At 42.6% G+C, this 576,716-nt stretch overlaps 4 protein-coding genes and 1 long non-coding RNA gene across 26 annotated transcripts; 1 reads left to right on the top strand and 4 right to left on the bottom strand.

Moving 5' to 3' along the window:
- Positions 1-5,896: 5,896 nt before the first annotated feature.
- LOC138756816 (polysialoglycoprotein-like) lies at positions 5,897-35,238 on the top strand. The gene is made up of 10 exons (XM_069923205.1): positions 5,897-5,903; positions 8,112-8,252; positions 11,115-11,294; positions 16,264-16,482; positions 17,707-17,886; positions 22,856-23,074; positions 25,274-25,492; positions 26,717-26,896; positions 31,866-32,084; positions 35,114-35,238. Exons 1-10 carry the CDS (start codon positions 5,897-5,899, stop codon positions 35,236-35,238), a joined length of 1,689 nt encoding a protein of 562 aa, XP_069779306.1.
- A 466-nt stretch (positions 35,239-35,704) lies between these two features.
- LOC138758570 (sterile alpha motif domain-containing protein 1-like) lies at positions 35,705-114,215 on the bottom strand. Of its 2 annotated transcripts, none has more exons than XM_069927693.1 (7): positions 113,734-114,215; positions 104,196-104,658; positions 93,762-93,838; positions 93,029-93,089; positions 42,609-42,702; positions 41,051-41,165; positions 35,705-36,752 (listed from the first exon to the last, which is right to left on the bottom strand). In XM_069927693.1, the coding sequence occupies exons 1-7, from the start codon at positions 114,148-114,150 to the stop codon at positions 36,609-36,611; spliced, it is 1,371 nt and encodes a 456-aa protein (XP_069783794.1). In that variant the 5' UTR covers positions 114,151-114,215; the 3' UTR covers positions 35,705-36,608. The 2 variants fall into 2 exon arrangements, with proteins under 2 accessions (XP_069783794.1, XP_069783795.1); XM_069927694.1 differs by having other exon boundaries at positions 41,051-41,162.
- A 52,575-nt stretch (positions 114,216-166,790) lies between these two features.
- On the bottom strand, positions 166,791-528,133 carry LOC138758568 (cAMP-dependent protein kinase catalytic subunit alpha-like). 21 transcript variants are annotated; one of them, XM_069927679.1, is made up of 12 exons: positions 522,212-522,542; positions 517,403-517,425; positions 275,204-275,265; positions 220,680-220,784; positions 218,705-218,833; positions 216,983-217,081; positions 193,815-193,897; positions 185,381-185,507; positions 173,604-173,699; positions 171,336-171,458; positions 168,691-168,855; positions 166,791-167,287 (listed from the first exon to the last, which is right to left on the bottom strand). In XM_069927679.1, exons 1-12 carry the CDS (start codon positions 522,289-522,291, stop codon positions 167,162-167,164), a joined length of 1,218 nt encoding a protein of 405 aa, XP_069783780.1. In that variant the 5' UTR covers positions 522,292-522,542; the 3' UTR covers positions 166,791-167,161. The 21 variants fall into 21 exon arrangements, with proteins under 21 accessions (XP_069783780.1, XP_069783771.1, XP_069783775.1 ...); XM_069927670.1 differs by lacking the exons at positions 517,403-517,425; positions 522,212-522,542 and adding exons at positions 379,440-379,493; positions 427,111-427,647; XM_069927674.1 differs by lacking the exons at positions 517,403-517,425; positions 522,212-522,542 and adding exons at positions 348,123-348,362; positions 358,914-358,933.
- Positions 516,583-517,396, bottom strand: LOC138758569 (uncharacterized). The gene is made up of 2 exons (XR_011354350.1): positions 517,192-517,396; positions 516,583-516,890 (listed from the first exon to the last, which is right to left on the bottom strand). It is a non-coding gene; the product is annotated as an uncharacterized lncRNA (long non-coding RNA).
- A 3,512-nt stretch (positions 528,134-531,645) lies between the features above and the next one.
- LOC138756463 (histone chaperone asf1b) lies at positions 531,646-546,883 on the bottom strand. The gene is made up of 4 exons (XM_069922948.1): positions 546,601-546,883; positions 546,295-546,410; positions 534,477-534,653; positions 531,646-532,682 (listed from the first exon to the last, which is right to left on the bottom strand). The coding sequence occupies exons 1-4, from the start codon at positions 546,707-546,709 to the stop codon at positions 532,479-532,481; spliced, it is 606 nt and encodes a 201-aa protein (XP_069779049.1). The 5' UTR covers positions 546,710-546,883; the 3' UTR covers positions 531,646-532,478.
- Positions 546,884-576,716: the final 29,833 nt, after the last annotated feature.

Raw genomic sequence — 576,716 nt, 5'->3', positions numbered from 1 at the left:
AGGACATTGAAGGGGAAACTGGTGAAGATTTGACAGACAAGGACATTGAAGGGAACACTGCTGAAGATTTAACAGACCAAGACATTGAAGGGGTCACTGCTGAAGTTTTGACACACCAAGACCTTGAAGGGGACACTGCTGAAGATTTGACAAACCAAGACATTAAAGAGGACACTGCTGAAGATTGAATAGACCAGGACAATGAAGGGTAATCTGCTGAAGATTTGACAGATCAGGACAATAAAGGGGAAACTCGTGAAGATTTAACAGACTACGATATTGAAGGGTACACTACTGAAGATCTGACAGACCAAGATATTAAAGAGGACACTGCTGAAGATTGAATAGACCAGGATATTGAAGGGGAAACTGCTGAAGATTTCTCAAACTAGGACATTTAAGGGGAAACTGCTGAAGAATGAACAGACCAAGACATTGAAGGGGAAACTGCTGAACATTTTGAGAGACCAGGACATTGAAGGGGAAACTGCTGAACATTTTGAGAGACCTGGACATTGAAGGGGAAACTGCTGAAAATTTGATAGACCAGGTTATTGAAGTGGAAACTGCTGAAGATTAGACAGATCGGGACATTGAAGGGGAAACTGGTGAAGATTTGACAGACCAGGACATTGAAGGGGACACTGCTGAAGATTTGACAGACCAAGACATTAAAGAAGACAATACTGAAGATTGAATAGACCAGGAAATTGAAGGGGAAACTGCTGAACATTTGACAGATCAGGACAATAAAGGGGAAACTGCTGAAGATTTGACAGACCAAGATATTAAAGAGGACACTGCTGAAGATTGAATAGACCAGGATATTGAAGGGGAAACTGCTGAAGATTTGACAGATCAGGACATTAAAGGGGAAACTGGTGAATATTTAACAGACCAAGACATTGAAGGGGACATTGCTGAAGATTTGACAGACCAGTATATTGAAGGGGAAACTGGTGAAGATTTGACAGACCAGGACATTGAAGGGGAAACTGACGAAGATTTGACAGACCAGGACATTGAAGGGGAAACTGGTGAAGATTTGACAGACCAGGATATTGAAGGGGAAACTGGAGAAGATTTGACAGCCCAGGTGATCGAAGGGGAAACTGCTGAAGATTTGACAGAGCAGAACATTGAAGAGGAAATGGCTGAAGATTTGACAGACCAGGTTATAGAAGTGGAAACTGCTGAAGATTTGATTCATCAGGACATTGAAGGGGAAACTGCTGAAGATTTGACAGACCAGGACATTAAAGAGGACACTGCTATAGATTGAATAGACCAGAACATTGAAGGGGAAACTGCTGAAGATTTGACGGATCAGGACATTGAAGGGGAAACTGGTGAAGATTTGACAGACCAGGACATTGAAGGGGAAACCGGTGAAGATTTGGCAGACAAGGATATTGAAGGGGAAACAGCTGAAGATTTGGCAGACCAGGATATTGAAGGGGAAACTGGTGAAAATTTGACAGACTAGGACATTGAAGGGGAAACTACTGAAGATTTGACAGACAAGGACATTGAAGGGGACACTGCTGAAGATTTGACAGACCAAGACATTAAAGAGGACACTACTGAAGATTGAATAGACCAGGATATTGAATGGGAAACTGCTGAAGATTTGACAGAACAGGACATTGAAGCGGACACTGCTGAAGATTTGACTGACCAGGACATTGAAGGGGAAACTGGTGAAGACTTGACAGACCAAGACATTAAAGAGGACACTACTGAAGATTGAATATACCAGGACATTGAAGGGGAAACTGGTGAAGATATGACAGACCAGGACATTGAAGGGGAAACTGGTGAAGATTTGACAGACCAGTTCATTGAAGGGGAAACCGGTGAAGATCTGACAGATGAGGATATTGAAGGGGAAACTGCTGAAGATTTGGCAGACTAGGATATTGAAGGGGAAACTGGTGAAGATTTGACAGACTAGGACATTGAAGGGGAAACTGGTGAAGATTTGACAGACAAGGACATTGAAGGGGACACTGCTGAAGATTTAACAGACCAAGACATTGAAGGGGTCACTGCTGAAGTTTTGACAGACCAAGACATTGAAGGGGACACTGCTGAAGATTTGACAAACCAAGACATTAAAGAGGACACTGCTGAAGATTGAATAGACCAGGACAATGAAGGGTAATCTGCTGAAGATTTGACAGATCAGGACAATAAAGGGGAAACTCGTGAAGATTTAACAGACTACGATATTGAAGGGTACACTACTGAAGATCTGACAGACCAAGATATTAAAGAGGACACTGCTGAAGATTGAATAGACCAGGATATTGAAGGGGAAACTGCTGAAGATTTGTCAAACTAGGACATTGAAGGGGAAACTGCTGAAAATTTTGAGAGACCAGGACATTGAAGGGGAAACTGCTGAAAATTTGATAGACCAGGACATTGAAGGGGAAACTGGTGAAGATTTGACAGACCAGGACATTGAAGGGGAAACTGGTGAAGATTTGACAGACCAGGTAATTGAAGGGCAAACTGGAGTAGATTTGACAGCCCATGTGATCGAAGGGGAAACTGCTGAAGATTTGACAGAGCAGAACATTGAAGAGGAAACGGCTGAAGATTTGACAGACCAGGTTATTGAAGTGGAAACTGCTGTAGATTAGACAGATCGGGACATTGAAGGGGAAACTGGTGAAGATTTGACAGACCAGGACATTGAAGTGGAAACTGCTGAAGATTTGACAGACCAGGACATTGAAGGGCAAACTGGTGAAGATTTGACAGACCAGGACAATGAAGGGGACACTGCTGAAGATTTGAACGACCAGGACATTGAAGGGGAATCTGGTGAAGATTTGACAGACCAGGACATTGAAGGGGAATCTGGTGAAGATTTGACAGAGCAGGACAATGAAGAGGAAACTGGTGAAGATTTGACAGAACAGGACATTGAAGGGAACACGGGTGAAGATTGAACAGACCAACATTGAACGGGAAACTGCTGAAGATTTGACAGAACAGGACATTGAAGGGGACACTGCTGAAGATTTGACTGACCAGGACATTGAAGGGGAAACTGGTGAAGATTTGACAGACAAGGACATTGAAGGGGACACTGCTGAAGATTTGACAGACCGAGACATTAAAGAGGACACTACTGAATATTGAATAGACCAGGACATTGAAGGGGAAACTGCTGAAGATTTGACAGACCAGGTCATTGAAGGGGAAACTGGTGAATATTTAACAGAGCAGAAGATTGAAGAGGAAACTGCTGATGATTTGACAGATCAGGACATTAAAGGGGAAACTGGTGAAGATTTAACAGACCAGGAGATTGAAGGGGAAACTGCTGAAGTTTTGACAGACCAAGACATTGAAGGGGACACTGCTGAAAATTTGACAAACCAAGACATTAAAGAGGACACTGCTGAAGATTGAATAGACCAGGACATTGAAGGGTAATCTGCTGAAGATTTGACAGATCAGGACAATAAAGGGGAAACTCGTGAAGATTTAACAGACTACGATATTGAAGGGTACACTGCTGAAGATTGAACAGACCAGGACATTGAAGGGGAAACTGCTGAAGATTTGACAGACCAGGACATTGAAGTGGAAACTGGTGAAGATTTGACAGACGAGGATATTGAAGGGGAAACTGGTGAAGATTTGTCAGACTAGGACATTTAAGGGGAAACTGCTGAAGAATGAACAGACCAAGACATTGAAGGGGACACTGCTGAAGATTGAACAGACCAGGACATTGAAGGGGAAACTGCTGAAGATTTGAGAGACCAGGACATTGAAGGGGAAACTGCTGAAAATTTGATAGACCAGGACATTGAAGGGGAAACTGGTGAAGATTTGACAGACCAGGACATTGAAGGGGAAACTGGCGATGATTTGACAGACCAGGACATTGAAGGGGAAACTGGTGAAGATTTGACAGACCAGGATATTGAAGGGCAAACTGGAGAAGATTTGACAGCCCATGTGATCGAAGGGGAAACTGCTGAAGATTTGACAGAGCAGAACATTGAAGAGGAAACGGCTGAAGATTTGACAGACCAGGTTATTGAAGTGGAAACTGCTAAAGATTTGACAGATCAGGACATTAAAGGGGAAACTGGTGAAGATTTAACAGACCAAGACATTGAAAGGGACACTGCTGAAGATTTGACAGACCAGGACATTGAAGTGGAAACTGGTGAAGATTTGACAGACGAGGATATTGAAGGGGAAACTGGTGAAGATTTGTCAGACTAGGACATTTAAGGGGAAACTGCTGAAGAATGAACAGACCAAGACATTGAAGGGGACACTGCTGAAGATTGAACAGACCAGGACATTGAAGGGGAAACTGCTGAAGATTTGAGAGACCAGGACATTGAAGGGGAAACTGCTGAAAATTTGATAGACCAGGACATTGAAGGGGAAACTGGTGAAGATTTGACAGACCAGGACATTGAAGGGGAAACTGGCGATGATTTGACAGACCAGGACATTGAAGGGGAAACTGGTGAAGATTTGACAGACCAGGTAATTGAAGGGCAAACTGGAGTAGATTTGACAGCCCATGTGATCGAAGGGGAAACTGCTGAAGATTTGACAGAGCAGAACATTGAAGAGGAAACGGCTGAAGATTTGACAGACCAGGTTATTGAAGTGGAAACTGCTGTAGATTAGACAGATCGGGACATTGAAGGGGAAACTGGTGAAGATTTGACAGACCAGGACATTGAAGTGGAAACTGCTGAAGATTTGACAGACCAGGACATTGAAGGGGAAACTGGTGAAGATTTGACAGACCAGGACAATGAAGGGGACACTGCTGAAGATTTGAACGACCAGGACATTGAAGGGGAATCTGGTGAAGATTTGACAGACCAGGACATTGAAGGGGAATCTGGTGAAGATTTGACAGAGCAGGACATTGAAGAGGAAACTGGTGAAGATTTGACAGAACAGGACATTGAAGGGAACACGGGTGAAGATTGAACAGACCAAGACATTGAACGGGAAACTGCTGAAGATTTGACAGAACAGGACATTGAAGGGGACACTGCTGAAGATTTGACTGACCAGGACATTGAAGGGGAAACTGGTGAAGATTTGACAGACAAGGACATTGAAGGGGACACTGCTGAAGATTTGACAGACCGAGACATTAAAGAGGACACTACTGAATATTGAATAGACCAGGACATTGAAGGGGAAACTGCTGAAGATTTGACAGACCAGGTCATTGAAGGGGAAACTGGTGAATATTTAACAGAGCAGAAGATTGAAGAGGAAACTGCTGAAGATTTGACAGATCAGGACATTAAAGGGGAAACTGGTGAAGATTTAACAGACCAGGAGATTGAAGGGGAAACTGCTGAAGATTTGACAGACCAGGACATTGAAGGGGAAACTGGTGAAGATTTGACAGACCAAGACATTGAAGGGGACACTGCTGAAAATTTGACAAACCAAGACATTAAAGAGGACACTGCTGAAGATTGAATAGACCAGGACATTGAAGGGTAATCTGCTGAAGATTTGACAGATCAGGACAATAAAGGGGAAACTCGTGAAGATTTAACAGACTACGATATTGAAGGGTACACTGCTGAAGATTGAACAGACCAGGACATTGAAGGGGAAACTGCTGAAGATTTGGCAGACTAGGATATTGAAGGGGAAACTGGTGAAGATTTGACAGACTAGGACATTGAAGGGGAAACTGGTGAAGATTTGACAGACAAGGACATTGAAGGGGACACTGCTGAAGATTTAACAGACCAAGACATTGAAGGGGTCACTGCTGAAGTTTTGACAGACCAAGACATTGAAGGGGACACTGCTGAAGATTTGACAAACCAAGACATTAAAGAGGACACTGCTGAAGATTGAACAGACCAGGACAATGAAGGGTAATCTGCTGAAGATTTGACAGATCAGGACAATAAAGGGGAAACTCGTGAAGATTTAACAGACTACGATATTGAAGGGTACACTACTGAAGATCTGACAGACCAAGATATTAAAGAGGACACTGCTGAAGATTGAATAGACCAGGATATTGAAGGGGAAACTGCTGAAGATTTGTCAAACTAGGACATTTAAGGGGAAACTGCTGAAGATTGAACAGACCAAGACATTGAAGGGGAAACTGCTGAAAATTTTGAGAGACCAGGACATTGAAGGGGAAACTGCTGAAAATTTGATAGACCAGGACATTGAAGGGGAAACTGGTGAAGATTTGACAGAGCAGGACATTGAAGGGGAAACTGGCGAAGATTTGACAGACCAGGACATTGAAGGGGAAACTGGTGAAGATTTGACAGACCAGGTAATTGAAGGGCAAACTGGAGTAGATTTGACAGCCCATGTGATCGAAGGGGAAACTGCTGAAGATTTGACAGAGCAGAACATTGAAGAGGAAACGGCTGAAGATTTGACAGACCAGGTTATTGAAGTGGAAACTGCTGTAGATTAGACAGATCGGGACATTGAAGGGGAAACTGGTGAAGATTTGACAGACCAGGACATTGAAGGGGAAACTGGTGAAGATTTGACAGACCAGGACATTGAAGGGGAAACTGGTGAAGAATGAACAGACCAAGACTTTAAAGGGGACACTGCTGAAGATTGAACAGACCAGGATATTGAATGTGAAACTGCTGAAGATTTGACAGAACAGGACATTGAAGGGGACACTGCTGAAGATTTGACTGACCAGGACATTGAAGGGGAAACTGGTGAAGATTTGACTGACTAGGACATTGAAGGGGAAACTACTGAAGATTTGACAGACAACGACATTGAAGGGGAAACTGCTGAAGATTTGACAGAACAGGACATTGAAGGGGACACTGCTGAAGAATTGTCAGACTAGGACATTGAAGGGGAAACTGGTGAAGATTTGACAGACCAGGACATTGAAGGGGAAACCGGTGAAGATTTGACAGACGAGGATATTGAAGGGGAAACTGCTGAAGATTTGGCAGACTAGTACATTGAAGGGGAAACTGGTGAAGATTTGACAAACAAGGACATTGAAGGGGACACTGCTGAAGATTTAACAGACCAAGACATTGAAGGGGTCACTGCTGAAGTTTTGACTGACTAGGACATTGAAGGGGACACTGCTGAAGATTTGACAGACAACGACATTGAAGGGGAAACTGCTGAAGATTTGACAGAACAGGACATTGAAGGGGACACTGCTGAAGAATTGTCAGACTAGGACATTGAAGGGGAAACTGGTGAAGATTTGACAGACCAGGACATTGAAGGGGAAACCGGTGAAGATTTGGCAGACGAGGATATTGAAGGGGAAACTGCTGAAGATTTGGCAGACTAGGATATTGAAGGGGAAACTGGTGAAGATTTGACAGACAAGGACATTGAAGGGGACACTGCTGAAGATTTAACAGACCAAGACATTGAAGGGGTCACTGCTGAAGTTTTGACAGACCAAGATATTGAAGGGGACACTGCTGAAGATTTGACAAACCAAGACATTAAAGAGGACACTGCTGAAGATTGAATAGACCAGGACATTGAAGGGTAATCTGCTGAAGATTTGACTAATCAGGACAATAAAGGGGAAACTCGTGAAGATTTAACAGACTACGATATTGAAGGGTACACTACTGAAGATCTGACAGACCAAGATATTAAAGAGGACACTGCTGAAGATTGAATAGACCAGGATATTGAAGGGGAAACTGCTGAAGATTTCTCAAACTAGGACATTTAAGGGGAAACTGGTGAAGATTTGACAGACCAGGACATTGAAGGGGACACTGCTGAAGATTTGACAGACAACGACATTGAAGGGGAAACTGCTGAAGATTTGACAGAACAGGACATTGAAGGGGACACTGCTGAAGAATTGTCAGACTAGGACATTGAAGGGGAAACTGGTGAAGATTTGACAGACCAGGACATTGAAGGGGAAACCGGTGAAGATTTGACAGACGAGCATATTGAAGGGGAAACTGCTGAAGATTTGGCAGACTAGGATATTGAAGGGGAAACTGGTGAAGATTTGACAGACAAGGACATTGAAGGGGACACTGCTGAAGATTTAACAGACCAAGACATTGAAGGGTAATCTGCTGAAGATTTGACAGATCAGGACAATAAAGGGGAAATTGGTGAAGATTTAACAGACCAAGACATTGAAGGGGACACTGCTGAAGATTTAACAGACCAGGACATTGAAGTGGAAACTGGTGAAGATTTGACAGACGAGAATATTGAAGGGGAAACTGGTGAAGATTTGTCAAACTAGGACATTTAAGGGGAAACTGCTGAAGAATGAACAGACCAAGACATTGAAGGGGACACTGCTGAAGATTGAACAGACCAGGACATTGAAGGGGAAACTGCTGAAGATTTGAGAGACCAGGACATTGAAGGGGAAACTGCTGAAAATTTGATAGACCAGGACATTGAAGGGGAAACTGGTGAAGATTTGACAGAGCAGGACTTTGAAGGGGAAACTGGCAAAAATTTGACAGACCAGGACATTGAAGGGGAAACTGGTGAAGATTTGACAGACCAGGATATTGAAGGGCAAACTGGAGTAGATTTGACAGCCCATGTGATCGAAGGGGAAACTGCTGAAGATTTGACAGAGCAGAACATTGAAGAGGAAACGGCTGAAGATTTGACAGACCAGGTTATTGAAGTGGAAACTGCTGAAGATTAGACAGATCGGGACATTGAAGGGGAAACTGGTGAAGATTTGACAGACCAGGACATTGAAGTGGAAACTGCTGAAGATTTGACAGACCAGGACATTGAAGGGGACACTGCTGAAGATTTGACAGACCAAGACATTAAAGAGGACACTACTGAATATTGAATAGACCAGGACATTGAAGGGGAAACTGCTGAAGATTTGACAGACCAGGTCATTGAAGGGGAAACTGGTGAATATTTAACAGAGCAGAAGATTGAAGAGGAAACTGCTGAAGATTTGACAGATCAGGACATTAAAGGGGAAACTGGTGAAGATTTAACAGACCAGGAGATTGAAGGGGAAACTGCTGAAGATTTGACAGGCCAGGACATTGAAGGGGAAACTGGTGAAGATTTGACAGACCAGGACATTGAAGGGGAAACTGCTGAAGATTTAACAGACCAAGACATTGAAGGGGTCACTGCTGAAGTTTTGATAGACCAAGACATTGAAGGGGACACTGCGGAAAATTTGACAAACCAAGACATTAAAGAGGACACTGCTGAAGATTGAATAGACCAGGACATTGAAGGGTAATCTGCTGAAGATTTGACAGATCAGGACAATAAAGGGGAAACTCGTGAAGATTTAACAGACTACGATATTGAAGGGTACACTGCTGAAGATCTGACAGACCAAGATATTAAAGAGGACACTGCTGAAGATTGAATAGACCAGGATATTGAAGGGGAAACTGCTGAAGATTTGACAGATCAGGACATTAAAGGGGAAACTGGTGAAGATTTAACAGACCAAGACATTGAAGGGGACACTGCTGAAGATTTGACAGACCAGGACATTGAAGTGGAAACTGGTGAAGATTTGACAGACGAGGATATTGAAGGGGAAACTGGTGAAGATTTGACAGACAAGGACATTGAAGGGGACACTGCTGAAGATTTGACCGACCAAGACATTATAGAGGACACTACTGAAGATTGAATAGACCAGGACATTGAACGGGAAACTGCTGAAGATTTGACAGACTAGGACATTGAAGGGGAAACTGGTGAAGATTTGACAGACAAGGACATTGAAGGGAACACTGCTGAAGATTTAACAGACCAAGACATTGAAGGGGTCACTGCTGAAGTTTTGACAGACCAAGACCTTGAAGGGGACACTGCTGAAGATTTGACAAACCAAGACATTAAAGAGGACACTGCTGAAGATTGAATAGACCAGGACAATGAAGGGTAATCTGCTGAAGATTTGACAGATCAGGACAGTAAAGGGGAAACTCGTGAAGATTTAACAGACTACGATATTGAAGGGTACACTACTGAAGATCTGACAGACCAAGATATTAAAGAGGACACTGCTGAAGATTGAATAGACCAGGATATTGAAGGGGAAACTGCTGAAGATTTGTCAAACTAGGACATTTAAGGGGAAACTGCTGAAGAATGAACAGACCAAGACATTGAAGGGGAAACTGCTGAAAATTTGATAGACCAGGTTATTGAAGTGGAAACTGCTGAAGATTAGACAGATCGGGACATTGAAGGGGAAACTGGTGAAGATTTGACAGACCAGGACATTGAAGGGGACACTGCTGAAGATTTGACAGACCAAGACATTAAAGAAGACACTACTGAAGATTGAATAGACCAGGATATTGAAGGGGAAACTGCTGAAGATTTGACAGACCAGGTCATTGAATGGGAAACTGGTGAAGATTTAACAGACCAGGAGATTGAAGGGGAAACTGCTGAAGATTTGACTGACCAGGACATTGAAGGGGAAGCTGGTGAAGATTTGACAGACCAGGACATTGAAGGGGAAACTGCTGAAGATTTGACAGACCAGGACATTGAAGGGGAAACTGCTGAACATTTGACAGATCAGGACAATAAAGGGGAAACTGCTGAAGATTTGACAAACCAAGATATTAAAGAGGACACTGCTGAAGATTGAATAGACCAGGATATTGAAGGGGAAACTGCTGAAGATTTGACAGATCAGGACATTAAAGGGGAAACTGGTGAATATTTAACAGACCAAGACATTGAAGGGGACATTGCTGAAGATTTGACAGACCAGTATATTGAAGGGGAAACTGGTGAAGATTTGACAGACCAGGACATTGAAGGGGAAACTGACGAAGATTTGACAGACCAGGACATTGAAGGGGAAACTGGTGAAGATTTGACAGACCAGGATATTGAAGGGGAAACTGGAGAAGATTTGACAGCCCAGGTGATCGAAGGGGAAACTGCTGAAGATTTGACAGAGCAGAACATTGAAGAGGAAATGGCTGAAGATTTGACAGACCAGGTTATAGAAGTGGAAACTGCTGAAGATTTGATTCATCAGGACATTGAAGGGGAAACTGCTGAAGATTTGACAGACCAGGACATTAAAGAGGACACTGCTTTCGATTGAATAGACCAGAACATTGAAGGGGAAACTGCTGAAGATTTGACGGATCAGGACATTGAAGGGGAAACTGGTGAAGATTTGACAGACCAGGACATTGAAGGGGAAACCGGTGAAGATTTGACAGACAAGGATATTGAAGGGGAAATAGCTGAAGATTTGGCAGACCAGGATATTGAAGGGGAAACTGGTGAAAATTTGACAGACTAGGACATTGAAGGGGAAACTACTGAAGATTTGACAGACAAGGACATTGAAGGGGACACTGCTGAAGATTTGACAGACCAAGACATTAAAGAGGACACTACTGAAGATTGAATAGACCAGGATATTGAATGGGAAACTGCTGAAGATTTGACAGAACAGGACATTGAAGCGGACACTGCTGAAGATTTGACTGACCAGGACATTGAAGGGGAAACTGGTGAAGACTTGACAGACCAAGACATTAAAGAGGACACTACTGAAGATTGAATATACCAGGACATTGAAGGGGAAACTGGTGAAGATATGACAGACCAGGACATTGAAGGGGAAACTGGTGAAGATTTGACAGACCAGTTCATTGAAGGGGAAACCGGTGAAGATCTGACAGACGAGGATATTGAAGGGGAAACTGCTGAAGATTTGGCAGACTAGGATATTGAAGGGGAAACTGGTGAAGATTTGACAGACTAGGACATTGAAGGGGAAACTGGTGAAGATTTGACAGACAAGGACATTGAAGGGGACACTGCTGAAGATTTAACAGACCAAGACATTGAAGGGGTCACTGCTGAAGTTTTGACAGACCAAGACATTGAAGGGGACACTGCTGAAGATTTGACAAACCAAGACATTAAAGAGGACACTGCTGAAGATTGAATAGACCAGGACAATGAAGGGTAATCTGCTGAAGATTTGACAGATCAGGACAATAAAGGGGAAACTCGTGAAGATTTAACAGACTACGATATTGAAGGGTACACTACTGAAGATCTGACAGACCAAGATATTAAAGAGGACACTGCTGAAGATTGAATAGACCAGGATATTGAAGGGGAAACTGCTGAAGATTTGTCAAACTAGGACATTTAAGGGGAAACTGCTGAAGATTGAACAGACCAAGACATTGAAGGGGAAACTGCTGAAAATTTTGAGAGACCAGGACATTGAAGGGGAAACTGCTGAAAATTTGATAGACCAGGACATTGAAGGGGAAACTGGTGAAGATTTGACAGAGCAGGACATTGAAGGGGAAACTGGCGAAGATTTGACAGACCAGGACATTGAAGGGGAAACTGGTGAAGATTTGACAGACCAGGTAATTGAAGGGCAAACTGGAGTAGATTTGACAGCCCATGTGATCGAAGGGGAAACTGCTGAAGATTTGACAGAGCAGAACATTGAAGAGGAAACGGCTGAAGATTTGACAGACCAGGTTATTGAAGTGGAAACTGCTGTAGATTAGACAGATCGGGACATTGAAGGGGAAACTGGTGAAGATTTGACAGACCAGGACATTGAAGTGGAAACTGCTGAAGATTTGACAGACCAGGACATTGAAGGGGAAACTGGTGAAGATTTGACAGACCAGGACAATGAAGGGGACACTGCTGAAGATTTGAACGACCAGGACATTGAAGGGGAATCTGGTGAAGATTTGACAGACCAGGACATTGAAGGGGAATCTGGTGAAGATTTGACAGAGCAGGACATTGAAGAGGAAACTGGTGAAGATTTGACAGAACAGGACATTGAAGGGAACACGGGTGAAGATTGAACAGACCAAGACATTGAACGGGAAACTGCTGAAGATTTGACAGAACAGGACATTGAAGGGGACACTGCTGAAGATTTGACTGACCAGGACATTGAAGGGGAAACTGGTGAAGATTTGACAGACAAGGACATTGAAGGGGACACTGCTGAAGATTTGACAGACCGAGACATTAAAGAGGACACTACTGAATATTGAATAGACCAGGACATTGAAGGGGAAACTGCTGAAGATTTGACAGACCAGGTCATTGAAGGGGAAACTGGTGAATATTTAACAGAGCAGAAGATTGAAGAGGAAACTGCTGAAGATTTGACAGATCAGGACATTAAAGGGGAAACTGGTGAAGATTTAACAGACCAGGAGATTGAAGGGGAAACTGCTGAAGATTTGACAGACCAGGACATTGAAGGGGAAACTGGTGAAGATTTGACAGACCAGGACATTGAAGGGGAAACTGCTGAAGATTTAACAGACCAAGACATTGAAGGGGTCACTGCTGAAAATTTGACAAACCAAGACATTAAAGAGGACACTGCTGAAGATTGAATAGACCAGGACATTGAAGGGTAATCTGCTGAAGATTGAACAGACCAGGACATTGAAGGGGAAACTGCTGAAGATTTGAGAGACCAGGACATTGAAGGGGAAACTGCTGAAAATTTGATAGACCAGGACATTGAAGGGGAAACTGGTGAAGATTTGACAGACCAGGACATTGAAGGGGAAACTGGCGATGATTTGACAGACCAGGACATTGAAGGGGAAACTGGTGAAGATTTGACAGACCAGGATATTGAAGGGCAAACTGGAGAAGATTTGACAGCCCATGTGATCGAAGGGGAAACTGCTGAAGATTTGACAGAGCAGAACATTGAAGAGGAAACGGCTGAAGATTTGACAGACCAGGTTATTGAAGTGGAAACTGCTAAAGATTTGACAGATCAGGACATTAAAGGGGAAACTGGTGAAGATTTAACAGACCAAGACATTGAAAGGGACACTGCTGAAGATTTGACAGACCAGGACATTGAAGTGGAAACTGGTGAAGATTTGACAGACGAGGATATTGAAGGGGAAACTGGTGAAGATTTGTCAGACTAGGACATTTAAGGGGAAACTGCTGAAGAATGAACAGACCAAGACATTGAAGGGGACACTGCTGAAGATTGAACAGACCAGGACATTGAAGGGGAAACTGCTGAAGATTTGAGAGACCAGGACATTGAAGGGGAAACTGCTGAAAATTTGATAGACCAGGACATTGAAGGGGAAACTGGTGAAGATTTGACAGACCAGGACATTGAAGGGGAAACTGGCGATGATTTGACAGACCAGGACATTGAAGGGGAAACTGGTGAAGATTTGACAGACCAGGTAATTGAAGGGCAAACTGGAGTAGATTTGACAGCCCATGTGATCGAAGGGGAAACTGCTGAAGATTTGACAGAGCAGAACATTGAAGAGGAAACGGCTGAAGATTTGACAGACCAGGTTATTGAAGTGGAAACTGCTGTAGATTAGACAGATCGGGACATTGAAGGGGAAACTGGTGAAGATTTGACAGACCAGGACATTGAAGTGGAAACTGCTGAAGATTTGACAGACCAGGACATTGAAGGGGAAACTGGTGAAGATTTGACAGACCAGGACAATGAAGGGGACACTGCTGAAGATTTGAACGACCAGGACATTGAAGGGGAATCTGGTGAAGATTTGACAGACCAGGACATTGAAGGGGAATCTGGTGAAGATTTGACAGAGCAGGACATTGAAGAGGAAACTGGTGAAGATTTGACAGAACAGGACATTGAAGGGAACACGGGTGAAGATTGAACAGACCAAGACATTGAACGGGAAACTGCTGAAGATTTGACAGAACAGGACATTGAAGGGGACACTGCTGAAGATTTGACTGACCAGGACATTGAAGGGGAAACTGGTGAAGATTTGACAGACAAGGACATTGAAGGGGACACTGCTGAAGATTTGACAGACCGAGACATTAAAGAGGACACTACTGAATATTGAATAGACCAGGACATTGAAGGGGAAACTGCTGAAGATTTGACAGACCAGGTCATTGAAGGGGAAACTGGTGAATATTTAACAGAGCAGAAGATTGAAGAGGAAACTGCTGAAGATTTGACAGATCAGGACATTAAAGGGGAAACTGGTGAAGATTTAACAGACCAGGAGATTGAAGGGGAAACTGCTGAAGATTTGACAGACCAGGACATTGAAGGGGAAACTGGTGAAGATTTGACAGACCAGGACATTGAAGGGGAAACTGCTGAAGATTTAACAGACCAAGACATTGAAGGGGTCACTGCTGAAGTTTTGACAGACCAAGACATTGAAGGGGACACTGCTGAAGATTGAATAGACCAGGACATTGAAGGGTAATCTGCTGAAGATTTGACAGATCAGGACAATAAAGGGGAAACTCGTGAAGATTTAACAGACTACGATATTGAAGGGTACACTGCTGAAGATTGAACAGACCAGGACATTGAAGGGGAAACTGCTGAAGATTTGACAGACCAGGACATTGAAGTGGAAACTGGTGAAGATTTGACAGACGAGGATATTGAAGGGGAAACTGGTGAAGATTTGTCAGACTAGGACATTTAAGGGGAAACTGCTGAAGAATGAACAGACCAAGACATTGAAGGGGACACTGCTGAAGATTGAACAGACCAGGACATTGAAGGGGAAACTGCTGAAGATTTGAGAGACCAGGACATTGAAGGGGAAACTGCTGAAAATTTGATAGACCAGGACATTGAAGGGGAAACTGGTGAAGATTTGACAGACCAGGACATTGAAGGGGAAACTGGCGATGATTTGACAGACCAGGACATTGAAGGGGAAACTGGTGAAGATTTGACAGACCAGGATATTGAAGGGCAAACTGGAGAAGATTTGACAGCCCATGTGATCGAAGGGGAAACTGCTGAAGATTTGACAGAGCAGAACATTGAAGAGGAAACGGCTGAAGATTTGACAGACCAGGTTATTGAAGTGGAAACTGCTAAAGATTTGACAGATCAGGACATTAAAGGGGAAACTGGTGAAGATTTAACAGACCAAGACATTGAAAGGGACACTGCTGAAGATTTGACAGACCAGGACATTGAAGTGGAAACTGGTGAAGATTTGACAGACGAGGATATTGAAGGGGAAACTGGTGAAGATTTGTCAGACTAGGACATTTAAGGGGAAACTGCTGAAGAATGAACAGACCAAGACATTGAAGGGGACACTGCTGAAGATTGAACAGACCAGGACATTAAAGGGGAAACTGCTGAAAATTTGATAGACCAGGACATTGAAGGGGAAACTGGTGAAGATTTGACAGACCAGGACATTGAAGGGGAAACTGGCGATGATTTGACAGACCAGGACATTGAAGGGGAAACTGGTGAAGATTTGACAGACCAGGATATTGAAGGGCAAACTGGAGAAGATTTGACAGCCCATGTGATCGAAGGGGAAACTGCTGAAGATTTGACAGAGCAGAACATTGAAGAGGAAACGGCTGAAGATTTGACAGACCAGGTTATTGAAGTGGAAACTGCTAAAGATTTGACAGATCGGGACATTGAAGGGGAAACTGGTGAAGATTTGACAGACCAGGACATTGAAGTGGAAACTGCTGAAGATTTAACAGACCAGGACATTGAAGGGGAAAGTGGTGAAGATTTGACAGACCAGGACATTGAAGGGGACACTGCTGAAGATTTGAACGACCAGGACATTGAAGGGGAAACTGCTGAAGATTTGACAGACCAGGACATTGAAGGGGAAACTGCTGAACATTTGACAGATCAGGACAATAAAGGGGAAACTGCTGAAGATTTGACAAACCAAGATATTAAAGAGGACACTGCTGAAGATTGAATAGACCAGGATATTGAAGGGGAAACTGCTGAAGATTTGACAGATCAGGACATTAAAGGGGAAACTGGTGAATATTTAACAGACCAAGACATTGAAGGGGACACTGCTGAAGATTTGACAGACCAAGACATTAAAGAAGACACTACTGAAGATTGAATAGACCAGGATATTGAAGGGGAAACTGCTGAAGATTTGACAGACCAGGTCATTGAATGGGAAACTGGTGAAGATTTAACAGACCAGGAGATTGAAGGGGAAACTGCTGAAGATTTGACTGACCAGGACATTGAAGGGGAAGCTGGTGAAGATTTGACAGACCAGGACATTGAAGGGGAAACTGCTGAAGATTTGACAGACCAGGACATTGAAGGGGAAACTGCTGAACATTTGACAGATCAGGACAATAAAGGGGAAACTGCTGAAGATTTGACAAACCAAGATATTAAAGAGGACACTGCTGAAGATTGAATAGACCAGGATATTGAAGGGGAAACTGCTGAAGATTTGACAGATCAGGACATTAAAGGGGAAACTGGTGAATATTTAACAGACCAAGACATTGAAGGGGACATTGCTGAAGATTTGACAGACCAGTATATTGAAGGGGAAACTGGTGAAGATTTGACAGACCAGGACATTGAAGGGGAAACTGACGAAGATTTGACAGACCAGGACATTGAAGGGGAAACTGGTGAAGATTTGACAGACCAGGATATTGAAGGGGAAACTGGAGAAGATTTGACAGCCCAGGTGATCGAAGGGGAAACTGCTGAAGATTTGACAGAGCAGAACATTGAAGAGGAAATGGCTGAAGATTTGACAGACCAGGTTATAGAAGTGGAAACTGCTGAAGATTTGATTCATCAGGACATTGAAGGGGAAACTGCTGAAGATTTGACAGACCAGGACATTAAAGAGGACACTGCTTTCGATTGAATAGACCAGAACATTGAAGGGGAAACTGCTGAAGATTTGACGGATCAGGACATTGAAGGGGAAACTGGTGAAGATTTGACAGACCAGGACATTGAAGGGGAAACCGGTGAAGATTTGACAGACAAGGATATTGAAGGGGAAACAGCTGAAGATTTGGCAGACCAGGATATTGAAGGGGAAACTGGTGAAAATTTGACAGACTAGGACATTGAAGGGGAAACTACTGAAGATTTGACAGACAAGGACATTGAAGGGGACACTGCTGAAGATTTGACAGACCAAGACATTAAAGAGGACACTACTGAAGATTGAATAGACCAGGATATTGAATGGGAAACTGCTGAAGATTTGACAGAACAGGACATTGAAGCGGACACTGCTGAAGATTTGACTGACCAGGACATTGAAGGGGAAACTGGTGAAGACTTGACAGACCAAGACATTAAAGAGGACACTACTGAAGATTGAATATACCAGGACATTGAAGGGGAAACTGGTGAAGATATGACAGACCAGGACATTGAAGGGGAAACTGGTGAAGATTTGACAGACCAGTTCATTGAAGGGGAAACCGGTGAAGATCTGACAGACGAGGATATTGAAGGGGAAACTGCTGAAGATTTGGCAGACTAGGATATTGAAGGGGAAACTGGTGAAGATTTGACAGACTAGGACATTGAAGGGGAAACTGGTGAAGATTTGACAGACAAGGACATTGAAGGGGACACTGCTGAAGATTTAACAGACCAAGACATTGAAGGGGTCACTGCTGAAGTTTTGACAGACCAAGACATTGAAGGGGACACTGCTGAAGATTTGACAAACCAAGACATTAAAGAGGACACTGCTGAAGATTGAATAGACCAGGACAATGAAGGGTAATCTGCTGAAGATTTGACAGATCAGGACAATAAAGGGGAAACTCGTGAAGATTTAACAGACTACGATATTGAAGGGTACACTACTGAAGATCTGACAGACCAAGATATTAAAGAGGACACTGCTGAAGATTGAATAGACCAGGATATTGAAGGGGAAACTGCTGAAGATTTGTCAAACTAGGACATTTAAGGGGAAACTGCTGAAGATTGAACAGACCAAGACATTGAAGGGGAAACTGCTGAAAATTTTGAGAGACCAGGACATTGAAGGGGAAACTGCTGAAAATTTGATAGACCAGGACATTGAAGGGGAAACTGGTGAAGATTTGACAGAGCAGGACATTGAAGGGGAAACTGGCGAAGATTTGACAGACCAGGACATTGAAGGGGAAACTGGTGAAGATTTGACAGACCAGGTAATTGAAGGGCAAACTGGAGTAGATTTGACAGCCCATGTGATCGAAGGGGAAACTGCTGAAGATTTGACAGAGCAGAACATTGAAGAGGAAACGGCTGAAGATTTGACAGACCAGGTTATTGAAGTGGAAACTGCTGTAGATTAGACAGATCGGGACATTGAAGGGGAAACTGGTGAAGATTTGACAGACCAGGACATTGAAGTGGAAACTGCTGAAGATTTGACAGACCAGGACATTGAAGGGGAAACTGGTGAAGATTTGACAGACCAGGACAATGAAGGGGACACTGCTGAAGATTTGAACGACCAGGACATTGAAGGGGAATCTGGTGAAGATTTGACAGACCAGGACATTGAAGGGGAATCTGGTGAAGATTTGACAGAGCAGGACATTGAAGAGGAAACTGGTGAAGATTTGACAGAACAGGACATTGAAGGGAACACGGGTGAAGATTGAACAGACCAAGACATTGAACGGGAAACTGCTGAAGATTTGACAGAACAGGACATTGAAGGGGACACTGCTGAAGATTTGACTGACCAGGACATTGAAGGGGAAACTGGTGAAGATTTGACAGACAAGGACATTGAAGGGGACACTGCTGAAGATTTGACAGACCGAGACATTAAAGAGGACACTACTGAATATTGAATAGACCAGGACATTGAAGGGGAAACTGCTGAAGATTTGACAGACCAGGTCATTGAAGGGGAAACTGGTGAATATTTAACAGAGCAGAAGATTGAAGAGGAAACTGCTGAAGATTTGACAGATCAGGACATTAAAGGGGAAACTGGTGAAGATTTAACAGACCAGGAGATTGAAGGGGAAACTGCTGAAGATTTGACAGACCAGGACATTGAAGGGGAAACTGGTGAAGATTTGACAGACCAGGACATTGAAGGGGAAACTGCTGAAGATTTAACAGACCAAGACATTGAAGGGGTCACTGCTGAAAATTTGACAAACCAAGACATTAAAGAGGACACTGCTGAAGATTGAATAGACCAGGACATTGAAGGGTAATCTGCTGAAGATTGAACAGACCAGGACATTGAAGGGGAAACTGCTGAAGATTTGAGAGACCAGGACATTGAAGGGGAAACTGCTGAAAATTTGATAGACCAGGACATTGAAGGGGAAACTGGTGAAGATTTGACAGACCAGGACATTGAAGGGGAAACTGGCGATGATTTGACAGACCAGGACATTGAAGGGGAAACTGGTGAAGATTTGACAGACCAGGATATTGAAGGGCAAACTGGAGAAGATTTGACAGCCCATGTGATCGAAGGGGAAACTGCTGAAGATTTGACAGAGCAGAACATTGAAGAGGAAACGGCTGAAGATTTGACAGACCAGGTTATTGAAGTGGAAACTGCTAAAGATTTGACAGATCAGGACATTAAAGGGGAAACTGGTGAAGATTTAACAGACCAAGACATTGAAAGGGACACTGCTGAAGATTTGACAGACCAGGACATTGAAGTGGAAACTGGTGAAGATTTGACAGACGAGGATATTGAAGGGGAAACTGGTGAAGATTTGTCAGACTAGGACATTTAAGGGGAAACTGCTGAAGAATGAACAGACCAAGACATTGAAGGGGACACTGCTGAAGATTGAACAGACCAGGACATTGAAGGGGAAACTGCTGAAGATTTGAGAGACCAGGACATTGAAGGGGAAACTGCTGAAAATTTGATAGACCAGGACATTGAAGGGGAAACTGGTGAAGATTTGACAGACCAGGACATTGAAGGGGAAACTGGCGATGATTTGACAGACCAGGACATTGAAGGGGAAACTGGTGAAGATTTGACAGACCAGGTAATTGAAGGGCAAACTGGAGTAGATTTGACAGCCCATGTGATCGAAGGGGAAACTGCTGAAGATTTGACAGAGCAGAACATTGAAGAGGAAACGGCTGAAGATTTGACAGACCAGGTTATTGAAGTGGAAACTGCTGTAGATTAGACAGATCGGGACATTGAAGGGGAAACTGGTGAAGATTTGACAGACCAGGACATTGAAGTGGAAACTGCTGAAGATTTGACAGACCAGGACATTGAAGGGGAAACTGGTGAAGATTTGACAGACCAGGACAATGAAGGGGACACTGCTGAAGATTTGAACGACCAGGACATTGAAGGGGAATCTGGTGAAGATTTGACAGACCAGGACATTGAAGGGGAATCTGGTGAAGATTTGACAGAGCAGGACATTGAAGAGGAAACTGGTGAAGATTTGACAGAACAGGACATTGAAGGGAACACGGGTGAAGATTGAACAGACCAAGACATTGAACGGGAAACTGCTGAAGATTTGACAGAACAGGACATTGAAGGGGACACTGCTGAAGATTTGACTGACCAGGACATTGAAGGGGAAACTGGTGAAGATTTGACAGACAAGGACATTGAAGGGGACACTGCTGAAGATTTGACAGACCGAGACATTAAAGAGGACACTACTGAATATTGAATAGACCAGGACATTGAAGGGGAAACTGCTGAAGATTTGACAGACCAGGTCATTGAAGGGGAAACTGGTGAATATTTAACAGAGCAGAAGATTGAAGAGGAAACTGCTGAAGATTTGACAGATCAGGACATTAAAGGGGAAACTGGTGAAGATTTAACAGACCAGGAGATTGAAGGGGAAACTGCTGAAGATTTGACAGACCAGGACATTGAAGGGGAAACTGGTGAAGATTTGACAGACCAGGACATTGAAGGGGAAACTGCTGAAGATTTAACAGACCAAGACATTGAAGGGGTCACTGCTGAAGTTTTGACAGACCAAGACATTGAAGGGGACACTGCTGAAGATTGAATAGACCAGGACATTGAAGGGTAATCTGCTGAAGATTTGACAGATCAGGACAATAAAGGGGAAACTCGTGAAGATTTAACAGACTACGATATTGAAGGGTACACTGCTGAAGATTGAACAGACCAGGACATTGAAGGGGAAACTGCTGAAGATTTGACAGACCAGGACATTGAAGTGGAAACTGGTGAAGATTTGACAGACGAGGATATTGAAGGGGAAACTGGTGAAGATTTGTCAGACTAGGACATTTAAGGGGAAACTGCTGAAGAATGAACAGACCAAGACATTGAAGGGGACACTGCTGAAGATTGAACAGACCAGGACATTGAAGGGGAAACTGCTGAAGATTTGAGAGACCAGGACATTGAAGGGGAAACTGCTGAAAATTTGATAGACCAGGACATTGAAGGGGAAACTGGTGAAGATTTGACAGACCAGGACATTGAAGGGGAAACTGGCGATGATTTGACAGACCAGGACATTGAAGGGGAAACTGGTGAAGATTTGACAGACCAGGATATTGAAGGGCAAACTGGAGAAGATTTGACAGCCCATGTGATCGAAGGGGAAACTGCTGAAGATTTGACAGAGCAGAACATTGAAGAGGAAACGGCTGAAGATTTGACAGACCAGGTTATTGAAGTGGAAACTGCTAAAGATTTGACAGATCAGGACATTAAAGGGGAAACTGGTGAAGATTTAACAGACCAAGACATTGAAAGGGACACTGCTGAAGATTTGACAGACCAGGACATTGAAGTGGAAACTGGTGAAGATTTGACAGACGAGGATATTGAAGGGGAAACTGGTGAAGATTTGTCAGACTAGGACATTTAAGGGGAAACTGCTGAAGAATGAACAGACCAAGACATTGAAGGGGACACTGCTGAAGATTGAACAGACCAGGACATTGAAGGGGAAACTGCTGAAAATTTGATAGACCAGGACATTGAAGGGGAAACTGGTGAAGATTTGACAGACCAGGACATTGAAGGGGAAACTGGCGATGATTTGACAGACCAGGACATTGAAGGGGAAACTGGTGAAGATTTGACAGACCAGGATATTGAAGGGCAAACTGGAGAAGATTTGACAGCCCATGTGATCGAAGGGGAAACTGCTGAAGATTTGACAGAGCAGAACATTGAAGAGGAAACGGCTGAAGATTTGACAGACCAGGTTATTGAAGTGGAAACTGCTAAAGATTTGACAGATCGGGACATTGAAGGGGAAACTGGTGAAGATTTGACAGACCAGGACATTGAAGTGGAAACTGCTGAAGATTTAACAGACCAGGACATTGAAGGGGAAAGTGGTGAAGATTTGACAGACCAGGACATTGAAGGGGACACTGCTGAAGATTTGAACGACCAGGACATTGAAGGGGAAACTGCTGAAGATTTGACAGAACAGGACATTGAAGGGGACACTGCTGAAGATTTGACAGACCAGGACATTGAAGGGGAATCTGGTGAAGATTTGACAGAGCAGGACATTGAAGAGGAAACTAGTGAAGATTTGACAGAACAGGACATTGAAGGGAACACGGGTGAAGATTGAACAGTCCAAGACATTGAAGGGGAAACTGCTGAAGATTGAATAGACCAGGACGTTGAACGGAAAACTGCTGAAGATTTGACAGATCAGGACATTGAAGGGGAAACTGGTGAAGATTTGACAGACCAGGACATTGAAGGGGAAACTGCTGAAGATTTGACAGACCAGGACATTGAAGGGGAAACCGGTGAAGATTTGACAGACGAGGATATTGAAGGGGAAACTGGTGAAGATCTGTCAGACTAGGACATTGAAGGGGAAACTGGTGAAGATTTGACAGACAAGGACATTGAAGGGGAAACTGCTGAAGAATGAACAGACCAAGACATTGAAGGGGACACTGCTGAAGATTGAACAGACCAGGACATTGAAGGGGAAACTGCTGAAGATTTGAGAGACCAGGACATTGAAGGGGAAACTGCTGAAGATTTGACAAATCGGGACATTGAAGGGGAAACTGGTGAAGATTTGACAGACCAGGACATTGAAGTGGAAACTGCTGATGATTTAACAGACCAGGACATTGAAGGGGAAACTGGTGAAGATTTGACAGACCAGGACATTGAAGGGGACACTGCTGAAGATTTGAACGACCAGGACATTGAAGGGGAAACTGCTGAAGATTTGACAGAACAGGACATTGAAGGGGACACTGCTGAAGATTTGACAGACCAGGACATTGAAGGGGAATCTGCTGAAGATTTAACAGACCAGGACATTGAAGGGGAAACTGGTGAAGATTTGACAGACCAGGACATTGAAGGGGACACTGCTGAAGATTTGAACGACCAGGACATTGAAGGGGAAACTGCTGAAGATTTGACAGAACAGGACATTGAAGGGGACACTGCTGAAGATTTGACAGACCAGGACATTGAAGGGGAATCTGGTGAAGATTTGACAGAGCAGGACATTGAAGAGGAAACTGGTGAAGATTTGACAGAACAGGACATTGAAGGGAACACGGGTGAAGATTGAACAGACCAAGACATTGAACGGGAAACTGCTGAAGATTGAATAGACCAGGACGTTGAACGGAAAACTGCTGAAGATTTGACAGATGAGGACATTGAAGGGGAAACTGGTGAAGATTTGACAGACCAGGACATTGAAGGGGAAACTGGTGAAGATTTGACAGACCAGGACATTGAAGGGTAATCTGCTGAAGATTGAACAGACCAGGACATTGAAGGGGAAACTGCTGAAGATTTGAGAGACCAGGACATTGAAGGGGAAACTGCTGAAAATTTGATAGACCAGGACATTGAAGGGGAAACTGGTGAAGATTTGACAGACCAGGACATTGAAGGGGAAACTGGCGATGATTTGACAGACCAGGACATTGAAGGGGAAACTGGTGAAGATTTGACAGACCAGGATATTGAAGGGCAAACTGGAGAAGATTTGACAGCCCATGTGATCGAAGGGGAAACTGCTGAAGATTTGACAGAGCAGAACATTGAAGAGGAAACGGCTGAAGATTTGACAGACCAGGTTATTGAAGTGGAAACTGCTAAAGATTTGACAGATCAGGACATTAAAGGGGAAACTGGTGAAGATTTAACAGACCAAGACATTGAAAGGGACACTGCTGAAGATTTGACAGACCAGGACATTGAAGTGGAAACTGGTGAAGATTTGACAGACGAGGATATTGAAGGGGAAACTGGTGAAGATTTGTCAGACTAGGACATTTAAGGGGAAACTGCTGAAGAATGAACAGACCAAGACATTGAAGGGGACACTGCTGAAGATTGAACAGACCAGGACATTAAAGGGGAAACTGCTGAAAATTTGATAGACCAGGACATTGAAGGGGAAACTGGTGAAGATTTGACAGACCAGGACATTGAAGGGGAAACTGGCGATGATTTGACAGACCAGGACATTGAAGGGGAAACTGGTGAAGATTTGACAGACCAGGATATTGAAGGGCAAACTGGAGAAGATTTGACAGCCCATGTGATCGAAGGGGAAACTGCTGAAGATTTGACAGAGCAGAACATTGAAGAGGAAACGGCTGAAGATTTGACAGACCAGGTTATTGAAGTGGAAACTGCTAAAGATTTGACAGATCGGGACATTGAAGGGGAAACTGGTGAAGATTTGACAGACCAGGACATTGAAGTGGAAACTGCTGAAGATTTAACAGACCAGGACATTGAAGGGGAAAGTGGTGAAGATTTGACAGACCAGGACATTGAAGGGGACACTGCTGAAGATTTGAACGACCAGGACATTGAAGGGGAAACTGCTGAAGATTTGACAGACCAGGACATTGAAGGGGAAACTGCTGAACATTTGACAGATCAGGACAATAAAGGGGAAACTGCTGAAGATTTGACAAACCAAGATATTAAAGAGGACACTGCTGAAGATTGAATAGACCAGGATATTGAAGGGGAAACTGCTGAAGATTTGACAGATCAGGACATTAAAGGGGAAACTGGTGAATATTTAACAGACCAAGACATTGAAGGGGACACTGCTGAAGATTTGACAGACCAAGACATTAAAGAAGACACTACTGAAGATTGAATAGACCAGGATATTGAAGGGGAAACTGCTGAAGATTTGACAGACCAGGTCATTGAATGGGAAACTGGTGAAGATTTAACAGACCAGGAGATTGAAGGGGAAACTGCTGAAGATTTGACTGACCAGGACATTGAAGGGGAAGCTGGTGAAGATTTGACAGACCAGGACATTGAAGGGGAAACTGCTGAAGATTTGACAGACCAGGACATTGAAGGGGAAACTGCTGAACATTTGACAGATCAGGACAATAAAGGGGAAACTGCTGAAGATTTGACAAACCAAGATATTAAAGAGGACACTGCTGAAGATTGAATAGACCAGGATATTGAAGGGGAAACTGCTGAAGATTTGACAGATCAGGACATTAAAGGGGAAACTGGTGAATATTTAACAGACCAAGACATTGAAGGGGACATTGCTGAAGATTTGACAGACCAGTATATTGAAGGGGAAACTGGTGAAGATTTGACAGACCAGGACATTGAAGGGGAAACTGACGAAGATTTGACAGACCAGGACATTGAAGGGGAAACTGGTGAAGATTTGACAGACCAGGATATTGAAGGGGAAACTGGAGAAGATTTGACAGCCCAGGTGATCGAAGGGGAAACTGCTGAAGATTTGACAGAGCAGAACATTGAAGAGGAAATGGCTGAAGATTTGACAGACCAGGTTATAGAAGTGGAAACTGCTGAAGATTTGATTCATCAGGACATTGAAGGGGAAACTGCTGAAGATTTGACAGACCAGGACATTAAAGAGGACACTGCTTTCGATTGAATAGACCAGAACATTGAAGGGGAAACTGCTGAAGATTTGACGGATCAGGACATTGAAGGGGAAACTGGTGAAGATTTGACAGACCAGGACATTGAAGGGGAAACCGGTGAAGATTTGACAGACAAGGATATTGAAGGGGAAACAGCTGAAGATTTGGCAGACCAGGATATTGAAGGGGAAACTGGTGAAAATTTGACAGACTAGGACATTGAAGGGGAAACTACTGAAGATTTGACAGACAAGGACATTGAAGGGGACACTGCTGAAGATTTGACAGACCAAGACATTAAAGAGGACACTACTGAAGATTGAATAGACCAGGATATTGAATGGGAAACTGCTGAAGATTTGACAGAACAGGACATTGAAGCGGACACTGCTGAAGATTTGACTGACCAGGACATTGAAGGGGAAACTGGTGAAGACTTGACAGACCAAGACATTAAAGAGGACACTACTGAAGATTGAATATACCAGGACATTGAAGGGGAAACTGGTGAAGATATGACAGACCAGGACATTGAAGGGGAAACTGGTGAAGATTTGACAGACCAGTTCATTGAAGGGGAAACCGGTGAAGATCTGACAGACGAGGATATTGAAGGGGAAACTGCTGAAGATTTGGCAGACTAGGATATTGAAGGGGAAACTGGTGAAGATTTGACAGACTAGGACATTGAAGGGGAAACTGGTGAAGATTTGACAGACAAGGACATTGAAGGGGACACTGCTGAAGATTTAACAGACCAAGACATTGAAGGGGTCACTGCTGAAGTTTTGACAGACCAAGACATTGAAGGGGACACTGCTGAAGATTTGACAAACCAAGACATTAAAGAGGACACTGCTGAAGATTGAATAGACCAGGACAATGAAGGGTAATCTGCTGAAGATTTGACAGATCAGGACAATAAAGGGGAAACTCGTGAAGATTTAACAGACTACGATATTGAAGGGTACACTACTGAAGATCTGACAGACCAAGATATTAAAGAGGACACTGCTGAAGATTGAATAGACCAGGATATTGAAGGGGAAACTGCTGAAGATTTGTCAAACTAGGACATTTAAGGGGAAACTGCTGAAGATTGAACAGACCAAGACATTGAAGGGGAAACTGCTGAAAATTTTGAGAGACCAGGACATTGAAGGGGAAACTGCTGAAAATTTGATAGACCAGGACATTGAAGGGGAAACTGGTGAAGATTTGACAGAGCAGGACATTGAAGGGGAAACTGGCGAAGATTTGACAGACCAGGACATTGAAGGGGAAACTGGTGAAGATTTGACAGACCAGGTAATTGAAGGGCAAACTGGAGTAGATTTGACAGCCCATGTGATCGAAGGGGAAACTGCTGAAGATTTGACAGAGCAGAACATTGAAGAGGAAACGGCTGAAGATTTGACAGACCAGGTTATTGAAGTGGAAACTGCTGTAGATTAGACAGATCGGGACATTGAAGGGGAAACTGGTGAAGATTTGACAGACCAGGACATTGAAGTGGAAACTGCTGAAGATTTGACAGACCAGGACATTGAAGGGGAAACTGGTGAAGATTTGACAGACCAGGACAATGAAGGGGACACTGCTGAAGATTTGAACGACCAGGACATTGAAGGGGAATCTGGTGAAGATTTGACAGACCAGGACATTGAAGGGGAATCTGGTGAAGATTTGACAGAGCAGGACATTGAAGAGGAAACTGGTGAAGATTTGACAGAACAGGACATTGAAGGGAACACGGGTGAAGATTGAACAGACCAAGACATTGAACGGGAAACTGCTGAAGATTTGACAGAACAGGACATTGAAGGGGACACTGCTGAAGATTTGACTGACCAGGACATTGAAGGGGAAACTGGTGAAGATTTGACAGACAAGGACATTGAAGGGGACACTGCTGAAGATTTGACAGACCGAGACATTAAAGAGGACACTACTGAATATTGAATAGACCAGGACATTGAAGGGGAAACTGCTGAAGATTTGACAGACCAGGTCATTGAAGGGGAAACTGGTGAATATTTAACAGAGCAGAAGATTGAAGAGGAAACTGCTGAAGATTTGACAGATCAGGACATTAAAGGGGAAACTGGTGAAGATTTAACAGACCAGGAGATTGAAGGGGAAACTGCTGAAGATTTGACAGACCAGGACATTGAAGGGGAAACTGGTGAAGATTTGACAGACCAGGACATTGAAGGGGAAACTGCTGAAGATTTAACAGACCAAGACATTGAAGGGGTCACTGCTGAAAATTTGACAAACCAAGACATTAAAGAGGACACTGCTGAAGATTGAATAGACCAGGACATTGAAGGGTAATCTGCTGAAGATTGAACAGACCAGGACATTGAAGGGGAAACTGCTGAAGATTTGAGAGACCAGGACATTGAAGGGGAAACTGCTGAAAATTTGATAGACCAGGACATTGAAGGGGAAACTGGTGAAGATTTGACAGACCAGGACATTGAAGGGGAAACTGGCGATGATTTGACAGACCAGGACATTGAAGGGGAAACTGGTGAAGATTTGACAGACCAGGATATTGAAGGGCAAACTGGAGAAGATTTGACAGCCCATGTGATCGAAGGGGAAACTGCTGAAGATTTGACAGAGCAGAACATTGAAGAGGAAACGGCTGAAGATTTGACAGACCAGGTTATTGAAGTGGAAACTGCTAAAGATTTGACAGATCAGGACATTAAAGGGGAAACTGGTGAAGATTTAACAGACCAAGACATTGAAAGGGACACTGCTGAAGATTTGACAGACCAGGACATTGAAGTGGAAACTGGTGAAGATTTGACAGACGAGGATATTGAAGGGGAAACTGGTGAAGATTTGTCAGACTAGGACATTTAAGGGGAAACTGCTGAAGAATGAACAGACCAAGACATTGAAGGGGACACTGCTGAAGATTGAACAGACCAGGACATTGAAGGGGAAACTGCTGAAGATTTGAGAGACCAGGACATTGAAGGGGAAACTGCTGAAAATTTGATAGACCAGGACATTGAAGGGGAAACTGGTGAAGATTTGACAGACCAGGACATTGAAGGGGAAACTGGCGATGATTTGACAGACCAGGACATTGAAGGGGAAACTGGTGAAGATTTGACAGACCAGGTAATTGAAGGGCAAACTGGAGTAGATTTGACAGCCCATGTGATCGAAGGGGAAACTGCTGAAGATTTGACAGAGCAGAACATTGAAGAGGAAACGGCTGAAGATTTGACAGACCAGGTTATTGAAGTGGAAACTGCTGTAGATTAGACAGATCGGGACATTGAAGGGGAAACTGGTGAAGATTTGACAGACCAGGACATTGAAGTGGAAACTGCTGAAGATTTGACAGACCAGGACATTGAAGGGGAAACTGGTGAAGATTTGACAGACCAGGACAATGAAGGGGACACTGCTGAAGATTTGAACGACCAGGACATTGAAGGGGAATCTGGTGAAGATTTGACAGACCAGGACATTGAAGGGGAATCTGGTGAAGATTTGACAGAGCAGGACATTGAAGAGGAAACTGGTGAAGATTTGACAGAACAGGACATTGAAGGGAACACGGGTGAAGATTGAACAGACCAAGACATTGAACGGGAAACTGCTGAAGATTTGACAGAACAGGACATTGAAGGGGACACTGCTGAAGATTTGACTGACCAGGACATTGAAGGGGAAACTGGTGAAGATTTGACAGACAAGGACATTGAAGGGGACACTGCTGAAGATTTGACAGACCGAGACATTAAAGAGGACACTACTGAATATTGAATAGACCAGGACATTGAAGGGGAAACTGCTGAAGATTTGACAGACCAGGTCATTGAAGGGGAAACTGGTGAATATTTAACAGAGCAGAAGATTGAAGAGGAAACTGCTGAAGATTTGACAGATCAGGACATTAAAGGGGAAACTGGTGAAGATTTAACAGACCAGGAGATTGAAGGGGAAACTGCTGAAGATTTGACAGACCAGGACATTGAAGGGGAAACTGGTGAAGATTTGACAGACCAGGACATTGAAGGGGAAACTGCTGAAGATTTAACAGACCAAGACATTGAAGGGGTCACTGCTGAAGTTTTGACAGACCAAGACATTGAAGGGGACACTGCTGAAGATTGAATAGACCAGGACATTGAAGGGTAATCTGCTGAAGATTTGACAGATCAGGACAATAAAGGGGAAACTCGTGAAGATTTAACAGACTACGATATTGAAGGGTACACTGCTGAAGATTGAACAGACCAGGACATTGAAGGGGAAACTGCTGAAGATTTGACAGACCAGGACATTGAAGTGGAAACTGGTGAAGATTTGACAGACGAGGATATTGAAGGGGAAACTGGTGAAGATTTGTCAGACTAGGACATTTAAGGGGAAACTGCTGAAGAATGAACAGACCAAGACATTGAAGGGGACACTGCTGAAGATTGAACAGACCAGGACATTGAAGGGGAAACTGCTGAAGATTTGAGAGACCAGGACATTGAAGGGGAAACTGCTGAAAATTTGATAGACCAGGACATTGAAGGGGAAACTGGTGAAGATTTGACAGACCAGGACATTGAAGGGGAAACTGGCGATGATTTGACAGACCAGGACATTGAAGGGGAAACTGGTGAAGATTTGACAGACCAGGATATTGAAGGGCAAACTGGAGAAGATTTGACAGCCCATGTGATCGAAGGGGAAACTGCTGAAGATTTGACAGAGCAGAACATTGAAGAGGAAACGGCTGAAGATTTGACAGACCAGGTTATTGAAGTGGAAACTGCTAAAGATTTGACAGATCAGGACATTAAAGGGGAAACTGGTGAAGATTTAACAGACCAAGACATTGAAAGGGACACTGCTGAAGATTTGACAGACCAGGACATTGAAGTGGAAACTGGTGAAGATTTGACAGACGAGGATATTGAAGGGGAAACTGGTGAAGATTTGTCAGACTAGGACATTTAAGGGGAAACTGCTGAAGAATGAACAGACCAAGACATTGAAGGGGACACTGCTGAAGATTGAACAGACCAGGACATTGAAGGGGAAACTGCTGAAAATTTGATAGACCAGGACATTGAAGGGGAAACTGGTGAAGATTTGACAGACCAGGACATTGAAGGGGAAACTGGCGATGATTTGACAGACCAGGACATTGAAGGGGAAACTGGTGAAGATTTGACAGACCAGGATATTGAAGGGCAAACTGGAGAAGATTTGACAGCCCATGTGATCGAAGGGGAAACTGCTGAAGATTTGACAGAGCAGAACATTGAAGAGGAAACGGCTGAAGATTTGACAGACCAGGTTATTGAAGTGGAAACTGCTAAAGATTTGACAGATCGGGACATTGAAGGGGAAACTGGTGAAGATTTGACAGACCAGGACATTGAAGTGGAAACTGCTGAAGATTTAACAGACCAGGACATTGAAGGGGAAAGTGGTGAAGATTTGACAGACCAGGACATTGAAGGGGACACTGCTGAAGATTTGAACGACCAGGACATTGAAGGGGAAACTGCTGAAGATTTGACAGAACAGGACATTGAAGGGGACACTGCTGAAGATTTGACAGACCAGGACATTGAAGGGGAATCTGGTGAAGATTTGACAGAGCAGGACATTGAAGAGGAAACTAGTGAAGATTTGACAGAACAGGACATTGAAGGGAACACGGGTGAAGATTGAACAGTCCAAGACATTGAAGGGGAAACTGCTGAAGATTGAATAGACCAGGACGTTGAACGGAAAACTGCTGAAGATTTGACAGATCAGGACATTGAAGGGGAAACTGGTGAAGATTTGACAGACCAGGACATTGAAGGGGAAACTGCTGAAGATTTGACAGACCAGGACATTGAAGGGGAAACCGGTGAAGATTTGACAGACGAGGATATTGAAGGGGAAACTGGTGAAGATCTGTCAGACTAGGACATTGAAGGGGAAACTGGTGAAGATTTGACAGACAAGGACATTGAAGGGGAAACTGCTGAAGAATGAACAGACCAAGACATTGAAGGGGACACTGCTGAAGATTGAACAGACCAGGACATTGAAGGGGAAACTGCTGAAGATTTGAGAGACCAGGACATTGAAGGGGAAACTGCTGAAGATTTGACAAATCGGGACATTGAAGGGGAAACTGGTGAAGATTTGACAGACCAGGACATTGAAGTGGAAACTGCTGATGATTTAACAGACCAGGACATTGAAGGGGAAACTGGTGAAGATTTGACAGACCAGGACATTGAAGGGGACACTGCTGAAGATTTGAACGACCAGGACATTGAAGGGGAAACTGCTGAAGATTTGACAGAACAGGACATTGAAGGGGACACTGCTGAAGATTTGACAGACCAGGACATTGAAGGGGAATCTGCTGAAGATTTAACAGACCAGGACATTGAAGGGGAAACTGGTGAAGATTTGACAGACCAGGACATTGAAGGGGACACTGCTGAAGATTTGAACGACCAGGACATTGAAGGGGAAACTGCTGAAGATTTGACAGAACAGGACATTGAAGGGGACACTGCTGAAGATTTGACAGACCAGGACATTGAAGGGGAATCTGGTGAAGATTTGACAGAGCAGGACATTGAAGAGGAAACTGGTGAAGATTTGACAGAACAGGACATTGAAGGGAACACGGGTGAAGATTGAACAGACCAAGACATTGAACGGGAAACTGCTGAAGATTGAATAGACCAGGACGTTGAACGGAAAACTGCTGAAGATTTGACAGATGAGGACATTGAAGGGGAAACTGGTGAAGATTTGACAGACCAGGACATTGAAGGGGAAACTGGTGAAGATTTGACAGACCAGGACATTGAAGGGGAAACCGGTGAAGATTTGACAGACGAGGATATTGAAAGGGAAACTGGTGAAGATCTGTTAGACTAGGACATTGAAGGGGAAACTGGTGAAGATTTGACAGACCAGGACATTGAAGGGGACACTGCTGAAGATTTGAACGACAAGGACATTGAAGGGGAAACTGCTGAAGATTTGACAGAACAGGACATTGAAGGGGACACTGCTGAAGATTTGACAGACCAGGACATTGAAGGGGAATCTGCTGAAGATTTAACAGACCAGGACATTGAAGGGGAAACTGGTGAAGATTTGACAGACCAGGACATTGAAGGGGACACTGCTGAAGATTTGAACGACCAGGACATTGAAGGGGAAACTGCTGAAGATTTGACAGAACAGGACATTGAAGGGGACACTGCTGAAGATTTGACAGACCAGGACATTGAAGGGGAATCTGGTGAAGATTTGACAGAGCAGGACATTGAAGAGGAAACTGGTGAAGATTTGACAGAACAGGACATTGAAGGGGAAACCGGTGAAGATTTGACAGACGAGGATATTGAAAGGGAAACTGGTGAAGATCTGTTAGACTAGGACATTGAAAGGGAAACTGGTGAATATTTGACAGACAAGGACATTGAAGGGGAAACTGCTGAAGAATGAACAGACCAAGACATTGAAGGGGACACTGCTGAAGATTGAACAGACCAGGACATTGAAGGGGAAACTGCTGAAGATTTGAGAGACCAGGACATTGAAGGGGAAACTGCTGAAGATTTGACAGATCAGGACATTGAAGGGGAAACTGGTGAATATTTGACAGACCAGGCCATTGAAGGGGAAACTGCTGAAGATTTGACAGACCAGGACATTGAAGGGGAACTGCTGAAGATTGGACAGACCAGGACATTGAAGGGGAAACTGTTGAAGATTTGACAGACCAGGACATTGAAGGGGAAACTGCTGAAGATTTGACAGACCAAGACATTGAAGGGGAAACTGGTGAACATTTGACAGACCAGGACATTGAAGGGGAAACTGGTGAAGATTTCACAGACCAGGACATTGAAGGGGAAACTTTTAAGATTTGACAGACCTGCTCATTAAAGGGGAAACTGGTGAAGATTTGACAGACCAGGTCATTGAAGGGGAAACTGGTGAAGATTTAACAGACCAGGACATTGAAGGGGAAACTGCTGAAGATTTGACATACTAGGACATTGAAGAGGACAGTGCTGTAGATGCAGATCAGCTGTGATCAAATTAAATGCTGAAACAGACTCGAGACTAAATAGTTCTGCTCTGTTGCTCTTTGAGAACGGGACCACACCCACATTTCAGGGGGCACCGTGAACAAATGAATTTAAAAGTCTCCTAAAGTGACCTCACCAGTTGTGTGGATCTTCCAAACCCTTCCATTCTATTCTAGTTGAGCAATTAAATCTTTGCAACTGAACTGCAACCCGTTGGTTTCACAGAAGTGTATTATTTTCAAGTATGCCTTGCTGGGTTTGATGAAAAATAGTTAACCTGATGGTCATGTGGGGATGTACCCTGTTATTCAACTTCTCTCAGCTGTGATCAAAGGCATCTTTTGGTTTAGTCAATGTCAAACAAAATCTGACACACAAATACCTGTGACAGGTAAAAGAATCTATCAAATGGACGCTGCTGATCTGCAAATGAAAATGGAACTGTAGGCTTAGACATCGTAACATGGATGGGAGACCAGGGGTTGGGGGAGTCTCATTAAAAAAACCAAAAGCTCACAGAATTACATGTCGGAGTGAAAACACTGAGAAAGCTTTCACAAAAACAACCTTGTGATCACCCATTGTGAGGGCATATTCTAAATATTAAAATGCTCCAAAAATCATTAGGAAATGAACCTTGAACAAGAAATTGGTTGAATGAGTCACATCTATTAAGCAGTATATTCACACTTCACCAATTTGATAACCCAATAATTGTTTCGATATGTACAAATGAACATACTGCAGTACTGTGTATAATTTCAGACAAGGGAAAAGTCAGTACCCATTTTAAAAGTGTCCATTCCATTCGTTTTGCTATGTACTCATCCCCAGCCTTATCCCGAAACTGCCCATGTAAACAACATCTGCAATTATATTCCCCCTAACAGAGGTAGCACAGAAACATAGAAGGTTGTGGATATAATTAGGTTTACTCACACAGCATTCATTGAGGGTATAGATACAGAAATTTATAATAGAAAAAGAGCAAGCAGAAGCAAGATTTATAATATAAATATATTTTTAAAAAATTTTTTGCAGATTCATTCACAAACACACCAAGTTCTGCATGTGTGAACACACAGTCATAACCCCTGCTTTCAGGATTTCAATTTAAGGCTTTCATTATTTTGGAATATACACATATCTAATATAATAAAACCTTTAAAAATATACAAGAAACATTAGTAACAACATTTCAACCTGAAGTGAAACTTCAAAGTGACAAATTTAAGAGGGCATTAAGATCAGAAGACAAAGCACAGAGTTAATGTAACAATCCCATCATACTTCAACTTATGGGCTCAAATTAGACATTTTATATTCACCTTGAAGGCTACAATTGGGCTGTGAGCTGCCACCTGACTGTAGGAATATGCTTAATCTGTTAGATATTATATATTTAATATTTACCCATTTTCTTTGGGTTTTCTAGTTTATTTGCAGAATTCCTCTAAGTGCATATCACACTGCCTTTTGTGTACATGTCTAAAAGGATGAAGAACAGGTTTTCCAGAGCAGTTCTTCTGTGTTTGAACAGCATTTCACCTCGTTGTAGTACCCTGCGGGGATCTGCATCAGCCAGCAGGGCTGGTCAGAGCCAGTGGGTCAGAGAGTGTTAGAAAGGCTACAGCACTTCCTCGAACTCTGGAGAAACCCAATATTTTTCCCAAATGCATTTCTTATTCCTCCTTTCACTTTAAATAAAATCTAATTTGGGAACACCTTGAAGTGAGGCTGCAATAAAGTGAGTGCAGACAGTAGTTGGCTGAATAAGGCAGGAATTCTGCTACCGATGGCACACACACCGATCAGCCTCAAGGTGCCTCATTGTTGAAATGATGCAATTGCAGAACCTTGATATGATATTCATATATCTTTAATGCTGGGCCCAGTTTAATTGCCAGTCCTGTCAGAACATCGTTCCTCTTCATTAGAAGTAGGGACTTGCCATCGATTTCCTAGAGTAAAACAATATGTCCATTTCAGTATTTCATACCAATTACAGAAGCAGGAAGATGAAGTTCATTGTGTTTACACTGAATTTAAAAATGCTTCTTCAATGGCCCAGACAGTAACACATTCTGTTTCCGCTGGCAGCGTCAACCTTTGTAGACTCTGGGATGCCAAACTCTCGGAGTAGAAATCTAACATTCTCCTGAGGCATAGATAAGTTAGACAGCCAGTGTCTTTATCCCAGGGCAGGAATAGAAAACACCAGGGGACATCTCAACAAAGTGAAGGGAGGAAAGTTTAGGGAAGACAACAGGGGTCATTTTTTTTTTAGAGTTGTGAGTGCCTGGAATGCCTTGCCGGGGGTGGAGGCTGAAATCGGAGCGTTTAAGAGACTGTTAGACAGGCACATAGATGAAAGAAATATAGATGGTTACAAAGTAGGGAGGATTTAATCCTTTTACTTAGTAGGAATAAATGTGGATGCTGTGTATCTGGATCTTCAAAAGACCTTCGATAAAGTGCCACATAAGAGGCTGCTTAATGAGAGTCCATGGAATTACAGGAAAGATATTAGATTGGCTGACAGGCAGAAAGCAAAGTGTGGGAATAAAGAGATCTGTTCTGGCTCATTGCTTGGTTACTCGTGATGTTCCACAGGGGTTGGTGTTGGGGCTGTTTCTTTTTACAATGTATATTGATGATTTAGGTTATGGAGTGATGGTTTTGCGGCGAAGTTTGCAGATGACACCCAGATAGGCGGTAGAGTAGGAAGTGATGAAGAAACTGAAAGGTTGAAGAAAGACTTGGACAGTTTAGCAAAGTGGGCAAAGAGATAGCAGATGAGATATCATGTTGAGAAATGCACGGTTGTACATTTTGGAAGAGGAAATAAACAGGCAGATTATTATTTAGATGGGGAGAAAATTCAAAATTCAGAAGTGCAAGGGGACTTGGGGGTCCTCGTGCAGGATAACATAAAGGTTAACCACCAGGTTGGATCGACAGTAAAAAAAAGCAAATGCTATCTTGGCATTCATTTCAAGAGGAATAGTGTATAAGAGTAAAGAGGTGTTGATGAGACTCTATGGGGCACTGGTGAGACCTCATTTAGAGTAGTGTGAGAAGTTTTGGGTCCCTTATGTTGGAGAGAGTACAAAGAAGAGTTACCAGGATGATTCCTGGAATGCAGGGGCTAACATAGAGGAACATTTATCAGCTCTTGGACTGCATTCATTGGAGTTTAGAAGAATGTGGTGTGGGGGTGGGAGGAATCGCAGAGAAACATTTTGAGTGCTGAAAGGATTGGACAGAGTAGATGTGAATAAGATGTTTTCCTTGGTGGGTGAATCCAGGACAAGAGGGCATAGTCTTAGAATTAGAAGGTACCCATTTAAAACAGAGATGAAGAGAAATTTCTTTAGCCAGAGGGTCGTGGAAATGTGGAATTCATTCCACATACAGCTGTGGAGGCCTGACCATCGAGGAGATTGATAGCTATCTATTAGTCAGGGTATCAAGGGATATGGTGAAAAGGCTGGAATTGGGAACTAGATGTGAGAACAGTTTAGTTCAGGGTGGATATGCGGAGCAGACTTGATGGGCCAAATGGCCTACTTCTGTTCCTTTATCTTGTGATTTTATGAAATAACATTGAGGGCCAAAGGGCCTGCGCTGTAATGTTTTTTTGCTTAATCACAGTTGTGCAGCAGTTTGTTCTGCTGTTCCACAGCTGTGTAGACTTGGGATTCATGTGCACTTTGTACATTTTCCCAGTGGCTGTGTGAGTTCCCTCCCTGCCCCCAAAATAACTGCTGGTTGGTGAATTGCTCACTGAAAATTATTGAGAGATTAAGCTGCAGGAGTATAGGAAAATAAGGGGAGTGAAGTGACTGATGGGATTGTGCCCCTGGGAATCAGCATGCACCCAATGGGTTGAATGGTCTCATTTCTTGTCACTATTAGAATAATATACCATTGAACAGCCACTGGTAAATGCCCATCATTTTATCAAGCCCCCTCTGAAAGAAAAGTCTGGGTTTTACCCCTAGACAATTAACCACAGATTATGGACCACATAGGGGACAACCTTTGTGCTCTTGACTCTATCATCAGCTCAGAAAGAGTCTGCTGCTGAGGTAATAAATGACAGGGGAATTTGTAAAGGTCTGTGCAAAAAGAAAAATAGCTCGTGCCAGTGCTGCTGCGCGATCACTGGTGCAGACCCAGGGAGAGCAGGGAGCAAGGTCTCAGTGCTCCCCTGAGGGGACCAAACGCTCTGATTGACCGACCGCCATCAGCTCTGCATAAGCCTGTTAAGGGAGCTGTTGGTGGTTTATATGGCAGGGTTGGGCCCAAGATGGTGACGCCTATGATCGGCAGGGGCCACAAGAGGTTGCAGACTCCAGGGAAGCGGAGGGCACCAGAAAGCGGGGAGACCAACCCCCCCCCCACCGCCCCCACACGAGGAGAAGCAGTAAAGAAGACCCTATGGGACAGTGGCTTTGGCAGTGGTCCAGTGAGGAGCTCTGAGGCTGAAGAAAACATGGGTGACAGATTGTTGGTGATTTGAGGTGAGAAACCCACATAGGCTGTGGGCAACTATGGACAAGGGGCTCCTCATATCAGGCTGAGAACTGCTGGATTGGCTTGAAACTGGATGGAGTACCAGGATTCGAGAGGGTGCTGGAGGTTTCCTGATCGTGTCAAGAGGTATGCATCCGGATGGAGATTGCTGATGGTTTGGGCTGAAGGATATGTCACTGCAGAGACTCCAGAAGTGCTAGAGGCAAAGCCACGGACATTCAGTGACCCTGGGGGGACTCTCTTTTGCTTCTCTTTCTCTGGCTGTAAGGGGCACTGGGGAATTTCTGCTCATGGTAAATTTTTGTCAGCCTTGTGTGGACTCTAGGAAATTGTGTGTAATATTTTCTCTTTTATATGACAAAATAATCTTGAATTCTTTGCAGCAATTTACAAAAGCTCAACTGAAACCAACAGCTGCCATTTCAACAATGCCACTGGATATTTGATGTCCCCTTATTATGGGTACACTGTGTGTGCACGTTGATAAACAGCAGTGAAGCAGCACACCTTTACCTCAGCTGCACGTAGCTAGTACCATGTAGTGGGAAGAGCAGGATCAGCAACAGACAAACTGAACTTCAGCCTGTGCCCTGGAAAACTTTGGTTGTAATAGATGGCATTCTGCAACTGCTGGCTTCACTGCTTTTGAGCTCTTAATGTGGGGGTAATGGGCAGTTGCCCTTTTGGATACTTGGAAGGAAAACCATTGTAAAGTTTTATAAATAATTTTCAAGGGTATGGTTATGTTGAAATCTGTTCAGTTCACTTTCATATTTAAACATGCACTCATTTTAGTTCATTCTTTTACCCCCATGGTAAAAATTATTTTGTGGCAAATAGCATTCACTGGTTCCAACTAAAATAAGGTAGCGCACATGTGGAATTCATTTAGAAAGAGCAGTCAGTTGCAAATTAACTGGAGCTTCCTTGTGACAGAATTCCATTGCAACTATTGAGCACTCAGCATGTATGTTAATGTTATAAGTTCAGAGTTTATGTGTATTTTACAACATCTTGAAGATTTACCATATATACTCGTGTAATGGTGGAGTATTTTTGGACAAATAATTTTCAGGTCTAATTTGGGGGCGGGTTGAATTTTACACAGATACTACTTTTGACCGCAGTGAGTACCTGCCACGTTCAAGGTGTTGGGTGCTCAGATGGCCAGGACTGGGCCATGTTCGGGGTGTCAGAAGCTTGGATGGTGGGCAGCTAGGACCTAGGAGTCTGTGGCCGGGCGTCAGGCGGATGGGGTGAGGGTCCGCAGTCAAAGTGTCAGGAGCTCTGGTGGGTAGGCAGCTGGGGCAAGGGTCTACGTTCGGGAGCTTTGGAGGAAGGGTCCATAGTCGGGGCATTGGGAACTCAGGGGGACAGGGAGAGGATCCGCAGTTTGGGTATTGGGAGCTCGAATGGGTGGATGGCTGGAGCCTAGGAGTCTGTGTCTGGTGTGCCAGGAGCTCCGATGGGCGGGCCTGGGACGAGTGTCCGTGGTCAGGGCATTGGGAGCTTGAATGGGCTGCTGGTTAGGGCCAAAAATAGGGGAGTCAATTTTTACACGGGTCATTCAGTAAACACACGACTTTTGGACCAAAAAGGGGGCACTATTACATGGGAACGATTATTACACAAGAATATACGGTAGTTCAAAAAAAATAGAAATGTCTACAGCATTTCTAAATTCAGTACCACAATAAATGGGAAAGAGCTTCACACTTACCTGATCCTTGAAAGCAATAGCCTGTTCTGGGAATCCTGCCTCTTTAAAGTAATTCACTACATCAGCGATGCTCCATTCAGTTGGGTCTATGGACTTCCCATCCTCTTCCAAGCTGCTTTATCAAAGAAGCCAAGGTTAGCTTCCTTACTAATCCCTTCTAAGTTACACTCCCATCAGAGTCTGACAGCGTTTGCTTCTCAAATGCAGGAGGAAAAGAAATGTGTAGGGGTGGCAATTTTTAAAAGAAATATCAATGATCCTAACCCTACTGTGCACAGAGAAAGAACTCCTTTGGTTCAGGGTTACTTCCCAGTCAAGCATTCACAGTTTACATTTGGCTCACTGTCAAGCAGTCTGTCTTATTTAGGCGTCGCTTAAAAATGTTGGTTGGTGCGGATTCAAGCCCTGGTGACTGACTGGGATCTCCATCTGGCTAAGGATCAGGTTTCAGATTTTCAATCAGAGCCTTCCGTTTGGATTTGGGTCAAGCTCTAGATCAGCCAGTCCCAACCTTTCTTTGGCTATGGCCCCCTTAGGGCTCTGGTCAAAGTTTATGGGCCTCCTTCCCTGTGGAACAGTCAAGTTTAGTTAGTTTCTTCTGTACTTCTCTCCTTCTGACTACATAAAAAACAAAAAATATTTTATGATTTCAGTCCGTGGCCCCCTCCCCCCGCCCAAATATTCTGTGGCCCATTGAGAATGTCTGCTCTTAATATTTGGACACAATCTCTTTATCAACTTAGGGTCAAAGTCAAAAGATTCACTCACAATCTCTTTGTGGTTTAAATGATGGTTCTGCTGTTATCTGCGAACCTCTTGGGAGATAGATCAAACGCAGAAACCATACAAGTGAGAAACAAAGTATGTGCAAGGCAAAATTCAGTAGAAGTTGATTAGAAAGTATATATTTAGATTAAAATATGGACCTTTCAATTTGTTCATAGGTTAAGCCTGATGAATTATTGTACAAAAAGAGTGCTTTATTCAATGTAATTTACTGTGTAGTTAGGTTCAGCATGGTTTGTCTTTTCAAAACCAACCTTAGCAGCAAATTAGCATTAATGAAGGCTGTAAATTTCTTAAGACAAGAAATTGGTGATACTGGAAACGAACAAATGAATGGAAGTTGAAATTACTCTGCAAACCAGGCAGCATCCACAGAGAAGAATGGAGATTTTGGGTTGGACCTTCTTTTCAAGACTACCTTGAGAAATGGTGCCAAACTGAAATGGCGACTGTCCTTTCTTTCCACAGATGCTGCCTGACTTGCTGAGTCCCTCAACTTCTCTATGATGTAAATTTCTTCTTGCTTTCAATAAACCTTTGCCTGTCTAAAAGTACAGTGGACCCAGAAATTTGAGGTGGTTTACAACAACAGCACTGCTCTTTGGCAATCCAACGGTTTTCAACTCAATTCACTGTTGAATTTACACATACAGGCAAAACAAAATAGGAGATGTATGGACAAACGATATTGGATGATAAATGGGGTAGTGGTATCAGGGTATGTAGCAGCAAACGTACTAAGAATCCTGAACTCCCAGAGTGCGTTACTTACAGGTGTCTATCTGATGGGCCATTCTCTTCAGGGACCATCTCTACTGGAGAAGCTGATGGTGTAAGTAGACACGAGGCTCCACTAACCTCAGGAACTGCCCAACAAGAGGAAAATACAAATATTAGACACTATGCAGCGGGCATTTGAAGAACCTTTTTGGTAATAAAGCCCCAGGTAGTCGAAAGAGTGCAAACAGCCACAGATTTCTGTATTTATGCTGGGAAATCTATCCTCTGAACATGACAGCTTAGATCTGGCACAGGGCAGCAATCTAATTATTAAAAGGATTAAAAAGGACAAGGTTATGTATTTTCAAATTTTATTTCATTATATTGAGTTGATTTAACTGTCTTCAATTATTTTAAGTATCTTCTAAGTCTTTTCAGTTTTCAAATTCAAATCAAATTCAAATTATTGTCAGAGTACATACAGGATATTACATACAAGCCTGAGATTCTTTTCCTTGCGGGCCAGGCAGAATGACCACTTATTGGCAACTGTAAAACTGTAAAAGGAGTATACAGTTAGCACAACACTGTTACAACACCAGAGAGCCGGGTTTGAATCTAGTGCTGTCTGTAAGGAGTTTGTATGTTCTCCCTGTGTCTGCGTGTGTTTCCTCTGGGTGCTTTGGTTTCCTCCCACCTTTTAAAACATTCTGAGGATTGTAGGTCAATAGGGTGTAATATATATATAATAGGGTGTAATTGGGAGGCACTGGCTCGTGGGCTGGAAGGGCCTGTTACTGTACCTTATGTCTAAAATTTAAAATTAAAAAACTGTTCTCATGAAGAAAGATACATATACAGAAGAAAGAAATGTAAACAAACACTGTGCGATACAGAAAATATAAATATTCAGTAATAAATAATGTGCAAAGCAAATCCTTAAATGAGTCCCTGATTGAGTTTGTTAAAGAGTCTGATGGTGGAGGGGTAGGAGATGTTCCTGAACCTTGTGGTACGAGTCTTCTGGCACCTGTACCTCTTTCCTGACAACAGCAGTAAGAACAGAGCATGTGCTGGGTGTATGGATCCTTGATATAAGTATCTGGAGAGACAAGGTCTGATTGTGCGTGGAAGGACATGTTTGACCAATCTTGTTGAATTTTTTGAAGAGGTGACTAGAAATGTTGATGAAGGGAAAGCAGTGGATGTTGTCTATATGACTTCAGTAAGGCCTTCGATAAAGTTCTGCATGGAAGGTTAATCAGAAAGGTTCTAACGCTAGGTATTAATTTTCAGATAGTGAAATAGATTCAACAGTGGCTGGAAGGGAGATGCCAGAGGGTCGTAGTGGATAACTGTTTGTCAGGCTGGAGAGGCTGGTAACAAAGTGTGCCTCAGGGATCTGTATTGGGTCCACTGCTCTTTTTCATTTACATTAATGATCTGGATGATGGGGTGGTAAATTGGATTAGTAAATATGCGGATGATACTAAAATAGGTGGAATTGTGGACAATGAAGAAGGTTTTCAAAGATTGCAGAAGGATTTGGTCTGCTTAGAAGAGTGGGCTGAGAGATGGCGGATGGAGTTTAATGCTGAGAAGTGTAAAATACTTCATTTTGGGACGAATAATCAAAACAGGACACACGTAGTAAAGGGGAGGGGATTGGGGAATGCAGTGGAGCAGAAAGATCTAGGAATAACAGTTCATCCTTCCCCAGAGGTAGAATCTCATGTGGATAGGGTGGTGAAGAAGGCTTTTAGTATGCTGGCCTTTATAAATCAAAGCATAGAATACAGGAGCTGAGAGGTGATGTTGAGACTGTTCAAGTTTGACCAAATTTGGAATACTGTGTGCAGTTTTGGTCACCGAATTATAGGAAGGATATCAACAGGTAGAGAGAGTGCAAAAAAGATTTACAAAAATGTTACCTGGGTTTCAGAATCTAGATTACAAAGAAAGGTTGAGCAGATTAGGTCTTTATTCCTTGGAGTGTAGAAGATTAAGGGGGGGGATTTGATAGAGGTATTTAAGATTATGAGGGGAATAGATAGAGTTGATGTAGAAAGGCTTTTTCCCTTGAGAGTGGGAGAAATTAAAACAAGAAGTCATGAGTTAAGAGTGAGGGGGCAAAAGTTTAGAAGTAACATGAAGGGGAGCTTCTTCATTCAGAGACTGGTGGCTGCATGGAATGAGCTTCTGGGAGAAAAAGTGGTGGCAGGGTCCATTTTGTCATTAGGAAAAATTGGATTGGTATATGGATGGTAGGGGAATGGAGGGTTATGGGCAAGGTGCAAGTAGGTGGGACTAGAGAAGAGTATTGGGTTCGGTGTGGACTATAAGGGCTGAGTTGGCCTGTTTCCGTGCTGTAATTGTTCTATGGTTATATGTTTGCTGCTGCTTTCTGACGACAGCGTTCCCTGTAGATGTTACCAATATTGGGTAGAGTTTTGCCTGTGATGTTCTGGGCTGTGCCCACTACCTTTTGCAGGGTTTATGCTCAGTGGTAGTGGAGCCCTCATACCAGGCCATGAAGCAGCCAGTCAGCACACTTTCCACTACACATTTGTAGAAGTTTGCTAAGCTCTCCAATGTCATACCAGATCTTCACAAATTCTTGATGAAGAAGAGGCACTGACACTTTCTTGACATTGACATTAGTATATTGGATCCAGAAAGGGTCCTCCGAGAAATGACCCCCAGGAATTTAAATTTTCTCACCCTCTTCACTCTGGTCATTGCCTCTAGTTTCCCCTTCCTAATGTCTACAATCAGCTCCTTGATTTTGGTGACATTGAATAAGAGGTTGTCGTTAGTACACCATTCAGCCAAGTTTTCAATCTCCCTCCTACATGCTGACTCATCAGCCCTTTTCAAGCAACCCACAGCAAATTTGTAAATGGTCCTATTGTACCAAGCCACATAGTCATACAGCAAGTACAGCAGGGGGCTAAGAATGCAGCCCTATGGTGCTCGGTACTGATGGAGACTGTGGAAGAGTTGACAATCTGCACTGATTGTGATTTGGTGATGTGGAAATCAGTGATCCAATTACCCAGTGGGGTATTGAGGACCAGGTCTTGAAGTTTGCTGATCAGTTTTGAGGGGATGATGGTGTTAAATGTCGAATTATAGTCAATAAAGAGCATCCTGATATATGCATTTTTGTTGTCCAGGTGTTCCAGCCTTTGTGTGGAGGCATAGACCTGTTGCTACAGTAGGCAAATTGGAACAGATCTATGTGGCCACTCAGACAAGTGTTGATATGCTTCAACATCAGGCTCTCAAAACACTTCATCACTGTGGATTTGAGCACCATTCATTTAGGCAGGTTTCCACACTCTTCTTAGGCATTGGTACTATTGAGGCCAGTTTGAAACTGGTGGGTTCCACACCCTGTTGGAATGAAATGTTGAAATATCTGTGAATAAATTGGCCAGTTGGTAAGCACAAGTTTTCAGTACTTGGCTGGATACCCAATAAAGGAAGATCAAGATCAAGATTCAATTTATTGTAATTGTAATAAAACAGAATCATATTACATGAAATTGCTTTTGCCTGCTGTAAGGCAGACAGATTCGCCATTGGCAGAAATTGCTTGAAGCACCTCTTGAAGTCAGAGAAAGAGAAGCAAAAGAGAGTCCTCCCGAGTTACCAAGTGTCCGTAGATTCACCTCCAGTGCTTCTGCAGCCTCCGCAACCACAAAGTCCAGTCCAAACCATTTGCAACCCCGAGCTCCAGATTCAAACCTCCAACATGGTCAAGGACCCTTTAGTGCCTTCTCTCCTGAGACACCTTCAGACAGTCTAGAGCCAGTCTCCAACAGTCTGCAGCCCACTGCGTGTCTGCAGCCTTCGTGGGTCCCTCACCTCGAGTTGCCAGCAGCCCTCCGAATGCGTGGGTCTTTTAGCCTCAGAGCTCCCTCACTGGTCCACCGCCGTGGTCACCATCCCATGCGCCGTCTCCTCCACCTGCTTCTCCATCTCAGACGGGGATGATCTCCCCGTTTCCTGGTGCCCTGTGTCAACCCTCTGCTCCCCTGGACTCTGAAACCCCTCGTGGTGCTGCCAATCATAGGCACCGCCATCTTGAGCGCAGACCCCATGGTTGTGAAATTTTAAATGAAACTACCGTTGGCTCCTTTAATGGGCCGTTCAAAGCCTGTGTGGAGCTGACAGCAGTTGGCTGGGCGGTTGGACCCCACGGGAGCGCTGTATCTTTGCTCTTTGCTTCCCGTGGGTCTACCCCAGCAGCAGGACTGCTGTTACAGCAGCTCACCAATTTCAATCCCTCCCTCTACTACTAATGAGAGCCATGAGCAACCTCTTGAAGCACTTCATGATGGTGGATTTAAACAAGGAAGTTTGCAGATTGTGGCGTCAAGTGCAATACACAAATGTGGTGGAAAAACTCAGCAGACCAGGCAGCATCCAGAGGAAATAAAAGGTAACCAATGTTTCGGGCCTAGGCCCCTCCTGGTTCAGATGCTTTACACGTGCTCACTCTCTGGGGAGGCTGATCTGACTTCTGCATTGGTGATTGGGGGTTCGGATGTACTCCCTCACCATTATTAGAGGTCCCAAACAGTCCTCCTCTGTGAATTCAGTATGACCATGGCTGACCACCCCCTCCCCTCACACCGCCTTATCTCTGCCTATGCTAATTCCCTATAGTTCTTAATTTCCCTTCTTTTGAAAAATGTGTCTAATTCCAACACATACCCCAATTATATGCCTCCTCACCCTTTGAAGAATGCCAGAGATTTACTACCCTCTGCAGGAAGAAGCTTCCACGCATCTCAGATTTAAAGACTGTCCTCTAATCTTGTACCTCTGTCCCCTTGTTCAATATTTTCTGCCAAACCATGTTCCCTTAGGTTCTTATGTAATTCAATTAAGATTTCCCTTATTCTTCTAGCCTCTGAAGAATACAGATCTAATTTCTTTAGCTGCTTGTCAGTGGACCACCATCTAATCCCAGGAATTTCCTAGTGAATCTCTTTTGAACTGTCCCCAATGCTCATATGTATTTCCTTAAATAAGAGAACAAAAAAAAGAGTACAGCAGGTGCAGTCTCACTCATACCCTGTAAAATTACCTTCGAGCCACAGTTGAACAGCATAGATGTTTTTAATCAAGTCTACGAGATGTGACATTCAAACCATAAACTCTAATTTTGAGACAGGACTGCTCCCCCTTTCCTCAGGTTGTAACTGCAATATATGAGAGATGCCAGTCTCCAAACCCTGTGGTTAATTTCAACTATATCAAGGGGAGGTAGAATGCCATAGACATCAAAAAGAATGAAATCACGAATTGCGACTTTCATTTACAGACACTTCTACTTTGGAAGCAGCTAATTTCTAAATTACCTGGGAAATCCCTCAGGCAGAAAATGTGCTGCATTGGGAATGGTGAAAGGAACAAGATGCAGAGTAACCGTGCAAATGGATCAACTGGAATTTAAATTGCACCTCCACACAAATAATTCAGACAGCTTGAAATTTATTGTTCACATTATAAAAATCTTATAATTTCAGCCAAATATATCACCTCGTATCACATAATCATAGACTATTACAGCACAGAAACAGGCCCCTTCAACCTTTCTAGTCTGTGCCGAACTATCATTCTGCCTAGTCCCACTGACCTGCACCCAGTCAGTCCTTAGCCCTCCTTACCCCTCCATGTACCAGTCCATGTACATTTACTCTGCCTACATGCCTCATTTTTTTAAAACCTCTATCAAATCTCCCCTCATTCCTCTGCACTCCAGAGAACGAAGTCCTAACCTGTTTAAATGATCCCTGTAACTCAGTTCCTGGTCTTGGCAACATCCTAGTAAATCTTCTCTGCACTCTTTCTATCTTATTGATATCTTGCATATTAAGTCAATTGAACTGCATGCAATTTTTAAATTTGGGACATGTTGAAGGCTTATTTAAGGGGCCAGATAACTGGATGCATTAAAGAGATAAAAAGGGGATATATGAAGGAAATTAATAATTTGGAACAGGACATAGATCAATTGGAAAAATATAGTGATTTAGTGAATAAAAAGCTCAAATACAATATGTTGCAGACATAGAAGTTGATCTTAAGATTGAGGCAACAATATTATGAGCTGGGGGAAAGGGCCCGTAAAGTCTTGTCCTGGCAGGTGTGGGTGGAAGAGGTCCCGAGAGCAACTAATGCAATTCAAACAGGGGAAGGCAAGATTTCATATAAGCCCAAAGAAATAAATGATACATTTAGTAAGTTCTATACAGAACTGTATAAATCAGATTGGGGGGATGGGGTGGGGGAGACTCTACCAAAATAAATGATTTCTTGCTTTAATTGCAACTACCAAATTTGGATCACGATTGAGAGGAGTGAGATGCTCCCTTCTCTAGAGATCGAACATACTTTGAGCACTCTGCAGGTGGGTAAATTGCCAGGAAAGGATGGTTTCCCTGTTGAATTTTATAGAAAATTCAAAGACCTTTTAATGCCCTTCCTTATGAAGGTGATGGATCAGGCAGCGGAGAGACATATCCTCAAGGAGTCTTTTTCAACAGCAATCATTACGGTGATCTCGATAAAAGACAGGGATCCATTGAAACCCTCCTCCTAAAGGCCTATATCATTATTGAATGTAGATTATAAAATTATAGCAAAAACATTGGCCAATAGGTTGGTGAAACATCTGCCAAAATTAACAAACCCTGATCAGACTGGATTTGTTCAAAAGAGTCAATCAGCAGATTGCTCAATACAATACATCTGGCACAGTCGGGGGAGGACCTGGGTGTGGCTGTAACCTGGATATGGAGAAGGCCTTGGATAGATTGGAGTGGGATTTTCTGTTTAAGACACTGGAGAAATTTGGACTGGGTCAAACATTTATCAATTGGGTAAAACCCAAGCTAAAATTATCACACATGGGCAGATGTCTTCAGATTTTATGCTGAGTAGATTTAGTAGGCAGGGCAGCCCACTCTCCCTGTTCGTACTAGCTATTGAACCGCTGGCAGAAACCATTCAGTGGGATCCAGGGTGGGCCAGGTGGAACACAAAATCAACCTGTTTGCTGACAATGTGTTAATGTATTTGACGAAGCTGGAGGGTCGTTGGCCAGACTGTGGATCATACCGGAGGATTACTTGAAGGTCTCCAGGTACAAGGTTAATCTGGATAAAAGTGAAATCATGCCTTTGTCAAAAGGAGATTATAGTCCCTATCAATGGGAAAGTCAATTCACATGGCCACAGGAAGCCATTAAATACTTAGGGACAAGAGTGGATAAGGACCTATGCAATACACATAAATTATCTTTCTTTGCTCTGGAAGATTAAGGAGGATCTGGCTAGACATAAAACTTTGTCCATAATGCTGATGGGCAGAGTTAACTGTGTAAAAATGAAGGTGATGCCAAGACTACAATATCTTTTTCAAATGCTACCCATTTCGTTGCCCCAGTGCTTCTTTAAAATGGTCAATGGATGTGCCAGAAACGTTCTGTGGAATGGTAAGGTGTTTAGAGTCTCCATGGAAAAGTTGACATGCGAATATAAATTGTGGGCTTAAAACTGCCAGATTAAAAAAAATACTACTGGGTGTCCCAGGCGAGGTTTGTTCCCTGATTCTTTGAGGGAGGGGTCCCCCTTCTTAGGCAAAATTGGGTTACATGCGGTAGGAGAAAAGATAGCATGAGAATTTATATACAAATGGGACCTCAAATTAGTTTTAAAAAAAAAAGATAACCCCATAATAAAATGTGTGTACCAGACGTGGCAAAGAATAAATCGATGTATTGGATTGAAGGTGGGGTTATCTCCTAAAACGCCCTTGACCCAGAACAATTTAATACCCATGACTCTGGGCAATAAGATCCTGGACACCTGGTGCCGAAAGGGATCAGGTGTATTGGGGATTGTTACTATCAAGGCTAGCTCATGTCATTCCAGCAGTTGACGACTAAATATGAGTTATCGAATAAAACATTCTTCTGCTTTCTGCAATTAAGATCTTTCCTGAGGGATAAACTGGGACCAACAATGGCCCTGCATGACTGTAGTGACATGGAGACTCTAATTTGAAAGGGGATTGTATGTAAATTCATCTCAAGGATGTATTACATAATCCAAGTGAAGGCCCGAAGCTGGGCTTACATTGGTCAATGGAAAGATGGGAATCGGACTTGGGCTTGACAATTGATGAACAATAGTGTGAATATTTGTGTTTTAATAGCCTGACGGGAAATGTTAATGCCAGACACATGCTGCTGCAATATAATTTCTTGCATCAGTTATATCTCACACCAATAAAATTACACAAGTCAAAGCCAGAAATTTCAGAAATGTGCTTTAGGTGTGGTGTGGAAGTAGGAACCTTTGTCCACTCCACCTGGCTGTGTACATGGGTGAGATCCTTCTGGGAAGACCTGGGGAACACTCTGAAAAAAATTACAAAGGTGTATTTTCCACCAGATTCAAAGTTATACCTTCTAGGGGACATAGGGGAAGTACAGTTTAAACTGTCCAAGCACCAAATTCAGTTTGTGAAGGCTGCCTTATCAGTAGCCAGGAATTGTATAGCGGTTAAGTGGAAGTCTGACTCCCGACTAAATCTCACACAATCGAATATGGGATGCATTCCCCTGGAGAAAAATCACCTACAATTTATGGAAGAGATATGACACATTCGTTGAATAACCAGGTAATGGATTAAGAGTATGAAATGGAGAAAGTTGTGCAGATGTCATGTGTTTTTGCCCCAATCTGTTTTTATTTAACATCCGAGGTCCTCTAACCTCAAGTAGGGGATAGTTGTCTTTGTCGGTATTTAGGTGTTTTTTTTAATGTTTGTATTTTTATATTTTGGTATTTATATAATTTAAGGGATGGGGAGGGGAGGGTGTAAGGAGGGGGAAATAAGGACCCTGTAAATCATATTACATGGAAAGAGAATGTATTATTTTGTTTATTGGATCTTTGGAAAATCAAACATAAAATATTAAAAAATGTAACTGAATGCAAAAGCAGTTAATTACATAGTGGAGAGTAATGCCTATGACAAACAGAAGTTGTTACAGACACACAGCTTTATTTTACTTCGTTACAAAGCTGCTTTGGCAATCGGAAGATTAATCCTCTGCACCAACGTCTGTCAAAGCAGGAAGTGAAAGGAAAGATCACACAACTAAGAGTTCAGAAGCTTCAATAGCAGGTGATCCTCTATGCCTGAGGAATTACAGTGTGCAGCTGACTATATATCACATTAAAATACTATCAGAGAAGCAATGAGATCAAAAACTACAGACAGCTGCCAAGAGGCAGAATGTCCAAAAACATAGCACGTTTTACTGAATAAAACACTTCAATGTACATCAAAAGAGTAATCACAAGGTAAGAAATGGACTCTAAAAGGGTTCTTGAAAGGTAGGAGGAATGCAAAGGATTTCAATTTTTAGACTAAGATTGTAGCTATGATGGCACTACAACATCCAGGAGGCATCGAACTGGCCATGTGATATCAGTGCGTGATGACGTCAACGTGTGTCAAGCACATGATACTGGCTGTTAAAAGTTTAAGCGGGCGATGAAGAGTAAATACGTTTAACTCTTGAAACGCCTTGTGTGGTTATTTTGCCATGTCCACTGCGATTCCAGTGACCACAATTGATGACCCCGACAAGTCCAAAAATACATTTTTGGACAAACATGGATTCTGCAGCCGTTGCTGTGTAGCTACCACCTTTCTAGACAGCTGAGCCTGAACTGTGGCTCCAACAGGCTGAAGCACAATTTCACCTTTGCAAAGTCGACTTGGGCACCACTCGTTATTATCATCTCGTCAGTGTCCTGGACCAGGCTGTCGCTAAGAAGGTCGGCGACTTCCTACAGGATCCACCAGATACCATCATGTATGATGCTTTAAAAGCACTTTTATTGCGTGTATATGGAATATCCCGGGGTGTCTTGTTTTGGTTTACTGGAACAAGTTACTTTGGATAGAAGACCACAATTTACTTCCTTGCTGTGGACAGCCTTGTCTTGCTTGCTTGGTACAACAATTCATCAAATGATAGCCTATCATCCCCAGGCCAATGGAGTGGTGGAAAGATTTCATTGACATCTCAAGTCAGCCTTGATAGCTTGGTTAGAAGGCCCGAACTGGGCTGATGAGCTACCATTCCAACTCCAGCGATGATTCTAAGGAACTGTTGGATAGGCTAAGGGAAATTGTAAGGAAAATTGACCCCTATACCACCATCATCACATGGAGAACATTATTTTTTTATGCCTGAAGACCTCAAAAACTGCAAATATGTCCGTCCGAAGGAGAACACTTGGTTAACCTTTACAGATGCCCTATGAAGGACCTTATAGGATACTCAGGAACTAGGTCGGCTTGTATTTTGTACATTGGAGGAAAGCCACAGTCTTTCACTATTGACAGGCTTAAACCAGCTCAAATGGACATCTTCCCCACTGCAGAGGTCGACAACCTGAAAGACAGACAAACCTTTCTGCCAGTTCTGTGGGGCGGGGGGCATGTAGCAGCACTATGGTGGCACTACAACTCCCAGGAAGCAACAAACCAGTATGTGACATCAGCGCGTGATGACGTCAGTGCGTGTCGAACGCGTGAATCAGGCGCAGGTAATGATGAGTAAATCCATTTGATTCACTCTAGAAATGCCTTGTGTGGTTATTTTGTCGTGTCCACTGTGATTCCAATGGCCATGAGGTGGGTTAAAGGAAGTCCACAAAAGGTGGCACAATGCAATAATATGCAAGAGTCAGAATGAAGAAGGCAGTGACCTTGGGAGATTATAAAGAGAGGTTTATATCGATCTGAAAAAAAGGATAATAATTTTATTTTTAAATTTTTTTATAGATACAGCATGGTAACAGGCTTTTCCGGCCCATGCTGCCCAAATACATCAATCAATACACAAACCCCATACATTTTTGGAACACTGAAAGAAACCAGAGCACCCAGAGGAAACCCATTCAGTCACAGGGAGAATGTATCAACTCCTTATATATTCAGTACCAGTTTCGAACCAGGGTTGCGCTAACCGTTACTCTAACCCTGCCGCTCCACACTAACCCTTCAGAAGTGAACTTCCCCCTCAACCACTCACCAGAGTTAACAGCTGCAAGCTAAGTGGATTATCAAATGAACTGACAAGGAATCCACTGAACAAGAGGCTGAAATTAGGTCATGGAATCTTCTCTAACAGGCCATTAGTGTTCCGTGATATATGCAAATAATTTTGTAAATTTGAAGGCAAAAATAAAAACAATTCTCTCAAAAATGTCCTACTAAAACAAAATAAGAATCTCGTTCGTGTCTGGAAAGGGGTGTGTCCTCACCAGGAAGCCCCTACCTCAAATGGTCCGTGATTTTGTGATAGTTAGCCTGTGACATAAAGGAATGATTTTGGTCATCAGAGGGTGAAAAAAAGGTTTTGAACCTTGAAGAAGTTAAATCTCTTTGAGGGACGCTACCCTGAAGAAGTTCTCCTTTGCTCTCAGTAGGGAGTTCTGTGGGATTCTCTCTCACTGCTCTTCATCTATGATCCCTGCTGCTCTCAAGTTCTCAAGATCATAACCATTGTAATTGGTTACTTCGTCAGACTCATACTTGAGTTTATGAAATCATCGCGCGAATAGATACTGTAACTTCCATGCAAGAGAGGGAAATCATTCATATGATGAAACAATTCTCTGAAGACAATTACTTTTGAGCAATAATTTTAAAAAATCTGAGCTTGAAAACAAAAGTGACTGAACTTTAAAAATTGATTCTTTTTAATATCGTGCCTAAACTGTAATGGTTTTGGGACCTGCTCCCCCTCTCCCCCAACACACACATTTGCGCATAGTGTGGATGTTAGAGTCATGCAAGAAGTGTTATGTTATTAATAAAAATTATTGTCTTGGTGAATTTCTATTGCTGTTGGTCAAGTTCATAACACTGTGTGCCTCAGTACAACAAAACCATACACAAATTTGCTGACATAAAAAGGGGTGATTAGTCAGCATACAGGAGAGGGATTGAAAACTTAGCTCAATGGTGTGCCAACAATGTCACCAAAACCAGGGAGCTGATTAGGGGTAAACCAGGTGTACGATCAAGTGACCATTGTGGGATAAGAGGTAGAGAAGGTAAGTCAATTTAAATTTCTGGGAGTCACTAGCTCGGAGGATCTTTCCTGAACTCAACATACTCATATCATCTTGAAGAAAGCAGTAAATGTGTGAAAAAGAAAAAGTGTATATCATGGCTAATGTGATTTATGGTGTGAAAAATAAAAAATTTTAATAAAAAAAAAAGAAAAAGTTTGCGAAGATTTGGTATGATGTCAGAAACCATGGCAAACTTCAACAGAAAGTTTGCTGACCAGTTGGGTCACGACCTGGCACCAATACCTCAGAGCAGAAACCCCCAAAAATGGTAAGACACAGCCCAGAACATCACAGGCAAAACTCTCCCCACCATTAAGAAAATCTACAGGGAAGGCTGTTGTTAGAGAGCAACAGCGATCATCAGTGATCCATACCACCCAAGACATGTGCTGACAGCAGGAAAGTGGTATAGGTATCACAAGATTCTCACCACCAAGTTCAGGAACAATTGCTACCCCTCCCCCATCGGACTCCCAAACAACAGACTCCATCAGAGACCCATTTAAGGACTCTTATTTATACTGAATAATTTTTTTCTGTACTGCACAGATTGTTTACATTTCCAAACTAAACAAAGCAAACTAGGTCAGTTGCAGAGACATCAGAATGTAGCCTTTGGGGGGGAGGAGGGGGGGGGGGCGGGGCGGGACTACAGCAGTGCTACAAAACTGGAGCTGATTCAGGGAAGCAGCCACGTACAATGGTCTTGTAAACACAGAGGTGTACACAGGCTCAGCGACTGACTATATCAGCAAATGCCTCGAGGATGTCACCGAGATCAAATGTTTCACAAGTAAAACATGAAAATCTACAGATTTGTGTGTGAAGTAAAAACACAAAGCTGGAGAAACTCAGCAGATCAAGCAATGTCCATTATCTAGCAAAAGTAAAGATATATAACCAACGTTTTAGGCTTAAGCCCTTTCATTGATATACTGGAGGAAGAGTTGAGAGGCCTTGCCTGTGCAGGGTTGCAGTGTGATTTGCTCCACAAAACCTACAAAGAAGGAAGCGTAGCTGGGACCCATGTGGGTATCCATGGCTACTCCTTTGATTTGGAGGAAGTGAGACAAGTTGAAGGAGAAGTTGTTTAGGTGAGGACAAGATCTACCAGGCAGAGGAGGGTGGTGGTAGAGGGTGACTGGTCGGTTCTCTGGTCCAGAAAGAAACTAAATGCTTTAAGATCTTCTGTATGGGGGATGGAGGTATAAAGGGATTGACATCCATCGTGCAGATGAGGCAATAAGGGAATCTGAAGTCATTGAAGAGATGGAGGATGTGAGGTATCATGGATGTAGGTGGGGAGGGATTGGTCCAGGGGAGAAAAGATAGAGTCATGGTAAGATTAAACTAGTTTGATGGGACAAGATTAAGCAGAAACAACGGATGGTTGGGTTTGTGAATCTTGGGTAGAAGGTAGAAACAAGCAGTGTGGGGATAGGGAACAATGAGGTTGGTGGCTGTGGTGGGGGGGGGGGGGGGGGGGGAATGACCAGAGATGATGTAGTTGGAGATGGTGTTGGAGACAGTGGCTTGATGTATAGTGATGGAGTCCTGTGGGAGGTAGATAGGAGGAGGTGTCTGACAGCTGTCATCCAGCAAAGTAGAGTTCAGTAAGCCAGACAACACTGTCATCCAGCAAAGTAGAGTTCTCAACAACAACAGCACCACTTATCTGTGGGTTTGATGGTGAGATTGAGATTGTTGTAGAGAGTGGAGGCAGAGCATTCGGAGGAAATAAGGTTGGAATTCGAGAAGGGGGTGGTGAAGTTGAGACGGTTGATGTCTTGGTGGCAGTTGGAAATAAAAAGGTCCAGAGCAGGCAGCTGGTCAGGACGAGTTGTCCAGGAGGAGGAAGAAGGCTTATAGCAGGTGAAGGGGTCTAGGGTGGGGGTGGAGAGTCATGGTCATGAGCCCGGAGGCAATGGAAGAAGAGTTTGCCATCATGGCATTGAGGTGTGGACAGAGGGGGATCAAGGTGAGGCCTCTACTGAGGACCGAGTGCTCTATTTCAGAGAGAGGAAGGTCAGAAGGGATAGTAAAGACCAAGCGGGGTCAGCAGGAATTGGTGTTGTTGGGGGTTTTGGGTGGGATTTTGATGGTTGGGGAGGACTGAGAGTGGAGATGGAAGGTAAAGGAGGTTGGAGGGAGGAGGTGGAGGGCTGGGGGAGTTGGCAGAGGAGTGGAGGAAGGTGGTGGGGGTGGGAGAGTCTGAGGGGGGAGGTTCAGGGGAGGATGAGGGTGGGGAGGTGAGAAGGGAAGGCGAATAGGCAGAGAGAAGTGGGGATAATGTCTGAGGGTGAGGGATTTGGGGAGAAGAGGGGAGGGGGTGGAGTAGGGAGAGGTGTTGGGGGATGGGGAAGGGTCAGGCTTAGTGAGGGGGATGTGAGTGGATCCAGCAGCAAGATCAGATCTACAGCGGGAGTCTATGTTGGCAGACACATGGTTGGAGTCAGTGTGGGAAGCTCCAGTCCGAGGACAGCTAGGGCTCAGGTATGATTCGGAGACATCAGCGTCAGGATCTCCTGCAGGTTGACGGCTGTGGTGTTGGAAGCTCCATCGGGTCGGCGGCCAGGGCTAAATGCTTCACAATCAGGGCTAACCAGAAACAATTGTTGGATGCAGAAGTCCAGGCACTTATCAGAGCTCATGATGTTGCCTCCAGGACAGGAGACAAGATAGCACTAAGATCAGTCGGGGCAAACTCTCCCGTGCAATCCGGAAGACAAAACCTGGGCAAGCACTGAAAATCCATAGATAGCTGTGTGACACCAGCTACACATGGCACATGTGGCAAGAGATCAAGACTCTTAACAGACCACAAAGCAACCATGCGAGTCAAAGACAATGATAGAAAACTGAACAACTAATGCTTAGTTCGATGAGAACAGGCTGATGCCGAAGAAAGCTCCATGTCCCACTGATGAATGAGCTCCCTAGATAGTGGCAGCTGAGGTGAAGAGAATCCTACACAAGGCGGCGAGACCAGACAACATACCTGGTCGTGTATTGAAGGTCAGTGCAAACCACTGACAGAGGTCTTCACAGACATCTTCAACATCTCATTGCAGCAATTCATAATTCCCACAGGATTCAAGACAGCCTCCATCAACCCAAAAGGGTGATAATGATAGGCCTCAATGACTACTGCCCTGTGGTACTGAGAATAACATCTAGAGTCTCAATGTGGACAAGATGAAGGAGATGACTTCAAGAGGACCAGGATTGACCACCCTCCACTACACATTAGAACTCAGAAGTAGAGAGTGGAGAACATCAAGTTCCTTAGAGTTTACTAGTAATCTAACATGGACACACATCTCCTCACTTGTCAGGAAGGCGGAATAGCGACTGCACTTCCTGAGAAGGCTGAAGCGGGCAAGGCGACCGGCTACCATCCCGTCAACCTTCTACAGGAGGTCTATGAAGAGCGTCTGGCCGCCTGCATCAGTATAATATAGATGCTGTAGAGAAATGGATTGGAGGTCAAACCATAGGACCAATAGAGCGGTAGAGGATCACTGGAGTTTCCCTCCTCCATTGATGTGATCTACTGGGATCGTTGTCTGAATTGGGCAGTATGATTTGTGCAGTAGTAAGGGCAATGGCTTTACAGTGCCAGTAATTGGGATCAGGGTTCAAATCCCATCCTGTCTGTAAGGAATTTGTACGTTCTCCCCATGTCTGTGTGGGTTTTCCTGGGGGCTCCAGTTTCATCCCACCATTTGAAATGTACCTGGGGTGTAGGTTAATTGGGTGTAAATTTAAATCATTCAAGACCCCTCCCACCCCGTACACTGCATCTTTCAGCTGCTCCCATCAGGGAAGAGATACAGGAGGATCAGAGCCAGCACCACCAGACTGAGGAACAGCTTCTTCTCACGGGCAATGAGAACGCTGAACGACCAAAGGAACTGCTCACACTAACCATCTAATACTCTCATATTCATGAAACAGTATGTATTAATGCTTATGTATTGTTTGTCTGTATGTGAGTAATGTCTGGTTGTGTTTCTGTGTGTTTTTGGAGATCAGTTTTGTTGGGTTGAATTTGACTATTCTGTATTGCATTTCCCTCTTTTGTATACACAACTTTCTTCTTGTGTACAATTTACAGTTAGTTATGTATAAATTCTGCCTCACTCGCAGGAAAAGAGTCTCAGGATTGTATGTGATATCACGTATGTACTCTAACTGTAAATGTGAGCTTTGAACATAAGAATATAAGAAATAGGAGCAGAAGGCCACTCAGCCCATCGAGCCTGCTCTGTCATTCTGATGATAGGTTCATCTGCACCTACCTGCCTTTACCCAATATCCTTTAATTCCCCTGCCATGTAAAAATATCCAACTTTGTATTAAATATATTTACTGAGGTCACCTCCACTGCTTCAATGGGCAACAAATTCCATAGATTCAGCACCCTCTGGAAAAAACAGTTCCTCCTCATCTCCATCCTAAATCTACTACCCCTAATCTTGAGGCTTCGACCCCAAGTTCTCCCTACCAATGGAAACAACTTATATATCTCTATCTTATCTATGCTTTTCATCATTTTTAACTTTGGAAAGTTCCCCAATAAGATTCTATGGGGCACTTATTTCATACAAATAGTGGTGGATATGTGAAACAAGTTGCCAGACGTGGGTACAAACAAAGCATTTAAAAGACATTTTGGGAGGTAAATGGATAGAAAAGGTTTAGAGCAGTGGTTTTCAAACTTTTTCTTTCCACTTACAAACCACTTTAAGTAATCCCTATGCCATAGGTGCTCTGTGATTAGTAAGGGATTGCTTAAGGTGGTATTGGAGTGGGAAAAAAAGATTGAGAACCACTGCTCTGGATCCAATTGCTACTGAAATATTTTGCTTGAGAAAAATTGTCATTGGTCCATTTCCTTTGGAGTTATGAAACCGTGCACATAACGAGTCAATTAGGTACGATTAAAACAGAGGTTTTCAGTTTCCTCCCACCATTCAAAACGTACTGGGGGTGTAGGTTAAGAGGATGTAAATTGGGTGGCACAGACTCATGGGCTGAAATGGCCTGTTACCATGCTGTATGTCTAACAAAGAAAGGCAGCATAGATGTTGGGCTGAAGGGCCTGTTTTCCTGCTGCAAAACCATGATTCTATGAGTTCTCAACTTTATCCATTGCTTGAAAAATGAGAAGGCCAGTGAAGACTTTTGTTCGAATTGTCGAGCCTAAAGGTAACGCTCTGAGATACTCCAAAGGGCAATGAATTGTGTTCTACATGCCATGGTGGGAAAAGCTTGTTTTGTTCTTGCTGTTTGTTGTAGGAGATTTTGCCCTGGTTATAAATTACTCCATTGGCCAACACTAAAGAATATTTAGCACCTATCATTCAATGCTTCCTATGAAGTTCGGTACCTTCTTTCATAAAGGATGGGTTCTCTGACAATACACTGTCACAGTGGGAAAGTCAGAGAACACCGAAGATAGTGAAAAAGTAAATTTTCACTCAAGTCTGAAACTGATAAAGTAGTGCAAGAGGAAATAATCTGTCTGGCTAATGTTAATCATTCTAGATAATGCCCAATTTTGCAAAGATGAAGATTGGCATTGGTGTACTAAACGAAACAGGTAGTAGGATATTATGTATTAATGTTTATCTTTATGGAAATATTTACTTGGAATAAATTTGCATGCTTTGTTCCACAGAATGTTTTCTCTTCTTTAATGTTTGTGTCTTATCTGCATGAAAAATGGCAGACAGCACCTTGAGAAAACTCTCGAGAGAGAATCATTTTAGTCAGGTTCCCCCCTCAGTTTTATTCCCAAGGATAAGTTTTAATTCAGACCGTGTGAGTTTAATGGGTATAGAACCCTAGCCTGAACATTTTTTTATTTTTTTTTTAAACACACTAAAACTCTCGTTATCATGCAACCAGCAAAATAAAACTGAGGAAATAAATAAAAATTAAAATAGGTAAGAATAAAAAAAATAAATAAAAGTTTAAATTAGTAAATGTTCTCTGAAGTAATACATAACCTTTGAAGATGGGAGCAAATATTCAGACAACGGAGTACCTTGGCCGTGCTTTGCTTGTAGCAGACTTTTAAATAAAGTTGTGTTTGAATAAAATGGCATTGCCAAGGATGAAGAGCTTGCTGCTGAGGTAACTCTCCTAAAGTCTCCTCACCCCTGCTTCGTAAGAGTCTTTACTTTTATTAGTACAGTATATTTCTGATTATCCCAAAGCCACTTTTTCCAAAATTGTCACTGATACGCAAAAACATTTGGCAGCGACTTGACACAAGTTGGGGAAAAAAGTTGAATTTTCTTTTACTTGCTATGCTCAAATGGGACTCTGATACACTGTTAGTGCCATTTTGAATCCAACGGAGCTCTCGTGTACTCAAGGTACTTTATTTCATACTTGAAAACCTTCCCTTGGTCTTTGTGGTTGTTTTATGCTGATACTACTGGGCTGGGATTGGAGCGGAGAGCTCAGGCTCCCGGGCAGGTTTCGTGTTGGCGATGGGGAGGTGTCAGGGATCTGAGTGGGGACCTCGGGCACCTGGGCAGGATCAGCAACAGTGATGGGGAGGTGTTGGGGATCCAAGGGGAACCTCAGGCACCTGGGAGGTGTTGGGGAGCTGAGCGGGGAGCCTGGGCAGGTTAGGCAGTGGGGAGGTGTTGGGATTGGTGTCAGCAGATACAAGCATTCTGCTGCTTAAACTGGGCTGCTTAAAGGCATTTCTCAGATATCCAGAAAATGCAATTAATCGAATCACGTTTGGTCCCGAGCATTTTGGATAATCAGAAATAGACTGTACATTATTAAGTATGTTAATAAGGGTTTATCTATAAACTTGGGGAAGGGTGGGGTTAATTATGATGTTATTGTTCATCTTTTGGGCAGCTCCGATGAGGAAGAGGAACCTTATTAAGTATGTTAATAAGGGTTTATCTATAAACTTGGGGGAGGGTGGGGTTAATTATGATGTTATTGTTAATCTTTTGGGCAGCTCCGAGGAGGAGGAGGAACCTTCAGATGCAACGACGCTTAAATGTTTTCAAAGAATGTGACTGAAAATAAAGTTAAATGCTTTAAGGTTTATATATTCATGCAAGTGAAGTTTGTTCAGTGTAAGTACAGTCTACAATTTTTGTCTTTTAAACTGTTTACTCTTAATACAAGTGTATAAGTTAGCATTGTAAAAATAACCAGAAAACTTACTTATCAAGCATCTATCAATCTCCACAGGTGCCAAATTCTAGGGGTTTTCACTTATAGTGACATTAAATGCTGCCTCACATTACTGATCCATCGACATGTGCCAATGCCTTGAAAAGACAGCCAACATATTGAAGGATCCATCATATCTCGGTACACTCTCTCCTCCTATCAGAGAGGAGGCTCAAGAGGGAGCAATTGTCCACCAATAAGCTTAAAGACAGTTTCTTCCCCAGTCATCAGGCTTCTGGATGAACCCACAATAGTGGTCTTGTTTGATTTCTTTTTAAATTGTAACTCAACACTCTAATTGTGTTCTTGTTCTACTTTATACGGCTGCATGAATGTTAGAGCTAACCTGATAAAATTTCTCACAGAAGAATCCCTACAGTATAAGGTGACAAACTAAACAGAAAACAATGGAAAACAGCTGAAGGCTGAGCGGATCAATCTCTCCAATTTGTGTCAGCATGTTTGATGATAGCTTCCAACAATTCTGCACCATACCTGTTTCTTTCTGAAACAAACACTGAACCAACACATGAACACAGGACAGAAAGGGCCCAGCCATTGAAGTCATTTGAAATAGATTGAAATCTATATTGAATAATTTGTAATGAAAAGGATGAAAGATGTCTTTTGATGCAAATAGATCTTTTGGTTTGTTTTTAATTTATTGTGAATATAATAAAACTCCGATAATCCATTACCTGGCGAAACCCTGACAATTTGGCAGCCAGCTCACTTGGGGATATTTGCAATACTCACTTTAAATTCACCTGGTTGTTCCCCACACTCTCTTGATACTTATCGGTGTTCTGCTTAGAGAAATTAACAGTTCACTGCGTAACATTTTCAAGAAAAAGTGTCCGTTGAAGTATTAAGAGAATACCATCCAATAGTCTGTGAAATCTGTCTAGAATAAGCAAAGTCCCATTTATGACCAATTAATGGAATTTTGTTTATCTAGTTAAACATAATCTAGTTAAACATTATGCACTACAAAGAAGAGGTGGAAAATCTTGTGATTTGGTATGAGAATGACAAAGGGGATGACTGTGGACCTCAGGAAGACCAGAGATGACCACCCACCAATACGCATTAATAGCTCAGCAATGAAGAGAGGGGAGACCACCAAGTTCCTTGGAGTTCACTAAGTGACCTACTGTGAATAAGTGACCTACTGTGAATACACATCTCCTCTCCTGAGAAGACTGAAGTGGGCAAGGCTCTTTGGCTACCACTCTATCGAGGGGATTCTGACTGGCTACATCACAGAGAGGTACAGAAGAATGGATCAGTGGTCAAACCACAGGACCAGAAGAGTGGCAGAGAGGATCACTGGGGTCTCCCTCCCCCGCTGTGATCTACCAGGATTGTTGTTTGAAGAGGGCTCAGAAAATCATTGAGAACCCTTACCACTCCGAACAAAGCATTTTTTCAGCTCCTCCTGTGAGGATAGGGATACAGGAGTATCAGACCCAGAACCACAGCTTCTTCCCATCAGAAGTGAGACGGCTGAATGATTGAATGAACTACTCATAGAAACCTTCCAAGATGCTACTATTTATTCAACAATATTTTTTTATATATAAGTACTGTGTATGTATCATCAGTCTGCGTGCGTGTTATGTCTGGTTGTGTGTTTGCATGTTTTTGCACCGAGGACTGGAGAACACTGCTTTGTCAGGTTGAACTTGTACAATCGGATGATAATAAACTTGAACTTTATTATCTAAAAATGAAATAATTTTAAAATTCATACAAATAAGACAAAATAAATATTTCTGAAATTATCCTGGAATTCTTACTGTACTAGATCTGGTATAGGACAGAGACTCATTTTCAACTTGCTCTCCAGGTTCATTCTGGTCCACGCAAGTGTCTCACCACATGCTTAAATAAACACAGCAATGTCCACATGCATTAAGTCAGATGGGTGACCAATGGATCTGGGACTTTACGTGGCAGTGGTTGAGAGAGCTTGGGAAAAACTCTGATCTTCTTTGCAATTAGAAATGTTTACAATTCTCTGATGAAACATTAGCTTAACAACTCACAAATGATTAAAGTAAACAAACCGACAGATGCTGGAAAGGCAACTAAAAATACTGGCAACAGTCAGCAGAGGTTAGGCAGCATTTGTGGAAAGAAAAAGAGTTGAGATTTTGGGTTAAAGATCCTTCGTTCTGATTAAGTGTTTTCAACCCAAGTGCTGCCTGACCTGCTGAGAGTCCAACATTTTCTGACTTTAAGCAAAATATGACTTATTTGATCCATCACAATGCCGTTGCAAACAGTTGTAAAGATCAAATGACAAATGAAAATGCTTCCAACCTGATAGAATCCTGCAACCCACCAGAATCTCTGAGATCAGATCTCAACCCTGATACTGCATCTGACCGTGGTCTTCTGTACATCGGAGAGACTGATGCAGAATGGGAGATTGCTTAGCAGAACACCTTCATTCTGTCTGCATCAGTGACAGGAATCTTCCAGTGGCCAACCATTCAATTCTGTGCACACCACATCCAACATGTCTATCCGTGACCTCATGTACTGTCAATCCAAGACCATCCGTAAATTGGAGGAGCAACATCTAATTTTCTGTCTGGCCACTCTCCAACTGGGTGGCATTAACATCAAGTTCTCTGGTTTCTGCCAGCCCACTCCCTGTTCTCCCTCCCTTCACCAGTTCTCTGTCTTCTTTCCTCCAGCTCTCCACCCCTTTCCCTCTCCATTCACTTCCCCCTCCCTTACACTGCTGTTCTCCCCTCCCTCCCTCCCTTATCCACCTATTACCTCTGCCTGTGGGACTGGGCTCCTCCCGCTGCCCATAGCCCCTATCATTTTGTTCGGGCACCTGATTACATTTTGCTTTATGAAGTACACTATTTGACCTGTTGAGTTTCTCCAACTTGTTTTTACTTCAATCACTGTGACTACAAACATTCTTGTTTAATTGTTGCTCCAAACCACTTCATGATTTGGACATAGACTGGCTGAAGGGTGCTGGTCTGACCACAAAGTGTCTGAGGAGCTGCCTGGGTTTCTGAGATTGAAGTTTTTGGAAAGTGAGACTTCTACACAGATGAATACACCTCAAATCAGTCAACGTAATTCAGAATATTGAGAATGCACACGAATCAATCCTGATCCTCCTATACTGATCAGTGACCTACACAAACTGGTTCATGCAGGTTCATTGATGAGGTCAATAGGGACCAGTGATATTGACTCCCCAATGTAACTGGTGAGTCTGTTCCAGCCTGATTTAATCAGTGACCTCAGATCACTCACGATAATAAATAATTCTTACAAACTAACCAGTGACCATGACCCTCCCAGCATAATCCTTTGGAATCCATTACTCTGTTTTCAGGGTCTACCAGCAAGCACATATACTCCATGTGCCCGTTTTGTAGGATTGGTTTTATACCTAACCATGAGCTCCTTCGTACTGTAGTTTACCCATGGACTCAGTCTAGTACACACTTGTCAAACTCTGGCCCGCGGGCCAAATTTGGCCCGCGATATAATTATATTAGGCCCGCAAGATCATATTAAATATATATTAGAGTTGGCCCGCTGGCCGCCGCGCCAGTATAGCGCATGCACACTGAAGGTGAAAGTGAAGATGCCGGAGGTGTGGAGGGATCTCAGAGTCCCGAATCCCGGGGATCGGAGCGCCGCACTCAGCCCGCCCGGCTCCCGGACACACAGATGGGCTGGAGTTGGGGACCATCCTCGCTGGGTCTGCGCTTCAGCGGCGACGCCGGACCGAGCGTCTTGTTGGCGATGCCTTCCCCCTCGCTCCGTGCGCGGCGGACCCTGCCTCCCGCTCCTTTTGTTGGAGACGAGCCCGGCGCCCTGAGATCGCAGTTTAATCCCTCTCCAACCATGGGAGGGGGGTGGGAGCAACGCGTTCTTCTCAGCCAATTCCTCCACCGCCCCGGACGCCGGCGTTTCAGCGGGGGGGTTCAGGTGCCTTCGTCAGGCGACCGACCTGTTGGTCCAAGACAAGGGGAGAGCGTAAAAACTCCACACAGACAGCACCTGGACTCGGGTGAACGTGGAGCTGCAACCCCACATTCCACATCAGGACTGTGTGTAAGATTGGGAGCAGTGAGACGGAAGCTTATTTTGTTCCTGTGATTTAAGCCTTTCTTGGGGTGGGGGGGAGGGGTCCTTCTCTGACCACTTACCTAACAATTAACCTAATCAGATGTGGAGTTACCACAATACAACAGTTCTCAACCTTTTTCTTTCCACTCGCGACCCTGTGCCATTGGTGCTCTGTGATTAGTAAGGGATTGCTTAAGGTGGTCTGTAGGTGGGAAGAAAAAGTTTGAAGACCACTGCTTTAATCATCCCTCATTGACTCGTCACGGTTTCAGAACGCTAAAGGAAATGGGCCAATGACAATTTTTCTCAAGCAAAATATTTCAGTAACAATTGGGTCTAGAGCAGTGATTCTCACCCTTTCCTTCCCACTCACATCCCACCTTAAGCAATCCCTTACTAATTACAGAGTTCTGATGGCATAGGGCACACATGTCAAACTCTGGCCCGTGGGCCAATATAATTATATTTGGCCCGCAAGATCATTTAAAAAATGTATTAGAGGTGGCCCGCTGGCCGCCGCGCCAGTATAGCGCATGCACAGTAATACAACAAATCCCAGAATGCATTGGTGTCAGCCTGCTAATCGCCCCCACCTCCTCTGTTTACGTTGCAGGGTTTCACCGTGGACTCTGGTTTTGGGGCCTGGCCGGTGTCAGGGAAAGCCAAGGCCGCTTCCCAGCACCTGGAACCGGAGGCCTCGGGCCTGACCTCGCCAGGACCGTTGCCCACTCCCCCTCCCTGCCGCAGGCCGATCCGAGACTCACAGTGACGGGGCCACTGATCCGCCGAGATGCAGCCCTGCAGCGAGAGCCGATGTCCCCGCACTGTCGTTGTCCAACCCGATCGCCCGCAAACCCCGCCCTCCCGCACACAGGCCTGAGTAAGTATTATGAACTTTAATCTCAGGATAAAACGATCTTCCAATAGTTTCATGTCACAGTGATAAATATATTCCTGGTTAAAAATGGTCCTGCACCTGGATACAAGCTCATTAGGCATAAAACTTGAAAAGTGTGAAAATCAAAGGATATCTGTACCAATGGAAAAAGGGCATGGCAAATAACCCTGCTAGAGTTCATGCCCACAATCAGTCACCCATTGGATTGTTTCAGGAATCATGTTATTCTTCCACATTCTCAATAGCCCTCAGATTTTACTATTCGACAGCACACTAGCAACATTTGACAAATCCTCTATAGAGAAATATTATTTATTGAATATTTTATTTCTCATTTGTTAATGCTTTTGGAAAGAGTTTATCCAAAACTATTATTAAACATTTATTTTAATAAGAAAAAGTTTAACATTACATATGTTGAAAGAAGAGAAAACATGCAGATGTTGTTGAAAATTTTCAATAAATATTTAGTTCGGCCCTCGACTTAGTCCAAGTTTTTAATTTTGGCCCTCCGTGAATTTGAGTTTGACACCCCTGGTCTAGTATATTAAGAATGACTAGAGTCTAAAGGATTATAATGACCCTAGCCCACCAATGCAAATTGATGATGCCAAGTTAATCACTGACCAAACCTAACCTGTACTAACTGCTTAGTGAATGAAAATCCTCAAATTAGAATTTTTTTGAGTCAGTCATACACACAGGAAAGGCCCTTCAGCCCACCACATCCAACTTTTTGCCATCTACACATCCTATTTTCCTGAATTAGAACATATCCTTCTACACCTTGCTAATTGTGTCTGTCAAGATGTTGAAACACAGTAATTGCATCCAATTCCAGCATCTTCTCTGGAAGCATGTTCCAGATACCTGTGTGTGAATGGCTCAGTGTAGGAGTTGAGCTCTGAAGCTTTGGCTTGAGAGGCTTCGCAGAACAGAGGCTGAAAAAGATCTTGATCCCACAAAGGCAAGGCCAGTAAATTTATTTAATTAACTTTGGAGTGGGTAATGGAGGCAGCACAGCCCAGTGCTGTAGGATGTGGGAAGTCAGGGATAGCACATTTGTTCTTGATGACTACACCTCCAAAAGGTGCATCCAGCTGCAGCTCCTGAAAAACAGAGTTAGGAGCTGCAGCTGGATGAACTGTGGATCTTAAGGGAGGCAGAGTAGTGACAGACAGGAGTTTCAGAGAGGCAGTCACCCCTGGATGATTGTCAAGAGGGGGAAGAGGTAAGACAGTGCAGAACTCTCCCGTGGCTGCTCCCCTCAATGGGGGGGGGGGGAAGGGAACAACCTACCAGGGAAGGGGGGAGGGGAGGGAACAACCTACCAGGGAAGGGGGGGAGAGGGAACAACTTACCATCGTCAGCAGCGAGGAGTGAATACAAGCAGAGCTGTCAGTGCAATAAATCAGTTTTCAGCTTCGACTCCTCGTATGTGCGTCTTCTTTCCGCACTTTGTGCTAATGCACACACTACATTGGGGACCCCGATAGGTCCAACCAGCAGTTGCACCAGAAGATGACAGAACAAGTTTTTCTTCACGCGGTTTCGTTGAGCTGCTAACTTTCTGGGTGTCGCAGCCACGTGTGTGGTTTGAACAGGCCGAGGCCCAGTTCCACCTTCGACAGATCAACATTACTACTTCACACTTTACAACTACGTGGTGAGCTTGCTCGACCAGAAGACGGCAGCAAGGATCGTTGATTTTCTACGGCAGCCTCCAGGGCAAGGAAAATACAATGTCCTCAAGGAGCTAATAACCCACGCCTTCGGGCTCTCACAGCGTGAGCGTGCTGCCCGATTACTGCATTTGGATGGTTTGGTGGATCTTGTTCTGATGAATGAACCTTGTCAGGTGGCGGACCTCTCGATGGGGAAGCATTTTGGTGAGAGTGACCACAACTCCCTTAGTTTCAACCTAGTCATAGAAAAGGATATAAACAGTCAAACTGGGAAAGTGTTTAACTGGGGAAGGGCTAATTATGAAGGGATGAGGCAGGAACTAGCAAGAATAAATTGAAAACAGATGTTTAAAGGTGAAAGTACAGAAGTAATGTGGACGAAGTTTAGGGACCATTTGTGCTGGGTTCAAGATAGTTTTGTCCCACTGGAACAAGGAAAAAATGGTAGGAAAGGGAACTGTAGCTGTCAAAGCAGGTGATGCAACTGGTCAAGAGGAAGAAGGAAACGTACATTAGATATAGGAAACACGAAGGCTCATGAGAAGTATATGGTAGTCAGGAAGGAGTTTAAAAAAGGACTTAGGAGAGATCGAAAAGGGCACGAGAAGGCCTTGGTATGTAGAGTTAAGGAGAGCCCCAAGGCGTTCTATGCATATATGAACAGAAGGATGATGAGAATGAAGGTGGGGCCACTAAAGAATAAGGGAGGCCACATGTGCCTGGAGGCAGAAGAGGTTGGGGAGGTCCTAAATGAGAAAAGGACCTTGATCAGGGTGAGGTGAAAATTTAACAGGCCTGTGTATTGGACGATGTGAAGATTAAGAAAGTGGGAATGTTGGATCTTCTTAAAAACATTAAGATTGTCCCTGGGCCAGACGTTGCCGTGGGAAGAGAGGGAAGTGAAGGAAGAGATAGCTGGATCAGTGGCAACTCAACAAATCTTTGGTAAGACCACAAGAGTATTGTGTTCAGTTCTGGTCACCTCATTATAGGGAGGATGAGGAAGCTCTGGAGAGGGTACAAAGGAGATTTACCAGAATATTGCCTGGATTGGAAAATAAGACTTAAGATGCAAGGTTAACAGAGCTGGGCTTTTCACTTTGGAGTGTAGGAGGATGAGAGGAGACTTGACAGAGGTCAACAAGATAATGAGAAGCAGCTGTTTCCCAGGGCAGGAGACTTCACTAATGAATTGTTGTTCACAAAAAGGAAACAGATAAAAGAGCTTGTCGGAGCTGCATTCTGTCTGGAGGGGAACTTGCTGTTCTAAGAGGGTCATGTAGTTTTGCAGGCAGAGAGAGTCAAACAGGTTTTGGCACACAAGCCTGTGCCATCCAATTAACATACAACCCTGTTACGTTTTGAACAGGAAGAACATACAAACTCCTTGCGCTGGATTCGAATCTCTGACACTGGCACTGTAAGGTGTCTGAGTTTCCAATAAATAAGGCATGAAGTCTTTAGGGAGGCATGTGTCTACAATAACTCCAAAAGGCTGTTAAACACTGTTAAATGACTGATTAAACATAGAAACATAGAAGATAGGAGCAGGAGTAAGTCATTCGACCCTTTGAGCCTGCTCCGCCATTCAACGAGATCATGGCTGATCTTAAAGTTCAGTACCCCATCCCCGCCTTCTCTCCGTAACCTTTAATACCCTTATACTGAAGAAATAGATCTAATTCCCTCTTAAATAGATTTAATGAACCTGCCTCTACTGCCCTCTGTGGCAATGAATTCCACCGATTCACTACCCTCTGGGTCAAGAAATTCGTCCTCATCTCGGTCCTAAATGGTTCGCCTATTATCCTCAAACCATGGCCCCGGGTTCTGGATTTTCCCATCCTTGGAAACATCCCATCTGCATCCATTCTGTCCAGTCCTGCCAGAATTTTATATGTCTCTATGAGATCCCCTCTCAATCTTCTAAATTCCAGCGAGTACAATCCCAATTTGTGCAATCTTTCCTCATAAGTCATTCCTGCCATTCCAGGTATCAGCCTGGTGAATCGCCTCTGCACTCCCTCCATTGCAAGAACATCCTTCCTTAGATAAGGTGACCAAAACTGCACACAATACTCCAGGTGGGGTCTCACCAAGGCCCTGTACAGCTGCAGTAAGGTATCCTCGTTCCTATACTCAAACCCTCTTGATATGAAGGCCAACATACCATTTGCCTTTTTAACCGCCTGCTGTACCTGCATGCTCACCTTCAGAGACTGGTGTACAAGTACCCCTAGGTCTCTCTGCACATCCCCATCTCTTAATCTATTGCCATTCAAATAGTAATCTGCCCTCCGGTTTGTATTACCAAAGTGGATAACCTCACATTTATCCACATTGTAGTGCATTTGCCATGTATCTGCCCAGTCCCTCAATTTATCCAAATCACACTGGAGCTTCCTGACCCCCTCTTCCATGCACACAACCCCTCCTAGTTTAGTGTCATCTGCAAATTTGGAGATATTACATCCAATCCCCTCATCCAGATCATTAATGTAAATTGTGAACAGCTGGGGTCCCAGTACAGATCCCTGTGGAACCCCACTGGTCACCGCCTGCCACTCAGAAAATGAGCCATTTATCCCAACTCTGTCTTCTACCTGCCAGCCAGTTCTCAATCCACATCAATACCCATGAGCCTTGATTTTGGAAGCCAGTCGTTTATGCGGGACCTTATCGAAGGCCTTTTGGAAGTCCAGGTACACCACATCCACTGGCTTTCCCCCATCTATTTTACCTGTCACCATCTCAAAGAAATCCAATAGATTTGTCAAGCACGATTTACCTTTTGTAAATCCATGTTGACTCAGTCCGATCCCTTCTCTGCTAGTCATATGCTCCGCTATTACATCCTTAATAATGGATTCCATCATTTTGCCCACTACTGATGTAAGGCTCACCGGCCTATAATTCCCCGCTTTTTCTCTACCCCCCTTTTTAAATAGTGGGGTAACATTAGCTACCCTCCAATCCATGGGTATTGATCCTGAGTCTATCGAGTTCTGGAAAATAATTCTTAAAGCATCTTCTATCTGAATGGCCACTTCCTTAAGTACCCTAGGATGTAGATTATCAGGCCCTTGGGATTTATCTGCCTTCAATCCCATCAATTTCCCCAAGACCATGTCCTTAGAGATACTGATTTCTTTCAGTTCCTCCCTTGCATTAGTCTCTATGTTTCCCAACATCCTTGGGAGGTTATTTGTATCCTCTTGTAAAAACAGAACTAAAGTAAGAATTTAATTGGTCTGCCATTTCCTTATTCCCCATTATATTAATCCTGGGTCCTGATAAAACAGATTAAGCTAATCTTGTTAAAACATTCTTAAGTATGGTAAAACACAGATTGAATTAACACATTGTATAATTCATCAGACAACTCCTAATAAAAAATGTATAAAGACACTTAACGAGGAATGTGAAAACAATCAAGTCAGAATTTGTTTTCTTGGAGCAACTTCGAAGTCTTCGTCTTTTGAGTTAATTTCTGCAACAGGAGGTGCTCAAGAACTCAGTTGAACATGTGAATGATTAGACCAGGGCTGTTATATACAGCCTTTATCAAAATAGCTGTGGTCGAATGTGTCCCCAAGCAGAAGCCCTGGATGAACAATGAAATCTAGAACCTGCTGAGAGTCAAGATCACAGGCATTTAGGTCTAGAGATCCAGATCACTACACAAGGAGCAGGTACTACCTGCGAAAAGCAGGAGAGAGCAAAGCTTCACTCCCTTATGAAATTGATGCCTTCTACGCCTGCTTTGGCCACCAGAGGACGGAAGAACCACTGTACCCCCACGTCCCCTGATGATCTTCTACAGTCAGTATCCGAGGATAACACGCGGGTTGCCTTCAGACAACCATATCCACGACAACCATATTTAAACCCATGTTTAACTAATTAATCAATTGTAAAAAAAAAGATAAAAGAAAAATCCAAGGAAAGCCAGTCAGTATTGAGTATCTGGCCCAGTACTGAAAGCCTGTGCTGACCAACTTGAGAATGTCTTCATGGATATCTTCAACCTCTCACTCTGCCGAGGTGTGGTTCCTACCTGTTTCAAACAGATCTCCATTGTACCTGTGCCCAAAAAGAGTGTTGTAACCTCCCTAAATGACTACCAACCAGTGGCACTCACATTCACAATGATGGAAGTGTGTATCATCTCCTGCTCAGCGACAACATGGATCTGTTCCAATTTGCTTACCACAGCAACGTCTATGGCAGATGCCATCTCACTGGCTCTACACAAAGCCCAGGAATACCTGGGCAGCATAAATGCATACACCAGGATGCTCTTTATCAACTACAGTTTGGCATTTAACACCATCATCCCCTAAAAATTGATCAGCAAACTCCACAACCTGGACCTCAATATCCCTCTGGGTAATTGGATCCTAGATTTCCTCACCTCCAGAATACAGTGAGGATTGGTAAAAAATATCTCCAGCATAATCTCAATCATCACTACAACATCTGCATTCTTTGCTCCCTGCTTGACTTGCTGTAACCTTTGACTATGACCTTTCCTGAACCCAACACACTAATGGCACCATGAAGAAAGCATGTCAGTGACTCTATTTTCTCAGGAAGTATCGCACCAGCAGGATAAGGAACAGCTGTTACTACTCCACCATTAGGAAAGAGGTATCGGGGCCACAAGACTCGCACCATCAGGTTCAGGAACAGCTGCTCCCCCTTCAGCAACAGACTCAACGACAAACTCAATCAGGGACTCATTTAAAGACTCTTACTTCCCATATGATTGAATTTAAATGCTGGATAAGCCCAGAGCTATGCCAGTTATAATAAGGTCAGCCAAGTTACTAAATAGTGAAGCAGCTTCAAAGGACAAAGTGGGCTAATCCTGCTACTCTTCATACAAACAAGAGGATCTGCCTATATCCATATTTAGCAAGGGTTAGACAAGGTTTATATTGAGAACATGTGGAACCATACACTTGTTAGTCAGAATAAACAATTTCCAAGTCATTACCACTTTATTGAAGCAAAGGAACACAATGTAAAGTTTCTAAATTCATATGAATCACAGGGAGAAAAGAGCATGCCCTCAGCTCTGGATTCTGAACTTCCTAATGGAAAGGCCAGTTTGTCCGCATCAGTAGCAGAATATCGAGCACCATTATGCTGCACCTCAGGGCTATGCTATGCCCGCTCCTGTTCACACTACGGACCCATGACTACATCACCAGATCCAGCTCCAACAGTGTCATCGAGTTTGCAGCGGACGCAACAGTCGTTGGTCCCATCAGCAACAACGATGAGTCGCACTAGAGAAGGGGTGGAAAATCTTGTGAAATGGTATGAGAGTGTGAGAGATGGGAAAATTGACCTAAAATTATGAACATGGAAGAAACTAAAGTTCATCAGTAAAATGGCTGAAACCAGTTCAAACAGGATAAGTTTGGGGCTTAGGATGCAGGAAAGCAGAGTCAGCACGATTAACATAAGAATCTTCTATCCTTTGTGACAAGACCATAGGACTAAGACAAGGAATGGTAAGGTACAATAGAATGTAGGAAGTTGAGGTAGTCTGGATCAGATAAGGGTCTCCTAGCCCTGGACAGAAGTACCAAGTCATACATTTCTAATTAGCTAACCATACACAGATTTATACATATGAAATTAGCCAACCCTAGATAGAATGAGTCAACTCTGCATATTAAGAGACTGTAGCCCAGAGAATCAGGAAGGTGTGAATAAGGACAATGACATGATGGGGCACCCACAGGATACCCCCTGGTCCTCCAAGTGTACTGAAACTGCACGTAGGCAGGAAGGATTACCTATGCCAAACCCATCCAGGGGGGCAGAAGAATGTAAGGGGGAGGGCATTCTGATACTGAAATTGACTGTATAAAAGTTGGGTGAGCCCCAGTATATGTGTGTATTCCCAGGGTAAGGGGAAGCACCCAACTTTGCATTGTTGTAGTAATAAATGTTCTTTGTTCTCAATTTTTGTCTCGAGCAATTTCTTTAAAGGTACTTTAATTCCTAACAAATGGGGGCTCGACCGGGATCACACTCCCTCCACTGACAGAGTACCCCGACGACGAGAGTAGGTGCACCCCGGCTGATTCAGCTGGACTCACGGGCGACGGGTGGCTGGTCAGTGGAAGAAGCGAGTGATATCCGAGAAGAGGCATTGAGAACAAACGGCGGAAGGACGCGCGCTAGAGCAGTACTGCCAGAACTCGGTAAGAGTATTTTACTTGTTCCTAAGTATGGGAATAGCGGGCAGTAGAGATGAGAGTCCTGACACAGGACGTGACCACCAGATAGCTACGTACAGCCCGCTTGGGATGATGTTATCTGAGTGGGGCACAGGAAAGACCCGCGGTAAAGACAAACTGACGACGGTCAGGTATTGTTGTAATGAATGGGTGAGATACCCGGTTAAAGGGAGCTCCGTGTACTGGCCAAAATTCGGATCCGAGGATGAATGGATGTGTAAAGCTTTGAACCTATGGCTCTATCAAAACCAGAAAGACAATGTTGAGAGCAGGGAATGTGCAGCCTGCTGGCTCAAGGGATCCATTGAACAGCTGGTTTTGAATGAGAAAGAATCCAGGGATAAGAGAGAGGAGGAACCTCTTGTCCCTGAATCACAGGGTTGGGATGTGTTACATTCCCTCCCTCCACCCTATGTTCCTCCTATGCCGGCTCCTATCTTTCCTTCCCCTCCTATGACCTACACTTCTGCACCTTCCCCACCTCCCCCACCACTAGAGAAGAGAGAAGAGAGCAGGAGTGGTATGATAACTTGCTCACAAAGCACTCGATTACCACCTCTGTTGGCAGGAGAGAGAGGTAACTTTAATTCAGAACAGCGTGAGACTCTTCAGGAAGAAAGGGCAGAACCCTTTGATTCATTTCCCAGGGAGCAGGAACCCAGACCTAATAAGCCAGAAACCAATTGGATGAGACCACTGTGGGAAGTTCCCATGGGAGAGGGTCTCGGTTTCGTAAATGTGCCCCTGACCAGTACTGAAGTGTGTAACTTTAAGAAAGAACTGACCTCCCTGATAGAAGATCCCCAGGGATGTGCTGAACAGTTAGACCAATTTTTGGGACCATATATATATACAATATGGGGGTCTCGACATAGAATCCCCAACAGGGGAACAATTGGTACTAACAGGTTTTGTTACCAACTCAGCCCCAGACATTAAGAGAAAATTACAAAAGACAGAAAATTGGCATGAGCAGGGAATAACCCAGCTTCTACAGATCACACAAAAAGCATTTGTCCAGACATCTGAGGATAAGCAGAAAGCAAAGGCTAACATTTTGATGCAAGCAGTTAAAGGAATAGTAGATGAGTAACATGGAAAAAAAAAAGGCAGGGACTGTGTGCCAGCTCCTGAATGTTGGGAGAAGTGCAGGGAGTGGGAGAGTAGAGACCAGAGATAATTTCATAAATCACGACTTCCCACTTCAGTCACTGACCAATATTGATTAAAATTCATGCTAAAAATTAAATGTCATAAATGATCGTTTTTCAATACTGTAGAATTAGCGAATTTAACTACCAGTTAATTCCAATTTATGAAATAAATTGTATTTAAATGTGATTTTGCACAGGGAGTACCTGAGAGTTGAGTGATGTTATAACATTTGCAGGGAGAAATGTTTGCGCAAATAGGGTGAGTTCTATACATCTTAACTTTAAGTGTATGTGAGATAAAGAAAGGATCTGATGTGTAAAGTGGCTGGATCAGCCAGTTGAAGGGGGAGTGTGCATGTCCCTTTAAGTGCACTGTGGCACTTGAAATTGAGGCTTCAGGCTCTTGTCTTGCAGTTAGAGGTATGGAGCCCTATCAACACATTTAATACATTTCTTCTACACATTCAGCAGTCAAGGTCCGTGAGTTTAAAGATCACCCACCTCTGGAGAATAAAGATACCTCTGGGGATTCCTATGGGGATTCCTATAAGTTTAATCATTCATTTCTCTGGTGCATTTTCCTCCGGAGTGAAATTAATGCCTCAGCACAATTTCTCTGTATTGCCGCTGTTATTTAATTCATGATAACTTTCCCCCATTCATCAGGTTTATATTTAAATCCGGTAGTGCGGAAGTTACATTGCAAATAATCACGGAGGTAAATCCTGCGCAACTGGATTCAGCTTAATGGAGAAATAAACCTGCGAACTGGTCTATGGTGGTGTGTGAGTACTGCAATAGGTGGAATATGATTTAAATTGGTGGCATTGTTCAGAACAATTGGGTGCATAAGAATAATAATATCATTAAGAACTCACAGATCTTGTACCAGATGCTATTCAGTACATCTTGACTTAAGGACTGGAGAAATTGGCATGTTAGAATGAGATTGGCATGGTACCAATATTTCTTGATTCAATAATGACTCCACAAGCTCCAGGATTCATGCAGCAGAACTTTTAAGTGGAATATAATAGAAACTAGCCTGTACTTAAATTATTGTGTGTGCAATCTTCATAAGAACATCTTTTAACTTTTTTTGGTGCCTGTTTTACAGACTGTTTTAAATAAGGCCAGCTCCTGTGAGCTGTGGCACAAGGCATTTTACTTAAGGCAGAACTAAAGGTTGAATATGTTTCAAGTTCTCTTGCAGGGGCTCTTGTGCTGCAATGTCTGTTATGTACTCACTCTAACAAATTGGAGGGTTGTGCCCCATAGAGACAAGCAGCTCCAACTGCATTTTAATAAGGTCTAACATATTCAAAACCCATGCAAATATGGTTTGTGTTTCATTTTACAATTTTTACACTAACACAAAGGAAAGTCAGATTGTTATTCATTTTATTAAAATCTAGTGATTGGTTATATGTAAAAGCATGGCAAGAGGATCAACTAAAACCTGCCTGGGATGGTCCCTTCTGTGTACTTTTAATTACAGACACCGCAGTAAGAACAAGAGAGAAAGGCTGGACCCACATTCAAAGAATTAATGACAAAGTGCCATAATGTTACAATTTTATTCATTTTTTTAATGGTTTATTCAGTTTTGTGTATTTTATTGCTGTTTTCAATGAGCTTTACATTTATCGTGGTTTATTCAGTTTTGTGTATTTTATTGCTGTTTTCAATGAGCTTTACATTTATCGTGGTTTATTCAGTTTTTGTGTATTTTATTGCTGTTTTCAATGAGCTTTACATTTATTGTTGTTTATTCAGTTATTGTTATATTTTATTGCTGCTTTCAATGGGTTTTACTTTCATTGTTGTTTTACTCATTTTTTGGAATATTGTTCGTTAATGTTTTAAGTCCCCCTGGAATAGGGGCAGCAGAGGTTACAATTGTGCTCCTTTAGAATGTAGACAGGGCATAGATTTAATGTATAGTCATAGTGGGATATGGGTTAACAAGGGATTCCAATACGGACCAGGGGAACTGAACAGCTTTAGTGGAGTACATCTAATTTGTATCTTAGCCTACACAGGTATTAAAGACAGGAGTTTTGAAGCGATAGCACAAAGGACATGGTGGGACAAAGACAGACAGAATGGTAGTCAGCATTGTACATGTAACAGAGAGAGAGAGAGTTAATACATATGCTAATGTACACAGACAGGCTGCAACTCACAAGTTCAATGATATATATGCTAATGTTAGCAGACAAGCTGCAACACACAGTTAAATCACAAGAAACAATCCCCCCCCTGCTTGGTCACTTTTCATCACCCCATGAAGGGGAGCACCAGTTTCCAACAACGTGAGCTGCTTGACACTTTAATATCAGGCTCCAAACAGCCTTCGGAGATCGGTGGCCCTAGGGTTCGGGGCTGAAGAGGACATCAGATACGAGCCACAATTCAACGGAACCGCCTGACTACTGCTACTCGTTCGCTGCTGAAGGCAGCGCTTCTCATAGACTGCTACTCGTTCGCTGCTGAAGGCAGCGCTTCTCATAGACTGCTACTCGTTCGCTGCTGAAGGCAGCGCTTCTCATAGACTGCTACTCATTCGCTGCTGAAGGCAGCGCCTCTCACAGACTTCGTTGGGACAACACTTACAAAGGTCGTGTGCTTCAAAGACACTGCTTCAATATTTCAACGTATGGGATGGACTAGACTCTTTACTGAGAACTGGAGCCTGATACTCCAAACCCTAATAAGCAGCTGGACTCACTCCCCTGACCTTCATGGTGCTCCCCTACCTAAAGACTTTACACAGACATTACAATTCGGTTATTGACCAGCTGGGTAAAACTACACCTTACACTTGAAAGATCAGTGTTACTGATCTAAAAGAAAAGTGAGGAGAGGGGGGGGGTGGATCAGTCACACTGACACTAGTAACCAAAGATCAGTAACACTGATCATGGTGAAAGATCAGTATTACTGATCTAAAAGAAAAGTGAGGATTGTGAGAGATGGGAAAATTGACCTAAAATTATGAACATGGAAGAAACTAAAGTTCATCAGTAAAATGGCTGAAACCAGTTCAAACAGGATAAGTTTGGGGCTTAGGATGCAGGAAAGCAGAGTCAGCACGATTAACATAAGAATCTTCTATCCTTTGTGACAAGACCATAGGACTAAGACAAGGAATGGTAAGGTACAATAGAATGTAGGAAGTTGAGGTAGTCTGGATCAGATAAGGGTCTCCTAGCCCTGGACAGAAGTACCAAGTCATACATTTCTAATTAGCTAACCATACACAGATTTATACATATGAAATTAGCCAACCCTAGATAGAATGAGTCAACTCTGCATATTAAGAGACTGTAGCCCAGAGAATCAGGAAGGTGTGAATAAGGACAATGACATGATGGGGCACCCACAGGATACCCCCTGGTCCTCCAAGTGTACTGAAACTGCACGTAGGCAGGAAGGATTACCTATGCCAAACCCATCCAGGGGGGCAGAAGAATGTAAGGGGGAGGGCATTCTGATACTGAAATTGACTGTATAAAAGTTGGGTGAGCCCCAGTATATGTGTGTATTCCCAGGGTAAGGGGAAGCACCCAACTTTGCATTGTTGTAGTAATAAATGTTCTTTGTTCTCAATTTTTGTCTCGAGCAATTTCTTTAAAGGTACTTTAATTCCTAACAAGAGTAACAACACGAGTCTCAATGTGGACAAGGGTAATGATTGTGGACTTCAGAAAAACCAGAAATGACCACCTTCCACTACTCATTAATAACTCTTCAGGGGAGAGTGCAGAGCGCCAAGTTCCTTAAAGTTCACTTAACCTGTAACCTATCTAGTCAACCTTTAAATGGATGCCAGCATTGCGCTCCCCTCTCTCTATGATTGAGCCATTAGGTCCTCTCAAACTGCCGTGCAAAATGAGGTTGACGGGTGAAACAGTGACTGTACTTCCTGTGAAGACTGAATCAGGCAAGGCTACCGGCCACCATCACGTCAACCTTCTACAGGGGGTCTATCAAGAGCATACTGGCTAGCTGTATCACAGTGTAGTATGGTTGTAGATTAAGAGATCAAAGGTCAATCCACAGGACCATAAGAGTGGCAGAGAGGATCACTGGGGTCTCCCTCCCCACCATCGACATGATCTACTGGGATTGTTGTCTGAAGCACAATCACTGAGGACCTCTTCCACCCTGCACACAGCATTTTTCAGCTGCTCCCATCGGGAAAGAGATACAGGAGTATCAGAGCCAGCACCACCAGCTGAGAAACAACTTCTTCCCATGGGCAGTGAGAATGCTGAAACCCAAAGGAACTTTTCACACTAACTATCTGAGACTCTCATATTTACAAACAAAATCTATCTATCTATTTATTTATATGAATATGTGTTCTGCATAAAGTATGTATTGTTTGTTTGTACTTGTGTTATGTCTGGTTGTGTGTCTGCGTGTTTTGCACCGAGGACCAGAGAACGCTGTTTCACCGGGTTGTACTTGTGCAATTGACTGACAATAAACTTGTCTTAACTAAATTACTGTGATCCCCTTTAAGATACTATGAAGATTTCAAAGGCAGTGTGTGCAATGGAGATTTTTAAGACAATAAATTGCAATTTTGCAGCTTTAAAAAAGTATTGAATTGATTAGCTTGTCAATTGACCAGTGAAATGCAAGTTAATCCATGCTTAGGTACAGAAGGTGGTGCAATAATAGAACAAAAGTGCAGGGTGTAATATTCCAATAAGTCAAAAGTAAAGAGTATCGTGTTACAAAGTATAGATAAAAGAAGAGTAAAAACAGTGAAGGCATCATATTCTGTTCATGAGCAATCTGCTGGAGTCTGTCCAGGTTGGCAGCAAAACCTCCAGCTGCATCACACTGAGCTCTTGCGCACCTCAGGGCTACATGCTCTGTCTACTGCTGGTCACGCTGCTAGCTCATGACTGTACTGCCAGGTTCAGCTCCAGCAGAATCATCAGGAACAGTGATGCAAGAGCAACAACCTGAGTCACGACAAAGGAGATGATTGTGGACTTCAGGAGGATGAATGGCATCTCTCCACAACATATCAATGGCTCTTTCAAACTGCAGCACCTGGGGTAGCCTTCCTGGGATCCAGGTGCAATTACCGGAAGCACTTTTTAAACTGCAGAGGGATCAACCCATTAAATCACCAATCCTACTATTTAAGGGGGATCCCACCCATGCGATGATGCGGTGAGTGACGTGTCACACACTCATGGGAACCATCGGTAGTCAGTCACCACCCCCCCCCCATTAGTCACCACCCACCGTCAATCACCACGCCACCCAGTCAGTCACCCTCCCCCTGTCAGCTGCCATCCCCACCGTCAATCGACACCCATGTAGAATATTAGCTATACAATATCTAGTTATGGGAATTATGAAGAAACCATCACACAGACTTTGCCAGTAAGATTAGAGAGAGTGAGAGAGAATAACCAAGGAATCGATTCTCACCTCTTCCACTGAGCCACATCCTAATGCTTGCCTGATCTCTTTAACACAATAGTGTTAACTAACTACCTTGTGCTAACTGATGAGATCTAAAGGCTGCAATAAGCATCCAGCACCACTCAGTCCCTGAATGGCATTGTCTCAGTGCTGAAGTTTTGGTCACCACTGTCAATTTCAAGAATAGTCATTTACATGTGTAAATTGAAAACCAGAAATAGATACTGATGCGTATAGTGAGCAACCCTCCCAGACTTCTGTTGATTTTTTTGTATACCAGAAGGATGATCTTAATTATAACTGGTACATGAGATTAAATGACCAACAACAAATCATTTCCCAGAGGACATGCAAAATGCAAAACTTAAGCTGTAGCAATACTTTCAAAGAAATGTTATCCCATTTATATGCAGGAAAATACCTTAAATATTGTACCCTGTGACTGTGATCTTTGAATGAGACCAGTCTTAGTGAAGATGACCTTATCTACCCAACATTACAGACCACTCATTCCCGCTAGCATTATTCGAATAACGTCTGTTTGAATTGTACTGTGTGGCTTTGTTGTACTTTTTGTATCTTGGCAGGAGCTTGACTTTAGTACCCACCCCATGAATTGCCCCACCGCCTTAGCAATGTTCCACTGCCGCGAATGTTGAGTTGTCCCTGTGAACCGGAGTGGCGTTTGCAGCAGTGGCAGTGGCTGAAGCGACCTCTCCCACCGATTTTGGCACCAACACCCCGATTGTGGCCCCCCCAACTCCCAGCCCCATGGCAGCGACACCCCCTTCCCCCCCGATCGCAGCAGGCACTTCAGCTGACGTCACTGGAGTAATCGGGTCAGCCATTTTGCTGTTCAAGTTGCCGGTGGACGCGACCTAGGTAAGTTTAACTTGGTACCCCGACTTTCTCTGAGGTAGGTCAGGGGTTCAGTTGGATTAGGACCACGCCGACTGGGTTAGACCCTTTCTAACTGCCACGTGAGTGGGGCGCTAACTGGGCAAATTGCCCGGTCAACTTCATTTTACACGGCAGTTTGAAAGGATCTAATGGCTCAATCATAGAGAGGAGAGGGGAGCGCAATGCTGGCATCCATTTAAAGGATGACCTATATTAGGTCCACAATGCCTCCTCATTAGTCAGGAAGGCACAGCAGTGTCTACTCTTCCTCAGGAGTATAGGAGGGCCAAGCTTCCGGCCACCATCCCGACAACATTCTACAGGAGCACAATAGAGAGTGTCCTGGCTGCTGCAGCATAGTGTAGCTGTAAAGCATCCAATCGGATGAGATTACTGAGGTCACCCTCCTCTCTAGCCACGAGATCTACAGGGAGAGGGCTGAGAGGACCATTGAAGCTCCTTACCACCCAGCCCGCAGTATCTTGGAGACTCTACCCTCAAGGAAGCGGCATAGGAGCATTAAAAACTAGGATGTCAGACTGGGAAACAGCTTCTTCCCACAGGGTGTGAGACTGTTGAACAATTGTAAAAACTTGTAAATTATTTTTATAAACATTTGTTTTGGATCACTGTGTATATGTTGTTTGTGTGTAGGGTGCTCTGTGTATCTGCATATGTACACTATGGTCTGGAGATATGCTGTTTCATCGGGTGGTTCATGTATAATCAGGTAACAATAAACTTTGACTTGATGACAGCAGGAAATCTTCCACAAATCATCCACAAATCTTCTTTTGTTTACTTTCTTGCCTTTTTTCTCCCTCTCTCCCCCCTCCCACCCCCACCACCAACATCACCATCCAAATAACTAAATGCTTATACAGATAAGAGATAGTCAGACTAATACTCGGAAGAGACAAAATTGGAATTGTTTCTAAAAAAATGATGCTTTGAACAAACAATTCAAGACTGTCTGGACAAATTGGGACTCCTATCTCTAGAAAAGGATGAGGAGTAAGAGGACTTTACAATTATGAATTGATTGGGTTAATGTGGAAAGGGCCTTTCAATGCAGAAGGAATCACAACACAGGACTCACTATTAATAAGGAACTTGGAGACAGTTATTTACTGAAGGAGATAAATGTAGTATTTAGAATATAGAGTATTGAGGCAAACACTAGAGGATTTTAAAACCTAATAAAAATAAAATTAGACTCCACTCAAAGAAATTATCTTTCAGCTGTCTAACCACTATCCCCCACCCAACGTACCATACAGCACAGAAAGGCTGACAGATCATAGTTTAAAATGGTGATTTGGGTTTTAATTGGAATTAATTAACTAGTAACGGAAGATGACCAATTCTAACAAGATAGTCCAATTTTAAAAAATCAAAATAATCAAACAAAATGCAGTTGAGCCAAAGAAATTCAGCCGAGAGATGAGTGCAAAGGAACTTGGAGAGACAACCAGCTTTAAAATGCCAAGGTAAATTTACCTCACAGAGCAAGACTTTAACTTGAGATGTTCAAGATAAATGGCAGCATGTAGCAGACCTGCTTGGCTATTTATAAAAAATTCAAGATTTATTTTATTGTCATGTAATAAAACAGAAATAGCGCTATTACATGAAATTTCCATTAGTCTATCATAAAGCAGACAAAGATTTGGAATCAGCAGAAATTGCCCAGCACCCCTTACAGTAAGAGCAAAAGAGATTCCTCCCAGACCAGTGAGTGTCCATGGATTCACCTTGCAGCCACACTGCCTTCAATCCAAACCATCAACAACCCAAGCTCCAGATGCACACCTCTAACACCATCAGGAAGCTTCCAGAACCCTTGGCACCCTCTCGCATCCTGGTTCCAATACCAGGTACCCCTTCAGCCAGTCTCAAGCCAGTCTTCAGGAGTCCTTTTACCGCAGTCACCAGCACCCTGAGTGGGTTCCTTGCCTCGAGTCACTGGGCGATAGGATCCCACAGTTGTGGCTCCGCTCCACACCAGTGGCAACTGGATCCTACAATTCCAAGTTAAAACACTAAACCTCAACTATTCTTTGTAAGTAAAAATAATTATATTTTCTCACTCAATGAAGTAAATAATATTTTTCTTAATATTCACCACCCTAATATTAGGAATGAAGTCAAATGGTGCACAGCAAGATTCCACAAACAGCAATTTGACCCTAAACACAGACACATTTATATTGATGTGGGAATAAAGTTAGCATTTCCTCAGTTCTGCATGTATTCCCAGTGCAGTAATCTCACAGGCCAAGTGTCTGAAGTAGGATTCAAGTGCCACAACTTTTTGATGTAGAGATAAGTCCAAGTCCAACATGTGAAACAAAAACTTTGCACAAAACTCCTTTGATCTTTTACTCCAGTAGAGTGGAAGTATCAAAATTCAAACTCAACATTATGGAACTGTTTTTTCCACCTTTTTATTTATCAATTGCAATTACAGATCAGGAAATGTCAGTATTAGTCATCGAGCTGCACCCCACTCTGCAACTGGACCTTTGACTTCCTCATCGGAAAATCACAGTCAGTGTAAATTGGAAACATCTTCAACACAGGCAGCTCTAATCTCTCTACACCCAAGGCTAAGCACTATTGCTGATGACAGCAACATCGACGGCAGAATCACAGGCAATAATGAGGTAGCGTAACAGGAGGGAGATAGATCAGCTGGTTGAGTGGCATCATAACAACAACCTTGCACTCAACGCTAGCAAAACCAAGGAGATGATTGTGGGCTTCAGGAGGAAATCAGGGGAACATGAACCAGTCCTCAACGAGGGGTCAGCCGTGGAGAGGGTCCAGATGTTCAAATTCCTGGGTGTCAACATCTCTGAGGATCTGGCGTGGAGCTTTCATATTGATGCAATCATGAAAAAGGTTCAACAGTGCTATGTTTCGTGAAGAGGAGATTCATCATGTCACCAAAGACTCAAAAAATTCTACAGTAATACCATGGAGAGTCTTCTGACTGGTTGTATCACTGTCCGATAGGACAATACTACAGAGTTGTGAACTCGGTCTGCGACATCACAGGCACCAGTCTTTAGTCCATCGAGGACATCTACAAGAGGTTGCATCTTAGGAAAGCAGCCTCTATCCTCAAGGACCCTCACTATCCAGGCCCTGCTGCTACCTTTGGGAAGGAGGCACAGGAACCTGAAAATGAACTCCCTCCATCAGATTTCTGAATGCACTGTTATTTATTTTTAAAATGCAAATTGCTGCTGCTAAACACCAAATTTTGTGATATGTTAATGAAAATTCTGATTTAAAAAACTCTACTGTTTGATTTGGACAGCCTGAAACCAGGGAATAATTAATGTGCAAAACACTAATGTGTTGGAGAAACCCAGCAGGTAACACAGCATCTTATAGGAATGATAGGCAACTTTACTTCGTGTGGATGCTGCGTGACCTGCTGTCTTTCTCCTGCCTGTATGCGTATTACACTCGGCCCCTGCATCTGCAGGATTTCTTGTTTAACTCTAAGAAGAATGAATGCAAATGAAGGCTGTTTAATGATAATTGAATGGGACTGAAACCTCTTGCTGCTGGAGCTGTGATGGCAGTGCTGCCAGTGATGCAGACCCACAGAGAGCTGGGAGCGAAGTCTTTAAGCTCTCCTGCGGGATCCAACCGCCCAGTCCAACTGCTGTCAGCTCTGTACAGGCTGTAAACGGCCTCTTAAAGGAGCCAGTAGTGCTTAATTTTAAAATCTCACGACTGTAGGATCTGCCCAAGAGGGGTTGCAGACTTTGGGGAAGTAGAGGACTAGTGCAGGGCACCAGAAAATGGAGAGACCACCCCCCGTTTGAGAAGAAACAGCAGAAACAATCCACAGGATGGCAACGACAATGGCGGACCAGTGAGGGGCTCCGATGGGTGACTGAGGTCAAAGGACTCGCACCATGCTGCCGTCTGCTGGAGACTGGCTGCAGCAGTACCAAGTATCAGAACTGGGACATGAGAGGGTGCCGAGGGCGCATTAGGATTACAGATTGTGTCAGAGGTTCGGATCTGAAGATCGGGCTGCTGATTGTCTGGACTGGTCTTTGTGAGGCTGCGGCAGTGTTGGAAGGGAATGCGTGGACACCCGGTGACTCTCTTTTGCTCTCTTTCTCTTGACTGTAAGAGGCGCTTCAGGCAATTTCTGCCAATGGCAAATCGGTCTATCTTACAGCAGGCAAAAGCAAATTCTGTAAAAGATTGCACTATTTTTGTTACATGACAATAAATAAATCTTGAATCTATTGGGCCCAAGATGTAAGAGGGTGTTGAAGTTTCCTGATTGTGCATTTGGAAGACAATGGTTTGGACTGAAGGCTGAGAGCGCTGGAGCCAAAGCCACATATACTCAGTGACTCTAATCGAGAGGGACTTTCTTTTGCTTTTCTTTCTGTGACTCTTAGGGGTAGCAGGCAATTTCTGGTGATGCTGTAAACTAGAGGAAATTTTGTGAAATATCACATTTACTGCATGACAATGAAATAATTTTGCATATCATCATCTCCAGTGGAGTCGGTCAAGCACACAGGGAAGGAGGCTTAGCCACTGAAAGGGTGAAGTGCCTCAGCAGCAGTGTGCACGTGACAAGCACACCACCACCTTGACACCCCGCTCTTGAAAGGCCGTTCCCCATTGGTTCCTTCATCCGTCAATCATGCACGCCACCAAACCATAACACCGCTACCTGGCCAGGTGAGTGATTATTACCGATCAACCCCCACTCGCCGCCGCAAGGGCAAGACTGCAGCATGCCAGCGGATCTCCACTTCTCTTTTTACCTCATTCGGAGTCAACAGCCCTTTGCCGGACTCCACGGTGCCGCCCGCTCGCCCAAGGACCATCCGTCCTACTTCCCGGCGTGCGCCGCAGCACGGCGCCACTTGCGCATGCGTGGGAATATAAAGCCCTCGGGCTTTTCCAGACACTAGCGTGATGACGAAAGGGGCACACGCACAATGCGGAGATTCAGAGAGCAATTCTCCCGCCCCCCAGAGTAAAGGACCGGTATTGCAGCTTCATTTTTGATATTGAGCACAATTCATGAATTGAACCACATTTCTCCCAATGGTTAAGGTTCAGCAGCCCATGATCCCCAATCCTACCTTTTTCTCTCATTTACTTTTCTACAGCAGCCTCCACACATCTTTCAACGTTTTACAAGCATCACATTTGCAATGGAGGGCATGCAGCCCAACTCTGCAAATATGCATGAAAATTGGCAAACAAAGTTGTCTAAGTGTACAGAGGGACATAGATCAGCTAAAAATTTTGGCAGGACAGCGGGAGATGGAAATGAATCCAGCGCTAGTACATATAGATTATATGGAGTCTTTGGCTTGGCTTCGCGGACGAAGATTTATGGAGGGGGTAAAAAAAGTCCACGTCAGCTGCAGGCTCGTTTGTGGCTGACCAGTCCGATGCGGGACAGGCAGACACGATTGCAGCGGTTGCAAGGGAAAATTGGTTGGTTGGGGTTGGGTGTTGGGTTTTTCCTCCTTTGCCTTTTGTCAGTGAGGTGGGCTCTGCGGTCTTCTTCAAAGGAGGCTGCTGCCCGCCAAACTGTGAGGCGCCAAGATGCACGGTTTGAGGCGTTATCAGCCCACTGGCGGTGGTCAATGTGGCAGGCACCAAGAGATTTCTTTAGGCAGTCCTTGTACCTTTTCTTTGGTGCACCTCTGTCACGGTGGCCAGTGGAGAGCTCGCCATATAATACGATCTTGGGAAGGCGATGGTCCTCCATTCTGGAGACGTGACCCATCCAGCGCAGCTGGATCTTCAGCAGCGTGGACTCGATGCTGTCGACCTCTGCCATCTCGAGTACCTCGACGTTAGGGGTGTGAGCGCTCCAATGGATGTTGAGGATGGAGCGGAGACAACGCTGGTGGAAGCGTTCTAGGAGCCGTAGGTGGTGCCGGTAGAGGAGTACATATAGATTATATGGCAGGGACTTGAGAAATATTTATGCACAAAGAGACCTTGGGATACAAGTCCATAGTTTCCTGAAAGTGGTGAAACATGAAAGTTTGCAGATGCTGTGATTGTAATAAAAACGCACAGAAATACTGGAGGAACTCAGCCGCTCGCAGAATCTAGAAGAGGTTAAGATATACTATCGACATCTCGGGGCTGAGCCCTTCTTCAAGGTAGAAGTAAAAAAAACATGAAAGGATCAGAATAAAGATCGAAGACTGGCCGGGGAGGAGTCCAGACCAACAAAAGGTGTTTATTGTCGAGGAGGTGAGAATTGATTTTGGCTCTGTGAGACCATGAACACACGTCAGCAAGAGAATGGGATGGAAAATTGAAACGGGTGCCGCTGGGAGATCTATTGCGCTCAGTCTCTCCAATGGAGATGAGACCCTGAAAGTACTGACACCATGTTGAGAGGAAAATGAAGGCAGCACTGACTGTAGGTGTTGTTTAGAAGTTTTAATCTCCAATGTAAGGAGCAGGAAAAGATCTTCCAGTCCCACTCGGCGGGCAATGGAACACCTCTTCAGCATCATAGTCAGGTGATCAAACAGTGCATACACTTCCTCAAGGGTTGAGGAGGGCAATTCTATCAGCCCCCATCGTGACAACATTTTACAGGCGACAAAATTGAGTGTGTCCTGTCTGGCTGCATCATCGTGTGGGACATTGCTGCACAACATCGGACCAGAAGTCATTGCAGAGAATCATCAAAATGGCCGAGAAGATCAGTGGGACTAAGGGTTCAAGAATTATAGAAGACCTTTTCCATCCAACACACACACACAGTACCTTGAGCCACTATCATCAGGAAGGAGGTACAGGACTGCCAGGCTGGGAAATAGCTTCTTCCCACAGGTTGTGAGATTTATGAACAGTATTCTGTACCAGAAAACATTATGCCACAGTATTCCTATATGTATCTTGATTATGTGATGTTTGTGTGCTGAATGTGTGTGTATGAGCACCATTGTCCAGAGAAGTGTTTTTTCATCCAGTTGTAAATAGGTCAGATGATAGGTCATGTTCAAATCTAAAATGAATTATTGGGCCTTGATCACCAAGGGAAAAGTGTAGGTTTGAATGCTCCAGCCAACACCCTGATTTTTTTTTAATGGGGGGTGGCTACAGGGGCAGCAAAATCAACTGTGCCATGTATGATCTTTTAACACTCGCTGTCTCCAAAGGGATTTTGTTTCCTTTTCTTTTGCAAGTTAGAATCAGAGCCTGGCAACTCTTTGCCAGCCTTTGAATAGCACACAACAGAAACCCTGGCACACATGACAAGATCCAGGGTGGCACTGTTAGCGCAACACTGTTACAGCGCCAGCAACCCAGGTTCAAATCTGGCAGCGTTGACAGGTATGTTCTCCCTGTGTTTGTGTGGAGACTCTGGGTGCTCTGGTTTCCTCCCACCTCCGAAACATTCGGGGTTGCAGGTTAATTGGTGTGTTGGGTGGGGAATCTAACAACTCCATTCGTTTCTGGAAGAGTGGGAGGAAACTAGGGCACCGGCAGGAAACCCATGCCCATCACAGACAGAAAGTACAAATTCCTTGGACACTGCCAGATTTGAACCCTGGTCTCTGGTGCTGTTACAGTGTTGTGCTAACCAAGTTGTTTCCACTCATCATCACCCAGCCCCATGTCCCATCACTACTTCTCCCTTCCCCACCTGGCACCATCTGGCAATCGACCCCTCATTCCTCACTTCTTTACATGCTCAATTTTGATGCCTTTGCCTTCACAGATGCTGCCTGACCTGCTGAGCTCCCTCAGCAGCTTGTTTTCTTTTTAATTTAATTTAAATTTAGACATACAGCAGAGTAACAGGCCCTTTTGGTCCACAAGCCCACGCCGCCCAATTACACCCAATTGACCTACATTGTTTTGAACGGTGGGAAGAAACCGAAGTGCCCGGAGGAAACCCACACAGACATGGGGAGAACGTACAAACACCTTACAGACAGAGTGGGATTCAAACCCTGGTCGCTGGCGCTAAAACAGTTGCATTAATCACTACGCTAACCTTGCCTCCAGATTAGAGAATCATCACTCTTGTGTCTTCATGTTAGACTGAATGTTGTGTGTGTGTGATATTTCATGCCTCAACAAGGCTGCCAACACCTATCATCCCAGTTTCTTCTGAAAAACAGTACAGCTGGCACCTCTAGGTTCAAGAACAATCTCCAACGACTATCAGACTCTTGAACCTCCCCGTACCATCCGAACCAGAACACTACTCCAGGACCACAATCTATCTCCACTATTGTAACATTTATTTTGTATCATTGCTATTGTGAATACTTATCTGTCCTTTTATATTATCTTTTTCTTTTTGTGGCACATTGCGTGAAATTAATTGTTTGCTTGTTTTATTTATCTGAGCAGCTGCAACAAGTAAGAATTTCAGTGGAATAGGGAAGCGAAGAGAGCAACACCTTTTATTCCATCTGGGCCTTCTTCAACCAGTGTCAACATCAACTCCCAAGTTTTTCTCTTTCCCTGGTTCCCTTTACTCCAGCTTCCAACCCCTTCCCTTCCCATCAGAGAGCTCCCTTCTCCCCATCACAGCCTTGTTCTCTTCCACCCTCCCACCTGCATCCACCCATGAACTCTTCAGCCTGTGCTCCTCCCCCTGCCCCTTCCTTCTTCCTCTCCATACCTTCTGATTCAGATGCCTGACTGTTTTTCTTTATACCTGACGAAGGGCCCAGACCTGAAACGTTGCTCACCCTTTACTTCCTATGGATGCTGAGTTTCTCCAGCATATTTGTGTATGGCACAAGTATTACAGTGCATCTGTGCCTTGTCTGTTTTTGACAATAAACTCTCTAAATCACCGCACTGTTGTGTCGCCCGGAAACAGGCCCTTCAGCTCAAATTGTCCATGTCGACCAAGTTTATTTATCTGAGCAGCTACAACAAGCAAGAATTTCAGTGGAATAGAGAAGCAAATAGAGCAACACCTTCTATTCCATCTGGGCCTTCTTTAACTAGATGGTGTTAACATCAACCCTTGTCTTTCTCTTTCCAACCCCTTCCTTTCCCTGAATGAGCCTGGGACTGTCTGATCTCAGAAGCTAAGCAGGCTCAGGCCTGGTCAACACTTGGAGGGGAGACTGCCTAGGAACACCAGATGCAGTAGGCTTCTGTGAGAGGCACTGGACAAAGTTGAAAGTCTGCCTTACTGCAGACAAAAGTTAAAGAATTTTATGTATGTAACATTCTAAATGTAGTATTATGTAACAATAATGGAATCTTTACCTTAAGTGCCCATCTCATTTGCCTGCAACTTGGGCTATGTTTCTCTACACCTTCCCTATTCATGTACCTGATGGTCTGATGAAATCAACAGCACACAACTTCACGATGGACGGCGGGTCATTTGTCACCATTATAAACAGGCTCGACCACCCACTTTCAGATTAGCCAAAAGGAGAAATGTCGCAACTTAGATTCTCCCAGTTCACCAAAGGCTTGATTACAGGAACTGTAGCCTTAAACTAGTCCACAGTAACAATCACTACCACATCAAAAGTAGGTGAGAGGTGCATCAATATTTTGGGCCTGGAGAACTGTTGCACATCCTCCGTGAAAGGCCATGCCTACCACTTGTTTGCAAGTGCTTTGCATGTTTCTTTCATGGCTGCCTCTACCTAACACCCCATCACCACCTCAACTATGTTCTGTGCACCTTAAAATGTGTCAAAACATAATTTGAGTGCAGAGAGGATTTACAGGGAAACTGCTAGTATTTGAGGAACTGAGGTGCAGGGAAAGGTTAAACAGGAGCATAGAAGAATGAGGGGAGATTTGATAGGAGCATACAAAATTATGGGGAGAATATTCAGAGCAAATGCAAGTAGGCTTTTTACACTGTTTGGGTGAGACAAGAGCTTGAGGTAATGGGTGAAGCCTGAGCACAAGGATGAGGGGGAAATGTTTAAAGGGAACGATAGGAGGAACTTCACATAGTGGGAGTCTGGAACGAGCTGTCAGCTGGAGAGAATGAAGGCTCAATTTTGATATTTAAAAAAAATTAGTTTCAGTACAGATAGATGGGGTAAGAAAGGCTATGGTCCAGGTGCAAGTCAATGGGGCTGGGCAGAATAATAGTTTGGCCCAGACCAGATGGCCCTTTTCCAGTGCAGTAGTGTTTTATGATTTTAATTCAGCTGAAGAAAAAGAATAGCTGATGTTTCAGGTCAGAACCCTTCATCGGGACTAATAGTGCAGAGGGGAGAAAGCCAGTATAATGAGGACAGGTGATGACGAAGAGTCCCTGCTCAAGACGTTAACCTTCCGTGGATACTGCCTGACCCGCTGTGTTGCTCCAGCACTTTGCGTGCTGCGACCTCAATCAGAAGACGATATAAAATTGTTCTCCAACTCCGTCCGACATGGCCAATGATTTGGAACACACTCCTATGCAAACCCAGTGCTTGACATGAATTGAGGAGAACCATCGATATCCAATAGAGATATTCGCAAACTGAAAACAATGAGGACTTTGAGGAGGTTTGGGAGTTGGGGTTGAAATTTTCTCACTCAAGGGGGAGCAAATGATTCACCAGGGTCAAGAAATTTGACATCCCAAATATTTCCTACCTTCACTAGTTTGGGGATCAGGCTGGTGGCAAGTTGCTTGGTCATGTGCAGGTGGGGATCTCTGAAAAGGAGAAATATATCTGTGAAAACATACGACAAACCAATCCAAAACATCCTCTTTGTGAAGGGATCAGATGCTAGTGGACACACAGAGTCATAGAGAAATGCACAGACGCTGCAATCTGGAGCTGCTGAAGTATTAGACAGAACGTGGGAGAGGTGGAGAGACAGGTAGGAGGAGAGACCACTGGGAGGGGGCAGTAGTTTAGAGCAGGAGTGGGTAATAAAAAAATGGAAACAATGGAACCAGTTGGAAGTGGGGGTTACCGAACAATTATAGAAGTCCAGGAGGAATAAGATGCATGATTCCTCAAGGTTACATTTGGCTTCGCACCGACAATGGATGAGGCTGAGGACAGGCACATCACTGTAGGAGTGGTTGGGGGAAACTCGTCTAGACCCACAAACAGAAGGTAGGTGTTCAGCCAGTCTGTGTTTGGTCTCACATCAGGTCCACCGAATGAGTATATCAGACTGGGTGCTGTCTCACCTGGAGTTTTACAGCACAGAAAACAGGCCCCTCATGTCAACATCCTTGTCAGGCTCGTCCCATCCATATATGCTCACTGGACCTGCTAGCATTCTTATCTTTCCCACAGCTGGAGAATCACAGAACTACGAAAAGCACGTTGACAAGTGCTGTGAACTGTTAACATAGGCTCAATGTACTCACATCCTCCAAACCATGGGGCTGTCCTGCAGCATCACACGCCCCAAGCCCGTGATCATCGCCTGCCTCCAGCTCAGGTTCTGCAGGAAGAGAGCACAAACCACAACATGAACCTTGCGGGTAAACAGGAGAACCTACAGACACTGGGGTCCAGTGCAGGACACAAAACTGATGGAGAAACCTAGCATCCATTGACTGAAGTAAAAGAGCGTGGTTAGCATAATTCTATGAGCGCCAGGAACCTTGATTCGAATCCAGCACTGTTGTAAGGAGTTTGTACATTCTTCCTATCCTGAGTGGGTTTCCTCTGATGTTCCAAAGGTGTACGGGGTTAGTATAGTAATAGATTACACGGGTGTGTCTGGGTGATGGGGTTTGAGGGCCGGAAGGGCCTATTACCTTGCTACGTCTTTAATTAAATAGTGTACGATAAATATTCACAAATCATAGGCAGTCAACATTTCAGGGCCCCAGCCCTTCTTCAGGAATGTCGAAAATCAGGCAGATGTCTGACTAAAAAGGACTGGGGATGGAGGGGAAGAGCACAGGCCATCAACTAGGGATACAGGTGGGAGGGAGGAGAAAGAAGCTGAGAACTAATAGGGGAAGGGTAGAGGGCCAAAGGATAGCTCTCTGATTTGAGAAGGAAGAGAAAAGGTGGGGAGCTGGAGGAAAGGAGACATGGTAGGGAAAGAGAGAGAGACCAGAGGAGAGGGTTATCGGAAAATGGAGGTGCTGTTTGGTTGGAGACTGCCGAGATGGAAAATAAGGGGTTTTCAATTTGCAGGAGGTCTCGATTGGCAGTAATTGAGGCTGTGTCAGTATAGCAATGGTGTATGGAATTAAAATGGAAGGTCTTTGCTGTTGCAGCATATAGAGGTAAGGGGTTCAACAAAATGATCTCCCAGACTGCATCCAGTCTCCCAACGTATCTCCTCTTTGACAGATGAACTTAGCATCGCCATAGGCCTCACTCTAAAGGGATTCAATGATTGTGACCTCACAAAGATTCCCGACATTGGGTGTTAAAACAATCCAGCTCAGGGCCCTTGGGGATTAGGTTGATTGCATTCAAATTCAACAGCACCCTACTCAGTCAGAGTGGCATTGTGGGTTGAGTCACTGCCCCTCAGCTCCAGGGACCCGGGTTCAGTCCTCACCTCCAGCGCAGACTGTGTGGTATTTGTGCGCTCCCCCAATGATCGTGTGGGTTTCCTTCAGGTGCTCTGATTTCCTCCCACATCCCAAAGCCCATGCAGTTTGGTAAATTATTCACAGTGTTTCTTGGTGAGGGGTAGAATCTGGAGGGGTGAGGGGTGGGGGAATGGGGTGGGAAAGATTTGATGGGACAGCAGTGAGCATCAAATTGCATTGGAGATTGACCAGCATAAACAAGGGCTTGATGCTGAACACAGATTGGATGGGCTGAAGGACAAGTTTCTATTCTATTTTCATTCAAAGAAGTTGATTCTGCACATTCAGGAGTCTAAAATCAAGGATCAGAAATGTTAGATTTTACCCATTAAATGCCCCAGAATATGGAGTTATAAAGATGAATAACACAGATAAATTTAAGGGGAACCTTAAGGAAAAGGAACAGAAGGGTATGCGTTGGTGTACAAGATCTGTACATGCTGAATCCCCAACTTGCATCAGCAAAGACGCTGGGAATAGCACCATTCAGACCAGTTAAGGCCACCATTCCCTGTCCATCCCTAACTGGCCCTCGGGGTGGCAGCAGCTACCTTATTCAATTGCTGCCATCCCTTGGCAAGGTGAGGATTCAAGCACAGCAGGGAGGAAGGAATGGTAATGCATTTCCTTGCAGCATGGTGTGTGAATTGGATGTGAACCCCTGTAAAGATTTATGCACCTTTTCCAATCCTTGCAACACAGAAATCCATCTGTGCACAGCATCCTAAGCAAGTTCTAACCAAAACTGAGCACATGTTTAAAATAATTTCACCATCTCAGCTTGTATTTGCAAATTTATGGATTTATTCTAATTTATGATTTGTGAATATATTTTCTGTATGCTATTTGATGTAGAGATAGAGCATGGTCTTCTTGTCCACGAGCTCATGACTCATGTGACCCTGTACGTCTTTGAAATCTTTAGGAAACCCACATGGTCACTAGAACGTACAAACTTCTTACAGTGGGAAGGCTAGGCGAGACAAGAGCTAGAGGACATAGATTATGGCTGAAATATTTAAAGGGAACATTAGGGGGAACATATTTACGCAGCAAGTGGTGGATGTGTGGAAAGAGTTGCCCGCTGAACTGGTGAATGTGGGCTCAATTTTCACATTTAAGAAAGAAATTGGACAGGTTCATAGATGGAGGGCAGATCAATGGGAATGGGCAGAATAATAGTTCACAACAGACGAGATGGGCAGAAGGACCAGTTTCCATGGAAATCAGGTTGCTGGTTTGTAATAGCATTACACTAACTGTCCTCTTTTACTCCAGTTAGATCTACAACCGTGTTACAGTGCTAGCAACCTGGGTTCGAATCCCACACCATCTGTAAGGAGCTTGTGTGTGCTCCCCATGTCTGCGTGGGTTTCCTCCCACATTTCCAAAGACGTGGGGTTAGTAGGTTAATTGGTCACATGAGTGTACTTGGGCTGCATGGGCTTCTGGGCTGTTACCAAGCTGTGTGTCTAAATTAAAATTAAAATTAAAATTTAAGAGACTCTTAGACAGGCCCATGGATGGAAGAAAAATGGAGTGTTATGAGGTAGGGAGGTTTTATTTTTTTTATTGTTTGGAATATATAGGTTGGCACAACATCGAGGGCAGAAAGGGCTTACTGTGCTCTCTGTTCTGAATGTTTAAGAACTGTGTGACAGGGGTCAGCAAGGCCACAGCAGGGGTTTGAGGAAGAAGCAACTGGGGTCTGGACAGGTTATCCAGAGCCTGAAGAGACTGGAATAAGTCCAGGTGCAGGGTGTGGATGACTGAAATGGAATTTGGACGTCATCCTTAAATATTATATTTGAGAATGCAGATTTTGAAATGGTACCGCTTTTTTAAAAAAATCAAATGAACTCATCCAGGTGACAAAATCCAGTGTTTCAGTCAAAAGATCTTTGAAGTTCAGTGACTGGATGGAAAGGCAACCAGCACAATCCTAGTAACGTTCCAGAAGCTGTCTTGCTTGTTCTTGTGAGGTCAGCTGAGAAATAAATGTGGTCGAGACGCTATAACAAACCCTTGAACCAACCCTGCGATTTAATGTAAATCTCCTACCTCCCCAACCCACCCAGATTGCACAGGGCTTAGATTAATCCATGTTTAAGTTTGCATTTAACCAAAAATAAAGGCCCATTGGGATTTCTTTTGTTTAAAAAAATTAAAACCTGCCTAAAATTATTCTGACACACAGTAAAAGATGGGCAGCACAGTAAGCACAATGCCATAACACCACCAATGACCTGGTTCAAATCCGGCGCTGTAAGAAGTTTGTACATTGTCCCCATATCTGCGTAGGTTTCCACCGGGTGCTGTGGTTTCCTCTCACCCTCCAAAAAAGGGCTTGGTGCATTTGGGTGACACAGGCTCATGGGCTGGAAGGGCCTGTTACTGTGCTATATGTCTAAATTTAAAATTTTAAAAATTTAATTGGGCAGATGCATTGACCTGCCTTTGTTATCAACACAGTGGTGGGTCCAGGATGAATCACTGATTCACCCAAACTCCTGCCAATTCACTCATTCTGTGTGCCCAGAGTGTGTAGCTTAAATGGATTTTAGTAAAAGGCTTAGCAGATTGAAAGATAAACTGCCAGTTTTACAGTAGGTCTTATAAACAGGGAAGTCAAAAATTTAATATTTTTGGAAGACTTTTGGACCTGATCTGCCATTTCAGAATTTTCTCCCACAAACTGGGGTCTTTGCACTTGGCACGACTATTGAATAAGTCTCCTGTGAATCCCGTTAATGGCAGATCAGGTTCAAAACCCCGTAATCCTGGCTATAACTTCCAAACCTCTGCTTCGACCACACTTGGAATATTGTGTTCTGTTCTGGTCGCCTCATTACAGGAAGCACGTAGATGCTTAAGAGGGTACAGAGGAGATTTACCCGGATGTTGTCTGGATTGGAACATGTCAGATGAAGCAAGGTTGACAGAGCTGGGGCTTTTCTCTGAGTGATGAAAGATGAGGATGACTTAATCAAGGTATTGTGGCAGCACACATCACGACGCAGGCGAACCGGCTATGTATTTGTCACGGCCATGGCAGCAGAGCATTGCGTCAAGATGGTGCTGCTGGGTTTTGCTTCCCTCATGGGCAGAGGGGCCATGCACACGCACTCAGCTGCGTCCTTAAGTTACCACCAATGCAGAGGCAGAACTTGACGGCCACCTTATAAGGCGGAGCGTGGGCTTTTCAAATTAAACCAATGGCAGCGAAACTGACTCACAGTGTGTAGTCTCATCCTTTTGTTTCCTCCTTGTAGCTACCACTACAGTTGGTGACCCTGAAGTGCCTAGGCGATTCTGGACTCTACATCATGGACACTGCAGCAGTCAACGCAGTGGCTATGAAATTACGCACCTTCTAGACACTTCGCCCACACACTTGGTTTGGGCAACCAGAAGCGCAATTCCACCACCAGCAAATCACCTCCGACTCAAAAATGTTCTACCATGTCGTCAGCTCCCTCGACCAAGAGTCCGCAGCCAGGGTTGACGACCTGATACACAAACCCCCCCGCCGCCAGAGGAAGTTAAATACCCAGCTCTCAAGAAGCTCCTCTTAAGTACTTTCGGCCTGTCCAGATGACAGCGGGCCGCCAAACTCATGCACCTAGATGGCCTAGGAGTTAGAGCACCATCCACCCTCATGGATGAAATGATCATACTGGCAGAGGGCCACAAGCCACGCCTCAAGTTTGAGTAGGCTTTCATGGAGCAGATGACATACAGCTGCTGTTAGCAGATGAGGATTTCTTGGACCCATGCAAGGTCACGGCCAGAGCAGATTGCGCATAAATGTGAAAACGAGTCCGCCATGAACCAGGTGTCGTGCACCAACCCCAACCGGGCACAACCGCACCCCGGCAAGCTGGTGGAGGCACCAAACACTAACTGGTGCTTTTATCACCAATGCTGGGGGGCACAGGCATGAAAATGCAGGCAACCCTGCTCGTTTCTGGAAAACAGCCAGCTCTGCCGCCGCTAGCCTTCTGCACGTCACCAACAAGGTTAGTGGCCACGGTCAACATGGATGCCAAACATAACGTCATCCCAACCGCACTAGAGACATAAACACGACCACAAGGCCCCACGCTCTAGGTGGCAAACAATACCACTATCAAAACCTTCGGCATGCGCCACATGCAAATACAGCTCGTCAATGAAAAGTTCCGGTGGAATTTCACACTGGCTGCGGTGGATACATCGCTCCTCGATGCTGATTTCCTTCGGGCACACAACCTGCTGGTGGACATGAAAGCCAAGCGCCTAGTGCATGCCCAGACTTTCCAAACCGTCCAACTCAAAGCCACGGTGAGCACCCCTAAGGATGAGTATAGACGCATCCTGAATGAATTCCCGGCTATCCTCAGCCGCAATTCACTTCCACCATGCCACAGCACGGGGTGCTACACCGCATACCGACCTAAGGCCCCCTCCTCCACGCCAAAGCCAGGAGACGGCCCCAGACAAAGTGCAGTTGGCCAAAGAGGAAGTTTCCCGGATGCAAGAGTTGGGCATGGTCTGCAGGTCCGACAGTCCGTGGGCATCCCCACTACACATGGTCCCCAAGTCCTCAGGCGGTGGCGGCCCTGTGGGGATTACTGCCGCCTTAACAACTCCACCACACCCGACCACTGCCCAGTCCCACACATACAGGACTTCACTGTCAACCTTCATGGTACGAAGGTGTTCTCCAAAGTCGATTTGGTGCATGGCTATCATCAAATACCAGTCCACCCAGACGACATTGGCAAGATGGCCATCGCCACTCCATTTAGAGTTTGAATTCCTCTGCATGCTTTTTGGTCTCAAGAACATGGCGCAAACCTTCCAGTGCTTGATGGACACAGTGGACAGAGACTTGGACTTGACATACTCATCGCAAGCAACGAGGAGCACAAGGACCATCTCCGCAGACTCTTCACTCGCCTATCAGAGTTTGGACTCACAGTCAACGTGGCGGTTCCAATTCAGGAAGGACTCCGTGCAGTTCTTGGGCCACACTATCACCGCGAACGGGGCAGCACCATTGGCAGAGAAGGTCGCAGCCATACCCCAGTTCGCCCGCCCCAACACCCTCAAAGTCCTCCAGGAATTCATGTGGACGGACAACCAATTCATCTTGGGGGTAGCTCGCATCATGAGATCACTGTTTGCCATGATATTGGCCAAAAGCAAAACCCTAGCATAGACGGAAGAGGCCTACGCAGCTTTCACCACCTTGCTGGATCATCCCAGATTGGACATATCCATGGCACTCACTGGAAACGCATCAGCAACAGCCATCGGGGGCATCCTTGAGCTATCCTTTGAAGGTCAGTGTAGGCCGCTGGCATTTTTCAGCCGCCACCTGCGCCCCCCCCCCCCCCCCCGAACTTAAATACAGTGCCTTCGACAGGGAGCTTTACCTGGCTATCAGGCACTTTCGCTATTTTCTGGAGGGCAGGCAGTTCACGCTTTTCATGGACCACAAGCCCCTTACCCATGCCTTCGCCATGGCCAAGGACCCCTGGTTAGTGTGCCAACAACGCCACCTATCCTATATATCAGAGTTCACCACTGCCATCTGGCACCTCTCCAGCAAGGACAATGTCGTGGCCAACATGCTCTCCTGACCCGCCATCCAGGCCTTATCCCCTGGGCTGGACTACTCCAGGCTGGCACAGGCCCAAAAAGAGGATGAGGAAACACAGGCCTTCCGCACAGCCATCACCGACCTCCACTTCAAAGACTTCAGTCTGCCGGACAGCCCCGACACACTTCTGTGTGATGTCTCCACTGGCACACAGCATCCAGTAGTGCCATAGCAATGGAGGCACCAAGTTTTCAAGGCTGTTCATGACCTCGCACACCCGTCCATAAAAACCACAACCCGTATGGGAGCAGAGAGGTTTGCGTGGCACGGCCTGAGAAAACAAGTCGCTCAGATGGCTCGCAATTGAACCAATGCCAAGCATCCAAAGTCCACCGTCATGTCAAGACCCCGGTCCACCAGTTCGACCCTCCGAGGAGTCAATTCGAATGTACTGTGGCCCGATGCCCGTCTCCCGAGACGCCCAGTACCTCTTCACAGTAATAGACCACACTACAAGGTGGCTGGAAGCCACTCCTTTAAGACATCTCAACTGATTCCTGCGCCAAGGCACTATTCACGCATTGGATCATGAGGTTTGGGGTACCAGCCCACAAAAACACCGACAAAGGGGCCCAGTTTATGTCAGCACTGTGGACACAGCTCGCAACGCTCCTGGGCATCAAGCTGCACCACACCACCCCCTATTACGCACAGTCCAAAGGTCTCATCGAGCGTTTCTACCACCACATGAAATCAGACCTCATGGCCCATTTAAATGGCCCCAATTGGGCAGACGGGCTCCCCTGGGTCCTACTGGGCATCAGAGTGCACCTAAAGAGGATTTACAGGCATCCTCAGCGGAATTGGTTTACGGCGCCCCGTTAACCCTGCCAGGCGAACTCTTCCACCATCTCAAGACTCAGGCACCGAAGGGAAAGCATTGTTATAGGACCTACGGGACAGGTTAGCCTCGATTCTCCCCCCCCCCCCCCCCAACCCCCACCATGGACACCAGCCTGCGTCCATCCCCCAACAGCCCCACCACAGACTTTATATTCGTCCGCCGCGGTCCGCATTCCGCCCCCCTCCAACGAACTTATGAAGGCCTGTACAAGGTCCTGGCAAATCAAGCAAAACTTTCACACTGGACATTGGGGGGTAGGGAGGAGCTGTTCACAGCAGACAGGCTGAAACTGGCACATCTGGACCTCAGCCAGCAGATCGTACCAGCACAGCTCAAACATTGGGAGCATGGCCCAGCACTCAAGGGCAACAGGACACTACACTAGAGCCAGTTCTTTGGGGGGGGGGGGGGTGTTGTGTGGCGGCACACATCGGGACGCAGGCAAACCGGCTCCGTATTTGTCACGGCCACGGCAGCGGAGCAGCCACGTCAAGATGGCGCCGCTGGGTTTTGCTTCCCTCATGGGCAGAGGGGCCACGCACGCGCACTCGGCTGCATCCTTACGCCACTGCCAATGCAGAGGCGGAACTTGACAGTTGCCTTTTAAGGCGCAGCGCGGGGGTTTCGAATTAAACCGTTGGAAGCAAAACTGATTCACAGCATGTAATCTCATCCTTTTGTTTCCTCCTTGTAGCTACCGCTACAGTAGATAAGATTATGAGGGGCTAAGATAGAGTGGACAGCCAATATCTTTCCCCTGGGGTGAATACCAGAGGGCATCTCTTTAAAGTGAGTGGAGGATAGTTTAGGGAAGACATCAGAGGCAAGCTTTTTTTTTTACTCAGAGTGGTGGGTGCCTGGAGTACATTGCTGGGGGTGCTGGTGGAGGCTGGTTCAATTGTGACAGGCACGTGGATGCAAGTAAAATAGAGGGTTATGGGTGAGGTCGGGAAGGATTAGATTGTTGTGGAGTAAGCTTCCCCATTAGTCAGCAGAATATCATGGCTGAAGGGAGTTGGAATGCAGTGACCCAGTGTTAGAATGGGTCCTTGTTCCAAATTTGGCCTCGGTGAACTTTTTACATTGGTGTTAGAGTGAGCAGTGCTGAAGATTGAGTTAGGTTACAAGAGGTTAGAGATCATCTGGGAAAGGCAGATGGAATTCAACTCCAACACATATAGAGTGATGGATTTTGGGAAGTTAAACCAGGCTAGAGTGGCTGGGTTGAGGGGATTGTTTCCCAACAGAGAGACACCTTAGGATACATACGTCCCTGAAAGTGGAAACAAGCCAGAGTGGTGAGAGGGTATACGGCATTCTTGCCTTCATCATCGTTGGTTAGGCTGCACTCAATAAATCGTGTGCAGTTCTAGTCTCCGCACTACAGAAGGATATGGTTAAACTGCAGAAAAGATTCACGAAGATTGGATGGTTTAAATTATGAGAGACTGAATAGGCAGGAATTAGTGCCCACAAGATGCATGGAAATGAGGAACAAATCTAACATATTTTAAGTTTGCTGTTAACACTACATTTAGATAGGTTAAGCAGGAGGGAAAAGGTCAGGAAGATGGTGTAATGTTGGTACTTGTGAGGTCATTCCTCTTGGTAAGCAGGTTATTGTCACGTGATACTACATTTAGAACGTAACATACATGAAATTCTTTAACTGTTTGTCTACCCTAAGACCGACAGAGACGCCACTTTGTCCAGCGCCCCTCACAGAAACCTACAGCACCTGGTGTTCCTGGGCGGTCTCCCCTCCAAGTACTGACCAGTCCTGAGCCTGCTTAGCTTCCGAGATCACACAATGTCATGCATATTCAGGCTATTAGGCTTCAGAGTAGATCAGACTATTTAGACTGGCTGCATGGTAATAACTCCTTCCAGCCCTCGAGCCCGTGCTACCCAATTAAGCTATAATCCCCATACATTTTGGATGGGAGAAAACTGGAGCATCCAGGGGAAACCCACAAGGAGAATGTACAAACCCTTTACTAACAGTGGCTGATTCGAACATGGGTGACTGGTGCTGTAAGAGCGTTAGGTTAACTGTGGCGTCCAAATTTTAAATTGTGAAAAATTTCAGCAAGCTGTTCAGTGGAGAAACCTGAGAATGCTTGTACATGAATTATAAATAAGTTCGCAAATGCAGCAGGTAATCAAGAAAGCAAATGAGATGTAGGCCTCCATTGTTGGAAGGATTAAATTTAAGAGCAGGGAGGTTATGCCACAGCTGTACAGGGGACTGGCGAGGCCGCGTACGGAGTACAGCACACAGTTCTGGGGCCTCCTTACTTACAGAAGGATGTACTGGGTTTGGAATGGTGTGGAGGAGGTTCAGAGAGACGAATGGATCATCTCACGAGGAGAGATTGAGTAGCTTCATTGAAGTTTAGGAGGGAGAGGAGGAAATCTTATGGAGCCATCCAGAAATGAGAAATGAATAGAATATAGAAACAGAAATATTCAGATTCAAGGGAGACAGAGAGGAGGAACTGCTTCCCCAGAGAGGAGTGAATTAGTAGAATTCTCTGCCCAAGGAAGCAATCAAGGCTTGAATGTATTTAAGACACAGATGGATAATGTTTTTGAAGAAATGGGGGAATTAAGGATTAGGGGGAACAGACAGGTAAGTGGAGCAAAATCCAGGGCCAGATCAGCTGTAATCTTATTGAATGGCTAAACAGGCCCAACAGGGTAAATGCCAACTTCTGCTTTTATTTCTTCTATTGTCTCGAAAATCTGTTACCTGGGTGGATGCCAGGCTTTTGGGTGCATTCATCTTCGCAGCCCTCTTCCACCGGTACAGGTTCACCAGAAGAGCGAGCTTCCCCTGTGATATCCGGGCAGGTGCGCACTTGAATTCCCCCGTGCTCCATGGCCTCTCGTTTCAGCTCCGCCTCAGTGATGTCCTTGGGCTCGTCTCCTGGGCAAAGTCGAGGGCTCTGCTCCACTGCTGAAGATACTTCAAACTGCTCTTCAGTGGACAGGCCCTCACCAACATCTTCAACAGGGGGATCTTCAGAGGCAGGTGACATGGTGGGTCTCTCCTTGGCAGCCCCATCCTCGATCCTGCAATCAGTGACTGGTTCCACCTCATTCTTTACCCCACTGAGCATTTGCCCTATTGACTCCCGATCTTTCAGTGGGACCACCTTTTCTTCACTTTCCTCACTGTCGGACGCTTCCGCTTCTCTTGCTCTCCTGGTCTTCTGCAGGAAAAAGTGACAGTATTTAGGTCAGAGGGAATATGTAGTATCCCATTCCCAACTTCCTGCACAGCCACACGAACCCCAATGACAATGAGCAAAAAGCTCAACTGAAGTTTAAAGGATGATATGCTGGAGAATAAGATGGCTCTTGTACAAGAATTTCCACTTACAATATACGTTTTGAGCTATACTCGCTGTATAAGACTACCCCAAGTCTAGGAATACCGCTGAGCTGTGGAGTGATGCTATCACAATAGTACGAAAGCAAATTACCCAGTAAAGATTTAAATTATATTCACATATTTTAAAATAAACCACCGCTGGCTCCTTTAACAGGCCCCTAAAGCCTGTACAAAGCCAACAGCAGTTAGACTGGGCGAATGGAACCCGCAGGGGAGCACTGAAACTTCGTTGTAAAGTTTTGGATTTTATACTTTCCGCGGGGAGTGCTGAAACTTCGCTCTCAAGTTTTGGATTTTATTCTTGGCATACAAGGTTTTGGGATGACTTTAAATTTCAAGTCTCATCTTATATGCAGGCATATACGGTATTTGAGGGGAGCAAGGTGATTAGAGAATGATGAGAAGTTGCTTCTTTCAGTGAGTGAACCCAGAATGGGTGTCCTTGGGAGGAAGAACAATTGTAAAATTAAATCTAGGCATTCAAGAGCATACAGAATTTTGGGAACTCCAACTCTCAAAAAGTTGGTGAATGGTTAAGATTATTGGGGACTGAACTAAAACAGGTAGGAGGAGTTGAAATACAAGAGGGATGGGGGTGGGGGGTGGGGGGAGAAACAACTGCTGCCTCATAGCTCGTGTGGAGTTTGCATGATTTCCTCAAGGTGCTCCAGTTTCTTCCCATATGGGCTGGTCAGTTAACAGTCTGGTGTTGCCCATGGTAAACGCGAGTGGTAGGATCTCCACTTGTTTATACCCATCACTCTGCTCACAACCTCTGCTCACTGCTCCCTTCAGGCAGAAGGTTCAGAAGACTGAAGACCTGCACCTCTAGGTTCAAAAACAGCTTTTGTCCTACAGTTATCAGGCTCTTGAACCTCCCTGAACTCCTTAAACTAAGCCAGTTTCACCAGAAGATCAGTCTGCAATACTGAAATGCCACTTTTTTCTTGCCCTAACTGCAACTGTGAATATTTTTACATTTATCTGTCCTGGCATTATGATTGTAATTTCACTACTACAGAAAAAAACCATGGTATCTAGAATTCAGGCAACTGGCAGCCTCAAGCAACCAGCAAAAAAAAGCGCAGAAAATAAATAGGTTAAAAAATACGGGTTTATAATTGGCGTACCTCACCGTTTGTTCGTCAATCAAGCAACATGCATTTTGAAGCAACTTAAAAATTCACTTATCTGGCATCTACCAATCCCAATAGGTGCCGCACACCAGGGTTTTCACTCTATTTGTTGTTGATGGATCTGTGTGATTGTAACAAGGAAGCACGTTGGTCTACCTGTATGTAGTATGTATGGATATGACATTAAACTTTCATCGTTATCATTCGGGTGAGTTGATGGGAGGACGGGTTATAGAGTAAAACTAGTGGGAGAACAGGAATGCTGTGCAAGCTGGCATGGCCTCAGTGGTTAAATTCCCCACCCACCCCTCCAGCCCAACCTCCCTACCACGCTCAACACTTATGGTATGCTATTAGTCAAAAACACAGTCATGGCAATAAGGACCCACCAGTGAACACCAACAAAGAACTGTTGTACACATTTCACATAGATATTGTATATATTTCAGGAGGTCCGCCTCTCCTGTCATAGTTCTATTACCAAATCATTTGCACAATTCAATTGGACATTTTGCGAGTTTCATCTTTTCAAACAGAGGACATGAGTTAAGGGTGAAAGGGGAAAGGTTTGGGGGGGGGGGGGGAACTTCTTCATAGAGAGCAGGGGGAGTATGGAACGAGCCGCCAGCTGAGTCGTGAATTTTAAGAAAAATGTGGACAGATACATGGATGAGAGAGATATGAAGGGCTAAGGTCCGGGTACAGGTCAATTGGACTAGGCAGAATAATAGTTTGGCACAGATGAGAAGGGAATTTTTCTGTGCATAATGTTCCATGTTTCAGCATGAATTGTCGAATGTGCAGACAGTGGTCCTGATAGATCTGGACAACTGCTCACCTCTCTGGCTCACTGGTAACACACTTGGCTCCAAATCAAAGGGTTAATATCCAGCTGTGGGGGGGGTGGGGGGGGGGTAAGTGGCGTCACAGTTGCAGTCAGAACAGTCTGGTTCGGTCTCAGTCAGTATCGAGGGGCGTCTTGAGCTTGTGCTTCAAGGAAACCCATTTTGTGGTCATCCCAACTCTCAAACTGATACACTGTGTTAAACTAAAACCACAACACTGAAGAAACTCAGCAGGTCAAGCAATGTACTTGCAATAGCAAAGATAAAGATTACATAATCAACATTTCAGGCTTGAGCAAAATGTAGACAGGTGCCGGAACACAAAAATCACTCAAGCTCCAAGCGCTGGTTATGTATCTTTATCTTAGCTATATAAAGTACATGCACTTTATCTATGCCCCATGATTTTACATAGACTCCTATATTCCAGGGAATAAAGACCCAGCCTCTCCCTGTAACACAGGCCTTCCAGATCTGACAATATCCTGGTGAATTCCATCTGCACCCCTTCCAATTTGCTGACATCTTTCCCATGGCTGAGTCATGAGAAACAGCACATTATTCCGTGTGGTCTGACCAACACCTTGCACAGCTGTATCAAGTATCCTACTTAAGGTAGAGAGAGAGGATCTAAGGAGCAGGATGTTGAATGTATTTGGGTAATGATTGAGGAACGGGAAATAGGGACAAAAAAAAGTCTATAGGTCTCTAAATTATTACTTTATAGTGGCAGATTTCAGATTGATTGTCAGAGTACACACATGATGTCACATAAAACCCTGAGATTCTTTTCTGTGGATGAGGCAGAATTGCCATTTATTTGGTAATGCAAAGAGAACTGCACACAAACAAATAAAGAAATGTAAACAACTGACTGCAATACAGAGAGGAGAAAAAAAACAAAGTGCAAGAGCAAGAGTCCTTAAATGGGTCTCTGGCTGAGTTTGTTGTTGAAGAGTCTGATGGTGGAGGGTTGTTCAGCTGTTCCTGAACCTGGTGGTGGGAGTCTGGTGGCACCTTTCCAGATGGCAGCAGCGAGAACAGAGCGTGTGTTGGTTGGTGTGGATCCTTGATGATTGTCGCTGCCTTCCAACAGCAGTGTTCCCTGTGTAAATGCCTAAACAAGCGAAGCTACAACGAGATGAGGGAGGAGTTGGCTAGCGTAAACTGGGAGAATATATGGTGGGACAGTTGAAGAACAGAGGAAGACTTTCTGAGATTTTTCATAGTCCTCAACAAAAGCATATCCCAACTTAAACCAAGGTCAGTAAGGGTGGGGAGAGCCAGCCTTGGATAACTGAGGAAATAAAGGATGGCATCAAATTAAAAGCTCATGCATGCAGGGTTGTCAAGAAGAGTGGGAAACTGAAAAATTGGGAAAACTTCAAAAAGCAATCAATGAAGAAAGGAAAGAGATTGTAAACTAGCACAAAATTTAAAAGTAGATAAATATTTATAAATATAAAAAGCGGGTAAAGGTGGAAAAAGTGAACACATCCCTTGGAAGACGAGAAGGGCAGCCCAGTTAGCAGAGTGGTTAGAGCACCAGCGACCTTGTTTTTAAATCCGGCGCTGTCCGTAAAGAGTTTGTACGTTCTCCCCCGTTTCCGTGGATTTACTCCCACCATTCAAAACGTACTAGGAGTTGTAAGTTAATTGTGTGTAATTGGGCAGCATGGGTTCGTAGGCCGGAATGGTCTGCATTTTAAAAATGTTGAAATTTAAAATGGCAGAGGCTTTAAACAACCATTTTGCGTCAGTCTTCATAGGGGAAAACACACCCACACGCCTTAGAGTTAAACAAGAAAGTCTGCCGACATTATCATTGTACTTCAATACACAAAAGTACTGGAGAAACTCAGCATTCTTTATGTAGCAAAGGTGCAGAACCAATGTTTCGGGCTTGAGCCCTTCATCAAGGTATGAGCAAAAAGCAGGCAGGCACCAGAATAAAATGGTGAAGTGAGGGGCTGGGGGAGGAGCACAGTCCCACGGACAAGAGATCTTTGGTGGATCTGGGTGGAATGGCAGAAGGGAAAAAAGCTGGGAAGTGATAAGGGGAGGGGATAGCTCTCTGAATGGAGAGGGAAGGGGGTGCAGAGCACTGATGCCCCATGAAGTAGAAATTAACATATGGAGTTCTTCACAATAGCATCTGTTTCACAAAACACATTTGATTGGGAAACCTGTGACACCAATTGTCAACTAGACAAGGATCACGGTCAGTAAAGTTTGGAAAGAGAGCTCCACACTAATTATTCACCAATAAAGTGGGTCGAAAACAACACATGAACACGAGTAGCATCAATCGTTAACAAGACAAAATCGGTTAGAGATTTTCTAAAGGACCGCAGCCCAGGATAAATTATTAATCTCAGCCCAATGCTGATCATGTGGTCCAGTGGTAAACACATTGTGGCGGCTCTATGGCTGCACAACTCCCAGAAGGCATTGAGCTATGTGACGTGATGACGTCAGTGTGAGTCAAGCACGTGATTCCCCCTCCCTTCTGAGCCAGAGATGTAACCACCTTGACTTGTCCCTGGTAGGTCGTTTCTCCCCCCCAGCCCTCCCCAACAATGTCTAAAACAGTGGTATGAGTCATTGTGGGAGGCTCCAGCGTCTTCAACTGCAGGTCGGTGGACTGGTTCAGCACTGGAGTCGGCAGTCAAAGCATCAGGAGCTCCGGTGCATGGGGGGGCGTTGGGCCCTGTGATGGATTGGGAGGCCTGCAGCCAGGGTCCACATTGGAGTAGCCGGCCATGGCGTTGGGAGCTCTAGTAAGTTGGTGGCTGGGGTCAGGGTTCAGGGTCAGCGGCTGTAGCGTTGGGAGTTCCATCAGGTGAGTTCTCTCCCTTCCCTTCCTCCTTCATCCACCTAGTCAGCCTTCCTCCTGATCGCTGCTGTCCCCTCACTCCCTCCTCCACCTATCACCTCCTGCCTTTCCTGTCCACCCCCCATCCTCTTGTTCGGATGCCTGCCAACATTCTTTCAGACCTTGAAGGGCTCAAGCCCGAAATGTTGGTTATGTATTTTTACTTTTGCTACGTAAAGGACACTGTTTGACCAGCTGAGTTTCTGCAGCATTTTGTGTTTTTACTTCAATCACGGTGTTTACAGAGTTACATAATAGATGGGAACTGGTTGACAGAGTCTGACACCAACCATTCATTACAGTTAGCTCCACACCAATGAGACAGCATTCAGTAACAGTCATTCGCTACAGAGGACATTAATGATCAGAAAGAGAGTAACACTGGTTAGACAATCCAGTGATAACTGTAGGGAAGTCCCAAAACATTTCTGGGCAGAGATCAGCACAAACCATTGTTCAGACCCAATCAAGAATAATTAGTGGGCTCAGAGTCTGTCGCAAACAAACAGACCAACACCAGGTGCAGTCAGAATCACCCTGTCCACAGCTGTTCCTGCACTGCCATCTGTACCCTCCCCATGTGCCTTCCCCCAGGTGCCCGCACTGACACCCGCACCACTGTAAGGGTTAAAATGAATCGCAAGTTGCAAGCAGCTAGAAATGTTTTTGAATTCTAGGAGTATGCCTCCACAGTAAGTTTCTAGCCAAGGTCCTTTTTCTGCATGTTTAATATAAACAAGTTTAGTTTTGAATGTGCATTCGTACTGTTCATAACCAAGGAAAATAGTCCAGCTAATTTCTTTGACTGTTCTTTTGAATATATAAACATATTAATATTTTATTGTCAATTTTGTTAAGTTTTGAGTTTTAATAGTTCTCATCACATAAAGTTCAAATAAAAAGTGAAAACTTTAAAACGTACTTTTCATTTTAACGTTAGAGTCAAACGACAACATCTGCATGCTGTCCAAGTGATTACAAAGGAAAATAGTCACAACACGTATCCCAGATGCCCACGCTGCCGCCTGTACCCTCCCCAGGGGCCCACGCTGCCGCCTGTACCCTCCCCAGGGGCCCACACTGCCGCCTGTATCCTCCCCAGGGGCCCACACTGCCGCCTGTACCCTTCCCATGGGCCCCACGCTGCCGCCTGTACCCTCCCCAGGGGCCCACGCTGCCGTTTGTACCCTCCCCAGGGGCCCAAGCTGCCATCTGTACCCTCCCCAGGGGCCCACGCTGCCGTTTGTACCCTCCCCAGGGGCCCAAGCTGCCATATGTACCCTCCCCAGGGGCCCACGCTGCCACCTATACCCTGTCCAGGGGTCCACGCTGTCGTCTGTACCCATGCCCACTCCAAAGTCTCTTGCTCTATCTGCTCTCTCAAAATTGAAATATATTGTCAAACTACATACATGATCTCACATACAATCCTGAGATTCTTTTTCTTGCGGGCAAGACTGAATGTCTACTTATTGGTAGTGCAAATAAAAAACTCAAGATACTTGAACAAAAGCGAGAAGTGTAAACAAGAAGGAAGTGCAAACAAACTGGGCAATATATTCCGAACTTGTTCACAGCAGGCACACTCATCCTCACCCACGCCCCAGGATACTCACCCCTACGACTGACAGAAGGTCTCTGAACGACTTCCATCATTTAAATATGGAGACCAATACACAACGCTCTGCAAGTGAACTCCTCACCCTCTATAACAGAGGCATCACCTCCTTACCACTGTGATTAATTCCCCCATTAAGAAGCAGTAATTTATTGCCCCAGATTGGGAAGATACTGGGATATCTGTCCTCCACCTTCATTTTGGTGTGACTTTTTGCAAAATCATCTGACATCAGCAGGGAGGGTGCAAAACCCTCGTAGAGTATAACCCCGATTATCCGAAATCGGATTCTCCAAAATCCTCGGTTATCCCAAATGTTTTAAAAACCGGAAAAATGAGGATATCCAAAACAAATCAGAAATCCTCATTTATCCTGGAGGGACCTCGGGCTCCCGCGGGGACCCCGGGCAGCTGTGGGGACCTCAGTGGGGAGCTGTCGGTGATCGGCCATGGCCAGCATTTATTTTTGGTGAGAATTAAACATTATTTATTTAAATGTTTAAAAAGCCTTCCCTTGTTGTTGTTTAAACATTGTTACAAGTGATTTGCTGTTGATATTGGGCTGTTTTAAAAAAAAAAATGACCAGTTCCCCAAAAAAAACCATTTATCTGACATAGGCCCAGTCCCAACTATTTGGATAATCGGAATTGTACTGTAAAATATTCCAATACAGTACAGCCCTTCAGCCCATGATGTTGTGTCGACCAACATAAACCTTCTCAACTAACTAAACTTTCCTGATCTCAACTTTTTTTTTGCAGCCATGTGCCTAAGAGTTTCTGAAATGCCACTATTGTTTGAGCCTCCACCACCATCCCTGGCAATGCATTCCAGGCTCCCACAACTCTCTGTGTAAAACGTTTACCCCTGATGTCATCCCTAAACTTTCCTCCCCTCACCTTGTACAGATGTCCTCTGAAGTTTGCTACCCTCGTCCTGCCCCTCTTGCAATCTTGCAGACCTACTTTTTTAAAATTTTGCCTGCCAAAAGATTATCACTTCACTTTTCCGCACTTTATGCTCCATTTGGCAAATCTCTGCCCACTCTTTCCATCTCTTTGTTGTCCTCATCTAACTTATTTTCTTATGGTGAGTACAGGTAAAGTAAATGCAAGCAGGCTTTTTGCCCTGAGGTGCGGAGAAATTAAAAACATGGGTTAAGGGTGAAAGGAGAAAAGTTGAAGGGAATATTAGGAACTTCTCGCAGAGAGCAGTGGGAGTGTGGAACGACTGCCAGCTGAAGTGGTGAATGCAGGTTCAATTTTGACATTTGGGAAGAATTTGGACAGGTCCATGGATGGGAGATATGGTCTGGCTACAGGACAGCAACACTAGGCAGGTTAAGAGTTCAGCATAGAGTAAAGGGGACTGTTTTTGTGCTGTATGGTTCTATCCTTGCAAGTTTATCCCAGTTATCGATGTAGAGTTGTGGCCCCAGGATACTTGCCACAGGAAAGCTACTTATACCAACTCTTGTACCCGTTCGCCAATCCTCTAGCCTTGCCAATGGGCTCTTCCAGCTTTTATTTTCTGCATTAACCTTGAGCATGAGGCACAAGTTCTCTACAATGTCCTTGCCAGGTGATCCGGTGCCCAGATAGTCCCACCTGGCAGCCTGCCCCTTGTACATCCATGGCTATGCTGGGTGCATCTGCACCCCCACTCTTCATCTCCTCTGGGCACACCTGCTCCCATATGAGGGTGTTCCCTCATGTAATGCCACCCTCAGTGGGGGTACTCAGCACCCAGGCACATGGGTTGCATGCACCCACCCGCATTCCCAGGGACCCAGGCTGAGCCATTCACTTCTGAACAAGCCCTATCCTTTCACCCCTGCTTTGTTCATGCCTGGCACTCTAACACCTGTGTTGAGTAACAACCAACCAACCCCTCCCAACCTTAGTACCCAGTTCCCCTGAAACCCAGCTCAGGCACCCACATGCCCCAGACCTGTCACCCCAGCCCAAGGCTCCTGTAACAACCAAGACCTAACCTGTCTGTCACTCTCACCCGGGGGCCACTCCATTACCTCCCACTCCTGGGGAACCTTCCAATCCCAAGGCCCCCACCCCTCGCCCAGGTGCACCCAACACCCCGGGGAGGCCCCTAACTCCATCAAGGTCGCCCCTTCACCCTCTACCTCCCCAGGGGCACCCCTTCACCCTCTACCTCCCCAGGGGCACCCCTTCACCCCCTACCTCCCCAGGGGCACCCCTTCACCCCCTACCTCCCGAGGGGCACCCCTTCACCCCCTACCTCCCCAGGGGCACCCCTTCACTCCCTACCTCCCCAGGGGCACCCCAACCCTCGAGGGGCACCCCTTCACCCCCTCGAGGGGCACCCCTTCACCCCCTCGAGGGGCACCCCTTCACCCCCCCCCCCCACAAGGGACTCCCCCTTCACTCCCCCGGGACTCACCTTACTGTCGGGCCCGGTGTCAGCGCCCGGCAGCCGCCGCCTCCTGTCGGCCGCCTCCCCCTGGGCCGGGGCCGGCCTCCTGCTCCGGGCCCGTCCCTCTTGCTGCTCCTTGTGCCGGGCCCGGGTCACCACCACGCCGGGCTGCAGGCGGACCGGGGCGCGCTCCCGCGGCGGGGGACGCGCCGGCTCGGGCTCCCTCGGCCCCGCGTTGCGGTACGAGTGCGCGCCCTTGGTGCTGACGCGCAGCACGGCGCGGGCCCGCAGCAGCCGCTCGAGCTGGCGCCGGGTTCGGCTCGGGGATACGCCGTGGCGCCGCTGCAGCGCCTGGCAGATGCGCTCCTGGTCCGGCCGCGCCTTCCGCGCCCGCAGCCACTCGATGGTCTCGGCGATCCAGCGCCTGCACTCGGCCTCCGACATGGCGCCGCTGCGCCCGCCGGCCGGCCCTCCCGCTCCGGGTCCACCCCCGCCCGCTGCTCCCGGTTCCCTCCGCTCCGGGTCCACCCCCGCCCGCCCGCTGCTCCCGGTTCCTCCCGCTCCGGGTCCACCCCCGCCCGCCCGCTGCTCCCGGTTCCTCCCGCTCCGGGTCCACCCCCGCCCGCTGCTCCCGGTTCCTCCCGCTCCGGGTCCACCCCCGCCCGCTGCTCCCGCCTCCTCCACGCTCCGGGTCCACCCGCCCGCTGCTCCCGCCTCCTCCCTGCTCCGGGTCCACCCGCCCGCTGCTCCCGGTTCCTCCTGCTCCGGGTCCACCCGCCCGCTGCTCCAGGTTCCTCCTGCTCCGGGTCCACCCGCCCGCTGCTCCCGGTTCCTCCTGCTCCGGGTCCACCCGCCCGCTGCTCCCGGTTCCTCCTGCTCCGGGTCCACCCGCCCGCTGCTCCCGGTTCCTCCTGCTCCGTGTCCACCCGCCCTCTGTTCACGGCACCTCCCGTTGAGGGTCCACCCGCCAGCTTTCCCACCCGCCATCCGTTCCGGCTCCTCCCCCGGGGTCGACCCACCTACTTTTCAGAAATGGTTTCAGGCTCTGACCCTCCCCCCTCCTCCCTTCCTCTCTTACCCTTCACCTCCCTCCATCCCTCTTCCTCTCCCTCCCTCCCCCCTCCCTGGTTTCAACAGCCGCTCCTCTCAGGACCAACACCTTACATCTCATGGGCTTCAACAGCCCAATTCTGCCACCCGGGGTCCAACAGCCTACTCCTGACCCCTGGGGACCAACCGCCCACCCACGGCTGTTGCGCCGACTGCAGGCAGGGGAGAAGATGCTCTCTCTCCCTCCTCCCACCCCCACCAAGAAAGGTTGGAGGCAGAGCTACTCCAACACAGGGGTATGGAGGTGGGGCAGATTTCCCAGACCACTACCCCCAAACTGGGCAATACCCCAAACACCCTAAACTAAGACAATATCGTGGACCACCCAAACTGAGGTAATATTCCGGCACCCATCAAACTAGGATAATATCCCAGACCACCCAAACTGGGGCAATATCATGGGACCACCCAAACTGGGGCAGTATCCCAGGGCCCCCAAAACTGGGGCAATATCATGGGACCTCCCAAACTGGGATAGTATCCCAGGAGCCCCAAAATGCAGTGATATCCTGGGACCTCCCCCAAACTGGGTTAATATCCCGGGACCCATCAAACTAAGATGGACCCCCCAAACTGGACTGATATCCTGGGACCACCCCAAACTGGGCCGATATCCCTAGACCACCCCAAAACTGGGGTAAAATTCCTCCAAAACCCCCTCCCCACCCTGAATGCCTGTTTCTATGCTGTAGTATTCTCCGGTTCTATGTTGGAAAACTAGGGACCATACAGAGTGCTGGAGAAACCCAGCAGGTCAGGCAGCATCCATGGAAAGCAACAGTTGATGTTTGGGGCCGAAACCTTTCATCAGGAGTGCTTTTGGTCCAAATCATAGAACACTACAGCACAGTAAAGGGCCTTCAGCCATCGATGTTGTGCTGACCCATATATTCTTACAAAAAAACTAAACCCATCCATGTGTCTGAGTCTCTCAAGTGCTCCAAATGTTTCAGCCTCCACCTCTATCCCTGGCAAGGCATTCCAGGCACCCACAACTCTGTGTAAAAATCTTACCCCTGACAACTTCCCTAAACTTCTCACCTTGTATAGATTTCAACTGTCAACAATCTATTGTTTTCCATGGCTACTGTGGAACTAGAGGTTTGAACTAGTGCTTTCTACCCTATTATCATTATTTTGTATGCATCAACAGGTTCCCCCTCAGCCTCCTCTGCGACACTACTGGAAAGTACCATAATGAACTCATCCACAGAGCAATAAGACACGGGCAGGGACCAAGCAAGGTTAAAATAGTCTGTCAAACCTCTGTTGATGTATCAAAATTAAAAACAGTGGCAGTCTCTACCCCCAAAGGGCCCCCCACCACCCAGGGCATGCCCTCTTCACTCTGCTACCATTGGGATAAAGGTACAGGAACCTAAAGATGAGCACTCAGCGGCACGAGGACAGCTTCTTCCCCGCTGCCATCAGATTCCTGAATAATAAATGAACCACAGAAACTGCCTTTGTCTTTTTCCTTTTCTTGCACTATTTTTATTTGTTTGGTAAGAGGGTTTACATAAATGTTTGCACTATGATACTGTTGCAAAACAATGAGCTTTGTAACGTGTTCGTGACATTAAATTCTGAATCTGAACAATTGGTAAAGTTATCCATGTTCTGCATTGATATCAATTAGTTGGTCGGCTGGACGGGACAATAGCAGATGGAATTTAAACCTGATCAGTGTGAGATAATACACTTTGGGGTTGGGGGAGGTTTATAGGGGTTGGAGGTTGAAGAAAATCAGCATTCATTTTAAAATAATGTCCTAAAAATCAACTGGATTGAAAGGAATCTATGACCTACAACCCCCTCCATTCTTGGAGGTGCCTTGGGAGATCGAACATAGGATGTTACAGCACATTACAGGCCCTTTAGCTCATGATATTATACTGTCCTATGTAAACTAACCCTTCCCTACCTTACAATCATAACACTCTTTTTCTTGCATTCACAGGCCTGTCTAATGTTACGAGCTCAGAGGACCCCAAAACCCAGCAGCAATAGATATTCACCACGACAAATGGTTACTTAAACAAAAGTTGCTTTTAATTATCTTTAAACATGAAAACAGAATCACACTTTAACTTATCACTAACTTACTTAACCCCATTCTAATTCTAAGCGCACGTGTATGTAATGTGTGTGTAAGTTTAGAAAAGTTCTTTGGTTCACAGTCCAATCACTTCTCATTCTTCCAGGTTCACTGGTTGCAGGCAATTTTTATATATGCACAGAATTTAACATTTATAAAGAATTTAACATTTATAAAGTTCACCAGGATTTGGTGCTTGAAAGGTAAATGGTTACCACTCAGGAAGGTTCTTGTTGATTTTCAGAGAGAGATTTGTTGTTCCTTTATAATCAGCCACTTCAGTGTCTTGCTGATGAAACTTGCCCCTTCAGGTCACCACAGAGTTCCTTTCTGTTTCACTTATTCCAAATGAAACATTAGACAGCCAGTCCTCTCCTCTTGCATGAACCACAAGGGCTTTGACCAGGCCGTCTTACAACTGGGTTTTCCATAAGCTTGCCAGCTTGCCCTGTTCCAGTCCCAGCTGCTGTCTGCTGGCTGTAACACTGTACAAGTGATCTCTGTCACTGTCTCTCTGTCTCTCTCTCTCTCTCTCTCTCTCTCTCTCTCTCTCTCTCTCTTTCTCTCTCTCTGACTCTCTGAGAGAAAGCCTGTTTTTCTCTCTCTGCTTGCAAAACCACATGATCCTCTCAAAACAGCAAATTCTCTTCCAGACATAGTGGCTCTGACATGCTCTTTCCTTGCCTTTTGCAAACAACAATCCATTAGTAAAGTCTCTTGATTACTCTTCAAAAGCTCTTGCAAAAGCTCTGGAGCCGATACGTCTATCATGGGGCAGAGCTCCAGTATTGTAAATAAGATCTGTTTTAAAGTGTTTGTATGTGACCTACTCTAACAAACCTTTCCCAATTTATCTCCCAAAAACTTATCTATATAAATCTATATACTCTATCACACTAAGAACATGTCATTACAACACAGTACAGGTCCTTCAGCTCATGATGTTGTGCTGACCTATATATAAATAAAAAAACCTAAACCCTTCTTCCTCATAAATCTCTATTTTTCTTTCATCCATGTGCCTGTCACAAGAGATTCTTAAATGCCCCTGTCATTCCAGCCTCCACCACCACTCCTCGGCAATGCATTCCAGGCTCCCACAATTCTCTGTGTAAAAAAATTACCTTGATGTCCCTCCACTAAACCTTTCACCCTTCACTTTGTACAGATGTCCCCTTGTATTTGCTACTCCCTCCCTGGGAAAGGGTGCTGGATTTCCACCTTTTCTATGCCTCTTATAATCTTGTAGACTTCTATTAAGTCTCCTCTCATCCTTTTATACTCCAAAGAGAAAATCCTCAGCTCTGCTAACCTTGCCACATGAGACATATTTTCCATTCCAGGCAACATCCTGGTAAATCTCCTCTGCACTCTCTCTATAGCTTCCCCATCTGTCCTAATAATGAGGTGACCAGAACTGAACACATTAAGTGTGGTCTCACCAGAGATCTTTAGAGCTGCAACATTACCTCATAACTCTTGAACTCAATCCCCCCGACTAATGAAGCCCGGCATCCCATAAGCCTTCTTAATTATCGTATCAACCTGCTCAGCAACCTTGAAACATGCAAGGGTCCCTATGTTCCACCACACTGTTAATCATCCAACCCTAACCCTGCACTCTGTCTTCAAGTTTGATCTTGCAAAATGCATCACCTCACACATCCTGATTGAACTCCATCTGCCAGTTTTCTGCCCCAATCTGCATCCTGTTTACATCCTGTTGTAACCTACAACACTGTCCACAACACCTCCAACCATGGTATCATCTGCAAACTTACTGATCCATCCCTTGACTTCTTCATTCAGGTCATTTATAAAAGTCATAAAGATCAGGGGTCCCAGAACAGACCCCTTCAGCACTCCACTAGTCACCGACCTCCAGGCAGAGTACTTTCCTTCCACTACTACTCTCTGCTTTCTACAGGCAAGCCAACTCTGAATCTACACAGCCAAGGCCCCATGGATCGCATGCCTCATGACTCTCTGAACAAGTCTCCCATGTGAGACCATGCCTTACAAAAATCCATATACTCCACATATACTGCCCTACCTTCATCAATTTCTTTTGTTACCTGCTCAAAAAATTCAATTAGGCTCATGAGGCTCAATCTTCCCCTCACAACAACATGCTGACTATCCCCGAGAAGGCTCATAAATCCTGTCCTTGAGAATCCTCTCCATTAGTTTGCCCAGTAAAACTCACTGGTCTATAATTCTCAGGATTTTCCCTATATCTTTTTTTTAAACAAGGGGACCACATTTGCAATTTTCCTGCCCTGTGGCCAAGTCCTCAGAATACCAGCCACTACCATCACCCCTGGCAATGCATTCCAGTCACTACTCCCTGTGTAAAAAATACTTAGCTCTGACATCTCCCCTAAACTTTCCTCCCTTCATTTTGGGCAGATGCCTCTGGTATTCGCTGTTCCCACCCCAGGAGAAAGACATGCTGGATGTCCACCCTGTTGTAGCCCCTCATAATCTTATATAGCTTGATTGAGTCACCCTCACTCTCCATCACTCCAGAGAAAAGCCCCAGCTCTGTCAACCTTGCTTCATCTGTCGTCCTGCCTGATACTTTTTCCCAAGACCCTTGGATGAAAATAGTCCATACGAGGACGTGAAAGAAGTGCAGGTCTACTCTGCCATCATGCGTTAAGATGAAGGCATCAAGTGCTCCGTTAACTGCACACCAAAGATATCCTGAGTTGAATAAAACAATGGTGGGAGAACCTGCCACATAACCCTGTTCTGACAGGCCCATCCAATGACCCGGAGCTGCACCTTCACACCTCAGAAGAGAAATTCTTGGTTCATTATTGTTAAAAACTCTCCTTTACATAAAGTTGGAGACTTCCTTTCAACCAACTGTTTACACGGATTGGTGCCACTATTGATAGAAAATAACCCCATCAAAGGTCAGGTGGCAGCAAACGTTACTTCATGTGGCAAATGGCTTCATAGAGTTTGGCATTTGACAATTTGGGGAATTATTGAAAACAGTAGAAGTTGTAAATTTTCACCAGGTCAGGCAGAATCGGTGGGAAGAGAAGCAGGTCCATAATATTTCCACAGGAATCTGACTAGCTACAACTTCAGCTGCAACTTTTAGTAATTACTCTTGTGACAGAATATATAGGAGATAAATTGGGGAAAGTTAGAGTAGGTTACATACAAACACTTTAAAACAGATCTTATTTGAAATGCTAGAAATTTCATGTCCAGAGTGACTTTACAGAGAAACTTTGAAGAAGGCCTATGGAGACTTCACAAGTGTTAATTGCACTGATATTGTGGAATGGATGGACTATTGTCTTTAAAAGCAACAGCAAAGACATGGTGGCTTTTGACAAGAGTGCTCAGAGAGGTCACTGATAGGTTCTTGTTTACGTAAAAACAACAGATGAACCAAAAGACTGACACCTATTGTTTGATGAAGAAGGTCAGGTGGTTTTTGCAAGCAGAGGGAGAAAGCTGTCTCTGACTGAGGGTCAGAGTGTGTGTGAGAGAGAGAGAAAGCTGTGACAAGTAGCAGAAGCTTGTTTGAACTGAAACAGAAGCTCCAGTGTGGCGGATGGCTGAAAGTACTGGCTGTCTAATGTTTCACTTGGAATAAGTGAAACAGAAAGGAACTCTGTGGTGACCTGAAAGAAAGAGGTTATTACCTGGAGAACCCTGATGGGGCAAGTTTCATCATCATGACACTGAAGTGACTGAGGGAAGCACCTCAGTTATGGAAATCCTGGAACAACACATCTTTCTCTACAAAACCTACAAAAACCTTCCTGAGCGGTAAACATTTGCCTTTCGAGCACCAAAGCCTGGTGAACTTTATACATGTTAAATTCTGTGCACAGTATAAGAATGGCCTGCAACCAGTGAACTTGGAGGAATGAGAAGTGAGAATGGACTGTGAACCAAAGAACTTTTCTAAACTTACCACACACATTACACACACGTGCGCTTAGAATTAGAAGGGGGTTAGGTTAGGTTAAGTTAAGTAGGTTAATAATAATAATATATAAGTTAAAGTTTGTTTCTATTTTCATGTTTAAAGATAATTAAAAGCAACTTTTGTTTAAGTAACCATTTTGAAGTGCCAGTTGATGAAGTAGACAAAGACAATGTGGTCGAACAATAATCATGGCTTTTATTAGCAGAAACTTGTGGTACAATAATGAAAGACAATAGGGTGCATACACAGTTATACCCAAGGGTAGTGTCCTTAATAGTAGAGATAATGCACAGCCAATGTTAGTACTGCAAGGCTCGCCAGAGGGGAGACAGGCAGCTTGGCAGACATTCACCACACATTTATCTTGGTGAATATCCTTTGCTGCTGGGTTTTGGGGACCTTTGGGCTCATAACACTCTGTAGACATGATCTTTGGAGTCCATACACATATATTGCACACCTCTCCTTTAATCCTTTTTAAGATGCACTCTTGTATTTCCAATGACTATGATGAGGCTTACAAACCATTGTGGAATTCTCTGCTTTTCTTTGTTGCCTCTCACCCATCTCACCTTTGCAGGTATTCTATCACCATCCTGATGCAAGGGTTCGTAGCTCTGCTTGGAGGGGCGCTCATCTCACATGTGGCCCCATTCTGCCTGGCCAACAGCAGAAAACCCCCTTGGAAAAACAGGAGTGAGATCCAGCATCAGCGAGCTGGGCTCGAATCCACTGCTGTCCGTAAAGAGTTTATACATTCTTCCAGCATCTGCGTGTGTTTCCTCTTGAGTATTCTGGTTTCCTCCCACATTTCAAAAGCATGAAGGGTTCAGATTCAGTGGGGGTGTGGCAAGATGGCGTAGAAGACAGACGTGTATTCCACCTTACCCCAGCTGGATTACTAAATATCCGGTTTTAAAAAAACATAAAAGTGGTTAAAAATAATATTTACAGTTGTTTAAATAGCAGTGATTTATTATGGCATCTAACGTGAAAAAATTTAAACCTCAACTTCAGAAAAAACTACCATACAAAAATGGGGAAGAATTGAGGCCTACCTGCATAGCTGAATCCACGGAATCATCGTTGGGAGTCTCCAAGCCTCAGAGGACTTCAGCCCATTTGAGTTTGACCTCGGCGCCAATCCTGCCTCCCCAAGATGGCGCCGACACTTTGGTGAGTTCGGCCATTGCTGACCCACGTTCACGTGAAGCCATACGTGCGGGCGACACAGCTGACAAGGGGACCCGTGAACCCGTGACCTCCCTGGGCAGCCCGGGGGAGCACAGTGTAGCGCCGGAGGTTGCTCCTGTTCATCCGGCGTCTTTTCCTGGCTTGCGTGGGGCATCCAGGGTCCGAGAATTGCTGGACAAAGTATGGGCTGTGGGGGAGTCCGAACACCGACGTCCCAAAGAGGTCAGGATGCCAGCGTCGGGTGTCCAGACCAGCAACCGTTCAGCTAAAGGATCTATGATGACTGACGAAGAAGAGGAACTTACCTTATTGGAATTTGTCCAGGAGGAGGAGCCTGTTGTTAAAGGAGGCAGACCTTAAAAAGTGGAGGTGGAATCTGGAATGGATTCAGTGTTTACTATTTTGGAAGGGATTGCTTGTCAAATGCACAATATGTCAAAACAAATATCAACTCAGGTGAATCAAGGATTTATGGAGATGAAAATAAAAACGAATTCCCTGTGTGATGAAATGTCAACTATGAAACAGGAAATTACTGTAGTTAAGAGTGATATCAACAGCATCGAGTCCACGCTGCTGAAGATCCAGCTGCGCTGGATGGGTCACGTCTCCAGAATGGAGGACCATCGCCTTCCCAAGATCGTGTTATATGGCGTGCTCTCCACTGGCCACCGTGACAGAGGTGCACCAAAGAAAAGGTACAAGGACTGCCTAAAGAAATCTCTTGGTGCCTGCCACATTGACCACCGCCAGTGGGCTGATAACGCCTCAAACCGTGCATCTTGGCGCATCACAGTTTGGCGGGCAGCAACCTCCTTTGAAGAAGACCGCAGAGCCCACCTCACTGACAAAAGGCAAAGGAGTAAAAACCCAACACCCAACCCCAACCAACCAATTTTCCCCTGCAACCGCTGCAACCGTGTCTGCCTGTCCCGCATCGGACTTGTCAGCCACAAACGAGCCTGCAGCTGTCGTGGACTTTTTACCCCCTCCATAAATCTTCGTCCGCGAAGCCAAGCCAAAGAGAGAATAGATGTATAAAATCAGTTGATACTGTGCAAGATAATTTTAAGAAAATTGAAACAGCCTTTTCTGAATGTCAAAATCAGGTGGAATGTAATAGAGAAAAAATGCAAAAAGTGGAAGGTTCTTTTGTAGATTGGGGGATTCAAAAAGGAGATTTTTTGAAGAAGATTGATTCGTTGGAAAATCATTATTATGTGAAAATAGTTGGTCTTCCAGAGGACATTGAAGGTTCAGATCCTATAAAATTTTTTAAGGATTGGATCCCAGAAGTGCTGGGTAAAGAGCTTTTTCCTGAAGGCTTGGAACTGGATCGGGCTCATAAAGCTCTGAGAAGAAAACCACTTCCAGGACAAACACTGAGAGCAGTCTTGGTTTGTTGTTTAAAATGCCAAGACAGAGAAATGATTCTATGTAGGGCAGTGCAGAAAGCACAGCAGAATCTGTCTCCATTAATGGTTCAAAATAACAGAGTGTTTTTTTATACCGATTTGAGCCAAGAGGTTATTGGAAGATGATGAGAATTTAATACGGCCAAATATGTTTTGTGGCGAAAAGGCTATAAGTTTGCTTTTCATTATCCTGCAATTTTGAAGGTTTTTTTTGTGGAAATTTTCAATCTCAATTTTTTGAGAATGATCATGATGCTTTGGTTTTTGCTAATTCTTTGCCAGAACTGTGAAGAAATGGGTGTTCTCCTCCATTGTCTCCTAAGAGGAGGGTAAATGGAAATGGAAATGGACATTGGTATGGAAAGAATGGAAAATATGGAAAGAATGGAAAGAAAGAAGAGTTGACACAAAGTCTTCTTGATGTTTAAGATCCGGAGCAGTCGTTGGGCTTGGAATCATTGGGCTGAATATATGGACTATATTTGATTGTGTTTAATTAAATAATAAAAATGTATCTGGATGGGGGGGGGGGGTGGGTGGATGACACTGAAATCTTTGATAGTCATCTGCCGCTAGTGGGTTTACCCACCCAGACTTTAAGGGTACTACTACCTTTGGGTGGTTTTTTTCTGTGTTTTTGTGTTAATTTTAAAATTTATTTTGAGGGTTTTTTTTGAAGAATTATAGAGGGGAGCATTATTTTATAGTGTGTAAATATATTAGTAGTTAAAAAGATGTCTAAATTAAATTTTGCAACTTTTAATGTTCAGGGATTAAATAATCCAATTAAGAGAATATTGGCTTATATATATAAGATCAAACTGCGGTGGGTAGGTCACATCTCCAGAATGGAGGACCATCACCTTCCCAAGATTGTGTTATATGGCAAGCTCTCCACTGGCCACCGAGACAGAGGTGCACCAAAGAAGAGGTACAAGGATTGCTAAAGAAAGCTCTTGGTGCCTGCCACATTGACCACTGCCAGTGGGCTGATATCGCCTCAAACCGTGCCTTGGCATCTTAGCGCCTCACAGTTCGGTGGGCAGCAGCCTCCTTTGAAAAAGACCGCAGAGTCCACCTCCCTGTCAAAAGACAAAGGAGGAAAAACCCAACACCCAACCCCAACCAACCAATTTTCCCTTGCAACCGCTGCAATCGTGTCTGCCTGTCCCGCATCGGACTTGTCAGCCACAAACGAGCCTGCAGCTGACGTGGACTTTACCCCTCCATAAATCTTCGTCCGCGAAGCCAAGCCAAAGAAAAGAAAGAAATATATATGACTGAAAAAGAACACTTGAAATTGAAAAGAGATTGGGTTGGTCATGTTTCTTCTTCTTCTTTTAATTCTAAGGCAAGAGGAGTAGCGATTTTGATTCATAAAAATTTACCATTTGAATTGGAATCTTCAGAGGGGTATGCTGGCAGAGTATTAAGAGTGAACTGTAAAATTTTTGCTGAATCTTGGACCTTGTTGAATCTTTATGCCCCTAATATAGTTGATGAGTGGTTTATTTCAGAACCTTTTTTACTGTTAACTCAAGCTAATGAAAATGTCTTAGTTGATGGTGATTTTAATTGTGTTTTGGACCCTTTATTGGACAGAAATCAAAAAAGTATAAGGAAATCAAAGATGGTAACACAAATTAATGCGTTAATTAAAGATTTAAATTTGGTGGATATTTTGAGAAAAGTTAATCCTACAGAGAAAGATTTTTCTTATTACTCTTCATGACATGATTCGTTTTTTAGAATTGATTTATTTTTGGTAGCAGCACATTTACAAACTGAATATAAAAGTAGAGTTATATCAGATAATTCATTATTACTTTTTTTTGTGAAAGTTCGGAGGTAGTACATCTGTCATTTAGATGGAGGTTTAACGCAATGTTACTGAAAAAACCAGAGTTTGTTACTTTTGTTAAAGAGCATATCTCTTTATTTTTGACTGACTATGTTAATTCTGTGGATAGTCATTTTGTAATATGGGACAGTTTGAAAGCTTATTTGAGGGGGAAAATTATTAGTTATTCTACAAAAGTTAAGAAACAATATATGGCAAAAAGTTTACAGTTAGAAAATAAGATTGCTGAGTTAGAGAAAGATTTTCAGAAACGTGTGACAGATTAAAAAAAGGCCGCATTAATGAGGTTGAAATGATGTTATAATACTTTACAAACTTATCAGTTTGAGAGCTTAATTGATCGATCTAAACAGTGTTATTATGAGTTGAGGGAAAGAGCTCATAAGGTACTTGCTTGGCAACTGAAAGTCGAACAGACATCTCAGACTATTAATGCTGTTAAGAAGAATTCAAAAGTTACTTATAAACCTCAGGAAATTAATGACCAGTTTTATTCATGTTATCTAAAATTATATACTTCTGAGGGGAAATAGGATAATGGTTCTATTGACTCTTATTTACCTAAATTAAAGTTACCAGTATTAGATGGAAATGATGTTCAGGAATTGGAATCTCCATTTACAGATTTTGAAATTAAGGAAGCTATTCAGGAAATGCCTAATGGAAAGTCCCAGGGGATGATGGATTCCCTGTGGAATTTTATAAACTTTTTATGATGATTTTGCTAATGTATTTGGAGAAGTGTTGAATCAAGTTACTGAAGATCATAAGTTACCAGAATCATGTTCAAGTGCTTTAATAACTGTTATTCCAAAAAAAGATAGAGATCCAATAAAAGTATCTTCAAATAGACCTATTTCTTTATTAAATGTAGATTATAAAATTATAGCGAAAGTATTAGCTAATAGACTTGCTAATTATTTACCCAAATTGGTACATATTGATCAAACAGGTTGTATTAAGAATAGAAATGCATCAGGCAATATATTTTGATTAATTACTTTGGTCAACGCATATCAAAAGCAACCTAACCAACCTAATTAGATGCAGGAAAAGCTTTTGAGTGGGATATTTTATTTAAAATCTTAGAGAAATTTAAATTTGGCCCTTTTTTTACTGGTTGGGTCAAGGCTTTATACACGAACCCGATTGCTAGGGTGGTGACAAATGGACAGATTTTTTTTACCATTTAAATTGATTCGTTCAACTCGACAGGGATGCCCATTGTCACCAGCCTTATTTGCGTTGGTTATTGAACTGTTAGCTCAGGCCATTAGACAAAATGAAGAAATTAGAGGGATGAGGGTTAAGAATGAAGAATATAAAATTAACTTATTTGAGGACGATGTGTTGGTATACTTGATGGAACCAAAACGATAGTTGAAACAATTGCAACAGTGTTTGTTGAAATTTGGAGAATTATCGGGATATAAAGTTAATTGAGATAAGTGAAATTTTACCAGTTGGAGTGGGAGATTATTCTGAATTTAAAACTATTACAAAATTAAGGTAGACAAGTAAAATTAAATATTTAGGTGTTTTTATGGATACTAATTATCAATTATTATATCAATTAAATTATGTATCTATATTAAGATGGATTAAAGCAGATTTGATTAAGTGGAAAGATCTTCCATTAATTTTGATTGGTCGGGTTAATTGCATTAAAATTAATATTTTTCCTCGAATTCAATATTTATTTCATTCAATACCTTGTTTACTTTCTAAGGGCTTTTTTCAAGATTTAAATAAAGCAGTGTGAGAGTTTTTATGGAAAGGTAAATTTGCTCAAGTGGCATTGCTTAGACTTACATGGAAGTATGCATTGGGTGGACTACATTTACCAATTTTCAAAATTATTATGAAGCGGCCCAGTTGAAGTTTGTTAGTAGATTGATGGATTTAGATCAGCCTCCTAGCTGGGCTAAAATGGAGATGGGGTACATTTCTAGGGTTGTTATACATGAATTTATATTTCATTGGAATTTGATTTTATTACAGCAATATGATATGCTGATATTGAAACATTTGTTAAAGATCTGGATTTAAAAAACAGGGTGTTAGGGTCGAAAGATAAATTATCAATTTTAACTCCATTGTATAACAATCAGCTCATTCCTTTTTCAATGTTTAATAATCATTTAAAGATTTGCGATTCTAAAGGTATAAAGACAATACAAGATTGTTTTGAAGAGGGGCAATTCCTTTCTTTTAATCAATTGAGAGAAAGATTTGAGATACCTGTAAATTCTTTGTTTGCGTATTATCAACTTAGAGCTTTGATAAAAGATAATTATGGTAGAGAGATGATTTTACCTACTTTGTCGAGATTTGAATCTTTGATTTCCTCTATACTGATAAAGGGTTATATTTCAGTTATGTATAATTTGTTACAAGATAGTATGGATAAACCAGATTGGGAGAAATCTAAACTTAAATGGGAAAGTGATTTAATATTTATTTTTCCCGAAGATGATTGGGCGAATATGTATCAGGACAATGTAATTAAATTGACTAATGTACGATATGGAATGGTTAATTATAATTTTTTACATCCAGAATCCAGAAAAGTTAAAAAAATATGAGTTTAGTAATTCGGATTCTTGTTTTAGATGCGGCTCATGTATTGGAATTTTTCTACATGCTGTTTGGAATTGTGTTAAAGTTCAATTATTTTGGCAAGAAATTAAAGTAGTTTTGGAAAAATTATATAATTTTATATTACTGTTAGATCCAACAATTTTTTTTTGCTGGGAAATTTGTATTCATTAAGGGGAATGGGATTGGACAAAATACAAATTGCTTTTGTACGTTTGGTGTTATCAGTGGTGCATAAGTGTGTTGCCCGTACCTGGGAAGATGATACTGAGATTAATATATCATTCTGGCACAATGAATTGAAAGTATGTACTGTCATGGAAAAAATTACTTAGAATTTACATGATAATTCTTCTTCTTTTGTTAGTAAGTGGTCTCCATATTTGAAATATATGCATTTAGATATACTTTGAAATGTTATTAACATTTATAATTTTTTTATATATATAACTTTATTTTGCTCCCCTTAAGGGAGTTGGCTGAAGGGGTGGGTGTTAATATCTTTGTAAAATCTTTTATTGATTATTTCTATACTGCATGTTGTTTTCTATCTTTTAAATAAAGTTTGAAAAAAAAGGGTTCAGATTCAGGTTTATTGTCAGAGTATATAAAACCCTGAGATGTTTTTTTTTCCTGCCAGGCAGATTTACCACTCATTGAGAGTGTAAAAAGAAAACTGTACTCAACGTACACACATAAATAAAAAAAATAAATGTTAACAAACTGACTGAGAAATACAGAGAGAAAAAAAATCAATAAAGTGCAAGTAAGAGTCCTTAAATGGGTCCCTGATATTTTTGTTGAGGAGTCTGATGGTGGAGGGGTAGCAGCTTTCTCAACCTGGTGGTGCGAGTCTTGTGGCACCGATACCTCTTTCCTTATGGCAGCAGTGAGAACAGAGTGTGTGCTGGGTGGTGTGAATCCTTGATAATAGCTGCTGCTCTCTGACGGCAGCATTCCCTGTAGATGTTCTTGATGGTGGAGAGGGTTTTGCCTGGGCTGTGTCCACAATCTTTTGCAGGGCTTTTGCAGACTGTGGCGCAGCTGGTCAGCACAGTTTCCACCACACATCTGTAGAAATTTACCAGTGTTTCCAATGTCATACCAAACCTCCACAAACCTCCTCAAGAGGTAGAAACACTGACATCCTTTCTTCACGATGTCAATAGTGTGATGGGTCCAGGAAAAATCCTCTGATATAGTGACTCCCAAGAACTTAAATTTGATGGTAGGTTGGAAAGTTAATTGGTCACACGGGTGTATTTGAGCAGTGTGGGCTCTTGGCCCTGTTACCGTGCTGTACCTCTAAATGAAAAATTAAAGTGAAACTTTAACCAAATAACGATCCAGGTTATGTCAAAATCCCCGAATATATTTAGCCTTCATAGTTGACATGGAAGCAATACATTATATCCAAGGGACAGATCGCTGGAGCTAATGTCACTTGAAGTCCTACCCCTTGCCTCAACCTGATTACTGGGCATTTACACATTTGGAATATTCTCCCCTGCAGCTGGTAGGAAACACCTATAAACTAACAAGACGCCGTCTTTGTGAACATTCAGTCACAGCAGGTGAATGAGTTTCGGAAGAGGAAGAACGCAGCCTCTGGGTATCCCGCTCATTCCACTTGTGATGAGGTCTCCCAACGGTCCACATTTTCTAGTATTCACACTGTCAGAAATAAAACTTCTCACACATGAGTCTCTTTAAAACTGATGACACGACAAGCTTTATTTACAAGTCTGCAGAGTTGGACTCAACTGGTTTCTCACCAGTTAAGCCCCGATACATACAGTGCATTGATTTTTATACCTTTATTATTTGTCCTTCCCCTTCTTATTAATACTGTTTTAATTGGTTAGTATTACAAAAACATTCTAAGTATAACTGCATTATTAATTATCACGTTCGTTACGTACGCTGTGAACTCTACATTCACTGAATTCTGTTTCTCACACTTCTTATCAATCCTTTGTCTCCTGCATGTCTCTCACTATGACCATGAAAAGATAGGTTTAAAAAAACATATTCAGCAGCTCCTTCTGTCCTTGACTGCTAGTAAACTCCCTGTCCGTTCTGGCTTCCCTGTTTATGATTAATCATCACATTTTAACTTAAGTCTTTTTAACCTAAATTCTCTATATCACAATCCACCCCTTTCTCTCTTTAAAATGTGTTGAATATATGTATAGATATGAATGGGGATTCTAAGCTAGGGAAGAGAAATGTTTTATGATACATTAATCTCACGCTGAAATAAAAGTCTTACAGGGTCTCCCATCCCCCCTGGTTGCATAGCTTGTTCGACCATGGAAATCACCAGGCTGCGTAGACAGGGAATAATACAGGGCAAAATAAGTAGGAGGAATAAAATACCTCCGATGACCCACAAGAAGGTACGCCACCAGGTTCCTCCAAACCATTTGTCCATCCAATTAAATTGTGGGAAAGGATGCCAGGTTTGAATTGGTACATGGGACAATGTACGAATATTATCAGCGATTTTACGAATGGCTTTTCCATTATCATCAATCTGTAAGCAGCAGTTAGTCAAATTAAGTTTGCCACATACACCTCCTTCCGTGGCTAGGAGATAGTCTAGGGCTAGACGGTTCTGATATATAGCAGAGCGCATTTGACCTTGCTGGGATGCAAGTAATTGCAGGGCTATAGCTGTTTGATTTGTAACAATTTCAAGCACTGCTTGTAAGCGAATTATGCGATTTAACATATATATAGGAGTACGATAACCCCAAGATCCATCTTGAGCCCATGTAGCGGGACCATAATATTGAATTATGCGCTCTGGAGGCCAATCATCTCTCCATTCTCCCAAATGTACCGTGGTAGAGCGGGGTTCACGATGTAATGTATCAAAGACCTTCACGCCTAATTTATGACCGTGATCGTGGGGTAGAAGGAAAAATTCTGGGCGGATTATTCCTAGGAAACAAGTTCCACTCCACTGTGAGGGAAGACGAGTATAAGCTTTATTACCACATACCCAGAATAATCCATTTGGGGATACTCCATACCCCCTTTCCCAAACTCTTTTAAGAACAGGATTTGATTGGTATGGTCCTGTGATGGTGGAAGTGGTACAATTCCAAAACTGAATACTGCTATTAGATAGGGGTAGGCAATTAGTTTTAAAAACAGTGGATAAGAACCAAGTCTGAGGTTTAGGAAACCAAGTGAAAACACCAGGTGAAATGCGAATCCATACAGCCTTGCAGGGACTTTCTCCTACTGGGTATTTGCCGGCTCGTGAGAGACAATAAAAACCAGAGGGGACATTAGAGAGAGACCAGGTTTCTCTTGATCTCGTTCGGTTAGTTGTCCAAATGCGGGAAATCATGGTCATTGAATTGAGAGGTTCTCCCCACCAAGGCCATTGTTCTGACATCCGTGGACCCCCGCAGACCCAACAATTAGTTACATTAAAAGTTCCTGCAATTTTAGTTGCCAGATCTACAAAAAGGTTATCTCCCCCAATTGCATTACCGAAACTTACATGGTTATTTGGATGGACTCGAACTAAGTCCGGCTGTCTTAAAGGGACAGGCAATTTCAAGTGTGGAGTGTAACTTTTCATTGGAACAGTACGTTGGTGTATGCAAAACCAGAGTCCATCAGGGCATGGTGGGCTTGAGTCACCTTTCCAACCGTTAAGAGGGAAAGGAGTGGTATTAGGAATCTGTATATAATGACCCATATTATTTCCTTCTTTTTCCACACAAGGGGTATATGGATGTTGGGTGGTATTTTCTGCCCAACATTTCTCAGGAACTGAGGTATGGGAAATGAAATTACCTTCCTTTCTTCCCCAAATGTGGTCCTGAAACAGGACCACTGTATCTCTGCATTTCTTACATTTCACACCTGATAAAGACATAGGCAAACTAAGAAAAATCAAAGAACATAACAATAACATTGTGAATTAAGTCTTTTTGCGAAATCGTAAGGTAAGAGGTTTTTCTCCAGGAATACAAGTCCAATCTGAGTTCGTATCAGGGTCCTGTGGCGCCTCTACAGGTCCCTTAAATCTGGATGCGTGTGTCCACCCCTTCTCTCTTGTTCGTGCTGCAGCTTCTGTAGTTAAGAGAACTTGGTATGGACCTTCCCACTGGGGCTGGAGTTTTTCAGTCTTCCAGGTCTTGATAAGAATCCAGTCTCCTGGTTCCACTTTGTGTAAAGAAAAGTCTAGAGGCGGTGTTTGTGCCAATAGTCCTCTCTTTCGTAAATCTGTAAGAGAGCGTGACAGTGCCTGTAAATAGTTCCTAACAAATATATCCCCTTCCCCCAAGGTGGGACACCCCTCAACTGTACTCCAGAAGGGAAGCCCAAACATCATTTCATAAGGGGACAGCCCTACATCTTTTCGTGGGGCAGTACGAATTCTCAATAAGGCTAGGGGCAGACACTTTATCCAAGGCATTTTAGTTTCCACCATTAACTTTGTCAATTGGATTTTTAGTGTTCCATTCATACGTTTGACCTTCCCTGAGCTTTGTGGATGCCAAGGGGTATGTAATTTCCAAGAGACCTGTAATGCATCACAAATCAATTGCTGGATTTTTGAAGAAAAATGTGGACCCCTGTCTGAGTCTATAGAATCCATTATACCATATCTGGGGATTATCTGCTCTAGGAGGAGGCGAGCTACTGTAGAGGCTGTAGTATTTATTGTTGGGAAGGCTTCTACCCATCGGGTAAAGTGATCTATTATCACCAACAGATATTTCCATCTTTGAACTTGAGGTAACTCTGTGAAGTCAATCTGGATACGTTGAAAAGGGCGTATGGCTAATGGTTGACCTCCCATGGTCCCTGTCCTCATTATCTTCTTATTAATTTTTGTGCATAGGTAACAATTTTGCACCTCTTGTTGGGCCAAGGTGTAGATTCCCTTACACACATATTCTCGAAGCACTGTGTCACATAAGGCTTGAGTGCCCCAGTGGCTCTGTTGATGCAGGTGTTTTAAAATGTTGCGAGTTATTTCTTTATTTAGAACAGTTCTTCCATCTGGTGTTTTCCATGTTCCATCAGGTAATTGGCTTGCGCCCAGCTGATCCATGTTCTTTTCTTCCTTAGCAGTGAAAATGGGAGCTGTCTTTATGCCTTGCCTTATTGGGATTAAAGTCAGCAAACGGACTTCTTGTTGCATGGCTGCTCTTTTGGCTTCTTCATCAGCCAGTCTGTTTCCAATTGCTGTCGGGTTATCTCCCCTTTGATGGCTTGGTATGTAGACCACTGCTATTTCTTGGGGTAATGTTAAGGCTTCTAAAGTCAGAGTAATCATCTGTTCGTGTGCCAATTCCTTTCCTCTTGATGTAATTAGACCACGCTCCTTCCAGATCTTACCAAAGGTATGCACTACCCCGTATGCGTATTTGGAATCTGTGTAAATCGTTCCAATTTTCTTTGCCAGTATTCTGAGGGCTCTCTGCAAGGCATATAGTTCACAGGATTGTGCTGACCAGCTTCCGGGTAGTCTCGTGGATTCTACTACTTTCCAAGTATTTCCTTCTATTATAGCATACCCATTTCTTCTTATTCCGTCAACACATCTGGCGGAGCCGTCAATGTAGAATTCATATCCTTCTCCCAGCGGAGTATCGCAAAGGTCTTCTCGGGTCTTGGTCTGAAGATCTGTCAACTCGACACAGTCATGCTCCACCTCTTTCTCTGTTTCACTGCCGTATAAAAACTGAGCTGGGTTGCAGCTATTAATTTTTGCAAACTGTAAATCTTCTCCAACCATTAAAATGGTTTCATACTTTAATATACGAGAATCAGTCAGCCATCGATGGGCAGTTTGTGTTAATAAAACACTCACAGAATGGGAGGTGTACACAGTCATCTTTCCTCCAAAAGTAAGTTTACGTGCTTCCTCTACCAACAGAGCAGCAGCCGCTACTCCCTGGATACACGTCGGCCATCCGCGAGACACTGGGTCCATCATTTTGGAAAGGAAAGCCACTGGGTGTCGCTGACCACCTTTTTCCTGTGTTAAAACTCCCACAGCTGTTCCTTGGTTATGAGTGACAAATAGCTGGAAGGGCTGTTTTAAAGAGGGCAGAGTGAGCACTGGGGCTCGTGTTAGGCGATGTTTCAAGTCCTCGAACCATCCCTCCTCCTCCTGGGTCCATTTCAATGGATAGTCATTTTCATTTGTCAGTTTATCATACATAAACTTCACCAAAGCTGAGTAGTCCTCTATCCATAACCTACAGTATCCTAAGAGTCCCAGGAATTGTCTTATTTCCTTCTTATTACGGGGTAAAGGCATTCTAGTGATTCCCGCAATTCGTTCAGGGGTAATTCGTTTCTGTCCTTTACTTATCTGGTGTCCCAGATATATCACAGTTTTCTCAACAAACTGTAACTTGTTTCTGGACACTCGTAGACCCTTTTTCCCCAGATAATTCAAGAGTCTAATGGTCTCTCTCCTCATTTCTTGTTCCTTGGGTCCTGATAATAGTAAATCATCCACATACTGCATTAGTTGGGAATCATCAGATTGTGGATAGTCCATCAGGATTTGTTCTAGCATTTGTCCAAACAGGTTTGGAGATTCAGTGAACCCTTGGGGCAATACAGTCCATCGAAACTGTCTCCGTCTACCCATTCAAACGCAAACATATCTCTACTTTCCTCTTCTAACGGACAAGTCCAGAAGGCATCCTTCAAGTCGATAACACTAAACCACTCATGGTCTGGGGGAATCCGACTCATAATAGTATAGGGATTAGGCACCACTGGGTGGCGGGTCTGAACAATAGCATTCAAACTTCTTAGATCCTGAACTAGGCAATAGGATCCATCTGACTTTTTTACTGGGTGTATAGGGGTGTTATAAGGTGACATGCATTCTTCTAATAGTCCGTCTCGTATTAAAGTCTCAATTACCGGCTGTAGCCCTTTTCTCCCTTCCAAAGAAATAGGATACTGACGTTTCCTTACCGGCTGATGACCTGGTATTAATGTGACATGTAAAGGTGGGATGTCCAGACCTCCTCGATTTCCCTCCTTATACCAGACTCTCTCGTCAATCTGCCGTTCATCCTCTTCCTTTAAAGCGCAGAGGTGGACTCGCACTTCTCCGTCCACAGGGAGAGCACCCAAACCTAGGAGAGCCTGTAAGTCCCTTCCTAGGAGGTTAAATCCAGCCGAAGGTAATAACAAGAGGTCTTGTACCCCTTCTCTTTCTTCCAGTTTCACTGTTACTTGGGGAATTATTGATACCATTCTGGGAGCTCCTTCTATCCCAGAAATTGTCAAATTACTTTTTATAGGCTCAGTTCCGATTGGCACAGTTATTACACTACTTCGTTCCGCTCCTGTGTCCACCATAAACACCACCTCTTCTCCCTTGGGACCAATTTTTAGTTTTACCAGGGGTTCCCTCTTATATTTGGTCCCTAACATTTGGAACCCCTGACACCCCTAATCTTCTTCCATAAGTTCGAGGGCACGCAATTCCCTCTTGTATCGGGGGCATTCCCTCTTAAAGTGTCCTTCCTCATTGCAGTAATAGCATTTAACAAATCTCCGGGGTCTTCCCTCTCTTGGATATTTTGGATTGTTTAGAGGAAGGTTTTGTTTTCTTTCCCCTCTGGATTCAGCATTCATCTGTCGGATAGTCTGTACCATAACCTTTGTCGCCTTCTTTTGATCTTCTTCTTCTCTCTGCACATATACTTTTTGTGCCTTTTTTAACAGTTCACTTAGGGGTTTTTCACTCCAGTCCTCCTCCTTTTCTAGTTTCTTTCTAATGTCTTGCCATGATTTGGAAACAAATTCAATTCGAATAAGCTGTTCACCCATTGGTGTACTAGGGTCCACACCAGCATACTGTTGGACATTCTTTCTCACCCTCTCCAAAAAATCAGTAGGGGACTCGTCTTTCCCCTGGTGGTTCCCAAATGCCTTGGTAAAATTGTGACCCTTTGGCACAGCCTCCCGTATCCCTTTAATTGTCCACTCTCTATATTGTCTCATACTTGCCAATCCCTCGGGTGTTCGTTTGTCCCACCTGGGTTCATTTAAGGGATATTTTTGTTCATGGGGTCTAGGGTCCCCAGGTTGTTCATATTCCCACATGAGGAGGGCAGCCCGTCGAATCATCTGCCTCTCCTGGGGTGAAAATAATGTTCCCATTATTGCCTGCATCTCTTCCCACGTATATGTGTTTGGTCCCAAGAATTGGTCAAGCTGTTCAGCCAGTCCTATAGGATCTTCCAATAACTTTTTCATTTCTTTCTTAAATCCCCGCACCTCTGTACTAGTTAGGGGAACATTCACATATCCCGTTCCCCCTCCCGGTCCTCCCATAGGAACTTCTCTCAGGGGATTTAGGTTTATTGAAAACTTTGATGGTCCTGGACCAGTCTGGGATCTTGTCCAGGGTCGGTTTACCGGTGGAAGTTTAGGGTCCGACTCCCTTAATTCATCCTTTTTATCCCGGCCCCCTTCGGGGCAATCAGATTCATCACCTTTCCCCTCCGGTAATAAGCTTTCCTCGGGCGCAGTAGGCACCGGGGGAATATAAGGAGGGGGAAGGTTGTCCAGAGGTTCCCATTTCTTTTCTCCTGCCACTCTCAATTTAAAACATTCTGTTAAGGATCCTGGCCAGGGAACCCAACAAAATGCATATGCTGACTCTTCTTGATTCACCTTTGGTCTCGAATTTACATATATGTTTAATGCTTGTCTAACCCAATCCTCATCAGATCCAAATTTCGGCCACCAGATCGAGGAACCTTTAATAGGTTGTTTTGACCAAAGGAGACAATATTGGACCATCTTTTTCTTGTTTTTGTCCCGATATCTTTTACTATCCCAATTTTCAAACATTCTCCCCAAAGGGCTGTCAAGGGGTACTCCCAGGAATTGTCCTGAATTTTCAGACGAGCCCTTAGATTTTGATCCTCCCATTTTCCCACCTAGATCTGTTTATCGTTGCTGAGGACCCTCTCGCTCTGGACCCTACTCCCTTCCTCTCAGACGCCTCGTCGGAGGTGCTGTCCCTCCTTCGGTTACCGCTGAGGTTTTCCTGGGGTTGACCCCTCTCTTCTCGGCACTTCGTCGGAGGTGCTGTCCCTCCTTCGGTTACCGCCGAGGTTTCCCTGGGGTCTATCCTAGAGTCCCGCGACAGGGTTCTCACACAACGACAAAAGATCTATACTTAATCTATTCCGTTAGGTTTTATCCAAACAGGTGTATCCCGTTACACCTGTTACCCAATCCCCACACCACAATCGTAAGTCGTCACTTACCGGTGTCTTCCCGGGGATTGAACCGTCACCCTTCTCCTCTCCGTCTTGTCGTGTCACCCTGTCCGGATACCACTCGCTCAAGCCGCCCGAAGCGACGAGCAAGGGACTAGGAGCCGCTGAACTCAGCGGGGTGCACCGCCTCCGATGTCCCTCTTCTCGCCTCCCCTCACGGCCGGAGTGTAGATCCCGGACGAGCCCCCATTTGTCAGAAATAAAACTTCTCACACATGAGTCTCTTTAAAACTGATGACACGACAAGCTTTATTTACAAGTCTGCAGAGTTGGACTCAACTGGTTTCTCACCAGTTAAGCCCCGATACATACAGTGCATTGATTTTTATACCTTTATTATTTGTCCTTCCCCTTCTTATTAATACTGTTTTAATTGGTTAGTATTACAAAAACATTCTAAGTATAACTGCATTATTAATTATCACGTTCGTTACGTACGCTGTGAACTCTACATTCACTGAATTCTGTTTCTCACACTTCTTATCAATCCTTTGTCTCCTGCATGTCTCTCACTATGACCATGAAAAGATAGGTTTAAAAAAACATATTCAGCAGCTCCTTCTGTCCTTGACTGCTAGTAAACTCTCTGTCCATTCTGGCTTCCCTGTTTATGATTAATCATCACATTTTAACTTAAGTCTTTTTAACCTAAATTCTCTATATCACACACACGGTGAAAAAAACCCAACAATGTTTGAGTTGGAAAATCTCCTTTCAGCAGCTGCCGATCCAGGAAAAACACAGGTTGTGCTGTGGGTTTAATGGGGCGAAACACCAAAGTCTGCTGAGATTGTGGTAAAAACACACAAAATACTGGAAGAACTCACAGTGTCCAGAGGAGGTAACGATATATTACCAACGTTTCAGGCCTGAGCCCTTCCTCAAGTTATATCCAAAAAACAGACAGGAATTTGAATAAATACTGGGAGAGAAGTGGTGGGGGGGGGGGGGGGGTGGGGTGGGGAGGGAGGAGTCCAGACCAACAAAGAAAAGGGGTTAATTGGATATGATGAGAGGAAAGGTGACAATTGACATTGGCTCCATGAAAGGAGACAGAGAGAAAAGGAGAGAGAGAGAGAGAGAGAGTCAGAGACAGAGAACTAGAGGAAAGGCAGTAGGGGATGATGGTGGGGTTTAACAGAAACCAGAGAAGTCGATATAATGTCATCTGGATGGACGATGCCCACGCAGAAGATGAGGTGTTGTTCCTCTAATTTGCAGGTGGTCTCAGTCTGCCAGTGCATGAGATCATGGACAGACATGTCAGCAAGGGAATGGGCCAAGGAATTAAAAGGGGTGCCGACTGGAGATCCACACAATTGCAGCTGACAGAACTGAAGTGATTTCCCAGTCTGGGCCAGTACAATGGGTCAGATGACCCACATGGTTTTAAACCCAATTATCTGTCTGTAACACAACTGATTGCTCTCAGAGACAAGTGAGGAGTACAAACATGCTTTTAATAGGTTACAATCAATGGCCATAGACAAAATAGTCCTCAGGTGAATCTGAGGTAAGGTAGGAAAACCAGGGTTTGTAATGGGGTAGGTGAGGGTGGAGCCAAGGGGGGAACTGGCCATCAGAACAACACATAGACAGTGAATTCTAGTTCACTGCATTCACCCCTTCCTTCAGAATTGAGCCTGTGGGTGTAAAACAGAGACCATTCATTAATAAAAAACTAATAGTTTACAAATATTTACAAGTTAATTCTGTCAGGGTGGTGCAGAATTGGAAGACTTTGGGCTTCCTGAACCCCCTGTGCTACAGGGTCATTGGGTCTCGAGGGCTCCAGCTCTGGTCACAGAGGGGATGGACCCACTTCCCGAGGACTTCCCAAGTACCCCTGGGTGGGGTACTTGTTCCTGGCTTGTTTGAGGCATCTGATCCTCCGTTCCGGCGGGTGCCAGGTCTCTGATCGAGGCGATGTCCTCTCTGCCATCAGGGTTTGCCACGTAGACATACATTGGGTTGGTGTGCAGATCAGGGGGTCTGTCTTGCTCCTCCTCACGTGCTTTCTCAGCAGGACTGGCCCTGGTGCCATTAGCCAAGCTGGGAGAGCAGTCCCGGACATGAATTTCCTCGGGAAAGTGAACATGAGCTCATGAGGAGTTGCGTTGGTCGCAATGCAGAGGAGTGACCTTATGGAGTGGAGTGCTGTGGGTAGGACTTCTTACCAGTCTGGAAGGCCAATTTCACAGCCTTCCATACAGTCACATTCTCTTTTCAACTTCCCCAATCCCCCAGGGATTGTAGTTATTCATCCTGCTTGAGGCAGTGCCTGTTATGAGCAGGTACTGCATAGTTCTTCGCTCATAAATGATGAGCCCCGATCACTATGGATATAGCTGGGATACCCGAAAAGAGAGAAAATAGAGTGCAAGGCCCTGATGACCGTGGTGGTGGTCATGTCTGGGCAGGAGATGGCGAATGGAAAACGTGAGTACTTGTTGATGACGTTGAGAACGTACACATTTCCGTTGGTAGAAGAGAGGGGACCCTTGAAATCGACACTGAGTCATTTGAAGGGGCAGGATGCCTTTATCAGGTGTGTTTTGTCGGGGTGTGTTTTGTAGAAGTGCGGCTTCTACTCAGCACAGGCCTAGTCATTTCTCTGATATCCTCAGTGGTGTAGGGCAAGTTGTATGCCTTGGTGAAATGAGCCATGCGAGTAGTGCCCGGGAGGCAAAGCTCATTGTGCAGTGACCACAACTGGCTGGTGTGTGCAGAGGCACAGCTTCTCTTGACAGGGCATCTGGAGGTTCATTGAGAGTACCTGGCCTGTAATGATATGTCATAATTATAGGTGAGAGTTCGATCCTCCACCTAGCGATCTTATCATTCTTTATTTTACCCCCTTTTGCATTATTAAACATAAATGCCACCAATCGCTGTCGGAGAACAGTGTAAATTTTCCGCCAGCTAGGTAATGCCTTCTATTGATGGCTTGAGTCTCTTTCTCCACTGATGGGTTCTGAAGCTCGTGGCCTTGTAGGGTGTGTGAGAAAAGGCAACCGGCCTGCCCGCCTAGTTAAGAGCAGCAGCCAGAGCTGTGTTAGAGGCATCGCTCTCCACCTGGAAGGGTGCATTCTTGTCCACCGCATGCATGATGGCCTTTATGATGTAGCTCCGAATGTAGTCGAAACCCACCTGGGCTTCAGCTGATAATGGTGGATTTTAAGAGGGGATGGACGTAATAAGAAAAGAATCCCAGGTGCCTTCATAAGGCTTTCATGATCTTCGGGATCAGGAGATCTAACAGGGGGCACATTCAATTGGGATCAGAGCCAATGACGCCATTCTCCACCACATAGCCCATAATTGCCAGATGTTCAATCCGGAACATGCATTTATTGGAGTTGTACGCGAGATCCAGGGCATTGGCCATGTGGAGAAATTTCTGGAGGTTGGTGTTGTGGTCTTCTAGAGAATGTCCACAAATGATGGTGTTGCCAATATAAGGGAAGGTGGCATTCAACAGATATTTGTCAACCATTTTGTCCATCTGTCATTGGTGATACCTAAAGGGACCTTCTGGAACTGTTAGAGCCATCCATCTGCCTCAAATGCTGTGTAGGGGCTGTGAAAGGGATCAGTAACTGATTATATGTAGCTTTCAGGTCAATGGTCGAATAGACCCGGTACTGTGCAATTTCATTTACCATGTCCAAGATTCGAGCGAGGGGTTATGCATCCAAGAGTGTGAAGTGATTAATTGTTTGGCTGTAGTCAATCACTTGCCTGGACATTTTTTCCCCTTTTACGACTCCCACCTGGTCTCTCCATGAGCTGTTGCTGGGCTCAATTATATTTTCTTTGAGCAGCTGCTGTGTCTCGGCCATAATAATTTCCTGATTCCCCACACTGTATTGCCTTCTCTTTGTAGCTATTGATTTGCAAGCGGGAGTTAGGTTTGGAAACAGTGTGGGTGGGGGGAAATCAATATTTAGGGTGGAGAGACCACATGTGGATTCCGGCTATTGGGACCTTTCATTCCGCTCCGTGATTGGAGGAAGTGGAACAGAGGTCTCCATGGTAACACTTTTAAGATGACACAGGAAGTTCAGGCCCAGTAACATGGGAGCACATGGATCCTTCAGTATGTATACTTAGTACATACATTTTCCAAGTTCTAATATTTCCCAACTTCAAAATGTGTCAACTTCAAGGAAACGCCAGGACGATGTTCCGAATTACTATCTTATTAATCCAATAAACCACTGAGATTTTCATAATGATGAAAAAACAAAGCATTCTGTATAATGATGTAACAATATTCAACTTTAAACAGATATAAGAAGAAATAGACAAAATTAAAACAAAATAAAACAAATGAAGACAAATTCAAAGAAAAGTATCTTGAACTTATGTCCCCTTCATAATTCTTCGAAGAATGAGATGCAAGCTCTCGCTCCGTTTGGATATTACAACATATGAGGTCATAGTCACTATGGTAACACTACAAACAACAAATTTTATTAAAGGGATAGGCACAAAATTAACTATGAATCAAAAACACAAGGTTTTAACCTTTACATTCTGGCACCTAATTATTATAAGAGATATTAATGACTAATATATAATAATTACTATTATAAATACAAAAGTATGTATGGTAAGTATAAGATTAGAAATCAAAACTTTCTTCTTGTTGTAAAAATATTACGAGCCCAAAGGACCCTAAAACCCAGCAGCAGTAGATATTCACCACAACAAATGGTTAAACTAAAGTTGTTTTTTATTATCTTTAAACATGAAAACAGAATCAAACTTTAACTTATCACTATTAACTTAACCCCCTTCTAATTCTAAGCGCACGTGTATGTAATGTGTGTCTAAATTTAAGAAAAGTTCTTTGGCTCATAGTTCAATCTCACTTCTCATTCTTCCAAGTTCACTGGTTGCAGGCAATTCTTATACTGTGCATAGAATTTAACATGTATAAAGTTCACCAGGCTTTGGTGCTTGAAAGGTAAATGTTTACTGCTCAGGAAGGTTCTTGTAGGTTTGCAGAGAGAGATGTGTTGATCCACTACTGAGGTACCACCATTAGTCACCTCAATGACTGGCTGATGAAAATTGCCCCATCAGGATTCTCCAGATGATATCCTCTTTCTTTCAGGCTACTACAGAATTCCTTTCTGTTCCACTTATTTCAAGAGAAACATCAGACAGATAGCACTTCCAGCCATCCGCAACTCTGAAGCTTCTGTTTCATTTCCAACAAGCTTCTCCTGCATGTTTCAGCTATCTCTCTCTCTCTATCTGAGATTCCAACTGCCAGCCACATGTCCTTCTCTCTCTCACTTGCAAAAACCCCTCCTTCTCCAACAAACAATAGGAGTTAGTCTTCAGCTCCCTTCTGTTGTTTTTAGTAAACAAACCTCTCAATGACCTTTCTGTGAAGAGGTATTAGGAGACATCCTGTCTCTTGTTGTGACTTTAAAGACAATCCATTCATTTACTTCAATTAACGGGCACTTATGAAATGTGCATAGCATTCTCCATAACTTCTGTAAAGTCACTCAATATGAATTCTTCAGTATTTCAAATAAGATCTGTTTTAAAGTATATATATATATATGCCTGTAACCCTCTCTAATTTTACCAGTTTATCTCCCAAAAATATCTCCAAGTTTTCCATCACAAAAGACAGATTTTAGTAATATGTTGATTTAAGTAACCAGTCTTGGCTTTAATCTGCACTTGCCAAACAAAACCTTTTTTGTCCGGAAATGTATCCTTGATTTTCCCCAGCAACCAAGAATTTCTTAGTGCAGAATCATCCATGATAATTACAATGGCTCTGCATACAAAATTGCATTTAGCTTTCAACCATTTTTATCTTTCTTGTAATAATGAAAGATATTTTTTATCCATTTTTTCCAAAATAAATCTGCAGTAAATTGCACTTGTTTCCATCTGGGTCTCACAGAAATATCATCTTTCTGAAATTGACCCTGAGGCATTAAAGGTTTAGTATTTGCACATTGACAATTAACACATTTTGATATAAATCTTTTGATCAATGTTGAAGCTCCAAGTATCCAATATCTCTGGCGTAATCTGATAACGTGATTACAACCACCATGACCTGTTCTCTCATGCATATGTTGAAAAATCAATTCAGAAATATGAAATTCCTTCGCTAATATAATTGGATGTTTCACTTATTCTGGCATTATTGCTTTTTCCAATCTTCCTCCTACTCTCAATACTTCATTTCCGAGAATAGGATTTAGCTTGTAAACATGACTTGCTTTGGTAACATTCAGATTCTTCTTCAATTTTGATATGATGCAAAAACATAGTTTTTAATCTAACAATCCATGCTACTGCCCTTTTCAAATGAAACCATGAAGAATGATAGTAAATTAATTGAATAATCCAATCATTCTCATTAGATATTTGAATAGCATTCACATTAGTGTTTTAGATTTGATCTCCATTGAAACTTCTTTTAATTCTTCTGGATTTTGAGGCCATTCTTCTTGCGATTGAAAAGGAAATTGAGGACTGAACACCCAAGTGTTGGCTTATTTCAGAAACGATTGAACTTTTGATCCTCATGAACCCATGTTGGCTGGATTATCCACTGTTTTAACATATCTCCGATGATTAGCATGCAAAATCTTCTCGATCTCATTAATTCTGTTTGTCACAAAGGTACAAAAACTCATGGTTTGTTATTAATGTATTTAAGCACTGATTTACCAAAACATAGAATTTGTTAACTCCACCTGTAATTCATTTCTTAACACAGTGTTCATTTTGCTCGCCATAGTAGTGGCAGTCAGTTCCATTCGAAGTATGGTGACTGGCTTTAATGGAGCCACTCTGGCTTTTCCCATTACAAATCCACAATGTACTCGCTCTTGGTTATTTCGCAGTACTAAATAACTGACAGGACCAAAACCATCTTTGCTTGCGTCAACAAAATGGTGTAACTGAGCAAATGTGGCAATTCCAAAGTCTGTTAGTTTAAAACATCTGTTGACTTCAAAACTTTCTAACATTTCAAGACTCTCAATCCAATTCATCCAATCTTGTGCGATGGATTCTGGTATAGCTTCATCCCATCCAAATTTTCTTCTGCACAATTCTTGCAGAATTTTCTTGGCTATTAATACTACCAATGCCAATAATCCCAAAGGATCGTATATTGAGTTTACGATCGAAAGAATACCTCTTCTTATTAAAGGTCATTCTTTCAAAACAATTTGAATTTGAAAACGTCAGATTGAGCACACCAAGGCACCCCTAGAATTCTTTTGACAGGTAGAATGTCACAATCCAAGACAAGATGTTTTATCTCCTTTGCTCTTTCTGCCTCAGGAATAACAGCCAACACATCTCAACTGTTGCTAATCCATTTTGTAAGGAAGAAACCTCCTTTAACTCATGATAAAGATCTATTGCTTCTTTTTCTGAAACCACTGAAGTCAGACAATCATCAACATTATTCCTGATGATGTTTATAGCTGGAGACGAAATTGCTCTTCATTATCTTCAGCACATTTCCTGAGAGCAAAATTTGCATAACTTGGTGATGAAGTTGCTCCAAATAAATGAACTGTTATTCTGTATTGAATCATATCTTTACTGTAATCGCCATTAGGCCACCATAACAAATGTAGAAAATCACGATCTTCTGATGGTACTTTCACTTGATGAAACATTACTTCAATATCTGCAGCAGTTACAATAGGCTCTTTACAAAATCTTATCAGACACCCATTAAAGTACTGGTTAAGTCTGGACCTTGTAAAAGTTGAGAATTCAATGAAACTCCTTGAAGTGATGCTCCACAATGAAATATTATGTGTAGTTTATCCTTTTGTGGATGCATAATTCAATTTTCTACCATCTTTACTTTCCAAGATATCTTTAGATACCTTTTCAACATAACCCTTGGTTATCATGTCCAACATGACAGTGGTACATTCCAAATGAAGGAAGGATTTCTCTTGAATTTTCTCTGCAAATTCAGCATATGCTGCTCTGCAATTATTTTATTATCTGGCCTACAAATTTCTCTTTTCCTCAAAGGTAATGCTGTACAGTAATGATCATCAACATGTTTAACAGAATTTGAAACTAACTCCAGAAACTGTTTATCCTCCTTTGAAGGTTCTTGAAAATCTGTGAGACATTCAGGAAAATCAATTTTAAACTGTTGGTCCTATTGGTCATTAAGTTTGACAACTGAAATTCTGTTGACATTTACATTCAATGACTCCTAATCATTATTCATTTTTCCTCCTAATGGTTCGTTAATTGCCAACCAAGCAATGTTCTCACGGCATAGGTCATCATTTTGACTCTAGAGGTTTGAGAGCCTTTGGTACATCTAATCCAATTAATATCTCAATCTTAGCAACAATCTTGGGTAAGCAAACATCTTTTAGATGATCCCACTGGTTGATATCATTCTGATAGAGAAGATTCTCCATATTCACAGGCATAGTCTTCTGAGTATATACACTTGGAAGATCGCAAAATTCATTGCTATTCAATCTAGCAATCTGTAAACCTGAAACTATATTAGTTTCAATGTTCACCATTCATTGGCTTCAACAAGATCTGTGATCTTTTACCATGAAGATTAAGTTTATTCATTAATTCAACAGTACAAAATGATGCAGTACTTCCTGGATCAAGAAATGCGTAGGTTTTCAGTATGAAGCTTCCCTTTTTAGCTTTAACCTGTACAGGAACTATAGAGAGAGCTTTATGTCACTTCATTGAAAAAAATGGATAAATGTTTTGCATAACTTTGCATTGAGATTTGTATAGTGATAATAAACAAAGCATTCTGTATAATGATGTAACAATATTCAACTTTAAACCGATATTAAAAATAGACAAAATTAAAACAAAATAAGACAAATTATGTCCCATTCAAAATTCTTCGAAGAATGAGATGCAAGCTCTCACACCATTCAGATAATATGACATATGATGTCATAGTCACTATGGTAACACTACAAATAATAATTTTTCTTAAAGGGATAGGTACAAAATTAACTACGGATAAAAAACACAAGGTTTTAACCTTCACAGAGCCATCCATCTGCATCAAAAGCTGTGTTGGGGCAGTCCTTCGAGCGGATCGGTAACTGATGGTATGCAGCTTTCAGGTCAATGGTCGAATAGACCCGGTACTGCGCAATTTTGTTTACCATGTCCAAAATTTGAGGGGGACGGTATGTGTGAAATGATTGTTTGGCTATAATCAATCACGAGCCTAGACTTTTCTTCCCCTTTTATGACTCCCACCTGGGCTCTACATGGGCTGTTGCTGGGTTCAATTATCATTTCTTTGAGCAGCCGCTGCATCTCGGCTCTAATAAATTTCTGATCTCCCTGCACTCTATCGCCTGCTCTTTGTAGCTATTGGTTTGCAATTGGGAGTTAGGTTCGGAAATAGTGTGGGTGCGGGAAATCAATATTTAGGATGGAGAGACCACATTTGGCGTCCGGCTTTTGGGCCCTTCAGTTCCGCACCATGATTGGAGGAAGTGAGCTAGAGGTCTCCATGGTAACATGTTTAAGATGACACAGGAAGTCCAGGCCCATCAACACAGGAGCACACAAATCCTTTAGTACACAATTAGATAGTAAAATACGATAGTCCATCTGGTACATTCTTAAGTTGTACTGCAGAGCCATTGCAGAGTTTATAAACTCTCAGTGGAGCCAGTGTCTACCAATCAATCAGTCAATTGTCCGTTTACCCTCACTTCCTTCATCGAATTATTCAGTTGGTGAGGTATTGCCCGATCCAGAACAACTGATGCCAGTGCTCTAGAAAGCCCATCACTCTCCTCTTGGTACGCTCACCGATAAGATGGCGTCGGCCACGAGGCACGGCAATATGGCCACATCAAACTTGATCTGAAGAAGGACTAGGTGGTGTTGACCATGAGGCATGGTTTCCTGCGATGCTTTACTTCCAGTAGCGGGTCTCGCCACAAAGCATAGCAAGACGCTGGCAGTGAGCAGCACGGAGAGGCTGAGGCCTGCATTTCAGGATTTGGGCACAGGTCTAACACCTGTTCAGGGGTCACACACAAAGTCGCCCTCTTTGGGTTCCCTTTAGCCCAGCAGACATTCACCCAGTGGCCTCGCTTACCACATCCTGAGTACACGGAATCCTTCATGGGGCATCGGGCGCGGGGGTGCTGTGCCTGTCCACAGAAGTAGCATCCCTGGTTACAGCAGTCGATGCTGTGGCTGCGAGGGCCACCAGCGCCCTAATGACCTGGTCCTCCAAAAAGGCGCCACTTTGTCTGTGAGGTCATCAGCTCCCAGTTGGTCCTGTTCGAGGGCAGGATGCTGGCCAAGTCATTCTTCCCCAACTTTTGCAGTTGCTGCCTCACTCCAGCCACGAGGGTATCCCCTATTTGTTCCTCCTCTCTCACCTGGGCTGTGGCTGCTTTGAGGAGTCATTTTCTGGTTAGGGCCCAGAGTTCAAGAACATAACCATCCAGAGACTCATCCGGATGCTGCCGTTGTTGAGAGACTTGATGCCTTGACAGCACGTCGTTCTGGAGCCCCGTGTAGAGGGCCTTCTATGGCAGACTCGTATGTAGCACAGTCTCAGATGACACCGAGCGCCTTGGACCAGATTCGAGCGATGAGTGCAGATCTCCGGAGACTATCAGAGTTGAAGATGTCTTTTGTGGCTGTCAGGAAGGACTGGAAGCTCTCCAGACAGTAGGTGAATTCCTCCAAGGCCTCAAGGGACAGAGGGTCAACCTGGAGCATGCGTGGCTTCAACAGGGCTTCCATCCTACTTCAAAGTTGAGCTATTAAAATTGTAACACGTCTGATTGCTCTCAGAGACAAGTGAGGAGTACAAACACGCTTTTAAATAGCTTACAATCAGGCCGGTAGAGACAATAGTCCTCAGGTGAATCTGAAGTAAGGCAGGATATTTAGAGTTTATATTGGGGTAGGTGAGGGTGGAGCCAAGGGAGGAGTCAGCCATCTGAACAACACACAGACAGTGAATTCCAGTTCAATGTACTGTCCACTTGAGCAAGGCTGGTCAAAGAGTTATTGTCCATGGAAACAAAGCAGCAAAAACGTGTAGTGTAGATAAAAGGGAAAACTAATGCATTTATTAGCTTACAACACAGGTGGGGTTCATGAACAGGCTTCAGAGGGGTTCTGGGTTTAGGCGGGAAACCAGGGTTATATACAGGCCTCAGGGGGAGGGGTTTGGAGGCGGGACCAGTCATCAGTTCAGGACACTTCAAGTGAACCCCAGTTCACGACATTCACCCCTTCCTTCAGAATTAAGGGTCTGTGGATGAAGAGAACAAGGATCAGAAGCTGGTAATAGATGCAGAAGAGAAATATTTACAATACTATTTACAGATTCAGGTGATCTGGGGGTCTGCAGATCTTGGTGGAGCGCCTTAGCACTAGGGGCTTTGGACTCCTTGAGTCTCTTGGTCCACCTGTGATGGAAAGGTAGTGGGCTGGGGCACCGGCTTGACATTAGAGGGGGGTTCACTCTCCTCCTGAACTGAGTACCCTGAGGCCCTGAGTGGAGGTGAGGGGAAAACGTGGGGCACCTGAGGCAATAGGTCCTCCGTTCCGTTGGGTGCCAAGACCCTGATGGAGATGGTGTCCTCCTTGCCAACCAGGTACTCCACATAGGCATACATGGGGTTAGCATGGAGCAATTTCACCCTTTCCAACAGGGGTCGGTCTTACTTCTCCTCATGTGATTCATGAGAAGGACTGGACCAGGACGTGAGCCTGGGCGTGTAGTCCCCGATGCCGACCTTCTGTCAAATGTAAACACAACCTCATGAGGAGTAACATTGGTCGCAGTGCAGAGTAGCGACCGAATTGAGTGGAGCACGATGGTGAGGACATCCTGCCAGCACGAGACAGGAAGGTCTTTTTGCTTCTGGGTAAGTTTGACAGCATTCCAGATCTTGGCATTCTCTTTTTCAACCTGCCCATTCCCCCGGGGTTGTAGATGGTGGTCCTGCTGAACGCGATGCCCCTCACCAGCAGGTACTGACGCAGCTCGTCACTCATAAAGGCTGAGCCCTGGTCACTATGAACATAGCTGGGATACCCGAACAGGGTTAAAATGGAGTCTAGGGCCTTCATAATGAATGAGGTGGATGTGTCTGGGCACAGGATGGCAACTGGGAAGTGGGAGTACTCATCGATGACTGAGAGAAAGTAAAAGTTCCCATTCATTGAGGGGAGAGGTTCCATAAAATCGATGCTGGGCCATTAGAAGGGGCTGGATAATATAATCAGGTGTGCTTTCACGGGGAGAAAAATGTGTGGCTTGCCCTCAGCGCAGACCTGACATGACTTGGTCATTTCCCTGACGTCTTCTGTTGAGTAGGGCAAGTTGCAGGACTTGAAAAAATGAGCCATGCGGGTGACCCCTGGATGGCAGAGCTCATTGTGTATGGTCCGCAGTAGACCAGTGTGTGCGGAAACACAGTATCCCCTGGACAAGGCATCTGTAGGGGCACTAAGGTGCTCTGGCCGATAGGCGATGTCAAAATTGCTGGTAGAGAGTTCGATCCTCCACGTAGCAATTTTGTCATTTTTGATTTTTCCCCTCTTGGCGATGCTGAACATGAATGCGACAAAGCAATGATCCGAGAGGAGCGTAAATCTTCTACCAGCCAGGTAGAACTTCCAGTGCCTTACGGCTTCTACAATGGCCTGAGCCTCCTTTTCCACAGATAGGTTCTGAAGCTCGTGACCTTGAAGCATCCGTGAGAAAACGGCAGACTGATTGAGAGTAGCGGCCAGGGCTATGTCAGAAGTGTCACTTTCCACTTGGAAAAGTACATTCTCGTCCACCACATGCATGGCGGCTTTTGCAATGTAACTTTGGAGGTAATTAAATGTCATTTGGGCTTCAGCCGAAAGGGGGAAAGTGGTGGCCTTTAAGAGGGGACGAACCTTGTCAGTGTATTGAGGGACCCACTGGGCGTAATATGAGAAAAACCCCAGGCATCTCCTCAAAGGCTTTGTGGTCCCGGGGAGGGGAATCTCTAACAGGAGGTGCATCCAATCAGGGTCAGGGCCAATGATGCCATTCTCCTCCACATAGCTAAGAATAGCCAGTCATGTAGTCACGAATACACATTTGTCGAAATTGTGAGATTCAGGGCTCCCGCTGCGTGGAGAAGGCTCTGAAGATTGGCATCATGGTCTTCCCCGGTGTGACCACAGATGGTGACATTGTCGAGGTAGGGGAAGGTAGCCTTCAACCACACGTCCACCATCCTGTTCATCTGCTGCTGGAAAATAACACCACATTGGTAATACCAAAAGGGACCCTCCAGAACTGATAAGAGTCAATCGTTACCCTCAAATGCCATGTACAGGCGGTCCTCGGAATGGATTGGCAGCTTGTGATAGGCACCTTTCAGGTCGATGGTTGAATAGACTACGTAACTGTGTGATATCGTCCACCATGTCCGAAATACGAGCGAGGAAGGATGTGTCCTGGAGTGTGTATCTGTTAATTGTTTGGCTATAGTCAATCACTAACCTGGACTTGTTTTCCCCCTTTTCTATAACCACTTGCCCTCTCCACGGGCTGGTGCTGGGTTCGATGATCCCCCTCCTCCAGCAGGTGCTGGGTTTCCATCTTTATAAACTCCCTCTCTGCCGCACTGTACCTCCTGCTCTTGGTGACGATGGGCTTACAGTCGGGAGACAGGTTTGGGAACAGAGGCAGGGGTGGGGGGGGGGGTTGATGTTCAGCATGGAGAGGCTGCAAGTGGGTCCTGGTTTTGAGGGCCCACCATTCCAGGGGAAGGGGACCAGAAAACTAAGGTCACACTTTTAAGGTGACACGAAAAGTCCAGACCCAACAATACTGGAGTACACAATTCATCCAAAATGTACATGCAAAATTTACAAAATTTCCCCCCTTCAAATGACAGATGAACTATGTCACTTTCCCCCTTTCGGCTGAAGCCCATATGATTTTGAATTATCTCTGAGGTTATATTGTGAAAGCCACCATGCATGCGGTGGACGAGAATCTACTTTTTCAAGTGGAAAGTGACGCTTCGGACCTAGCCCTGGCAGCTACTCTCACTCAGTCTGCCGTTTTCTCACGGATGCTTCAAGGTCACGAGCTTCAGAACCTATCTGTGGAAAAGGAGGCTCAGGCCATTGTAGAAGCCGTAAGGCACTGGAGACTCTACCTGACTGGTAGAAGATTTACGCTCCTCACAGACCAGCGCTCATGTTCAGCAAAGCCAAGAGGGGCAAAATCAAAAATGACAAAATTGCTACGTGGAGGATCGAACTCTCCACCTATAATTTTGACATCACCTATCGGCCAGGGGCCCTTAATGCCCCTTCAGATGCCTTGTCCAGGGGATACTGTGTCTCCGCACACACCGGTTAACTGCAGACCACACACAATGTGCTCTGCCATCCAAGGGTCACCCGCATGGCTCATTTTGTCAAGTCCTGCAATTTTCCCTACTCAATAGATGTCAGGGAAATGATCAAGTCATGCCAGGTCTGCGCTGAGGGCAAGCCACATTTTTTCTCCACATGAAAGCACACCTGATTTAAGAGGAGGTTGGATGAGTGCATGAATGTGAGGGGGTTGGAGGGTTACGGGCAGGGAGCAGGTAGGTGGAACTGGTGGAGTTTCACTTAAATCAGTGGAAACTAGAAGGGCCAATATGGCCTGTTTCCGTTCTGTAATTCTTCAATGGTGATATGGTGATTCAGAAACAAGAGTAATCTTGCTTTGGGTCCGTTACAAGTGGGTATTTAAAATGCCATCACTCCATTGCTCTCTCTCTTGACCATGAGGAGCAGCAAAGTGACCATCCCCCTTGAGCCACTGTCAGTCTGTGTTACTCACAAAATGTTGCAGCATTTCAATCCTGTGTGATTTACAGGATGGTCAAACACCTTCTTCTGGTTTCAAATGTCTCTGTTTTCAGTCATATGTTCTCTGAAAATGTCTTTAATCATGAAACATGACATCACTGCTGTTTTTGAAATTGATCTCTTCCAATATTTTAAGAGCTAATGCCACCAATCTGTTGGCGGACCACAAGCAGAAGCCTATTTTTGTTTAAACGGATGCCACCTGAGTCTCCATTCGAACAATATAGGTGAACAAGCAAAGAGCCTTTTGTTTTCGAAGATGTCCTCGTTGAGCAACCCCATTGTTCTAGATATTTCAATGAACAAATATCTAGCTTTATTGGGGTTGCTTACCAGATTATGCAACTCTGAAAATGGCTTTTCTCTGAGTGTAATCGTGTGATCCTGTGTCCAAACCCACAAAATAACTTCATTAAAAATATATATCAGATTTTATATACCTAAAGAATAATATTACAATTCCATCACACTCGACACAGCATTACATTCTTCAACTCGCCAAACACCACTCAAAATTGTCTGCCCTTCTCATCGGTGATCCTGACACTCTCACTCTCCTCCTCCTGCATCTGAGATCCATCAGCCATATTTGCTTATGTCATCAACAGTGGCCACCACTGCTTACGGCGAAGGTAAGTGTGTGACTGTAACCAATTACAAGGACACCCAGGTTCCTCTTTCAACCCCTCTCATATGGATCAAAGGTCAATCCACAGGACCATAAGAGTGGCAGAGAGGATCAGGGAGACTCTCTTTGCCCTCCCCTCTCCTACCATCAATGTGATCTACCAGAATTGTTGTATGTAGAGGGCATGCAAAGTCATTGAGGACCCCTTCCATCCTGCACATGGCATCTTTCAGCTGTTCATGTTGGGAAAAAAATCCAGGAGGATCAGAGCCAGCACCACCAGACTGAGGAACAGTTTCTTCCCACGGTTCGTGAGAACACTGAATGACCAAAGGAACTGCTCACACTAACCATCTAATACTCTCATATACATGAAAAGATATTTATTTATTTGTGTATTGGAATACTTGTCCTGCAGATGTATTGTTTGCCTGTACGTGTGTTATGTCTGGTGTTTGGTACCAAGGACTGGGGAATGCTGTTTCGTCAGTTTGTATTTGGTAATAAACGACTTAAAAACATTGAGGTTTCTATGGTTTTTCTCCTTTTCCATTCACTTCCTCTGTGCATAACCTGATGCTTCTCACCAACCTCCTCTGAGCTCCCTGCAGCAGCCAGAACTTGGGTATATTACACTGGGCCCCTCATCCATCTCACTGAGAATAGCTGGGGACCCAGCACTGATCACCATCCTGATCCAAAAATGGTTAATCTTTCCCACTCTCTGCCAACCAATCCTCAAACCCCCCCCTCCCCCATGAAAATTAAAATAAATCAGAGACGCTGGAAATTTAAAATAAAACCGAGAATGCGGGAAATATTCAACAGGCGATGCTGCATCTGTAGGGGGACAAACAGTGTTGGTGCTTCATCAAGCACCTGTCACCAGAACTGGGAAATAGCTTTTCAAAGTGCAGAGAGGGTGGGGGACCTGCTAGGGTAAAAACTGGATAAATCATTGGATAAACACGTTTTCTGGACAATGAGTGAAGGTTTAGTGAATGAATGGGAGCAGTTAGAGTGAGAACACAGGCAAAACAAGGTAGGAGTTGTGAAATGCAGAAAGACTTACCCACATGCAGAGAAATCAAGTTACCTGAAGCTGTAGGATTCACCGTTAGTGAAACAGGGGAAGTCGGCAGACACTGTGATTGGAGTAAAACACACAGTAAATGTTGGAGGAACTCGGCCGGCCTCACAGCATCCACAGGAAGTAAAGATGTTTTGGGCCTGAGCCCTTCTTCAAGGTAGGCAGGCACCTGAATTAAAGACTAGGGAGAGAAAGGGGAAGGAGGGGAGGGGGAGTCCAGATCAACAGACAAAAGGTGTTAACTGGATATGATAAGAAGAAAGGTGAAAATTCATTTCGACTCTGTGAAGGTTGGCAGAGGGAAAAGGGGAGAGAGAAAGAGAGAGAGAGAGAGAGAGAGAGAGAGAGAAAACTAGAGGAAAGGAGACAGAGGGAAGGGTGAGGGGGAGGGGTGGTTAATGGAAACCACTGAAGTTGATGTTAATGTCATCTGGTTGGAGGGTGCCCAGATGGAAGATGAGGCATTGTGTCTCCAATGTGTGGGTGATTTCAGTCTGGCAGTGCATGGGATCATGGATAAATGTCAGCAAGGGAATGGGACAGGGAAATGGGTGGCCACTGGGAGATCCACGCTATTGCAGCGGACTGAAGGAGGCAAGTTGTATGTTGTCCTTTGTTGCAAGAGAATTTCAGTATAAAAGTGGAGGTGACTTGCTCCAATTATGCAAGAGCTGAGGTGCTTAACAAAGTGAACTCCCATTCTCTCTGATAGGGAGGAGACCACAATGGAAGCACCAGATTCAATGTTAGGTCCAGAAGACTGCAAAAGCAGTGCTATTGCTGAAGGGTGTGTCTGGCCTCACTGTAGCGAGACTCCACAGATCAATAGGACAGAGCTGCAGTGGGCTGGAGAATTAATGTGGCAGTAGTAGGAAACCTGGACTGAATGCAGGCTTCTGCAATCAGCCAATCTGCACTTGGATTCTCCAATACAGAGACCCCATAGTGAACAATGCATTGGGAAAAGTGCAGGAGAATCTCTGCTTCACTCACTCCCCGTGGTGTGGTAGGAAGGGAAGAGGCATTGCATCAACTGCAGTTGAGGATAAGTTCCATAAGACTTCAAAAAAGACTATTAGGTTAATTGATGTACAGTATTTTGGCGGCACAGGCTCGTGGGCCAAAAGGGCCTGCTGTATGTCCAAATGAAAAATTAAATGGGCTGGGGTGGGGTGGGTAGGTACAGAAGAGGGGGTGTGTGAAGATTTTTTATACTTGTCTCAGTGGTCTGTGTACTAATTGTTTCATAATTTCTTCTGCGGCACCTTATTGAAGGAAGTTTTGAATTCCAAGTGCAAAGAAACCAATTCTTTATTCTGCTCACAGCACACCTACCCCAAACACACTCTTGGTCTGGGTCTCAGGGGAGGGGTGGAGGGTTGTGGTCAGATCTAACAATGCCTTTTCCTTTCTACCTGTCAGCTCTTTCATTCCTTGGATTGCTTCACTGCTTGCTTTTTCCCCGCGGATAACCGAACATCCCGTTTGGTTTGACTGGTTTTTCGGATAACCGAACTTCCCGTTCTGTTTGATGGGTTTCTCCACACACTACCAAGCAACGTAAAGATGTAACAAACAGAAAACAGGTTTCAGCTGGACCCACCTTTCCCTCACATTTCTGAGGAACATCAGACAAACTCCTTTTAAGTGAGAGTGAAACACCAGCATCTGCAGATGCTGAGATTATAGCAAGCACACACAGGAATGTTGGAGGACCTCGGTTGGTCTCAGACCAGTCTGTAGGAGATAAAGATACATTGAAGAAGGGCTCAGGAGCGAAACGTCAGAAATATCTTTACTTCCCATGAATGCTGCGAGATCGGCTGAGTCCTCCAGCATTGCTGTGTGCTTTTCCTTTAAGTGAGACTCGCTGACCATGATTTCTCTCAGGGTGGTGACTAGAATCATACCGCGTGAATCAGGTCCTGTAGCCCAATTTGCTGGCTCCGACCAAAATGTTCAAGATTCCATTTATTGTCATGTAATAAAAACAGTGTCACACTGCATGAAATTGCTTTTACCTGCAATGTGACACTGGAAGGAGGGCAGATTTGCCATCAGCAGAAATTGCCTGAAGCGCCTCTTACAGTCAGAGAGAGAAGCAAAAGGGTGTCTCCCCAGAGTCTCCGAGCGTTCGTAGATTCACCTCCAGCTCTTCCGCAGACTCCGCAGCCACACAGAGTCCAGTCCAAACCATTGATGACCTGAACTTCTGATCTGAACTTCCGACATGGTCAGGGACCCTACTGCACCCACTCGCATCCCGGTTCCAATATCTGGTACCCCTTCAGCCCGTTTCGAGCCAGTCTCCAGCAGCCCGCAGCCTCCATGGGTTCTTCTCCTTGAGTCACCAGCAGCCACCACCTGTGTGATCCCTTCAGCTGCAGAACCCTGTTCTGCCGCTGTGGTCACTGCCACATGGGACATCTCCTCTGTCTCTCCTTCTCAGACGAGGGGTGTTCTCCACATTGTCTGGTGCCCTGCGCCAATCTCCTGCTTTCCCAGAGTCTGCAACTCCTCATGGCTGCTGTCGATCGTAGGCACTGCCATAATGGACCCAGACCCCAGTGTTGCAGGATTTTACACAAACCCACCATGGGCTCCTTTCATGGGCCATTCAAAACCTGTAGAGAGCTGTCGTTAGTTGGACTGGGTGGTTGGACCCTGCGGGAGCCCTGTGTCTCTGCTCCCTGCTCTCCATTGGTCAGTGGCAGTGCTGCTGTTACAACATCTCCAGCAGTGGTGCCATATTTTGTCCAACCCACACTAGTCCCACCTCCTTGCATTCAGTCTGTATCCCTTTAAACCCATCCTATCTGTGTATCTGTCCATGTTTCTTAAAACATTGCAGTAGCACCTGCCACAACCACCTCCTCTGGCAGCCCATTCTACATATCCACCAACCCCTCAGGTTCCTATTAAAACTTCCCCCCCCCCACCCCCACCTTAACAATGTCATCAAATTTGCAGGTGAAACAGTCGTTGGCCTCAACAGCGGCAATGATGAGTTGCTCTACAGAGGAGGTGGAAAATCTCGTGACACGGTGCAAAAGTAACCTGAGTCTCAATGTGGTCAAGACGAAGGTGATGATCATTGACTTAGGAGGACCAGGAACAATCACCCTCCACTACACATCAACAACACATTAGAGAGAGAGTGGAGAGCACCAGGTTCCTTGGAGTTCACCTATTATGGACACCTCCTCACTTGACAGGAAGGCACCACAGCAACTGCACTTCCTGAGAAGACTGAAGCAGGCAAGGCTGCCGGCCACCATCATGTTAACCTTCTACAGGAGCCCCATTGAGAATGTCCTGGCCGGCTGCATCACCTGGTGGTACAGTTGCTGCAGAGAAAGGGATCGGAGATCAATCCACAGGACCAAGAGTGGCAGAGAAGATTCCCTGCATTAACGTGATCTACCAGCATCGATGTCTGAAGAGGCTGTACAAAATCCTGAGGACCCCATCCATCCCGCGCACAGTATCTTTTAGCTGGTCCCGTGGGGGAAGAGATACAGGAGGATCAGAGCCAGCACCACCAGGCTGAGGAACAGCTTATTCCCAAAGGAACTGCTCACACACACGTCCGAGACTCTCTTATGAACAAAACAATAATTATTTATTTGTATAGAAGAAATACTCGTCCTGCAGATGTATAGGTGTACGTGTGTTATGTCTGGTTGTGCGTTTTGCACCAAGGACCGGAGAATGCTGTTTCGTCGGGTTGCACTCGTTCAATCAGATCATAATAAACTTGACCACTTGGCTTAAACACATATCATTTGGGCAAAAAAAAACTGCGTTCACCCTATCTATTCCTCTTTACTACAATAGTGAAAACTAAAATCTGTGCTACCAAGGGTAATGTGAGAGTGGCCGCTGCTTAATGGTGATGGAACCTGCAATGGGCTCTGTTGATGCAAAACGTAGGATTGGGAATGATGTTATCAAGATTTTAGGAAAGACATTTTCGACCTTGAATTCTCTCTGTACACAAATATCAGAGCAAGACACTGTCTCATGAAAGTGCTGTTGATACCTTTCTCCTCCAGACACATTTCAGATCTTCTTGCCAAGAAGCACTGGTGAGACTCACTTGGAGAAAAGACGAGCTGAAGATGGAGAATGATACCAGGAATGAAAGGGTTAGCAAATGAGGAATATTTATTGCATCTTGGACTGTACAAAAGGACGAGGGGGGGAACATCATAGAGGAAACTCAAATGTTGAAAGGCCTGGACAGAGTAGATGTGGCAAGGTGTTTCCCATGGTAGCGGATTCTAGGACAAGAGGGCACAACTTTAGGATAAAAGGACGTCAATTTAAAACAGTTGTGGAAACATTTCTTCAGTCAGAGGGTCGTGGGTCTTTGGAACTTGTTGCTGCGAAGTGAGGTCATTGGGAGTATTGACAGGTATGTGATTCATCAGGGAATCAAGGGTTATGGGGAGAAGGTGGGTTGTGGGGCTGAGTGAGTGATTAGAATGGCAGGGCAGACTCAATGGGTCAATGGAGCGATTTCTACTCCTAGATCATGTGAAGATAACCTTTTTTAAAATCCGCTGAAGGGGTCATCAATGTGAGGCATCAACTCTGTTTCTCTCTCCACAGGTGCTGCCTGATCAGCAGAGTATTTCCATCATCTTGGGTTTCCCGCAACTTTGACTTTTTTTTAACATTTAGCAATCACAACTGTTTCTCTGTTGGATCATCGGACAAGTCATCTCTTTGTCAGCAGGAAGGCAGGGGCAGCAAGTGTGAGTATACTTCTGCTGAAAGCAATGCAGGCAGGAAACATTTGGGGCCCATGTCGGCGTCCAATAAACACCCCATTCCACTCTCCTCATTCCCTTGCATCTAATCTCTTTCACACACCCTCAACTCTCCTTTGATTCTTCTCACTGTTAAACTATCCTGTCAATCACAGCATCGAATCACCAGCAGGCCTTTGCTTGTGGGGGTGGGGGGGTGGACTGCAGTGCCTTGGTCAGTGCATTCACCTGGTGATCTTGCCATCACTGATATTGGGATCACGTGATGCAACAGAGCTAGGAAGAAGTGGGCCTGAGGGCTCCCCAAGAGAATTCAAATTAAAGCCCTTAAAAACACCAAAACTTACCTTTAAATTAGATGGACAGCACAATATGAGCAGGAAATGAAAAAAAAAACAGCAATGTGATTTAGTCAACCATCCCAGGAACAGGCCATCAACACCTAAAAAAGGAGACTCACTTCTCCTCTAGGAAATGAGGACTGAATGCTAAAACCACAGAAATCAACCAATGTTATCTCAGGATGGTTGGATAATTGTGTGGCTGAGGTCTGGGGTGGCAGAGAAGAGATTGGCAGAGATGGACTTTTCCTTTAACACATTAAGAAAATGACATTTTAATTGGGAAATGACAGCTGATACAATAATATACTTATCATCAATCTTTAGAAGATTGTGAGGGAAAAGACCCTGTAAACATTTTTTAACCAGTTGCATTCCAGACAGCATAGGAGATTTTAATGAGCCCCTATAATAGAATGAATGCGTTGAGCTCTTACACCCTGTCCATCTGCCGACCAGAGACCGAGACACGTCCTGATAGTTTGCTAAGTATCAGGACTGGGAAAAAAATTTACGCATCACCTCACGGCAATCCGGATAACACAAGGGCCCCGTCACGTATAATAATCAACCTGTGCTATTTTTCCTGACTTGAGTGCCAACTTTGAAGCGCAGGGGGGAGTTTGATCAAATTAAGGAGAAACTTCGATCCATTTGCCTTACCTCATCCTGCAACACTGAGGATCACACTTCCAGACGGAGGGAGAAGATTCTTTCCAATTTCCGGAGAAATAGCGCTGCTCCTGTGTGACTCACCGACAGGAGAATAAAATAACAGACGAAAGCAGGGGGAGGAAAACTGGACAGGCAGTTGTGGTCTTTACGAGCTGCCGTGGACATACATCTTAAACTGTCATATTTTCGATTCACATGTGATAGACAAGTTCCAATGGAAACCAACGAATTTCTATAGTTGCTAATTTTATAGCAACTATTTTTGAATTGGGTGTTTTCAAAAGTGAATATTTTTATATAGTAATGTTTTCAGATAAGAGCCCTGGCCGGGCAAAATCTTTACAAACCAGTCAGACATATTGTGTCTAACGAGTGCAGAGTGAATATCCCAGTTTGACGGGGAAGGCTATCCGAATATTCAGAAGTCAGCATTGGGAGGGGAGGAGGGTTTTTTTTATTGACCTTGTTAGTGCCTTATCCTATTTTGTTTATAATTTTATCACAAGAGACACATCTTTGCTTGCACAGAGATTATACAAAGAGGTCATAAAACTTTGGTATAGGTATATGACTTTCATTGCTGAATAAGGAAGTAAAATTTGCCAGGTTTAATATGAATGGGATACACAAAAAGGTTAAAAGGAAAAGAGCCTTGGCATACTTGAAAAAAAATGCAAACTGGTATCACTTTTATACAAGAAACTCACCTTACTATAAGGAAATAAGGAGAGAATGGGTAGGACATGTAATATCATCATCCTTTAATTCCAAAGCCGGGGGGGGTGGATATCCATCTTGATAAACAAAAAACACACCGGCAATGATTGGAGAAACTATCATTGACCCGACAGGCCAATATGTATTAGTTAATCATGGGCTTTATTCAGAACCATGGACACTTTTAAATTTATACACACCTAATTATGATGGTGAATCCTTTAGTCAGGATATTTTTCTTAAGGTGTCATGGGACAAGAAAATATTCTTTAATTTCTGCTTGAATCCTGGCCTGGGCAAGCCAACCCTGACAGAATCCAAAATAAAATCAGCCAAAACTACCTTAGCTTTTATGAAAAATTTAAATTAGACAAATGTCTGGAGGCACATGCACCCTCGAACCAGGGACTGCTCCTTTTATTCTTTCCCCCATAACTCTCACACTAGGATTAACCTTTTTCTGTTGTCAACACAGCTATTTCGTAGAACACTGGAGTCGGAATACTTATCTAGAACCTTTTCGAATCATTCACCCCTGACCCTCTCTATTTTGATGCCAGAAAACCCAACTAACTCATATAGACGGAGTTTGAATCCCACCCTTCTTCAAAAACCCGAATTTTGTAAATTTATTAGAGACCAGATAAAGTTATTTTGTAAGATAAACTGTCCCTTTGTTTCCAATAATTTTATTTTATGGGACACATTAAAAGCCTACCTTAGGGGGCAGATAATCTCATATTCAAAAGGTATTAAGAAGAGATACACGGCAGATATAGAAGGACTGGAAACCAAAATTCTGAAATTGGAGAAGGAGTTCCAACAGTCTGGCTCCAAGGAAATATATAAAGTGCTTGTAAACAACAAGCTCAAGTACAATACATTACACACTTATAAGATAGAAAATAAAATTTCTAAGAACTAAATAAATACATTATGAATTGGGAGAGAAGGTACACAAAGTCATGTCCTGGTGACTGAAAACAGAGGAAAGTTTGAGGACAATTAATGCATTTCAGACTGAAGTGAATTCAGTCTCATGTAATCAAATAGAAATTAATGAATCATTTAAAGTTTTAGGCAAATTTATATACATCAGAATTGCCAGAAGACCTGAGCAAGATTGATGATTTTTTTGTCCACTTTTGAACTGACCAAACTTGACCAAGAAGATCAAATGAATTTGGATCTTCCCTTTACCCAAAAATAAATTGAAAAAGCCTTAGGTTCACTACAGTCCAATAAATCACCAGGGGAGGCTGGTTTCCAGCTAGAATTTTATAGAGAATTTAAGGATTTACTTCTGCCTCACACCATGGATGTAATGAACTTAGCATCTAAAACCCAAACTCTGCCTGAATCATTTTCTACTGTCATAATTATTGTGATTCATTAAAAAAACAGAGACCCATTAAAATGCTCTTCAATTCAGCCCATTTCATTGTTAAACAGGCTTGGCCAATGTTTGCCAAACCATCCAGACTAGGGTGGCTTTATTTCAAAATGTCAGTCAACTAACAATTTGTGTAGCCTCTCCAATATGATCCACTATGCAAAATCTAAGACTGAACCCAATACTGCTGTAGCTTTAGATGCTGAAAAAACCTTTGATAAGATTTAGAGTCTTGGCCAAGTTCAGGTTTGGACAGCTGTTTATAAACTAGATAAAAATTCCCTATCATACATCCAGGGCCAAGGTTGCCACTAATGGACAGATTTCAGCAACATTTCCCTTGAGCAGGTCAAATTGACGGGGCTGTCCCTTGTCTCCAGAATGTTTTGTTTTGGCTATTGAGCCCCTAGCTGAAGCAATAAGACAAGGCCCGGATATAGAGGGTTTCAAACTGGATCAGACAAACCATAAAATTAACCTTAACGCGGATGACATAACCCTGTATTTAACATACCCTGTTAACTCACCAAGTTACTTTATTAAAAGCCTATGGTGATGTTTCATGACATAAGTTAAACTGGGAAAAAGTTGAATTATTCCACTAACAAATTTTGACTACAGCGAACAAGCCTGTTGAAGTGGCCCTCAAATTGGAATAAAATATCTTGGAATAATGATAATGACCTCCAGGATCTGTACAAACTTAATGACCTCCCATTACTCTATAGAATTGAAGAGGATTTCAGTAAGTGAGCGAGTTTGCCCATTACTCTAATTGGCAGAGTCAACTGTGTGAAAATGAACATATTGCTGAGGTTATAGTAGCTTTTCCATTCCTTGCCCATTCCACTACTCCACCCTTAATAAACATATTGGACAATTATGTGGAACTGTAAAGTACCCAGAGTATCTATGGAAACATTAACATGGGAGTATAGATTAGGAGGCATTCGGTTACTCAGTTTTAAAAGATACTACTTAACAGCCCAAATGAGAATGATCTCATCCTTTTTTGAAGGTGTTCCCTCCTGGATACAAATTGGATTGCACTTGTAATGGATCAGTGTTAATATTAATATTTAGGATAATGTTAAGCTATATTTCCTATAAATATGTCTTAGGTAATGTAGTGGATTTAGAACAGTGAAGCCAGAGTTATGAAGGTCACATGGTTTCCAAGAAACTGGAGCTGGCAACTGTTAAAGATTCCAGTAAATGGTCACATAGTTTCCAGGAATTTAGACTGAACTCACTGATGATGTAATGTCACATAGCGGCAGAGAACTATATACTGAAGGCAGAGAGACATTTTCATCGACAGAGAGACATTTTCATCTGAAGAAGACTGAACACAGGACCGAAGACAGAGAAACACTTGACCTCCTGGAAAGACAGGACTTACATTATCCTTATTATAGGAGATACACAACTTAAGTGGCTGTTAAATAAGTAAGACCACTTCCGACTGCTCTTTCAAGAAAAGAGAGGCAGCCTCATGTGCCCAGAAGATGGTCCCTCCTGTTTAAGAAATAACTTATCATGAAAATCACAGTTCTGCAACCCAAACAACTTGTGAAAATAATTGTGAAGAATATCTCTTTGAAAGACAGCTCATCTAGAGACTTGTGAATTTAATGAGATCTGAAAATATAATGTTTAAAAGTGCCTCATAATTACTTCTGAACTGCGATTTCAAAGGATCTTGAAGTCAAGAAGATATTTGAAACTGGACTTTAAAATGGACTTTTTCAGAATCAAGCTTAAATTGTAATGGTTTTGGAGTTTAACATGCATAGTGGGGTTAAATTTAGAATTTAGTTTAGAGATAAGTAAGAAATGTTATGTTATTGATAGTTTAATAAAAACTATTATTTTGAATCTTCCATTGGTGTTCTTTTGTTAGTACTAATAAGATTTTATTAGTTTGTAACACACTCCCTAAAAGAGAAGGTATGCAGTGATTTTATTTATAAATGGAACTCCAGGATTATATCCATCAGGAGAGACAACCCTATTTTAAAGCACTTAATTAAAATATGGTATGAGACTCGTGGAAGTTTTGGATTGGAAAGGGGATTTCCACCAAAAACACCTTTGAGACAAAATGAACTCATACCCATGACAAAATTCTGGAAAATTGGGATCATAAAGGGACACAACATCTGGAAGACTGCTATGAAAAATGTCTTTTTATGTTGTTTGAACAGCTGAAGAGAAAATACGACCTGCCCAACAAGACCTTCTGTTATCTTCAGTTAAAATTCTTTTTTAGGGCCAGCTTGGGCCCTGAAATGACTTTACCGGGACTCATTGAAATGGAGAAACTGATGAAGGAGAGCCCAAAGCCAAGTTTGCATAAATCTAGAGTGAGATGGGAGTCAGAATTTAACATAACAATCGATGAATAACTCTGGTCAGATCTATGTCAAGGAGGTTTGTGGGCTACTATTAATGCCAGGACTAGACTGGTTCACTTTAATCAGCTGTACCTCACTCCACAGAAACTACATAAATATAACCCTGAGCTGTCAGGGATGTGCTTCAGATGTGGATTAGAGGTTGGCTCCTTTTTGCATTCTGTGCAAAGCTGAGTCCCTTCTGGTACGACTCGGTGACACCCTGGCTAAGATCGCAGGAGTCACCTTCCCAGTGGACCCAGACCTTTGCTTACTGGGGAATTTTACGAGTATCAGTAGATCGTTAACTCATTTCTAAATTAAATTTACATAAATTGCTTTATCTGTGGCCAGGAAATGTATAGCAGTGGCATGGGAATCTAACTCCCCTCTCCTCATTGATCGATGGTCTTCGGAAATGACCAGCTGCATTCCTCTTGAAAAGATCACATATACTGGTAATCTTTGAAAGGATATAACACCTTGCTGGAAATTTGACAACCTTATCTCGAATATATAGGCACTTCACTAATGCCACTCTAGGGATGTGATCATTTCTGGCTACCCCAGAGGCCTCTGTAAAGAATATGACACTGTGGTAGTATCGAAGTGTATGCACTGACGATGGGATTTTTCTTTTTCTTTGTTTACTTGGGTTTACACAGAAAAGGTAGGGAAGTGGGGTTTCCTAGATGTTGTGTGTTTTGTATAATTGATAAATATACCTAAAAATTAAAAATAAAATAGTATTTAAAAAAATCTTGCCATCACTATGAATGAACCAGATACTGAAAATACGCTGAACTAAGACCTAAAGCATTAACTCTGATTCACCGTCCACAGATGCTGCCTGCCTGACTGAATAAACATCGAACATTCCAGCACAGAACAGGCCCTTCGGCCCACAATGTTGTGCCATCCTATATAAACCTACTCAAAAAACGAAACCTTCTCTACTCTGGGGCAGCACGATTAGCATAGCAGTTACCCCCTAACACTGTTACAGCGCCAGTGACAGGGGTTCAAATCTGGTGCTGTCTGTAAGTAGTTTGAACCTTCTCCCCGTGTCTGCAAGGGTTTCCTCTGGGTCTTCCATTTTCCTCCCACCGTTCATTACCGTCCATTAGGGTGTGATTAGGCGGCACTGTCGCATCAGCCTGTATGTCTAAATTTTTAATTCACCTCACACCCATAAACTTCTATTTTTCTTGCATCTGAGTGCCCGTCTGAGTCTTTTAAAACTCCCTATTGTTCTAGCCTCACCCCCATTGTTGGCAATGATTCCAGGCACCCACAGCTCTGTGTTAAAAAAAAAACACCTCTGATGTCTCACCTAAACATTTGTCCCTTCATCTTGTACAGATGCCCCCTACTCTCACCACTGAAAGAAGGTTCTGGCTGCTGTCCCTATCTATGTCGTTCATAAGAAGTCACCTCTCATCTTTCTTTGCACCAAAGGAAAACACCTAGAAATCTTGGTTGTCTATCTTTATCTTTGCTTTATCCACTGTTTGACCTGCTGAGTTTCTCCATTGTATTTTGACTTCGACCACGGTGTTGGCAGACTTTTGTTTTTACCTAGTTCTGCTAATCTTGCCCTCATAAAATATGTTCTTCATGTTAACCAGTGTATTGTCATTAAAGATATGCAAAAAGAACAGAACAATGGAGAAACAGCACATTGCAGAGGGCCATCAGCGTGTTTGAACATTTAAAGGGGCTGGTGGCTCTCTTCCCCATTACAAATGTTATTGCGGCTGGAATTTCAGTCGTCAGCTTTAGGTGCAGCAGTTACTTTGAAGTATTCCCGAACACTGCCTGTTTCTCCTTTACGCCTCTGCTTCGTCAGTAGGCAGCACAGCGCAGACTGCAGCCACAACACAGAAGGTGAGACTGACCTGGGAGGGTGAGTGAGCCTTCTGAAAGCAGATCTCTGGCTTCGACCCTTAAACTGGAGCAAAGCTGTGACAGAGGGAGGTGAAAATCAGCAAAATGCCAAGGCAGTGGGCCAAGTATTTGCTTGGGACATCATGTTCTTCGATGAAGCAATCCATGAGAATTGTGTTCCTTTATGCTCATTTCAATCCCCTGAGAATGAAAGAGTTTGTATTTATATGATGCCTTCTTTGATCCCACGAAATTGCAGAGGAAATGTGGTTAAAAAGGCTGGCTGCTAATTCCCCCAAACCAAGGTCTCACAAAGTGACAATACACAAACAATGTTCAGTGAATGAAAATCATTTGTGAGAGCACAGAGGGCAACCTCATTCCTCTGTGCAACAGCCTCTTCCCTCCAGCAAGAAATTATAATCGTCCAAAGGATGTACTTGAACCATACTGTTAAATAAAAAAACAAATTCTACATTATAAGCAGTTTGCACTTTGAAAAATATGATTTAACCAATTGTAAGTAGTGAGTCGTAGAGAATTAAACAGGGTATCCTTCCTTTGCCATTCCTGAGTGAATATGCAGGAAAATCAACACTGCAGCCTCATCCTTCCATGTTATGTCAGCTCTGAAGGCGCCTGCAACAAGCGAATCCAGTCTGTCGGAAGTTCAAGTTCAGCAGTTTCAGCGCAGAAAATGGAAAAGTAGTCCCTTCACTCAAGAGATATATTATTGAAAAAAAAATTAAAGGGCTTTAATGTATAAGTAAAATATCTTTTAAAACACTGAACATATATAACATTCGGACACAGAGATATAAATGGAAGTTGGCAAAAAACAAGAGAGGAGTTTAGTGTGTCATCGGTAGTAGTGACAAACTGGAGAACGTCAGGGTTTGCAGGAGGAGTCTGTTAATGGGAAATAGGGCTCAGCCGTTCCACGTCACGGAGAGATAGTATTCCACCTGGTGGAATGTACAAACTTAACTTAACTTTCAGTAAATACAACAGTTTTAGGCTCAGATCCAAACAGTGCCTCCTTTCTCTTCCAGCTGACTATTTGTTTCACAGTCACTTCGTTGCTTCATCTCATTCCATTCTCTAGAAGTCTGCAAATTCTTTAGAATATTTCTTTGTCAGGGATATGTGAATCGGTTCCTCTTCGTATTCATCAAAGTTGCTGGTGTCACCAGGGCCTTTCATCTTGGGCTTAAAGGGGGGTTCCTCCTGAAGGAAACAGAAGCTGATTAGCTGCAACTTGGTATACTTTCCCTCAGATGCTCCGTCGAACAATACCATCAAATGGAATCAGAGAAAATAGGTGCCGAAGGCCACTCAGCCCTTTGAGGCTGCACCCGCCATTCAATATGATCATGGCTGATCATGTGACTTCAGTCCCCTACTCTGCATACCCTTTTATCCCTTGAGCCAGAAGGGCCACATCCAACACCCTCTTGAATATATTTAATGAACTGACCTCAACAATGTTTCTGTAGCAGCAAGTTCCACAACTCTCTGAGTGGAGATGTTTCTCCTCATCTCGATCCTAAATGTCTTCCCCCATATCCTCAGACTGTGACTCTTGTTCTGGACTTCCCAACTGGCACTCCTTCTTCCTGCATTCCTGAAAGAATTTTGTACTTCTCAATGAGTTCCCATCTCATTCTTCTGAATTCCAGTGAATATAACCCTAGTCTATCCAGTCTTTCTTCATTCATCAGTCTGACTATCCCAGGAATCTATCTGGTGAACCTTCACTGCACTCCCCTCAAGAGCAACAATGTCCTTCCTCTGATAATGAGTCCAGGACGTGCACAGTAGTCAAGGTGTGGCTTATCAAGGCCCTGAACCACTTCCTGCTTCTGCGTTCCAAACCTTTGGCAATAAAGGCCAACGTGCTTTCTTCACTGCTGGCTGTACCTGCTTTCCAACCTTCAATGACTGATGCACAATGACCCCAGGTCTCGCTGCAACACTCTCCACCCTTTTGCGACATTCTCACCATCCAGATAATGATCAGCAGCACTGTTACCCAATAAAACATTGGTTCTTCAGTCACAAGATGCCTGAGTAACAAAACAGACTGAAGGAATAATCAGACAGTGGGAAACTGTTCATGAAACTGGATTCTATTTTTAAAGGAGTTGACATTGGGGCAGGTTTCAGTGAAGCAAACTTGGGAAATGAACCTGTCCACATGGAAGAGTTTGGAAATAGAAAAATCCCTAACTGTCAGGGAAACTCTTAAACATGGAAGTAGGTTTGCTTAGGAATTAGATGCCAGTCTAACTAGAAGAAAATAAAGAGAAAGAAGATTGAAACCACACAATGTGGGAAAAGTCTGTGTGTGTCTGAGTGAGTGAGTGTGTTTATATGAGTGTGTGTGCGTGTGGGAGTGTGAGTTTGTATATTTGTCCGTGTATGTGTATGTGTGTGTCTGTGTCCCTGTCTGTGTGCATCTGTCTGTGTCCCTGTTTGTGTGTGTGTGTGTGTGTGTGTGTGTGTGTGTGTGTGTGTGTGTGTGTGTGTGTGTGTGTGTGTGTGTGTGTCCAAATGCATACATATGTATATGTGTGTTGGGGTGGGGGTCCTGTTCATGTGTATCACTGGATTGGTTGGAGTCATGTTACCGTTCTTTTGTAGATTGAGATCCAGTCTGTATTGATGAACCATTTGTGGCTTTTGATGTCATTGACCCCATTTCTGAGATTACCAAACCGCTTGGTCAAATCCACCTGCAGCAGGTTCCGGAGCAGATCCTTTAAGTCTGGACTGAAGTGAGATGGAAATCGCACCTGAAAAGAAACATTGGTTTTGTCACAGGGGGTCAGCTGAGAGGAGAAGGAATAAGGTTTCTAATTGGGCCAATGTATTGTGATAACATAAACGGAAGTTACTGCCACGTTCATTCCTCTCCATCGTAACACACGTTAAGAGGGCTACTCAGTGGTTTTCAACAAAATGCGGTGCATTCCCCTCACTGGTACTTACCTAATTCCCATTTTAAAGTTGTTTCTGAATTTCCCTTCATCACTTTTTCAGGCCATTCTAGCTCAATTTGAGCCCTTCAGCACTTCACCAAAAAGCAAATTCTTGGCCAATTAACACATGGAATGTTGGCCTTCATGATGAGAAGATTCGTGTATAGGAGCGGGGGAGTGGGGGGGGGGGGTTGGGGGGGGGGGCTGACTGCACTTTCTGAGGAAGGATTTTCTTGCTAGGGAGGGAGTTCACCAGACTGATCTCTGGGATGTAAGGACTGATGTTAGCCCCATCAACAGCAATGATCAGTGGCTCACGGAGAGGAAGTTGGGCAGCTTGTCACAACAACCTGAGTCTCAATGTGGACAAGACAAAGGAGATGATTGTGGACTTCAGGAGGTTGAAGTTTGACCATTCTCCAGTGCACATCAATGGTTCCTTGGACGACCTACCCTGGACCCAAACCTCTTCATTAATCAGGAAGGCACAGCAGCACCTACACTTCCCAAGGAGGTTGAGGGGCCAAGGCTACAGGCCTCCATCTTGACAACTTTTTACATGAGCACAACTGAGAGTGTCTTGTCTGTCTGCATCATTGTGTGGGCCAGTAGCTGCAAAGCATCAGATTGGAAGTCAATAAAGAGGAATGGTAAAATGGCCGAGAAGATCACGGAAGGGGGGGGGTCTCCCTTTACTCTAATGACCAACATTTACAGGGAGTGATGCTTAAGTAGGGCTCAAATAATTATAGGGGATTATTTCCATCCAGCACAATGTACCTTTGAACCTCTACCATCCAAGGAGGTGGTACAGGAACATCAAAATCAGGACTGCTAGGCTTCTTCCCACAGGCTGTGAGGTTGATGAATTATATCCTGTAATCGAGTAAATCATTCCAAAATATTTATTTAAAATTATATCTTTATGCATACAGTAAAAGCCCAAAACTCCAGATGCCGGAAGTCCAGACCTCCCAAGAATCTGAACTCTCAAATGTTTGAAATTTAGCGAGTTTTTGTGTGTGTGTGTGGAAGCACCACAGATGGACAGCGGCAACAAGTGACCACGCTTAATACAGGTCATCATTGCAAAGAAATTCCTTTCTATACTGTGTTTTTCTTATACAATGTTCATTTTAAAACATATTTTCAAGCATTGCACGCTCTTTTTTGTAGTGAAAACATCTTATGTTTGCATTTTTGTCAAGTGTTGACTCTTTCTTTAAAACTACTCGATTTGAGAAATGAAGCGCGCTGTATTTGCTAATGAATAAACAATCAACATTTACATGTTCATCTCTTCTTTATTCTTCCTTAAATTTGAATTTTAAAAGTACTGCCTGGGAGTCCAGAAAACCCGAACCGATCCAATAATCCCTGAGCAGTCCAGATTTTAGGACGTTTAGGATTACGTAGTGTGTATCTGTGTGCACTGTGGTGTGGAGAAATGCTGTTTCATCAGGTCGTATGTGTACAGTCAGATGATACAGTGCACCATCACCATCAACAATTTTGTAGAGGGCAGTGTGATGATTGCCAGAGGACAATCCTGGCTTCCCGAACCAAAAACCATGTTTGAACTGTGAAGTCCACACACTACTCAAGGCCAGGGATGAGGTGTTCAATCTAGGCACCCCAGTTGGATACAAGGGATCCAGATATGACTTCCACAAGTCCCTAACAGATGCCAAGAGGGAGGAGTAAACCAGACTCAAGCCCATGATGAACCTCAAGGACACCAGGCACGTGTGGCGGTGCACGCAATAAGGAAAATCCAGGTAGGATAGGAAGTAACAGAGCACTCCTCCCGATGTGCTGGATGCACTCCACCTCTCTTCAAGCAGGAGACCACACACCCCTCCATCCTCAGGCACATCTGCACCCAGAGTCACTGTGGCAGATATCAGATTTACGTCGTGGCGAGTGAAACTGGGTAAAGCCATGGGTCCCTGGATATGTCCTTGGAAGCTTGCGTAGACCAGCTGGTGGGAGTGTTCACAGTTGCCTTCAACCTCTCCCTGATGCAGGCTGAAGTAGCCACCTGTGTGTGGGGACCTGCCAACGTACAACCTCACCCTATCCTGGAACAGAAACCCTGTCAGCCACTTCTCTTTGTGGGATCTTTCTTTGCATCAAACAGTTGCCACCTATGTTTACATATACATGACTATACTTCAAACTAATTCATGGTTGGCATGTCTGTGATATTGAACCAGGGAATACTCTACAAATTCCAAACTCCTTATTTCCATTACACAGGTGTAGAACCAGTTGCCCTTGAACATGTTGCTTACCTTCCCTGAGACTATTTTCTCATAAATCTGTATAGGCTGGTCTGCAAAGAATGGAGGGTACCCAGCAGACATCTCGTAGATTAGGACTCCTAGTGCCCACCAATCCACAGCTTTGTTATAACCCTGGAAAAAGATGTGGATAAGTTACACACATTCAATTGGAATCACTATTGAATTAGCTCACTTCAACCAAAGCAATGGCTGGGCTCTACCCTTGACCTTGAAAGGCCAGTGTGGGATGAATGGAAAGGTATATGGAGTAAATGTTAGTCAAGGATTGGATAAACTCAGCCAATGACAACTTTATAGAGGATTATTACAAATTAATGACATGCAATGCCTACAGTATTTCCCAAGGTGTTAACAATTTTGGAAATGGATGTGGAAAATTCAGTCAAGAGTATATAACTGATTTGGATTATGGAATAGATGGCTTTGAGGCTAAATTTGTACAAGATACCAAAATAGGTGGTAGGGGTGGGTGGTAAAGGCTGCAGACAGATTTGGATAGATTTGGACAATGGGCAAAGAGGTGGCAGATGAAATAAAACATTGGAAAGTGTAGGTAGACGAAATGGACAAGCAGACTTTTATTCAGGGAGAAAGTTCAAAATTCCAAGGTGCAAAGGGACTTGGGAGTCCTCGTGCAGGATACCCTAAGGTTATCCTCCAAGTTGAGTCGGTGGTTAAGAGGGCGAATGCAATGTTGGCGTTCATTTCTAGCATTCAAGAGCAGGGATGTAATGTTGAGACTCTATTAACCACTGGTAAGACCTCATTGGAGAATTATGTAGAGTTTTTGTGCCGTATTTGAGAAAAGACATGCTGGTGTTGGAGAGAGTTCAGAGATTTGCTCAAATGATACTAGATGATTGTTGGCTCTTGGACTGTACTTATTGGAGTACAGAAGGATGAGGGGGGGGGGACTTCAAAAATATATTTTAAATGTTGAAAGGCTTGGACAGAGTAGATGTGACAATGTTGTTTGCCATGGTAGAGGAGTCCAGGACAAGAGGACTCAACTTCAGGATAAAAGGGCGCCAATTTAAAATAGATGTGGAAAAATTTCTTTAGTCAGAGGGTTGTTGAGGTCATCGGGTGTATTTATGGCAGAGATTGACAGGTATTTGATTAGTCAGGACATCAAGGGTTAGGGGGAGAAAGCTGAGGAGTGGAGCTGAATGGGAGAATGGATCAACTCATGATTAGAATGGTGGAGCAGACTCGATGGGTCAATGTGCTGACTTCTGCTCCCATGTCTTGTGATCTTGTGGAAATAATAATTCTCTTTACAAAAGCAACATTATGGTTGCGGAGATACAAATTCCCATAGAAAGTTTCATTTATAAGGGTATACATAAGATTTCTTAAATGAGTTAAGAATATGACTCCAAAATGAGCAATCAGCCCAAAGTTGCATGCTTTATCCCAGTCACCGCTCACTCCAGCTCTGTAGCATCTGAAATTGGTAACCAGATTCAACCCTGATGCGCAATTCCATGGAAAATGAACAAGCATGTCATTAAAATTTCCTGCATTAGTCACATGCCTTCTGCTGCCAAATGTAATTCCTGATGGCAGAAATTTTGATTATGTGTTTTTTTCAACACTATTTAATAAAAACCATGATGCGTTAGAAATGTTCAAATACCCATTGATTCACTAATGTCTCGGAGGGAAGGGAATCTGCTGTCCTCTCCCTCTCTCACCTATATGGAACTGCAGACCTGCCAATGTTTCCACCATTATGACTGAACAAACCAAACAGTTTAGGGGCAATAAATGATGGTCTGGCTGGTAATTTCTGCAACCCAAAAATGTTTTCAACAATGTCATTGTTTTCCATTCAACTTTTCTGTGTAATTATGAAGCAACAATTAATTAACTCTAAGCACCCAACCCGTATGATTCTCCTCAAATGTGCACAGATTCTCATCAGATTCAAATCACTAACATGTGCACCATGATATAGCTCGAATCCAGAAAGTCTAAAACTGCTTTATAAGTTTATATAGTTGTACGACTGTGTATATTCCTATCTGCAGTGAAACATCAAATGTAATAGCGTTGCGCCAACTGCTATAGTACATTAACTCCACTCATTTTTGGGACTGCAATGGTGCATTTATAGTACTGAATGGTACAGAAATAAATTTATCAGAAACATTTAAAAAATAATTTTGCAGAATAATTCAGGGGAAATTTTGGATGAGCTGGAAGGAATTCAAGGATGCTGCAATTTGTTGGGAGGTGCCAGCTACTCCTTACCTTACTGAGGATGATCTCAGGAGCTAGATACTCGGGAGTCCCACACAGTGTCCAAGTTCTGCCCTTTACCCTCTTAGCAAAGCCAAAGTCCGTTACCTGGAAGTGAAACCAACCTTTGAGATTTACTTAGACCAAATATTTTCAAGAAATCGCACGTCTCTTCACATTTTATTGAAAGACTTTAATCTATTTCAAAAACCTACCTCAGCACTATTGTTCAACTATATACCACTAGAGAAAAAGTCCTCAAATCTGGACTGCTTGGGGATTGAGTCAGTCTGGATTTTCCAGATTCTTGGTTTGTACTCTTAAAATTCAAATTTAAGGAGAAATGAAGAAGAGACAATGTTGATTGTTTATTCTTTAGTAAACAAATTTATCAAAATGAGCAGTTTTAAAGAAAAAATAAACCCAAAAAAAATGTAAACAAATTATTTTCACCCCAAAAAGAGAGTGTCATGCTTGAAATTATTTAAAAAATGAACAGTGTAAAAGAAAAACACAGTGTGCAAAGGAATTTCTTTGCGATGATGACCTGTATTAAGTATGGTCACTTTTGGCCGCTGTGCATCTGTGGCGCTTCCACATGCACACAAAATCCCACTAAATTTAAAACGTTTGAGAGTTTTTGAAAAGTCCGGATTCTCAGGTGGTCCAGATCTTTAGACCCACTGTATAAAACATTTGCTGCCTGGCAGCAGAATTTGGTTGGCTTATTTGACATAGGATTCACTTATTTTACATTGACGTTCCCCATTCAGTGTTTGCTCCTTTACTTACACCACATTAGAATCCCATCAGCTGGTTTTTAGAATTATTCAATTCATTCTGTGATGGAATTTCCTTGCCTTTGGCATTTGGGACCAATTTTACTGCAAGGAACACTAACTTTGATGAATTATACAATCATCCTAACCCATATTTCCCATCCCAATTCAGTTGATGAACGGAGTGAATATTATGGATTAACCAGTTCTTCCAGCTGCAAACATTGCAGGGTGCATAAAGGAATGCCAACTTGACCATCTTAAGGCCTGTCTTCACAGCTTTGCAATACTTTTGTCTAGAACAGTTCTTAACCTTTCTTTTTCCACTCACACACCACCTTATGTAATCCCTTACTAACCACAGAGCACCTATGGCATCCTATGGGCATCCCAACAAAAGGTTGAGAACCACTGCTCTCGAAGTTCCAGAAGGCACTGGATCAGAGATGCACTGTTGCATTGGCAGTCTTCATTTGCAAGAGAGAATAGAGACAGAGTGAGATGGAGAAGAGAGAGAGAGAGAGAGAGAGAGAAAGAGAGAGAGAGAGAGAGAGAGAGAGAGAGAGAGAGTGTGTGTGTGTGCGTGAGAGAGAGAGAGAGAGAGAGAGAGAGAGAGAGTGTGTGCATGTGTGTGTGTGTGTGTGTGTGTGTGGGTGTGTATGTTGATGAGCTTTCATTGGTGCTTGTGTGTGGCAAGGAAAGGATCATGTCTTTAACAATACGGTAGAAGTCCTAAAATCTAGATCACCCAAGAATCCAGATTTTTTGAAAATTTTCAAACTTTTAAAATTTAGTGGTCTTTTGTGTGCGTGTAAGCGACCATTACTTTTCTTTAAAACTACTTTATTTTTCTATAAGTATATTAAAAGGATAGTAAGGGACAAAATTGGACCCCGAGAGGATCAGAGTGGTCAACTATGTGTGGAGTTTCATGCAATGGGGGAGATCCTAAATGTTTTTTTCGCATCAGTATTTACTCAGGAAACTGGCACAGTGTATAAGGAAGGAAGGGAAACAAACATGAACATATGGAGATTAAGGAGGAGGAGGTGCTTGCTGCCTTACAGCGAATAAAGATAGATAAATCACCTAGGCCAAATATGATATTCCCTTGGACCTTGAGGGAGATGTGTGTAGAAATTTCAGGGGCCCTGGGCGATATATTCAAAATATCCTTGTCCATGGATGAGGTGCCAGTGGATTGGGGGATCATGTTGTCTCGTTGTTTAAAAAGGGCTCTAAAAGTAAACCAGGAAATTACAGGTTGGTGAGTTTGACTTCAGTGATGGGTAAATGTTGGAGGGTGTTCTAAGAGACAGGATATATTTGGATAGTCATGGGCTGATTAAGGATAGATAGCAAGGCTTTGTGTCTGGTAGGTCATGTTTAACAAATCGTAGAGTTTTTCGAGGAGGTTACTGTCATGCAAGCACTGTAAAGCATGGCTGGAAGAATTTGAATCCTACGCCGACAGTCGTGGCCTATTTCTTCATACCGGTACAGTTGAACAAAAAGCCCAGAGAAGGGCGTTACTTCTTTTCACTGCAGGACCCTCAGTTCGGGAAACATTTAAGACACTTTTGAATACTGGAAGAAAGGATGAGTACCGGAAAGCGGTAGATGCATTAAATGCACACTCTGTAGTGACACCGAATGCTACATTTCAGCACCATTTGTTTCGGAGAATGAGACAAGAAGATGGCCAGACAATTGCTCAGTACGTGACGAGACTACGCCAGCTAGCTCTTGGATGCAATTACATGCCAGCTGATTTGGACAACCAATTATTGGATCAAGTCGTACAGCACTGCAGATCAGATAAACTCAGAAGACGTCTACTGGAAAGAGGGAGTGAGTTGGAACTCACTGATGCTTTAACCATTGCTGCTGCATTAGAGGCTGTTGAAGGGCAATTTCATACCATGACCCTGAAAGACAACTCAAGCCAGCAAATTAAGAGGCTCTCACATCGCCATAATCAGCCAAGATATACGTCGACACAGGACGTGGAATGTTATCGATGTGGAAACCGAGGTCACTTTGGAAAAGACCCATATTGCCCGTCCAAAGGCAAAGTTTGCAGAAAGTGTGGAGGTAAGGACCACTTTGCAAAGAAGTGCAAAAGCAAGTCCAATGCAGACCAGAAGAGGAGGAGTACATCTTCCAAAGGCAAAGCCTGGGGGAAAGGAAAGTATCCTGGAAAGAAAGATACCATGCGCCAGATAGACGGTGACGATGATGATACCCAGGAGGAACAGAGTTGTTACCAATTTACGTTGAATGAGATACATCATGAGAAGGTCCCAGTGATCATTGGTGGAGTGACAGTGCAGGTCATTGTAGACTCAGGCAGTGACAGTAATGTGATTGATCGACATTTATGGGAGAAGTTGAAAAGGAAAAAGATCATCTGTACCTCAAAGAAGTGTTCCAAGAAACTGTATCCATACACAGCAACCAAGCCATTGCAGACCATTGGATGTTTTATTGCAACTGTTGAAGCTGGAGATAAGTACACCGAAGCAGAGTTTATGGTCATAGAAGAGAGGGGAGAACCATTGCTGAGTAGAAGCACAGCGCAAGACCTGGCAATACTTCATATTGGAGCTTGTGTCAATTCAATTCAGTCATACGAGGATATGAAGCAAGAATTCCCTGCAGTCTTCCAAGGAGTAGGAAAGCTGAAAGGTCGACAATTGAAGCTAGCGGTAGATGAAATGGTCAAACCCAAGGCACAACCAATGCGCCGAACTCCGTTTGGACTTCGTGGGAAAGTCGAAGCCAAAATTAAAGAATTGATCGAACAAGACATTATTGAACCGGTGGAACATTCGACACAATGGGTCAGTCCCGTAGTGATTGTGCCCAAACCAAAGGGTGACATAAGACTATGTGTTGACATGAGAATGGCCAATGAAGCTATAATTAGAGAACGACACCCTATACCAACAGTGGAGGAAATACTTCAAGAACTAACTACCAGCAAGGTATTCTCAAAAATTGATCTGAAATGGGGCTATCATCAATTAGAGCTGGATCCAGGTTCCCGAGATGTAACAACATTTGTGACTCACTGTGGATTGTATCGTTACAAGAGACTATCATTTGGAATTAATGCAGCTTCGGAGATCTACCAGTATGAAATCCATCGAGTGATTCAAGGCATTCCTGGAGTTGCCAACATTTCTGACGACATCATAGTCCATGCACCAATGAAGGAAGAGCATGACAAACGGTTGAGGTGTGTACTATCTAGACTACAGGAGACAGGCCTTACCGTGAATGGAAACAAGTGCCAGTTCGGTGTATCAGAAATGGACTTCATGGGACACAGACTTACACGGAAAGGACTAAACCCTGCAGAGGCCAAGGTGAAAGCTATTGCAGAGGCACGTGCACCTCAGAACGCAACAGAGGTGAGGAGTTTCCTGGGATTAGTCAATTTTTGTGCAAAGTTCATTCCTAATTTCGCTACAGTGGCAGAACCACTAAGGAAACTAACCAGGAAAGGTGTACCATTTCATTTTGGATCTGAGCAGAAGAAAGCGTTCACAGCGCTGAAGCAAATCCTGACAGATGCAAAAACTCTTGGATATTACGATCCGGCGGCATCAACCAAAGTCATAGCGGATGCCAGCCCGGTTGGTTTAGGAGCCGTGTTGGTCCAGATGCATGTTGGAGGACCAAGAATCATTGCCTATGCCAGCAGATCGTTATCAGATGTGGAAAGAAGATACTCTCAGACAGAGAAAGAAGCACTCGGACTTGTATGGGCCTGTGAGAGGTTCCATGCATATTTATACGGCATTGAATTTGAACTCATCACAGATCATAAGCCATTAGAGGTGATCTATGCACCTAGATCCAAACCATGTGCCAGAATAGAGAGATGGGTACTCAGACTACAACCCTACAAATATAAAGTAATCCACATTGCAGGGAAAGCAAACATTGCAGATCCACTGTCCAGATTGGTGAAGGATGGAGGTCCACAATCCAAGTCAGAATTGGGAACAGAAACAGAGAGCTTTGTACGCTTCGTAGCTATTCAGTCGACACCGAAAGCTGTGACTATGAAGGAGGTCGAGAGAGAATCCGAATGTGATCCAGAACTCAGGGAAGTAAGAGAATGCATATAGAGTGGACAATGGGGCAAGTGTACTCACAAGGCTTACATTCCCATTAGAGACGAACTTTGTTGCATCGGACAGTGTGTATTAAGAGGTTGCAGATTGGTGATACCGCAAAGATTGAGACCGAAGATCGTATCCTTAGCGCATGAAGGACACCTAGGCATTGTTGGTACCAAGCAAAACCTCAGGACCAAGGTATGGTGGCCAGGTTGTGATAAAGACGCAGAGAAATTTGTTAAAACTTGTCACAGATGTCAAATCACAAGTAAGAGTAATCCGCCAGAACCGATCCGGAGTACGCAACTCCCGACAGGACCATGGATCGACGTAGCTGTTGATTTTCTTGGACCTTTACCGACGGGTGAATCAATTATGGTAGTGATAGATTACTACAGCAGATACTATGAGTACGTGGTGTTGAAGTCCACAACCACTGAAAAAACAATACAAGCATTAGCAGAGATATTCGCAAGATATGGATTACCTGTTACATTATACTCTGACAATGGTCCACAATTCATTTCAGAGACATTTGCTGAATACATGAGGACCACAGGTATCTACCATCATAAAGTAACTCCGAAATGGCCGCAAGCCAACGGGGAAGTAGAGAGACAAAATCAGTCCATTGAAAAATGATTGAGGATTGCACACGCTGAAGGACAAAATTGGCGAGAAGCATTGCTATCTTATGTGGCTGTCTATCGAGCAACACCTCATGCAACCACTGGAAAAAGTCCTGCAGAAGCATTTTTTGGGAGAAAAATCCGCACAAAAATGCCAGAAATAAAGGAAATCCGAGACGACCAGGAGATGAGGAACCACGATGCTGAAAAGAAAGGTTCAGCAAAGCTGTACACAGATTCGAAACGTGGAGCCAAGTACTCAGACATCATGCCAGGAGATAATGTTCTAGTGAGGCATGAAACTGGTGGTAAGCTAGACACACCTTATTACCATCAACCCTATACTGTCGTATCCAGAAGTGGCAGTATGGTGACAGTCAAGTCTCCGACTGGAGTCCTGTATAAGAGAAATGTATCAGGTGTAAAAAGGTACCAGTCCAGAGATACATCGAGCGAAGAGGTTGAAAGGCCAATACGAGATGCTGAAACTGAGAGACCTGATGATGTTCCAGAGGTAGTTACCAGCAATCCTGATGAAGTGACTAGAGCGCCAGAAACACCCGAAGCCGTGGCGAGCAGTATTTCCGACGCCGAGAGTGAACAACCGAGAAGCGACGACAATATCGCAGGCAGGCCGAAACGAAACCGGAAAGTGCCCAAACGATACGAAGACTTTGTGCCATAATTTTAATAAGAACTTTGGGACAGTATTTTAATCTTATATCATAAAGTGCATGTATGAGTGCTGTAGGAAGTAAATTTTATGTAGTTGAGTTATAGTATTACCATTAGTTACGATGTTTGTAGGTTTCCGAGGGATATTGGTAAGTGAAGGTAAAGTTTATTTCTGATTAAAGGAGGGATGTCATGATAATGAATATGTATGAGATGTTCCAGAAGTCACGTGGTAAGAGAGAGATAAGAACTCAAGCAGGAGAACAAAGGAAACGGGAGAATAAAGCCACTGAGAAGTTTACCTGATAAAACTTGTGTTTAATGTTTTATTAACTTCACATTTCGGGCCACAAATGTGACAGTTACTACGCAGGTAGATGGGGGAAGGGCTGTGGATGTTGTCCATGTGAACTTTAGTAAAGCCTTTGACAAAGTCCCTCATGGAGATTAGTTGAGAAGGTTCAGACACTAGGTATTCAAGGAGAGGAGGTAAACTGGATTCAAAATTGGCTGTGTGGGAGAAGACAGAGGGTGTTAGTGGATGGTTGCTTCTCAGATTGGAGACCTGTAACTAGTGGTGTGCCTCAGGGATTGGTGCTGGGACCATTGTTGTTTGTTGTATATATCAAGGATCTGGATGATAATGTGGGAAATTGGATCAGTAAGTTTTCTGCTGACACTAAGATTGGAGGCGTTGTGGATAGTGAGGAAGATTTTCAAAGCTCGTAGAGGTGTGAGGTGATGCATTTTGGAAGGGTAAACCAAGGCAGAAGATATACAGTTAATGATAGGGCTCTGAGGAGTGGGGAGGAGCAGAGAGATCTGGGAATACAGATGCATTGTTCCCTGAAGGTGGAGTCGCAGGTAATAATGCATAATACAACGGGGTTGTATAGAAAGCTTTTGGCATCTTAGCCTTTATAAATCAAAATATTGAGTATAGGAGTTGGGATGTTATGTTGAAGCTGTTTAAGACATTGGTATAGCCAAATTTGGAATATTCTGTGCCTAATTACAGGGAGGATATGAATAAGATTGAAAGAGTGCAGAGAAGATTTACTAAGATATTGCTGATCTTCAGGAGTTGAGTTACAGGGAAAGATTAAACATGTTAGGTCTTTATTCCTTGGAGCAAAGAAGAATGAGGGGAGATTTGATAGAGGTTTACAAGATTACGAGAGGTATAGACAGAGTGGATGCAAATAGACTTTTTCCACAGATTGGGGGAGGTAAATATGAGAGATCATAGTTTTAAACTGAAAGGGGAAAGGTTTAGGGGGAACATTAGGGGGAAGTTCTTCACTCAGAGAGGGGTGGGAGTGTGGAATCAGCTGCCATTGTGTGCTTTAAGAATAAATTGGATAGGTACATGGATGGGAGAGGCCTGGAGGGTTATGGAATGGGAGCAGGTCAGCAGGGAGATGATGGCCTGCACAGACTAGATGAGCTGAATGGCCTGTTTTCTGTGCTGTAGCATTCTATGGTTCTAACTGCTTGTTTTGATAAATGAAGCATTCTGCATTTGCTAATGAATAAACTTTTAAAATGTATCTGTTCATCTCTTCTTTATTCCTTTTTTAAATTTGAATTTTAAAAATACTGCCCGAGAATCTGGAAACTACGAAAATCCAAACCGACCCAATCCCTGAACAGTCCAGATTTTCTGACTTCTGCTGTATGTGCACTGGTGGGGAAGGACAGGGTTGGGTTGGCTCTGGTGTTGGGATGGGGCACTGGGAGCCTTCATTGAGCTGTGTTTTGGAACTGAGCAGGCTTTTACCAAGGTGGTCAGATTTAGGAATAGTCTCCTTTACTTTCAGGTCAGCAATGCAGCAATAAAGTGTGGTTACGTGGGGAAACCCAGCAATCGACTCCTCCAGGACCCTGAAATGGAAATCATGTCGGAATTGCAAAGGTGACTCATGTAAGGGACTATCTTTATAAAATATTCCAAGAGTTGCAAACTGATCTGGAAATTGCAAAATGCTTAAAAATGTAAATCAGGAAAATCTGTCGACACTGTGGTTGAAGTAAAAACACCCAATGCTGGAGAAACTCAGCTGGTCCAACAGTGTCCTTTATATAGCAAAGGTAATAATGTATAACCGATGTTTTGGTTTTGGGCTTGAGCCCTTCATCAAGGTAAGTAAGGAACAATGTCGGGGGGGGGGGGGCGACTCAAAGGCAGGAGGTGATAGAAGGGAGGGGACAGCAGTGATCAAGAGGAGGAGTGGAGGACGGATGGCTGGGTGAGTGGAGGGAGAACTGGAAAAACCAGAAATGGGGAAGGGAAGAGGGGGTGGGTGGAAGAGGGAAGCAGGTTGGCAGAAACCAGAGAAGTTAATGTTAATGCCATCTGGTTGGTGAGTGTACACATAGAAAATCAGGTGTTGTTCGTCCAATTTACGGGTGGTCTTGGTGGGACAGTACATAAGGCCGTGAACAGACATGTGAGTATGGGAGTGTGACATAGAACTGAAATTTTTAGCTACTGAGAGATCTCTGTCATTGGTGCGGATGGACAGGAGGTGCTTAGTGAAGGGATCTCCCAATGTGCAACTGGTCTCTCTGATGTAGAGAAGGCCACAAAGGGAGTACTGGATGCAGTAAATCGGTTCTGTGGATATACAAGTGAAGTGTTGCTTCACTTGAAAGGCCTACTTGGGGCCCCAGACCATGGTGTTTTTTGATGTAGTCCACTTCAGGCCATGGCTAGTGTGGTCCGGAGCTGTGGCAGTGCAAGGGTGAGTTGCCACTTCTATCTCTGCATTGAGTTGGGGGTGGTGCATAGGAGTCACTGGGAAAAGTGGAGAGAGCACCACTCAATCCTTGTAGTTTTTGATGAAGGAGGGTTCCCATTTAGCGTATAGGAAGTATCAGAGCTTCCCACGCTGACTCCAACCACGTGGCTACTGACATAGACTGCTACTGGAATTCTGATCTTGTTGCTGGATCCCACTCACTTATCCCCCTTACTACTCCTTCCCTATCTTTCTACTCCTCTACCTACTCCATCACCCTCTTCCCCCCCCCTCTCTACCCCCCTCTTCTCCCCAAACCTAAAACCTTCAGACCTCATCTCCCTCACTCTATGGTTACTCCCTCCCTTTCTCCCCCACTTCTAACCTCCCCTACCTTCCTCCACCTCCCCCCTCTAACCTCTCCAACCTTCCCTATCAACCCTCCAACCCTCCACCTCCTCTCTCCAACCTCCCCCACCTTCCATCTCCACCAACACCGATTCCCACTCTGACCCCAGTTGGTCTTTACTAACACCTTCCTCTCTCGGAGATGGAGCGCTCGGTTCTTATCAGAGGCTTCAACTTCATCCCCCTCCACCTTATTGAGTTCCACACATGCCACGATACCAAACTCTTCTTCCTTTGCCTCCGCCTCCAGACTCATTTCCATGACTGTGACTCTCCACCCTCCCACTCAAAATCCCTTCTCCCGCTATAAGCCTTCCTCCTTTTGGACACCTCGTCCTGGCCAGCTTTGGACCTTTTATTTTCCAATTGCCCTGGAGACATCAACCATCTCAACTTCACCATCCCCTCTCGTGTTCTAATCTTACCTCCTGAACGCTCTGCCCTCCACTGTCTCTGCAATTTCCCAACCTCATCATCAAGATAAGTGTGGTACTGTTGTGGTCTGGCACACTGACCTATACCTTGCTGAGGACAGTCAACAGCTCTCAGACACCTCCTCCTATTGTCCCCTCCCCACCACCATACATCAAGCCTCCATCTCCAACCTCATCACCTCTGGTCACCTCCCCCTCACAGCTGGCAACCTCATTGTCTTTCAGCCCCACACTGCTTGTTTCTACCTTCTACCCAAGATACACAAACCCAACCATCTGGACAGACCCATTGATTCTGCCTGCTCCTGCCCCACCCAACTAGTTTCATCTTACCTTGACTCTATCTTTTCTCCCCTGAACCTATCCCTCCCCTCACATCTGTAACACCTCACATGCCCTCCATCTCTTCAGATTCCCCAAACTGGATCATCTCATCTTCACAATGGATATCCAATCCCTTTATACCTCCATCCCCCACAAAGAAGGTCTGAAAGCACTTCGCTTTTTCCTGGACCAAGACCCAGCCAGTCTACCTCTACCACCATCTCCCACCCCCACCCCGGCTGGCAGAATGCTTTCACTTTAAGTAACTTCTCCTTTAATTCATCCCACTTCCTCCAAATCAAAGAAGTAGCCATGTGTACCTGCATGGGTCCCGGCTACGCCTGCCTGTTTATAGGCTTTATGGAGCAATCCATGCTGGAAGTCTGCGCAGGCAAGACTCCTTGAGTCTACATGGGGGCTGTCTCATGAACCTGTGATGAACTCGTGATCTTCATCCATTTCACGGCCAACTTCTGTCCTGACCTCACCTGGCACCTATGTCAACAATCTCACCTTCCTGGATCTCTCTGTCTCCATCTTGGGAGACAAGCTTTCCACCAACATATATTGCAATCCCTCAAAACTATCTTGACTACACTTCCTCATACCTTGTACTCTACTGACAAGAGAGGCATCAGATGCTGAGTACAGACGAAAATCAGCGGCAAAGGATTTTTAGGTCAGTTGAACTAACACAATGTGTCAGCATCATTATGCGATTCAACATGCTTAATTTAATAAAGGTTAATTGAACGTTTGTCTAAATTCCTGCGTGATACAGCAAATCTGAAATTATCTTTGTGTTCACCTTGAGGTTGTCTATCATGATCCCCAATTTGTTTTCAGGAAGCAAACTTTTTGAGAAGATTTGATGTCCAATGTAATCTAACACACTCAGAACTTTGGAAGTACCAAATTATCAAATTTTGTCGATGACAGTTATTCATCCATGGTTTTGCATGTTACGTGTTATACATTTTCTTGTGAACCAGAGGCTGGGTCAGGCAGCATCCAAGGAGAAAAAAGGCCAGTCAGGGATCCAGATGGGACCCTTTGTTGAGTTTTTTTTCTCCAATGAGCCAGTTAAGTTTAAAGGGAGCATGGGAAATGGGATCCTGGTCAGTTAATTGGGAGAGTGGGAAGTGGGGGTCCCAGGAAGTTGAGAGGGTGTGTGGGAACCAGGATCCTGTTATTTGGAAGGAAGTTGCGGCAAGCATTACTAGGTGATCCAGATCCGAGCCATCAGCGCTTCTGAACAGCCCACGCCAAGTACGTGCAATTGACCTACAACCCCCGAACATTTTGAATGGTGGGAGGAAACTGGAGCAACCAGAGGAAACCCATGAAGACACCAAGAGAAGGTACAAATTGCTTACAGACAGCAGCGGATTCAAACCCCTGTCACTGGCATTGTAAGATGCTATCTGTGCTGCTCTTAAAATATGACACTCTGTTCCCGTTATTGCTTTGTGACACAGAGCTCCTCTGTGCAGTGTTATTTACACTGTTAATCAGAGGTTTTTCCTTCCTTGTTTATACACTTGGGAGCGGATTCCATATCTGGTCTAAGGCTGATAGAGTACTCCAGATATTCCATTCTCAAGGTGCTCTCTGTTCCTGGTACATGATACTACCACATGCAGGTCATACATGGGACACTCCACCATACCTGGATGTAGCCAGTGTGGTCAATCAATATGTTTTCAGGTTTCAGGTCTCTGTACAGAAGGTCTAGCGAGTGAAGGTATTCGAAGGCGAGGACAATCTGTGCTGCATAAAATCGTGAGTGAGGTTCACTGGAAATTAGAAAGAGGTAATTAAATTGAGTCTCAGCAGCAGAAGGGTGATAAACACCTTGTTCAATATGCAAGCTTCACACTGAGGTAGGAAACAGAATACACACTTGTCTGGAAGAAAATAGACTAGGAAGAAACAGTAATGGGTGAATTAAGAGCTCGTTGTTGTCCAGTGAAACTTGTTTAGAGTTGACCTATGTAATGATGCACGGATAATGACTGTCATGCTCTGCTGAATATTTCAACAAGGCCATATTATTCTCTTGTATTTTGTACTCTGGAGCATGACATCCGTCGAGCAACTCTTCATTAGCTCCACTGTGAATGGCAGCACTGTCTGGCTTTGCAGCTACAGATGATGGGACAATTTCCATTTCAAATGACACAAAAGCACACGCCTATTTTTATCCTATCAATTTCCTGTTCATTACTCACAAGCCCCCAGCTTGCTGCACATATTGGGGCTTATTATAATCACATTTAGAATATTTTAAAATTCGGCACATTTGGAAAGGAACAAGCACATGAGTTGTAAAGTCAATTCATTATCTCTCCATTCTCCAACTCCCTCACTCTTTAGATATCGTGGATTGATGTTACAGCTCTTGTGCTTGATCTTTTCTAAATGTCCCAAATTTTAAAATATTCTAAACGTGAGAGAAGAGATAGAGAGGAGAGAAAGAGGGGAGATAAATGAGAGATAGGGAGATGGAGGAGAGAAAGAGAGGAGAGGGTGGAGGAAGAGAGGGGAGAGGGGAGGGAGAGAAGAGGAAGGAGGGGAGAAAATGGGGAGGAGGGATGAAGATGGATAGCAGAAGGAGAGAAAGAGGGGAGCCAGCTGGAAAGGGAGAGAGAAATTAAACAATGATGAAAAAAATAATGTGGGAAAAAAAAGGAATGAATGGGGTCTCAATCAACACAGTGTGGAAAATGTGGGAGATCAGGGAATACAACAAAAATTAGAATGGGAAAGCAGCAGAGTAAAGAAAAAATGCACATCACTGAACCGTGCTGAACATTAACGTGCTCCACACGGTGAGTTTTTAAAGTTATTGGCATAGTTGTGGCAGTGAAGAAATTTGAATATAACAGTGGATCACCACTGCCCTGAGATGAGTTAAAACACAAAATGCTGGGCTTGAGCTTCCCCAGTATTTTGTGTTTTTACTTCAACCATAATGTCCTCAGAATTTTGTGATTCACTCCTTGTCCTGAGATGAGTGGTCTATTTGGTGGTTCCAATGTAACATCATAAGCTAAAACTTTCCTTTCCTCAGATTCTGCCTGACTTGCTGAGTGTTTTCCTCAATTTCTACAATTTGGCTCTTTTTTCTTTGAATATTGGCAGTTTTGGCCAATTCATCAGGTGCAGCTTCCACTCCTCTCGAAATAGCATTAACATCTCTCTGAGGCAACTGAACAAGAAACCAGAAGATCAATGCTTTATAGTCAGGCAAGGAACATGAAACCACAGGAGACAGCAACATAAATGTACCAGTGAGTCATCCAGGAGATAGTGAGTTATTTATTCATTTCAGATAAAAACTCAGTGAAAGCTGGAGGAAGCCAGCCAGTCTCGCAGTGTCCATAGGAAGTAAAGATATATTACCGACATTTCTGGTCTGAGCCCGTGGTGATATGGCTGTTTGTACTGGCTGGCACACCCTCCGGGGATCTCCCTACCTTAGCTCTTCCCTTGATCCTTCCCATGTGACCCCTGGCCATAAAGGTCGAGTCTCTTCTCCTTCCCGCTCATTTTCCTAGCCTAGACCCAGGCCAGCAGTCTCTTGCTTAATAAAGCCTATCGTTCCCCTCAGTCTTCTGTCTACCGATAGCGCCCAACAATTTATTAAGCAAGATTTTAGAACTCTCCAGTTATGGAGAAATTGCTGCGCCCCGAAAGGTTGGAAGTAGACCCCCAAGTTTCGGGTGCATCGGTACTCTTCGAGCAGTGGGTGAACTGTGTTCAAGTATTCCACTTGAAAAAAAATCACTTATAATTTACACAACAAATATCATTTCTTTTTGAAAATATGGAACCTGTATACAAAACGTGTTGGTTAAAAAATTTAAAGATCTCTCAATATCTGCTCTGATGAGTAAACCTGTACTCCACAATTCAAATCAATTAATATCAGATTTGTACTTTTAGATTGAAATTCTCCTGTATTATCCACACACACACACACACACACACACACACACACACATATTTTATATATATATTCCTTCTTTTATCTATATTTTTATTATTCTTATTAGATTAGAGAGGGGGAGGGTTAGGGAGGGATGTTGGGAGGGAGGGTTGAAAATATTCACATGTATTTGATATCAATACATTTATATATATGTACTTTTTGATGTGATTTAAAATGTTAAATAAAATATTTTTAAAAAGTCAAGGTGGTTATGTCTCCGCCATAGAGGCTAGCCCCCACCCCCGGCTCAGAAGGGAAAGTGGGAGAAGAGAGCTTTGGTAAATGGGGACATTGATTAGGAGGTTCTGTGAACAAGATTGTTGCTCCCAGATGGTATGTTGCCTCCCAGGAGCCAGGATCATGGACTTCTCTAATCGAGTTCAGTTCATAGCATTTTGGAGGGGGAGGATGTTGTAGTCCACGTGGGGACCAATGACATAGATAGGAGTAGGGATGAGGTCGTAAAGAGGGAATATAGGGAGTTAGGACAGAAGTTAAAAAGAAGGACCTCAAGGGGTGGTAATCTCAGGATTGCTGCCTGTGCCACACGCCAGAGAGGGTAGGAATAGGAAGTTTTGGCAGATTAACATGGCTGAAGAGTTGGTGCCAGGGGCAGGGATTCAGATTTCTTGATCATTGGGATCTCTTCTGGGGAAGGCCTGACCTGTACAAAAAGGACAGGATGCACATGAATTGGAAGGGGACCAATATCCTGGTGGGCAAGTTTGCTAGAGCTGTTGGGGAGGGTTTAAACTAGTTTGGCAGCGGAATGGGAATTAGAATGTGAGTGCAGAGATTAGGGTAGAAGGACAAAAGCATGATACTGTGTGCTCTGAATTGGTGAGTTAAGGACGGGCAGGGGACAAAATATAAAGGTAGAAGGGTTGAAATGTGTCTGTTTCAATGCTAGGAGTATTAGGAATAAAGGGGATTAGCTTAGAGCATGGATCAGTACGTGGAACTACGATGTTGTAGCCATTACTGAAACTTTGATGGAGGAAGGGCAAGATTGGACGATGCAGGAACTTGGAGTTCAGGTGTTTTAAAAAGAATAGGATGGGAGGTAGAAAAGTGAGGGGGAATAACATTACTGGTCAGGGATAGTATCACAGCTATAGAAAGGGAGGAGGCTGCAGTGGGAGTGTCAGAAATAGGAAGGGAGATATCATTGTGCTGGGAGTAGTCCTTAGGCCCCCAAATAGCCCTCGGGACACCGAGGTGCAGATAAGCAGGCAGATTTTGGAATAGTGCGGGAAATACAGGGTTGTGGTTATGGATCATTTCAACTTTCCTAATTTTTATGGTACCTACTGACTGCAAGAGTAATAGACAGGGCTGAATTTGTCAGGTGTGTTCAATAAGGATTCGTGACACAGTCTGTGGACAATGAGCAGAGAGGCCAGACTGGATCTAGTTCTGGGGAATGAACCTGGTCAGGTGGCTGACCTCTCGGTGGGGGAGTATTTTGTTGAGAGTGACTACTGTGACAGAATATGTTGTGTTTTATATTGTATATACATACGATTTGGGGGAATAAAGTGTGGCAGGTTTTTTTTTAGTGTAGGCCACATACAAGCACTTCAAAACAGATCTCATTTAAAATCCTGGAGCTCTGCTCAATCTAGACAGGTTAGCTCTGAATACCTTTGCAAAAGCTTTGGGGAGTGCCCAAAGGACTTCACTAATGGATTGTTGTTTTGAACTGCAACAAATGAAAGAACTCAGAGGATTAGGTTCAGAGCCACATTCTGTCTGAGTGGAAGTTGCTGTTCTAAGAGGGTCATGTGGTTTTGCAAGCAGAGAGAGAGGAAAAAGGTTTTTCTCTGAGAGAGTGTGAGAGAGAGAGAGTGAGAGAGAGAGAGAGAGAGAGAGAGAGAAAGGAACTGGAACAGGACAAGCTGGCAAGCTTGTGGAAAAACCCCATTTTGAAGATGGATTGTGAGTGCTTAGCTCAGCCTGGTCAAAGCCCTTGTGGTTCATGCAAGAGGAGAGGACTGGCTGCCTAATGTTTCATTTGAAATAAGAGAAACCAAATAGAACCCTGCGGTGACCTGAAAGAAAGAAGTAATCATCTGGAAAACCCTGATGGGGCAAGTTTTTTTTCAGCAAGACACTGAAGTGGCTGATTAGAAGGGATCAGTTTGCGTCCAGGAAAACTTGTCTCTGAAAACTGACAAGAACCTGCCTGAGCAGTAACCATTTACCTTTCAAACACCAAAGTCTGGTGAAATTCATAAATGTTAAATTCTGTGCACAGTATAAGAATTGCCTGCAACCAGTGAACTTGGAAGAATGAGAAGTGAGATTGGACTGTGAATTAAAGAACCTTTCTGATGTGTGCCTAGAATTAGAAGGGGGTTAAGTTAATAATAATAAGTTAAAGTGTGATTTTGTTTTCATATTTAAAGATAACTAAAAGCAACTCTTGTTTAAGTAACCATTTGTCTTGGTGAGTATATATTGCTACTGGGTTTTGAGGTCCTCTGGGCTCGAAATATTTTTTGGGGCTCATCCCCCTTGGCTTCAACACAGCTATGGAAAAGGATATAAACAATCAAACTGGGAAAGTTCTTAACTGGGAAGGACTAATTATGAAGGGATGAGGCAGGAAATATCGAGAATAATTTGGAAACAGATGTTTAAGAGTGAAAGCATAGAAATAATCTAGAGGAAGTTTAGGACATATGTGTGTCCCACTGGGACAAGGAAAAGATGGTTAGAACAGGAAATCATGGCTGGCGGATGAAATAGGTCAGGCAACTATTCAAGAGGAAGATGGAAGCATACATCAGATATAGGAAGCAGGAAACAGGAAGGGCTCATGAGGAGTATTATGGTAGCTAGGAAGGAGCTTAAGATAGGACTTGGGAGAGCTCGATGGGGGCATAAGAAGGCCTTGGCAAGTAGGATTAAAAACCTCAAGGCGTCCTTTACGAATTTGAAGAACAGAAGGAGGATGAGAATGAAGGTGGGCCGCTAAAGGATAAGGGAGGCAACATGTGTCTGGAGGTGGAGGAGGTTGGGGAGGTCCTAAATAAGTACTTTGCTTCAGTATTCACAAGAAAAAAGGACGTTAATCGATGTGAGGTGAAAGTGAACAGGCCTGTGTGCTGGACAATATGGAGATTAAGGAAGTGGAAATGTTGGATCTTCTTAAAAACATCAAGATTGATAAATCCCCGTGGCTGGACGTGATATTCCCTAGGCTCCTGTGGGAAGTGAGAGAAGAGATCGCTGGGGCAATAGCTATGATCTTTGAATCCTCTTTGGTCGTAGGGACATACCGGAGGATTGGAGAATAGCAAATGTAGTCCCCTTGTTTAAAAAAGGTAATAGGGAGAATTCTGGGAATTATAAAGCAGTGAGTCTTACATCAGGGATGTGTAAACTATTGGAGAGGATTCTTAAGGATAGGACCTATGAGCATTTGGAGACGTCCAGTTTACTCCAGGATAGTCAGCATGGCTTTGTGAAGGGAAGGTCATGTCTCACGAGTCTAACTGAGTTTTTTGAGGAGGTAACAAAAGAAATTGATGAGGGTAGATGTGGACTACATGGATTTTAACAAAGTATTTGACAAAGTCCTCTAGAAAGGCTCATCCAGAAAGTCATGAGGCATTGGATCAGTGGAACCATGGCTGTATGGATAAAAAATTGGCTTGTAGGAAGAAAGCAGAGAGTAGTAGTGGAAGGAAAGTATTCTGCCTGGAGGTTGGTGACTAGTGGAGTGCTGCAGGGATATGTTCTGGGACCCCTGCTCTTTGTGATTTTTAAAAATGATCTGGATGAAGAGATGGAAGGATGGGTCAGTAATTTTGTAGATGACATAAAGATTGGAGAAGTTGTGGATGGAGATGAAGAATGTTGAAGGTTACAAGAGGATATAGACAGGGTGTAGATTTGGGCAAAAAAGTGGCAGATGGAGTTTAATCTGGATAAGTGTGATGTGATACATTTTGGAAGGACTAACCAGAAGGCTGAATACAGGGTTAATGGTCAGTTACTTAAGAGTGTGATTGAACAGAGGGACCCTGGGGGTTCAAATGCATACATCCCTCAATGTCACAGCACAGGTTGATAGGATTCTGGGATTCATTAATAGGGGGATTGAATTCAGAAGTAGGGAGGCCACGACGCAACTCTACAAATCTTTGGTAAGATCTGGTCACCTCATTATAGGAAGGATGTGGAAGCTATTGATGTGGAAGCGATGGAGAGGGTGCAGAGGAGATTTATCAGGATGTTGCCTGGATTTGGAAACAAGTCTTATGAGGCAAGGTTAGCAGAGCTGGGACTTTTCTCTTTGGAGCGTAGAAGGATGAGGAGGCTTGAAAGAGGGTCTACGAGATTATGAGAGGCATAATAGAGTGGAGAGAGCTAACACCTGTTTCCCAGGGCAGGATCAACAAACACCAGTGGACATATGTACAAGGTGAAGGGAGAATGTTTATGGGAGGGGAGACATCAGGGGTAAGTTTTTTACACAGAGAGTTGTGGGTCCTGGAATGCCTTGCCAGGGATGGTGGTGGAGGATGAAATATTGGGGGCATTTAAGAGACTCTTAGATATGGATGAAAGAAAAATAGAAGGTTATGGGGTAGGGACGGTTTAGTACTTTTTTAAAAGGGTCAGCATAACATGTAAAACTCCATGCAAGCAGATTTGGAGATTCACTAGGATGCTGCTCAGGGTGGATAGGCTAGGTTTGATTTTGTTAGAGCAGAGGAGATTGAGGGAAGACGATCTATAAAAAAATTTGAGGGCTAATAGGAAACTTTCCTCTGTAGCAGGTCTCTAAAACCAAAGAGCACAGGTCTAGGATGTGAGGAAAGAGGATGAGAGAGGAACTGAGAAGGAATTTTACAACTTGAATCCTCAAGGTGTACAAGGCCAAGTGCTGGCAAAGTGGTTAGCATGGACATAGTGGTCAAAGAGGTTGTTTCTATGCCACCTGACTCCATAGCTCAGTGTCAAACATCATAACTCTCATGGAGACAAAGGATCTTGAACGAAAAGGCCGAGTGCCTCCCAAGATGCTGCCTGGCCGTCGAGTTCTTCCTGCAAATTGTTTTTATTTCCTCTCATGTTCTTTAGAACACCCAATAATAATTGATATAAAAATACTGAAGCATTTCTGAACAACATGTAGCTCCCAACTGCTTACAATGCAAGGAGTGAATGGTATGGCTAAAATAGGTGAAATAGACAACAGACTCGCCAAGGCAAATAGCGCCTTTGGAAGACTACACAAAAGAGTCTGGAAAAACAACCAACTGAAAAACCTCACAAAGATAAGTGTATACAGAGCCGTTGTCATACCCACACTCCTATTCGGCTCCAAATCATGGGTCCTCTACCGGCACCACCTACGGCTCCTAGAACGCTTCCACCAGCGTTGTCTCCGCTCCATCCTCAAAATTCATTGGAGCGACTTCATCCCTAACATCGAAGTACTCGAGATGGCAGAGGCTGACAGCATCGAGTCCACGCTGCTGAAGATCCAGCTGCACTGGGTGGGTCACGTCTCCAGAATGGAGGACCATCGCCTTCCCAAGATCGTGTTATATGGCGAGCTCTCCACTGGCCACCGTGACAGAGGTGCACCAAAGAAAAGGTACAAGGACTGCCTAAAGAAATCTCTTGGTGCCTGCCACATTGACCACCGCCAGTGGGCTGATAACGCCTCAAACCGTGCATCTTGGCGCCTCACAGTTCGGCGGGCAGCAACCTCCTTTGAAGAAGACCGCAGAGCCCACCTCACTGACAAAAGGCAAAGGAGGAAAAACCCAACACCCAACCCCAACCAACCAATTTTCCCTTGCAACCGCTGCAATCGTGTCTGCCTGTCCTGCATCGGACTTGTCAGCCACAAACGAGCCTGCAGCTGACGTGGACTTTTTACCCCCTCCATAAATCTTCGTCCGCGAAGCCAAGCCAAAGAAGAAAATTGGCAGCTATATCAGACACCTGACTCAGGGTAGAAGTTTGTGTGACCGTGCCTTTTGTCAAATGAAATGGATATGTTTAACAGTGACAAGTTGTGCAGTATTCAACTAATCAGAATTTTTCATGCTGAAGACATTGTACCTTACAGTTTCACAAGACTGACCTGAACCTCCCACTTCTCCTTAAATGTGAAAACATCTCGCCACCCTGAATATATTCCATCACCATGTACAAATTTGTGTTATCCTGCAAAGGAAAAGGATACAGGTCAAACAAGGCCCAACAAAGCATAACAATTGTGCATGAACTGGTTGCTCTGGTTTGCTAACAAGCAGAAGTTGGAAAAAACATTGAGATGGCTCAGGGAGTACAGGGATTCACTCCTGATCTCTGGTGCTGTCTGTGTGGAGTTTCCACCTTCTCCCTATGGGGTTCCTACCACAGAGGGGTAGAGTTTTACAAAAATGGACTCACGGTGACAAAGTTGTCCACCCTGTGATTGGCCTGCATCCGACTGAACCTTTCCTACCCATATCCCTGACTAAATATCTTTTAAACATTGCCTCTACCACTGGATCTGGTAGCTGGTTCTATACCTACCACCTGCTGTGTGAAGAAGGTACCCTGGATACATACCCTTTTCAAATCTTTCCCCTCTTGACAAATCGATTCCCTCTAGTTCTAGTCTTGCTTATCCTGGGAAAAAGAGTACGACTATTTACCTGATCACTACCATGATTTTAGACACCTCCATAAGGTGTTTCCCCTCCCACCTCCATAAGGTGTCATCCCCCCCACCTCCATAAGGTGTTGTCCCCCCACCTCCATAAGGTGTCATCCCCCCACCTCCATAAGGTGTCCCCCCACCTCCATAAGTTGTCGTCCCCCCCACCACCATAAGGTGTCCTCCCCCCCCACCCCACCCCAGCAGCACAAGGACAGCTTCTTCCCCGTCTCCGTCAGATTCCTGTATGAACAATGAACCACTGACGTGACCTTACTTTGACCTTTTCTTGAACTTTAAAAAAAATTATTTTGTAAGGTGGTTCAAATAATGTTCGCTCTGTGATGCTACTACACATTTTGTGACATGTTCATGACAAATAAAATTGTGACTTTGATTCTGAAGAAAATAAATGTATAAAATAAATTGAAAACATAAGGTGCTTTAGAAAAATTTAACGAAATAATATTTCAATAAAATGCTGTTGACTCCATTCAAATGAATGGGGCCAATGCTAGGTATGTCATATATGACCAAGGTAAACTCAAGGCAGCATAAGTGGTTAGCGCAACGTTGTTATAGTACCAACGATCGGAACCCGGGGTTCGAATCCCACGCTGTCTGTAAGGAACTTTATCCCCTGAATGGGATTTCCCTGAGGGCTCTGGTATCCTCCCACCTTTCAAAACGTAGTGGGAGTGTAGGTTAATTGGGTGCAATTGGGCAGCATGGGCTTGTGGGCTGAAATGGCCTGTTTGTGTGCTGTATGTCTAAATTTTAACATTTTTAATTTAAATTTGAAAAAATGTGCCAGATACAAAGTGCATCTTTTTTGTGCACCATCCAAATCAAGTCCAAATTCTTTGTTTTTTATGTTACTTAGGAGGAAGATCTCTGGGTTTTTTGGTATATTGTTTTCTGTAATTTTATTTAATATCTGGTTTAGATCTTCCCAAAATTTTTCCACTTTCTCAAATGTCCAGATTGCATGAATTGTTGTTCCCACTTCTTTTTTACAATGAAAATATCTGTCATATACTGTTGGGTCCCATTTATTTAACTTTTGAGGTGTAATGTATAGCCTGTGTATCCAGTTATATTGTATCATACGTAACCTCGTGCTTATTGTATTTCTCATAGTTCCAGAGTATAACTTCTCCCATGTTTCCTTCTTTATCTTTGTTTAAATCTTGTTCCCATTTTTGTTTAGTTTTACCATTTGTTTCCTCGTTCTCCTTTTCTTGCACCTTAATATACATATTTGTTGTAAATTTTTTGATTATCATTGTATCTGTAATCACATATTCAAAATTACTTCCCTCTGGTAACCTCAGACTGCTTCCCAATTTGTCCTTCAAGTAGGATCTCAGTTGGTAGTATGCCAACACTGTATCTTGAGTTACATTATATTTATCCTTCATTTGTTCAAAGGATAGTAATTTATTACCTGAAAAACAATTTTCTATTCTTTTGAGCCCTTTTTTCTCCCATTCTCTAAAGGAAAGGTTATCTATTGTAAAAGGGAATAACGGATTTTGCGTCAGTATTAGTTTTGGTAATTGGTCATTTGTTTTATTCCTTTCTACATGAATCTTCTTCCAAATATTGAGCAGATGATGTAATACTGGAGAACTCCTACGTTGTACCAATTTTTCATCCCATTTATATAATATATGTTCAGGTATCTTCTCCCCTATTTTATCTAGTTCTAATCTAGTCCAATCTGGCTTTTCCCTTGTTTGATAAAAATCTGATAGGTATCTTAATTGTGCGGCTCTATAATAATTTTTAAAGTTTGGCAGTTGTAAGTCTCCTTGTTTATACCATTCTGTTAATTTATCTAGTGCTATCCTCGGTTTCCCCCCCTTTCCATAAAAATTTCCTTATTATTTTCTTTAACTCCTTGAAGAAATTCTCTGTCAAGTGTATTGGCAATGCCTGAAATAGGTATTGTATCCTTGGGAAAATGTTCATTTTAATACAGTTTATCCTTCCTATTAGTGTTAGTGGTAAACCTTTCCAATGCTCTAAATCGTCCTGTAATTTTTTCATTAGTGGATAATAATTGAGTTTATATAGATGGCCGAGGTTTTTATTTATTTGTATACCTTGGTATCTTATTGCTTGCATTTGCCATCTGAATGGTGATTCCTTCTTAAATTTTGAGAAATCCGCATTATTCATTGGCATTGCTTCACTTTTATTTGCGTTAATCTTGTAACCCGACACTTCTCCATATTCCTTCAATTTCTTATGTAATTCTTTTATTGATAATTCTGGTTCTGTTAAGTATACTATAACATCATCTGCAAACAAACTGATTTTATATTCCTTGTCTTTTATTTTTAACCCTTTTATTTTATTTTCTGTTCTTATCAATTCTGCTAGTGGTTTTATAGCTAACGCGAACAATAAGGGTGGTAGTGGGCATCCCTGCCTTGTTGATCTACTTAAATTAAATTGCTTTGATATATATCCATTTACTGTCACTTTTGCCAATGGCCCCTTATATAATGCTTTAATCCAATTAATATAGTTCTCTGGTAAACTGAATTTTTGCAATACTTTGAATAAATAATTCCATTCTACTCTGTCAAAGGCCTTCTCTGCGTCTAAAGCAACTGCTACTGTTGGCGCTTTACTCCCTTCTACTGCATGAATTAAGTTAATAAATTTACAAATATTGTCTGTTGTCCGTCTTTTTTTAATAAATCCAGTTTGGTCTAGATTTACCATTTTCGGTACATAATCTGCTAATCTGTTTGTTAATAGTTTAGCTATTATCTTATAATCTGTGTTAAGTAATGATATTGGTCTATATGACGCTGGTGCGAATGGATCTTTCCCTGTCTTTGGAATTACTGTAATTATTGCTGTTTTGCATGAATCTGGGAAGCTTTGTGTTTTGTCAATCTAGTTGATGACTTCCAGGAGGGGAGGAATTAATAAATCTTTAAATGTTTTATAGAATTCTATTGGGAATCCATCCTCTCCTGGTGTTTTATTATTTGGTAGTTTTTTTATTATCTCTTGTATTTCTACTATTTCAAATGGTTCAGTTAATTTATTTTGTTCCTCTATTTGTAATTTTGGTAGTTCAATTTTAGTTAAAAATTCATCTATTTTGTCTTCTTTCCCTTCGTTTTCAGTTTGGTATAATTGTTCATAGAATTCTCTGAAGTTTTCATTAATCTCCATTGGATTATATGTGATTTGTTTGTCTTTTTTCCTTGATGCCAATACCATTTTCTTAGCTTGTTCTGTCTTAAGCTGCCATGCTAGAATTTTGTGCGTTTTTTCCCCTAGATCATAATATTTCTGTTTTGTCTTCATTATGTTCTTCTCCACCTTATATGTTTGTAGTGTTTCATATTTTATTTTTTTATCTGCCTATTCTCTTCTTTTAGTTGTGTCTTCCTTCATTGCTAATTCTTTTTCTATATTTACTATCTCCCTTTCCAACTGCTCTGTTTCCTGATTGTAGTCCTTCTTCATCTTGGTTACATAACTTATTATTTGCCCTCTGATGAATGCTTTCATTGCATCCCATGGTATAAACTTATCTTTCACTGATTCCATCTTTATTTCAAAGTACATTTTAATTTGTCGTTCAATTAATTCTCTAAAATCCTGCCTTTTAAGTAGCATGGAGTTTAATCTCCATCTATACATTCTTGGAGGGATGTCCTCTAACTCTATTGTCAATATCAAGGGTGAATGGTCTGATAATATTCTAGCTTTATATTCTGTTTTTCTTACTCTATCTTGCATATGAGCTGATAACAGAAATAGGTCTATTCTTGAGTATGTTTTATGTCTACCCGAATAATATGAATATTCCTTTTCCTTTGGGTGTTGTTTCCTCCATATATCCAAAAGTTGCATTTCTTGCATCGATTTAATTATAAATTTGGTTACTTTGTTCTTTCTGTTAATTTTTTTCCCAGTTTTATCCATATTTGAATCCAAATTAAGGTTGAAATCCTCTCCTATTAATATGTTCCCTTGTGTGTCTGCTATTTTCAAAAAAATATATGGCATAAGCTCTTCGTTAGGTGAATATACATTGAGTAGATTCCAAAACTCCGAATATATCTGACATTTTATCATTACATATCTCCCTGCTGGATCTATTATTTCCTCTTCTATTTTAATTGGTACATTTTTACTGATTAATATAGCTACTCCTCTAGCTTTTGAATTATATGACGCTGCTGTTACATGTCCTACCCAATCTCTCTTTAATTTCTTATGCTCCATTTCAGTTAAATGTGTTTCTTGCACGAATGCTATATCAATATTTTCTTTTTTCAGTAAATTTAGCAGTTTCTTCCTTTTGATTTGGTTATGTATTCCGTTAATATTTAAAGTCATATAGTTCAACGTAGCCATTTCATACTTTGTTTATCTTCCCTTTCCGTTTCCTGATCATCACCTTTCCTTCTTATATGCTTTCTTGTTTTGAACACTTTATAAGACAACATTTCTAAAACATCAAACATTTTCCTTATTCTCCTATCTAAAACTTCTTTAACCCCATTCTCCCCTCCCCCTCCTGAGTTGCCCTTTATCCCTTGTCGAGCAACCACATCTCCCCTCTCCATTTGGATTTGCGAATTCACTCGCAAGCGTCAACTGATTTTGCAGTGACCGTAACTCCTCCCCACCCAGCCCCCCCCGGAAAAGATTTCAATTTTCATATGTAACAAAGGTCACTCTTTTAATTCCCTCCTTACTTCCTCTATTCCCTTTTATTCCCTTATTAATTCTTATCTATACTCTATATATTTTCCTCTAAATACGGATACAGTCATGTACACACATATATCCATACACACCTATATATATATAAATATATATATATATATATATATATATATATATATATATACACCCATATACACACATACATATAGTTCGTGGTCATTTTTACTCTCATTACATGTCTTCATCTCTCTGCTTGTTTTGTAGTTGTTCTGCAAATATTCGTGCTTCCTCCGGATCCGAGAATAGTCTGTTTTGTTGTCCTGGAATAACTATTTTAACTACCGCTGGGTACTTTAACATAAATTTATATCCTTTTATCCATAGGATCGTTTTTGCTGTATGGAACTCCTTCCTCTTCTTCAGGAGTTCAAAACTTATGTCTGGGAAAAATTTTTTTTGACCTTTGTATTCCAGTGGCTTTTTGTCTTCTCTTATTTTCTTCATTGCTTTCTCCAATATATTTTCTTTTGTTGTATATCTTAAGACTTTTACTAAAATGGATCTTGGTTTTTGCTACGGTTGTGGTTTCGGGGCTAGTGTTCTATGTGCCCTCTCTATTTTCATTTCTTCCTGTAATTCTGGTCTTCCTAGGACCCTGGGGATCCAATCTTTTATAAATTCTCTCATATTCTTGCCTTCTTCATCTTCCTTAAGGCCCACTATCTTTATATTATTTCTTCTATTATAGTTTTCCATTATATCTACCTTCTGAGCTAACAGCTCATGTGCCTCTTTAACTTTTTTATTAGATTCTTCTAATTTCTCTTTTAAGTCCTCTACTTCCATTTCTATGATTATTTCTCGTTCTTCCACATTATCCACTCTTTTTCCTATCTCTGATATGACCATTTCTATTTTATTCATTTTTTCTTCTGCACTCTTAATTCTTCTTTTTATCTTATTAAATTCTTGTAATTGCCATTCTTTCACTGATTCCATATATTGTTTAAAAAAATATATATCCATTGTCCTGCCTTTCCCTTCTTCTTCCATTTCTCTATGTTCTTCTTCTTCTTCTTCTTCCTCTGGGTTGGCCATCTGTTGTTTCCTTATTTTCTTTTTGCTCTCTTCTTTCTTGTTTTTGTTGTTTTCTGTGTTCTCTTCCTGTTGCTGTGTTGCAGCTGTCACTCTCAGCTGTGGAGATCGACTCCTCAGCTGTTCCCCCCTCCCGTCAGTGTGTTTTTTTTCATGCGCATCGCGCATGCGCGGCTCCTCGCGCATGCGTGGTTGCGCACTTTTACTCGGCTCCGCGAGCTATTTTTGTAGTCCCGAGCTTGGGACTTCCACCGACCTTAGGGAGCAGGCTTCTCTCTCCGAGGCAGGCCTCCTCGGACAGGTAAGGCCTTCACCTTCTTCTTCCGACGTTCTTTCTTTTGCTCCTCTTCCGGTTGATTTCGACTTTTCTTTCTTCGCTGCCATTTTCTTCCCACATTTACTTTCACTTTGTTTTAATTTTTATTCTTGTGCCTTTGTGTTTAGTGTATTTTTTTAAAACTTTTCGGAGAGGGTTGGAGTTCCCTGACCGGCCACTACTCCATCACGTGACTCCCCATCCTCTCTAACCTATGCACTACGACCGAGCAACTCTTTGAAATAGTTATTTTGCGAATTCTCTGTAAACTCCCTACATTAACTACAAAACTTCAGCTGCTTGGTTTCCAAGACAGGTCTCTTTTAGCTTCTCTCCCTTAAGATACTAATGAAGATTAAATTCCTTCCCAATATTTTATGTGACGTTGAGCCTTCTGTGAAACTTACTGAAAAATGTTCAAGGCATGATATCAATGTGCATTTATTCTTTAAGCATTTCTAGTCACTGTCTTGCAACATGATTCTAACAGGTTACATTCTGGTTTCTTTTAGCTGACTAATCCCATCTATAATCATTACATCTCTTTTTTTAATTATTTATTTTTCACACTATAAACCATATTGACCAAGATAGATACAGACATTTTTTCTCTTGAATATATAGTGTCATTTTCTCCCCCTTTTCCCCCTCCCTTCCCTCCCACCCTCACCCCCCCTCCCATTCACCCGAAGTTCAATCTATAAGATACATTAAACCCGTTAAACAATGTTGTCACTTAATAAAAATAAACAAGAAATTTTACTGAGTCAGTTCTTTTCGTTATCTTCTCCTTCTGTCATTTTAGGTGGTGGAAGTCCATGGTAGGATTTCTCTATTGTGTTTCATGAATGGCTCCCATATTTGTTCGAATATTGTAATATTATTTCTTAAATTATATGTTATTTTTTCTAATGGAATACATTTATTCATTTCTATGTAACATTGTTGTATTCTCAAGTTGTCTTCTAATTTCCAGGTTGACATAATACATTTTTTGGCTACAGCTAGGGCTATCACAACAAATCTTTTTTGTACTCCATCCAAATTGAGTCCAAATTCTTTATTTCTTATATTACTTAGGAGAAAGATCACTGGGTTTTTTGGCATATTGCTTTTTGCGAATTTATTTAATATCTGGTTTAGATCTTCCCAAAATTTTTTCACTTTCTCACATGTCCAAATTGCATGAATTCTTGTTCCCGTTTCCTTTTTACAGCGAAATCATCTGTCTGATACTGTTGGGTCCCATTTATTTAACTTTTGAGGTGTAAAGTATAGCCTGTGTATCCAGTTATATTGTATCATACGTAACCTCGTGTTTATTGTATTTCTCATAGTTCCAGAGCACAGCTTTTCCAATGTTTCATTCTTTATCTTTATGTTTAGATCTTGTTCCTATTTTTGTTTAGGTTTACCGTTTGTTTCCTCGTTCTCCTTTTCTTGCAGTTTGATGTACATGTTTGTTACAAATTTTTTAATTATCATTGTGTCTGTAATCACATATTCAAAATTGCTTCCTTCTGGTAACCTCAGATTGTTTCCCAATTTGTCCTTCAAGTAGGTTTTCAGTTGGTGGTATGCAAACATTGTATCATGAGTTATATTATATTTATCCTTCATTTGTTCAAAGGATAATAATTAATTTCCCAAAAAACTATTTTCTATTCTTTTGATCCCTTTTCTCTCCCATTCTCTCAAGGAAAGGTTATCTATTGTGAAAGGGATTAGTTGATTTTGCATCAATATTAGTTTTGGTAGTTGGTAATTTGTTTTATTCCTTTCTACATGAATCTTCTTCCAAATGTTAAGCAGATGATGCAATACCGGTGAATTCCTACATTGCACCAATTTTTCATCCCATTTATATAGTATATGTTCAGGTATCTTCACCCCTATTTTATCTAGTTCTAATCTGGTCCAATCTGGTTTTCCCTTGTTTGATAAAAATCTGATAGGTATCTTAATTGTGTGGCTCTATAATAATTCTTAAAGTTTTGTAGTTGTAAGCCACCTTGTTTATACCATTCTGTTAATTTATCTAGTGCTATCCTCGGTTTCCCCCCTTTCCATAAGAATTTCCTTATTATTTTCTTTAGCTCCTTGAAGAATTTCTCTGTTAGGTGAATTGGTAATGACTGAAATAGGTATTGTATCCTTGGGAAAATGTTCATTTTAATACAGTTTATCCTTTCTATCAGTGTTTGTGGTAAGTCTTTCCAATGCTCTAAGTTGTCTTGTAATTTTTTCATTAATGGATGATAATTGAGTTTCTATAGATGGCCGAGATTTTTATTTAGTTGTATACCTAGGTATCGAATTGCTTGTGTTTGCCATCTAAATGGTGATTCTTTCTTAAACTTTGTGAAATCCGCATTATTCATTGGCATTGCTTCACTTTTATTTGCGTTGATCTTGTACCCCGATACTTCTCCATATTCCTTCAATTTCCTATGTAATTCTTTTATTGATATTTCTGGTTCTGTTAAGTATACTATAACGTCATTTGCAAATAGACTGATTTTATATTCCTTCTCTTTTATTTTTATCCCTCTTATTTTATTTTCTGTTCTTATCAGTTCTGCTAGTGGTTCTATAGCTAACGCGAACAGTGAGGGAGATAATGGACATCCCTGCCTTGTTGATCTGCTTAAGTTAAATTGTTTTGATATATATCCATTTACTGTCACTTTCGCCAATGGCCCCTTATATAATGCTTTAATCCAATTAATATAGTTCTCTGGTAAACTGAATTTTTGCAATACTTTGAATAAATAATTCCATTCTACTCTGTCAAAGGCCTTCTCTGCGTCTAAAACAACTGCTACTGTTGGCGCTTTACACCCTTCTACTGCATGAATTAAGTTAATAAATTTACAAATATTGTCTGTTGTCTGTCTTTTTTTAATAAATCCAGTTTGGTCTAGATTTACCATTTTAGGTACATAATCTGCTAATCTGTTTGCTAATAGTTTAGCTATTATCTTATAATCTGTGTTAAGTAGAGATATTGGTCTATATGACGCTGGTGCTAGTGGATCTTTCCCTGTCTTTGGTATTACTGTAATTAATGCTGTTTTGCATGAATCTGGTATGTTTTGTGTTTTATCAATCTGGTTGATTACTTCCAGGACGGGAGAAATTAATAAGTCTTTAAATGTTTTATAGAATTCTATTGGGAATCCTCTCCTGGTGTTTTATTGTTCAGTAGTTTTTTTTAATATCTCCTGTAATTCTTCTATTTCAAATGGTTTTATTAATTTATTTTGCTCCTCTTTTTGTAATTTCGGTAGTTCAATTTTAGTTAGAAATTCATCTATTTTGTCTTCTTTCCCTTCGTTTTCAGTTTGATATAGTTGCTCGTAGAATTCCATGAAATTTTCATTGATCTCCGTTGGATTATATGTAATTTGTTTGTCCTTTTTCCTTAATGCCAATACCATTCTTTTAGTTTGTTCTGTCTTAAGCTGCCACGCTAGAATTTTGTGCATTTTTTCTCCTAGCTCATAATATTTCTGTTTTGTCTTCATTATGTTCTTCTCCACCTTATATGTTTGTAGTGTTTAATATTTTATTTTTTTGTCTGCCAATTCTCTTCTTTTAGTTGTATCTTCCTTTATTGCTAATTCTTTTTCTATATTTGTTATTTTCCTTTCCAACTGTTCTGTTTCCCGATTGTAGTCCTTCTTCATCTTAGTTACATAACTTATTATTTGCCCTCTGATGAACGCTTTTATTGCGTCCCATAGTATAAACTTATCTTTCACTGATTCCGTCTTTATTTCAAAGTACATTTTAATTTGTCGATCAATTAATTCTCTAAAATCCTGTCTTTTAAGTAGCATGGAATTTAATCTCCATCTATACATTCTTGGTGGGATGTCCTCTAGTTCTATTGCCAATAACAGGGGTGAGTGATCCGATAATAGTCTAGCTTTATATTCTGAGAGTTTTCCTAACTCTCCCTTGAATGTGGGCTGATAACAGGAATAGGTCTATCCTTGAGTATGTTTTGTGTCTACCCGAATAATATGAATATTCCTTTTCCTTTGGGTGTTGTTTCCTCCATATATCCAAAAGTTGCATTTCTTGCATCAATTTAATCATAAATTTGGTTACTTTGGTCTTTCTGTTAGTTTTTTTTCCAGTTTTATCCATGTTTGAGTCCAAATTAAGGTTAAAATCCCCTCCTATTAGTATGTTCCCTTGCTTATCTGCTATCTTCAAAAAGATTTCTTGCATAAATTTTTGATCTTCTTCATTAGGTGAGTATACATTGAGTAAATTCCAAACTTCTGAATATATCTGACATTTTATCACTACATATCTCCCTGCTGGATCTATTATTTCCTCTTCTATTTTGATTGGTACATTTTTATTGATTAATATAGCTACTCCTCTGGCTTTTGAATTATACGATGCTGCTGTTACATGTCCTATCCAATCTCTCTTTAATTTCTTGTGTTCCACTTCAGTTAGATGTGTTTCTTGTACGAATGCTATATCAATTTTTTCTTTTTTCAGTAAATTTAACAGTTTCTTCCTTTTGATTTGGTTATGTATTCCATTAATATTTAAAGTCATATAGGTCAACATAGTCATTTCATACTTTGTTTATCTTTCCTTTCCATTTCCTCATCACCACCTTCACTCCTTATACATTTCTGCTTTCTTTTTTTGAACACATTATAAGACAACATTTCTAAAACATAAAATATTTCCACTATTCTCATATCTAAAATTCCTTTAACCCTAATAGTCCCTCCCCTTTCTGAGTTGCCCTTTGTCCCTTGTTGGGCAACCACATCTCCCCTCTCCATTTGGATTTACGAATCTGCTCGTAAGCATCAACTGATTTTGCAGTGACTGCTATTCTTCCTCACCCAGCCCCCCCAGAAAAGATTTTAATCTTCATATATCACAAAGGTCACTCTCTTAATTCCCTCCTTACTTCCTTTCTTCCCTTTCTTTCCCTTCTTAGTTCTTACTTATACTTTATTCTTCTTCTTTATATAGAGTTTGCTGTCATTTTTGTTCTGTTTTGTAGTTGTTCTGCAAATTTTCGTGCTTTTTCCGGATCCGAGAATAGTTTGCCTTGCTGCCACGGGATAACTATTTTAAGTACCGCTGGGTATTTTAACATAAATTTATAACCTTTTTTCCATAGGGTCGTTTTTGCTGCATTAAACTCCTTCCTCTTCTTCAGGAGTTCAAAACTTATATCTGGATAGAAAAAAATGTCTTGACCCTTGTATTTCAGTGGTTTTTTGTCTTCTCTTATTTTTTTCATTGCCTTCTCCAATATATTTTCTCTTGTTGTATATCTTAGGAATTTTACTAGAATGGATCTTGGTTTTTGTTGTGGTTGTGGTTTAGGGGCTAATGTTCTGTGTGCCCTTTCTATTTCCATTTCTTCCTGTAATTCTGGTCTTCCCAGGACCCTGGAGATCCATTCCTTTATAAATTCTTTCATATTCTTGCCTTCTTCATCTTTCTTAAGGCCCACTATCTTTATATTGTTTCTTCCATTATAATTTTCCATTATATCCATCTTCTGAGCTAACATCTCGTGTGTTTCTTTAACTTTTTTATCAGATTCTTCTAATTTCTTTTTTAAGTCATCTACTTCCATTTCTATGGCTGTTTCTCGTTCTTCCACCTTGTCCACTCTTTTTCCTATATCTGTCATGATCATCTCTAATCTGTTCACTTTTTCTTCTGTACTTTTTATTCTTTTTTTTATTTCACTGAATTCTTGTGTCTGCCATTCTTTTACTGTTTCCATATATTCTTTAAAAAAAATATCCATGTACTTGCCCTTCCCTTCATCTTCCATTTCTCTGTGTTCTTCCTCCTCCTCTTCTGAGTCCACTCCAGGATCTGTGTCCTTTACCTCTGTCTCTTCTGGTTTTCTTGTTTGGTTGTTTATTTTATTTTGTTGGGTATTCTTGTTCTTCTTATTTTTATTAACAGTGTCTTGGTGTTGGTCTTCTTCCTCTGAGTTGGTCATCTGTTGTTTCTTTAATTTCCTATTTTTATTCTCTTCCTTCTTGTTCTCGTTATTTTCTATATTTTCCTGTTGAGAGTCTTGCTGTTGTGTTGTAGTTGTCTGTTTCAGCTGTGGAGATTTACTCCTCAGCTGGTCCCCCCTCCCGTCGGTGTTGTTTTTGTCTTCTGCATCGTGCATGTGCTCGGTTGCGCACTTTTCTTTGGCTCCGTGAGCCATTTTTGTAGTCCTGAGTTCGAGGTTTACACTGACCTCAGGGAGCGGGCTTCTCTCTCCATGGCGGGCCTCCTCGTACCGGGAAGGCCTTCACCTTCCTCCTCCGACGTCCTTCCTTCTTCTTTTCTTCCCGTCTTTCTTTGCTGCCATTTTCTCCACACTTTCACTTTCACTTTGTTATGGTTTCTGTGTTAGTGACTTTGTTTTTTCTCTACCTTTTTTTTACTTTTCTGGAGAGGGCTGGAGTTCCCCTACCGGCCACTACTCCATCACGTGACTCCCCCCTCAATCATTACATCTCTGAGGTTAGATGGATACGAGTAGACGTAAGTCTGAAGGAGCCTTTGTCAAAACCGCTACCTTTTTTATTTCAGTCAAAATATATTGGAATATATATTTTGGTGTGTCTGTAGGATGCCTTAAGATTCATCTATGAATTTTTTTTTGTTGACTTCACACATACAACATTACTTATTCTCTGTATTTGAACTTGCAGTATTACAGCACAGGCGGCGTGGTTAGCATAGCGATTAGCACAACTCTGTAACAGCACCAGTAATGCTGTTACAGCACCAGTAATGCTGTTACAGTGCCAGTGACCAGGGTTCAAATCTGATGCTGTCTGTAAGGAGTTTGTACATTTTTCTCACATCTGCATGGGTTTCCTCTGGGTGCACTAGTTTCCTCCCACATTTCAAAATGTACCAGGGTTGTAGGTTAATGGGGTGCAAATGGGCAGCTCCGGCTTGTGGCTGGAAGGGCCTGTTACTGTGCTGTATGTCAAATTATTTTAAATTAAATTAAATTGCCTGGTCTTGCCTCAACATTGTCTAATTGTCTATCTATCTATCTTCCTTCGACTTTGCTTTATTATTTTCCTCTCTATAAGGTCTCCCCCATTCTCACACATAGAACAGAATGTTCCAGTACAGTGCATGCCCTTTATCTCACGATGTTGTGGCAACCTACATAAACCTCCTCAACAAACTAAATCTTCCCTACCTCATACCCATAACCCTCTATTTTTCTTTCATTTATGTGCCTGTCTAAGAGTCTTTTAAACATCGCTATTGCACCAGCCTCCACCACCACCCCTGGTGATGCATTTCAGTCTCTGTGTAAATAAAATAAAACCAAAAAAAAAAACGCCCCTGACATCTCTGCTAAACACTCCTCCCCTCTATTGTACAGATGTCCTTTGGTGTTTGCTACTCTCACTCTGGGAAAAAGGCACTGGCTGTCCACCCTATCCTTGCTTCTCATAATCTTGTATTCACCTCTCATCCTTCATTGCTCCAAAGAGAAAAGTCCTAGGTCTTGCTTAGCTTGGATATGTTCTCCATTTCCAGAAATTTCCTGGAAAATCTTCTTTGCACCCTTTCCATAGTTTCCACATCCTTCCTGTAATGAGGTGACCAGAACTGAACACAATATTCCAAGTGTGATCTCACCAGACTTGGATAGAATTGCAACATTACTTCTCGACTCTTGAACTCAATCCCCTGACTAATGAAGACCAGCATCCCATAAGCATTATTAACTACCTTATCAACCTGTGTGGCAACCTTGATAGATCTATGGACTTGAAACTAAGGCCCTCTGATCTCCCAGCATCCAACCATTAACCATGTACTCTGTGTTCATTTAGCCTTCACATTCAATCTGCTATTTTTCTGCCCAACTCTGCATCCTGCATGTAAATATCCTGTTGTAACCTACAACAACCTTCTACACTATCCAGAATATCTCAAACCTTCATGTCATCAAACACTCATCAACGTCAACAAAATAGAGAGGGGGAGGAGTCACGTGATGGAGTAGTGGCCGGACGGTGAACTCCAGCCCTCTCCAGAAAAGTCGGAAAAAACAAAGGAAAACACAAAGGCACAAAAATAAAAATTAAAGAAAAGTGAGTATAAAGGTGGAAAGAAGATGGCGACGAAAAAAGAAAAATCGAAATCAACGGTAAGAAGAGAGGAAGAGAAGACAACGGAAGAAGAAGGAGAAGGCCTTACCTGTTCGAAGAGGCCCGGGGTGGAGAGAGAAACCCACTCCCTCAGGTCGGTAGAGAGTGGACTACAAAAATGGCTCGCTGAGCCGAGTAAAAGTGCGCAACCGCGCATGCGCAACTCCTCGCGCATGCGTGATGCGCATGCAAAAAAACACACCGACGGGAGGGGTGACGAGCTGGGGAGTCGATCTCCACAGCCGGCAATGACAGCTGCAGAACACCTGCAGCAAGAGGAGAACATAGAAGACAACGAAAACAAGAAAGAAGAGAAGAAAAGGGCAACAAAGAAACAACAGATGGCCAACCCAGAGGAAGAAGAAGAGGAAGAGGAAGAGTACAGTGAAATAGAAGAAGAGAAAGACAAGATAAAGGATATACTTTCTTTTATTAAAGAATACATGGAGTCATTTAAAGAATGGCAAGCGCAAGAATTTAATGATTTAAGAAGAAGAATAAACAATACAGAAGATAAAATGAATAAAATAGATATGACCTTAACAGAAATGGGAAAGAGAATGAACAAGATGTAAGAGCGGGATGCAGCAGTAGAAATGGAGGAGGAGACTTAAAAAAGAAATTAGAGGAATCTAATAAAAAAGTTATAGAGACACAAGAACTGTTAGCTCAGAAAATAGATATAATGGAAAATTATAACAGAAGAAATAACATAAAGATAGTGGGCCTTAAGGAAGATGAAGAAGGCAAGAATATGAGAGAGTTTATAAAAGATTGGATCCCCAGGATCCTAGGATGTCCAGAACTACAGCAAGAAATGGAAATAGAAAGGGCACATAGAGCATTGGCCTTTAAACCACAACCACAACAAAGGCCAAGATCTATTTTAGTAAAATTCCTAAGATATACTACAAGAGAAAAGGTACTGGAGAAGACAATGGAAAAAGTAAGAGAGGGCAACAAGCCACTGGAGTACAAAGGGCAAAAAATCTTCATTTATCCAGATATAAGTTTTGAACTCCTGAAGAAGAGAAAGGAGTTCAATACAGCAAAGGCGATTTTATGGAAGAAAGGGTATAAATTTATACTAAAGCATCCAGCAGTATTGAAAATATTTATTCCAGGACAACAAAACAGACTATTCTCGGATCCAGAGGAAGCACGAAAATTTGCAGAACAATTACAAAATAGACTGAGGGATGAAGACGTGTGACAAGAGTACAAAAGACTGAGAACTAAAAAGACACATAAGTTTTGAACTCCTGAAGAAGAGAAAGGAGTTCAATACATCGAAAATGATCTTATGGAAAAAAAAACTATTCTCGGATCCAGAGGAAGCAAGGAAATTTGCAGAACAACTACAAAACAACCAGAGAGATGAAGATATGTAATAAGAGTAAAAATGACCACGATTTATATGTATGTGGGTAAAGAGGTATATGTGTGTATATGTATAAGGTGCATACATAAATGTATCCGTATTTAGAGGAAAATATAGATAGTATAGACAAGAATTAATAAGGGAAGGAAATGGAATAGAGGGAATAAAGAGGGAACTAAAAGAGTGACCTTTGTTACATATGAAAAGTGAAATCTTTTCTGGGGGGGCTGGGTGGGGAGGAGTTGCGGTCACTGCAAAATCAGCTGACGCTTGCGAGTGAATTCGCAAATCCAAATGGAGAGGGGAGATGTGGTTGTCCGACAAGGGATAAAGGACAACTCAGGAGGGGAAGGGGAGATTGGGGCTAAAGAAGTTTTAAATAGGAGAATAAGGAAAATGTTTGATGTTTTAGGAATGTTGTCTTATAAAGGGTTCAAAACAAGAAAACAGAAATGGATAAGAAGGAAAGGTAATGATGGAGAAACGGAAAGGGAAGATAAACAAAGTATAAAATGGCTACGTTGAACTATATGACTTTAAATATTAATGGAATACATAACCAAATTAAAAGGAAGAAACTGCTAAATTTACTGAAAAAAGAAAAAAATGATATAGCATTTGTGCAAGAAACACATTTAACTGAATTGGAGCACAAGAAATTAAAGAGAGATTGGGTAGGACACGTAACAGCAGCATCGTATAATTCAAAAGCAAGAGGAGTAGCTATATTAATTAGCAAAAATGTGCCATTTAAAATAGAAGAGGAAATAATAGATCCAGCAGGGAAATATGTAATGATAAAATGTCAGATATATTCGGAGTTTTGGAAACTACTCAATGTATATTCACCTAACGAAGAAGATCAAAAGTTTATGCAAGATATCTTTTTGAAGGTAGCAGATACGCAAGGGAACATATTAATAGGAGGGGATTTCAACCTGAATTTGGATTCAAATATGGACAAAACTGGGAAAAAAATTAACAGAAAGAACAAAGTAACCAAATTTATAATTAAATCTTTGGAAGAAATGCAACTTTTGGATATATGGAGGAAACAACACCCAAAGGAAAAGGAATATTCATATTACTCGGCTAGACATAAAACATACTCAAGAATAGACCTATTTTTGTTATCAGCTCGTATGCAAGATAGAGTAAGAAAAACAGAATATAAAGCTAGAATAACTATCGGACCATTCACCCTTAATATTGACAGTAAAGTTAGAGGACATCCCTCCAAGAATGTATAGATGGAGATTAAATCCCATGTTACTTAAAAGGCAGGATTTTAGAGAATTTATTGAAAAACAAATAAAAATGTATTTTGAAATAAATACGGAATCAGTGGAAGATAAGTTTATACTATGGGATGCAATGAAAGCATTCATTAGAGGGCAAATAATAAGTTATGTAACCAAGATGAAGAAGGACTATAATCAGGAAACAGAGCAGTTGGAAAGGGAGATAGTAAATATAGAAAAAGAATTAGCAATGAAGGAAGATACAACTAAAAGAAGAGAATTGGCAGATAAAAAAATAAAATATGAAACACTACAAACATATAAGGTGGAGAAGAATATAATGAAGACAAAACATAAATATTATGAACTAGGTGAAAAAACGCACAAAATCCTAGCATGGCAGCTTAAGACAGAACAAGCTAAGAAAATGGTATTACAAACAAATTACATATAATCCAAAAGAAATTAAGGAAAACTTTAGAGAATTCTATGAATAATTATACCGAACTGAAAACGAAGGGAAAGAAGGGAAAATAGATGAATTTCTGACTAAAATTGAACTACCAAAACTACAAATAGAGGAACAAAATAAATTAACAGAGCCATTTGGAATAGTAGAAATACAAGAGATAATAAAAAAATCACCAAATAATAAGACACCAGGAGAGGATGGATTCCCAATAGAATTCTACAAAACATTTAAAGACTTATTAATTCCGCCCCTCCTGGAAGTAATCAACCAGATTGATAAAACACAAAGCTTACCAGATTCATGTAAAACAGCAATAATTACAGTAATACTAAAGCAAGGGAAAGATCCACTCTCACCAGCGTCATATAGACCAATATCTTTACTTAACACAGATTATAAGATAATAGCTAAACTATTAGCAAACAGATTAGCAGAGTATGTACCGAAAATGGTAAATTTAGACCAAACTGGATTTATCAAAAAAAGACGCACAACAGACAATATTTGTAAATTTATTAACTTAATTCATGCAGTAGAAGGGAATAAAGCACCTACAGTAGCAGTTGCTTTAGACGCAGTGAAGGCCTTTGACAGAGTAGAATGGAATTATTTGTTCAAAGTATTGCAAAAATTCAGTTTACCGGAGAAGTATATTAATTGGATTAAAGCATTATATAAGGGACCGTTAGCGAAAGTGACAGTAAATGGACATGTATCAAAGCAATTTAACTTAAGCAAGTCAACACGGCAGGGATGCCCACTATCACCTTTATTGTTTGCGTTAGCTATAGAACCACTAGCAGAATTGATAAGAACAGAAAATAATATAAAAGGAATAAAAATAAAAGACAAGGAATATAAAATCAGTTTATTTGCAGATGATGTTTTAGTGTACTTAACAGAACCAGAACTATCAATAAAAGAATTATATAAGAAATTGAAGGAATATGGAGAAGTGTCGGGTTACAAGATAAACGTAAATAAAAGTGAAGCAATGCCTATGAATAATGCGGATTTCTCAAAATTTAAGAAGGAATCACCATTTAAATGCAAGCAATAAGATACCTAGGTGTACAAATAAAGAAAAATCTCGGCCAACTATATAAACTCAATTATTATCCACTAATGAAAAAATTACAGGACGATTTAGAGCATTGGAAAGATTTACCACTAACACTAATAGGAAGGATAAACTGTATTAAAATGAACATTTTTCCAAGGATATTATACTTATTTCAGGCATTGCCAATACAACTGACAGAGAAATTCTTCAAGTAGTTAAAGAAAATAATAAGGAAATTTTTATGGAGAGGAGGGAAACCGAGGATAGCACTAGATAAATTAACAGAATGGTATAAACAAGGAGGCTTACAACTGCCAAACTTTAAAAATTATTATAGAGCCGCACAATTAAGATACCTATCAGATTTTTATCAAACAAGGGAAAAGCCAGATTGGACGAGATTAGAATTAGATAAAATAGGGGAAAAGATACCTGAACACATATTATATAAATGGGATGAAAAATTGGTGCAACATAGAAGTTCTCCAGTATTACATCATCTCCTCAATATTTGGAAGAAGATTCATGTAGAAAGAAATAAAACAAATTATCAATTACCAAAACTAATATTGACGCAAAACAAGTTACTCCCTTTTACAATAGATAACCTTTCCTTTAGAGAATGGGAAAAAAAAGGGATTAAAAGAATAGAAAATTGTTTTTCAGGAAATAGATTCTTTTCCTTTGAACAAATGAAAGATAAGTACAATATAACTCAAGATACAGCGCTGGCATATTACCAATTGAGATCCTACTTGAAGGATAAATTAGGAAGCAGCTTGAGTTTGCCAGAGGGAAGTAACCTTGAATATTTGATTACAGATACAATGATAATCAAAAGATTTATAACAAATATGTATATTAAACTGCAAGAAAAGGAGAATGAGGAAACAAATGGTAAAACTAAACAAAAATGGGAACAAGATTTAAATATAAAGATAAAAAAGGAAACATGGGAGAAGTTATGCTCCGGAACGATAAGAAATACAATAAATACGAGGTTACGTATGATACAATATAACTGGATACACAGGCTATACATTACACCTCAAAAGTTAAATAAATGGGACCCAACAGTATCTGATAGATGTTTTCGATGTAAAAAAGAAATCGGAACAACAATTCATGCAATCTGGACATGTGAGAAAGTAAAAAAAATTTGGGAAGATCTAAATCAGATATTAAATAAAATAACAGAAAACAATATCCCAAAGAATCCAGAGATCTTCCTCCTAAGTAACATAAAAAACAAAGAATTTGGAATTGATTTGGAGGATGCACAAAAAAGATTTGTTAAGATAGCTCTAGCCGTAGCAAAAAAATGTATTATGTCAACCTGGAAATTGGAAGATAATTTGAAAATACAACAATGGTATATAGAAATGAATAAATGTATTCCATTAGAAAAAAATAACATATAGTTTAAGAAATAATATTGAAATATTCGAACAAATATGGGAGCCTTACATTAAATACAATAGCGAAAACCTACCGGGGACAATCATTACCTAAGTTAACGGAAGGAAAAGGAAATGAAAAGAATGGACTCAGTAGAATTTCTGGTGTATTTTTATTGAATGACAACATTGTCTGACTGCTTTAATGTATCCTAGATTGTATACCTTAAATGGACGGGAGGGGGGAGGTAGGGAGGGTGGGATGGGAGGAGGGGTGGGGGGATAAAATGGCACTGTATATGTGTGAAAAGGAAAAAGTGTGTACCATGGTTAATGTGATTTATGGTGTGAAAAATAAAAAAATTAAAAAAAAAGAAAGAGATTCTGGAAGAGTATGGGTCTCCATCGCCTGCTCCACAACCTCCATAAAGAGGGGGATCAAAAGATCCTTAAATTCCCTGTAGAATTCAGGGGGGAATCTGTCCTCCTCCAGAGACTTGTCAGGTTGCAGTAGACCTAATGCTTCCTCTATCTATTCTGTTGTAAAAGGAGCATTCAGCCCCTCTTGATTTGCTGGGCCTAAATTTGGTATTTCCAATTTTGATAGGAAATCATCTATTTTTCCTGGCTCCCCCATTGACTCTGTTCTATAGAACCTGTTCATTAAACTACAGAAAAGTATCACTAATTTCCTTCGGCTTTGTATGAAATCCTGTCATTCCCCTTTGTACCACATTAATTGTTCTCAAGGCGTGTTCTGCCCTCAGCTGTCAGGAGAGGACTTTATGTGCCCTTTCCCCTAGTTCATAATATTTCTGCCTCAATCTTAAAATGGTCTTCTCTATTCTATAGGTTTGAAATGTTTTATTACCTGAGCTTCTTATTTGATAATTCTGTATGTTTTTCCTCCAAGCCCATTCTTTGAAAATCCTTACTAGTCCAGTAATCTCCTGTTCAAATTGTTCCACCTCTCTCTCAAATATTCTTTCTTAATTATTTTATTATATCAAATATGCCATTACAGTGTTCAAAATATTCTTTGAAGTGTCCTAAATGAGAAATTTATCTGCAGTAGAAGTACAGTTAGTCTCGCAGAACATGTCTATTTGAATTCTAATAAAGCTACAAAACTCCGATTTCTTCAATAGCATTGGGTTAAGGCGCCATCTGTACAACCGTCTCCTGTTATACCTGGCTTTACAATCGTAAGTGTCGGGAGGGAGTGATCTGACAAAAATATTTATTTTTAAAATTTAAGAATGTATCTGCATTTATTACATCAGATGGCAGCTAGTTCCACATTCCCACCACTCTCCAAGTGAAAAGGTTCCCCCTAAATATTTCGCCTTTCACCTTAAGCCATGTCCTCTTATATTTATCTCTCCTAATCTAAATGTAAAGTGTCTACTCGGATTTACTCTGTCGATACCTCTCATAATTTTGTAAATGTCTATCAAACCTTACCTCCTTCACTCTAAGGAATAAAATCCTCACCTGTTTAATCTTTCCCTGTAACTAAACTCCTGAAGACCCGGCAACATCCTAGTAAATCTTCTCTGCACTTTTACTAATATCCTTTCTGTAGTTTGTTGACCTGAACATCCCAATTCCTGTACTCAATACTTAGATTTATTAAGGCCAAGATGCCAAAAGCTTTCTTCACAACCCTGTCTACCTGTGATGCTACCTTCAGGGAATTATGTACCTGAATTCCCAGATCCCTTTGTTCCTCCACACTCCTCAGTGCCCTACTATTTACTGTGTATGTCCTTCTAAAATATAGCATCTCAAATTCCATCTGCCATTTTCTGGCCATTTTTCCAGTTGGTCCAGATCCCTCTGCAAGCTTTGAAAGCCTTCCTTGCTGTCTACAATGCCTCCAATCTTAGTGTCATCAACCAACTTGATGATCCATTTTCCCACATTTTCATTGAACAAACAACAATGGTCTTAGCAGTAATCCCTGAGACACACCATAAATCACAGACATCCAGTCTAAGAAGCAATCATCCACTACCACTCTCTGTCTTCTCCCATTCAATCAATTTCGAATCCAGCTTATAACCTTTCCATGGATACCTAGTGTCTGAACCTTCTGAACTAGCCTTCCATGTGGGACCTTGTCAAAGGCCTTACTAAAGTCAACATCCACAGCCTTTCCTTCATCTACTTTCTTGGTAACTTCCTTGAAAACCTCTGAAAGATATGTTAAACACAACCTACCACGCACAAAGCCTTGCTGACTATCCTTTAATCAGCTCTTGTTTGTCGAAATACCTGTATATCCGATCTCTCAGAACACCTTCCAATAATTTACCTACGACTGACATCAGGCTCACAGGCCTGTAATTTTCTGATTTACTTTTGGAGCCTTTCTTCAACATCAGAGTTAATCCTCACCCTCTGGCCTCTGGCACCTCACCTTTGACCAAGGACATTCAAAATATTTCTGCCAGGGCTCCTGCAATTTCTACACATGTCTCCCTCAAGATCCGAGGGAATATCATGCCAGGACTGGGGGTGATTTATCTACCTTTATTTACTCTAAGGCAGCAAGCACCTCCTCCTCTTTAATCTTTTTATGTTTCCTGCCCCTACTGCTTGTTTCCCTTCCTTCCTTATACACTGTGCCAGTTTCCTGAGTAAATACTGATGCTCAAAAAAATCTGTTTAAGACCTGCTTATCAGAACTAGTGAGAATTAGAAAAGCATAGAGAAAAAAAAATCATGCGTGACACCTAACACTTACCTTGAACGAAAATACCAGCCTCACCAGAAAAGGGAATCTAACAGCCTGAAGAATCCGTTTTTCATTGAGTGTGTGCTCAATCTGTTTCAGCTTTACCACCTGGGTCGACAAAGAAATGCGATTACTGCATCAGCTAAAAGTAGAACCAATGTCATTGTGCTCTCATCTAATGAAGCAAGTTTGCAAAGGATAAAACACACTTTCACTTCAATGTCCAGATACGAAGATAAGGTGATGGAGGGGTGGGGAAGGGGGGTGGGGAGAGAGGTCAGAAGGAATCAAATTGGCACTGATATGGCAGATAACCTTTTGAGATTAGCCTATTCCCAATTTCATTCAAGAATCAACTGTGGTCTCGAAAAGCAAACAGAACGTGTTGAATTGATGGAGTCACAAGAACACAATTATCAACATCCTGGATTTTTCTAACTCTCTTATGGAGGCTGTTCTATTATTGGGGAAACTCATCTTCACCTTCCTGATGGGGTTGCTGCAAGCTACAAATGGGCAGAAACAAAACCTTGACCTGCTCATGGCTCTTTAGATACATATCTGTGTTCATTCAGTGTCCTTTCCAAACACCTCTGATCCTTGGGATTCAAAGGCTCCCTTTGCTGTCTGCTAAATAAAGCTTTGCCACGAGTATTGCCCGGCACCTCTAACCAAGAGAAAGAGAAGCAAAAGCCAGTCCCTTCACAGACACTGGGTGTTTAGTTTATACCTCTCTGCACCAATGGAGGCTTGGATTTGCTTGAGAGTGTACATGTTATGGTGCAGCACTTTGGAAGGACAAACATAGTTGATGAGAAGTGGCATAGAACAGAGGGATCTGGGAGTACAGATACATAAATCCCTGAAAGAGGTGTCACAGGTAGACAGGGCTGTAAAGAGAGCTTTTGGCACATTGGCCTTCATAAATCAAAGTATTGAGTATAAGAGTTGGGATGTTATGGTAAAGTTGTATAAGACATTAGGTAAGGCCAAATTTGGAGTATTGTGTGCAGCATTGGTCACCTAACTACAGGAAAGATATCAATAAGATACACAAAATTGCATGACAAACTCAATAGGCCACACAAATGTTCTTCATGACAAGGTTTCAGGCCTGAGCCTTTCATCAGGGTATTGTACAGTAAATGATGTTTGGTATTTTAAATTTAAATTTAGACATACAGCAGGGTAACGAGCCTTCTCGGCCCACAAGCCTGTGGGCCAATTACACCCAACTGACCTACAACCCCCGGCACATTTTGAACAGTGGGGGGGGGGGGGGGGGGGGGGAACCAGAACTGCCAGGGAAAACCCAAGCAGAATTGGAGAAATGTAGAAATTCCTCACAGACAGCGCCGGATTGGAATCCTGATCCCGAATGCTGACACTGTAGCAGTGTTGCACTTCCGCTATGCCAACTGTGCCACTCTGATGGGGTTAATTTGATTTTTATGCTAAGATTAAATGATTAGCTTGTGTTCATGCTACCAGTTGGTAGATTGATATGTCCATGAACCCAATTCAGAAAAGATTAACTATTCTACCATGACTCCACAGGTTAAATATTTGGTGTGAATTGTGCCTGTATTGTTAATGCTCTCACTGTAGCGTTTACATTTGTATGTCAGTGGAGGGACTAGATGACACAGTGACCATCCAAGATGGAACCTCCCTGGCTGTTGTGTTCAGATCTCTTTGAGATATGAAACAGGACAAATTCAATCTGTTCACCTTCTGTTTGTCCAGTATCTTCATTGCATAGTGTTCCTTTGTCACCTTATGTTTCACCAACATCACTCTGCCAAAGGACCCTGTACCAAGTGTTTTTGTTCTCTCGAAGTCATCCAAACATGCTGTGTTCTGCAACAGATGAAAAACCAGTCAGTGCTCACTTTTAATGATCATTGTTTCTTTTCAACATCCCATCCCTGCTCTGCACATGATCCCCTGTGAAGGGGTGTCAGTGACTGAGAAACAATGCAGACAATGTTAACAGAACTGAAATACATTACTGAAGCAGATAACACAGAAACAGCTGGGAAATCGTAATATTTACCAACTTTGAAAAATGCGATATCATTTCAGATTGAAAAAAAAACATGCTGTCCTTCCAAAGTAAATTTGAAAATGTACCTGTAGGGATTAGAAGGATTTTTTTTTCCCTTTCTCAGCACTGGATATAGAAAGGAAGTGTTGAGAAGGGGAAAGCATAAAAAGGAAATGATAAGAGATTGTCTCATGACGGTTAGTGTAGCAGTTAGTGCAACGCTATTACAGCACCAGCGACCCAGATTCGAATCCCCACGCGATCTCCCCGTGTCGACGTGAGTTTCCTCTGGGTGATCTGGGTTCCTCCCATGTTCAACAGACGCATGGGGTTAGTGGATAAATTGGTCAGCTGGGTTTACAAGGCAGCGTGGGCCTGTTACCGTCTGTACCTCTAAATTAAATTAAATCGATGGCTGGCAGCAAATATGGGTGTGAGTTCATATCTAGAGGGGAGGGGATGGAGTAAACTCAGGTCAGAGGTCAAATGGAGGCATCCTCACTAAGGATAAGAAATTGCCTAGAGCTGAGGGAGAAAAGCAGAGATATCAATGAGAATAATTAAAACAAATAATGAGAGTGAAAAGGAATTAATGATATAGGTTGCAGAAGCAAGCTGTCATATATTTCTTGCTTTACCATTGGATCTGTGGTTTGTTTCTCCCTCTATATCCTGTTCACTGATTGAATGGCTTGTTCTCCTGATAGACCAGCAGATGGCTGCTTTGCATCAACCCACTACCAGCTGCTGATAGCTTCTTTTCCTTTCTAATAATTTGTGAAATTTAAGAAAAGTGTTCAGAAGGAGAAAACATACGAGGTAGTCTCATGACAGGCGCAGCAATGTCACATGGGCAGCACGATTAGCGTAGCGGTTAGCGCAACGTTATTACAGTGCCAGCGACCCAGGTTTGAATCCATTCAATATGTATGGAGGTTGTAGGTCAATTGGGTGTAATTGGGCCAAAAGGGCCCGTTACTGTGCTGAATGTCTAAATTTAAATTTAAAATGTTTCTGTAAAAGCATTAAAGGAACCAATTTTCTTATATCTGCCTCAAGAAATATTCATTTCACTGGTATGAAGTGATGTGCACCAGGTCACAGAGCCATAGAGAAATGAGCCCTTCAATCTATCAGGTCCTTGCCCATTTTTTTTTGCCCATCAATTGCCTGCATTAGGACCATATCCTTTGGTCGCTCTAATTCCCATGTAGCAGCAACATAGAAAGCAGGTCCAGGCATCAAAGATGCACAGAAAAACACAAAAGCTGCAGATGCTGGAACCTTGAGCAAACGAAGAATTGCTGGATGAACTCAGCAGATCAGGCAGGCTCCATAGGTAGAAATGGTTAGTGAACGTTTCGGGTCTGGACCCTTTACCAAAACTAAGGTAGAATAGGTGGAATTACATGTACAAAAGGGTGAAGGAAGCAGGGGATGGGCCCAAAGGTGATAGGGTATAGGTCAGAAGGGGCGAGGCAGAGAAACTCTAATTTTTCTTTTGCCACCCTCCCCCCCACTCCTCCATCTTCACTTCTGTCCTAAACTCTTATTACCCCTCGGCCCTTCCCCCAGCTTCTTTTTCCCTTTATATATGTGATTTCATCAATTCTATCTCAGTCTTGATAAGGAGGGTTCGGATCCAAATTAGTGACTGACCTCTTCTACCCATGGATGCTGAGGTCCTCCACGAATTCTTTCTTTGTATTGAGGATGCACACATTTTCTACCACCCTTTACTCCCTCTCTTGGCCATTTTACCATCTGCCTTGAACAAAAAGCAGGCATTAACAGACATTCGAAAGACAAGGAACTCATAGAGTCTGGGAAGAGAGGGAAAATGTTGGATGAGCTGAGACCTTAATGAGTGACAGACAGACTTTATGGGATGGCAGACCTGCTTCTGCTCCTTACATTCCTATTGTGGCTTTTATCGAAAGTTGGCCAACCATGAAGTCACCCTGAATTCATTATATTGAACTGCCTGAGCTGAATCCTCAGTCTTAGTGACAATTTCCATCTCAAACCCCTTGCCCATTCTTGTCTGACTGTACTCATAAAAAACATCCTCTCGTAAAAAAACATCCTTATTCAACAACAATTATGCTGTCTTTTTTGTCTCCCTAAATCCATGGTTACAATCAATGAGAAAGTCGTTTCTAGACTGCTTCCTTAATCCCGTCATCCTCAAACTCTCCTACTGCCCCAAACTCACAATTTTTCCTCTACTGTGTGGGTTTAGGCCTCCCACTCAAATCAATTTACCCACAGAGTTCTAGCTGGCTACTCACTGGACCCCATTCATCTCAAATCTCCACAGAGGTCAATCTGCTCAACCACCTGATCCTGCTCCCCTGATTAATGCTCATGGCCTGAAGAAATCTCCCAAATAAGTATCTATGCTTCCAGCATCTCAGTGGGAGACATAGTTGGCGTAGCGGTTAGGCAACACCTTGACAGCGCCAGTGATCGGGACCGGGGTTCGAATCCTACGATGCTTGTAAGGAGTTTGTACGCTCTCTCCATTTCTGCGTGGATTTTCTCCGGGGGCTCCAGTTTCCTCCTACCCTTCAAAAATGTACTGGGGTGTAGGTTAATGGGGAAGGACTCTTAGGGCCAAATAGGCTTGTTACCGTGCTGCATGTCAAAATTTTAAAAAATATTAAATTTAGATTTAAATCTAGCTAAAACCCTGAACTAAGATTGAAAGGAGATTTATAAGAATGATACTGGGAGTTTAGGAACTGAATTACAGGAAAAGGTTAAACAGGTTAGGACTTTATTCCCTGGAGCATAGAAGGAGGGGAGATTTGATATTTAAAATTATGATGGGTATAGACAGAGTAAATGCAAGCAGGCATTTTCCATGAGGTTAGGTGAGTTAAGGGGGAAATGGGAAAAGTTTAAAGGGAATATTGGAGGGCTACTTCATGCAAAGAGTGGTGGAACGAGATGCCAGCTGAATTGGTAAATGCAGGCTCAACTTTGCATTTAAGAAAAAAAATGGACAGGTTCATGGACGGGAGGGGTACCGAGGGTGCAGGTCAGTGGGACTCGGCAGAATAAAAGGACAGTGGGACTGGGCACAATCGTAGGCCAGCACAGACTTGAAGGGCCAAAGAGCCTGTTTCGATGCTGTAATGTTCAATAGTTCTAACCACCTCAGCTGGTCAAAATATCATTACACGACCATACCCTGCTGCATTATCCTTCCTCATTTTAAGGACCACATCCTCTTCAATGGCTCACCTCCTTTCTGTTTTTAAAAAGTAGTTGTATGTCATCCCAATGCGATTTTAAAAAATATTGCAAAATTCCATAGCGTCATTTGAAAAGAGGGGTTATTAGCTCCACTTACGTCGATTGATGCTGTTTCAAAAACAGAGGGTGTGGCTGAAAAGCTCTCATTGAATCTTGCACAACCTTTAGCATCGAGAGAACCAGCTATGATATCATCAGGCTGCCTGCACAACTGCTGGTGCACAAGGTCACTAACCCTCTTCCAGCTGGTGAAAACTTCTGTTCCCATCAATATGGTTAGATAGCATCCAAAATGCACTTCCACATCGCCCACAAGATTTAATTATAATTTGATAGTTAGAATCACGTATAAGAGTATTTTTCAATGCCATATTGGCAGCAAACTGTCAGGGAGGTTAAAAAATATCACAACGTCTCGATTGATAAAAGTTGTTCCTTGTAACATCAGACTTCATCACACCTGCAGCTCGTCTTTCTCTCTATTCACAGTCTGCTAAAATCTTTGCAATATACCAGTGGTTCTCAACCTTTTTTATATATCACCTGAAGTAATCCCTTACTAACCACAGAGCACCTATGGTATCCTATGCCATAGATGTTCTGTGGTTAGTCAGGGAAATAAAAGGTTGCGAACCACGGCAATATACTCACTCTCTCATTCACACAAATTGTTGATATCACTATTCCTTCCTTCCCATCCCTCTCTCCATTGTCATGCCCCTGCAGTTCCGATTCACTCTCTCCCCTTCACTGTTTGATGCACCTGTTGCTCTGCCTTCCTCTGCCATTTAAACCATATTACCATATAACCACTTACAGCACAGAACAGGCCAGTTCGGCCCTACTAGTCCATGCCGTAGCAAATCCCCACCCTCCTAGTCCCACTGACCAGCACCCAGTCCATACCCCTCTAGTCCCCTCCTATCCATGTAACGATCCAGTCTTTACTTAAATATAACCAATGATCCTGCCTCGACCACGTCTGCCGGAAGCTCATTCCACATCCCCACCACCCTCTGCGTAAAGAAATTTCCCCTCATGTTCCCCTTATAATTTTCCCCCTTCAATCTTAAACCATGTCCTCTAGTTTGAATCTCCCCCTTTCTTAATTGAAAAAACCTATCCACATTTACTCTGTCTGTCCCTTTCAAAATCTTAAACACCTCTATCAAGTCCCCTCTCAATCTTCTACGCTCCAGAGAAAAAAGCCCCAGTCTGCATAACCTTTCCCTGTAACTCAGACCCTGAAATCCTGTCAACATTCTCGTGAACCTTCTCTGCACTCTCTCTATTTTGTTTATATCTTTCCTATAATTTGGTGACCAAAACTGTACACAGTACTCCAAATTTGGCCTTACCAATGCCTTGTACAATTTCATCATAACCTCCCTACTCTTGAATTCAATACTCCGATTTATGAAGGCCAACATTCCAAATGCTTCTATTGGAATAGTTGGAATGTGCTCCAGATGCAAAGGGGCTCCCCCTAGGGCACAGCAGCTTGCGTCCTTTGGAGAAGAAAGCATAGACCTGATGGATGGATGCCAGGGCAGGCAAGCTCCAGGAGACGTAGAGCTTGTCTAAGATCTGTTGAATATGATTTTAGCTCAACATTACTTATTGGTATAGGAGTCTACTTGTCACGAACCAGAGGATTCATTTCCAACTCAAAGTAACACCATCTACATACATCAGTAGGACATCAAGTTCAAACAATGGCCCATTGTGCAGACATCACTGAGGGGCAACCTGGACCAACAGACTCCCTAAACGGCAAATGTGCATACATTTCAGCATTACAATGTCCAGGAGCTATACCTGTTTCAGTATAGCAGTCCTGTTCAAAGGGACATTCCCACATGGTGCATCTGGATATAACACTGGATAATGAAGATTTTGCTTCCTGAACATTTTTTTAAAATTTAAACATACAGCACTGTAACAGGCCATTTCAGCACACGAGTCCATGCCATCCAATATACGCCCCAATAACCTATACCCCCGGTATTTTTTGAACGATAGGAGGAAACCAGAGTCCCCAGAAAAAATGCATGCAGACATGGGGAGAATGAGACAGCATGTAAAGGCGTTGGATGTATTTTATGGATTTTGGGCAGCTGATCTTGAAAATAATCTTAAAATTTCTTGTTACGTACCATTTTTGAGATATAACTTCCTCCCTACCCCCCCTTCCTGCAGTCCTGCCCACCCTCACCAAACTCCCCCTCTCTCCTTTTGTTCGGACATCTCATGTTCCCCCACACATTGATGAAGGGATTAAGCCCAAAACATTGGTGATTTATCTTCACCTTTGCTACAATAAAGGCATTGTTTGACCTGCTGAGTTTCTCCAGCATTTGTGTGCTTTTTAATTTATTTTTGTGATTTCCTGTCATATTTTAAGTCTCGCTGTTTTGGTCAGTCATGCACTCAGTGAAGGTGCTATGCAAATGTTGTCTTTGGATAAAATAGAATGAAAGACATTTAAAGATGCTGCTGAGAATTCTTTTGGCAACTACAGAGCACGAAACTAGATCCAGCTGATTGATAACATGCTTCAAGCATATAAAACCATGAAGTGCAAAATGTTATTGAAAATTCATTTTCTGCATTCACACTTGGACATTTTCGCTGTTGATCTTGATGCAGCCAGTGACAAGCATGGTAGAAGGTTTCACCAGGACATTGTGACCATGGAAAAAGCAGTACCATGTCAACTGGACTCTATCAATGCTGGCCGGCTATAGTTGGACACTGACATGAGAGGCATCAGATGCTGAGTACAAATGAAAATCAGCGACAAAACATTTTTAGGTCAGTTAAACTAACACAATATATCAGCATCATTATACAATTAAGCATGCTAAATTCAATTTAAAAATTAATGTAATGTTCCTTTAATTTCCTACATGTTACAGAAAATCTGAAATTATCTTTGTGTTCAGCTTGAAGTTGTCGATCATAATCCCCAATGTTTTTAAGGAAGCAAACGTTTTGAAGAAAAATGTTGTCCAGTGTAATCAGCATGTATGCTCTAAATAAACATAGAACCATAGAACACTACACCACAGAAAAAGGCCCTTCAGCCTTTTTAGTCTGTGCCAAAGTATTATTCTGCCTAGTCCCACTGACCTACACCCAAACCATCTCCCTCCCATCCATGTACCTGTTCAATTATTTCTTAAATAAATGTTTAACATAGACCTTACAGAAAGTGCTCAGATCTTATCTTCATACAAATGTCATAAGGAAGTAACAGTGGATGATGCTTTTGGCATGTCAGCAAGGCAAAAAGAACAAGGGGCACCACATAAATTTCTTCTATGGCTGCATCAATGCTTGTGAGCAGAGACACATGTATAATCAGAGGTAATTTCAGCCTGCCTTGAAATGTCTTGGGTCTTGCAAATAAGTTTGACAATGCCAGCTAATCCTGGGACATTACCTTCAGCATCAAGACATCGCTCTGACTTAAATTACTTCAAACATGTCCAGAAATCAACATTTGTGAAAAAGAAGAGAGCCTGCAGTGGAGTGGACAGTGGTTTTATTTAAAAAAATTCTGTGACCTCAGAGTCTGCACCCAAGATGGCAGCACCTAAGATTGGGGGGAGCCACGAGGGGTTACAGACACCAGGGAAGCAAAGGATGGTGCAAGGCACCAGAAAACAGGGAGACTATGCCCAGTTGGAGTAGGATAAGCAGTGGAGTCGACCCACGGGACAGTGACCATGGTGGTGGACCAGTGCGGGGTTCTGCAGTTGAAGAAACACACAGGTGGTGGGCTGCTGGCAACTATGGTTGAGGGATTGACACCGGGATGCAGACTGGCTCAAGATTGGCTAGAAGGATACCAGGTATTTGATCTGGGATGTGAGAGGGTGCCAAGGTCGCTGAAGGGTTCCCGATTTGGAGCTTGGGTTGCCGATGCTTTAGACTGGATTCTGTGTGGCTGCGGAAGTGCTGGAGATTAATCCTTGGGACACTTGGTGACTCTCTTTTGTTTCTCTTTCTCTGACTGTAGGAGGCACTCCCAACAATTTATGCCGATGTCAAATCTGTCTGCCTTACAGCAGATGAAAACAAATTCTCTGTAATATTGCACTGTCTTTATTTCAATGACAATAAATTGAATCTTGAATCTGGAGATTATTAAGTGCCCTTGTAGAGTAACTGAGCTGCTCTGGTACTATGTATTGTTTTACTCCTGCATATCCACTAGTGTATTTGGCTGGAAGTGTTCTTAAAGAGGAGAGTTACATAAAATATGTAAATGAGAACAGCTGTTTGCCATGAAAGAATTCAACCTTCATTTACAATACGGCAGCTGTTTAATGATGATTAAATGGACATTCAATTAAGACTAGTTTTCAGAGAGAAAACAAATCTTTTTGCAATTCCTGGCAAAGACTGAGAACTGACATCATGGCTTGAGCTATTAATGGGAGAGGAAATTGCATCCAATTGACACTAAGTAACTTTCTGGAAATCATTTCTGGTTGCAGTATGGCCGCAGAATGAGATGGCTGTAATTCATGAATACAATTCTTCAAATACTCGAGTGATTAAATGACCATGCATCTGCACGAATGATCAGAGAATATGTGTGGAGAAGGGGTGACGATTATGGGTTTTCTGAGATCCAGAGCATTTGTTCTTTTTGGGCTCTTGTTGAAGTTTGTTCCATTTATTCCAGCTCCTATGTTCGAGTCTTGGCTGTTGGTCCTCCGTTGTTCCAGCTTTGCAGCCAATGTCTGCTTGTCTGGCAGCCCGATTTACGCAACACAGCACCTCAAAATTACTACTAGCCACGGTCACCATGCAGTTGTGTGGTGTGTTTGCGAGTTCCTCAGTGAAGTGAGTAGCAACTTGAGCAGAAATAGGCCTTGTCCCCCTTTCCTTGCCCCACCACTGCCGAACCTGGCATTGTAGGCTTCCCCCAAATGTGGTCAGGTTCATCTTACTGTCATGTAATAATGCAAAAAATGCAATATACTGTAACAGTACGAAAATTTGGATGCCAGAAATCAGGATCACATGAGAATCCAGACTTCTCGAAAACTCTTGGCTTTCGTGTATATGTGTGCATGATGCAGATGTACTGCCTGAGAATCCAGAAAATCTGATCCAATCCCTGAACAGTCCAGCTTTTAGGGCTTTTACTGTACATAATATACACCAACTTCTGCCTGTGGCATAGGCAAGTAAAGAAATGCCATTAGCATTACCCGTTGCATCCTCAAGAATAAGAGGGAGAGAAGCTCTGAGCACTCCCACAACCTCTGCAATCAGTGTGGCTCCCGAAAGATGAATTTCAGTTTTGACAGGATGTGAGCTGCCAGGATACTTGGAACTGACATTTAGAAAGGTTCTTCATTATCTACCACTAGCTATATGTGGAAAGAACGGATGGGTATTTGTAGATTGATACTAGTTCTCTAATAGCAACGTGACTGCAGTAGCCTGGGCATCTGCAGAGGCTGCGGGAGATCTGGAGGTGAATCCATTGACATTCAGTGTCTCTTTTGCTTCTCTTTCTCTTATTATTTGGGGAGGTGGACGGGCAATGCTAACAGTAAAAACCTGTTGGGGAAGTCTACAATGCCAGTGTTGCCCACATCTGGTTTACTTGCTCCTGTCACTCCTTGGTTGCCAATAACTAACGCGGTGGTATTCAGCAAACTAATATGTAGTCTGGAATGACGGAGCTTGATAAAACAGTACATGTGCAGTGAACTGCAATTCACTGTCTATGAGTAGATTAGACTTCCGGCCCCTCCTCTTGGATCTGCCCCCATTGGTTCCAATATAAATCCTGTTTTCCTGCCTTACCTCCAATTTACCTGAAGACCATTGTAGATACCAGCCGTTAATTGTAAGCTAATAAAAACATGTTTGTGCTCCACACAAGTCTCTGAGTATCAGCAAACACATTCCAACATGAATTTGCACTTTTTTTTTAAATTTTTTATTTTCCACACCATAAATCACATTAACCATGGTACACACTTTTTCCTTTTCACACATATACAGTGCCATTTTATCCCCCCCTCCCTCCTCCCATCCCACCCTCCCTACCTCCCCCCTCCCGTCCATTTAAGGTATAAAATCTAGGATACATTAAACCAGTCAGACAATGTTGTCATTCAATAAAAATACACCAGAAATTCTACTGAGTCCATTCTTTTCATTTCCTTTTCCTTCCATTAACGTAGGTAATGATTGTCCCCGGTAGGTTTTCGCTATTGTATTTCATGTATGGCTCCCATATTTGTTCGAATATTTCAATATTATTTCTTAAACTATATGTTATTTTTTCTAATGGAATACATTTATTCATTTCTATATACCATTGTTGTATTTTCAAATTATCTTCCAATTTCCAGGTTGACATAATACATTTTTTTGCTACGGCTAGAGCTATCTTAACAAATCTTTTTTGTGCATCCTCCAAATCAATTCCAAATTCTTTGTTTTTTATGTTACTTAGGAGGAAGATCTCTGGATTCTTTGGGATATTGTTTTCTGTTATTTTATTTAATATCTGATTTAGATCTTCCCAAATTTTTTTTACTTTCTCACATGTCCAGATTGCATGAATTGTTGTTCCGATTTCTTTTTTACATCGAAAACATCTATCAGATACTGTTGGGTCCCATTTATTTAACTTTTGAGGTGTAATGTATAGCCTGTGTTACCAGTTATATTGTATCATACGTAACCTTGTATTTATTGTATTTCTCATCGTTCCGGAGCATAACTTCTCCCATGTTTCCTTTTTTATCTTTATATTTAAATCTTGTTCCCATTTTTGTTTAGTTTTACCATTTGTTTCCTCATTCTCCTTTTCTTGCAGTTTAATATACATATTTGTTATAAATCTTTTGATTATCATTGTATCTGTAATCACATATTCAAGGTTACTTGCCTCTGGCAAACTCAAACTGCATCCTAATTTATCCTTCAAGTAGGATCTCAATTGGTAATATGCCAGCGCTGTATCTCCAGTTATATTGTTCTTATCTTTCATTTGTTCAAAGGATAAGAATCTATTTCCTGAAAAACAATTTTCTATTCTTTTAATCCCTTTTTTTTCCCATTCTCTAAAGGAAAGGTTATCTATTGTAAAAGGGAGTAACTTGTTTTGCGTCAATATTAGTTTTGGTAATTGATAATTTGTTTTATTTCTTTCTACATGAATCTTCTTCCAAATATTGAGGAGATGATGTAATACTGGAGAACTTCTATGTTGCACCAATTTTTCATCCCATTTATATAATATGTGTTCAGGTATCTTTTCCCCTATTTTATCTAATTCTAATCTCGTCCAATCTGGCTTTTCCCTTGTTTGATAAAAATCTGATAGGTATCTTAATTGTGCGGCTCTATAATAATTTTTAAAGTTTGGCAGTTGTAAGCCTCCTTGTTTATACCATTCTGTTAATTTATCTAGTGCTATCCTCGGTTTCCCCACTTTCCATAAAAATTTCCTTATTATTTTCTTTAACTCCTTGAAGAATTTCTCTGTCAGTTGTATTGGCAATGCCTGAAATAAGTATAATATCCTTGGAAAAATGTTCATTTTAATACAGTTTATCCTTCCTATTAGTGTTAGTGGTAAATCTTTCCAATGCTCTAAATCAACCTGTAATTTTTTCATTAGTGGATAATAATTGAGTTTATATAGTTGGCCGAGATTTTTGTTTATTTGTACACCAAGGTATCTTATTGCTTGCATTTGCCATCTAAATGGTGATTCCTTCTTAAATTTTGAGAAATCCGCATTATTCATAGGCATTGCTTCACTTTTATTTACGTTTATCTTGTAACCCGACACTTCTCCATATTCCTTCAATTTCTTATATAATTCTTTTATTGATAGTTCTGGTTCTGTTAAGTACACTATAACATCATCTGCAAATAAACTGATTTTATATTCCTTGTCTTTTATTTTTATTCCTTTTATATTATTTTCTGTTCTTATCAATTCTGCTAGTGGTTCTATAGCTAACGCAAACAATAAAAGTGATAGTGGGCATCCCTGCCGCATTGACATGCTTAAGTTAAATTGCTTTGATACATGTCCATTTACTGTCACTTTCGCTAACGGTCCCTTATATAATGCTTTAATCCAATTAATATACTTCTCCGGTAAACTGAATTTTTGCAATACTTTGAACAAATAATTCCATTCTACTCTGTCAAAGGCCTTCTCTGCGTCTAAAGCAACTGCTACTGTAGGTGCTTTATTCCCTTCTACTGCATGAATTAAGTTAATAAATTTACAAATATTGTCTGTTGTGCATCTTTTTTTGATAAATCCAGTTTGGTCTAAATTTACAATTTTCGGTACATACTCTGCTAATCTGTTTGCTAATAGTTTAGCTATTATCTTATAATCTGTGTTAAGTAAAGATATTGTTCTATATGACGCTGGTGAGAGTGGATCTTTCCCTTGCTTTAGTATTACTGTAATTATTGCTGTTTTACATGAATCTGGTAAGCTTTGTGTTTTATCAGTCTGGTTGATTACTTCCAGGAGGGGCGGAATTAATAAGTCTTTAAATGTTTTGTAGAATTCTATTGGGAATCCATCCTCTCCTGGTGTCTTATTATTTGGTAATTTTTTTATTATCTCTTGTATTTCTACTATTCCAAATGGCTCTGTTAATTTATTTTGTTCCTCTATTTGTAGTTTTGGTAGTTCAATTTTAGTCAGAAATTCATCTATTTTCCCTTCTTTCCCTTCGTTTTCAGTTCGGTATAATTGTTCATAGAATTCTCTAAAGTTTTCCTTAATTTCTTTTGGATTATATGTAATTTGTTTGTCTTTTTTCCTTGATGCCAATACCATTTTCTTAGCTTGTTCTGTCGTAAGCTGCCATGCTAGGATTTTGTGCGTTTTTTCACCTAGTTCATAATATTTCTGTTTTGTCTTCATTATATTCTTCTCCACCTTATATGTTTGTAGTGTTTCATATTTTATTTTTTTATCTGCCAATTCTCTTCTTTTAGTTGTATCTTCCTTCATTGCTAATTCTTGTTCTATATTTACTATATCCCTTTCCAACTGCTCTGTTTCCTGATTATAGTCTTTCTTCATCTTGGTTACATAACTTATTATTTGCCCTCTAATGAATGCTTTCATTGCATCCCATAGTATAAACTTATCTTCCACTGATTCCGTATTTATTTCAAAATACATTTTTATTTGTTTTTCAATAAATTCTCTAAAATCCTGCCTTTTAAGTAACATGGGGTTTAATCTCCATCTATACATTCTTGGAGGGATGTCCTCTAACTTTACTGTCAATATTAAAGGTGAATGGTCCGATAGTATTCTAGCTTTATATTCTGTTTTTCTTACTCTATCTTGCATACGTGCTGATAACAAAAATAGGTCTATTCTTGAGTATGTTTTATGTCTAGCCGAGTAATATGAATATTCCTTTTCCTTTGGGTGTTGTTTCCTCCATATATCCAAAAGTTGCATTTCTTCCATCGATTTAATTATAAATTTGGTTACTTTGTTCTTTCTGTTAATTTTTTTCCCAGTTTTGTCCATATTTGAATCCAAATTCAGGCTGAAATCCCCTCCTATTAATATGTTCCCTTGCGTATCTGCTACCTTCAAAAAGATATCTTGCATAAACTTTTGATCTTCTTCGTTAGGTGAATATATATTGAGTAGATTCCCAAACTCCGAATATATCTGACATTTTATCATTACATATCTCCCTGCTGGATCTATTATTTCGTCTTCTATTTTAAATGGCACATTTTTACTAATTAATATAGCTACTCCTCTTGCTTTTGAATTATACGATGCTGCTGTTACGTGTCCTACCCAATCTCTCTTTAATTTCTTGTGCTCCAATTCAGTTAAATGTGTTTCTTGCACAAATGGTATATCAATTTTTTCTTTTTTCAGTAAATTTAGCAGTTTCTTCCTTTTAATTTGGTTATGTATTCCATTAATATTTAAAGTCATATAGTTCAACGTAGCCATTTTATACTTTGTTTATCTTCCCTTTCCGTTTCTCCATCATTACCTTTCCTTCTTATCCATTTCTATTTTCTTGTTTTGAACCCTTTATAAGACAACATTCCTAAAACATCAAGCATTTTCCTTATTCTCCTATTTAAAACTTCTTTAGCCCCAATCTCCCCTTCCCCTCCTGAGTTGTCCTTTATCCCATGTCGGACAACCACATCTCCCCTCTCCATTTGGATTTGCGAATTCACTCGCAAGCGTCAGCTGATTTTGCAGTGACTGCAACTCCTCCCCACCCAGCCCCCCCCAGAAAAGATTTCACTTTTCATATGTAACAAAGGTCACTCTTTTAGTTCCCTCCTTATTCCCTCTATTCCATTTCCTTTCCTTATTAATTCTTGTCTATACTATCTATATTTTCCTCTAAATACAGATACATTCATGTATGCACCTTATACATATACACACATATACCTCTTTACCCACATACATATAAATCGTGGTCATTTTTACTCTTATTACATATCTTCATCTCTCTGGTTGTTTTGTAGTTGTTCTGCAAATTTCCTTGCTTCCTCTGGATCCGAGAATAGTTTTTTTTCCATAAGATCGTTTTCGATGTATTGAACTCCTTTCTCTTCTTCAGGAGTTCAAAACTTATGTGTCTTTTTAGTTCGCAGTCTTTTGTACTCTCGTTACACGTCTTCATCCCTCAGTCTATTTTGTAATTGTTCTGCAAATTTTCGTGCTTCCTCTGGATCCGAGAATAGTCTGTTTTGTTGTCCTGGAATAAATATTTTCAATACCGCTGGATGCTTTAGTATAAATTTATACCCTTTCTTCCATGAAATCGCCTTTGCTGTATTGAACTCCTTTCTCTTCTTCAGGAGTTCAAAACTTATATCTGGATAAATGAAGATTTTTTGCCCTTTGTACTCCAGTGGCTTGTTGCCCTCTCTTACTTTTTCCATTGTCTTCTCCAGTACCTTTTCTCTTGTAGTATATCTTAGGAATTTTACTAAAATAGATCTTGGCTTTTGTTGTGGTTGTGGTTTAAAGGCCACTGCTCTATGTGCCCTTTCTATTTCCATTTCTTGCTGTAGTTCTGGACATCCTAGGATCCTGGGGATCCAATCTTTTATAAACTCTCTCATATTCTTGCCTTCTTCATCTTCCTTAAGGCCCACTATCTTTATGTTATAATTTTCCATTATATCTATTTTCTGAGCTAACAGTTCTTGTGTCTCTATTATTTTTTTATTATATTCCTCTAATTTCTTTTTTAAGTCCTCTACCTCGATTTCTACTGCTGCTTCCCGCTCTTCCATCTTGTCCATTCTCTATCCCATTTCTGTTAAGGTCATATCTATTTTATTCATTTTATCTTCTGTATTGTTTATTCTTCTTCTTAAATCATTAAATTCTTGCGCTTGCCATTCTTTAAATGACTCCATGTATTCTTTAATAAGAGAAAGTATATCCTTTATCTTGCCTTTCCCTTCTTCTTCTATTTCACTGTACTCTTCCTCTTCCTCTTCTTCTTCCTCTGGGTTGGCCATCTGTTGTTTCTTTGTTGCCCTTTTCTTCTCTTCTTTCTTGTTTTCGTTGTCTTCTATGTTCTCCTCTTGCTGCAGGTGTTCTGCAGCTGTCATTGCCGGCTGTGGAGATCGACTCCCAGCTGGTCACCCCTCCCGTCGGTGTGTTTTTTTGCATACACGGTTGCGCACTTTTACTCGGCTCAGCGAGCCATTTTTGTAGTCCACTTTCTACCGACCTGAGGGAGCGGGTTTCTCTCTCCACCACGGGCCTCTTTGAACAGGTAAGGCCTTCTCCTTCTTCTTCTGTTGTCTTCTCTTCCTCTCTTCTTAGCGTTGATTTCGATTTTTCTTTTTTCGTCGCCATCTTCTTTCCACCTTTATACTCACTTTTCTTTAATTTTTATTTTTGTGCCTTTGTGTTTTCCTTTGTTTTTTCTGACTTTTCTGGAGAGGGCTGGATTCACCGTCCGGCCACTACTCCATCACGTGACTCCACTCATGAATTTGCACTTGATGAATGAGCCTGTGTGGGCCCTCTCCAACCACATGGCATTAACATCAACTTCTTTGGTTTCTGCTGTTCTCCCTCTCTTCCCCATCCGTCTTTTTTCCTCCAGCTCTCCACCCCCTTCCCTCTCCACTCACCGAACCCTGTTTGCTGCTGTACCCTCCTTCCCTTATCCACCTATTACCTCCTGCCTCTGGGACTGAGCTCCTCCCCCTCCACCATTTTGCTTGGGTGCCTGGCTGAAACATTGGTGATGTATCTTTAACTTTGCTATATAGAATACATTGTTTGACCAGCTGAGTTTCTCCAGAATTGTGTTTTAAATTTTAGCCTTTGTAGATGTTAATTCTCTATGATGTGTAGGTATGGTTTCCTGTGAACCCTGAGTGGGCTTGCACTTGATGTGCTAGAGCAATGATTCTCAACCCTTTGTTTTTCACTCACTTTAAGTAAACCCCATGCCATTGGTGCTCTGTGATTATTATGTGATAGTTTAATGTGGTATGTGAGTGGGAAGGGAAGGTTGAGAACCACTGTTCTAGACCCAATTGTTACTGAAATATTTTGCTTGAGAAAAATTGTCATTGTCCCATTTCCTTTGGAGTTATGAAACTGTGCACATAACGAGTCCATTAGGTACAATTAAAACAGCGTTTTTCAACCTTTTTCTTTCCACCCACATATCAACTTCAGCAATCCCTTACTAATCACAGAGCACCGATGGCATGGGGATTACATGGTATGTGAATGGAAAGAAAAAGGTTAAGAAATACTGTGCTGGAGATTGAAACATTGTGCAACATGGTTATTAAGAGGATCTGTTTTGCATCTCTGAAGTGTTAGATGTGGACAAATAGACATGGTAAGGATTTTTTGGTTGCAGAACAATTTAAGCATGGATATGCAGAGTAAACTGTAAGCACATAGGTTGGATACACTAAAGTGCTGGAGAAACTTAGCAGGTCCATCATGGTGGAACCTCTGTATTATTGTTTGTACATGTACGTCTGGCCCGCCCCTTGTTGATTCTACCTGTGGTTCCTCCCTCTGAGTCTCCTAATAAAGGAGGCAACACTATAACCCCTCCCCCAGAACAAGCTCGGGTCTTGGGTCAGCAACATGAGATGTGCTGTCAGTTTGTGGTAATAAAAGCCCATCAGTCAGGTAACTTCTAGTCTTGGAAGTTATTGATAGCGCATCAGTACGTTGAACTGCAATCACTGCGTCTGCAGCTTATCTTGTTTAACACATAGATAATGGACTGATGTGAAATGTAATTGGCTTGGTAACTGTCCCCGAATCTCGAGCTTCAGGATAAGTTATTTCTGTGAGCAAACAGCAGCAGTCTCAAAGGCCTTCAGAGAAGGCTGGCTTGCTTCACCTGATAGGTTCACATTATGCTGAGCGCATGGTGTATTTTTTGCAAAGACGGACAGACTGCATCATGTGTTTGGGGTGACTGCAGCGTTATGTCCTGTGTCAGAGGGGAGGGAAATTCAAAGCCTTGTAAAACAAACTGCTGGAGGAACTCAGCAGGCTAGGCAGCACCTGAGGGTGAGGAAGAAATGCCGACGTCATTCACTGAGATCTTGGACCAGTCCTGCTGCAGGGCCTCAACTCAAAACATTGACGATTCCACCCCCGCTCCTCCATAGATGTTGTTCGATTTGCTGAGCCTCTCAAGCAGATGATTTTTTTCTCTTCTAGATTCCAGCAGGTGCAGTCTCATTTCTCAATGCATTAAATTTGCTGGATAAAAATGGCACTGGAATATGGCTCGCTGATCCTCTACTTGCATTCAGCATAATTTTTATTTCCATTCTTGCACTACCTGTGGTGCCAAATGTGGGTTGACTTGACTGCTTGGTACACAGAACAGTTTTTCCCACTATCTCAGTACACTAGACAACAAGCAATCTTCTGGACCAGAGCCCAGAGTTGATGGATGTGGAATGGGTCTCTAGTGCAGCCATTCTCAACCTTATTTTGCTAGGCCACAGCCCCCCTCACTCTGAGGACTCTGCACAAAGTTGATGGGCCCCCTTCCCTGGGAAACAGTCAAGTTTTGGTTTCTTCTGTACTACTACTGACTGCACAAAAAAAAACATAAAAATATTTATGTTACATGAGGTAAAAAGAAAACAAGGCTTTTACTTAAATGTGATGAGGCCCTCAGAGAGGCTGTAGGGTCCCTGTTAAGAATGGCTGGGCTACCTGTCTGGTTCCACTGCAATGATTGAGGTGGTTATTAATGGTCCAAATCAAGCAATCAGCCTTCACTCATTTGCCATTTCCCAAAAAATGGCAGCAGAGCTGCTGTGAAGGCAGCACAGCCGCTGGTGCAGACACGCGGAGAGTGGGTAGTGATGTCTCAGCACTCCAACTAAGGGATCCAACTACCCAGTCCGACTGCTGGCTGTTCTATACAGGCTTTAAACAGCCTGTTAAAAGAGCCAATGGTGGTTTATTTTAAAATCCCATGACTGCAGAGTCTGGGCCCAGGATGGCAGCACCTATGATCGCCACTGGACATTAGGGGGTTGCAGATGTCAAAGAAGCAAAGGACTGGTGCAGAGCACCAGAAAAGGGGAGACCACCCCCTTTTTGAGAAGGAGAAGCAGAGGAGACAACCCACAGGTTAGTGAGCATGGCGGCGGACCAGTGCGGGGCTCTGAGCTGAAGAACATAAAAGGTGAGGAACCCATGTAGGATATGTGTGACTGCAGTCAGGGTACTCACACTAGGTTGCAGACTGCTGGAGACTGTCTCGAGACTGGTTGAAAGGGTACCAGGTACTGGAAATGGGATGCGAGAGGGTGCTGGAAGCTTCCTGATTGTGTCAAAGGTGTGCATCTGGAACTTGCTTACAGATAGTTTGGGCTGAAGGCTGTGAGGCTGCATGAACATTGGAGGTGAAGCCATGGACACTGTGTAACTCTAGGGGACTCTCCTTTCCTTCCCTTTCCCTGATTTTAAGGGGTTCTGAGCAATTTTGGTGATACAGAAGTCAAACCTTTATTCTGGGATCGGAATTTTCGGAATCATTTTGATTTCCGACGCTGCCGTTTTCATTCCCCTCTCGCTTGCTTGAGTCGCGCTGCCTTCTCTCTCACCCTTGCCTGCCCGAGTCGCACTGTCTTCTCTCCCCCACTGCCCGCCCAAGTCGCGCTGCTGCATCTCTCCCCCCTGTCCACCTGAGTTGCACTGCTGTCTCTCTCTCTCTCCCCCCTCTCGCCTGCCCGAGTTGTGCTGCCATCTCTCTCCCCCCGCCCGCTCAAGACGCGTTGCTGTCTCTCCCCCACATCGGTCACCCGAGTCGTGCTGCCGTCTCTCTCACCCCACACCCGCCCAAGTCATGCTGCTGTCTCTCCCCATCACGTCCGCCCGAGTCACCCTGCATCTCTCTCTCTCTCTCTTTCTCTCCTCTCCCCCCCCCCCCCTGCTATACCAGCACAAGGAGAATGGCTCCCTTCTCAGTTCCCATATGCTTGTGCTGATACAGCGGTTTCAGCTGAGTGGAGATTATGGGTAGCAGTGATAGCCACTGAGCCACCACCACTGGGCTGACTGAAAGCGCTGTGATGCTGGTTGGGCATCAATATAGACGATTCGGAGGCACATAAAGTAGCGGAATGCAATGGAACACACGGGAGTTGAGCGAGGGTAGCATCAGGCCAAACTCCATCTTTGATGAGCAGATGTCATGGACTGAAAAAAGTGCTGGTTTTCGGAATTCTGGATAAAAGTGAAGCACCTATCTGCCTTATGGTTTGACTAAAGCAAATTTCATGTAACATCATATTTTCTGTTTTATTACATGACAATAACATAATCTTGAATCCTGAATTCCCCTTGCCAATAATGCAGAATTTTTTAGCAGTATACCTGGCTTGACTTGCTTTTTATCATCTGTGTTTCCTGTCCCCACAACTTCCCAGTGGCATATTAAGGTTTACGGATAGTGATGCGATGGCCAACAAATAACTTCCCATGTCTCCTGTGTTGCTCAACAGCCTACAGGCGCACCACTGAAAATATCGGGGGCATCATTGCATGGTTCGGGAAGTGCTCCACCGAAAACTGCAAGAAACCTCAGAGGATTGTGAACATGGCTCTGTCCATCACATCCCCTCTCCTCCATTGATTCCATTCACACTTCCCGCTGCTTTGGAAGGACTTCTCCCATGCTAGCCACGCTCTCTTCACCACCAATTCAAATTCCTTTCCTGCTGCTATCAGACTCCATGCAATAAACATTATGTTGGCTTTGCTCTGTACCAACTGATCTCTCTCAGTAACTTAGCCCTTTATACTGTGTCTTACTTGCTGTATTATGTATGGGATGTCAATATGGACTGCTTGTAAATCAACAGTGGGTGGCATGGTTAGTGTAGCAGTTAGCATAATGCTGTTACAGCACCAGTGATTAAGACTGGACTTTGAATCCCTCGCTGTCTGTAAGGAGTTTATACATTCTCCCCGTGCCTGTGTGGCTTCCACCGTGGGTCCGGTTTCCTCCCACAGTGCGAAACGTACTGGGGCTTGTAGGTCAATTGGGCGGCACAGCTTCGTGGACTGAAATGGTCTGTTACCGTGCTATATGAATTTTAAAACTTAAAGAAACAAACATTACTGCAGCACCTTGGTACATGTGAGAATAAACTTGAATTTCAAGACAAGCAACAGAACGCTTTGCTGAGGCTGTAGCACAAGCCTTTTTCATGAACTGTGTAATAAAGCATTCATGAAGCCCTATTGATAAATCACAGCTCTGAGAAAGAATGTCAGGTTACTTTTCAAATGGGAGGGTGATCTATGTAACATTCAAAGTGCTGTCTTGTCTATTAAGTTTTCTTTGATTTTCTTTATCATCTATCATTTCATGCATTCAGATTTGTATTCACCAATAACACTGGACAACTTTTTAGGCTAAAGGTTGCTTCCTGAAAAAAAATGAAAGGTTATGCAAGACAACTTCAAATTGAACACAAAGATAACTTCAGATTTGCCGTATCACATAAGAGGCTGGAGAAACATTACATTAACTTTGACTGAATTTAGCAGGTTTAATCGCATAATGATGTGGACACGTTGCGTTAGTTCAACTGACCCAAAAATGTTTTGCCGCTGATTTTCGTTTGCACTCAGCATCTGATGCCTCTCGTGTCAGTGTCCAACAATAGTTGGCCAGCATTGCTGGATTCCAGTTGTCTTGAAACCACTTTTCAACAGTCGCAATGTCCAGGCGAAACCTTTCATCATGTTCGTCACTGACTGCACCAAGATCAGCAGGGAAGTCAAAGTGCAAAGGCAGAAAATGAATTTTTCAAGAACATGTTGAACTTCTTGGTTTTGTACGCTTGAAGCATGTTAAAAATATGACAGGAAATCACAAAAATAAGTTATATCTAAAAAATGATGCAAGGTAGGAAAGTTGTATGGTGATTTTCATGATCAGCGCCTCAAATCCATAAAATATACCCAACAGGGTTTAGAAAGCAAAATTCTTGTTATCCAGTGTAATCTTTAATGATAAGTTATGGGACCTGACCACAAAAGCACTTTTCAGAAACTACCATTTCCAATGCTCTAATGACAATATTATAATCATTAATAATCTTCAAACAATATCTATACCAGATTTCAGATTTATTGTCAGTATATACATGACGTGACATACAACCCTGAGATTCTTTTTCCTGCGGGCCAGGCAGAATCACCACTTATTAAGAATGCAAAAAAAAACTTTACACAGTGTAAACATGTAAACAAATAAAGAACTGTAAACAGATAATGAATGTAAAAAAAACAACTGTGCAATACAGATAGAACAAAAGAAAATCAATAAAGTGCACAAGAGTCCTTAAATGAGTCCCTAATTGGGTTTGTCTTTGAGGAGTCTGAACCTGGTGGTGCGAGTCTGGTGGCACCCATACCTCTTTCCTGATGGTAGCAGTGAGTGAGTGGAGCAGTGAAGGAGTGAGACTTCCTGGCTTTGGCTCATCAGGCTTCGGCGAAAGCAGGCAAGGAGAAACGTTAAGCTGAGTTATTTGCCTTCGTATTCAGAGTCATGCCAATAGGGTTAGTGCTCTGTACTGGGTGTCAGATGGGTGACCTCCACCCTCCCAAAATGGCCACATCTGCACCAGGTGTACCGAGATGCAGTTACTAAGGGACCAAATTAGGGATATGGAGTTGCAGATTGAAGACCTACGGCTTGTAAGGGAGAGTGAGGAGTTAATCGACTCAACTTTCAGGGCGATAAATACTCCAGAACCCGTGTCAGGTAAGTGGGAAACAGTCAAGGGGGGGGAAAAGAAAAAAGTGAGAAAAACGGAGAGCACACCAGTGACTATCCTACTCAGCCACAGTTATGTTGTGTTGGATTCTGTTGAGGGAGATGACCGGACAGAAGATGGTCACGGGCACCAGATCAATGGCAATGAGCCTGGTAGAGTGGTGCAAAAGAAAAGGAAAAGGAGAAATGCAGTAGTTATTGGGGACTCCATTGTCAGGGGTACAGACAGGAGGTTCTGTGAGCCAGATAAGTATACCCGCATGGTGTGCTGCCTCCCTGGTGCAAGGGTACGAGATATCACAAATCGGGTCCAAAATATTCTGAGAGGAGAGGGAGAGCAGCCTGATGTCTTGGTACATGTGGGTACAAATGACATTGACAAGAAAAGGGAGGAGGTAATGAAAAGGGATTACAGTGAGCTGGGACAAAAGCTGAAAGACAGGAACGCTAGGGTGGTGGTTTTGGGATTACTACCTGTTCCAAATGCAAGTGATGAAAAGAATGTGAGTATAAGGAAAATGAACGTGTGGCTGAGGTGCTGGTGTACAAGGCAAGGATTTGGCTTCTTGGATCATTGGGATCTCTTTTGGGGAAGGCATGATCTTGACAAGAGGGAGGGGTTGAACCTAAATCCAAAAGGTGTCAACATTTTGGCAGGTTTAAACTAATTTGGCAGGGGTATGGGAACGTGAGTGATAGGGAAAAGGTTAGGGAAGATAAAGAAATGGCCAGGAAAAGTAAAATAGGAAAAGTAATGTTGGAAGGAGAAAGTAAAAAATCAGATGGAGCAGTGAGTTTTCGGGTCAATGATAGTGTTAAGAAAATTACAAAGTAAAATAGTGGGCAGAAAAATCAAAAGAAAAGGTTACAGAAGTCACTAGATATTAAAAGGACAAAGAGCATAAGGGCACTTTATCTGAATGCCCGCAGTATTAGAAATAAGGTTAGTGAACTTGAGGCGCAAATCGGTACCCATGCCTATGATTTGGTAGCCATCACGGAAACATGGCTACAAGGTGACCCTAAATGGGAATTAAACTTTCAAGGGTATCAGGTGCAAAGAGATAGACAGATGGTAAGGGAAGTGGAGTTGCACTCTTAATCAAAGATGAGCTCCAGGCAAGAGTGAGGGATGATATAAAATCTAAAGAGCATAATGTTGAGTCCATTTGGGTAGAGATAAAGAATAACAAAGGGAAAAAAATATTGGTGGGTGTTATCTATCGCTCACCAAATAACAATAGTTTAGTGGCACAGGAAATAAATAGAGAGATAAGTGAGGCATGTAATAATGATACAGCAGTAGTCATGGGGGACTTTAACTTGATTGGGAAAATCAAGTTGGTTATGGGAGTCTGGAAGAGGACTTCATAGAATGCATCCGTGATAGCTTTCTTGAGCAGCATGTTAAGGAACCCACAAGAGAAAAAGCTCTCCTGGATCTAGTGTTGTGCAATGAGATAGGTAGAGTAAATGATGTAATAGTCAGAGACCATCTGGGAAATAGCGATCATAGTATGATTGAATTTCTCATTCAGATGGAAGGGGAAATAGTTAGATCTAAAACTAATATATTATGCTTAAACAGGGGTGACTACCTTAGGATGAGGGAGGAATTGGGCGGAGTGGACTGGGAGCACAGGCTAATTGATGAAACAGTTGAGGAACAGTGGAAGATTTTCAAAGAAATATTTTATAATGCTCAACAAAAATATATTCCGGTCAGGAAAAAGGGCAGCAAGGGAGGGAAAAATCAACCGTGGTTAACAAAGGAAATAAAGGAGAGTATAAAATTGAAGGCACAGGTGTACAAAGCTGCAAAGAACAGTGGGAAACTGGAAGATTGGGATAACTTTAAGAGACAACAAGGGGTTTGTGATAGTACAGATCTATCACCAATGTATATAGTGTATATAGTTACAGTATCTAGACTGTCCTTACGCCTACTGTCTGGGCCTTAAAGGGTTGTGTCCCTAGCCAGGTCGGATCATTCCGGACTGGTCGGCCACCTGTGAAGAGCTCCTGTCTTTTGCTAATAAAAGCCTTGGTTTGGATCAACAAGTCTTTGATTCTTTCGACGAGCTCTACAGGGTTACAAAGCGGGTAATAAGAAATGGGAAAAAGGATTATGAAAGTAAATTGGCACAAAATATAAAAACAGAGAGCAAAAAATTTTATAAATATATAAAGCAGAAGAGGGTGGCCAGAGTTAACATAGGACCCTTGGAGGATGAGAAAGGAAAACTGGTAGCAAAAAATGAGGAAATGGCTGAGACACTGAACAAATGTTTTGTGTCAGTCTTCATGGTGGAAGACACGTCCAGCATGGCCAAGTGCGGAGTTAAGGATGTGAATGTGGGAGAAGGCCTTGATAAAATAGTTGTTACAAAGGAAGTAGTGATGGAGAAACTAATGGGACTAAAGCCAGATAAATCACCTGGTCCTGATGATATGCATCCAAGGGTTCTGAAGGAAATGGCAAAAGTTATAGTTGATGCATTGGTGGTCATATACCAAAATTCCTTGGATTCTGGGCAGGTCTCAGCAGACTGGAAAACAGCAAATGTCACGCCACTTTTTAAGAAGGGATGTAGGCAGAAGACTGGAAATTATCGGCCAATTAGCTTGACGTCTGTAGTTGGAAAAATGCTTGAAGCCGTCATTAAAGATGAAATAGTGAAACTTTTGGAACGTAAGGGTTCAATCAGGGAGACGCAGCATGGTTTTAGAAAGGGAAGATCTTGTTTAACAAACTTGTTAGGATTCTTTGAGGATATAATGGCTGCGGTGGATAGAGGGGAACAGGTTGATGTTGTATATTTGGATTTCCAGAAAGTGTTTGATAAGGTGCTGCACAAGAGACTTCTCAGTAAGTTACAGGAAAGTGGAGTCCGGGGAGGTATATTGGCATGGATCGAAAATTGGTTGTCTGACAGGAGGCAGAGAGTCGGGATAAGTGGGAAATTTTCAGGTTGGCAGGGAGTGGTAAGTGGGGTGCCGCAGGGGTCGGTGCTAGGCCCACAACTGTTCATCATTTACATTGATAACTTGGAGGAGGGGACAAAATTTGGTGTAGCCAATTTTGCGGATGACACCGAATTGAGTGGAAGAGCAAATTGTAATGAGGATGTGGAGAGTCTGCAGAGGGATATCGTTAAGCTGGATGAGTGGGCAAAGGTCTGGCAGATGGAGTACAATATTAGTAAGCGTGAGGTTATCCACTTTGGCAAGAAAAATAAAAGAGCTGAATATTATTTAAATGGTGAAAAACTACAGCATGCTGTTGTGCAGAGGGACTTGGGAGTGCTTGTGCATGAATCACAAAAAGTTAGGTTGCAGGTGCAGCAGGTTATTAAGAAGGCAAATGGAATGTTGGCCTTCATCGCTAGAGGAATTGAATTCAGAAGTAGGGAGGTAATGTTGCAACTATATAAGGTACTGGTGAGACCGCACCTGGAGTACTGTGTCCAGTTCTGGTCTCCATATTTGAGGAAGGATATCCTGGCTTTGGAGACGGTCCAGAGGAGGTTTACTAGGTTGATCCCTGGGATGAAGGGGTTGACTTATGATGAAAGATTAAATGGTCTAGAATTGTATTCGCTCGAGTTCAGAAGAATGAGAGGAGATCTTATAGAAACATATAGAATTATGAAGGATATGGATAGGACAGATGTAGGAAGGTTTTTTGAGCTGGCCAGGGAAACTGAAATGAGAGGACACAGTCTCAAGATTTGGGGGAGTAGATTTAGGACAGAGATGAGGAAAAATAGTTTTTCCCAGAGAGTAGTGAATGTTTGGAATTCTCTATCTAGGGAAGTGGTTGAGGCTGCTTCATTAAACATATTTAAAATTTGGTTATATAAATTTTTACATGATAGAGGAATTAGGGGATATGGGGAGAAGGCAGTTAGGTGGAGTTAGGTCATAAATTAGATCAGCCATGATCTTATTGAATGGCAGAGCAGGCTTGATGGGCCATTTTTGGCCTACTCCTGTTCCGACTTCTTATGTTCCAATGTTCCACTTCCTTTTGGAGGGCTCAGGGGGTTCTCATACCAGACCGTGATGCATTCAGTCAGCACCCTTTCCACAAGATCTTCCAAGATAGTGACATCCAAGAACCTAAATTGGCTCATCCTCTCCATCTCTGATCCCCCAATGATCACTGGATTGTAAACCTCTGGCTTTCCTTTCCTGAAATCAACAATCAGCTCCTTACTATTGGTGACATTGAGTGCAAGCCAAATTTTCGGTCTTCATCCTGTATACTGACTCATCCCCTTCCTTCATACAACCTACTACCATGGTATCGTCAGCAAATTTATGGATGGTGTTATTATCATACCAAGCCACACAGTCACAGGTGTAAAGTGAGGAGAGCAGGGGGATATAGCTCTGTGGTGCTCTGATACTGATGGAGATTGTGGAGGAGGAGTTTGAACCATAGAAAACTGCAGCACAAAAAACAGGCCATTTGACCCTTTTAGTCTGTGCTGAAACATCATTCCTCTAGTCCCTCTGACCTGCACCCATTCCATAACCTTCTAGACTTCTCTCATCCATGTATTTATTCAATTTATTCTTAAAACTTAAGAGTGAGCCAGCATTTACCATGTCAGATGGCAACTCATTCCAAACTCCCACTACACTCTGAGTGATGAAGTTCCCCCTAATGTCCCCCCTAAATCTTTCCCCTTTCACCCTAAAACCATGTCCTCTTGTATTGATCTCACCCAATGTGTGGAAAGAGTCTATTCGTATTTACTCTGTCTATTCCCCTCATAATTTTGTAAACCTCTATCAAATCTCCCCTCATTCTTCTATGCTCGAAGGAATAAAGTCCCAACCTGATTAATCTTTCCCTGTAACGCAAAACTCCTGAAGACCCAGCAAAGTCCTAGTAAATATTCTCTGCACCTCTTTCAATCTTACTGATATCCTTCCTTTAGTTTGCTGACCAGAACTGCAAACAATACTCCAAATTTGGCCTCACCAATGTCTTATACATCCTCACCAATTCTTATACTCAGTACTTTGATTTATAAAGGATACTCAGTACTTTGATTTCTAAAGGTCAAGTTGCTGAAAGCTTTTGTACAATCCTGTCTACCTGTGATGCCACTTTCAAGGAATTATCTATCCATATTCCCAGATCCCTTTGCTCCTCCGCACCCCTCAGAGCCCTATCATTTATTGTGCATGTCCTACCTTGGTTTGTCCTTCCAAAATGCAACACTTCACACTTGTCTGCATTAAAGTCCATCTGCCATTTTCTGGCCATTTTTCCTGTTGGTCCAGATCTCTCTGCAAGCTTTGAAAACCTTCCTCGCAGCCCACGACGCCTCCAATCTTAGTGTCATCAGCCAATGTACTGATCCAATTTACCACATTATCATCCAGATCATTGATCTAGACATTCGGCATTCAACACAATCAGACCACAGTACCTGATAGGGAAGTTGTGCCTGCAATCGGATTCTTGACTTTCTGTCGGGGAGACCTCAAGCAGTCTGGATCAGTATCGGCACTTCCAAGGCCATCACACTGAGCACAGGGCCCCCCAGGGCTGCATGCTTAGTCCACTGCTGTTCACTCTGCTGACCCATGACTATGCAGCTAAACACAGCTTGAACTACATCATCTAGTTCGCTGACAACACGACCAGGGTGGGCCTTATTAGTAAGAATGAAGTGTTACGTACAGTATGGTGCAGAGCCAACAATCTGTATCTGAACATTAATAAAACAAAAGAAATGATTGTCAACTTCAGGAGGGCCTGGGGGACCACATTCTGTTGGCCATTGATGGCTCGACAATTGAGGTCATCAAGAGTGCACTTGGTGGAGAATCTCACCTCGTCCCTTAACACCAACTCCATAGCCAAGAAAGTCTAGGAGCACCTCTACTTCCTGAGAAGGTTGAGGAAAATCCATTTCCCACCCTCCATCCTCACTACACTCTACAGAGGATGTATTGAGAGCATCCTGTGCAACTGCATCACTACCTGGTTTGGACGCTGTACCACCTCAGACTGCAAGACCCTGCAGAGGATAGTGAAGTCAGCGAAAAAGATCATCAGGGGCTCTCTTCCTACCATCTACAACACTTAATGCAGGTGAAGGCAATAAACGTTGTGAAGGACTCCACACACTCCTCATGTAAATTGTTCTCCCTTCTGCCATCTGGTGAAATGTACAGATTTGGCAACAGATTTTTCCCCCAAGTCGTCAGGCTCCTGAATTCCCAGAACATTTGTAGATAAATGTACCATGGGCTTTTACTGTATACGTCTTAATATTTTAATGTGTTTAACTTCTAGTCTAACTTATATTTACGTAAACATGTTCCGTGGTCTTGGAGAAACGCTATCTCTTTACCGTGCGATCATGTTATGAACAATAAATATTTTCTATACTCTTTTAGTATCTCATTTGCTTTTTGTTGCCTTTAGCTGCTATACCAGTCTTCACTGATTGTGGTCTGGAGGTGAGGAAATCCATGAATCAATTACACAGTGGGGTGTTAACTCCCAGGTCTTGGAATTTGCTGATCAGGTTTGAGGGGATGATGATGTTAAATGCCAAACTATAGTTGATAAAGATTATCCTGATGTATGTATCTTTGCTGTCCAAATGTTCGAGGGCTTTGTGTCGAGCTAGTGAGATGACATCCACTGTAGACCTGTTTCTACGAAAGGTGAACTGGAATAGATCCGTGTCACCAGTTCCTCTTACTGCCCAGTTCCTCTTGCTGATGTTTTTGGATATCTACTTTAATCACCTCATTAACTTTTTCTAAATTAACTCCTCTGGTTCATCTTTAAAACATTTCTGCTTGAGATATCTTCCAACCTGCTTATTAACTCGCCCATACTCAGCATCCTGCTGGCTTGCCCCCTCAAAATATACTATTCTTGTCCTGTGTTATCGGCTTAACCGTGTTATTTTCTATTTCCGTCTCATTTCCACATTTTTTCTTAATAGCTTTTTGTTCTTTGAGATTTGACAACATATTAAGTCAGAAATAATGTAATTGAACTGAGCCTTTTGCATTTTCAGGAAGTAGCAAAGCACTTTACAAGCAAAGTTCCGTACATTGGAGGTATAGGAACTTTTGTCAGAAAACAGGAAAGTTTTATGAAAGCAATTCAAATAATTCATGCATTTTCAGTATGTATATTAAGGATAAGGTGGGCATGGTACCAGCTATTTGAAATGCACCATGGAATCATTTTTGGACCTGCACAGTTGATTGAACCTGAAGCAACAAACAATCTGGTGGAGGTGTAAAACAACACTGCAGATGCCGTGATTGAAGTAACAACACAATGCTTGAGAATCTCAGCAGGTCATACAGCGTTCTTTACCTAGCAAAGATAAAGATACATAACTAATGTTTCGGGCATGAGCCAAAGCAAGGCTTGATGAAGGGCTCAGGCCTGAAACATTAATCTGCTGGAGGAACTCAAGCCCCTTTTCCATTGGCACCTTGTCCCTGGAATTAAGGGAATTTACTGGGACAGGGTCCAGTGGAAAAGGAATGCTGTCCAATCGCCAGGGTCAAATGACATCATTTCACGCTGGGCATTCACCACCTCTACCCCTACTCATATCCCTGGCGTTTGCTGATGCCGGCGTGCTGATGAAACCAGTGGAAAAGAGAGATAGTCACCCATTTCCTGTTGAAGGTAGAACACTCTGATCCCCAGGGATGAGTTGTGTTCAGTGGAAGAGCAATTGGTGTCCCAGTTAAGGATGGTCCAGTGGAAAAGGCACAAAAGGCTTCCTATCTCGGGACTGCACACCCAATTAACTGGGATGCCAGAGGAAAAGGGGCTTCAGAGGGTTGAGTAGCATGTGGGATAAGTACAATGGTCAATGTTTTGCACCAGAATCCTTCATCAAGACTTCATGGAATTATTTATATCTGCCTGATTTGCATGTACTTCTTCAGGACCCATTTCAAGGACCATATGCATGAAGAGTGGAATTTTTTTTGCATAATTTTCAAATCACAATCTGCTGAGTTAAAGATTAAGAGTGAGGCCAGGTGATTGGAGGCAAGTCATTCCAGCATGAAAAGCTACAATGTATGCTTCTAACTAATGCTGCAATGGATTACCAAACATAAAACCCAGCGCAAAGCCATGGTTTTTGGACCCTCTTGAACTCCTGTAATCCATCAAGTAAAATAAATTATAAATCTCCACATACAGCATGGTAATAGGGCCTTCCAACCCACGAACATGTGCCACCCAAATACCCCAATTAACCTACAACCCCCTTGTTTTGAAGGTATAGGAACCCCCTTATTTTGGAGGGTCGGAGGAAACCAGAGCACCTGGAGAAAACACCCAAACACAGAGAGAAGGGACAAACTCCTTACAGATTTGAACCTGGGTACTGTTGGTGTAATAATGTTGAGCTAACCATGATGTTATCAGCCCTTCCCTTTGGAGTCGCATTCAGCGACAATCCTTTTATGGAGGAGGTGGAGAGACTTCATTCCACCTCTGAGTCAACCCCCACCCCTCCCCAGGTAGATGGAAGATGGAGTGCGTTCGATCTGGCAATCCGCTTTCGAACCTTTTAAGGAGGTAAGTGAAGTGATTTAAAGACAGAGAATTTCTGTCTTTTTCACTTTAAAAAGGCCTGCATCTGTGGTCCTTAACCTTGGTGGTAACTACTGCAGCTTAACGAGATGTGGTTCAATAAATTGCTATACGATGCTTTGCACATGCACACATTACAACCATACATGGTGTATGGCAAATCAAATGAAAACATAAAATCTTAAAAAAAAGAGAACGTAAATTCAACTTTTTTTAAAACGCAGGGAATTATGCACCTTTTGTGTATAAAAACCCCTATAAAATCCCTCCTCACTCTCCACTATATCACCAAATTTGTGTCATCTGCAAACTTAGTAACCATGTAATCTACGTTATCATCCAAATAGAAGACAAACAATAGTGGACCCTGCACAGATCCCTTTGTCAACTCCTAGCAAAGGCAGTGTAGTTCATCTCACCTCAAGTCACAAGCAACAAAATACTGAACTTCTCTCCTATTAATGGACGGTTCAGTTATGTTTCTGATCAGTGGTATTCCCTCATAATATTGCCCATCTTTTACCATAATCAGGGATTATTTCATTATCTGAGTTGTAAATGTAAAGAGGGTGAGCAAATTTAAGTTCTTGGGAGTCACTATCTTGGAGGATCTTTCCTGGACCCAACACGCTAATGGCATTGTGAAGAAAGTGCGTCAAGGCATTTACTTCCTCAGGAGTTTTGGCATGTTAACAGAAACTCTGGAAAATTTCTACAGATGTGTGGTGGAAAGTGTGCTGTCCAGCTGCATCATGGTCTGGCATGGGGACACCAATACCCAAGAGCATTAATCTCTGCAAAAGATAGACCACAGGCAAACCCTTCCCACTGTTGAGTACATCGATAGGGAATGCTGCCGTTGGAGGCAGCAGCAATCATGAAAGATCCACACCACCCAGCACATGCTCTGTTTTCACTGCTACCATCAGGAAAGAGGTACAGGTGCCACCAGACTTGCACCGCCAGATTCAGGAACAGCTGCTACCCCTCCACCATCAGACTCCTCAACAACAAACTCAATCAGGGACTTATTTAAGGACTCTTAGTTTGCACTTTATTGATATTTTTCATCTCTGTATAGTGCACAGTTTGTTTACATTTCTTTATTTGCTTACATGTGTATGTTGAGTAGTTTTTTTTGCATTACCAATAAGTGGTAATTCTGCCTCACCTGCAGGAAAAAGAATCTCAGGATTGTATGTGATGCCATGTATGTACTCTGACAATAAATCTGAATAAGTAAAAACAAATGAAAGGTAAGTTTAGAACTAATGGAAGTTAAAAGGAGTCATGATTAGGCGATTGAAGAGGGACTAACTTTCTATTATTGACTTCATTATTATCGATTTGTTTTAATTTGGTCTTAATTAAAAAGCTTGGCCTAGAAATTCATTCAAACCCCTCTGCTCAGGGATTGGCTGGTAGTGAAAACCAGTCATGCAGAAATTGAACAGGCAAAGAATTGGTGGTGGAACTTAGTAGGCCACGCATCATCCATGGGTAGGAATGGTGAGGTAACATTTTGGTTCTGAACTGTTTATTAAAAATTTATTATAAATAGGTAAAATCACAGATATAAAGGGAGAAGGAGATGAAGGAGGGGTCAAGAGTATAGGAGAGAAGGTGTGGGAGATGGGAAGAGAGAGGTAGAGTGAGAAACCATTAGAAAGAGGTGAGAAGTGGAAGAAAGAGGGGTGGGGAGATGCAAGTACATGAATAGGTAGGGATGGAAATAATGGAACCAGTTGGAGGTGGGGTTATCTAAAATTAGAGAACCCAGTGTTCATGCTATTGGGTTTAACACTGTCCAGGAGGAATACAATGGGTTATTCTTCATGTTTACATTCAGCCTCACCCTGACAATGGATGAGGATAAGGCATTCAAGTATTCAAGTCACTGTTGGAATAGTTGGGGGGGGGGGGGAATTAAATGGTCGACTGCAGGAAACTCAGGTTTAGATTTACAAAGGGAGTGTAGGTGTTCAGCAAAGTGGTTACCACATCTTTGTTTAGTCTCACTGATGTACAGGAGCCTGTATGCATACATCAAATGAAGTCGATGAGGTTGGATTGTGCTTCTCATGCAGAAATGGGCTTAGTTCAGATTAGAGATTGTTTTTCCACACATTTCTAGATTTGTCATGACATTAGCCTCCATTTTTCCAATGGGATTGTCTAGCTTATTCTGTTTTGTGGGAGGCAGGTCACATCTTAAAAACTTGATTGAGATAACAGAGTTGGTTGGTGAGGGTAGGATGTTGATGACATGGATTTTAGTAAAGGAGTTGACATGTTCACTCATGGTGGGCTGATCCAGAAGATGCATGGGATTGCCCACAAATTGAGAATTGTAGTGGTGTAAGGTGATTATTCTGCCTAGGCATCAGACTGGCTGTTACCAGTAGTATTCTGCGGGGAATTATGCTGGGGCTGTCTATAATAATACAGTAGCCTTCATAATGTTTGGAATAAAGACATATTTTTATTATTTGTCCCTGTGCTCCACAGTTTTAAATTTGTAATCAAATAATTCACGTGACTAAAGTGCACATTCCAGATTGTATTAAAGGGTATTTGTATAATTTTGGTTTGACTATGTAGAAATTACAGCAATTTTTATATGTAGCCATAGAACATACAGCACAGTACAGACCCTTTGGCCCTCAATGTTGTGCTGACCCATATATTCCTTTAAAAAAATACTCAACTAAGACTCTCTTAAACGCCCCCAATGTTCCAGCCTCCACCACCATCCCCAGAAAGGCATTCCAGCCACCCACAACTCTCCATGTAAAAAAAATTACCTCTGATGTCTCCCCTAAACTTCCCTTCCTTCACTTTGTACACGTCATCTACTATTTGCTGATCCTGCCCTGGGAAACAGGTGCTGAGTGTTCATCCTATCTATGGCTCTCATAATCTTGTAAACCTCTATCAAGTCTCCTCTCAACCTTCTATGCTCCAAAGTGAAAAGTTCCAGCTCTGCTAACCTTGTCTCACAAGACTTGTTTCCCAATCCAGGCAACATCCTGGTAAATCTCCTCTGCACCCTCTCCATAGCTTCCACATATTCCTATCATGAGGTGACCAGAACTGAACACAATACTCTAAGTGTGGTCTCACCAAAGATTTGTAGAGTTGTAACATGACCTCTCTTCTCCTGAATTCAATCCCTCTATTAATAAATCCAGAATACCATAGGCCTTCTTAACTATCTTATGTGGCAACCTTGAGGGATGCATGGATTTGGACCTTCTGTTCATCTACACACTTAAGCAACCAACCAATAACCCTTTACTCAGCCTTCTGATTTGTCCTCCAAAATGCATCACCTCACACTTATCCGGATTGAAATCCATCTGCTACTTTTCAGCCCAACTCTGCATCCTGTCTATGTTCTCTTGTAACTGTCGACAACCTTCAGCTCCACCCACAACTCCTCCAACCTTTGTGTCATCCACAAACTTACTGACCCATCCTTGAGGAAGGGCTCAAGCCCAAAACGTTGGTGATGTATCTTTACCTTTGCTACATAAAGGTAGTGTTGACCTACTGAATTTCTCCAGAGCTTGTGTGTTTTTTTTCACTTAACCACAGTGTCAACAGAATCCTGTGTTTTATCCCCGATCCATCCTTCCATCTCTTCATCCAGGACATTTATAAAAATCACAAAGAGCAATGGTCCCAGCAGCACTCCACTAGTTACTTTCCTTCCACTACTACTCTCTGCTTTCTTCCTATAAGCCAATATTTTATCCACACAGCCAAGGTTCTACTGATCCCATGCCTCATGACTTTCTGGATGAGCATCTTGTGGGGGACCTTGTCAAATGCTTTGCTAAAATCCATGTAGACCACATCTACCACTCTACCCTCATCAATTTCTTTTGTTATCTCCTCAAAAAACTCAATTAGACTTGTGAGGCATGACCATCCCTTATAAAGCCATGCTGACTATTCTTGAGTAGACTGCACTTCTCCAAATACTCAGAGATCCTATCCTTAAGAATCCTTTCCATTAGTTTGCACACCACTGACACAAGACTCACTGCTCTATAATTCCCAGGATTCTCCCTATAACCATTTTTAAATAAGGGGACTACATTTGCCTTTCTCCAATCCTCTGGCACTTCCCCTGTGGCCAAAGAGGGTTCAAAGATCATAGCTATTGCCCCAGCTATCTCTTCTCTCACTTCCCACAGCTGCACCTGGCCCTGGGGACTTATCAATCTTAATGATTTTAAAGAAGATCCAACACTTCTGATCCTTAATCTCCACATTTGAAGACAAGAACTTACCTGGTAAGGCTGCTTCAACCAGCAGATGTGAAGAGGTTGGATCTGAGGCATTGGAGGGTGTTCCAGGTGTCAGGCTTGGAGGACTCCAGAAGTAGCATGGCCAGAGAGGATTTGGCAGGATGGCTTGGAGTCAGAAAGTGAGGTAGAGGAAGAGGAAGAATGAGGGAGTAAAAGAAGGACATTACAGGGAGGTGAAGGACAAATAAAGGGGGCAGAGGGCCTCATGCCCTTTGCTAGAGAGATACTGGATGCCATTGGCCAGATAAAACGAACTTGGAAGACCCTGGTGGCAGGGCAGGGGGCAATCAAAAAAATGCTGGAAAACCTGTCAGAAAGGGCATCTGAAACAGAAGAAAGAATTGAGAGAGTGGAAGAAAGATTGGATAAGAGAGAACAAAATAGTTGTGCAAGAAAGGGATAGGATAAAGATGTGGGAGAAGATAGATATCTTAGAAAACATCAGCAGGAGGAATACGGTTAAAATTGTGGGAGTGAAAGAGGGTAAGGAGAGGAGAGACATGGTGGAATTCCTAAAAAAGTGGATCCCACATAGGGGGGGGGGGGTGGGGTTCTGGTGGTATATGAGGGGGGAAGAATGTTTTATTCTATCTGGACATAAGCACGGTGCTATTGAAAGACAGGGAAGGAATTTGATCCGGTTAAAAAGAGCTTTAAAAAGGAATCAAGTTTACCCTCCTCTTTCAGTGGAGGGTAATCTTCTCCCACATCTTTACCCTATCCCTTTCTCGCACATCTCTACTGAAGAGAGTAAGGGTAGTCAGAATGAGAAAGAAAGATTTTTAAGGATCCAAGGGAGGCAGTGGACTTTGTAAGATCCCTGCAACCGCTTCGGGATTAAACGCAAATGTAAATCAGGGGGAAGATGGACTGTAAGCATTTTAATTATGAGATATACAAGGGGGATGTGTGTGTTTTTTACACAATATTGTAATGTAGATAGATATTGGGAGAAGTTGGCAAAATTAGAGTAGGTTACATACGTACACACATTTTAAAAGATCTTATTTTAAATACTGAAGAATTCATATTCAGTGACTTTACAGAAACTATGGAGAATGCTATGCACATTTCACAAGTAGGTGCTAATTGAAATGATGTCATCAAATGAATTGACTGGAGACAGGTCGTCTGTGTTGAACATTTTTACAAGGCTTCTGACCTTTCTGTAAAGTGCACAGAAAGGTCACTCTTAAGAAATTTGTTTACCTAAAACAACAGATGGGAGCAGAAGGCTAACTCCTATTGTTTTCTGGAGAAGGTCAGGGGTTTTTGGAAGTGAGAGAGTCACATGGGCTTTCTAGCAGTTGGAAGACGAAGAGAGAGAGAGAGAGTGACTGAACAGTCACAGCTGAAGCAAGCAGGAAAAGCCTGCTGGAGCTGAAACAGAAGCTCCAGAGCGGCGGATGGCTGGAAGTATGATCTGTCTGATGTCTCTCTTGGAATAAGTGAAACAGAAAGGAACTCTGTATTAGCCTGAAAGAAAGAGGTTCTCATCTGGAGAACCTTGATGGGGTAAGTTTCATCAGCAAGACATTGAGGTGACTAATGGTGGTACCTCAGTTGCGGAAATCCTGGAAAAACAAATCTCTCTCTGCAAACCCTACGAGAACCTTCCCATTGAGCACCAAAGCCTGGTGAACTTTATATATGTTAAATTCTGTGCACAGGATAAGAATTGCCTGCAACTAGATAACTTGGAAGAAGGAGAGATGAAATTGAACTATGAATGAAAGAACTTTTCTTACATTTACACACACATCATATAAACATGTGCTTAGAATTAGAAGGGGGTTAAGTTGGGTTTAGTTAAGTTAATAGAGATAAGTTAAAATTTGATTCTATTTTCACATTCAAATACAATTAAAAACAATTTTTGTTTAAGTAACTCTTGTCTTGGTGAATGTCTATTGCTGCTGGGATTTGGAGTCCTTTGGGCTCATAATGTTTAAAGATGAATGTTTATTAGAAGTAAGAATGAATATGGGGAGCTTAAGGAATGGGAGGTGATAGATGGGGGCATTAGGCACGTCTCAAAATGGTGGAGGGCTTGGTTATTGGTGCCCGGGGGGGGGGGGGGGGTGGGGGGTAAAGATAAACAGGGAGGGGGAAAAGAGCAGGGGAAATATATGGGTTGTTTTTTGATTTGCTCTTGAGATAATTTAATTCAGTTGTATGAGGCTGACAGACTCTGTATGTTACTTGAATGTTAAAAATGATTATAATGTTTGGTTAATGAATCTATGAAAATTAAAATAAAATATTCCAAAATAATGTATGGGGGTTGTAGATTGATTGGGTGTATTGGGCAGCATGGGCTCCCTGCCAGGATATTTGTTCCCCTCCAGTTCAGGTGCAACCTGACCCACTTCCCCAGACACGTTCCAATTAACTTGAAACCCTGCCCCCTGCACCATCACTTCAGCTACTCATTTGTCTGCACTACCTTCCTGTTCTAACCTTCCCTTGACCGGGAGTAATCCAGAGACTACCACCTTGGAGATCCTGCTCTTCAGCCTCTTTCCTAACTCTTTAAAATTGCTTTGCAGGACCTCGACCCCACTTCTGCCTACATCATTGGTAACCATATGTACCGTGACTTCTGGCTGCTCATCCTTCCTCTGAAGAATATTCTGCACCCGCTCGGAGATAACCTATCCTGATTTGCAACTGCAGAATCTCCTATCGAGTCCCTTATTGCTCTGTCTGACTTCACCCTTCCATCTGAGGCTCAGAACCAATCAGTCTTGCTGCCCCCTTGCCCAGATAGGTCATCCTCCCAGCAGTATTCAAAGGGGTATATAATAATCCAATCACAGTGTTATTGGTCTTGCTGCCCCCTTGCCCAGATAGGTCATCCTCCCAGCAGTATTCAAAGCAGTAATAAAATCCACATTATCTGGAAGTCAAGCCACTGGCAGCTTCAAGCAACCGGCAAAGAAATAATTGCGGAAAATAAATCGTTTAAAATTGGCGTCCCACCCAGCTGTCAGTTTGCCAGCACACTATCTCAAGCAACAAGCAAATTTACTTATTTGGCATCTCCTGATTCTCACAGGTGCCGGATATTGGGGGTTTTACTGAACTTGTTGTTGAGGGGAACAGTCACAGGGGTGTTCTGCACTGACTGCCTCTTCTCACAGATACAAGATGATAACAATGTTTAAACTACGTTTAAATTGACCCATGAATATGCCGGGAATGGAGTGGCATGGATTACATTCAGGCATAAGAGATTTAGCGTTGTGCTTGGCACAGACATTGTGGCCTGAAAGCCCTGTTCTCGTGCCTCTACTGTTTTACGTTCAATGTTCTCTTCAGCATTTTTAATTTTCTTTAGTGTGAAGCTCCCATAATTGACGTCAACAGTGCAACATGCGAACTTCTTGTATTGAGATTTCAAGCGCGTTGCTTTTACTGTCAAAACCACTTGCTTTTAAGAATGCTTGAATCGTCCCAGTCAAAGGGACAAACACAACTGCGTTCTGCAGCTTTGATTACCATTACTTGAGTGCTTTAACTGCTTTGGCTGTGGAGATCACGATAAGAGGCTGTCCCTGGAAGCACTCTCCTAACACCACAATGATGGCAGCCTCCATTCATTCAGTAGTAATATCCCCTGTGGTTTGAAGTGTGCTCCTTGTGGTGGGTGTCCACCTCCAAGATCTGTGTGACAATGCTGTAAACATTGTGAATTAAAACCCATCAATAAGGAACGCTGAGCTGAAACTGATAGCATTGCCTGATGTTACTTCCACAAACAGCATTTGCAACACCCCACAAACTGTTTTAACATTACAGGGACCAATTTCTAGGTCCTCCTATATTACCCCAGACATTGTTATGGCAATGGGCAGCACAGTTAACATAGTGGTTGGTACAATGCTGTCACAGTGCCAGCGACCTGGCGTTCAATTGGTGCTGTCCGTACATTCTCCCCTTGTCTGTGTAGGTTTCCTTCGGATGGATCGGTTTCCTCCCACCCTTCAAAAGCTTATGGATGTAGGTTAATTGGGTGGCACGGGCACATGAGCCGAAAGGGCATGTTACTGTGCTGTATGTCTAAATTTAAAAAAAAGTCTCAGGCATCCATATTTCTCCAATTACAATTACAAAGATCACAAGTACTTCAGAAATGATTTAGAAGAAATTGGCATGAAGAATTACAGGTTAGGACTGGTGGGGGACCAGAAGGGGTGGGATGGAAAAGCAGAGGCAGAATAAATATTTGATCAGTCTCAACTTTATAAATGGATAGAAAGAAAAGAAAGGACTAATTTTTCTTGGTGTGAAGAATAAAACTAGTATTACAGACTGAAAGAGGCATCTAAAACTCATGGGTTGAGACAGAAATGCTCAATGCATGAGGTTTTATGTGCTCTAACCTACAAAGTCAGAAGAGTCTCAAATGGCAGCCTCCTGGGTTAGAAATTTCAATAATTTTATGATTGTTCCCAGAACAGAACCAATAATGTAATTCATTCAGAGATGTTATCCTTCAATTGAGAAGCTATAACAGTGCAAATTTACCTACTTCCTTGATGGAACTGAACGGTAGAGACCCTGTAGCAACCTTTAACTTGGGAGTTAAACAACGGTCTGCAGATACTGAGGGTCAAGCTCGATGCACACACCCACTGGAGAAAAGCAGCATTCTTAGGAAGTAAAGGGTAACCAATGTTTCGGGCCTGAGCCAGATATGATAAGTCAGGTATGATATAACTTGGGTGTTCTGAAGAACACAAGCAATCATTTCTCTCTGAACCAACACCTTTAAGAAAACAAAGCAGGTGCATTGATGACTCATGCTATTCTGTTTATGAATGTCACAAATTACAGCAGCATTCTGCAGTCAAAGTATTTGCAATAGAATTATTAATAGACTTATTAATAGACTTTAAATACAATATGCACAAAGTGGAGACTTGCTACTTGGTCATGTGGACATTGTGGAAAACTGGGTGGGGTTAATAACCTTTTAGATTCAAATTTTCACAGCCTTATAGCAAAAGCAGGCTACATACAGAAAGAGGCACACGTTGTTTCTGGACACCTGTTTTTAATACCATTCAGGCTATTAACTACCTGTATAAAATATATGCCTGAGGCTGCTAAAGGATCCATTTCACTGAAGTATATTAAAAAATACTGATTACACTGGTCAACAGAGATTTTGCTTCCTGAACACTTTTGGGTGTATTTTATGGATTTTGGGCTACTGATAATGAAAATCACCTTAAATTTTCTTTTAGATGGAACCTATTTTGTGATTGTTGTGTGTGGAGGAAATGTGGCCTCCATGCCTGTATGGAATGTGTGTATTGTGGGTGGATACGTGTCCTCCCCATCTGAAATTTATTCCGAAGTCACATCACCTGTCAATCAAGGTTGGACTCCAGCCACCCATTAGAGCACACCTTGCCGTTGGCTCATTTAAATCGCCTAGGGACATTATTGGCTAGAAGCACAGATCAACACTGTATATAACACCAACGCACAGCACATTCTTTCTCTCTGCCTCATAGTCTAAGCCCCAGACCTCGTTCCATGCCAGGTTGCTACAGTGGACATCGCTGAAAGTGTTGCAATGTCGCATTACATTGAAGGTGAGCTATTAGTACTACGATAGGTCGGTACTAGAGTGTTTGCGGGTCAAGTATAGATTTACTATTGTCGGAGTCCAACTGAAGTCTGACATGAATGTCTATATTGTCACTTAAGTGAAAAAGTGAGCGAGTACTATTTAATATTCTTCCCTGCTTGTTTCCCATGTATTAATAAAAGTTACGTCTAATTGTAACACTGTGTCCAGACTCATCGCTTTTGGAGCCCACTGAACATGATATTCTTCTCAACACGACAATTGGCGCTGCGAGCAGGGTTCAAGGAGTTTCGGCTAGACACACATGGAGTCTTACCCATATGTGTGTGTGTGTGTGTGTGTGTGTGTGTGTGTGTGTGTGTGTGTGTGTGTGTGTGTGTGTGTGTGTGTGTGTGTGTGTGTGTGTGTGTGTGTGTGAGAGAGTGAGTGAGTGAGTGAGTGTGTGAGTGAGTGAGTGTGAGTGAGTGTGTGACTGAGTGTGTGTGTGAGTGTGTGTGTGTGTGAGTGAGTGTGTGAGTGAGTGTGTGAGTGAGTGTGTGAGTGAGTGTGTGTGTGAGTGTGTGTGTGAGTATGTGTGTGTGTGTGAGTGAGTGAGTGAGTGTGTGTGATTGTGTACCTGCTCACCAACCGGGACAACAGGAGGTGACCTACAGTTAGCGAAGGGGTCGGATTATAAAATCCCTGGATGGACCACACCATGCCAGTCGATTGGGTCTACAGGTTGGACCCCCATGGAGAGAAGATAGGGCACCACATGGTCTCCCACCTGGAGTTACTGGGGTTCCCTGAGATTGGGTAGAGTTCTGGTGAAGCCCTAATGGTTACTGATATCCCTGTTAAGGCACCAGTGGAATATCACATCCATATTAATCAGGGAACTCAGTAAGATCTGGAGATAAGAATCCCTGCCTCACTGTTGTGAACAGCAAGAGGCCTGCAGATTGCCCAAGGGCAAGTGACTAATTTAGAAATTAAAATCATGGAGGCAGCTTCCAAGCTGATTGAAACACAGCAGCTGCAAGCAACTCGCTGGTCTTGCTTGCAGCTGGTCTTGCTTGCAGCTCGACTCAGAAAAAGTCTGAGCCTTTGTCTAGTGGAGGAGGAGATTGAGTTTGGGGGATGGTGTGGATGGATGGTGATAACCCTGAGGAAACTGAGCCCCACAATACATTTCCTCCTCCCTGCGTGCCTGAGCCTTTGCAAGCTTGATCAGTGACCATGCGGTCCCAGGTCTGCCATGAGGGCACCCTGCCGACCCTCCAAAATGGGGAGGTAGCCAAAAATGGGGACCTCAGGTGGTCACTGTGAGATAATGGAGTCCTGGCACTACCCTGCTCAAGGGCCAAATGGACGAGGGGATTGATACCACCAGCAGCAAGGTGAACACCTAGCCATGCTACTGCTTCAGTTGGGAGACGAGGGGACCCCAATTCCCTTCTCGCTCATTGGGAAGCAAGTACACTGGGCGGTCTGTCTGACTAACAGACAATTTCCAGTGCCTTGCGGATGGCGCCAGAATGGGTTGATGATGGCACCACCCTGTGGGAATGGGTGGTGACTGTGGTTCACACCAGGTTCCTTCCCTTCCATGAATGGGGTCGACATGGCCGGCTGCAGTGGCACACTGCTAGGGTTGGGACATGGGTTGTTAGGGACTAGGCAGATCGTAGGTATCTACGGGGCACCCATGAGCACTACTTCCCAGCGAGCATGAAGGTGACTGATGTCTCGGTGAGATATTTAGTTGCTGCCCATATCAACCTAAGAGGGGTATCTTTCCTCTCATGGGGCTGGCAACAGGGATGGCGGTCCAGGAAGTCATTACCCTCCTGGAGGAATTGGATTATCCATGGAGCTGGGAGCATCCGCTCAAGTTTGCAGGGCTGAGGGGAAGTTCGATGACATCACCTTGCCGGTGACTCACAGACATGTATGCTCTCTGGAAGGAGCATTGCGGGAGGAAGCTCCATGGAAATGGAGTTTCCCATATGCTGCCCTCTCTGACCGGGAAAGCCTCGCCTCTGGTGCTCCCCCACTGGAGGTGGGCCCTGTCTAAACTATCTTTTGAGCTCTCCCAATGCCCCCTCCCCTCACTGCTGTGATCCCATCACTAATTTCAGTCACCACGCCAGTTGGTTTAATCAGCAAGGAGCTGTTGTCACTTATTATGCCAAGAGTTTTTGGGAGATACATTGGGGCAGGTTTTTTAGTGTTGGTCACATACAAACACTTCAAAACAGATCTCATTTAAAATACTGGAGCCCTGCTCATGGGGGCCTTTGCAAAAACTTTGAGAAGTGCCCAAGAGATTTCACTAATGAATTGTTGTTTTGAAAAGCAACAGATGAAAGAGATCCGAGGAGTAGTTCGGAATTGCAGGCTATCTGGAAGTGTTCTAAGAGGATCATGTGGTTTTTGCAAGCAGAAAGAGAGTTGGACAGCTATTTATCTGAGAGAGAGAGAGAGAGAGAGAGAGAGAGAGAGAGAGAGAGAGAGAGAATTCAGTTCTACAGTTCAGCAGCAGCAGCTGGGACTGGAACAGGACAAGCTGGAAAGCTTTTGAAAAAAACCCATTTGGAAGATGGGTTGTGAGTGCTTAGTTCAGCTTGATCAAAGACCTTATGGTTCATGCAAGAGGAGAGGACTGGCTGCCTAATGTTTCACTTGAAATAAGTTAACAGAAAGGAACTCTGTGGTGACATAAAAGAAAGGTTTCATTAGCAAGACACTGAAGTGGGTGGTTAAAAAGGAACAACAAATCACTCTCTGAAAACCGACAAGAACCTTCCTGAGTAGTAACCATTTAACTTTCAAGCACCAAAGCCTGGTGAATTTTATAAATGTTAAATTCTGTGCACAGTGTAAGAATTGCCTGCAACCAGTAAACTTGGAGGAATGAGAAGTGAGATTGGACTGTGAATTAAAGAACTTTTCTGAACTTACAAACACATCACATACATGTATGCCTAGAATTAGAAAGGGGTTAGGTTAGGTTAGTTTATTCAATAGTGATGTGATAAGTTACTGAGGTCCTCCATCAGCCAGCTCCCCACCATGACTACCAGCCTGCCACCATGACTACCAGCCTGCCACATTGACCACCGCCAGTGGGCTGATCTCGCCTCCAACTGTGCATCTTGGTGCCTCACAGTTCGGCGGTCAGCAACCTCCTTTGAAGAAGACCGCAGAGCCCACCTCACCGACAAAAGACAAAGGAGGAAAATCCCAACACCCAACCCCAACCCACCAATTTTCCCTTGCAAGCACTGTAACCGTGCCTGCCTGTCCCACATCGGACTTGTCAGTCACCAACGAGCCTGCAGCAGACGTGGACATATCCCTCCATAAATCTTCGTCCGCGAAGCCAAGCCAAAGAAAGAAAAAGAAGATAAGCTACAGGTGATTTGTTTTCATGTTTAAAGATAATTAAAAGCAACTTTTGTTTAAGTAACCATTTATCTTGGTGAGTATCTATTTCTGCTGGGTTTTGTGGTCCTTTGGGATTGTAACAATAGGGAACTCCTGTTGCCATGGAAACATTATCATTGCACATTCCAACTTAATAAGGGCACCTTCCAAGTACAGCCTTTGTAATGGACCTTTTATTCATGGCACCCTGAGCTGTGGTATCTACTCTGTATAATGTCTCTCAGGAAATTGTAGTTTCAGCTTTTAATTACAATGTTACAGATCATAGTCATTATGTAACAGATCAGAAAATATTGTATATATTTTGTTAACACTCAGCCATGACAGCGTTTCCCCCCCCACCCCACCACCCCCAGCTCACCCATTAACAGATACCTCATGGGGTGGGGGCTTCAGAAGCCTTTATTTAAAATAACTAATTGACTAACTTTCAGTCCTGACCCCTACTGGCCATCACTACAAGGATCCAATACAAACACTTGTGGCGCCTGTTTAAAGAAGCAACACCATCTTGGTGTTGGACGACAGCCCAGGAAAATGAGGGACTTCGGGTACACCCTGGATTTACATCTTCCAGCCTACCCCCTTGACTCACCATGGGATAGCACGGTGATGGCCATCTGGGTGCCGTGGTTAGGGAGTGCCCAAAAGTGAGGCCAAGGCATGGGGTGCGTCAGCCAAAAGAGGGCTCTGGCTCCTGTTGGAAGACTTTGAACTGCCTGCTTACAGAAGTTGGTGGGAAGGTTGCTCACATTTGCTAGTCAAGCCGGAGAAACCAGGCATGTGAGTCGGTGACCAGACCAATTTCTTTCTCTACCCTCTCATCTATTACTGGGGAGCAATTCCTTCAGCGCCCTGCTCCATCAGAAACACAGCTATCCTGTTTGGTTGCCGGGGTGGGGTGGGGGGGGGGGGGAGGTTGGGGGAGCTGGTGAGGTGCTGTTATTGAATTTGATTATGTGCCTTTTCCAGCATACAGTTGTGTCTATATTGATGAGCTTGATTGGTATATATTTTTAACATGTCTTTTTGTTCTTTTTTCTTTTCCTTTTTAAAAAATAATTATAACATGTACATACAGTTATTAATCATCTTCGTAGAGACTGCAGAATAAAGTGACTTCCGAGCAGTGTCCTCTCTAAGCTATTGCGTGCGCCCATGTACAAAACAGACAGGATGCAAGAGTGTGTGCGCACGAAGATTCCCTTTGTGCGTGAGCACACAGACCATTTGTGCATGCATGCACAGCTTAGTGGGACCACAGCTTCTTTATTTTGAAAATTTTATAAAATACAAACATAAAATACAAAAAAGTTAAAAAAAAAAAGAGGACCACAGCTTCTGAAGGATGGAATACTGTGTGCAGAAGAAACGACCTCCCTGCCTGTCTGGAATGTGTGTATTGTGGGTGGTCAAGTGTCCTCCTTGCCTGAAACTTATTCAGAAGTCACATCATGTGTCAATCAAGGTTGGACTCCAGCAACCTGTGAATGCACACCTTGCTCAAATCACTTTGGGTCATTATTGTCTAGAAGCACAGATTAGCACTGTACATAACACCAACACATTCTACTTCGCTGCTTTGTGGGCCAAGTCCCAGACATTGATCCATGCCAGGTCAGTATTGTGGACATCGCTGGAAGTGTTGTGGGTAAGGTGTGCACTACATTGAAGCTAAGCTGTTAGTATTGTGATAGGTTGGTACTAGATGTGAGCGGGTCGAGAATAGATCTACTGTTGTCGGAGTTCATACGAAGTCCGAGGTGAATGTCATCACTTAAGTGAAACTTATCTCCTGTGTGTTAATAAAAGTTGCATGTGATTGTAACACTTGCTTACAGATTTGCCTTTCTGTTGTGAAATATGGTTGAAGATGATTAAACTCACACTAAACTCACACCATTCTGTGAAAAGGGATGGAATGCAAAGAATGTAGATGAGAGCTTCAAACAGACAATTTTAGCTAGTAGGTCTCTTCTTATCAGGAGCCCCAAGGATGCAAGGATCTGGTTCAGGCTGGTACAGTGACCTAAGGTAGTCTATAGCTAGTACTGCACTTGCTCCAACTTCCTATGTAATACAACAAATCTGACATTATCTTTCTGTTTAGCTTGAAGTTGTCTATCATAATACCCATTTTTTTTAAGGAAGCAAACCTTTTGAAAATTTTTGTTGTCCAGTGTAATTCATGGGAAGTAAAGGGTAAGCAACGCTTCGGGCCTGGGGCCATTATCAAATATACACATAGTTTTTTGAGATAGAAGACAGAAGCCAGTTTGAGATGAAAATGAATGCTGATTGAAGTTGGAGTCAAGAAGATGAAAAGGATTTATGATGGTTTTTGAGATATTGGAAACAATAGGTGTTATTTCAGAAGGACCTGTATAAACACATGGCCATTTTAGATCTGAGGAAAGCAGACTTCTCAGAGACATAAATGGACAAATGCTTTTAGCACATTTGTGTCAAAAGACCTTATGAGCTTCGAAGACAGAAATTATGTCACATGAGAAATGGGAGAAATATATTATCAAAATGAGAGACAAAGAGTTCAGTTCAGTTTGAAGAGTACAGAAGTCAAAACCCTATTTGACTCAGGAATTGAAACCTTGTAAAAGAAAGAGTTGAGTTACAGTAACCAGAATTGGTGCTGTTGTGTGTTACTCCTGGGGAAAGGGGAACACAGAATCAGTGGCTTTTGAAATAAGGAGGACCACTCTGCTATGTCTTTGGAAAAGAAGACAGATTTCCATTGGGTCTATTTTTGTATGGCCACTTTGTCTTGGTTTGTGAATTCATTATGGAAAATTGTATTGTGAGTAAAGAGGCTTGAAGATATTATGTTTAAAAGTGCTTTATAATTTTTCTGAACTGAGTATTTAGGACCTTAAGCAAGACTAAAATGATGCTGAACTTTTAAAGATTGACGTTTCAGAGTGGGACTTTAATTACACACACACACACTTACATTTCTGTATAGTGGGGTTAAATTTAGAGTTAAGTTTAAAGATAATTAAGAAAGGATATGTTATTAATAGTTTAATAAAAACTATTATTTTGAATTCACCATTGTCTGGTGAATTTTCCATTGCTGTTCCTGTGTTAGTGTCAACAAAGCCCCTTTAGGATTGCTAGTTTGTAACATATGATTGAACTTTCAGCAAAAAATGTCCATTATGCCTAATATGATTTGTGCTTTTTCCCAATTAAATGCTATCAGAATCATTAGTCTCTCCTTTGTTCCCTCTGCGGCACAATTAACGTAGTAAACAGTGCAATGCTGTTAGATCACCGGTGACCAGTGTTCGAATCCAACGCTGTCTGTATATTCTCCCCGAGTCTGCATGGGTTTCCTCCAGGTGCTCCAGTTTCCTCCCACCATTTAAAATGTACGGGGGTTGTAGGTTAATTGGGTGTTATTGGGCAGTATGGGCTCGAGGGCTGAAAGGACCTGTTATGGGATGCACGACTAAATTAAAAAAAATTTAAATAGATGTGGAACATTTGCTTTCAATCCATTTGATCCGTTAGGAAGACCAAGCATCCTTGTATCACTGGATCATAGGATGTAGGATATCTGGAGAATAGTTCCCTTAATGTGTTCAGTAATTTCTCTTTGTTAATATTTATTATTTTTTGTTTTCTCATCCTCAGTAGACATCTGCCTTACCATATTTTCCAGTATATTCTTTGTATCTTTTACTGAGAAAATAGGTGCAAAGCATTCATTTACTATCTCATCCAGAATGGTTACTCCCATTGGTTAATGATTAGTAATGTTCCAATGATCTAACATTCTTAATGCATTAGGCTGAGAGTTTATAGTAATTACCAATTAATAATCTCCAGAGCTGGGAAGAATTTGATCTTTCTTTTACTAAAGAATTTTTTTGTTGCTTATGCACAGGGCAGTGCCCATGTATATCATATACATTCTGTAGAATTTTTCTGTTTGACATGTTGAGCAAGAACAATTAATTATCACCACTTGTACAAGTTTATACAATGTCCAGCGAAAAGCAGTTGCTAGGCCCATTAATTTGTTTTCTGTGAACTATAATTATTACATGTTCACATTAGAATCAACAAGTTTATGTATGGTAAAAACACAAAGCTGGAGAAACTCAGCAGGTCACAATGCAACCAACATTTTGGGCTTGGCCTTTCATCAAGGTATGAGCAAAATGTCGCCACAAAAATGTTATGTATAGGTCTGCCTGCACTTTTCATCAGCTTCCTTGTAGTACATTTCCTTTCAGTTGGAAACAGATCATAAATGTGAACAGAACGTCTGGTGTTTTCAATTTAAAATTTATTGTTAAAATATAAAAAGTTAAATTTTAAATTTAGACTTACAAGGTTACAAGCCCTTCTGGCTCAAAATATCCGAATTATCCTACAACCCCCATATAGTTTTGAAGGGTGGGAGGAAACTGGAGCACCTGGAGGAAACATATACAGACATGGAGAGAACATACAAACTCCTTACAGACAGCACCGGATTCAAACTCGGGTTGGTGTTGCTGCAACAAATATTGTGCTAACCACTAAGCTAAATGCGCTTTAAGTAGGGGTGAACTTTAGTCATTGCCCTATGTACTGAAATAAAGCAAGTGACCCATGATCGGGACCAGACCTCGAATCAAATCCTGTGCTGTCTATAAGGAGTTTGTATGTTCTTCCCATGTTTTTGTGGGGTTTTTCCGGGGGCTCCAGTTTCCCCCCACCCTTCAAAAACATATGCAGGTTAATGGGTGCAAAATGAGCGGGATGGACTTGTAGGGCTGAATCTGCCTGACTAAATTTTTTTAAATTAAATTTTTTTAAAAATCCTGCACATTGCCACTGATTATGCACTGTTAACCACAGTAGGATTTTTTGTACAACTATCCTATTATTTCTTCAGGCAATGTAACAGCCAAATGATGACTTTCAGCGCACTTCCAAAGCTAATGCACTCAAAATCTGTGGATGTTCGTAGTAATTATTGCATGGTCTCGGAAATGGAGTGTGGACTGTGATCCTTGGGGCAATCCTATTACAGGCTAAATGTACTGGTGATATGGCAAGTTAATTGAATAGTATGTCATTTTGCTGATTAGATAAATATTATCTCCATTACAAAAACTAAAAAGTGGATCAGGAAAATTAAATGAGAGAAACAAAAGCAATTAATGGCCAAAAAATTGGGCATGCTTCTTTCCACCAGACTGCTACTGCCTCTTTGCTGAACAAAGTCTGAAATTTAGCACATAATATTTGTAGCAGTGGGCACTACCGTATGTATGCATTTAATAGTCAACCTCCCTGGAACCCCCGAATGCCATCCCTCGCCCAGGCCCTGGCCGCCCGCCCACTGGAGACCCCAACTGCCAAACCTCACCCAGGCCCTGGCCACCCGGCCACTGGAGCCTCCGAATGGCACCCCTTGCTCAGGCCCCAGTTGCCCACCTATCTGAGTTCTCAACTGCCATCCCTCACCCAGGCCCTAGCTGCCTGCATATCTGAGCTCCCAACCCCCTAACTGCAGACTCTTGTCTAGGCCCTGGCTGCATGCCCATCCAAGCTCCCGATCCCCTAGCTGTTTGCCCAACTGAGCTTCTGACTCACCAACCACTGTCCTTCACCCATGTCCTTGCCATCCATCCACCAGAGCTCCCGATATCCCAACCAGCATCCCTCGGTAAGGCCCTGGCCACCCACCCACCCATCTGAGCTCCCGATGCCCCGACCATGCACCTACCACCTGGTCCCATCCACCCGCCCTCCCATCTGAGGTCCCCAATGCCCTGAACGATGTAGGTCCAAAAGAAGTATGCATACAATAATGGACCCCTTAATTTTTACCCTAAAAAAATAGGTTCACAAAATTTGACTATTACATGCATATGGTATATATGGTATTCTTTATGGATCTTACTTAAGACAAAAGCAATACTTGGCTCTTCCCATTTGATTCACTCCATTCTGATGGTTATTCCTATTAAAAAAATATTAGTAGCTCCTTAAGATTGCTCTTGGCTAATAAAAAGTTGGTATAGCTTACATTCAGTCATCAACCTGATTTGCATGCATTTTAAGACCATTGCATTTTGGCTCCCGATGGGTGATCAGGTTCTGGCAGAAACTTTCTTTGATATGTTCGTCTGATATGTAAATGTTTAAACCATGTCATATTTTTTAGTAAAATGTGATGTCTAAACTGTAATAATTGTCTGAACTGTATTGTCTAGATTGTAGGCAGCTGATGTCGACTGTGAACAGAGTCTTTGCACTGGGACAGCTCAGAGCTTTAAAAGAGCTTTTTCACAATGCTCAACAAAAGTATATTTCATTTTAAAACCAGGACAGTGAGGCTAGGGAGATCTAGCCATGTATAACTAAGAAAATAAAGGAAGGCATCAAATTAAAAGCACATCCATTCAGAGGAGCTATTAGTATCGGCAAACGAAAAAAAAAACTTTAAAAGTGACAAAAAACTTTAAAAAAAATCAATAGGCATACATACATCATTATTTATTTATATACACAGATAATATTAATTAATTTATTTGTATAGATATAATACTTGTCCTGCATCTGTATTGTTTGTCTGTGTGGGCGTTATGTCTGGTTGTGTGTCTGTGTGTTTTGCACCGAGGACCAGAGAACGCTATTTCGACGGGTTCTACAATCAGATGACAATAACCTTGACTTGACTAGATACAGACGTACAGCACGGTAACAGGCTCTTCCTGTGCACGAGCCCATGCCGCCCAATTACATCCAATTGACCTACATGCCCGGTACATTTTGAAGGGTGGGAGGAAACTGGAGCATCCGGGGAAAGCCCACACAGACATGGGGAGAACATTCAAACTTCTTATAGACAATGCTGGATTTGAACTCAGGTAGCTGGCACTGTAACAGTATTGCACTAACCGCTACAGTAATGATAGATTATGAAAATAAATTAGCACAAAATATAAATATATAAAGCAGAAAAGAGTGGTTCAAGTAAGCACAGGTCCCTGAGAAGTTGAGAAGGGGGAATTAATTAAGGATAAAGCAGAAATAACCAAGGCCTTGAACACAGTGCCACAAATTAATGTTAAGGAGGTGATGACCTGAAGAGGTAGCTAAGCAAATTAGTGGACTAAAGATAGTTAATTTCCCCGATGAAAGGCATTTCAGGAAATGGCAGAAGTTCAAGCAGATCTCGAAAAGCGAGAAGCTCTGCTTTCACTGCTTCCTCAAGAAAGAGGTATAGGTGCCACAAGACTCACACCACCAGGTTCAGGAACAGCTGCCACCCCTCGTCAACAACAAAACTCAATCAGGGACATGTTCAAGGATTCTTACTTTTGCACTTTATTAATTTTTTCTTCTTTGTGTTGCAATCAGTTTGTTTAGATTTCTTTATTTCTTTACACGTGTACATTGAGTACAGTTTTTTTTCTACTATTAAGGTAAAATTCTGTTTTGCCTGCATATTCTCTGACAATAAATCTGAACTTTGAGATACATTACTATGCTTCTCTGGACTCTGGGCAGGTCCTGGTGGATTAGAAGACAGGAAATCTAATGCTTAATGTCTGTAGATGGGAAAATGCTAGAAGCTATCATAAAAAATCAATATAGTGCAAAAGTAAAAATCCTTAAATATGCCCCTGATTGAATTTGTTGTTGAAGAGTCTGATGGTAGAGGGATAGCAGCTGTTCCTGAACCTGCGAGTCTTGTGGCATCTATATCTCTTTCCTGATGGTAGCAGTGAAAACAGAGCTTCTCGTTGTCTGCTTGAACTTCTGCCATTTCTTTCATCAGGTCCAGGTAAATTAACTACCTTTAGTCCACTCGTCTGGATAGAAATTGTCCCAACAGGTTGACACAGCATGGATTCAGGAGGGGCTGAAGTTTTTTGAGGATATAACATGTGCAGTGGATAGAGGGGAGCAGATGAACGTTGTACAGTTGAATTTCCAGGTATTCTGCATAATGCCTCACAAAAGATAAAAATGCATGTATTTAGAGGAAATGTAAAAGCTTGGATAGAGAAATGGTTAACTAAGAGAAGGCAGAGAGTTGGGATAACATTCTTCTTTCTTTGGCTTGGCTTCGCGGACGAAGATTTATGGAGGGGGTAAAAAGTCCACGTCAGCTGCAGGCTCGTTTGTGGCTGACAAGTCCGATGTGGGACAGGCAGACACGGTTGCAGCGGTTGCAGGGGAAAATTGGTTGGTTGGGGTTGGGTGTTGGGTTTTTCCTCCTTTGCCTTTTGTCAGTGAGGTGGGCTCTGCCTCCTTCAAAGGAGGTTGCTGCCCGCCAAACTGTGAGGCGCCAAGATGCACGGTTTGAGGCGTTATCAGCCCACTGGCGGTGGTCAATGTGACAGGCACCAAGAGATTTCTTTAGGCAGTCCTTGTACCTTTTCTTTGGTGCACCTCTGTCACGGTGGCCAGTGGAGAGCTCGCCATATAACACGATCTTGGGAAGGCGATGGTCCTCCATTCTGGAGACGTGACCCATCCAGCGCAGCTGGATCTTCAGCAGCGTGGACTCGATGCTGTCGACCTCTGCCATCTCGAGTACTTCGACGTTAGGGATGAAAGCGCTCCAATGGATGTTGAGGATGGAGCGGAGACAACGCTGGTGGAAGCGTTCTAGGAGCCGTAGGTGGTGCCGGTAGAGGACCCATGATTCGGAGCCGAACAGGAGTGTGGGTATGACAACGGCTCTGTATACGCTTATCTTTGTGAGGTTTTTCAGTTGGTTGTTTTTCCAGACTCTTTTGTGTAGTCTTCCAAAGGCGCTATTTGCCTTGGCGAGTCTGTTGTCTATCTCATTGTCGATCCTTGCATCTGATGAAATGGTGCAGCCGAGATAGGTAAACTGGTTGACCGTTTTGAGTTTTGTGTGCCCGATGGAGATGTGGGGGGGCTGGTAGTCATGGTGGGGAGCTGGCTGATGGAGGACCTCAGTTTTCTTCAGGCTGACTTCCAGGCCAAACATTTTGGCAGTTTCCGCAAAGCAGGACGTCAAGCGCTGAAGAGCTGGCTCTGAATGGGCAACTAAAGCGGCATCGTCTGCAAAGAGTAGTTCACGGACAAGTTTCTCTTGTGTCTTGGTGTGAGCTTGCAGGTGCCTCAGATTGAAGAGACTGCCATCCGTGCGTTACCGGATAACATTACTATTAACTTAACAACCCCCTTCTAATTCCAAGCACACGTGTGTGTAAGTTCAGAAAGTCTTGCAGGACAGGTAGCATCTGTGCATAAAAATCCCAATAGAACTGGTCGTAAATTGCACAGCAAAAAGCTGTAGATGCAGCCAAAAAAATTAGGAAATATTGGAAATTCTTTGTACCACTTTAGCCTGCTGAGAATGATGGACAGCTCTTAGAATATAGGACTGTTGGGATTTTAAAAAAATTTAGACATACAGCATGGTAAAAGGCCCTTCCAGGCCATGAGCCCATGCTGCCCAATTGACCTGCAAGCCATGTACGTTTTGAAGTGTGGGAGGAAACAGGAGCGCCCAGAGAAAACCCATGTAGACATGGGGAGAACATATTGTTATGAGCCCAGAGGACTCCAAAACCCAGCAGCAATAGAAATTCACCAAGACAAAAAGTTCTTCAATTCACAGTCCAATCTCACATCTCATTCCTCCAAGTTCACTGGTTGCAGGCAATTCTTATACTGTGCACAGAATTTAATATTTATGAATTTCACCAGGCTTTGGTGCTTGCAAGGTAAATGGTTACCATTCAGGAAGGTTCTTGTTGGTTTTCAGAAAGAGATTTGTTGTTCGTGGACACCTACACTGATTCCTTTCAATCAGCCACCTCAGTGTTTTGCTGAAGAAACTTGCCCCCTCAGGGTTTTCCAGATGATAACCTTTCTTTCCTTCAAAGCCAACAGGTGCTGGCTTCAATCAATCAAGGGAAACATTATGCAGCCACTCCTCTCCTTTTGTATGGACCACAAGGGCTTTGACCAGGCTGAACTAAGAACTCACAACCCATCTTCAAAATGGGGTTTTTCCACAAGCTTGCCAGCTTGTCATGTTCCAGTCCCAGCTGTTGTTGCTGAACTGTAGAACTGAATTTTCTTTCCCTCTCAGTGAAAAACTACATGACCCTACATTACTCTACAGCATGTTCAATTAACACCTACTTGTGAAGCCTTTAAAGGCATTCTTCAAAGTTTGTGCAAAGACACCCGGAGCCTGGAATGACTGGCTTGAGCAGAGCTCCGGTATTTTAAATGAGATCTGTTTTGAAGTGTTTGTTTGTGACCTAAACTAAAAAAAAGCTGCCACAATTTATTTCCTTTAAAACGTATCTCTATACAATATAAAATATAATCTGTCGCAGTACAAACTCCTTATAGACAGTGCTGGATTCAAAAGTGGGTTGCTGGCGCTCTAACAGCATTATGCTAACAATGCTGCCCTATGAACTTCCCAGGAAATCCTGTCTTCTCTGGTTGGTGTATAAGTAGTTGAGTGCAAAGAGGCATGCTATTGTAAAGCTGAATTCCTTACGATGACAGCCTTGAAATGGAAGCCTTCTTGCCTTTAAATCAGGAGGTGAGAGAATTCAAACCTCACTTGGGCTTACATAGTTTTATCAAGAGTGCTGCAGTGGCAGAGGTTCTTTGATGAAAATAAGCTTTTTCCTTATTCCTCTCTAGTATATATAAAAAAATCTAAACAGACTATTTGAAGACTGAGAGTTCTGAGCGGGTACTTCAGCTAATAATTCTGCATTCAAAATCACAAATAAAATTATCTGGTCAAGTATATCACTGCTGTACATAAATTTGCTGCTGGAGTGAAACTCACTTGGCTGCCAAATGTCTCCCTAATATAGAATGAGGCTGTTTGGTAGTCATGAAAATTCAACATAAATGCAAGGGTTTTTTCTTTTGCAGGGAACACAGACACAATTTCACACAAACTCAGTAAAATTTGAAAACCCCATCAATAATGAAGCACTCAATTCTTCCTCTTCAAAACTTAGATGAAATACATCAAATGGAACCCCCGAATTTTGGTGCCATGGAGGAGAGGTATCCTGGTAGCAAAATTCATGGGGTGATGCCTTCCCTTCTCCCCTCTTGTGTAAATGGATTTGTTCAAGGATGGTTTAGACATAGAACATTACAGCACAGTATAGGCCCATGATGCTGTTCTGACCTATACACAGTAAAAACCAGTTTTCTGGAATTCAACCAACAGCAACCTCAAACAACAGGTAAAAAAATAAATCGAGCAACATATAAACCTTTGGGGAAGATGGAGGTAAATCTACAGCCAACGGAGAGCTTTGGTCATGCTTTGCTCACAGCATCTGTTTGAATAAAATGGCCAGGCTGAAGAGCTAGTTGATGCCACTTGTCGTTGGGGTGACTCTTTATCCCTGCTTAGCAAGAGCGTTTATCTTTATTAGTATATTATCAAGTATATTAGTAAGGTTTAATCTGTAAACTTGGCTGGGGGTGGGGGGTGTTTAATTATCTATAATGTTATTGTTCATCTTTGAGGCGTCTCCGTGGAGGGGGAGGAACCTGCAGAGGCAGTGACAGTTAAATGTTTTCAAAGAATGTGATTGAAAATAAAGTAAAATGCTTTAAGGTTTATATATTCATGCAAGTGCAGTTTGTTCAGTGTAAGTACAGTATTTTTGTCTTTTAAACTGTTTATTCTTAATGCAGGTGTACTGGTTAGGCATTGTAAGTCTCAAGCAACTGGAAAAACACTTATCTGGCATCTATCAATCCCTATAGGTGCCAGATACCCTCCCACCCTACCTCATAATCCTGGATTTTTCTTTCATCCATGTACCTGTCCAAGAGTCTCTTAACTGCCCTTATTGTCCCAGCCTCCACCACCACAATGCATTCCAGGCACCCTCAATTCTCTATGTAAAATTCTTACCTCCGATGTCTCCCCTAAACTTTCCTCCCATGAACTGATCTGGGGTAGTTCAGTGAACATCAGAAATAGGAGCAGGAATAGGCCATTTGGCCCATCGAGCCTGCTCCGCCATTCAATAAGATAATAGCTGATCTGATCATTGACTCAACTCCATCCATCTGCCTTTTCCCCATATGCCTTAATTCCTTTTTTATATAAAAATCATCTAACTGAATTTTAAATAGGTTAAATGAAGTAGCCTCAACTGCTTCCCTGGGCAGAGAATTCCACAGATTCATGGCTCTCTGAGAAAAAACAGTTTTTCCTCATCTCCATCTTAAATCTATTCCCCTGAATCTTGAGGTTGTGTCCCCTAGTGAATGGAAGTCCTGCTCCAGTACACTCTTGGCTTTAGGAGACCAAGTACCTCTACAATATGACCACAAACTACATGGATACAGATTTCTTGAGGCAAGTGCCTTCTGAGGTTTGTCAGGAGGGAATAATGCCCAGATGATGACAACACTAGCCAATAAGCCACGAGAAAGTGAGAATTGGGTTTGGTATCAAGCATTACATACAAATATTGACTCTAATCTCTTCTTTCATTACTCATTACAACAGAAAATTGATTTCTTAAATTTAATTTGCTTTTTGTGTATCTGGATGATTGGAAAACACATGACCTACCTATGTTTAGCTCTCTGGAAATAGATCTGTGACTTACCTGTGCTGGGGATTCCCATTTCTGTAAGAACTCCTCTCTTGCTTTTTCTAAGTAATCTTTCACTGCAATAAAAGAACAAAAATATTTCACTTTGTTCAAATGTCATCATTTACACAGCTGCTGGCCTTCAGGATCAATAATTTCAATGCAGATTCCAATAAATCAGAATTTCTTAAATATTTATTTAAAAACCCACATCGAGTCTTTGTCCCAAATCTCATGCAATTGCTCTAGCTAGGAATGTCTTTAAACAACCAAATGTAGAACCACAAGTCATGTAGCAGACTATGGTGATCTTTTAAAGCATTGATGTGACAGATTCCCAAAGAATCTTGTACCAGTGAATTAAAGCAGCAGCTGTGAATATGAATACAGCTTGCTTGCCCATTGTGTCACTCTGCAACAGATCCAAATACAGATGAGTGTGAGATCCTGCAGAATTAAAGAGTATTTGATCAATTCCACTGGAAAACCATGAAGTGATGTTGGAGAGAGTTGAAGCCAATGCATCAAATTGTGCAATGCAGATCACAGCAACTCAGAGAAGACAAGAAAGATTAATCCAGTTCCAAAGGCAGGAGACATCAAGATTTTGTAAAATTACTGCAAATTATATTTACTTCCACGAAGAGAATTCCAAGAACTCTACACCTCAAAGTTAAACCACAAAATAAACTAAAATCCCTTGAATTTCACTGTAGCTACAAAATTGAGGATATGCACCAAATCAAATTCCATATATCAGCCATCCTTATTGGTCCATATCAGGAAGTGAGGGTCAAAAGATAGACAGACGCATACTAATCACAAGGTGAGGGAATCCATGCTGTGGAATCTCACAACTGTAATACCCTCTACCTCTGCAATAATTAACAGAAATCAGACCACCGTAATCCCATGATCTATTAAACACCAAAATGTCTTCACTCCCATTGCCCCATCAGTCTTTGCCTTGAATAATGGTCAGGCTCTTCAATGTTAGTGTCAGTAGTGTCCATACTCCCTTGATGTGCACAAGTTCAACTCCTCGCTTCCCTTGACTTGAATGATATTACTTTGCAACTGCCTTTCAGATACCTGCCTGCCAATTCCAGTTTTGAAGATAAAAGTCAATTGTTCAAAAGCTCACCTCTATATCTGAATTGGGCGCAAGTATTCTACAGCTGAAAAGATCAGCGTTTTCGCATCATGCTTCGGTATGGAAACTCAGATAACAGAGAGGACATTAAATTATATCTTATGCAGTTGATCATAGTTTTCAGAGCAGGTTAGTTTCAGAGCAGGTTAGTGTCAGAGACTCACAGCATAGAAACATGCCCTTCAGCCCATTGAGCCAGGTCTAACCATCAAGCACCCATTAATACTAGTCTGCATTAATTCAATAATAGTAAAACTCCTAGTATCAGGAGTTCAAGCAACCAGCAAAAAATTCAAGGAAAATAAATAAAACACATTAAAACAAATAAGAATAAAATAATAGGTAAAAAAATATGCAAGTTTTAAATTGTAAAAGTAAAAGTAAATCATTGGTGAAGAAAGGAGTAAATATTCAGCCAGCGGAGTGCCTTGGTCTTAGCGGCTGTTTGAATAAAGTTGTGTGAAACAGCAATGGCATCGCCCAGGATGAAGGGCTGGTTGATGCCACTCGCCATTAAAGTGTCTTCTTATCCCTGCTCAGTAAGGGTTGGTCTGGCAAGAGGCTTTATCTGTAGACTTGGGGCAGGGGGTTAATTATCTATAATGCTATTGTTTGTCTTTTGGGTGGCTCCGTGGAGGGGGACGAACCAACTGTTTATTCTTATTGCAGGTTTATTAGTTGGGCATTGTAAGAGAAAGTCTCAAGCAACCGGAAAATATACTTATCCAGCATCAACCAATCCCTATAGGTGCCGGATATCAGGGGTTTTTACTGTATTTTTATTTCCTCCATGTTCCCATCAACTGCCCCCAGATTCTACCACTTACCGAAACACAAGGGGTTGTTAACATTATCCAATCAACCTAGCGACCAGCACATTTTTGGGATGTGGGAGGATGTGGAGGGAGGCGTGGACCTAACCGGTCAAAGGGAAAATGTGCTAACTCCCCAGACACTACAAGAGGTCTGGATCCAACCCAGGCTGCTGGTGCTGTGAGCCTAGTTTCACTGTGCTGCCTGTTTAGTAGCACAGCTACTGTTCCTGTAGTCTGAAATAAAACATGAAACACCACAAATACTCAAGAAAGATCACTAAGAAAGGTACAGGGTTAATACTTCAGGAAATGATGCCATCAGTTTATAATAAAAAACAAATTATTAACGTCAAAACCGCTGTAATCCAGAATTCAAGCAACTGGCAAAAAAAAAATCAAGCAAATATTTAAAAGAAACAGGTTTAAAATTGATGCACTTGACAGTTAGTTCACCAATCCATGCAACACGCAATCTTATGTGACCAAAAAATCCAGATAGGTGCTGGATACCAGGGGTTTTACTTTTGTACTTCTGTTACTCCAGCTGCAGATGCTATCTGAACATATTTCTAGCATTCCTTTACTTATTTGCTCTCGGGGGATTACCCCATCAGGGGAACAATTAAATCAGTAGTTGGGTGCGACCAGGCTGATGTGGCTCTTCCCTGACTCATTAAGCAGTCAAACATTGGAGACTATAGAAATGGCAGAATATTGAGGCACAAAAATACGTACAAGCAGGAGATTCTTTTAGTAATATGGTTTGGATCAAGTCTGATGGAGATTCGGCACTGGGAAAAATATATCAAGGGAGAGGTCAAGAGCTCTTCTGTAATTTCTTCAGTGGCTGCCACTTGTGTGGTCACTTGGTGGAGAAGAGAAGAATTTGGCTGATTTTTTTTGGGATACACATGTCCAAAACTACTCATCAGTAACAGAAGTGTTTTGTTGCAGGAGCAGATGCCTTTGATTATGCAGGAAACAACAAGTTTTATTCATTTTTAAGAATGTGGTGTTGCTGTCAACATTTACTGCCCATCACCAAATGTCCTAGAGAACTGGTGGTGAGATCCATCTGCTGGAATCATCTTGCTAAAGTGACGCCCAAACTTTTGGTGGGTAGGGGAGGGTCAGGAACGAGACCCAACGACAATGATGGATCAGCAATATTTAGTGGCATGTCAAGATGGCGAGTGATTTGGAGAGGGAACTTCATCTCTCGTGGATGCACTTTGGAGATAGGGAAGGATTGTTAGGGTGGTGTTGATCAAGTAGGCAACTTTAGAACATTCCAGTACAGTACAAGCCCTTCAGCCCATGATGCCATGTCACCTATGTAAACCTACTCCACAACCAAACCCTTCCTTAACACACCCTCTATGTCACCTATGTAAACCTACTCCACAACCAAACCCTTCCTTAACACACCCTCTATGTCACCTATGTAAACCTACTACACAACCAAACCCTTCCTTAACACACTCTATTTTACTTACATTCATGTGCCTATGTAAGGGTCTTTTGAATGTCCTGATTATTACACCAGCAACCACAGCCATGCATTCCAGGCACCCACCACTCTCTTGAGTAAAAAGAAACTTACCTCTGACATCTCTCCTAAATAAGAGTGAAGGTACAACAAGCTGGTGTGGGTATAACCTTAACTTAAAGTACCTTAAACAAATGTCCTCTGATAATAGCTACTGTCGCCCCAGGAAAATTAAATAGATTGTCCACCCTATTTAAGCCCCTCATAATCTTATATAACCCCCTATTAAATCACCTCTCATCCTTCATCACTTAACTTTGACCTGGATGAGTCTCTGCTCCTTGTATGTGGCCATATCTGCTCTCATCCATGCAAACTGAGAGTACTCTATCATGTTCCTGATGTGTCTTCTGGATGGTTTTGGAGCTTCAGGAGGTGAGCTACTTGCCTCTGACCTGTGGTGGTAGAATTTTTATGTATGATCCAGTTTCAGTTTCTGGTTGTTGGTGACCTTCCGCCCAGGATACTTGGAAATTCTGGGATCATTCTGCCAATGGATGGCAATTGAGTTGGTTGAATGTTTTTTTAGGGATTTATCACCGACAGGCACATGTGATGCGAGTGGTACTTTTACCACTTTTCAGCCCATGTCATTCAGTCTCATTTTCTGAGTCAAAACTAGAATAATGAGTGAATGTCTATTTTTCTGAACCTCATGATGGAAAGAAAATCATTGATGATGCAGAAGAAGATGTTTGGGTCGATGACTCCAATCGGTGTCCTGAAGCTGAGTTGATTCACAAGCATCTCTCTTTGTCAGCAGAATGAGCATCACCATCGGAGCGTTTTCCTCTTTGATCTCATTCTAGAAAGAGGAAAAGCCAAGCTGGATGAACCACTCAATCACCCTGCATGAAAGTGGTTCCAAATTCTTCACCTATGACTTTAAAATGAAGGGCACCATTACCACAATACATGGAGACAACCTTGGAGCTGGCTTCTCCGTATAACTGATTACTTGCCCATCTCCACTCCAGATTTGAATTCTCAGTATTACTGAGCTTTGAGCTGATTTGTTAACTGTGGGAGCTAATATCTTTTGCAAGGCACATGCAATGCTTTGTTGCACCTTTATCAAGTTCTAGTTGAGATCTCACTTTGAGATGCGTCGGATGTTCATCCTGGTTGACCATTCTACATTCTTAACTGAGCTAGTGTCGAGGGTAAGGGATATACTGGATTACAAGGAGCAGATTGTGGTGGAATACAATTCTCCTGCTTCAGGTTTGTACTTAATCCATCCAATTAGAATGATGGTAGTCCCACGCAACGCCATGTCCATGGAGTGAATATGGCACTGTGGCCTTGCTACTTTCAGCTGATGCTCAATATGGAAGAGCACCGATCAACTGAGAGAGGAGGAGTGGTAGTCGAGATGAAGTGAAGCACTAAAATCTTCAGACGCTGTGATTGCAGTAAAAACACACAGAAATGCTGGAGGAACCCCTGCTGGCCTCTCAGTATCCATAGGAGGTAAAGATACATTACCGACATTGCAGGCCTGTAATTTTAAAATTTTAATTTTTAAATGTTTTAAAATGTAAATTCTAGCTTTAAAAATTTAGACATACAGCATGATAAATGGCCCTTTCAGCCCTTGAGTCTATGCTGCCCAATTACACCCAATTAACCTACAACCTGCAGTACGTTTTGAAGAGTGGGAAGAAACCATAGCGGCCAGGGAAAACCTACCCAGACATGGGGAAAACGTAAAAACTCCTTACAGACAGAGCTGGATTTGAACCCTGGTCCCAATCACTAGTGCTGTAACAGCAATGGAATAAAGACTGAAGAATGGCGAGGGAAGTGTCCAGACCAACAGTTAAAATGCATTAATTGGATACGCTAAGAGCAAACGTGAGAATTAATCTGGCTCTATGAAAGGAGATAGGGAAAAGGGAAAGTGGGGACAGGAAGAGCACTGGGGGAAAGTGGCAGGGGGAAGAAGAATGGGAGAGTTTAAGGGAAACTGGAGCAGTCAATGTTAACGCCATCCGGTTGGAGGTTGCCTTGCCTATGTTTGACCTGTTGCCACGAGGTTGAGTACTCTGTTTTTTTCCTTCTCACCTGTATACTTTCCTACATGTACCTGTGGTGAGTCTATGCTGCCAATCGGGCAAGGCATGCCAGGGGAATTGTGAAGGCGGGGTCTGTAACGTATGCTATTTTGGCTTTTGATTTACAAGCTTATGGGATAGTTCCCCCAATTTAAATACCAACCTCTAATTTTGCCTTTAATCCTGACGGGAACATACAAACTCTGTACTCTTAAAATTTCACCTTTGAAGGTCTTCCAGTTACCTCACACATCCTTTTAAAATATTCTCTTTTTGATTTTCAAAGTATCACACAAATCCAAAACAACAATAAAATCTCTCTCAACAATTTATATATTACATTCAGAGACCTATTATCTCACACCCACCCCACTCCCTTCCCACCTAATCACACAAGAAAAAGATTATGTAAATTAAACAAATATGAAGAACCAACAATCTATTGAGTCACCGACTCTTAAAGGAACCAAATATAAACCCAAAGTAACATAAAGGAAAATAAAAAAGATACGAAACAAGAGCATGACTTCTGCGCCACGACCCACTTCATTCATTGAACTGTTGGTACGGATTTTTACCTTTCTTCTATTTAGGAGGGGTTTAGCTATATCTGTTTACCTACATGTTTCAGATAAGGCTGTGTATATATCTGTGTACCTATATGTTTCAGATAAGGCTGTGTATATATCTGTGTACCTTAATGTTTCAGATAAGGCTGTGTATATATCTGTGTACCTACATGTTGCAGATAAAATTGTGTATTTATCTGTGTACCTATATGTTTCAGATAAGGCTGTGTATATATCTATCTACCTACATGTTTCAGATAAGACTGTGTATATATCTGTGTACCTATATGTTTCAGATAAGGCTGTGAATATATATCTGTGTACCTACATGTTGCAGATAAAGTTGTGTATTTATCTGTGTACCTACATGTTTCAGATAAGGCTGTGAATATATATCTGTGTACCTATATGTTTCAGATAAGGCTGTGTATATATCTGTGTACCTACATGTCTCAGGTAAGGCTGTGTATATATCTGTGTACCTATATGTTTCAGATAAGGCTGTGTATATATCTGTGTACCTACACGTTTCAGATAAGGCTGTAATATATATCTGTGTACCTACATGTTTCAGATAAGGCTGTGTATATGTCTGTGTACCTACATGTTTCAGATATGGCTGTGTATTTATCTGTGTACTTACATGTTTCAGATAAAGCTGTGTATATATCTGTGTACCTACATGTTTCAGATAAAGCTGTGTATATATCTGTGTACCTATATGTTTCAGATAAGGCTGTGTATATGTCTGTATACCTACATGTTTCGATATGGCTGTGTATTTATCTGTGTACTTACATGTTTCAGATAAAGCTGTGTATATATTAGTGTACCTACATGTTTCAGATAAAGCTGTGTATATATCTGTGTACCTACATGTTTCAGATAAGGGAGTGTATATATCTGTGTACCTACATGTTGCAGATAAAGTTGTGTATTTATCTGTGTACCTATATGTTTCAGATAAGGCTGTGTATATATCTGTGTACCTATATGTTTCAGATAAGGCTGTGTATATATCTGTGTACCTACATGTTTCATATTAGGCTGTGTATATATCTGTTAACCTACATGTTTCAGATAAGGCTGTGTATATATCTGTGTACCTACATGTTTCAGATAAGGCTGTGTATTTATCTGTGTACCTACATGTTTCAGATATGGCTGTGTATATATCTGTGTACGTAAGGCTGTGTATTTATCTGTGTACCTACATGTTTCAGATATGGCTGTGTATATATCTGTGTACCTACATATTTCAGATAAAGCTGTGTATATATTTGTGTACCTACATGTTTCAGATAAAGCTGTGTATATATCTGTGTACCTACATGTTTCAGATATGGCTGTGTATTTATATATGTACTTACATGTTTCAGATAAAGCTGTGTATATATCTGTGTACCTACATGTTTCAGATAAAGCTGTGTATATATCTGTGTACCTACATGTTGCAGATAAAGTTGTGTATTTATCTGTGTACCTAAATGTTGCAGATAAGGTTGTGTATTTATCTGTGTCCCATATGTTTCAGATAAGGCTGTGTATATATCTGTGTACCTACATGTTGCATATAAAGTTGTGTATCTATCTGAGTACCTATATGTTGCAGATAAGGCAGTGTATATATCTGTGTACCTAAATGTTGCAGATAAGGTTGTGTATTTATCTGTGTCCCTATATGTTTCAGATAAGGTTGTGTATTTATCCGTGTACCTACATGCTGCAGATAAGGCTGTGAATATATATCTGTGCACCTACATGTTTCAGATAAGGCTGTGTATATATCTGTGCACTATATGTTTCAGATAAGGCTGTGTATATATCTGTGTACCTACATGTTGCATATAAAGTTGTGTATTTATCTGTGTACCTATATGTTGCAGATAAGGCTGTGTATATATCTGTGTACCTACATGTTTCAGATAAGGCTGTGTATTTATCTGTGTACCTACATGTTTCAGATAAGGCTGTGTATATATCTGTGTACCTACATGTTTCAGACAAAGCCATCTTCAGCGCAAACTCCGGGAGATCCAAAATGAGTGGTGGACTAGCCTCGCCAAACGAACACAGCTCAGCGCGGACATTGGCGACTTCAGGGGTTTCTACGAGGCTCTAAAGGCTGTGTACGGCCCCTCACCCCAAGTCCAAAGCCCGCTGCGCAGCTCAGACGGCAAAGTCCTCCTCAGCGACAAGATCTCCATCCTCAACCGATGGTCAGAACACTTCCAATCTCTTTTCAGTACCAACCGCTCAGTCCAAGATTCCGCCCTGCTCCAGCTCCCTCAACAGCCCCTAAGGCTAGAGCTGGATGAGGTTCCCACCCTGGATGAGACATATAAGGCAATCGAACAACTGAAAAGTGGCAAAGCAGCAGGTATGGATGGAATCCCCCCAGAAGTCTGGAAGGCTGGCGGCAAAACTCTGCATGCCAAACTGCATGAGTTTTTCAAGCTTTGTTGGGACCAAGGTAAACTGCCTCAGGATCTTCGTGATGCCACCATCATCACCCTGTACAAAAACAAAGGCGAGAAATCAGACTGCTCAAACTACAGGGGAATCACGTTGCTCTCCATTGCAGGCAAAATCTTCGCTAGGATTCTACTAAATAGAATAATACCTAGTGTCGCTGAGAATATTCTCCCAGAATCACAGTGCGGCTTTCGCGCAAACAGAGGAACCACTGACATGGTCTTTGCCCTCAGACAGCTCCAAGAAAAGTGCAGAGAACAAAACAAAGGACTCTACATCACCTTTGTTGACCTCACCAAAGCCTTCGACACCGTGAGCAGGAAAGGGCTTTGGCAAATACTAGAGCGCATCGGATGTCCCCCAAAGTTCCTCAACATGATTATCCAACTGCACGAAAACCAACAAGGTCGGGTCAGATACAGCAATGAGCTCTCTGAACCCTTCTCCATTAACAATGGCGTGAAGCAAGGCTGTGTTCTCGCACCAACTCTCTTTTCAATCTTCTTCAGCATGATGCTGAACCAAGCCATGAAAGACCCCAACAATGAAGACGCTGTTTACATCCGGTACCGCACGGATGGCAGTCTCTTCAATCTGAGGCGCCTGCAAGCTCACACCAAGACACAAGAGAAACTTGTCCGTGAACTACTCTTTGCAGATGATGCCGCTTTAGTTGCCCATTCAGAGCCAGCTCTTCAGCACTTGACGTCCTGCTTTGCGGAAACTGCCAAAATGTTTGGCCTGGAAGTCAGCCTGAAGAAAACTGAGGTCCTCCATCAGCCAGCTCCCCACCATGACTACCAGCCCCCCCACATCTCCATCGGGCACACAAAACTCAAAACGGTCAACCAGTTTACCTATCTCGGCTGCACCATTTCATCAGATGCAAGGATCGACAATGAGATAGACAACAGACTCGCCAAGGCAAATAGCGCCTTTGGAAGACTACACAAAAGAGTCTGGAAAAACAACCAACTGAAAAACCTCACAAAGATAAGCGTATACAGAGCCGTTGTCATACCCACACTCCTGTTCGGCTCCGAATCATGGGTCCTCTACCGGCACCACCTACGGCTCCTAGAACGCTTCCACCAGCGTTGTCTCCGCTCCATCCTCAACATCCATTGGAGCGCTCACACCCCTAACGTCGAGGTACTCGAGATGGCAGAGGTCGACAGCATCGAGTCCACGCTGCTGAAGATCCAGCTGCGCTGGATGGGTCACGTCTCCAGAATGGAGGACTATCGCCTTCCCAAGATCGTATTATATGGCGAGCTCTCCACTGGCCACCGTGACAGAGGTGCACCAAAGAAAAGGTACAAGGACTGCCTAAAGAAATCTCTTGGTGCCTGCCACATTGACCACCGCCAGTGGGCTGATAACGCCTCAAACCGTGCATCTTGGCGCCTCACAGTTTGGCGGGCAGCAGCCTCCTTTGAAGAAGACCGCAGAGCCCACCTCACTGACAAAAGGCAAAGGAGGAAAAACCCAACACCCAACCCCAACCAACCAATTTTCCCTTGCAACCGCTGCAATCGTGTCTGCCTGTCCCGCATCGGACTGGTCAGCCACAAACGAGCCTGCAGCTGACGTGGACTTTTTTACCCCCTCCATAAATCTTCGTCCGCGAAGCCAAGCCAAAGAGACTAAGAAAAAGACATGTTTCAGACAAGGCTGTGTATATATCTGTGTACCTAAATGTTGCAGATAAGGTTGTGTATTTATCTGTGTCCCTATATGTTTCAGATAAGGTTGTGTATATGTCTGTGTACCTATATTTTTCAGATAAGGTTGTGTATTTATCTGTGTACCTACATGCTGCAGATAAGGCTGTGAATATATATCTGTGCACCTACATGTTTCAGATAAGGCTGTGTATATATCTGTGCACTATATGTTTCAGATAAGGCTGTTTATATATCTGTGTACCTACATGTTTCAGATATGGCTGTGTATATATCTGTGCACTATATGTTTCAGATAAGGCTGTGTATATATCCGTGTACCTACATGTTTCACATAAGGCTGTGTATATATTTGTGTACCTACATGTTTCAGATAAGGCTGTGAATATATATCTGTGTACCTACATGTTGCAGATAAGTTTGTGTGTATATCTGTGTACCCACATGTTTCAGACAAGGCTGTGTATATATCTGTGTACCTACATGTTTCAGATAAGGCCGTGTATTTATCTGTGTACCTATATGTTTCAGATAAGTCTGTGTATATATCTGTGTACCTACATGTTTCACATAAGGCTGTGTATTTATTTGTGTACCTACATGTTTCAGATAAGTCTGTGAATATATATCTGTGTACCTACATGTTGCAGATAAGTTTGTGTATATATCTGTGTACCCACATGTTTCAGACAAGGCTGTGTATATATCTGTGTACCTACATGTTTCAGATAAGGCTGTGTATTTATCTGTGTACCTATATGTTTCAGATAAGTCTGTGTATATATCTGTGTACCTACATGTTTCACATAAGGCTGTGTATATATTTGTGTACCTACATGTTTCAGATAAGGCTGTGAATATATATCTGTGTACCTCCATGTTGCAGATAAGGTTGTGTATATATCTGTGTACCCACATGTTTCAGATAAGGCTGTGTATATATCTGTGCACCTACATGTTTCAGATAAGGCTGTGTATATATCTGTGTACCTACATGTTTCAGATAAGGCTGTGTATATATCTGCATACCTATATGTTTCAGATAAGACTGAGTATATATCTGTGTCCCTATATGTTTCAGATAAGGTTGTGTATATATCTGTGTACCTATATTTTTCAGATAAGGTTGTGTATTTATCTGTGTACCTACATGCTGCAGATAAGGCTGTGAATATATATCTGTGTACCTACATGTTTCAGATAAGGCTGTGTATATATCTGTCTATGTACATGTTTCTGATAAGGCTGTGTACCTACATGCTGCAGATAAGGCTGCCAGACCTTGATATTTTCTCCCTAAATTGTATGTGATTTTTTTCCGTATTCCATCGTGTTGGGAATCAGACTTCCCATATGATCGCTATACATTTCCTGGCTACCGCCAAGGCGACCTTCTCAAACTGAATTTGGTTTCTGAACAGTTTAAAACACATGTCCATCATGTTTCCCAGAAGGTATGATTCTGGATCCTGTGAAAAATCCACCTTTGTAATTTTTTTCAGAATGTTCCCCAGGTCCTCCTAGAAGGAACTCACCTTTGTACATAGTCAGGTGGAATGGATAAAGGTTCCGATCTCCATTACACAACTTAAAGCACATTTCAAAAATTTCTGATTTGGATTTATGCAATTTTTGTGGTGTGAGGTACAGTTGATGCATCAACCTGTACCTGGCATTAATAACAGCTGTCATGCTGTCCTGACACAGGTCTGACCAGCACCACTCGTGGATTGTTGTGCGCAAGTCAGACTTATATTGCACATCCTTGCCCAAAAACAACATCCCAATCCACACATTCTAGATCTTTTAAATTTGATTTGGAGAGGGATGGGAACCAGAGTGCCAAAGCTGATAGAGGTGTGGAGGAGGCCATTAGCAAAATTTGGTTGCAGGAGGGGCAGGACTGGCAGCTCAATGTTCCAGGCTTCCATGGCTTCAGATGTGATAGAATGAGGGAGATGAAAGAGGGAGGAGTTGCATTGCTCGTCAGGGAAAATATCACAGCTGTGCTCAGAATAAAACAGACCAGAATGCTCATCTGTTGAGGCTATATGGGTGGAGCTGAGGAACGGGTATGACCACACTCGGGTTTATTATAGACTGTCCAATAGACAATGAGAATTGGAGAAGCAAATCTGTAGAGATAGCAGACAGCTGCAGGAAACAGGAGGTTGTTTTAGGAGGCAATTTTAACTTTCCACATATTGACTGGGCCTCCCATACTGTAAAGGGGCTGGATGAGGGTTTGTCAAATGTGTTCAGGAATGTTTTCTAAATCAAATACTTCACTTAACATCCATGATACATTCTATGAAATAGGGCGTCATGCGATGTGGACGTTGTGCGAACACTATATTACACACTTAGCAAAGCTATATGGGATATTGTAGTGTACCTGTAAACTTTTTATTTGTAATTTGGGATCAGTGTGCGGACTTACACAGGGCTGTGGGGAGAGAGCGAGGCAGTGGGATCAGTGTGGGCACCGACATGCTGTGGGGAGAGAGTGGGGCAGTGGGATTAGTTGGGACTGATACTGGAATGTGGGGAGAGCTGGGCAGTCAAACCAGTTTGGATATATAGTGTACAATTTCCTATAGCTAGAGATTGCTTTGTCTAAATTTCTGCAGACTTACTCGCAGTAACTGAATAATTATTGGACCACAGACATATATGCAGTCAGACATTGCCCAAATGGTCATTAAGCGGTGCATACCTGTGTACAGAGGAACCAACTAGAGAGTGCAATACTGAATCTCCTATTAAGGAACAAGACAGGATAGGTGATAGAAGTATGTATAGGGGACTATTTTGGGTCCAGTGATCATAATGCCATTAGTTTCAAGTTAATGATGGAGAAGAACAAGTCTGCACTTTGAATTGGGATTCTAAATTAGAGAAAGGCCAATTTTGAGGAACTGAGAAAGGATCTCGAATGCGTGGATTGGGATGTTGTTTTCGAGCAAGGATGTGCAAGGTAAGTACAAGACCTTCAAAAGTGAAATTTTTAGAGTACAGAGTTTCAAGTCAAGTTTATTGTCATCTGATTTTTCAAGTACAACTCGACAAAACAACGTTCTCCGGTCCTTGGTGCAAAACACGCAGACACACAACCAGGCATAACACACATGCAGAAAAATAATACATATGCATGATAAGTATTTTAGTAAATACATATTGATTTGTGCAAATAAGTGTCATGGATGGTTAGTGTGAACATTTCCTGCCAGGATTAAATGCAAAGTTAGCAGGCAGTGGGAACCTAGGTTTTCGAGGGATATTGGAGATCTGGTTCAGAAGATGTGATGTGTATAGCAGATATAGACATGATGAGTATAAAAAAATGCAAGAAAAATCTCAAGAAAGAAACCAGGAAGGATAAAAGAATGCGAGGCTCCTTCGGCAGACAATATAATGGAAAATCCTAAGAGTTTCTACAGGTATATTAAGAGCAAAAGGCTCGTAAAGGACAAAATTGGTCCTTTTGAAGATCAGATTGGTCGGCTTTGGAACTAAAAGAGATGGAGGAGATCTTAGTGTTTTTTTCTTCCATCAGTATTCACTCAGGAAACTGCCACAGAGTTGAGGAAAGTAAGGAAACCAAGCAGTGAGGTCGTGGAAACTATATAGATTAAAGAGGAGGAAGTGCTTGCTGCCTTAAAGCAAACGAGGATGGATAAATCTCCAGGGCCTGACAAGATATTCCCTCGGACCTTGCAGGAATTGCAGTAGAAATTGCAGGAGGACTGGCAAAAATATTTAAAATGTCCTTAACCATGGGTGTGGTTCTGGAGAATTGGAGGATAGCTGATGTTGTGTTGCTTAAAAAAGACTCCACAAGAAATCCTGGAAATTATAGCCTGGTGAACCTGATATAAATTTTAAAGCGTTCAGATATACAAGTATTTGGTTAGCCAGGGACTGATTATGGACAGTCAACGAGGTTTTGTGCATGATAGATGATGTTTAACTAATCTTATCGAGTTTTTCGAAGAGGTTACCAGGAAAGTTGATGATGGAAAGGCTGTGGATGTAGTCTACATCCTTGTGATGCCATTTTCAGAGAATTATTTATCTATATTCCCAGATCCCTTTGTTCTACCTCACTCCTCAATGCCCTATCATTTACCATGTATGTCCTTTCTTGGTTTGACCTTCCAAAAATGTACACCTCACATTTATCTGCATCAAATTCCATCTGCTATTTTTCAGACTACTTAGTCAGCTGGTCCAGATCCCTCTGCAAGCTTTGGAAACCTTCTTCGTAGTCCACAACACCTCCAATCTTAGTGTCATCTGCAAACTTACTAATCCAATTGACCACATTATCATCCAGATCTTTGATATAGATGACATACAACAATGGTCCCAGTACCGATCCCTGAGGCACACCACTCGACAAAGGCCTCCAGGTTAAAGAAGTTAGGACTTCATTCCATGAAGTGTAGAAGAATGAGGGGTAGATTTGATAGAGGGGGATAGACAGAGGAAATATAGGTAGGCTTTTTCCACTGAGGTTGGGTGAGATACAAACCAGAAGACAATTTAGGAGGGACACATTAGGGGAAACTTCTCACAGAGAGTGGTAGGAGTGTGGAATGAGCTTCCAGCTGAAGTGGTGAATGCAGGCTCAATTTATACATTTAAGAAGAATTTGGAAAGATACGTGGATGGGAGAGGTACGGAGGGCTATGGACTGGGTGCAGGTCAGTGGGACTCAGCAGAAAAATGGTTTGGGATAGACTAGAAGGGCTGAAGGGGCCTATTTCTATGCTGTAATGTTCTATGGTTTTAATCTCCAACAGAAGTTGACTTGGCTTAATTCAATACCTAAGGTGAAAACATTCCCTGTTTTCTTCTTTAATTTGCTTGAACATTGCACTATGATTGGGCCACCTCTCTTGGAAATTAATAGTTAACTACGTTGCTATTGCTCTGGTGTCACCCAAAGACCAGAATGGACATGGACAGCAGATTTCCTCTTTTTACATTGGACAATGAAGATTTTTCTTCCTGAACACATTTGGGTGCATTTTATGAATTTTGGGCTGTTGCTCACAAAGATCACCTTATGTCCATTTTTGTTAGAGATAATCTATTTTTGAGAATTCCTGCCATATTTTGTCTACTTCAAATATACAAAACCATGAAATGCAACATGTCATGGAAAATTCATTATCTGTATTAACACTTGGATGTCTTCCCTGCTGATCTTGGTGCAGTCAGTGATGAACATGGTAAAAGGTTTTACCACGACATTGCGACCATGGAAAAGTGATATCAGGGCAACTGGAATCCATCACTGCTGGCCAACTATTGTTGGACACGGATATGAGAGGCATCAGATGCTGAGTACAATTGAAAATCAGCGGCAAAATATTTTTATGTCAGTTGAACTAACGCAATGTTTCAGCATCATTATGCAATTAAACGGTTATTTCAATAAAAAATAGTTTAATTTTTCTCCATTTTCCTATGTGAAACAGTAAATCTGAAATTATCTTTGTGTTTAGCTTGAAGTTGTTTATCATGATCCCCAAGTTTTTTAAGAAGGCACTGTTAGTATAGCAGTTACAGCACCAGTGATCACGATCTGGGTTCGAATCCTGCGCTGTCTTTAAGAGTTTGTATGTTCTTCCTGTGTCTGCATGGGTTTTCCCCGGGGGCTCCAGTTTTCTTCCACCATTCAAAATGTACTGGGAGTTGTAGGTTAATTGGGTGCAATTGGGCAGCATGGGATGGGCCTGTCTAAATTTTAAAAAAATTAAAGCGTCATGAAAAGATGTCATCAGTGGACTGAATTAGTTTTTGGACAACCCAGCAATTTCATGGTCATCATACTGAGACTTTCCAGATTATTTAATAAAGTTAATTTAAATTGCATAACTGCAGGGATGAGATTACAATGTACACATATGGATTATTAAGACGATAACCATCTAGTCAATGCTGTGTATGTAATGAAAATCTGTTTATTAGACATGAAAAGCAAATCCAGATCCAGCCACTTCGTCATTTTATTTTTCCTCATGCACCTGATGTTGATGGCCATGTTGCTATCCTGTTCTGAATTCCTTGTTGTTCCTCCATGGGCAAGGGTTCAATTCACCAGTTTGTTAAATTGTGTATATGGTGTTGAAGTGGTAGACCTGAGTAGCCCAGTATTGGCTCTCATTAAACTCCTTGTGCTGCCTTGACTAGACAGTATTCAGGGTTGAGAAGCCAGACATGCAGAGGATACCCCTTATTCTGAATATCCTGGATGATTTACAGAGTCATCCATTGGAGCAATGTGGATCGTAAAAGCTGATCAGTTATTGTGACTTCCTTAGAATAATGGAATCCTGTGAACTCCTAGGTTACACTGCACTAATTGTGAATAAGTTCGTCAACAACAGCCACCGTTCTGTGAATCTGAATGCTAAAAGATGTGAGAAGGTCTTCAAATTCTTCAACTGAAGAATAAATGGCATCATGAAAGACTGGAATTGGTTTCTGTGTTACGTATGACAAACATTTTGAAAAAGCAAACCAATTTCGACATCCAAAGCTAAGATCTGGTGCAAGTTGGGACTTGACACTTTTAAGTGTCAGTTCAATGTGCCAGAAATCAGAATCAGGTTTTTTTCTCATGATCATGTGTCATGAATTTTTTTTTGTTGTAATATATTTATTTAACAATCAACAACCATACAAAATACAAATTGTCAGGAAAACCCATCCCTCCTGTAATTTATGTGGGGTGAGGTACAGCTGATAGAGAAAATTATAATAGACCAATCTTTACCTGGCATTAATGGTAGCCAACAAACTTCCCTGACCTAGATCTGACCAGGGTTGTTCATCAATTGTTATGTCTAAATCTGACTCCCATCTCACCCTAGATTTATGCAAACTTAGCTTTGGGCCCTCACTCATCAATAAAATGTACATTCTAGAAATAAACATATATATTTCCTTCATGGAGTATTTTCTCCATTTCAGTGAGTCCTGGTAAAGTCACTTCAGGGCCCAAATTGGCTCTAAATGTTCCATATTTTTTATTTTCATAGACTCACAAAATTCAAGCAAATAGTACAATCTTCCAACATTCATACAATTTACAGTCTGTATTTATCCCCTCCACCAGAATTACCTTACTGAAAAAAAGTAATTGAGCCCTACAGAAAAAAAAACAACAAAAGGAAAAAGTTAAAAGGAAAAAAACTTAAAATTAAACTATAAGAGCATGTTGCCTGCAGCATGTCTCATTTTCTTCGTCTACAGTGCCCCTATTTGTAAGGGAGGTGGGGTGTGATTTACATCACTGGCCTACTGCAGGGGTCAACCTCTGTACCTGCAGGAGTGTAAGGGAACAGGTAAACATCTGGCTGGCTGTCAATCAATCGGCCTGAATGGATCAAGCCCCACCGGTTGGGTGTCAATCACCCTCCGGGATATAAGCCTGTGCCGGCCTCCCAGGTTCTCACTAGAGTTGCTGCAGCCACAGCCAGCCTGGCTCTGTGGAAGTCTTTGTGGATTAAAGCCTGTTGTACAGTCTTTATTTTTGTGTGTGTCTGATTCTGTCTAACAGTCCACCACAATTTAATCCACAAATTTTCCCATGGCGGCTATGGAAATATTCCTGTGCACAGGGAGCCTCGAGGTCGACCCACACCACCCAGAAGCCCAGACACGCTTCGAGATCTGGCAGCACATGGTCGAGGCACACGAGGGCGACATCCTGGACTCTGATCGGAAGAGGTTGATCCTACTCCAGTCAAAGCTGGGTCCCCTGCACCTTCCAGGTAACCAAAGGCTGCTCCACATACAAGAGTGCAATGGACACTCTCGAGAACTTGTACAAGACCCCCATGAATGCGGTCTGTGCAAGGTACCTCCTCAACATCTGAGCCCAGCAACCCGGGAAGACGGCAGTCTTATCTGGGACCCTTGCGAGAGTTGGCCCGACCGTGTCTGGCTCAGGTGTAGAGGAGGTCGAGAGGCTGATCGGGGATGCCTTCATCTGAGGGCTATGCTTGAGGGCCATCCAGCAGAAGGTGCTGGAAGACAACATCTATGCCCTAACCAGGACTGTGGAAGTGGTCCAAACCCTGGAAGTAGCAGCTCTGCACATCAAAGCCTTCGATTCCAGGTTCCCCAGGCTCCCTCACGGCCCCCTCACACTGCAGCTGCAGTCCCAGGCCGAGCTGGGGAGGAGAATGTTACTGCGGCACGTGGCTGGCGCCTGGTGCCCCTGTAAGTACTATTGGTCAAATCGATGATCGCGCCAAAATTGCCTAGCTAGCAACCAGTATTGTTCCCGATGCGGCAAGAAAGGCCACTTTGCAAAAGTGTGCCTCTCTAAACCTGACGGCAGCTCAGCGGCCCTCTATGACCCCCACCACGTGCCGGGCAGTGCCATTGTCCCCGCAACGACTTCTGCCTTCCCCGCATGCCACACCCAGTGACCGACGGCAACGTGGTCAACACTGCCGATGACCATGCTGCCCTACTGACAGTCCCCACGCCTCCGGAGGCCATTGGCTACCGCATGCTGCACCTCACGACCGATGTTGACGTGGTCAACATGGGCAATGACCAGGCCACCCTATTGACGCTCTCCATCCCTCCGGATAGCGACGACTCCAACTCTGAGACGGTCCTGGCTGCCACCACGTTGACCAGGGACATCCCCCATGACCTTGGGCGCTTGATGATGGATGTACGCATCAACGGGCAGGTAACAAAGAGCCTGTTTGACAGTGGCAGCACCGAGAGTTTCATTCACCCGAGCGTGGCCCACTCCCTAAGGTAAAAGGTCCATCCCTCCACCTGCTTGATCACCCTTGCTGCCAAGGATAAGACTGTTGGTACCCTCGGGGGCTGCTCAGTTGATATAACAGTGGGAGGGGAACCTTACACAGGATTCAGGCTCCTGGTCATGCCCAAACTCTGTGCACCACTCATTCTGGGCCTGGATTTCCAGTGCCACCTGCAGAGTGTCACCCTTGCCTTATCCACACTGCGTATCACCCCACCGGTGCTCTTCCCACATCTTGCGCTAGGCTGCAAGCCGATCACTGCCAGAAGTAGGTGCTATTGTGCCGCAGACAGGGACTTCATCAAGGCAGAGGTGCGGCAACTCCTGGCGGAAGGCGTTATAGAGCCCAGTAACAGCCTTTGCAGAGCCCAAGTCCTGGTGGTCAAAGGGGGAAGTAAGCTGAGAATGGTCATGGATTACAGCCAGACCATTAATCAGGACACCCAGCTGGATGCCTACCCCCTGCCAAGGATTGCCAACATGGTCAATGAGATAGCCCGCTACCGGGTTTTTTCCACGATTGACCTGAAGTCAGTGTATCACCAAATCCCTATCCACCCAAAGGACAAGCCCTACACTGCCTTTGAGGTGGATGGGCACCTGTACCAGTTCCGCCGGGTTCCTTTTGGGGTCACGAACGGGGGGTCTCCATCTTCCAGCAGGAGATGGATCGCATTGTAGACAGGCACAAGCTGAAGGCAACGTTCCCTAATCTGGATAACGTCACTATCTGCGGCTGTGACCAGCAGGACCACAAGGCTAACCTGGAAAAATTCCTCCAGATAGCCGGGGAGCTGAACCTCACTTACAGCAAGGAGAAATGTGTGTTCAGCACCACCCCCCTCAGCATCCTGGGGTACATCATGGCCCATGGAGTCGTCGGTCCAGATCTGGAAAGGATGTGCCCATTAATGGAGTTACCCCTCCCCCACATGCTAAAGGCCTCTGCAGGTGCCTGGGCCCGTTCTCTTATTACTCCCAGTGGGTCCTTCATTTCTTGGACAAGGTCCGCCCACTGGCCCAAGCCACAACTTTTCCCCTCCCGCCTGAGGCACAGGCAGCCTTCACCCGCATCTGGCAAGACATTGTGGATGCCACGATGCAGGCTGTGGATGAGGACTCCCCCTTCCAGGTGGAGAGTGATGCCTCCGAGATGGCCCTAGCTGCTAACCTCAACCAAGGTGGGGGGGGGGGGGGGGGCGCCCGCCTTCTTCTCCAGGACCCTCCACGACTCTGAGCTAGGGCACTCTGCCATTGAAAAGGAGGCCCTGGCGATTGTGGAAGCGGTCCACCATTGGCGCCACTACCTGGCCGGCAGGAGATTCATGCTCCTCACGGACCAGAGGGTCATGGCGTTCATGTTTAACATTACCCACAAGAGCAAGATCAAGAATGACAAGATCCTGCGCTGGAGAGTCGAGCTGGCAACCTACAGCTACAACATCCAGTACCACCCCGGGAAGTTTAATGATTCCCCCTGTGCGTCTATGCATGATGACAGGTTGCAGGCATTGCATGAGTCCCTGTTATCTGGGCGTCACACGGTTGTACCATTTTGTTAAGTTCCGAAATCTGCCGTACACCATCAAGGACGTCAGGGACATGACCGAGGCCTGTCGGGTCGGTGTGGAGTGTAAACCCTGCTTCCTCCGCCACCCCCCTCCTCCACAGGCCCACGTTGTAAAGGCTACTCGGCCTTTCGAGCGTCTCGGCATGGACTTCAAAGGGCTCCTGCCTTCCACGAACCGAAACGTCTACTTCCTCACAGTAGTGGACAAGTACTCACGCTTCCCTTTCGCCATCCCTTGTCCGGACAGATTTTCACCATGTTTGGCTACCCCACCTTCAGCCACAGCGACCGGGGGGGGGGGGGGGGGGTGGTGGGGGGAGGGTGTCTAGTTTCATGAGCGACGAGCTGCGCCAGTACCTGACGGCGAGGGGCATCACGACCAGTCGCACGACAAGCTATAACCCGAGAGGCAACGGGCAAGTGGAACGCGAGAATGGAATAGTCTGGAAAGCAGTCCTCCTCAGGTCAAAAGGGCTCTCAGGTCAAAAAGGTGGGCCGTTGAATTCTGGCAGGATGCCCTGCCCGAGGCACTCCATGCTGTGCACGGCTACCAACGAGAACCCTCACGAGCGCCTGTTCTCATTCTCCAGGAGGTCGGCGACTGGAATGTCACACTCCCAGCGTGGCTCACATCCCCGGGACCAGTGCTTCTGCATAAGCACATATGGACACACAAGGTCGAAGCCCTGGTGGAGCAGGTTTTCCTCCTTCATGCAAACCATAACTACGCTTACGTTAGGTTCGGCAGTGGCAGAGAGGACACCGTCTCAACCAGGGATATGGCACCAGCAGGAGCACCCACCACACCACACCACCCTCCAACCCAGGATGACGCTGACCGGGCATACATCCCCGTCCCCAGGCAGCTATGGGGCACGCAGGGCCTCCTTGACCACCAGGGGCCCGCTTCAGCGTTAGATGAACCCGCCCAACCCACCCATCCAATACGACCCGTATATATCGACCCCAGTCCCCCTGGCCACCCCTCCGCGCGGTATCACACCAGCCACACCCAACCCTGCTGCCAGCTCCCCAATTTCCTCTCTGACCAGTGACCAGGAGCCAGTCCTACAACGGTCACAGAGATTCCAGCGGCCACCAAGTCATCTCAATCTGTAAATATTGTATGTACATAGTCGGTGTGATTCCTTGTTACTGCCCCCCCCGGGACAATTTTAAAGAAGGGGGTGAATGTGGTGGTACACCACCGGCCTACTGCAGGGGGAAACCTCTGTACCTGCAGGAGTGTAAGGGGACAGGACAATACCTGGCTGGCTGTCAATCAGTCGGCCTGAATGGATCAAGCCCCATCTGGTCGGGCATCAATTACCCTCCAGGATATAAGCCTGTGCCAGCCTCCCGAGGCCTCACTCAGAGTTGCGGCAGCCACAGCCAGCCTGGCTCTGTGGAAGTCTTTGTGGATTAAAGTACAGTCTTTATTTTTGTGTGTGTCTGATTCTGGCTAACAGTGCACCACATGGGGTAATCAATCTGAGTCCCAATATATTTCAGATAAGGATACCACACTCTAACGAATGTGTTGTGTTTCCTCCTTAGACTGTGTGCGATTTTCTCCAGGGGAATCCAATTCTGCATTGCCATATTCCATCGTGTGGTATTTTGATGGGAGTCAGACTTGCACGAAATCGCAAGACCTTCAAGAACGGAATTTGATCTTTGGTCAAGTCTAGAACTCATGTCCCCAATGTCTCCCAGAAGGAACAGCTCTGGATCCTGTGGAAAATCAACTTTTGTAATTTTTTTCAGTATGTCCACTAGGTCTTCCCAGAAGGGCCTCACCTTTGGACATAGCCAGCTGGAGTTGTCAAAAGTTCCAACCTCCACACCACACCTAAAGCACATTTCTAAAATTTCAGGTTTTGATTTTATTGGTGTGAATGAAGTACTTCTAAAAGCAAGTTATATTTCTTCTTCAACTGTTCAAATGACATGTATCCCATTTCTATAGTAATCTTCCAGACGTTGTATCCCATTATGGTACCATTTTTCCAGTATCTTGTTCAAAGTCATGGGTATAAGTTAATTTTGTCTTTAAGCTGTTTTTGGTGACAATCCTTTTTCAGTCTAGAGCTTTCGCAGGTCTCATACAATAATTTAACCAAGTGTTTTAACACGGGTTTGTCTGTCCTGTCGGCTATAATTCTGGAATTCCATTTATAAATAAAATCATTGTACAATTTCTCTTTTAGAGAATGCAATCCAATTTGTGCCAGGAGGGGGCATCATCACCCTCAAATAAATGAATAAATAAATTGCATTTGGGCGACCAAATATTTTTTGAAACTGGAGGCCTCCTAATCTGTAATCCCATGTTAATTTTTCCATGGATACTCTGGGTACTTTACAGTTCCATATAAACTGCCCAACATGCTTATTAAGGGTTTTAAAAAAGGTTTGGGTTTGTGGAATGAGCAAGTACTGGAAAAGATACTGCTGTCTTGACAATATATTCATCTTCACACAGTTGTCTCTGATAATTAGAGTGATGGGAAAGTTCACCCACCTACTCAAATCTTCTTCAATTTTACTCAGAAACAGGAGATCATTAAGTTTATATAAATTCTGACGATCATTATCAACCATTTTTCCAAAGTATTTAATGCCACCTGAGGGGCACTTCAATAGGCTTGTTCGTTGATACTCAATAATGTTTTTTAGACATTTTAGTCAGGAAAATTTTTTGAAAAAAATTAACATAATTACCGCTTGTATGGTTGTTCATACTGGGTGCCTTTATAGACTGCAAGTACCTATGTGCAATAGGCAATTGAGTGAATGACCGACAACAAATTTTTTCAGTTCAATTCACACCGCAGGCTTTCTCCAAAAAGTTGTAGGGGTCCTGCAGGATAAATCACGGGGCAGGGATTGTCTTAAAATTCCTGCACATTCCTTTCTAGACGGCCCATGTAGTGGCAATGCAGTCTAAAAACCATTAGCATAATCAAAATTTGTTAGTGGTGTGGCAGCGCTATAGATAGACTACAACTCCCAGAAGTCCAGCACAGGACAGTGTGGCATGCATGGTTCAGTGTTTTAAAAGAATATGCATGTGACTCGAGTAAATGAGTTCTGATTTACCTGCAACTGTGTGTGTCATTATTTTGTGTCCATCAGCCACCACTGAGCTTTCAGTGGCTACAATTGGTGACCCCGATGGGTCCAAAATGAGCTTTTGCGCCATATGGATACTGCAGCTGTTGCTGTTAAACTACTGCCCTTCTGGTTGGCAGAGCCAGAGCTGTGGTTTCGACAGGCTGAGACATAATTTCACCTCAGGAAGATCAAGGTGGATGCAACTCGCTATTATCACCTCGTCAGTGCCTTGGACCAAGCCACTGCTAAGTGAGTTGGTGATGTCTGCACGATCCACCGGAGCCTGGAGAGCATAAGTGTGACTCTAAAAGCAAAGTTATGACATGTCCCGCAGAGAGAGGGCTGCCAGACTGTTACACATGGAGGATTTGGGTGACCGCGCCCCATCCGAACTAATGGACAACATACTGTGCCTGGCATCTAGCTAACGGCTAGATATGTTATTCGAACACCTCTTACTGGAGAGGATGCCAGAAGACATTAGACATTATTACAGAGTTCTTTCGAAGACCCCAGGGCAGTAGCTGCAGAGGAAGACAAAAAAACACACGAAAAGGTCTTCCGACAATGTCACTTTGTCACACCTATCTGCACCCAGCACCTCCGTTGTTGACACTACTTCCCAAGCCAACGTTCTCAACACATCAGCTCCTATAACAAGGCAACGTCTCAAGTCAGGCACACAGCCTGTCAACATTTCCACCTGGTGTGTTTACCGCTGGCATTGGGGAGTCAGTGAATGTAAGTGCCTGCCACCCTGTGCATTCTCTGGAAATGCTCCAGCCAACCGTCATTATTGGCTGCGATGGTTGGCTGAAAATCTACGAGCCTTCTATATGTTTGGGATCAGCTATCCCCACGTAAATCTTTGGTGGACATAGGATCTGAGGTTCGTGTTTTTCCACTAACCAGTTTCAATACACGTTATCATACCACTAATCTCCAACTCACAGCAGGTCAATAGTTCCAACATTCTCATGCATGGCACCAAAAAAATGAATGTTCAGTTTGAGGGGAACATTTATACATAGCCTTTTTTTTATAGTGGCAGTGTTACCACCGCTACTTTGAGCTCATTCACTCATGATGGATTTAAAAGGGCGTCAGCAGGTGGACAGCACCACCTTTCGCACCATTTGCCTGGCAGAATCGCGTGTTCCTGCGCTGTGCCTTCAACCCCGGTGGAAGGCTGTTGATAAGTTCACCAGACTTGTAGAAGAGTTTCCCGAAATTACAACTCTGCAATTTTCAACCCCCACTGTGGGAGTAACTCACCATATTTCTACAAGGGACCTCCCATTCATGCTAAGGTACGTCATTTGCCTCCGTACAAACTGCAATTAGCTAAGCAGGAATTCCACAAAATGGAAGAGCTGGGAATAATTCACTGGTCAGACCATAGACGTCTCCATTACATTTAGTCCAAAAATGCACCAGAAGGTAGAGACCTTGTGGAGATTATACATGGCTCAATGACGCCACTCTATCGGATCACTACCCTGTTCACCATATTCAAGATTTTTCAGTGAATCTGCATGGGGCGAAAACCTTTTCAAAAGTGGACTTCGTACACGGATATCAGCAGGCGTTAGTGGAACCAGACGACATCCAAAAATGGCAATGATTATCCCTTTCACATTGTTCAATTTTTACATATGCCTTATGGGTTAAAAACACAGCTCAGACCTTTCAGTGAGTTATGGACACAGTAGGGCACGACGGCTGACGTCTTCATTTATAAAGACATATTAGTCATCAGCAAAACATCTGCGTACACTCTTTAGACGTCTGCGAGAATTTGGACTGACCATCAATCCCGATAAATGTGTTTTTGGACAACAGTCCAAATAATTCCTGGGGCTTACAATCACTGACAAGGGCATGGTTCTGTGCCTTCCAAGATTGACACCATTGCTGAATATTCCAGACCAACCACTGTCAAAGGTCTGCAAGATTTTGTGGACATGGTCAATTTTTAATCGCCGATTCCTTCCACCAGCAGCTCACGTTATGAAGCCTCTGTTCAATCTGCTGTCTGGAAATGCCAAATCTATTCAGTGAATAGATGAAAGTCAAAATGCCTTCATAAAGACAAGGAACTATTAGCTCATCCTCAGTTATCCAGTCCTAAATGCACCCACTGCCCTGGCTAAAGGGGGCGCCCTGCGTCAGTATGTCAATGAACAATGGAAACCATTGGCATTCTTTAGCCGCCACCTCCATGAGGCCAAGAAAAAATACACCATGTTTAATAAATAACTCCTAGCCGTATATCTGTTCATCCGTAACTTCCATTACTTTTTTAAGGCAAACCATTCATAAACCATTCACCTTCATGTTTTCGAAGGTGTTGGAGCCCTGGTCAGCTCAACAACAGTGGCAGTTGTCCTTTATTTTGGAATTCTCTACCAGAATATGCACATTTCTGGAAAAGATAATGTAGTGGCTGATGCACTTTCCCGCTTAGTTACACTTGAGGTATCAGCTATGGACCACGGTATTGATCACATGGCTCTCAGCACTGCCCAACCACAAGACGGTGAGATGGAGTCGCAGCATATCTTGATAACCAACCTACAATGGAAGGATGTGCAAATTGATGCTGATGGCAAGCTGCTCTTTTACTACCTGTCAACAGGACATCCATGACCAATGGTTCCAGCTTCATGGAGATGTAGTATTTTTGATTCTCTCCATGGTCTTTCTCATCCATCCATAAGATCAACTGTTCTCCTGATTTCAGACAGATTTGTTTGGGACAGTCTTAAGAAAGACATCACGTTAATGGCCAGATCTTTTGTAGCTTGTCAAAAAGTCAAAATCCATGGGCATGCAAAAGCACTGCTACAACCCTTCCACTGATAACTTGCTGCTTTGACCATGTCCATGTGGACATTGTAGAACAAATTCCAGTTTTACGAGGCTACTGCTATCTCTTTGTGGTGATTGATAGGATTACGAGATGGCCTGAGGCAGTCCCCATGGCGGATGTTTCTATGGACTCTTGTGCACGAACATTCCTTAATTCCTAGGTGGCTCGCTTCGGCCTCCTGGCACACGTCACTTCTGACAGAGGACCTTAATTTACATCTTCATTATGGACGGCCTTATCTTGGCCACTCAGCTCTAGGCTTCATCATACAATCACCTATCACCCACTGTCCAACGGGATGGTTGAATGATTCCATCACCTTAAATCAGCCTTAATGGCCCATTTGGACCATCCCAACTGGGCAGACAAATTACCATGGATGTTGCTCGGCATTATGACAACTCCAAAAGAGGATCTTCAAACTTCATCTGCGGAACTTGTATATGGCGCACCTTTGGTGGTCCCAGAGGAATTTGTTCCACACAGATCCAGTAAAGATCCCAAAGAGATGCTGAGCAGACTAAGGGATACCATAGGCAAATTATCCCCGGTACCACCATCATCACATGGCAAATAATTTCTTTTGTACCAAACGAACTGAAGGACTGTGAATACGTGTTTGTATGTAGAGAAACCCATGGACAGCCCTTGCAGCCATCATACAAGGGCCCATACAGGTTGATAAGATGAACGAGGTCAATCTGCATCTTGGATATTGCTGGGCATCCTCTGTCATTCACAATTGAAGGCTCAAACCTACCCATATTGACAAAACTGCTCCTATTCAACAGCCAGCAGTCTGATGCAGGGGTCGACCTCCTAAAAAATTACCAGTTGATAGTGCCGGTTTTGAGGAGTGGGGGGGGGGGGGTGATGCGTGCAACTCACAGAAGTCTAGTGAACCAGCACAGGACATCGTAACATCACACATGGTTCAGTGTTTTAAAAGAATATGCGTGTGACTCAAGTAAACAAGTTCTGATTTACCTGTGTATCGTTATTTTGTGTTCGTCAGCCACCACTGCATTTTCAGTGGCTACAAGTGGGATAATTTCACTTTTTTCCCCAGTTTATCTGTATCCTGAAAATTTGTCATAAGCTTTTAATAAAGTCTGAAATTTAGTAAAGGAATTAACTGGATCTGTTAAGTACAGGATTAAATAATCTGCCATAAAATTAATTTTATGTTTTGTCTGACTCACTTTAAAACCCTTTATATCCAAGTCTTGTCTAATTGTCTCTGCCAAGGGCTCAATAGCCAAGACAAAAAGACCTGCAGATAAGGGACAACCCTGTCGATGCGACCTGCTCAAAAGGAGTGTTGCTGAGATCTGTCATTAGTGGCGACCCTGGCTTTGGGTCTGTGATAAAGAGTTTTAATTCAGTTAATAAACAGTTTCCCAAACCCGAACTTGGCCAAAACTCAAAACAAATATGGCCATTCCAACCTGTCAACAGCTTTCTCATCATTCAGAGCCACATTGACACTTACTTCAGTCTTAGACATTGCATAATGAATAATATTAAAGTGTCTACATAGGTTTTTGGCTGACCGGAGTTTCAAAATAAAGCCACTCTGGCCTGGATTTATTAATTTTGGTAGGTATTGGCCAAGTCTGTTAGCCAGGGCCTTAGAAATCATTTATAATCTGAGTTAAGTAATGAAATGGGACAAAATGAAGAGCATTTTAATGGGTCTCTGTTTTTTTATGAATCACAGTAATTATGGCAGTAGAAAATGATTCAGAGAGTTTGGGTTTTAGATGCTAAATCAATTATGAGGGGTATACGTAATCCTTACATTCTAGTGAGAAACCAGCCTTACCTGGTAATTTATTTGACTGTAGTGAGCCTAAAGCTTTTTCAATTTCTTTTGGGGTAAAGGGGAGCTCCATTTTTTTTATCTTCTTGGTCAAGTTCAACAGTGGACAAGAAGTCATCAATTTTAGTCAGGTCTTCTGGCGATTCTGATTTATATGAATTTTGTAAAGACCTGTTTAAATGTGATATTGATGTCTATTGGATTATATGAGACTAAGCTCACTTCAGAGTAAATTGAATTAATTATTCTACAACTTTCCTGTTTTCAGTCGCCAGGACATGACTTTGTGTGCTTTCTCTCCCAATTCATAATAATTCATAACTAAACAGTTCTTAGAATTTTTTTTCAATCTTATAAGTGTGTAATATATTGTACTTAAGCTTGTTGTTTTATATACTTCCTTGGAGTCAAACTGTTGGAACTCCTTGTCCAATTTCAAAACTTCTGTTTCCAGTCCTTTTATATCTGCCATGTATTTCTTCTTAATACCTTTTGTATATGAGATTATCTGTCCCCTAAGGTAGGCTTTTAATGTGTCCTATAAAATAAAATATTGGAAGCAGAGGGACAGTTTATCTTACAGAACAACTTTATCTGGTCTCAAATAAATTTGCAAAGTTCTGGTTTTTAAGTAGAGTAGGATTCAGACGCCATTTGTATGAGTTAGTTATTTTCCTCTGGCATCAGAGTGAGTCAGAGGTGATTGATCCGACAGGGTTCTAGATAGGTATTCACACTTTAATGTTCTATAATTAAATGTGTTGAATAACAAAAAGAGGTTAATCCTAGTGTGGGAATCATGAGAGGAAGAATAAAAGGAGTAATCCCTGTTTGAGGGTGTGTTTGCCTCTGTCAAATTTAAATCTTTCCTGAAAGTCAAAGTAGTCTTAACTGCTTTTATTTTGAATACTATTTGTGCTGACTTATCCTGGACAGAATCTAAAGAGAAATTGAAGTTGCCTCCTACAAGTATATTTTGTCCCCTGAAACCTTAAGGAAGATATTATAGACACACTAGGCACGCAGTGAGCGAAAGAATCACACAGAGTTGAACCAACTGACTTTAATGGAATTCTTGTGTGCGCTTAAATCCCTCGGAACCCAATGATGCTTGTGACTCCCAGGACCTTTATGATGTCAGCCACCAGGCTGTGGGCTTTCCCCACACCTGGAGCTCTCACAGTCAGATCTGCCGTGGACTTGCCCGTAACTCTGTGAGCCGGTTTACCTGTTGCATGGGCGAGCCACCACATGACCCTCTCCCCCCTCCCCCCCCTCCAGAACTGGCGTTAGGAGGTGTGGTCTCCTCATGGCCACTCACATTGAGGATGCATGTGGTTCTGTTCTGATGCACCACGTTGTACAGGTCCTTGCATGGCCGCTGGAGTGGAGTCCGATGCATGCCCTTGCGGACGAAGACGTAGTCACAGTCCCGAAGGTCCTTGGAGACAAAGGAAGGTGTTGGGTTGCGGCACGAGGTTGGGGCAAGAGCTAGTGTTTCTACACACACATATACACATACACACATATATGATTATTATTGATGATTGGCATTGGCGGAGTCTTTTACCCTCTGTGCTCTGTTCCTGTCTTGTGTGTTGGCACCTCCATACCAGACAGTGATACAACCAGTCAGAATGCTCTCCACAGTCTTCTTTCTTTCTTTGGCTTTGCTTCGCGGACGAAGATTTATGGAGGGGGTAAAAAGTCCACGTCAGCTGCAGGCTCGTTTGTGGCTGACAAGTCCGATGCGGGACAGGCAGACACGATTGCAGCGGTTGCAATCACAGTACACCTGTAGAAATTTGCAAGTCTTTGGTGACATACAGAATGTCCTCAAACTCCTAAGTATAGCTGTGATGAGCCTTCTTCGACATGATGGTCCCTGGATAGGTCTTCAGAGATGTTGACACCCAAGAAAAATCAGAAGTTTCTTGCCCTCTCCACTGCTGACCCCTTGATGAGGACTGGTTTGTGTTCTCCTGGCTTAGCCATCCTGAAGTTCACAATCAATTCCTTTGCTTTAATGATGTTGAGTGCAAGGTGGTTGTTGTCACTCCACTCAACTAGCTGATCTATCTCATTCCTCTACACTTCCTCTTTGCTGTCTGTGATTCTGTGTGGTATCCTCAGGAAATATGTAGATGGCATTTGAATTTACAAAGCCACACAGTCATGCGTGTAGAGAGAGCAGTGAGATGCTCCTGTGTTGAATGCCACCATGCAAACGTGACCCGCTCTAGGATGCACCTTGGTTGAAATTCCTAGCGTGAAACAAATGAACTAAGAATGATTATCTCCACTTGTTGAAAAAAGCTTTATGAAATGGAATTTGTATTTTATCAAAGAATATCCCCTAGTGATGTGAAGAAGTTGACTTTTGGATAATTTGAGCAAACATTCTCATACCCAGATTTTAGGTACTATCTTCAATACCTTTTGTTACTTCATTACTTCAGCTGGTTTTTTTCTAAGGTACAAGGACTGCCTAAAGAAATCTCTTGGTGCCTGCCACATTGACCACCGCCAGTGGGCTGATAACGCCTCAAACCGTGCATCTTGGCGCCTCACAGTTTGGCGGGCAGCAGCCTCCTTTGAAGAAGACCGCAGAGCCCACCTCACTGACAAAAGGCAAAGGAGGGAAAACCCAACCCCAACCCACCAATTTTCCCCTGCAACCGCTGCAGTCGTGTCTGCCTGTCCCGCATCGGACTGGTCAGCCACCAACGAGCCTGCAGCTGACGCGGACTTTTTACCCCCTCCATAAATCTTCGTCCGCGAAGCCAAGCCAAAGAAAAAGAAAAAAAAAGACTTCAGCTGGTGATATTTTCATCTGCCTATCAGGAGGTGATTGATTCAAAGTCCCACTCTAGAAATGGTGAACAAGATCCAGATAATGCAACAGTGAAAGACCTTGATTGTTTCTGAGCCTCTGATCGAGTTGGATACTAAAGTTCACCATGGAAAAATAGAGGCAAATATGTAATACTATGAGCTGCTACAAAAGCAGGCTCATTCTTGGAAGTAACCACTCAAAAGACATCCAGCTGGATTGATCAATGATGACTTGGTTACTTCCACCACAAGCTTTAAGGTTAAGAAGAACCAAAAAACTTAAATCCTCAGCACTCAAAACTTAGGAAGTTTGGCAAAGATGCCACTACTCAGGACACTGCCACTGCCAAAGGAAATGATAAGGAGGATGTTGTTTTGCCTCACCGTGGGATATCATAGAAGGACCTGTGCCTCAGTACAAGGGGTCTGCCATGAGGACATTGATGAAAATTATTCTTACAGCAAATATTGTAAATATACAAGAGTCCTTATTTTTAGAGAATGTTAATGCTCAGTAGGTGAGATTGATAGACAAAGGCACAGAAGAAATAAAAGGATCAAGGGATCTGGCAATAATGCATAGGATCATCCATACTTTATGCATGTGGCAATAAGGATGATTACTGGAAGAAAGGTAACATTATCTATTGGGCGGCTTTATGAGCCACACCTCTTCAATACTTTGATCTAATGTTGTACTCCACCCAATAGATAATATTACAGTGAATGTCCGAAAATCCAGAGGCTAGAAATCCGGACCGCTGGAGAATCTGGATCTTGAAAATTTTTACATCCACGCGTGTGTAAGCGCCACAGGTGCACAGTGGCAACAAGTGATCACGCGGAAGTTGTGGAAATGTAAGAGGAATATTATTTGTGTTTTATACTTTGCATTTGTGTTAATAAACTATCAAAATTACCTGCTTATTCTCCTTAAATTTTAAAAGTACTGCTCAAGAATCCGGAAAATCCAAAAATTTGGGCAGTCCGAATTTTAGGACTTTTACTGTACCATTCTTCCAATAACCATCCTTATTGCTAGACTGCTCAGTAGAAGAGGCAAAATAACAATCAGTTTCTCCACCAATAAATTGATAGAGCAACCAGTTAAAGTAGGAAGAATCAATGTGTCATCTGTAGAACCACGCAAATAATCCACACACCCTTCCACTCCCACAGACAAGATACACTACTGTGTTAGTAGGACTGAAAATGAAGGCAAAGGAAGAGAAAGGAATTGCTCTTCCCCTCTTGCAGGTGGCCTCGACTAAGCAGCGTCTTTTTTAGCAATGTGCAGTGTGTATTCAGTAAACAGCAGGGATCACAGTGACAACTACAGCAAATCACCAGAGAGGTCATTGCACATCTAAAATTAGAACATTTGAACTGAAATCCATCCAAAAGCTTTGACTCAGTAAACAGTTCCCAGCGCACAGCGGCAGAAGACATTAAAAGTCTACAGATCTCACACCGCCCACTTGGGAATTAACACAAACCTGGGAAAGCAGCCACCACATTCATTTCGAGCAGCATTGTGTTCATTTAATAGGCCAGACATGTACTTTCGGGAAAAAGCAAGTGGATCAAAATATTTAAAGCTCCCATGTGATTTAAAAAAAAGCTTATATTTGAGGCAAAAATAAATGACACCCATTCTCCTTTTTTGAAATACACCTCCAGTTAGAATACTGAAACCAGGATTATCTCAGGAAGCAACTCCCTCAAATCAGGCAGTCGTACTGCTGCTAACGTTGAATACATTATTTCTAATTACCTCGGAGATTTCATAGGTTTTGAGTCCTTGGAGAAATTAAAGGGTAACTGCTTCGAACAGACAGAATAGAATTGGAGATCCTGTTTATCCCTCTTGAATCCCCAATTTCATTGTTGCAGACCCCAATCTTGCAGATTGGCAGTAACACCTCCTACTTGCTGACCATCAACACAGGGGCACCTCAAGGCCTTGTGCTTAGGCCTGTGCTCTGTTTCCTGTACACTCAAAATCACGTTCACCTCCAATCCGATCTACAAATCTGTATTCATTAGCAGGATGAAGGTGGAGAGGGTTAGCATCTTTAGGTTCCTGGGAGACCACATATGAGGGGACCTCTCCTGGAGCCAGCACATCAAGGCAACCGCGAAGAAGGCACACCAACGCCTCTACTTTCTAAGAAGTCTGAGGAGATTTGGCATGCCTTAATACTCTATCGAACCTCAACAGGTGCATTGTGGAAAGAATACTGAATGGTTGCATCAAGGCCTGGTTTGGAAACTCGGGTACCGAGAAGTGCCAACCCTAGCCAAGACCACTGTGGGCACTGACTATTGAAAGCATCTATGCGAGGCACTGGTAAAAGAGTGAGGTCCTCCTCATAAAGACCTCCAGCACTCTGGTCACAATCTCATCTTGTAGCTCCCTTCAGGCAGAAGATAGAGAAGTCAACACCTCCAAAAGAACAGTCTTTATCCAACAATATCAGGCTCTTGCACCTCCACACACTACCCTAAGCATAACTGAAAAGTTACTTTTTTTCTTGAACTAACTGCAACTGTGAATATTTATTTATGTATCCTTTGATTTTTTTTCTGTCTTGGCATTTGGGTTAATTTAAATTTTTACTCTTATAGTTGGTACAACTTGCATACCTGTTTGGCTGCAGCAAGTCAGAATTTCGGGGCATCTGTACATTGTGATTATGCGTCTGACAATAAACTTGCATTGTCATTGATAGCTCCGAAGAGCGTGGGTGATGTTGCAATTTAGAGGGACCTGGTTGAGGTTCTGAGGGGGCAGTGTGGTGGCTGAACAGGTGATCATTGACGAGAGAAGTCCGTCCTTTTCAGAGGAAACACACAGAAATGTTGGAGGAATTTAGCTGGTCTCGCAACATCCTTGGGAGGTAAAGGTATATTACTGACATTTTGGGCCTGTGCCCTCTTCAAGGTATAAGCAAAAAGCAGGCAGAAGATGCATCTGAATAAAGACTAAGGACAGAAGGAAGGGAGGAAGGATGGGAGGAGAAGGAGTCTAGATCAACAGACAAAGGTGTTAATTGGATATGAAAAGAGGAAAGGTGAGAATTGATTTTGGTTCTGTGAAAGGAGACGGAGGGAAAAGGGGGAGAGAGAGTGTGTTAGAGAGAGAAAGAGAGAGAGAGAGAGAACTAGAAAACAGGGCAAAGTGGACAAAGATGAGGATGGTGGGGTTTAACAGAAACTGGAGGTTGATGTTAATGCCATCCAGCTGGAGAGTGCCCAGACAGAAGATGAGATGTTGTTTCTCTTCAGGACTAAAAGTAGAGCAGGTTCTTAAATATCCACTGTTCAGGTTTGGGAAATTAGTTTGTTGAGGAACGTTCTGAAAGGGGTGAAGAAAATTTGAGGATGATGGGGACTGAGGTGCTTCAGTCAGGTTTGGATTGACAATTTACTCATCTGTGAAACTGAGGAGTTTGCAAATGCAAAGCAACAGTCAGCTCAAGTGGAACACATTTGGGGGTTTGCAGGACATTGCATGATTTAAGTCTGCTCCCTGTTTGGAATCCAAGCTTCTTTCCAATTGCAGCTTCCACATTTAGTTTGTGCAACGAGTTCCCCAGCTGCAGCATTTCAACAATATTTTAAAAAAATAGATATTTCCCATCAGTCCCCTTAGAAAATCCTAATTAATTCAAGCAACCACTCTACTTCTGATCAATGCCATCCAGCACCTATCTTTTACTCAAGGTGATTTGCATACCTCCCTGTCCCAGGAACAGTTCAAGAAGTTCTGCAAATTAGCAGTCACATGGAAGTCAGACTCCCAACTAAATATATACATGGAATAGGAAATGTAGAGTTGTATTCCCCGGAGAAAATTATGTACAATTTGAGGAGGAAAAATGACACATTTGTTGGGGGTATGGCAGCCTTATCTGCAACATGTAGGTACGCTCCTTCCAAATAGAAGAAAGGTAAAACTCCGTACTAATAGTGAAATGACTTGAGGTAAATGGTGGGTCATGGCACAGATGATGTGCTCTTGTTTCGTATCTTTTTAATTTTACTCTGAGTTAATATTTGGTTCCTTTAAGGGTTGGAGACTCGATAATTTTTGGTTCTTTATGTTTAATTTACATAATATTTTCCTTGTGATATTTGGGTATAGCAGCGAAGGGAGAGGTGGCCGGGGGGGGGGGGGGGGGTGAAATAGACTCTCAAATATTTTATTTATAATTTTTCAAACACAGTGTCATAATAATAAAAACATACTACAATATCCAATTATGTATAAGCTTCACCGTCGAGTCCAATTTCCGCCATCCCCCCATCCCTTATCCCAATTAATATATCTAGAGACAAAATTAAATAGATAATTACCCTGTTGCATTTTAGTGTCCCTTTACCTTCCAAACATTAGGGACAAAAAAAAAGTAAAACAAAACAAAACAAATTACACATAAAAAAAATTCTTATGAAAAGTAAGAACAAACTCAATGAAAAGACAGAAATCGTAGGATTTGCCAGGTCTCCACCGCCGGCAACCTGATTAAGATGGATGGATTCCCCTTACCCCCGAAGGGGTAGACAGGAACGGACAGAGTGATGAAGCACAAGGAACCGCACTATATCTTTGCCCCTATATAATGCTAAATTTTAAGGAAGGGGTCATATTTCCTCCTTTAAGTTTAAGGAAATTTTCTCCAGGGGAAGCAGCTTTGCATTTCTGCATTCCAGCGCACAATGCCAAGATGAGAGTCTAACTTCCAGGTAATTGCAATGCACTTCCTGGCCATCAACACAAATTGGATGTGAAATTTGGATGGCTTCAACATAAGTTTTATATCCATGATATTTTCCAACAGGAACAATTCTGGTAATACAGGTACACAATCCTTCATCCGGACATCTAAAATCCGGAAAGCTCCAAAATCCGGCAAGTGGGGAGAGAGGCGGCAGCGCGAGTAGGGCGGTTGAGAGACTGGCGGTTGGGGGAGGCGGTCGAGGGACCGACGGTTGGGAGAGATGGCCGTGTGGGCGAGGGACCGGTGGTTGGGGGAGATGGCTGGGCAACTGGAAGGGGGTGGGGGTGGATACGGCAGCGCAATTCAGGAGGGTTTTCCGAAATCTGGAAAAATCCAAAATTCGGAACACACTGTCCACCAAGTGATCCGGATAAAGGATTGTGTACCTTTGGTACACATGGTTGAGAAGGATGTACTGTTATTTTGGATTTGTGTAAGTCTTTGAAAATCAAAAATAAAATATACAAAAAAAAATGTTCTGCAAATTGGTATTGACTATACAAGTTGGAATAACTTCTCCCTGCTGTGTAATCTAATTATGATCATTCATACATTGTGACTGTGATTCACAGCATCCCATGCCCTCCGGAACATGCAGTTGATACAAGTTATTCACAACACTTAAAATATTTATTGAATAAATTAATAGTTTATGGCATGGAAAATGTTATTTTCACAAGAATTTCATTTTATATCTTATGTGATTCCACGTTCCACTATATTAAATTTAAAAAAAAATTTAGACTTACAGCATGGTAACATTTCAGCCAACGAGTTCGTGCTGTCCAATTTACACCCATTGACCTACAGCTCCGGTACATTTTGAACGGTGGTAGGAAACCAGAGACCCTGGAGAAAACCCATGCAGACACAGGGAGAACGTACAAATTTCTTACCGACAGTACGGTATTCAAACCCCGGTCCCGATCACCGTCACTTTAAAGCTGTTGCGCGAACCACTACGCCAACCGTGCCACATTTAAAAAAATACTTATTACTCAGAAGGAAATGGAAAGCTTTCCCTGGGATAGCATCTAGGGTGGAGTATTGCTGCTGTGTTCAGTTGTACAAACTGCAAAATTTTCATTAATTATTGAGTCTGTAGGAAGAGAAGAGGGAAGAAGGGAGGGAGACAGGGAGATAGAGTAAACACACCAAAATGCCAGAGGAACTGTTCTGGGAAACACAGAGCACTTCCAACTGTGTGGTGTATTATGGGTAGGGAAGACGGCCATTGCTCTGCTGCGTATTTATGATGGGTGGCATTACGGCGCATCACCCCACCTCCATCGGATCTGGAGGGCATTATGAGGCTCTGCTCAATATGAATGCAATGCTGGAGCAGCCTTTTAGGGCTGCTCTATAAAGGGTAAGCTTTAAGTTTTCAATCTGCTCTTGTAGCCGGTCACTAGGTGGAGGCCTGACATGAAATGGCCTACAGAGAGGAAAAGAGAAAGAGAAAGAGAGAGAGAGAGAGAGAGGGAGAGAGAGAAAGAGATGGTTGAGCTACATAGCACAAGATGTTTACAAAGCACAAAAAAAAGCAGATTTCATTCACTATTCTCTCCTTTGTTCAAGCTGTCTTCAAAAGAGACAACTCTCCGAAGCACAGCATAGCTACGTTTCTATGTTTCCACAAAGTGCTTGACTGAATTGCTTGACCCTCCTATTTTCGACAGCAACCTTTCGTGAAATGGATATTTCAGCTGTTGTTATAAACACGGAGCATTGGCAGCCGACCATCAGTAGCACTAGCAAGGCATAATCAAATCAACGTTACATGGAGATAGTCGCATTCATCAGAGGTTTGCCTAGCTAGAGGGAAAACTGTGCAGGCTGAACACTATTAATTCCAGTTGTAGATAATGATGAACCATTTTGAGCAATGGCAGGGCCTATGTTCTACGACCTCGCTGTATTTACACATGTCAGTACAGGAGCTAGAAGAAGAACACCCAGTACAAAATCAGCTTCTTCCCCTCTGAATGGACAATGAACCAGACATGGCCTTACTTTCTCTTCTTTTGCACTAATTTATTTAGTGGTTTTAAATGTAATTTATAGCAATATTTGAGCTTGTAATGATGTCACAAAACAGTGAATTTTGTGACGTGCTCATGACAATAAATTTTGACTGACATTACACAGTGTTTATGCGATTCTTTCTTCAAGACTCCAGCATCTATATCTTTCGTGTTTCTTTATAAAATTAATTCCTTACTTTCTTTTTCTAGAATATAAAAAAAATGATGGCAGGACATGCTTAGGAGTAAAATAGAGGTCCTCAGTTCTGGTGGTCATCATAAGCTTGTGGAACTCTCCTGGGGGGATGCAATTATCAAATGGAGCTGCAATTGTCAACTCTCCCTTTTTAAAAAAAAATATTTTTCACACCATGAACCATACTGACCAAAATACATCCAGACATTTTTCTCTTGAATATATACAGTGTCATTTTCTCCCCTTTTTCCCCCCTCCCTTCCCTCCCTCCCTCACCCCCTCCCATCTATTCAAAGTTCAATCTATATTAAATCCGTTAAACAATGTCGTCACTTAATAAAAATAAACAAGAAATTTTTGTCTTTTACTTTTATATACTGAGTCAGTTAATTTCGTTGTCTTCTCCTTCTGTCATTTTAGGTGGTGGAAGTCCATGATAGGATTTCTCTATTGTGTTTCATGTATGGCTCCCATATTTGTTCGAATATTGTGATGTTATTTCTTAAATTATAGGTTATTTTTTCTAATGGAATACATTTATTAATTTCTATGTAACATTGTTGTATTCTCAAGTTGTCTTCTAATTTCCAGGTTGACATAATACATTTTTTACTACAGCTAGGGCTATCATAACAAATCTTTTTTGTGCTCCATCCAAATCGAGTCCAAATTCTTTATTTCTTATATTACTTAGAAGGAAGATCACTGGGTTTTTTGGTATATTGCTTTTTGTGATTTTATTTAATATCTGGTTTAGATCTTCCCAAAATTTTTTCACTTTCTCACATGCCCAAATTGCATGTATTGTTATTCCCATTTCCTTTTTACAGCGAAAACATCTGTCTGATACTGTTGGGTCCCATTTATTTAACTTTTGAGGTGTAATGTATAGCCTGTGTATCCAGTTATATTGTATCATACGTAACCTCGTGTTCATTGTATTTCTCATAGTTCTGGAGCATAGTTTTTCCCATGTTTCATTCTTTATCTTTATGTTTAGATCTTGTTCCCATTTTTGTTTAGGTTTACAGTTTGTCTCCTCGTTCTCCTTTTCTTGCAGTTTGATGTACATGTTTGTTATAAATTTTTAAATTATAATTGTGTCTGTAATCACATATTTAAAATTGCTTCCTTCTGGTAACCTCAGACTGTTTCCCAATTTGTGCTTCAAGTAGGTTTTCAGGTGGTGGTATGCAAACATTGTATTGTGAGTTATATTATATTTGTCCTTCATTTGTTCAAAAGATAATAATTTATTTCCCAAATAACAATTTTCTATTCTTTTGATCCCTTTTCTCTCCCATTCTCTGAAGGAAAGGTTATCTATTGTGAAAGGGATTAGTTGATTTTGTGTCAATATTAATTTTGGTAGTTGATAATTTATTTTATTCCTTTCTACGTGAATCTTCTTCCAAATGTTGAGCAGATGATGCAATACTGGTGAATTCCTATATTGCACCAATTTTTCATCCCACTTATATAGTATATGTTCAGGTATCTTCTCCCTTATTTTATCTAGCTCTAATCTGGTCCAATCTGTTTTTTCCCTTGTTTGATAAAAATCTGATAGGTATCTTAATTGTGCTGCTCTATAATAATTCTTGAAGTTTGGTAGTTGTAAGCCTCCTTGTTTGTACCATTCTGTTAATTTATCTAGTGCTATCCTCGGTTTCCCCTCTTTCCATAAGAATTTCCTTATTATTTTCTTTAGCTCCTTGAAGAATTTCTCTGTTAGGTGAATTGGTAATGATTGAAATAGGTATTGTATCCTTGGGAAGATGTTCATTTTAATACAGTTTATCCTTCCTATCAGTGTTAGTGGTAAATCTTTCCAGTGCTCTAAGATGTCTTATAATTTTTTCATTAATGGCTGATAATTTAGTTTATATAGATGGCCGAGATTATTATTTAGTTGTATACCTAGGTATCGAATTGCTTGTGTTTGCCATCTAAATGGTGATTCTTTCTTAAACTTTGTGAAATCCGCATTATTCATTGGCATTGCTTCACTTTTATTTGCGTTGATCTTGTACCTCGATACTTCTCCATATTCCTTTAATTTCTTATGTAATTCTTTTATTGATATTTCTGGTTCTGTTAAGTATATTATAACGTCATTTGCAAATAGACTAATTTTATATTCCTTCTCTTTTATTTTTATCCCTCTTATTGTATTTTCTGTTCTTATCAGTTCTGCTAGTGGTTCTATAGCTAACGCGAACAGTGAGGGAGATATTGGACATCCCTGCATTGTTGATCTGCTTAATTTAAATTGGTTTGATATATATCCATTTACTGTCACTTTCGCCAATGGTCCCTTATATAATGCTTTAATCCAATTAATATATTTCTCTGGTAGGTTGAATTTTTGTAGTACTTTGAATAAATAATTCCATTCTACTCGTCAAAGGCTTTCTCTGCGTCTAAAGCAACCGCTACTGTTGGAGTATTGTTTCCTTATAATGCATGTATTAAGTTAATGAATTTACAGATATTGTCCGTTCATCTTTTTTTAATAAATCCAGTTTAATCTAGTTTTACTATTTTTGGTACACAGTCGGCCAATCTGTTTGCTAATAGTTTAGCTATTATCTTATAATGTCTGTTAAGAAGAGATATTGGTCTATACGATGCTGGTGTTAGTGGATCTTTCCCCGTCTTTGGTATTACTGTAATTATTGCTATTTTGCATGAATCTGGTATGTTTTGTGTTTTTTCAATTTGGTTCATTACTTCCAGGAGAGGAGGAATTAATGTCTTTAAACGTTTTATAGAATTCTATTGGGAGTCCATCCTCTCCTGGTGTTTTATTGTTCGGTAGTTTTTTAAATATCTCCTGTATTTCTTCTATTTCAAATGGTTTTATTAATTTATTTTGCTCCTCTGTTTGCAATTTCGGTAGTTCAATTTTAGTTAGAAATTCATCTATTTTGTCTTCTTTCCTTTAATTTTTAGTTTGATATAGTTGTTCGTAGAATTCCCTGAAGTTTTCATTGATCTCCGTTGGGTTATATGTAATTTGTTTTTTGTCTGCCAATTCTCTTCTTATAGTTGTATCTTCCTTTATTGCTAATTCTTTTTCTGTATTTGTTATTTCCCTTTCCAACTGTTCTATTTCTTGATTGTAGTCCTTCTTCATCTTAGTTACATAATTTATTATCTGTCCTCTGATGAATGCTTTCATTGCGTCCCATAGTATAAACTTATCTTTCACTGATTCCGTATTTATTTCAAACTATATTTTAATTTGTCGCTCAATTAATTCTTTAAAATCCTGTCTTTTAAGTAGCATGGTTTAATCTCCATCTATACATTCTCCAGCTCTATTGCCAATAACAGGGGTGAGTGATCTGATAACAATCTAGCTTTATATTCGGTTTTCTTAACTCTTCCTTGAATGTGGGCTGATAACAGGAATAGGTCTATCCTTGAGTATGTTTTATGTCTACCCAAATAATATGAATATTCTTTTTCCTTTGGGTGTTGTTTCCTCCATATATCCAAAAGTTGCATTTCCTGCATCAATTTAATTATAAATTTGGTTACTTTGTGTTCTTTCTGTTAGTCTTTTTTCCAGTTTTATCTACGTTTGAGTCCAAATTAAGGTTAAAATCCCCTCCTATTAGTATATTCCCTTGCGTATCTGCGATCTTCAAAAAAATATCTTGCATAAATTTTTGATCTTCTTCATTAGGTGCATATACATTGAGTAAATTCCAAAATTCTGAATATATCTGACATTTTATCATTACATACTTCCCTGCTGGATCTATTATTTCCTCTTCTATTTTGAGTGGTAGATTTTTATTGATTAACATAGCTACTCCCCTGGCTTTTGAATTATATGATGCTGCTGTTACATGTCCTATCCAATCTCTCTTTAATTTCTTGTGTTCCACTTCAGTTAGATGTGTTTCTTGCACGAATGCTATATCAATTTTTTCTTTCTTCAGTAAATTCAGCAGCTTCTTCCTTTTGATTTGGTTATGCATTCTGTTAATATTTAAAGTCATATAGTTCAACATGGTCATTTCATACTTTGTTTATCTTTCCTTTCCGTTTCCTCATCACCACCTTCCCTTCTTATCCATTTCTGTTTTTTTTGAACACATTGTAAGACATTTCTAAAACATTAAATATTTCCACTATTCCCATATCTAAAATTCCTTTAACCCCAATAGTCCCTCCCCTCTCTGAGTTGCCCTTTGTCCCTTGTCGGGCAACCACATCTCCCCTCTCCATTTGGATCTGCGAATCTGCTCGCAAGCGTCAACTGATTTCGCAGTGACTGTTATTCTTCCCCACCCAGCCCCCCCCCAGAAAAGATTTTAATCTTCATATATAACAAAGCTCACTCTCTTAATTCCCTCCTTACTTCCTTTCTTCCCTTTCTTTCCCTTCTTAGTTCTTACTTATACTTTATTCTTCTTCTTTATATATAGTTTGTTGTCATTTTTGTTCTTGTTACATCTCTTCATCTCTCTGTCTGTTTTGTAGGTGTTCTGCAAATTTTTGTGCTTTTTCCGGATTCGAGATCAGTTTGCTTTGCTGCCCCGGGATAACTATTTTAAGCACCACTGGATATTTTAACATAAATTTATTACCTTTTTTCCATAGGGTCGTTTTTGCTGTGTTAAACTCCTTCCTCTTCTTCAGGAGTTCAAAACTTATGTCTGGATAGAAAAAAATTTTTTGACCTTTGTATTCCAGTGGTTTTTTTTTGTCTTCTCTTATTTTTTTCATTGCCTTCTCCAATATATTTTCTCTTGTTGTATATCTTAGGAATTTTACTAGAATGGATCTTGGTTTTTGTTGTGGTTGTGGTTTAGGGGCTAATGTTCTGTGTGCCCTTTCTATTTCCATTTCTTCTTGTAATTCTGGTCTTCCTAGGAACCTGGGGATCCATTCTTTTATAAATTCTTTCATATCTTTGCCTTCTTCATCTTCCTTAAGGTCCACTATCTTTATATTGTTTCTTCTATTATAATTTTCCATTATATCTATCTTCTGAGCTAACAGCTCCTGTGTTTCTTTAACTTTTTTATCAGATTCTTCTAATTTCTTTTTTAAGCCCTCTACTTCCATTTCTATGGCTGTTTCTCGTTCTTCCACCTTGTCCACTCTTTTTTCCTATATCTGTCATGATCATCTCTAATCTATTCACTTTTTCTTCTGTACTTTTTATTCTTCTTTTTATTTCACTGAATTCTTGTGACTGCCATTCTTTTACTGTTTCCATATATTCTTTAAAAAAAATATATCCATGTACTTGCCCTTCCCTTCATCTTCCATTTCTCTGTGTTCTCCCTCCTCTTCTTCTGAGTCCACTCCAGGATCTGTGTCTTTTACCTCTGTCTCTTCTGGTTTTCTTGTTGGGTTTTTTATTTTATTTTGTTGGGTATTTTTGTTTTTATTATTTTTATTAAAAGTGTCTTGGTGTTGGTCTTCTTCCTCTGGGCTGGTCATCTGCTGTTTCTCTGATTTCCTTTTTTCACTCTCTTTCTTCTTGTTTCCATTATTTTCTGTGTTTTCCTGTTGGGAGCCTTGCTGTCGGGTCATTCTTTTCTGTTCAAGCTGTGGAGATTTACTCCTCAGCTGGTCCCCCCTCTCGTCGGTGTTGTTATTGTCTTGTGCATCACGCATGCGCGGTTGCACACTTTTGTTTGGCTCCGTGATCCATCTTTGTAGTTCTGTGTTCGGGGTTTCCACTGACCTCAGGGAGTGGGCTTTTCTCTCCACGGTGGGCCTCCTCGTACAGGTAAGGCCTTCACCTTTCTCTTCCGACGTCTTCCCTTCTTTTCTTTTCGTTGTTTTTGGTTTTTCTTTCTTTGCTGCCATTTTCTCCACACTTTCACTTTCAATTTGTTATGGTTTCTGTGTTTGTGGCTTTGCTTTTTCTTTACTTTTTTAAAACTTTTCTGGAGAGGGCTGGTATTTTCTTACCAGTCTCTACTCCATCATGTCAACTCTCCCTTGAAAACAGAAGTTTAAAGTCCTATTAGCACAGTGGTTCTCAACCTTTTTCTTTCCACTCACATCCCACTATAAGTAATCCCTATGCCATAGGTACTCTGTGATTAGTAAGGGATTGCTTAAGGTGGGATGTGGGTGGAAAGAAAAAGGTTGAAAACCATTGTTTTAGATGTGCCTAATTAACTTATGTGCATGGGTTCATCGCTCCAAAGGAAATGGGTTAATGACAATTTTCTCTCAAGCAGTGATTCCCAACCTTCTTTCCTCCCTCAATCTAACATACAAACTTTGACTTGAAGCACTGACTCTGTTTCTCTACGGACAGACCTGTTGAGTATTTATTTTAGAATGCCTAATTCAATCATCCTTACTCTTGTGTTACACCAGAACATATAGAAAACATAAATACCAGAAGTCACAATGCACACACCTTATTTTGCCAAGTCCCAAATAAAATAGGAACCTTCAATATCAAAACTAAACTGGCATTACGAATATTCTCCTCTGTGGAAAATCCAGGGAAATTAAGAAACTAAATTGCTTCTTTTATTCAACTTTTGAAATAAACTATGTGGTTTGAAAACTGAAGCAGAGAAATATCACAGCTCGAATTAAAACTGATTGTTCTCAGTAAAGCTCTCATTACAAGTTCATAAATATTAAAATCCATGCTTTTCATTCTTATTTCTCTTCTAGTCACTGAACTTGGGTTAAACTTTCCTTCTGAGAATGATATACATGGGTTCCACTCACCTTAACCTTCTACAGGAGCTCTATGGAGAGCGCCCTGGCCGGCTGCTTCACAGTGTGGTACAGATGCTGCAGAGAAATGGATCGGAGGTCAATCCACAGGACCATAAATGCGGTCACTCAGAGAGGATCACTGGAGTCTCCCTCCACGCACTCCCCCCCTCATCAATGTGATCTACCTTGATCGTTGTCTGGTGAGCGTGCAAAATCGTTTGGGACTCTTCCATCACACACATGGCATCTTTCACTGCTCACGTCGGAAAAGAGATACAGGAGGATCAGAGCCAGCACCTCCAGGCTGAAGAACAACTTCTTCCCACAGGCAGTGAGAACGCTGAACGACCAAAGGAACTGCTCACTCTAACCATCTGAGACTCTCATATTTATGAAACAGTATTTATTTATTTGTACATATGAATACTTGTTCTATATATGTATTATTTGTCTATGTGTCTGCATGTTTTGCACTGAGGACTGGAGAACGCTAGTTTGAAGAGTTGTAATCAGACGACAAAAAACTGGACTAACACCACTGATCTGCATGTTAATTATTGCTCCTGAACCCTTTGAGTATTTCAATGGTGAGATTTTCACTCAAAGTCCTGTCTATTCTATACCTCCTTGGCACAGTCGGAGAAGTTGGAAGGGAATGTGTTTCAAAATGGAACAGAGTCACATGGAGAACTCTGCCTCAGATGTGTTGGACTTGTGTGGCTGAGAGCATTGTTTAATGGGATTTTGATGAACTCAAGGTGAACATTTTCAAAATCGATGACAAGAGAAGGGTGATCTTAAAGAATCATTAAAGAAATGAAACAAGTGGGGCTTATAAGTCATTTTCATCACGGGAAGTACCATTTTCATCAAGTACCATGATAGTTTTAGCGATGAGATATTTTAGTAACATGGCTGTTAATTTCTCGATGACTTTTTTCTCTTACGATATGCAATGCCTCTCCCAAAGTTCTGGCTAATATCCTATGCATGTTTCATTAGCTAACACAAGAATATTCAGTGCTGGAAATGAGTACACAGGAATATTCATAAAAGCCAAGCAGAAGATGTATGAAGTGATAAAATGTTTGTCTTTTCAGTTTTAGAAAATCAAATTAAGAAGTGTATAATAATCTGAATTCAGTATCAAGTGTTAGATTTACCCCCTCAGTAGCCATTGAAGATGCCCTCTCCCTGGGTTAGGGAGCGTATTATCAGGGACACCATTTTACATTAAAAGTGCAATAAAAATACAATTGCAATTGTTACAAAAATGGTAGATTGTGTGGAAATTGAGACTTGTCCATGTAAAAGCAGGCAATGCAATTCGGAGTACGTGCTTCAAGAGATCAGCACAGCTGGACGACAGAGTCTTGGTGTGAAACTTGAAAGTGTGTAGACACTGTGGTTGTATTAAAACAACACAGAAATACTAGAGAAACTCAGCTGGTCTCATAGCGTCCATAGGAGGTAAAGATCTACGACATCATTTCGGGCCTTCAAGGCGCAGGTGCTCCTCAACTTCCAATGGGGTTATGTTACAGCAAACCCATTGTAAGCTGAAAAAAAGTCACAGGTCAAAAAAGAATAGAGGTATACCTTGTATAACACTGACAGCGCTTTATCAGTCCCTACACTAATCCTGCTGCCCCACTATCTCCCGACAGCATTGGATCAGTCCCTGCAAGCTTTCCGACTGAACTAAAAGAAGTTATTGATCAAGGAGCTATGAAGAATTCACCTTAGAGGAATTATCATTGTTTTGGAAAAATCAACGATGCTTGCAATAACTTTAACGTATTACATGAAAGTAAATAGCAACAGTCATACTATTGAACCATTGTAACTTTGAAAAATCATAAATCAGACCATCATAAGCAGGGGAGCACCCGTATAAGCAAAAAACAAGAAAGCATCTGAATAAAGAATGGAGAGAGAATGGGGGAAGAATGGGAGGGGGAGGCATCCAGACCAACAGACAAAAGGTGTTTTTCTCCCCCCCCTATATATATATATATATATATATATATCTATGGAAAGGTGAGAATTGATTTTGTCTCTGTGAAAGGATACAGAGGGAAAAGGGAAGATCTTGGAAACAGGTTATGCTTTAAGTTCTGGCATTGTAATTTTTTATGACGTTCCAATGTTAAAGCAGACTCTTGTCACTTCAGCAATAAATTAAATAAATAAATAGAAATAAATAAACCTCAAAATTATAAACATTAGAAAGAGGAGGAATAGGTCACTCAGACCCAAGTCCTTGATCTACCTTTCAACAGTGTATTTTATATAGCAACGATAAAGGTACATGCGCGGGTGTCTGTCTACATTTTGCTTGTACCATGATGAAGGGCTCAAGCCCAAAACGTTAATGATGCACCTTTATATCCACTGTTTTACCTGCTGAGTTTCTCCAGCATTGTGGTTTTACTTCGATCTCGGTGTTTGCAGACTTCTGTATTTTACAATATGATCAGCGATCTTTTATGTAGCATCATTCTCCTCAATGAACTGCTTCTCCCTCAATTGCCTTAATATTTAAAATTCTATTCATTTCTGTTTTCATTTTCCTATTGATCTCTGTCTTCAAGAGGAAATTTCAAGCAAGAGACAGTTTTAGAAGGAGATTCATTTTACAGTAGAAAAATAATGATAAATATTTATCATAATACTGGAAGCAAAAACACAACACTGGAGAAACTCAGCAGGTCAAACAGTGGACTTTATAGAGCAAAGATATAGATGCGTCACCAACGTTTCAGGCTTGAACCCATCAATATCATCAATAGCTCAACAAAGGATAATAAATGATGGTGGCACGTTAATCTCTTATTCTGCTGTGTTTCAAAAAAAATTGTTAATCAGTCAAACAGAGCAAAGGGTGGAACTTAAAAGTTTTGAAAGGGAGAGAGCATCTTTAACACAATGCTCTCAAAACAAAATCTAAATGTGGATGGTATTATGGGATAAATTCTAATTCCAGGGAAATGCAGCAGGGGGATAAAGCAACAGAACAATAAACAATAGCTTTCACATTAGAAGGCAAGATACAACATATCTGCATTCAGATGGTAGCTGCTGCACTCACTCAGCAGGAACATTCAACAAACTGACAAATCAACATGGAAGGAACAAGTGGAGGAAGGATGATACCAGAAAAGGGGTTATAACTGATCAGAACGACTGATGACTGAAGCTCTTTTAAACAGAAAAGAGAAAAATGTAGGGTTTACATTTATAAAGGAGTTTGATTATTGAAATGAAAAGAATACAATTCTATTTGGAGGAAAATTTAAAATTTTGTATTTGAAATATAGTATAAGGCAGTTCTAAATCTATGGTGGAATTTGGAAGAAATGAGCTGACGGTAGTGGCCCGCGTACAGAGACACAGACAGGCTCACAAAATGGCCGATGGACATTGGGGGTGACACCAACCGTCGTTCCAGACCTTTGGGAATGCCGGACAATCCCAGGCCAGGGCTCCAATGACACAGGGTCCTGACGTCAATGTCTGGGGCCCATATAAGCGCGATGGCCAAAGCAATAAACTAGTCTTGTTTTCCAAGGCTTTGGTGTGCGTGTCGCTCTTCTCCATGCTTACATACAATGAACGCTACATTGGTGGCCCGGACAGGTCCTACCAGGAGCTGGTCCCAAACATGACAGATCAGGCACCCAATGTTTTGGGTGTCTCAGCCACAAATATGGTTCGAGCAAGCTGAGGCTCAGTTCCAGCTTCACAAAATCACCACCAACGGCACCCGTTACTTTTACGTTGTGAGCGCCCTCGATCAGGACACAGCGGCAAAGGTTGTAGATTTCCTACGGTAGCCTCTGGAGCAAGGCAAATACGCGGCCCTCAAAGAGATGTTAACCCACACTTTTAGGCTCTCATGGCGTGAGCACACTAGCCAATTCCTGCTATAGACAAATTGGGGGACAGCGGGCCGTCCGCCCTAATGAATGAGATGCTCAGTCTAACTGAGGGCCAAAAGCATTGTCTGCTCTTTGTGAAGATCTTTTTGGAGCAGCTGCCCAAGGATATCTAACTCATGCTCATGAATGAAGACTTCAGTGACCCTCAGAGGGTCGTGGCCTGGACAGACAAGCTCTGTAGAGTGAAGAAGGACACCAGTGCCATCGTAGACCACATCAGCAAGCCCCACGAACAGCCGCCTGTGAGATCAAGATCAGCGGAGAGGCATTAATAGCATGGGACAGCTATGCTACTATCATCAGCGATGGGGTGTGGAGGCCCATTGATGCCGCCCACCTTGCAGATTTCTGGGAAGTGCCCTGGCCAATTGTCATTCATGGCTGCAGTGGTTGTACCACATGATAGCCTCTTTTATGTCTGGGACTCCTTGTCAAGTAGGCGTTTCTTGGTCAACACTGGCACCGAGATAAGGATCCTATCACCCGCAGTCCTCGACACCCGCAACACCAAGCAGGGCCCAGCACTGAGGGCAGGCAACAGCTGCTCTATCTGGACTTTTGGGACCCGCACCATTCCCCTTCATTTCGGCAACAGCCATTTTACATGGACCTTCACCCTCAAGGCAGTGGCGCAACCGCCTCCTTGGGGCCAACTTTCTTTAGGCCCACTGCTTGTGGGCCTCAAGGGACGGTGCTTGGTACATGCCAGAACTCTTCAGACTGCCTATGGGGTAAGCCAAGCTACCTGCCCCCTCCTGGACTCTATAACACTCTCCGACAATGAATTTGTCTGCATCCTGGCAGATAGTGGCATCACAGTTCTCCACGGCCGAGCCAAAGCATGGGGTAAGGCACCACATCTTGACTGAGAGCCCCTGCTCCATGCAGGGCATACTGACTCCCTCCCGATAAGCTCAGCCTGGTGAAGGAGGAGTTTAAGAAAATGGAGGAGCTGGGGATTCTGTGGCGATCCGACAGTCCCTGCCCTCCCCCCTCCACATGTTGCCCAAATCAGCAGGGGGTTGGAGACCATGTGGCGATTATCACTGACTCAATGAGGCCACCACGCCCGATCGACATCCCTTGCCCCACATCCAAGACTTTGCCGTCAACCTGTATGGGGCATGGGTGTTCTCCAAGGTGGACCTCATCCGGGGGGTACCATCAAATCCAAGTTTACCCCTCCAGAAATCCCCAAGACTGCAATCATATCCCCCCACCTAAGGCTTGTTTGAATTTCTCTGCCAGCCCTTCGGTCTAAAGAATGCAGCACAAACTTTTCAGCAGATGATGGGCCTCTCATTTGCGTTCATCTATTTGGACAATACCCTCATTGCCCACCACAGCCACACCTGAGCCAACTGTGCACACACTTGAGCGAGTTTGGGCTGAAGATCAACACCGCGAAATGCCAATTTGGTCTGGACACCATTGACTTGCAAGGGCACAGGATAAACAGACACGGGGCTACACCCCTCCCCGAGAAATTCGAGGCTGAATGGCACTTTGCCAAGCCATGCACGGTAAAAGGGCTACAGGAATTCGCTGGCATGATAAACTTTTACCACAGATTCATACCGACAGCGGCACGCATCATGTGTCCTTACTTCACGCTGATGGCAGGCAAGTCAAAAGACATTACTTGGGAAAATGAGTCTTCCAGGGCATTCTAGAATGCAAAAGATGCGCTGGCCAATGCCACTCTCCTGATCCATCCCAGACCAGAGACACCTATCACCCCGACTGTCAACGCCTCCAGCACAGCAGTAGGGGCGTACTGGAACAGCTCACTGAGGGCCAGTGACCACCCCAGGCCTTTTATCAGCAGGCACTTCTGCCCCCAGAGCTCAAATACAGTGCTTTAGACCAAGAGCCACTGGTGCTGTACCTGATGGTAAGACATTTCTGTTATTTTTTTGGAACGCTGGGAATTCAAGGTCTTCACTGATCACAAACCACTGACCTTTGCCTTCTATAAAGTACCGGACCAGTGGTCAGCCCGACTACAGAGACATTGGTCCTACGTGTCTAAATTTACCACAGACATTCAGCACGTCACAGGGAAAAACAAGGTGGCAGACACTCTGTCACGTCCCGCGATCGAGTTGGTACGCGCCCTGTTCCAAGGGTTGACACCATGGCCCTTGGCAAAGCACAGCAGCAGGACCCTGAGATCCCCGCATACAAGTCAGCTATCTCTAGCCTCAGGATATATCTCCGTAGGCCCAGGTAACCTGACACTGCTGTGTGACGTCTCTATCCACACCATCATTCCAGCTGCTTGGAGGCTCCAGGTTTTCAATGCTATCCTCAACCGGCACACCCTGCAAACCACGCCACAGTCAAAATAGTGGCTACCAGTTTCATCTGGCATGGCCTCCGTAAAGAGATCAGCCAGATGGCTAACACCTGAATAAACTGGCTGTCCTCCAAAGTGCAGGTTGACACGAGAGTGGCCACACAGGCTTTTGAGCCAATGCAGGTGCAGCCCTGTACATATCGACATAGAGGGACCTTTTCCAGTTTCCCATTGGGCAAGATATAGCTTGACTATGGTTTACTGCTCCACGAGGTGACCTGATACTGCGACAGAAACCTGTGCCAGGGCACTCCTCAACAGATGGGGTCCGAGCACCTAACCTCAGATATGGGGGCACAGTTCACCTCTGGTCAGTGTTGGCTAACTTGCTGTGGACACGTGGAGTGGCACCTGAAGGCAGTCTTGATGGCTCGGCTCAAGGACGAACTACCTTGAGGGGAATTTGTACTGCATCAAAAGAGGACTTCAATGTCTTTGTGGCAGAGATGGTCTACAGTACATCTTTGATCATCCTCAGGAAGTTCCTGGCTTCGATAAGTGCCCGGAAGATCCTCAAGAACTTGCGGCGGAAACTGGGGTCCCTAATCCTGCAACAACCCCTGCCACACAGCCAGCCCAAACACAGCGTCTCAGGGATTTAGACTTGTCAGTACTTTTTCGTGAGAAGGGGCGCACAGCGGCTACCCATACAAGGGCCCAATGAGGGGCCCTACAGGGTCGTCAGGGACAATGGCTCTACCTTTGTTCTCGACATCAGCAGTAAGGAGGAGACATTTACCATTGACCGCCTGAAACTGGCATATCTGGACTGTAATGAGCCAGTCTCTATTCCTCCCCCATGATGCAGGGACCTCCCAAGGCTACAGACAATGGCCCAGTTGCCGGTTGTATAGGAGGGGTGGGGGTGATGTTCATGTAGCGGACTGTGCGTGAAGACATGGACTGGCCTGAAAAATGGCTGATGAAAGCAGCAACCGTGCGGACGTCGGAGCGACACTGGCCGTCATTCCAGGTGGCCTCTGCATAGCAGGAAGATGACAGGAACGCTGGGCAATCCCAGGCTGGCGCACTGATGACACAAGGCCCTGATGTCAATGCCTGGGGCCCATATAAGCATATCGGCCAGAGCAATAAACCAGTCTCAACTTCAAGGCTTTGGTGTGTGTGTCATTCTTCTCCACGCTCAGGTAGCATGAACACTACATTACCATATATGCCGGCATATAGGACGATTCAACTTAAAAATATCACCTCAAAATCAGGCAGCCTAAAATCCTGACTTTGACAGCGAAGTCTCAACATATCTTCCCGGCAGCTCCAACGCAATCTTGTGGTGTCCTGTTAGTTATCAACGAAGTCTCAGCACTCTCCAGCGGGGTCCATCACCCAGTCCCACTCCAGTCAGCTCTGTACAAGCTTTAAACAGCCTGTTACAGGAGCCGACAGTGGTTTATTTTAAAATGTGCTAATGAAATGAAAATGTTTATATGGTAAATTGAAACTAAATTATTGTGATTTGCTTTTAACAGCATCCATTGGTTAGTGGTAAGTGACACATACCTAAGTCGTCTTATATAAAGGGTATCACTCAAAACCTACCAGTACATTTTAAGTGGAAATTCCAGGGTTGTCCTATACAAAGTCATCTTATATGCATATTCGGTACTCAAACATGATTTGATGTAGAACTTGCAATCATGGATGGTAGATTGGAATAGCACAGATGCAGTTAAGGTGAAGAACGCATGTGATAAAGATGCGATGATACATGTCTACAAAAGTCTCTCACGGAATATAAATGCCAACATAGACCATGTTCAGGTGAATGCTATCTCTGTGCTGTAAATTATCTTGCTTTGCTTGAACCAGTTGTTGTCATCTCACAGTTCCACAGCTTTGTGCAGAAACATCACCTGTGGCCTTCCCATGCTGGTACTTCCCATGCTGGAGAAGTTCTCTTGCTCGCCCAGAGTATCCAGCAGCACGGTCTGAACAGTGAAGCAGGAAATCCTTGATGCTGAAAGCTTTTGACACCCTGGTAAAACTCTGAATTTGCTTGACTGTCAAAATTGTGAGGGTTATTTAATAGTTTTAAACTGTGTCTGAAGTTCTGAACCATTTAAAACCACAGTAAATATTTTTTTAAAGTAATGAAAACATACGAATAACCTCGTATAGAATCCAAGAGGAAATTCTCCAACATTAATGCTGAGGACACTCAGCCTAACAAGGTTAGGCTCTCGTATTGGACTCCACATGGCTGAGTGTGGAATATGCTGATGGACTGGAGCTCCAAATCTATTCTCCAAGGCTTAGACATACAGTATGGTAATGTCCGCACGGTTGCTGCTTTCATCAGCCCACAAGCCACCCCATTAACCTACAACCAGAACACCCAGGTAAAATCCAAGCAGACAAGGGGAGAGCATACAAACTCCCGACAGAGTGGGATTCAAACCCCATGCCCCGATCGCTGGAGCTGTAACAGTGTTGCGCTAACTCTGCTGTCCCGTCTGCATCAGACATCCCAAACTTGCTGCTGTTTAAATAGATGTCGGCAGCTCTGTTTCTTTTCCTACAGCAGAGGTTCTCGATTTTTTTTCCTGCTTACAGAAACCATCTCAGAATGTTATGTTTCCATTTTAAATTTAAATTTAGACATATAGCACGGTAATAGGCCATTTCGGCCCACAAGCCATTGCCGCCAAATTACACACAATTAACTACAACCCCGGTACATGTTCTCTACAAATGTTATACAATTGAGTGAATGAGCAACAAAGTTTTTTTTTAAATGCTCAGATATTGTAGAAGCCCCTTTGCACGTCCCAATCTTTTTGCAAAAGGCATTTTTGCCTCCAAAATGGCAAAAGCAATGTTGCTCTCAACTTGTCAAGTTTATTGCAAACAATACTTTATTCCTCAGGAACCACAAGATTCCTCCCGATAATTTAATCCATTTTATTTCAGTTGATGTTCCAATAGCCAAAAACTTTTTTCATTCTGAAGAGATGGCTCCATATTTAGAGAGAAACATCCGTTTACACAAATGAGGGGAAAATACAACTCTTATGCACACTCCCATTGAAATTCTTAAACACTTCATTGCTCAGTTAAACAGTTATTATGACCCCAATAAATAAATCTAATGTTTTTATTATAATAATAGTAGTTGATCCACCATTATGTAAGCTTTATCCAAATATTTAAACTAAGATGTGTAAAACATAAGACAGTGAAGGCAGCTTGTTAACTCAAAAACTTCCTTCCCTTCAATGCTCATTAATTTGTAAACAAGCGCACTATTTATTTTGAAAAAGCAGAAATAGACACTTGTGCCTGCTCCGACCTTTCGTCATCCCTTAACTCAGTGCCACATTCTGAACCAAGTCTAATTTCCTTTGCACGTCTTTCATATGGGAGAAGAGGTTGCCCATTGAGTTACATACCTGCTCTCAGAGTAATTCTATCAGTCGTTTTCCTCTCACAACCAAACATTTATGCCCCACTTCCCAATTCTCTTGATTGATTTAAAAACAATGCTGGAGAAACTCAGCAGGTCAAACAGAGTACTTTATTTAGCCCAAAATGTTGGTTATCTATTGTTATTTTTGCTATATACAGTACATGGTTTGACCTGCTGAGTTTCTCCAGCATTGTGTTTTCACCTCAATCATGATGTCTGTGGACTTTCATGTTTTACTCCCTTCATTGATTCCTCCATTATTCTTTACCTTGAATATTCACAGAAGCTGAGAAGCAATGCCTCCTTGGATAGTGAATTCCAAAGATTCAGCATTCTCTGGGTGAAGAAATTCCTTCTCATCTCTGTCCCAAATGCCCTTTGGTTCTTTCACCTCAGATTCTAGCCACTGGGTTAGTGTCCACAAATTTCATAAGTGCTGCTTAGTGAAACTCATTTGAGTCTGTGCATTGCAAACTGTAATATCTTAAACCCACATTGACAATGAACCACGGGACTATTTTCATTAAAATAATGGACGGCTCCATACCCAGGTCAGAGCAGAAATTACAGCTTCCTAGCTCCTCTTCATTCCTTGAATGACAGGTTCAGCATCATACAAGAGTTTGAAAACAGTTTCGTTAGGTGTCAGAGATGACCAATGTTTCACATTGCGTCCTTTAAAACTCTCGCTGCTGAAGCTTAAAGGATCGGTTTGCGATGTGTGAGAGAAACATTGCCTTTCAAGACGGAAGACGTGGCAAGCAATTTTCATGATTCGCCACCTTTCACATTACAGTGGCTACTTACAAAAAGAGGCCAGCCTCAGAAACAACAGCAGGCTTTTACGTGCTTATGCACATCGCAAAAGGCTCCAATGAGCATATTCTTTCAAACCTGATGTTAAGACAATTCTCAACTCTCCTCAGGATGGATACAAAAATCTTATGGCACAGGTGAAGTGCTGGGGAGTTTGACAGGTGTGTTGGGCAATATTTATTCTTCAAACAACAACTATCAACAATTGGTTATTACCACAATGCATGTTGGCTCCTATATTTAATACAATTCATCTGGTGTAAGGTTCTTTGGGAGGGCTTGAGGAATGAATGATTAGAAAGCCTGAACCACAACTTCAATTTGGGTTAATAGGAGATACTTTGGAGTTTAAATTCCTGAAAAAATCCATAAAGCAAGGAGAAATCTAAACATTTTAATGCACAGTTTTAGTATTTCCCGTAGGAACACTAATACAGTATTATATTAATAAATCATTTTAATCTCATTTCACAGAAATTGTGTCACCCCAGAATCTGATAACATTCGAGAGTCAGTCCTGCTCCCTCAATGCTAGGTGGGAGAATTACATGATGAACTGACCTTCACTGCCCCCCTCCTGTCAGGATTCTATCAAGCTACAGGGAAGCGTGCACAAAGACAAAACACCACTCTCTGAGGGCAACTATTTGAGACCCAGAAATTTGGAAGATTGGAGGAGTGGGAAATTTCCAAGTTCAATTGAAAGTGAACAAGAAAGCAGGTAAGGTTTCAAGAACCATGAAGATGACAGTGCACTCTTTTTGAGACGAAATGACTCAAAAACCAGCAGTGTCAGGAATTCACCAAGACAATGGCTTCTTAAACAAAACTGGTTTTATTTTCTTAATACATAGAGATCAATACTTAGCTTATTACTATTAACTTAACCCCCTTATAATTCTAAGCGCACTTGTATGTAATGCTTATGTGTTCAGGAAAGTTATTTTTCACTGTTCACTTCTCCAAGTTCACCAATATCAGGCAATCTTCCACACTGTGCACAGAATTGAACAGTTAGGTTCTGGTGCTTTAACTTAAGTTGTTTCTGCTCAGGAAGGTCTTTGTTGGTTTCATTTGTTCATTGAACATACAGACTGATCCTCTTCAATCAGCAACTTCCCCCTCTCAGGTTTCTCCAAAAGATAACTTCTTCTTCCAGCTTACCACAAGGAGATCTTCTTTTCCCCTATTTCAGGAGAAACACAATAACCAGTCACATCTTCTCCAATCGACTGCAGAGATTTAGAATAGGCTGAACTCGGAATTCAAAACTGTCTTGAAATGGGGTCTTTCAGCAGGTCTGCCAACATGCAACCATCTCTGTTGCAGGATACTCTTCTCAAACAATGGATGTTTTCTCTGTTTTCAAAACCACATGTCCTTCTTAAGACAACAAATTTTTACCAGAATAGCAGCAAAAGACCTCAGTTCTTGAGCCTGGACACTGTTCAAACATGCTGGTCCATCAACATCTACTTGTGAAACTCTCACAAGCACTTCCATTACGTCTGCAAAGCTAACCCTTGCATACCCTTGCGTAGATCTGGCATGGACAATGAGATGTTTGTTTATGAAATGTGACATGATAACTAAACCTTCAAATGTTACCCTTTTAAGATATCATAATTTTATTAACCTATTCCATAACAGTACACAGTGCCTGCAAACTGTGAAATTCATGACCCCCTTCACTGCTGAAAGAAAAATACACATTTGAAGCATAGTAAACTGGTCTGGAGAGATGAATCCTTGCAGGAAATACAAACCACTGCTCAAATTCTGGGCCTCCTCACCCTCCTCTGCAACTGGATACTTGACTTCATCAGAATACTGCAATCAGTACAAATTGGAAACAGCGTCAATACAGGCTCACCTCAAGGATGCGTGCTTAGCCCACTGCTCCACTCATTATACACCTATAACTGCATGGCCAGGCACCATTCCAATGCTATCTCCAAATTTGCCGATGACACCACAGTTGTTGGCAGAATTGGAAACAGCAAGAGGAAGCATACATAAGGGAGATATATCACCTCATTGAGTGGTGTCATGCCAACAATCGCGCTCAACGTTAGTAAAACCAAGATTATTGTGGACTTCAGGAGGAAGTTGGGGAGCATGACCCGGTCCTCATTGAGGGCTCAGTTGCAGAGAGGGTCAAGAACTTCAAATTCCTGGGTGTTAACATCTCTGAGGATCTGTCCTGAAGCCTCCATGTTGATGCAAACGCAAAGAAAACTCTCCAGCAGCTATACTTTATGGGGTGATTGAGAAGATTTGGTATGTCACCGATGACTCTCGTAAACTTCTACAGATGTACCGTGGAGAGCATTCTTGCTGGTTGCATCACTGTCTGGTATGGAGGCGCCAAATCTTAGGACATGAAAAAAAAAACTCCAGAGGGTTGTTAACTCAGCCTGTGATATCACAGGCACCAGCCTTCACTCCATCAAAGGTATCTACAAGAGGCGGTGTCTTAATAAAGCAGCTCCTATCTTCAAAGATCCCCCCACCTAGGCCATGCCCTCTTCACTCTGCTACCATCAGGAAAAAGTTACAGGAGCCTAAAGACGAGCACTCAGCAGCACAAGGACAGCTTCTTCCCCGCTGCCATCAGATTCCTGAATAATCGATGAACAAAAGACACTGCCTTACTTTTTGTGGACTATTTTGTTATTTTTATTTATTGTCGTAAAAGTGGCTTATACGTATGTTTGCACTATGATACTGCCGTAAAACACTGAATTTTGTGACTTGTTCATCATAATAAATTCTAATTCTGATTCTTAAAATGTTTAGATTTCCCCTTGCAAAGTTTAAAATTGAAACTGTAGTTTAGGCAGCTTTACTGCATGAGCATAATCTCCTTTTGGAACTCCAAGATTTCAGATTCATAAACATTCATCAATTGGGTAAGGATGTTGTGTTATATACCCCAGGCTAACATTATCAAAAACCGGCAGATGTCCCCAGTGTTTCCACTGAGTAGATCTGTGGGCTGCCCACTGTCCCCAGCTCTATTCATACTAGCTATTGAACCACTGGCGGAAACCATTCGCTGGGATCCAAACATAAAGGGGTTTAAGGTGGGCCAGATGGAACACAAATATTGATCTGTTTGCTGATGATGTATTAGTGTATTTGATGGAACCTGGTGGTTTGTTGGCCAAACTGAGGACCACACTGGAGGATTATGGGAAGTCCTCTGGGTATAAAGTTAATCTAGATAAAAGTGAAATTATGCCTTTGTCAATAGGAGATTATAGACCCTATCAAGGGGAAAGCAGATTCACATGGACACAGGAAGGTATTAAATACTGAGGGATAGAGTGAATGAAGATCTGTACAATATATATAAATTATCTCCCTTTGCTCCGGAAGATTGAGGAGAACCTGGCTAGATGGAAAACTCTGCCCATAATGCTGATAGGCAGAGTTAACTGTGTAAAAATGAAGGTGATGCTAAGACTACAATTCTTTTTCAAACGCTGCCTATTTCATTGCCCCAGTGCTCCTTTAAAATGTTCAATGTGGCAAAAACTTTTTGTGAAATGGTAATGTGTCTAGAGTTTAAGGGGTTTAAAACTGACATAAAAAAATACTACTGAGCGTCGCAGGTGAAGTTTGCTGCCTCATTTTTTGAGAGAGGGGTGGTCACCCTTCTTGGGCATAAATTGGGATACATGCAGTAGATAGCAGGAGAATTTATATACAAATGGGACACCAAATTAGTGTTGAAAAAAAAAATAACCCCCTAATAAAATGTGTGCCAGATGTGGCAAAGAATAAATCGATGTATTTGATTGAAGGTGGGGTTATCTCCTAAAACATCCTTGAACCAGAACAATTTAATACCCATGACTCTGGGCAATAAGATCCTGGACACCTGGTGCCAGAAGGGGATCAAGTGTATTGGGGATTGTTACTATCAAGGCCAGCTCATGTCATCTGAACAACTGAGGACTTTCTGAAATTAAGATCTTTCCTGAGGGATAAATTGGGACCAACAATGACCCTGCTTGACTGTAGTGACATGGAGACTCTAATTCGAAAGGGGATTGTATGTAAATTCATCTCAAGGATGTATTACATAATCCAAGTGAAAGCCTGAAGCTGGGCTTACATCAGTCAATGGAAAGATGGGAGTCAACTTGGGCATAACAATTGATGAACAATAGTGGGAAGATTAGTGTTTTAATAGCCTGACGGGAATTCTTAATGTCAGACTCATGCTGGTGCAATATAATTTCTTGCATCAGTTATACCTCACACTGATAAAATTACACAAGTCAAAGCCAGAAATCTCGGAAATATGCTTTAGGTGCAGTGTGGAGGTAGGACCCTTTGTCCACTCCACCTGGCTGTGTACAGGAGTGAGATCCTTCTGGGAAGACCTGGGGGGACATTCTGAAAAAAATTACAAAGTTGGATTTTCCACCAAATCTGAAGTTGTACTTTCTGGGGGACGTAGGGGAAGTACAGTTTAAACTGTCCAAGCACCAAATTCAGTTTGTGAAGGCTGCCTTGTCAGTAGCCAGGAATTGTATAGCGGTTAAGTGGAAGTCTGACTCCCAGCTAAATCTCACACAATGGAATACAGGGATGCATTCCCCTGGAGAAAAATCACCTCCAATTTACGGAAGAGATATGACACATTAATTGATATGTGGCAACCGTATCGGAGGAACATAGGTGCACAGATATAATTCGCACCCCTCTCCCTCCCCAAATAAGAGAAAAGAAACAATCCGTCCCAGCAGGTAATGGATCAAGAGTGTGAAATGGGGAAAGTCGCGCAGATGTCGTGAGTTTTTGTCCTCCAGCCTCAAGTAGGGGATAGTTATCTTTGTTGGTATGTAGGTGGTTTGTTTTATGTCTGTATTTTTATATTTTGGTATTTGTATAATTTAAGGGATGGGGAGAGGAGGGTGTAAGAGGGGGAAATAAGGACTCTGTAAATCATATTACATGGAAAGGGACTGTAATATTCAATTTATTGATCTTCATGAGTCTTTGGAAAATCAAACATAAAATACTCAAAAAAAGATTTCAGGTGGATTGTCAGATGACATCACATACAACCCTGAGATTCCTTTCCCTGCAGGCGCGGCAGAATCACTACTCACTGGTAGCGTAAAAAAACTGTACTCAACCTACACATGTAAACAAATGGAAAAATGTAAACAATGTGCAAAACGGAAAGAAAAAATCAACAAAGGGCACAAGTCAGAGACCTTAAACAAGTCTCCGATGGAGTTTGTCATTGAGGAGTCTGATGGCGGAGGAGTAACAGTTGTTCCTGAACCTGGGGGTGCGAGTCTTGTGGCCCCTGTACCTCTTTCCTAATGGCAACAATGAGAGCAGAGGCTGTGGATCCTTGATGATTGCTGCTGCTCTCCGGTGGTTCACAATGGTGGGCAGGGGCTTCCCTGTGATATCCTGGGCTGTGTCCACAATCTTCTGCAGGGCTTTATACTTGGGGTATTGGTGTCCATGATGCAGCCAGTGAGCATACTTTCCACCACACATCTATAGAAATTTGCCAGGGTTTTTGATGGCATTCCAAATCCCCCGCCATCTCCTGAAGAAGTCGAGGCTCTGACGTGCTTTCTTCTTGATGACATTCAAGTGTTTGGTCCAGGAAAGATCCTCCCAGAACTTATATTTGCTGACCCTTTTGGTGTGATATTAAATTTAGGGTCAGCTACTTGGAGTCTTGAGCAAACTCCAAACTGCTGGAACACGTGGGTCAGGCAGCACCTGTGGAGGGAGAGAGCTCGTCGACATTTCAGGTCGAGACCCTGTGTCTCCACCTGAAACCTCAGCTATCTCTTTCCCTCCACAGGTGCTGCCTGATCTGCTGATCAATTTCAACAGTTGATTCTTTTTTCTAAATTCCATAGTGTGTCTACAATAAAATCCCCATTATCCAGAATTCAAGCAACTGGCATAGAAATTGGGGAAAATAAATAGGAAAAAATAATGAGTTTGAAATTGGTGTCCCCTCCTAGCAGTTAATTCGACAGTCATGCAACACCCAATCTCAAGCAATCAGCAAATTCACTTATCCAGCATCTACCAATCCCCATAGGTGCCGGATTCCAGGGGTTTTACTGTATTTGACTCTTGAATTAGCTGAAAATAAATCTAAGGCTTCCAAGGAGCCTGTGGGCAAAAAACAAAATATGCCGCTAAAATAGTCTTATATGCGAGGAATTTAAAGACACAGCTTGACGATTAATCAAAAACTGACACTGCTGCAATCTGCCCGTTAATAGAAATGGGGTTTTAAAGTAATTTCAGTACAAGGAATGCTTTGCAACAGTGACTTTCTGCTTTAAGTTCTGGAATTTTTGGCAGCAAGTCAGGATCCGTATTTTGTATCTTTAATAGTCAGTGACCCGAGGCATTATTATCATATCCAGTTGAAATACACGAATAACTTCACATTCTCTATTCGTTACTAAAATCTGGTTTTTCATGAAGTACTCAGTGGCAATTTACTTTTTAGAGTTTTTGACATTAAAGCTTCACTCATCTTAAGTAATCGGATTGAATAGTAACAAAAAAATGTATCTCCTTTAAGCAATTCAGGATTTTCAAAATATTTTTAGAAACTGGTTTCAGATAAGGTTTGCTGAATGCTCCATGTTTTGGGGACAAAGTAGACATGATTTTGTTGGTCTTGTAGTGGATGTGAACGTTGATCAATGGAAAAAACCCCAGCATTTATTGCCTTTGGCAAATTTGGTTCTGGAAGATGGGAGTAAGAAGTATTCGTGAACTGCTGTGCTGTAGGTAGTGAAGATATGCTCACAATGTTGTTAGATAGCGAGTTCCAGGATTCTGATCCTGTCACAATGAACAAACAACCCAATGTTTTTCCAAGTCAACCTGGCAGTGACAGTTGTTCACATTTATCTGCTTCCCTCTTCCCTTATCCTTCTATGTGGAGATCATGCATTTGAGGTTCTGCTGCAGAAGCCTTTTTTAGTGGCTGCATAATAGTCACATTGAGCTAAAAATGGAAAGGCAGTGGCTAGGATATAGTTGGTTCATGATTATCATACAACTATAAAGTACAACTGGATGAAACAGTGTTCTTTGGTGCTCAGTGTAAAAATATGCAAACACATATACCCATATCTCTATCAACTAATCTTCTAGATATGTTGAATTTCCTGAGTGTTTACAGAGAAGAATTCGTCCAAGCAAAAGCAACTTTCATTCTTGATGTGCTTTGTAGGTAAAGTCAAGTTTATTGTCATCTGATTGTACAAGTGGAACCCGACAAAACAGTGTTCTCCAGTTCTCAGTGCAAAACGCACAGACACACACCCAGAGAAAGACAAACAATACATACGCTGGACAAGTATTCATACATACAAATTAATCAATATTGTTTCATGAATATGAGAGTCTCGAAGGGTGAGTGTGAGCCGTTCCTTTGGTGGTTCAACATTCTCACTGCCCGTGGGAAGAAGCTGTTCCTCAGCCTGGTGGTGCAGGCTCTGATATTCTTATATCTCTTCCCAGATGGGAGTAGCTGAAAGATACTATGTGCAGGGTGCAAGGGGTCCTCAATGATCTTGCACGCCTGCTTCAGACAACGACCCTAGTAGATCATGTCCAGTAATCCTCTCTGCCACTCTCATGGTTCAGTGGATTGAACTCTGATCCATTTCTCTGCAGCAACCATACCACACTTTGATGCAGCCGGCCAGGATGCTCTCAATAGAGTTCCTGTAGAAGGTTGACATAATGGTGGCCTGTATCTTTCCCGTTTTCAGTCTTCTTAAAAAGTGCAGTCGCTGTTGCTCCTTCCTGACAAGTGAGGGGATGTTGAGTGTCCACAATAGCTTACATTAAGTGAAATCCAAGGAACTTGGTGCTCTTAACTTTCTCTATTACAGAGCTGTAGTGGAGGACGATCATTCCAAGTCCTCCTGAAGTCCTCGATTATCTCCTTCCATCTTGTCCACGTTGAGATGCAGGTTGCTACTCTTGCACTGTATCACAAGATTCTCCACCTCTTCTCTGTAGAGCGACTCATTGTTGCTGCCTGATGAGGCCGACGACTATTGTGTCATCTACCAACTTGATGACACTGTTGAAGCTGGATCTGGCCATGCAGTCGTGGGTCAATAGCGTGAACTGGAGCAGGCTGAGCTCACAGCCCTGAGGTGCACCAGGGCTCAGGGTGGCAGAAAGGGTCTAGAAAGTCAAGAGATGAATGAATTGTTGAAAGATAGCTTGTCAATGATTGGTTCTTTTAACCACAATATTGAGGTGGTTGGTCTAGTTAATTGTTGGGGTCTTAATGACCTTCCAGGATTGTTGGTGGATAGAGATTTGTTAACAGTAATGTTGAGTATCAAAGTAAGATAGTTGCACTCATCTTGTTTAAAGATAGCTATTGTCTGTCATTGAATGGTGTAAATTTTACAGGTACATATCGGTCCATCTTGCTGCATATTAGCATGGTTCGATAAGTTGTTGCATTAAAGACATACAGAAGATAAGGAGATAAGGAGATAAGAAGATAGGGGTGATGTATTAGCATGGATAGAGGATTGGTTAACCAATAGAAAGCAGAGGGTTGGGATACAGGGGTGTTTTTTGGTTGACAGATAATGGTGAGCAGTGCACTGCAAGGGTTGGTGCTACGCCAGCAACTGTTCGTAATATACACTAATGAACTAGAAGAGAGGACAGAGTGCAGGGCATCAAAGCTTGCTGATGACACTAAATTGAGTGGAAAAGCAAATTGAGCAGAGGATATGGAGAGTTTGCAGAGAGGTATAGATAGGTTAATTGAATGGGTAAGGGTTTGGCAGATGGGGTACAATGTTGGTACAAAATAGAAGATTGGATTATTCTTTAAATGTTAAGTGATTGCAGCATGCTGCCATGCAGAAGGACTGGGGAGTGCTTGTGCATGAATCACAAAAGGTTGGTTTGCAGGTGCAGCAGGTATCAAGAAGGCAAATGGAGTGTTGGCCTTCATTGCTAAAGGGACTGAATTTAGGAGCAGGGAGGGGCTGCAACTGTTCAACTTCTGTTCAACTACCTTACCCTCATCAGACCACATTTGGAATATTCAGTAGCTGCATGGGACCCATACACAAATAAAAACCCTACTAGCATTGAACGAGTCCAGAGACAGGCAACCCGATTTGTCACACATACATATGGAAGAGAAGTGAGTATTATAAAGCTTTTGGATTCATTAAAGTGGAGCTCCCTCCAAGATGGATGTGAGGCACACCACCTGACCTGTTTTTACAAAATGCTAAACTCTACCCCGAACTCAAGCCTGCTATGAGTAGAGGAGGGCATACAACCCAATTTGTAGTGTCATCTTCCAAGACAGATGTGTACAGCAATTCATTCTTCCCCCGCACAATTAAAGCATGGAATAATCTTCACCCTATCATACTCACACAGCCTGACCCAGTTAAATTTAAGGCAGTTCTTCTTAAAACATCTCCTTAAGCCCACCCTCCCCACGTCAAGTTTAAATCCCATATGGAATATTTTGGAAGATCAAGAACCAAAAGCTGTACAAGGTACTGGTGAGGCTATATTTGGAGTACTGCGTGTAATTCTGGTCTCTTTATTCAAAGAAGGATGCACTGGCTTTGGAGGAGCAGAGGAGGTTCATTAGATTGATTCCAGAGCTGAGGAGGTTAGTGTCTATGAAGAGAGATTGAGTTGTCTGGGACTGTACTTGCTGGAATTTACAGAAACATATCAATTATGAAATGCATAGATAAGATAGAGGTAGATAAGATTTTTCCACTGGTGGGGGAGACTATAAATAGGGGATTCAGTGTAGTAGATTTAGGATGGAGATGAGAAGGAATTTCTTTTCCCAGAGGGTGATGAATCTATGGAATATACTGCCCATTGAAGCACTGGAGGTGACCTCAGTAAATATATTTAAGTCAAAGTTGGATAGATTTTTAGAGTAGGGGAATTATGGAATATGGGGAAATGCCAGGTAGGTGGAGATGAGCCTATCATCAGATCAGCTATGATCTTATTGAATGGCGGAGCAGGCTCGATGAGCTGGATGGCCAACTCCTGCTCCTATTTCTTATATTCTTATGGCCTGCCTCGTATGCATCCTTACCTCAGATGACGATGGAGAGCAATGCTCTGCTCAAACAGCTGAACGTGCAGTATGTGATCAATGTGCAAAAGCGGATTGAATCAAATGGACCTAGCCACCACATCGAAATAATTATCTAAAGTTTCCTTTGTTTCTCTGGGCTACACAAGTTATGAAGCAAAATGGGGAATTATGCTCAAGGATCGATATTCACGTTTAGTTAGCAACAAAGTTACATACAATTCCCCAAAATTGAGAATCCAGTTATGTTAAAAAATGAATGAAGTTTTGGATTTGGGAAAACGTGCCAGAGACTAAGCAGTCAAAAATGAATAATGAATCTTCGCAACGTGCTTATTAGACATTGGTTAGACAACATCAAAACAGTGACAGCCAACAGCTTTGTTTCATCAGAATGATGCCGGGATTCAAATACTTTACTTCTAATGAATGCCATTAAATAAAAGAAAAATATGATTTTTTAAAAACATTATACAGTTTGATTAAGAGGGAAAAATTACTTCCTTTGTTTGTGGAAATAATGATGGATGGATCATTAATTGTCACTAAGGAAGCGAGAAAAATAAGTCACGTTTATTTTGAAGAGCAAAAATTCAAAATCCAAACTAAATGCAAGTAAATGCTGGGGCGATTTAGGAGGACAGGCTGAATTCCGCAAAGAGAGAAAAAGGGTTAATGTTTCAGGTCGATGACCTTTCATCAGAACCATACGTGTACAGTGATCTTGGATCACAGAATGCTTTCGCACCCCCACCAGAGAAAATTGAAAAAAATACCCTGATCCTGATGGTGGATGTGAGCAAAAGTTTTTTTCTAAATTAAAAAGCACAGAGCATGGGTATGATCTGGATATTGCCACCTGTCAGCTTTGTGAAAACAGAGCCCATGTTAATGTGGGTTTTTAAAAAGAGGACAGTGTGAACAAGAAGACTGCAGATACTGTAAAACTGGAGTAACACACAAAGGGCTGAAGAAATTCAGTCATGGAAAGCACTAGAGTAAAACCTCTGTTATCCATGATTCAAGTAGAGCACAAAAAAAATAGGTTAAAAACTACGTAAGTTTAAAATTGCCACTCCTTGCTGTTAGTTTGCCAATCACGCAACACGCAATCTCAAGTAATTGGAAAATAATTTATCCATCACCTATCAATCCCCATAGGTGCCAGATACCAAGGGCTGTACTCTGGATAGTCAACGTTGACAAGGCGCAGGGGAAATGGGACTGGACGGATGGTTCATCGGACGTGATGGGTCGAGAGACTGCCTCCTATGCCATAAAAATACCACGCCTTGTCATTCAAGTGAACATATGAAAGTAGGGCAAAGAGTTTGCATTCTGAAATGATCTAGTTCAGGACTGCTTCAATTTGTCAGGAGTAGTAATCTGGATGTCAAGTTCAGCCCAACGCAAGTAAATGCACCACAGATGAAAAGCATACCACATTGTTCATATACAAGAACTCAATTTGTTGGTTTACCAAGTCTGTCATCTTGGGGCTAAAGTTTCTGCTATTTATAAGGCTTTAAAGAATACCATTTCTGTAACAAGTCAATTTTGTACAGTTATAATTTAATTACAGGTACATTTAATTTCTGTTGTTCACTTAATCTGTAAATACAATTGAACCATTTTAATCTGCATTAACTGCTATAAAGGAATATTAATCTCTGTTGGGTAATTGATAGATTTTCCATGCATACTTCAGTGAACAAGACACAAAGTTAGGAATTCTCTTATATATGAGCATATTGTTATGAGCCCAAAGGACTCAAAAAACCAGCAGTAACAGAAATTAACCAAGAAATGGTTACTTAAACAAAAATGTCTTTAATTTTCTTGAAACATAAGATCTTAACTTACTACTATTAACTTAACTCAATATAATTTAGCTCCCTTCTAATTCTAAGCACACATGTATGTAATGTGTATGTATTCAGGAAAGTTTTTATTTCACTGTCCAATCAATCATTATTTACTTCTCCAAGTTCACTGGGATCAGTCAATTGTCATACTGTGCACAGAATGTAACATTTATGATCTTCACCAGGCTCTGGTGCTTTAACTTAAATTGTTACCACAAAGGAAGGTCTTTGTTGGTTTCAGAGAGAAATATTCATTGTTCGTTGGACACACACACACACACACACACACACACACACACACACACACACACACACACACATACACACACACACACACACACACAATCAGCCACTTCAGTGTCATGCCGAAGAAACTTGCCCCCTCTTGGGTTTTCCAGAATGCTACGTTTCCAGGTTACCACAGAGTGTTCTTCTTTTTCCACTATTTCAGGAGAAACACATTAACCAGCCACTCCTTCTTGTAATTGACTACAAGGGTTGAGAATAGGCTGAACTCAGAACTCAAAACCCGTCTTCAAATGGGGCCTTATAGCAGGAGTGAAAAGCTTGTAGCCTTCAACACCAATTCCTGCTGTCTGTCTGTCTCTCCCTCTCTCTCTCTCTCTCTCCAAACCGTCATGTTTTTTTCCTTCTCTCTGTTTGGAAAACCACATGAGCCCTCTTAGAATAGCAACCTTCAACCAGCAACTTAAACTTCTGGCACCAGTTTTAATAGCACAAGATTTTCAATTCTTCAGCCTAGCCCCTGTGTAAAGGTGGTGACCCATTAACATCTCCTTGTAAAACTGTCACAAATGCTCTTCCATTGTCACTGCAAAGTCACTGTAGACTTGTAGGCTCCACTTTTGGCATAGCTCTTGCATTTTAAATGAGATGGCTTTTGTGAAATGTTAATGTCTGTGAATGAAGTGTACCTAAACTAAATCCCATACTCTATACCTTTTTAAGATATTTTTAATCATAATTTTATTAACCCAATCCATAACAATAAGAACAAGGCACATATAAAGGATCCAGATATTGGTTTGCAGGATATTTTTAGTCTGAAAATGAAAACTTTTATTGAGCAGTTTAAAGTGACAGGAAGCAGCTTGGACTGCAAAATTGAGCCCCTCACAAGGGGTAAATCTTTCTAATAGTCTTCATGTTGGATAGGGAAAAGGCAGGTAGTTGGAGATGATCTTATCATCAGATCAGCCATAATATCATTGAATAGCGGAGCAGGCTTGACGAGCCGGATGGGCTTTTCCTGCTCCTATTTCTAATGTTCTTATGAGCCCTACGTTTCATTAACATCCTTTCTACAAGGAAATGGACCCTCCTCCTCCTGGGTTATATGGGATTTACTCTTCTCTCAGACAGTTCCTTGGAACCAATGATAACTTCTTCCCAGTTTTGAGCTAACTCCTGAGGCCAACATGGAAACCGAAGACTTCTACAGTTGGACAGGTAGCACCAGTCAAGGCAGGCAAAGGTGGGTGACCTGTGGGCCATGCTCTCCTTTTGCAATTTGTGCAGAGCTTCTCTGTACCCCAATGCACAAATTGAGTTTCTTCATAAGATTCCATGTTCCTTCTCCACTTTTGGTGGTCATTGGCCAGATATGTGTAGAAATGTTGCTTTTTTTTCCCCACAAAGGGACTTTTGAGTATATTCTTGAACCCTTGCCTCACCCCTGTAGGAATCTTACAATGGCAAAGCATGAAATGGAATGTCTGCAGCTGAAGACCAATCAAAGACACGCAAAGAATTTGGCCTGTCCAATGAAGCCGAATTAGTGCCATTAGCATCTTAACACAGGTGATGTTGATCCAGGATAGAACACCATCTAGTCAATGAATTTGATAGGTTTTTGGGAGTTAAATTGGGGCAGGTTTTTTTTTAGCGTAGGTCACATACAAACACTTCATTTAGAATATTGGAGCTCTGCTCAAGCTGGACAGGGAGGCTCCTAGGGGCCTTTGCAAAAGCTTTGGGGAGTGCCCAAAGACTTCACGAATGGATTGCTGCTTTGAAAAGCAACAGATCCGAGGAGTAGTTCGGAGCCACAGGCTGTCTAGGAGTGCAGCTTGCTGTTCTAAGAGGGTCATGTGGTTTTTGCAAGCAGAGAGAGTTGAACAGCTTTTTCTCTGAGAGAGAGAGAGAGAGAGAAAGAGAGATCAGTTTTACAGTGTTACAGTCAGCAGCAGCAGTAGTTGGGACTGGAACAGGACAAGCTGGAAAGCTTGTGGAAAACCCCATTTGGAAGACTGGTTGTGAGTGTTTGGTCAAAGCCCTTGTGGTTCATGCAAGAGGAGGGGACTGGCTGCCTAATGTTTCACTTGAAATAAGTGAAACAAAAAGGAACTCTGTGGTGACCTGAAAGAAAGAGGTTATCATCTGGAGAACCCTGATGGGGAAAGTTTCTTCGGTAAGACACTGATTAAAAGGGATCAGTTTGTGTCCAGGAACAACAATTTTTTTCTCTGAAAACCGACAAGAACTTTCCTAAGCGGTAACCATTTACCTTTCAAGCACCTTCATAAATGTTAAATTCTGAGCACAGTATAAGAATTGCTTGCAACCAGCAAACCTGGAGGAATGAAAAGTGAGATTGGACTGTGAATCAAAGAACCTTTCTGAACTTACTTACACCTTACATATACGTGCGCTTAGAATTAGGAGGTTAAGTTAGGTTAGTTAAATTAATAGTGATAAGTTAAAGTGTGATTCTGTTTTCATGGTTAAAGATAATTAAAAGCAACTTTTGTTTAAGTAACCATTTGTCTTGGTGAATATCTATTGCTCCTGGGTTTTGGGGCCCTTGAAGTGCCTGCTGTAGGTAGTCAGTGTTGCTCAGTAGATCATGAATTTTGTGCTAGGAGTGAGACCATAAGATGTATGAATAGAATTAGGCAACTTGGCCCATCGTGTCTGCTCTGCCATTTAAATCATGGATGATGTTTATTTCCTCTCAACCATTCTCCTGCCTTTCCCCCTAACCTTTGATACCCTTACTAATCATGAATCTATCAACCTACATATTAAATATATCCACTGACTTGGGCTTCATAGCCATCTTAGGCAACAAAGTCAGAATCAAAATGTAATGTCATGAACGTCACGAAATTTGTTGTTTTGCGGCAGCATTTCAGGTGCAAATATTGCTATAAATTACCTTTTTTAAAATAAATAAATTAGTGTAAAAGGAAGAGAGAATGAGGTAGTGATTGTGGTTCATGGCCAAGAGGGAGACGTTGCTTTTGTGCCGTTGAATGTTTATCTACAGGCACTCATACCTTTTTCCCAATGGTAGCAGAGTGAAGAGGGCCTGGCCTGGTTGGTGGGGGTCCTTGAGGATAGAGGCTGGTTTGTTAAGACACCGCCTCTTGTAGATGTCCTCATTGGACTGCTCCCCAAGATGAGTTCACAACTCTGTAGTATTGGCACCTCCATATCAGATATTAATGCAACTGGTCAGAATGCTCTCCGTGGTACACCCATCGAAATTTGCAAGAGTTTTTGGTGACATACCAAATTTCCTCAAATTCCTCACAAAGTATAGACACTGGTGAGTCTTCATAATTGCACCAACATGGAGGCCTCAGGGCAGATCTTCAGAGATGCTGACACCCAGGAATTTGAAGTCCATCTTCAGACACCCTTTACCTCAATCAATTAAGGCTCTGCTGGTACATCAATGACTGTGCTTCCATGATGTGAAAATTGGTCCACAATTTCTGGTGTCACTGTGAGCCTTGTGGGGGATGTTGTTTTACAGCAGGGTCAAATTAATAGAAGACATTTGACTTGTAGATCCGGAGGAGTCATCTCTGCTTCAGCATGCAAATCAACAATAAGCTTGGAGCTTTGCCCCTCTCCGAGCACATTACCATGAGCATAGTCTGCTTGCTGCAGCTTGACTACTAGGATATCTCCTCCTTCCAAAATATGGACAATCAAATTGCAGAATCATGCAGTCTCAATTTCTACGAGTTGCCAATAGAATTGAATATGGTCTTGATGTCAGCCATTGGTACATGAAGATTGTATATTGTGCCAACTTCCAAATGGCAGTTCTGAACAGGAGCACCAGCCATTTGCTTTGAGGCATATTATGATGTTCAATTTGGTTCTATCCTCACCCTGCCATGTACATTTGGTACCCTACTAACCTATTTATCAATGTGTACAGGTAAGAAGGAACATGAAAATCCTCCTCCTCCGACATCACCAGCTGCTATTGGAAATTCAGTGCCAGTAATGAGGACCTAGGACAACAAGGTGTATTTGATGAAGATATGGGCTCCGAACCTCTTTGCATCGGAATGGCAGTAATGGATGTACAGCCAACTGTACCGTAAGGTGGAAGGTGTTAAAGAAGCATGCTATTTGTCTTTGGGTTATCTTGACTTCCAACTGGGACTGGGGTAGCTTCAGGATCCTTTCCTTAACATGTCTAGCCTTCTTCTTTAAGTAGACATCCTATAAATACAAAGGTAATTCTGCCCACTGGTTATGCACATAAAACTTCCCTTAAATTCGCTATTTCTTTTGTTAAGTGGGGGGAGGGGGAGAATATAAATAATTTCTGAATAACTTTGCATTCTGAACTGGAATATCTTAAGTTTATTTATGTCGTAAATGCACACCAGGTACGATGAACCTATTAATGAGTCAGAAAGGGCTGATGCCATGAAAATAACCAAGCAACCATCTAAGTATCTCTGGTTCTAATTCTTTCTCCTCTTTTAAAGAAACATCTGCAATCCTCTTTGATCACTCACCACCAGATTCAAAGACAGTGTCTTCCCCACTGTTTACAGACTCCTGAATGAATCCTAAATATTAAAATTATGTTGTCTTTGCTCCAACATAAATGTAGCTCTGCTGTTTTGTACATACTTGTACATACTATGCATGAAATGTCTCCTGGTCTGCTCATAAAATGATCTCAATCTTTGCTACTTCAAGGTGTGATGATGAACTTAACCTTTGACCTTTTTGATTTCCTAGAACACTACTTGTTTAACACTAACTATGAAATGTCTTGTGACTTTTTTTTACTACATTTATCTAGATATCTGATGTAAACTAATTGTTTACATTTCTGAAGAAGCAACAAATACCAACTGCTACTTTCTATACTCAGACTCTCAGGATCCATTCTCAGTAAGAACTGGCACGATTATTGGATCATTTCAAACAAGAGTTTCATATAAAAATCCTGTGAAATTTCATACAGCTCTGCAAAATGCAGCAGTTCCAGTACTCCAAATTAAATGAACTTTATCCATTGTACATGATGATTCACATCTTATTGAGAAACAGTCTAAGATTACTCTCACCTTTGACTTGGGCCTTGCTCCAGATTGTTTGGAGATGTCGTTTGATAAAAAGGAAGAAGAACTTATTCCTCAGCAGGTTTCCACCCCAGGGCAAAAAAGCAACATGACACACAGTGGCACCGGTAAATAACATGTCTGCAGCTCTTCACCGTGAATCAGAGTGGCACTGGTAACACTACTGTAGATCTTCACCATGAATCACGGTGGCACCGGTAAATAACATGTCTGCAGCTCTTCAACCTGTAGATTGATAAACTACATAATATCATTGGGTTTGTTTGTCAATCCGACAGAAATTGGAAGACCAATGCATTCTGCATTTTTGTAATATTTTCAGGTAAACCTATCACCAATGACTATCTCTGAGTGATCCCTTGATTTACAAGGCAGCATCTTGCCCAGATCGACAGATGGACAAGTAATTCTGTTAAATAGTGTTGTTAGATAACAGTCAGCAAACACCCACTGTACACCAATGGATTAATTTCTAAATTACTTTCTATGTTGCACCATAAATAATAGGCCTGGGGACAATGATAACAATCTTTTAAAATTTAAATTAAATTTAGACATACAGCATGGTAACAGGTCCTTCCAGCCTTGGAGCCCGTGCCAATTACCCTACAACCCCTGTATGTTTTGAATGGTTGGAGGAAAACCAGAGTACCTGGAAGAAACTTACTCTGTCATGGGGAGAACTTATAGACAGTGCTGGATTTGAACCAGAGTTGCTGGCGCTGTAATAGTGTGATGTTAACCGCTACACTAACTGCCCTGCCCCATGTAGCTCACACTACACCCACAGTGAATCTCCTGTAAATCCTATAAATTTTCTTGTAAAATAGGGATGTCGGAGGAGGAGGATTTTCATGTTCCTTCTTACCTGTTCACATTGATAAATAGGTTAGTAGGGTACCAAATGTACATGGCAGGGAGGCGATAGAACCAAATTAAACACCATAATACATCTCAAAACAAATGGCTGGTGCTCCTGTTCAGAACTGCCATTTGGAAGTTGGCACAATATACAATGGCTGACATCAACAACATATTCAATTCTATTGGCAACTCTCAGAAATTGAGAGTGCAAGTTTCTCTTTGGCTTGGCTTCGCGGACGAAGATTTATGGAGGGGTAAATGTCCACGTCAGCTGCAGGCTCGTTTGTGGCTGACAAGTCCAATGCGGGACAGGCAGACACGGTTACAACTGTTGCAAGGGAAAATTGGTGGGTTGGGGTTGGGTGTTGGGTTTTTCCTCCTTTGTCTTTTGTCAGTGAGGTGGTCTCTGCGGTCTTCTTCAAAGGAGGTTGCTGCCCGCCGAACTCTGAGGCGCCAAGATGCACGGTTTGAGGCAAGATCAGCCCACTGGCGGTGGTCAATGTGGCAGGCACCAAGAGATTTCTTTAGGCAGTCCTTGTAGCTCTTCTTTGGTGCACCTCTGTCTCGGTGGCCAGTGGAGAGCTCGCCACATAACACGATCTTGGGAAGGTGATGGTCCTCCATTCTGGAGATGTGACCTACCCAGCGCAGTTGGATCTTCAGCAGCGTGGATTCGATGCTGTCGGCCTCTGCCATCTCAAGTACTTCGATGTTGGAGATGAAGTCGCTCCAATGAATGTTGAGGATGGAACGGAGACAACGCTGGTGGAAGCGTTCTAGGAGCCATAGGTGATGCCGGTAGAGAACCCATGATTCGGAGCCGAACAGGAGTGTGGGTATGACAACGGCTCTGTATACACTAATCTTTGTGAGGTTTTTCAGTTGGTTGTTTTTCCAGACTCTTTTGTGTAGTCTTCCAAAGGCGCTATTTGCCTTGGCGAGTCTGTTGTCTATCTCGTTGTCGATCCTTGCATCCGATGAAATGGTGCAGCCGAGATAGGTAAACTGGTTGACCGTTTTGAGTTTTGTGTGCCCGATGGAGATGTGGGGGGGGGGGGGGCTGGTAGTCATGGTGGGGAGCTGGCTGATGGAGGACCTCAGTTTTCTTCAGGCTGACTTCCAGGCCAAACATTTTGGCAGTTTCCGCAAAACAGGACGTCAAGCGCTGAAGAGCTGGCTCTGAATGGGCAACTAAAGCGGCATCGTCTGCAAAGAGTAGTTCACCGACAAGTTGCTCTTGTGTCTTGGTGTGAGCTTGCAGGCGCCTCAGATTGAAGAGACTGCCATCCGTGCGGTACTGGATGCAAACAGCGTCTTCATTGTTGACGTCTTTCATGGCTTGCTTCAGCATCATGCTGAAGAAGATTCAGAAGAGGATTGGTGCGAGAACGCAACTTTGCTTCACGCCATTGTTAATGGAGAAGGGTTCAGAGAGATCTGACCCGACCTTGTTGGTTTTCGTGCAGTTGGATAACCATGTTGAAGAACTTTGGGGGGCATCCGATGTGCTCTAGTATTTGCCAAAGCCCTTTCCTGCTCACGGTGTCGAAGGCTTTGGTGAGGTCAACAAAGGTGATGTAGAGTCCTTTGTTTTGTTCTCTGCGCTTTTCTTGGAGCTGTCTGAGGGCAAAGACCATGTCAGTAGTTCCTCTGTTTGCGCGAAAGCTGCACTGTGATTCTGGGAGAACATTTTCGGTGACACAAGGTATTATTCTATTTAGGAGAATCCTAGCAAAGATTTTGCCTGCAATGGAGAGCAGCGTGATTCCCCTGTAGTTTGAGCAGTCTGATTTCTCGCCTTTGTTTGTGTACAGGGTGATGATGATGGCATCACGAAGGTCCTGAGGCAGCTTTCCTTGGTCCCAGCAGAGCTTGAAGAACTCATGCAGTTTGGCATGCAGAGTTTTGCCGCCAGCCTTCCAGACTTCTGGGGGGATTCCATCCATACCTGCTGCTTTGCCACTTTTCAGTTGTTCAATTATATGTCTCTTCCCAGGTGAGGACCTCATCCAGCTCTAGCCTTAAGGGCGGTTGAGGGAGCTGGAGCAGGGCGGATTCTTGGACTGAGCGGTTGGCACTGAAAAGAGATTGAAAGTGTTCTGACCATCGGTTGAGGATGGAGATCTTGTCGCTGAGGAGGACTTTGGTGTCTGAGCTGCGCAGTGGGCTTTGGACGGGGTGAGGGGCCGTACACAGCCTTTAGAGCCTTGTAAAAACCCCTGAAGTCGCCAATGGCCGCGCTGAGCTGGGTTTGTTTGGCGAGGCTAGTCCACCACTCATTTTGGATCTCCCGGAGTTTGCGCTGAAGATGGCTGCATGCGCGACGGAAGGCTCATTTCTTCTCTGGCCAGGACGGCTTCGTAAGGTGAGCCTGGTGGGCAGATCGCTTCTTTGCCAGCAGCTCCTGGATTTCCTGGTTGTTTTCGTCGAACCAGTCCTTGTTTTTCCTTGAGGAGAAGCCCAGTATCTCTTCAGTGGATTGCAGTATGGCAATCTTCAGCTGAGCCCAGAGGGTTTCAGGGGACGAGTCCGTGAGGCGGATTGCATCCTCGAGCTTTGCTTTGAGGTTTGCCAGGAAGTTTCCTCTCACTTCGTCTGACTGCAAGTTTCCAACATTGAACCTCTTTCTGGGGCCTTTACTGTTCCTGGACTTTGACTTGAAGTGAAGGTTGAGCTTACAGCGAACCAGCCGGTGGTCAGTGTGGCATTCCGCGCTGGGCATGACCCTGGTGTGGAGCACATCTCATTTGTCTCTTTCTCGCACCAGGACGTAGTCCAGGAGGTGCCAGTGTTTGGATCGGAGATGCATCCAGGCTGTCCCTCCGCTGAAAAAGGGCGTTTGTAATGACAAGCCGCTGTTCTGCGCAGAGCTCCAACAGGAGGCGCTCGTTGTCATTGCACTTGCCGACACCATGCTTGCCCAGGATTCCTGGCCAGATTTCTGAGTCTTTGCCGACGCAAGTGTTGAAGTCGCCAAGGATGCCAACCTCGTCAGCTGTAGGGGTGCGTTGAATGAGGTTGCGCAGATCAGTGTAGAACTTGTCCTTTTCTGCTGGTTTCACCTGGAGGGTTGGAGCATAGACACTGATGAGGGTGATGCGACACTTGTTTTGAAGGGGGAGTCGCATGGACATGATCCGGTCCGAGTGGCCTGTCGGGAGGTTTTCGAGTTTGGAGGCAATGGAGTTCTTGACCATGAAGCCTACACCAGATAGGCATCGTTCATCCATAGGCTTGTCAGACAAGTAGAGTGTATAGCCCGCGCCGCGTTCTTGGAGGCTGCGTACATCTGCAAGGCGGACTTCACTGAGAGCGGCTATGTCGATGTCAAGTCTGAGGAGTTCATGTGCGATGAGGGCAGACCGACGTTCAGGTCGGTGGCTGTCAGCCTTGTCTAGCATGGTTCTGATGTTCCAGCATGCTAGCTTGAGTTTGTGAGCATCTTTTGAGGGGGAGGACGTGGACATGTCCTCGGGCCTGCGCAAAGGAGCTTTTAGGTGGAGTGCAGTGTGCGCAGTACTGGCCCCACCCTTTACACCCATGGTTCGTGTGCCATGGCCAAGCAAACTGGGACGTGGCAGCGAGGTCCTTGGGTCGTAGGTTTTATAATTGAGTGGCCTTCTCCTATGCAGGTTTCTTACCCGGGCTGGAGGGGCCTGCCTCCCCTTCTAGGTCGGACCATACCTGGTCACAAATCACCTGTGGTCATGGCCAAGGTAAGTTTAATTGGGTTCTCTAACTACCTCTGAGGTAGGTCAGGGTCCCGGTTGGATTCTGACGGGGTTGACTGAGTCACACCCTTTCTTACTGCTGTGTAACTGGGGTGTAACTGGAAGGCAGCGGCGGCCCCGGCCCGGGTCTGGGCGGAAGGTAGGCGGCGGCAGCCCCGGCCCCAGAGAAGATAGGCGGCGGCGGCCCCAATCCGGGCAAAAGCGAGGGGGAGGCGGCGGCCCCGGCCTCGGTAGTGAGGTAGGCAGAGGCCCCAGTCCGGGCAGAAGCGAGGGGGAGGCGGTGGCCCTGGCCTCGGCAGAGCGAAGCAAGCAGAGGCCCCGGTCCAGGCAGAAAGAAGGAGGAGGCGGCGGCCCCAGTCCGGGCAGAGGGTAGGTGGCGGCGGCCCCGACCCCAGTCCGAGCAGAAAATAATTAAATTAAACCCTTTAAATAATATTCTGAGATTTAGTTATACGCAGCCCAAGGTCCTGTTGTTCCCACAGCCGGAGGACCTGCATGTGGTTCCACCCTAAATATTCAGGCATATTTTGATAAGTGGCACGCAATTGTCAAGCAACAACTATCTCTAACCAAGTGTAACCACCCATCCTTCATATTCAAAAACATTACCCTTGCCAAGCCTCTCACCATCAACAATCTTGCATCATCATTGACTAAAATCTCAACTCGATCAACCACAAATCCCTAGGCAGCAAGAGAGGTAAGACTCAACTCCAGCATATGGATGGCTCATCAAAAGGAATGGTTGCAACGTGCATGGTGGGCAGCAGTCATTCTACTACTTACCTTGGCTGTAGTGACAGGACAGACAATGCCCGCAACTTCTATAACCAAGGACGACAAAGACAATGGGCATATAGAACTGTAAAAGTACACAGAACTTAGCCAGTCTCATAGCAGTCATAGAAGGTAAAGATATACTGGTACTCCCCAACTTCTGACCTCTGTGACTTACTTCCATCTGCAGATTTTAGAGGCCAGTAGAGTCTGCAGGGTGCTCAGGGTCCGCAGCAACAGAGAGAATGGAAGGATTTGGAGAAAAGAGAATGGAAGGAGATCCATCGTTTTATTCTTCAGCATCACAGGTAGAACAACTCCATTCCGAGATACAACTGGTCATCCTGAATGGAACACGGATGTATGTCGGGGAGTACATGTATTACCTATAGTCCTGATCCCTTCTTCAAGGTATAAGCAAAGAACGAGAAAGTGTCAGAATAAAGACTGAAAATATGCTAGTTGGAAGTGATAAGAGGAAAGGTGAGAATTGATTTTGGGTCTGTGAAAGGAGGCAGAGGGAAAAGGAAAGAGAGAGAGAGAGAGAGAGAGAGAGAGAATGAGAGAGAAAGAGAGAGAGAGAGAGAGAGAGAGAGAGAGAGAGAGAGAGAGAGAGAGAGAGAGAGAGAGTGAGCCAGCTGGGGTAAAGGCAACAGGGTGGGTAAAAGTCGGGGTGGGGTTAGGGGGCCTTGAGATGAAACCGGAGAAGTTGATGTTAATTTCATCGGGTTGGAGGGTGCCCAAATGGAAGATGAGATGTTTTTCCTCCAATTTGCAGGCATATGGAACTGGTTTGCCTCCAGGTTGTACATCATCTTGTTGGGAGCTCATCACTGTCCATGAAAAGTAGCTGTCACACCACCAACTTCTCAAGAATAATTTTGGATAGATAATAAATGCAGAACTGCTCAAATCACATAAAATGAAAGGAGACCTTCAAGGATCACTGCACCGTGCTTGAGGTAAGGCCCAAAGAATTTAAAGGAACCTGGAACTGCTTGAATAACAATAATGGCTGGCATTTATATGTTGGGAAATGCCCAATATACAACATACGAGTGTTATTACACAAAATTCAACTACTATTAAAGCAACCAATAACCTTATGAAAGAAAAAAAAACAATGCTGGAGAAACTCAGCAGGTCAAACAGTGTCCTTCATAAAGCAAAGATAAAGATACACAACAAATGGTTAGGGCTTGAGCTCTTTATCAAGGTATAAACAAAATGAAGGCAGGTGCCCGAACAAAATGGTAGGGGGAGGGGCAGAGGAAGGAGCACAATCCCACAGGCAGGAAGGAGGTGCGAGGGGTGGGAGGGCCCACCAACCAACAAACAAGGGGAGGGGGTGACGGCTCTGTTAATGGAGAAAGAAGGGGATGGAGTACTGGAGGAAAGAAGACAGAGGGACAGGGAAAAAAGAGAGAGAGTGTGAGCAGTTTTCATGGTGTCTGCAGACTTTAATGTTTTACTCCAGCCCTTACAAAAGAGGTGGGCTTTAAGAAGTGACGGATGAAGATAATGTGATTTTTCAAGAACTCCAGAGTTCTGGGTCTTTGGCAGATGAATGTGTAGCCCCACCAATGGCAAAACAATTAAAATAGGAGCCACTCAAGATGTTAGGAATTAAGAAGCCTCGAGAGCTGACAATCGCAGAGACGGCAGTGTGAGATCATGAAGCCATCTGAATAATAGAATCAGTATTTTGAAACCACGTTAGAGGAGAACCAGATGTCAGCATAGCTCACGGGATGAAGAGAAGGCAAAAGTGAACTTGTTCAAGAGTTAGGGTAGACAGCAGAAATCTGGACATCAAAATTGCAGGAACAAGAGAGGCCAATTAGGAGTGTGCTGGAATAATCCAAGCATGAAGAATGCAGGCCATACCAACCAGACAGTGGCCCCATCCCTCAAAATGATTACACCTTTTCTGCACTCCCAAAACACACACACACACACACCCACCCACCCATATATTTATGATTTAACTTTTAGCTTGGTGCTGCAAAGATTCACTAACACCCAACCTCCGTGCTATAAGCCATCTGTTCACCCTTGTTCAGCATGTACAGTTTATTGAATAAATCCAAATGAGGCTTCTTTAAGAAAATCCTCCTTATCCTGATTGAATAATACAGTCATTCTTGTGATTGCCCGTCACTTCTTCTGGTGCGCCTTGCATTGCAGCTGCTCCAAAACAATTTCCAAAGGAAAAACCCCAATGAATTTTAAAAGCATTTTTTAAATACAAAGAAGTGGAAGGTTACTTTGTGGAATGAGGGTATGGCGAGCTTTAGAGAAGAGCTTAGCGAAGTGGATCTTTTCCTGTGGACGCTGTAATGACTCATTAAGGAATGCCAGATAAGATTTAATTTTTGATTTGGGACATCTGAGTGCATTGACTGGATAAAGAACAATAATAGCAGTGGATTCTCTGCATGAATCAAAGGCATGGCAGGAGTGTCAGATCAAGTGGCAGAAAGTGATGTCTTCCTAAAGTTTGGATAATGAAAACAACAATTTGTGGGTGGATTTAATGCAGTCATTTTTCTGGTTGATGTCTACATAAAGAGGGTGTAATCTTCAAATTAGAGCTAGGTCAACTGGGCTGAAACCAGGAAACAATTTTTCAGCGTAGATTTAATGGAAATCAGGAACTCTGTCTGTCAAAAGGATGTGCAAAGTGGGGTCGATTGTAATTTTCCAGCAGTGTTATCAAATACTTAGATATTGTCAAAGAATGAAGTGCAAGGACAATCAGTCATAGTTTAAGTGAAAGGCTGAAAGGCTCAATGGGATGGATAGAAAAACACAAACAGATAAAAAGTTTCAACCTATGACTGACCATTTCTATCAGTGGATGCTGTTTAACCTGCTGAGTGCCTCCAGCAACTTGTTGCCTGCTTTATGGGATGAATGTTCCTTGCCTATTCCCATGTTTTCTCCTTAAGGCTTCATGAGCTATCATTCCCCATTCTGGCCTGGACACTACAAAGAATAAGGGTTTTGAATCATGAATTGCTGACATATACTCAATGACTTCGACAATTCAGGCAGTGATCATCTTTTCGATCTTATTCAAAAGTATTTCTTGAGGGCAAATCTGTCCTATCTCAAGAAAAATGGCGAATAAATTCTGAGCTTTTTCTTTAATGCTAGATCTGTGGTTCTCAATGCTTTTTTAAAAACTCACATATTACTTTAGGTAATCCCTTACTAACCACTGATAGGATGCCTTACGTAAAGTATATGTGAGTGGAAAAAAAATTGAGAATCACTCAGCTAGACAATTGAGTTTGGATGTAACAAAGCCAAGATTCTCTCTTACCAATCAAGTTCCTCAGCAAGGCTAGAAGCTGATGCAGAGAGATATTGAAGACAGATAAGGAATCAACGATGAGGGATCACTGTGACATCACGCTGAAGAATATTCTACCAGCGCCAGATTATCTTAAAATGACTTTAACAAAGATTATTTAAAAGACTAACATCTGAACTAGAATAAGAAAGCTGCCAGGCAATCACTCCTGTATAAAGTGACAGCTATATTCCTAAGTACAGGCACCAAAATGAACTATGACTACTGCTGAACGATTTCGACTACAAAACACAACCAAAGCTTCAAATACCACAGCAAAATTTACAAGTCCTGGAACCAGAAAAATAAGAGCACCTTCCCAAACGATTCAAAGAACTAAACTTGTTGATGTTTGCAGCACATTAGAATCCAGGTTATCCAGAATTCAATCAACCGACAGATAAATGGGTAAAAAATGTGGAAGTTTAAAATTGGGGTGCCTCGGATAGTTCACCAACACAGTCTCAAGCAACTGGAAAACTCATTTATTTGGCATCTACCAACCCCCATAGGGGTTTTACTGTAGATTGGTAATGAACAAGGATTCATTGTTGACTGATCATTAAACAGCAGGAACTGCACAACCAACCCACTTAATGATGATACCAATGGGCATATGTTGCAATATCAAACTCTTTGGACTAAAAATTGAAATAGTAAAACAAAATCTGCACCATATTTTTAGGCAGAGATTTTAGACATGCTTTTGAGTATTTGTGACCACTCAATTCCTGTCCAAAGGGATACTGGACAAGGCATTTCCTGTCATAATTCACTCCAATAGTGACATCATTTGCCCATTGTAGTTTGTGCATGTGACGTCATCTAAATGCACAGCAGACATAAATTACTTATTCACAGCAAGTGAATCCAAAGCTTATTTTCCTGACCTTTATAATTAGTTTGCATTTAAATAAGGGATAAATTATGCTGAAATTGGTGAAAGAGAGTGATTTAATTACCCCCCCCACATTGGATATTGTTACTGAGCTAAAATTTGTGTCTAATTTCTACTTACTTGATGCCCTGTTGCTGGGAGCTTCTGCAAACTGAAGCGTTTGGGATTGGAATCACCTACAGCCAGGTGGTGCATTTGGCTGGAGAGGCAAGGGCTCCCAGGAGACTACATGCCATTCACCCCCTCTCCCATGAAAGCCTTTTGCGATTCCTCCTTCCCAGGAAGCCAACTTCACTGTTTGACGTCATCTCCATGGCAGCCTCAGTATGTCAGTCTAAATCATTCTGACCCATTTCCCAAAAGTCAGGACATGAACATTACTGCTGCTCTCTACCCTGCAAGTAGCAGTGCATGCGAAACACCCAGATATTTTAGAAGGGAGTAAACTACGACAATGAGTTATTAAAACAATACTATCTCAACCATTTGATTTTCTTTTATGGCAAGCACCAAATTAGTATTAAGCCAAACGTTGCACTCATTCTATGGTTTCAAACCAATTTTTTATGCATTTGTCCATTGAAAATGTTGTACCTAACTCAATATTTTCTGGGTCCAATTTGAAGATTAAAAAAAGAATTATTGAAAGTAAAAGACACATAATCCTATATTCAATCAGTATGTAAATGCAGTGTATAATTTGTATAAAGAGAAAGTTTCTATATTTCAGTATGTGAGGAACTGACAGAACTAAAAGTTTGTGAAGTTTTCACAAACAACCATTTATCATTGCCTTTCATACACAGAAAAATGTGTGTCACAATGGCTTCCTAGTTTTGGCACATTTCAACCTTAAACATATACTAAGGTAATCAGAAGGATTACCATATCCAGTTTAGTCATATCAGCATGGGATCAGACATACAAATTATGTACACTGAGACAAACCACTTAGAGGAGAGACTGACCAGCATGGTGTGAAGTAAGTTAAAGTGCTCTTATTCTAAAGTATTCCAAAATCTTCTCTGCAAAATAAGTCAAAAAAAATTCCATGCTAGTTTGAGTATTTAAGAGCCTGCTTCCTGCAATACAAAAGTGAACATTCACAACTCAGTTGACATAGACAGCTCAGCTGAACACTTGCTTACCAATTGAACAGCCTTCAGCCATCCTGCCTTCCTGTCTTGTCTTTAAGAATGAATGGCGAGAGACGTACCCTACTGTCAACTCCCGAATCTTGTCTTGTTGCTCAAGGTCTGCAACTTGCTCAAAGGGCCGAGCTGCAAGAGTTTACTTCACAACAATGCAAATGTTGAGTCGTGCATGTCTCCAGTGTGGACGAGGTACCCCATTCCACGAGCGGCACTTGGAAAATCGGTGCAATCTAGTCTCAGTTTCAGCAGAATTTACTGAGGTCAGCTACTTCAAACTTTCTCACTATTAACAGATCAGTGGATTGAAGGAAAAGCTGGTAAACAGTTAATAATACAGGCAATTAGCTTTGCGCCATCCCCTAAGAAACGATATCAGGGTCAATGTAAAGTGCTCTAAAGACAAGGAGCTGTCACAATGCAGGGGCCCCTGCTTCACCAGTAAATGCAGAGAGGGCAGTACAAATCAGCTCACGTGATACAACCACCCAAGGACGTCAACCTTCTACAATCCACAAGCTGTGCTGAATATTCACATGGCAACACTGATAGAGTTACTATATTTACACTTGACTTCCTGGCTCTGTAGAGCACTGCAAGCTGTCCGAGGCAAAAAGGAAGAGCAAGGGTGGTCTCGTAACAACACACTCTCTTAAAACTCGTTCTGCTTTGTCAGATAAAGACATGCTTCTAACTAAGTTTTACTTGGACACTGGAAATACATTGATTTTCTGATATAGAATTCAAGTCAAGTTTATTATCATCTGATTGTACAAGTACAACCCGATGAAACAGTGTTCTCCAGTCCTTGGTCCAAAACACGGAGACCACAGCCAGACATAATACAGATACAGACAATCAATACATATGCAGGACAAGTGTTTCATCTATGTGAATAAATAAATATTACTTCATGAATATGAGAGTCTCAGAATTGAAAACTACATTTGTGAGATGCTGAGATAATCACCTCTTGTAGCAATGACAACGGGACAGCAAGCCTTACTCTGTATATGCTCTGGGAGTGATTGATGGGACAGAGAAAGAGGAGCTTCACTCATCATCAAACCATCCTTCCATGGATCTGGAAATACTGGACAGGACAACTTAGATGAGGTTTTAATCAGTATCTTGCACTATTTGTGAATCTGCACCTATTTAATATTCTGCTGCCCAGTTCCTAACCCAAACCAAGTCTAGTACATCTATTATTTACGCACATTGTGAACAACCTTGCCTTCCTTCCCATCCAACATTTCTTCCTTGTTTTCCAATCTACTCAGCTTTGCCCCTTTCCATTTCTGTGATTTTCCCTCATTCCACAATCCTCAGACATCTTGATTCCTCCAGTTTTGGTTCCTTAGTTGCGATGATCCATTGCTTCACCAACTGGCTCCATGCTCTCTCCTTCCTTTACCGAAGTTGCCCCTTAAGGCATTCCTTTTGAACCAAGCTTTTGGCCACTTGCTTTGATATTGCCTTTTGAAGCTCATAGTCAAATCTTGCATGATAACAATTCTTGGGAAGTGCTTTGAAATATGTTAGAAGCATTTTATAAATGTCATCTGTGGTACTGAAATGTGTTCTTTGAAAAGGTGCTATTGATATGTCTATTTTAATACTGGATGCAAATATGGAAAAGCATTCTTCTTTCGAACTAATGTTCTTCATTGAGCTAAGCACTGAAGAACACAAACAAATACTGGTAACATCCTTAATTTAGTAGCAAGCATTTTCCTATTTGCGGTATTATAAAATTTGAATAGAAAGCAGAATGTGTAAAAAGAGCTTTCTTAGAGTAGTCTAATAGTATCAGCTAAAAGATTTCATTTCCATGCTGGGATTTCAACCATCTTTACAAACTGGAATGGAACACTAACAGTGATCATTTAAACCCAACAAGTTGAAATAAAATCTCGTGGAGTGAAGAGAACTATTTGCACCCACACCTTACACAGCAGTACAAAACTTATGTGGAATTTCTTTATTCACATATCATGGTGTGGGGGATGGGGGTGGGGCAGGGGGGGGCATACTGAAAGAGGAATGATTACGAGTGCAGCTCAGTTTCGGTGCAAATCAGGTGAATTCACTCATTTTTGTTTAGGAAATAGCAAGTATTTGTCTAAATTGTCAATGCCCTAATATTGCATTACTTTGTCTTCCATAACTTCCCCATTTGCTTTGTCAAAATTTTAATCAACACAACCTAACAGCAAAACACAATTTTATGAGAACACATCTTTAATTCACAAGTTGCCTGTACTTTTCTGACTACATGTTAACAATTTAAATGAGAGCTCCTGTATTTTTGCCAATACCTTCTAATAAGCATTCTACCCACGTTGAAGTACAATTACATGACTGAAGGTTTGATCAACCTTCCTGTAGAGCTCAGCTAGGGAGAAAACTAAATTCACAACTGTTGTGAGTCGAAAGAAGTCCAAGTGTAACAAGATTATGACTGACCAATGTTAAAGAATAAGCGACTCTTAGAAATACAAGTTGCCCTTTAAACACTTTGAAATGATTTAGCCAATCAGGAAGTGGCCTACGACTTAATTCTTTCCATCTGCTAATGTTCCATTAAACCTTTGCTATTAAAGAGGTCATGACCTCCATCATCTTTAGCCAAATTAATTGTAGAAGAGGCCACCTGGATCTGGTAGAAAATGAAAAAATTATCCTCTTTCACTCCATCAGATCAATAAATTTTCCATCAATTCTTCAACTCCAACTAACACAGTTTTTGAAGAACTGAAAATCCACGGAAATAACATCCATGGCAATCATCTTTCCCTAATTTTAGTTATCTATTAAAATAATCATGTTTATCAGACTTGACCAACTCTTCACAAATCTATAGGTTCTCCCTGAGTAGCTTAAAATGACAAATAAATTTGTAGCCGTTTCAATAATGTACATGAATATCCACTCCATTTGTCAAATTTCAGCCTGTTCAGTAAGCTTCTCATTGCACGTAGAATACTAATGCACTTCTGACTTTGAACAGCAGTGAAACAGCTTTTAGAATCTTCACTAATTTCTGTGAACATGATTTTCTTGGTGCTTCAGTTGCTCACTGCACTGCTCAGCAGTGGACTTTGTCAAACTGTGAAGACTCCAGGTTCAATGCCAAATTAGCTGTGTTACCCATGATTGTTAAAGGGGTACGACAAGTGACCTTGGCATGTCTAAGTTAAGGAAAGCAGAAAATCCACCAAGCCTCCCGCTATTTACTTCATTAGCTAGAGTATATGCTAGGCATAGGGTGTTAGTCACGACAGGTTTGGAAAAGGAAAAAATATTGGCTCTTCTGCAAGGTTCTTCACTGTTCAGTTGGCTGGAATGTGGCTGATGCCCACACTGGCATGAATCGGTGCTTTCTAGGTGAGAAATAAAATTTCAACAGTCTTAGCATGCAGCTCTTCTAGTATGCTTTCCACAGAAATCACGAGGGAAGGCAACAGTCTCCACCCATTTTGGCTGATTTGCCATTTTCAGTGGAACAGCATGGTTTGAGATTGCAGGGGGAAAATGATAAGGGGAACATGAGGGGAAATTTCTTCATGCAAAGGGTGGTTGGGATGTGGAATAAGCTTCCAGCAGAGGCGGTTGAAGCAAGGACGTTATTTACATTTAAGGAAAGACTGGATAATTACATGGAGGGGAGAGGATTGGAGGGGTATGGACCAGGTGCTGGTGAGTGGGACTAGGAGGGTGGGGATTTGTTCTGGCATGGACTAGTATGGCCAAACTGGCCTGTTCTGTGCTGTATATGGTTATATGGTTATATTGATTGAAAGGGCCAGTGGTCCTTTAGGTCATTATGACCTGCAGATTTAAACTACACTGTTGCCCTTCGCAAGGCATCCAACAAGCTACAATGGTGAAATAACCAACCCTATACCACCGCACAGCTGCTTTAAGGGTTTGTATGGCTCTACCTTTCTCAGTTGAACTCCATCAATATTCAGTCAGAGAAGCATTGCTGCCAGGAATAGCTTCACAGAAGGAGGACATAAATTATCAAATAATTTTAGAATTTTCTTCAACTGCCAGGATGAAAGTAGCATCATCAAGAAACAGGACAAGATGGTGACTTTGCCACGATTTAGGTTTTAAAAGTGAGTTGATGGGATGAAAGTTCAGAAGCTTTAAAATGATGGGTTAGTTTTGGAGATGGAAGGTACGATATGCAGGGTGGCACCACGAGTGCAGCAGTTAGTGTGACTCTGTTATCCTCGTTGACCAGGGTTTAAATTCGGCACTCGTTGTCTAAGAAGTTTGCATGTTCTTCTGTGCTGCAAGGGTTTTTCCTGGGGGCTCTGGTTTCTTCCCACTGTTCAAAAACGTACCAGACGTTGCAGGTCAATTGGGTGTAATTGGGCGGCTCATGGGCGGAAAGGGCCTATATTATATGGTGCCGAATGTCTAATTTTTAAAAAAAAATTAACTTAAATTTTAAAACATTAATACACAGTAAATGGTCGGGCACTGAAGAGTGCGGTAGAACAGAGAGATCGGGGAATACAGAGACATAATTCCCTGAAAGTGGTGTCACATGTAGATAGGGTAGCAAAGAGAGCTTTTAGCATCTTGGCCTTCATAAATCAAAGAATTGCATATAGGAGTGGGGATGTTATGGTAAAGATGTATAAGGAATTGGTGAGGCCATATTTGAAGTATTGTGTGCAGTTTTGGTCATCCAACTAACGCAAGGATATCAATAAGATTGAAAGAGTGCAGAGAAGATTGACTAGGATCTTGCCAGGACTTTAGGAACAGAGTTACAGGGAAAGGTTAAACAGGCTAGGGCTTTATTCCCTGGTGTGTAGAAGAATGAGGATAGATTGTTAGAGATATACAATATTATGAGGGGTATAGACAGAATAAAAGCAAATAGTCTTTTTCCACTGAACTTAGCTGAGATGTAAACCAGAGAACATGGGTTAAGGGTGAAAGGGAAAAGGTTGAGGGAAGATTTTAGGGGGAACTTCTCACAGAGAGTAGTGGGAGTGTGGAATGAGATGCCAGCTGTAATAGTGAATACAAGTTCAATTTTAACATTTAAGAAACATTTGGAGAGGTACATGGATGGGAGGGGCATGGAGGACTATGGATTGGGTGCAGGTCAGTGGGACTAGGTAGAATAATAATCTGGCACAGACTAGAAGGGCCTGTTTTCTGTGCTGTAATGTCAGTACTTAACTATAGAACTAGAACTAGAAGAACTGAGAGCAGTTGAACTCTCTGATTCTACTTCATGGGGTTGTGGCGGCCCTTCGCAGCTCCCCCACGGGGCCTCACAAAATGAAGGACGAACGCGACGATCCAGCAGGCTGCACGAGGCCCACAGCGCTGCCCTCTAATTGGCCACAACCAAAAGAGCTTAACTAGCCTATCAGGGAAAGCGGTTCACAAACACCCCAATCAGTGCTGAGAAGGTTTTGACCACGCCCCTCAGTTTGAGAATAAAAGCAGGCACCTGAGCCCAATAAAGCTCAATGTTAACTCCATTCAACTGGGTTCGTGTCATTCTTTCTGGGAACAGTGTGTTCTTTCTGAGCTAACCTGCATGCACCTATAAGTTCTCCTGTGCTATAGGCTCTGCAGAGCCATAGCTTGTAGCAGCCAGCTCCAGGGCGTCTATTAAAATTGAGGTGGTGGATGATGCATAAGCAAAATATTAATTGCTATTTATAATCTACTGTAGTTATGACTTAACTGTGCAGAACCAGTAATACAATTTCAAGTACATTGAATTTTATTTTTGGAATTGTATTGAAGAAGAAACATCTATGCTCAGTAACACTCATCTACACTATCAAATAACCAGACCATTGTTTTCTGTCTGGGAAAAGTGTGGTCCTATGTCCTTTGCTACTCAGGTTACATTGCTAGAGTTAGTAGGGTGTGACTCAACTTCACTAGTTACCCGTCCACATTTCATTGTTAAGGAGCATAAAAACCTGAACTTTGATGGCTTAACCCTTTGGACTCCATGTTCCAGTTATCTGAGACTACCAAGTGCATATACTCTGCCCCCATTTTCTGAGATTGGTTTTATAACCCAACCAGCAGATGGTTCGTACTGGTGTTCATACTATAAAGTGTACCTTTCCAAAAGTTAGGGTAAATACGGCTGCTTCATCAAGTTCCACAGCAAGACAAAGTATTAGGAAGTAAAGGTAAGAACATTCAAAATTGTTGTTTGAGTATCTAGGACTATGTCGGGAATGAACAGGACAGAGAGTGGCCAGGTATCTAGTGACTGAACAGATCAACTAACTCCAGTTTACTCAGCCCAGAGTATATATTATAAAATGCCAAAAAATGGTTTAATTATATTAAAACTGATCAATAAATAAAAGTTTGGATTCTGGCAAATTTGAAAAATCATTCATCACATTTTTTTCCTCCGGAAAATATAAAGATCCTCGTGAAGAATGTTGTGCTACTTGTTTTCTTGAAATAAATGACTAAAAGTTGGGCTTGTGTCCATCTCTTGCACAATTCTTTTTCAGACTCTGACGTGTTACATATTTTACACAAAATTTTGAAGCTAAGGGATACAGCTTAAAACTGTAATGGTTTTCATTTTGAGTAGTTTTATTAAAATGAACAAAACCCTTGTCTCTGGAAATGGGTTGACAAGAACTTTTAAATTTTGCCCATAAATTCCAGTTATCCTTCAAATGAATTCTATTTATTTTATGCAGTAAGTAAATCTGATAAAATATGTTAACTTAGAGTTTCCAGCCCATGTAGAATATATTCCATCCATCCAAAGTGATTTGATCAGCAATGCCAAAATTCAGTCCATTTTATTAGAAAAGATCAAAAGGCCAAATATTCTTCAGCCACCTAATCTAATTTCCCAAAGACCACCAGTCAAAAAGCACATCAAGTCTATGATGGAATAGTTTTCATGCCTTCCATGAGAAGCTTAACACTGTCCAGACCATAGCACCCAGAACAGGCATCTTCCTCTCCACTATCCAGTATTTACAAATCAGACTAGAGTAAGAAGTTGAGGTTGCCTCAAAAAAACACAGGACAACCATTATCTCCTCAAGGTCAAATGCAGTCAATGTGTGGGAATATTAAGCTTCCTTCACATCACACACCACATTGTTCATTCTTCACTGTTGGTCTGTTCTGGAATTGCGCATCCAATATTACTGGGAATAGCATCATATATATTGCACAATCTACATATGCATCAAAATTCCTACTTGCTCCAGTTGAACAGGTAATTTATATATGAAAGAACAACAGCCTACTTCATTATAAAGAGACAATAAGGGTGGCACGGTTAGTGTAGGAAATAACACAACGCTGTTACAACACTGGTGACTGGTGTTCAAATCTGGCACTGTCTGTAAGAAAGTTGTACATTCTCCCACATCTGCGTGGACTTCCATCGGGTTCTCTGGTTTCAAAATGTACTGGAGCTTTTGGTCAATTGGGTGAATTTGGGTGGCATGGGCCGAAAGGGCCAGTTACTGTGATGTGTGTCTAAAAGAAAAGTACACAAAAGAATAACAATTATTCTCAGTTGTCCCACGAAAAAAAATATTTAACAATAGTGCAGCCCTTTTGTCTTGTTGGAGCAGCCCTTGATTAGTGTAACAAGAGGAGGTTGTCTACTCGAAGCAGAGAGAAGGCTCATCCTGAACGACCAGAAGATAGCAGAAGAATGCCAAGTACTAATGCTTTTTAAGTTTTAGGATGGAAATATGACATTGCCATGAATCTTCATGCTCCATGTGAGATTCCTCCCACTCTCCAGAGGCCAAATTTCAAACAGAAGATATAAATGCCAAGACTCATTCTGTGAAACAAACTGATGGTCCACTGAATGAATAAAACTGCACAGAGATTAAAATGTAACACATGCAATATCTAAATCCTGTGGAAAGGAAAAGGAGACTTACATTCAGTGAAAATGGGGGCACTTATTGATGCAAAATATCAACTAATAAATGTTAAACAAGGAGTTTATCATAACCAGTTGCTGTAATCAACATATGATATATTGTGAAATGTCTCAAACACTTAAACTGATGTGGAAACTGTATTTCATCACTTCAAAACAAAAGTGGAATGAGATAACAAATATAAAAGTCAAAGAATGGAAAAAGTTTGGAATAATGTGCCAGACAGTAAAGTACATCTAAAAGTACTGATGTTATTCATGATAAAATTGATTACAATATATCAGATAAATTTTGAACCTTCTTGTTTCTTGATTTTCCTTGCATTACAGTTTAATGATTTTGATGATTTGAAAACCACCAAAAATTTGTTTATAAATGATATTTATGGACACAAGACATACCCATCCTTTCTTCCCTGAGAGCACCCATTTACTAACTTCGAACCTTTTTACTCTCCAAAGAGGAGAGTAAATTGTTTGCACACAATGCTAGAGAAACTCAGCAGGTCCTACAGTGCACTTTATATAGCAGAGCTAAAATTTTGGGCTTGATCCCTTCATCAAGGTATGAGCAAAACGCAGCCAGGCTCCCAGGCCTGTTTGACCTGCTGAGTTTCTCCAGGTCAAACCATGGTGTCTGGACGCTTTCATGTTTTACTTCTTTAATTGTTTGAACCCATGCTCAGATGTTTGTGGCACCATCCTTTTTTCGTAACTTGTTAAACACCTACTTTTGCTTTTGGGTGAAGAAATTCGACCAAACTTTCCTTTATACTCTTCTTATGTGATATTTGAAGCCTTTGACAATTAACAGTAAAGGTTTTAAAAAGCCGCACCTTCTTGTCTCTACAGAGGCAGAAACATGATCTATCAGATGTTTTGGGACTCAAGTGTCAACAATGTCTGGCTCAGAAAAGCCCCTGGAACACAAGTTATCCTGCATCCACAAAACTTGTGGGGGGCAAGTAGCAACCTTGTGCATTTATTTTTATCAGCTTCGTAACAAGTGGAGAAGTTCATTGTGCACCATTTTTCTCCAGAATGCTCTTCTCATGTTCCTCATTTGAATCCTTGGCTCGGTATTTCTGTTTAGACCAGGCTCCAGCCAGCAGGTACACAGCTTCATATAACCACCTGCTTATTAGTTGCAAGGGTCTCCATCTGTGCTGTTTAATTGTAATTTGCGCTCCAACAAATGAGGGATGAGGTGCAGATTGTCGCTTTTCAAGGCTTGAGACACAAGTTCATCACCTTAAGTTCTGCTCCTTGTCCAGGGCCCTGGACAAGGAACAGAACTTAAGGGAGGAACCTTGTTCTTTGTGAATCATTCACATAGTCTCAATACTTGGTTAGAGACTGAGAAACTAGGACCATAGAACTCTACAGCACAGAAAACAGAATACTTACATTTGTCCATTCTATTCTGTGCCGAAAACATCATACGCTAGTCCCACTGACCTGCACCCTGTTCATAACCCTCCAGACCTCTCCTATGCATGTATCTATCCAATTTTTAAAACTTAAGAGTGAGCACACATTTACCACATCAGATGGCACACCTACTACTGATATCGTTCCAAACTCCCACCACACTCTGAGTGAGAAAGTTCCCCCTAAGCCTTTCCCCTTTGAACCCCTTTGAACCTAAGTATATGTTTTTATCTCTCCTAATCTAAGTGAAAAGAGCCTACTCACATTTACTCTGTCTATACCTCTCATAATTTTGTAAACCTCTGTCAACTCTCCCCTCATTCTTCTGCACTCCATTTTTTAAATCTTTCCCTAACTCAATTCCTGAAGTCCCAGCAACATCCTAGTAAATCTCTCTACACTCTTTCAATCTTACTGATATCCTTCCTGTAGTTTGGCAACCAGACTGCACACAATACTCCAAATTTAACCTCACCAATGTCTTGTATAACCTCACCATAACATCCCAAACCCTGTACTCATTACTTTGATTTATGAAGGTCAAGATGGCAAAAGCTTTCTTCCACCTGTGACACCACTTTCAGGGAATCATGTATTCTGTATTCCCAGATCCATTTGTTCCTCCACACTCCTCAGGGCCCAATGTATGTACTACTTGGTTTGTCTTTCCAAAATGCAACACCTCACACTTCTCAGCATTATAGTCCATCTGTCACCTTCTGGCCCAATTTTACGCTTGGTCAAGACCCCTTTGTAAGCATTGAAAATCTTCCTCGCTGTCTACAATGGCTCCAATCTTAGTGCCCTCAGCAAACTTGCTGATCCAATTTTCTACATTATCATCCAGATCACTGATACAGACAACAATGGTCCCAGCAATGATCCTGAGGCCCACCACTAATCACACCCCTCCAGTATGAGAAGCAATCATCCACTACCACTCTCCGTCTTCTCCCATTCAATCCATTTCGAATCCAGCTTACAACCTCTCCATGGATACCTAGTGACCGAACCTTCTGAACTAACCTCCCATGATGTACCTTGTCAAAGGTCTTACTAAAGTCCATGAAGACAACATCCACAGCCTTTCCTTCATCTACTTTCTTGGTAAACCCCTCGAAAAACTCTAGAAATTTGTTAAACATGAAGTACCACGCACAAAGCCTTGCTGACTCTCCTAAATCGGCCCTTGGCTGTCCAAATATTTGTACACCTGATCTCTCAGAACACCCTCCAATAATTGACCTACTACTGATGTCAGTCACTCTGGCCCATAATTTCCTAGTTTACTTTTGAAAAAAATGGAACAACACGAGCTACCCTCCAATCCTCTGGCACCTCACCCGTGGATAGGATGTTATAAATATTTCCGCCAGGGTCCCTGCAATTTCTACACCCGTCTCTCTCAAGGACCGAGGGAATATCATGTCGAGCTCGGGGTATTTATCAGAATCAGAATTTATTGTCATGAACAAGTCATGAAATTTGGTGTTTTGTGGCAGCAATATGATGAAAACATACACATAACAACCTTACAATATTAAAAAATAATAATAGAGTACAAAAAGTAAGGCCGTGTCTTTGGTCCCTTGATCATTCAGGACTCTGATGGCAGCGGGGAAGAAACTGTCCTTGTGCCTCCTGTACATTTTCCCTGATGGTAGCACAGTTAAGAGGGCATGGCCTGAGTGGTGGGGATCTTTGAAAAAAGAGGCTAACTTTTAAAGATATCAGTTCATGGAGATGTCCTCGATGGAGTGAAGTCTGGTGCCTGTGATGACACAGGCCAAGTTAACAACCCTCTGGAGTTTATTCTTGTCCTGAGAGGTGGCAGCTCCACACAGGGCAGTGATGCAACCAGCCAGAAGGCTCTCCACAATACACCTGTAGAGATTTATGAGAGTCTTCGGTGACATACCAAATCTCCTCCCAGTGGGTAACCATTTCAATTCTGGGTCACATGCCTGTCCATGACCTTGTCTATTATCCCACCCTGACCACCCACTGATTGGAAGAATGACACCTTATTTTCAGTCTGGGCACTCTCCATATGGCATGAACATTGATTTTATTGGTTTCCATTAAATCTGCTTGCCTTTTGTTTCCCCTCCCCCTTTTCCTGTCTTTCCAGTTCTTTCACCCACCTAGCCCAGCCATCCACTCAATGCTGCTGTCCCCTCCCATCTTTCTCCACCTATCATCTCCTGCCCTTGCTACCCCCTTCCTCTCCTACTCTTTTGTTCAGATGCTTGCCAGCATTTTCTCATTCTTTGATGGGCTCAAGCCCAAAACATTGGTTATGTATCTTTGTTTTTGCTACATAAAGGACTCTGATTGACTTGCTCAGCTTTTCCAGCATTTTGTGTTTTCACTTTAACCATGGCATCTACAAAATTTTGCGATTTACTACTGAATCTCCTCAGACACCTCACAAAGTATAGCCGCTGCCCAGCCTTCTTTATGATTGCATCAACGTGGAGGCTCCAGGACAGATCCTCAGAGATGCTGACACCCAGAAATTTGAAGTTCTTGACCTTCTCCACTACTGAGCCCTCAATGTGGACTTTGTCATGTTCCTCTGATTTCCTCCTGAAGTCGACAATCATCTCCTTGGTTTTTGCTGACATTGTGCGCAAGGTTGTTATCATTACACCATTGAGTGAGCTGATCTACCTCCCTCCTGTACACTTCCTCATTGTTGTTTGTGATTCTTCCAACAACTGTGATGTCATTGGCAAACTTGAAGATGGCATTGGAATTATGCCTAGCTACTATTACGAGCCCAGAGGACTCCAAAAACCAGCAGTAACAGAAATTCACCAAGACAAATAAAAATGTCTTTAATTTTCTTCAAAAATAATAAGATCAATATTTAACTTATTATTATTAACTTAACTTAACCCCCTTCTAATTCTAAGCGTATTTGTATGTAATGTATATGGGTTCAGGAAAGTTCTTTGTTTCACCGTCCAATCATTCACTTTTAACTTCTCCAAGTTCACTGGTATCAGTCCGTTTTCCATATTGTGCCCAGAATTTAACATTTATGATCTTCACCAGGCTCTGGTGCTTTAACTTAAATTGTTACCATAAAGGAAGGTCTTTGTTGGTTTCAGGTGAGATATGTTGTTCGTTGGACACACACACACAAACTGATCTCTTTCAATTTGCCACTTCGGTGTCTTGCCAAAGAAATGTGCCTCCCGTTGGGTTTTCCAAAAGATAACTTCTTCTTCTACACAGAGAGTTCTTCTTTTTCCCCTATTTCAGGAGAAACACATTAACCAGCTGCATTCTCTTGTAATTGACTACAAGGGTTGAGAATAGGCTGAACTCAGAACTCAAAACCTGTCTTCAAATGGAGTCTTATAGCAGGTCTGCAAAACTTGCAGTTTCTAACACCAACTGCTGCTGTAAACTGACTATCTCCCTCTCTCTCTCTCTCTCTCTCTCTCTCCTCTCTCTCTCTCTCTTTCTTTGGCAGAGAATAGCATTTTTTCTCTCTATTTCCAAAATCACATGATCTCTCTTAGAACAGCAAACCAATCAGATTTGGATCGCTGGCACCGACAAAAGATTAATCAGCTTCTGAACCTGGACATCTGTATTTTTAAAGACAATAGTTCATTTAGATTCCACATCAGACCAATTAACACCTACTTGTGAATTCTTCATAGGCATTCTTCAAACTCACTGTAAAGACACAGGCAGATATGAAGACTCTACCTTAGGCATAGCTCTTGCATTTCAAATGTCTTTTGTGAAATGTTCTTGAGATGTCTGTTTGTGATGTACCTAAACGAAACCCCCATAATCTATACTTTTTAAAGATAAATCTTATCATAATTTTATTAACCTATTCTGTAACCACACAGTCATGGGTGTATAACGAGTAGAGCAGTAGGTAAGCATGCATCCTTGGGGTGCGCCTATGTGATGACCAGTGAAGAGGAGACATTGTTTCCAATTTATACCGACTGGTTTTCTAATGAGAAAGTCAAGAATCCTGTAGCAGAGCAGGGTACAGAGGCCTAGACTTTGTAGCTTCTTGACCAGCACTGAGCAAATAATGGTATTGAAGGCCAAGCTGTAGTCTATGAAGAGCAGCTGTATATATGCATGAATTGCTGTTTTCGAGCTGATCCAGCGATAATGCATTTGCCGTGGAGTAATTGTGACGATAGGGGAATTGCAGTTGATCCGGACCTTTATTTAGGTATGTGTTAATTCTGGCCAATCACCAGCCTCTCAAAGCATTTAATAGCAGTAGAAGTTAGTGCTACTGGACGGTAGTTGTTGAGGTAGCCCACGTTACTCTTCTTGTGTGAATGGTGGGAACCTCTGACTGCCACAATGAGAGGTTGAAATTGTCTTTGAACACTCTGGCTAGTTGGCTAGCACAGATTTTCAGTACCTTGCCAGGTTCAGCGCCAGAGCTTGTAACCTTGCAAGGGTATATCCTCTTGAATGATGTTCTGATGTCAACCTTAAAGACAGATATCACAGGGTCCTCAGCCTTTTCAGGAATTCTAGTCGGAACCTTTATCTACCTTTATTTGCTCTAAGAAAGTAAGCACTTCCTCCTCTTTAACCTCTATATTGTGACAGAGTATATATATATTATATATATATATATATATACATTTTCTTTGGCTTGGCTTCGCGGACGAAGATTTATGGAGGGGGTAAAAGTCCACGTCAGCTGCAGGCTCGTTTGTGGCTGACAAGTCCGATGTGGGACAGGCAGACACGGTTGCAGCGGCTGCAGGGGAAAATTGGTTGGTTGGGGTTGGGTGTTGGGTTTTTCCTCCTTTGCCTTTTGTCAGTGAGGTGGGCTCTGCGGTCTTCTTCAAAGGAGGTTGCTGCCCGCCAAACTGTGAGGCGCCAAGATGCACGGTTTGAGGCGATATCAGCCCACTGGCGGTGGTCAATGTGGCAGGCACCAAGAGATTTCTTTAGGCAGTCCTTGTACCTTTTCTTTGGTGCACCTCTGTCATGGTGGCCAGTGGAGAGCTCGCCATATAACACGATCTTGGGAAGGCGATGGTCCTCCATTCTGGAGACGTGACCCATCCAGCGCAGCTGGATCTTCAGCAGCGTGGACTCGATGCTGTCGACCTCTGCCATCTCGAGTACTTCGACGTTAGGGATGAAAGCGCTCCAATGGATGTTGAGGATGGAGCGGAGACAACGCTGGTGGAAGCGTTCTAGGAGCCGTAGGTGATGCCGGTAGAGGACCCATGATATATATATATATATATATATATATATGTTTTTGGGAGATAAATTGGGAATGGTTTGTTAGAGTAGGTCACATACAAACACTTTAAAACAGTATTATTTAAAATACTGGAACTCTGCTCCATGGTAGACATATCGGCTACACAGCTTTTGCAAGAAATTTGAAGAGTGCTCAAGAGACTTCACTAATGGATTGTTGTTTGCAAAAGGCAACAGATGAAAGAGCATGCTGGAGCCGCTGCTCTTCTAGAGGAGGGCTTACTGTTGTAAGAGGGTCATGTGGTTTTGCAAGCAGAGAAAGTCAAACAGGCTTTCTCTCAGTCAGAGAGAGAGAGAGAGAGAGAGAGAGGAAGAGAGAGAGATATCACCTGACAGTGTTTCAGCCAGCAGAAGTAACTGGGACAAGCTGGCAAGCCCATTTGGAAGATGGCCTGGTCAAAGCCCTTGTGGTTCATGCAAGGCTGTCTAATGTTTCTCTTGGAATAAGAAAAGACAAAAAGGAACTCTGAGGTGACCTGAAGGAAAGAGGTTATCATCTGGAGAACCCTGAAGGGGTAAGTTTCATCAGCAAGACACTGGAGTGGCTGATGGAAGTACATCAGTTGTGGATGTCCTGGAACAACAAATCTCTCTCTGAAAACCAACAAGGACTTTCCTGAGCAGTAATCATTTACCTTTCAAGCACCAAAGCCTGGTGAACTTTAATTATGTTAAATTCTGTGCACAGTATAAGAACTGTCTGCAACCAGTGAACTTGGAGGAATGAGAAGTGAGATTGGACTGTGAACCAAATAACTTTTCTGAACTTACACACACATTACATGCACGTGCGCTTAAGTTAAGTAAGTCAATAGAGATAAGTTAAAGTTTGATTCTGTTTTCATGTTTAAAGATAATTAAAAACAACTTTTGTTTAAGTAACCATTTGTCTTGATGAATATCTATTGCTGCTGGGTTTATGGGTCCTCTGGGCTCGTAACTATATGTTCTATGCCATTACCTGTGCTGCTTATTTCCCTTCTTTCCTTACATACTATGCCAGATTCTTGAGTAAATACTGATGCATAAAATCTGTTTAAGATGTACCCCCATCTCGTGAGGGTCCACACACAGGTGACTACTCTGATTTTCTAAGGGACCAATTTTTTCCCTTACTATCCTTATACTCTGAACATACTTGTAGAAATCCTTCGGATTTACCATCACATTATCTGCCAAAGCAACTTCATGTCTTCTTTATAACCTTCTTAAGTATTTCCTTACATTTCCATACTCTTTAAATACCTCGTTTGCTCCTTGTTGCCTATTCCTACTGTACATCTCTCTCTTCTACTTAACCAGATCGTTAGTATCCCTTGAAAACCATGGTTCCCTATGCCTGTTAACTTTGACTTCAATCCTTATAGGAATATGCAAACTTTGCACTCTTAAAATATCACCTTTGAAGGCCTTTCACTTATTGACGACATCCTTGCCAGAAAACAACATCCCAATCCACTCCTCTTATATCCTTTCTCATTTCCGCAAAATTGGCTTTTCTCCAATTTAGAATTTTAACTTAAGGACCAGACCCATCCTTATCCATAATTAACTTGAAACTAATGATATTATGGTCAATGGACCCAAAATGTTCACCCATACATACTTCTGTCACCTGGCCTGTCTAGTTCCTTAGTAGGAGATCAAGTATTTCATCCTCGCTATATATTGATTTAGAAAACTTTCCTGAACACATTTCAGAAACTCCAAGCTGTCTATCCCTTTTACGGTATGAGAATCCCAGTCAATAGGTGGAAAATTAAAATCTCCGACTATCACAACTTTCTGTTTCTTACATTGGTCTGCTATCTCTTCACAAATTTGCTTCTTCAGTTCTCTATCAGTGTGGTCACACTTTTCTCATTCCTCAACTCCACCCATATGGCTTCTGTAGATGAGCCCTCTGTGCTGTCCTGAATAAGCACAGCTGAGATATCTTTTCTGACTAGCAATGCCACTCCTCCCCCTTGATCACATCTGAAACAATGGAACCTCAGAATATTGAGCTGCCAGTCCTGCCCTTCCTGTAACCAAGTCACACTAATAGCAATAATGTCATACTCTCACATGCCAATCCACGCCCTAAGCTCATCTGCCTTTCTAACAATACTCCTTACATTGAAATAAATACATCTGAGAACATTTCTATCACGTACAAACCTTTGCCTTCTGTCTATATATGCAGTCCTCCCATTACCTTTATCCTTTTCCACCTCACTATCTACTCTAGCTCTCTGGTTTCCCTCCCCCTGCAAATCTAGTTTACACCCACTGGAGCAATACTAGCAAATTTGCCTGCTAGGATATTTGTCCCCCTCCAGATATGATGCAAACCATCCCATCGGAACAGGTCCCATCTTCCCTGGAAGAGAGCACAATGATCTAGAAATCTCCAGCCCTCCCCACCTACACCATTATATATAACCATATAACCCTTTATGGTTCGGAAACAGGCCATGTCGGCCCTTCAAGTCCACACCATTTCACTAGAACAACTCCATTAGCTCAACCCTCCCACTCTCCACCCATAACCCTCCAACCCCCTCACCTCCATGTACATATCCAACCTTCTCTTAAATGACAGAAGGGACCCTGCCGCAACTATCTCATTTGGAAGATCATCCATTTCTAAACTCACTAACTTGTGGCATGGGTATCAATACTGAGATAACTACCCTGGAGGTCCTCTCCTTCAATCTTGCGCCTAACTCCCTGAACTCACTTTTCAGGACTCCTCACCCTTCTTACCCACGTCGTTGGTCCCTATATGGCCGCTCTCCCTCCTACCTGAGAATGCCATGAAATTGATCTATCTCGATCCCTGCCATCAGGGAGGCAACATACTATTTGGGATAATCAATCTCCTCCGCAGAACCTCTTATCTGTCCCCCTAATTGTGGAATCTCCAATCACTACAGCTAGCCTTTGCTCATCCCTTCCCTTCATAGCCACAGAACTAGAATCCAAGCCAGACACCTGATCACTGTGGCTCCTGCTTGGTAGGTCGTCCCCCTCAACAGTATCCAAATGATATACTTGTTTTTCAGGGGAATGTCCACAAGGGTGGCCTGCACTGCCTGACTGTTCTCTTTCCCTCTCCTTACTGCTACCCATCTACCCTCCTCCTGCCTACCGGTGTAACAATGTCATTATAACTTCTATCAATACTGGTGGCTTCCCTGACAACCCACATCCTGGAAAAGGAGCATTCTCCTGCCTTGGTTGCCATGTCCAACTTTCTAACTCACTAACACACACTATCTAACTATCTCCTTCTATTTCTCTCTATCTGACATGACTGTTCCTTACAAATGTTGTATGACTCTCTGCCTTTAATATACTGGGAGTGTAGCTCCTGAATACTCAACCCTGTAGTATTTTTTTTACGAACTTCAACCCAAGTCAAGTTTTCAGTTTGGGTGGATTTAGATGGGCATCAAAACTTCATTCCATCTTTGAATAAAATTTAATGGCAACTTTTTGTCTGCCTTACGGCAGCCAGAAGGCAAATTTGTGTAATGTTACATGTTCTGTACTAATTACATGACAATAAAGGATTCTTGAATCTTGAGAATGGTGGTCACTGAATCACGAAAGGTTTGCACACTAGCAGGCTGTCTAACTTAGGAAAAGAAAAATCAGATTCAAAACGTTCCTCAAAACTATTAGAGAATTGAGGGGGTGTCACGAGATGGAGTAGTGGCTGGTTGAGTGGAACCAGCCCTCTCTAGAGAAAAGAAAAAAAAAATGTGAAAAAACAGAGCTCAATAAACATAAAATACAGGAAGAGAAAGATAAAGTTACAAAGAAGACACAGAAGATGGCACCCAAAAGAGAAAAAGTAAGAATAACAGTGAAAAGGGAAGAAGGAAAATCACCTGAGGAGAAAGAAGAAGGCCTTACCTGCATGTCAGAGCAGAGAGCCACTGTGGAGAGGAGCGGCCGATCTCCGGTGTTGGTGAGTCCCCAGAGGAGTGGTGTCCCCCCGACCGGCAGATTTCAAAAATGGCTCTCAGAGCCAAGAAGAGGTGCGCAACTATGCATGCGTGAAGAGTTGTGCATGCACAGTGTGCAAGTAAAAGAAAAGGTTAACGCCAGCGGGAAGGGGACTCAGCTGAGGAGCGGCCAGCTGAGGAGTGGTCAGCTGTGGAGCGGCCAGCTGTGGAGTGGCCAGCTGAGCGATGCCCAGTATTGGGGCGTTCGGCTGGGGGAAGTAAGCAAGAAAGAAGAAAAGAGTGGTGAGAAAGAGAATGAAGGGCTGGAAGAGGGTGAGCGGCAATGGGGCGACCGGCAGGGGGACAATCTGCGGCAGGAGGCCCAGCAGCGGGTCGACCTGCAGCCAAAGGCCCAACAATGGGTCAACCTGCAGCAGGAGGTTCAACAGCAGGAGACACAGCAGCTGGAGGCCCAGCCAGAATACAGAAGCAGCTCATAGATACAGACACAGAAGAAGAGGAAGAAGAAGACCAAGAATTTCAAAGGAAAGAAGAAGGTAAAATAGAAGGACAAAGTTTAGATAAAGCCTTTTTTGAAGGACAAATGAGGCCATTAAAAGAATGGCTATCATTAGATTTAGTTCAATCAAAAGAAAAAGGAAAAGAGCTGAAGACAGAATGCAAAGCTTAGAGTTGGTCATGACTGAAATAGAGAAAAGAGTAGAAAATGTGGAGGAACGAGAAGCTGCTGTAGAAATGGAGATAAATGATTTAAGAGGAAAGATGGAAGAGAGTGAAAAAAAAATTAAAGAGACACAAGATTTATTGTCACAAAAAATTGACATATTGGAAAACTACAGTAGGCCAAACAACATAAAAATAGAGGGCCTGAAAGAAGGCAAAGAAGAGTCAGATATGAAGGAATTTATAAAAGGATGGATCCCGAAAGTGCTGGGAATAACAGACTCACATGAAGAAATAGAAATCGAAAGAGCGCATAGAGCACTAGTACCGAAACTGCCACCACATCAAAAACCGAGATCCATATTGGTAAAACTTCTAAGATATACGACAAGAGAAAACATATTGGAGCAGGCAAGAAAGAAGGTTAGAGAATAAGCCATTGGAATATAAGGGACAAAAAATATTTTTTTTTACCCAGACATAACCTTGGAACTTTTAAAGAAGAGGAAGGAATTCAACAAGGCATAAACAATATTATGGAAGAAAGGTTATAACTTAATATTAAGACCACCAGCAGTACTCAAAGTATTCATTCCTGTGGAACAGAATAGACAGTTCTCGGACCCAAAGAAAGCCCAAGAATTTGCTGAACATTTGCAGGACAGAAGAGAGGAGGAGGAGTGACAAGAAGGATTACCGGCAAGAAAATATACAAAAATATGTAAAAATATAAAGTAAAGATAATGTATATATAAAGATTTAAAGATGGATAAGAGATGGGGAAGAAGGGGAAAAAAAAGAGAGAAAGCTTTGTTATAAGTATAGGAAAATAGTGGTTTCTGGGCAGGCTGGTGGGGGGTGGGGGGAGAATAATGGTCACTGTGAAATCGGTTGACGCTTGTGAGCAAGTTCGCAAACCGAATGGAAAAGGGAGTTGTCGCCGTCAAGAGTCAAGGGGAAATCCAAGGAGCAGAGGTTCATTTGGGGTTAAAGGAATTGTTGGGGTATTTCATGTCTTAAGTGCATTATCATATGAAATTAATAAAGAAAACTTAAAAAACAGTAATGAAAAAAAGGGGATGGAGGTGGTGAAGAGGTGGAAAAGAATCAAAAATAAAGATATAAGATGGCCATGTTGGACTATATGACTATAAACACTAATGGAATATATAACCAAGTTTAAGTGTATCCCATTGGGAAAAAAAAATCACATATAATTTAAAAGAGAAAGTTAAAATGTTTGATAAAAACCTGGGAGCCATAAATGGAACATAACAGAAAGAGCAGGCCTCAGATCACCACCACCTAAAATGATAAGATAAACACGATCAGATTTAATGTGTATAAGTAGATGATATGTCTTTTTTGTTTGTATTCCTTTTGTATAAAGATATTGTTTTATTGTATTTTATTTGTTCAATATTTGCTATTTTTGGAGGGGGGTGGGAAGGGTGAAGGGAGGGATGGGGAAAAAAAAGAGAAAATGTCCCTGTGAATATTTAAGAGATGCATCTGTAAATATATTGGTTGATATGGTTCATAGTGCGATAAATAAAGAATTACAAAAAAAAACTATTAGAGAATTGTTTACTGAAACTATGAATCATTAGTTAAACTGCAACGTCAGAAAAATAAAACAACAGTTTGGATTTTGGGATGATAATTTGGACATTTGGGCTTAAGTAGCGGCACATTAACTTTAAATTGTTCATATTTGTGAAAAACTAATGTTATTAAAAAAATTAGTTATGATGGGTGTTTTTGAAAGGGGTTAACCTGGAATGTTCTGGAAAGAAAAGCAACTGTTTTGCTTTTCTGGTGTGTATTGTTATAAGAACTACATTTCCTAGCATGCAATGGACATGGTTGGGAAGAAACAGGAAGGGTTGTTGGTGGTAGTGTGTTAACGCAGTTCCTTAAAAATAAAGTTGGCTGAGTATGAAACCCATGAAAGTTGTTCTTATTGAAAGGAGAAGCATAACATGATGCTGTAATATTTTTTGGCCAAATGTGCAAGACATACATTTTTATAATTCAAGTTCAAATTGAATTTTCCACTATTTCAGAGGACTTTCCTGGACCCAACACACTAATGTCATTGTGAAGAAAGCACATCAGTGCCTCTATTTCCTCAGGAACTTTTGGAGGTTCATGTAGTGACTGGCCGCTTCACGGCCTAGTATGGGGGCACCATTGTCTCTGAGCAGAAATCCCTACAAAAGGTGGTGGATACAGACCAGGGCATCACAGGCAAAACTCTCCCCACCATCGAAAACAACTACGGGGAACGCTGCCATCAGAGAGCAGCAGCGATCATCAGAATCCTGAACAACAAATTCATTTAAAGAATATTACTTTTGCACTTCATTGTTTTATTTCTTCTCTGTGTATTGCACAGTTGTTTATATTTGTTGACATGTGTACATAATATACAGTTTTTTTTTCACATGACCAATAAGAGGAATTCTGCCTTGCCCACAGGAAAAAGAATCTCAGGGTGGTATGTGACATCATGTATGTATTCTTACAATAAATCTCAAATCAGACATAGGGAGAACATACAAACTTCTTACAGACAGCGCCGGATTTGAACCCCAGTCGTTTGCGCAGTAACAGCATTGTGCTAACCGCTACTCTAACCGTGCCATAAAACCTATACTCTGGAAATTTCACTCCTGCTGTTCAGCATGATACTGTTTTACCAAGAGTCTACTGATCTTATCAAAAGGTGGAGCAGACATTAGGGGCTTAATGGTCTACTTTTGCTTTTATGTTCTCATGTGGCCACCCAGCTCACACAAGGCCTAACAGGACCATGCATTTAAATTAGTGGTGTTAATGTGAGATATTAATATTAATGCAATGGATATTGTAGCGATATTGACTACAAATATATTGGGAGGTTGGAGCAGTAAAATAAAAAGATTCATCACAGGAATTAAATGACAAGAACTGAAACTAGATGCCACTGACCACATCCTGCTCTTCAGTTAAACAGGCTAGCTTTCTGACAACCCTTTCAGACAGTTATTAATCTAAATAAGAGGCCCAATTACCTCAACAAAAATTAGAAAGAGGTGCTCCTTTGTAGGGTGTGGGATGATACTTGCTGGAATTTAGAAGAATCTCAGGGAATCTCAGAAATTGAGAAAGGGATAGATAGGCGATTAAGGGATATGTGGAAAAGGCAGATAGGTCAAGTTGAGTACAAGGCAGATAAGCCATGATCTTATTAAATGGTAGAACAGGCTTGGAGGGACAGATGGCTGGCTTATGCTCCTATTCTTGTGCCTAGGTATCCTCATTATTTCATGCCCTCTCTATCTTCATTGACCAAACATCCATAATAAACAGAAATCTGAATCAACTTCACAGAGAAACAAAGATGCTTTAAAGCCTATACCACCATTAAAGTTTGTGAGGGTATCTCATAGAAAGAGAATGCAGTGGGAAACAACATGTCTTTCCATTGTTCTTTAAGGATATAGGTATCATAGGGCGAGTTCAGAATGTAATATCCATTCCCAACTATCTTTCCACTGGTTCAAGTCCAATGCATGCTCAATGCTCATAGAACACCACAGCATAGAAACAGGCCCTTCAGCCCATCTGATCTGTGCCAAACTATTCATTCCACCTGTTCCTATCAACCTGTACTTGGACCACAGCCCTCCGTACCCCTTGCATCTATCAACCCTCCAATCTTCTCTTAAATGTCCAAATCAAACCTACATCCACCACCTCTGCTGGTAGCTTATTCAGTCTCACCACTCTCTCCCTTAAACATTTCACCCTTTACCCATGTCCTCCAGTTCTTGTCTCACCCAGTCTCAATGGAAAAAGCCTGCTTTCATTAACCCTACCTGTACCCCTCAAAAGTTTGTATACCTCTTTCAAAACTCTCCTCATTTTCTGATGCTCCAGGGAATAAAGTCCGAACCTATTCAACCTTTCCCTGTAATTCAGCTCTTCAAGTACTGGCCTTGTAAATTTTTCCCCCACTTTTTCAATCATTGATATCTTTAGTGCAGTTAGGTCACCAAAACTGCACACAATGCACCAAATTTGCCTTCACCAATGTCTGAATCTAAGCAGTGAAAATACAGTGGAACATACAAGTAGAATTAACTGGATGGAGATCTTGAAAAAGAGATTATAGATAATAGGAGATACTCAAAAAGACTGGGAACATTTTTATCAGACCAACGAAGATCAAGAAGGTACTGAAAATTAAAAAAATATTTTCAGGATAACAAATATAAGGCTGCTTTCAGCTGTTAATATGTAAATTGGTACCAGATTACATTATCAATAAAATATTGGAGAGTAGTAAAGAAAAGATTTCTCAGCTTAAATGTTGAGCAGCGCTTTACCAATAAGAAACAATTGGAGTAGACTGTTATTATGTAATTGGAATAGGGTTTAAAGATGAAAAGTGATCAGCAAATAACTTCAGTTTAGATAGCCATGACAAAAATATAAATAGTCTCCTCCTCTGCACTAACTCTATGACATAATACAATTGTCAGATATCAATCAAAATCACTGCCTATATCCACCATACATCGCAGGTGTTCTCTAATGCATATGCAAACTTAACATGATTATGCTTTCTCTTTGGCTCAGCTCCATTTCACTTCATTGTAGAGTTTGCAATTATATTAAACAAAACTATATAGACCTGCACTCGACTTGACTTAACAAAACACTCCAACTGCTTGGTGCCCAAAGTAAAAGTTCATCTGTCATGTTGTACCTTCCCCAATTCCACATGGCTTCCACCACATCGTGATCATGAGCAGAAACTCTCAAATGTTTAAAATCAAAGGAGGATCGCCAAAGAACACCTCCCAAAAACAATCCCTTGCAATGATGCTCTTGCTGTGTCCGACTCAGACAAGTTTAAATTCCCTATGAAACAACCCCCACCCCCCCATCCCTCTCCGAGCTCCTCCTTTATATCAACAAAAGAGACCTCAAATGCTGGAATCTGGAACAAAGAGAATGCTGGAGGAACAGAGTGGGTCAAGCAACATGTGCACAGGCACAAGCTGTACATCCACATTCCAGGCCGAGGCCTCTCCATCCAGATTCCTTCTCTCCTTTCTTGTTCTCATTTTCTCCATCCTGTTCCTTCTCTGTATTTTCTTGGTGCCTTTCGAATTGAATTTTATTGATCATGACCACCAAGTACATCGCAAATAAGAATGTGTGAAATAGGATTGGCAATGGGCAGTACATGTTCAAGTTTCTTATCATCTTATACATAGAACTCAAAGAAACGGCATTCTCCAGTCCTTGGTGGAAAAAATATGCAAACATACATACAGACATACACACATACAGACAATAACACATGTGCAGTACATATACCCATATATAAAAATAAATAAATATTGTTTAATAAATAGTAGAGTTTTGGAGGGTTTGTAAGAGCAGTTAATCAGTCGTTCAATAGTCTCACTGCCTGTGAGAAGAAACTGTTCCTCAGCCTGGTGGTTCTGGCTCTGATCTCTTTCCTGATGGGAAAAACTGGAAGGGGTAGGGGGTCCTCAACAATATTGCCTGCCCTCTTCAGACAACGATCCAGTAGATCACATCCTGGGGGGGAGGGGGAAAGGAGATTCCAGTAATCGTCTCTGTCACTCTTGTGGTCCTGTGGATTGACCTCCAATCCAATGCTCCACAACCACCATACCACACTATGAAATAGCCGGCCAGGACGCTCTCAATAGAGCTCTTGCAGAAAGACAAAAGGATGGTGGCCAGTCACCTTGCCTACTTCAGTCTTCTTAGGAAGTGCAGTTGCTAGGGTACTTTCCTGAGAAGTGAGGAGATGACGAGCATCCAGGATAGGTCACTTCTTAAGTGGCCTCCAGGAAATAGTGTTACTCTTCACTATTAATGTGGATTGGAGGGTGGTCATCCCTGGTCCTCCTGAAGTCCACAATCATCTTTCTCATCACATTGAGACTCAAGTTATTACTCTCACATCCTTTTCTGAGATTTTCCATATCTTCTGTGCAGAAGACCTATCTGCCTTTTCCACATATCCCTTAATCGCCTATCTATCCCTTTCTCAATTTCTGTGAGATTCCCTGAGATTCTTCTAAATTCCAGCAAGTATCATCCCACACCCTACAAAGGAGCATACTCAGGCACCAGCAATAGACATTAGCCAAGACAGCGTTATGTTTAAAATAATATTTTAATTTATAAATCACCAAATATATAACACCTTATCTAACTTATCTAAACTTAACCCCAACTATATGCAACTATACTTATGGATGGAAAATATCCTAAACCATTACAGTTCATGCCCAATTCTGGAAGGTGAGTTCAAAATCTAGTCTCAGAAATCAGTGTTGATATGAAGATTCTTAAATTGATGCAAAGGGAGAGTTTACAATTGAGGTGGGAGAGACCGGGGTGAAAGAATGTTGCAAACTCATGAAATCCTTGTTGAGATGTTTCCAGAGAAATGTCTTTTAGAGACAAATAACAACCAAAACTCTTCTTTTCCTGGTGTAGGGGAAATGAAGTGAAGCTTCACAAAGCTTCCAGAACTCTTTCGTGGCTCAGCCAAAATGACCGTCACAATGGTCACAATCCAAATACAGTATTTCTATGCTTTCTGGGTCAGTCATTCAAAATGACCTTCCCTTTTGGACACGGTGTGGTACACTAATCCCCCTTCAAAAGTGACCATTCCTTTGGCCACGGTGGGATATACTCATTCTCCTTACAGAGAGAAATCAGACATGGACTATTACCACACTTCAGCACAGTATCCCTTCACAGAGATGCTTCTCCAAGTTCTGCTTCCTTAAAATGGCCCCTGATCAAACTGAGTACTGTTTCTTTAACATATTGGTCACATGGTCCCTGCACCTGTGTTTTCCAGGGCTACTTCCTCTCTCTCTCTCTCTCTCTTCAGAAGTAGCGAAAATTAGTACATACTGTCCCAGCCTTTCAACCCACAGTCAATCTCCAAAGCTTGCAGCTTGATTTGTTCTCTTAAAGAGACAGTCCAACTCATATGAAAATGAACTGAGAGCACGTAATAGTCGTTGTTGCTGATGAAGCCAACTATTCTGTCATCTGTAAACTTCATGACTCTTGGCGTTGCATCTGGCGATACAGTCATGGGTCAGCATCAGGAACTGAAGTGGACTGAGCACACAGCCACTTAAACCTGGTCTGCCGCTCAAGAAGTTCTTGGTTGATTTAATCTTGGGATCAACAATTTTCATTCATGTTCCTCATAATACATATATTTCAAAAACTATTCCTGGTGGAAATAAACAGCATCTCTCCCACACAAAGTCATGGTTCTTTGAGTGAAGAAATTCCTCCTTTATCTTTACCTGATTCTTAACGGATGTTCCCTAGAGAACACATCCTCTCAATAGCTATCTTGTCTTTTGAATTCTAATGACCATAAGCCTAACCCGCTCAGTTGACATTTATTAATCTGGTATAAATTAGCTCAATGCAAGTATAACTTTTTTAAATGAAGAGTTCAAATATTCACCCACAGTGCAGTTTTAACAAAACATCTACATTTTCATACTTCAAATTAAGGCTTACATTTAACTTTTCTTCTCATTTTGATTCTGTCTTTTATTTACAAGACAGCCAGATTACTCTGGGTAGCAGCGCTCTGCAATTCTTCTCTTTTAAGTGATGGACTAAAACTCCAATAATCCAGCCTCCAATTGATTGGTGATCCCAATGATTACACTCAGTCCCCATATCCAGGAATTTGAGTGGCCGCGAACTTGGGTGTTGCTGCGACAGAGGTTAGAGGTGGGGTTTTGGGTTGGGAATACAGGGTGTCAGGACACAGATAGGTTTGCAGTGAAGTGGTGTCTGGAATGTAGGGTGGGTGTGGGGGTTGGAGCTGAGCCCAGAGCATTGACTGACTGTGCAGCCTGTGCTAGGGTCGAGAGCCTGGGCCGGGTGGAAGACGGCAGCTGGAGCTACAATAGCTGTGGAACAGAGCATCCGCCTGAAACACTCAAACTCAAACTTTCATTTCTCAAGTTCCTTTTCAACTCAACGGAGTCACTAGAACATTTCCAATATCATTGCGTGACATTTTTTTAAAAATTAAATAAACGTGTCTTTGTATACTAATAATAGCAGGATCCAATGGTGTGGAAAATCTGTCTGTCTGGCACTAACATTGACCTCAGGGTACCAGATTCATCAGCGTTTTAATGAATTGAAGTGTTTTGCTTCTAGTTTGTTTCAGGAAGTTCGTTATTACCCTTATCAGAATCTTTCTAATAACTGCCGGATTTGTGAGGCTCCTTGGCCTTAACATTTCCACTTTATACAAGCTAATGTTTTTAGTCACAGAAGAGGGCATCCGAACTCATCACTGATGTGTCTACATGCTTTATTTATTTAATTTACAGCACGATAACAGGGCCTTTTGGCCCACGAGCCAATGCCACCCAATTGACCCACAGCCTCCGGTATATTTTGAAAGGTGGGAGGAAACCAGGGCCCCTGGGGAAACCCATGCAGACATGAGGAGAAGGTACAAACTCCTTACAGTCAGTGCCCAATGTGCACCCAGGTCACTGGCGCTGGAACAGCATTGCACAATGCCTCCCTAAAACCACCTCACACTGAACATCCACTTTAAAAAGTGTTTGATCATTGCTTTGCATTATTCTCTCCATTCATTTGAATAAGTTAACTTTTATAAACTTTCTTAGATAGCACAAATATTTAAAATGTCTTAGCATAACTACATCGAATTTATTCATATTAAACAACTTTTCTCTCAATTTAATGTGTCCAAGGGAGGGAGTCACGTGATGGAGTAGTGGACGGACGGTGAACTGCAGCCCTCTCCAGAAAAGTCGGAAAAAACAAAGGAAAACACAAAGGCACAGAAATAAAAGTTAAAGAAAAGTGAGTATAAAGGTGGAAAGAAGATGGCGACAAAAAAAGAAAAATCGAAAGCAACGGTAAGAAGAGAGGAAGAGAAGACAACGGAGTAAGAAGAAGAAGGCCTTACCTGTTCGAAGAGGCCCGTGGTGGAGAGAGAAACCCACTCCTTCAAATCGGTAGAAATTGGACTACAAAAATGGCTCGCTGAGCCGAGTAAAAGTGCGCAACTGTGCATGAAAGAAAACACACCGACGGGAGGGGTGACCAGCTGGGGAGTCGATCTCCACAGCCGGAAACGACAGCTGCAGAACACCTGCAGCAAGAAGAGAACACAGAAGACAATGGAAACAAGAAAGAAGAGAAGAAAAGGGCAACAAAGAAACAACAGATGGCCAACCCAGAGGAAGAAGAAGAGGAAGAGGAAGAGTACAGTGAAATAGAAGAAGAAGGGAAAGGCAAGATAAAGGATATACTTTCTCTTATTAAAGAATACATGGAGTCATTTAAAGAATGGCAAACACAGGAATTTAATGATTTAAGAAGAAGAATAAACAACACAGAAGAGAAAATGAATAAAATAGATATGACCTTAACAGAAATGGGAAAGAAAATGGACAAGATGGAAGAGCGGGCAGTAGCAGTAGAAATGGAGGTAGAGGACTTAAAAAAGAAATTAGAGGAATCTAATAAAAAAGTTATAGAGACACAAGAACTGTTAGCTCAGAAAATAGATATAATGGAAAATTATAACAGAAGAAATAACATAAAGATAGTGGGCCTTAAGGAAGATGAAGAAGGCAAGAATATGAGAGAGTTTATAAAAGATTGGATCCCTAGGATCCTAGGATGTCCAGAACTACAGCAAGAAATGGAAATAGAAAGGGCACATAGAGCATTGGCCTTTAAACCACAACCACAACAAAAACCAAGATCTATTTTAGTAAAATTCCTAAGATATACTACAAGAGAAAAGGTACTGGAGAAGACAATGGAAAAAGTAAGAGAGGGCAACAAGCCACTGGAGTACAAAGGGCAAAAAATCTTCATTTATCCAGATATAAGTTTTGAACTCCTAAAGAAGAGAAAGGAGTTCAATACAGCAAAGGCGATTTTATGGAAGAAAGGGTATAAATTTATACTAAAGCATCCAGCGGTATTGAAAATATTTATTCCAGGACAGCAAAACAGACTATTCTCGGATCCAGAAGAAGCACGAAAATTTGCAGAACAATTACAAAATAGACTGAGGGATGAAGACGTGTAATGAGAGTAAAAATGACCACGATTTATATGTATGTGGGTAAAGAGGTATAAGTGTGTATATGTATAATGTGCATACGTGAATGTATCCGTATTTAGAGGAAAATATAGATAGTATAGACAAGAATTAATAAGGGAAGGAAATGGAATAGAGGGAATAAGGAGGGAACTAAAAGAGTGACCTTTGTTACATATGAAAAGTGAAATCTTTTCTGGGGGGGGCTGGGTGGGGAGGAGTTGCGGTCACTGCAAAATCAGCTGACGATTGCGAGTGAATTCGCAAACCCAAATGGAGAGGGGAGATGTAGTTGTCCGACAAGGGATAAAGGACAACTCAGGAGGGGAAGGGGAGATTGGGGCTAAAGAAGTTTTAAATAGGAGAATAAGGAAAATGTTTCATGTTTTAGGAATGTTGTCTTATAAAGGGTTTAAAACAAGAAAACAGAAATGGATAAGAAGGAAAGGTAATGATGGAGAAACGGAAAGGGAAGATAAACAAAGTATAAAATGGCTACGTTGAACTATATGACTTTAAATATAAATGGAATACATAACCAAATTAAAAGGAAGAAACTGCTAAATTTACTGAAAAAAGAAAAAATTGATATAGCATTTGTGCAAGAAACACACTTAACTGAATTGGAACACAAGAAATTAAAGAGAGATTGGGTAGGACATGTAACAGCAGCTTCGTATAATTCAAAAGCAAGAGGAGTGGCTATATTAATTAGTAAAAATGTGCCATTTAAAATAGAAGAGGAAATAATAGATCCAGCAGGGAGATATGTAATGATAAAATGTCAGATATATTCGGAGTTTTGGAATCTACTCAATGTATATTCACCTAACGAAGAAGATCAAAAGTTTATGCAAGATATCTTTTTGAAGGTAGCAAATACGCAAGGGAACATATTAATAGGAGGGGATTTCAACCTGAATTTGGATTCAAATATGGATAAAACTGGGAAAAAAATCAACAGAAAGAACAAAGTAACCAAATTTATAATTAAATCAATGGAAGAAATGCAACTTTTGGATATATGGAGGAAACAACACCCAAAAGAAAAGGAATATTCATATTACTCGGCTAGACATAAAACATACTCAAGAATAAACCTATTTTTGTTATCAGCTAGTATGCAAGATAGAGTAAGAAAAACAGAATATAAAGCTAGAATACTATCGGACCATTCACCCTTAATATTGACTGTAAAGCTAGAGGACATCCCTCCAAGAATGTATCTTCTTTGGCTTGGCTTCGCGGACGAAGATTTATGGAGGGGGTAAAAAGTCCACGTCAGCTGCAGGCTCGTTTGTGGCTGACCAGTCCGATGCGGGACAGGCAGACACGATTGCAGCGGTTGCAAGGGAAAATTGGTTGGTTGGGGTTGGGTGTTGGGTTTTTCCTCCTTTGCCTTTTGTCAGTGCGTTGGGCTCTGCGGTCTTCTTCAAAGGAGGCTGCTGCCCGCCAAACTGTGAGGCGCCAAGATGCACGGTTTGAGGCGTTATCAGCCCACTGGCGGTGGTCAATGTGGCAGGCACCAAGAGATTTCTTTAGGCAGTCCTTGTACCTTTTCTTTGGTGCACCTCTGTCACGGTGGCCAGTGGAGAGCTCGCCATATAATACGATCTTGGGAAGGCGATGGTCCTCCATTCTGCAAGCTCACACCAAGACACAAGAGAAACTTGTCCGTGAACTACTCTTTGCAGATGATGCCGCTTTAGTTGCCCATTCAGAGCCAGCTCTTCAGCGCTTGACGTCCTGCTTTGCGGAAACTGCCAAAATGTTTGGCCTGGAAGTCAGCCTGAAGAAAACTGAGGTCCTCCATCAGCCAGCTCCCCACCATGACTACCAGCCCCCCCATATCTCCATCGGGCACACAAAACTCAAAACGGTCAACCAGTTTACCTATCTCGGCTGCACCATTTCATCAGATGCAAGGATCGACAATGAGATAGACAACCAAGAATGTATAGATGGAGATTAAACCCCATGTTACTTAAAAGGCAGGATTTTAGAGAATTTATTGAAAAACAAATAAAAATGTATTTTGAAATAAATATTGAATCAGTGGAAGATAAGTTTATACTATGGGATGCAATGAAAGCATTCATTAGAGGGCAAATAATAAGTTATGTAACCAAGATGAAGAAGGACTATAACCAGGAAACAGCAGTTGGAAAAGGAAATAGTAAATATAGAAAAAAAATTAGCAATGAAGGAAGATACAACTAAAAGAAGAGAATTGGCGGATAAAAAAATAAAATATGAAACACTACAAACATATAAGGTGGAGAAGAATATAATGAAGACAAAACAGAAATATTATGAACTGGGTGAAAAAACGCACAAAATCCTAGCATGGCAGCTTAAGACAGAACAAGCTAAGAAAATGGTATTGGCATCAAGGAAAAAAGACAACCAAATTACATATAATCCAAAAGAAATTAAGGAAAACTTTAGAGAATTTTATGAACAATTATACTGAACTGGAAATGAAGGGAAAGAAGGGAAAATAGATGAATTTCTGACTAAAACTGAACTACCAAAACTACAAATAGAGGAACAAAATAAATTAACAGAACCATTTGGAATAGTAGAAATACAAGAGATATTAAAAAAATTACCAAATAATAAGACACCAGGAGAGGACGGATTTCCAATAGAATTCTACAAAACATTTAAAGACTTATTAATTCCGCCCCTCCTGGATTTAATTAACCAGATTGATGAAACACAAAGCTTACCAGATTCATGTAAAACAGCAATAATTATAGTAATACTAAAGCAAGGGAAAGATCCACTCTTACCAGCATCATATACACCAATATCTTTACTAAACACAGATTATAAGATAATAGCTAAACTATTAGCAAACAGATTAGCAGAGCATGTACCGAAAATGATAAATTTAGACCAAACTGGATTTATCAAAAAAAGACGCACAACAGACAATATTTGTAAATTTATTAACTTAATTCATGCAGTAGAAGGAAATAAAGCACCTACAGTAGCAGTTGCTTTAGACGCAGAGAAGGCCTTTGACAGAGTAGAATGGAATTATTTGTTCAAAGTATTGCAAAAATTCAGTTTACCAGAGAAGTATATTAATTGGATTAAGGCATTATATAAGGGACCGTTAGCGAAAGTGACAATAAATGGACATGTATCAAAGCAATTTAACTTAAGCAGATCAACGCGGCAGGGATGCCCACCATCACCTTTATTGTTTGCGTTAGCTATAGAACCACTAGCAGAATTGATAAGAATAGATAATAATATAAAAGGAATAAAAATAAAAGACAAGGAATATAAAATCAGTCTATTTGCAGATGATGTTATAGTGTACTTAACAGAACCAGAACTATCAATAAAAGAATTATATAAGAAATTGAAGGAATATGGAGAAGTGTCGGGTTACAAGATAAACGTAAATAAAAGTGAAGCAATGCCTATGAATAATGCGGATTCTCAAAATTTAAGAAGGAATCTCCATTTAGATGGCAAATGCAGGCAATAAGATACCTAGGTGTACAAATAAACAAAAATCTCGGCCAACTATATAAACTCAATTATTATACACTAATGAAAAAATTACAGGACGATTTAGAGCATTGGAAAGATTTACCACTAACAATAATAGGAAGGATAAACTGTATTAAAATGAACATTTTTCCAAGGATATTATATTTATTTCAGGCATTGCCAATACAACTGACAGAAAAATTCTTCAAGGAGTTAAAGAAAATAATAAGGAAATTTTTATGGAGATAGGGGAAACCGAGGATAGCACTAGATAAATTAACAGAATGGTATAAAAAAGGAGGCTTACAACTGCCAAACTTTAAAAATTATTATAGAGCCGCACAATTAAGATACCTATCAGATTTTTATCAAACAAGGGAAAAACCAGACTGGACGAGATTAGAATTAGATAAAATAGGGGAAAAGATACCTGAACACATATTATATAAATGGGATGAAAAATTGGTACAACATAGAAGTTCTCCAGTATTACATCATCTCCTCAATATTTGGAAGAAGATTCATGTAGAAAGAAATAAAACAAATTATCAATTACCAAAACTAATATTGACGCAAAACAAGTTACTCCCTTTTACAATAGATAACCTTTCCTTTAGAGAATGGGAAAAAAAAGGGATTAAAAGAATAGAAAATTGTTTTTCAGGAAATAGATTCTTATCCTTTGAACAAATGAAAGATAAGTACAATATAACTCAAGATACAGCGCTGGCATATTACCAATTGAGATCCTACTTGAAGGATAAATTAGGAAGCAGTTTGAGTTTGCCAGAGGCAAGTAACCTTGAATATGTGATTACAGATACAATGATAATCAAAAGATTTATAACAAATATGTATATTAAACTGCAAGAAAAGGAGAATGAGGAAACAAATGGTAAAACTAAGCAAAAATGGGAACAAGATTTAAATATAAAGATAAAAAAGGAAACATGGGAGAAATTATGTTCTGGAACGATGAGAAATACAATAAATACAAGGCTACGTATGAAACAATATACCAAAGAATCCAGAGATCTTTCTCCTAAGTAACATAAAAAACAAAGAATTTGGAATTGATTTGGAGGATGCACAAAAAAGATTTGTTAAGATAGCTCTGGCAGTAGCAAAAAAATGTATTATGTCAACCTGGAAATTGGAAGATAATTTGAAAATACAACAATGGTATATAGAAATGAATAAATGTATTCCATTAGAAAAAATAACATATAGTTTAAGAAATAATATTGAAATATTTGAACAAATATGGGAGCCTTACATTAAATACAATAGCGAAAACCTACCGGTAACAATCATTACCTAAGTTGATGGAAGGAGAAGGAAAGAAAAGAATGGACTCAGTAGAATTTCTGGTGTTTTTTTTTGTTGAGTGACAACATTGTCTGACTGGTTTAATGTATCCTAGATTGTATACCTTAAATGGATGGGAGGGGGGGGTGGGGGGGGGGGTGGGTTGGGAGGAGGGAGGTGGGGGGGGAGAAAATCTCACTGTATATGTGTGAAAAGGAAAAAGTGTGTATCATGGCTAATGTGATTTATGGTGTGAAAAATAAAAAATTTAAAAAAAATTTAATGTGTCCAACATAAATTCAAATTATTATTTAGTCTGTTCATTTTTTACATTACTTCCATCAGTAATTTCTTTACAAAGCATTTTCCTGATTAATATTCCCTCATCACTACCTGAAAATTCTAACTCTCTATTAAGATACTTTGTAATGTTTTTTTAAGATATTATTTGTTGTTTCTTTTACTTTTTTCTTAAACAGCAACATGGTAATGGACCCTTCCATGCTGCCCACGTGGCTAATGAATCTACAAACCCCATATGTCTTTGGAATGTGGGAGGATACTGGGTGAAACCCGCGGTGGGAGAACGTACCAACTTCTTGCAGACAGCACCGGATTCAAACTCAGGTTGTCAGTGCTGGGAAAGCGTTGCACTGTTTTGTTCCAAATGGGTTTTGTAGACTTTGATTTTAGGCACTGGCTCTTAGTTCCTTTTGGAGCCACCTCAGAAAAGTTAATTAGCTTCATCAAGACTAACTATGAACAACATCCAATTAGGATAACAGTGCAAGGCCACCAAAGACCATATAAAAGTAACAAATTTATCTGATATACTGCTTAACAATGCTTAAAAGATCTAATTGTTTTTATTTGATCAATTGTATGTCTGTTATAAATATATTTTGTTGAACCTTTTTATATTCAACTTTCTAATTCATATCCTTTTCACTTTCCTAATGGTTTAATTTGCTTTCTCCCAGTCAACTCCACTGAACATCTTTTTTCCTCAGTTGGCTGAGGCAACAGTGGTGAAATGTGTTTTTGTTGAAAGGTAGATTGCAACATGTAAGGATACACATCCACTTTCCGGTATCTAGCTACGGACCTATATTATAAGAGATCATGAAAAACAACCTGTCGGTTCTTATCCCACTGATGATGCTCAATCCACTGAACTCCGCCTTTTGTCTCCAGTCATGTCTCCAGAATGGAGGACCATCGCCTTCCCAAGCTCTCCACTGGCCACCGAGACAGAGGTGCACCAAAGAAGAGGTACAAGGACTGCCTAAAGAAATCTCTTGGTGCCTGCCCCATTGACCACCGCCAGTGGGCTGATATTGCCTCAAACCGTGCATCTTGGCGCCTCACAGTTTGGCGGGCAGCAACTTCCTTTGAAGAAGACCGCAGAGCCCACCTCACTGACAAAAGACAAAGGAGGAAAAACCCAACACCCAACCCCAACCCACCAATTTTCTCCTGCAACCGCTGTAACCGTGTCTGCCTGTCCCGCATCGGACTTGTAGCCACAAACGAACCTGCAGCTGACGTGGACATTTACCCCTCCATAAATCTTCGTCTGCGAAGCCAAGCCAAAGAACAAGAGATGGCATTCTGCAGCAGGAGGAGTTTGGTCAAAGGCTTCCAGATTTCCAATACAAGGTGTTTCTTTTCATGAAGGAGTCAACTCGTTAAATGTCATGGTTCAGTTGGAAAAGTTGCAGTGCTCTTCCTTTGAATGGTGATGATAAAAGTGGCCCTCCTATCGTAGAAGCACAAGTGGAGTTTAGGTAAAGTTTTGTTACCATGTTGCAGAAACATTTCAATAACAAGCAGTCCCCTGGTTACAAGTATTTGACTTAAGGACAACTCGCACTTCCAAACGGACTACGCACGGCATCAATAGTGCATCGTCTTGAAGAAGGAGAACACCACCTGCCATTTTGAGTTGGATCATGTTGCTGTTAACATTCCTGCCGACGATCAAAATCAGCGTAATCTGCCTGCTAGCTTGTACTTTAGGGCAAGATAAGGCTCAAAGCCTCCTTTTCAGATTTAAAAGCTGTACGAGGCAGCAAGTTCTGACTTATCTACAAATTCGACTTAAAGACAGACCTAGGAACGGATCTCGTGCGTAACCTGGAGACTGTCTGTTCTATGTTATTTATTTTTTACATAGCAATGACCCTTTCCCTATAGGTTCCTTACCATTTTGACACACATCTTACCTAGAAACATAATCTTACATTGTGGCGGCTCACCCACACGGCAGGTGAGCCAATGCCAGCAGTTGTGGTCAAGTCCACAATCAGAGACGTATTCAGGAGCTTTCAGTGAGGCGAAAAACAACGGACAGGAAGTTGATGCCACTTCCACCCCACACGAGCGCTGAAACCACTGAGACCAGCGTGTGAGTTTGAAACTCTACTCGACTCAGCATGTTTCTTCCACTCACAGTGGTCGATAGCCACATTGGCGACCCCAACAATCCAACGGCATTTGGACCTGACAGAAAGGACTCCAGCAACGTGGACAACGCAAGCCACTCGACTTTTCAAAATGCAGTTTCGCTTAAACTGACAACTTTCTGGACCACTCAGCCCCTCATCTGGTTTCAACAAACTGAAGTCCTGTCCTGAGTCAAGAACATTGTCTCTGATGAGACCAGGCACTACTACACCCCACCAACACCCCCCCTGAGCCAAGATACCAGGACCAGAAGGGCTGGACCGGAACTCACAGCAGCCAACAGCAGCAACTATGGCACACACACTACCCCTTTGCAATTCGGTTTCGGTCGATTTGCATGGACGTTTATGCTGGCCACGGAGACACAACCATTGTTGGGTGCAGACTTCCTCCGCGCATACCGTTTGATGCTGGACCTGAAGGGACAACAGCTAGTCAATGCAATGATATTTCAAACCTTTCCCCTCGGCAAGGCCAGATTGCTGGCTCTGCCCTTGGACTCAGTCACGTGTTCGGACAACGAATTCGCCAGGGTGTTGTCAGAGTTCCCATCCATCATCACACTGCAGTTTTCCACGACAATCCCCAAACACAGCATGATACACCACATTCCCACACGTGGACACCCTCTGCATGCCTGAGCAGGCAGGATAACCAGATAAGCTCCGACTAGTGAGGGAGGAGATGGGCATCGTGCAGTGTTCAGACAGCCCTGTGGGCCTGTCCACTCCATATGGTGCCCTAGACCACAGGAGGTTGGAGATTATGCAGGAACTACAGGAGGTTGAACGAAGCGACCATCTCAGATAGGTATCCAATCCCACACATCCAGGACTTCACAGCCAATCTTCACGGGGCACACATCTTTTCAAAAATAGACCTGGTGAGAGGGTATTAAGACCCTGTCCTCCCAGATGATATCTCAAAGACAGCCATATAATCCAGTTCAGCCTTTTGGAATTTATTAGAAGCCATTCAGCCTCAAGAACACAGTGCAGGCCTTCCAATGCCTCATGGAAGCAATAGGGCGGGACCTGGACCTTCTGTTCATTTACCTGCATGACATCCTGGTAGCCAGCTGCTCCCACCAGGAACATCGAGCACACTTGCACCTACTCTGCCTCCGTCTCAGTGACAATAGCCTGGCGGTCAACCTTGCCAAGGGCCAGTTCGGCTTTGGAGTACCAAATTGACCATCACGAAGCTGTTTCCCTGCCAGGGAAATTGGAGGCCACTTGCAAATTTGCCAAGCCCTACACAGTCAGGGGCCTGCAGGAATTCATCGGGGTGGTTAATTTTTACCACTGTTTCATTCCCTCAGTGGCCCAGATCATGCGCCCCCTGTTCGATATCTGGCAAAATAGAAGAAGCGACAGCAACTTTCTACCAGGCCAAAGATGCTCTAGTAAACGCCATGCTCCGGTCCACCCCTGAGTAGACGTCCCCACGGCCCTCATCATAGACGCGGAAATTGGTGGCGTGCTTGAACAGTTAATCGATGACCAATGGAAGCCGCTCGCCTTCTTCAGCTGACACCTGTGGCTCCCAGAGATCAAGTACAGCACGTTCAACAGAGAGCTGCTGCCCCTATATTTGGCCATTTGACACTTCAGGTATTTCTTGGGAAGGAGAGAGATCACAATCATCACCGATCACAAGCCCCTCACCTTCACGTCAGCCCACCAGCAGCGTCATCTGTCGTTCATATCTGAATTCATCACCATGATCAAGTGTATCCCAGGGAAGAGCAACATGTTGGCCAATGCGCTGTTCTGGACATCCATCCAGCCGGTGCACGCCTTGGCTCAAGGAATGGATTATGTGGCGTTAGCAGAGCCACAAGAGAGAGACAGTGAATCATTGGATGTACCAATTGGGCCCAGAGGGATCAAACTTCTGTGCAACACTTCCACCAGACAATCTTGTCCTCTCGCTTGGATGGGTTCGCCCACCCTTCCATCCGGGTGACCACCCAGTTAATTGCAGATCACAAGAGGGGCAAGGCATCTATTTGCAATGGTAAAAGGTTCACGAGGTGGCCGCAAGTCGTTCCAATCACTGACGTGACAGCAGAGACATGAGCCAGGATGCTGATCACAACCTAGGTGGCGAGGTTTGGGCCCCCCTCCCATATCATCTCAGACAAAAGGGCATAGTTTACCTTGGCTCTATGGTCAGCAGCAGCACGAGTACTAGGAATCCAGCTCCACCAGATAACTGTGCACCACCCTCAATCAAATGGCCTGGTCAGCCTTGATGGCATGCCTCCAAGTGCCCAACTGCATAGACAAACTCCCCTGGGTACTACTGGGCATCCACACAGCCCTCAAGGAAGACCTGGCAGTGTCATCTGCCAAACTAGTTTACAGTGCACCCCTCACAGTACCTGGCGCATTTCACTTCAGGAGAGACTTGGAACACTGGCTCTCTTTCGTATCCAAAGGAGAGCCAGTATGTTTCCGTCTGCCAAGGAGTGCACAAACCACCACTGCAGCGGACGTGTGAAGGACACTTCAAAGTGGTACGTCATAATGGGGAAACTTGTGCTTTGGATGTGGGTGGCTGAGAGGAGACATTTACCATAGACCGCCTCAAGCTAGCACACCTGGACATTGAGCACCAACGTGGTCCCATCAGTCAACAGGCGAGGGTGGCCACGTAATGCAGACAGTGTATGAGTATGGTTTCAGCTGGTTTTGAGGGGGGGGGGGTCACCCTCATAGCAGGCAAACCTGTACTAGCAGTTGCAGTCGAGTCCGCAGTCAGAGACATACTCGGGAGCTCTCAGTACGGGGCAAAATAATGGACAGGAAGTTGATGCCACTTCGGCCCAGCATGAATGCTGAGACCACTGAGACTAGTGTAGACCTTTTAAGTGCACGAATTTGAATCAATAAATCAGTTGGTTTGAAAATGGACTCAACTCAGTGGGCAATATCCACAATATATTTATAATTCAATTTTAATCATTCCAAATTATAAATTAAATGCATTCACTATGATTTATGCATCCACCATGTATTTCATAATTTCAGCAAATCTTGACAGATAGAATCCATCTTCTTCCCAAGGTATCCAGAAAAATAACCTGCCTTTCCCTTGATATCAATAACACAACCGTGTTTCCAATCTTTACAGATTCCTTAATCTCAATTGCCATTTTTAAGCACCTCACTGCATCCAACCTGATTAATTTTTAAACCCCAAAGAATAATTTGCTTCTGTAGCTTCGCACCTGAGTTAATTCTGCCCTTTGGCCACAGACCTGTGATGCTGTTCATGTTGACTGCCAGCCCTCTAACATTTCCCTCTGGACTATTCTAGACTATTAATGTGGAGAAACTCTATAATTTGAAGTATTTCCAATCAACAACCTCACTTCCTCATCCCTCTTGCCATTAGATTAAACTGTCCATTTCTCATTTTATTTCTTCACATAATCTCAGCTTGTGTTTTTCCAAATTAATCAACATCAATGCCAAAGTGAAATTGTACTGTTTCTCTGCATTCATCATCCATTTACTTAGGATTTCAGAATCAGAATTTATTGTCATGAACAAGTCATGAAATTCAGTGTTTTGTGGCAGCATCACAGGGCAAAAATTCATGTTATAAACATCCAATGTTACTATATATATATATATATATATATATATTAAAAAAAAACAATAATGGTGCATGAAAAATAAGGCAGTGTCTTTGGTTCACTGATCACTCAGTGCTCGTCTTTAGGCTCCTGTACCTTTTTCTCTGATGGTAGCAGAGTGAAGAGGGCATGGGCTGGGTGGTGGGGGTCCTTGAGGATATAGACAGCTTTTTTAAGACACTAGCTCATGTAAATGTCCTCAATGGAGTGAAGTCTGATGCCTGTGATGTTGCAGGGCGAGTTAACAACCCTCTGGTGTTTATTCTTGTCCTGAGAGTTGCAGTGATGCAACTCGCCAGAACACTCTCCACGACATATCTGTAGAAGATTTCGAGAGTTTATGGTGACATACCAAATCTCCTCAGACACCTCACAAAGTATAGCTGCTAGCGAGCCTTCTTTATGATTGCATCAACATGGAGGCTCCAGGACAGATCATTTTCATAGTATTATTGACTAATCATTGAATTACAGGAGGCTCCAGGTTACGACATCTGACTTATGAACAAATTGTACCCCCAATTTGGACATGCACAAAATGTTACCTCATGTATGGCCTATCCAGTAAGCAAGAAAGAGAAGGAACAAAGTGTTAACTTTTAATCATGGTCTTTTTGCTTTTTTTTCTATCTACTATTTTAAAAACTGTTTCCTTAATTTTTTTTTCACAGTACTGTTATGAGCCCAAAGGACTCCAAAAATGCAGCAGCAATATAAATTCACCAAGGCAATGGTTACTTAAACAAAAGCAAGCTGCTTTGAATTTTTTTAAACATGGTAACAGGATCAAACTTTAACTTATGACTATTAAATTAACCTAACCTAACCATCTTCCAATTCTAGGCTAATGTGTATGTGTTCAGGAAAGTTCTCTGTTTCACAGTCCAATCATTCACTTTTCACTTCTCCAAGTTAACCTGTATCAGGCAATTCTCATACTGTGCACAGAATTCAACATTTATGAATCTTTACCAGGCTCTGGTGCTTAAAGTTAAATTGTTTTCTGCTCAGGAAGGCTCTTGTTAGTTTCCGAAAGATAATTGTTGCTCATTAGACACACACAAACCGATTTCCTCCAATCAGTCACTTCAGTGTCTTGCCGAAGAAACCTGCCCCATCAGTTGTTTTCCAAATGATAACCTCTTCTTCCATGTCACCACAGAGTTCCTCTTGCTTCCCTTATTTCAGAAGAAACACTCTAGCCAGTCATTTCCTCTTGTCAGGGCTACAAGGGTTTTGAACAGGCTGAACTCAGAACTTGCAACCTTTCTTCAAAATGGGATTTCTCAACAAGCCTGCCAGCTTGCCATTTTGCAACCTCAATTGCTACTGTGGAATTGACCTCTCTCTCTTCCAAAAGAAAAATCATCTATTTGTTAATTCTCTCTCAGCTGTAAAAACCACATGACCTCTTCCTGGGCTCCCAAACCCAAAAGATCAGCATTCTTCATTGCTCCTGCAAAGTCAACCGGAGCCTCAACATCTCGTTTCAGCAAAGCTCTTGCATTTTAAATGAGATGTCTTTTGTGATGTGTTACTGTCTTTGTGAAGTATAATCTACACTAAACCCCCACAATCTATCTCTTTTAAAGGCATATTTACCCATAACTATTCTAACATATCCCATAACAGTACTAAAACAAACATTTGATTAACTGATGCTGAATAAGAACCGTATGTACCTGTTTTGACATCTACAAATTCGGCTTAAAGACAGACGTAGGAACAGATCTGGTTCATAATCCGGGGACTCCCTGTACAATTCACACCAGAATTCAGTTGCTCCAATATCCAACAACAGACTCCCAAGACAGCTACTCTAGTTTCATCTGTTATGGGAAAAGATTACTAAGCCAAATGAGAAAAAAAGATTCAAGGATATGCTCGAAGCTTCCGAGGGGAAGTGCCACATCTTTCTCAACTGCTTAAATCCTCTGGCCCAAATCTGCTGAAAGTGGATATCGAAAACCCCAAGCTCATGCATCGAGAACACACAGAAGCCCTGGTTAAGAGGTGGAAGGAGCATATCACCTCCCAAACCCATCTTAATCTCCCCAACAAGTCCCACAAATCATAAGACAGCTCCCCCTGTCTATACTCCTCATTTTGATCATGTGGGTGCTAGATCTATGCGGTGCCTATAAATGGAAGCTGTGCTGAATGGGCAAGAATGTTTGTGACAAGGTAAGTTTTCTGATGGCTCAAAAATATGTGCTATGGAGAACAGTTATATGAAGGGCAGCTGGGTTTAAAAAAGGATCTACATCAGAGAGGGAAACTGGACGAAGAAATGGCAGGTGCAGTTCAATTCAGAAAAATCTAAGGGACTGCATTTGGGTAAATTGAATCAGGGCAGATTTGCACTGTTAATGGCAGGGTCCTAAAGTGTGTTGTGGGGCAGGGAGAGTAAGGAGTGAAAGTGCATAGTTCTTCAAAGATGGCAGCGCAGAAATACAGAGTAGAGAAGGTCGCTTACCTTCATCTGCCAGGGCATTGAATACAGGGTTGGGATTTCATGTTGAAGTTATACCAGATATTAGTGAAGCCACACTTGGAATATTGTGTGCCGATGTGGTCACCTCGCGACAAAAAGGATAGTATTGAGAGGGACTGGGAAAACTAAAGCTCTTTTCCTTTGAGAATGAAAGGTTATGGGGAGATCCTATCGAGGTCTATAAAATCATGATGGTTGTAGATAAGGTGAACGGTGGCAATCTGTTCCCTAGGATAGGAGAATCTAAGATGAGATGGCATAACGATAAGCCAAGGCTGGGGGTGGTTGGGGGGGTGGGTGTGGTTACAGAGGGATTTACAAGGGATGTGAGGGAAGTTCTTCATATAGCGGGTAGTGGGCATGTGGAACAAGCTGGCAAAATTGTGGAAGCAGGTTCTTTGTTTAACAAACATGAAAAACTCCATGAATGGGAGGGACTTGAAAGGGTATGGGCCGAAAGCAGACAAGCAGGAAGATACGTTGTTCCATATGGACAAGCCAAGATGATGGATCTGCTTCCAAGCTGCAAGACTCTACATGAAAAACTGTACTTGAGAGGGTATGATACGAGACCACCAGCCCAGAAAATGAGCTCAAAAGCCCCAAATCTGATAATTTCAGGATTGAAACTGGGAAATGTTATGTTTGAGTGATTAAGATTTTAAAAATCTACTTAGCTCATAAATATCTCCTGGAGAAATGAGCCTGGCAACTTCACCCAGTCTGGCCTATAGTAAACTCCTAGTAACTCCAAACTCATAGTACCTGCTTATCTCTTAAAGCTGTCGCTGCAATAAATCACATTTTTTTCAAAGTTGCCTCAAGTACAAATAAAAATGGAGTCAGGCACAGTGCAAAACCATACTGGCTATGTGCAATGTACTTGTGACAAGCTGTGTTGAGAAAGTACATTAAGAATAAAGGCATCTTGTGCTGTAATCCTGTCATTCTCAACACCCTCTTGTGTAATGATTCTCAATCTAGTGGGCTGTATGGCTATTAATATGTTACATAGGCTGTACTCTTTTAAAATATGTTTTTCATGATGGGCCGCTAACAGACCACAGTTTAAGAACAGCTGCTCTAGTGGACAAAAGCAAAAGAAAAATGGCTTTACATGCAGAGCTCCACAATTTTTAATGTGGAAATGTGATTGGTGTTTTTATTCAACATTTGGACATGTTAAACAATATAAAGTTTTGAGGAATAACTGCTTTTCCTTGTGAATTGTTGGATTCTTTCCCTGGAGTTACAGAGTAGCAACACGGGCAGCTGATAACTTGCGGGCGAAGGAACCACACAGGCTGCGGGCTGCTGGAGACTGGCTCATGGGAACCAGGTATCAAAATCAGAATTTGAGAGGGCAAGAAGTGGCTTTGGTGCTGAAGGTTTCCTGATCGTATCAGAGGATTGGACCTGCTGCTTGGTCTGTCACTGGACTGTAGAGAATTCTGCAACTTCACAGGCCGTGACATTGCAGAAGGGCGAATAGTGTCTCTGAAGGGACTCTCATTTGCTTCTCTTTCTCATTATTAGTTTGCCTTAAGGCAAGTTGAAGTATATCATATATAATACATGTATTATCACATGATAATTAAAGAAATTTTGAACCTTGCAGACTTTCATCTGCTTGTTATGCTTGAGAATAGTCGTCAAGATTAGATTGCTCAGTTCAACAGGTGGTGTGAATAGCTGAATTGTTTCATGACTTGAATATCTGTGAAATTATGGATGACATTTTTGTTGTATACTATTTTGCAGAAGGGAAGAACTCCATTTTGTCAGTATATGCATGTTCCAGGAGGAGATATTTAAAGAGTTAGTCTATCTGAACAGCACTACTGCCCAACTGTGCCCTCAACAGCCAAAATCAGCACTCCTGTTGAAACTTCTGCAGACCTGGCCACAGATTTGTGATTTAATAGTGAACACTGACAATGGTTTACATTTGGAGAAGTTGTGAGAATACAGTTTGTGGAATCCTAGATTTGAGTACTCAGAAACTGTGCAGTGAAAAGAAACTACATTTCAAGCAAGCATTTGATATTAACCAGGCAGTCAAGCAGGCACAGCATTCATAACATGATATGGCGGAGTCTGTGCAAGTTGGGGTGAAGCTCTTTGGCCTATTAGGGAAAGGGACAGGAAGAATAACTAGAAGCAAAAATGTTATTATTATGGCAGCACATATTATTCTAAAGTGGTCAGAAACAAACTGACCGTTCACCATAACGGTGATGAAATCCTTAGTCGTGGCCAGAATTAACACGTACCTAAGTAAAGATCTGGACCCACTACAATTTGCCAACTGACACAATCGTTCCACTGCAGATGCAATATCACTGGCTCTTCAATCAGCTCTGGATCACCTCGACAACAGTAACACATACATTGTAGCGGCGGCTGCACTGCTAACTGAAGGATTGCACAACCAGATGGGTTGAGTTCAGTGAGAAAAACTGATTTATTGCAGGCTGCCTGGCTGAGAACCAGCCCGGGCCTAGCTGAGAACCGCACAGGGGGGCCCCGACGTCACTGGGGCGTCACGTGGGTCGCCAAGTATGGGCTTTTGAGCCTGGTGCCGAGGTCGGGAGGAAATCCCCGACGGCGCTATTTTGGCCGGCTACCCCACCGCGTGCGTGACAAGCGGAGGTTCCCCTGCCTCATGGTGTACTGCCACACAGCTCCCCCCAGAACTGGAGCCAATGTCCTTTTTTGCCAGGTGGCCTCACTTCTTGGGTTGGGCCACAACTACTGATTCGGTGGGGTTGAGGTGGACTGGCTTTAACCTGTCCACCGTAAACAGTTCCCTCTTACCACCGATGTCCAGTGTGAAAGTGGATCCAGAACGTTGGACAACTTTGTACGGCCCTTCATATGGTCTTTGTAGAGGTGCTGTGGATGGGCCCTGCCTGATAAAAATGTTGCGGAGTACAGCTTGCAGGGGACATAAGAGGCCCGTGTGCCATGTCTGGGCGGCGGTGGGGGTGTGAAGGAGTCCAACTGGGCCCAGAAGCGGAAAAGTAGTCCATGCGGTGACTGCTGGGAGTTGTGAGGTGCGTTGATGAACTCACCGGGAAGGGATAGCGGTGCACCATAGACCAGCTCGGCTGATGACGCCTGTAGGTCATCTTTGGGTGTTGAGCGGATGGCCAAAAGCACCCAAGGCAGCACGTCCACCCAGTCGGGGCCGGTGAGGAGGGCCATAAGTGCCAACTTAAGGTGGCAGTGCAATCACTCAACTCGCCCATTGGCCTGTGGGTGATAGGCTGCGGAGTGATGTAGCTCGATCCTCAGCCTGTTGGTGAGGTGTGCCCAGAGTGCAGAGGTGAACTGGGCACCCTGATCACTGGTGAGGTGGTTCGGGATGCTGAACTGGGCAACCCAACCATTCAAAAGCGCTCAAGAGCAGGAGTCCATGGAGGCATCTGGCATCGGGATTGCCTCAGGCCAACGAGTGGTGAGGTCTACCACTGTGAAAAGGTAATGGTTACCTCGGGAAACGGGTAAGGGTCCGACAATGTACACATGTATGTGGCTGAACCATACCCGGATGTGTTCAAAATCTTGTACAGACGCTCTGGTGTGCCTGTGTACCTTGGAAAGCTGGCAATGTGTGCAGGTTCTGCCACCATACGGACCGTGGACCTGATGGAAAGCTGGGTAAGGTCATGGATATGGTGGAAGACTTGCCTGCGCCACTGCTGGGGAACCACTGGTCACGGGGTGCCCGTGGAGACATCGCACAGGACGGTGCCCTCACCGTGAGGAGTCGGGAGGTCCTGGAACCGCAGTCCTGAAGGCCCGTGTCTCCTCGTCGGACTTCTGGTCCCAGGCGAGCTAGTCGAAGTCGAAATGGCCAGTCGTGAGAGTGTGTTGGCGACCATGTTGTCTTTCCCTGCCTTGTGCCGAATGTCAGTGGTGAACTCCGACACGAAGGAGAGGTGACGCTGTTGGCGGGCCGACCAGAGATCTCTTGCCATAGCGAGTGCCTGACTGAGGGGTTTTTGGTCGGCAAAAATGATGAAAGGGCTCCCCTCCAAGAAATAACGAAATGATGCACCACCAGGTACATGCCCAGCAACTCACGATCGAAAGCGCTATACTTGCGCCCTGGTGGGCGAAGAAGTTGGTTAAAGAATGCCAGTGGTTTCCACTGCTCCAGGACGCTGATGGGTGTGGCAGAGGCATTGAAGGAGAGCGCCATATGCAGGTCAGTGCGTGGGTGGATGAGCAGGGTAGCCTTCACGAGGGCATCTTTCGTGGCTTCGAATGCCCTGCCTGCCTCTGGAGTCCAGGCGAGTGTCTTGTCTTTGGCCGCGATGAGGGCGACGAGCAGCTGCATGATGTGTGCAGCGCCTGGAATGAAGCGGTTATACAAATTGACCATACCGGCAAACTCCTATAGCCACTTGAGGTTGTCCGGGCATCGGAACTCCCTGATTGCAGCGGGTGTGGCTCCTTCGGCCGTGATGGTATGGCCCAGGAACTGCATGGACTCTTTCCCGAACTGGCAATTGACCAGATTGATCGTTAGGCCGAAGTTGGCCAGTCGGGGGAAGAGGGTGTGCAGGTGAGACTTGTGTTGTGCCTGGTCTCTGCTGGTGACAAGGATGTCGTCCAGGTAAATGAATACGAAATTCAAATCCCTGCCCACTGTGTCCATAAGGCGCTAGAAGGTCTGGACAGCATTCTTGAGCCAAAACGGCATGTGTAGGAACTCGAACAAGCCGAAGGGAGTGATGATGGCTGTTTTGGGTATGTCCTTGGGGTGCACCAGGATTTGGTGATACCCGCGCACCAGATTGACCTTGGAGAATACCCTCGCGCCATGCAGGTTGGCCGTAAAGTCCTGGATGTGAGGGATCGGGTTACGGTCAGGTACTGTCACATCATTAAGCCATCAATAATCTCTGCATGGGCGCCAGCCTCCGGAGGCTTTTGGGACCAGATGGAGTGGTGAGGCCCAAGGAGTGTTGGAGCATTGAGTGATCCCCAGCTCCTGGAGATGCGAGAAATCTTCCTTCGCTATCTGGAGCTTATCCGGCAGAAGCCAGCGTGCCTTGGCATGGATTGGCAGGCCTTGGGTTGGGATGTAATAACATCCCGTGACGTGGTGAGGCGGTGGAGAACTGCGGCTTGAGGAGGGACGGGAACTCATCCAGGATACGCTGAAACTCGTCCTTGGGCATGCTGACCGTGGCCATCTGTGGCTGCTCTATGCAGGAGGCGCTGAGGCGAACGGATTGGAAGGTACCAGTCGCCTACCTCAAATGTCAACCAGGAGTCTGAGGGTGTGTTAGTACAGATTCTATCACCAATGTGTATATGTAAAGATTGTAGTGTAGGATGACTGTGATTGGCTGAGAGCGTAGCCACACCTACTGGCAGGTCTTAAAGGATTGCTCCTAGCCAGACCAGGTCATTCTGGAATGGTCAACCTACATGTGATATGCTCGTCTTTTAGTTAATAAAAGCCTTGGTTTGGATCAACAAGTCTTTGGTTCTTTTCACACGCTCTACAGTGGGCGAGGAGGAAGTCGACACCCAGGATGGTGGTTGGAAGGGACGAAATGGTGAACCTCCATGAGAACTTCTGCTGGCTGATCTGGAAGTGGACGGTTTTGTCTCCTTATGTTCGGATCTCTGTCGAATTGGCTGCACGGAGGGTAGGTCCTCGAGGCTGGTTCCGGGACTCGATGGGTGTTGCCGGGATGATGCTGATCTGGGCCCCGGTGTTAACGAGGTAGTGTCCGCTGCTGACTGAATCCAGAAGGTAGAGGAGGCTGTGTTCTTGGCCAGCCGCCGCAGCCATTAACAGCAGCCGGCCTTCTCGTCTCCCTGGAATGAGCAGAGCTGTCGACACTTCCGAGCCTTGGCTCCCCAGCGCTGGTGGAAGAAGCAGAGGCCTGAAGTGGATGACTTGCTTCTGGCTATGCTCTTTGAGGCCCCTGCAGGGGCCGGGTGTTCCACCACAGCGCTAGAGGAAGGCTTGGCATGGTCATGCCCATGACTCGTAACTTGCTGGACTGCTGAGCCCTCCGGGAATCGTTCGAGCCATAGCTCCCGAGCCTTTTGAGAGACCTTCCTAGGGTCGATGAAGCTCTCCAGGGACAGTAATGGCTGGATGTCTTCAGGCAGATGGTCGAGGAAGATGTGCTCGAAGAGTGGGCAATTTATGAGATCATCAATGAGCACGAGCATCTCGTCCATCAACTCGATTGGAGTTCTGTCCCCCAGTGTGTCGAGGCGCAGCATCTGAGTGACACGCTGGTGCCTGGAGAGGCTGAAGGAGCCGGTGAGCACCCGCTTTATGATCCCGTACTTATCTTCCGCGGGTGGGTGCTGAATGAGGTGCAGCACTCATTTGGCAGTGGCCTCGTCCAGGGCGGTGACCACATGGTAAAACTTGGCCAAATCCGATGAAATCTGGCAGAGGTGAAACTGAGCCTCTGCATGGCTGAACCAGGTCTCCGACTCCTAAACCCAGAAGTCAGGAAGCTTGATGGCTATTGCATTGATTGAAGGGTCGTTCATGTCGGGTTCAAAGATGTTTGATCCTGTCGGGGTCACCAATTGTAGCGGCGGCTACACTGCTAACTGAAGGATCGCACAACCAGACGGGTTGAGTTCTGTGAGCAAAATTTATTTATTGCAGGCTGCCTGGCTGGTCTTATACTCCCAGCCCGGACCTGGCTGAGAACTGTGCTGGGAGGCCCCCGACGTCACCGGGGCATCACGTGGGTCGCCAAGCACGAGCTTCTGAGCCTGGTGCTGAGGTCGGGAGGAAAACCCCGACGGCGCCATTATGGGCGGCTGCCCCGCCGCGTACATGACAAGCGGGGCCGGTTCGCCTGCCTAATGGTGTACCGCCACAACATCAGGCTACTCTTCATCGACCACAGCTCAGCTTTCAACACTATCATGTACTGAGTATTGGTCAACAAGCTCCAAACCCTAGGCCTCCGCACTCTCCTCTTTAGCTTATTCCTTGATTTCCTCATCTGAAGATCACAGACAGTTCAAACCAGAAACAAAGTCTCTTCGTCACTCATAATGAGCACAGGCACACCTCAAGAATAAGTGCTTAGCCCACTGCTCTACTCTCTCAAAACCCATGATTGTGTGGCAAAGCACAATTCAAAGGCTAGCTACAAATTTTCCAGTGAACCATGGTCATCAGCAGAATCACAGAGTCCAATGAGGAAGCGGACAGGAGTGAGACAGATTAGTTAGTTGAGTGGTGCTACATCAACAACCTTGCACTCAACGCTAGCACAACCAAGCAACTGATTGTGGACTTCAGAAGGGAGAAATCAGGAGAACACAAACCAGTCCTCATCGAGAGGTCAGCAGTGGAAAGGGTTAAGAACTTCAAAATTTTGGATGTCAACAACTATGAAGTAGGGCCCCCATGTTGATGTTATCATGAAGAAGGCTTATCAGCAGCTATACTTTGTGAGGAGTTTGAATAGATTTGGTAGAGCACCAAAGACTTGGATTCTGACTGGTTGCATTGCATGGCAGTCTGTTATGAAGGTGTATATGACAGGAAAAGAATACAGAGTTGTGAACTCAGCCAGTGCCATCACAGGATCTGAGGACATCAACAAGAGGCAGTCTCTTAAAAAGCAGCCTCTATTCTCAAGGACCCTCACCACCCAGGCCATGCCCCCTTCACTCTGCTACGATCAAGAAGGAGATACAGAAGCCTGAAGACAAATACCCAACAACACAAAACAGCTTCTTCCCTTCTGCCATCAATACAATCACAGACGTTACCTCACTTTTTCTTCTTTTGCACTAATTTATTTTTGTAATGTTACTGTAATGTTACTGCGGGGAGACTTATTTTGTGACATGTTCATGACAATAGATTATGATCCTGAAAACTCTGATGCAAGGGTCATTTGTCAGGAGTTCACGTGACCCTAATAAACTTTAATGATTAAGCAGGGTGATGTCCATTGAGAATAGTAAAGGGTACTGTCAGCAGGAACACAATGAAGTTAGGGAGGGTTCTATATGGACATCTAACCTTATCTTACTCAGTCAGAATTCAACTGAACCTTTTTCCTCTTCAGTATCCAATTGCAAAAGGTGCAAATGAAAATTGACACTGGTCCTTTGGCATTAGTCAAAAACAATGTTTAAAGTTGCTTTTCTCCACATGCACGTAGCACAAATGCTACTTTTCTGACCCTGAAAGGTCCAACCGGCAGCTGGACCTGAAGATGACAGACCAAGCAGAGCCAGCGACCATCCATGTGGTTCGAGCAGGCTCACTCAGGCTCCTAATGTTTTGGGAGTTGCAGCCACACATGTGGTTCGAGCAGGCCGAGGCTCAGTTTCAGTTTTAATACATCGTCACTGACGACACCCACTACTTCTACGCCGTGAACGCACACAATCAAGACACAGTGGTAAGGGTCATAGACTTCCTACACCAACCTCCGGAGCAAGGAAAATACATGGCCCACAAAGAGCTGTTAACCTGCACTTTCAGGCTCTCCCAGTGCAAGCGCTGCATATGGACGGATTGGGGGACAGGGCCCGCCTGCCTTAACAAGTGAGATGGTCGCTTTGACCGAGGGCCACAGCCTTTCCTACTCTTAGAGCAGATCTTTCTGGAGCAACCGCTCGAGGATATCTGACTCACAGACAAGTACTTTTGCTACACTCGGAGGGTTATGGCCTGGGCGGACATGCTCTGGAGAGATAAGAAGAATACCAATGCCGTTGTAGACCACATCAGCAAGCCTCACGAACAGCTGACTGCGAGACCAAGACCAGTGGAGAGGCAGATTAATAGCCTGGGACAATTCTGCTACTATCATAAGCGATGGGGTGCGGAGGCCCGTCGATGCTGCCCACCCTGCGGGTTTCCGGGAAACACCCTGGCCAACCATCATTGATGGCTGAGGTGATTGGCCCACGTGATAGCCTCCTTTATGTCTGGGATTCCATGTCAGGCAGGCATTTCCTGGTTGACACCGGCATCGAGTTAAGTGTCCTGCCCCCCCCACAGGCCTCGACACCTGCAATGCCAAGCAGGGACCAGCACTGAAGGCAGCTAATAACTCCTCCATCCTTTGATACCCACACCATCCCCCTGTGGTTCGGCAACTGCTGATTTACATAAACCTTCACCCTCGCGGCAGTGGGGCAAGATACTTGTTGACCATGATTGATCGCTCCATGAGGTGGCCTGAGGAAGTCCCGCTAGCTGATAACACCACAGAAACCTGTACCAGGGCACTCATCGACACATGGGTGTCCAGATTCGGGGACCCAGAGCACCTAACCTCAGACAGGGAGGCACAATTTACTTCTGGGCTCTGGGGAGGGCTGGCTAACTTCCTGTGGACACAGCTCGACAACACAATGGCATACCACCCTCAAGCCAATGGGTTGGTGGAGTGATTCCACAGGCACCTAAGGCAGCCTTGATGGACTGGCTCAAGCATCCCAACTGGGTGGACGAATTACCTTGGGTCTTGCTGGGCATTTGCATTGTGCCAAAGGAAGATTTCAATGCCTTGGCAGCGGAGATGGTCTACGGTGCACCCTTAATCATTCTGGGGGAGTTCCATGCCCCCAACAAATGCCCGGAAGACCCCGCGGCCACCCTTCAGAACTTGCTGCAAAAACTGGGGTCCCTGGTCCTGCAACAATCCCCACCACACAGCCAGCCCAAACATAACATCTCAGGGACTTAAAAACTTGTCAGTATGTGTTTATGTGAAGGGGTGCACACCGGCCGCACTTACAACGACCCTACGAAGGGCCTTACAGGGTCATCAAGGACAACAGCTCCACTTTCGTCCTTGACATTGGCGGTAAGGAAGAGACCATTACCGTCAAGTGCCTGAAACCAGCATATCTGGAATTTAACCAGCTGGTCTCCACTCCTCCCATGTGACACAGGGGCAGACCACTCAAGTCAACAGACAACGGCCCGATCGCTGGTTCTGGGTGGGGGTCGTGTAGCAGCCAGTGCACAGAGACGCGGATCACAAACTTACTGACCCATCCACAAACTTACTGACCCATCCTTCCGCCTCTTCATCCAGGTTATTTATAAAAATCACAAACAGTAGGGGTCCCAGAACAGATCACTGTGGCACTCCAGTAGTCAGCGATCTCCAGTCAGAATACTTCCCTTCTATTATTACTCTCTGCTTTCTTCCTACAAGTCAATTATTTATCCACACAGCCATATCTCGTGACTTTCTGGATGAGTCTCTTGTGGGGGACCTTGTCAAATGTCTTGCTATATTCCACGTAGTCCACATCTAACACCCTAACCTCATCATTTTCTTTTGTCACCTCCTATAAAAACTCAATTAGACTCATGAGGCATTAACTTTCCTTCATAAAGCCATGCTGACTACCCTTGAGTAGACTGTACTTCTCTAAATGCTCATAGATCTTATCCTTAAGAATCCTCTCCACTAGTTTGCACACCACTGATATAAGTCTTATCGGTCTATAATTCCCAGGATTCTCACTATTACCTTTTTTAAACATAGGGACTACATTTGTTATTCTCCAATCCTCAGGCACCTTCCCTGTGGCCAAAGAGGATTCAAAGATCACAGTTACTGCCCCAGCTATATTTTCTTTCACTTCCCACAACAGCCTGGGGAATATCCCATCCGGCTCCGGGGATCTTCTTTTTAAGAAGATCCAACACTTCCACTTCCTTAATCTTCACCTTGTCCAGTAAACAAGTCTGCTCAATTTCGACTTCACCGTGATCAAGGTCCTTTCCTCTTGTGAATACTGATACAAAGTGTATATTTAGGACCTCCCCAACCTCTTCCGCCTCCAGGCATATGTCTCCTTTATCCTTTATCCCTCATTCTCAACATCCTTCTGTTCTTCATGTACATATAGAACGCCCTGGGGTTCTCCTTAATTCTGCACGCCAAGGCTTTCTCATGCCCCCTTTGAACTCTCCCAAGTCCTTTCTTATGCTCCTTCCTGGCTACCCTATATTTCTTAAGAGCCCTTCCTGTTTCCAGCTTCCTATATATAATATATGTTACCTTCTTCCTCTTGACTAGTTGCCTGACCTGTTTTGTCAGCCATCGTTCCCTTTTCCTACCATCTTTTCCTTGTCCCAGTGGGACAAACCTATCCTCAACCCTGCACAAGTGGTCCCTAAACTTCCTCCACATTACTTCTGTATTTTTACCCTTAAAAATATGTTTCAAATTTATTCTCGCTAGTTCCTGCCTCACCTCTTCATAATTAGCCCTTCCCTAGTCATGCACTTTCCCAGTTTAACTATTTTTATCCTTTTCCATAGCTATGTTGAAGCTAAGGGAGATGTGGTCACTCTCACCAAAATGCTCCCTCACCGACAGGACCACCACCTGAATCAGATACAGTATGGCCTCTCCACATGCTGCATCAGGGATCCTTACACACACCTGACAAATTCAGCCCATCTATCCCTTTTGCAATCAGTAGGTGCAAGTCAATATTACGGAAGTTGAAATTATCTATAACTACCACCCTGTAATTCCCGCACCATTCCAAAATCTGCTTGATTATCTGCTCCTTGGTGTCCCAAGGGCTATTTGGGAGCCTATAGACTACTCCTATCCCAGTGATAGCTTTCTTCCTATTTCTGACTTCCACCTACACTAACTCAATGGACACTCCCTCTGCAGCGACCTCCCTTTCTATAACTGTGATGCAATCCCTGACCAGTAAAGCTACTCCCTCCACCCCGCCACCATTTCTACCTCTCATCCTATTCTTTTTAAAACATGTAAACCTCAGCACCTGGATCAGCCAATCTTCCCCTTCCTCCAACCATGTTTCAGTAATGGCCACAACATCGACTAACACGGTCAAGCAACTGGAAAATTCACTTATCCAGCATCTACAGGAAATGGCCGTCGAATGCGGCAACCGGCAAAGCATCATGTTGGCTGAAATGTCTGTTTCCATAGGCCACCGGCAGTGCAGTGAGACTGGCCAATCATCGCAGGGAGCCCAATCGGGGCCTGGGCATCCGAGATAACCAATTGGCAACCAGCCCGCTCAAGCCACGCCCTGGTGGTGATGCGGCCGAGCTGCCTATAAAAGGCAGATCTGCCACTGAATAAACTCAGTGTCGAATGCTCTCTACTGGTGTGTGTGTCTTTCTTCTCCTGCAGATTCGAGTTACAGCCTTAGGGCTTTAACCGAGAGCTATAACCTAGCTGTAACGACCTTGATACAGGTACCTCTCTTCTTTAAATCACAACCTTTATCTCTAGATGAAGATTGGGGAAGAGCTGGAAAGGACACAAGCAGTTGAGACTAATGACTAACTGGTCCTGTGGTGAGAAAAGATGCCACTGTTGGGATCTTCAGGAAATCCACAACTCAATGTTATGCCCACCAACATCCAAAGACGATCCTGCTTTGTAAAACAAAATCACTGATTCCACTGCATCAGGTTGCACCTGTTTTTAATGATGGACGTGTGAGGCAGCATTAAAATATGATACATCAGCACAACCAAATGAGAATGTGGAAGAACCAGAAGTTCCCTAACATTCTACTAAGACCGAGAAACAAAAGGAGAGCAAACCTCAACATCTTCTGATTATGATTCATCAGATTCTATTTGTACACAAGGAAACAATGGTTTTATAATTTTGTTTTAACATTGGATTGTGACATGTTCTATTTTACATATGCAATAAACTGTATTGCAGGAGAATGTGAAGGGAAAATCTTGTCCTGCAATCTTGTCTGGTAGATGACTGGACCCTAAAAAACAGCTTCTTAACATTGCAACAGTTAAATTGTGGACATGCTCTTTTGAGTTAATGCTGGAATTCAATGAATAATGCAGATAGATGGACAATATATGCATTCTTTTGCATTATTAATACAAGAACTTAAGAAATAGGAGCAGGAATCGGCCATCCAGCCCATCAAGCCGGCTCTGCCATTCAATGAGATCATGGCTGATCTGATGATAGGATCATCTCCATCTATGTGCCTTTAACCCTTAGTTCTTAATTCCCCTCCTTTGTAAAAAGCTATCCAATCTTGTCTTAAATATATTTACTGATGTCACCTCCACTGCTTCTATGGGCAGCGAATTCCATAGATTCACCACCCTCTGGGAAAAGCATCTCTGTCCTAAATCTACTTCCCTGAATCTTGAGGCGATGTTTCCTAGTTCCCGTCTCACCCATCAACAGAAACAACTTATTTACCTCTATCTTATCTATGTTTTTCATAATTTTATACATTTCTAGATGATTTAATCTCTCCTTAAAGGCTAACCCCCTCAGCTCTGGAATCAACATGGTGAACCTCCTCTACGCTGCCTCCAAAGCCAGTCCATCCTTCCTCAAGTAAGGAGACCAGAACTGCACGCATTATTTCAGATGTGACCTCACCAGTACTTTGTACATTTGCAGCCTGCTCCTCTCTTGCAATGAAGACTAACAATCCATTTGCCTTCTTGATCACCTGCAAACCCACCTTTTTCAATTCATACACAATCACTCCCAAGTCCTTATGTGCTGCAGCAGGCTGCAATCACTTGCCATTTAAATAATCTGATCTTTCATTTTTCCTTCCCAAATGGATAACCTCACATTTATCAATATTGTACTCCATCTGCCAGATCCTTAACCACTCACTGAACCAATCTCTGCAGACTCTCCATATCCTCTGCACAATAAGCTTTCCAATTCAATTTAGTGTTATCAGCAAACCTAGATACACTATAATCTGTCCCCTCTTCCAGATCATTAATGTAAAAAGGCTGATTAAGTGCATCCTTAATCATTTCATTTTTTATGCAAAGACTTTTGGTGATTAAATCAAGATGCCATCCAGGTGAGGTATTCCAGGGTGACGAAGCATGCATTTGGCAAGCCTGCCTTCATCAGTCATGGTTCAACTCCACGTAATATTGGTGAGATCACACTTGGAAGTTTTGTGTTCAGTTCTCGTCACTCAGCTATGGCAAAGATACCTCTAAGCTGTAAAGAGTACAAATACATTCAGGAGAATATTACTGGGACTGGTGGACTTGAAGCAGAAAGAGAGGTTTGGACTTTTCTTCCTGGTGCATAGGAGGATGAGAGGTGTTATAAAATTATGAGGGGCATAAATAAGGTAAGTAGCTATCGTCTTTTTCCCAGGGTAGGGGAATCTAAAAATAGAGGGCATAGATTTACAGTGGTATGCAAGTGAGGAAAAAAATGTTGAGAACCTTTGGTTGAGAGGGATTTGGGTCAAACACAGCCAATGGGATCAGCTGGGGTAGACAACATAGTTGGGTTGACAAGTAGAGCCGAATAACATGTTTCTATGTTGTAAAACACTCTGCCAGTAATGCTCTCCCTAACAAAAACTCTACTCATATTTTTCCATTGGAACATCATGTGGAATTATATTGTTAAAAGGAGGCTCATCTTTCTCTATTTTTTTTTCGATTTTTCAAAGTATAGCATTCACTGGCAAGGCCAGCATTTAATGCCCAACTGAATTTCTTTTGGAATTGCTGGCAGGTAACCTTCTTGAACCATTGCAGGTCTTGAGGTGACAATACTCCCAGAGAGCTTTTGACTTAAAACCAGGGGAATGGAACTGTGATTAGTGTAGAACTTGGATGGGGGGGATTCAGCAGTTGGTGGCAACCCATTTCACTTGCTGCTTATGTATTTCCTGGAGTGGTGTGGGTCTGGGAAATGCTGCTAAACAGCCTGGGTAAGGAAGTCCATTTTGTCGATGTGATACAATGCAGTTATTGTGGTTTGATGGCTTTGACATGGATGTTGTCAAGCCTTTAGATAGTTGTTGGAGCAGCATGCTTCCACGCAAGTGGAGAGTATTTCATCACTGTTGTTGACATGCCATGTAGAAAGGATTTAGGGGTTCAAGAGGCATAATATCATGCCATAATATCCAGCCCCTGATTTTCTCTTTACGGGCTGGCCAGGTTAAATTTCTGATTAGTGGTGATAACCAAGAATTGTGTTGGTGGGGAACTTTGTGATGTTAACTTCATGGTGGCTAGACTCTCTCTTGTTAAAGGTGGTCATTGCCTGGAACTTCAGTTGTGAACTGCTGTTTATTGATTTGTTTCCAAATGATGTTTGAGTAGTTCAATCAGTCACAGACTGCTATGGAAGATCAGTCAGTTACAAAGCATCTAATGAACAACTGAAAAGTGGCAAAGCAGCAGGTATGGATGGAATCCCCCCAGAAGTCTGGAAGGCTGGCGGCAAAACTCTGCATGCCAAACTGCATGAGTTTTTCAAGCTTTGTTGGGACCAAGGTAAACTGCCTCAGGATCTTCGTGATGCCACCATCATCACCTTGTACAAAAACAAAGGCGAGAAATCAGACTGCTCAAACTACAGGGGAATCACGTTGCTCTCCATTGCAGGCAAAATCTTCGCTAGGATTCTACTAAATAGAATAATACCTAGTGTCGCTGAGAATATTCTCCCAGAATCACAGTGCGGCTTTCGCGCAAACAGAGGAACCACTGACATGGTCTTTGCCCTCAGACAGCTCCAAGAAAAGTGCAGAGAACAAAACAAAGGACTCTACATCACCTTTGTTGACCTCACCAAAGCCTTCGACACCGTGAGCAGGAAAGGGCTTTGGCAAATACTAGAGCGCATCGGATGTCCCCCAAAGTTCCTCAACATGATTATCCAACTGCACGAAAACCAACAAGGTCGGGTCAGATACAGCAATGAGCTCTCTGAACCCTTCTCCATTAACAATGGCGTGAAGCAAGGCTGTGTTCTCGCACCAACCCTCTTTTCAATCTTCTTCAGCATGATGCTGAACCAAGCCATGAAAGACCCCAACAATGAAGACGCTGTTTACATCCGGTACCGCACGGATGGCAGTCTCTTCAATCTGAGGCGCCTACAAGCTCACACCAAGACACAAGAGAAACTTGTCCGTGAACTACTCTTTGCAGATGATGCCGCTTTAGTTGCCCATTCAGAGCCAGCTCTTCAGCGCTTGACGTCCTGCTTTGCGGAAACTGCCAAAATGTTTGGCCTGGAAGTCAGCCTGAAGAAAACTGAGGTCCTCCATCAGCCAGCTCCCCACCATGACTACCAGCCCCCCCACATCTCCATCGGGCACACAAAACTCAAAACGGTCAACCAGTTTACCTATCTCGGCTGCACCATTTCATCAGATGCAAGGATCGACAATGAGATAGACAACAGACTCGCCAAGGCAAATAGCGCCTTTGGAAGACTACACAAAAGAGTCTGGAAAAACAACCAACTGAAAAACCTCACAAAGATAAGCGTATACAGAGCCGTTGTCATACCCACACTCCTGTTCGGCTCCGAAACATGGGTCCTCTACCGGCACCACCTACGGCTCCTAGAACGCTTCCACCAGCGTTGTCTCCGCTCCATCCTCAACATCCATTGGAGCGCTCACACCCCTAACGTCGAGGTACTCGAGAGGGCAGAGGTCGACAGCATCGAGTCCACGCTGCTGAAGATCCAGCTGCGCTGGATGGGTCACGTCTCCAGAATGGAGGACCATCGCCTTCCCAAGATCGTATTATATGGCGAGCTTTCCACTGGCCACCGTGACAGAGGTGCACCAAAGAAAAGGTACAAGGACTGCCTAAAGAAATCTCTTGGTGCCTGCCACATTGACCACCGCCAGTGGGCTGATAACGCCTCAAACCGTGCATCTTGGCGCCTCACAGTTTGGCGGGCAGCAGCCTCCTTTGAAGAAGACCGCAGAGCCCACCTCACTGACAAAAGGCAAAGGAGGAAAAACCCAACACCCAACCCCAACCAACCAATTTTCCCTTGCAACCGCTGCAATCGTGTCTGCCTGTCCCGCATCGGACTGGTCAGCCACAAACGAGCCTGCAGCTGACGTGGACTTTTTACCCCCTCCATAAATCTTCGTCCGCGAAGCCAAGCCAAAGAAAGAATGATGGATGAGCCCAGCACACTACCCTGTGTCTGGGGCTGGCATCATTGACGTCCAACATGCAGAACCGGCTTTCTTTGTGTACTGTACAACTTCAATCATTGGGATGTTTTCCTTTGATGCTCTCAGACTAGGTCAATGTCATAAACCTGTCATGCACAAAACTGAGGCTGAGCAGAGTCACTTTCACCTCACCAGTGGAATTCTGGTCCAAGTGGTCATGATGAAATGTAACCTGGGCACTAGTGGGTAGATTATTGATGAACAAATGCTACAGAATCAGATGGAAACAAATCTGTGCTTATCATCAACGTCAATTTACACTAATTTGTTGATTGCTGATAATGTCTTCCAACAATTGTTATTGATTGGGTAGAGTGATTCACTGGGCTGGATTGTCCTGCTTTTTGTAAACAGGACATCAAGGATCAATTTTCCATCTTGTCAGGTAGATGCTAATGTTGCAAATGAATTAAAGCAGCTAGGCTGGAGCAAAGCAAGTTACAGAGTTCAGGCTTAGGTTTCTTTGAAAAGGTGCAATGCACATTCCAGTCGCAAAACAACAAGTACTTGTTTAAATATTGCATCACCATATTTCTCAGCCACGTCTCAATCTGTTTCACATCACGTTATTTTGAAATAACTATTATGTGTAAGCTGACCTTCTGGAGAAGGTGGGTTGTTGGTGCCCTGAGAGATTAATTTTTTAAATTTAGACATACAACACGGTAACATGCCCTTTTGGCCCATGAGCTCATACCACCCAAATACTCCAATTAACCAATAACCCCTGTACATTTTTAAGGGTGGAAGAAAATTGGAGCAATTGGAGGAAACCCACGCAGACAAGGGGAGAATGAATAAATTCTTTAAAGACAGTGCCGGGTTTGAAACCAGGGTGTTGGCACTGTAATAGCGTTGCCCTATTTACTACATTAACCATGCTGCCCCTATTTGTAAGGAGTTTGTACATTCTCCCCATGTCAGTATGGGTTTCCTCCTGGTGCTCCGGTTGTTAATAGACTGGCTGACAGCATTTATGTTGCAGCTACAAAGTCAAATCATGTACAGAACAGTAGTTTCACAGAAAATTGGTGTGGTCAGTGAAGGGACTCAGTGTAGTTTCTTCCTTAATGAACTCATTGTATTTATCAAGTTTGTCCTGTGTCCATGACATCAATTCAGAGGTCCTGCATATTCCTAAATAGCATATCATGCACATTTTGATAAACCACACACAAAAAAACATAAATTTGCACTAGTGAGGTCTGTGAAGGATGCACAGTTCACATCCAATCTGGTCTTAGCAAGAAAGGTGAGGCCTGCTGTTCCATTACTTGAACAACACTTTTATTTGGTCTGTGACCATTCAGTATGATTGCAGATTATGTCTTCTTATCCCTCATTTCCCCACATACCCACTCCCAACCAACTGCTGAGGTTCCTGATTGATTCTCTACCTTCAGTGCAGACCCAGCCCAGCTGAACTAAAGCATGATCAATCTCCAACCCTCATCACCACCTCCACGTCCAATCATCTACATGATCCCAATCTGAAAGCAAGGAATAACCCCAACTAAAAAGACTGACTTATCAGAGGTTATTTAATGAGCATACTATTTAAAAGACAGAAGTAAGACATAAGATTAAACAGGCTGCGGGTTCAAGAATACAAAGGCCAAAAACAGTGTTCTCAACATTGTTTTTCCACTTACATACCATCTTAAGTAACCTCTTATTAACTACAGAGCACCCATGGCGTAAAAGAACCGCTGGACTCCTTTTCAAAGGCATTAAAACTGTGTTGCAAATCTTCCTGATGCAGTTGGAGAAAGTCACATATTGCTAGAGATCTTCAAAGAACAGAGATACAGGTCTCCTTGTATTATGCAGCACTGAGTCAATTTCAGAGCGGTGTACCTTATTGATCTGTTGCAAGTTTATGCAGATGACAGCATTTATACATGCATGTGCAATCTCCGCAGCCAACTCTAAGGAGTCAAAACTTAATAATATCAGCAAATTTCTGACATCAAGGGAATGGATGCTGCATTGAGTGAATCGAAAGCTGGAGAATCAAAGGAAACCAAAACCCTTCTTTATGAGAGGAGTCAATAGAGGGACTCCAGGTCTGCAGTCAGAGGAGGCTGGAAGATATCTAGAACTATCATGGTAGATGTGATATTAATACTTGCCCTGTCCTCCTCTTTCTGCATCTATTTCCCCTTCAACTCACGGAAAGTCTCATCTTGTCATGGTGACTTCTTTGATAAGGCATTGACTGCTGAGGTGTAGAAATGATCAACATTAGAAACCTTCAATTATTCTGATGTTAGGAAGCAGAGAGCAAGTGCAGCCATCCTCTGCGTACAAAGCAGTTCAGTCATATATGGACCTGCTCTTGAGACAAGAGCATGAACAGATATAAGTGAGGATGAAGATGTCCTCTGAATACCAGCCCTTTAAATAATAGTTTCAAGGAGGAAAGGGTGGGGGAGGGGTTAAAAAGAGGTTATATTGAAAAAACATCAGAAATAGTAGAAATTGAATTTCTCCATGGGTATAAGACACCTAGAAATGAGCATAAGCTTTAAGCAATTTTCAATAAAACAACAGACATTTTGTTTAATTTACATGAAGGAATTTCAAGGTCAAAATTGACAAGGGGACAAGAAGCACAGAAGCAGTGTATTGTGAGAAATATGTACAATACTGCTTCCAACTACATCAGGGTGCACAAGGTGTCATTTCAAAGCTTGAAGACAGAAAAGTTGTAAATATCTTAATCAGTGAAGAGTAACTAGATTTAACAAGTACAATAGTTCTAGGGAATTAACCTGGTCAGGTGGTTGACCACTTGGTGGGAGTGATCGCAACTCCCTTAGCTTCAACATAGCTATGGAAAAGGATGAAAACAGACAAAATGGGAAAGTGTTTAACTGGGGAAGGGCTAACTATGAAGGGATAAGGCAAAAACCACGGAGAGTAAATTGGAAACAGATGTTCAAGGGTGAAAACACAGTAATGTGGAGGAAGTTTAGGGACCACTTGTGCAAGGTTGAGGATAGGTTTGTCCCACTGGGACAAGGAAAAGATGGTAGGGAAAGGGAACTGTGGCTGACAAAACAGGTGAGGCAACTAGTCAAGAGGAAGAAGGAAGCAGACGCTAGATATAGGAAGCAGGAAACAGGAAGGGTTCATGAGAAATGTGTAGTAACCAGGAAGGAGCTTAAGAAAGGACTTGGGAGAGTTCGAAGGGGGGATGAGAAGACCTTGGCATGTAAGATTAAGAAGAACCCCAAGGTGTTCTATGTGGGTGTGAAGAACAGAAGGATGACAAGAATGAAGATGGGGCCGCTAAACAATAAGGGAGGCAACATGTGCCTGGAGACGGAGGAGGTTGGGGAGATCCTAAATGAATACTTTGCTTCAGTATTCACAAGAGAAAAAGACCTTGATCAGGGTGAGGTCAAAATTGAACAGGTCTGTATGCTGGACAATGTGGAGATTAAGGAAGTGGAAGTATTGGATCTTCTTAAAAACATCAAGATTGATAAGTCCCTGGAACTGGATGTGATATACCCCAGGTTGTTGTGGGAAGTGAGAGAAGAGAAAGCTGGGGCAGTAGCCATGATCGTTGAATCCTCTTTGCACGCGGGGAGGTGCCGGAGGATTGGAAAATGACAAAAGTTGTCCCCTTGTTTAAAAAAGGTAATAGGGAGAATCCTGGGAATTATAGACCGGCGAGTCTTACATCAGTTGTCTGCAAACTATTGGAGAGGATTCTTGAGGATAGGATCCATGAGCATTTGGAGAAGTCCAGTCTACTCACGGATAGTATGGCTTTGTGAAGGGAAGATCATGCCTTATGAGCCTAATTTTGAATTTTTTGAGGTAACAAAAGAAATTGATGAGGGTAGGGCGGTAGATGTGGTCTACATGGAATTTGAAAGGTCCCCCATGAGAGACTCATCCAGAAAGTCGTGAGGCATGTGGTACCTTCGGTGTGTAGATAAAAAAATTGGCTTACAGGAAGAAAGCAGAGAATAGTAGTGGAAGGAAAGTATTCTGGCTGGAGGCCGGTGACTAGTGGAGTGCAGCAAGGATCTGTTCTAGGACCCCTGGTCTTTGTGAATTTTATAAATGACCTGGATAAAGATGCGGAAGGATGGGTCAGTAAGTTTTTGGATGCATTGAAGGTTGGAAGAGTTGTGGATTGAGCTGAAGGTTGTTGAAGGTTACAAAAGGATATAGACAGGGTGGAAAATTGGGCAGAAAAGAGGTAGATGGAGTTCAATCCCGTTAAGTGTGAGGTAATGCAATTTGGAAAGACAAACCAGAAGTCTGAGTACAGGGTTAATGATCGTTTACTTAAGGTAAAAAAAAAAGATGAACAGAGGGACCTTCGAGTTCAAATCCATACAACCCCAAGGCCGCTGCATAGGTTGATAGGATGTTAAGAAGCCCTATGGGATGCTGGGATTCATTAATGGGGGATTCAGTTCAGAAGAATATGGCACAATCTATTTATAAATGGAATACTAAGCTAATAATTATTAATAATAATCTGCCTGTTCTGAGTAATTGAATTATGGAATAGGATAAATGATGAGATAGATACCCAAGGGGAAATTTCAGCTAAAACACTTTTATATCAGAATAAACTTTTTCCTTTTACTCTTAATAATCAGTTTTTGAAAATATGGAATCAGAAAGGAATTAAAACTGTTGAAGATTGTTATGAAGCTGGTTACTTTATTTCTCTTCAAAGCATGAAAGAAAAATACAAAATTCCAACTAATACTTTTTTTGTTATTATCAAGTTAAGGCTTTATTGTTGGACAATTTTGGACTTACTTTAGATGATCATTATAGGAAGGATGTGGAGCTGTGGAGAGGGAGCAGAGGAGATTTACCAGGATGTGGCCTTGATGGGAAAACACGTTTTATGAGGCAGTTAGCAGAACTGGGACTTTTATCTTTGGAGTGTAGAAGGATGAGAGGAGAACTGATGGAGGTTTACGAGATTATGAGGGGCATAGATATGGTAGACCAGGGGTCAAACTCAAATTCACGGAGGGCCAAAATTAAAAACTTGGACTAAGTCGAGGGCCGAACTAAATATTTATTGAAAATTTTCAACAACATCTGCATGTTTTCTCTTCTTTCAACATATGTCATGTTAAACTTTAGGAGGATAATGTTACAGGTCAGGAGTAGGTAGCTCAAGTTCACCCTTTGCTTGACCTGAGGGAAACATATTTGGTCCCTGTGGAGATGTAGTCAGCATTCACAGGCTGTGTCCATTTTGGCCTGCATCAGGAGTCAGCATTCCCTGCTCACTCCTCAGGCTCTAGGCCTCTATTCACCCTCAACCCACCATCCCTCTACCTGACCAGTCCTTTACCCAACCTCTACTCACCCCTCACTCCACTCGCTCTGCCTCTACCCACCCCATCCTATACACGCCCCTCTACTGCCTCTCCCCTCAACCTGTTCCTCCCTCTACCCGTCTCTCACCCTCTAATCACCCCTCCCCTACTCGCCCTGCCCCTCCCCTTTTACCTCTTCCCTATCCACCCCTCCTTCTACTCATCCCTCCCTCTAACTGCCCCTCGCACCACCATAACTTCCCCTGCCCATTACTCCTCACCTACACCCTCTGCCCACCTCTGTTTACCCACCCACTCAGGCCCAGCGCGCTGCCGATCAGCCTTTGCGGACAGCCACCATCTCTCTCTTCTCGTGCAGGGCCGAACCAGCCGTCCCTGGGGACCGCGCGGGTGCAAGCGCTGAAGGCCGTGGCATCCGGGAGAAGTGCACTCGCGCTGTGGAAGGGCCGTTCGGTGCCAGTCACGCGGGGCTCGCGCTGCCCGGGGGCTGTGCGCAGCCTGCCATGCCCGTCGCGTCGACAGGAAATCACAGGCGCTCGCCCATCCGCCGCACCGCTCGACAGGTGGAAGAAGTGACTGGTTGTGCGGGGAGCCTTCCAACTGGCTTGCCGGCTGATGACATCGACAGACTTCTCGTGTTACAATTTCTCGTGTTACAATGGGGAAGGATGTGCAATGAAGGGGGAGGATGGTGGGGGTGACATTACCAAAAAACAGCATCAGCTCTCGCTGCAGGGCGGGCCACCTCTAATACATTTTTGAAATGATCTTGCGGGCCAAATATAATTATATCGCGGGCCAAATTTGGCCCGCTGGCCAGAGTTTGACATGTGTGTGGTAGACAGTCAGTGCCTGCTTCCCAAGGTGGGATCAACAAACATAAGAGAACATATGTACAAAGTGATGGGAGGGAAGTTTCAGGGAGACATCAGGATTAAGTTTTTTTTTATGCAGAGCGTTATGGGTGCCTGGAATGCTTTGCTGGGGATGTTGGTGGAGGCTCAAACATAAAGATAATTTGAGAAATAAAAATAGAGGGTTATTGGGTAGGGAAGGTTTAGTACTATTTTTTAAGGAATATATGGGTTGGCACAACATCGAGGGCTGAAAGGCTGCTCTGTGCAGTACAGTTCTATGTTCTAATTGTGTACGGGGAAATGGGCAGATGTGACATTTGCCACTTCACACAAAGAAACAGCGATGCATTTTGGGAGTAGGCAGACCTATACGCTTGTCCACAGGCCCTTCAGCCCATTGAGTTTCCACGATCATTAAGCACCCATTTACACTATCAATCCAATTATATTTTCCCTGAATTCCCAGCAACTCTCCCCAGATTCAGCCACTCACCAGCATGAAACACAATTAACAGAGACCATTTTACCTAAAAATCCACATACTTTGAGAAATGGGGCAGTGGGGAGGAAGAAACTAGACAACCTGCAGGAAACCCACACAGTCACAAGAATGTGCTTCATGCACATTGCACAGGATTGAATCTGAGTCACTGGATCTGAGAAAGCAGACCTATTGCTGAGCCACTGAGGATGCTGGATGAATTGATGAAGCTGTGAGGGTCTTTGAAGGAGTAACAAGGAGAATTAAAAATTTGTTTCACTGAAGGGTTGGGATTCATGATATCTGATCAAAGAACCAAAGAGGAGATTTCTGTTTAAATTATAAGACTTGCTACAAGTTAAATTTTAAAATTTAGACATTTAGCAGGCCTTTGGCCCATGAGCCCATGCTGCCCGATTACACCTAATTGACCTACAACCCAGTACATTTTTTAGGGTGGGAGGAAACCGGAGCTCTGGGGGGTGGGGGGGAATCCATACAGACATGGAGAGAACATACAAATTCCTTACAGACAGCGCTGGATTCAAACCTGGATTGCTGGTATTGTAAAAGCATTGCGCTAACCGCCACACCCAATGGTTAGAATGCACTTTGCAGAAAGATGGTGGAAGAAGATGCATTGGCAACTTCTGAAAAGTGAATTGGATGCACAAATGAAAAGTGTATCTGAATCTATGCTGCTGCCAGCAAGAATTTCAGTGCATGTGTGTGTGCACTGCACTTTAGTAATGACAATAAACTCATCTCAAAGGAAACCATTGTCTGTATGGTGAAAGATAATACAGGTGAAATCGGCCAAATGACCTCATGCTGTGGTAAACGATTCAATGATTTTCAGCAAAGATAATCAAGGTCAGCTTGAAACATTCCCAAGGTCAAATTAAACATTCAAGGAGAGTACAGAACCCACCCCTCTCCCTTCACCTCAGAGCAACACAAACCATTTCCACAGAAAGTCTTCCTCTTGAAGCCAAAATGTAAAGACAAACTAGCCTGATGCTGGCCAAAAATCAATTTTTGGATCCTTGCTCAATGCAAGCACAAGAGATTTCTACGCCATTACTTGCAATGAATTACAACCAAAGCGCCACAGACAAAAAAAAACAGAATGCAATATCTGATTTGAATGTACAAAGAATCAAGATTACAAGTTACAAGCATTAGATTGCTTGATTCACAGAGAGCAGCTGAATAAACTAGGAAACCTACTGCTGCACTAAATTCAACATGGCCTTTTCATTGGCAGGACTGAAACATAAATGCTACCACGAGAGGCTTAGTCCTGAAATACAAGTGATCTGTGATAAGTCTGTTGGGGTTCTCTGCACAAACAGCACCTGCACTTGGATGTGAATGGTTAGGGTGTATGAGCTTTCCATCAAAGCACTGCATAATAAATTAAGCAAACAGCATTTCACCACGTTCTTAATTCAGACATTTCATTACAGCTCAAACCCCCTCCAGCAATGAGCAAATATTCAAATACACTGCAATTAAGAAATGATACTACATTGAGCATTTAATTAACAGTAGTTCTGAAATTCAGTCAAGCATTAAACCGGTCAAAATACAAGAAAATGTTTAATATACAAAGAGGCACTCACTGTGCAAGTTCCAGGCTAAACAGTGCTCCGATTCCTGTCTGGTGTCACTTTCTGAACCTGTCGTCTCAAAGTCCTGTGAAGACCCCCTTGTACTCCTGTTGAAGAGCCGTATGGCCAAGTTCTCAAGCTTTTGAAAAGCGGAGGACATTTTTGACCCTTTGCGATCAGCAGCTCGTTGACAGGTCACCTCTGAACACTGATTCATGATTTTAAAACATAGATCCGCTGGATTCTTCTTGCTTTGTCTCGTGTCATCAACGCTCACAGCAGAGAAAAACGGAGCTAATTTTAACAGCAAGACTCAAACAACATCCTGGCTTCACTCAGCAAATGCAACTGATGAACAGGCTAGCCCAGCAGCCTGCAGTAAACCGCACACCTTCCTGATCATACACAGCGAAGAGCAACACTGATAGACACTGCTTCCAGCTGGTTATTTAAAGACAGTAAGAACACAGGGAAAAAAAAGAACTTTCTTTTGGCTTTAGTCCAGCAATGTGATAGGTTTAGGCAAATTGCTCATGGTGAACCTTCAGAAATTCAGGCAGAACACGCTCAGAGGAATATTTCTACTGACTGCTATGCACAATTACCAAAGCAACTGGGAGGCAGCAGACAGTAAAGCTTGTAATATGAGTCGGAAGGCACACTTTGCAGAGATTAGCCACATGTCAATCCGTGTTTGGTAAACACCTTTCAAACATATATTGTTAAACTTCTAAGAATGCTCTGCCACCAAAAAGATCTCCCTCTCCAAACACTCACCGAAATCAGTATTTCATTCAATAAGCCAGAGGCTTAGTGGCAGCGCAGTATGAAAACTAGCAAGGGGGTTGAAGACTTGCTTTGTATCAGGGTTAAACGTGCAGAACAATAACTAGTCTAACTTTTTCAGTATCTGAATAATTAGGGTATCAAATGGAATGACAGAGCAGACACGACGAGCTGAATGGCCAACTTCTGCTCATATATCAGCAGTAGTTCAGTTCAAGATAAAAGAGATTATTTGCTCCTTCAATGATATATGTAAAGAAACAGTCCTGAGAAATGAACCACAAAGCATTTATTACTAATAGAACTGAAATTCGAAAAGCAACATTTATGAGGCTATTTTTTTTTATTTTGCATAGAGGAACCTATTTTAAGTGGCCAGTGCAGTTGAAATGCTACAATGCACTTATCTCAAAAGAATTAGATAAATTAGAAACTATATGGATTATGGTTCCAAATGAACTCTGACCCCCCCGCCCCACTTAAAGTAAACCGGATGTGGGAAGGGACATCGAGGGGGATTGGGATGAGGAACAAACAAAGTGGAGCAAGAGCAAAGCCAGGAGAGCAAAAAAAGAATACAAGGAGAAAATTACTGACAACAATTTATTTTAAATTTAGACATACAGCACGGTAACAGACCCTTTTGGCCCACGAGCTCGTGGCGCCCAAATGACTTACAATGCTGGGATGCTTTGAAGGGTGGGCGGCAACTGGAGCATCTGGAGGAAACCCATGCAGACATGGGGAGAACGTACAAACTACTTACACACAATGTTAGATTTGAACCCCAGGTCACTGGAGCTGATAGTGTTGCGCTAATCGGTATGCTTATTGTGCCGTCCAATTGTTGATATTCCAATATTTTGGAGTCCAACTTTAAGATCAGATTTATCAGGAGAAAGATATTGCCTTTCCTTAGTTGCCCTTAAAAATACTGGTAGTTAGCCACCTTCTTGGACAGCTGGAGTCTTTTTAGGTGAAGTTACTCCCAAAGTGTGGTTGGGGGGAAATTGACAGAGTTGTCAGGATTCATACAGAGCAATGGTAAAGTTCCTGCTCCATATTTTCAAGACAACTTGAAAAGAGAGTGTGGTAAATCACTGTATGTATATATTTATCTGTTTGGGCACACCCTTTGGCTGACTGTACCTGTAACTCCTCTCACAGGCTCCAAAATAAAGCCCCCTCCCCGGTGCGGAACAGCATGGACGTGGCTTTGTTCTAAAGCTATTAAAAGCCTATCAGTTTGTTCAACTTCAGTCTTTTGGAGCATCAATTTTATTAGGTTCAGTTTTATGATGGAGCAGATCCTGAAGCCAGAGAAGGAGGAAATCAACCCTCCATCCCTTGAGGCATTTATTAACTTTGAACTCTAACTATGCAGGCATCTTCAGCCACAGTGCGGTCAGACTGAGAAATTACAGGTACTGCACTCCTGAGTCAGCATCCTGGTATACTCAATGATCAGGAGGCCATGGACATTCTAAGGGCCAGTACCTATGAAAGATTAATGGTCTACACCAGGCATCTCCTGGTGACCCGAAAGCAGCGACCTGGGGAGTCAATTGCTGAGTTCTTCTGGGCCCTGTGAACCCTCGGAGGAGCCTGTGCAGCCTTGATGGCTGCAGAGTACATGGAAGACCTGATCAGGGATTCCAGTGTTGCAGTGATCAGGTTGAACTGCGTTCGCCAAAGGTTATTGGAGCAAGAGGTGCTCAGTCTGTGGAGAGTAGTTGAGCTAGCAGGTATGCTGGAAATGGCCCTTCAGGTTATGGAGGCCTTTTCAACTGACAATGCGGCCGCCTCATGGTTGCCCCACATGCTGCCATCTTGCGATGTGCTACATCCCCTCACCCTGCTAATGATCCGACCACAGTGGCAGTACCCCAGGAATGTCTTCTATCGCCACTGCCAGGTTGTTAGTGACCCAACCACAGTTGCTGTACTCCAAGAGCACCCGAAGTGCTATTTCTGTGGGCTTGGCAAGCACCAAGGAAACGCTGCCCATCGAAAGACAGGGTCTGCTTCAGCTGCAGTAAGAACGGACATTATGCTAAGGTGTGTAGATCTAAACCCCTTCCCAACAGCACAGCGTACAGATCATGGGGGTTACCATCCTGGATGCCGCCAATGCTGTAAAATAGCAGCACGTGTGACTCAGGATTCAGCAGCGCCACGTGTAGGCCATGGGGGCCACCATCTTGGACACCACCAGCTTCCGAATCAGCATGCAACAATCAATGCTCCTACACTGGCCTCCATCACACTCGACCAGGCCAGCGCACATCAACTCATCAGATCAATGATGGACATTCAGGTAAATGGCCACATGACGAGTTGTCTATTCGATAGTGGAAGCATGGAGAGCTTTATTTATCCCGACACGGAGCAGTGCTACTCCCTCGTAGTATGGCCAGTAAACCAAAAGGTCTCCTTGGCCTCAAAGTCGCATATGATGGATGTTCATGGCTACTGTGTACTGTCTCAGACCATGCAGGTACAGACTATAAAGACTTTAAACTTTTGGTGATGTCACAGCTCTGTGTTATTGTGTTTCTGGGACTGATTTTTAATGTCACCTTAAAAGTGTAACCAACAGTTCTCAAATTGCCAACTACATTCTATCTACCCTTCAGCTCCCACCCCACCCCCATTACACCCAGACAGCAACCCAGTTCACTCATCGCAAACGATCTGAGGACTCATTATGCTCAAAATCACCCCTCCAATCACCCCCACTGTAAACCTGTCACCACCAAAAGTAGAAGATTAGTCCCAGGGACAGGGCCTTTATTTGGGCAGAGGCCACATGTCATTTAGTGAGGGGATCATTGACTCCAGCACCAGTCCTTGGAGATCACAAGTAGTGGTCGTGAGGAATGGGGAGAAGAACAGGATAGTCAACAACCACAGTCAGGTCATTAATACATACACACAACTAGATGCGCATCCTCTCCCCCGATATCCGATGTGGTGAACCAAATCACACAGCATCGGGTCTTTTCTACCATTGACCTGAAATCCCCATATCATCAGTTCCCTATCAGCCCAGAGGACCGCCGATATACTGGGTTCAAGGTGGATGGCCACCTCTACCGCTTCTTTGGGTCCCCTTCGGCATCACTGATGGAATCTCAGTCTTCCAACGGGAAATGGACCACGTGGTGGATCAGTACGAGCTGCAGGCCACATTCCCTTATCTTGATAACATCCTCCGTCTGTGGCCATGACTTGCAGGACCATGACACCAACCATCAAAAATTCCTTGAAACTGCCAAGCTCCTTAATCTCATGTATAATAAGGTTAAGTGCTTATTTTGCACAACCCGCCTTGCCATTCTCAGCTATGTTCATTGAGAATTGAGTTATTGCTCCAGATACTGACCATATGCCCCCACTCCTGGAACTTCCCCTCCCCCACAGCCTTAAGGCCCTAAGAAAGCACCTGGGCTTTTTCTCTTACTATGCCCAGTGGGTCTCTAACTCTGCAGTCAAGACTCGCCCACTCATCAAATCCACTTCTTTCCTTCTGACGCCAGAGGCCTGTGCAACCTTCAGCGGCATCAAGGCAGGTATAGTGGATGAGCGCATCCCATTCCAGGTGGAAAGCAATGCATCAGACTTTGCTCTGGCTGCTACCCTTAACCAGGTGGGCAGACCCATTGTTTTCTTTTCCTGTACCTTCCAGGGCCCCGAAATTCAACTCTCCTCTGTTGAAGTAGTGCAGCACTGCTGAACTACCTGACTGGTAAACGATTCACCCTGCTAACTGACCAACAGGCTGTTGCGTTCATGTTCAATACTCAGCAGAACGACAAGATATTGAGATGGATAATCGATCTCTCCACCAACAATTACAATATCCTGTTAATAAAGACCACCTGCCCTCCACGGACCGCAATGTGTCTTCTTCAATGTTATTGATGAGTACTCCCATTTTCCGTTTCCCATCCCTCACTCCGACATGACAGCAGCCACAGTCATCAAGACCCTGTGCAACCATTTCACTCTATTCAGCAACCGGGAGACCTCTTTCATGAGCAACAAGTTGCGTCATTACCTGCTGGCCAGAAGCACTGCTACAAGCAGGACCACCAGCTACAACCCCTGGGGGAACAGGCAAGTGGAAAGGGAAAATACAATGGTCTGGAAGGCCGTCCTCCTAGCCCTACGGTCTAAGGATCTTCTGGTCTCCTGCTGGCAAGAGGTCCTCCCAGAGGAGCTCTACTCCATCTGGTCTCTCCTATGTACTGCCACAAATGCAACACCGCATGAACATATGTCTTCCTTTCTCAGGAAATCTGAGACTGGGACCATGCTGCCAGTGTGGCTGATGTCCTCAGGGCCAGTCCTACTCTGGAAGCATGCGAGTAGCCATAAGTCTGACCCTCTGATCGAAAGAGTCCACCTCCTCTATGCCAACCCCAATACGCCTATATGGTGTACCCTAATGGGCATGAGGTCAGTCTCCATTAGGGATTTGGCACCCTCAGGAGCCCTGGAGACCTTCACTGATCATTCCACACTCCCCTCACCCCTAGCCACCCATGATGCAACAGGGCCATGGCACATTACCTCACTCGCAACAGAGGACATGGCAGACTTGATGCCGCATACCCACCAGCCCAATGCCGACGAATGCACACAGGCGTCACAGACTGCCCAGGACCCCACTACTGCGCTGCAACTGCATCCCAAATTACGACAGTCACTGTGAAAAACTAGACCACCTGATAGACTTAATTTGTAACTGTATCACCACCACTTCACCCTGCCGGATTCTTAAAACAAGGGGTGAATGTGGTGAACCATTGTATGTGTATATTTATCTGTTTTGAAACAACCATTGGCCGACTTTATCTGTGGGTTCTCCCATAGACTCCAGAATAAAGGTGACTGTTCCACAGCCCACTACCTGGGGCAGAACAGTCGAGCAGCACGGATGTGCCTTTGTTCTAAAGCAGTTTGTTCAACTTCAGTCTTTTGGAGTCATTGTTTGTGCATCAGAGACTTAAAAACTCAATGCTGGAGAAACTCAGTAGGTCAAGTAGTGAACTTTATATAGCAAAGATAAAGATACATAATCAACGTTTCAGGCTTGAGCCCTTCATCAAGGTATGAGCAAAATGTAGGCAGGTGCATGTAACTGGGAGAGCTCTGTCAATGACCCATTCCCATGCTGACATCTCTGTCCATGGTCTTGTGCACTACCAAACCAGGACCACCCATAAATTGGAGGAGCAACACCAAATATACTGTCTGGGCACTCTCCAATTGATGGCATTAACATCAATATCTCTGGTTTCTGCTAGCCTGTTCTCTCTCTTCTCCCTCCTTCTGTCTCCTCCTCCAGCTCTCTACCCCCTTCCCACCCCTCCCCCCATTAGCTGGTGTGCCCTCCCTCCCTGATCCACCTATTACTTCCTGCCTGTGGGTCTGTGGTCCTCCCCCTGCTCCTCCTCATTTTGTCTGGCAGCCCGTCTATATTTTCCTCATAATGAAGGGCTCAAGCCCGAAACGGTGGTTATGTATCTTTATCTTTGCTATATAAAGTACCCTGTTTGACCAGCTGAGTTTCTCCAACATTGTGATTTTACTTCGACCATGATGGTTGCAGACTTTTGTGTTTCACTCTTGAAAGGAGACCTGCAGTGGTGGCGCTCTTGTGCACCTGCTGCCTTGTCCTTCCTGGTGGTAGAGGTCACAGGTTTAGGAAGTACTAAAGGAAAGTCTTAACTGATGATGTAGGCACTATTCCATGCTCTTAATGATGTGATTATTTCTAGCTTAAATGCTGAAACTGCATTGATCACAGGCACTATGTACATTTGCCTAATATCATGCCTTATTTTAGAGTGAAAAAAGTGTTTTTTAAATTTAACCGGCCATTTCGGCACAAGTCTGTGTTGTCCAATTTACACCCAAATGACCTACAATGACCAGTACATTTCAAATGGTGGGAGGAAACCGTAGTCCCTGGGGAAAACCCATGCAGACACGGGGAGAATGTACAAACTCCTTACAGATAACACAAGATTTTAATCCCCGTCCCAACTGCTGGTGCTCTAAAGATGTGGTGCCAATCGTGCCCCCGAATTCACAGAAATTAAGGGCCAACAAAGAATTTTCATTTCCACATATTTCTTGTAACCTGGGAGAAAGAAATAACTGTAGGAAGGAATGATGACAATAAAATATTTGAAATCACATGTTTGTCAATGGCTTCGAGCACTGCCAAACCAAGTGTGGTCTCTACATTGGAGAAACTGCATGCGGACTGGGGGATCATTTTGTTGAGTGCCTTCGCGCTCTGGCCACTGCAATAACAGGAACCACCCAGTGGCCAACCATTTTAATGCCACACCCCATTCCCACACCGACATAACTGTTTGCGGCATCTTGCACTACCAAACCCAGGCTACCTGCAAATTGAAGGAACAACACCTAATATTCCTTCTGGACACTGTCCAACCAAATGGCATTAACATCAACTTCACCAACTTCCATTACGCCCCTCCCCTTTCTCTCTTTCCCTTTCCCCATCTCCTTCCCTCCAGCCCACCACCTTCCCTCTGCATTCAGAGAGCTACCCCATCACCTCAGCTTTTTCATTCTTTAGCCCTCTGACCCAAATCTACCTATGACTTCTTGCCTGCTGGCCTGTGCTCCTCCACCTGCCCCTCTTTTCCCTCCTCTCCTCACCCTCCACCCACCTTTTTGTTCAGGTGCCTGCTTGCTTTTTGCTCATATCTTGACGAAAGGCTCAGGCCCCTCCTATAGATGGTGCATGAGCTGCTGAGTTTCTTCAGCACTTTTGTGTATTGCATTGAAATCCAGTCTCTGCTCATTGGACTTTAGCTTCCCATGTCTTATTAAGATAGAAGCCGATCATTTGTCCCATGTGTTTGATGGTGGCTTCCAGCAAAACAACCCCATCAGTCTATTATTTCTTTGTCCCTCTACAAATTATTCTCTCACATGTCCATCAACTCCTCTTTGCTTCATTTACCACTTGCAGCAAGCAGTCTGCCTAGAAGGACATCCTTCGAAAGCGAGAGGAAACAGGAAGATCTAATAGAAACTTATGTCATCACAGGGAGAATGTTCAAGCTCCGCACAAATGGCAGCAGAGATCAGGATTGAGCCTAGGTCCCTGGAACCATGAGGCAGCAGCACTAACTGCTGCGTTATCATACTGCCCGTATTTTTCAATGCATTTTATTTAATGTTTTTTTTTAAATTGACAATCTTAAAAACTAATTAGAAGTTCCATTTGAGTAGCTTATATTTCATGCTGTATTCCGCTTGCTGTACTCGTGCTTTTAAAAAATATTCCACACAGCAATTCTTTGACCAAGACTCACAGAAAATAGGATGAACCAAAGGAATTCTACAGAACCAATTTTAACCTATTTCCTGGTCTTCCTTGTTTGGATAATTATAAATATGTTTGTCTCTTCTCATGCAAGGGCTTTTATTTCAGAAATATGTTTGAAAATCACCATTTTTTTTTGTCAGCTAAGAACACGAGCTAAAAGATGAGCTGTCAATTCACATTGAATATTGTTTTAACTTTAATGGCACACGTGCCATTAAATTAGAAATAAAGGAACTGAAGCCATTTTACATGGGCAATTTTGATGCTGGAATTTGCTCCTTACCACCCCCTCCATTTATTTCCACACTCCATTAGTTAATTTTAATAATGATTTGGCTGTGGAAATTGAAGATTTTAAGAAACAGCATACTGTATAAAGTGCAGTAAACACAGAAGTCTGCAGACATCATGGTTGAAGTAAAAAAACAAGGCTGGAGAAACTCGGCAGATCAAACAGTGTACTTTATCTTTGGCTTGGCTTCGCGGACGAAGATTTATGGAGGGGGTAAAAGTCCACGTCAGCTGCAGGCTCGTTTGTGGCTGACAAGTCCGATGCGGGACAGGCAGACACGGTTGCAGCGGCTGCAGGGGAAAATTGGTTGGTTGGGGTTGGGTGTTGGGTTTTTCCTCCTTTGCCTTTTGTCAGTGAGGTGGGCTCTGCGGTCTTCTTCAAAGGAGGTTGCTGCCCGCCAAACTGTGAGGCGCCAAGATGCACGGTTTGAGGCGTTATCAGCCCACTGGCGGTGGTCAATGTGGCAGGCACCAAGAGATTTCTTTAGGCAGTCCTTGTACCTTTTCTTTGGTGCACCTCTGTCACGGTGGCCAGTGGAGAGCTCGCCATATAACACGATCTTGGGAAGGCGATGGTCCTCCATTCTGGAGACGTGACCCATCCAGCGCAGCTGGATCTTCAGCAGCGTGGACTCGATGCTGTCGACCTCTGCCATCTCGAGTACTTTATATAGCAAAGATAAAGATACAGATACAGAACCAATGTTTCAGGCTTGAGCTCTTCATCAAGGTATGAAATAATGTAGACAAGGCCCCCCAAACAAAATGATGGGGGAGGGGGGAAGAGCACAGTCCCAAAGGCAAGAGGTAATAGGTGGATAAGGGAGGGAGATGACACCAGCATACAGGGAGAGGGGGAAGGGGTGGATAGCTGAAGGAAAGAAGTCAAAGGTAAAGGAAAGGGAGAGAGACTGAAGTATTTTTCATACCTTGATGAAGGGCTCAAGCCCGAAATGTCAGTTTTGCATCTTTATCTTTGCTATATAAAATATACTATTTAACCTGCCAAGTTTCTCCAGCGTTGTGTTTTTACTGTACAGTGAATGAACCTTTCTGAATACCATGGCTGCACTGGAGATTGGCTACTTGTTAACAACCCAAAAAGGATACTAAATTGTAGGAGGCTATAAGGAATTTCAACCATGGAACAAGAAAAGGCATCAAAAGAATCCAAGAGTTGAACAGAAAAGTCTGCCGATGCTGGGTTACAGTGCAATAAACAAAAGTGCTGGAGAAACACAGCAAGTCACAGAGCATCTATAGGAATCAAAGGGTAACCAATGTTTGGGGCCTTGAGCAAGAAGCAGGCAGGTGACTGAATAAAAAGGTTGGGGGGTGGGGGGAGGAGGGAAGGGACAAAGGGTGAGTGCAGGCCATCAGGCTGGTGGATATGGTGGGAGAGCAGAAGAGCTGAAAAGTGATGGGGAGGGAGTACCTCTATGGAGAGGGAAGAGGTGGGGAGCTGGAGGAATGGAGACCTCCCCCCTCTCTTTCTTATAGGGAAAGAGAGAGGGGGGGGGGGTTTAGGGAGACGTCGCTTTTAATGCTATCTGATTGGAGAGTGTCCAGACAAAATATTAGGTGTTGCTGCTCCATTTTGCAGGTGGCCTCGGTTTGGCAGTGCATGTGACCATGGACAGATATGTTGGTGTGGGAATGGTGTGTGGAATTAAAATGATTGTCTACTGGGAGGTCCCTGTTATTGCCGTGGACAGAGAAAAGATGCTCAATGAAATGATCTCCCAGTCTTTCCGAAGTAGAGGAGGCCACAACGAGATTCTGGGTCCAAGATGCCAAGATTAAGGGTCAAACTGAGGAATGCCTCTGTGTAACATACAGCATGGAGAAGGCTCATCGGGCAGGTTCACCTTATATGGAGCAGGCAAGCAGGTCGGGTCTCTAGTCACTAGGATTTAAAAGGATGATGAATGCTCTTGATTTTGAGGTGGGGAGGTGCTGATGTACTATGATGGGGCAGTGAACTAACCATATGGAAACTCGAACACATCCAAATTTCTACTGGCTAATTCTAACTCACAAGTTCCATACCCTCAATGTCCTTACCAACCTATATTGCCTCAAATGCCAGCATCATCTTGTGTCATATACAGATCTCCTTATGGTCATCTGCTACCCATTAATATCCCCACTCTTCAAAACCTTGTGGTCCTGGCTGATTGGCCACTTTAAAGTGTTTCCACAGTGCAGTCAAGTGGTAGATCTAGGGACAGTTGATGGAAATAATGTAGGGTTACTGTCAAAGGATTCTTGATGGTTGGTGTGAAGAGGTTACTCTGGTACTGTACGCTACTGAGCTCTGGTGTCTCCTGGCCTTTCTCACATTGCCTCTTTTCATTTCCCAGTCACTAAAAAGCACATTCACAAGTCCCAATGCTTTTACAAAACAGAGATTCCCTTCATTAATGTTTCCAGCCAGCTTCCTTTAAGATCTTTTAAAATCTTTTCTTCTTTTAATGGCTGTATGCAAACTTTTGTTTGATAATGGTTCAGATGGATGGTTCACTACATTAAAAGGGGCAATGCAAGCAAAACAACCATCACTACGGTTCTGTCAGCTAAACGGAATATTTGAAAAAAAACACACCAGTTATACTTGAAGTGGAAGCAGGTATGTGTTTGACCTACACCAAACTGCAAAGGTACGCAAGAATTCCTGCATGTCTCTTACGTACTTGAGACAAATTTCTTCTGTACCCTGCTGCTCCAAGAATATCACTTTAACTTAGTCACTGAATTATTCAACACAAGAACAACAATATAAATGAAGAATTCAAACAGGGTCTAAGAAAGAACAAAGAGCAGAAAACTCCATATGCTGCATAGAAGCAGGAAGTACTGTACTTAAAATATTCAGTTGATAAGAGACATCAGCAAGGAAACAAACAAGATAATGCTTTAAGACACCAATCCACAGGTTTGTCAGCATTATTTATTCACTGTTCAAGTAGAGTTGCATGACTCCTTGTTTTAAAAAGTCGAGAAAAAAAAATTGCAAATTTTCAACATTTCAATTGAATAACAATATTGTCAGGCTCACTTGTGTAGCTCCATTTTGAGTTACCTCAAAAGGTTTAATGCAATTTCTTGCAGCTGTGACCTAGTCCTTAAAGATAATGCCAGTAGTACTTACCAGCTGCTACAGAGTATTCTGTATATACAGATGGCTGCTCTAGTTAATTCCTGAAGACATGCTCGCAGGTTGACTGAGAGCTCGAGAGGCTTGGAAAGGATGTCTCCTATTCATACATTTTTTCCAGGCCAACCTGCAGGTAATAATCAACATTTCCAGGGAGCAACTGGTGACAACTGCTGAAAAGAAGTGTCATTTAACAGATGGTAAAGTTGAAGCACGGGGGTTTTGTTCAGTGAACTCGACAGTGGAAGCAGGGTTGGGGGGGGGTGTGGAGATGTACAAAGGGTTCGGGCTACTGGCCATGCCCAAGCTCTGTGCCCCTGTTATCCTGGGACTAGACTTCCAGTGTCAGCTCCACAGCCTCACTCTTGCCTTTGGTAGACCACTCCCCCAACTCACCATCCACAACACAAAGTCCAGCAACCGTTCCAAATCCACCTGCAGATTCTCCATCCTTCGGGTATCCCTGCCATCCCTTTATAATTACTTAACGCTGGACTGCAATCGAATAGCGGCCAAAAGCAGGTGCTACTGTGCAGTCGACAGGGCTCTTATCAAGGTCAAGGTGAAACAACTCCTGGTGGAGGGAGTTATAGAACCCAGCAACAGCCCCTGGAGACCCCAAGTCCTATTAGTAAAAGCGAGCAGCAAACCAAGGATGGTCATCAATTATAGCCAGACATCAATCAGTACATCTAGCTGGACACCTACACACTGCCCCACATCACTGACATGGTCAATGAGATAGCCCAATACCGGGTCTTCTCCACCAATGACCTGAAGTTGGCCTACCACCAGTTCCCCATCCACACCCGGGATAAACCTTGTACTGCCTTTCAGGCAGACAGATGCCTCTACAAGTTCTGTGGGTCCCGTTTGGAGTCTCAGTTTTTCAGAAGGAGATGGACCGCATGGTATACTGGCACAAACTAAAAGCAACCTTCCAGTACCTAGACAATGTCATCACCTGCAGCCACGACCATCAGGACCACAATAGCAACCTGGAGAGATTTCTCCAGATGGTAGAGGCATTAAGCTTCACCTAACAGGAAGAAGTGTGTGTTCAGCACCACCTGCCTCACCATCCTGGGTTGCATCATAGAACATGGTGCCATCGGTCCCGACCCTGAACGCATGCGTCCTCAAATGGAACTGCCCCTCCCCCACATGTTCAAGGCCCTCCGCAGGTGCCTAGGGCTTTTTTTGTATTACTACCAGTGGGTCCCCTACTTCTTCATTGTCAGCTCACTGGCCCAGGCCACTACCTTTCCCCTCCCCGCAGAGGCGCAAGCAGCCTTCGCACGCATCAGACAAGACGTCGCCATTGCCGCGATGCATGCCGTGGATGAGAACACCCCATTCCAGGTGGATTGCGATGCCTCTGATGTTGCCATCGCTGCCACCCTCAACCAAGGGGCAGACCGATGGCCTTTTATAACCATATAACCACTTACAGCACAGAACAGGCCAGTTCGGCCCTACTAGTCCATGCCATAACAAATCCCCACCCTCCTAGTCCCACTGACCAGCACCTGGTCCATACCCCTCCAGTCCCCTCCTATCCATGTAACGATTCAGTCTTTCCTTAAATGTAACCAATGATCCCGCCTTGACCACGTCTGCCGGAAGCTCATTCCACATCCCCACCACCCTCTGATTAAAGAAATTTCCCCTCATGTTCCCCTTATAATTTTCCTCCTTCAATCTTAAACCATGTCCTCTAGTTTGAATCTCCCCCTTTCTTAATTGAAAAAGCCTATCCACATTTACTCTGTCTGTCCCTTTTAAAATCTTAAACACCTCTATCAAGTCCCCTCTCAATCTTCTACGCTCCAGAGAAAAAAGCCCCAGTCTGCACAACTTTTCCCTGTAACTCAGACCCTGAAATCCTGTCAACATTCTCGTGAACCTTCTCTGCACTCTCTCTATTTTGTTTATATCTTTCCTATAATTTGGTGACCAAAACTGGACACAGTACTCCAAATTTGGCCTCACCAATGCCTTGTACAATTTCATCATAACCTCCCTACTCTTGAATTCAATACTCCAGGTCCCTTCACGGTTCAAACTCCGCCATTGAAAAGGAGGCCCAGACGAAGCAGTTGAAATGCTACAATGCACTCATCTCAAAAGAATTAGATAAATTAACAACTATATGGATTATGGTTCCAAATGAACTCTGACCCCCCCCACTTAAAGTAAACTGAACCTGGGAGGCCCAGACAAAGCAGTCCGGCAGACAAGAGGATTACCCTTCTCACTGACCAGTACGTGGTGGTATTCATGTACAGTACCACCCACAGAGGCAAGATCAAATCGACAGGATCTTGCGCTGGAGAGTCAAGCTGGCCACGTTCAGCTAAGACATCCAATATAGGCCGGGGAAACTCAATGATGCTCTGTCCCAGACATGTGCCAGTATGCAGTCCAAACAACTGCAGGTGCTGAATGACACCCTATGCCACCCGAGTGTCACGTTCTTGTAGCACTTTATTAAGTCTCTGAACGTCCCCTTCACTGTCCAAGAAGTCCAGACCATGTCTGAGTCCTACAGGATCTGTGCAGAGTGCAAGCCACGCTTCTTCTGCCCACCACAGAGCCATGTGGTGAAGGCCACTCGGCCCTTCGAGTAACTCAATATCGACTTCAAGGGACCACTGCCTTCCACAAATAAGAATGTCTATTTCCTCTCGGTTATAGATGAATACTCCCGTTTTTCCTTTGCCATCCCTTGCCCTGACACCTCCACCACCTCCATTATCAAGGCACTGGTGCACAACTAGCTACAACCCCAGGGGCAATGGGCAGGTTGAACATGAAAATGTGGTCATCTGGAAGGCAGTTCTCCTGGCACTGAGGTCAAAAGGATGTCTATCGACTGCTGGCAAGGCCCTCCATGAGACGCTTAACGCCATACGGTCACTCTTGTGCATGGCTACCAATCAGACCCCTCACAAACACCTTTTCTCCTTTCCTAGGAAATCAGTGACTGAATTCTCCCTGCCAACATGGCTGTCATCTCCAGGACCAGTACCCCCTTCATAAGCACGTAAGGACCCACAAATCCAACCCCCTGGTCGAGCAGATGCACCTCCTCCATGCAAACCCAAACTATGCCTACATCAGGTACCCCAATAGATGGGAGGACCATCTCAACCAGGATATGGCATCAGCAGGGACCCAGCCTCCCTATCCTGGCCACCCTTAGCCCATCCAGGACCCCCTGGAGACAACATCTACCTGCTGCCTCTCCACAGGTCCCCACCACTGCCAACCCGCCCCATTACTACACCCCCACTCTATCAGGCACCACCTTGCTTGCGCTACCGGCTGCCCTGACCACCCTGGCCCCATCTGACCTTAAAGCAGCCCTGCCCCCACCAACCATTGACCAGGATCCTGCCCTGCAACAGTCACAGCGACAAAGGTGACCACCGGACTGCTTGAACTTTTAAATACCCTAGGACAGCCCCCACCCCCGGCACTCTTTTAAGAAGGGGGTGAATGTGCTGATACAACCACTCCTATAGCCACACTCCTACCGGCCAACAGCAGGTAGGCAACCTGGGAGGCTGGTCCCACCATGCCGGCTGTCAATCACTGGCCTATATAAAGACTTGAGCGGCCCTTTTCTAAATCAGTGGAACCAGAGACAACATAGACCTGGTGTTCAACTTTAAGCTGATTAAAGCCTGTAGTACAGTCTTCTTGATTTTGTGTTTGTTTGCTGCACCACAGCGCATCAAATATGGGAAGGCTGTTTGTGAGGGTGAAGGTTCAGGTGGGCTCAGGCGAGCAATGTGACACTCAATGCACACATGCAGAGCTCAGCACATGAGTACAGGCCAATGCTGGGAACTGGCAGTACCTGTTCCACATTTTGCCATATGAACCAAATTACTCTCAAAAGCATTGTCACCAAGTATGCCAGTCACCACAAATATTTGTGTACTGGGGGTAGCTATGCGGCTAGAGAGGGGGCAACAACAGCTCGCATCACAATCAATGGAAACTGATGAGAAAGATATGTCGGAGTTTTATGAAACAAGTTCTTTGACCCAGCATCCATGCCAACCAAGTTGGCTATCTAACCCTAATTTAGTGCCATTTGCTTGCATTTGGCCCATGCCCTTCTAAATCTTTACTAAGTATGTATTTATCTACATCTCTTTTAAACATTACAATTGTAACCACCCCTACCACTTCGAAAGGCAGCTTGTTCTATCTACCTACCACCCTGATTACATCACAAAATCTCTCAATGCAGCCAAAATATCAAATAGGTTATTAGAAGATGAAGGAGGTTCCCTTGTCCCTTACAGATACATTATTGAAAGCACGCTTGCATCATAACATGGTAAGGGAGAGGCAATGCTCAAGATCAGAAGTTGTAAATGCAGCTCAGAATATCATGCAATCTCCCCTTCTTCGACCAACTACATCTCTTGCTGCCTATCAAAGGCAGTCAACAATCTGAAAGACCCATTATTACCCATGGACACATTCTTCTCTGCAGCCATCAAGCTCCTGAATGAACTCCATAGCAGTTTTTGTTTGATGCTAACTGATCTATGTCTTCAATGTAATCCTATATTCATGGTGTTCTTTGTGCAGCAAGTGGCAAGCACAGAAAAGCAGAGTTTGTCTAAGACCCGCTGGCAAAGATCGAATTGCATCTTAGGACAATCTCACTCATCAGTGCAGGTGTCTGTGCCAGAAAGCATGGACTGCAACTATAACCTTGAGGGTTCATTTCCAATTACTCTCAATTAATTAATCTTTCACACATCAGTAAACAAGCCAGGTGCAAACAGTAGCCCACAAGTACAGATATTATTAGTCGCTTTCAGGTGCAATCGCTCCGAGAATGTGGCTGCGGGAGTGTTTGCATCGATGTTCAGGTGGCAGTGCTGAAGGCGCTGTTCTGGCACCTGAAAGGGCTGGCTGCAGGAGAGGCGCCTCGGAGCGAATGCCGGCTCCTGTCGACTGTAGCCGTAGTCCTGCCCGCTGTTGTGACATCATTTGCAGTGCATCGAGGCTGAAGCAGAAAGGAACACAGGATCATGGTGGGCCCGGAGCAGAGAAGAAAAATGCCTCTAGCGTACTGAAAAATGTGACTGTACCAGTAATGCTGAGCCTACACACTCTCCAGTTTTTCAAAAATTTGCGCTGACGTCATCAGCTTGCCCCCTAGCAGCCGCTGCTGCTTTCAGTGGCCTCGAGGGACTGCTCAGAAGCAAAGAATATACCTCCCTGAGGAGGGTTGAGTAAGTACTCCTCGGAACCAGGTTTTCTGTTTTCAGGAGGCCTCCCGACAGCCACATTCAGGTAGAATAGGCGGCTTTACATCAGGGTATTCTGGCCACCTGAAAGTGGCTATTGATGTGCACTTGGATATGAACTTCAAAGAGTCAAAAGATGTCTGCATTGCAACAAGTACACCATAAGACATGGGAACAGAATTAGGCCATTCAGCTCATTGAGCCTGAACCGCCATTCGAATCACAATACAAGTAATTTTCCTCTCTTAACAGTTTCCTGGTGTGGTGCGCTGTTAGACAGAATCAGACACACACAAGGTAAAATCTGTACAATAGGCTTTAATCCACAAAGACTTCCCCAGAGCCAGGCTGGCTGTAGCTGCAGTAACTCTGAGAGAATTCAGAGGCCGGTGCAGGCTTATATCCCGGAGGGTGATTGACACCCGACCGGGTGGGGCTTGATCCGTTCAGGTCGACTGATTGACAGCTGGCCAGGTGCAGTCCTGTCCCCTTTACTCTCCAGCAGGTACAGAGGTTTCCCCCTGCAGTCGGCCGGCAGTACACTCCTGCAGGTACAGAGGTTGCCCCCTGCAGTAGGCCAGTGGTGTACCACCACAACAGGTCAACACTAGGACAGGCCTGGGTTTTACATCAAACAAGGGAGGCACTGCCAAGAATGCTTGTACAGTAGAACTCCAAAAATCTGGATGGCAGAAATCCAGACCACCCAAGAATCTAAACTTTTCAAAAACTCTCAAATATAAATTTAGCGAGCTTTTACGTGCATGTGCAAATGCCACAGATGCACAATGGCATCGAATGTTGACTTCATTTTTCTTTAAAATTGCTCATTTAAATAAATGAAACATGCTGTATTTGCTAATGAATAAACTATCAACATTTACCTGTTCATCTCTTCTTTAAATTTGATTTTTAAAAGTACTGCCTGAAAATCTGCAAAATCCGGACTGACCCAATCCCCGATCAATCCGGATTTTCGGACTTCTACTGTGGTACAGCACAAAGATATCAGGTTGCAGTATCACAGATCAAAGCTTGTCATCACTATCTTGGGTAGCTAAGGCTTCACTGAAAAAATGTTATTCTTACAAATGTGTCCAGTTGTGGGAGCCAATTCAAGGTGCTCATTTCTCCGATACATTTAGCAAACTGTATCTTTATGAATGTGCAAAATCATTATTTAAAAAAAAATCCAACAGCAGAACACTACAAGCAATCTAACTGCAGTTCTCAGGCAAGTTAGACATTGAAGAACACCTGAAACTAGTCCTACATCAAACAGAGATGGAAAAGGGGAAACCAACTCATTATCTGCAGTTCAAAAAGTATCAGTAGAGTTACCTTCTGAGTTCAGAGATGCCAACATTAGCTACAATCAAACAGTATCCCATTGCATGTGTTGGTCTCCTTGTCATGTATCAGCTCAGTCACTTGAACTTCAAGGAGCAGATGACAAGGGTAAATGGAGGTAGATATTTAACGTCATCAGTCTACAGTCAAGCAGGAGAGGAAGGGGTTACTAGCATTGGCCCATCAATACTGCTCATATAAACCTCATAATCTGGAATTATTTAGGAAGAGACACTTGGAAAGCTACTCTTAAGCCACTTTCAGGTGTTCTGATAGAAGATTAGGCACATGCAGGCGCGGCCAAAGGAGTTCAGCTAGCATGTTTAGGTGGCCAAGGAATGGACAGTTTTCTGGCACCTAAACGTGCCAGTTGACTGCTAGCCGTCGAGCAGCGAAAGCCGGCTACTCTGGACAGGCGCCTAGTCCCACCCACGCTGACCTCACGTCATAGTGGCGCATCAAGGCATGCCTGACAAACAACTCAGGCATGACTTGACTCCCGCTGCTGGTCTCTCCCCCACCCTCACCCGTCCAACTCTCGCTGCCAGTCTCACCCTCGCCCACCCGACTCCCGTGGCCGCTGCCTGTTTCCCCTCCACCCCCCTTGCCCGCCCAACTCCCGCTGTTGCTGCCGGAATCCCCCCCCCACCCAACTCCTGTTTCCGCTGCCGGTCCCCCCCACACTCGCACGCCCGACTCCTGATGCCACTGCTGGTCTCCCCCCCACCCGACTCCTGCTGCTGGTTCCCCCCCACCTTCACCAGCCCGACTCCCGCTGCCGTTCTCCACCTCCAGCCTTGCCCGCCCGACTCCCGCTAACGATTTCCCTCCCCCCCGCCCCTGAAGCAGCAGCGGGAGTCGGGCGGGCGAGGGGGAGACTGCCAGTGGCAGCGGAAGTCAGTCAGGCGAGGGATAAACCGGCAGCAGGAGTCGGGTGGGCGGAGACCGGCAGCAGCAATGGGAGTCGGGCGGGCGAGTGTTGGAGGGAGGGGGGAGACTGGCAACGGCAGCGGGAGTCAGGCGGGCGAGAGTGATGGGGGGGGGGGTAACCGGCAGGGGGGGAGAGGATGCAAAGTAAAGTAAAATATGAAGGTCTACTTTAGTCTGGCTTCCTTGTCTCAGGAGTCGATGACTGATGACATCACTGCGACATCATCAGCCCGCCCCTTGGCATCCTGCTGCTTTCAGCTGCCACAATCGATACTCCAAGCAGGATAGTTATACCTCTCGGAGAAGGGTTAGGTAAGTAACCCTCCTGGCCGGTTTTTCCGGTTTCAGATAGCCACCTGACAGCCGCACAGGAGTATTCTGTGCAGCTTTACAGTTGGGTTTTGTGGCCACCTGAAAGTGGCTTAAAAGGATCCAAGGCCTCAGACTCACTCCATCAGCTTAGGAGGTATGTGGAGGAAGACATTCTCTCAGGGGCAGGTACAGAGCCTCAGTTCCATGCAAGGCAATAGCATTCTTGAACAATGGCTGGAGGAGCAGATTTCCATCTGCAAGGATCAATGCCAATCCTCCAAAGCTCCTACAACCCTGAGCCAAAAACAGTCAACTCCCAAGATATTAGCACAACCATCAAGAACTAGACAGCTATCTTCTATGTGCTGTGCTTGGCAGGATCCTAGAGCTTTTTAAGTTACAAATTTCCTCTCCAAGAGGATCTCCTCTGAAACTGCTGGGTGCCAAGTATGATCCATGTCTGGTCCTGCAGTCTCCAGGAACATTAAGAGCCAGCCACTGAGGATGCAATCTGAAGAATCCCAAGCAACACACAGAAGTGCTGGAGAAACTCAAGTCACACACCATCCACAAAAAGTTAAAGGCAGTTGACGCTTCAGGCCCAAGCTTTTCTTCAGGAGTCAGAATGCCAAGGACAGTTTTCCAGCAAAGTTCAGCTATAGACGAAAACCTTGGTGATACCAGCAAGGAAATATTTTCTCCATTAATATTTGTTCATATCCATGCTGAGTGATGGCACTTGACTGACTGCATACTATACATTACTTTATTATTTACCCCTCCTTATTGAAAACAGCCACATGCATCAGATTCTTACCATTGCCGTTACTTCAAAAGACCCAAAGTGTCACTGTACATGGATGCATTACATGCTGCCTAAGAAAAAAGTCACATTCTTGAGCTTGCATAAATTGTAAATTATAGTTAGAAATACACCACAGTGACAGGCCCTTTTGGACCATGAGACTGTGGTGCCCAATTACACCCAATTGATCTACAACCCCCAGTATGTTTTGAATGGTGGGAGGAAACTAGAACCCCTGGGGAAAACTCACACAGACTTGTGGAGAATGTATAAATTCTTAAGAGACAGCACAGGATTCAAAACCCGGTCCCAATCGCTGGCACTGTAACGGTGTCCTGCTAACCGCTAAGCTAACCTTGGCACCCCCAAAGCTTGTCCATTTATCTGCTACACAGAAGGAAGTACATTGATTCATCAGGTAATGCTGGTGCCTCCCAGCTCCAGCAACCCATGTTCAACCCTGATTTCCAGTGCTGTGTGGAGGTTGCAGGTTTCCTCCTAGGTCCCAAACATTTGCTGGGTGGTAGGTTAACTGATAAATGAAAATTACACCCAGTGTCTATTGGTGACAGGAAAATCAGGGTGATATTCCTGTAAAATAACAGGTTGCAATGAAAAGAAAATTAAGGAAAAACTGATGGGACTACTTTGTAAACGAGCATAGTCTCGATATCACCTGTATCCAGAGTTTATGGCTTCTTCTCTCAGTCCTAACCCCTTGCCCATTTCCTATATCACACACCAATCAACTCCTACAATTCTCGTCACCACCTGCAATAGGGGTTATTTACAGTAAGTAATGAACCTTCCCAGCATGTCTTTGGCAATGCAGGAAGTAACCAGAGCACCTAGGGGAAACGCAAACTCCAAAGGACAGCAGCAGAGGAAGGTCAGGATTGAATCTAGGCTACTGTAGCTGCAATATCACAAAACAATTTCACAAGATCAGAAGATAGAGGAGCAGAAGTAAGCCAATCGGTCCATCAAGTCTGCTCCGCCATTCTGTCATGAGCTGATTCTCCCACTCAGCCCCATTCCCCAGTCTTCTCCACATAACTCTTGATGTCCTAATCAAATACCTGTCAATCTCTGCATGAAATACACCCAATTACCTTGCTTTCACAGCCGCTTGTGGCAACAAGTTCCATAGACTCATGACCCACTGGCATTTATGGGATGGGATATGGAGGTACATGGATGGGATATGGAGGACTATGGTCCAGGTGCAGGTCAATGGGATGAGACAGAACAATAGTTTGGCATGGTCAGAGCACCTAAGTTTCTATGGTTTTAACTGATGAACTACTGTGGCATCTAGTTCTCATAGCTATGTAACTGTAAAAGACAGAACCAAGATAGGTAAGGTGGCCAAGTGAAGGTACACAGGTTACTTTGTGGAGAGTGCAACCAGATCCATGCTGCCAGTGGCAGGCCATTATTATCAGGACTCCTTGGAACATGATTTATTGCAGGCAATTGTACTAAACTCCCACAGATGGTTGAAAGGGTTATCATGGTAACTTACTGTGGAAGAAGGTTTACCTGCAGTTACAAAGTAACAATCCTCTGAGGAGAGACCAATGATCTGATTTTTGGAAATGTGTAGCTGATCTCAAGGTTGTAAAACGTCAAAAGGCACAAGGGCAGTCTATGCTTCATGCTGAGTTATTCACAAATAGTTATTGTTGGGAGAATTATCTCAGAAGGTTATGAACAGAGGTCACTCTGCAAGTCAATGACTGCACAAGTCCACAGAAACGTGACCCAAGCATGGCTGTCAAAAAGACTGACGTTTGATCGATGTTTATAATTTCAGTACAAATGTGCTACAGCTTTAGAGAATGGGCTGATCATCATTTCATTTGATCAAGATATATAACATGCAGTTGTTGTCTAGGAATGACATGAATCAAGAGTCTGTTAAAGGGCACAGTAACAGGCACTTTTGCCTCATCAGACTATGCCACCCAAATACCCCAATTAACTTTCAACCCCTGTATATTTAAGAGTGGAAGGAAACCAGAGCACCCAGGTAAAACCCAGCAGACATATGGAGAAGGTAGAAACTCCTTACAGACAGCCCCAGATTTGAACATGGGATTGCTGGTACTGCAACTATATTGCAGTAACTACCAAGCTAACTGCGTCGCCCAAACCTGTCATTAGTACCGCATGTAATTTGGGAATTTGATGAGTGCCTACAAGGTTTGCAAATGAGATGCAAGGTTTAACAGATGGTATATTTGAAAAGTGAAGCCAGTATATGGACAATGAGGCATGTTATTCATAGATTTCTCCAATGGCAATTGAAGTTACTCAACTAATATCTTGGTTTCTGAGTAAGTTCTTGTTAAATGAGTCACTGAAACTGCAAACTGAAGTGGGAGCATCAGCCTGTTTACAGGTGACAGAGCCTCACCCATGTTAAGCTAACCCCTTGAAAATCATCATGTGTTGTGGTGTGATTGCATTATTTCATCCTAAATTTTATTCCCATGGCTTAAGAAGGAATGCACTTGATGGAATAATTGTTATGGGATTTATGATCATTTCTGTCTATCAAATGTTGCTTTACAGAACATGTAGAAACCAGAGTTAGACAAAGAAATCACACACGGAACTTCAGTTGAAGAAGGTGTCGGTCGATTAAGTGGCTTCTTCCCCTCTTCGCTGCAGTAGCCTGTGGCCGACCATGTGTATGTCTTCACAGGTTGCTTTGCCTGGCTTATTCATCCCTTGATCCATTTTGGCGGGAAATAGCTGAGATTGTACAAATGGTTAAATTCATAACTGCTGAAAATTATATTGCCAAAGTGGCACAGGTAGGGAAATAATCACCTTGGACAACCCATTTGGGCCATCCACTCATGCAGCTGTAGTGCTCCTGTCGAGGGCTGGGATCCAGATGAGTAGGGATTGCCCTCACTGCCCAAAATGCAGCCTTTAGGACAGGATGGTATCCAATGAGAGCCAGTTGCAACTGGCAACAAGTTGTGGGAACTTTCAGCATTGCTGGCATCGACCACATGGGGATACAAAATTATGATGGGTATAGAGAGAGAAAAAATGCAAGTAGGCTTTTTCATTGAGGGTTGGTGAGATACAATCTAGAAAGTGAAAAGGGAAAAGTTGAGGGGGAACTTCTTCACACAGAGTAATGGGAACATGAAATGAGCTGCCAACTGAAGTGGTGAATGCGGACTAATTATAACACAAGAAAAAATTGGACAGGTTACTTGGTGAGAGGAGGGACTGGGTGCAGGTCAGTAGGTCTAGGCAGAAATATAGTTTGGCACAAATTGGATGAGCTGTAATATTCAATGGTTCCCAGCCTCTGGCTGCTAGAGATAACACTGAGTTTCTGCTCTTTGTTCTCCTAGTATCAACTCTTCCAATGCTATTTTACAAGGAAACAATGAAAGTAGTCATCAAACACTATCATCGACAGATTTCCAAGCACCTATAAATGAAAGCCAGTTATGGGAATGGGACAGAGATTAAAGAAAACACTTGGTTGGGTTACCAGAATCACAAAATTCCTTGCTGTGCAGCAGTATCACAGAGCAAACATTTCTATAAACCACTTAACAAAATAAATAAAAATAGTTCAATAAAAGTCCTCGATGGAGTGAAATCTGATGCCCGCGATGTCACAGGCCGAGTTAACAACCCACTGGAATTTTTTCTTGTCTTGAGTGTTGGCACCTCCATACCAGACAATGATGCAACCAGCCAGAATGCTCTCCATGGTCCACCTGTAGAAGTTTTCAAGTGTCTTAGATGACATGAATCTCCTCAAATTCCTCACAAAGTATAGCCACTGGTGAGCCTTCTTCATGAGTGCCTCAACATGGAGGCTCCAGGACAGATCCTTGGAGATGTTGACACCCAGGAATTTGAAGTTCTTGACCCTCTCCACTGCTGACTCATTTGTATTCTCCTGACTTCCTCCTGAAGTCCACAATCATAATATTGAGCGCAAGGTTGTTGGTGTGACACCACTCAACGAGTTGATCTTTCTTCCTCCTGTATGCTTCCTCATTGGTGTTTCTGATTCTTTGCCAACTGTGGTATCTTCGGCAAAGTTGTCGATACCATTTGAATTGTACCTGGTCACACAGTCATGGGAGAATAGTGAGTAGAGCAGTGGGCTAAACATGCATCCTTGAGGTACGCCTGTGTTGATAGTCAGTGAGGAAGAGATATTGTTTCCATTTCGTACTAACTGTGGTCTTCCAATGAGGAAGTCAAGAACCAGTTGGGTTCAGATACCCAGGGGTTTGGAGCTTGTTGACCAGCACTGAGGGAATAATGGTGTTAAAGGCTGAGCTGTAGTCGATGAAGATCAGCCGTATGTATGAGTTGCTGTTTTCTAGGTGATCCAGAGCTGAGTGGAGAGCCAGTGATCTGCGTCTGCTGTGGAGCGATTATAATGATGGGTGAATTGCAGGGGGTCCAGACCTTTGCTTAGGCAAGTGTTAATTCTGGCCATGACCAGCCTCTCAAAGCAATAATTTTTATCAAGGGTATAAAGTCCAGTTGCTATAAATGCAGCCTTTAATGAATAATTGAAATTGAAAGCCAGTAAGAATAAACTTTGTTCAACTGGTAAAATGCTTGGTTTATTATTCTTCCCAGACTTTCTCAAAGCTACCTTTTCAATTCTGAACTAGATTTCAGATTTATTGTCAGAGTACATACATGACACCTATACCCATATTCTATACCCATACAACCCTGAGATTCATTTTTCCTGCAGGTGTGGCAGAATTCTCACAAATTGGTAGTGCAAAAAATAAACTGTATACAGCGGAAACATGTAAATGACTAAAAGAACTGTAAACAGATAACAAATGTAAATAAACTGACTGCAATATGGAGAGAACAAAAAGAAAAAAATCAATAAAGTGCACAAGTAAGAGTCCTTAAATGAGTCCCTGATTGAGTTTGTTGTTGAGGAATCTAATGGTGGAGGGGGAGCAGCTACTCCTGAACCTGGTGGTGCAAGTCTTGTGACACTTATACCTCTTTCCTGATGGCAGCAAGAACAAAGTGTGTGCTGGCTGCTGCTCTCTGACGGCAACAGTATATGAACTCAATAGTGGGGAGTGTTTTGCCTGTTATGTCCTGGGCTGTGTCCACTACCTTTTGGAGGGCTTTACATTCAAGGGCATTGGTGTTTTCATGCCAGACCGTGATACAGCTAGTCAGCACACTTTCCACCATACTTTTGTAGAAATTTGCCTGGGTTTCTGATATCATACCAAACCTCTGCAAACTCCTGAGGAAGTAGCGGCGCTGACGTGATTTTTTCACAATGCTTTGGTGTGTTGGGTCAGGAAAGATCCTCCAAGATAGTGGCTCTCAAGAATTTAAACTTGGTCACCCTCTCTACCTCTGTTCCCCCCAATGATCACTGGCTTTCCTTTCCTGAAGTCAACAATAAGCTCCTTAGTTTCGGTGACTTTGAATGCAAGGTTGTTGTTGGAGCACCATTCAGCCAAGTTTTCAATCTCCATCCTGTATGCTCTTCCTTTACACAACCACTACCATTGTATCATCGGCAAATTTGTAGATGGTGTTATTGTACTGAGCCACACAGTCGTAGATGTAAAGTGAGTAAGGCAGGGGGCTAAGAACCCAGCCCTGTGGTGCTTTGATACTGATGGAGGTTGTGGAGAAGACCTTACCAATCTTCACTAATTGTGGTCTGGAGGTGAGGAAATCCATGATCCAATTACACAGTTGGGTGTTAACTCCCAGGTCTTGGAATTTGCTGATCAGTTTTGAGGGGATGATGGTGTTAATAATGATGGTATTCAATAAAGAGCATCTTTGCAGTCCAGGTGTTTGAGAGGTTTGTGTAGAGCCAGTGAGGTGGCATCTGCCTTAGACCTGTTACTACGATAGGCAAACTGGAATGTATCCACGTCACTGCTCAGACAGGAGCTGATCTGCTTCATCACCAGCCTTTCAAAACACTTCATCACTGTAGATGTGAGTGCTACTGGACAATAGTCATTAAGGCAGGTTACTACTCTTCATGGGCACCAGTATGATCGATGCTTGTTTGAAACAGGTGGGGGCACCATGCCCTGCTGGAATGAGATATTGAAGATATCCATGAAAACCTTGATAAGTTGGTCAGCACAGATCTTTAATACGCAGCCAGGTTACTCCATCCAGGCTGGATGCTTTCCTCAGATTCACTCTCCTGAAGGCAGCAGTGTGCACATCATCTTCAGTTACGGACAGGATGGGGTCTTCAGGGGACGTTGGGGTGCGGAGGGGCGGTTCTTCACTGTTGCTGTTATCAAATTGGGTGTAGAAGGCGTTGAGCTCCTCAGGAGAGAAGGTTTGCCATCTGCTACTTTACCGGATTTGGTTTTATAAGAGAGCAGGTATGAGATATATCCACAATAACTTCCAAAATACTCAATGGTGATATTACAAAACTTAACTAATACACAGACCAACCACTGCCCCACAAGATCTTCTCACTGATTTTTGATTTTAATCGCTGGTAGCTGCCCTCACTGGGAGGCAATTTGAAGCATCATGAGAAACAACTGCTTGCTCATGACTTTCTCAAGTTATATCCTCATTAAGGGCATGCAAAAAGTAATGCCACAAAGCAAAATAGCAGTACGCCAAAGTTCTCTTATGCAATCCCTCTAGATGAAAGGTGACTTGCTTTCGCTATTTCTCACCTCTGTACCCACAGAACAGTTGTATTGCGGTGAGAATATGTTCCTTCACTTGGCCTCTGCACATTCTTGTCAGAGACTACCAGTAGCTTTCAGATCAAGTCAGACAAGTGATTCCCACATGTCTGTTCATTCCATAACCCTCCCCTCCCACCACCTGATAAAGCAACCACTCTCAAGGACGCTGTATGGAGTCAGTGCAGCTTCCGTCATCTTTCTTGTAGATATTGCTTAATGAAGAACGTGTGTTATGGGAGGAGTTCTTCACCCATTGTTCAGAAAGATCCTTATAATGACTTTCCCAGCGCAACCCAGTAATGACTACAATCAGATTGGTCTCCTTTTAAGAAGGCAGCAACCATTTCAAAACCTGAGATCCCCGGCTCACTCTCTTCAGAGAAGAATGATGTGATCATGAATTTGAGCCAGAATACTTCTCCACCACATTTTCAGCAAGAATTTCATCTGTTCCAAATTGTTTATTCAGCTGCTTGATGGCCTTCAATCTCTTGTTTCAACAATCTGTGGTGCAGGATAGAACACAGCACTGGATAGGCCTTTTGGTCCACAGTGTTGCACCTACCTAACAGCTACCTCGAATTCCCCTACTGCACAACTCTCCATTTGTCTCAGTTCCATGTCCCTATCTCAGTTTCTTACAATATTCTCACCACCAAGTCACAATTGAAATTATATTAATACCTATCAACCCACCCTACAAAGACTACCAAATTTTGTGACAACTTCTTTTTTTCTGCAAGCATGCAATTATATTAACAAAATAATCAGTTGATAATCGATGAGGTTGCTCAATAGTTAGAGGAGGACACAACCCACAACCTCCAAAGCAAGTTATCAAACACTCTAGCCTCAAAATCTCACAGGATATCCAGGCCCTTATTATTTTCAAGGGTTGTCCCTTTAGTTCTTGGAACAGTAATATTAATTAGGTGTGCATTACTGTTAGAGGTAAAATAGAATTAAAGACTGCATGTCTTCCATAAAACATGCATCACTTACACATTTCCGTTTCCAGTGTCCTCCAGAAGATATGCATGACTAGGCAAGGTCACAATTGCACACTGGCAAATAAAAAGTTCTAAACACAGATATTTACGAGATAACAGGAATACAAACTCAATTGGAATAATGGAGAAATACCACGGCAGAAGACAATTTTAATACACAAAAGTACTAGGGAAACTCAGTAGGTCACTCAGCTTGCTTTATGAGGCAATGATATACACCCAATGTTTTGAGTTTGAGCCCTTCGTCAAGGTATGAGCAAAAAGCAGGCATGCACCTAAAAAAACTGTGGGGGGAGAGCAGTGGGAGGACCACAGTGGGAGGGCAAAAGAAAAAAGCTAGAAAGTGATAGCAGGAAGGGGCTGGGAGCTTAGGAAAGGAGACAGAAAGATGGGGAAAGAGAGCAAGACAGGGGAGGGGTTTAATGGAAACCAGAAGTCGATTTTAATGCCATCTGGTTGGAGAGTGCTGAGACGGATTTTTCAGTGTTGCTCCTTCAACTTGCAGGTGGCCTCAGTTTGGCAGTGCTTGAGGCCATGGACAGACATGTCAACATGGGAGTGGGGTATGGAATTGAAATGCTTGGCCACTGGGAGGTCCCCGCTATTGCAGTGGACAGAGCGAAGGTGCCAAAAAAACTTAGAATGTCAACAAATTTCAAATACTTTATAATAAAAGAGAGCTAGTTCATTGAAAAAAAAATCTGGAATGAAAGCCAAAGATGTCAAACAAACAGAATACCTCACATTTAAGTCCTTGGGAGTTCACAATCGGAGAACCTCAGAGCAACTGTGAGGAAGGCACATCAATACTTCAACGTCGGAGGAGATTGGCATGTTGTTGATGCAGTGAACTGGAATTCACTCTCTGTGTGTTGTTTAGATGGCTGGCTCCTCCCTTGGCTCCACCCTCACCTACCCCAATATAAACCCTGGTTTTCCCTCCTTACCTCAGATTCACCTGAGTACTATTGTCTCTACTAGCCATTGATTGTAAGCTATTAAAAAGCGTGTTTGTACTCCTCACTGGTCTCTGAGTGAAATCAGACGTGTTACAATTTTAATAGCTTAACTTTGAAGGATGGAAGCCCTGTTGAAGCCAGGCATGCTCTAGGTTGACCCTCTGTCCCTTGAGGCCCTGGAGGAATTCACCAACGGTCTGGAGAGCTTCCAGTCCTTCCTGACAGCCACACAAGACATCTTCAACTCTGATAGTCTCGAGGAGTCACGTGATGGAGTAGTGGCCGGTCGGGGAACTCCAGCCCTCTCCGGAAAAGTTTAAAAAGAAACACAGAAAACACAAAGGCACAAACTTAAAATTAAAATAAAGTGAAAGTAAAGGTGGGAAGAAAATGGCAGCGAAGAAAGAAAAGTTGAAAGCAACGGGAAGAAGAGAAGAAGAAAGGAGGTCGGAAGAAGAAGGTGAAGGCCTTACCTGTCTGAGGAGGCTCGCCGCGGAGAGAGAAGCCCGCTCCCTAAGGTCAGTCGAAGTCCCGAGCTCGGGACTACAAAAATGGCTCGCAGAGCCAAGCAAAAGTGCGCAACCGCGCATGACAAAAAAAACACTGACGGGAGGGGGGACCAGCTGAGGAGTCGATCTCCACAGCTGAGAATGACAGCTACAACACAACAACAGGAAGAGAACATAGAAAACAACGAGAACAAGAAAGAAGAGAGTAAAAAGAAAACAAGGAAACAACAGATGATCAACCCAGAGGAAGAAGAAGAAGAAGAACATAGAGAAATGGAAGAAGAAGGGAAGGGCAAGACAATGGATATATTTTTTTTTAAAGAATATACGGAATCAGTAAAAGAATGGCAATCGCAAGAATTTAGTGAAATAAAAAGAAGAATTAAAAGTACAGAAGAAAAAATGAATAGATTAGACATGGTCATGTCAGATATAGGAAAAAGAGTGGACAAGGTGGAAGAACAGAGGAGTCACGTGATGGAGTAGTGGCTGGTCAGGGAACTCGAGCCCTCTCCGGAAAAGTTTTAAAAAATACACAAAACTCAAAGGTACAAGAATAAAAATTAAAACAAAGTAAAAGTAAAGATGGGAAGAAAATGGCAGCGAAGAGAGAAAAGTCAAAAGCAACGGGAAGAAGAGAAGAAGAAAGAACGTCGGAAGAAGAAGGTGAAGGCCTTACCTGTCCGAGGAGGCCTGCCGTGGAGAGAGAAGCCCGCTCCCTAAGGTCAGTCGAAGTCCCGAGCTCGGGACTACAAAAATGGCTCGCGGAGCCAAGTAAAAGTGCGCAACCGCGCATGAAAAAAAACACACTGACAGGAGGGGGGAACAGCTGAGGAGTCGATCTCCACAGCTGAGGATAACAGCTGCAACACAACAACAGGAAGAGAACACACAAAACAACGAGAACAAGAAAGAAGAGAGTAAAAAGAAAACAAGGAAACAACAGATGACCAACCCAGAGGAAGAAGAAGAAGAAGAACATAGAGAAATGGAAGAAGAAGGGAAAGGCAAGACAATGGATATATATTTTTTGAAAGAATATATGGAATCAGTAAAAGAATGGCAATTACAAGAATTTAGTGAAATAAAAAGAAGAATTAAAAGTGCAGAAGAAAAAATGAATAGAATAGAGATGGTCATGTCAGATATAGGAAAAAGAGTGGACAATGTGGAAGAACGAGAAACAATCGTAGAAATGGAAGTAGAGGACTTAAAAGAGAAATTAGAAGAATCTAATAAAAAAATTAAAGAGACACAAGAGCTGTTAGCTCAGAAGATAGATATAATGGAAAACTATAATAGAAGAAATAATATAAAGATAGTGGGCCTTAAGGAAGATGAGAGAATTTATAAAAGAGTGGATCTCCAGTGTCCTAGGAAGACCAGAATTACAGGAAGAAATGGAAATAGAAAGGGCACATAGAACACTAGCCCCGAAACCACAGCCGCAGCAAAAACCAAGATCCATTTTAGTAAAATTCTTAAGATATACAACAAGAGAAAATATATTGGAGAAAGCAATGAAGAAAATAAGAGAAGATAAAAAGCCACTGGAATACAAAGGTCAAAAATTTTTTTTCTATCCAGACATAAGTTTTGAACTCCTGAAGATGAGAAAGGAGTTTAATACAGCAAAAACGATCTTATGGAAAAAAGGATATAAATTTATGTTAAAGTACCCAGCGGTACTTAAAATAGTTATTCCAGGGCAGCAAAACAGACTATTCTCGGATCCGGAGGAAGCACGAAAATTTGCAGAACAACTACAAAACAGGCAGAGAGATGAAGACATGTAACGAGAGTAAAAATGACCACGAACTCTATGTATGTGTGTATATGGGTATATATATATATATATATATATATATATATATGGGTATAAATATGTATATATATATATATATATATATATATATATATATATATATATATATAAAAAAATAATATATATATATAGGTGTGTATGTATATATGTGTGCACATGAGTGTATCCGTATTTAGAGGAAAATATATAGAGTATAGATAAGAATTAATAAGGGAATGAAAGGGAATAGAGGAAGTAAGGAGGGAATTAAAAGAGTGACCTTTGTTATATATGAAAATTGAAATCTTTTCCGGGGGGGGGCTGGGTGGGGAGGAGTTACGGTCACTGCAAAATCAGTTGAGGCTTGTGAGTGAATTCTCAAATCCAAATGGAGAGGGGAGATGTGGTAGCCCGACAAGGGATAAAGGGCAACTCAGGAAGGGGAGGGGATAGTGGGGCTAAAGAAATTTTAGATAGGAGAATAAGGGAAATGTTTGATGTTTTAGAAATGTTGTCTTATAAAGTGTTCAAAACAAGAAAGCAGAAATGGATAAGAAGGAAAGGTGATGATGAGCAAACGGAAAAGAAAGATAAACAAAGTATGAAATGGCTACGTTGAACTATATGACTTTAAATATTAACGGAATACATAACCAAATCAAAAGGAAGAAACTGCTAAATTTACTGAAAAACGAAAAAATTGATATAGCATTCGTGCAAGAAACACATTTAACTGAAATGGAGCACAAGAAATTAAAGAGAGATTGGGTAGGTCATGTAACAGCAGTGTCATATAATTCAAAAGCTAGATGAGTAGCTATATTAATCAGTAAAAATGTACCAATTAAAATAGAAGAGGAAATAATAGATCCAGCAGGGAGATATATAATGATAAAATGTCAGATATATTCGGAGTTTTGCAATTTACTCAATGTATATTCACCTAACGAAGAAGATCAAAAATTTATGCAAGATATTTTTTTGAAGGTAGCAGACACGCAAGGGAACATACTAATAGGAGGTGATTTCAACCTTAATTTGGATTCAAACATGGATAAAACTGGGTAAAAAATTAACAGAAAGAACAAAGTAACCAAATTTATAATTAAATTGATGCAAGAAATGCAACTTTTGGATATATGGAGGAAAAAACACCCAAAGGAAAAGGAATATTCATATTATTCGGGTAGACATAAAACATACTCAAGAATAGACCTATTCCTGTTATCAGCTCGCATGCAAGACAGAATAAGAAAAACAGAATATAAAGCTAGAATATTATCAGACCACTCACCCCTGATATTGACAATAGAGTTAGAGGACATCCCTCCAAGAATGTATAGATGGTGATTAAACACCATGCTACTTAAAAGGCAGGATTTTAGAGAATTAATTGAAAGACAAATTAAAATGTACTTTGAAATAAATACGGAATCAGCGAAAGATAAGTTTATACTATGGGACGCAATGAAAGCGTTCTTCAGAGGGCAAATTAAAAGTTATGTAACCAAGATGAAGAAGGACTACAATCAGGAAACAGAGCAGTTGGAAAGGGAAATAGCAAATATAGAAAAATAATTAGCAATGAAGGAAGACACAACTAAAAGAAGAGAATTGGCAGATAAAAAAATAAAATATGAAACACTACAAACATATAAGGTGGAGAAGAACATAATGAAGACAAAACAGAAATATTATGAACTAGGAGAAAAAACGCAAAAAATTCTAGCATGGCAGCTTAAGACAGAACAAATTAATAGAATGGTATTGGCATCAAGGAAAAAAGACTAACAAATCACATATAATCCAACGGAGATTAATGAAAACTTCAGAGAATTCTACGAACAATTATACCAAACTGAAAATGAAGGGAAGGAAGACAAAATAGATGAATTTTTAACTAAAATTGAACTACCAAAATTACAAATAGAGGAACAAAATAAATTAACAGAACCATTTGAAATAGTAGAAATACAAGAGATAATAAAAAAACTACCAAATAATAAAACACCAGGAGAGGATGGATTCCCAATAGAATTCTATAAAACATTTAAAGATTTATTAATTCCTCCCCTCCTGGAGGTAATCAACCAGATTGATAAAACACAAAGTTGCCAGATTCATGCAAAACAGCAATAATTACAGTAATACCAAAGACAGGGAAAGATCCACTCGCACCAGCGTCATATAGACCAATATCTTTACTTAACACAGATTATAAGATAATAGCTAAACTATTAGCAAACAGATTAGCCGACTATGTACCAAAAATAGTAAATCTAGACCAAACTGGATTTATTAAAAAAAGATGAACAACACACAATATTTGTAAATTTATTAACTTAATTCATGCAGTAGAAGGAAATAAAGCTCCAACAGTAGCGGTTGCTTTAGACGCAGAGAAGGCCTTTGACAGAGTAGAATGGAATTATTTATTCAAAGTACTACAAAAATTCAGTTTACCAGAGAAATATATTAATTGGATTAAAGCATTATATAAGGGGCCATTGGCAAAAGTGACAGTAAATGGATATATATCAAAGCAATTTAACTTAAGCAGATCAACAAGGCAGGGATGCCCACTATCGCCCTTATTGTTCGCGTTAGCTATAGAACCACTAGCAGAATTGATAAGAACAGAAAATAAAATAAAAGGGATAAAAATAAAAGATAAGGAATAGAAAATCAGTTTATTTGCAGATGACGTTATAGTATACTTAACAGAACCAGAAATATCAATAAAAGAATTACATAAGAAATTGAAGGAATATGGAGAAGTGTCGGGACACAAGATTAACGCAAATAAAAGTGAAGCACTGCCAATGAATAATGCGGATTTCTCAAAATTTAAGAAAGAATCACCATTCAGATGGCAAATGCAAGCAATACGATACCTAGATATACAAATAAATAAAAACCTCGGCCATCTATATAAACTCAATTATTATCCACTAATGAAAAAATTACAGGACGACTTAAAGCATTGGAAATACTTACCACTAACACTAATAGGAAGGATAAACTGTATTAAAATGAACATTTTACCAAGGATACAATACCTATTTCAGGCATTGCCAATACACTTGACGGAGAAATTCTTCAAGGAGTTAAAGAAAATAATAAGAAAATTTTTATGGAAAGGGGGGAAACCGAGGATAGCACTACATAAATTAACAGAATGGTATAAACAAGGAGGCTTACAACTGCCAAACCTTAAAAATTATTATAGAGCAGCACAATTAAGATACCTATCAGATTTTTATCAAAGAAGGGAAAAGCCAGATTGGACTAGATTAGAACTAGATAAAATAGGGGAAAAGATACCTGAACATATATTATACAAATGGGATGAAAAATTGGTACAACGTAGGAATTCTCCAGTATTACATCATCTGCTCAATATTTGGAAGAAGATTCATGTAGAAAGGAATAAAACAAATTACCAAATACCAAAACTAACACTTATGCAAAATCAGCTAATCCCTTTTACAATAGATAATCTTTCCTTTAGAGAATGGGAGAAAAAAGGGATCAAAAGAATAGAAAATTGCTTTTCAGGAAATAAATTATTATCCTTTGAACAAATGAAGGATAAATATAATATAACTCACGATACAGTGTTGGCATACTATCAACTGAAATCCTACTTGAAGGACAAATTGGGAAGCAGTCTGAGGTTACCAGAGGGAAGTAATTTTGAATATGTGATTACAGACACAATGATAATCAAAAAATTTATAACAAATATGTATATTAAACTGCAAGAAAAGGAGAATGAGGAAACAAATGGTAAAACTAAACAAAAATGGGAACAAGATTTAAACATAAAGAAGGAAACATGGGAGAAGTTATGCTCTGGAACTATGAGAAATACAATAAACACGAGGTTACGTATGATACAATATAACTGGATACACAGGGTATACATTACACCTCAAAAGTTAAATAAATGGGACCCAACAGTATCTGACAGATGTTTTTGCTGTAAAAAGGAAATGGGAACAACAATTCATGCAATCTGGACATGTGAGAAAGTGAAAAAATTTTGGGAAGATCTAAACCAGATATTAAATAAAATCACAAAAAGTAATATACCAAAAAACCCAGAGATCTTCCTCCGAAGTAACATAAAAAACAAAGAATTTGGACTTGATTTGGATGGTGCACAAAAAAGATTTGTTAGGATAGCCCTAGCTGTAGCAAAAAAATATATTATGTCAGCCTGGAAATTAGAAGATAACTTGAGAATACAACAATGGTATATAGAAATGAATACATGTATTCCATTAGAAGAAATAACATATAATTTAAGAAATAATATTACAATATTTGAACAAATATGGGAGCCATACATGAAACACAATAGAGAAAACCTACCGGGGACATCTACCACCTAAAATGACAGAAGGAGAAGGAAATGAAAAGCAATGACTCAGTGGAATTTCTTGTTTATTTTTATTGAGTGACAACATTGTTTGATGGGTTTAATATTTCTTAGATTCTGAACTTTAAATGAATGGGAGGGGAGGTAGGGAGGGTGGGATGGGAAGGGGGAGGGGGGGAGAAAATGACACTGTATATATCTGAAAAGGAAAATGTATGTATCTTGATCAATATGGTTTATAGTGTGAAAAATAAAAATTTTTAAAAAAAGATTAGCGTATACAGAGCCGTTGTCATACCCACACTCCTGTTCGGCTCCGAATCATGGGTCCTCTACCGGCATCACCTATGGCTCCTAGAACGCTTCCACCAGCGTTGTCTCCGCTCCATCCTCAACATTCATTGGAGCGACTTCATCACCAACATCGAAGTTCTCGAGATGGCAGAGGCCGACAGCATTGAATCGACACTGATGAAGATCCAACTGCGCTGGGTAGGTCACGTCTCCAGAATGGAGGACCATCGCCTTCCCAAGATTGTGTTATATGGCGAGCTCTCCACTGGACACCGAGAATGAGGTGCACCAAAGAAGAGGTACAAGGACTGCCTAAAGAAAGCTTTTGGTGCCTGCCACATTGACCACCGCCAGTGGGCTGATCTCGCCTCAAACCGTGCATTTTGGCGCCTCACAGTTCGGCAGGCAGCAACCTCCTTTGAAGAAGACCGCAGAGCCCACCTCACTGACAAAAGACAAAGGAGGAAAAACCCAACACCCAACCCCAACCAACCAATTTTCCCTTGCAACCGCTGCAACCGTGTCTGCCTGTCCCACATCGGACTTGTCAGCCACAGACGACCCTGCAGCTGACGTGGACATTACCCCTCCATTAATCTTAATCCGCGAAGCCAAGCCAAAGAAGAAGATATAAAATTGGTCCTCAAGATCAGAGTGGAGCTTAACTGGAAACTGGAATGGTGTATAAGGAAGGAAGGGAAACAAGCAATAGTGGCATGGAACATATAGAGATTAAAGAGGAGGAGATGCTTACTGCCTTACAGCGAATAAAGATAGATAAATCCCCTGGGCCTGAAATGATATTCCCTCGGATCTTGAGGGAGACACATGTAGAAATTGCAGGGGCCCTGGCAGAAATACTTAAAATATCCTTGGCCATGGGTGAGGTGCCGGAGGATTGGAGGGTTGTTTAACAAAAAGTTCCAAAAGTTAATCAGAAAATTACAAGCTGGTGAGCCTGACGTCAGAAATAGGTAAATTATGGAAAGCTGTTATGAGAGATTGATTATACAAGGGCTGAATTTTATAGTTGTTTTTAGGAGGTTACCAAGTAGATGAAGGAAAGGCTGTGGATGTGTCTACATGGGCTTTAGTAAAGGTCTTTGACAAGGTCCCACATGGGAGGCTAGTTCATCAGGATACTAGGTATCCATGGAAAGGATGTAAACTGGATTCGAAATTAGCTGAATGGGAGAAGACAGAGAGAGGCACTGAATGATTGCTTCTCAGACTTGAGGCCTGTGATTAGTGGTGTGCTCAGGGATCGATGCTTATGTACCGAACTGCACTGATCCAGAAGCGAACAGGGTCACGGAGGTGCAGGCTCGCATTTGCTGATGTCGCAATCGTCCCGGTGAGGTGGGAGGCCGCAAAGAATCATGGGCGTCGTGCTGATAAGCTCCCGCAAAGTTCCAGTAAAATCAGTTGGTTGATTCATCTCACTCACAGCTTCTGTGTGGTTTTTCTTTCATTCACTGCACAGCTCACTAACATAACATAACATATAACATAACATAACAATTACAGCACGGAAACAGGCCATTAGGCCCTTCTAGTCCTCACTGAACCAAACACCCCTTTCTAGTCCCACCTCCCTGCACAATGCCCATAACCCTCCATCTTCTTCTCATCCATATACCTGTCCAACCTTTTCTTAAATAATACAATTGACTCCGCCGCCACTATTTCTCCCGGAAGATCATTCCACACAGCTACCACTCTCTGAGTAAAGAAGTTCCCCCTCATGTTACCTCTAAACCTCTGCCCCTTAATTCTTAACTCATGTCCTCTTGTTTTAATCTTTCCTCCTCTTAACGGAAATAGTCTATCCACATCCATTCTGTCTATCCCTTTCATAATCTTAAATACTTCTATCAAATCCCCTCTCAACCTTCTACGCTCCAAAGAATAAAGACCCAATCTGTCCAATCTCTCCCCATACTCCAGATGCTTAAACCCAGGCATCATTCTGGTAAACCTTCTCTGCACTCTCTCCTCTCTGTTTATATCCTTCCTATAATTAGGCGACCAGAACTGCACACAGAACTCCAAATTAGGCCGCACCAACGTCTTATACAATCTCAACATCACCTCCCAACTCCTATATTCCATGCAATGATTGATAAAGGCCAGCATACTAAAAGCCTTCTTCACCACCCTATTCACGTGAGTTTCTACCTTCAGGGAACGATGTACCGTTACTCCTAAATCTTTCTGCTCTTCTGTATTCCTCAATGCTCTCCCATTTACCACATATGTCCTATTCTGATTCTTCTTACCAAAATGAAGCACCTCACACTTATCAGCATTAAATTCCATCTGCCATTTTTCAGCCCACTTTTCTAAGCAGCCCAAATCCCTCTGCAATCCTTGAAAACCTTCTTCATTATTCACTATTCCACCTATCTTAGTATTTTCTGCATATTTACTAATCCAATTCACCACCCCATCATCTAGATCATTAATGTATATAACGAACAACAATGGGCCCAATACAGATCCTTGAGGCACACCACTGGTCACCGGCCTCCAACCTGACAGACAATTATCCACTACCACTCTCTGGCCTCTCCCATTCAGCCAATGTTCAATCCATTTGACTATCTTAAAATTTATACCTAAAGACTGCACCTTCCTAACTAACCTTCCATGTGGTACCTTATCGAAGGCCTTACTGAAGTCCATATAGTCAACATCCACTGCGCTACCCTCATCCAGATTCCTAGTCACCTCTTCAAAAAATTCAATCAGATTGGTCAAACATGACCTTCCTCCCACAAATCCATGTTGAGTGCTCCTGATCAGACCCTGTCTATCCAGATGTTTATAAGTACTATCTCTAAGAATTTTCTCCATTAATTTACTTACCACAGACGTCAAACTTACAGGCCGATAGTTGCCAGGCTTCCTCCTTGAACCCTTTTTAAATAACGGAACCACATGCGCAATGCGCCAATCCTCCGGCACTATCCCCATATCTAATGACATTTGGAAAATTACCGCCAGAGCCTCTGCTATTTCCTCCTTCACTTCTCTCAATGTCCTGGGGAAGATCCCGTCTGGTCCCGGAGACTTATCCACCTTTATATTCTTCAAAAGCCTTAAAACTACACCTTTTGTAATCTCTATATTCCCCATATTTACCCAATTTGCTTTTTTTATCCCACATCTCCCAATATCCTTCTCCTTAGTGAATACCGAAGAAAAGAAACTGTTCAATATCTCCCCCATTTCTCTAGGCTCCACACACAGTTTTCCACTCTGATTTTCTAAGGGACCAATTTTGTCTCTAGCTTTCCTCTTACCATTAACATATTTGTAGAACTCTTTTGGATTAGTTTTCACCCTGCTTGCCATAGTTTTCTCGTACCTTCTTTTAGCTTTCCTAATTCCTCTCTTAAGATTCCTCTTACATTCAATGTATCTTTCAAACATCTCCTTAACTCCATGCTTCTTATATCTAACGTACGCCTCCCTTTTTCTTCGAACCAAGTTTCCAATATTCCTTGAAAACCACGGCTCTCTCCAACCTTTTGCCCCTCCTTTTAACCTAACAGGAACATAAAGCTTTTGCACTCTCAAAATCTGACCTTTAAAAGACTTCCATCTCTCTACTACATCCTGCCCATAAAACAAATTGTCCCAATGCACACCCTGCAAGTTCTTTCGCATCTCCTCAAATCTAGCTTTTCCCCAATCAAAAACCTCAATCCTTGGCCCTGATTTCTCTCTTTCCATAATGACATTGAAGCTGATGGCATTATGATCACTGGACCCGAAGTGCTCGCCAACACTAATCTCCATCACTTGACCCATCCCATTTGCCAACAGTAGATCTAACACTGCTCCTTCTCTGGTCGGCACCTCTACATATTGTTGTAAAAAACTATCTTGCACACATTTCACAAACTCTAACCCATCCAGTCCTTTCACAGAATGTGTTTCCCAATCTATATGTGGAAAATTAAAATCTCCCATAATTACAACCCTGTGCTTATCACAAATATCTACTATCTCCCTACAGATTTGCTCCTCTAGGTCTCGGTCCCCTCCGGGTGGTCTATAATACACCCCTACAAGTGCAACCTCTCCTTTCCTACTCCTCAGTTCCACCCAAATAGCCTCCGTGGATGTGCCCTCTAATCTATCCTTCCTAGGCACCGCTGTAATATTTTCCCTGACAAGCAATGCAACCCCACCTCCACTTGCCCCTCCGACTCTATCACACCTAAAACAACGAAACCCAGGGATATTCAGTTGCCAATCACATCCCTCCTGCAACCATGTCTCACTAATCGCTACCACATCATACTTCCAAGTATCAATCCACACCTTCAGCTCATCCACCTTTTTTACAATACTGTTGTTTGTTGTCGATATCAGTGATCTGGATAATAATCTGGTAAAATGGATCAGCAAATTTGCTGATGACACTAAAATTGGAGGTGATGTGGACAGTGAAGAAGGCTCTTAAAGTTTGCAGATGGATCTGGACCAACTGGAAAAATGGGACAGAAAATGTCAGATGGAAGTTAATGCAGACAAGTGTGAAATGTTGCATTTTGGAAGGACAAATCAAGAAAGGACAAACATATGTAATGGGATAAGATGATGAAATATATGTTTAACAGGGGGAATAAGATTAGGTAATTTAGGTCACTTTTCATAAGCAAACATCACATTTCAGAAACAGACAGAAGCAGACAGAAACAGAAAGAGAGAGGAAGAAGATTAAAGCTCCAGCAGGCAGTCAGTGCAAGGCTACAGAGTGAGAGGTGTAGCAATCAGTGAAAGGATGGCAAGTGAAAAGCCTGCTCAAGACCCCATTTCAAGAAGGGTTTTGACTTCCAAGTTCAGCCTATCCAAAATTTCTGTCGTGGCTGGTTGTTGTGTTTCCCTTGAAATAGTGGAAAAGAAGAACTCTTTGTGGTGACTTGGAAGAAGACACTTTTTTTGGAAAGACATTTTGGTTGCTGATTGAAGGAAATCAGTTTGTGGTCCAACGACTAACAAATCTCTCTCTGCACCCACCAAAGACCTTCCTGTCTGGTAACAACTTAAGTTAAGGCACCAAAACCTGTTGAATGTAATAACTGCTTAATTCTGTGCACAAGTACTGAAAATTGCCTGATACCAGTAAACTTGGAAAAGTGAACAGTAAATGACTGGACAGTGAAAAACAACAATCTTTACACACATACACACACACACACACACACACACGCGCATGGGGAGGGGGAGGGGGGGTTAAGTTAAATAACTTAATAGTGATGTTAAATATTGATATTAATATTCTGTATTAATAAAACCAGTTTTGTTTAAGTCGCCAATGTCTTGGTGAATTCCTGTTGCTGTTGGTTTTTGAGTACTTAAGACTTGTAACAAGTGGGGGGGGGGGGAGGGGGTGGGGGAGGTCTCCGTGCGATTTGAAACGTTTGGAGGTTTGGGAACTTTAACCTTTGGAGTTTTTGTGATTTATTAGTAAATTGTTTTTCCAAGCTAATTTAAAGCTTGTGTGGGGAAAAGCAGCAATGAATAGTGAATTTTTGGAGCTGTAAAGAAAAAGAAAACAGGAACGGACGGCCATTGCTGGCTGAAGTCAAGGGTTTTATGAGGAGAATAGAAATACAGGGAATCATAGTGAAATATTAGAGGTGAGTGAAAATTTGAAGAGGAAGGCAACATTTTTTTCCTGAGGATAAATTTGTTGAAGCAACTAAAAAAATTGGAGCTGGTTGGAGAGAGAGAGAGAGAGAGAGAGAGAGAGAGAGAGAGAGAGAGAGAGAAACAGGAGTTTGAATTGCAGAAATACAAATTTGAATTAGAGAAGCTAAGTCTTGAGATGGAAAGAGGTAAGAGAACTGAAGCTCAAACTCCTGGAGAGGTTTTTGCTAGTAGAGAGGTTAATCTAGTTCCTCCTTTCAATGAGAGGGATATTGCTACATATTTTCAACTTTTTGAAAAGGTTGCTCAGTGCCTCACTCTGGATAAAGACAAGAGGCCTCTTCTGCTCCAAAGTGTTTTTTTTTTTGGCTTGGCTTCGTGGACGAAGATTTATGGAGGGGTAATGTCCACGTCAGCTGCAGGCTCGTTTGTGGCTGACAAGTCCAATGCGGGACAGGCAGGCACGGTTGCAGCGGCTGCAGGGGAAAATTGGTGGGTTGGGGTTGGGTGTTGGGTTTTTCCTCCTTTGTCTTTTGTCAGTGAGGTGGGTTTGACTACAGAGCAAGTTGCAAATTATGAGACTGTTATACAAGCAGTAATAAAAGCTTATGAGTTGGTTCCAGAAGCATCCAGACAAAAATTTAGGAGTTTGAGGAAAGCATGGAACCAATCTTGTATGGATTTTGCATGTGTATGTTTTGACTGTTGATGCACCTCAAAAGGAATAAATAATGATTTCAACAGAGCAAGAGGATTGATATTAATTAAGGAAATTAAAAGGTGTGTTCGCAATGAGATCAAATTAGACCTGGATGAGGAAGACAAGGCAACAAACGGCTACGTTAGCGATGAATATGCCTTAATTCACAAAAGCAAATTTGAACAATAGTGAGCCTTTTCAGAAGGTTAATGTGGAATCGACCAGTAAGCCTGAAATTAAGTCTACGGAGAATATTAAGAGGAAAGATAAGGGTAAAGTAGGAAAGGATTTGTCTGTTATTACTGTAAGATCCTAAGTCATGTTCTTGCAAATTGTTTAGTGCTGAAAAAAGAAAGATAAAGAGATATTACCAGAAGCTTGTATTCAGACAGTTAAACTTAATGAGAACAGAGGTTTCATACCTGGTAAGGATGTTTTGTATCAGAGGACTTGATTTCAGTAAAGGAAGGAACTTCCAATGTGCCAGTGTCTCAAGAGACACTGGGGCTGCCCGGTCATTGTTGTTGGAGAATGTCTTGATCCTTGATCAAAGACGACTTTGATTAGAGGTGCTGATGGAGATGGAGAATCAATAGCTTTGTACAATGTAGTGTTGAATTCAGAATTAGTTAAAGGACCAGTTGTAGTAGAAGTTATTTCAAATTTCCCCATGTGAGGAGTCTCATTCTTACTAGTGAATGACTTGATGGAGGATAAAATTGGGTCAGTCTTGAGATTTATAAATATGTCAAGTAAGGGTGAGGTTGATGAAGATTGTGAGATATATTTTGTGTGCGCTGTGACAAGGTTTTTGTCGAAGAAAATGATGAGAGCAGAGGAAGATCCAGTTGATAGAGACTTGCCCAGTACTTCTGAAATAGTCCAGAAAGAGCAGGTTATATCTGAGAGTCAGGATTTGTCTTTGTCAAGGAAAGAGTTAATTGAGCAGCACAAGGCAGATTCGGATCTTACTGTCTTGAGGAAGGAGGTTGTGGATGAGGAGTAGATTAAGGAAATGCCCTGTGGATATTACCGCTAGGGTGAATTATTAAGGAGGAAAATGAGACCTTATAACGGGCAGTGATTCATCAGGTGGTTATTCCTAAAGCCTACTGGAATGAAGTTTTAAATTTGGCCCATAAATACAGCTTTGGGAGGTCATCTAGGTGAAAAGAAGACCATGAATAAAATTTTGAAACAATTTTTCCTGGCCTGATCTGAGGAAGAATGTTGTAAATTGTTTCCGGATATGTCATCTTTGTCAGGTTGTGTGGAAACCTAATAGGGTCCTCCGGTAGCTCCCTTGCAACCTATTGTTGGAGAACCTTTCACTAGAGTTATTGTGAATTGTGTGGATCCCATGCCCTAAACAAAAGCTGGGAATCAGTACTTATTAACAATTATGCGTACGGCGTCCAGATTCCCAGAGGCTATACCATTGAGGAATATCAAAGCAAAAACAGTGGCAAAGGCTTTGCAAAAATTTTTTCACAGTTTTTGGGTTACCTAGAGATCCAGAGCAATCAAGGAAGCAATTTCATGTCAGGGTTGTTTCAGCAGTTGATTTCTGAGCTGGGAATTAAACAGACATTTCATCTGTGTACCATGCTCAAACTCAGGGAGCTTTGGAAGTGTTTCATTTTAATCTTAAAAATACGATGAGGAGTTATTGTCTGTAGAATGAAAAGGACTGAGGCAAAGATATTCATTTACTATTATTTGTTGAAAGAGAGTCTGTGCAGGATTCATTAGGTTTCAGCCCTTTTGAATTTGTGTTTGGACATCAAAACTGAATGATGTTAACTATGTGATAAACACTCCAGATCATAGGAATAAAACTCAGATTTGTCATGTCAACAAGTTGAAACCTTACTATAAAAAAAATGATAATAGAGAACAGTTTGAATCAGAGGTGTTAGTTGTTTACAGGGTTAAGGAAGCGATGGATCATGTGAGGGTAACCTTAAAGAAATCATAGTTCCCGTCTAACTCAACAAGAACAAAAGCATTTGAAGCAGTTGTTTTTGAAATATACAAATTTGTTTCCTGATGTGCCAAAAAGGACATCAGTGATATGTTATGATGTGGATCTGGGAGAAGCGAGTCCCATAAAACAACATCCTTATCGAGTAAACATTGAAAAGAGTAAAATAATGGATCAGGAGGTGGAATACATGTTGGAAAAAGATGAAATTGCCTACTTTAAAGAGAAAAACTATTCCACTATTGAGAAGGAACTGTGGTCTCTAAAACTCACTCTGCAGAATTTTAATATGTTTCTGGGTACAACCCAAGAACAAGTAATGATATTTATTGACCACAATCCTCTGGTGCTTTTGAATAAGATGAAGAATAAAAATAGGAGATTATTAAAGAGGGATTTGATCTTACAAAAATATAATTTGCAATATAATCATATCAAAGGAACAAAAAGCTTGTCTAGATCATGTAAAAATCTTTAATTATTGGGATACTTTCCTATATCATGAAATATTGTAACCATTGTTGTTCTGGTTAATCTACCAATTTGTGTACATTATAAAAGAATTTTAGCTCAAGAGCTAATAATTCCTTTGTAGGGGAGAGTGTAATGGGATGTTAATATGTTTAAAAGCGGGAATAAGATTAGGTAGTTCAGGTCACTTTTCACAAGCAGAGAGAGAGAGAGAGAGAGAGAGAGAGAGAGAGAGAGAGAGAATGAATCAGAAACAGAAAAATGTGGGGGGAAGAGAGAGGAAGATTAAAGCTCAAACAGGCAGTCAGTGCAAGACTGATAACCTTGCTAAGGACCCCATTTCAAGAAGGGTTTTGAGTTCTGAGTTCAGCCTGTTCGAAATCTCTGTATTTGCGTCTCTCCTGAAATAGGGGAAAAGAAGAACTCTTTGTGGTAACCTGGAAGAAGGCACGTTAATTTGGAAAGACACTTTGGTTGCTAATTGAAGGAAATCACTTTGTGTATCCAAAGAAAAACAAACCTCTATCTGCATCCACCAAAGACCTTCCTGTCTGGTAACAACTGAAGTTAAGTCACCAGAGCTTATTGAATGTAATGACTGTTTAATTCTGTGCATAAGTACTGAAAACTGCCTGATACCAGTAAACTTAGAAAAGTGAACAGTAAATTACTGGACAGTGAAAAAGAACCATCTTCACTCACACACACACACACACACACACACACACACACACACACACACACACTCACACTCACACTCACACACACACTCACACACACACACACACACACACACACTCACACACACTCACACACACACACACTCACACACACACTCACACACACACACACTCACTCACACACACACACACACACACACACACACACACACGCGCGCGCGCGCGCGCGAACGTTAAATGTTGTTTTTATTATTCTGCATTAGGAAAATAAAACCAATTTTGTTTAAGTTGCCATTGCCTTGGTGAATTTTGAGTCCTTAGGGCGCATAACACATAGTAAATGGAAGGGCACTGAGGAGTGCGGAGGAACAAAGTGATCTGGGAATAAAGATAAGAGGTAAAATTCTCTTGACCCTGTGGTTAAATGAAAAAACACACAAATGCTGGAGAAACTCAGCAGGTCAAACCGTGCCTTTATGTAGCAAAGGTTTTGTCGAACATCTCTCATGTTCCCCCACACCTTGATGAAGGGCTCAAGCCCGAAACATTGGTGATGTATATTCATCTTTGCTACATAAGGGCACTGTTTGATTTGCTGAATTTATCCAGCATTTGTGGGAATAAAGATACATAATTCCCTGAAAATGGCATCACAGATAGAAGGGTTGTAAAGAAAGCTTTTGGCATCTTGGACTTCATAAATTATTGAGTACAGGAGTTGGGATGTCATAGTGAAGTTGTATAAGACATTGGTGAGGCCAAATTTGGAGTATTATGTGTAGTTCTGGTAGCCAAATTACAGAAAGAGTATCAGTAAGATTGAAAGAGTGCAGAAGATTTACTAGGATGTTGCCGGATCTTCAGGAGTTGAGTTACAGGGAAACATTAAACAAGTTAGGGCTTTATTCCTTAGAAGAATGAGGGAAATCAGAATTTATTGTCATGAACAAGTCACAAAATTCGGTGCTTTGTGGCAGCGTCATAGTGCAGACATTCATATTATAACCATCTTACAATATTGCTATAAATAAAAATACTGCACGTAAAGTAAGGCAGTTTCTTTGGTTCATTGATTATTCAGGAATCTGATTGGAGTGGGGAAGCCGTCCTTGTGCTGCTGACTGCTTGTATTTAGGTTCCTGTACCTTTTTCCTGATGGTAGTAGAGTAAAGAGGGCGTGGTCTGGATGGTGGGGATCTCTGAGGACAGAGGTTGCTTTTAAAAGACACCGCCTCATGTAGATGTCCTTGATGGAGTGAAATCTGGTACCTGTGATGTCTGTTAACTTATCCTGAGAGTTGGGTATCTCCATATCAGGCAGTGATGCAACCAGCCAGAAGGCTCTCCACAGTAGACCTGTAGAAGTTTTTGAGAGTTTTCGGTCACATATTGAACCTCCTCAGACACCAAACAAAGTATAGGCACTGGCGAGTTTTCTTTATGATTGCATCAATGTGAAGGCTCCAGAAAAGATCCTCGGAAATGTTGATACGCAGGTATTTGAATTTCTTGACCCTCTCCACTACGGAGCCTGCGATAGGTTGTGTTCCACTAACTTCCTTCTCAAGTCCACAATCATGTCCTTGGTTTTGCTAATGTTAAGTGCAAGGTTGTTGTCATTATACCATTCAATGAGTTGATCTATCTCCCTCCTATACGCTTCCTCATTGCCATTTGTGATTCTGCTGACAACTGTGGTGTCATCGGAAAACTTATAGATGGCTTTTGGAATTTTGCCTGGCCATACAGTCATGGGTGTATGAGTAGAGCAGCGGGCTAAGCACACAGCCTTGGGGTGCGCTTGTGTTGATAATACGTGATGATTTGATAGAGGTTTACTAAATTATGAGGGGTATCGTCAGAGTAAATGCGAGTTAGCTCTTTCCACTTAGGAGAGATAAATACCATAGGACATGGCTTTAGGGTGAAAGGGGAAAGGTTTAGGGGGAACTTTGGGGGGGGGGGGAGTTCTTCACTTAGAGAGTGGAGTGAGTGTGGAACAAGCTGCCATCTGAGATGGTAAATGCAGGATCACTTAAAATTTTATGAATAAATTGGATGGGAGAGGTCTGGAGGGTTATGGATTGGGTGCAGGTCAGTGGTACTTGAGGAATGATGTTTTGGCACAGACTAGGAGAGCCGAATGGACTGTTTTCTGTGCTGTAGTTTTCTATGGATCTAACTTGTGTCCTACTCCAGCAAATCTGTTTTTTCAGATCTCCCTCTTCAATCTGTTTCTTTCTTGATTTTAATTTATATCTACAACTTCTGTTGTAATTTGTGCATCAGTCGAAATGCTTCTGATTTATGGAACACAGAACATTACAACACAGTACTGGCCCTTGCATTGGGCCAAAAGAAAATTAAAAAATACTAAACCCTTCCTATCTCATAACACTCTATCTTTCATCCATGTGCTTATCTACAAGTCCTTTAAATGCCCTTAATGTTTCCACCTCCACCGCCATCCCTGGTAAGGCATTCCAGGTCCATAACTCAGTGTAAAAAAAACATCCCTAATGTCTCCCCTAAACTTTCATCCCATAAGTTTGTAGAGATGTCCTCTGGTGTTTGCTTTTCCGTTTCTTGGAAAAAGGCACTGATTGTCCATCTTGACCATGCCTCTAAGAATCTTGTAGACCTCTTGTCTTCTTTCAATCTTCTACACATCAAAGAGAAATGTCCTAGCTCTGCTAACCTTTCCAATCCAGGCAACATCCTAGTAAATCTCCTCTGCACTCTCTCCATAGCTTCCACATCCTTCCAGAATTGAACACAATACTCTAAGTATGGATTCACCAGAGATTTATAGATTTGCATGACCTTTTGACTCTTGAACTCAATCCCTTTATTAATAAAGCCCAGCATCCCATTGGCCTTCTTAACTATTTTGTCAAACTGCGCAGCAACCTTGAGTTATGTATGGATTTGGATCCCAGTGTCCCTCCGTTCCTCTACACTATTGTATCCAACCATTAACCCTGTACTCAGTCTTCTGGTTTGACCTTTCAAAATGCACTACCTCACACTTATCTGGATTGAACACCATTTGCCACTTGTCCACCCAACTCTGCATCCATCCTTTTGAAACCTATGACAGACTTCAGCACTATCCAGAACTTCACCTTTTGTATCATCCACCAACTTACTGATCCATCCTTCTGCTTCTTCATCTAGATCATTTATTAAAAAGTCACAGAGCAGGGGTCGCAGAAAAGATCCCTGCGGAACTCCACGAGTCACAACACTTTCTGTCCACTACTACACTCTGCTTTCTACGTGGAAGTCAATTTCTGAGCAAAGACTCACAGATACATTAATATAAATGTGCTATGAATTGGTACATGAAAGGAATTATTTTGCTGGGACAATTATCAAAAAGAACACTTCGATTCATTCGAAGTATTTGCTTAGTCAAATCACTTTGCGATCTCTATGCAAAGTACTTCTGGAATTGTGGCACTGCTCCTTAGTAAACAGCACAAAGAAAACATTTCAAGTTTTCCCCAGATCACAGCATACCGTGAGAAAAGTTCTACAAATGCTCATATGTAGGATGTTGCCTCATCATCAGGGACCCAGAGAGATGAGCAATAAAACTGTTGAGGTATGGGATCTCAGCCAAATCCAGGCAATGACTCATTCACATTATAGCAAAAGGCACTGGAAAGAAATAAGGGTTGCTCACACCAACCTCTTTCCATTCTCCAAACCTTGGGATGAAGAGGCCAACAATTGTAATCAACCAATGCAATCTGCCACTGTCTTAATGACAAATACCAACTCAGCTGATGGGAAATACCTTAGTCTGTTATAAAAAATGACACATTTGAGAGACCAGAAGTTTCAATGTGCTCAGTAACCCACTGGTTTCAAAAATGTCAGTGATTTGTGATTTATCCACTTGGTGTCAGTGAAGATACTTATCAAGAGAAATGTAACACCTTCACCTTCCAAGTCCTGGTTTGTTGTATCAGTACAAGGCTCCTTAGATTGGAATACATATTTCTATATGCAAAAGTTCAAATTTGTTTATATCTCTCTTTTACAAATAGTTGCAACATGGCTTTCGTTCTTCCAGAGCAAGAATGTCAATCCATTACTTGCACTTTCTAAAAAGAAGCATTTCATTCATTACTGGTGAGGAGAAGTGCAAATCCTGGAACAGTCTTACAATATGATTTGGGACGTGCATTGATGATCAAGATCAAGAATAGATAATGCCTGTACTAACAGACAAGGCACATATAATAGGTTTTGTTTAATTATAAAAGATAAAACAGGAGAGTTTGCCAATGTCACCCACTAAGTAAAACAAATGAAGTATCATTATGACAGGGATCTCCCAGTGGCTGACCATTTCAATTCTTCGTTCTGCTCCAACATGTCTGCTCATGGCCCCATTCACTATCAAACCAAAGCCACACACAAATTGGAGGAGCAACACCTAATATTCTGTTTGGGCACTCTCCACTAGATGGGATTGACATTGACTTCTCCTGTTTTTGCTAGGCTACTCCCTGTTCTCTCTCCTTTCACCATCCCTCTTCTTTCCTCCCCATTCACAGAGCCGTCCCCCCTCTCCCCTTGTTTGTTGGTGTATCCTCCCTCCCTTATCTATCTATTATCTCATGCCTGACGGACTGTGCTCCTCCCCCAACCCCACAATTTTGTTCAGGCACCTGCCTACCTTTTGCTCTAACCTTGAATAGATCAAGCCCAGAACATTGGTTTTGGGTCTTTATCTTTGCTATATAAAGTACACCGTGACAGAGGTGCACCAAAGAAGAGGTACAAGGACTGCCTAAAGAAATCTCTTGGTGCCTGCCACATTGACCACCGCCAGTGGGCTGATATTGCCTCAAACCGTGCATCTTGGCGCCTCACAGTTCAGCGGGCAGCAACCTCCTTTGAAGAAGACCGCAGAGCCCACCTCACTGACAAAAGACAAAGGAGGAAAAACCCAACACCCAACCCCAAACAACCAATTTTCCCCTGCAACCGTGTCTGCCTGTCCCGCATCGGACTTGTCAGCCACAAACGAGCCTGCAGCTGACGTGGACATTTACCCCCTCCATAAATCTTCGTCCGCGAAGCCAAGCCAAAGAAAGAAAAGTACACTGTTTGACCAGCTGAGTTTCTCCAGCTTTGTAATTTGACTTTTATATAATTCCTCAATATAGACGCTCATTCTCCTTGACTACTTTGTGTTAAATAGACAGGGGTTTGATGCTTTGTTTCTTTTTCCCTACTCTGACTATGGAAGTTGGTACTGTGGTCACCAATTTTTAACATCTATCGTCACCAATCTACCATGAAGGATGTGGTCAACCTGGTTATCTCAAAGAAGCAGGCAATGGATATCATTAATTCACCAACACAGCAGTCATTGGATTTCTGGAAATATAGAGATAATGAAGATAGGTGCTGGGAAACGAGAACATGGATGGATGGATGGCTACTGTCCCTTATTTCTTATATACATGATCTATATTCAACTATACCTGCAATGGAAGGGGGGTCATCAGCCTCAAAGGTCCTTTCATAAACTTCTGTAAGTTTATGTCAATGAGAATCCATGGGATTTTTTGGAAATAGTTATTACCTTTAATGTAAGATGTTCAAGGCAACAACATTATCAAATAAATCACACAGAAAATACCTCCTGTGCTGAAAAGAATCGCTCACATATGCAGGCCAAAGAGAGCATCTTAGAAGGAGAAGATATTGGGAGAAAGCTTCATGTCACAGGGTTAAAGAAGCTGCAGACAGTCGCTAACAATGACATATCAGTTTTAGATGTAGGACCTGAGGGTAGATAAAGAAAGAGATGAGCTTATTTATCCCTGCACTAAAAATATCCGGGATCAGGCTTACCTCTTCATTATAACATTATGTGCAAGAAGCAAGATAATTAAAAATTACAGTGAAGGATTCCAGGTGCAAATGATCTTAAATACAAAGGACGATGACAATTATCCTTGTTGAGGAGGGCATGAAGCTCAACTTCATGAAATAAGGCACTTGGTTTTAACTTGGCAATGTCCTAAAGTTAGACAATTTTGATTGGGGGTAAGTAATTTTTTTGGAACAAATTACTGGGGTCAAATTCCCACAGGACCAGATGTTATTTTTATTGAGTAATATTAAGGCTCAAAGGCCAAAATTAAAATTAAAAATTTATCAAATTGAATTTGTGTTAATTGCTCTGGCAGTTTCTAGGAAATGTATAGCAATATCATGGAAGTCAGAATTAGATTTAGGCATGGAAAGTTGACATGCAGAACTTCATAGTTGTATACCTTCAGAGAAAATTACTTATATGAGATAAATATCATTTTTTTTGGAAAAGATGGAACCCATATTTACAAAATTTTGCTTTGCATTTGTGATTGACTCTCTGAAGACCTCACTTCTTGGTAACCTCCAATAGACTTTATAAATGTTTTATTTTCTTGGCATTCTCCGGTTTTTCTTTCTTTCTTTTCTTTTAGGGGTGGGGGAATGGGAAATGGGAGGGTGCAAGGGTGGGTTAGGGGATGGGATGATATATACATGTATAATTTCTTTTGAAATAATTTAGAATTGAATGAAATGTAACCATTATTGGGGTTTAAATATTTATAAATAAATAATTTTAAAAAATGTGAGGCACTTGGTCAGCAATTAAAATCTAAACTGATCCCTGTGAAAAGAGAAAAGATCGATCGACATTATGGTTTTCGTTCATGCAACAAATGGATTGTCAACACAACAAGGTTATGGGAATAAAAGCAGACATTATTGTTCTGTAACCAAATTAAACAGGACTGATTACTGGGAAAGATCACAGGCATGTCACACAAATCATCAAGGAGGGTCCTTATGTGATTGACATGCAAGAATGTGGCCTTCCTTTCAAAGATATATCAGCCATAAAATAAATTGTGTAAAGAAACACGGAAGTCTGCAGATGCTGAGATTGTAGTCAAAACACACAGAAATTATGGAGGATCTCAGCAGGTTTCGCAGCATCCACAGAAGATAAAGATATATTACTGATGTTTCGGACCCGAGTCCTTCTTTAAGATATAAGCAAAAAGCAGCCCGGTGTCTTAATTAAATATGAGAGAAAGGATGGCAGGAGGAGTCCAGACCAACAAAAGTGTTAATTGGATTTGATAAGAGGAAAGGTGAGAATTGACTTTGGCTCTGTGAAAGGAGTCAGAGGAAAAAGGGGAGGGTCAGAACTAGAAGGAAGGAGGCAGAGAAGGAGGAGGGCAGGGGTGGTTCTTAACAGAAACTGGAGAAGTCAATGTTAATGCCATCCGGTTGGAGGGTTCACTGCCACAAGACAGAAGATGAAGTGTCCTTCCTCCAATCTGTGGGTGGTCTCAGTCTGGTAAAGCAAGAGATTCCAGCAAGGGAATGGCACATGGAATGAGTGGGAAATCAACACTATTGCCACAAGGGAAGTTAAAGCCAAAGTAAAAGCAAACGAGATGGCATACAAGGAAGGAAAAATTAGAACCAGAGAACTTTACAGCACAGAAATAGGCCTCTTCGCCCGAACCATTTTATATTGCCTAGTCCTACTGACTTGCACCCAGGTCTTAGCCCTCCATGCCTCTCCCATCCATGTATCTGTCCAAATTCCTCTTAAATGTTAAAATTGAGCCCGCATTAACCACTTTAATAAGGTCCCACATAGGAGATTGGTGGGCAAAATTAGAGCACATGGTATTGGGGGTAAGATACTGACATGGATAGAAAATTGGTAGGCAGACAGGAAACAAAGAGTAGGAATTAATGGGTGCCTTTCAGAATGGCAGGTAATGACTAGTGGGGTACCACAAGGCTTGGCGCTAGGACCACAGCTATTTACAATATATATTAATGATTTAATGATTTAGATCAGTGGTTCTCAACCTTTTTCTTTCTACTCACATACCATTTTAAGTAATCCCTAAGCCATCGGTTCTCTAAGGGATTGCTTAAGGTGGTATGTGAGTGGAAAGGAAAAGGTTGAGAACCACTGATTTAGATGAAGAGATTAAAAGTAACATTAGAAAATTTGCAGATGACACAAAGTTGGGTGGCAGTGTGAAATGTGAGGAAGATGTTATGTGAATATAGAGTGACTTGGACAGGTTGGGTGAGTGGGCAGATGCAGTTCAATGTGGACAAATGCGACGTTATCCAATTTGATGGCAAGTTCAGGAAGGCAGATTACTATCTGAATGGTGTTCATCAGTCACTGAAAGTAAGCATGCAAATACAGCAGGCAGTGAACAAAGCATGTTGGCCTTCATAACAAGGGGAGTTGAGTATAGGAGCAAAGAAGTGCTTTTACAGTTGTACTGGGCCCTGGTGCGACTGCACCTGGAGTATTATGTGCAGTTTTGATCTCCAAATTTGAGGAAGAACATTCTTGCTATTGAGGGAGTTTCAGCATAAGTTCAGAAGGTTAATTCCCGGGATGGCGGGATTATCATATGTTGAAATATTGGAGAGACTAGGCTTGTACACACTGGAATTTAGAAGGATGAGAGGGGTTCTGACTGAAACATACAAGATTATTAAGGGATTGGACATGCTCGAGGCAGGAAACATGTTGGGGGAGTCCAGAACGAGAGCCCATAGTTTAAGATTAAGGGGTAGACCATAATGAATGTGGAGAAAGAACTTTTTCACCCAGAGAGTTGTGGTTCTGTTTAATGCTCTGCCTCAGAAGGCAGTGGAAGCCAATTTCTTGGATGCTTTAAAAAAAAATATCTTAAAGATAGCAGATTCTAGGGATATGGGGAGAAGGCAGCAATGGGATGCTAATTGCAGATGAAGGGCCTACTCCTGTACCCACCATCTATTCATCTGGAAGCTGGTTCCCCCACCACTTTCTATGTGAAGAAGTTCCCCTCTCGTGTTCCCCCTAAATGTTTCCCCTTTCACTCTTAACCCATGTCCTCTGGTTTATGTCTCACAGTGGAAAAAGCCTATGTGCATTTACTCTGACTATGCCCCCGATAATTTTAAGTTCCTCTATTAAATCTCCTCTCATTCTTCTATGCTCCATGGAATAAAGTCCTAACTTGTATAACCTTTCCCTGTAACTGAGTTCCTGAAGTCTGGGCAACATCCTAGTAAATCTTCTCTGCACTCTTTCTATCTTATTGTTATCTTTCCTGTAGTTAGGCGACCAAAACTGGACACAATACTCCAAATTTGGCCTCACCAACATCTTATACAACTTTAACATAACATCTAAACACCCATACTCGATGCAGCCATTCCCCGGCATATGTCCGAGTTTCGTTCTGTCATATCGCTAAATGAACACGTCGCAAGTATGTTTAAGCTTACCCGTGCTTACCAAATGGCAACGGAGACAGTCACTATTGTATGCATGCAGCCGTTTTTTTTTAGTCGTACAGATGGTCATAAGTCAGAGAAAGGCTGTACTTTGATTTTTGAAGGCCAAAAGCCAAAAGCTCTCTTTAAAACCCCATCTACCTATCACACCACTTTAAGGGAATTATGTAACTGTATTCCCAGCTCCCTCTGTTCTATTGCATTCCTCAGTGCCCTCATTTATTATGTATGCCCTTTCTTGGTTTGTCCTTCCAAAATGCATTAAATTCCATCTGCCATTTTACCAGCTAGTCTAGATCCCTCTGTGGTATTGAAAACCTTCTTCACTGTCCACAACACCTCCAATCTTAGTATCATCTGCAAACCAGCTGATCCAATTTACTATATTGTCATCCAGATCATTGATATAGATGACAAACAACAACGATCTCAGCACTGATCCCTGAAGCACACTACTAGTCATAGGCCTCCAGTCTGAGAAGCAATCATTCACCACTACTTTCTGGCTTTTCCTGTCCAGCCATTGTTGAATCCAGTTCACTACTTCACCATGAATACCTGGTGTATGAGCCTTCCCGACTATCCTCCCATGTGGACCTTGTCAAAGTCCTTACTAAAGTCTATGTAGACAACATCCATAGTCTTTCCTTTGTCAACTTTCCTGGTGACCTCGAAAAATTCTATAATAGATTAGTTAAACACGACCTACCACACACAAAGCAATGTTGACTATCCCAAATCAGTCCATAGCTATCCAAATAAGTATATAGCTAATCTCTAAGAACACCTTCCAATAATTTACCTAGTACTAATGTGAGGCTCACTGGCCTATAATTTACAGGGTTACTTTTGGAGCCTTTTTTAAACAACGGAACAACATGAACAACAATCCTCTGACACCACACCCGTGGCTAAGGATATTTTAAACATTTCTGTCAAAGCCCCTGCAATTTCTACACTAGCCTTCCTCAAGTTCTGACGGAATATCTTGTCAGACCCAGGGATTTATCAACCCTTATTTGCTTTAAGACAGCAAGCACTTCCTCCTCTTTAATCTGTATAGGTTCCATAACCTTACTGCTTGTTTTCCTTACTTCCCATAACTCTCTGCCCTTTTCCTTTTTTTTCACAACCTTATTTATTCATTCAACAAGGTTATTACATACAGTAGAAAAAGTACATATTGTGAACAATAAAAAAATTTTTATATAAAAAAGAAAAAGGAGAAAAAAAAAGAAACCCCCTCCCCCTCTCAGCCAGCTCTCTTTAGGAGAGCCAAAAAGAAAGAAAACTAAAATATAAATTAAAAAATATTTACTAAAATCTAATCAAAGTAAATTTAAATGTAAATATTCTGAATATAAAGACCACTTGTTAAGAAAAAAAGAATAATTATCATGTAAAACATATGTAATTTTTTCCATTATCTAACAAGTTTTCATCTCATTATGCCATCTATTAATACCAATCACATTAGCAATTTCCATGTACTTGCTATACATTTTTTTGCTACAGATAAAGCTAAATATACAAAAGCGATCTGAAATTTATCTAATCCCAAATCTTTCAAAGGCTTCAACTTACCCAACAAAAATATTGTCGGGTCTAAAAGTATTTTAATCTTATACAAATGTTCCAAAAACAATTGAATTGCTTTCCAAAAAGATTGTATATGTACACATAACCAAACAGCATGAAAAAAAGTTCCAACCGAATTACCACATCTAAAACAAGTCTGATTCACTAAAACCATATTTTTTTTTTAACTTTTCAGGTGTTAAATACAATTGATGTAAAAAATTGTAATTAACCATTGCATAACGAACATTTATCAATCTAGTAACACGATCATGACAGATATCTAACCAGTCGTCCTCAGAAAAAATAAAATTAATATCCTTTTCCCATTTAATCTTAGATCTATCCCATCCCTTTTTTTCCATACTTGTAATATTTGATATATCAATGAAATATTTCCCTTCTTTAGTAATACAATCACAAGAAAAGATTCAAATTTAGTCAATTTAGGTAAAGTCATATCTCTACCAAATATTTGTTTTACTAAAGATCAAAGTTGATAATAAATGAATAAAGAATTCTCATTAATACCAAAATCTTCCCTCATTTGATTAAAGGATAAAAATTTACCTTCTTTAAAACAATCCCCCAGATTTTTTATACTTTTAGATTTCCAATATAATAAACATTGATTATGCATTGAAAAAGGAATAAGTTGATTATTATATAACGGTGTTTCTGCCCTTTTCCTGAGTGACTACTGCTGAAAAAAAATTCAGATCTTTCCCATCTCTTTTGGCCCCATTCAAAGCCAACCACTCTGGTCTTCAAGGGGACCAATTTTGTCCCTTACTATCCTTTTGCTCTTAATATATCTGTAGAAACTCTAGGGGAGGGAATGATTCTTCTTTGTCTCTAGTTCAGATTCGTGCTATCTCTTTTGGTGAAACGTGTGACTTCACTTAAATGGAGGGATGCTGTCTCACCGACGCATGATCAGTGGTTGCGTGACATCATGTCTTGTTTGAATATTGAAAAGATTCATTATTCAGTTAATAATTCAGATATAAGATTTCAGACGTTGTGGGGGTCATTTATGACTCACTTTCTTATTTTATAATTTTGCTTCAACATAATTGAATTGTTTGACTTGCATCCTTTCCATGTTCTTTTCACATGTCTTTTCTCCATTTTCATCCACAATGAAAATACAATTATAAAATTGTAAATGCATACATTAAATATTACTCATACATACATACTCATACATTGTGTTTAATCCCCCATCCCCTCTCTCCTAAAACCCCCAAAAGAAAAATAATAGAAATAGAAAAAATAAAATAGATGTAGAAAATAAAGAGGATTATTTCAGAAGTACTCTTCACCACACAATATATTCCTTAAGGAGGGTCATATACATAAAACAAATTATTTTAATCTCTAAATTTATATTCACGTATAAATACAAGCCTCAAATTTACAAAGTAGTCTCACATTAATCTCTTCATCTCTAAATATTCCTTATCAGTTAAATTTAGTAAAAATAAAAAAAACTACTTCTTCCATTTATTATTGTTCCTTTATATCTGTCCAAATAATTCAAATCTTACTTCAATCTACTATTCCTTTATATCCAGCCAAACTATCCTCCAATAATATAAATCTTACTTCTGAGTTACTCCAACTCCTTTTGAAATCCAGATATAGAGAATAAAGAGAAATAATAATGAATTAAACCATATTATTGATAATTAATAATCAGTAAATAAGAAATCCCCCCCTTACTCCCAGAGTTTAGAATATACAGCGCCACCCCTATTGAGGAGGATACGGCATCCGCCTCAAAAAGGTACATGATCAAAGGATCCCAGAATCCGACACCCCTGACCTCCCAGGTATACATATCTTTTAATAATGTATCAACCTTAATAATCAAATTACATCAACACATCTCATTCCCTTGGTTCAATAATAGGTAATGTCTCCACAAATGCTTGTTTACAATCTGTAAAAAATTTCTTGTTGCCATCAAATAATGAGATTTTCAACATAGTTGGGTAATGAAGTATGAATTTGTAGCCTTTTTCCCCCAAAGGGTTTTCTTAACTGGATCCAACTCTCTTCTTCTGGTCAACAATTGTATACTAATATCTGGTAGAAGAAAATCTTTGATTCATAATATTCAAGTGGGCTCTTTCTTATTCTTTCTCTTTCAGATGCCAAGGCCGAAAATTTTTCTTTACCTTGATATTTTAAACATTTAACCACTATAGAGCAAGGCTTTTTATCCAGTTGTGATCATGGCTTAAGGGATCTATGTGCCCTTTCAATTTCAATAGGTCTTTCAAATTTCTTCACCCCAGAACTTTAGGTATCCAGCTTTATAGGAATTGAATCATATCTTGTTTTTCTTCTCCCTCTTTCAACCCAACAATTTTAATATTTCTTCTACTAAATTTTCACTACTGTCAATTTTTTACAAACATTTCTTCCTTTCAACAGATCCCACTATAACTTCATTCTCCAATTTTCCCACCTTCTCCTGTACATTTTCAACCTTTGATTCCACTTTTTTAATCTTATGATTTATTTTACCTACATCTTGGATCTTTTCCCATATCAGCTGTCAACTTGATAACCTTTATATTCATATGTTTTACTTCGTTCCTCAGATATTTCTTTAGCCAGTCCCATCATACATTGCAACATTTTTCTTACAAGCTCCTCCTGTGACGTCTCTTTAGATTCTGTTTCGTGCAAGAAATTCCATTCAGGTAATTCTTTCATCAAAGCTAATACTTCCTCAAATGGCCTGTGCATGCACGCTGGTTCAAGCATGCACAGTGACACACTTCCTTCTTGTTCAACACTAATCTTCGGGAGGGATGCATCTGCAAGCATCTCCTTCATCTCAATCTTCTGTTGGGAACTCATCACAACTCCAGGTCCAGGTACCTTCTGTGATTGAGGCCTCCCTTCGAGTTCCTTGGAGACACCATTAGACAGTCCAACGATGACATTTTTCTTATTTGGATACATTGTAGCCGTCTGCTACAAGGAAACACACACATTCACAATGCGGGAGGTTAAGCTCTGACTTTTTGAGGCTGGAAAGGCTCCTTTTATACTGTTGGAGTTCCCGCCATTTGGTTGATTGGCAGATATCAGCCACATGAATAAGAAAAACAGGATTCCTGCCCGCGGGGACATTCTTATACATGAATCCCCTTTTTCCCCAGCCTGGTGTTGCTCTGTTAGCTGGGCAGCCTGGCCAGCACCATTTTAGGGCAGCCCTAGCTTCCAACCGTGCCGGTTCGCTATGCTAGTGAGTTATGCTACTGTTTATTACTGCGTGCTGTGCTGGCCCGATCTTCACGGTTGCAGGCCGCCACAACATCTTAAAAGGTAAATATATTATTCTTGCAATATTTCTTCCTATTTAACTTTATCTTACTTCATTTACATATTCTTTTTTTCCTGTTTTCCCGATCATGTGACTTTCCCCTTGTTACTCCTTTTTTGTTATTTTCCTTTTTTCTTCTATCTTTTCATTTTTTTTTACTATTAGTTCCTTTTTAATAAACTACTCTAGACTATAAATTATAAATATGTTTAACAATTTATGTTTGTTTTTGACATACTGATTGTTTTATTAATTATGTCTAACTGTTTATATAATCTCATTGTATTATAAGCTCTATTAAAATCAATAAAAATATTTTAAAAAGAAAAGAAACCCTCAGGATTTTCCTTCACATTGTCTTCTTTCAGCTTGCAGATTTCTTTCTTTTTTTAAAATTTTTTATTTTTCACACCATAAATCACATTAACCATGGTACACACTTTTTCCTTTTCACACATATACAGTGCCATTTTATCCCCCCCCTCCCTCCTCCCATCTCACCCTCCCTACCTCCCCCCTCTCGTCCATTTAAGCTATACAATCTAGGATACATTAAACCAGTCAGACAATGTTGTCATTCAATAAAAATACACCAGAAATTCTACTGAGTCCATTCTTTTCATTTCCTTTTCCTTCCGTTAACTGAGGTAATGATTGTCCCCGGTAGGTTTTCGCTATTGTATTTAATGTAAGGCTCCCATATTTGTTCGAATATTTCAATATTATTTCTTAAACTATATGTTATTTTTTCTAATGGAATACATTTATTCATTTCTATATACCATTGTTATATTTTCAAATTATCTTCCAATTTCCAGGTTGACATAATACATTTTTTTGCTACGGCTAGAGCTATCTTAACAAATCTTTTTTGTGCATCCTCCAAATCAATTCCAAATTCTTTGTTTTTTATGTTACTTAGGAGGAAGATCTCTGGATTCTTTGGTATATTGTTTTCTGTTATTTTATTTAATATCTGATTTAGATCTTCCCAAATTTTTTTTACTTTCTCACATGTCCAGATTGCATGAATTGTTGTTCCCATTTCTTTTTTACATCGAAAACATCTATCAGATACTGTTGGGTCCCATTTATTTAACTTTTGAGGTGTAATGTATAGCCTGTGTATCCAGTTATATTGTATCATATGTAACCTCGTATTTATTGTATTTCTCATCGTTCCGGAGCATAAATTCTCCCATGTTTCCTTTTTTATCTTTATATTTAAATCTTGTTCCCATTTTTGTTTAGTTTTACCATTTGTTTCCTCATTCTCCTTTTCTTGCAGTTTAATATACATATTTGTTATAAATCTTTTGATTATCATTGTATCTGTAATCACATATTCAAGGTTACTTCCCTCTGGCAAGCTCAAACTGCTTCCTAATTTATCCTTCAAGTAGGATCTCAATTGGTAATATGCCAGCGCTGTATCTTGAGTTATATTGTACTTATCTTTCATTTGTTCAAAGGATAAGAATCTATTTCCTGAAAAACAATTTTCTATTCTTTTAATCCCTTTTTTTTCCCCATTCTCTAAAGGAAAGGTTATCTATTGTAAAAGGGAGTAACTTGTTTTGCGTCAATATTAGTTTTGGTAATTGATAATTTGTTTTATTTCTTTCTACATGAATCTTCTTCCAAATATTGAGGAGATGATGTAATACTGGAGAACTTCTATGTTGTACCAATTTTTCATCCCATTTATATAATATGTGTTCAGGTATCTTTTCCCCTATTTTATCTAATTCTAATCTCGTCCAATCTGGCTTTTCCCTTGTTCGATAAAAATCTGATAGGTATCTTAATTGTGCGGCTCTATAATAATTTTTAAAGTTTGGCAGTTGTAAGCCTCCTTGTTTATACCATTCTGTTAATTTATCTAGTGCTATCCTCGGTTTCCCCCCTCTCCATAAAAATTTCCTTTTTATTTTCTTTAACTCCTTGAAGAATTTCTCTATCAGTTTGTACACCTAGGTATCTTATTGCTTGCATTTGCCATCTAAATGGTGATTCCTTCTTAAATTTTGAGAAATCCGCATTATTCATAGGAATTGCTTCACTTTTATTTACGTTTATCTTGTAACCCGACACTTCTCCATATTCCTTCAATTTCTTATATAATTCTTTTATTGATAGTTCTGGTTCCGTTAAGTACACTATAACATCATCCGCAAATAAACTGATTTTATATTCCTTATCTTTTATTTTTATTCCTTTTATATTATTATCTGTTCTTATCAATTCTGCTAGTGGTTCTATAGCTAACGCAAACAATCAAGGTGATAGTGGGCATCCCTGCCATATTGACCTGCTTAAGTTAAATTGCTTTGATACATGTCCATTTACTGTCACTTTCGCTAACGGTCCCTTATATAATGCTTTAATCCAATTAATATACTTCTCCGGTAAACTGAATTTTTGCAATACTTTGAACAAATAATTCCATTCTACTCTGTCAAAGGCCTTCTCTGCGTCTAAAGCAAATGCTACTGTAGGTGCTTTATTCCCTTCTACTGCATGAATTAAGTTAATAAATTTACAAATATTGTCTGTTGTGCGTCTTTTTTTGATAAATCCAGTTTGGTCTAAATTTACCATTTTCGGTACATACTCTGCTAATCTGTTTGCAAATAGTTTAGCTATTATCTTATAATCTGTGTTAAGTAAAGATATTGGTCTATATGACGCTGGTGAGAGTGGATCTTTCCCTTGCTTTAGTATTACTGTAATTATTGCTGTTTTACATGAATCTGGTAAGCTTTGTGTTTTATCAATCTGGTTGATTACTTCCAGGAGGGGCGGAATTAATAAGTCTTTAAATGTTTTGTAGAATTCTATTGGGAATCCATCCTCTCCTGGTGTCTTATTATTTGGTAATTTTTTTATTATCTCTTGTATTTCTACTATTCCAAATGGCTCTGTTAATTTATTTTGTTCCTCTATTTGTAGTTTTGGTAGTTCAATTTTAGTCAGAAATTCATCTATTTTCCCTTCTTTCCCTTCGTTTTCAGTTCGGTATAATTGTTCATAGAATTCTCTAAAGTTTTCCTTAATTTCTTTTGGATTATATGTAATTTGTTTGTCTTTTTTCCTTGATGCCAATACCATTTTCTTAGCTTGTTCTGTCTTAAGCTGCCATGCTAGGATTTTGTGCGTTTTTTCACCTAGTTCATAATATTTCTGTTTTGTCTTCATTATATTCTTCTCCACCTTATATGTTTGTAGTGTTTCATATTTTATTTTTTTATCCGCCAATTCTCTTCTTTTAGTTGTATCTTCCTTCATTGCTAATTCTTTTTCTATATTTACTATTTCCCTTTCCAACTGCTCTGTTTCCTGATTATAGTCCTTCTTCATCTTGGTTACATAACTTATTATTTGCCCTCTAATGAATGCTTTCATTGCATCCCATAGTATAAACTTATCTTCCATTGATTCCGTATTTATTTCAAAATACATTTTTATTTGTTTTTCAATAAATTCTCTAAAATCCTGCCTTTTAAGTAACATGGGGTTTAATCTCCATCTATACATTCTTGGAGGGATGTCCTCTAGCTTTACTGTCAATATTAAGGGTGAATGGTCCGATAGTATTCTAGCTTTATATTCTGTTTTTCTTACTCTATCTTGCATACTAGCTGATAACAAAAATAGGTCTATTCTTGAGTATGTTTTATGTCTAGCCGAGTAATATGAATATTCCTTTTCTTTTGGGTGTTGTTTCCTCCATATATCCAAAAGTTGCATTTCTTCCATTGATTTAATTATAAATTTGGTTACTTTGTTCTTTCTGTTAATTTTTTTCCCAGTTTTATCCATATTTGAATCCAAATTCAGGTTGAAATCCCCTCCTATTAATATGTTCCCTTGTGTATTTGCTACCTTCAAAAAGATATCTTGCATAAACTTTTGATCTTCTTCGTTAGGTGAATATACATTGAGTAGATTCCAAAACTCCGAATATATCTGACATTTTATCATTACATATCTCCCTGCTGGATCTATTATTTCCTCTTCTATTTTAAATGGCACATTTTTACTAATTAATATAGCTACTCCTCTTGCTTTTGAATTATACGATGCTGCTGTTACGTGTCCTACCCAATCTCTCTTTAATTTCTTGTGCTCCAATTCAGTTAAATGTGTTTCTTGCACAAATGCTATATCATTTTTTTCTTTTTTCAGTAAATTTAGCAGTTTCTTCCTTTTAATTTGGTTATGTATTCCATTAATATTTAAAGTCATATAGTTCAACGTAGCCATTTTATATTTTGTTTATATTCCCTTTCCGTTTCTCCATCATTACCTTTCCTTCTTATCCATTTCTGTTTTCTTGTTTTAAACCCTTTATAAGACAACATTCCTAAAACATCAAACATTTTCCTTATTCTCCTATTTAAAACTTCTTTATCCCCAATCTCCCCTTCCCCTCCCGAGTTGTCCTTTATCCCTTGTCGGACAACCACATCTCCCCTCTCCATTTGGATTTGCGAATTCACTCGCAAGCGTCAGCCGATTTTGCAGTGACTGCAACTTCTCCCCACCCAGCCCCCCCCCAGAAAAGATTTCACTTTTCATATGTAACAAAGGTCACTCTTTTAGTTCCCTCCTTATTCCCTCTATTCCATTTCCTTCCCTATTAATTCTTGTCTATACTATCTATATTTTCCTCTAAATACGGATACATTCATGTATGCACATTATACATATACACACATATACCTCTTTACCCACAAACATATAAATCGTGGTCATTTTTACTCTTATTACATATCTTCATCTCTCTGGTTGTTTTGTAGTTGTTCTGCAAATTTCCTTGCTTCCTCTGGATCCGAGAATAGTTTTTTTTTCCATAAGATCGTTTTCGATGTATTGAACTCCTTTCTCTTCTTCAGGAGTTCAAAACTTATCTGTCTTTTTAGTTCTCAGTCTTTTGTACTCTCGTTACACGTCTTCATCCCTCAGTCTATTTTGTAATTGTTCTGCAAATTTTTGTGCTTCCTCTGGATCCGAGAATAGTCTGTTTTGTTGTCCTGGAATAAATATTTTCAATACCGCTGGATGCTTTAGTATAAATTTATACCCTTTCTTCCATAAAATCGTCTTTGCTGTATTGAACTCCTTTCTCTTCTTCAGGAGTTCAAAACTTATATCTGGATAAATGAAGATTTTTTGCCCTTTGTACTCCAGTGGCTTGTTGCCCACTCTTACTTTTTCCATTGTCTTCTCCAGTACCTTTTCTCTTGTAGTATATCTTAGGAATTTTACTAAAATAGATCTTGGCTTTTGTTGTGGTTGTGGTTTAAAGGCCAATGCTCTATGTGCCCTTTCTATTTCCATTTCTTGCTGTAGTTCTGGACATCCTAGGATCCTGGGGATCCAATCTTTTATAAACTCTCTCATATTCTTGCCTTCTTCATCTTCCTTAAGGCCCACTATCTTTATGTTATTTCTTCTGTTATAATTTTCCATTATATCTATTTTCTGAGCTAACAGTTCTTGTGTCTCTATAACTTTTTTATTAGATTCCTCTAATTTCTTTTTTAAGTCCTCTACCTCCATTTCTACTGCTGCTTCCCGCTCTTCCATCTTGTCCATTCTCTTTCCCATTTCTGTTAAGGTCATATCTATTTTATTCATTTTCTCTTCTGTATTGTTTATTCTTCTTCTTAAATCATTAAATTCTTGCGCTTGCCATTCTTTAAATGACTCCATGTATTCTTTAATAAGAGAAAGTATATCCTTTATCTTGCCTTTCCCTTCTTCTTCTATTTCACTGTACTCTTCCTCTTCCTCTTCTTCTTCCTCTGGGTTGGCCATCTGTTGTTTCTTTGTTGCCCTTTTCTTCTCTCTTTCTTGTTTTCGTTGTCTTCTATGTTCTCCTCTTGCTGCAGGTGTTCTGCAGCTGTCATTGCCGGCTGTGGAGATCGACTCCCCAGCTGGTCACCCCTCCCGTCGGTGTGTTTTTTTGCATGCGCGACTCTTCGCGCATGCGCGGTTGCGCACTTTTACTCGGCTCAGAGAGCCATTTTTGTAGTCCACTTTTTACCAACCTGAGGGAGCGGGTTTCTCTCTCCACCGCGGGCCTCTTCGAACAGGTAAGGCCTTCTCCTTCTTCTTCCGTTGTCTTCTCTTCCTCTCTTCTTACCGTTGATTTCGATTTTTCTTTTTTTGTCGCCATCTTCTTTCCACCTTTATACTCACTTTTCTTTAATTTTTATTTTTGTGCCTTTGTGTTTTCCTTTGTTTTTTCCGACTTTTCTGGAGAGGGCTGGAGTTCACCGTCCGGCCACTACTCCATCACGTGATTCCACCCCGCAGATTTCTTTCTTGATGATTTTCTTGCGTTTTTATATATTACTCCAGTACCTCAATTGTCCCATGTTCCCTCTACCTTTCATACATCTTTCGTCTTTCAAACCAGATCTCCAATATTTCCACCTTTGAAGGTCCTCCACTTACCTCGCACATCCTTGCCTGAAAATAATTTATCCCCAATCCACATATTCTAGATCCTTTCTCATTTACTCAAAATTGGCCTTTTTCCAATTTAGAATCTCAACCCAAGGACCAGACTCATTGACAACTGGATGGTTTATAATAGAATCCCATGAGTGTAGTCATACTTTTCCCATTTCTCAGCTCCACCCATATAGCCTCAGTAGACAAGCCCTCTGGACTGTCCTGCCTGAGCACATCTGCGATATTTTCCTTGAAGAGCAATGCCAACCCCCCCATTCTATTCTAAAGCAACGGAAGCCTGGAATATTGAGCTGCCAGTTCTGCCCCTCCAGCAACCGTGGCATGCCAATCCATGCTCTAAGCTCGCCTGCCTTTCCCATAATCCTCCTTGCATTGAAATAGATGCACCTGAGAACATTTCCACCACCTGCAACACATTAACTTTTAACGGTGCAAGTAAATTTCTCATCATCTTTTCCCTTCTCCACTCCTCTATCTGCTCTGGCACTCTGTTCCCCTTCCCCTGCAAATCTAGTTTAAACCCACGGAGCAGCAAGAGCAAACCTTAGTGGGAAGATTGGGAAACATAAAAACAGAAGACAACTAAGAAGGTGATTAGGAACAAAAAGATGAATTGTGAAAGGAGGTTAGAAAATAATATCAAAGAGTATACTAAAAGCTTTTTTAAATATAGAAAGAGAAAAGGAGAGACAAAAGGAGATATCCAACTGATAGAAAATGACACTGGAGAAATTGTCATGGGAGACAAGGAGATGAGCTCTGTATTGATCCAGCAAAACAGGACAAGATTAGTCTTCACTGTGGAAGACATTAGTGGCATACCAGACTCTCAGGGGTCTCTGGGAAGAGAAGTGGCACAGTCAAGATCACAAGAGAGTAGGCACTTGGGAAATTAATTATTCCAAGGGTAGATAAGTCTCCTGGTCCAGATGGAAGGTCAGGTTCTGAAAGAGGTAGGTTTAGAGATTGTGGAGGCATTGATAATGATCATCCAAAAATTAATGGATTCTGGCAAGGTTCCAGCTGTTTAAGAAGGGAATGAGGCATCAGAAAGGAACTTATAGAACTATTAGCCTTATATTAGCCTTATATCAGTGGCTAGGAAGCTGTTGGAGTCAATTGTCCAGGATGAGGTTACATGAAAAGATAGGCCGAAGTCATCATGGTTTCCTTAAAGGAACGTCATGCCTAACAAACACGTTGCAAATTTTGGAAGAGATCACAGTACAAGTTGTACAAGGCCTTCAACAAGGTGCCACACATGAGGCTGTTAAACAAGATGAGAGCCTGTTTTCTAACATGGATAGAGAATTGGCTGATCAGCAGGAAGCAGAGAGAGGGAATAAAAGGATCCTATTCAGGTTGGCTATAGGTAACCAGTGTTGTTCTGCAGAAGTTGGTGTTGGGGCCACTACTTTTAGCACTGTAAACAAATGATTTGGATTATACAATAGATGGCTTTGAGGCAAAATTTGCAGATGATACCAAAATACTGTGTATTTCAGTGTATAAGTTGACTGACAGATAGGTTGACCCTCTTTTTTAGACTAATTTTAATGGTTTTATGGTATATTTGGTGTATGTCAACCCAATTTTCTGGCTGTCCAGGAGTCCCAGCAACAAATCAAAAAATTTTAAAACCCCCAATCGCCAAGTAACAAAACTGTAAATTACCGTAGGCATGTGAAAAGAAACAGTTAAAAAAAACCTTTGGCCTAATGGGGAGGAGTGGCGACCTCAGGCTCCCAGGTGAGAGCGGGGACCTCAGGCTCTATAATTATAGAATGTCTGGGTGGGTTATGGTGGCACCCAGTGGTGAGAAGGTGTTAGGCAATGGCAGCGCCGGCGAAGAGGAGGCTCTTTCAGGGTCGACATACACTGAATCGGCATAAAACAGCTTTTTGACCTGAATTTAAGGTCTCAAAAGTATATCTGGTGTATGTTGACCCCCATTTTTTGAGTGATTTTTGAACGTTTTATGTCTCGACTTATACGCCGAAATATATGGTAGGTAGTAGGGCGTAGAGTGTTGAGGATACGGAAAGATTGCAGAGAAAATTGGAGAAATTAGAAGAACGGGCAAAGAGGTGACAGATGAAATGTGATGTTGGAAAGTAGACTTTAGTAGAAGAAATAGACGGGCAGGTTATTATCCGAAATCAGATTTTCCAAAATCCTCATTTATCCAAAATGTTTTAAAAATTTTGGATAAATGAGGATATCTGAATCAAATCAGAAATCCTCATTTATCTAAAAATTTTTCAGAGCTGAGCCAGCGAGGGACCTCAATGGGGAGGTGTCGGTGATTATCGGCAGCCAGCATTTTTTTGGTGAGAATTAAATATTATTTTAATGCTTTAAAAAGCCTTCCCTTGTTGTTTGTTGTTGTTTAAACACTGTTAGAAGTGATTTTGCTACTACTCCTACTGGGCTTGTTAAAAAAATGACCAGTTATCCTAAAAAAAATGTTTATCCGACATAGACCCAGTTCTGACCATTTTGGATAATCGGAGTGGTACTGAATTTAGATGGGGAGTCAATCCAAAATTTAGAAGTGCAAAAGGACTTTGGAATCCTCGTGCAGGATACGTTAAAGGTTAACCTCCAGGTTGAGTGGGTGGTGATGAAGGTGAATGCAATGTTGGCATTCATTTCCAGAGAACTAGCATATAAGAGCAGGGATGTGATGTTGAGACTCAAAAGGGCACTGGTGAGACTTCACTCGGAGTACTGTGTCCTGTTTTGAGCACCTTATTTGAGAAAAGGCATGCTGGAATTCGAGAGGGTTCACAGAAGATTTACTAGAACTATACCAGGAATGAAAGGATTAGTATACGACATTTAGAACGCTGAAACTGCCTTAATTGCACCCAGCAACCTGCTTCTACAGCCACCTGCGACAAGTTCTAATTTAATTCGATTTAAAACAGAGATGCGGAAAAATTTCTTTAGCCAGAGGGTCTTGCGTCTGTGGAACTTGTTGCAGACGGCTGTGGAACCGAAGTTGCTAAGTACATTTAAGACAGAGATCGATAGGTATTTGACTAATCAGGGCGTCACGGGTGATGGGGAGAAGGCTAGTGAATGGGGCCTGAGTGGGAGGATGATCGAATGACAAAGCAGGTCTCGATGGGCTGACTTCTGCTCCTATATCTTGTGATGACAGCAGTTGGAGCTGAAGTGCTTCAATGAAGCGATCTACCCCTCTATGAAGTAGAGACCACAACAGGAACACTGGATGCAGTTGATTCACAAGTAAAACATTGCTTCACTTGGAAGGACCATTTGGGGACCGGAATTACTTTTATTCCACGCTGAAACAAACCATTAATTTACACAGCTGAAAGCACACTGGGCATGAAGAATGTTTGAGTAGAGTCAGCATTGCAAGAGAGTATGCTGTATGATACTCTCGCAAGATGCCATCGCCCAGCATCACAAGAGAGTAGCGTATAGAAGCCCCTTTGCTAGTTGTTCTCAGGGAGAAAAATTAAAATAGAGCAGGAGTAGCACAGGAGGCATTGACGTTGCGGAAGCCCACCCAATTTAGGGTTGAAATATTAGTTCAACAAGCTACAGAGCAAGTGGAAGATAAAAGATATAGGTACTACTACTTATTGTTTCAGTCTTTCTTTTTAGGGTAACTAATTTTGTCTCTGGATATATTAGTTGGCATAATGGAGGGAGGGATGGGGGGGGGGGAAATTGAACTCAATGAAAAAGCTTGTATATAGTTGGAAAAGGTAATGTTTTTATTATTGTGGATTTTTATGGATTATTGACACTGTTTGAATTTGAAAAATTATAAATAATTTTAAAAAAAGTATGGAGACCAGAATTGTATGCATACTTCAGATGCAGCCTCACCAGTACTTTGTACAGTTGCAGCTATTACGAGCTCCTGTTTTAGTAAAATGGGATAATATAAACAGGAGGTCAGTTAACATTTAACATTTCACACAAGCTCCATCACAACACGAGTCACAGCCCAGCGACAATTCGATACTTTGGAAGAACTGAGGAAAGTTTGTCACAGTCTGTCCCAGATGTGATTCATTTGCAAAGACATTATGATTTTGCAAGGGAGAACCATCCTGACGGCTGAAGGGAAAACAGGTTTTTGAAGCAGCTCGTGTGGCCGGCCATTTTTGAGGAATTCAGAGCAAAGTATGCTCTGTGAATGATTGGGCCTTTTCGGTGGATTGACCTGTGCCAGGTGGGTGTTTTGGATGCTTAAAACTGATTATGACTAACTGTGAAGGTCACTTGGAGAGACCGGTGCCAGGGTCTTGGAAACTTCATGGAGGCTGCCCAGTTCGAATCTTGACCAGGAGGGTTATGGCCACAGCTTGTGTGGATGCACAGTTCTTCAAAAGCAATGCAAGAAGAATTTGTGAGTCTGTAGCAGGCACAACTCTAGTCTTCATTCTTCCCATCAGTTCAATTCTGGGCAGCAACTTTCAAAGGCCCACGCTTCAACACGGAATTTAAAAGACTGAAGATTGAAGTAATTTTTTTTAGATTTTGGCCTGGACTGCAATGGTTTGGGTATTTTCTCTCTCTCTCTCTCTCACACACACACACACACACACACACACACACACACAGCCCGGGGATAGCTTCCATCAGTGCCTCCAAGGATGAGTATTCTCGCATGGTCGACGAGTTCCTCTCCATCCTGCAGCCGTAGTTTACTTCCACCATGCCCCAACATAGAGTCTGCGACCACATCTCGACCCAGGGCCCCCCTCCAGGCCAAAGCCAGGCGGTTGCTACCCGAGAAGCTGCAACTGGAATTCTCCTGACTGCAGGAGCTGGGGATCAACTGCAGATCAGATAACCCTTGGGGCTCCCCCCTCCACATGGTCCCCAAGGCTTCCGGGGATGGCGCCCATGCGGAGACTACCATCACCTCAATGATGCAACAACGCCGGACCGATACCCCATCCTGCACATACAGGACTTTACAGCCAACTTGCACGGCACCTGGGGTTTCTCAAAAGTCAACCTGGTACGAGGTTACCACCAAATCCCGGTACACCCTGACAACATTGGCAAAACCGCGATCATCACCCCGTTCGGCCTCTTCAAGTTTCTGCGGATGCCCTTCAGCCTCAAAATCATGGCCCAGATATTCCAATGCCTGATGGACACGGTTGGCAGAGACTTGGACAGGGTTTATCTATCTCGATGACATCCTTATCGCCAGTTGGGACCACGACCAGCACAAGGTCCATCTCCGTGCGCTGTTCACCTGCCTGGCAGAGTTTTGCCTCATGGTCAACGTGGCCAAGTGTCAGTTCGGTAAAGAGTCGCTGCAGTTCCTGGGCCATACCATCTTGGCAGACGGAGCCGCCCCGGCACCCAAGAAGGTCGCAACTGTATGCCAGTTCCCGAAGCTCAACACCCTCAAGGGCTTACAGGAACTTGTTGGCATGGTCAACTTTTATCACCGGTGGCTTGCATCATGTGGCCGTTGTTCGCAATGATTACCGCCAAGAACAAAACCCTGGAATGGACAGAAGAGGCTGAGAATGCTTTTGTTGCGACAAAAGACGCCCTGGCGTGCGCCACCCTACTAGCCTACCCTCAGCCGGACACCTACACCGCGCTCTCAGTGGATGTGTCAGCCATGACCGTCGGGAGCATCCTGGAGTAATCAGTCAATGGCCAGTGGTCCCAGCTTGCCTTCAGCAGGTACTTCCGGCCCCCATAACTGAAGTACAGCGCCTTCGACAGGGAACTCTTGGCCCCGTACCAGGCCATCAGACATTTTTGGTACTTCCTGGAGGGCAGGCCATTGATCGTGTTCATGACCACAAACCACTCAATCAGGCCCTCGCTACGTCAAAGAATCCCTGGTCGGGGTGCCAGCAGTGGCATCTGTCCTATGCATCGGAGTTCACCACCGACATCCGACACCGAGTGGATGAGGACAATGTCATGGCAGACACGCACTCAAGGCTCACCATCCACATCTTTGCCCCCAGCCTAGACTACGCCCAGCTAGCACAGGCACAGAAGGAGGTTGCGGACACACAAGCTTTCTGCACTGCCATCATGGGTCTCCAGCTCCAGGTCCTCAAGCTGCTGGACAGCCCCAACAAGATGCTCTGCGACGTCTCCACCAGCTCGCTGTGGCCAATAGTTCCACTGCAATGGAGGATGCAGGCCTTCAGCACGATCTTTGATTTGGCCCACCCCTCAGTCAAGATCTCGGTTCACATGATGGCGGAACAGATCGTGTGGCATGGCCTCAAGAAGCAGGTAGCCCAGATTGAGAGAAACTGCATGCAGTGCACCATGTAAAGGCCCTGGTACAGAAGTTTGACTCCACAGCCAAGAGGTTCTAGCACATACACGTTGATATCATGGGCCCCGTCCAGGGATGCCCGCTATTTGTTGACAGTGGTTGACCACATGATGAGGTGGTCAGAAGCCATCCCACTGAAGGACACGTCCGCCAAGACCTGCTTCAGGAACCTACTTGCCCACTAGATCGCCAGTTTCGCTCCCCCGGCGCACATGGTGAGCGACAGGGGAGTCCAGTTCATATCCACCCTCTGGTCACAGCTGGCGAATCTCTTGGGGATCAAGCTCCACCGCATACTATCCCCAAGCCAACGGCCTAGTTGAGTGCTTCCACTGGCACCTAACACTTTAATTTTGATGCAGTTAACCTTTCCCACCAAAGTAATTGGTAAGTCTCTCCATTTCTGTAGGTGCCTTTCTATTTTCCCAAGAATTTAGTTTGTACATTTTACATGTTATTGTCAATTGCTATTCCAAGATATTTTATTCTATCTGTCTTCCATTTAAATTTACTTCATTTTTGGTATTTTTCATATTCAAAATTTGTTTATGGCATTTTCACTTTTATCCATATTTTTCTAGTGTTCCTTGCAATTTTTTCAAAGATTGTGCCAGTTCTTATAGGTACAATAGCACATCATTGGTGAATAGATTGATTTTGTCATTCTTTCCCGACTTGAAGCCCTTTATATCCGAATCTTCTTATTATCTTATTACAATTGCTAAAATAAAAAGCGCTGATGACAGGGGGGGGCATACTCAAGGGGAACACCACTGACATCTGATTATTTGTTATTATTTTAGTTTGCAGTTTATGGTATAAGGTTTTTATATGCCCATGCCACATTTTCTAGTGGTTTAAATAAAAAGGGCCATTCCAAATGGTCAAATGCTTTTTGTGCATCAAGGGAGACTGTAATACTTGGATTTCATTCAGATTTAGCTATGTGTATTATATTAAATAAATAAAAATAAAATATTTAAGAAATGCCTTCCTTTAACAAATCCTGCCATATGTATCAGCCAATGCTTTCGCTAGTATCTTATAATCAACATTTAACAAGGATATTGATCTGTATGATGAAATTTTTTGTGGGTCCCTATTCTTTTTTGGCAATACTGTAATAATCGCGGTTTAGAATGACTCCGGGAGGGTTTGTGTTTCCACAGCTTGGTCCAGGACATCCATTAAAAGAGGCATTAATAATTCTTTGAATTGTTTATAAAACTCAGGTGGAAATCCATTCAGTGATTTATTAGCCTGTAGAGTGCCAAGGGCCTTTTCGATTTCTTCCCTTGGAATTTTGACATTCAGCAAAACTTCTTCCATTTCGTTCTCATCTCCTAGTAATTCTGATTTGTATAGTTTCGTGTAATATTTGTGTAAAAGTGTCATTAATTTCTTTTTGCTTATATACTAGAGGGTGTTTCTGTTTTTATTGCATTTATCATTCTTGATGACTTGTTTTAATCTGCCAAGCTAACTTTGTGTGCCCGTTCACTCAACTCATAGTATTTAGTTTTTAATAGCTTTTTCTGTCATATTTTTGTATTGTATACCTTAGCTTTTTATTCTCCAGAAATCTGTATTCTTCTCATAGTCATTCTTACATTTTTTTTCTTATTCTTTAATAATCTTTCTCCAAACTGCTTACTTCTGCCATATGTTCCCTCTTAAGATTCTTCATATAGGATATAATTTGTCCCCGAATTATGCTTTTAGTAGACAGATGATTTCTTTCACAAAATATTTCTGTCTCTATAAATTTGCAAGTCTGTTCTTTGAAGCAATGCAGTATTGAGATGCCATCTGTATACATTCTCTCGCTTTTCCATTCTTGTTTTAGTTAATATTAATGGAGAATGGTCTGATAGAGGCCTCGCTAGATATTCTGTTTTTATCACTACTTTTTAACTGGGCAGACATCAATCCTTGTATGTGAGCAGTGCACCCATGAGTAAAAAAAAGTCCCTCTCTGTGGGATTTGATGCCTCCATTCATCGATAAGATTTAGATCTTTTACATATGAAATTGTGGTTTTTGATGCTTTTGTCCTCATTATTGTTCTTGTTGATTTATCTTGTATCAGGTCCAAGCAGAAATTAAAGTCTTCTCCAATATATTTTATCTTCCCTCTGCTGTTTTTAAGATGCCCCTTATAAAAGCTTCATCGTCATAATTCGAGACAAATATTCATAAATGTTCATGCTTCTCCATAAATTTTACATTGTGCCATTACATGCCTTCCAGCTTGATCAATCAAGGTATCTTCTACACTGGTGTATTTTTATTAATTAGAATAGCCACCCCTCTTGCCTTTGAACCAAAGGAAGACTATTATTTGTCCCAGCCATCCTCTTAATTTATCATGTTCCAATTTACTAAGATGTGTTTCCTGCAAAAAGATTATATTGTAGCGAATAAACTATGAGAACATGGAGAAGAATGACACACACACCAAATCCTTGGAAACAAAACTGATTTAATCGCTCTGGCCATCATGCTTATATGGACTCCTGGTGCTGACATCAGGGCTCCGAGTCATCGGAGCACCAGCCTTGGGTTGGCCGGCATTCCCTCCAGAGTTCCCCATCTTCCTGCCGTGTGGAAGTCACCTGGGACAACTCCCAGGACTGCGCAGTCGCCGTATTCGTCTCCATGCGCGGGTGCCACACAACCCACACCCCCAAAACCAACAACCAAGCCTTTGGCCGTAGCCTTAGGCCTGCCTCTGCATTGTGGGGGAGTTCAGATATGCCAGTTTCAGGCAGTCGACGGTAAAAGTCTCCTCCTTACCACCGATGTCAAGGACAAAAGTAGAACCACTGTCCCTAACGATCTTGTAGGGCCCCTCGTAACGTCATTGTACTGGTGGTCTGTGTGGACCCCTTCTCACTAGCAAGTCTTTAGGTCCTTCAGGATGGTATGCTTGGGCTGGCCTTGCAATAGGGGTTACTGTGGGACCAAAGACCCCAGTTTTTGCCGCAGGTTCTGGGGTCTTCCAGCATTTATCAGGAGCTAGGAACTTCCCAGGAATGATTAAGGATGCGCCATAGACCATCTCTGCCGCCGAGGTATTGAAGTTCTCCTTCAGCATGGTACGAATCCCCAATAGGCAGTTCGTCCATCCAGTTGGGACCCTTGAGCCAGGCCATCAAGACTGCCTTCAGGTGCCCGTGGAAGCAGTCCACTAATCTTTTGGCCTGAGGCTTGCATGCTGTGGTATGGTGGAGCTGCATCCCCAGAAAGTTAGCCAGCACTGCCCTGAGCCCGGTGGTGAATTGTATCCCACCACCCACCCCCCCCCCCCCCACTTTTCCGGTTGAAGGTGCTCCAGGTCCCTGAATCAGGACACCCATGTGTCAATGAGTGCCCTAGCGCAGGTTTCTGTGGTGTCAGCAGGTGGACCGCTTCCGGCCACCTCAAGGATTGGTCAACCATGATGACGAGGTACCTCACCCCCACAGGAAACTGGTAACGGCCCCACTAAGTCAATGTGCATATGGCTGAACGTGCACCATGCTAACTCAAATGTCTGTGTGGGTGCTTACCTGTGATCCTGCACTTTGGAGGATTAACAGTTCATGTAGGTTTTGACCTGTTTACAGAGGCCATACCAGACAAACCTGTTGGCCACCATTTTTTCCATGGCGTGAATAGCATAGTGCACCAGATTGTGGATGGTGTCGAAAACCTGGCACCACCATGTAGCCAGAACGATGGGCAGGAGCTGCTGGTAGAAACATCAGACAACAGCAACAGGTTTCCTGGGCCGACCAAGACATCCTTCCCCCTGAGACCGGAGACTGCGGTCTTGTAAGCAGGATCTTGGAGTCCTGCTGCTGCGCTTTGCCAAAGGTCATGTAATCGACCCCTTGGGACTGGGCATGTATCAATTCGATCGCGTTTGGATAGAGTGTTGGCTACCACGTTGTTTTCCCCATTATATGTTGAATGTCAGACATGTAGGACAAGTGTGTCTTTTGTCGGGCCAACAACGGGTCAGATACTTTATGGAAGGCAAAGATCAGCAGCTTGTGATCGGCTTCAATTGCCGGCCTTCCAAAAAGTAACAGAAATGTCTTACCACCAGGTACAGTGCCAATAGCTTTCAGTCAAAAGTGCTGTATTTGAGCTTTGAAGGGTGGAAGTGCCTGCTGGAAAAGGCCAGGGGTTGCCTCTGGTCTAGGGTGGTCCAGGAGAGTGGCGTTGGCCAGTGTGTCTTTGGCATTCTGATATGCCCTGGAAGATTCCTCGTCTTTTGCCTTGCCTGTCATCAGCGCGAAGAGGGAGTGCATGATTTGTGCCACTGCCGGTATGAAGCTGTGATAAAAGTTTATCATACTGGCGGATTCCTGCAGCCCTTTTACCGTGCCGGGGCACCTCAACCTTCTCATGGAGGGGTGTAGCCCCGTGCCTGTTAATCCTGTTCCCCAGGAAATCGATGGTGTCCACCAAACTGGCACTTAATAGGGTTGATAGTCAGCCTGAACTCTCAGGCAGGTGCACAGTTGTCTCAGGTGGATGGCGTGGTCCTTGCGGCTGTCCAAATAGATGAACGTAAATGGAAGGTCCTAGCCCACTGCATCCATAAGCCGCTGTAAAGCTTGTGCCGTGTTCTTTAGATCAAAGGGCATGTGGAAAAATTCAAACAAACCAAAGGGGGGTTATGATCACAGTTTTGAGGATGTCCTGGGAGGTGAACTGGGATTTGTGGTACACCTTGGAGAACATCCATGCCCCGTGCAGGTTGGCAGCAAAGTCTTAGATGTAGGGCACAGGATATCTGTCAGGCATGGTGGCCTTTTTGAGGCAGCGGTAGTCACTGCATGGTCTCCAACCCCCTGCAGATTTTGGCACTATGCGTAGGGGAGTGACCCAGGGACTGTCAGACACTGCACAATCCCAAGCTCCTCCATTTAAAAAAGAACTCCTCCATCACCAGGCTGAGCTTCTCGGGAGAGAGTTGGCGTGCCCTGGCATGGAAAGACCCCGGAGAACAGTGGCACCATTATCAAGGAGAACTCTGCCGGATGCGGGTGAATTCATTGTTCAAGAGTGTTATAGAGTTCCAGTTTTGGGGGTGGGGGTAGCTTGGCTTCCCCCAGAGGCAGAGTCTGAAAGGTTTTGATGTGCACTAAGCACCGCCCCTTGAGGTTGACAAGCAAGTAGTGGGTCTAAAGGAAGTTGGCCCCCAGGAGCGGTTGCGAGGGTGAAGGTCCATATAAAGCAGCTGTGGCCAAAATGAAGGGGAATGGTGTGGGTCCCAAAAGTCAAAATGGAGGAGCTGATGGCTGCATTCAGTGTTGGTCCCTGCTTGCCGCTGTGGGTGTCGATGCTTATCTTGGCGCCAGTGTCGACGAGCAAATGCCTGCCCAACAGTGAGTCCAGACATAGAGGAGGCTATACATGGGCCAATTGCCGCAGCCATCAACAACATTTGGCCAGGGCATTTCCCAGAAACCCACAGGGTGGGCAGCCTTAACATGCCTCTGCACCCCATCACTGGTGGAAGTAGCATAGCTGTCCCAGAGTGTTCTCGTGCCTTCACCTCACTGGGAGTTGTTTGTGGGGTTTGCCTATGATGGTGCTGGTGTCCTTCGTTTTCCAGAGCCTGGCCTGAAATCCTTGTCTGTGAGCAAGAGTTGTATATTCTCAAGCAGCTGCTCCAGGAAGATCTGCTCAAAGGCTTGTAGCCCTAGATTAGAGTGAGCATTTCCATCTTTAAGGCAGACAGGGCCTTGTCCCCCAATCCATCCAAATGCAGCAATTGGGCAGCGCGTTCAAACTGGGAGAGCCCAACTCTTGCTCACAGATGAGGACTTCAACGACCCTCCGAGGGTCACAGCCCAAGCAGACATGCTCTGGAGAGCGAAGGACACCAGTACTCACGTAGACCACATCAGCAAGCCCTGCGAGATCACAACTAGTAGAGAGACATTAAAACCGTGGGACAGCTCTGCTACATCAGCAATGGGGTGCAGAGACCTATCAATGCCTCCCACACTGTGGGTTTCTGGGAAATGTCCTGGCCAATTGTCGTTGATGGCTGTGGCAGTTGGTCCATGTGATTGCCTCCTCTACGTCTGGGACTCCTTGTCGGGCGGGTGTTTCCTGGTCAACACTGGCCCCGAGATAAGCCTCCTACCCTTCTCGCAGACCTCAATATCCACAGTGGCAAGCAGGGCCCAGCTCTGAGGGCATACAACAGCTCCTCCATTCAGACTTTTGGGATCCACACTATTCCCCTTTGGTTCATGGACATTCACCCTCACGGCAGTGGCGCAACCGCTCCTGGCTGCCCACTTCCTTCGGGCCCACTGCTTGCTTGTCAATCTCAAGGGATGGCGCTTGGTGCACGCCAGAACTTTTCAGACTCTGCCTCTGGGGGAAGCCAAACTATCTGTTCTCCGCACCAGGACTCTCGAACACATTTTTGGACAATGAATTTGCCTACATCCTAGCAGAGTTCCCTTTGACATTGGCGCCACAGTTCTCTATGGCTGAGCCAAAGCACATTTTGACCGAAGGTCCCCCCCCACTCCATGCCGGGGTGCGCAGACTGACTCATGAAAAGCCCAGCCTAGTGTAGAAGGAGTTTAAGAAAATGGAGGAGCTGTGGATTGTACGGTGCTGCACAGTCCCTGTGCCTCCCCCTTACACATGGTGCCCAAATCAGCTGGGGAAGGGGGAGGGGGTTAGGGAGCTGGAGACCATGCGGTGATTAACCCCACCTCAATGAAGCCACCACACTCAACAGATATGCCATGCCCCACATCCAAGACTTTGCTGCCAACCTGCATGGGGCACAGTTGTTCTCCAAGGTGGAACTCATCTGGGGGCTATCACCTCCACGACATCCCCAAGACCGCAATTATAACCCCCTTTGGCTTGTCTGAATTTTTCAGCATGACCCTCATTCTAAAGAATACAGCATGAACTCTTCAGTGGCTGATGGACGCAGTAGGCCGGGACCTCCTATTTGGATGATATCCTCATAGCAGCTGCAGTCACAAAGATCACGCCACCCACCTGAGACAGCTGTGCACCCGGTTAAGTGAGTTCGGGCTGACAATCAACTCCGCAAAGTGCCAATTCAGCCTGGACACCATTTCCTGGGGTATAGAAAAAACAGACACGCGGCTACATCCCTGCCCAAGAAGGTCAATGCTGAATGGCACTTTGCCAAGCCACACACGGTAAAAGGGCTACAAGAATTCACTGGTATGAACGCACTGGCCAACGCCACCCACCACCCTAACAGTTGACGCTTCCAGCACCTTAGGGAGCGTGCTGAAACAGCTCATCGAGGGCCAGTGGAAACCCTTGGCCTTTTATCAGCAGGCACCTCCACCCTCCAGAGCTCAAATACAGTGCTTTTCACCAAGAGCTTCTGGCACTGTACGTGACAGTAAAACATTTCCGTTACTTTTTGGAAGGCCAGGTCTTCACCGATCACAAGCCGCTGATCTTTGTCTTCTATAAGGTATCGGACCCGTGGTCAGCCCGACAACAGACATTTACCACAGCATATAACAGAGAGAAAAGAAACCTAGAAGCCGATGCTCTGTCACTCTCCACGATTGAGTTGGTACACACCCTGTCCCGGGGGTCAACTACGAAGCCCTCACCAAAGCACAGCAGCAGGACCTTTAGATCCCGCGTATAGGACCGCTCTCTCCAGCCTCAGGTTAGAAGACATCCCTGTCGGCCCAGTTAACCTGACACTGCTGTGCGACATCTCTACCGGAAGCCCCCACCTCATTGTTCCAACTATGGAGGAGCCAGGTTTTCAACACCAGACACAACCTGGCAAACCCTGCAATCTGAGCCATGGTCAAAATGGTGCTAAGCACGTTTGTCTGGCATGGCCTCCATAAACAGGTCAGCCAGTGGGCCAAAACCTGTACAAACTGCCAGTCTACCAAAGTGCAGGTTGACACGAGTACCCGCACAGACTTTTGAGCCGTTGTGGCCCAGATTCAGCCATTTACACATTGACATAGTTGGGCCATTATCAGTTTCCCATGGGGCAAGATATTGCTTGACCATGGTCGACCGCTGCACGAGGTGGCCTGAGGTGGCCCCGCTGCCTGATACCACCACAGAAACCTGTGCTAGGGCACTCAACCAGATTCGGGGTCCCAGAGCACCTAGCTTTGGATGGGGGGCACAATTCACCTCTGAGCAGTGTTGGCTAACTTTCTAGGGACACAGCTCCACCACACCACAGCTTAAGGCCAATGGGTTGGTGGAGTGCTTTCACAGGCACCTCAAGGCAGCCTTGATGGCCTGGATCAAGGGTCCCAACTGGGTGGACGAACTGTCTTGGGTCCTGTTGGGGAATTGTACCACGCCGAAGAAAGAATTAAATGCCTCGGCGGCGGAGGTCTATGACACACCCCTAATCATTCCCAGGGAGTTCCTGGCACCTGATAAATGTCCAGAAGACCCTGCAGCAACCCTCAAGAACTTGCAGTGAAAACTGGGGTCCCTGGTCCAGCAGCAACCCCCACCACATGGCCAGCCCAAACATAACATCCCAAGGGATTTAAAGACTTGTCAGTATGTATTTGTGGGAAGGGGCACACACCGGCCGCCCTTACAAAATGACCCTACAAGTTGCCCTACAGGGTCATCAGGGACAATGGCTCCACCTTCATCCTCGACATCGGAGGAGACTTTTACTGTTGACCACTAGAAAACAGCGTATCTGGACTGTAAGGAGGCGGTCTCCATAGGGGCAGCTACCCAAGGCAATGGACAATGGCCCAAACACCGGTTTTTTTTGGGGGGAGGGTGTCATGTAGTGGCCCGTGCACAGTGACACGGACCGGCTGACAAAATGGCCAACACACGTAGTGGTAGCACGGAACGGAGCTGGGGGTGGACACTGGCTTTCATCCCAGGTGACCTCCCACACATCGGGAAGACTGGGAACTCTGACAGGAGCACTGGCCAGCGCTCCAATGACACGGGGTTCCTGACATCAGTGCCTGGGGCCCATATAAGCGTGACAGCCAGATCAATAAACCAGTCTTACTTTCCAAAGGTTTGGTGTGTGTATCATCCTTCTCCACACTCACGTATCGTGAACGCTACAGTATACTAAATACTGTCGTATTTCCCTATTAAAAGACATTTCCAACACTTACATTTCCCCTTTAAGAAACACATATCCAACCCTAACTCAAACAGTTACATTGACAATAGCACCCAGATGCCCGCGAATAAACTCCGTGGGTTCTTCTGAAGAATAAACGGTCCCTTTGGTGCCATCTTTTAAAATCACTCCTCTCCTGGCACCATCTTCTCCCCCCCCCCCACCCCCACCCTGGAGTTCCCACCTTGCTGCTTTCCTTACCACCTTTCTGTCTTTTCAGAGTTCTCCATATAAACCAATGTTGTTTTTCTTTTAACATTTAAAACAAGATGGCTCAGTACGATTAGTATAAATAAAAAGATATATCTTTCAGTTTGTCTCATTTTGAAATAGTCTTTTCAGCCCTTTCAGCTGACGACTTTAATCTTTTCATAACTTTCTTAAAAATTCTTCCACTTCTTTATTCCTGAAAATTCATCGATTACCTTCTAAGACATCTACCCTCAGCTTTGCTGGATAAATCATTGAATATTTAAAGTTTTTAGATCACAGTTGTCTCTACTTTGTCAAATTCCTTTCTTTGTTTGACCAAGGCAGGGCTGAAGACCTGGAAAAACATTACTTTTGCATTGTCCGCCATAATTAATTTTCAAATATTCATATGCTGCTCCAAAGATCGCATCTCTCTTCCGGTAATTTAAAAGTCTTACCAGGACTGGTTGTGGTCACTGTTCGGCGGCTCTTTTGGGTCAGAGGGTCCGGTGAGCCCTTTCAATTTGCAGCTTTGCAATTGTGGAATCGATTCAACGAAACTCACTGGGGCTTTTCTCTCTATTCCTTCTCAGTCCAATAATCCTTATGTTGTTTCGTCTGCTGAAATTTTCCATGTGGTTTAATCTTATCTATCAGTCCTTTAGTTTCTGTGCCCCATATTTTTGCTTTTTCTTCCAGTACCTTCAGCCTGGTTTTTGTTTTGTCCAGCTCAGCCTCTGAATGAGTCATTCCTTTTAGTCTTCCACAACTTCTTTAATTTCCGTTACCTTCTCTGATATATCTCTCATCGTTGATTCCATAGTCGTAAAACGACTGCATAAAGTTTCCATCATGTTCATTGTGTACATCTTGGGCCGACCCACCAGCTTTGCTGCCTTCAGCCAATTCCAAGGCCCCTGTTAAGTCACTCCTCATCAGGCTTCCACTCGATGTTCCTGGCTGAACTATTCTTCAGTTTTTGTTTTGGTTGCCTCGATTGTTTGTTACTAGTTTTATCCATTTTTGATGATAAAATTCTGGTTTTTAAGCATTTTTTGTCGAGAGCTCTTTCAAAACACTTCTGCTCAGCTCATTAGCATGGCCATGCCGCCCAAGTACCAAAGTCTTAAAGCAAACTTTTTAATTAAATGTATTTGACAAGCAGTAACAAGAATACAGGACATGTAAGAGACAAAATATGCGTACTTACTTTGTTAGTTGGTGTCCCAGGGTCCATACTCTGCGTGCAGCCATCTTTGATTCCTGTGGGTATGCGCGAGTCTTCAGTTGGCTCATGCGCAGTGGGTTCGTGTATTGGAGTTCAGTTGTCACATGCGTGAGATGACTAACAAAGTAAGTACGCACATTTTGGCTCTTCCATACCCTGTATCCCCCATTATAGTTTGTCAAATGGAACATAAGCTGCGTAAATTTTCTATTTTTTCTTATACATTTTTAAAAATTTGGTCATATGTACGGAAATACGCAAGTCACATAGGTCGCAAGTTGGTGATTACCTGCACTTGAAGAGTACAGGAAAAGCAAGAAAATACTCAAGCAAGAAATCAGGAAGGCAAAAAGAAGACATGAGGCTTCTCTGGCAGAAAATGTGAAGGTAAACCCGAAGAGCTTCTATAATTATATTGAATAAAAGTTTAGTAAGGGACAAAATTGGTCATCGCGAGGATCAGAGTGGTCAACTATGTGTGGAGTCTCATGCAATGGGGGAGATCTTACACAAATTGTTTTGCATCAGTATTTACTCAAGAAACTGGCATAGTGTATAAGGAAGGAAGGGAAACAAACATGGAACATATGGAGATTAAGGAGTAAGACTCTGACAGTGAATAAAGGTAGATAAGTCACCTGGGCTGGATATGATAGTCCCTCGCACCTTGAGTGAGACTAGTGTAGAAATTTCAGGGGCCCTGGCAGATATATTCAAAATGTCCTTGGCCATGGGTGAGGTGTCAGAGGATTGGAGGGTACTCATGTTGTTTAAAAAAGGCTGCAAAAAATAAACCAGGCAGTTAAAGGCCGATGAGCCTGACGTCAGTCATAGCTAAATTATTGGAAGGAGTTCTGAGGGACAGGATAAATAGGTACTTGGACAGTCATGGGCTGAATAAGGATAGTCAGCATGGCTTTGTGCCTGGTAGATCAGGTTTAACGAATCTTGTAGTTTTTCAAGGAGGTTACCAAGTAGATGAAGCAAGGCTGTGGATGTGTCTACATTGGCTTTAGGAAGGCCTTTGACAAGGTTAGTTCAGAAGGTTATAACACTAGGTATTCATGGAAAGGTTGTAAAGTGGATTTGTAATTGGCTGTGTGGGAGAAAGCAGAGAGTGGTTGTGGATGGTTGCTTCTCAGACTGGAGGCCTGTGACTAGTGTTGTGCCTCAGGGATCCGTGTTGGGATCCTTGTTGCATCTATCAATGATCGGGATGATCATGTGGTAAACTGTGTCATCAGCACACTTGCTGATCTAAAGATAGAAGGCGCTGTGGACAGTGAGGAAGTTTTCAAAGTTTGCAGAGGGATCTGGACCAAAAAATTGCAGATGGGGTTTAATGCAGAGAAGTGTGAGGTAATGCATTTTGGAAGGGCAAACCAAGGTAAGACATACACAGTAAATGATAGGGCTCTGAGGAATGCAGAGGAGCAGAGAGATCTGGGACTACAGATACATTGTTCTCTGAAGGTGGTGTTGCATGTAGACAGGGTTGTAAAGAAAGCTTTTGACATCTTAGCCTTTATAAATCAGAGTACTGAATATAGGAGTTGGGATGTTATGTTGACGTTGTTTAAGACATTGATGAGACCTTGGAATTATTTGTCCAGTTCCGGAACCTAACCGCAGGAAGGATATCAATAAGACTGAAAGAGTCCAGAGGCTTATGAGGATGTGCCGAAGTCTTTAGGAGTTGAGCTACAGAGAAAGATTAAACAGGTTAGGACTTTATTCCTTGGAGTGAAGAAGAATGAGAGGAGATCTGACAGAGGTTTACAAGATTATGAGAGGTATAGACATATAGAGAGGATGTGAGTAGGCTTTTTCCACTCAGATTGAGGGAGATAAATTTGAGAGGTCATAGTTTTAAGCTGAAAGGGGAAAGGTTTAGGGGAAACGTTAGGGGGAAGTTCTTCATTCAGTGAGTGGTGAGAGTGTGGAATGAGCTGCCATCTGATGTGATGAACACAGGCTTTAAGAATAAATTGGAAAGATACTTGGATGGCACAGGAGGGTTATGGAATGGGAGCAGGTCAGTGGGACTAGCGAGATGATGGTTGGCACAGACTAGAGGGGCTGAATGGTCTATTTTCTGCGTTGTAGCATTCTGTGGTTCTATAGTTCTATGCAGATGTATGGAGGGCAGCAACACGGTGTGCAACCTGGACCTCATATCCATGCTCATTGTCACATTTGTTCTCTATTTTGTTCAAATTTCAAAAAAGAATAAGCAAACACAGCATTCTAAAGTCCTATAGAACAGCTTTCCTCAATCTAACTTAAAAGGCTTGCAATGATCCATCTTCCACTACCTAAATTTGACTCTGATGGACCCCAACTCCTCATTCACTGTTGTTTAGTTTCCAGACATATCAAGGACTTGGACCATTGTTCTCAATCCAAGATCACCAATGTCTCATTGCCCTTGGTCAAATTGCTCACTTACAGAATCTTGGAGAAAAAGAGTGATGAGGGAAAGTTTTCCTGGCAAGGCACAGCAGACAAGATTGAGTCAAGGAGCAACCATTACAAGCAGTGGGGAGTATTTGGATGTCATAAAGAACATGAACCCACATGTTTTCAGCATTGTCGTTTCCCTAGTCTTCAAGTTTGAAGTGAGAGAGAAAGCACTGAAAGCCTATCTAATCAAGCAACCTGATTTCTAACATGCTGGATGATCCAATAATCTTGTCCTCTGTTCCTGTGCAACATTTATTCAGTTCAATGTGCACAAGTGCTAAAGATCACGAGTAAAGCTCCTATAAAATGGGTGAAAATGGCACCATTACCCCTCCTACAGATAATTATCAGTTCTCCAAAGACAAATACAACCCTTCATATGGTAACATGTACAATTCAGCATTTTCTTTGTCAGCCACAAACGAGTCTGCAGCTGACGTGGACATTTACCCCCTCCATAAATCTTCGTCCGCGAAGCCAAGCCAAAGAAAGAAGATGAATAGCTACCACGAGCTGCGCGGCCTAGCATATTACTTCAGCGGGAAAATCTGACGTCCACGCAGTCAGAAATAAAAAAGGCAGATCTATCAAAATCAAAACAATTGCAAAGGTTGAAAATCCGAAATATAAAAAGGGCATCAGCAACCATAGAAAGAGAAGTGCTCAACATTTTAGGCCTGTGATCCCTCATCAGAACAATCAAGACTTTCTTGTTAAAATAGCTTCTCAAAATTATTTTCACTGCACAAAATGTGGTCATCCTGTCAATTTAAAAACGTAGAAACTTCATGAAATTAAAGACACCTTCAAAGCAAAAATTAAAGTGATAAATTTAGATATTTATACAGAAATTTGATTAGGAAAAACATTACTTAAAAGAACACAACAATGTAAGTGTATCAGTCCCATCTGCAAATAGCAAATTTAATCCACAATCCTAGAAAGATGCCATGAAACAAACTAGGTTTTAAAAATAAGCAACTTTAGAACACCACCACCACCTACAGGACATACATCATAGCCCAATATTTCCTGTTTATGTCAATTTACCCTCCTTACTACCTAGTCTAGGCACTTGCCAACTACATCCAACAAATGTGATTTTATGCAAACTAATTTTACATTCATGAGATAACACGGTAACAGGCCCTTTCGGCCCACAAGCACATCCACAACCCAATGTGTCAGCTGTAACTTGCATAGTACTTGAATTTTAAAAATAAAGCAGATAAATTGTCACAATAGAACTTCTGTTTCATGCTGTAACATACATACAGCATTTTTGCCTGTTGTGGATTCAAATTCTACTCCAAAAATTTGCACTTACAATTTAGATCACTACAACAGTTCCCTAAAGTGTCAAAGCAAATTAGAGATGAAAAGATCCATTAAGAATGGTCAAAGAATGACAATAAAAATACACTTTTAGTCTTGAAAATAGAATTTGTGTATTTAAACAGCGACAGGTCACTGGTTCACAATATGCCAAAACTCTCAAAATTCCAGTTGAATGCAAATATCAGTGTTAAAACATACGACAAGATTTGTAAACCTCATCTCAGGGACGTAGGGATTTATCAAGATTTTGGGTGATTTTACAAACAACAGGTCACAGAACTTAGTATCATCAAGGTGACCGTGTAAACAGATCAAAGAGATAATATTGTTCTATTACAAGTCATTTTGAATCACTATCATTTATCCATTTTAAAACAAATCCCAATGTACCCAGGGTAACTAGTTGAAAAAATGATATGCCACAAAGAGAAAGCCAATGGGATTTAAAAAGCAGTGCAGAACCCAAACGTTTAGGAGATCAAACAAATAATCCCACTTTTAATGTCTCAGGAGCTTTACTAGACATAATACGTCATGTAGAATGATACAAAAAAAAGGGCCAAGTTTAGTATCCAAGTGGCTGAAAACATAGCCAACATTGAGGAATGCAAAGATTCTGGGCTGTAATTCTGGAACAGAATACAGAAGTAAGAAACACCAGTGAAACCATGCAGAGGCAATGTCGATCATCAAGACTGGAACATTGAGGGGCTTAACATGGGTCTGTGAATGCAAGAAGCCAAGTTTCAGGTAAGTGGATAAAGGTTGGATAGACATGGATGAGGGTTTAAGCTGCAGACCACAGAAGGCTTTACACTGGGGGTGGGCATGGACAATAACAATTCTGGTGATGGAGAGAGAATGGGGTTAGAAGCTCAACTCACAATTAGATCGGGCAAAGGTTATTAGGGTCTTACAGAGCTGAATTGCCAGGGATAGACCCAGGGTAAACAAGTCAAAACAATAGCACGCATTGAAGATAACAACGGAGTTTTGCAATTGACTGGAATGATATTTCCACGCAACTGATACTGGATGCCCATTCAGTATCTCGTCAAAGTATACAGATCGAGTAACTGCCTCCACACATGAATGTTATCTTAGTGTTTGCTGTGCTCTTGAGGTTTCTAAATTAGTCATAAAAGATTAAACTAGGACATTGATGCTTAAAACATTTTTTTTTTTTTTACACATACCTAAGCAGCTGCAAGTAATGGTATCACTGTCGATACATGCTCTTCAAATCAAATGGAAGATGTCCAACTTTAACAGCAAGGTCATGCATTGATCCGAGACTCAAATTTCAATCTGAATCATATCTTCTTTGGTCAAATGAAAAATTATTTGATTAACTAATGGTTCACATTGTTAACGATGATTTACTAGGACAGCATTGATTTAATTCTTGAAGTGCTGAGCTAACTGATCATAATTTGGTGGCAATAATAAAGGGACAATTCCTTAATCTCTGACTGGTGAAGATGAGAAGTTTGTGGAGGTTTGGTATGACATTGGAAACCCTGGCAAATTTCTACAGAGGTGTGGTGGATACATCACAGTCTGGTATGGAGACACCAATACCCCGAGCATAAAGCCTAGTGGACACAGCCCAGGCAAAACCCTCCCCACCATCGAGAATATCTGTGGGGAACATTGCAATCAAGTAATCCACATGCTGTGTTCTCGCTGTCATCAGGAAAGAGGTATAGGTGCCACAAGACTCATACCACCAGGTTCAGGAAAAGCTGCTCCACCATCAGACTCATCAACAACAAATTCAATCAGGGACTCATTTAAGAACTTCTACTTTTGCACTTTATTGGTTTTTTTTCTCCTCTCTGTATTGCAGTTTGTTTACAAGTGTAAGTTGTGTTCAGTTTTTTTTATTGCACTACTAATAAGTGGCAATGCTGCCTTGCCCGCATGAAAAAGAATCTCAGGGTTGTATGTGATGTTATATATGTACTCTGACAGTAAATCTGAAATCAAATCAATGACCTAGCATTTCTGCTGCTAAGTCTGCTGGGAGATGCACAAGCATGTTGGATCCTGGAAATGGACCAAGTTGAGCAACATTACCCAGCCCCCTGGTTGCCTGTCCTATCATTTCTCAGGCTGGATTCACAAATAAAGGATGGACAGTTGGACAAAATGTGAAAGGACAGCAAAGTCTGGTCAAAATGCATCTGAAGCACAAACTACTGAACAGAGATGAAAGTTCTCATTCAACCCTTGACACCTGCTCCAAAAATAATCACGAAAACTGGACAATTAACATAGTATACCAAAGCCCAAAATTGGGCCTCCCCAACAACGTCATCATCCAGAAGATTAAATCTTAAGCTCAAATCTTTTTAGCTCAATCTTTCAATCAGGCTCTCCCATCTCCCACATCCACCAACCCCAATTGAGTGTTTTATTTCTTCTAAAACAGTATTATGAATTAAAAATTGAAATTCATGTGAAAAGCATTCTTCAATAGTGAAGCAGAGCCATTGGGACCATTTTTGGACAATGTAAAAGTAGATATTATACAAATACCTGAAAACAAAACCAGTGATTGAAACTGTTCCAAAAGATCATCATTTTATTTGAATTATTTTAATTATAGTCACCCATTGCTATTTTTATGTGAATTTTACAGAAGTCATTTTGAGCCTTTCTCGCAACACGTGTTTTTATTGTGATTTTTCCATTTGAAATGAGAATCATTCATTTCAAAAAAAAATTACCCCTCTTTACTGTCACCATTCTTTCTTCACTCTGGTTGCCAAGAGGGTCCGGTCCAAGCCATCGACAGCGGCCATGTTGATCCACCTTCAAATGAGAAGCAAAAGAAATTCCACAGGACTAGAAACAAGGGAAGCCCTGCAGGTTGATTAAAAAAAAAATTGCCACACAATAAACAGAAGCTCAGAAACACTCACTGCCGAGTGTTGATGGAAGAAGCACCGCATATAATTAAACCCTCTAAAGTCAACTACAAAGAGCCAAAGCTAAGAATGCATATACTAAGAAAAGCATCTAAAAGCTGCCAGATCTACTCAGCGATAGAAGCATCGAAAATCTCAAACAAAACATGCACAATTACAGTAACACCAGAAATCAGCAAAAAGGAGCGGCAAGAAGATTCTGTCTAAACAGGTTGCATACACAAATCTGCACCCACCTCACAAAACCTGCAGGCTAAGGCATCCTTGCCGAGTATAATGGTTTCCAACACACCATCTTAAATATTGCCCAAAGAGGATGACATGTGTCCCCAAACCGTGGGCCAAGGACCACATTGGTCCTCAAATCAAAGATAAAAGGAATGATATTTTCACCATTTTGTCCAGATGAAACTTTTGGGCAAGAGCTTTGGAAAGAACCGCTCTTACCATATTTTCTGATGGCTGCAAGTCTGTAATCAGAAGCCAAAAATTCATGAATGTCAGTTATTTAAAGGAAAATATGAATTTTAATTAAAAACATGATTTCCCTCCCACTCCTTCACCTCCTTAGCGAGAAGCTACACAGCTTTTAAAACAATCCATGTATTGTATGGTTAAAAACATTATTTTATTCCTGGAATTATATTTTAAATCCAGTTTAATGGAACAAAAATTTGCCCCAAATCCTACGTGAAACAAATTTGAATCACTTCAATCTGTGGACATGGTTCGACATGTACATTGGCAATATTAGTTTGTCTCACAAATGCTGTGACAGACCTGCTGTGTATTTCAAACACTGATCTGACCAACTCAGTGAAAGAAACAGTATGATTAGGTACTTTCAAATTGCAGCACCCGGGTTGCCCTCCTGGGACCCGGGTGTAATTAATGAGTCATGGGTGCAGGATGCACCTTTCAAATCGCAGCCAGACCTACCTGATAAATTGCCAAACCAGCGATTTAAGGTGGATTCCACACCCGCGATGACACAGTGAGTGATGAGTCATGCACTCACAGGAAGTATCAGCCATCATTTGCCCCCCCCCCACCCCCAGCAGTCAGTAGACCACCTGTCAGTCGTTCCCCTCCCCACTGGTGACTTGTCATTGGCACGAACAGGGTGCAGGGGGGGGGGGGGTGGGGGAATGGGTAGTGACAGCTCAATGCGGGTGTGTGGGAGCAATGGCCATCTTCCTTACACATAATTCCCCACATTGCTGCAACTATCTTCCCCAGATGGGGCACAATAGCTAGGGGTTTCCCTGTGATTCACGCATGAAAGCGCTGCCGTCACCAGAGTAACCGGGTCAGCCATTTCCCCTTTCAAACCACAAGAGCTGGACATCCGGGTTCTTCGACCACCTCTGAGGTAGGTCAGGAATCCAGTTGGGTTCTGACCGGATTGACCTAGTTGGACTCTTTCAAATCGCAATGTACCTGGGTCGTTAACCATGCAAATTGCCCGGTTAACCCTATTTTACATGGCAGTTTGAAAGGGCCTATGGATCATCCTTCACACTCATTAACATGGCAAAGATTTCAAAAACTAATGCAGGTGCAGAATAAAGGTTACCAAGGATACAGAACCATATAGTAAAAATGGTTTCAAAATAGTGGCACTGCTAGGGGAATGGCATTTTGATGAATTTGGTAATATGGGAAAGTACATCTGAAAAATGCAGAATGGAACCATGCTGTAAGAACATGAGAAACGGCAGGCCATTCAGTCCTTCAAAACTGACCCACCATTTGATATGATCACAACCTACCTTTTTCTTCAATGTCACTTATCTATAGATTCACTAAATATCTAAAATAAATGTCTTCGCCAACATACTCAGTAACTGGGCAGAGGACTCCTAAAATTCAATATCTTCTTGGAAAGAAATTTATTTTCAACACTTCTGAAAGATCAGCTCCTTCCTTCAAGCCACAGAACATCATCCTGAAATTTTTATAATTCAATGAAATTTTCTCATGCTTTTAAGCTTCAGAATCCAAGCTCCCTCTGCTTAATTCATGGTAAACCTTCATGTAAGTATTTCCTTCCATAAATTGAGAGATCAGACCTACATACAATATTCCAGTTACAGCCTTATTCTTGGAGTGAAATTCTGTTGAAGAAAGCCTAACATTTGCTTTACAAATAACTTGCTGAACATGCAGATTAATAGTCAGTGATCCACTCATGTCCCCTTAATTACTGTTCATTAAATGCTCTGCATTTGTTTAAATGGATGACCTTACCTTTTCTGCATTATATTTCATTCACCCTGAAGCCCCCTTGACATTCTTCCAAGATCTTTAGGCTACAGGTCTAACTCAACTAACTTGGAGATATTGCACTTGATCCCCTAACTTAAACCACCGATCGCAAGTTTTGAACTAAAAGATCCCAGCAGAACTCCACTAGACACAGTCATCAATATGAAAATAAACATTTTTTTTCTATTTTTGTGATTGTTAGACAGTCCTACAACCACATCAGTATGTTATTACCAACCCCACATGCTTTCATTTTATTTATCACGTTCCACTTTAAAAACCTTGCTGAAAGTCCTTCTCCAAGTTCCCACTTATTCCACCTTAAATAAATGAACAAGCAAACAGGACTTCTTATTTATAAATCCACACTAATGCAACCCAACTTTGATTTTTTTTTTACAAAGGGGCTCCATGCCATATACCTAGTGAAAGGTGCTACATTTTCTTTACCGATGTAGAATATCTAATCTGCGGTTCTATTTTCTCCTTCCTTTAAATTCTAATCTGTGGTAACCAAGCGAGAACCTGAAATTTTGGAAGATGACAACTAGCAGACCCCTTATAGCTGTCGCTTTCAAAACTTTTGATGCTTCATCAATTTATGTTAATTTATGGGCTGCATATCCACTAATGTTTCTCAAAACATAAATAAAAATCTCCTGCAATTCCTTATTTAAGACTGCTATTTCTTCCATGTTTTCTGCTTCTTCTTTACATTATTTTACTTTAGACTCCACTGCCTCCTAGTATAATGTTCAATGTCACATAAACCAAGGATCCTTTTTCACATAACTGCAAGGAAATGTGAAGTGATGGAATGAAGAACCAAGGCCAATAACTGCCCCTTGAAGACAAAACCTATTTCAAAATTTCCCAACTGTACTCCGATAACACAGACCCAGCTCCCAATCATAAAGCAGGTTTAAAAATTTCAAATGAGCCTGCACACAAGTTGCTAGATAGATTTAAGCCTGATCATTTATTCAGGCTTCTCTACAGATCTGCTCTCAGATTAATTCCTTCAGTCAGCCTTTGCCAATTTGGAAGCATTCTCTCCAAAACAGGCTGTGGGTTCTACTCCCACACTAAACCCTGGAGCAGAAAATTCAGGTTCTACCAGCGAGCTTCATTAAGGATGAAGTCTTTATCAAGAGACATCAAACCCTGCATTTTTCCCCTTCCTCCCAGTCAAGGGGTTTAAAGCATCCAGGGATGAAATAGGAACATAAGAAATAGGAGCAGGGGTAGGCCATCCAACCCGTCAAGCTGGCTCTACCTTTCAATGACATTATGGCTGACCTGATGATGGGCTCATCTTCACCTACCTGCCTTTTCTCCATATCCCATAATTTATGTAAAGAAAACTATCCAACTTAGTCTTAAATATATTTACTGATGTCGCCTCCACTGCTTCAATGGGCAGCGAATTCCACAGATTCACCACTCTCTGGGAAAAGCAGTTCCTCCTCCTCTCCATCCTAAATTACCACACTGAAACTTGAGCCAAGTTCTAGTCTCCCCCACCCATGGAAACAATTTACCTATCCTTTCATAATTTTATGTTTCTATATGATCCCCTTTTATTCTTCTAAATTCTAGTGAGTACAGTTCCAGACGAATCAGTCTATCCTAAATGAATCCCCTCATTTCCGGAATCAACCTGGTGAACCTCCTCTGCAACACCTCCAAAGCCACTACATCTTTCCTCAAGTAAAGAGACCAGTACTCCAGATGTGGCCTCACCAGTTCCTTGTACAGTTGTAGCATAAACTTCCTGCTCCTGAATTCAATCCCTATTCAATCCCTCCAACAATGAAGGCCAACATTCCATTTGCCTTCTTGATAGCCTGCTGCATCTGCAATTCAAGCTCTCCCAAGTCCTTCTTCATGGCAGCATGCTGCAATTGCTTGCCATTTTTCCTTCCAAATTGTATAACTTCACTTCTACCAAACCCTCTATTTCTCTCTAGACTCTCCGTATCCTCCACACATATTGCTTTTCCAACCAATTTAGTGCCAGCAGCAAATTTAAATACACTCTTTTCCAGATTATCTATATATATATATATATATATATATATATATATATATATATATATATATATCTCTTTTTATATCTATATATATATCTATATATATCTATATCTATATATAGATATTGTGAACAGATGCAGGGCCCAACAGCAACCTCTGCAGTACCCCGCTCACCACTGATCTGCGCCCAAAATGGCAGCACCTATGATTGGCAGCAGACACAAAAGGGTTACAGATTCCAGGTGACCAAAGGACTGGTGCAGGGCACCAGAAAACAGGGAGAACAGCTCCCCCACCCACCCCAGTTTGAGAAGGAGAAGCAGAGGAGAAGACCCTTAGGCGGTGACTTCGGCGGCCGACCAATGAGGGGGTCCGGGGGCTTAAGAGCGCACAGGCGGCGGGATTGTTGGCGACTCGAGGCGAGGAACTCACACAGGCTGCCGCCATCTGGGGTCGAGGGGGTCACACCGGGTGGCAGACTGCTGGAGACTGGCTGAAGGGGTATCGAAACTGGGACGCAAGAGGGTGCCGAGGGCACTGAAGGCTTCCTGATCATGTCGGACGTGCGGATCTGGAGTTTGGGTTGCTGATGGTTTGGAATGAAGGCACCCACAGATTCTCAGTGACTTGGGGGGTGGGGCTTACTCTTTTGCTTCTCTTTCTCTATAAGGGGCAGCCAGCAATTTCCATTGATGGCAAAACTCTCTGCCTTAGAGAACAAATTCAGTGCAGTACTGCAGTGTCTTTATTACCTGACAAGAAAGGAATCTGATGCCAACCAGAAAAACACCCTTGTATCCCAACTCTCTGAAATCAAATTGTCTGGGATAATGGGATCCTGCTGTGCACGGCCTCCAATCAGCGGTGGTGAATGGGGAGGCAGGCCTGCGGTGGGGAGAGAAGCCTCCCTCAGTGAGCCCACCCACCATCGACCCCCTGCCCAAAAGCACGCACCGCTCTCGAACTCCTGATTCTTCGTCAGATGGTCCTTGTAGGCGACGGTGCTGGAGCTGCTGTTGCCATCCTTGGCCCATTCGCGGCTCGTCAGCCGCCAGAGCTTCATCTCCTCGCTGCCACCTCAGGGGCACCAAACCATCCGCGGGGACTGCCAGGCCGCGAGCAGCCCCGCCTCTCTCCGCCGCCGATTGGCGAAGGCTGCCGGATTGACGGACGGGGCCGGCTGCGGACTGGGTGACCAACGCGAGCAGCCCCGCCTCTCTCCGCCGCCGATTGGCTCGCGGGGGTGGGGGGCCGGCTGCGGATTGGTGAGTCCTGCGTTCCCGCCCCGAATTCCACCCCCCCCCCGTGATTAAGTTGAAAGGTCATAGGCTGAAACGGCACGGCGCCCCTGCTTGTCCCAGATTCCCTTCCTTGATTGGCTGAACGATTATCAATAACAGTGGTTCCGCCTCCTCGCGGTGCGGTCACGCGCTCCAATCGCCCCGCCTCCGCCTTCTGATTGACAGATGGGGTGATTAGGGACACTGAAAGGTTTCTCAAACTTTTTCTTTCCACTCACTAACCAGAGCCCCTGATCTGGGGCCACAGAGAGAGGAGGTGAAGGTTGGTTGACAGCACAAGGTTTTCCAGTCACATTATACTTGTGTCATTTCAATGCATCTAATCCACAATTTAAATGCCCCCAGCTCCCCCATTAGCATTTGCCTCTGGATCACAAGCCATTACGAGTTTGTCATATACAGTGCCCTCCCTAATGTTTGAGACAAAAACATTTTTATTCCTTTATTTGACCCAGTGCTCCAGTTTTAAATTTGTAATCGAGCAATTCAAGTGATTAAAGGGCACATTCCAGATTTTTATTAAAAGCTATTGACCATGTAGGAATTACTGCACTTTTTAAAGTGGTCTGCTCATTTAAGGGCACCATAATATTTAGGACATAGCCATGGTGTGTATATCAAAGAGGTCATGTTTAGCACTTTGTGGCATATCCCTTGCATGCAAAGATTGTTTGATGTATGTGATTCATCGGGGTGATGTTCTGCCAGGCTTCTACTGCAGCCCCTGCTTGTTCCCTTGGCTTCTCCCCATCCTGAAGACATGCTTAATTAGATTTAGATCAGTTGACTTCCCTGGCCATTGAAGAATTTTACATTTTTAATGTTGGTTGGTTGCTTTAGCAGTATGTTTGGAATCATTAGTAAAGCACAAAAGTCTGCAGGCCCCACGGTTGAAGTAAAATGCTGGAGAAACTCAGCAGGTCACACAGTGTCCTTTCTGAGGCAAAGATTAAAGTACATAACCAATGTTTCAGGCTTGAGCCCCTCATCAAGGTGCGAAAAATGTTGGCAGGCATCTGAATAAAAGGGTAAGGGGGGAGGGAATGGCCACAAATACAGGAGGTAATAGGTGGAGAAGGGAGGGAGGGCAAAGCAGCAGGCAGGGAAGAATGGATGGCGAGGTGAATAGAGAGGTAAAGGGGGTGGAGAGCTGACAGGGAAAGGAGAAATTAACAGAAACCAGAAAAGTCTATGTTAATGACATTCAGATGGAAAATCAGGTGTTGTTCCTCCAATTTATGTGGACCTAGTGGGATAGTACATGAGGGGCCAGACATATGAGTATGGGAGTGTGTCACAGAATTGAAATGGTTGGCCACTGGGAGGTCTCCTTCACCGCCTCCCAGTTTCTCTGAAGTAGAGAAGGCCATCAAGAGAGCACTAGATGCAGTAAATCAATCTCACGGATATGTAAGTTAACTTTGCTTTACTTGAAAGGCTTATTTGGGGTCCTGGACTGTGGTGAGGGAGGAGGTGTGGGCATATAATGTGGCATCTCTTGCAGCCACATGGGAAGGTCATGGGGGGGGGGGGGTGGTGGTGGAAGGAGATATGAGTGGACAAGGAGTCACGGAGGGAGTGGTCCCTACAGAAGGCGGAGAGAGAAGGGAAATTATGTTTGGTGGTGAGATCTTGTAGTAAATGCACTAAATTCTGGAAGATAACATGTTGGATGTGGAGGCTGGTGGGGTGGTAAGTGAAGATGAGGGGGATTCTATGTTTGTTGTGACTGGGGGGTGAGAGGGGGCCGGGTGAGAGTAGGAAATGGAGGAGATGCAGTGGAGAGCCAGCCACGTTTGTGGAAGGCAGACATTTCAAAAGGTCTGGAGAGCAAAATCTCATCTTGGGAACAGATGCAGTGGAGACTGAGAAATTGAGAGAATAGAATCCTTGCAGGGGACAGAGAGTGAGGAAGTGTTGTCAAGATAGTTGGTGGGTTTGTAAAATATGTTAGTGGAAAGCCGGTCTCGCAAGATGGAGATATCCAGAAAGGGGAGTGTGTTGTCATAGATGGACCAGGTGAGTTTGAGATTGGGGTGGAAGTTGGCCACGAAGTAAATGAAGTATTTTAAATTTGCTGAATAAAGGACACTATTTGACATGCTGAGTTTCTCCAGCTTTGAGTTTTTACTGTTTGGGATTGTTGTATTGCTATAGGATAAAGTATAATCTAATGAGTTTGGAGGCATTTGCTCAAACTTGAGCAGGTAAGATAGAACATAAATGATACAGCCCTCAATGTTGTGCCTTCTTTTAAAAAAAAAGTACAAAAACCTCCCTATCCCATAACCCTCTATTTTTCTTTCATCCATGCCCACAAATGTTTCTATGGAGCAGCATTCATTTAGCTATTGCCATCAGCAGTTATATCATGAATGTATGTGCACCAGTACCTGTGTGCACCATACATGCCCAAGCCACAACACTCTCACCACCATATTTCATAGTTGAGGTGATATGCTTTGGATCATGGGCAGTTCCTTTGCTCCTCCACACTTTGATCTTGCCATCACTCTGATACAGGTTAATTTTGGTCTTGTAGCTGGCTGCTACAAGCTATGGCTCTGTGGAGCCTATAACCACAGAAGATAACTGAGAAAGAACACACTGTTCCCAGAAAGAATGACACAAACCCAGTTGAGTGGAGTTAACACTGAGCTTTATTGGGCTCACAGCCCTGCTTTTATTCTCAAGATGAGGGGCGTGGTCAAAACCCTCAGCACTGATTGGTGTGTTTGTGATCCCCTTTCCCTGATAGGCCAGTTAAGTTCTTGGTTGTGGCCCATTGGAGGGCAGCACTCTGGGCCTCGAGCAGCCTGCTGGATAGTCGTGTTCGTCCTTTTGTTAGGCCCTGTGGGGGAGCTGCAAAGGGCCGCCACAGTCTCATCTATCCAAAATACCCTTTTCCTGAATTCTGCAGGCTTCTTTAAATACTTCTTGGCAAACTATAATTTGACCATCCTGTTTCTGTGGTTAACCATTGGTTTGCATCTTTCAGTGCAGCCTCCGTAGTTCAGTCTTCTGTGGTCAGTAGTCATTGATACACCCACACCTGCCACCTGAAGAGTTTTTCTGTTCTCTGTTCTGACAGACAGGCATTTGGGGATTTTCTTCATTTTAAGAATTCTTCTGTCATCAGCAAGTGGAGATCCTCAGCCTACCAGTCCCTTTGCAATTACTGAGCTCATCAGTGTGAACTTTCTTCTTAATTATGTTTCAAATAGTTGATTTGGGTGATCTTAAGGTTTTATTTGTGTTTTTCAGCCTCAAAAGGCTTCGTTGACTTTTATTGGCACAAATCTGGTCCTCATCCAGAAAAATAACAACTTCAAACTCCAAAGGTGATCAAAAGCTTAAAAGCAAGACTAGCTCTCTTGTACCTGCACCAATGAAGCAATATACCAGAGTACTCAAACACCCGTGAAGCCAAATGCCTCAATCATTATGGTGCCCTGAAATGGGGGGAAACTATGTATAAAAAGTGCTGGAACTTCTTTGTTGTGTATACAAACAACCATAAAATCTGGAATGTGCACTTTAATCACATGAATTGTTTGATTAAAAATTCACACTATGGGGCAGTGGCAAATAAAAACAAATATCTGACCCTAACATTATGGTGGACACTATACAAAATATTTATAAACTGAAATTCTTACTTGCTGCAGAACAAGTTCTTCATAAAGAAAAAGACAATTAAAAGATACTGTATCTCTGGATCCACAGAGAATGAGAGGTGTCCATCATTATGAAATTGGGGAGACAGCCCACACCTTTTTCCAAGGGTGTCTATGGCCAATACCAGTAGACAACCATGTAAGATGAATGGAAGAGTTCAGAGGTAGATTTATCTACAGAGTGATGGATAGCCAGAATGCATTGCTGGGGGCAGTTGATGGAAATAAGAACTTTTAGAAGATTATTCGATAAACACCTGGATGCAAGAAAAATGGATGATGAGCTGTGAGTAGAAAAAGGTTGATGTGGAGTAGGCAAAGTACCTGCACTGTGCTGTACTCTTCCATATGATAAATACAAAAGAGAATCAATTTTCAGTTACCGTAGAGCAAGAGAAAAAAAATGGCATTTCAATAATGCTGACATTTCTTTCTGTGGTGTTTCTTTACACAGAACATTCTCAATAACTGTGAACAATATATTTTGTTCTACAACACATCCTTTAAGATGCTTCAGAATAGTCTATTGAATAAAACATTGTAGAATATAGATGATGTCTCATTAAATATATTGTTTGATTTCTCTATTTAATATTTTATAACAGAATACCGCAAGAATCTGCACAACTGTTATACACAGCACCTTCTTGAGGGCTGTACCTCACATAGATGTCTTAACTAGATGGGAAGTCAGGCCCAGTGATGAGCCTGGCTATATTTGCTACTTTCTGCATAACCAGTCAGTACACTATCCACAGAGCACCTATCTTTCTTCTTTCTTTGGCTTGGCTTTGCGGACGAAGATTTAGTTTGATAAAAAGCATTCAATGATGTCAAGTTTCCTCAGGCTTCTGAGAAAGTATAGGTGTTGGTGTGGTGATTCGAGGTAAGGTCTTCTGAAATAAGGACTCCCAGGAGTTTGCTGGTACTAACCCGCTCCAGCACCATCACATAATGTGGTCCCTCAGCCACCCTTCCAAAACTCCTTGGTTTTGGTGACATCGAGAGCAAAATTGTTTTTCTGGCATCATCCAACCAGATTCAGTCTTTTGACTCATCAATTCCCATTACTCAGCCAAGAACAGCGATGTTGTAAGTGAATTTACTGACTGCATTTGGCTAGTCATTAGTGTACAAGGAATAGAGCAGGGGACTTCACTCAGCCTTAGGATGCGCACGTGGATGGCGAGGAGGTGATGTTACCAATCTGCATTGATTGAGTGTGTTAATGAGGAAGCCTAGGACCCAGTTGTGGACAGCCACAGGTCCCTTAGTTTGGCTATGGTGTGATCATGTTGAATGCTCAGCCTTACATAGATGTTCTTGTGGAAAGGATTCGATCTGTTCCATATCCTTTCATCAGGTGAAATCCACTACATCCCTGTACTCTGATAGATGCCAATTCTTCAGTCATTGATATGCTGGCATCATGTCATAAAAACTGGCATATTGAGTAAGCCACTGGCATCATGGTTCAACCATCCTGTTAAATCTCTTATCCCTCCACACTTTTCAGAAACAAACCAACCTGGTGTTCACAGCCCATCAGGGGAATTAGCCCTGGGCTAATCTGCTATGCAGTGAGCAAAGTGGTCCAACAGAGCATCACCACCTCTCCCCCCTCCACCCCCCCCCCCCCCAAGTAACTTCACAACCAAGATTTACCTGCTTCGTTGTAATCATATATGTCCATCAGAAGCAGAGATAACCAATGGAAATATCCTGTGGCAAGCTGAAGTTTTTCAGCTGGTTAAACTCTGGTAGCACTGGTTCTACAAACTTGTATCTCAGCTCTGAACTGTATGGAAAGAGACTGCATACGCTATATTAGCCAGAAAAAGCCTCTACAGTTGAGTGTAGATTTCTCCATAGCTTGATTGGAGACTCAAAAATGGTGGTAGTTTCCATAAATGTCAGACATAAATGTCTTTCTATTACATCATAAGCCAAATGGAATATAGAACAGTACAGGCCCCTCAGCCCACATAAATGTACTCCAATAATCACTCAAATTCTTCTCTCCCTCAGTCTTCCATAGTGGTTCTCAACCTTTTCCACTCACATACCACTAACTATACCCTATGTCATAGGTGCTCTGTCATTAGTAAGGGATTGTTTAAGGTGGTATGTGGATAGAAAAAGTTTGAAAACCACTGTTTTAACTGTCCATAATTGACTCGTTATGTGCACAGTTTCATAACTATAGAAAATGAGCCAATGACAATTTTCTCAAGCAAAACATTTCAGTAACAATTGGGTTGAGAGCAGTGATTCTCAACCTTCCCTTCCCACTCACATCCCACCTTAATCAATCTCTTACTAATCACAGAGCACCAATGCTATAAGAATTACAAAGTGGGATGTGAGTGGAAAGAAAGGTTGAGAACCACTGGTCCAGAACCACCTATTTTTCTTACATTCAATGTGGAGCAGATCAAGAACTTCAAATTCCTGGGTGTCAACATCATCAAGGATCTGTCCTGGAGCCTCCATGTTCATGCAATTATGCAGTGGAGAGCATTCTAGCTGGTTACATCACTGTCTGGTACAGAGATCCCAATTCTCAGAGTAAGAAAAAATCCAGAGGGTTGTTAACTCTGCCTGTGACATCATAGGCATCAGATGTCACTCCAACAAGGACATCTACAAGAGGCAATGTCTTAAGAAAGCAGCTTCAAGGACCCCCACCACCCAGCCCATGCCCTCTTCACTCTGCTACCATCAGGAAAAAGGTACAGGAGCCTAAAGATGAGCAATCAGGGGCACAAGGACAGCTTCTTCCCCCACTGCCATCAGATTCCTGAATGAACCTCAGATGCTGCCTTGGACTTCTTGCACTATTGTTTTTTTAATTTTCTTTTTTAAAAAAAAAGATAGTTTATATAAATGTTTGTATGATGATGCTGCCACAAAGCAAATTTTGTGTCATGCTCTTGACAATTCTCATTTTATCCAAGTCTTTTAAAGATATTGCATCAGCCTCAACCACTAACCCCAGTCATGCATTCCAGGTACTGGCTGTAAAGATCCTACCCAAAACATTAACTTAACTAGATGTCCTTTGGTATGCTGCAAGTGCTGTGGTTAATAAGGGATTACTCAAGGTTGTATGCGAGTAGAAAGAAAAAAAGTTGAGAGCCACTGTTCTAAACTATTCACAATGACTCCAACCTTCATACCATCTGCAAACTTATTAACACCCTTCCACTCCTTTTCCAAATCATTTGGAAAGATCACAGTTGGCAACACAGTTATCGTCACACCTTTATAGCACCAGTGATCAGGACCAGACTGGGGTTTGAATTCCGCACGAAGGAGTTTGCAAGTTCTCAGTGTTTGTGGGTTTTCTATGGGGGTTCTGGTTTCCTCCCATGTTCAGAAACATATCAGGGTGAAGGTTAATTGGAGTCACTGACTCATGGGCCAAAATGGCCTGTTTTCATGCTGTCTGTCCAAATAGGGCTCACAGACCAAATCCCTGGGTAATACCACTGTCAGAATACATTCCATCTACTACCACCCTCTGTCATCTGCAGGCAGGCCAATTCAGGATCCATGCAACTAGGTTTCTATGCCTCATGAACCTTCTGGATGAGCCTATGTGAGAAAACTTGTCCAAATACTTAACTAAAATCCATGTGCACCCCATCCAATACTTTATTTGTCACCTTGATGAAAAACAACCGGCTCCTCACAAAGCCATATTGACTACCCCTAATAAAACTAGGCTTCTCCAAATCTCAAATCCTGACTCTGATAGTTTTTCTACCACTGATCTATAATTGCCAAAATTCTCCTCATTACCTTTGAGCAATCCTCTGGTAACAATCCTTGGCCAGGGAAGACCAGACAGTCATCTGACCAGGAATCCTTCAGTGGTTCCCTCAAAAAACAATCTTTCTGAACCTCAACATACTCCAACATTATGCTGACCACATGTCATTCCCTCTATTCAGTGAGCATTGAAGCCAAGTGTTAAGGATCCCCTGCATCTCCTCTGCCTCCAGATGAACATTGCCCCTTTGTCCTTGAACAATCATACCCTCTCTAGTCATCCTCTTGCTCTTCATGAACATGTATTTGACTAGAATCCTAACCAAGATGACTCAATATATTCCACAAGAGTGGGTATAGACCAGTGCTGTAAAATCCCCAAAACGTTTTGGCTATTTATCAACTTGTCAGTCTGGTCAATTGTTAGCAAGGTAATGTACCGTAAATTGCTCTGTGAAGCACATTTCTCAACCAATAACCTGTTCAGATCCTAAAGTTACAAGGACTATTAAAAATTGTATAATACACAGGACCTTCAGTCCAATTCATCCATGCCAACCAAGCTGGTTACTTGAACTGGTTCTATTTGACCACCATCCCTCCAATCTTTTCTATTCATGTACCTATCCAATTAAAAAAAATTATTATTTTTTTTTAAATACTGTATTTATACCCACTTCCTCTGGAGTTTATTACATGTATTCAACCACTCTGAAAGGTTGGCCTTTAACCCTTTGGACTCTTCCCATTTTTTAACTTTTCATAACTTTTTTTTAAATTTTTTTATTTTTCACACCATAAATCACATTAGCCATGATATACACTTTCTTTTTCACACATATACAGTGACTTTTTCTCCCCCCCCACCCTCCTCCCAAGCCACCCCCCCACCCCCCCCCCTCATCCATTTTAGGTATACAATCTAGGTTGCATTAAACCAGTCAGACAATGTTGTCATTCAACAAAAATACACCAGAAATTCTACTGAGTCCATTCTTTTCTTTCCTTCTCCTTCCATCAACTTATGTAATGATTGTCCCCGGTAGGTTTTCGCTATTGTATTTAATGTAAGGCTGCCATATTTGTTTGAATATTTCAATATTATTTCTTAAACTATATGTTATTTTTTCTAATGGAATACATTTATTCATTTCTATATACCATTGTTGTATTTTCAAATTATCTTCCAATTTCCAGGTTGACATAATACATTTTTTTGCTACGGCTAGAGCTATCTTAACAAATCTTTTTTGTGCATCCTCCAAGTCAATTCCAAATTCTTTGTTTTTTATGTTACTTAGGAGGAAGATCTCTGGATTCTTTGGTATATTGTTTTCTGTTATTTTATTTAATATCTTTTCATAACTGAGTGGGTGAACAACAGAATGAACACTAGTAAGAATCAGCTGGTGGTTGGGTTTCAAACCAGTCCCTGAAAACTGGGACATTTGAACACGAAGGGTTAGTCTTCCCCATAGTCTTAAATTTTAGACTAGATCCTACCAATCTAATTGAAGGAAACTGTGACAATCATAACCTGATTGGTCATAACCAAACAAAGTTCCTTGAAAGAAATTTCTTAAAGAAAACATCTCAGTACATCTCCACTGTAAATTTCATAAATATTAAAGACAGCTGCATTTACAAGTGCTTTTATTCAGGCAAAGAATACAATACAATTCTACATCACTAACATTTGTAAAAAAAGGTTGCAGTTTTCAAAATTAATGTTTTATAAAGCTATTATATTATTGAATTTAAACATTTTTAAATTATCCTGGAGATGATGCAGACTGGTTTGGATCACAATTTACAATATTAAAAGTTACAAAAGTGTCCTAATTATTACTGAAGACAGGTACACTGGGCAGCTGATGTTCACACATACAGCTAAATTCAACTTTCAGCTTGGATTACGTGGAGTAACGTTCAGTTGTTGGTGTTTCCACTTAGTTTGAAAGTTCAAATTCATTGCTGAGACCACAGGGCAAATGGCCATCAGTCACCTAGTCAGTTGGCAACTGAAGCTCAAGAAATAACCAGCTCTGGGAACCATTCTAGAAGACACAATGAGCACATTCAAACCAAACTTTTTCCAATCCCTCCCCCAACCTTTCCTGGACCCACACAGCAAAAAAAACCCACTATAAACAAGTTTGTAATCACATTTCTGACTAATTTACAGACTCCAACTGAATTTTACCAATAACCATTATCATTGGTAAAAAGAAACCAGCTCACTGTACATCATCAATCACAGTTACAGCTACTGCAATTATTGTGGACTGAGAATAGAAAATGGAACACTTGGCCCCTACCTTTGTCATTCCCTCCCTTGTAGATTTCATGCCTTCTTCTGGGATACTGAAGTCTGACAAATACTTTTTTTTCCCAATCAACTCCAAAAGCTAACAAACCCTGGGTAAAAAAAAAACCTTGTCCTTTTCAATGTAGATTCATCAGTTGGTTTCACAGGCAGTCCATTGAATTCTCTGGAACTATACTCAGTGCACTTCCAGCTCCAAGTCCCTTCAGAGGTGTACAGGTGGGAGGAAGCATTGCATTTGAACTTGGGTCAACATTTTCAATATCTTCCATTTTTTCACTAACACCTTCCCAATTGATGTGGAATCTGGTAACCCTTGGATTAGAAGCCAAAATATTTCGCTGGAGCTAGAGGGCAAAGATAAATAGATTCAGTGCCAGTTACACTAATGTAAATCATCCCAACATAACAAGATCATTCACACATTTCTGACAAATTTACAGGGCGACACAAAAAAGCCTGAAGATGCTGTGATTGGTGGTAAAAAAACAGTGCTGGAGAAATTCAGCAGGTTCTGCCACATCCAAAGGAGGCCAAAATATCACAAGCATTTCAGACCTTTGAAGTTACAAAGTTACTGGGATTCAAATCCACCTTTATGATAAATAAACCACTAACAAATATCAATTGCAGAGTGCTGCTTGGTATATGAAACACTCAGGGATGAAGATGGCAACTAAATTTCTAGACAAGACTATTGCAGGAAGACTGCAACCAAATCTGCCTTTGAAGTGATCCATGACACTATTAATGGTGCAGCTTGTTTCACTGTTACTTTGTATCATGGCCTCATAAGCCATCTGTGTGGAATTTTTAATCTCCCACCTCCCAGATTTAATGCCCCTAGATTGCAGGTGGGTAGCAGAATCTGGAGAGAATCGAACTTGCGGTTAGTGTAGGATTAGGACAAATGTCAGCCTGCTTCCATTCACAGCTGACTATTTCAATGGAGATAAGAGACTTGGATGTTCCAGGGTTCAAAGAGCAGCACAGGTAGGGTAATTGGGTGGCTCAGACTTGAGCTGGGAGGACCCGTTTACTGCACAGCATGTCCATTTTAAATTTAAATTCTGCAAAAAATGTATGGCTGAGTTTTGAGTTGTGTGTGGATAAAAGTTCTTCAGGATTTGGTACTAACGTTTGAGCTCTCTGAAAAGGGCACATTTCTTTGTCAAGATTAGATTGTAAAGCATCATAAAACATCCCACTGCACTTGTCGGACAAAAAGAAACATAGATGCAACTGCAGAGTAACTAGTGTACAATAATGCAGAAAAATCTAATCAGTTCCATGTAAGCAAACAGCAGGAATAAATGGTCTACTCAAACCTAATGCACAAATGGAAAACAACATTGCCGACCTTGGGCCATGGCATATTACATGGCAAGTTTCAATCAACTTTTACTAATATATACTGCACTGTGAAGCATAAAGTGCATCAACCTCAGTCACATTTTCCATAAACACGTGCAGAGAAATCCCAAAAAGGATGGAATATCTAGTCATATTAAAAGGCACCATATAAAGGGGCTATTAAATTGTGAAAGTCGACATACAGCTGTTTAAGATGGAAGTAGTAGAGCTCCTGATCCCAGGTTCTGGGCAATATTTTAGCACAAATAGGAGGTGGTGTGGCTGTTCCCTTGAAACAATATTGACGGTGGTTGGAATTATTCTTAAGGGTAAGGAAGCTGTCTCAGTTTTGATCATTAAGGTCTATGGCATAGATGGAAAGCACTGGGCAAATACAAAGCAGGGAAGAAAAACCTGACATTGCTCCAGGAGTTGGTTATCAACTCAATGGCCCATTCCTTTAATGGTTTTGTAATCCAATGAGTAGGCGAGACAATGAAGCAATCAGAATAAACAAATGGTAGTGTTAAGGCAGAGCACTTGAGGATATTTTACAAAAAGGTTTTGCTCAAAAAACATTGAAAGTTTCTACACAAACAGCCATTTAATCCATTGCGGCCAAAAAATTAGTGGTCCCACTTAAACCAGTGGTTCTCAATTGGGCCACATGTTTCCATGTGGGTCTTTAAACTGTTAATTCCACTAAAACCACTAATGTTTACTATCATTTAAAAAAAAGCTAGACTTCCAATTTTGTTTCAAAACAATTGATGTACTGTAGTCCTTACCTTGGCATAGTCTGGTTTCATTGGTGGGTTCTCTTTTAATTCAGGATCAGTATATTCATTATTCACATAATAGCCCACACGAATAAACTCTTGATCTCTGTACGTGCATGTGATGAGCACGACAGTCACACCAACTGCATCAGCATCCGGGATAAGACTTGCATTTGGGGCATCAGCCTGGAATAGCAGAGAGAACAATGGTTTGTATAATTTAGAAAATCAAGTTCATTTCTCATCCAATTGTACAAGTACAACCAGATGAAACAGTGTTCTCCAGTCCTCAGTGCAAAAAAAACTACAAAACATCTGTACAGTATATATATATATATATCTTTGGCTTGGCTTCGCGGACGAAGATTTATGGAGGGGGTAAAAAAGTCCACGTCAGCTGCAGGCTCGTTTGTGGCTGACCAGTCCGATGCGGGACAGGCAGACACGATTGCAGCGGTTGCAAGGGAAAATTGGTTGGTTGGGGTTGGGTGTTGGGTTTTTCCTCCTTTGCCTTTTGTCAGTGAGGTGGGCTCTGCGGTCTTCTTCAAAGGAGGCTGCTGCCCACCAAACTGTGAGGCGCCAAGATGCACGGTTTGAGGCGTTATCAGCCCACTGGCGGTGGTCAATGTGGCAGGCACCAAGAGATTTCTTTAGGCAGTCCTTGTACCTTTTCTTTGGTGCACCTCTGTCACGGTGGCCAGTGGAGAGCTCGCCATATAATACGATCTTGGGACCCTCATCAGTGTCTATGCTCCAACCCTCCATGCGGAACCAGCAGAAAAGAACAAGTTCTACACCGACCTGCGCAACCTCATCCAACGTACCCCTACAGCCGACAAGGTTGTCATCCTGGGCGACTTCAACGCTCGTGTCGGCAAAGACTCAGAAACCTGGCCAGGAATCCTGGGCAAGCATGGCGTCGGCAAGTGCAACGACAATGGGCGCCTCCTGTTGGAGCTCTGCGCAGAACAGCGGCTTGTCATTACAAACACCCTTTTTCAGCAGAGGGACAGCCTTAAGACCACCTGGATGCATCCCCGATCCAAACACTGGCACCTCCTGGACTACATCCTGGTGCGAGAAAGTGACAAACAAGATGTGCTCCACACCAGGGTCATGCCTAGCGCGGAATGCCACACTGACCACCGGCTGGTTCGCTGCAAGCTCAACCTTCACTTCAAGCCAAAGCCCAGGAACAATAAAGCCCCCAGAAAGAGGTTCAATGTTGGAAAACTGCAGTCAGACGAAGCGAGAGGAAACTTCCAGGCAAACCTCAAAGCAAAGCTCGACGTTGCAACCCGCCTCACGGACCCGTCCCCTGAAACCCTCTGGGATCAGTTGAAGGCTACCATACTGCAATCCACTGAAGAGGTACTGGGCTTCTCCTCCAGGAAAAACAAGGACTGGTTTGACGAAAACAGCCAGGAAATCCAGGAGCTGCTGGCAAAGAAGCGAGCTGCCCACCAGGCTCACCTTACAAAGCCGTCCTGTCCAGAGAAGAAACAAGCCTTCCGTCGCGCATGCAGCCATCTTCAGCGCAAACTCCGGGAGATCCAAAATGAGTGGTGGACTAGCCTCACCAAACGAACACAGCTCAGCGCGGACATTGGCGACTTCAGGGGTTTCTACGAGGCTCTAAAGGCTGTGTACGGCCCCTCACCCCAAGTCCAAAGCCCGCTGCGCAGCTCAGACGGCAAAGTCCTCCTCAGCGACAAGATCTCCATCCTCAACCGATGGTCAGAACACTTCCAATCTCTTTTCAGTACCAACCGCTCAGTCCAAGATTCCGCCCTGCTCCAGCTCCCTCAACAGCCCCTAAGGCTAGAGCTGGATGAGGTTCCCACCCTGGATGAGACATATAAGGCAATCGAACAACTGAAAAGTGGCAAAGCAGCAGGTATGGATGGAATCCCCCCAGAAGTCTGGAAGGCTGGCGGCAAAACTCTGCATGCCAAACTACATGAGTTTTTCAAGCTTTGTTGGGACCAAGGTAAACTGCCTCAGGATCTTCGTGATGCCACCATCATATATATATATATATAAATATTAAAATAGGGGAGGGGTGGCTCTGTGAGTGGAGAGGGAAGGGATGGAGAGATAGAGGAAAGACAGGGAGGGAGAACAGAGTAGGCTAGCAGAAAGTGGAGAAGTTGATGTTAATACCATCTGGTTGGAATGCACCCAGACAGAATACAAGCTCATCCGATTTTTGTGTGATATTGATAGACACAGTTGCATCCTCAAATATGCACAAAATTGTTTCAATTCAATTTTAGCCTCCAAATACACAAACCCCAAAATCTCAAACCTCTAATGGCTCAATATCCTTTAGGATACAAGACATTCCCTAGGTGCAGCTGCTATCCTCAGTTATAAAAAGACCCCTTTAGGAAGAGAAATCGCTAATTCTACTGGCAAAAACAGAAGGCATCTTGTCCCCAAGTGTTGGATCATGGACATTGATTCAGTTTATTCAAATTATACAGCTTAGATGGTCAAGAAAAAGGCACCAGTTTAAAAAAAAAATCAGTATTATTAAATGGCCAGTCACAGAAGTAGTAACTGTTGCAACTAGTTACCAACTATGAGGAGTTGTTATTGCCATTCAAAGAATGGATGCCCACATCAACTGAATGCCACAGCCTCATTTCAACCAACATTTTGTATTCTCGATAGCAACTTCAAGTTAAGCCATGGCCTCTCACTCATTTACTGCTTGTATTAATCTTGTTTAAGCAAAATGCTGCAGTAGTTCCACCTACTGAAATAATTACTGGCAAAGTGTTCATAGGCAATTCTCTTACAAAATGGAGAACCATTTTAATAAATGTTTATATAATTGAAATTACAATCAAAACAGCAGACATCTGCAACAGAACTAGTCATCTTACTAAAAGGACAGTACACTGAACTTTCATTTCTGTAGATTATCATTGCACTAGAAGTTTTGAAGGGGTTCACAGTCCAACTCCGATCAAGGGATTACAATGTAATGGTACAAACTATCTTTATCCAATTTGTGCAAAAATTCGACCGAGTCAAGCAAAACATGTCAAATAAGATTCATACACTGGACAGCAAGATTCATTGAGCAGCAAAGGTTGGCATACCAGTTAACACAACGCCTTTATAGTGCCAGCTATTAGGACCAGACTGGGGTTTGAATCCCATGGTGTCTAAAGAGCTTACATTCTCCCAGTGTCTGCACAGGTTTTCTCAGGAGGCTCCAGTTCAAAAATGTACCTTGGTATAAATTGGCAGTATGGCCAAAATGGCCTGTTACCATGCTGTATGTCGAAATGTAAAAATAAATAAATAACTTGCTGCACAAAATTTGCCTAAACATGCAGACAGGATCAGCACATTTTCCAGTGTTCCTATTCAGGGGTGAAATGTTACAGGGATATTTGCATTTGAAATACAGACAGCCCCCAGGTTACAGAGGTTCTGCTCCCTAGAAATGCCATTACACTGCTTTGACCAAGTCAAGCAACTCTTGGTAGTCATCTATACTGATCACCTTTCAATTTAGGCAGCTTGCCTACATTTTGATGACAGGCTCAAACCCGAAATGTTTTTATGAACCTTCAACCAGTGTCTGCAGGCTTTTGTTTTTCCCTCATCACTACATACACTTACTGTAATTCTTTCATTTCATTGAATAACCATACAACACTACCCACTAATAGAATATGTACTTGTGGTGCTACCACTATGTATATAAATGCATGTATGTGCTTATGGGCTGGACCGCCCCCTGAACCTGTGACTCCTCCCTTCCAGATATCCCCATAAAGGCTGTTACACCCAAACCCCTCCCTCAGTACCCACCTTGGAACTAGGCCAGCAACATACAAGCTGTGCTGACAGTAAGGTGATTAAAGCCTATTAATCACAATTCTGTCTGTGGTTGAGTGGTGGTACAATTTAATCACCTTAATTTTAGACCATGGACAAGGTAGTACAGGTGGATAGATTAGACACCGACCCCAAAGATCCGGAGGCTGACTAAATTCAACCAGCGGGTGCATTGCCTCAATGATTTCATGAGGCGCAACAATGTGAAGAGCGAAGACGACAAGAGGGAAGTGCTCTTTGCTCAAGTTGGCCACCGGGTTTTCCAAGCGATAAGAGTTTGCTACTTACTCTGAAGCAATGGAGTTCCTGCAGAAGCAGTACCGGGCCCTGATGAACGTCATATACGCACGATTCCTCCTGGGCAGCCGAAAACAAGCACCAGGCGAGTCAATTGACAATTATATGCAGGCACTGTGGCAGCAGAGGGGGTGGGGGGAAGCCAGAAACTGCCAAGAAGTCTCGACAGCTGCCCACCTTGAAGGCCTAATACGGGACATGTGTGGCTGGGTTCTGCTCTGAATGCCTCAGACAGACGCCTAGAAAAGTGATCAGAGCTTGCAGGAAGTAGTGGATTTGGCTAAATCGCTGGAGACTGCACAGCAAAATGCTGAAGCATTCTAATCAGGTAATGCTGGGGGGGGGGGGGAGAGAGAGACACAGGCACCATCATCTTGGGATGTGGGGTGCCACCACTATAGAGAGCCAAAAGTGCTACTTCTGTGGCCATGCAAAGCACTCCTAGAAGAGCTGCCCAGCCTGAAGTGCCACATGCTCCACTTGCAGGAAGAAAGGACACTACGCTAAAGTATGTAGGTCCCAAACTTCTCCCAGCAGCCTTGCATGCAGCTGATAGTCATAGTCATCTTGGACCACCCCACATCCGGCTCCACCCTAGACATCTCGTCCAGTAGCCAGGGACAGATCGACAGGGTCCTAGGGACGACAAGCCAGGGCAGCACTGCGTGCGCAACATGGGGCAGCAATATTGGCAAGTGCCGCTGAACCAACATAGTAGCGACTCGGACAGTGACCACACGCTTCCCTCCATAATTCTTGACCAAGACAGCCCATACCGACTGGCCAGAGTCATGCTGAACACTGAGGTAAATGGCCACCCTACAAACTATTTATTTGACACCAGAAGCAGAGCTTCATCCATCTGGTTACCCCAAACCCTCAAGGTCCTGAAAATGTGCTTTGGGGGGGGGGGGTCTTCTCTTATTATGCCCAGTGGGTCCCTAATGACACAGAAAAGCTTGTCCCCAGTAAAAATCAGCCACTTTTCCCCTGTTGGCAGAAACCCAAACACCGTTCACATGCATCGAGGGTAACATTGCCAAGGTGCTGATGCATGCTGTAAATGAATCCATCCCCTTCCAGATGAGATGGAGAGTGATGCATCAGACTTCACCCTGGCCACAATGCTCAACCAGGTAGGCAGACCCATGGTATTATTTTCCAGAACCCTCCAAGGCCCAGAGCTCAGGTACTCAGCCATTGAGAAAGAGGCCCAAGCCATAGTGGAAGCATTGCACCATTAGAGTCATTACTTGGCCAGAAAACCGTTTACCCTGCTGACTGATCAACATGCAGTCACTTTTATGTTCAACAAACAGCGGGAAAAATTAAGGACAAGATCCTGAGATGGAGAATTGAGCTATCCACATAAAACTACAAGATCTTGTACTAGCCCAGGAAGCTCAACAAGCCTCTATGCCCTGCCAATGCGCAGCTGGACTGTCTCCAAGTGCTCCAGAACAACCTGTCACCAGGCTCTACCCACAGCCTCCCCTACTCGAAGGCATCCAAGAGTTGACATGCAACTGCCCTGTCTGCACCGAGTGCAAACCCCAGTTCTACGGTCTAAAAAAAAACTCCCCTTATCAAAACCACCCACCCCTTCGAGTAGCTGAGCATGGAATTTAAGGGACTCCTGCCATCCACCAACAGGAATATGTACTTCCTGGACATCGTGAATGAATACACCTGGTTCCCCTTTGCCATCTCCTGCCCGGATATGACCATATGGTCATAAAGGCACTACACAGCATCTTCACTATTCAGGTACCCCCTGCTATATCCATAGTGACAGGAGGGTCTTCTTTATGAGAGAGAACCTGCGCCAAGAGCATAGCCATGAGCAGGACCACGGGCTACAACCCCCAGGGAAATGCCACTGTTTGGCAAGCTGATCTCTTAGCCCTTAAATTGAAAGGACTTCCAGTGGCAAGACACCCTCCCTGATGTGCTCCATGGTACCTGGTCCCTTCTCCATTTGGCCATGAACACACTGCATGAAAAGCTCTTTTCCTTCCTCAGGAAATCACCATCCAGAACTACTACAATCCTGGCTGATGAACCCTCCAAAGGCAAGTTAGACACTACAAAACTGGTCAAGAAGTTCCACCTCCACACCAACCCCCAGTACACCCATATGGAGTATCAGGACAGTCAACAGGACACTGTCTCCATCCAGGACTTGGCACATGCAGGAGACCCCTTGACCAACTAATCCCCTCCCCCGGCAACCCCAACCAACCAGTCCCACTATTGGCATCCAATTTCACACCCCAAACTCCAACCAAGCCAAACAGGACCACAGTACCAACACCCCCTCAGCCACCAGAGGCATTGCCTGTTGCACAAGACACTGCCCAGGAACTGAGTCACAGCAATAGAGGAGACCCTGGACAGGCTGAATCTGTAAGGGACTTTGGAACTAAAACAAACACTAAACCACACCACCCCGTGGGACTTTGTTTAAAAAGGAGGAATGAAAGTGGTGCTACCACTATGTATATAGGTGTACGAGCTGTATGGGTTGGCCCGCCACCTGAACCTGCGACTCCTCCCTCCCAGATATCCCCATAAAGGCTGTTATGCCCAAACCTCTCCCTTAGCATTTTCCTTAGAACCAGGCCAGCAACATACAAGCTGAGCTGACAATTAAAGGTGATTAAAGCCTATCACAATTCTGTCTGATTGGTAGTACAGTACTGTACCCAGTTATTAGAGAATACATTACCAGCTTGAAAATGCTTTAAAATGTATGGAAATTTCATATAAAGTCAGACCTCCCCAAGTTAGGTCATTTGTAACAAAAGGTGCCTCTATATTTTGGATCTGACTGAGACCACTGAGTGACCACTCATTTAAATGACCAATAGATACAAAAAGTAGTTTACTGACTTCAAGATGTTTCCATCAGTGGTGTTATCTCACGAGGAGAGAGAAAATATCAGTACATAGCAATTTAAAACCATAACGCATGGGAACCTCTGTGCACTTGAGGGCTGTGAAGGCTGGGATGAAGCAGCAGGTGCTACTATCATAGGGAGGCTTGGTTTTCGAGGAATATTGGAAATTTGTTTAGGAGAAAAAGGGAGGTGTACAAGAGGTATAAAGAACAGGGAGCTGACAATTTAAAGGACTACAAGGAGTGTAGAAGGAATAAGAAAGAAATTAGAAAGGCCAAAAAAAGGCACGAAGAGGCTTTGACAGACAGAGTAAAAATAAATCCAAAGGGTTTCTATAGGTACATTGAAAGTAAAAGATTAGTGAGGGATAAAATTGGACCCCTTGTAGATAGCAAAGGTAGGCTGAGTGAGAAGTCAGAGGAAATGGGGAAAATTTTGAATGATTTCTTTGCCTCGGTATTCACTAGGGAAAAAAATATTGAACCAGTTGAAGTAAAGAAAAATAGTGGGGAGGTCATGAAGCATATAAGGATAACCAAGGAGGTAGTGATGGCTGTGTTGAAAAAGATAAAGGTGGATAAATCTCCAGGACCAGACAAAATATTCCCAAGGACACTCAGGGAGGCTAATGGACAGATAGTGGGGTCATTAACAGAGATATTTAGGATGTCAATGGTCACGGGGGTAGTGCCAAAGGATTGGAGGGTGACGCATGTGTTCCACTGTTTAAGAAAGGGTCCAAATGTAAACCTGGGAATTATAGGCCCGTGAGTGACGTCTGTGGTGGGTAAGTTGATGGAAAGTGTTCTGAAGGATGGTATTTACAAATATTTGGAGGTACAGGGATTGATAGGGAGTAATCAGCATGGTTTTGTCAGGGGTAGATCATGCTTGACAAACCTGATTGAGTTTTTCGAGGGAGTTATAAAAAAGGTTGATGAAGGGAAAGCTGTGGATGTTGTCTATTTAGACTTTAGTAAAGCTTTTGATAAAGTTCCCCATAGGAGGTTAGGAAAAAAGGTGGAGGCATTAGGTATAAATAAAGAGGTAGTGAAATGGATTCAGCAATGGTTGGATGGGAGGTGTCAGAGAGTAGTGGTAGAAAATTGTTTGCCCAATTGGAGGCTGGTGACTAGTGGAGTTCCTCAGGGATCGGTCCTGGATCCACTATTGTTTGTTATATATATTAACGATCTGGAAGTAGGGGTGGAAAATTGGATAAGCAAGTTTGCAGATGATACAAAGATTGGTGGTGTTGTGGACAGTGAGGAAGATTACCGTAGATTAAAAGGTGATTTAGGAAGGCTAGAGGTGTGGGCTGAGAAATGGCTGATGGAATTTAATACAGATAAGTGTGAGGTGTTACATTTTGGAAAGGCAAATCTAAATAGGTCATATGCATTAAATGGTAGGCTATTGAGATGTGCAGAGCAACAAAGGGATTTAGGAGTTGTGGTAAATAGTACCCTCAAGCCTGATACTCAGGAAGATGGTGTGGTGAAGAAGGCATTTGGAATGTTGGCCTTCATAAATCGGAGTATTGAATTCAAGAGTAGGGAGGTTATGATGAAATTGTACAAGGCATTGGTGAGGCCAAATTTGAAGTCCTGTGTACAGTTTTGTCACCAAATTATAGGAAAGATATAAACAAAATAGAGAGAGTGCAGAGAAGGTTCACGAGAATGTTGACAGGATTTCAAGGTTTGAGTTACAGGGAAAGGTTGTGTAGACTAGGGCTTTTTTCTCTGGAGCGTAGAAGATTGAGGGGGGGGTCTTGATAGAGGTGTTTAAGATTTTAAAAGGGACAGACAGTAAACGTGGAAAGGCTTTTTCAATTAAGAGTGGGGGAGATTCAAACTAGAGGGCATGGTTTAAGATTGAAGGGGGAAAATTATAAGAGGAACAGGAGGGGAAATTTCTTTACGCAGAGGGTGGTAGGGATGTGGAATGAGATTCCGGCAGACGTGGTCGAGGCGGGATCATTGGTTACATTTAAGGAAAGACTGGATCGTTACATGGTTAGGAGGGGACTAGAGGGGTATGGACCGGGTGCTGGTCAGTGGGACTAGGAGGGTGGGGATTTGTTACGGCATGGACTAGTAGGGCCGAACTGGCCTGTTCTGTGCTGTAAGTGGTTATATGGATAGCCAAAAATGTTTAACTTCAATGCTATTCAGCAACTCAAGACAATTCATTGCTCGAGTGTTGCTGAAGACATTAAAGAGGAACTAAAACTCATTATATGAGCAATCAGAAGACCAAACGGAATTTAATATCAACCAGTAGGACACGTATTTAAAATTTAAATAAAGTGGAAAACTCAGTTCAATCAGCATTAGTAGAGAAAAAGCAAATATTTTGGTTTTGCCCTTTCACTTGCTGTCCAGATGATATGATCTATGGTAAGTTTTTCCCTGTACTCCAAAATCATTATCTATATTATAGTATTGCTTTATTATTCCTACTTCAGTAAAAGACAGTGCTGGAGATATCAAACAGTACTTTATATAGCAAAGATGAAGAGACATAACCAATGTTTTGAGCTGAATGTAGTTGTAGGTGGCCAAACAAAATGGTGGGGGGGGTAGCAGAGTCCTGCAGTATTTTATAGCAAATAAGATACATAACTGAAATGCTGCTTATGTACACTGTTTAACCTGTTGAGTTTCTCCAGCAGGGTTGAAATGGTCGGAGACTCGAGATCTCTGTCAATGACTCACTCCTGAACTGACATATCTATCCATGGCCTGATTTTTCATCTGGGTACTGTCCAACCAGGTGACATTAACATCAACTTCCCTGATTTCTGCGAGACCACTCCCTGTTCTCCATCTCTTCTCGATCCCTGTCTTCTTTCCTCCAGTTCTCCACCTAATTTCCTCTCCATTCACAGAGCCATCACTCCTCCAACTGTTTGCTGGTGTCCTCCCTCCCTTACCTACCTCTTACCACCTGCCTGTGGGTCTGCTCCTCCCCATCATTTTTCTCATACTCTTTGGCTTGGCTTCGCGGACGAAGATTTATGGAGGGGTAAATGTCCACGTCCGTCAGCTGCAGGCTCGTTTGTGGCTGACAAGTCCGATGCGGGACAGGCAGACACGGTTGCAGGGGAAAATTTGTTGGTTGGGGTTGGGTTTTTCCTCCTTTGTCTTTTGTCAGTGAGGTGGGTTCTGCAGTCTTCTTCAAAGGAGGTTGCTGCCCGCCGAACTGTGAGGTGCCAAGATGCACGGTTTGAGGTGAGATCAGCCCAGTGGCGGTGGTCAATGTGGCAGGCACCAAGAGATTTCTTTAAGCAGTCCTTGTACCTCTTCTTTGGTGCACCTCTGACACGATGGCCAGTGGAGAGCTCACCATATAACATGATCTTGGGAAGGTGATGGTCCTCTATTCTGGAGACATGACCTACCCAGCGCAGTTGGATCTTCAACAGCGTGGATTCGATGCTGTCAGCCTCTGCCATCTCGAGTACTTCGATGTTAGGGATGAAGTCGTTCCAATGAATGTTGAGGATGGAGCGGAGACAACTCTGGTGGAAGCGTTCTAGGAGACGTAGGTGATGCCGGTAGAGAACCCATGATTCGTAGCTGAACAGGAGTGTGGGTATGACAACGGCTCTGTATACACTTATCTTTGTGAGGTTTTTCAGTTGGTTGTTTTTCCAGACTCTTTTGTGTAGTCTTCCAAAGGCACTATTTGCCTTGGCGAGTCTGTTGTCTATCTCGTCGATCCAGTTCTCCACCTAATTTCCTCTCCATTCACAGAGCCATCACTCCTCCAACTGTTTGCTGGTGTCCTCCCTCCCTTACCTACCTCTTACCACCTGCCTGTGGGTCTGTGCTCCTCCCCATCATTTTTCTCATATGATGAAGAGCTAAAGCCCAAAACATTGGTTGTGTCTTTATCTTTGCTATAAAAAGTTCAGTTTGACCTGCTGAGTTTCCCCACCATTGGTTTTACTTCAGTGTCTGCCCCATTGCCAATTTAAAAATAAAACAGCACATATAAACCACACAAGCCGTTGAAATAAAACATTTGTCCTAGACAAAAGTAAAGGTACCAGTATTGTCATGTAACACTACATTTAGAATGCAACTGACCAAGAAACAAAAACTTAGACCAGTAAATTGGTGTTAAAAGATAACACTTCTATTTCAAGAGTATGACATTAGAAACCCTGGCAAATTTTGACAGATGTGTGGTGGAAAGTGTGCTGATCGGCTGAGGATGGCAATACCCCGGAGCACAAAGCCCAGACAAGATGACAGCCAAACCCCTTCCCACCATCAAGAACATCTACAGGGAGAACACAGGAGCAATCAAGGATCCACACTATTCTCACCATCAGGAAAGAGATAGAAGTGTCACAAGAGTCAGGTTCAGGAACAGCAGCTACCCCTCCACTGTCAGTCTCCTCAACAACAAACTCAATCAGGAACTCTTACTTTTGCACTTTATTACTTGCTCTTTCTCCACTCTATTTCAGTCATTTGTTTACATGCATACACGGTGTACAGTGTTTTCTGTACTCCCAATAAATGGTAATTCTGCCTCAACCGCAGGGGGAAAAAAAAATCTCAGGGCTGTCTAAAAAAACACAACGACTGAATTAAACGTCAAGTGGTTGAATGAAAACTTCTAGTGGACGAGCAAACCTCAGCTCAGTAAATAATGATATACTGTGATGCTCAGTAGATGATATATTGTGATGACAATAGGGCTGCCAGAGCTTTTACTGCTCATAATATAGTTAAGATGCACTGCAACACACTGACCTGGAACACGAACATGTGACGTCCCGCGGGCACGGGTCCCACCAGCACCGAGTCCAGCACCTGGTCGTGCTCCTCGCTCTCGGCAGACCCCACGTAGATGATTTTCCACTCCAGATCTAAAGAAGGGGGGCGGCAACACACAGACAAGTTCAGGGTCCCCCCGGTCCCCACGCAAGGCAGCCCGGGCCGAGCCCGAGCGCGCGCGCCGCGACTGATTGACAGCTCGACCGGCCGCAGCGCCAATCACGGGCCGGGAAGCGGCTGACGCGCGCCTGCGCCCCCCTCCCTCTTCCTCCACCTCCTCACCGTCCGGCAGGTCTTCGATGCACTCGAAGGTGATCTCGAACTGAAAGGGGTTGTTGAAGGGAGACGGGTTATCCAGCACCACGACGTTCAGCACCTGCACCTTGGCCATGGCCTACGGGTAGAAGGGGAACTAGAAAGGGCCGGCGCCGGGCTCCGCGTTCCACCGTCCGTCCCCCGCTCCACCGCTCGCAACCTCCTTCCCTCGCCGCCTCACTTGCATTGCGCGCCTCTCGCCAATGCGTGCATTTATACCGCGGTCGTTCTCGCGAGAGTTCCCACGGGGTCACTCCGTTCCTTTCGATAAACTTTCTTCTCAAAGCAAGTGGACGGTGACGCGGCGTCGGCGGCGACCAATCAGCGGGCGGGAGCGGTGGCGGCGGCGGCGGCCAATCAGCGGGCGGGACTGGTGGCGGCGGCGGGAAGGGCCATTCGGATTGCTGAGGTTGACGGAGTTTTGGGAGCGTGAGATCGAGGGGCGCTGGGTGGCACTGTGAGTTGAGGAGTGGTTGAGGGGTGCCGGGCAGGGTTGAGGGTGTTGGGTGGGGTTGATGGGTGCCGCGCAGGGTTGAGGGGTGCTGGGTGGGGTTGATGGGTGCCGCTCAGGGTTGAGGGTGTTGGGTGGGGTTGATGGGTGCCGCTCAGGGTTGAGGGTGTTGGGTGGGGTTGATGGGTGCCGGGCATGGTTGAAGGGTGGTGGGTGGGGTTGATGGATGCTGGGATTGAGGGTTGATGAGAGGGATCAGGTGTCGTGTGGGATTGAGGCTGATGGAGAGGATGGGGGGGTGCTGGGTGGGGTTGATGGGTGCCGGGCAGGGTTGAGGGATGGTGGGTGCCGCGCAGGGCTGAGGAGTGATAGGTGGGGTTGATGGGTGCGGGGCATGGTTGAAGGGTGGTGGGTGAGGTTGATGGATGCTGGGATTGAGGGTTGATGAGAGGGATCAGGTGTTGTGTGGGATTGAGGCTGATGGATGGGATGGAGGGGTGGTGGGTGGGTTGGGTCACACAAAGACTCCCTGTTGAAGCCTGTTGAAAGGATACTATGCGGTGTCTGTTGAGTTGTAGAGGACGATGGCACTGGAGAGTCAAGGCAAATGAGCAGCTTGGCTGGCGTGTCATTCAACAGGAAAGGGTGCAGAAAAGATAGGCATATAAAATCATGGTGAAAACAGAAATGCTGAAGGAACTTGGCTTGATCCCTTCTTCAAGGTACAAGTGAAAAACGAGAAGGCATCTGTGAAGTCTGGGCAGAGAAAGTGGGAAGAATGTGAGGGGAGGAGTCCAGACCAACAAATAAAGGGTTTTAATTGGATATGATAAGAGGAACATTGAGAATTGATTTTTTAGCTCTGTGAGAGGAGACAGAATTAGAGGAAAGGCGATAGAGAAGAAGAAAGTTGGTGGGGGTGCGGGGTGGTCTAATGCAAACCAGCGAAGTTGATGTTAATGGCATCCAGTTGGAGGGTGCCCAATCTGAAGATGAAGTGTTGTTCCTCTAATTGCGGGTGGTCTTAGTCTGGCAGGCATGAGACTAGTGCATGATATAAAATAATTGAGTTATTTAGCCCAAATGACTGCATGATTTGGGGTTATTTTGAGGATATTTGTGCTGTCCAGTTGAGAGTGTCGTCCCATGTGTCTGCATTCAGCCCACATCCGTAAAATATCATTGGGGGCTCTCTTCCTACCACGAAGAACAACTTCAACACTCGATGCAGGCAAAAGACAATAAACATTGTGAAGGACTCCACACACACCCCTCATGTAAACTATTCTCTCCTCTGCTATCTGGTAGGAGGTACTAAAGCACTTGGGCCCTTATGTCCAGATTGGGGAGCAGTTTTTTTTTCCCCAAGCCATCAGACTCTTGAATTCCCAGAACATTTATGGATAGAGTACCATGTATATGTCTTAATATTTTAATGTGTTTAACTTCTATTCTAACATATTTATGTAAATATGCTCCATGGTCCTGGAGAAACGCTATCTCTTCTATACTGTGTGAACGTGGTATGAACGATAAATAAAAATGACTTGACTTGATATCCTTCAAAGCCATCCTCAACCATCAATTTGTCCAAAAGATCTTTGAATGTTGTTGTTCCCCTTTCTGCAGTTTACTCTTGCAGCTTGTACTAGATACGGACTACCCCAAGGAAAAAAGTTGCCACTCTGGTCCCTCAAACTTCTCCCCTTCATAAATCTATGCCTTCTATATTGATGTACTTCCCATATTCCTAACGACACCATTCAGATAGTAAGCTGCCTTCCTGTTCTTGCCACCAAAGTGGATAGCCTCATATTTGTCCACATTAAACTGCATCTGCCCACTCATCCAATCTGTCCAAGTCACCCTTTATTCTCATACAATTGTCCTCACATTTCACTCTGCCACCCAGCTTTGTGTCATCTGAAAATTTGATAATGTTATTTTTAATCCCTTCACCTAAATCATTAATATATATTGTAAATAGCTGCAGTCTCAGCACCAAACCTTGCGGTACCCCACTAGTCACTGCCTGCCATTCTAAGAGGGACCTGTTAATCCCTACTTCTTGTTTCCTGTGTCCCAACCAATTTTCTATCCATATCAGAACCCTACCCCCAATTCCATGTGCTACAATTTTGCCCACCTACGTGGGACTTTATCAAAGGCTTTCTGAAAGTCCAGGTACACTACATCCACTGGCTCTCCATTGCCCATTTTCATAGCTACATCCTCAAAAAATTCCAGAAGATTAGACAAGCATAATTTCCCCTTTGTAAATATATGCTGGACCGATCCTGTTACTGCTATCCAAATGTGTTGCTATTTATTATTAAAAAAAGGTCTAAACCTACAAGCAAAAGCTAAGCTGTTTGGCAAGCAGAGAAAAAAAGAATTCTTAATCAAAATAATAAATTATCTTATTGGTCAACACTTCTGCATTCATATCAAATCAGAGGATTCTGAAAGTAATTCATAAAAGGTCCCCACAGTGTTTGAAATTCACTTTATCCTGAAACATGGGAAAGAATTAATAGACTAGTTAATACTTCTTCACTTTTTGTGCATCATTCTTTAATATGAATTAAAATAGTTCATCGAACTTGTATATCTAAAATATGAGATCTACTCATGGCTTCATTAACTCATATGTTTTGGTCATGTCCTATGTTAGAAACATGTTGGAAAGATATTTTAAAAACTATCAATAATACTGGTTATTCAATTACAGCCTAACCCCTTAACTGCTCTTTTTGAAATTATCGATGTTGGTTGTTTACCTCCTTCTGCAGATCGATTATAGCTTTTTCTACATGATGAGCTACGAGCCATTTTACTTCAATGGAAGGGCTCTGATTCTCCTCCATTATTTCAATGGCTTTCTCATGATATGTCTTAAATCTAGAAAAAAAATCTTAAGTCGTACTTTAGATACAACTACTAAATTTGAAGAAATATGGAAACCATTTATTGAAAACCTTCATGTGATATAACTGATGTTATTCTATGAATTAACTCTTCTGTTCCAGATGTAATATAATTCTTGCCGTTTTTCTTACTGTAGGTGTGGACCGGAGCTATGTTTTAAACTATTTGACAGATCCTCAGGATAGGCTGCTCAGTTTTTTTGTTGTTTTTTTTAATTATAATTTTTTTTTAGTAGATTAATTGGGTTTTTTAATATATAATATAATTTTTTATTTATCTCTACTTTGTTAGGAGAATTATTTCTAATATGTTACATTTTCACTTGTTAGAATTTCTACATGTAGACTTGGACATTACCATTTTAATTGTTATTTCTATTCTTATGTTGTGTATATTATGAAATGTTAATAAAAAAAAAAGAAATTTAAATCCAAATCAGAAATTGAGCATCTATTCTTCTCTAAATTTAAGCATGACATGACATCATGTAGCCATTGGGTATGAGTGTGGAGCATTGTCCTTCCATCTGAGCAACACTGCCCCCTAGCCATAAGAGAAGTAAAAGCTAATACATGCAAATCGGATGCCGCTACAGATATGCCACTCTCTCCAACATTACCAAACAAGGCAGTTAAAGGGTTAGGCTTAAAATCAGAAAAAGTTTGAAATATTTTCATTCCAGTATTTCTCAAGGTTCTGGCATGTCCAAAACATGAATTGATAAAGCATTTCAATTATTACATCTATCACAAGAAGGAGTTACATCCACATAAAAATGAGATAATTTGACTTTGACGTGTGAGCTCTGTGGACTACTTAAATTGTAGGAGGGAGTGGTAGGCACATAAATATAAGGTTATCAACCAATTTGAAAATTGCATTCCAAGTTAATTCAATGATTGAATGATGTAGGTCCTGTTCCCAGGCTTTTTAAATTTTATCTAAAGGAACCTCTTTTATACCCAACAACATGCCATAAATGTTAGAAGTTGAACAGTTATAAAAAGGTTATCAATTAAAATTTACATCTGTGCTCTTAGGGAATGTATGTAATTGAGATCGCAAAAAATCTCTAATCTGTAAATAATGGTAAAAAAAGAGTATTTGGTCATCTATATTTAACAGACAGTTGTTCAAAAGACTTCCTTTGATAAATAAATCTTTCAAACATTTAATGCCTAATCTGTACTATTCTTTAAATGCTATGTCAATCATGAAAGGTTTAAAGAAACAATTAGAAAAAATAGGACTGAAAGAAAATCTCAGTAAGCCAAAATGTTTTCTAAATTGTATCCAGGTCCTCAAAGTATGCTTAACCACTTAGTTATCAGTTAATTTATGTCAAGATATAGGAAGTGAGGATTGGACAAGGGGAATAATAGAAAATTTTGTAACAGAATTAGATTCCAAAGAAACCTATATTGGACAGTCTTCACGGTTAATGTTTTATGACCAAAATGTAAGATTTTATATATTGACTGCCTAATACAAACTAATATTTGGTAAGGCTAAATCTCCGTACTTTTGTTTTTGTCAATGGATTTTGTTTAGGCGAGGATGTTTAGTCTTCCATATATGATTAAGTCAAGAGAATTTTTAAAAAGACAGGAAAAAAGGCAAAGCATGAAAATGGTATATAAATTTAGGTAATACAGTACAACTCCATTTATCCAAAATTGGATCATCCATTGTTTTGGATATCTTCATTTATCCATAAATTTTCAGAGATGAACAGACGTCACCTCTGGGTCCAAATACATTTTGGATAAATGAGGATATCCAAAGCAATCAGAAATCCTCAGTTATCCAAATTTTTTTTGGAGCTGAACTGAGCTCACAGATTGTCCTCATTTCAGATAAGGCCCTCCCCTCTTTCTTTCTATTTATTCTTTACCTACCTCTGTTTACTTTTCTCTACAACTCTCTCACTCAAACGGCATGCCACTGTCTCTCAGCCGCAAGCAGTCGGAAGAATCCCTCGTCCTGGCATCATCAAGAAGAGCAGCTTCTCGGGCAGGAAAGGGACCTTGGTGGGGAGGTGTCGATGATCATCAGCGGCAGTTGGGAAGGGGAGTGTGCGCAAGCGAAGCCTGGGTCTGTGTTAGGCTCCAACATCGAGAACGGCGCGAAGCTGGAACGGCCCCTGCCTGAATGAGCTCACAGGACAGGAGCCCGCTGACTCGCCAGTGAGTGTTCCACCAGCCTAGGAAGCCTCCCTGGGGATTGGCGACAGAGGTGGGGATGTGTCACGGATCAGTGGTGGCAGTTGGGAGGTCTCAGTGATTGGCAGTTGCGTTGGGGATTGGAAGTGGCCAGCATTTTTTGGTAAGAACGAAACATTTTAATGCTTAAAAAGCCTTCCCTTGTTTAAACATTGATACAAGTGATTTGCTGTTGCTATTGGACTTATTTTTTAAAATGACCATTTAACCGAAAAATATATTCATCTAAGGTGGAGTGCAGTGTGCGCAGTACTGGCCCCACCCTTTACACCCATGGTTCGTGTGCCGTGGCCAAGCAAGCTGGGACGTGGCAGCGAGGTCCTTGGGTCGTAGGTTTTATATCGGAGTGGCCTTCTCCTATGCAGGTTTCTTACCCGGGCTGGAGGGGTCTGCCTCCCTTCTTAGGTCGGTCCATACTACCCGGACCGGGGCCGAGGCCGCCGCTGCTCTCCCTGTGCCCTGACTGGGGCCGCCGCCTCCAACTCTCTGCCCGGATCAGGGCCTCCGCCTGCCTCACTCATCAGCCAGCTCCCCACCATGACTACCAGCCCCCCCACATCTCCATCGGGCACACAAAACTCAAAACGGTCAACCAGTTTACCTATCTCGACTGCACCATTTCATCAGATGCAAGGATCGACAACGAGATAGACAACAGACTCGCCAAGGCAAATAGCGCCTTTGGAAGACTACACAAAAGAGTCTGGACCGGCATCACCTACGGCTCCTAGAACGCTTCCACCAGCGTTGTCTCAGCTCCATCCTCAACATTAATTGGAGCGACTTCATCCCTAACGTCGAAGTACTTGAGATGGCAGAGGTCGACAGCATCGAGTCCACGCTGCTGAAGATCCAGCTGTGCTGGGTGGGTCACGTCTCCAGAATGGAGGACCATCGCCTTCCCAAGATCGTGTTATATGGCGAGCTCTCCACTGGCCACCGTGACAGAGGTGCACCAAAGAAAAGGTACAAGGACTGCCTAAAGAAATCTCTTGGTGCCTGCCACATTGACCACCGCCAGTGGGCTGATATCGCCTCCAACCGTGCATCTTGGCGCCTCACAGTTTGGCGGGCAGCAACCTCCTTTGAAGAAGACCATAGAGCCCACCTCACTGACAAAAGGCAAAGGAGGAAAAACCCAACACCCAACCCTAACCAACCAATTTTCCCCTGAAACCACTGCAACCGTGTCTGCCTGTCCCGCATCGGACTTGTCAGCCACCAACGAGCCTGCAGCTGACGTGGACATTTACCCCCTCCATAAATCTTCGTCCGCGAAGCCAAGCCAAAGAAAAAGAAAGAAGATAGTCAACTAAAATAGATCAAGTCCCGACCATTTCAGATGATTAGAGTTGTATATTCTTTTTAATAGAGTTGATTCAACCATCCAACGATTAAAAAAAGGGGCAACCAATTAGATAATTCTCCTCTGACATGTGATTAAAGTGAGAAATTTTTCTTTGAATGTTTTTATAATTTTTAGTGATAATTACACCTGTGACAGAGTATATAGATATATATAGTTATGTTTTTGGGAGATAAATTGGGGAAGGTTTGTTAGAGTAGGTCACATGCAAACACTTTAAAGCAGATCTTATTTGAAATACTGGAGCTCAGCTAATGATAGATATAGTGGCTTCTTTCAGCTTTTTGCAAGAGCTTTGAAGAGTTCTCAAGAGACTTCACTAATGGATTGTTGTTTATCAAAAGCAACAGATGAAAGATTGTTGGAGCTGCATATTGTCTGTAGGAGAGCTTGCTGTTGTAAGAGGGTCATGTGGTTTTGCAAGCAGAGAGAGTCAAACAGTCTTTCTCTCAGTGTGTGTGTAAGAGAGAGAAAAGCAGAGATGACTTGACAGTGTTACAACCAGCAAGAGCAGGTGGGACTGAAACAGGACAAGCTGGCAAGCCTTTGGAAGAAAGCCTGGTCAAAGCTCTTGTGGTCCATGCAAGAGGAGAGGACTGGCTGTTTAATGTTTCACTTGGAATAAGAGAAACAAAAAGGAACTCTGGTGACCTGAAAGAAAGAGTTTATTGTTTGGAGAACTCCGATGGGGCAAGTTTCATCAGCAAGACACTGAGGTGACTGATGGAAACACATCAACTGGAACAACACATCTCTCTCTGAAAACCGTAAAAAACCTTCTGAGTGGTAGCCATTTACCTTTCGAGCACCAAAGCTTGGTTAACTTTCATCATATTAAATTCTGTGCACAGTATAAGAATTGCCTGCAACCAGTGAACTTGGAGGAATGAGATTGGACTGTGAACCAAAGAACTTTTCTGTACTTACACACACATTACATATACATGTGCTTAGAATTAGAAGGGGGTTAAGTTGGGTTAGTTAAGTTAATAGTGATAAGTTAAAGTTTGATTCTATTTTCATGTTTAAAGATAATTAAAAGCAACTTTTGTTTAAGTAACCATTTGTCTTGGTGAATATCTATTACTGCTGGGTTTTGGGGTCCTTTGGGCTCGTAACACACCCAAATAGGTACATTTATTTCTTACAATTTTAAACAGAAGGTTAGTATTTATTGGTGTCAGATTATTCAAATGAAAACGTTCACTCTTATTTGGATTTAATTTATAAGTTGAAATTAAACTAAAATGAGAAATGAAAGAAAGCATAGAAGGCAATTCTCAAAATTAGAAATAAATAATAATGCATATTCAGCATAAAGTGAAACTTTGTGGGCAGTGCCCTTCCTTAAAATAACAGTAATACTAGATTCTCAAAAAGCAATAGCTAAGGGTCCTAAAGCCACGTCAAAAAGCAATGGACATATGCAAATGGCATATTTGTCTGGGTTCACGTTAAACTTAAAATATTTTAGAATTCTGAAAATTATTAAGAATACAGGCAGAGGTGATAGATATAATAACTTAATCCAATGAATAAAGTTAGCTCCAAAATTAAATTTTTTGAATTTGTTAAACAAATAATTCTAGGCTCTGCAATTCCAGGATGCCTTCTCTGCATCCAGAGGTATCACACATTCTAAAAACTCCTTACAAAGAAAGTATACAATATTTAATAAATGGCATAAATTGGAATGATTTTTAATGAATCCAGTCTGATCATCAAATACAATAAATGGCTAAATATTTTCAAGTCTACAAGCCAAAACATTGGATAGAATTTTAGTGTCAACACTGAGTAGAAAAATTGGCCTGTATGAAGAACTGTCAACTGGATTTTTAATTCAAATGAGACAGATATATAAACGAGGGTTTGAAGTTAGAGTATATATTTGATCTAATTCAGTGGTTCTCAACTTTTTTCTTTCCACTCACATACCACTTTAAGTAATCCCTATGCCATCTGTGATTAGTAAGGGATTGCTTAAGGTGGGATGTGAGTGGGAAGGGAAGGTTTGAGAATCACTGCTCTAGACCCAATTGTTATTGAAATATTTTGCATGAGAAAAATTGTCATTGGCCTATTTCCTTTGGAGTTATGAAACTGTGCACATAGTGAGTCAATTAAGGACGATTAAAACAGTGGTTTTCAAACCTTTTTTTCTATCCACATACCACCTTAAACAATCCCTTACTAATCACAGAGCGCCTATGGCATAGAGAATACTTAAAGTGGTATGTGAGCTGTTATGGACCTTGACTAATTTGTTTTTGACTGAAGACTGCACTGAATTTACTACCTGGGAGTTGATAGCTGTAGTAGCGCTAAGCTACCACTAGGGGTCTTTGACAGCTGTCAAAGGACTGGACTTTCTGCAGGGGATTTGACAGCTGCTAGGAGCTGTAGCCTCACTCGACCGAGGCCGGGGCCGCCGCCTCCCCCTTGCTTCTGCCCGGACCAGACCGTGAACTATTCTTTGCAGACGATGCCGCTTTAGTTGCCCATTCAGAGCCAGCTCTTCAGCGCTTGACGTCCTGTTTTGTGGAAACTCCCAAAATGTTTGGCCTGGAAGTCAGCCTGAAGAAAACTGAGGTCCTCCATCAGCCAGCTCCCCACCATGACTACCAGCCCCCCCACATCTCCATCGGACTCACAAAACTCAAAACGGTCAACCAGTTTACCTATCTCGGCTGCACCATTTCATCGGATGCAAGGATCGACAACGAGATAGACAACAGACTCGCCAAGGCAAATAGCGCCTTTGGAAGACTACACAAAAGAGTTTGGAAAAACAACCAACTGAAAAACCTCACAAAGATTAGCGTATACAGAGCCGTTGTCATACCCACACTCCTGTTCAGCTCCGAATCATGGGTCCTCTACTGGCATCACCTACGGCTCCTAGAACGCTTCCACCAGCGTTGTCTCAGCTCCATCCTCAACATTAATTGGAGCGACTTCATCCCTAACATCGAAGTACTCGAGATGGCAGAGGCCGACAGCATCGAATCCACACTGCTGAAGATCCAACTGCGCTGGGCAGGTCACGTCTCCAGAATAGAGGACCATCGCCTTCCCAAGATCGTGTTATATGGCGAGCTCTCCACTGGCCACCGTGACAGAGGTGTACCAAAGAAGAGGTACAAGGACTGCCTAAAGAAATCTCTTGGTACCTGCCACATTGACCACCGCCAGTGGGCTGATATCGCCTCAAACCGTGCATCTTGCCGCCTCACAGTTCGACGGGCAGCAACCTCCTTTGAAGAAGACCGCAGAGCCCACCTCACTGACAAAACACAAAGGAGGAAAAACCCAACACCCAACCCCAACCAACCAATTTTCCCCTGCAACCGCTGCAACCGTGTCTGCCTGTCCCGCATTGGACTTGTCAGCCACAAACGAGCCTGCAGCTGACGTGGACATTACTCCTCCATAAATCTTCGAAGCCAAACCAAAGAAAAAGGAGCTGTAGTAACGCTGAGCTACCACTAGGAAATGTTGACAGCTGTCAAAGCATAGGAACCACGTGGTAGAAGTCCGTGGGCTCTCTACCAATGGGGAGAGCTGGAGGCAGCTCTGGGCAGTTTAAAAACACCAACGTGCTAATTTTGAGGGGAGATTAGTTGGTGGAGTGTGCAGGATTGACCAGTGCCTCTCCTGTCTTCTTCCAAAGAAGAGGACTCGTGTGCCGGAAGGGTGCGGGCTTGTGAACCCTAAAGTAGGCTTTGGAGTGTCACCAGATCACTCGTTAAGTTGTCCAAGGAAGAGGACTTGTATGCCAGAAGGGCACGTGAACCCTAAGGAGGGCTTTTGAGGGTTACCAAACCACTCAGACAAGGTGTCCAATGAAAAGGACTTGTGTGCCAGAAGGGCACTTGTGAACCCTAAAGTAGGCTTCGAAGGTGTCAACCTCGTATTGTGGCCTGGAGGTCATTGTGGAAATTCCTGGATAAAGGAAGTGAAGGGCGGTGGTAGCCCAATTCGAACCCCAAGGCAGTCTTGAGTTCCCCTGACAGACTTGACATGACTTACATTTTGAGGGGGGGGGGTGTGATTTTAGGAATTTTGGTGATTTTTGGGGCATTTCAGCCTGGACTGTAATGGTCTGGGGCTTTTTTCCACATACACTGTATAATAAGCTGTGGTTGATACAGAGTTGCCATTAAGGCTCGTGTTCAGGTGTTAAGTTTACTAATTCTATTATTGATAGTTTAGTTAATACATTTTGTTAAACTGAACTCATGTGTGTATCTCCTAATTGCTGCTAGGGAGTGTAACAGTGTGGGAAGAAAAAAAGTTGAGAACCACTGATCTAATTGTTTCAGTTGATTAGTTAAATCTGTTTTCTCTTGGTTAGCCTTTTTCCTAATGTTTGCAGAATAAGAGTTAAATTATCCCCTAATAAGAGCCTTAAAAGCACCCCAAACATTAAGACTGGAAGCCTCTTCCACAATGTTTTTTTTTCCAAAATAAACAGTAATTTGCTCCTCCAATAACTTTTAAATCCTTATCAGATAGTAGAGTTGAATTAAAATGCCAATGTCTATTTATTTGAGAATGACCAGGAATGTTTAAAGACAGTTACATAGGAAAAATGATCATAAATGAATATATTTTTGTATTCACAAGATTGAATCTAATGGAATCATTTGACCATCAATAAAAAAAGTCAATTCGCAAATATCTGTGATGAATGTAGGAAAAAAACAAATTTCCTGATGTAAAAATGCCAGACATCAATAATACCACATCATAATAAAAAAAAATTGAATGAATAAAGCTGATTTATTTAAAGTGGCTGGCTTAGGAGACGAACCATCTAAAACCAGGTGAAACCAACAGTTAAAGTCTCTTTCCATTAATAATGAATAAAGACTCAAAATAGGCAAGATTGAAAAAAAAATCCAAAGAAACCAGGGTTGTCCACATTCAGGGCATAAATGTTATCAAACGCCATTAATTTATTATACAATTTTCCTGTCACAATAACAAAGTGGCCATTTGTGTTTGAGACAACATTATGTTGAACAAAGGTAATTGTTTGATCTATAAAAATCAATACTCCTCTGGATTTGGCCTGAAATGATGAGTGAAAATGCAGTCTGTTTCATCTTCTAAAAAACGTATGTTATCACTATTAATTATATTTGTTTCTTGCAAAAATATAATTGGGACCTTAACTTTTTTAGCATAAGCAAAAATCTTATTTTGTTTTACATGATGATTCAACCCTTTGATGTAAAAATTAATAACTGAATTACATTATCCATTTTAATTCTTTAAAGAATAAGCTAACAAATAGGGAACTTGTATTCAAACATAATAAGCAAGCATCAAAAGTCAAGTAGCCAAAAACAAGTGTGACTATACCAAACCAAAGCAACTGAATAAGAAATATTAACACCCCTCCCTCCTTCCACCCAAAGCCAGAAAGCCGACCAAAAGACAGACTAACTAAATGACATCCCCCAAAAATTTCCTGCTGGTAAACTTTAATATTATAATGATGCCTTGAATATGTTCCAAACGAGACAAAACAAAGCTAGTTCAGTTAATGCCAAGGACAGAAGCTGATATAGCTGTAATGTTTCCATAATATATTAATACACATTGCCAATTAACAAGATTTTTAAAAACCTTGAAGTAAAGAAAACACAAATATTAAAATATTAATTTAAATAGTTATTTCAGAATCAAAGAGCTTAACATTTTATAAACTAAATGATTTATTAATTCAAATAGTTAAGTCAGAATCAAAACACTTAACATTTTATGAACTAAATGATTTAAATATCAAAAGCAAACTCTGATCAAAATGTATGCACATTAAGGCATTAACTCATGTAAACCTTATTCTATTAATTAAGCATTTAAAAATTCAAGAATTAAATAGCTACATAGAATTAAAGAAATAGTTATTCAGAAGGAGAAAAAGTGGATGACAGATATTCTTCCAAGAATTTCTGTGCTTGTTCAATGGTATAAAACCACTTCTTTGAATTATCCTTCAGTATGATACGAAGGCGCACAGAGCAGGCTTTAAACATTGGTCGTAGCATTTCTGACATAATCCTTTTGTATTTAACACATTCACTCACAACCTCAGATGAATAGTCCTCAACGACACCAATCTTCTGACCTTTGTAATCAATTCTCCCTCTGCGACAAGCTTCTCGTAGTGAAAGCTCCTTAGTTTGAAATTCATGAAAGCACCTTATAATCGAACGAGGTCTCAGACCAGGAACTGGTTTAGGAATCAACAATCTATGTGCACAATCAATCACAGGGGGAGTCAGCAGATCTGTAGATCCAAACAATTCATTCAAAAGCTTGCAAAAAATTGAGTATGCTGGCCATCTTCATTTGACTCTTCCAAGCCCAGAATTCATAAGTTATTTCTTTGGCTTCTATTTTCCAAATGAATAATCTTCTTGGTTAATTTTCATTAGTCTTTGATAAGTTTTTACAGAGCTTTTGCATATTATCCATTCTTCTATTCAAAGCATTCACAAGTTCTTCATTATCATGTCTATGGTTTTTTTTGAAAAGAATCCAATTTCGCAGCCATCTGCTTAAATTCAATACTAAATTCATTTCTGAATTGTGATTCATCAGAGGATTCTTTTCTATGTTTTCGAAGCAAATCTATGGTGGACTCCTAGCCATGTTAAAGACAGTCACAGTCATCAATCCGGTTAAATTCAGCAATGCAAAGTTTAAGAATGAGGATTTACCAAGGTTGGAAACAGTAGGTAAATTGAAGCAACTTCAAAAAGATGCTACTCCATCAATGGCCGTCAGGAAGTCCACCCCACATTCATCTTCATGTACGCCAACACCACCACTGTTGCAGGCTGGATATGATGAGACGGAACATAGGAATAAAACTGAAAGGTTAGTTCCTTGGTTCCAAGATTACAACCTCTTTTTGAAAGTCAATAAATGAAGGAGATGGTCATGACATCCACAAAGGGGGCAAAGACCACACCCATGTCCACAAGTCCTGAGGAGTAGACATTGACCTGACCTGGGCCAATGCCTCCACTTGCATAGTTCCTCAACAACTACTGGTGCACCACAACAGCATGATACAGGAGCGACTCTGTTCTCGATCGCAACAAGCTGCAGAAGGTGTTAAAGGCAGCTCAGAACATCATGGAGACATTCTTTTCCTCTGGACTCCCATCTATCTCAGTGCTCAGGAAAGGTAGCCAACATAGACACGGTTCATCTCCCTCCTCCCATTGGGGACAAGGCTCAAAAGTGAAATCCAATGGCCAAAAACAACCCTGACCGCTATAAGGCTCTTTAATGAATTCCTCAGCAATGTTCTCATTCCCTCCTGACTTTCTACTAATTATATTTTTTTTCATTGTAACTCTCGTGCTCTTGTTCTTTGAATTTATACAGCTGTATGATATTAGAGTACAACCTGGCAAAACCTGGTCCATGTGGCAAAAACTACAAACACACATGTAGATGTAGCAATCAAACAGAAAAATGATACATATACACAGAACCTATATACTCCTATGTTAAAAATAAATATTATTAATAAAAACTAGAGACATGGTGAGTTGTTTTCACAGTTCAAAGGTTATTCGGCAGGCTCACTGCCCGTTCTACAGCCTAGTGGTTCTGGCTCTAATGGAACCATAGAATATTACAGAATAGAAATAGCCCCTTCGGCTCTTCTAGTCTGTACCAAACTATTTTTCTGCCTAATCCCACTGATCTGCACCCCGTCCACACCCCTCCCATCCATGAGTCTCTCCAAATTCTTCTTAAATGTTAAAACTGAGTCTGCATTCACCACTTCAGCTCTCAGCTCATTCCACACTCCATGACCTCTAGTTTGTATTTCACCTCCCCTCAGTGGAAAAAATCCTACCCACGTTTACTCTATCCCCCTCAATTTTAAATACCTCTATCAAATCTCCCCTTATTCTTCTTCACTTCAGGGAATAAAGTCCTAATCTGTTTAACCTTTCCCTGTAACTCCGTTCCTGAAGTCTGGGCAACATCACAGTAAATCTCTGCACTCTTTCAATCTTATTTAATTGGGTGACCAAAACTGTACTCAATACTCCAAATCACCAATGTCTTAGACAATTTTACCATAACTTCCTTTGATTTATGAAAGCCAATATTCCAAAAGCTCATTTTACAACCTTATCTACCTGTGCCAGCATTTTCAGGAAAATATCTATCTTTATTCCTACATCCCTCTGTTCGACTGCACAGAGATACTTCTGCATCTCTTTCCTGACGAGAGTACCTAGAAGATGCCATCAAAGATGTTGATAAGAAGAACCCTTTTCAATGTAACAGGTATGGTTTACAAAATAAACTGATACAACACAGAGATATCATGTCATGTGGACCATTTACACTCTTCGTACATTTATCTCATGTTATTCTCTCCATCAAGTTTCCCCACATCTAACCCACAATCCTAACAATTTAATCTACAGTAAAACCCCTGGTATCTGGAATTCAAGCAACTAGCAAAAACGTCAAGGAAAATAAATTTTAAAAAGTTAAATGAGAATGAAACAATAGGTAAAAATACATGTTTAAAATTGTAAAAGTAAATGTTCTTCGAAGTAACATGTTAACCTTTGGTGAAGATGGGAGCAAATATTCAGCTAGCAAAGTGCCTTGGTCAGGCTTTGCTCATAGCAGCTGTTTGAATAAAGTTGTGTGAAATAGCAATGGCGTCGCCCAGGATGAAGAGCTGGTTGATGCCGCTTGGTGTTGGGGTGACTCTCTTAAAGTGTCTCCTCAACCCTGCTTAGTAAAGGAGGCTTTATCTGTAAACTTGGATTGGGGGGGGGGTTAATTATCTATAATATTATTGTTCGTCTTTTGGGCAGCTTCATGGAGGGGGAGGAACGTGCAGATGCAGCGATGGTTAAATGTTTTCAAAGAATGTGACTGAAAATAAATTAAAATGCTTTTCAGTTTATATATTCACGTAAGTGAAGTTTGTTCATTCTAAGTGCAGTATAGTATTTTTCTCTTTTAAACTATTCTTAATTCTGGTGTATTAGGCATTGGAAGAATAAGTCTCAAGCAACCGGGAAAAGATACTTGTCCGGCATATACCAATCCTAATAGGTGCCAGATACCAGGGATTTTACTGTAGTTTAAACTATCCATCCACACTTCATTGGGATGTTTGAGGAAACTGGAGCACCTGGAGGAACCCACATGGTCACAAGGTGTACTTACAATGTCCATACAGACAACACCAGAGGACTGGTCACTGGAAACATGAGGCTTCACTAGCTGTGCCAACATGTTGCTCATGCTGTTCACTGGTGGGAAGTAAAAAGAATCAAGGATCAGGAATTGTTAGGATGATGTGGAGGGGATGTGGTGATATGGATGTATGGACTGGCTGGCTAACCCTCCGGGTGGTCTCCCTACCTTAGCTCCTCCCTTGATCCTTCCCATGTGACCCCTGGCCATAAAGGTCGAATCCCCTCTCCTTCCCACTCATTTTCCTAGCCTAGACCCTGGCCAGCAGTCTCTTGCTTAATAAAGCCTATCGTCCCCCTCAGTCTTCTGTCTGTGTCATTATTGGGCTACCGATAGCGCCCAACAGGGGGTTAGATGTGTGAGTAAAGGAACAGAAAAAGGAGAGGGCAGTACAAGGAAATGAGTGGGATGAAAGGATGGAAGGAGCATCATTGGAATAAGGTGGGTATTGGAGAGAGAAGTAAGGGAGTGAATCCTTGCTCTAGAACAACATAGTAAAGGAGAGAGATTGAGAGTCAGTGTCTGTGGAGACAAATGAATAGTTGGTTTTGGGTTAAGACAACATCAAGACATATGCTGTCTGACCCGCTGAGTTCCTCCAGCAGTTTATTTTTTGCTTGAGATTACCGCATCTGCTGTCTTCAAATTTATTGTCAGGGAACATACATGACATCATATTCAACTCTGAGATTCTTTTTCCTGCAGGTGAGGCAGAATTACCATTTACACTGGACAAAGAAGACTGCTTCCTAAAAACGTTTGGTATATTTTATGGATTTTGGTCTGCTGATCATGAAAATCACCTTAAATTTTCCAATCACATACCATTTATTTTTAAGATACCACCAGAAGGCTAAATACAGTGTTAATAGTTGGTTACTTAAGAGTATGGATAAACAGAGGGACCTTGGGGTGCAAACCCATACATCCTTCAAGGTCGCCGTACAGGTTGATAGGAGAATTAAGAAGACCTGTTGGATGCTGGGATTTATTATTAGGGGGATTGAATTCAGGAGTAGAGAGGTCATGTTGCAACTCTACAAATCTTTGGTGAGACCACAATTAGAGTATTGTGTTCAGTTCTGGTCACCTCATTATAGGAATGACGCAGAAGCTATGGAGAGGGTGCAGAGGAGATTTACCTGGATTGGGAAACAAGCTTTGTGAAGCAAAGTTAGTAGAACTGGGACTTTTCTCTTTGGAGCGTAGAAGAATGAGGGGTGACTTGATAGCGGTCTACAGATTATGAGAGGCAGAGTTAGGGTGGACAGCCAGCACCTGTTTCCCAGGGCAGGATCAGCAAACATCAGAAGATATATGTACAAAGTTAAGGGAGGGAAGTTTATGGGAGATGTCAGGGATACTTTTTTACCCAGAGAGTTGTGGGTGCCGAAGTTGATGGTGGAGACTGAAACAATGGGGGCATTTAAGAGACTCTTAGACAAACACATGGATGAAAGAAAAATCAAGGGTTATGGGGTAGGGAGAATTTAGTACTTTTTTTAGGAAGAAATATATAGGTCAACACGATGTCAACCACCTGTTCTGTGCTGTACTATGTTCTATGACTGGTGACAAAAGTAGGTCATTTTAAGTCCAGAGATCATAATGCTTTTAGTTTTAAGTTAATTGTGGATAAGAATAGCACTGGCCTTCAGGTAGAGTTTTAAACCAGAGAAAGGCCGATTTTGAGGAATGAGAAAGAATCAAGAAAGTGTGGATTGGGATAAGTTGTTCTTTGCCAAGGATGAGATTAGTAAGTGGAAGGGCTTCAAAGATGAAATTTTGAGAATACAGAGGTTTTATGCTCCTGTCAGGGTTAAAGACAAAGTTATCAGGCATAAGGAACCTTCGATTTTGAGAGCTATTGGGCACCTAGTCAAGAAGGAAAGAGAGGTATGAAGCAGGTATAAGCAACAAGGAGCAAATTATGTACTTGAGAAGTATAAAAAAATGTAAGAGTAAACATGAAGGAAATCAAGAAGGCTAAAAGAAGACATGAGGCTACATTGGCAGATAATGTTGAGGAAAATATGAAGAGTTTCCACAGGTATATTATGAGCAAATGGAAAATAAGGGACAAAATTAGTCCCCTTGAAGATCAGAGTGGTCCACTTTATATGGAGCCAGAAGAGATGAGGGAGATCTTAAATGGGTTTTTGGCATCAGTATTTACTCAGGAAACCCACACATCCTTCAAGGTCACCGTACAGGTTGATAGGAGAATTAAGAAGCCCTGTTGAACGCTGGGATGGGATTTATTATTAGGGGGATTGAATTCAGGAGTAGAGAGGTCATGATACTCTGTATCAGAGTCCAAGGAAATAAGGAAAACAAGTAGAGTCATTAAACCTATACAGATTAAAGAGGAGGAACTGCCTGCTGTCTTAAAGCAAATAAGAGTGTATAAATCCTTTGGGCCTGACAAGATAGTGCCTCGGGCCTTGAGGGAGGTGTGCAGAAATTGCAGGGGCCCAGACAGAAATACTTAAAATGTCCTGAGCCTTGGGTGTGGTGCCAGAGGATTGGAGGAGCTCATGATGTTCCATTTTTTAAAAAAGGCTCCATAAGTAACTAAGGAAATTATAGGCCGATGAGCCTGACATCATTGGAAGATCTCCTAAGGGATCGGATATACAATTATTCAGATAGCCAGGATAATCAACATTGGTTTGTGCATGGTAGGTTATATATAACCAATCTAGATACTTTTTCGAGGTGGTTCACAGGAAAGTTGATAAAAGAAAGGTTGTGAATGTTGTCTACATGGATTTTTGCAAGGCCTTTGACAAGGTTTCACATGGGAGGTCAGGAAGGTTCAGACCCTTGGTATTCATGGTTGGGTAGTAAATTGGATTCGACATTGGCTGTATGGAAGAAGCCAGAGAGTAGTGGTGGATGATTGCTTCACAGGCCTGTGACGAGTGGAGTGCCTCAGGGATCAGTGCAGAGACCATTGTTGTCTGTCATCTATATCAATGATCTGGATGATACAGTGGTAAATTGAATCAGCAAGTATGTAAATGACACAAAGATTGGAGGCGTTATGGACAGCGAGGAAGGCTTTCAAAGTTTGCAGAGGGATCTGGACCAGCTGCAGAAATAGGCTGAAAAATGGCAGATGGAATTTAATGCAGACATGTGTGAGGTGTTACATTTTGAAAGGGCAAACCAAGGTAGAACATACCCTGTAAATGTTAGGGCACTGAGGAGTGAGGTAGATCAGGGAGATCTGGGAATACAGATACATAATTCCCTGAAGGTGGTGTCACAAGTAAACATGGTTGTAAAGAGAGCTTTTGGCATATTTAGAATCTGAATTTATTGTCATGAACAAGTCACAAAATTTGTTGTTTTGCAGCAGCGTCAGAGTCCAATCGTTCATGTAAATCAGCTTACAAAAATTAATAAAAATAGTGCATGAAAAGTCAAAGTAAGGCAGTGTCTTTGGAATCTGATGGCAGCGGGTAAGAAGCTGATCTTAGGATTCTGTACCTTTTCCTCAATGGTGGGAGAGTGAAGAGGGCATGACCTGGGTGGTGGGGATCTTTGAGGATAGAGGCTGTTTTTTAAGATACTGCCTCATTTAGATGTCCTTGATGGAGTGAAGTCTGGTACCCATGATGTTGCAGGCTGAGTTAAAAACCCTCTGGAGTCTTTTCTTGTCCTGAGCTTCCTGAACACTTTGGGGTGTATTTTATGGAACTTTAAAAAAAATTAACAGCACAGTAACAGGCCAATTCGGCTCTACGAGTCTGTGCTGCCCAATTTATACCTCATTAACCTACACCCCTGGTATGTTTTGAAGGGTGGGAGGAAATTAGAGCCCCCGGAGAAAACCCGTGCAGACACAGGGAGAACATACAAACTCCTTACAGAAAGCGCAGGTTTCATACCCAGGTCTGGTCCCGACTGCTGGCACCATAAAGGCATTGCGCGAATTTAGGCTGCCGATCACGAAATTTACCTTCAAATTTCCGATCACATAACCACTTTTTCAGATAGTTTTGTGATTTCCTGTCATATTTTAATGTCTACTAATATATTGCCCACAAAGCAAGCTTTTGTGATCAGTCCAAATATGCCTGGGCATGCACTCAGTGGAGCTGCTAAGCAAATATTATCTAAGGCCAGGACATGCTTAGTCAGGATAGATGCAGATAGGCTATAAAGGCAGCTCACATACTGTATCCAGATGCTGAGCATTACATTGATTATAGATTGAATGCATGTTGATGCATATGTTCTTCAGGCAATTGTATAGTGGGTGTACTTAACTATGGCATTTATTTTCTGCATTCGCACTTGGACTTCTTCCTTGTTGATCTTGGTCCAGTCAGTGATGAACATGGTGAAAGGTTTCATCAGTATATTACAATCATGGAAAAGCAGTATCCAATCCATCAATTCTGGCCAACTATTGTTGGACACGGATACAAGAGGCATCAGATGCTGAGTACAAATGGAAATTAGCAGCAAAACATGTTTAGATCAGTTGAACTAACGCAATGTGTCAACATTATACAATTAATCAAGCTAAATTCAGTCAAAGTTAATGTTTCTCCAACTTCCTATGTGCTACAGAAAATAAATTATATTTGTGTTCAGCTTGAAGTTGTCGATCATAATAGAATATAGAAACATAGAACACTTACAGCACAATACAGGCACTTCGCCCCACAAAGTTGTGCCGAACATGTCTCTACCTTAGAAATTACTAGGCTTACCCATAACCTTCTATATTTCTAAGCTCCATGTACCTATCTAAAAGTCTATCTTAAAGGACTCTAATGTATCTGCATCTAGTACCATTGCCAGCAGCCCATTCCATGCACCCACCACTCTCTGTGTAAAAAACTTACTTCTGACATCTCCTCTGTACCTACTCCCCAGCACCTTAAACCCGTGTCCTCTTATGGCAACCTTTTCAGCCCTGGGAAAAAGCCTCTGACTATCCACATGATCAATGCCTCTATTATCTTATACCCCTCCATCAGGTTACCTCTCATCCTCCATCACTCCAAGGAGAAAAGGCCGAGTTCGCTCAACGTTTTTTCATAAGGCATGATTCCCTAAACTAGGCAACATCCTTGTAAATCTCTTCTGCACCCTTTCTACACTTCTACATCCTTTCGATACTGAGGTGACTAGAACTGCACACGTACTCCAAGTCGGGTCTGTCCAGGGTCCTAAATAGCTGCAACATGACCTCTCGGCTCCTAAATTCAATTCCATGATTAATAAAGGTGAATACACCGTATGCCTTCTTAACCTCAGAATCAACCTGTGCAGCTGCTTTGAACGTCCTATGGACTTGGAGCCCCAGATACCTCTGATCCTCCACACTGCCAATAGTCTCACCATTAATACTATATTCAACCCCAATTTTTCAGGAAACAAACCTTTTGTAAAAAGTTGTCTTGTGTACTGGCTTTGTTTCGAAAATCGTTATTGAGAAAAGGCAGGATGGCGCCAGTTTCCTTCCAATGAGAATCATAAAGAATGTATGAGAAAATAGGAACAAAAGTAGGGTACTAGCCCCTCAGTATAATCATGGCCGATCCATGCTGGCCTCATCTCTTCTGACCCAGTTCCCCATATCTTCAATTTCTCAATTATTTATCTATCTCCACCTGGGGGAGAGAATTCCAGAGATTCAGCGAGAAATTTCAAAGCACCTCCGTTTTTAAAAAAACAGGCCCTTATTTGTAAGGTGACATGGTTAGCACAATGCTGTTACAGCGCCAGCAAACCAGATTCAAATCCAGCTCTATCTATAGGGAATTTGTATGTTCTTTCCGTGCCTGCGTGGAGTTCCTCTGGCCACTCTGGTTTCTTCCCACCATTTAAAACATACATGGTTTTTAAGTCATTTGGGGTATTTGGGCAACATGGGCTCGTGGGCTGGAAGCATCTGTTACTGTGCTGTATGTCTACCCTATCAAGCCCACAAAAGATTTTTTTATTTTTCAGTAATACCCCTCATTCTTGTAAATCCAAATTGTCCAGTCTTTCTTGATAAGACAGGAGATTAGAGCATTGTCATGTCTTGTACCTTTATCCCGTTGCAAAACACTCAGATGCTGGAGGATCTCAGCTGTTCTCACAGCATCCATAGGAGGTAAAGCTATGTTATTGACGTTTTGGGGATGAGCCCTTCATCAAGGTATAAGCTAAAAGACAGGAAGGCATCAGAATACTGACTGAAGAATGCAGGAGGAGGATTCCAGAACAACAGAATATGACAAATGGATTTGATGAGAGGAGAGGTGAAACCTGATATTGGCTCTGTGAAAGGAGACAGAGGGAAAAGGGAAGAGAGAGAGGCAGAGACAGAGTTGGGGGAAGGGTGACAGGGAAGAAGAGGTTTGAGGAGGGGGTGGTTTAACTGAAACCGGAAAAGTCTATGTTAATGTCATCTGGTTGGAAGGTGCCCAGATGGAAATTGAGGTGTCTTTCCTCCAATTTGCAGGCGGTCTCAGTCAAGCAGTGCATGAGAACATGGACAGATATGTCAGCAAGGAAATGGGATGGGGAACTGAAATGGTGGCCACTGGCAGTTCCACGTTATTGCAGTGGACATAGCCGAGGTGCTCAGCAAAGTGGTCTCCCAGTCTGTGCCCTTTTCTCTCCACCCCTTTTCATCTCCTTTTGTCAATCTGCACTGCTCCCCTTCCACTCTTTAGACTTTATTCTGATGCCTTCCTGTTCTTTGCTTATTCTTTGAAGAAGGGCTCAGGCCCAAAACATTGGTAATATATTTTTATCTCCTATGGACGCTGAGATACTGGCTGAGTTCCTCCAGCGTTTACTGTGCATTTTTACTACAGTCACAGCGTCTTCAGACGTTTGTGTTTCTCACTGTTACCTTGTTACCTTGTCCATCCATTATACCATCAGAGTGGAAATTTATGCCATTGAAAGGAAGTTATTTGTGCCAACATGGCCAAGCCAGCCAAATAAATGAGCTCGTTAAACTGACGCCACAGTTCTTGACCAGTAGCTGAAAAAGGTTGCAGCTTTCAAGAGTTTATACAGGAATAGTTTAAATGAACTTTTAACCAATTAACTTGGAATATCGACTCGAGGATATAGCTCTTCCTGTTCACCCTGCGCAGATCCTCTTAATTTTATATTCAATTAAATTTCCCCCTCACTGTTCCAAAGAAAATAAACCCAGTCTATCCAATTACTTCTCATAATTAAAATCCTCCAGGCTTGAGAATTCCCTTGTAAACCTTCCCTTTACCCTCTAATCTTTTGCTTGTAGAATGGTGCAGGCAAAACCCACTTAATTTGTCCCAATTTGTACTCGTGTCAGACAAATTCACGTCAAGCAATTAATAGAATCAATGGGAATAATTACAATGAATCCCTGTCCTTTCAGATCATTCATCGACTTATAAAAATGTGTTTTGAAAACACATTTAGCTGCAAAAAAATACCAAAACTGTTAACAAAATAATTATGATATTTTTCATTTATTTCATAATTACATTATAATGAAACTATTTCTTAGAAAAAAATATTGTCCAAATTTGTCTGCACAGATTTTGATTTTTTTCCCCTCATTATACAATTTCCTACAGTAGCGATCGCTGTTTCTAAATTGCTGTGGATCTCCATGTTTCTTTCCACGTTAAGATTGACATTTAAATAAAAATCCTTGGTGGCTTCAAGTTCAAATCATTCAGGTTCTTTTATAGTGATCTCTTTTGCTGTATTTTCAGCTGTTCCATCCTCTTTGTCCTTCAGCTTCTTCAAATGCGTGTTGCTCATCGAATTGAAGAAGATAATTTTCGCTTCATTCTACATGCGAATCAAGCAATTCTCACACATTTTCTGTGTCCACGTCAAAAACCTATGCTACTTCCAATAGCAGTTATCTCTTCAATTATTTTGTCCATGGGACTGAAGCCAAGAAATTCATTTACACAATGGGGCAAAAGATATTTCCAAACTGCTTCGCATATTGCTGGAAGTAATTCTTACCACGAAAGTCTAAAGTTTTCAATGGCCTGCTTTATATTGTATTTCCTCCAAAATTCTGTACACGAAATTCCATTTTCTCCTGATGTCGCTTGAAGTGATTGTACAAAAGTCCTTCAAAGATAATATGCTTTGAATGATGCAAGAGTTCCTTGGACCATCAGCTATAATAATGATGCTTTGTTCAGGGTGGGGGGGGGGGGGGGGTAGAAACCTAACTTCTACATTTTCCTTCAAATCTCCCATTGAAGTAGAATGTCCGAGAGCATAATCTAACAGCAAGAGCGCTTTAAAACTAAGCTTATTATTTTTTCAATATTATGCAAAATTACAAAATGAACCAGTCTTTAGAAAGTTCTAAGGTTATCCATGCTTTTTTGGTAGCATGCCAAATAATGGTTGAGTTTGACGGCTAGTCCTTTTTAAAGCACAGGGATTCAGAGTACAGCACACGAGCAAAGGCTTAAGTTTTTAGTCCTCTTCTGCATTGTCTCCTCATAAAAGGGTAAGTCAATCTTTCATAGCTTGGATACCTGGTTGAGATGCTTCATCTTTAGCTAAGAAAGTTTTTGTTGCCATTCTTTTACGGAATAGGCCCATTTAATCAACATTAAATATTTGCCTATCATCATAATTGCCTTCATCAACAATTTTTTGAAAAATTTTTGAAAATTTTGCTGCAGGATTTTTTTATCAGTGCCTGAAACTTACATTGTGTAATCCCGTTTGATATTTCAAGCGGTCAAACCAACTTAAACTTGCAGCAAACGTTTCTGTATCCCCTTGAAAATTATTTTCTTTACACATCAAAAAGATGTTTAAAACTTTGGTTTGAATGTTTTTTTGAACAAAGTGGTATTTGCTTTTGGTTGCAGTTTTCAAAGATGACGCAGCCATTTCATTCCAATCATTAATGGACTTCTGCTTTGAGTAATTTCCGCTTAGAGAAACTGATGCAACTTCACCTTGTTCTTTATATTCATGTTTCTTACTTAAAATTGTATGTACAATTGTAAAATTGGACCCCAGATTGTGTCAGATTTTCACATTGCTGGCATCTTCTTCATGTCGTTTAATAATGTTTTTTTTCTAAAATATTTGCTTTTCTTTTCCTTTTATTATCACTATCAGATTCTTTTGCACATTTTCTTTTATCTATATTTAATAGGGGAGCACATTGAGTCTGATGGTCATTTACGCTTATTTTATTGAGGGCCATTCACACAATCTACTTGTAATTGAGTTTACCAGAAATTTTCAGAATAATTACACACATGAAATAGGAAATGGTTGCAGTTTTTAAAATCACAATAACTGAACTTCATGTTGATTGAAGTAGCGAATAGCCTGTATTCTGGCAATTCAATACCTTTCTGGCACAAGCTCCTTGTTGTTATCAATAACGGCAAGTATCCTGTATCCTACCTTATCTATCTGACTTGCTACCTTAGGCACCCTTGGATATTCAAGATTTCAGATAATAAAACAGAAAATCGGATATTACACAAAATTTTGTTCGGTCTACCATAGACAAACAAATATTTGCCATCAGCAGAAATTGCTGTACTTTCAAGAGAAAGAGAATCAAAAGAGAGTCCTCTCACAGCCATACAGACTTTGGTCCAAACCATTGGCAAACTGAGCTTCAGATTCAAACCTCTGACATGATCAGGAAGCCCTCAGCACCCTCTTGCATCCCATTTCCGATACCTGTACCCCTTCAGCCAATACTGAGCCAGTTTCCAGCAGTCCACAGCCAGGTGTGAGTCGCCTCCAGTCTCCAACAGCCCGCTGCCTGTGTGTTCTTCAGCCTCAAAGCTCTCACTGGTCCACCGTGGTCACCATGCCATGGGTCATCTTTCTCTGCTTCTCCTGCTCAAATGTGGGGTGCTCTCTCCACTTTCTAGTGCCTTGCGGCTGTCCTCTTCTTCCCCGGAGTCTGCACCCCTCCTGGCCGCTTCCCGCACCACCATTCAGGATTGTAAGTATAGCCACACTTCCATTGTGCATCCCCAGGTGTCATCTACTGCATCTGGTGGTCTCGTTGTGGCCTTCTCTACATCGGAGACACTGGACTCAGACTGGGATATCGCTTCGCTGTATACCTTCGCTCTCTCACATCAGTGGCCAGCCATTTCAATTCTGCACCCCCCATTCCCTCTCTTACGTGTCTGTCTATGGCCTCGTGCACTGTCAAACCAAGACCACCCATAAATTGGAGGAGCAACATCTAATTTTCTGTCTGGATCCTCTCCAGCCAGATGACATTTGTGTCAACTTCTCTGGTTTCTGCTAGAACATTTCCCCGTTCTCCCTCTCTTCCCTTTTCCCCAGCTCTCCACCCCTTCCCTCTCTATTTACAGAGCCATCCCCCTCCCCCTGTTGCTATTGTGCTCCCTCCCTTATCCACCTATTGCCTCCTGCCTGTGGGACCGTGCTCCTTCTCTGACCCTCCTCTCACCATTTTGTTTGTGTGACTGCCTCCATTTTGCTCACATCTTGATGAGGAACTCAAGTCTGAAACATTGGTTATGTATCTTTATTTTTGCTGTATAATTGCTGTATTTTGACCTGCTGAGTTTCTCCAACTTTGTGTTTTTACTTCAGACTTTCGTGTTTTACACTTGTGGTGGAACATGGCATGCAGGCATGACATTACCATACTGTGCAGACTGGCCCGCCTCTGACCCTGCAACTCCTTCCCGTAAGATTCCCCAATAAAGGCAGAGTCACCTTAGTCCCTCCCTTCATACTTGCCTTGCAATTGGGCCAGCAACATGTGAAGCTGTGCCTATCATTTCAGGTTATTAAAGTCTTTAATCACTCATTTCGAGTCTGCTTGTGGTTATTGAATGCCCAACAACTCTCATCTATACATATTTACAGTATCATCCTACTCATGCTCAGTACATCATCTTGCATGCATTCTACATTATCTGTGTCGCCCATTCTTGTAATCTGTAACACACTCTCTACATCACAATCCTATACTCTTACTGTCTTTCTGAATGCATTGCAATGTCACCAAAGCCATGCATCACCAAAAAATCCAAATGTTGTGGCTCTGTTTTGAGCAACTAACCTTAACCCTAATCAGTAGCATTGACAGGGTTAATTATGTCAGCTCATTCCAACTGAAGCAAGGGAACATAAACTGTGTATCACTAGAAAATACAATGTCCCAGAATTTTTTCCCACAGATTAAAAAAAAGCAGGCAGTTGGCAGAGGGGCAGGGAATGCTCTATTTGAAAGGTGATTGAATAAATTCTTGAAAAAAAGAATGAATGAACACATTTATATACAGGTATTCCTTTTAATATATGTATGTCTCAGGCAGTTCAGAACCAATTACATAGTTTTGAAGTAAAAACACAAAGCTGGAGAAACTCAGCAGGTTAAACAGTGTCCTTTATATAACAATCTTTCAGGCTTGAACCCTTCATCAATGTAGTTTTGAAGTACAGTTAATTGGTCTAATGCAGAAAACGTGACAGCCAGTTTGTGCAGGGCAAGATCCTATTCTAGTAAATGTGACACAATTGGTTGTAAAGCCCCAGTGACCGAAGGTCAAGTCTCAGGTGCTGCAGTTCCCTCCCACATTCCAAAGATGCATAGGGTGAGTCAATCAATTGGTCACATGGGTGTAATTGGGCAGCATGGGCTTGTTGGACCGAAGGGCCTATTATTGTGCTGTATCTTAAAACAAAAGTGTATGGAAAGATATGGCAGATGGGATGTGTGATCATTCACCCTGGAAGTTTGGAGTTTTCAAAAAAAGTAAAGAAAAACATTAGTTGAGGAATAGATATGGGCCTGGACTCCAAGAAAAACTTTCCTACTCTCTTCACAGAAGATCTTTGCATTCACCTGAGGAGTAGATGCCACAGGGTACCCAGCTGCTTTGGAATATTGACATGGATCTTACTGCCCAAGCCTCCGGTGTGTAAATATCCTTACCCTTTGTTTTGCCAGTTCCTCCTGAATTTCCATCTTCCTTGCTCCCATTTTACTGAAAATTTAAAGTCAGTGTGAATCTGATACGATTATGGGGAAATTCTCATTACAGGGTGCAGTCCTTTAAGTCCTGCTGTCTCATTGAATATCTCTAAGATAAAAGCCATTCTTTCTGAGCAACCTGTGTGGGTGTTTACACTCCATCAGATTTAGTACAGCCACGATGCTGTGCTAACCTACATATTCCTATAATAAAAGTATTAAAAAACCCTTCCTATCCCATAACCCTCTGTTTTTCTTTCATCCATGTGCCTGTCTAAGAGTCTCTTAAGTGCTCCTAATGTTTCAGCCTCCAGCACCATCCCCAGCAAGGCATTCCAGGCACCCACAACTCTCTAAAAAAAATTACCCCTGATGTCTTCCCTAAACTTCCCTCCCTTCACTTTGTAGAGATGCCCCCTGGTGTTTGCTATTCCTGCACTGGGAAACAGATGCTGACTGTCCACCCTATCTATGCCACTCAGAATCCTGTAGACCTCTATCATTTCTCCTCTCATCCTTCTATGCTCCAAAGAGAAAAGTCCTAGCTCTGTAAACCTTGCCTCATAAGACTCATTTCCCAATCCAGACAACATCCTGCTAAATCTCTTCTGCACCCTCTCCAGGGCTTCCACATCCTTTTTATAATGAGGTGACCAGAACTGAACATAATACTCCATGTGGTCTCACCAGAGATTTGCAATGTGACCTCTTGACTCTTGAATTTAATCCCCCTGTTAATGAAGCCCAATATCCCATAGTCCTTCTGAACTATCCTATCAATGTGTGTGGCAAACTTGAGGCATGTATGAACTTGGACCCCACAGTCCCTCTATTCCTCCACACTGTCAGGTATCTGACCATTAACCCTGTACTCATCCTTCTGGTTTGACCTTCCAAAATGCATCACCTCACACTTATTCCGATTGAACTCCATCTGCCACTTTCCTGTCTATATCCTTTTGTAACCTACAACAACCTTCAGCTCTATCTACAGCTCCTCCAATCTTTGTGTTATCTGCAAATTTACAGACCTATATTTCCACTTCTTCACCCAGACCATTTATAAAAATCACAAAGAGCAGGGGTCCCAGAACAGATCCTTGTGGAACTTCACTCATGACTGACCCCCAGGCAGAATACTTTCAGTCCACTGCAAGCCAATTTTTAATCCACACAACTCAGGCTCCATGGATCCAATACTTTCTGAATGAATCTCTCAATGGGGATCTTGTCAAATCCCTATAGACCACATCTACTACCCTACCTTCATCAATTTCTTATACTACCTCCTCAAAAAGCTCTTTTAGGCTCATGAGGTACGACCTTCCCTTCACAAATCCATACTGACTATCCTGGAGTAGACTGTACTTCTCCAAATACTCATCAATCCAATCCTTGAGAATCCTCTCCATTAGTTTGCACACCACTGATGTAAGACTCACTGGACTATAAGTCACAGGGTTCTCCCTATTACCTTTTATTAAACATATGCCATTCTCCAATCCTCCTGCACCTCCCCTGTGGCCAAGGAGGACTCAAATCACTTCCCTCCCTTCCCACAGCAACCTGTAGATATCATATCTGCCCTGCGGACACATTAATCTTATTCTTTTTAAGATCAAACACTTCCTCTTCCTTAATCTCAACATCATCCAGCAACAAGCCTGTTCTATTCTGACCCCAAGGTCCTTTTCTCTTGTGAATACTGAAGGAAAGTATTCATTTAGGGCCGCCCCAACCTCCTCCGCCTCCAGGCACATGTGGCCTCCTTTATCCTTAAGCAGCTCCACCTTCATTCTCATCATCCATCTTTTCTTCACATACGCCCTGGAGTTCTCTTTAATCCTACTTTCCCCCTTTGAAGTG

This window comes from Narcine bancroftii, chromosome 3, assembly GCF_036971445.1.
Source record: "Narcine bancroftii isolate sNarBan1 chromosome 3, sNarBan1.hap1, whole genome shotgun sequence".
Taxonomy (NCBI): domain Eukaryota; kingdom Metazoa; phylum Chordata; class Chondrichthyes; order Torpediniformes; family Narcinidae; genus Narcine; species Narcine bancroftii.
This window is presented reverse-complemented; position numbering and strand designations above follow the sequence as displayed.

Coding starts and splice junctions, on each gene's coding strand:
- LOC138756816 (XM_069923205.1), top strand. Junction 25,493..26,716: donor GGACATTGAAGGGGAAACTG/GTGAAGATTTGA, acceptor TCGATTGAATAG/ACCAGAACATTGAAGGGGAA. Junction 32,085..35,113: donor GGACATTGAAGGGGAAACTG/GTGAAGATTTGA, acceptor AACTTCTCTCAG/CTGTGATCAAAGGCATCTTT.
- LOC138758570 (XM_069927693.1), bottom strand. CDS start 114,150: ATGTCGGAGGCCGAGTGCAGGCGCTGGATCGCCGAGACCATCGAGTGG. Junction 93,839..104,195: donor AAAGCCTGGCATCCACCCAG/GTAACAGATTTT, acceptor CTCTTCCTGCAG/AACCTGAGCTGGAGGCAGGC. Junction 36,753..41,050: donor CTATTGCTTTCAAGGATCAG/GTAAGTGTGAAG, acceptor GTTTTACTCTAG/GAAATCGATGGCAAGTCCCT.
- LOC138758568 (XM_069927670.1), bottom strand. CDS start 427,315: ATGAATCAGTGTTCAGAGGTGACCTGTCAACGAGCTGCTGATCGCAAA. Junction 217,082..218,704: donor AGATACTGGACAAACAGAAG/GTGAACAGATTG, acceptor TTGTCGACCCAG/GTGGTAAAGCTGAAACAGAT. Junction 185,508..193,814: donor AGGAGAAGTGGGAGGTTCAG/GTCAGTCTTGTG, acceptor TCTAATTTCCAG/TGAACCTCACTCACGATTTT.
- LOC138756463 (XM_069922948.1), bottom strand. CDS start 546,709: ATGGCCAAGGTGCAGGTGCTGAACGTCGTGGTGCTGGATAACCCGTCT. Junction 534,654..546,294: donor GTCACATGTTCGTGTTCCAG/GTCAGTGTGTTG, acceptor CTGCTATTCCAG/GCTGATGCCCCAAATGCAAG. Junction 532,683..534,476: donor TGAAACCAGACTATGCCAAG/GTAAGGACTACA, acceptor TTTGCCCTCTAG/CTCCAGCGAAATATTTTGGC.